This window comes from Schistocerca serialis, chromosome 3 (genome assembly GCF_023864345.2).
Source record: "Schistocerca serialis cubense isolate TAMUIC-IGC-003099 chromosome 3, iqSchSeri2.2, whole genome shotgun sequence".
NCBI lineage: Eukaryota > Metazoa > Arthropoda > Insecta > Orthoptera > Acrididae > Schistocerca > Schistocerca serialis.
This window is the reverse complement of record NC_064640.1, coordinates 714,882,814-715,459,529: the sequence shown is the minus strand read 5'-3', so window position 1 is coordinate 715,459,529 and position 576,716 is coordinate 714,882,814. Positions and strand designations below refer to the sequence as shown.

General features: G+C 41.0%; 1 pseudogene; it reads left to right on the top strand.

Annotated features, from left to right (window-relative positions):
* Positions 1–101,265: 101,265 nt before the first annotated feature.
* On the top strand, positions 101,266–101,383 carry LOC126472306 (5S ribosomal RNA; annotated as a pseudogene).
* Positions 101,384–576,716: the final 475,333 nt, after the last annotated feature.

Below are 576,716 nucleotides of genomic sequence, written 5' to 3'. Positions count from 1 at the left end.
AAACAAAACCTACGAGAAGTGAAATGTAGGGTGAGGAGGGCTATGCGAGAGGCGTTTAATGAATTCGAAAGTAAAGTTCTAAGTACTGACTTGGCAGAAAATTCTAAGAAATTTTGGTCTCATGTCAAAGCGGTAGATGGATCAAAACAAAATGACCAGACACTCTGTGACCAATATGGTACTGAAACAGAGGATGACAGACTAAAGGCCGAAATACTAAATGTCTTTTTCCAAAGCTGTTTCACAGAAGAAGACTGCACTGTAGTTCCTGCTCTAGATTGTCGTACAGATGACAAAATGGTAGATATCGAAATAGACAACAGAGGGATAGAGAAACAATTAAAATCGTTCAAAAGCGGAAAGGCCGCTGGACCTGATGGGATACCAGTTCGATTTTACACAGAGTACGCGAAGGAACTTGCCCCCCTTCTTGCAGCGATACCGTAGGTCTCTAGAAGAGCGTAGCGTTCCAAAGGATTGGAAAAGGGCACAGGTCATCCCCGTTTTCAAGAAGGGACGTCGAACAGATGTGCAGAACTATAGACCTATATCTCTAACGCGTATCAGTTGTAGAATTTTGGGACACGTATTATGTTCGAGTATAATGACTTTTCTGGAGACTAGAAATCTACTCTGTAGGAATCAGCATGGGTTTCGAAAAAGACGATCGTGTGAAACCCAGCTCGCGCTATTCGCCCACGAGACTCGCCATAGACACGGGTTCCCAGGTAGATGCCATGTTTCTTGACTTCCGCAAGGCCTTCGATACGGTTCCCCGCAGTCGTTTAATGAACAAAGTAAGAGCATATGAACTATCAGACCAATTGTGTTATTGGATTGAAGAGTTCCTAGATAACAGAACGTAGCATATCATTCTCAATGGAGAGAAGTCTTCCGAAGTAAGAGTGATTTCAGGTGTGCCGCAGGGAAGTGTCGTGGGATCGTTGCTACTCACAATATACATAAATGACCTTGTGGATGACATCGGAAGTTCACTGAGGCTTTTTGCGGATGATGTATATCGAGAGGTTGTAACAATGGAAAATTGTACTGAAATGCAGGTGGATCTGCAGTGAATTGACGCATGGTGCAGGGAATGCCAATTGAATCTCAATGTAGACAAGTGTTATGTGCTGCGAATACATAGAAGGAAATATCTCTTATCATTTAGCTACAACATAGCAGGTCAGCAACTGGAAGCAGTTAAATCCATAAATTATCTGGGAGTACGCATTAGGAGTGATTTAAAATGGAATGATTATATAAAGTTGATCGTCGGTAAAGCAGATGCGTGACTGAGATTCATTGGAAGAATCCTAAGGAAATGCAATCCAAAAACAAAGGAAGTAGGTTACAGTACGCTTGTTCCCCCACTGCTTGAATACTGCTCAGCAGTGTGGGATCCGTACCAGATAGGGTTGATAGAAGAGATAGAGAAGATCCAACGGAGAGCAGCACGCTTCGTTACAGTATCATTTAGTAATCGCGAAACCGTTACGGAGATGACACATAAACTCCAGTGGAAGGCTCTGCAGGAGAGACGCTCAGTAGCTCGGTACGGTTTTTTTTTTTTTGAAGTTTCGAGAACATACATTCACCGAGGAGTCAAGCAGTATATTGCTCCCTCCTACGTATATCTCGCGAAGAGACCATGAGGATAAAATCAACGATATTAGAGCCCACACAGAGGTATACCAACAATCCTTCTTTCCACGAGCAATACGAGACTGGAATAGAAGGGAGAACCGATAGAGGTACTCAAGGTACCCTCCGCCACACACCGTCAGGTGGCTTGCGGAGTATGGATGTAGATGTAGAACTTTACGTTTATTTACACCCTAACAAATACCATCTAGCTCTTACTGTGATTTGTAATATCTGGACATTTTTATCTACAAGTGATGAGCGACAGACATCTCGAAAATTTATCATATACAGTAGGTAATGTGATTCAGTTTCAATAGTGCTACAATTCAGAAGGTTAGGACATAGCCGCGCGGGGTTAGCTGAGAAGTCCAAGGCGCTGCAGCCATGGACTGTGCGGCTGATCCCGGCGGAAGTTCGAGTCCTCCCTCGGGCATGGGTGTGTGTGTTTGTCCTTACGATAATTTAGGTTAAGTAGTGTGTAAGCTTAGGGACTGATAACCTTAGCAGTTAAGTCCCATGAGATTTCACACACATTTGAACATTTTTTGTTTGGACATAAATAGTTCCAATTTTGTTTTGTGGTGATAGGAAACTGGTTGTCATTGGTTGACGGAGAGGAGGCTTCTGTTTTTGAAAATCATTCACAATGTAAATACTTTCCAAGAAACTCCTTATCCACTACGAATGAGCACAACTTTAATTAAATTCCTCTTGAACATATCCACTTGAATCTGTCAGTTAGTGCAGTCGTTTCCCAAGAAGTCCCTTCCCCGGCTGAGGGTGACGTATGCCGAACCCCACCCAGATCTAGTCATGTGATTGCTTCAGCCAATCAGAGGAGTCGTAGCATTTGTCAGACTACAGGAAATGACTCTAGGAGAGGACATTCAGCATCAGTGAGTCCCGGCACAGTAGTGTGTTAAGTTGCGGTTCGCTGCTCGTAATTGTTAGTGGTGTTCTCAGTGGGATACTTTACTGTGTCTTAGTACCATCCAAAAGTAGAACTAGTTACGGGAAATTCTCCCACCGACCTGTCATCAGGCCAGCTACACGACATCAACCTAAGCAGCAGACGGCAGTGAGGTAAGTAACAAAGAATTGCGCAGCTGAAGAAGACGGCCTCCATTCCTTTTCATGCTATCGGTTCATTTGGAACAGAGAACATGCTTGGCTACTATTTGCATCACCGTTTCAAAAATTCAGCTCAGCTTCTATTTTCAGTATTTTGGTACGAAATCCGTGTGTATGTTTGACAGTAGCTCTGCATCATTGTGAGTTTGGCGAAAAACAGTATACAGTAATGAAAAAATAAAATTATTCCTTTTATAATATAATTACTGTTACATTATTATTACGTACTGCACGCAAAGCAATGTACAAATGAACGCACGATGATAGCAAATTTTAGTATCGGTTATACGCTCCTGAGGTGACGGCGGCAAACAGCGATTCGTGCTCATTTTGGCGATAAGGATTGACCTTCAACTTCTTGAGTAAGATTTTGCTATTTTGTTCCGTGGTATTTAGCAATTGATGATAATATTTTTGCATTTCAAGACCTCCAGAATTTATAGATTAAAATTAAATGATATTACTGACCACGAGATGACAGGTTGACTTCTCCAACTACTGTGAATTTAGCGATTTGATTCTGAGCATTTTTAAAAGTTTCTCTGATCACCCTTCCTTCTTATTTGGTATGCACCAGCTGCGTTTTGTCTTCGAAGTAAAAACTTCTAACAGGTTGCGTCATTATACTTGAATTGTGTTTCTTTGAAAATCTGTGTCGGACTAGATTAAAAGAACAGCTCTTCATAAGCCACGTATTTATGATATCAGAGGTACATGGTGCAACGAGTGACGCTAGTAGACAGTGAATGACTGGAAACCAGTGATCAGGGCTGGTGAATCGCGTTGCACCCAGATTAAATTCCGTGGAAGGAGAATGTGACTTGCTGTCATGTATAGTGGCTTTAGTGAGATAGGGTGGAGGTGGTGTTGCAGCTGGCGGCGATTTTTGTGGTTAGAGTGTAATCGCCTTATCGAGCTTAAGAACACACTAAATGTGGAATTTTTCGAACATATTTCTTAGAAATGCAGTGGTGGATTCATTCGGAGACGATAATTGTACCAACATGATAATGCACCCTGTCATAAAGTAGCATCCGTGAGGCAATGGCTTGTGGACAATATCATTCTTGAAATACTATAGCCTTCGCAGAGTCCTCACCTGAATTCTATGGAACATCTTTGGAATTAGTTAGAATATTGACTTCGATACAAACACCAGGGTTCAAGATCACTACTATCTCTGGTTTCGCCTCTTGAAGACGTATGTACGGTGATTGCTCCACAAACATTCAGACACGTCATTGAAAGGGTTCCCAGCAGTTTTCATGAAGTTAAAAAGGGGAAGGGTGAACATATGACATATTAAGGACCACTAACAGGTTTTCGGATACATTTGATCATACAGTGTATAATTTTGAGCTGTAACTGAAAGGGGTGAAGGCTGGTTAAAAACTGCTATGGCATACATGGACAAAATAATATCGAAACTGGTATGTCAAGAGTCTGCAGAACATCTTACTAGACTTATTGGTGTATTAATCTCAACTTCAGGTGTAATCTCACCTTAACAAAGACCATGTAGCTCTGTCTATGATTCGGAATTTATGTACATTTTTATGTGCAACTGCTGAGTGACAGACATCTCGAAAATTTTTCACGTACTCTAGGTAATGTGATTCAATTTGAATAGTGCTACTGTTCGAAAGGTTGTGGTGAAGGGAAACAGGTTGTCGTTGGTTCATGGAGAGGAATTTTCTGTTTTTTATAATCCTTCAAAGTGTCAATACTTTCCAAGAAACATCCTATTCTCTACCAACGAGCACTATTTTCATTAAATTTCTCTTCTACATAGCCGCGTGATCATGTCAGCTAGGTAAATCGCTACCCCGGCAGCCCCTTCCGCAGCTAAGGGTGACGTATTCCAAAACCCACCCAACGCTAGTCACGTGATCCCTTCAGCCAATCAGAGGAGTCGTAGCATTTGTCAGACCACTGGAAGTGACATTAGGAGAGGACATTCGGTATTAGTGTGTCTCGGTACAGTAGTGTGTTAAGTTGCGGTTCGCTTCATGTTGAAATGCTCGTTATTGTTATTGGTATTCTTTGTGGGATACTTTTCTGTGTCTTAGTACCATCCTTCATCCAAAAGTAGAACTAGTTACGTACAGTTCTCTCTCCGACCTGCCATCAGGGCCTCTACTCAAGCATCAACCGAAGCCGTAAACGACAGTGAGGTAAGTAACAAAGGATTTCGCAGCTGAAGAACAGCCGGAAATGTAGACCGCCGAGAAAATACTTTCCGTATGGATGTATCTTATGGAAAGCGTCAGTAACATCCATCAGAACCGCCGCTGTCTTTCATGTCATCGATTCATCTGTAACAGAAAACGCGATTTGCCACCATTTGCATCACTGCTTAAAAAGCTTAGCTCAGTTACTGTTTCCCATATCCTGCTACGAAATCCGTGTATATGTACAAAAGTAGCCGAACGACCTGATTTGCATTTCGCCATAACGCAGCTGTCTAGCAGGTCCTCTAATCGTTCCTTGGTACAGTAGATTGACTATTGAAGATGGTTCCAACAAGTCACCACTTGAAAACACTGCTCTATATCGCAATAACTCAAGATGTAAAGTAATACCACGATGCTACAAATATCAGGGAACACCTGATCACAAATAAGACTGTCCTTATGGCTTGTAAGCTCACATTTATTACAATAAATGACACACCTCAAATGTTATCAGTACCATTATTACGTCAGATAGGTTATGCCCGTAGTAAGTTCGTCGTATTCGTGATTCCCTCTTCAAAGTAACATACCGTACTTAATATTTAACACAAAATGAAACTAGAACTTTAAGTTATTCACCAGCAGCTAGTTGAGAATATGTATGAACTTCAAATGACGCGACGAACCGTCTCGTTCCGCATATAGATTCAATACCAGGTCATGCAGACTAAGTAAAGAGTGCGTGACTGAAATTAACAATAATTCCTGACTAGACATACAGAGAGTGATATACCTCGATTTTAGACAGTATCAGTTAGCAAATATCAACTTTAAATTACATAACGTAAACAGTTTTAATTTACGCGAATTCCTACACAGAATCAATTGTCCCTGTTAACGAACTTCGAGAGATGTTAAATATGGCTTCTTCACAAGTAACTTACTTGAAATGCCGTGAGGTAAAGCTTTGTGTTGGACAGGGATTCGAACCCAGAACCTAATCGGACTGATATCGAAGCAAAGTCAACTGCGACATATCGGAGTTTCTCGGCAGTAGCTAGATGTCTTAACTGAAATGACAAGACGATACATTAATGTTTTCCTTCCCAGGACTCTAACCTGGCACTTGTTATATTGTAGAGAAAACTAACGTTAAATATCGGTTTGTTACACCAGCAGCGATATGTGAGCATGTTTGACCTAGAAATAATATGACAAAGAGTTCAGTGCTGATTGGGAATCGAACCCCACACATATCGTTGTTGACAACACACAAAGAGACGTCAGCTACCGAATTATTCTACACCAGCAGCTCGGAATAACATCCTTGAACTTAGAGTGATCTCACAAATAGTTCTGTGTCTCACTGTGAGTAAAAAACGTCAGATACGTTAGTGCTGACAACGTATGAAAAGACATTAAAAATCAAAATTATTATCCACCAGCAGATAGGTGTTCTTATGCTAGAGCTTGATAATACATAATTAAAACTTTAGTACCGGGCCAGGATTCGAACCCATTTTCGTGCAATATGTGGAGATGTTGAGGAATCTGCGGTTTTGAACAAACAACAAATTGCAGTCGAACTGTATTGTCATGAGGGGATCAAATTCCGCGTTAACTTCGGCCTGAGTTGCATTCCCAGTTCAGAACCAATTTTATCGACATACAGAAGCTCAAATAAAAGATAGAATAAGTCCTGTGACCCTACATAGCGTTTGTTTAGTCACTGTAAATACGTAACGAATACAGGAAACGTTACTGGTGATAGAGTTTCTACATGTCACCACTCTTGACCTTATTCTGGTTTAAAAAATGGTTCAAATGGTTCTGAGCACTATGGGACTTAACTTCTGAGATCATCAGTCCCCTAGAACTTAGAACTACTTAAACCTAACTAACCTAAGGACATCACTCACACCCATGCCCGAGGCAGGATTTGAAACTGCGACTGTAGCGGTCGCGCGGTTCCAGACTGCATCGCCTAGAACCGCTCGGCCACTCCGGCCGGCTATTGTGGTTCAACCCAACATCTATTTGATAGAGAAGGAATATCATCTACAATGTAAATTTCAGACCACAATGCCATTATACCTTCTTCACTTGGTATAGACGGAAGAGAATAGAATCTGTTTCTGCCTATAAAAAGCCATCGGCAGAAGTTGGATCGAACCCAGATCATAAGTATATGAACCAATCATCAATCCAACAATTCACCAAATCCTGTTCTCTGTGACTCATTTTTCTATCATAAAGCCGTTGCGCCACACTGGATGAGAATTCTGACACACAGGTTCCCTGTAGTGGTTTGCATCATGTTCAGTACATTCATTTACTTGATTGACCGAATCGCCATGAACTAGCTGCCTCAGCTACCCAGTGCATACAATTTGGTTATCACCAAAATAAAAACATGTAACTGCCGTCTACACACAACAGCCAACAGTGTAGGATGCAGAAATTTAAATAGCAATTGTTCCTTTGGACCTGAACTACTCTATTGCACTATCTGTTTGTTGAAAACGTCGTGCGGTGCAAAAGAAAAGCTGTAACTGTCTGTCTCTCAGAAGTCTAGATCCGGCCATATGCATTATCTCACAGCACTGTGGGATGCGGAAGTTCTGCAGGAATTGTTGTCGACTTTTGGTGCTACTGCAGCTACTTGTAAGGTGGCAGCGTAACGGTAAGCGTTGCGTCCCATACATAAAACGTCGTGAGTACGAGTACATTCTCTCCCACTTTTTTTTTAAAACGAAATTCGGATGTCTGCTGAAGTTATCACTCTAATGGAACTTTGAACATAATCCCCTTCACTTCTTAACCCAAAATAGTCGCATGTGGAAAAAGGGCTAACTTCTGCGACATTTTGTTCTTTTCAGGTTTAATAGACGGCCAGACAGCAGATGCATCTCGAAACTTTTGTATTATGGATGGGGAGAGCGCATCGTGCCAAAATACGCCAGAAAAGTATTTTCTACATTATCTGTCGTGTGCTAGTGGCATTTCATTCTTCTTCAAAACCTGATTGACAGCTTTAACTGCAATTGCTGAGCATTAAATTTCCACTGGACACTCAATGGAGTATGACAAGACGACAATTTTGGCCACAGCAACTTCCTTTTGGGACTCTGTCATAAAAGAATCAGTGGAAATTCGCATGACAGACAATCTTATCAACCGTGACAATGGCTACCAGCTAGATTATGCGTGGAATCCCGTCATCTCTAAGATCTGCTCCAGACGAAGACGTCAGAGTACTCCCATTGCCGCGGTTATTGACAACGCCGAAGACAGCTGCGTTCTGGAGTTCCACTAGCGGGGGCGCTGCTGTCAGGCGGTGTGGTTCGCCTGTCCATTTGATTTTGACGCATACGTGCAATACTCGCTGCACGCTATATACACTCCTGGAAATGGAAAAAAGAACACATTGACACCGGTGTGTCAGACCCACCATACTTGCTCCGGACACTGCGAGAGGGCTGTACAAGCAATGATCACACGCACGGCACAGCGGACACACCAGGAACCGCGGTGTTGGCCGTCGAATGGCGCTAGCTGCGCAGCATATGTGCACCGCCGCCGTCAGTGTCAGCCAGTTTGCCGTGGCATACGGAGCTCCATCGCAGTCTTTAACACTGGTAGCATGCCGCGACAGCGTGGACGTGAACCGTATGTGCAGTTGACGGACTTTGAGCGAGGGCGTATAGTGGGCATGCGGGAGGCCGGGTGGACGTACCGCCGAATTGCTCAACACGTGGGGCGTGAGGTCTCCACAGTACATCGATGTTGTCGCCAGTGGTCGGCGGAAGGTGCACGTGCCCGTCGACCTGGGACCGGACCGCAGCGACGCACGGATGCACGCCAAGGCCGTAGGATCCTACGCAGTGCCGTAGGGGACCGCACCGCCACTTCCCAGCAAATTAGGGACACTGTTGCTCCTGGGGTATCTGCGAGGACCATTCGCAACCGTCTCCATGAAGCTGGGCTACGGTCCCGCACACCGTTAGGCCGTCTTACGCTCACGCCCCAACATCGTGCAGCCCGCCTCCAGTGGTGTCGCGACAGGCGTGAATGGAGGGACGAATGGAGGCGTGTCGTCTTCAGCGATGAGAGTCGCTTCTGCCTTGGTGCCAATGATGGTCGTATGCGTGTATGGCGCCGTGCAGGTGAGCGCCACAATCAGGACTGCATACGACCGAGGCACACAGGGCCAACACCCGGCATCATGGTGTGGGGAGCGATCTCCTACACTGGCCGTACACCACTGGTGATCGTCGAGGGGACACTGAATAGTGCACGGTACATCCAAACCGTCATCGAACCCATCGTCCTACCATTCCTAGACCGGCAAGGGAACTTGCTGTTCCAACAGGACAATGCACGTCCGCATGTATCCCGTGCCACCCAACGTGCTCTAGAAGGTGTACGTCAACTACCCTGGCCAGCAAGATCTCCGGATCTGTCCCCCATTGAGCATGTTTGGGACTGGATGAAGCGTCGTCTCACGCGGTCTGCTCGTCCAGCACGAACGCTGGTCCAACTGAGGCGCCAGGTGGAAATGGCATGGCAAGCCGTTCCACAGGACTACATCCAGCATCTCTACGATCGTCTCCATGGGAGAATAGCAGCCTGCATTGCTGCGAAAGGTGGATATACACTGTACTAGTGCCGACATTGTGCATGCTCTGTTGCCTGTGTCTATGTGCCTGTGGTTCTGTCAGTGTGATCATGTGATGTATCTGACCCCAGGAATGTGTCAATAAAGTTTCCCCTTCCTGGGACAATGAATTCACGGTGTTCTTATTTAAATTTCCAGGAGTGTATTATGGAACGGAGGGCGTCTTAATCAGTCTTCGATGGCTTACCGGAAAATGGCTGGCAGTTGCCCAGTCTAAATATCGTGGATGGAAGCTAACGACGACCGGCTGCAAGCCCGAAATCTTTTTGAATATTTAGTTCGCCGTGAAAATTGCAAAGGAAAACAATTGATTTTCTAAAACATTCTCTGTCATAAACAACTTGAAACAGGTCACGTCGACCAAATCATATGGAAGAACTGACAGCGACGTACATGGGAAGGCGGTAAGATCCCTTGGCTTTTGGTTTGGCTGTATCCGACAGACATTTCTAGGTGCAAGTAAATGAAGAAAGGCAGCGCGTTTTTGTTATCAAATGACGTCTTCATCAATTACTTTAGTTTTAATGTAATCTACGAGTAATTGCTGATGTTTGTTATCAACATGAAAAGCGTACCATAGACAAGGAAAGAACATATTCTTGGGCAAATACTTCTATAACGACCAAAAGGCATTAAATGATCTTCAAGCACATGTGTTCCAGCAGCGGTATGAAGAAAATGATCGTAATAATGACTGTAATAATCGAATTATCCGGTAACTTTACACTTCACAGTGGATTTTCTCGAACTAAGAAATTTGCTGAATTAGTAAAAATATCAAAATGGCTTCACATCGAGGCTATGATGCCTAGAAGAGTCTTCACATCCCGCTGGCATGAGAATAGCATAATCTCCACGTCAGAAGCTTGCTTCTACATAACCATTTAATAGAATCGCATGTTTTCCACCGTGACTAATTTTGTAAGCTAAGCACATCATTCGTTACAGCACACTTCTGGGGCTGGGAAATGTGACCACAATGGTCGGGTGGAACCAACTATCACAAGTGCAGTGCGTGGGTTCAGGCATTTACCTTTAGAGGCACAAACAGATTTACTGTAACTCTGGTAACCTCAAGAGAAAGACGTTATAATCCAGAATCCGCATTAAACATCACGTTCCTTCATTACCAACTGGGCAGAGCTGGTTTACGTTGGGAAATAACGTAGGCGGAAGTCATGGGAAATAGAAATACTGTCGCCAGTAAACTTACTTACATTCGAAAATTTTATTTTATTTGATGAACCGATAGCCATTTAAAGGAATAGGGCCCTTATTTTACTTGTGCTTGATTGAACTAGAGACGTTGAAAAATTTGGTGCCGGACTGTGATTCGAACTCGTATCTCCTCTTTCGAGGATCTGAATCTCTCGGAACAGTACAGTTCAATCATTTCCTTCCCTTTCCCAACACTGCCATCTTCTCTAGGTCTCCTCCAAAGGTAAGTATGTGGGTCCGAATCCTGATCCAGTACAAAAATATTCATAATTTCATTTCAAGCCCTATCACGTGCAAACCGGCCTGCTAGTGAAAATTAACATGCATTTTTAATATCTGTTCATGTGTTCCCAACAATCGCAATAGGGTCGTTATTTCTGGCCAAAGACGCACACTTCTTACTGTTGGTGGGTAAGCAATTGATACTTAAGCCATATTCATGGATGATAAAGAAGGACGGTAGGTGTGCGGTTCGACTCTCTCTCTCTCTCTCTCTCACACACACACACACACACACACACACATTGTTTTTTTTTATTTTTATTTGTTTCTTGTGCTCGACTATCGGCAAGGCACGAAAACGTGCTTCAATGAGTTTCTTAGTTTTGAGTACACTTACGAAAGAAATATAAAAACAACTATGAGAGTTACTGATTTATGATGCTTAGTTTGCAGTCAGGTCTGCGTATTATTAGTAGCTACGCTCCAGTCCCTAAACCTAGTTACAGAAATGTGACTCAGACGCTTTACGTATTCCAGGCCATAGCAGCCGAATCTTTGAGATGCCAGCTATGGTCATTTCCTAGCCCGTTGTAGAATCACATCGGTTCGTCTTCTTCCTGCTGGTACTGTAACTGAGATTTGGCAACAAAGCAAGGTATGTTTGACAACTCTGTGTTACTTCCTGGTGTACACGGAATTAAGTCTCAAAGTCATTGCACGTGAAAATCGCAACTAATCTCGTCCTTTAAATAACGGTTTACAGTTCTAGCTATTATTGCCGCGCAAAAGGAAGCTGGACACGAATCTCTTATCTAGCGCTGTGGTAACGTGCTGACCTGCAAATAAGGGTCCATTACGGTTCGCCGTTCCGGTCTCGCTGACTTTAACGTTTTTATCCCTTCTGCGAAAGAGCTACAAGCAGTCAGATCAAACATCGATAAGGAAATCGTAAGAAAGTACTTTCGGCTCATAGTGCAATGGTGAAAAAGTTACCATGCTGCACAACAGGTACCGCCTCTATCTGCAGCTGACAAACAAATTTTGGGTTTCTAAGAATACATAACTTTATTTATGAAATGCCACATTTTCATACCTCTTGAGTATGGAACAGCATAGAAATTAAACACATACCCAATCGAAATCTAGATGAGTAGTATTTTACTAATTCGAGCCGATAGAGGCACGCTTGTGTACAGATACTCAGTTTTATTAAAACAGACTTCTGTCGTAAGGTTGTTGTGGGTAGTTTTCTTTCATTTCTTATAATACAGTGCACAATTTTCGTAGGGTTTCTTTTAGTGCTGTTAAAACAATAGTAAACATGAGAGAGAAATTAATCATCAACGAAATATGCCAATTCTCTGGTGTTATCTATAGCAGTCTGACAATGAACACGCAGTTCATTGATTACATGCATGTAGAAAACTTGTTGCGAGTTAAAGCTGTCAAACAAGGTTTGAAGAAGAATAAAATACCACTACCACACGACACATAATGTAGAAAATACTTTTCTGACGTATTTTGGCACGATGTGTACTCCCCATACATAATACAAAAGTTTCGAGATGCATCTACCGCCTGGCCATCTATTAAACCTGAAAAGAACAACATGTCGCAGATGTTAGCCCTTTTTCCACATGCGACTATTTTTGGTTGAGAAGTGAAGGGAATTATGTTCAGAGTTCCATCAGATTGATAACTTCATCAGAAAGCGGAATTGCCTTTTAAAAGAAGCAGCAGTGAATGTACTCTAAGTTACGACGTCTCACCTAGCGGGCGTAACGCTTACCGTTACCCTATTACCCGACACGTAGCTGCAGCAGCTCCAGAAGTTAACAATTGTTGCAGAACTTACAGATTCCACAGTGCTGTGAGAAAATGCATATGGCCGGATCTAGGCTTCTGAGAGACAGACAATTTCAGCTTTTATTTAGCACTGCACGACGTTTGCAACAAACAGATAGCCCAATAGAGTAGCTCAAGTGGAAAGGAATACATCCTATTTAAATTTCTGCAACCTACACTGTTGGAAGTTCAGTGTAGGCGGCAGTTTCGTGGTTTCATTTTGGTGATTACAAAATAGAGTCGAATGTATGCAATGGGTAGCCGAGGCAGCTAGTTCATGGCGATTCGGTCAACCAAGTAAATGAATGTACTGAACATGCTGCAAACCACTACAGCGAGCCTGTGTGTCAGAATTCTCATCCAGTGTGGCGCCACGGTGTTATGATAGAAAGATGAGTCACAAAGAAGGGGTTTTGGTGACCTGTTGGGCTGATGATAGGTTCATATACTTGTGGTCTGGGTTCGATTCCATCTTCTGCCGATGATTTTTGATAGGGAGAGACAGGTTCTATTCTCTTCGGGCTCTACCAAGTGAAGAAGGTACAATGGCATTGTAGACTGTGAGAGGCACCCACATGCCTTGCTCATACTGTGGCATCAAGCAGTCAGGCCTGCAAGATGAGTGGTCTGCCAAGTGAGTGGATTCATTCTTATTTATCGAGTAACATGAACTCTCGTACTCACAATTAAGTTACAAATTATCCTCCTATGTGAATAATACGCAACTGAAACGCACATCTGACTATCAGTAATTTACAGAACTCTGACTGTTCACTTCGCACTGGCAATACCACATTTTCTTTTTGTCTTTCATTTAACGGCTTTTATCAACACGTGGCCACCGCACTGAATACGAATGGTGCACACATTATAAATTCGGGACATCATGACAACATACAATTCGAAGGAAAAGTCCACCAATCTTTTTCCTTTCACTATCTTATTTATTGCGATAAATTCTATAACCTAAACACACAAATTCTATAACCTACAACAATAACACATGAGAAATTCCGCCCCAGTGGGCATGGCTTTACATTGGTGATTATCTTACGGTCTCGTAATTATTTAACGCTACAGTGCACTTTCTGGGTAGGATGGTAGATCTTTTATTATTTCTCACACTTCGACTGTCACAATCATCATCACGAAACTTTCCTCCAGACCGAGCAGTACAAAAGGAACACGCATAACCCACTAATCTTTTGAAAGTACCTCGCTACTCTCCCATGCAAACCACACATGCCCAAATTACATGACATACACCACACTACAATATGAAATACTACACAGGGAATAGTCACAACATTATCACTTTCAGCTTTCCCACTTCAATTAATATTTATCCCAGTTTCACACGACACTGCCCCACTTCGTAATTCTACTTTCCTACTATGAACTGTGGAGATATATGCACGTCTTCCTGTGCAATGCAAGCCAAGTGGCGTTGCTGGATAGACGGCCGACTCACCTTGCTTCTCTCTCAGAGTTTGAATCTAGCGTCACACGGAATCATATCACGCAAAGTAATATTAAGAACGTATTCATCACACACGCGAGTCCTCAACTGATACCATGGACGAGTACTTCTCTTTATCTTTTGTCTCATACACACTTTGAGTCTCACACAGTACTCACCACATGGAAGTACTCATCTCTAATTTCAAGTCCTGCACACGCCATTTCTTAAATATTTCAACTTATGATACACACGCTATTTCTTAAATATTTCAACTTATTGTACACACGCTAGTAATTCAGCTTAACTTAAGCACACAGAAGTATTTCAACTTATTGCTACACGTGGTTTCATTGTGAGCATTGGTCACTTCTGAAGATTATTACAATCCCATTAATATTACCTGTCTGCAATTTAATTCTCCCCACAAAAGTTCCTGAAATAGAGAAATTATTATTTCAAACTACTCTTAAATATTCCACATGCATACCATGTCTCCACTCTTTTGTCATTACGGAGCACAACTAAAACAGGTCTTAACAGCACAAGATCCAGCGGCAGAGTGCTGAATCATGGCCGTTCTTCAGGTTCTCACGCCCCTCTGTCAAAGTGGGGGAGCACCTTGCTATCGTATTGGTCAGCCACATTTCAGGCGCTCAAAGCTCAGGTAAATTTCATCTCTTTGGTCCCACCAAGGGTGGCCAAAGGATCGTCTCAAAGATGATCATATATTCACATTCACTATCTGCAGTTAGCAGACGACCATACATGCATTCATTTCACAGATCTCACCAAACTGGATGTAGGGATTTATTTTGTGGGAGTGCACATGTGATAAATTAAATAAATAAATTGTCATTCTTTCTGACACTGGTATCCGGCTTCGCTGTATTAATTGAAATTGAGTTATTTTTACAAAAAGAATGTGTTGTTCTGACAAGAATAATGACGTATGTTGTACCTATTTTCAATTTCGGGTGGTACTGTACCCCTTCGCCACCGGCTACCCATGCAGAAAAAAATGGCACGGTACTATCCTTAAGAAAACTGTATTAGAACAAACGTAGCAAGTCATCAAAATAACCAGGAGGAGACCTTAGCCCCTGGTGACCTCAAATAGACGACCAAATGCTGTTACTTTACCAAATTATTGACACAGTTGTTCCATTAATGTACTCTCCACAATCCGGAGTAATGTACACATACAAATTTACAACAATCCACATGACAAATAAAACATTACATTATACAAATAAAAAATAATGTTGAGATAAAAATTTGCTTAGTTACTGGGATCTTCGTTATTTTTATGAGTAATCCAAACTTCACTAATTCTACGCCAAATAAAAAAAAATACTAATTGTACTCATGAAATTTTAAATAGCTCACCGTCCAAACACAGAACAAGTAATCTGACATTCATAAATTGCGTTGTAATGATCTTTACACGGCAATGTCTAAATACAAAACAAAATCAACAAAAGAAAAAAATTGCGTATGCTAGTTACACATAGAAGTCAGGCTCCATATCAGTACTCTAAAATATACATCAAACCTACAGAGAAATAAAACTGAGAAGAAAAACAATGAAATATACCACAAGTTACATACTGGTTGTGTAATATAGTCAACCTATGACATCATGTCATACCTCACTAACTATCATCACTTAAGCAAGTGCCACCACTACTCGACTGTGAGTTTAACCTTATCCTTGTCCACCAGTACAAATACCTGCTGCTGAGCTAGTCAGTCCATCAACTTCGATCAATACACGCAGTAAATAGTTAGCAATAAGTGCTTGAATCCACCAGTAGCTCTCGTATCTTACTCTACTGCTCATTTCTCTGTTGTTACACATTTAGATGACAAGAACTAGCATTTCGACTAGCCTTCGTTACACTTTAATGTGAAATATCTCCACTGTGAGAATGAAAATAAGTGGCTTCAGTCAACACACAATCAAGATCATTACAGTCCACGACATCAAAATGCATCAGTTAATTCCGATATTTGTTGTGCAATGCAAACTCTTGTCCCCTGTGACAACCTTAGTGACAAATGCAACAAGATCCGTTACGTTACTATGACGCCACTGGCTAATAATTAAAGCATCATTGTACCAAATATTCTAATAAACATGCTACGTGAACTGGTAACCCAGAACAAACAAAACGAAACACTAACTATTCTAAACACAAATGTTAATGAAATACAATTACACTTGCTGTCCCTTCAGGAATGAAACATATAAAAAATATTTACACAAGTACAAATACATTATTCCCTATCTTGCGAGTCACACGGAATCATTTCATTCTGTGATTTTCTTGGGGTCAAAAAAGTTGCTGGCAGTTTCCCCAGAAACACTGTCTTGGTGTCAAAGCTCTCCCATGATTACCCGGACGAAAGTCTTTAAGTCACTCAAATCGGCATTTTGAACACGCACTGAACAGTAAACTGTATCTCACATTAAACACAAATGTCATAGTCACTCTCAGTGTACCATCCACACGAATCTGGTCGTCCAGAAATGGCCCTACAACTACTATTACCCATGGTTCTGTCCTTTGAGTTCATGGTGTAATTAAAAGTCGTAAGTTCCAACAAACAGCACTTATTCCCACACCAATTAAAGGAATGTCTCCCACTACAAACGCAAATGTTAATGTCCCACTCTAGTTTCTTGCGTTCATACAATAATTAGTCACCAAACGACAACTGTCCTCTTTAAGTATACCAAGCGTCCCACATGCAATTCACAAAGCACACATAACAAGTCACTGCCAAAAGTTTATGGATCCCACCGTTCAGTGGTCAAGACAAAACAAAACGATCGTCCTGTCTGCTAAAGACAAAATATTTTTCACCACTCACAATGTGGAAACACCAGTCCTTCACTTTCCACCTTATGGAGACATGCGAGCAGTCTTGCTTCACGGCTCCACAGTCCAGTACTAGTTAATAGTTGCTGGTAACAAATGCCCGCTGGGCTCTGCCGCACGTCGTTCATTCTGCCGTGGCGCCGCCGCGCAATCCGTTGAGCAGAAGAAACCACCCGCTGACGCCTCCACGGGATACTTTCCCCAGTCGTAAGGGTGGCGGAATTTATGAATGGCCAGTGGTACGTGCGTGTCGCCCCAGGCCGTTGACCTGCTGTAGCGGGCGCGTGGAGTTTACCCCGACCGGCAGTGGAGTGGGGAGCGCACCGGCTCTGTTGCCGACGTCTGCTTGGCTTATGTGGTACGGGCGTGTTCGGTGTAGCCCCTCAGCGCTACGACACCCAATCAGTCAGACCCTTCCGTGCATCTCGCAACATTACAGACAAAAGGATATTCTTACAGTATTTAAATACTCATTGATTACATGTATGATCTATTAGATACATTGGTAATAAAAGAATCTTTGTTCTAAAAAACATAAAATCATACACCCTAGTTTTCTACACATACAACATCAACATTTATCCCTTTTCTATATACAGCCCACACTTGTGCTATTGATTGTACCTGTCGTTCGTCATACAAAACATGAAAGTGTAAAAAAAAGGAATAATAAACAATCTATACAGCTCATAATTACAATATCAAATAGTAGACTACTCTAACATCCTATCACAGTGAGAATATTAGAAACTGTTGATTCTAAAACTACAATATACAATGAACCTTTGTGCTTGTGACAGACTGAAATTAATACCCCTTGAAAGTGTTCTAACAAAAAAATAAGAAATAATCTACACAGCTCACAATTACCTACCACATGTTGTTAAATAGTAAACTACTTTAAGATCGTAACACAATAAACATTTTAGAAACTGATGACTCTAAATCTACAACATACAATGCACCTTTGCGCTTGTGACAGACTGAAATTAGTATCTCTTTATATATTTTACCTTTTTATTATATATAACAACATTTCTAGGACATGTATGAACCATCCACATGATGTCAGATCCTGACCTGCCACCGAGGTTCATCCAAATCAAACAATAAAGCACAATAATGTTTTAGTTATGGATCGGTAGCATCCCCTTTACAGGAGTGTGCGCATTGATCACACTACTCTACGACTCTCACTCACCAGACATCACATTTTCCTTCTCATTGAATCCATTAATACACTAACAGAATAGGTCTAGAAGTCAGCTAACCTTAACACCACCACACTCACGACAACGTACCATACCTTTGCTCCCTTATACTCAACCACATAACACATGAAGCTGTTTCGGATATAGCTTTGCAGTCTCTGAATTCGTCCTTTCACCCTGGCACCTCTCTCCATCGGCTTACCTCTGCATTCACTTTACCGATTATTCATCCTGCTAAATATCAACTTAGAATTGCGACATTTTATCTAAGAACAAAAAATTCACAAATTATTCATCCTGCAAAATAACTGTACACATTCTTGGTACCGTTTTGATTAGTTATACTGGTACCAGGCTTCAACAACAACAACAAAAGTTCTTTTTTTCATATTGCAAATATTATGGTAAGAATTAGATTTACACTTATATTAGATCTTACGTCAGTATTCCACAACGTTCACCATCTGGATCTCTTACTCCCTTTATGTCCCTTCACGTTGTGCAGTTGTCCTCATCTCTTCATTCGTATTTCGGCTCTCCGTCCGTTCATTACTCCATCATTTCCTGGTCTTCCTTCGCCATTGGTATCAATCTCTATTGCAGCATACACAGGCCTCTCTGTAACATACATCTAAGACATCTCCACATTATTAATTCTACTCACCTTTATTTACCACTGTTTCATCACGTCGAATCTCTCTTTATTAATCACACTGCTTCACGTCGCTTCTCTCCTTAAATATCGCCTTTATCAACTACTATTTATCACGTCGCTTCTTTCTCTATCTACCATCTTTATCCACTCATTAATCATCATGTCGTTTCTGCTTGATCCTTATTTATATGACAAAAAATACGTACATACACCACTCTGTCGACTCCTGTTCATGACTCATTCGACCAGTCTATTCCGTCATACTTCCTGACATCCCGCCTGAAAATTCTTATGTTCGATTTGACCCTGCACAACGTTACACACCACAAATAAATACACTGACTATCTACCATAAATTGCCTACTTTCGATCTATCCTTAACTTTTCCATAATTTGATGTTAGAAATGTGATGAAGCCCACGAGATTGTTTTCCCTTGATCGTCTCAATCAGTATAGCATTTTCATGGACAATCCGCCTCACTCTGAATGGTCCACTATACACAGTAAAGAATTTGCTAGTTAGGAATCTGTGTTTACATGAAAATTAAATGTGTGCAGAGAATATACACGCTGGGAGAAATGGGACAGCCCAAGTGTTAGAAACTTAGGTGCTAGTGGCCTCTTTCACTAACACCAGATTCCGAACAACCATACACAGCACCTCATTATAACTGTCACCACTACTATGACATACTATTGATTAAATGGCATCTTATTTAAAAACTTCGATCACATTACTGATGTTACCTGTAACAGCAGTATAAACGTACCCTATTCCATACAGATCACAATGTTTACTTTTTACATTACGTGTTAAGTACCTGCAATAGTGAAATCACACTAATTAAACTGGACTCATTGGCATTATTACATAAAATTTTTTTAACAACTGGTTTGTTTTGAGGAAACAGTCCTTTTACTTTAGTGTTCGAAATTAAAATTTGCAAATTTTGCTCTGAGAGACCAGCCTAACAGATACCATTACTGGTGTTTTATTCTCTGATCAGAAGTATGGTATTTGCATTCCTACATATCAGTAGAGTATGTCTGTTACATAGACAATTTTCAGTGCCAGCAGCATGTGTTTTAAGGCAAGATGCTAAGGGCTGATATGTTGGATTAGTTTCTCCTATTCTCCAATCCATTATGACAAGAATGAAATGCCAGGATTCCATGCTCTCTTGTCATTCTGATAGTTTCTGCCGTTCCTATCCTCGAGCCTGTCTGACCTATGAGTCGTGGCTCCGTTTACGATGTTGCTCTCATTACCAAGTTCCTGTAACAAGTGCTGAAATGACGAAGAATCGTCTAAGCCTCTGCCTGCTATCACTATATCTCTGCGCAATTTCACTGGCAACTTCGTTATACAGATCCTAAAGAGCTCCACAGGTTCGTATGGCACATACAAATACCTTTTTCGTCTCAGCATTTCCTGATAGTACGCCACTGGTTCTCTTATACCACCTTCGTTACAATTTGGCATCATCAATATGCTTTGCATAACCTGGTCCTGCTTACTTTTCGACCAGAATTCATTTAAATAGCTACTACAGTCTTTAATAACTTCCTGCATTTTCGCTCTAGCCTCGTCCCTCAAATGGTTACACACAAACTTCGTTTTCAGGGGCGGTCCCCACGATGAAGGTAATGAATCTTGAAATTGTGACAGCCTTGGACTATACACAGTTGGGTTTGCCACCTGTTTTATCCGACACAACCATTCTTCTAACTCTCTGAGTTCGTCTTCCGCTTTCTGCCTATTTTCGTTTTTTGAACTTATCTCACTCTCCCTCTGCAATCTACCTGGTGGTGTGTCACCTTCGCTACTGTACGCTAATTGCAACTGTGCTAGTTCTTCCCTATGTTTCCTACTTATTTCTAATTGCGCCTCTTTAAGTTGTAATAGTGATTGTATCTCCCCCTGGTTGGCATAAACCTCTCGCTGCGTACTGTCAGAGCCGGTCTCGCCTCTTATACTGAGCTTTTCTACATCTGCACTAATCGTATTCATTCTGACCACTACCTCTTTGATTCGCTCGTCCGGCAACACGTCCCTACATTCAGTAGTATCACTCCGTATTGCAAATATTCGTACCTCCAAATTATTGGCTTTTTCGTTCACGGCGTCACATACTTCCTTCAGCGCACCCAGATTCTTCTCCCCCTCATCTAAATGATTATTAACTGTGGGCAGACGCTCATCGATAACTGTGTGTAGCTTCGTCATTGCCTCTTTATTTCCCTTATCCACTGCCTCCAATCTTTCCTTATTATTTTTATCCACCACTTCCAATCTTTCCTTTTTATCTATATCCATCGCTTCCAATCTTTCCTTATACACTTCCCATCTTTCCTTATACGCTTCCCATCTTTCCTTATTACCTTTATCAATCGCTTCCAATCTTTCCTTATATGCTTCCAATCTTTCCTTAGTCTCCCTATCTCTCTCCTTATTATCTCTGTCCATCCGCTGTAAAAACTGCAGTAGCACATTGTCATTTGCTACTTTCGGTGTGCTCACCTCATTCGCCTGAGAAACCGTAGCCTCGCCAAGCATAGCTTCACTTTCACTGCATACCAGACCTAGTCCCGGCTCGCCCGCGTCGTCGGGAAAAGCCCCCATTTGTGGACAAAGTCCGCCGCATAAAGGATCACCTAGCCGCGGTCCGCTGAACAATTCAGCCCCTTCCGAGTGTTTGCCGTTCCCGCTCATTAGCCCATGGTCGACAGCTACTTCCTGCTGCACTGCTACGTTCATGCCAGAATCACTATTCTCCATGGTGACTACACTTTTGGACTGTGACCTAGTTACTACGGACATTACGCAAAAAAAATTATACAACGATCTTCCAACTTTAGATGATATAGCAAGTGATTACATAAAAAAATAAAAGATCCTCACCAATACAGAAAGAAACTGCAAACAAAAAAAAATTACTTCTTAGCACTATCACAATATATTCCATTCAAAAAAATCTTCACAGCAAACCCTAACAGCAAAATATCCTGGCAAAATATCCTGGCACGGTCGAAATTATGAGAGGCACCCACATGCCTTGCTCATACTGTGGCATCAAGCAGTCAGGCCTGCAAGACGAGTGGTCTGCTAAGCTAGGGGATTCATTCTTATTTATCGAGTAACATGAACTCTCGTACTCACAATTAAGTTACAAATTATCCTCCTATGTGAATAATACGCAACGGAAACGCACATCTGACTATCAGTAATTTACAGAACTCTGACTGTTCACTTCGCACTGGCAATACCACATTTTCTTTTTGTCTTTCATTTAACGGCTTTTATCAACACGTGGCCACCGCACTGAATTCGAATGGCGCACACATTATAAATTCGGGACATCATGACAACATACAATTCGAAGGAAAAGTCCACCAATCTTTTTCTTTTCACTATCTTATTTATTCCGATAAATTCTATAACCTAAACACACAAATTCTGTAGCCTACAACAATAACACATGAGAAATTCCGCCCCAGTGGGCATGCCTTTACATTGGTTATTATCTTATGGTCTCGTAATTATTTAACGCTACAGTGCACTTTCTGGATAGGATGGTGGATATTTTATTATTTCTCACACTTCGACTCTCACAATCATCATCACGAAACTTTCCTCCAAACCGAGCAATACAAAAGGAACACGCATAACCCACTAATCTTTTGAAAGTACCTCGCTACTCTCCCATGCAAACCACACATACCCAAATTACATGACATACACCACACTACAATATGAAATACTACACAGGGAATAGTCACAACATTATCACTTTCAGCTTTCCCACTTCAATTAATATTTATCCCAGTTTCACACGACACTGCCCCACTTCGTAATTCTACTTTTCTACTATGAACTCTGGAGATATATGCACGTCTTCCTGTGCAATGCAAGCCAAGAGGCGTTGCTGGATAGACGGCCGACTCACCTTGCTTCTCTCTCAGAGTTTGAATCTAGCGTCACACGGAATCATATCACGCAAAGTAATATCAAGAACGTATTCATCACACACGCGAGTCCTCAACTGATACCATGGACGAGTACTTCTCTTTAGCTTTTGTCTCATACATAGTTTGACTCTCAAACAGTACTCACCACATGGAAGTACTCGTCTCTAATTTCAAGTCCTGCACACGCCATTTCTTAAATATTTCAACTTATGATACACACGCTGTTTCTTAAATATTTCAACTTATTATACACACACTAGTAATTCAGCTTAACTTAAGCACACGGAAGTATTTCAACTTATTGCTACACGCGGTTTCATTGTGAGCATTGGTCACTTCCGAAGATTACTACAATCCCATTAATATTACCTGCCTCACATTTAATTCTCCCCACAAAAGTTCCTGAAATAGAGAAATTATTATTTCAAACTACTCTTAAATATTCCACATGCATACCATGTCTCCACTCTTTTGTCATTATGGAGCACAACTAAAACAGGTCTTAACAGCACAAGATCCAGCGGCAGAGTGCTGAAACATGGCGGTTCTTCAGGTTTTCTCGCCCCTCTGTCGAAGTGGGGGAGCACCTTGCTACCGTACTGGTCAGCCACATTTCAGGCGCTCAAAGCTCAGGTAAATTTCATCTCTTTGGTCCCACCAAGGGTGGGCCAAAGGATCGTCGCAAAGATGATCATATATTCACATTCACTATCTGCGGTCAGCAGACGACCATACATGCATTCATTTCATAGATCTCACCAAACTGAATATAGGGATTTATTTTGTGGAGTGCACATGTGATAAATTAAATAAATAAATTATCATTCTTTCCGACAGTGGTATCCAGCTTCGCTGTATTAATTGAAATTGAGTTATTTTTACAAAAAAAATGTGTTTTTCTGACAAGAATAATGATGTATGTTGTACCTATTTTCAATGTCGGGCGGTACTGTACCCTTTCAACTGAAATTCACATTAAAGATGATATTCCTTCTCTGCCAAGTAGATGTTGGGTTGAACCATAATAAAGGCAGGAGTGGCGACATGTAGAAACTCTATTCTCAGTAACTTTTCTTATCTGGTTTCTTATTTCTAGTGACTAAACAAACGCTATGTAGGGTCGCAGGACACTTATTCCATCTTTTATGTGAGCGTCTATAAGTCTATAAAACTGGCTCTGAACTGGGAATGCAACTCAGACAGAAGTTAACGCAGAATTTGATCGCTTTGTGAGAGTACAGTCCGACTACAATTTGTTGTTTGTTCAAAACTGCAGATTCCTCAACATCTCCACATATTGCACGAAAATGGGTTCGAATCCTGGCCTGGTACTAAAGTTTTAATTATGTATTATCAAGCTCTAGCATAAGAACACCTATCTGCTGCTGGATAACAATTTTGATTTTTAATGTCTTTTCATACGTTGTCAACACTAACGATATCTGACGTTTTTTACTCACAGTGAGACACAGAACTATTTATGAGATCACTTTAAGTTCAAGGATGTTATTCCGAGCTGCTGGTGTAGAAAAATTCGGTAGCTGACGTCTCTTTGTGTGTAGTCAACAACGATATGTGTGGGGTTCGATTTCCAATCAGGACTGAACTCTTTGTCATATTATTTCTAGGTCAAACATGCTCACATGTCGCTGCTGGTGTAACAAACCGATATTTAACGTTAGTTTTCTCTACAATATAACAGGTGCCAGGTTTGAGTCCTGGGAAAGAAAACATTAATGTTTCGTCTCGTCATTTCAGTTATCACCTCTAGCTACTGCCGAGAAACTCCGATATGTCACATTTGCTTTTGCTTCGATATTAATCCGATTAGGTTCTGGGTTCGAATCCCTGTCCAACACAAAGCTTTACCTCACGGCATTTCAAGTAAGTTACTTGTGAAGAAGCCATATTTAACATCTCTCGAAGTTCGTTAACAGGGACAATTGATTCTGTGTAGGAATTCGCGTAAATTAAAACTGTTTACGTTATGTAATTTAAAGTTAATATTTGCTAACTGATACTGTCTAAAATCGAGGTATGCCTAGTCAGGAATTATTGTTAATTTCAGTCACGAACTCTTTACTTAGTCTGCATGATCTGGTATTGAATCCATATGCGGAACGAGACGGTTCGTCGCGTCAATTGAAGTTCATACATATTCTCAACTAGCTGCTGGTGAATAACTTAAAGTTCTAATTTCATTTTGTGTTAAATATTAAGTACGGTATGTTACTTTGAAGAGGGAATCACGAATACGACGAACTTACTACGGGCATTACCTATCTGACGTAATAATGGGAGTGGTAACATTTGAGGTGTCATTTATTGTAATAAATGTGAGCTTACAAGCCATAAGGACAGTCTTATTTGTGATCAGGTGTTCCCTGATATTTGTAGCATCGTGGTATTACTTTACATCTTGTGTCATTTTCTAGTGGTGACTTGTTGGAACAATTTTCAATAGTAAAATGACTGTACCGAGAAGCGATTAGAGGACCTGCTAGGCAGCTGCGTTATGCGGGTTGCATGTGAATCAGGCGAAATATAGTTCAATTCGTTTGGATACTTTTGAGCACGACTGTACAACCGCGTTAGTTCATTACGATTTTGGTGAAAAACGATATGTAGTAACATCTGCTTCTACATCATACTCCACAAGCCACCTAATGATATGTGGCGGAGGGTACTTTCGGTACCACTAATCTGATCCTTCCAACCCCGTTCCACTCGCGAATAGTGCGTGGGAATAATGATTGTCGGGAAGCCTCTGTATTGGCTCTAATTCCTCGATTTTTCTCCTCGTGGTCAATACACGAGATGTATGTGTGGGGAAGTAATATGTTGTCTGACTCCTCCTGAAAAATATTGTCCAGAAATTTTATTAGTAAATCTCTCCGTGATGCACGATGTCTCTCTTGTAACGTCTGCCTGTAGAGTGTGTTTAGCGTCTCAGTGACGCTCTCTCGCCAGCTAAGCGATCCCGTGACGAAACGCGCCGCCCTTCGTTGGATCTTCTCTATCTCCTTATCAGTCCTGCCTGATAGGGACCCTATATCGGTGAACAATACTCAAGATTCGGGCGAACAAGCGCCTTATAAGCCACTTCTTTCGTGGATGAGTTACATTTCCTTAAGATTCTGCCAATAAATGTGAGTCTAATGTATGCTTTTCCCTCTATCTTATTTATATGGTCATTCCACTGAAGGTCGCTCTGGATAGTTATGTCTAGGAATTTTACGGAAGACGCTGTCTCCAGCTGTTTGTCATCAATAGGGTAGCTGTGCAGTAGTGGAAATTTGTTATTATGTACTACAGAGAAGAAAATGTACAATCAAATGCATGATGTTAGGAGATTTTACTATCGGCTATACGCTCTTGAGGTGACAGCGCAAAATCGTGGTTTGTGTCTAACGTAGCGACCAAGATTGAGCTCCAACTTTCTGAATATGATATTTCTGTTGGTGCTGGGTGGTGTTCAACAATCGGTGGTAACATTTTTGCGTTTTAGGAGTTCCAAATTCTACGGATTAAAATTAAAATGAATTACTGACCATGAGATAACAGGTTGACTTCTCCAACTACTGTGAATGTAGCGTTTTTAAAAGTTTTGTGATATCACTTCCTTTTTATTTGCGTTTTGACTTCGAAGATTTAACTTCTAACAGATAGCGTCACTATACTTCTATTCTTTTTCTTTGAAAATCTGTCAAATTAAATTAAAAGAGTGTTGCTGAATGTGACAACTGAGGGGATTTTCAAGAGTATCTACTCCCATGAAATCTAGTTAGTAGCATGTAAAGTGATCAGAGTATTACAAGGAAGTCATATTTTTAAAAAGTTAGAGCTGTTGATAAAAAAGAACCTTCATGAATCACTAGTTTCAGTCAACCGATTATCATCGTTAGCTAATATAGAATTATTTACATCTTCATTATTATACTACTCAGCCTAATGGAAATGTTTTATAATGTCTCATGAGCTTCGTCTAATCGAAACTGGTAGTAAATAAAAATTCTTTTTCATCAGCAGCTCTTGGTGTTACTTAAATATGAGTTTCTCCAGTTGCACAAAGTATTCTGAAAATAAACTGCCTAACATAACTAGCGAAGGACCCACAACGGGAAGAGGAAATGAGATGAAATTTTGGTCTGGATGCATGGACTGATTCAGTTGGGAAGGGCACATAATGATGTCAGAGGTAACACCACTGCGATTCTACATGACATTGGAAAATTGTGACTTCACTCCAAGTCGCCACCATACTCGCAAACGTGGTCGTCCGGGTTACAGCAGAACCAAGATTCATCAATGAACGCAATACACCCCATTCTTCAGCAGAGCATGCTTTCCAGTCCAGACACCATTCCAAACACCTCTGTTTTTATGTATTAATGGCAGCCTACTCATGTGACGGCAGTTCCCTAGTCAGGGTCTCCTACTCTTCGTCCATTGGTGCAGTATGACACGTAATGTTGCAGGATGTACATTATTTTTTCTCTGATAGCAGAAGCAGATGTGAAACGATTGGAATTTGCTTGATGCACAATACTGCCATCCTCCCTTTTGATGGTCAGCTTGTGGTCCACTGGAACCTTGAAGATGGGCACGTGTGCTTGGCTACCACAAGCGGAGAGGCAGTCCCCAGTTGCCGGCACCGTGCCTGTCTCTGTTCAGTTTTCTTACGCCTTCAGTGGAGGCAGGCAGCGCCCTACTGTCTGCCTTGCCAGGCATATTTAAAAATATCAATTGTTAACGCAAACGCACGTTACAAGTAGCTCTGAATGCGGGTTTCCAAAAAGTTTCGAAAGCCGCCAAAGAACGTATGATTCAGTTTAGTAAAATACGTAGTTTTTTCAATAACTAGGTAGATTAAAAACAAAAAAAAACTGAATAAACACAAAAATAACTTCGTTCTTTGTGTTCTATCGTTTGCCAGTAATTTAGATTCGATTTATAAAAACATGGACAGTATATCGTGAGTTTCCAAGCTTTTCATCAGAAATATTGGGTTAAAAGAAGTCCGTATTCTCTGAAGTTCGTTGTGGATGACGTAGTAGCACCCAGGACTTTAGATGAATTTAAAATTGTTACGAGAAGCAGAAAAATCCGGAGGTGCAACATTTTCTTCAACACTATCATCGATAGAAGCCTGTACCTATCACACTACTGTTCTAATTCAATACCTCTTCATTCTCTTATCATCTCAGAAAGGACTAAACCATTTGTCATCGCGTCTTCCTTAAAGCATCAGTTTGTTATGTTGGTAACTTATATCGAGAGGCTACTGGCTGAGTGTATTCGAATATAACGCCACTTTTGGTCCTTCTCGATCACAGTAATTTCAAAAAGAATTGACCGATTCCGGCCATCCTCAGATCTCCAAGACAAAAACGTTAAAGGCAAAATATGTTAATTTACGGCAAAATCTGCATAACTTCTCTTTTAAGTTCTAAACTTACGTGTCATGGAAATCTGAGGATACGCCTTGAAAGCCAAAACCGATTATTTTGTTTTGAAGTTAGTTAGATTGTGTCGGAAAGTTTATCATTTTCTTAATAATCAATCATTGTTTGTCTGTTGTTCGACCGTAATGTCGTTCTTTCCTGAATCATAGCCATCACCTTTGCGCAAAAGCGCTGCTACTTTATTTACTTCACGCATTGTTCTATTGAAATTCATTCTTTAATGCATTATAAGGTAGATTTCTTTTTTTGTTTCTTGTAACTTATCCTTCTACTAGGCACTGCAAGATCCTGATCAGTACACACAATATATTGCCCCAGATAAGGCACAAAATAGTTTTCAGAAACAATAAACTATGAAGTTAATTTTGCGAATCGTGGGGTTATGGAAATAGGAAAATCACATAGAGTCGGAAAGACAAAAGTTTTTGAACAAGCGAAGTTTATTTGTGTAGGTTTATATCGATACGCATTGAACATTTCCCAGCGCTATCAAAATATTAGCTAGACAGTCTATTTTTAGCCTCAGAGGGCGTAGAACATGTTTTGGCACTGGATTCGCATATTGAAAAATCTATTCTCAGCTAGATTTTTCAAGGTTTCGATGAGATAGTATTTGTACGGAAATTACATCAAGATGGTATTTCTGATTGTCCTGTTTGATATAGTTATTTCAATGATGCCCCCAGATGGTTGCTGCCTTAATAACCTGTTGTGCCTGATTTGGAAAGTGGACAAATGAGAAAGAAGAAAGCTGAGTATAGGACCGTGAAAGGGTCCGCACATGCAAGAGAGAAAATTATTTCGATCTGTCTGGGAAATTTTGGGTGGATCGCATGACGGTAGTCTATGAGAAGAGACTTTAATGAAGGAATTTCGTTTACTTGGCGTTCTAGAAAGAAACCAAAAGCAGGAGGATCCGCAAATATGGAAGGCAGAAACGATTGGTTAGATTTCATAGGGGTGTTACACTATTGCGATGAATTTATGATCTGAAAAGGAAGGTCATCGAATACTCGTTCGGCAGGTGTAGCTTCAAAGCAACAAAAACCTCTTTGTATTCTTGATGAGAACTTGTGTGCAACAAGAAAAATTAAAACATGATTACAGGACATATGTTAAGTACACTTCCATGGAAGTTGTAGGGTATACATGTAAACCTGCCTGCGGTTAACTGAAGGAGCATATCGGATGTGGTACCCGAAAGATTACTCTTATTGTTTAATTATGGAAAGGAACAGGTAGTTCTTCGGTTGGAAAGCTGGATGGATTCTGTATTAAGTATTAGTGGAGTGTTCTGTTGCAAATGCGATACGTACTAGGGAGACAGGTTGGAGACTAGTAGTTGTAGTTTATTTATTGCTTGAAAAACAGTGACAAGTAAGATTGTATTTACAAATTTCAGATGTGAAATAAGATGGGAGAAGATAGGCAGCAGATTTAACGAGGCAAAGGAACCACGAGAAACACTGGAGAGTGTAGTGCAGGAATCATCCAAGTAACAGTAAATATGTGGACGTAATCAGTGACCATAAGATATGTTTGTATTTTTGTAAGATACCCAGGTAGGCCTACTGGAAACGAAATTCAAGAAGGACATACAGTTACTTTGCAAATCTGCAAGTGTACAAAGTAAATTACCAGTACCGTAAGTCCACAAAACTGGTAACACGGAATATACCATTGCGATCTGCCATTTATCAATATAAACAGAATAAGAAACTGTAGTGATAAATTGCGCCTGAGTGCTGATTTTTGTAATACTGGATATTCTGACACACCCCAAGTTGGGCACCAGATATGTAGTGACAGATTTTATGAAGGTTAAGAGTCTTAATTTATTACCTGAAATTGAGCTATCTGCAGCAAAGTAAAAACGTTACGTTACAAACACTGATTACAAAAATACTCTTTTGAACCACAACTATTAAATTTGGTTACCCTTTACAAATCACTATAACAAAACCCCAGTCACGTATCATCTGTACAATCGATAATATACCCGTTGTTTCGACTAAGATCCCATAGGGTTCTTAGCGCCGCGTTTAGCACTTGTTACCTCAGAAACAAACGGAACTCTTGGTGCTGTATTGTGACATGTCAGCAGGCAATGTTGTGTGTGATGGAGAGTTTATGTGAGACTTGTGAAGGTAGACGCCCGTTGCCAGCATTCCCGTCTGGTCGCGCTTTGTGTGTCAAGCAGATGCAGATGCGCTTATGTGGTCCAGGCTGGAACGGTTCGCAAGCGTTAGTGGCAGTGATGCTCAGAAGTGTGTCTCAGCATGAATACCGTCCAGGACTACGCTGAAGAATAGATGTGAAGAGCTACAATTGGACAGTCTACCTTCTAAGGATTCCAGAGGTTTCTATGAAAGTTTCCATTCACATTTCACATAATGGAAATTAACGTACACTTAAATAAACATTTCTCAGAAAGTTTTTCGATGTGTCAAGTTCTTGAAGCGCTTTCGTTGATGTTCATCTTATGTCTTCCTTTAAAGATACTGTCCATTACATTGCTCCTCCAATTACTTAGCTGACTCTGACATAATTATCATGTCATCGGGTAACTACAAAGTCCTTATTTCTTCTCCTTGAACATTAAGTACATCTGAAAGTTTGCCATGTTTTCCTTTACTGTTTGCTCAAAATAAGCGTTGAATAACATCGGATATTCTTTGCAACACTATCAAAAGCTGTTCTCAACCTCTGCTTCCCTTTCATGTCCTGCGAATTTTACAATTGCCATCTTATTTCTATACAAGTTGTAAATAATAATTTGATCCCTCTGTTATAATCTTGATCCCTCAGAATTTCACGTATTCTAGTTAACATAGTCAAAAGCTTTCTCTTAGCCTACAAGCGCCATTTACTTAAGTTTTCCTTTACTTATCCAGCCTTCCAAGAGACGTTGTGGGGTCGGAACGGCGTCGCGGGTTTCTACATATCTCTTAATCCAAAGTGATCTTCCCTGAAGTCAGCTTCTACCAATTTTTCTCCATTCTTCAACAAAGTATTCGTATCAGTATTTTTCAACCATGAGCAATTAAACTCGTTGTTTGGTTACATATATGTCTGTCAGCACACACTTTTTTGGAATTGGTATTATTATATTCTTCTTGAAGTCTGAGTTATTTCCCCAGTCTCATACATCTTACACACAAGGTGCTTGCTTCTCTAACCCAGTGTTTGTTCTATAGCCATTCCTGCTAAGACGTTTATCACTTCTTGTCATTCTCATTGCCTAGAAGTTTGTATTCCCTTTCGCATGCTTCATTTGCTGCATTTGGGTGGGTCATAAATCACAATAATTAAGATGTGGGAGATTCTGTTATGTTATATTGGTATGTCATACATTTGGCTTAAATAAATGATGGATACGTGCAACAGTGACCAGCTTGTTTACGTAAGGGGCATATATTAAAACAGACCAAGTGGCCAGTTTGTGTACATAAGGAGAACAGTGGGCCCGTTTTTCTGAAATATTCTATGTTCCACTACTTCCATAATGGAATGCCATTGCAAATAGTACACTTCATAAGGTTCGCTAAGAAACTAGTTGAGATGGGCCTGTATTTACTGACAGCAGCACAAGAGATCAATCTGTTTATGTTCTAAGAGCCAAATCCTAAGTTCTAAATGTGAAGAGACGAGGTGTGATGTTGCTGGTATACGTTTCATTTGTATTCATATCCAAAGGATCGATTATATGTGACTGAAACCACAGCCACAGATGTCTTCAAACATCCCACCAATGAAGCCTTTCGCTCCAGTATATTAGCAAATTTACAGACGCAATCAGTTTTATATTCAGAAAAATGGACATTCGTTAGCACACCTAACTTAAAAGAACGTTCTGCCACCAGAACATTCTTAGCCAGTTAGGTAAATGACATGGAATCTACCATTAAAATTTTAAACTTTTCTAGCTCTCTAAATAAATTTGATTGATGTCTCATTGAAACTGATTCATACACAATAGCTCCAAATACATCAGCGAAATGATAGAAGTAACTAATGTTCCAATTAAAAAATTATAACATGTTACTTTCACCGTTTGAAATGATTATGTCCAGTAAAGAAACATAGATTACATTACCATCATTGATTTTAAAAATAGTCTTTTGAACCACAGCTTTTGGATAGAATGATAGAGATAACTGAAGTTTCAATTAAAAAATTATAGCTTTTTGCTTTCACCATCTGAAATGACTATGTCCAGTAAAGTACATAGATTACGTTATCATCATTGATTTTAAAAACTGTCTTTTGAACCATAGCTGTTACCCTTGGTTGCCTTTATAAACCACTATCACGAAACCATTACCACGTAACATGTCTACAACTGATAATATGCCAATTATTTTGAAGAAGTTCCCACAGGGTTCTTAGCGTCGTATTTAGTATTTGTTACCTCAGAGACTTTCGGAACTCTAGGCGTTGTATTGTGACATGAGTACTTCAGTGCCTGTGGTCAGCTGGCAGTGATGTGTGTGAAAAGGAGTTTATCTGAGACTTTTGATGGTAGAAGCCCACTGGGAACATTCTCTGCTGGTGGCGCATTGTATTTTACGCAGCAGCAGATGTGTTTGCGTGGTCCAGGCTGGATTGAACCCCCAACGTTCGTGAAAATGATGTTCAGAAGTGTGTCTCAGCATGAACAGCGTTCAGGACTAAGCTGTAATCTAGCTGTGAAGAGGCACACTAGGACACTCTAGCTTCTACCGATTCGTAAAGGTTTCTATGAAATGCATTGGACCGTCAAGCTTCAGTCTTTTTCCTCATGAATCGTATTATGTAACAGTAACTCATATAATTGTTGCGTACCATTCACATTTCATACCATGGAGACTAACACAGATCTAAAGAATTTTTTCAGGAAGTAGTTTTTCGATATGTCAAGTTGCATTTCTTCTGACACCTGAAAACGTCTCTTTCGCTGTGGGAACGACCTTTTCTTAGTTATTTCTTCAAAAGTCTTCTGTTTATATAAGATTTTTATTTCGCTGCAGCCCAGAAAAATGTGATGGGTCCATGTCCAGTGGATCACTGTACAGTCTTACAAAAAGAGGCTACGTCTTGGCAGCTCAGGGGCTAATTACCGCTCCACCCTATATTTGTCTCCCACCTTCAGACTGGTGCGACATTTGGCAGATGCGTAGGATGCTGAACACTTCAAGATGGGCTTTCAAGTCTCAAAATTCAAAGTTCATTAAATACAAAGCACTAATTTCAGTGAAAGCTGATGTGCTTCCTTAAAATTTGACTGAAGAAAGGTATTCAAATTTAAAATAGTTACTATGAACAAAATTAAGGTATGATTTGCTGTTAGTTTATACCATGTATTTTAAAAATAATTCAGCCGATATTATTAGTAAGGGTCTTAGGTTTCTCATGGGAAATTAAATTAGTTATACATAGTATATGGAAGATTATAGCCCCATGGTATCAAAAGAATCGCACATTAAGATATTATAATCAGTACAAATAAGTGAAACGAAGCAATTTAACACATTAACCCCTGTGTTAAGGGACTGACTGAACTAATCCGAATAGTTAAACGTTTAAGGAGATTTTGGGAGTAAAATACATAAATCTATAAGTCTATATGTGGTGGGATTACCATACGTATACAGATATGAAGATTACAAATTAAATGTAATTTACCTTTAGAGGGGGTTGGGCGCTCGTCCATCAGACTCTCACACGCAGTTCATAAACTGAGAAACATTCGAAATAGTATTGTCGGAATGGATTCAGTTGTTGTTGTTGTTGTGGTCTTCAGTCCTGAGACTGGTTTGATGCAGCTCTCCATGCTACTCTATCGTGTGCAAGCTGCTCCATCTCCCAATACGTACTGCAGCCTACATCCTTCTGAATCTGCTTAGTGTATTCATCTCTTGGTCTCCCTCTACGATTTTTGCCCTACACGCTGCCCTCCAATACTAAATTGGTGATCCCTTGATGCCTTAGAACATGTCCTACCAACCGATCCCTTCTTCTAGTCAAGTTGTGACACAAACTCCTCTTCTCCCCAGTTCTATGCAATACCTCCTCATTAGTTATGTGATCTACCCATCTAATCTTCAGCATTCTTCTGTAACACCACATTTCGAAAGCTTCTATTCTCTTCTTGTCCAAACTATTTATCGTCCATGTTTCACTTCCATACATGGTTACACTCCATACAAATACTTTCAGAAACGACTTCCTGACACTTAAATCTATACTCGATGTTAACAAATTTTTCTTCTTCAGAAACGCTTTCCTTGGCATTGCCAGTCTACATTTTATATCCTCTATACTTCGACCATCATCAGTCATTTTGCTCCCAAAATAGCAAAACTCCTTTACTACTTTAAGTGTCTCATTTCTTAATCTAATTCCGGCAGCATCACCCGATTTAATTCGACTATATTCCATTATCCTCGTTTTGATTTTGTTGATGTTCATCTTATATCCTCCTTTCATGACACTGTCCATTCTGTTCAACTGCTCTTCCAAGTCCTTTGCTGTCTCTGACAGAATTACAATGTCATCGGCGAACCTTAAAGTTTTGAGTTCTTCTCCACGGATTTTAAAACTTACTCCGAATTTCTCATTTGTTTCCTTTACTGCTTGCTCAATGTACAGATTGAATAACATCGGGGATAGGCTCCAACCCTGTTTCTCCCTTCCCAACCACTGCTTCCCTTTCATGTCCCTCGACTCTTATAACTGCCATCTGGTTGCTGTACAAATTGTAAATAGCCTTTCGCTCCTTCTGTTTTACCCCTGCCACCTTCAGAATTTGAAAGAGAGTATTCCAGTCAACATTGTCAAAAGCTTTCTCTAAGTTTTCAGATGCTAGAAACGTAGGTTTGCCTTTCCTTAATCTAGCTTGCAAGATCCCTTCGCTTATAAACTGATACTGTCGTTACTCAGCTTAGCCGCTAGTCCGTAGAGGGTGGTATATGTGACGTACAGTATGACTGGTCGGCATTTCCACCCGGAATTTTCGAGTGTAAGTCGGACCTTCCTTGATCCGTCTTGGTGTGTCGTGTCGTCGGATTTCCTCCTACCTGTGAGTGGTGCAGCTCTCGTAAATGTCGTCCCGTGCAGGTTCTTCATCGGCGCGTTGGAAGTCTCTGTCGGTGGAAGCTAATTATCTGAAATTGCTGTCGGTCAACTTTGGGGTGTCAATTTATTCGAAATTAACATTCAGAATGACGTAACATCACCTTTATTCCTACTAGATCAATAATGAAACACTCATGTCACAAACTACTCGTAACCGAGAGCATGGCTACCATCGAACAAGACAGGAAGAGCTCTTAACGCCGACTGCCGACTTCGGCGCGCAGTCCGTATCTCTTACTAGTTTCGTCATAGTTCGTGGATTTCCGATCAAGTTCGTACTTACTAAGATATGCATTTGTTAATGAACGGGTGTGAATTTTAACGAGGCAAAATTATGATAAATAGTTCTAACATCCAGAGGCTCCCCCTAGTATTCATGTTGTCATAAATGACTTTAATTATTAAATATAAATAAACAAAATCGATGATTTTGGCGCCAAGATGGCGATAGTTCCCGTCATGTATATTTCCCAGGCTAACGCTTTTTGCTAGGGTTCAGCGCCAAGCACCACCGCACTACGCGCGACATATGGTTGCTTCGTCACCTAGCCAGCGTGGGAAATGCTCTCCGATTCATGGCCGGCTACGGACTACTGCACTTCCTAACTATCGTGAATACATCAATGAGAGACAATAATTTGTTAAAACTGGTAAAAATGTCTTCCTCACGTAAGAGGCACCTTACAAGCTTCTAAGATAAGCCACAGGGTCTGTATTGCCTCACCTGTTCCAACATTTCTACGGAATCCAAACTGATCTTCGCCGAGGTCGGCTTTTACCAGTTTTACCATTCGTCTGTAAAGAATTCGCATTAGTATTTTGTAGCCGTGACTTATTAAACTGATAGTTCGGTAATTTTCACATCTGCAACAACTGCTTTCTTTGGGATTGGAATTATTATATTCTTCTTGAAGTCTAAGGGTATTTCACCTGTCTCATACATTTTGCTTACCAGATGGTAGAGATCTGTCAGGACTGGCTCTCCCAAGGCTGTCAGTAGTTCTAACGGAATGTTGTCTACTCCCGGAGCCTTGTTTCGACTTAGATCTTTCAGTGCTCTGTCAAACTCTTCACGCAGTATCTTATCTCCCATTTTATTTTCATCTACATCCTCTTCCATTTCCATAATATCGCCCTAAGTACATCGCCCTTGTATAGACCCTCTATGTACTCCTTCCACCTTTCTGCTTTCCCCTCTTTGCTTAGAACTGGGTTTCCATCTGAGCTCTTGATATTCGTACAAGTGGCTCTCTTTTCTCCAAAGGTCTCTTTAATTTTCCTGTCGGCAGTATCTGTCTTACCCCTAGTGATATGCGCCTCTACATCCTTACATTTGTCCTCTAGCCATGCCTGCTTAGCCATTTTGCACTTCCTGTCTATCTCATTTTTGAGACGTTTGTATTCCTTTTTGCCTGCTTCTTTTACTGCATTTTTATATTTTCGCCTTTCGTCAATTAAAATCAATATTTCTTTTGTTACCCAAGGATTTCTACCAGCCCTCGTCTTTTTACCTACTTGATCCTCTGCTGCCTTCACTATTTCATCCCTCAGGGCTACCCATTCTTCTTCTACTGTATTTCTTTCCCCCATTCTTGTCAATTGTTCCATTATGCTCTCCCTGAAAATCTGTACAACCTCTGGTTTAGTCAGTTTATCCAGTTCCCATCTCCTTAAATTCCCACCTTTTTGCAGTTTCTTCAGTTTTAATCTACAGTTCATAGCCAATAGATTGTGGTCAGAGTCCACATCCGCCCCTGGAAATGTCTTACAATTTAAAACCTGGTTCCTAAATCTCTGTCTTACCATTATATAATCTATCTGATACCTTCTAGTATCTCAATGATTCTTCCATGTGTACAACCTTCTCTTATGATTCTTGAACCAAGTGTTAGCTATGATTAAGTTATGCTCTGTGCAAAATTCTACTAGGCGGCTTCCTCTTTCATTTCTTACTCCCAGTCCATATTCACCTACTACGTTTCCTTCTTTTCCTACTATCGAGTTCCAGTCACCTATGATTATTAAATTTTCGTCTCCCTTCACTATCTGAATAATTTCTTATATGTCATCATACATTTCTTCAATTTCTTTGTCATCTGCAGAGCTAGTTGGCAGATAAACTTGTACTACTGTAGTATGCGTGGGCTTCGTGTCTATCTTGGCCACAATAAGGCGTTCACTATGCTGTTTGTAGTATGTTACCCGCACTCCTATTTTTTATTAATTATGAAACCTACTCCTGCATTACCCCTATTTGATTTTGTAGTTACAACCCTGTATTCACTTGACCAGAATCTTGTTCCTCCTGCCACCGAACTTCGCTAATTCCCACTATATCTAACTTTGACCTATCCATTTCCCTTTTTAAATTTTCTAACCTATCTTAAGAGATCTGACATTCCACACTCCGATCCATAGAATGCCAGTTTTCTTTCTCCTGATAACGACATCCTCTTGAGTAGTCCCCGCCCGGAGATCCGAATGGGGGACTATTTTATCTCCGGAATATTTTACCCAAGAGGACGCCATAACCATTTAACCATACAGTAAAGCTCCATGAGTCGTGAACAGTTACTGCTGTAGTTTCCCCTTGCTTTCAGCCGTTCGCAGTACCAACACAGCAAGGCCATTTTGGTTAGTGTTACAAGACCAGATCAGTCAATCATCCAGACTGTTGCCCCTGTAACTACTGAAAAGGCTGCTGCCCCTCTTCAGAAGCCACACGTTTGTCTGGCCTCTCAACAGATACCCCTCCATTCTGGTTGCACCTACGGTACGGCTATCTGTATCGCTGAGGCACGCAAGCCTCCCCACCAACGGCAAGATCTATGGTTCATGCGGGGGGGATGGATTCAGAACAAGAAAAATTTGCACAGTAGGTTATGGGATTGTATAGTCAGCTCGAAAGTGTTACAGAAACGCTAAACTGTATCCAAAGAGTCGATACAACGTTTACTGTTCATATTCTTCAAACGTATGGTCCAATTGCCAGCATATGAGAAATATTATCGGAGCCCCCCATACATCTCATCTAAAATGAATGCACCATAGAATGAAACATAGGTGTCAAGAAGCTCGTTGTTAGCACGCTCCACCAACGAATGAAACACACGGGAAATCAAGAGATACTGATCATTTACGAACATTTCGCCACACTCAGAACGGTTTCCTACGGAATCCAAATGTGGATTTAGATTACATGTGATATTTGACAAGTTATTGTGAACTCCGTACGCAACCCACGTCGCTATTCTTGTGTTTAATTGTGGAAAACGAGCTTACCTTCCATTTTCATCTCTGCGTCATAAGAATCATCCTGGCAAGAATGATGATCTGAGCCCCGATATGAAAAGCGATGCTATCATGTGGTATCGGTATGATCTAAATTATTTCTGATTCTCTGTTTTCTCTGATCGTATTGTCTTTGGCAAGAAATCGTTAAACGACGACAGTTCTGTCAAATTGTCAGGTATTCTTGGACGGTGGTCGGAAGACCGTGTCAATTTTGTGTTGTTTTATGAGTCTCCCAATTTTTGCCGCCACGTTGCCTGCATACGGTAGAAAGAAAAGGCCTGGATCCTATCTTTAGACTGTTCTTCGTCTGGGTTTCTGCTGTGTTTCCGTCGTCTTAAGGTTGTCTGGATCTGTCGATTGCTGTACCCGTTCTTGCGGAACACATTTTCTAGATGTCTGAGTTCTTTGTGCAGATCTTGTTCGTTCGATATCGAGTATGTTCTGTGAACCAGTGTGTTGAGCATCCCGTTGAGTTGTGCAGGAAGGTGGAAAATATAAGTCCGAATGTGTAGGCTTGCGGTACTCGCTATGAGTGTGGCATTTGATCTCCGCTCTACAGGTACATTAAGAAAGGGTAATTTCCCGTCCTTCTTGGTTTCCATGGTGAACCATATGTTGTCGTGGACGGAATATAGATTTTCTAAAAACGTCTGTAGATGATCAGGTCTGTGGGGCCAGATGACAAACATGTCGTCCACGCATCGGAAGAAACACACAGGTTTCCGTTCGGCCGCTTGCAGTGCCTATTCTTCAAAAATGGTTCAAATGGCTCTGAGCACTATGGGACTAAACATCTGAGGTCACCAGTCCCCTAGACTTAGAACTACTTAAACCTAACTAACCTAAGGACATCACGCACATCCATGCCCGAGGCAGGATTCGAACCTGCGACCGTAGCAGCAGCGCGGTTCCGGACTGAAGCGCCTAGAACCGCTCGGCCACACCGGCGCCTCTTCTTCGAAACTCTCCATAAATAAGTTGGCTAGCACTGGTAAGAGAGTGCTCCCCATAGTCACACCGTTGGTCTGCTCGTAGTATTGGCAGTTGAAGACGAAGTAGATGGATGTAAGTACGTGCCTGAAAATTTATGTCAACTCGGGACCAAATTTCTTACTGATAAGGTGGATCGAATCTTCTAGCAGGACCCATGTGGAAAGTGACACGACATCAAAGTTGACCATGATGTCTGTTCCTCGTAGGATCAGCTCCTTCAGACGACCAATGTAATCCGTTGAGTTCCGAATATGGTGTTAGCACTTTCCCACATACGGTCTGAGCTGGCCTGCCAATTGTTGAATGAGAGGGTACATGGGCGCACCTATGTTGCTGACAGTGGGACGCATTTCGTCCTTATGCGTCTTAGGGAGGCCGTATATTCTCAGAGCTACTGCGGAGCGCTGTCGAAGTCTCTTGATACCCTTGTTCTCAATTGCGCCATTTTTCAGTAGGGTGGCAGTGCTTAGTTGTATCCTGTTGGTCGGTTCCGTCTTGATCTTCCGGTATGCCGGGTAGTCAAATAGTTGGAGCATCTTCTGTTCATATTCCTGTCTGTTCAGAACGACTGTGGTGTTTCCACTGTCGGCGGGCAGGACGACGGTCTCTTTGTCTTCTCTGAGGGCCCGAAGTTCCGCTTTTCCTTCCCGTCAGATGTTGCTGATGGTCGGTTTCGCCTTGCAAAGAATCCGACATGTTTCCCTCCTGACTTCTTTAGCCTTGTCCTCGGTTAAGCCCCGGACCGCCTATTCCCCTGCGGAAATGATCTCAGTGGAACGGAGGTGAGCTGGCGCCGTTGCAAAATTGAGGCCTTTTTCGAGTGTGGAAGTGGCTGAGTCGTCCAATGGCTTCCCCGTGAAGTTAATCGAGGTTCGTTTCATCGGCTACGTCTCTTCTTGTTGTTTGCCTGGTAGCCTTGCAAACTTGTCAATCTGTTTGTCAGTGGATTTCAGGTGTCTCCAGTCAGCCTGGGCCCATGTGACGCCATCCACCCATTCCCAGGAATGGTCTAGAAGCGTGGAGGCTACTTGAAGGTGAAGGTGCAGCAAAAAAGATAGTCTGAACAACCAAGACACATCACTCAAATCATCTTTTAATTAAAAATAAATGTCAGTCATAGAAGCTTGTAATTCGATTCTTAGTTCCAATAATCTTGTTAAGGTCTTACTCTGAGATAACCATCTAACCTCTGTGATTAGCAGTAGTGTTTTATGTGTGATCCCATAATCTTCACATAATACTGGAAACTATCGGCACTGAAGTGGGTGTGATATAAATTAACTGAATAATTTTACTGCTTCATCAAGAAGCAATTTTGAATTTGGCTTGTGCTTGTCTACGCAGGATACAATGGCTGGAACTACTATTTGCACTTAATTTTTTTATTGGTAATACTGTTCCTGCTGTTTTACCAGTCAGTGCCTTGGCCTCATCTGTACAAATATGAGTAGAATCGTTCTAATCAGCATGGTTTATTTAAGAAAAATTGTTAAGTGGTAAAAATTTTTTTTTCCCATGGTGTTAGTTGGCAGCGATGCGCATATAAACAAGTCTTATTTGAGTGATTGTTTATTGGGATATCGTAAAATTATGAGGAAATTTGGCAGTCTAGTAACATCGGTCGACTCATACGTTTGCAAGCCGAATTTTGTTGTTGGAAGTGCCCATCTGGTTCTTGGCTGATATAGCCTGCGAAGATTGGGACACTGTATGTGAAATGATTACAAGTTTCCGTAAGTTATGTTCACCACTCACGTGTTCAGTGAACATCGATACGTGCAGAAAGTCGCTATGTGCTGGTAGTACGACTAAGCTGCATCAATTCAAGAAGGCGTTGGCGTCTGTACACTACGCTTTCAGTAGGAAAACAGGAGCTTGGAAGAACAGATGTGTCACGCAGTGCCCTGAAATATCTGGTAAATACTCTACAATCAGGAATTCGAGACGTCGGTATGGACCGACGGAAGTCTTCGACAGCTACAGGAGAATTACAATCGCAATAGCCTTAAACGTGCACCATATCTGCGTATTCTTCATTAGTACTGATATGTTGCAGTTTTACCCAGCTTGTATACAAAGACAGTTAACTGATGATTGTCTTTGATCCACTCTAAATTACTCTCAAAACACATCTCGGACAGTTGCTCTTTAAACGAGCTAGTTTGATGGCAGAATGACATCCCGAGAAACGAGACTGAAAGCAACGAGGTAGGTTTGGCTAGAATAACAGGTCAAAGATGTTGCGTGGAAATGACATGTATGTGCGCACTACTAGCCCGAAAACAAATGTACGCCAAATGTGTTCTACCTCAGAAGCCATTAGGTATGGGACAGATCTCTATATCAATTATTTGGCTTGAAATAAGCATTCGTGGCATGTTACTGCATGTTCACAATCCATCTTGGGACACCCTGTAAAAAAACAGCTTCAAACGTCTTCTTACAAAACGCTTGTTCTTCCATTCTCTCAGTGATTATGACGTCGTATCTTAGGAAATATATACTGATGAGCCAAAACATTACGAACACTACCCGCCGCGAGTTTGAATGCCTCCTGGTGGCGTTGCGGGCACTCGACGCAGTAAGGAAAGAATGTAAGCGGAAGAGACGCAAATGGGCAGTAATTATAGAAAAGATACTGACCGAAAATGTGGGAATCCACTGATATAAGCGATTGTGACAAAGGGCACATTGTTGTAGCGAGGCGGCTGGAAACGAGAATCTTCAAACGGCGAAGCTGGTCGTTTGTTGGCATACTACTGTCGTGAGCACCTACGGAAAGTGGTTGAAGGATAGTGAAATAACGAGTAGACTGTATGGTATTGGATGACGACGTCTCACAATAAAGTGTAGAGGTCGGAGGATCCCCCACTGTGTAATCTCCGGCAGGTGGCGCTCTGTGGCAGAACTGATAACAGAGTACAATGACGGTACAGGTACAAATGTTTCGGAGCACACCGTTCAAAGGCTATTGTTGAACATGGACCTTCTTATCGCACGAACCCTTTGTGTTCCTGCGTTGACCCAACGACATCGTCAGTTATGACTGCAGTTGGAACAGCATCACTGAGTTTTCACCGTGGATCAATAGAATCGTGTCGCATGTCGAATGAATTATCACACCAGGTCGACGGTTGGACCCTTGCACGCCGTCATTCAAGCGAATAGCTACACGAAGCCAAACATTTATATTGCAGAAATAAAGGATGATTCAAAAGACATGTGCCATAGGACAAACAGGATGAACCAGAACTCCAACGACAAACTTTCAGAGGTGGTAGTTGGACCTAACTAGAAAAAAAAAAAATCCAGTAAATATGGGTTCTAAAATTCATACCTAAAAAACTATGAGCACTTCATATTCGATATTGTGAAACAAATCTGCTCTGCTACAAGCTCTTTTCTTCCATATTTTGGGAGGTGGTAGTATGGATCAAAGGAGAAAAAAAAACCGTCCAGTAAACAATGGTTTTAAAGTGCGTGACTTAAAGGATACGAACACTAGTTCAGTAGATCACACGTGTTCCGCAATAGCGATGACGAAAAAGTTCTCATACCTCTTAAGGTATGCACCTTAGAGCCCATGTTTACTGGACGTTTTTTTCGTGTTTCTTTCCATGTTGCCACCTCTCAGATTATGGAAATCAAAGCACCTGCAGTAGAAGAGATTTGTTTTACAATATCGAAGATGAATAAGTGCCGATGCTTTTAATATACGCAATTTTGAGCCCATTTATACTAGATTTTTTTAACCGTTTTGATCTGCTGTATCACGTCTGAAAGTTAGCATTTTAAGTTCTAGTTCACACTATTTGTCCTACGGGAAACGATTTTTGAATTGCACAGTTTTGGCTCAGTGCTCTTATATTACAGATGCCTCTTATTTCATGGACACATCCCATAAAATTGGCCTCCATAAAATACAGTGAATAATGTAAAATATTTCATGGTAACAGTTGGTAATCTAAATTGATACAAAGGAATAAAATACAGTTTAAATTTGCGTTTCATAAGAGAATACAAATTTACATTTATTTTACAACATTTTGTAGATACCTTTTTTTCTGCGTCATTACTTGAACTGATGTTTTTCATCACCATTTTCAAGCTTCTTTGGTACGAAATAGCCTGATCTGAACACGATGCAACACATCTGATACGTTATCTGGCACTTATTCTGTACCTACAAACCACCTGCAAAAAAATTACAGGAAGTGAGTGACTTGTGTCAAAGTGCTGGTGCCACATACCTCTGCAAACCTACCAAGTATTTTGTTCCAAAAGTCGACCGTCAAACTAATAGGGAGGTGATCACAATGCTCGGCTCATCAGCATACGTTGTGTCGAACTGTTGAGTTAAGTTTGAATCACTATTTTTTTAACTTGTCCTAATGCAGTCACAATAGTTAAGAAATATGATCTGCCTGAAGTTAATAGCGCAATTCAAAGTAGCACATCATTCAAAACGACAAAAACAAAACAAAGTGGTTTGGAGACTGTAACCTACTGTTTTGTAGCATGGCGTTCTGTCATCAGCAGTAAATTAAGTTGTTACATTCTGTAGTGTTTATTCACAGCCGATGATGTGACGGGAAGCTGTCTCTTGTCATGACACAACCAGTCATAATGAGCTTAAATCCTTCCAGATCAGCTACTGGCAGCACTTCCATCGGCACTGTGCATTGAACCGGTGCAGACTCCGAGACTGTAATGCGTCAAATGTGTAGCCTAGCAGCTACAACCTCACAGAGCAGTGTCATCAGCTGGGAGTAGCCGTTCTTCTACGAGCCATCATTAATATAAGTAATTACTACCTGAGCCACTTTGACGTTTGTAATGGGTTTCCCTACACTGAAGGGCAGAGTCAACGACATGCTACATTTGACGTTAACAAGTCAAGTCTACTCCGTATACGTTTCCCTGACATCCACCACCCCTTGACCCTCCATATCCTCTCCCCTCTCCCTCCACCATCCTTCCACCACCCTACCTCCATCCAATCTTAGCACAGTATAAAAAATGAGACAACGAATGAGAAATCAAATATGATGGAAACAGTGCAGTTGCATTAGTGAAAAAAATTTCGTCTCCCTCTCTCTCCAACCAATCACACAATACTGTATTCCTTATATTCAGCCAATCATAGAGCAGTATTACAATCAAAGATGATGGAAATAGATCAATTGCACCGGCCGCTGTGGCCGAGCGCATATAGGAGCTTCAGTCCGGAACCGCTTTACTGCTACGGTGGCAGGTTCGAATACTACCTCGGGTATTGATGTGTGTGATGTCCTTAGTTTACTTAGATTTAAGTAGTTCTAAGTCTAGGGGACTGATGACCTCAGATGTTAAATCCCATAGTGCTTAGAGCCATCTGAACCATTTTAGAAGATCAATTGCGAGCCTTACAACCAATAATCCCTCCCCTTTCCAACTAATCACAGCGGTAGTATTAGAAAGTAGTCTAAAATATTCTGTAAAATGTTACATAGCCTCAAGTGGATCGTCAAAGATATGCATTATTTGTGTAAAATGGTGTGCACACACTACACTGTGTTTCACCTCCCTCTCTTCTTCTCCAGTCGGAGACTAGTATCGCTGTAACAGTGTAGGCTGAACTAGGCTGCACTAAAAAGTATCCGAAGTATTTATCAAAAATTGTTTCAAACTATCTGAATTGCGTAAACAATGGAATATTTTGTCAACTATGTAACATTACTGACTTTCAAAATATCTTTTATGTACCGGCTCACCAGTCACATCAGTAAATTTCATTTGAAGATATGAAATATCTGCTATGGAATATTGTAATGAGCATATACCATAAATCATTGAAAATCAACATTTGCTTATAAAATATAAATAATGAGTTAGGAATATGAAGTAGTGAAAACTGAATTTTACCTTAAATACAATTTCAAACCCTGGAAACGCGAAATAAAGCTAACTGCTGTTTCAGTTCCCAGTTGCTTACTATCACAAACATGTGGCTCTACTGTTAAAATGACAAAAGTTAGATCTTTGTACCACAAGTTGTTCTCTCTGTCACCATCATGTGTCTGTACTGGGTAAATCGGCCAGTGTTTGATCTATGGACCACACTTGGCTTAAGACACAACAGAGCCCTAAAGTAATTGTTTTCAACGTCTATGACGTCAAAATATTCTAAAATGTCTGCAAAATACGTCGACAACTCAAAAAGTACGATGTCTATGTTGATTATCACAATGGTCATTTTCATCAAGCTATATTTCGTCTACAAAACATGTTGTTAATTTTCAGGGAAAGGGGAGAAAGAAGGTAACATAGCAAGAGAAAAATATAAACGATAAAAATTAATGCAAGTGAATGGGACATAGTTAAGGGTCAGTATAAGAAACTGTTGTCAGGTTCAAATTCAGCACTTTACCTCATCCATGATGCCATTCAAAAATATCGCTGTATTCTAAAGTGCATCAATAATGGAATGTTTACGTCGCAAAAGTATCTAAATACATACAGTGTATTTAGTCTGTGCAAAACGAACAATGTTAATGAGGATTAACACAGTATTTACATCAAGTTATTTTCCTCGCCAGTTCGCATTGACTCTAAACTTTAAATTATGTGAAATAGGGGAGGGGGTGTGGTGGAGATAATGTATCACTAGAAAAATATAATCCATAATAATTTTTACAGAGATAATAGGGACCTAGTGGGAGTTAAATACAATAAAAACATTGTGAGGATTAAATTAGTTATTTTACGACTTCTGTGAAGTAAAAGTATTCTAAAATGCGTCAGAAACTAAAGTTCCTACAGTATCTAAGTGTGTAAAGTATATTCACTTTGATAATAATGCTTTGCTAGTGATACATTATCCTCGCTTTCCCCTTCCCCTGGTTAGAGTTCACAATCATTTTTTACAGATGAAAAATAACTTGGCGAGGAAAACATTGTGATAATCGACAAAGTATTGCACTTTTGAAATAGTAAGCGTATTTTTCAGACTTTTGGCAGAATGGATATGAAAACTAATTCTTGTAACGCTCTGTTATGTCTTAAACCAAGATCTAACTTTGAACGATTTTACCCTGTACAGCCACCAGTTGGTGATAGTCAAAAGAACTCGTGGTACAGAGATATATATTTTTCCTTTTTTAACAGTGAAATCGTGAGTTGGTGAAAGTAGACAACCAGGATGTGAAACAGCTGCTGATCTCAGTTTACGGAATAGTATTTTAGGTAAAACTGATGTTCAACTATGAATTTCTAAACAGTTATTGGCATTTTATAAACAAATGTTGGTTTCTAATTATTTATAGTGAATGTGTTACATACTCGTGGTTTGGCGGCGTCATGTGTACGAGGCCTATTACCACGCCCCGGAATGTAGGCAACCCCAATGCAAATCTCGAAGTTCTTTGGACAGTAGTTATCTATACTACTGCTGTCAGTTATCCCTGATAGTTTCGGTGTTCGAACTAGAGTTGAGATGAAACCACCCATTGGGTGCCATTGCCCGACACTCCACCCAGTCTCCAAGAGGCCGGGGTTTGACTCAGGGCGTCTGCAGGCCACTGTCAGCTACCCTGGACAGCGAGCAGCCGTAAGCTCGCCGCACTGCGAACCTGTCACCCATCTCGCGTTAACGAGGTAGAAGTTGCCAACGCCACTGTCCTACCTCTACAGCACTCCGCAGTCCACTAACTACGACCGGCCGCAGGCCGCAGTCAACGACTTCCTGTATGGAGGCATCGGTTGATAAAGAGTATGGCTGTTGCAGTTCCCTGCACACTTGTGTTCTATACACGATTCTTTAAGGCATGAGCTACACGTTCCTAAGAGTCTTCCAATAAACCTAAGTATATTACTCGCCATTTCTACTATCGACATTTCGTGCTCCCGCCATCACTTACCGTTTTGTAACATTGAGCCTTGATATTTATTCAATATTGACTGTGAAGTAGCACACGACTAATAGAGTACTCAGACACTGCAGGTTTGTTCCTCCTACATACCTGCGTGAACTTAGCTTATTTTCTTCATTTACAGTAAGCTGGCATTTGTCACATCAAACAGAAATTTTATCTGTCATCCTGTATCCTCTTCCAGTCATTTAACGACTACTCTTTCCGGTATTCTACAGCGTCATCAACAAACAGACTCAAATTGCTGCTCACCTACCCGTCGGATCGTTAACGCACATGCGAACATAAGCGGCTGTATCGCACTTCTCTGGATCAATCCTGACGATACCTTTGTCTCTGATGAGTTCTCGCCGTCCTAGAAAACTTACTGGGTTCTGTTACTTAGGAAGTCTCCGAGCCACTCATACTCGTATATCTGAGTACCTATTCCGTATTCTCTGACGTTCTTTACCAGTCTGTAGCAGGGTATCGTGTCTAATGCTTTCCGAAATCTACGAATATGGAATATGTCTGTTCCTCTTCATCCAAGGTTCACAGTATCTCGAGCGAGAAAAGGACAAGCTGCGTTTCGCATGAGCGATGCTTTCTAAGGCCGTGCTGATTTATGGGCGGAAGCTTTTCTGCCTCAAGGAAATTTATTATATTCGAATTTACCATATTCTGAAAAAATTCTACAACAAACCGATGTCAAGGCAACTGTTGTACAATTTTTGGGGCCCGTTCTTTTACCCTTTTCATATACAGAAGTCACATTTGCTTTTTCCCAGTTGCTTGGCGGTTTGTGGTTAGCGAGAGATTCGCGATAAATGCATATTAAGTTAGGGACTGTGTCGAAGGATAATTTCTGTAGAACTACACTGCTTCTTAGCACCAGGGATGACTATTTCTATGTCCTCCATAGAGGAGTCCATGCGACGGTAAAATGATTCAATGTCTGTACAACCCTCCTACACGAATGACTTTTTTAAACGCGAAATTTATAACTTCCGCTTTTCATTTGCCGTTTTCTATTTTTATACCAGGCTGCTTGACGAGAAACAGGGCAGAGGCCTTGGACTCGTTTAGTGATATTACATAGGAGCTGAATTTTCTTGCGTTCTCCTCAAGATGTTTCAGTAATATATTACTGTGGCTGTCGCTATAAGCTCTGGGCATAGATCTTTTATACATGCACTAATTCCTACTGACTTTTGTCTCTCTGCAATTCCACTTTCTTTTCAGCTGACAGCGCAACAGTCCCTGCTTGCTTCTTCAACATCTTCCGTCCTTTGGTATTAAATGACGGAAAGTCTTCCTGTTCTTAATACACATACTCGGTTCATACTCCTCCAGGGCGCAATTTACAACGAGTCTATAATTCCTCTACGTTCATCATACTGGAACCCAATGATGTCCATTCATTGCCTAAGTGGGATGCTAAAAATTGCGTATCTGATCTTTCTAGCATAAATATTCTCTTAGCCTTCTTGATGGATTTATTAACTTTAGTAACCAAGAAAGTTATGACTATACCATGATCACTTGTCAGTTACTATATACAGACACTGTAAGTAAGGTAAAGTGAGTCTGTAGCTACAAAGTCTAAAATAATTCCATTGTGCGAGGGTTGTCGAACTAACTGTTTCGGGAAATGCGTTCTGAATAACTTCATGAGAATGTATGTCGCTACTTCCTGCAGTGAATCCATAGAAGTCACTGTATGTAACTCGTAGTGCATATGGTAAAAACATTCTAAAGCTAAGATCAAATAAATATTTCTCTATTTACAAAAAAACTCGTTTCGACTGACTTTGCTGTAATCTTCAGGTCTTACATTTTTTTTATAAAATATGTTCATTTTAAGTTGAACACATTTTATAAAATAATTTTTTGGAGACCTGAAGATGACAGTAATGTCTGTCGAGAGTGGTTGTTAGAAAACACATAAATATTTATGCGATCTTGGATTTAGAAAGTTTTTAACAAGTAAAAGAGATTGCTCCTCCTGCCAACTAGCGCAGCGTGATCAGGCTGTTTTCGTGCTACTGACGTTTGCATTTCCTTAGGCCGGATTCTACATCTACATCTACATCCATACTCCGCAAGCCACCTGACGGTGTGTGACGGAGGGTACCCTGAGTACCTCTATCGGTTCTCCCTCCTATTCCAGTCTCGTATTGTTCGTGGAAAGAAGGATTGTTGGTATGCTTCTGTGTGGGCTCTAATCTCTCTGATTTTACCCTCATGGTCTCTTCACGAGATATACGTAGGAGGGAGCAATATACTGCTTGACTCCTCGGTGAAGGTATGTTCTCGAAACTTTAACAAAAGGCCGTACCGAACTACTGAGCGTCTGTCCTGCAGAGACTTCCACTGGAGTTTATCTATCATCTTCGTAACGCTTTCGCGATTACTAAACGATCCTGTAACGAAGCGCGCTGCTCTCCGTTGGACCTTCTCTATCTCTTCTATCAACCCTATCTGGTACGGATCCCACATTGCTGAGCAGTATTCAAGCAGCGGGCGAACAAGCGTACTGTAACCTACTTCCTTTGTTTTCGGATTGCATTTCCTTAGGATTCTTCCAATGAATCTCAGTCTGGAATCTGCTTTACCGACGATCAACTTTATATGATCATTCCATTTTAAATCACTCCTAATGCGTACTCCCAGATAATTTATGGAATTAACTGCTTCCAGTTGCTGACCTGCTATTTTGTAGCTAAATGATAAGGGATCTATCTTTCTATGTATTCGCAGCACATTACACTTGTCTATATTGTGATTCAATTGCCATTCCCTGCACCATGCGTCAATTCGCTGCAGATCCTCCTGCATTTCAGTACAATTTTCCATGGTTACAACCTCTCGATACACCACAGCATCATCTGCAAAAAGCTTCAGTCAACTTCCGATGTCATCCACAAGGTCATTTATGTATACTGTCAATAGCAACTGTCCTATGACACTCCCCTGCGGCACACCTGAAATCACTCTCACTTCGGAAGACTTCTCTCCATTGAGAATGACATGCTGCGTTCTGTGGATTCGGGTGGCTGGTAAAACATCCATGTTTAGCTAGAGTTCAAACGTTCTGGTTAGGGGCTTCCAGGTTACTCAGCAGTCATAGTTTCCATCTCTTGTCGACTGCAATGAATACTCCCTTTCCTATAGCGTGTAACCTGTCTTTTCGAGATACGTTCCGTTCTCGTTAGATATTACGATCTTTTTACTTCAGGATTCATCCAGCGTTCGGTACCGAATATAATTAGAGTGCGACAACTTTTCTGGGTGGCGGTAAATTCAGGAAGTTTGTTACGAATTCTTTTGCAATTTACTGTTAAAATTTTGACACTCGAAATGACTTCAGTTTGTACGTGATCTGATTTCGCTCTCTGTATATCGACAGTCGAACCATCATCAGAAGACATTGATCTATCACCTAGCCTAAAAAAAACCATGTGCACTCCAAAAGTATTCAGCCACCCGAAGAAATGGTTCATCTGTGTATTGCACTCCAGACCTGTCAAGGGAAGTCCTATAATTCTCCATCCCATACTACAGATCCATAAATGTAGAGCCAAGACCGTCACAGAATCGACGTCGCTTCCGGCTGAGACAATCCACTCGTCTCCATACCGAAGGGTCCCGTTCAATTCTTGGTACAATAATGCAAATCGTAAGCTCTATTTGCTTACCACGGTCGAGGCCAGCCGCCAGCATCACGTTCGGATTGAGGATGGCCCGAGAACCCAAGCGATAGGAGTCACTGGTGCCGATATGAACGAACACCTTGTCTACAGTATCTTCCGTTTCTAAGAAAACGTCAACCACCCGCGCTCTATGAGGTCGAGCATTAATGTCCATCAGTACGAAGTCTGGACGCACAGCATCTGGCAACAACCGTTCACGTAGTCACAAGATCTTGTCTCGATACCTGACAGTAGCCAAGCCTTGCCGATGCACCCGTACAGTTTCATGAAGAGGTGTTCAAGAGATCAACATAATCGCTTCCCACACCATTAGGGATCCTCCCAGAAATCGGTCTCTGTCCTGAATGTTTGGGTCCCTAAATCGTCTCCACGTTCCCTCCAGATACGAATCCGTCGAGAATCATTCTCCAGACCACATCGGGACTCATCTGTGAAAAGAATATTTGCTCGCTGTATGACCGTCCACGCGGCATGTTGACGACGTCTTCCCCTGTGAAGGCGTAGCAGAAGTATACAAACAGCAGGTGTCCGACAGTAAAGACCACTCTGCCAAGACCTTCTGTACACCGTTTGCCTCGATAAAACACGTCAAGTAAATGCTGCGAGATCAGATACCAGTTGTCTTGCAATGCCAAGGCGGTATCGTCGTGCCCTCACAGCCAAATAATGGTCCTCTCATTCTGATGTCGCACTGGTCGGCACTGCCCTTATCCTCAGGACACAGTTTCGGTTTCTGTAAACTGTCGCCACATCCGAGAAACAACAGAGCGATTCACATTAAGCCACTGGGCCACTTTAGTTTGCGAATGTACTGCTTCCATTCTTCCTATGGCCCTCCACCGCAGAGACTCTGGTAGGTGCCATACTGCACCGTCTTTGATTTTGTACACAGTGACTGTGGGTGTGGTACTACCCGGCAAACATTCTCCGTTTGATAGGTGTCCTGACGTCATCGATGGCGTGGTTGTCCGTTGGCTGAAATGCTACCTTTCGTGCAGAACATGATCGTACAGACATGTGTTGACAGTTTGTAAGATTATATCACTAATTAGACAGGACGGGCAAAAAGCGGTTTGTTGCTTTAATTTTGGATACCAGTGTAGCAAACCCTTCCCCCTGTGTTCTTACTCGGACGCTGTTGAAGGAGAGGCAACTTGTCCGCTCCAAGTGACGACTAAGTTCGCGCAGTGAACAACTGGCTAAAAACATAGTCCAAAACACAGCACGATCTTCGTAAGGGTACATATCAGTCCAGAGTGAATACTGAAAGATAGAAAACCGTAACACAACGTTTAGTTGAACATCGTATCGACAGACGTGGTCTGAAGACCTCCAATGGTGGTATGATTTTACCGTTGACGTATTTAAGAACAGAATTCCTCAAGGCGGCGCACTCAATGTACTGTAGGATAGCTCTGTTTTTCGAGATGTGAGAAGCTGCGATTGCATGCTAGGTATACGATCTCAGACGCTATATCGATTAAATTTGACTTCTGTATAGCATGATTGCTTTCGTATTAGTCCACCTTACACAACCTTAACTATCTCGTTTTTTGCGTTTGGGTTTTCATTGCTTTGTACCTCTGTGATCATTTGTAAATTACTGAATTGAACAATAGATAGATGATGACTATCTATGCTCTCCCCACCTGTGTCAAACATCGGCGCCCCACAATATTGGTAAGAGACCAGGTTAAGAAGCTGATGGCATATTTGCCGCAGGGATGGATATACTTGTGAAGAGATTACAAGAATTTCATAGCTAGTGAAGATTCATTACACAAGTTTCATATAGTTTCTTCTACAGTACTGAATCAGTCCATTAAAGCGTAATAATGGAAGCAGTAACCCAAGTAAGATAACGTATGTGATCAAATAACAATTTCTGCATACAGTCTATGTAACACTGCTCGACAGTGAAAATCTTTCCGACTTGTAAGTATCTACTTCTGATTAGTTTCATAGAAAAAGATTGGGGATTGATTGGGAGATTAAAGGGACCAGACTGCGACGGTCATCGGCCCATAAAAAAAAGGTAATCAAATTTAAAACTTTCATTTAATTCTTGGTTCTCGGCTACAGCCCGTTTAGGTGATACCGATAATTTTTACGAAATTCGACGCTTGAAGATTGTGTTGGCACATCTGAGTATAGCATTGATTGTTTGGGGCTAATTATTATAAGTAGTAGGAACATTTGTTTCAAATAGTTCAAATGGCTCTAAGCACTATGTGACTTAACATCTGAGGTCATCAGTCCCCTAGATTTAGAACTTCAGAAACCTAATTAACCTAAGGACATCACACACATCCATGCCCGAGGCAGGATTCGAACCTCCAACCGTAGCAGCAGTGCGGTTCCGGACTGAAGCGCCTAGAACCGCTCGGCCACGGCGGCTGACTCCAGGAACATTTGGAATCTAGAGGTAATGTTAGTACAAATGAATGGAGGAATAATTAGTAATTTTTGCTAATGTTTTGTGAAGTTTTTAATTGTCATTGTCGTTCTGTATAGCTTTAGCACATAGTGAATTACTGTTTTTTAGTTCGTTTATAAATGCAAGATGCTATTTATTCTGAAAAATCAGATTTTGGGTTTTTTCTCAGGTTACTTAGAATGCAGGATGCAACGTAAGTACAAAAACCCTGTTGACAATTTTTCCATTTTACAGTAAGGGAGTATTGTCTCTCCAGACACTTAGATTTAGTCTAAAAATAAAGACAGCGTATCATCAATATTTTGGAAACAATTAGAAGATGCGGTCATATCCTGTGCACGGCATACAAGCTGCAGTGAACCTACGTGGGTGGTTAAAAATAAAGTTCGTTTAAGGCCATTTGCCATTCGAGTAATTTGAAGAGAGACTTTATATCAGATCAACGATCGCTATTTCTGCATGATTCCCCTCCCCCCATCCTCTTTTTCCAGCATGGCATGTCCAGAAAAAAAGTAGCGGATCGTAGAATACCCCCAGTATCCCATCAGCCATGCGAAAAGTGTCACATGGACACTGATCTGTCTTTACTACTATATAAGGAAGAGTACATTCCACATTCAGATGCAGACAAAGACTGTGAAGGGAAGACATCATTTCATCCCTTATCTTCAAAGGAGACGTACGTTGTGTTATTGTGCCTGAATATGAACTGGCCAGTCTGAAATAAGTGATTTATAGGGTCGTTCTACTAAAAACGAGACAGACGGAAAAAAGTAAGTCAGCTGTTTATAATTTCAAAAGTGGTCGTTATAACTGTTAATCCATTCATCCCACTCTCAGAGAAGACAGTCAGTGCCTTTATAGAAAAAGTGTTTGAGGTTGCTCACGGAACTGTTATTCCACACAGGCTATCATTTCATCAAATCAAATCGACGGCCACGGATGTGTATCTTGAGGGCTCCAAAAATATGGAAATCTTACGGGGAGAGATCGGGACTGTATGAAGGATGTGTAAGGGCCTCCCAGCAAAATTTGTGCAGCATAGTCGAAACAGCCTTGGCAACATGTGCGCGGGCACACATTTTACCAGATGCTGCCAAGGTTCTTTCGACATAGCTGCATAAGTTTCGCTGGGAAGCCCTTACATACCCTCAAACAGCTCCGATCTCTCCCCATAAGATTTCCATATTTTTGAAGCCTTGAAGAAAGACATTGGTGGCTTCGGACAAAGAGGTGCACGCCTGAGTGCGGTCACCTTTCAGTAGACAACCACTGTCATTATGCTATGAAGGCATAGACAGACTTGCCCCACAGTGGTATAAAAGTATTAACAGTTATGGTGAACATATTTGAAATAAAAAACAGTCTACTTATTATAATCTATGTGTCACATTTTCATTTGTATATCCCTTATCATTAGAGATTCTGGCCTGTCTAAAAACAAAGCAGAGCTTCTGACATCAAAGCTTCAAAAACGGAATTTTCTACAACCTTATGTTAAAGTGCCTGTGTACAGGACACGGCAAAATATTTGAGTCAGTACTTTAGAATGGAAAATACTATTGCTACATCTTGTAGCGCGAGCTGTTTGATGAAAGCTTTACATCTGGAATACAATCCACGAGAGTGGAGACGATTTATAGACTCTTGAAAGCTAAATTTAGAAGTTGTATATTTATACAATGGAAAATTCCCGCCATAATTTCGAACAGATCATGCTGTCTACGTGAAACAAATCTATGAAAATCTAATATCACTCCCGAAATCAATTAAGTACACCGACAATCAGTGACAGGTACGTAGAGACTTGCGGGTCATTGCAATACTGCTGGGCATTAAGCTGGGCTACATAAAGTACTGCTGCTTCCTGTGCAGCTGGACAGTCGGTCTAGGTCATTTCAGTACAAGGTAATGGTCTGAACCGCAAGGGAAAATGTATGACCTAGACAATAATAGGCCAGCGTGATCCTATGGTAGAAACAAGATAAATTCGTTTGCTCCTCCCTCCCCCCTACAAATAAAGCTTAGATTTATGAAGATCTTTGTAAAGGGGACTGAACAGAGTGGATAAGCTGTTCAGTACCTCAGAACGCTATTTCCACATATCAGTTAAAGAAGTTATCTACATTGGTCTGCAGATAGGTAATTTTCTTAAAGATAAAACTGTGATCACGCTCTCAAGGGACATGAAAAAAAAAACATCAAGGAAGGAATTTAAAGATGTTTTGAATTGCTTCATGGGAAATCTATGAGCTGACAACTACATACGGATCTTGAATTTTTTTTTTTTTTTTTTTTTTTGAAATGTACCATCAATCAGGTTTCAACATGTCGCGTTAATTGCTTTTCCAAAATTCCCTCCTGGATTTCTCTTCTGATAACTGTGGTGCTGTAAGTGACGGACATGGAGAGCGGTTTCATCAGGACATTTCAGAAATGGAACGAAGATATCGGGGAAAATGGAACACTTGTATATTTGTGAAGTGCTGTTAATCTGTGACAAGGAAAACTCAGAAAGGGAGTACAATCGACGAGCAAATAGAAGACGTACACGTGAATCAGTTCTTATATTTTAAGTCAGCGAAGCAAAAAACGGGAGTTACACCCACTAAAAAATATCTAATGCCGCATTCGTTTCTATCGACCCCAAATTAGGGTAGGTAAGCTATTCTCAGAAGGAAAAGAATTTTGAAGTGTATTTGTAGTATTTCTACTTCACATTAGCATATCTTAAACTCTGCTGCTAACAAACAACATTTGATGTCATACTCGTATTTATCGACCCCAAACTAGACCTGTTTACCTATTCGGAGCAAGTAAATGCTTCCAAAATATATTTTTGTCTAACACTGTAATAAGAATAGACAACGCCACATACCGTATATTCGTGTGTGACGGCAGAAGTAAAAAGAATGTAAAATGCAAGAAAATAAAACAAAGATGAACTTTCCAAGAACCAGAAATATATGTACACTAAATAAAAAATGAAGTGTTAGGATTCTGTTCAGAAAGCACACGTTTGGTGTATAGCGTTATATCTACATCTACATCTACAACTACATGGATACTCTGCAAATAACATTTAAGTGCCTGGCAGATGGTTCATCGAACCACCTTCACAATTCTCTATTATTCCAATCTCGTATAGTGCGCGGAAAGAATGAACACCTATATCTTTCCGTACGAGGTCTGGAACTGATGGTGGACGTCGTACAGTTGTTGTTGTTGTGGTCTTCAGTCCTGAGACTGGTTTGATGCAGCTCTCCATGCTACTCTATCCTGTGCAAGCTTCTTCATCTCCCAGTACCTACTGCAGCCTACATCCTTCTGAATCTGCTTAGTGTATTCATCTCTTGGTCTCCCTCTACGATTTTTACCCTCCACGCTGCCCACCAATACTAAATTGGTGATCCCTCGATGTCTCAGAACATGTCCTACCAACCGATCCCTTCTTCTAGTCAAATTGTGCCACAAGCTCCTCTTTTCCCCAATCCTATTCAATACCTCTTCATTAGTTATGTGATCTACCCGTCTAATCTTCAGCATTCTTCTGTAGCACCACATTTCGAAAGCTTCTATTCTCTTCTTGTCTAAACTATTTATCGTCCACGTTTCACTTCCATACATGGCTACACTCCATACAAATACTTTCAGAAACGACTTCCTGACATTTAAATCTATACTCGATGTTAACAAATTTTTCTTCTTCAGAAACACTTTCCTTGCCATTGCCATTCAACATTTTATATCCTCTCTACTTCGACCACCATCAGTTATTTTGCTCCCCAAATAGCAAAACTCCTTTACTACTTTGTGTCTCATTTCCTAATATAATTCCCTCAGCATCACCAGAGTTAATTTGACTACACTCCATTATCCTCGTTTTGCTTTTGTTGATATTCATCTTATACCCTCCTTTCAAGACACTGTCCATTCCGTTCAACTGCTCTTCCAAGTACTTTGCTGTCTCTGACAGAATTACAATGTCATCGGCGAACCTCAAAGTTTTTATTTCAATACCTACTCCTAACTTTTCTTTTGTTTCCTTTATCGCTTGCTCAATATACAGATTGAATAACATTGGGGATAGGCTACTACCCTGTCTCACTCCCTTCCCAACCACTGCTTCCCTTTCATGTCCCTCGACTCTTACAACCGCCATCTGCTTTCTGTACAAATTAAAAATAGCCTTCGCTCCCTGTATTTTACCTCTGAACCTTCAGAATTTGAAAGAGAGTATTCCAGTCAACATTGTCAAAAGCTTTCTCTAAGTCTACAAATGCTAGAAACGTAGGCTTGCCTTTCCTTAAACTTTCGTCTAAGATAAGTCGTAGGGTCAGTATTGCGTCACGTGCTCCAAAACCTCTACGGAATCCAAACTGACCCCCCCCCCCCCCAAGGTCGGCCTCCATCAGTCCTTCCATTTGTCTGTAAAGAATTCGCGTTAGTATTTTGCAGCTGTGACTTATTAAAATGATAGTTCGATAATTTTCACATCTGTCAACACCTGCTTTCTTTGGGATAGGAATTATTATATTCTTCTTGAAGTCTGAGGGTATTTCGCCTGTCTCATACATCTTGCTCACCAGATGGTAGAGTTTTGTCAGGACTGGCTCTCCCAAGGCTGTCAGTAGTTCTAATGGAATGTTGTCTACTCCGGGGGCTTTGTTTCGACTCAGGTCTTTCAGTGCTCTGTCAAACTCTTCACGCAGTATCAAATCTCCCATTTCATCTTCATCAACATCCTCTTCCATTTCCATAATATTGTCCTCAAGTACATCGCCCTTGTATAGAACCTCCATATACTCTTTCCACCTTTCTGCTTTCCCTTCTTTGCTTAGAGTCGTACAGTACAGACAAGAAAAAACTACTGAAATGTGGTGAACAGAAGACTACTGTAGGATAGAGGGGTAGATCGAGTAAGTAATGAGCTAAGTGATTCAAATAACAAAACACTGAACCAGGTACGTTTCTTCATACATAGCACGACGAGTCTCAGGAATTTACTAACAATTTCCAAATACGGATATTACATAGGTAATTTATATGAGGTTCGCGTATGTGTTGTCCTGCTTCTCCTGCCTTGTAATCGTCTTTTCATGCCTTTAATGCAATCGGAAAGTATTAATCTCGTGATTTTTATAGGTGTTAATAACTGATGTAGTGCTTCATTACATAAAACATTAATCACTCAATGGCAGACTTTCTAAAAACGTCGAATGAAGACTTTCACGTCCCGATGACGTTTCTGCTGGTAAACCTTTCGAGATATGAGGTAGTGGTCCACGAAATTCTTCTGTTCCCAACGTTTCCTTCAGAACTGCCCTAGAGGTCTTCAGAGGTGTTGCTCCTCCGTTGATCACCTTCCTCGAGATGACTGAGTGTTTATGTTGACCTCATCATTTCATCATCATTCATGAAAGTGGCGAGATTGGACTGAGCAAAAAGGTTGGGAATCTGTACGGGCGCTGATAAGCGCGCAGTTGAGCGTCCCACAAACCAAACATCATCATCATCATCATCATCATCCGTTGAGTCTTGCCGACTGACGAGTCTGACACCTGAGAGCGACATATATACTGCCGAAGATGCACGTGATAAGCAGAGATGATCCTTGTCAAAGATAAAACTTAACTGTCGACTGTCGTCTTGTCAAATATTAAAAGCTGTTTAGCGATTCTTAAGAGCTACTGTACTTATTTCACTATGTTTCAAGGTCTCTTCTTTCCTACTACAATAGTCCCTACATTTACATATTTCAATGACTTCTCTACACAGCCGTGGATAATAGTTCGTCGTAGTAGATGAAATTTTTGTTTCAAAAAGCTTCACTTCGTGACTTTCTGGCATAAGAACATGCTCTGCTACACCCCATCTGTCTATTTTCCCTAGTCGGCAAAGATTTTTGTATTCCTGTAACCGTGTATTCACGCTTCTCTTGGTTGCTCAAATACAAACTTTAGCGCACTACACGGAAGTTTATATACGCCACATGCTGACAGGAGGGCATTCATCCTTCACAGATCGGAGCGCTTGATTAATTTTTTTCTTTGGTCTAAGAACAGGTCTAATGTCATTTTTCTGTAAAATCTTTCCGGTCTCATTTGTTACTTTTTAAATAAAAGGGAGAGAAACTGTACTCTTTCGTCGTTGTTCTTCGTGCTTGTCCTTCGGCCTACCGTTATTTGGACTTAGAATTACGTTTACTTCATTCTGCGCGTAGCCATTTTCTCGAAAGCCTGCTGTAGATGTTTTAATTTGGTGTCCAGGAATTCCACCTTGCAAATCCTTCTGACCTTATTGACAAGATTTTTAGCGACACCTCCCTTTTGTTGTGGATGTGATTAGAGTGCTTATGTAAATATCTGTCCGTTAATTTAATTTTTATTTACACGTGAAGTTCAGTAGGACCAAATTGAAGAGCAAATCTCTAAGGTCATGGAACGCGTCAGTACATGAAATTACAACATAAAAGTAATAATAGACAAAAATAAAATGTCAATGAACCCTAAAAAGTAGATCCATAAGATTAAATAAACGCAATCAACAATACAACAAGAATCAGCTTAATTTTTCAAGGAACTCCTCGACAGAATAGAAGGAGTGACCTATGAGGAAACTCTTCACTTTAGAGTTCAATGAACCCTAAAAAGTAGATCCATAAGATTAAATAAACGCAATCAACAATACAACAAGAATCAGCTTAATTTTTCAAGGAACTCCTCGACAGAATAGAAGGAGTGACCTATGAGGAAACTCTTCACTTTAGAGTTCAAAGCGCATGGATTACTGCTAAGATATTTGAATTCTAGTGGTAGCTTATTGAAAATGGATGCAGCGGTATACTGCACACCTTTCTGCACAAGGAAGCCCGATCCAGATGCAGGTGTAATTTCTGCCGCGTATTAACTGAGTGAAAGTTGCTTATTCTTGGGAATAAGCTAATATTGTTAACACGAAATGACAGTAAGGAATATATATATATACGGGGTGAGTCACCTAACATTACCGCTGGATATATTTCGTAAACCACATCAAATACTGACGAATCGATTCCACAGACCGAACGTGAGGAGAGCGGCGAGTGTAATTGGTTAATACAAACCATACAAAAATGCACGGAAGTATGTTTTTTAACAAAAACCTACGTTTTTTTAAATGGAGCCTCGTTAGTTTTGTTAGCACATCTGAACATATAAACAAATACGTAATCAGTGCCGTTTGTTGCATTGTAAAATGTGCATTACATCCGGAGATATTGTAACCTAAAGTTGACGCTTGAGTACCACTCCTACGCTGTTCGATCGTGTGTATCGGAGAGCACCGAATTACGCAGGGAGCCAAAGGGAACGGTGATGGTCCTTAGGTACAGAAGAGACTGGAACAGCACATTACGTCCACATGCTAACACCTTTTTATTGGTCTTTTTCACTGACGCACATGTACATTACCATGAGGGGTGAGGTACACGTACACACGTGGTTTCCGTTTTCAATTACGGAGTGGAATAGAGTGTGTCCCGACATGTCAGGCCAATAGATGTTCAATGTGGTGGCCATCATTTGCTGCACACAATTGCAATCTCTGGCGTAATGAATGTCGTACACGCCGCAGTACATCTGGTGTAATGTCGCCGCAGGCTGCCACAATATGTTGCTTCATATCCTCTGGGGTTGTAGGCACATCACGGTACACATTCTCCTTTAACGTACCCCACAGAAAGAAGTCCAGAGGTGTAATATCAGGAGAACGGGCTGGCCAATTTATGCGTCCTCCACGTCCTATGAAACGCCCGTCGAACATCCTGTCAAGGGTCAGCCTAGTGTTAATTTTGGAATGTGCAGGTGCACCATCATGCTGATACCACATACGTCGACGAGTTTCCAGTGGGACATTTTCGAGCAACGTTGGCAGATCATTCTGTAGGAACGCGATGTATGTTGTAGCTGTTTGGGCCCCTGCAATGAAGTGAGGACAATGTTTCAAGCGTCAACTTTGGGTTACAATATCTCCGGATGTAATTAACATTTTACAATGCAACAAACGGCACTGATTACGTATTTGTTTATATCTTCAGATGTGCTAACAAAACTAACGTGGTTCCATTTTAAAAAACGTAGGTTTGTGTTAAAAAACATACTTCGGTCCATTTTTGTATGGTTTGTATTAAACAATTACACTAGTCCCTCTCTTCACATTCGGTCTGTAGAATCGGTTCGTCAGTATTTGATGAGGTTTACGAAATATATCCAGCGGTAACGTTAGGTGACTCACCCTGTATATATATTGAAAGGCCAATGTCCGAATACCCAGACTCGTGAACAGGGGTCGACAAGAAGTTCGTGAACTTACACCACTAATTACCCGAAAAACCAGTTTCTGAGCCAAAAATATCCCTTTAGAATGGGAAGAGATACCCCGAAATATAATACCATACGACATAAGCCAATGAAAATAAGCAAAGTAGACTGATTTTCGTGTCGAACGATCACTTACTTCAGATTGCGTTCGAGTAGTAAAAATGGCAGCATTAAGTCTTTGAACAAGATCCTGAACGTGAGCTTTCCACGACACTTTACTATCTATCTGAACACCTAGAAGTTTGAACTGTTCAGTTTCACTAATCATATTCCCATTCTGTGAAATTAAAAAGTCAGGTTTTTTAATTGTGTGTTAGAAACTGCAAAAGCTGAGTCTTACTGTGATTTAGCGTTAGTTTATTTTCTACAAGCCATGAACTTAGGACATGAACTGCACCATTTGAAACCGAGCCAATGTTGCACACAACATCTTTTAAAGCTAGTGTCATCAGCAAACAGAAATATTTTAGACTTAGGCATAATACTACAGGGCATATCATTTATATAAAGAAGGAACAGGAGTGACCCCAACACTGGTCCCGGGGGTACCATACCCCACTAAGACCCCACATCACAGTCATTCTCAACATTGTTAATAATGACCGTTTGGTGTCTTTTGTTAAAGTAAGAGGTGAACCATTTGTGAGATACTCCCCGTATTCTGTAATGGTCCAACTTCTGGAACAATATTTCGTGATCAACACAATCAAACGCCTTAGTTAAATTTAAAAAAGATATGCCTAGCGTTCGAAACCTTTCCTTTAATCCATCCAGCACCCCACAGAGGAAAGAGTATATATAGCATTTTCAGTTGTTTAAAGACTTCTAAAGCCGAACTGTACATCTGGTAGCAAATTGTGTGAATAAAATCATCAATTATCCTTACATACACAGACTTTTCAATAACTTTACCAAACACTGAAGGCATAGAAATAGGTCTAAAATTGTCTACATTATCCCTTTCTCACTTTTTATCATGTGGCTTTACTACTTAGTACTTTAATCGTTCAGGAAACTGGCATTCCTAAGGGAAAAATTACAAATATTGCTAAGTACAGGGCTAACATGTGCAGCACAGTACCTTAATATTCTGCTAGGCACGCCATCATATCCATGAGAGTCCTTAGGCTTCAGTGATTTAATTATTGACTCAATCTCCTCCTTGTCTTTATCAAAGAGGAGTATTTCAGACATCAATTTCGGAAAGGCATTTGCCAAGAAAGTTATATGTTTCCCTGCAGAAATATAAATTTTTATTTAATTCACCAGCAATGCTCAGAAAATGATTGTTAAATACTGTACATATATCTGATTTATCAGTAAGAGAAATATTTTTACTACGAACTGACTTTATAACGCCGAACTTGTGTTGCTGACCAGACACTTCCTTCACAGCTGACCATATAGTTTTAATTTTATCCTCTGAATTAGCTAGTCTATTTGCATACCAAATATTTTTTGCCTTCCTAATCACATTTTTAAGCACATTACAATACTGTTTGTAATGGGCTACAGTAGCGTGATGTGACTACTTCTAACATTTTGATGTAATTCCCACTTTGTTCTGCATGATATCCTAATCCACTAGCCAGCCATCCGGGCTGCCTATTACTGCTAGTCCCACATTTAGAACGTTGTAATGGGGAGTAACTCTCAAAGAGCATGAGAAATGTGTTAAGGTCACTTGCTAGTGAATCTGCTTCAAAAATTCGAATTGTTTTCCATCTTAAATCAATATTTAGAGTTTTGTGAAGAATGTGGTAGTTAAATGAATCGATTCAGACATTGGGAACATCTTTGAAAACAAATTTAAATATATGTCGGAATGCGGCAACGACCGTGTGTCCGCTGCAGTCGGATGTCAAATGGCAGTCATTATTATTTGGCCACTTCGAAAAGATACTCTGCATAATCGTTTTAGCCTTGTCAGTACACACGCTTTCCGATGCTCCTTTATGTATCTATGGTTTTCGAGAGTGTTTGTGTTCAAACTTCTGTACGTTGTTGAGTTGTTGGTGCTGTGTCATTCTCGGAATGAGTTATGCCTCCAAAAACGTGTTTTGGAGCGGGAAAACGTAAGTTTTATGGCAATCGGTTTACTTCGTTGGAAAGCAGAGACTGTGTAATTACATCCACAAACCAATTGCATGTTATGTCGACTCCGCCAAGTGCCTCAAGACAGTAGCTAAAATATTTGAGTACACAGAGTGACATTTCTATAAAATATGATCAGAACACCGTAACGGAATGTGTTTCCATAATTTCTGAATTGAGTGCTTTATGTTCGCTTCTATAAAAGAATGCTACTGTGTGTGCGCTTTGTGGAAAAGGTGGTATTAAAATCGTCAGATTTTGTCGGCAGGAAAGGTGTGACTAGTAAGTTGCAAGTGTTTTGTGATTTCTGTGGGATAACAAGAACTGGGTATTCTTCTGGATTGTGCAAAGCAAGAGTTTATAACACAAATATCAGACTTGCATATCGAATGAGGTGCACTGGGAAGAGTAGAAAGGCAGCTCAAACATTTTGTGCTATCATGAATTTGCCCCCACCTACAAGATTTGAGAAGTACACACAGTTACTTCTTGAAAGTCTTGGTCAAATGAGTGGTGTGTCAATGAAGAAAGCACTAGAAGAAACTGTGTTATGCAATGAAGGTGACACCGATATAGCTGCAACCTTTGATGGGACGTGGCAGATGCGTGGTTACCTACCATTGAATGGTGTGGTCACCGCAACATCCCTAGAAAATGGAAATATGATTGACATAGAATGTATGACAAAGCACTGCCATGGTTGCAAAGGAAATAACCAGGATCATGTTTGTGTTCAGAATTTTTCTGGGTACAGTGGTGGAATGGAATCAGAGAGGTGCTCAGAATATTTCAAAGGTCAGAAGAGAATTATGGTGGATGATGTGATAAGTACCTTGGAGACGGAGACTCCAAAGGATTTGCAAATGTGTTGAAAATATGCCTTACGGGAGAACTGTAAAAATTGAAAAGTTAGAGTATGTTGGTCATGTCCGATAGAGGACGGGGACACGTTTACATAAGCTAATAAAAGATGTGAAGGGGAAAAAGCTCAGTGATGGCAAACCAATTGGTGGTTGGGGTTGTCTTACTAAGGAGGATGTGGACAAAGTGCAGCTCTATTATGGTTTAGCCATAACAAGGAATCGAGACAATATTGAGGCCATGAAGAAAGCTTCTACGGATGACTATCCATAACATGCTCTCTGCGACAGTGGTGTAGACACGTGGTATGAAGGCAAAAAAGCAGTAGCAAATGGTGAGACTTGTGCACACCATCACTCATCTGCCTAAAGCTTTGTTTGTTGATTTCAGTACCATGAGAATAGGTGTATTAGATGCAGTTATTTGCTTTAATGATGGGGGGGTTAGCCGATGTGATGTTTTAGAGTTGGTGGGACTAATTCCTGGTTTCAATATGAGACAAGCACTGATGGTAATTGAATCCTTGAGAGTGGCCGAAGGCAAAAAATGGGTTCTTGAGGCAACTAAAGAGGCCAGAATAGCAAAGAGGAGCAAGAAAAGGAAGAGAGAAGATGAGGAACACACAGACCAACCGTATTACGCAACTGGAGGGTTTTAAGAACAACAGAGGTGAGTAACAGATGACATGTACCTATAAACTGAATTTCCCAAGAATCAAATATTCTAACACGTTTATTTCATGCAAAAAAATTATTTGAGCTACGGATGACTATCCATAACATGCTCTCTGCGACAGTGGTGTAGACACGTGGGGTGAATGCAGAAAAGCAATAGCAAATGGTGAGACTTGCGCACACCACCACTCATCTGCCTAAAGCTTTGTTTGTTGGTTCAGTACCATTTTTTGTGATATTTCAGGCTATCATTTGGAGAAAAGTAGACTACAGACACCAGCTTACTATCACCAGGAGGAAAAATATGCCCTTATTTATTATAAAAAGTAACCCTAATTTTGATTGTCAAATTTATGTATTTATAGAATAAGAACTGTTCATTGAAATCATTTGGTTGTAGTCTACTTTTTAGATAACAATGGCGTAAATGTGTGCACAAAGCTTTAAAGATCTAAGGAAAGTAGTTAATAAGTCTATAGACTTCAAGCATAGACTGGCAGGAAAAACTCTAAATTACTGACAGACATAAATAATATATAATAAATTTTTTTCAAAGTTATTCTGATTATTCTTATACCAAAATCTTTATCCTTAAAACACTTTCATATTCCTAAAATTTCTTTGAATTCAGAGTTCACATTATGTAGTTAGACCGTCATAAACTTAATGAAAATTCTTACTGTTCTTCCAGACGTTCACAGGCAAGTTGCCTTAAGGAAAGCATTATTTTAGAACCAATGTTATCGGCACTATAAATATCCTGCCACTCTTGTTCCTTGACAAAGTTTAAAAACCTCTCTGTTGCTGTTGGATTAACTCTTCTACGTAGTTTGTAATTATATGTGACATTTGTTTGATTACAAAAGCCTTTTAGTGTTGAAATTTGTGCATCATGGTCTCAAAGGTCATCACCCTTTTGCTAACAGAATGACCATCTAGTAATGATGAGTGAACAAAAATATTGTCAATGGCTGTGCTACTGTTACCCTGCTTCCTAGCTGGAAAAAACACAGTCTGCATCAGATCATATGGATTTAGGAGCTGTAACAACATCCTGTTTCTTGCACCATCACATACAAAATGAATTTTGAAGTCACCACATATAACTAATTTCGGGCACTTCCTACAAAGTGAATCAAGAACCCTCTCTAGCTTGAGCATAATTGCTCTGAAGTCAGAGTTAGGGGATCTATAAACAACATTTAGAAGTTTAGTTTTACTAAATTCAATTGCCCCTGCACAGCATTCAAATATCTGTTCAGTGCAGTGCCATGATATGTATATGGACTTAAATGGAATACTGTTTTTTATGTACAAGGCCACTCCCGCACTCCATAAGGAACTGCTTGAAAAACAGCGAGCTAATCTGTATCCAGAAAAAGGAAGCCTCTGAATCGTCAAATTATTTAAGTGGTGCTCTGATATACCAATAATTTCAGAGTCAACATCTATAAGCAGTTCACTAACTTTATATCTAATAATACTTATATTTTGATGAAATATGCTAATTGCTTCCCTACTTTGAAACATTACATTCTCTGAAGGTGAGCCCTTAGTTAGATGGACTTCCTTTAAGCAGGATACCTATCAGTTGACTTCAATCTAAAATAGGGGCTGCTCTGACAATAACTACTATAGGAATTTTTCCATGAGTGATGCCTTGACCACCCACTACACTGCCGCCTACAAGCTTTGCCAGCCTCCCTTTCCCAAACCTACTAAGGTGCAGGCCATGCCTAGTGGAACCCAATCTAATGGTAGACCCAACTAAGTGTACGTCACTTTTCCAATGACCTTATGTTCCAAACTTCCATCAGTTTGTCTCATAACTAAAACATCCAAAAAAGGTGTATATTCGTCATTTTCTATTTCCTTCGTGAACTGGATTTCTGGATTTATGTTATTTAGAAAATCAAAGAATTATTCAAAAGATTTTTTACCATATGCCCTGATCATAAATGTGTCACCCAAAAACTGATACCAGAGAGATGGTTCCTTAATTGCTTTCTCTAAAGCTAATTGTTCGTATTTCTCGATATAGAAGTTAGCTGTAGCAGGACCTAACGTGTTACCCATTGCTACACCATAAAGTTGTTCATAAAATTCATTACATTGGAACTGATTAGAACTAAGGCAGTGTCTGAAAAGAGCATACAAATCTTCAAAAGAAATATCCGTTGTAAATATCATAACATCGTTCAGTAGAATTATACACTACGCCGAAACTGACAACGATATCTTCAGGTTCAAGAATTAGACCTTCAATTTTCTCCACAAAATGACACGGGTCTTTTATACATGGGTGAGTTTTTGCAATATATAGCTGTTAATGAGTTGCTACAAATCTTCTTTTTCCATACGCGGGAGAACTGATAGCACCAACAGTGAGTCTCAGAGGATGATCGATTTTATGAGTTTTGGGTAGGCCGTAAAGTATAGGACGCAAAGCAACAGACTTCAGTGAAGCTCTTTTTTCTTCTTTTTGAGTGGCAGTAAATGACTTTATCACATTATTTGTTTTCCTCAGTATGGAAACTGCAGGGTCTTTTTCAAGTCTTTTTACTGGACTGGCGTTAAAATTCTCACAATTTGCTTTGATAGCCCTCTTTACTCAAACAACAGTAGCATTTCTCTTAACAGAAGGAAATATCACTATGTCTTCACCTGCATTTAAATCTCTAAGAGCCTTTCCTTCACCTTACATTAAATTACTTACTTTTCAAAGTAACGTGACAAATACAAGCTTATAATATAAATCTACATGTGACTTAGCCATTTCCTTCTTCACACAGTAACTTCAGAAATAAAGAGTAGGAATATTCATGACTCCCAGTACATAAATAATTTTCTTCCTGTAAAATATCTGTTTCATGGTCATAGCAGTTAGCTCTATCCGTTACAGCAGTTCTTCCATTCGAGAGCAAACGGAGATTTTAAGTTAATCTATTATCTCCTGCATAACACTATCGTTACAAGTCTCTGCATCTTCCTGGATGTATATTGGCAACTCTTCTGGTCCGCATTCTTGCGGAACTTCTGTATGGAACTTAATGTTTACAATTTTAGAAAATGAAGGTCCATTAAATATCGTTATTCCATCGGTTGTAAACTCTGCAAACAGCGATTCTTTTGCTCGGTACACATCAACCAGGCTGCCGCCGTTAGTTACAATACAACAACTTTTAAGCAGATCCAAATCTGCATGGAGATTTAAAGAAAAGTTACCGTGTATCCTTTAACGTAGTAAACATTCTCGGTTCCATCGATTTTGGCCAGTACTCATACATTTGTCCAATTTCGATTGTTATTTAACGTAAATGGAGACATTTTATATTCAAAATAATATGTAAGCCTACCTTGCAAGTCAGCAATAGCTCCTTCTTTCTCCTATTGTACTCTATATTCGTCGGTTGTTGCAATTGTCTTTGAAATATACTCCAGTTTTCGTTTTCTAACTACAATCTTTTCCATTTCTAGTATTCGGTTTCGTACCTACAACACATTAACTACACTTAAAGAGTAATTTCTTTGATGAGAAAGAGTACCGTCTGTGTGGTAGATTTACTCTTTTTCCTAGGGCTTGTGGTATAACATTGTTTGTGGGTACCAGTCCTAATTAAGCGATACCCTTGTCTGACAGTATTGTGGAGAAATATGTGAGGGAAATATGTTTATCCTGGCTTAATTTAGCACTTCTGTGTAATATTTACATCGGCTGTGTTGGAGTCAGTGTTAAGAATCTCCACGTAGTTCGTAGCCAGATAATTAAACCTCTATGCAAGCAGAAAATCGTTTATAAGCTTTTCTCAGTCTGCAGCGTCAGGAAGTTCTATCTGTATACCAGTGATTTTTGAGTAATCTAATTTTGCCAGTAGACAAACTGCGGAATGTTGTTAACCACAACACAGGAGTTGCTCTGCAAGTTATCTGACACAAGTTAGGTGACACAGCATAGATAAGACTGGGACACTTGCGGCGTTGCTGGGTTAAAATTCGCGTAACTGCTTACTGCTTCTTACGTCGTACTGTCAACCACAAATTTCCACCTACCACAGTACGGTGCCTGGTTACCATCCCGCTTCTCTGAAACGTGGATATTCTTCTGGAGATGTTAAAAGCAGCATTGAAGAACAACATCGTCAATACTTACGTTAGCACAGTCAGCATTAACCCTGTAGCTAAGTGTTATGTAAATATCTTACAACAATGTTTCATGTCTTAGACAAATGTTAAGATTCGGCAAATAGTTCTTTATTTGCTTTAGATGCCAAATCAAATAGGTGCCATCAGCATGCATTTAAAACTAACAGCTAATATCACTGTCTTCATCTCACAGTTCATACCATCTAGTATACATGCAGACAGCCAGAACTGTACCAAAGATCAACCCGAATTGTTACGCGAATTTCACATTTTATATTCAGCTACAACATGAGTTTTACATTCGGTCCTTTTTCAGTGGATTTCTTTAAAAGAAGTTGCTGGCCAACTATTCCGTAAACAATTACGAAATATGCCACGCAGAATTCTTCACATAGGCCAAGAGTTCACACGCATTTATCTCTTCAACTAATTTCCTCACAGAGCTCAAATTTTCACAATATGTCCCTAAACGCATCTGCTTTCACGACCATATAAACCGAACACGAAATAACAGTACCTTCCTCATTTTACATATAAATTTTTCAGGCGATTTCAACATGACCTGCGCGTTGCTCACAGCGCATATACTACTTGATAAAGTGCAGGGAAGACTCCGCTTTGATTGGTTGATCGAATGAACAAACAATCAGATCAATCTGTCAAGATCATATTCGTGCCAAAACTGTTTTACTCCAATCAACATTCACAGATGCATGTACGTCATTTTATGCTGCAAATATTAATAAAATGTTCCATCAAACCAAACCAAACGAAAGCTAATCTTGAAATAACTTTAGAAAAACATTACTCTACAAATAACTATTGCGGCTGCCTTCTTACAAAAACAAGCACCCTTGGACATACGTCATTAGCAAGTAAGGGGAATTACAACTTTCGTTGCAACAGCTTGTTGCACATTTTCCCATGACCAAGTTACGTAATGTTTAACAGGAGATAATATTGAATCCTTACGTATGTCCCGCATACACACTTTCATTTATTTACACAACAAAACACACAGTTATTAAATGAATATTAATCCTTGCTGAATTCTCTATTACAAAAACGAAAAATAGTGTACGTTATTTAAGTATAAAAATTCAAACATGCTGACCAAACATTTTGTAAACTTCAGTAAGGATTCCAACTGATAGCAAAGGACAAGCTGTTACGCATCCGAGCTGACTATAATCTCACTAGTGTCGGATTAGGTATTTTTGGTAATTTTCTCTAACTTTGAAAGTATCCTAGCCAGAAAGCTGAGATTGAGCAACCAGCTTCTTTTTAACAAAAAAAGGCTACATATTAAGTTTTATCAAAATTGAATCATATTCAGTGTGGTTTATTTAGATTCTTAAGGATTCGAATATTCTGTCGCTGGAAGTGACACAAGAAGCGCTTCCAACTGGTCGTGCTAGCGACAGGTGCGAGTGAATCACGGCGAGATACAAGCGGCTGTCACCGCCACCGACTCCAAAGCTACGAGCCGCACTGCAAGCTAGCTTACTGCAATAAAATGCTATTGCAGTTTGACTCGTGACGTTACACACCCCCTAAGAACCTAAAATTTCTTTTAAGAATGTTTATGGTTCTTACAAAATACGGAGTGAATAGGAAGAATTTCAACACCCATATCGACACTGTCAAATCTAAAATGGTCCTTACGAAACTCTATGTTGAACTAAAGTCTTTCATAAATAAACAAAATATTTCAAAATACGTTATAATGTTTATATAATTACATCAAACAATAATTGGCTAGGGCTTGATGGCATACAGAAAATTCTTATACAAGTAAAATTTTCAATCCCTTTCTCTCCCACAATCCTCTACTACAACGTTTTCGCCGGACGCTGTGGTCGAGCGGCTCTAGCCGCTTCAGCCCGGAACCCAACAGCTGCTACAGTCGTAGGTTCGAATCCTGCCTCGGGAGTGGATGTGTGTGATGCCCTTAGGTTAGTTAGGATTAAGTAGTTCTAAGTCTAAGGGACTGATGACCTCAGATGTTAAGTCCCATAGTGCTTGGAGCCATTTGAATCATTTTTTGAACAAATTTCATTTTCTTTCAATTTAAATTTGCAATACACTCATGAGGAAAATTTTTCATTTTGTACCTAATTTTTAACCCAAAAACAAATATTCTGTTTCATCGCTTATGGAGCGTTTTAAAACTTCACTGAAACATTAACTTTTACGGCGATACGGGGGTCGTCTATCCCTACAACAATTTTCCTAAACAAAATTGGTGTTTCGACTTCTTTCACTGACGAAACAAATCGATGTGGATCACTAATACATATGGGTCACATTATGGCTTGTCACTGGGATACAGCGTCCAGCTCTGTCTCAACAATCGGGTTCTTTCTCAGTACTGTTTCCGGTTCCGTCCCATTATTTGTACCTGCAATATGCAGTACGCATTAGTTTCCATTCTTAGTATCTACATCCTAACGTAACACACACACTTATCCTAATTACAAATTTCTCAAAGCTTGACTCTCAGATTCATAGGTAAAAGCAAAACTTTTCAAATGTTTTTTTCACTACTTTACTATAGTAATAGCTTCACTTTACTCAAAACTCTTTCTTAGGCAAATTCATATTCATTATTAATCCAACATTTCTTTACATTTAGTATTAACTAACTCAGTGAAAAATTAATTAACTGTCTCCCTCAAATCTTTAACATTACTGAAACCTTTTTTTTAAAATCTGTTAATGGTTAAAAAGTTATGGTAACAAAATTTGCTGATTCACAAGAAACAAAATTTACTGCTTGACTCCATACAAATGAGCTATTGTACACAAAGAAAAAATATAACACCATTAAACATACTGAAAAACTACTTTCGCCACCCCTTGTTGTTCTGAAACAACATCATTACAAGTTATATAAGAAAATCGAAAATCATTATATTCACTGAAAAATCATTCAGTCCCCTTTCTGCAGTTCAGCAACACTTCCTGTATACAACACAGAAAAAGAGAAAACAATTTCTGAAAATTACTAAAATTATGTATATCCGCTTCAATAGCTCTGAAGCACATCTTACATACTACTATATACAAAGAATACATACTTCGCAGAAAGTTCTCATAATTTACTAAAAAATTTCCTTGCCCTTATCCGTGGTCTTAGCACACATCACACGTCTGCTTCAATAGCTCTGAAGCACATCTTACATACTATTATATACAAAGAATACCAACTTCACAGAAAGTTATCATAATTCACTAAAAAATTTCCTTGCCCTCATCTGTGGTTTTAGCAATGTCCTCACACGTATCCTATCTACAAAAATGTACTCCATTCTGGTTCGCAGACTGAAAATATTTTACACTAGCTTCTGTGGCTTAAGCAATACACACCAGACACATCTTATATAAGGAATACTCATCATTATTGGTATACAGAATTACCAAAAGTCCTTGTAAAATATTTGAACATAACTCATGCCACCTCTGTGGCTCTGTACATCTCGTACACAATATTCCAGACGAATACAAAAAGTCCTTATAAAGGATTACTGAACCAACTAGCTCATTACTATGACTCTTCATTACACAATATTGAACCTAACTCCAGCAAACTTCTGTGGCTCTCATAACACCTACAATAACAGTCAGTTACCGTGGCCCTTCATCATCTCATGATGCAACTTACAATATACATAGAGTACATACAAAATAGATCATTACTCAGGCCAACATTTGTGGTTGTTCATTATATATATATCATCATCATCATCATCATCATCATTTAAGACTGATTACGCCTTTCAGCGTTCAGTCTGGAGCATAGCCCCCATTATACAGTTCCTCCATGATCCCCTATTCAGTGCTAACATTGGTGCCTCTTCTGATGTTAAACCTATTACTTCAAAATCATTCTTAACCGAATCCAGGTACCTTCTCCTCGGTCTGCCGCGACTCCTCCTACCCTCTACTGCTGAATATATATATATATATATATATATATATATATATATATATATATATATATATATATACTTATTTTCATGATCACTTTTGTGCTTCTTCATTATTATCTATACCAAAATACTTATTAAACACACATTATATACAACAGGTCCTTACAGAAACTACTAAGCATAACTCAAGCCAACTTCTGTAGCTCTCTAATTCATCATAGGCAACTTCATTCTAGAAACATACATTACTGACAATATTAAATACACTTAAGTCCACCACTCTGTGGCTTTAAAGTCATCTCATTTACATTTTTGTTAATTTTGGTCAGTATCTTAGTTCACTATTAGAACAAATGTGTCAATGTAGGTTTTTGCTGTTTGGTTGAAAAACCACACTGCTGATCACCTACGCCAGGGATAGGAGGGAGGAGCATTGTTGCCTCAGTCATCTCATCACTCAACAAGTGCGTAACGAAATGGTATCGTTGAATCCATACAAGGGCCTGGGCAAGAATGGAAAGACCGTCTAGGAAAGCTGTCAATGGTTTAACCAAGAAACAGTGCTGGAAATCGGTTCTACTTCTTCCTCACGCCAGGGAAAAAAAGAGGGAAGCATTGTTGCCTCAGTGTTCACATCACTCAACAGGTCCATAACCGGTTGGTAGTGCTAAGTGGCAATACAAGGAATTGAAATGGGTAGATAGAAAAGTGTTCCCTCAGCAATCCCAAAGGGGGGGGGGGGGGGGGGGGAAGAAAGGACGCATAGATTAAAGAGACAGGTACGCGACCGGTTTACAAAAACGAAAATTGAAGGAATAAACCTATCAGGTGGGCACTCTGCGGGCGCTAACAGCAACGTGCAAGACACATGGCCCTTGAGGAATAAGCCCAGACGGTGAATAGGGTAGTAATCCAGTGTAGTTACTACGGTTTTAAACCTCTTTCTGAATGGATCTCTTTAAATCAATAATGTTTCTTAATCCAAATAGTTTATGTGAGTTCACATACTCCAGTCATAGGCATTAGCATGCGGTTTCTCTATAACTCTAAAGGGTCCTACATACGCGTCTGCAAATTTCTTAGTTTCAGCCGTAAGTTTCTTAGATTTTTCCTTACTCTTTACTAGCACTAGGTTGCCAATCTGAAATCTCGTTGGACTAGCTCTCGCGTTACGCCTCCTTTTTCTTTCCAACATCTTTTTTCTAATACTAGCACGAGCTGCTTTCTTCTTTTCTACCATTGCCAATTCTATAATATTAGGGAATTCCACTAAATCAAAATGGAGATTATAAGATCTAATTCCTCCCATTAATTCTAATGGCGCAAAACCCGTCGCTTCGTATTTCCAATTGTTAATTACCTCCTCAAAATATTCCAAGTAGCTAGCCCAGGCAGAGTGTTTCTTATGACAGTATATCCTACAGGAACGATTAAGTTCTTTGATGATTCTTTCACACATGTTACCCAGTCGAAAACAGGCCGAAATTTTAATGTGTTCCGCGTTTTTCTTCTTTAAACATTCCTCAAAACGCTAAGAAATAAATTGAGGCCCATTATCTGACAAAATTGCTTTTGGATCCCCAAAGATCCCCTGGATCGGGCATAATCCCTTCACTACTAACTATATGTCCCAGGAATTTAATTTCATTATTCACAAATTCGGTTTTGTCTAATTTCAGTTTCACTCCCCTCATTTTAATTGCCTCTAATACCTTCTCTTACAATATGCCATGCTCTTCCCAACTGGTAGTCGAAACTAATACATCATCCACGTAAACAGTTATCCACCTTAATAACTGATCACCTAAGATCTGGGACATGGCCCTAACAAAAGCACACACACCGATGTTCAGCCCAAAGGGCACTACCTTATACTGTTAACATCGTCCTTCAAACAGGAACACTGGGAACTTTCTGGATTCTTTATCCAAAGGCAAATTCCAGTAAGTTACTACTATAGAAGTAAAAAAAGAAGATGTTTTCAGGTCTATCACTTTCTGGTAAGATTATTTTATTTAATGCCCTGGCATCCAAAACTAGCGTAGTTGAGCCATCCTTCTCAGGTACTACAACCAATGAGTTATTGTAGCCACTTAATTGATTTTTCAGTTATCCCCCATTCGAGTATGTTTTGTATCAAATAGCGAACAGCTTCCTCGTGCACTTCTGGAACAGCGAAGGGTTTTCGGAAAAAAATGTGCAACTTCTTTCATAGTTAAATAGAACTCAGAGTTCCGAACTAATCCGGGCTGGTCCGAAAGTACTTCACGATATCTATTTGAAATTCGCCTCAGATCTTGTCTTTGTACATTAGTCAAATCAGTTGTTGTTGTTATGGCGGTCTTCAGTCCAGAGACCGGTTTGATGCAGCTCTCCATGCTACTCTATCCTGTGCAAGCTTCTTCATCTCCCAGTACCTACTGCAACCTACATCGTTCTGAATCTGTTTAGTGTATTCATCTCTTGGTCTCCCTCTACGATTTTTATCTTCCACGCTGCCAACCAATATTAAATTGGTGATCCCTTGATGTCTCAGAATATGCCCTACCAGCCGATCCCTTCTTCTAGTCAAGTTGTGCCACAAATTTCTCTTCTCTCCAATTCTGTTCAATACCTCCTCATTAGTTATGTGATCTACCCATTTAATCTTCAGCATTCTTCTGTAGCACCACATTTCAAAAGCTTCTATTCTCTTCTGGTATAAACTATTTATCGTCCATGTTTCACTTCCATACATGGCTACACTCCATACAAATACTTCCAGAAACGTCTTCCTGACACTTAAATCTATACTTGATGCTAACAAATTTCTCTTCTTCAGAAACGCTTTCCATGCCATTGCCAGTCTACGTTTCATATCCTCTCTACGTCGACCATCATCAGTTATTTAGCTCCCCAAATAGCAAAACTCCTTTACTACTTTAAGTGACTAATCTAATTCCGGCAGCATCACCCGATTTAATTCGACTATATTCCATTATCTTCATTTTGCTTGTGCTGATGTTCTTCTTATATCCTCCTTTCAAGACACTGTTCATTCCGTTCAACTGCTCTTCCAGATCCTTTGCTGTCTCTGACAGAATTACAATGTCGTCGGCGAACCTCAAAGTTTTTATTTCTTCGCCATGGATTCTAATTCCTACTCCAATTTTTTCTTTCGTTTCCTTTACTGCTTGCTCAATATAGAGACTGAATAACATCTGGGATAGGCTCCAACCCTGTCTCACTCCCTTCCCAATCATTGCTTCCCTTTCATGTCCCTCGACTCTTATATCCGCCATCTGATTTCTGTACAAATTGTAAATAGCCTTTCGCTCCCTGTATTTTACCCCTGCTACCCTCAGAATTTGAAAGAAAGTATTCCAGTCAACATTGTCAAAAACTTTCTCTAAGTCTAGAAATGCTAGAAAAGTAGGTTAGTCTTTCCTTAATCTATTTTCTAAGATAAGTCGTAGGGTCAGTATTGCCTCACGTGTTCCAATATTTCTACGGAATCCAAACTGATCTTCCGCGAGGTCGGCTTCTACCAGTTTTTCCATTCGTCTGTAAAGAAATCGTGTTAGTATTTTGCAGCAGTTGCTTATTGAACTGATAGTTCGGTCTAATGGGATGTAGTCTACTCCCGGGCCTTGTTTCGACTTACGTCTTTCAGTGCTCTGTCACACTCTTCACGCAGTATCATACCTCCTATTTCATCTTCATCTACATTCTCTTCCATTTCTATAATATTGTCCTCAAGAACATCGCCCTTGTATAGACCCTATATACTCCTTCCACCTTTCTGCTTTCCCTTCTTTGCTTGGTACTGGGTTTCCAAGTCGTTCTCTTTTCTCCAAAGGTCTCTTAAATTTTCCTGTAGGCAGTATCCCTAGTACCCCTAGTGATATGCGCCTCTACATCCTTATATTTGTCTTCTAGCCATCCCTGCTTAGCCATTTTCCAGTTCCTGTCTATCGCATTTTTAAGACGTTTGTATTCCTTTTTGCCGGCTTCATTTACTGCATTTTTGTATTTTCTCCTTCCATCAAATAAATTCAATATCTCTTCTGTTACCCAAGGGTTTCTATAGACCCTCGTCTTTTTACCTACTTGATCCTCTGCTACTTTCACTACTTCATCCCTCAAAGCCACCCATTCTTCTTCTACTGTATTTCTTTCCCCCACTCTTGTCAACCGTTCCCTAATGCTTTCCCTGAAGCTCTCTACAACCTCTGATTCTTTCAGTTTATCCAGGTCCCATCTCCTCAATTTCCAAGCTTTTTGCAGTTTCTTCAGTTTTAATCTACAGTTCATAACCAATAGATTGTTGTCAGAGTCCACATTTGCCCCTGGAAATGTTTTACAGCGTAAAACCTGGTTCCTGAATCTCTGTCTTACCATTATATAATCTATCTGATACCTTCCAGTATCTCCAGGCTTGTTCCATCTGTTCAATCTTCTTTCATGATTCTTGAACCAAGTGTTAGCTACGATTAAGTTATGCTCTGTGCAAAATTCTACCAGGCAGCTTCCTCTTTCATTCCTTAGTTCCTCTAATTTGTCATTGATCCTGATTCTGACATTCTCTAGCTCAGAAGGATCTACTTCTTTCCTTTTGCCGTATTCATTATAACCTTCAATCATCTCAGCGGTCCTATAGTATTGGATCGTAGTATCACTTCCTTTATTATTCACGCTATGTCTTTTACCTATGAAAGGTATAGTTACCAGTTTTCTGTTTACTCTAATCATTGCATCGTTGGTTCCAAAATTAACCCACCTGTGGTATCTAATCAAGAAACTGGCACCTACTAACATTTCCACACTGCGTCCATTGATAATAAAAAATTCACTTCTATCTGTATCCCACCTACAGTGATTGGTAACAATATTTCTTGCTTTTCTACTTTCTTGTTTTACCTGTGGCTACCAAAATTTTTAACCCACTCACAGGCATTATCACTATTTGTTTACCTTTTGGAAGAGCATTCACAAAATTCTGTGACACTGCACAAACTTCTGATCTGGTATCTATCAAGTAAGAATCTTTTCTTCAAAATACAATTACTTCTACTATACTTTGTCCCACGTATTCACTTCTAATTACAGATTTATGTTCTTCCAATAAATCTTACACTACTTAGCACTTGTCAAAGCCTAATCCTTCTGTGGAAAGTACATTTAACTTAACGGCGCCCCCTTTCACTTCATTATTAGTGGCGGCTTTTACTATCCGTTCCACTATAGACAAATCAAAACATTTCTCTAACTTCTCACCCTCCAGAATAATCTTTGTTTCTGCAACCCTGTCCAAGGTCATTTACTTCTTCTTCCTCTTCCGTCCCTTGGAAATGGAAATGAGCGTTTGGCGTCATTGACCAGGAGGCCCCTTACGGGGCAGGTCCGGCCGCGTTGGTGCAGGTCTTATTATATACGACGCCACATTGGGCGACCTGCGGGCCGGATGGGGATGAAATGATGTGATGAAGGAACACAATACCCAGTCCCTGAGCGGAGAAAATCCCCGGCCCAGCCGGGAATCGAACCCGGGCCCGTTACGACGGCAGTCCGTCACGTTGACCATTCAGCTACGGGGCGGACTCTTCCGTCCCTTCATCCTCACTCTCCGCAATTACTTGATTCAGTCTATTTACAACATCCTCTTGTATTCCCATAGTGTCACTTCCACCGTCGAAGGGTGGTCTCACATCGGTTTCGCAATGCTGATTCACTCCCACCTCCTGACCTGAGTCTTTATTTACTGTATTAAGTTCCTTCTTAGCATGGTTCCTTGCGATTTTTACTAGAACTTTCCTTTCCTCGAAATGCTACTTCCTTTTCTAAAGCAATAAATTGCTTCTCTGCCCTTCTGATTTTATTAACATTACATTCAATACATTGTTTAGTAGGCGCCTTCTTTACAAAGGGCGGTGCTAGCGGGTTTAGTCTATGCAGTTGCAGTCTGCAAAAGATAGCGTCATCACAGACCGCTACGCATTTCCTTGCCATGCGATGTCGTTGCCTCTGACGTTTTTATTACCTGATAGGTGACGCTCATCCATTACGTCATCGACTCACAGCATATTGCAAACAAAATACTGTACTCTGTCATCGAAACTACTTCCATCAGTACCTCCTCTTCCTTTGTACCTACCCCGGTAACCATTGCCTCTTTGTACGCCTATTCTATTTACATTGACTTCCATCCTATTGTTATTGGGTCTCGCGGGAGGCCTATATTCTCTCCTATTATTATCCTTCTCTTTCAAAATGTTTTCTACTCTTTATAAATAATGGATAAACCTATCAATATCATATCTAGGAGCCGAAATGATTTCATTGCGCTAATATAACGGCAACTTACTCACTATGCCCATAATGATCTGCTCTGTTTCTACCTTTGCATTTAAGTATGACAAGGTAGTCACCTACTTTTGTACAAACCTTTTGATAATATCTTTCTTTGGGTCTTACTTTTCCCCCTACCAAAACTTGTTTAAAACTTCCATCTGATTTCTCTTTCCCCAGTATTCTTCGAAAGAAGCCTGTTTGAAATCCCCTTAACTGTCATTCTTATCAGAAGCTAAATTTCCCCGTATTCTAGCCTCCTCCATTAAATTTGACGTAATGGAACCAATCTTTTGCTTATCGTTCCACACTTTAGGCAACACATCTTTGAAATCACTCCAAAACACTTTTGGGTGAACATTCTTATTTGGGTCAAATTTCAAAAATTGGCGATCTGTCACATAGGCAATTTCAGTAGATTCCACAACACCATTATACACTACACACACATTATTGTTCTTAGTTTTCTGTTCAACCATTGTTAGTCTACCTTCATGTTTACATAGCTGCTCATTTACCTCAGTACTAAACTGACTAATGTAGGTTTCTATTTTAGTAATTTTATTAGACATTTGCACACCAGCCTTCATACACACATAATTTCCTTTCTTAATTTCACTTTCTAATACAGTGTTACTGTCTTCACAGCACTTTTCTACATTCTGAATCTGTTCATGAAATTTATCTAATTCAGAACTTACTTTTCTCTATCTGAACACTATCCTCAGCAACTTGCCTTATCTGTGACGTTAGTTCACTTTCCACTGTTACAACTGCAGTATTACATTCTTGCCTGACATGGTTAATGTCACTTTTAATTATTACCAAACAAAGTCAGGTCATTTTTTCACGAATCCCTCAAATTCGAAATTTCATTTTCCATTTTGGATTCCATTTCGACCACTTCTGTATGTAATTCGTTTATTTCAGAACTTAGTGAAGTTTTCATATCTGATCCCATATTTGTCAATTTTGTATCAAAGTCATTACCCATTTCATTCATTTTATCGTCAATATCAGAACTCAATGACGTTTTAATTTCAGAACCCAAACCATTCATCTTGATATCAATTTCCGATCCCATTTTACACATAAGCGCATTTATTTGTCCCATATGTTGCAAGATACTTGCCAATATATCTGACACATTGTCCTTCTGTTCCCTAGCAGCTGACATTGGCTCCTGCTTTATTTCTTTAACATTAACAGGTGTAAATGGGACACTAGGTTCCGATATATTGTGTTCAGTATCTGTTCCATAATAAGCACTGCTACTCGTATTGGCTTGTGACATATCAAAACTGAAACCATCTACTTAGGGAATCATTTTCAGCTTTAACTCTCCCCAAATCTACCTCCAGTTTCTCATCTACAATTTCCTGACTGTTTTCAGCCATTGTGCTGTTTCTTAGCACACGCACACAGACAATAAAGTAGAACACTACTTATCTCCCGTCTCGTCCGGTTGACTGCATGCAGAGATGAAACTGCGTATGCGTCCGCCAAACTCTGCTCCAACCCAGTGCAGTTTCCGGGCCCCAGCTGCATGCACGGCCACCAACTGCCGCAGATGCTATAGTTCAATTCTTTTATCTTGGCGGCTCGCACATGCCTGCCCAGACGCGGGAGATTGCTGCGTTGCCAAGTTACAAACGACGCACGCGCCATTGTATAGTATAGATCGCAAGCTTACGTTTGCGGGGGGGGGGGGGGAGGGGGGGGAGCGCGCGGTTTATTAAGTAAAGCCACCATGGCCGCATTAACCCTTTCGCTGCTACAGAGACGTACTCCCCGCATTCCGCGCTGTGCGCTATTTTGCCATCACTGCACTGCTCGCCTGTTTTGACACACGGTGTTCTGACTGCTTTGACACTTATCATTCGATTTCTCAAAAACTATTTGGCCCAAAAAATTAATTTTTACACATCTTCTTGACTGATACCTTCCCCCCATAAATGACTTAATTTTGTTTCGATGTTCAACGCAGTAATTGTGCAGCATTAAATGTAGTAAACCATTGCACGAAATTTTGAAGAGTTTGCAGAGGTAAGAGTCCATAGCGTATACTTTCCGTATGGTCGATTTTAGTTGCCACAATATTCAGAATGAAATGTGGACAAGATACCTAAATTTCATATAAAATTTAGTTTATAACAGTGTCTCATTTAATTTAAGTACCAGATAGGTGTCGTATGTAATACTGAGAAACATTCCGTCTTTCGCGACTGTAATAAAAGTTTTATTTATACCAGAGTCATTTAGATTTTTTCTAAAAAGTTCTGATTAAAACAAAGTTGGCGAAGTACACAAAACTGAATTATGGACGTAATAAAACATAGAAGAAACTAAAATATATTGTCAGTGAGGCACAGTGCGCAAACAATTTGTGTTTGTCACAACAGACAGCGAATGTTTGCCAAAACATAGATCAGTCAATGAAAGCATTGAATATGATGATGTTGCCAAAGCAACGAAGCAAAGAATTGTGTCCAACAGTCAAGTAGCTCAGCAACGTACGAGCCGAAATTCTGCTCTGAATAATACTTTTAATACTGTCGCAAAAGAATATATTTCAATATGAATAGCAAAACAGCGACAGCAGAAGAGAAGATATTACAAACAAAACAGCTAACATGAATACTGTATGTGTGCCTTTTCATTGTTTTTAATTGCTGTAAAAAGAAATATTTGGGGACAAAATTAGAAAAACAGAAAATTATTATGATTATAATGAAGATACGAAGCACTACAAATTTCAAAAAATACTTTCAAACGAATAAAATTCATGAAGTATGACACTTAGATATTGTTTTTAAATAAAAAAAAATATAAAACACTGAACGAGGTTTGAACTCAGATCCTCTCACATAGCAGCTTTGTTTCTTTTTTTTTTTTTTTTTTAAGGAAGCAGAGCTTATCTTGAAGATAAGAAAACAAAGAAGAAGTACTTCAAGCTGGACGACAGGATAGAGAGAATCGTAAAGAATAATGAAGAGACTGGCAACATTTTTTTTCCCCTGTTGATCTCAGTTTGTTCGTTACGATTCGTTCTATTTGTTCGTGATGGACATCCCATGATGCAATTTCACGTTTCGTCGAAGTACAACAGGAAATAAACAATTACCGCTGTTCTTTATTGCGAAAAAGTTCGTGAGAATGATACAAACACCCTTCCTTTCTATCGCCTGTATCAGGAGGCTTATTGCTTGTTTGGTTTAATTAATTAATAGAATATATAGCAATTGGTATAAAGAATGATTTTCCCAAACTTTCTATAAAAGAAAGTCTGCTATCAAGACGTAGCTTTTGTTCAACTACTTGATTTATGACTAAACGTTTCTAAGACTGAAGACACTCGTCCGTACTCTGCACTGCAGTTGAGCTCTGGCAACATCGTTCTCTGTTCATTGGCTGACTGCGTTCTTTGACATCAGATGCGCAGAACTAACCTAAACTTGGCAGCCATCGTAAATGACGCGCACTTTAGTCGCTGCAGTAGAATGGTGCCTGGCGATCTTCATCTGTCAGCATGTTGTCCGCTTCCACGTACCGTCAGTTGTTCTCGCTGCAGTAGAAATGTCGCTTCTCGGCGCCGAGCGGTCGTCAATGCACTCTGTCACCTTGTGTCACTGGCTGCCGATTCTTGATGCATGTTCATTAGCACACGTGTCTATTGTCCTGATATAGTTCCTTTTTCACTCAGGTGTGAAACATTTCAACAAGTTCCTTTAACACTGCTGCTTTTATATACAGTTCCTACTCTTCCGAACTCTATATTGTAATTCCCTGCCGATAAAGCACCAATTGCGGCGTTGCTGGGTTAAATTCGCTTAACTGCTTACTGCTTCTTACGTCGTACTGTCAACCACAAAAGTTATTATATGAATATTAATTCTTACTGAATTCTCTATTACAATAACGAAAAATAATGTACGTTATTTAAGTATAAAAATTCAAACGTACTGACCTAACATTTTGTAAACTTCAGTAATGATTCCAATTGGTAGCAAAGGACAAGCTGTTATGCATCCGAACTGACTTTAATCTTACTAGTGTCGGTTTTTGGTATTTTTGGTAATTTTCTCTAACTTTGAAAATATCCTAGCCAAAAAGCGGAGATTTTACAACCAGCTTCTTATTAATAACAAAAGGCTACATATTAAGTTTTATCAAAATTGAATCATATTTAATGTGGTTTATTTATATTCTTAAGGTTCGAATATTCTGTCGCTGGAACTGACACAAGTAGCACTTCCCACGGTCGTTCTAGCGACAGGTGAAACTGATCACGCCGAGATACAAGCGGCTGTCACCGCCACCGACTCCAAGGCTACGAGCTCGTACTGCAAGGTAGCTTGCTGCAATAAAATGCTATTGCATTTTGACTCGCGACGTTACGCACTGGTACACAGTACAGTGGAGCACCTTGTAATCACTGACAGTTAGAGTTAAAAACACGTACACAGTCTAGCAGTGGGCGAAACACTCGATCCATTCTGTAGTAGTATGTTGTAGCTTCCTGCCTGGTACTACTACGTTCTCCAGCTAAGGAGGATGTAACTTTTCCCGTAGTCTTACACTTTCGTGCCTCGGCTTGAGATCTGTCACATAAATTTAATGTATATCATCACTTTAGAACTTAAGGTGATTCACATTAAGCAGTTTTTACCAAGTGCCTTATTTTTGTCGACAATCACAGTACTATTTCCCTGTTAGTCCCCTTCATGCAGAAGTCGTGGTGTGATACTGGGTAGTGCCACATTTAAGTTTAATTAATATATTGCGGCCAAATGTTGCGTTGTGTTCAAATCGAAAAGGTAATAACAGTCTACGCAGAACTGCTGCAATATTTCAGGTAGGTCTTTCATTAGAACATCCAATTTAACATCGGCTAACTCCACTTTATATGGTATAGCCACAGGCTGTCTGCAGTGATATGACCTTGAAAAGCAGATGAAACTAGGTAGTTGAAGGCATAGCGACCCCCTTCTCGTACCTGTATGAAGTTTATTTCAGCACGAAAATTAAGTTTGGCACGCAGTGCCATATCGTCCAGGAATGCAGCAATACACTGTGGTATACCAACATCCATCCTTTAACCCTTTCAGGTACAAAAGAAAACTAAAGTGCTAGTGATTAAAATTTTTATATCTCTATGGTAACTGGAGGTTTTATAAACAAAATATGTTATTATTTCAAACATTTTTATTTGTACTGCTAAAAAAAAGCTGGGACGTATTTGTCCCTGTGGTCCTTAAAGGACAGTTACAGAACACATTACATCTAATACATCGAAAAATAACAGAGGCTGTGTATATGTTGTCTATTGGATGTGAAATTCTGCAAAACAGTTTCTGCTTGAAGTAAAGCATAAATTAACACCACACTGTTCACAAATATTGTAAGTGCGATTTTCAACACACTTTGAAGCACAATGAACACATCTCTTCCTCACGTCTGATTTTATCATTCGGTGCTCTGGACTCTTTGGACTGCAACTGGTCTGCAACCTTCTTGATGTTCTCACTACTGTTGATAAATTCCTTTGTCGACTTGAATAATTTCCAATTAGATTTCTCGCAATGCATTGTCTGAACTCTAGGGATAATAGTGGTGATTTGAATCCTCATTCTTCTGCCAATTTTGAATACATTACATACGCATTGTTTACACCAATGTCAAGAAGATCATAGAAAATTCTCAGGTAATACTTAACCTTTGCCTTCCTGTCGATCTCATAAGTCACTTTCTTCTGGTCCATATGTTCCACCCCTCCCATCCACTTGTTGTACTTTCTTATCATAAGAGGACACTGAACACTGATCTTTTCAGAAGAACCAGACTGACGCCTCTTCACTGTCGTAGATGGTGTTGGGGAAATAAAATTAGTCAGTAGAGAAACTGGCTTGTTATCCATCCATTTGAGGATTGTCAGACTATTGCTACTGAGACTGTATGACTCACCTCTTTTCTTTTCCTTGCCTGGATGGAATGTCTTTGGGATGTTTTTAGGATTGGTGCACACTGTTCCACATGATCTGATATTTTCTGAACCAAGGTAATACTGCAAAGCTGGAGAGTTAAAAAAGTTATCTATGTAAATTTCACATCCCACTCCGGATAGTGATTTTGTTGGTTGCAGAACTACTGACTCACCAAGCCCTACGAGGTGCATTCAAGTTCTAAGGCCTCCGATTTTTTTTCTCCGGACTGGAAAAAGATAGAAACATGGGCATTGTTTTAAAACGAGGCCGCGTTAATTGTCAATACGTCCCAGAGATGGCATCACCGTACGGCAGATGGAATTTTACCGCCACCGGCGAGAATGAGAACTGTTTTAAATACTTAAAATGGCGACGTTTTCCTTACTTGAGCAGCGTGCAATTATTCGTTTTCTGAATTTGCATGGTGTGAAACCAATTGAAATTCATCGACAGTTGAAGGAGACATGTGGTGATGGAGTTATGGATGCGTCGAAAGTGCATTTGTGGGTGCGACAGTTTAATAAAGGCAGAACATCATGTGACAACAAACCGAAACAACCTTGGGCTCGCACAAATCGGTCAGACGACATGATCGAGAAAGTGGAGAGAATTGTTTTGGGGGATCGCTGAATGACTGTTGAACAGATCGCCTCCAGAGTTTGCATTTCTGTGGGTTTTGTGCACACAGTCCTGCATGACGACCTGAAAATGCGAAAAGTGTCATCCAGGTGGGTGACACGAATGCTGATGGACGACCACATGGCTGCCCGTGTGGCATGTTGCCAAGCGATGTTGACCCGCAACGACAGCATGAATGGGACTTTCTTTTCGTCGGTTGTGATAATGGATGAGACGTGGATTCCATTTTTCAATCCAGAAACAAAGCGCCAGTCAGCTCAATGGAAGCACACAGATTCACCACCGCCAAAAAAATTTCGAATAACCGCCAGTGCTGAAAAAAATGATGGTGTCCATGTTCTGGGACAGCGAGGGCGTAATCCTTACCCATTGCGTTCCAAAGGGCACTACGGTAACAGGTGCAACCTACGAAAATGTTTTGAAGAAGAAATTCCTTCCTGCACTGCAACAAAAACGTCCGGGATGGGCTGCACGTGTGCTGTTTCACCAAGACAACGCACCCGCACGTCGAGCTAACGCTACGCAACAGTTTCTTCGTGATAACAACTTTGAAGTGATTCGTCATGCTCCCTACTCACCTGACCTGGCTCCTAGTGACTTCTGGCTTTTTTCCAACAATGAAAGACACTCTCCGTGGCCGCACATTCACCAGCCGTGCTGGTATTGCCTCAGCGATTTTCTAGTGGTCAAAACAGACTCCTAAGGAAGCCTCCGTCGCTGCCATGGAATTATGGCGTCAGCGTTGTGAAAAATGTGTACGTCTGCAGGGAGATTACGTCGAGAAGTAACGCCAGTTTCATCGATTTCGGGTGAGTAGTTAATAAGAAAAAAAATCGAAGGCCTTAGAACTTGAATGCACCTCGTACTTCAGGACCTGAGGGTGTTTTTTTTTTCTTTTTTTTTTTTACCAATGTATAAATCACACTCAAATAGGTAGCCAGTTTCCGAATCACATCTGCACCACATTTTGAAACCCCATTTGACTGGCTTATTTTTGAGATACTGTTGCATAATATTATGTGCTTTGAATCTGATCATATGCTCATCTACAGATTGAGCCCTAGTTGCACTAAGAGATTCCTGGAAGGTTTCGTTCAAATGGGTAATTACAGGTCTGACTTTGTATGTGCGGTATTCCTTTATTGACTGATCTGTATTGTTGGAAAAATGTAAGTACTTTCGAATCTCTTCAAACCGATGTAGTGGCATAATCTGAGCTATATAAGAAACACCTAAATCGGGTTCAGTTGCCCAGTAGCTTCTAAATGTAGGCAAAATATGGTACATCATTACCGGGTTCATACCAAGAAATGCCTTAATTACATCTTCATTTGTGCTGAATGCGTTGCCTGATTGTTCCGCATACCGAATACTTTCAGGAATTAATATATCATGCACCAAATCTTTTAGGCCAATAGTGGAAGAAAAAATTTCAAATGTCTGTGGCATTTCATGGTTTTCACTGACACTAAAGAAAAGCACTTTCGCAAATTCATGATTCATGTTATCACTGAACTGTCTTGGTTGGTAAGTTCTGGACCATTTAAATTCGGGTAAATCTGGAAGGAAATCAGATACCTCAGCATTTGGTTCTGATATTTAGTCTGTATGCCTTCTTTTGCTAGGTGGGCTACGTATTTCTTTTGCAGGATCTCCAATAATAACATGTTCTCTTTCACCTTCCATATCTCCTTCAAGAAAATTTTTATCTTCTTCATTCAGTGACATTATCTTCGTCATCACTACTGCAAGCCTCCTAAATCTGCATAACACATTCACCAGTGATGAAAAATTCTCTTTTTCTGGAGCACATAACCTAAAAGCAGATTTGAAAGTATACCAGTACAAATTTTTTCCGCTTATTTAATAAAATGAAAGATAATATATTTTAAACCGAATTTTAAATACCGTTATGCTCGTTTTTCTTATGGAATAGTAACGATTTCATGACATTCAAAAACAAGTACACAAATTACCATTGTGGTACATTGGGACAAGTATATCCCAAAGAATGAAAATAAAGATTTCCACTGATGAAATACAGTTATTTTGTAAATAAATGGGCTAAAGTAAAAGAGAAACTTACTTGAATATACTTTCAAGCTTTGACAGTAAGGCAGAGACCACAATACGCACACAATAAGTGAATAAATTTGTGTGTCTGCTCAAAGTGAGAACGACCAACAATAACCAACGACTAATGGTAGTTATAGTAATTGTTGCCTCCAAAGATGTACGATATTAAAGAAAACACGTATCTCTGCTTCAAGTAGAGCATCTGCAGCACATCAACTGTGATTACAGTCCAATTAGTAAGGTGATTTATATGTGGGACAAATGTATCCCATGTACGTGAATGGGTTAACGTATCTGTCTGACCTTATGAGTTAATATTTGGTCCACAATGCGACAATCTTTATTTGTAGCTTAAGTAATGTCATGCTCCTTGCATACTCTGTCTAGGATATTAATTCCCTTCCTAGGTGTTGTTTCAATTTCGTTCCACGTCCACAATAATTGTTGCCAGGGATATGATATTTCGAACGGAAGATTCTCATGAATACCACCTCCTTTTCTGTTGATACATTTCCTATCACTCATGTCACGCTAGTGCGTGGTTTGAGGTTTGCGTTTCCTACTATACGTATAGTAAACTGCGAGTGTTCACCCAACTGTTGTGCTTTGATGAGAGGCCGAAACTTATCACTTTTGCCTTGTTCCCGTGGCGTCTTAAGACGCACTCTACGAGGAACACGTCCCGTTCAGAGCTGTCCTGTAATTCCTCTGTGAAAAAAACTCTCAGCAATTTTTTCACCATCACTCGCCTTCCAGATGTACGTACTCTGCACCTTGAAAACAGTAACAGTTCGGTAGCTATGACTTCTCAAACGTGGTATTGTATTTCAAAATTCTTGCCAAATCACCTACGTTGAAGTTCTGCTTGCCTTTATCCACCATTTTAACACAGTAGTATATTGTACACTAATGGCCATTAAAATTGTTACACCACGGAGATGACGTACTACAGACGTGAAATTTAACCGACAGGACGAAGATGCTGTGATACGCAAATGATTAGCTTTTCAGAGCATTCACACAAGGTTGGCGCCGGTGGCGACACCTACAACGTGCTGACATGGGGAAAGTTTCCAACATATTTCTCATACACAAACAGCAGTTGACCGGCGTTGCGTGGTGAAACGTTGTTGTGATGCCTCGTGTAAGGGGGATAAATGCGTTTCAGACTTTGATAAAGGTCGGATTGTAGCCTATCGCGATTGCGGTTTATCGTATCGCGACATTGCTGCTCGCGTTGATCGAGATCCAATGACTGTTAGCAGATTATGGAAACGGTAGGTTCAGGAGGGTAATACGGAACACCGTGCTGGATCCCAACGGCATCGTATCACTAGCAGTCGAGATGACAGGCATCTTATCCGCATGGCTGTAGCGGATCGTGCAGCCACGTCTCGATCCCTGAGTCAACAGACGGGAACGTTTGCAAGAAAACAACCATCTGCACGAATAGTTCGACGACGTTTGCAGCAGCATGGACTATCAGCTCGGAGACCATGGCTGCGGTTATCCTTGACGCTGCATCACAGACAGGAGCGCCTGCGATGGTGTATTCAACGACGAACCTGGGTGCACGAATGGCAAAACGTCATTTTTCCGGATAAATCGAGGTGCTGTTTACAGCATCATGATGGTCGCATCCGTGTTCGGCGACATCACGGTGAACGCACATTGGAAGCCATACTGGCGTGTCACCCGGAGTGATAGTATGGGGTGCCATTGGTTACACGTCTCGGTCACCTCTTGTTCGCATTGACGGCACTTTGAGCAGTGGACGTTTCATTCCAGACGTGTTACGACCCGTGGCTCTACCCTTCATTCGATCCCTGATAAACCCATCATTTCTGCAGGATAATGCACGACCGCATGTTGCAGGTTCTGTACGGGCCTTTCTGGATACAGAAAATGTTCGACTGCTGCCCTGGCCAGCACGTTCTCCAGATCTCTCACCAAATGAAAACGTCTGGTCAATGGTGGCCGAGCAACTGGCTCGTCACAATACGCCAATCACTACTCTTGATGAACTGTGGTATCGTGTTGAAGCTGCATGGGCAGCTGTAACCGTACACGCCATCCAAGCTGTGTTTGACTCAATGCCCAGGCGTATCAAGGCCGCTATTACGGCCAGAGGTGGTTGTTGTGGGTACTGATTTCTCAGGATCTATGCACCCAAATTGTGTGAAAATGTAATCACATGTCAGTTCTAGTATAATATATTTGTCCAATGAATACCCGTTTATCATCTGCAATTCTTATTGGTGTAGCAATTTTAATGGCCAGTAGTGTTGGTATTACGATATCCATGATTGCTACCTGGATGGAATGTTTATGGCTGTATGAACTGTTTGAGTAGTGGGCGTTGCGGTAAATGCACCATGAATCAGGTCCAGGAGGGTAAAGGTACTGTGCTGGTTTTTCATCATTTGATCGTCTGTGGGAGAAGGTAGCCTATACTGCCTCCTTCATTTTCAACTAACCCTCAGTATTATTTCTAATGGCCATCCCATAATACTACTGTGATTCATCATTCATTTTATCTTTCAGCCTGACTCCTATGGTTTTACCACCAGAAAGTTTCTTGTTTCTCAAACTTTGTTTCAACTTCCTCAGCCTGGTGCCCATCCTCTTCTGGACATGACCAACACATTCCAGGTTTTTGATGATCTTCTCACCATAAGGCTGAGCGGCTACTTCATTGTTATATGCTTTTGCTTCTACATCACCTAAGAACTTAGTTTAACACACTCCCCTTTCGTTCACAGATCGACTAAAAATTTCAATAGCGGCGGAGGTCTCTATACCACCACTTGTTCGTTCATAATTTCTGTCACAGACATGCCCTTCTTCATTCCCCGATTTACACCTATAACAATGTTTGGTTACAATCTAGAAATATGTTACAATCTGGAAATCTATTACCTTTCCATTGTCCCCCCTGGTCACCATAGTAACAGAATTCTTAGAACTGTAGCTACACTTCTGCCAAGTGCCATCAAAAGCTACTGGTATGTCAGTCATACCATCATTTATTTCAACAGCTTCGTTTGCAGCACCCTTCATTGACTCACATGCAACAGATTCCACAGCAGCTCCAATAAATCCTGCATACTTGTCGATTTTACAAGGTGGGTGTGGCATATTCATCACGGTATACATTGTTTCTGCTAGAGTGGTCCTGTGCCAGTAGCTCTCAAACCATAAAACCACCTATCATTTAATTCAAAATAATTATCTTTACACTCAACAGAATTCCAAAATGAATGAGTATATTTACTACTGGCACAATTAATGATTAGTTTCCTGGCTAGTCCATTTGATACCTCACTGCCTTCATGTAAACTAACTGGCCCTCCACATATTTTACAACACACCCATTCACCTAACACCCTTGTCAGGATGTGTAAATCTATCAGAAGATAACCTAACCTACCAATTACATCACTTTCATCTTGAGAAAATTGTGTATCACAACGTTTTATTTTAATCTTCGAAGCACTAACGGGTGTTTCTTTAGATACTGACGGGTTTGCCTGTATTTCATTGTCTGTAACTTCACACGCCACATGTTGAATACAATATTTCCCTTTATTCGAAAATCTATTACCATGAAACACACGTTTCTTAAAAACACTTCATTTTGGCGTCATACTTTACTATTGGAGAGATTTCCCAATCTATTCGTCGCTTTTCCTCGGAAAAACGTTAGCACTTCGACATACAACGCGTGTTTACATTATGAAACGATACGATACTGATTTTTATAGTGCTCCCAATAGAAACACGTAATTTTACCTTTATAACACAGCAATCCACAGCCTTATATATAAAACGTTACCGATTTTATTGTATTTTGAAGTAATGCACGTAAATATTTTAACATTCTCAACCGGTGTAGATTATATTTAAAAAAATACATCCCATGTGAGTTTATTAGTGATATATATGTATAATTTCACTCTGAAAATTGCAAATTTTATAATAAGATAAAACTCCGAAAATGAGAAAAACAATTTTTTTCCGTTCTAATTCCCCTTAAACCAGTAACATACAGTGTGAAAGGTGTGTCACGCATTATGAATGGAGATAGAAGAGAAGAAGTTGAAGAAGCATAAATTGAGGGAGTAAAGGCCATTCTGACTTCACTAATCGTTACAGTAAGGCTGACACAGAACTTTTGACGTCAGCAGGACGAAACCATATAGGTTAGGTAAGCAACCAATACCTTTAAGTGAGAACGCAGGAAGAGCTGGGAAATGTTGGAATGAAGACAGTAAAGTGGGGGGTCAGTGATGCTGTTATTGGTTTAACTTTGTAGACGACATGCTGCTGTATGCTGAGCCGTTTTTTCGATAGTTTACAATTTATATACGCTTTGAGACTACTGGTGTTGATGTAGGTCAAGTGCCTTAGCTATCGCCTTGATATATCCAAGCATATCTGTTAGTTTGGCGTTGACTTCCTAAATTTTCTCATTGACATATAGTTCACAATGCTGTATTCTAGCGTTGAACACCTCGACATTTATATCCTCTGCCTCGATAAAACTTTCCAGTTCCATTATTTTAGCGCTGATTGCCTCGATTTTCATGCAAAATTTGCAGAAGCGGAGGGAGTGGGGGCCTCTTACTCCCTGCCTCCCCTCCCCTCACTGACTTTGGCTCGAGACTGAACGTCATGATGCCTGGAATGACCTTGCAGATAAGAAAATGCTGTTCTACTGCCAGCGAAGTAGGACGTGTGCAAATACATTAGATCTCGCGGAATGACCACTCAGTTATCGTCGAGCTTATCTCTTTTCATAACCGAGATACGTTTGTTAACATACTTTCCATTCTACAAAACGTTTTTCGAGAAACTGTGATGAATCAATATTAATGTTTCGCCTTCTTTTGGGTAGTAGAGCAGAAATTTATTATTTTTGACTGTTGTAAAACTAACTTGCGTAAGTGGCATGATGAAGTAACTCTTCTTGTTTTCTATTTCTTCTCCTTTTTGTTGGCCACGAACATCTGTAACTTTGTGTGATCTACGAGGAGTATGATACTTTGCTACTCATGGTTACTTCTAATAAGTAGTCTCTGGGGCTCATTCGGTGTTTCTGTGGTCAGAAAATCGAAATACCTGTTGCTCGTGTGTAATGTATTCTCTAAGGTGTGAAAAAGGTAATGTTGTGAGTGGGTGATTTTGTAGGGTTTTAAAATGGATGGTATCGACTCAGGAAGATATCTTTTGGTGAGACGTGGACAGAGTTGAATTGGTCGTAGGTCATTATTCATTATTAAGTCGGAAGGTCACGATGACTTTACCATTTTATGAAGGAAAAATAAAATGCCCAAAAACTTCTAAGACGTAACTGTAGTTACCGAGTGGATAACTAGGGCGTAGATACCTCTGAAATTATGATATCACCCATAGATTGTTATACTCAAAACCCTGAAGCCTACTGGAGTTTATATTGTACAAATGGGGTATTAATATCCAGAAAGTCAGTATATCTCTAGCGGACAGTCAATTTCGAAGATATAACTGCCTTTCGAACCTCACTAACGATCTGTAACACGGAGCGCCCTCTGGTGGAATAAATCTCAAATACACAGACTGGTTTGGAAATTACTCGAGATATTTTTGAATAAACTATCTACGTATTCCACTGAAAGGACACGGGGAAACAACGGAACTCTTAATCAGAGTTGATCGTGTTAGGACAGCAACCAGCCACAATATTACATCATGTATCACTTTTTGTTACAACAAAAAGTGATACATGATGTAAACACCTCCAAGAGTCCCTACCGTAAATCAGGAATATACAAACTCAAGTGTGATACATGCCCCAAATTCTACATTGGACAGACAGGCAGAAGTTTTGAAATTAGATATAAAGAACATATTGATGCCCTAAGACTTAGTAACTTGAACAACTTGTTACAACAAAAAGTGATACATGATGTAAACACCTCCAAGAGTCCCTACCGTAAATCAGGAATATACAAACTCAAGTGTGATACATGCCCCAAATTCTACATTGGACAGACAGGCAGAAGTTTTGAAATTAGATATAAAGGACATATTGATGCCCTAAGACTTAGTAACTTGAACAAATCAGCATTTGCAGCCCATATTGCTGAAGAAAACCATTCAGTAGGTAACATTGAGGACAACTTAAAGATTTTACATCTAACAGAAAAAGGGGCCACTATGAATATACACTCCTGGAAATGGAAAAAAAACACATTGACACCGGTGTGTCAGACCCACCATACTTGCTCCGGACACTGCGAGAGGGCTGTACAAGCAATGATCACACGCACGGCACAGCGGACACACCAGGAACCGCGGTGTTGGCCGTCGAATGGCGCTAGCTGCGCAGCATTTGTGCACCGCCGCCGTCAGTGTCAGCCAGTTTGCCGTGGCATACGGAGCTCCATCGCAGTCTTTAACACTGGTAGCATGCCGCGACAGCGTGGACGTGAACCGTACGTGCAGTTGACGGACTTTGAGCGAGGGCATATAGTGGGCATGCGGGAGGCCGGGTGGACGTACTGCCGAATTGCTCAACACGTGGGGCGTGAGGTCTCCACAGTACATCGATGTTGTCACCAGTGGTCGGCGGAAGGTGAACGTGCTCGTCGACCTGGGACCGGACCGCAGCGACGCACGGATGCACGCCAAGACCGTAGGATCCTACGCAGTGCCGTAGGGGACCGCACCGCCACTTCCCAGCAAATTAGGGACACTGTTGCTCCTGGGGTATCGGCGAGGACCATTCGCAACCGTCTCCATGAAGCTGGGCTACGGTCCCGCACACCGTTAGGCCGTCTTCCGCTCACGCCCCAACATCGTGCAGCCCGCCTCCAGTGGTGTCGCGACAGGCGTGAATGGAGGGACGAATGGAGACGTGTCGTCTTCAGCGATGAGAGTCGCTTCTGCCTTGGTGCCAATGATGGTCGTATGCGTGTTTGGCGCCGTGCAGGTGAGCGCCACAATCAGGACTGCATATGACCGAGGCACACAGGGCCAACACCCGGCATCATGGTGTGGGGAGCGATCTCCTACACTGGCCGTACACCACTGGTGATCGTCGAGGGGACACTGAATAGTGCACGGTACATCCAAACCGTCATCGAACCCATCGTTCTACCATTCCTAGACCGGCAAGGAAACTTGCTGTTCCAACAGGACAATGCACGTCCGCATGTATCCCATGCCACCCAAGGTGCTCTAGAAGGTGTAAGTCAACTAGCCTGGCCAGCAAGATCTCCGGATCTGTCCCCCATTGAGCATGTTTGGGACTGGATGAAGCGTCGTCTCACGCGGTCTGCACATCCAGCACGAACTCTGGTCCAACTGAGGTGCCAGGTGGAAATGGCATGGCAAGCCGTTCCACAGGACTACATCCAGCATCTCTACGATCGTCTCCATGGGAGAATAGCAGCCTGCATTGCTGCGAAAGGTGGATATACTCTGTACTAGTGCCGACATTGTGCATGCTATGTTGCCTGTGTCTATGTGCCTGTGGTTCTGTCAGTGTGATCATGTGATGTATCTGACCCCAGGAATGTGTCAATAAAGTTTCCCCTTCCTGGGACAATGAATTCACGGTGTTCTTATTTGAATTTCCAGGAGTGTATTAGAAGAATTAGAAATACATACACACAAAAACAGCACCCCAGACTATATCCTTAACGAACAAACAGAGTTGGCTAACGCCCCTTTCCTGAAAAATTTCCAAAAATTACTTTCCAGCCTCCAAAGCAAAAAAATAATATTAATACACCTGTCTGCAGATCAAGTAGAAAATTTATTGTTACTATAATTCTCATGCTGCCAAATGTAATAAAATAATGCACTATTTTACCTATACAGCTCTAAATATATATAAAACACTTTATAATTAAATTAGCAATAACAGATTTATACATATATATTAAAAAAAATCTATCTCTCTACTCTAATGTAAAAGACATTACAGTTTTGTAAAAGAATATATGATCCTCTCCAAACATGGGACATCATCGTCAAAAGTTACGATATATCGTAGCATCTGTGACACCCATATGTTTGTAAGCTCTTTGTATGCACCACAACATGTGGTGCGTGGTTGGAATGAACTCAGTGACAAATTTAAAGTGTACAGTGAGAACTATTACGTGTGCAACAACGAGGATGCAGTGGGAATGCATTTACATCGATTGGATGAACGTTATAGAAACAATCACTCGAAACCGACGTTTCACGTAAGTCACATGCAACAAAAATCTGCAACGCAACCATCTGTGTGTGGCGTGTTTGTAATTGTGTTTTATTTATATTTTAGGACAATTAATCTGTAAAAAAACACACCAAATGTAGAAAGAAAGCGTGTAAACCGTCTGATGATGAATCGCAACGATTCGAAACCGGTAACGGTTTCCTTTGAATAAAGGAACTCAAAGTAAATTTGTGGCTGGTTGCTGTCCTAACACGATCAACATTTGTCTCCAAAAACAGCCACGGTCTCCAATATGTCATCATATGACAAAATTGTCTTAATCAGAGTGATTGGACTTGGATTTTAAGTTCGCTCTTCCGAAATAGCAATACCGTGTTATAGTTGTCCGCCAACTCATTTCCAATTAGAATCAATCGACCATGATGTTGTGTCAATGGGTGAGAATGAAATTACGGTCCTCAGAGTAGGTCAGTTGTTGATAGTCAGTTGGTTAACTCGGTCGAGTAATAGACGTACTTTACTCAAGTTTACATAGTCTTTGGAGGGACAATTTCTTTCGTTGTCTCATACAAGATCAGGTGCTCATTCTTGTTACCGGAAGGTCTGAGTGGAAAGAATTTAACATTTCGAATTTATTGACTCACATGTCAGTTGGCGGTAATGAGTGACTCAGTGTATGACAGACGCAAGGCACTGTCACCAACTTATGGAGAGGGTTGGGTAGGGGTGGAGCTGTTGGAAAGCGTTCCGCACCCTGACTCTCATTTGACACCAGTTCTTGGACGAGAAGGAGGCCAGAGGAGACAGCAAGGCGGCAGTTATAAATATTCGGCTGCTTATTCTTTTGGTAAGTGTAACACATAAGAAATTATTGAGTGCAAGTTAGTTGTCATGTGTACAAAAAGGTTCGCAGAAAACTTGAAGCTGAAGTGATAGCATGACTGTTTCTATTGAGTTATTAGATTCTAGGCCGTATGGTTTCTAAACAGAAAGCAATAGAATTTATGTAGAATACAGTGTATACAAGTAAAACTTTTTGGCGTATTGTTTTTGTACTCATTAACCTGCCACGCATGATGTTCAAGTTTCGTCAGTGTGGGGCTATAGAGTTGCAGTTTATTACACAGGACGTTTATCGAATTGCATTTTAGGAAATGTTCGGAAATGTCAATATGAAATAACTTTTTTAAAAGCGATCATACATTTGGCTAATAATTTCCCACTTCTACGTATCGGATGGTCGATGGGCCAATTCTGTGTTCCAAAGACAAATAAAGAAGTATGTCAGACTATAGAAACGAAAGAACATACATTCTCATACTGTTTTATAAAGATATTGACATTGAAATGAAATCAACTCTTAGTCATCTATGAAGGATATGCGAAATTATAACTTTCTTTGTTACATGGTGAAGATGGTGTGAGGCTTCCGTTGGCTGTAAATTATTCTTGCTGAGTAGACTCGCCTCTTGATCCCTTATCTTCAAATTTATCGTTAAGTACAATAAAGTATTAACACAAAACCCTTTTTGTTACGCAGGTCTGAAAGCAAATGGATATTGAAAGAAAATACTTCTGCTTAAAATATTCATTTCTTTGTGCGATTTCTTAAGCCTTAGAGTGTAACATATATTACGAATCACAAGCACACTGACACAGTGAGTGAAACACTCGTCTGCACAGGACATATCCGAAAGCTAGACCTGTGATGATGAATGTCAATGTGGAAAAAGTGAATTAACAGTTATTTTTTCTAGCATTTCATCCTTGTACATGATACGATCAGCTTCAGCATATCGGCAAACAGAAATCACAACAGCGCTCTGACTGGAATGTTGATCACATATTTATCACGAGTAAAAAACAGAGGCTTGTTTTTTAATTAATAACTCGTGGATTTCAAACTGAGTGGCAGTGTTTAATTAACACGACGTTTCGACGAATGTAATGCTGACCATTTTCAGCGAAGTTTCGAAATATGGTAGGTGTGTGGCCAGTTTTGAAAACCGGTAGCAACCTCTGATCCCTCCCGAATCTGTAATCCCATCTCCCGTATTTCGTGATAATACATATGAACTGCCCTTGTTTCAACTTTTCGATTTACTGTGTCAATCCCATCTGGTAAGGATTCCACAGGAAAGCGTAGTGTAAGCAGTCTCTTTAGTAGGCTTGTGGCATCTTCTAAGGGTTCAACCAGTAAAAGTCTTTGGTTTGCCTTCCCTGAAACATTTCATGTGTGTTGGTTCCATCTTAAGTTTATTCAGGTGGTAACCACTCGGTATTTAGTTGAATCTACAACCTTTAAATTTGAATTAATTAGAGTGCAACAGAAATTTATCGGACTTTTCGAAATTCATGTGAAGGACTCCACACTTTCTATTTTTTATGATCAATTGACACTTATAGCACCGTCTAGATACGTATTGTAAATCATTCAGCAATTCGCTTACATCTTCTGGTGATTGTCCTTTGCGGTAAACGAGAGCTACATGTGCAGCCAACCTAAGAGGGCTGCTCAGATGCTCCCCTGAATCTTTTATATAAATTAGAAACAGTAGAGAGCTTATAACACTTCCAGTATGACTGGATGACTTCGTCAGTTACTACGAACTGTGACGTCTCTGACAAGAAATCACGAATCCAGTCGCATACCTGAGACGGTACCTCATGAACACGCTATTTCATCAGAAGCCACTTGTGTTGAACATTTAGAATACTAGAAATGTGGAATCAGTATGAGATCTTTTAACGATAGCACTCATTACTTCGTGTAGATAAATAGCTATTTGTGTGTCTCGTGAACTATAATTTCTGAATTCGTGGTGACTGTGGGTCATGTGAGAGTTTTCTACCAACTGTTTCATATTGTTCAAACACAGTGTCTGTTCCAAAATCCTACTGCATATCGATGTCAGTGATATAAGTCTATAATTCAATGGATTACGTCTATTTTCTATCCTGTATATTGGTATAATATGCACAAGTTTCTAGTCTTCATGTAAGCAATCTTTCGTCGAGCGAGTGATTATACTGTATATGACTGCTAAATACGGTGCTGTGAGGGCTATTGTTTTTCAGCCTCTGATCGGTCGTGAAATTAAAACCACAGTGAAAATTCTTTGTACAGATGTGTGGCGGTGTGTCTCTCGTATACCCCTGTCTCACTTCACGTCACATGTTTTAGTTCCAAGTGCACAATAACCACTTAAAATGCATAGAAAACTGTGCTTCTCGCCAAGTGTGAAATCCTGCTGAGGGTTTCGCCTGAATTCATGCAACCCACGTAACGTTAAATGTCATCCGTTTGCGTTCTCTGTCGCATACTGCCGATACAGGGAAGACACTCCAGCATCGTTTTTCGTGTGAAGTGTCTGATCACCCATAATACATCCCGCACTTGCTTCTCTCTGATTTCTTCTGTTCGCTCACACAAGCCGCTGGCTATGACAGCAGCTTGTCACAGGCAACGAGCTGGAGACAATCGTAAGGATATGGCGGAAATCACAGGCAGCTGCCTTCTATGACGAATGAATTGGACAGTTGTTAGCATACTACGAAAAATGTCTAAATGGGAGTGGTTGCAAAGTAGAGAAGTAGCTGGAAGGGTAGCTAAGTGTTGAGAAACGAAAAAGCCCTCATATTTCATGAACATGCTCCGAAAGAAACGTAAGTGGTGTAGTTGACAGATGTGAAAACGCATTGGGCCTCCATAGCAGATTTCTGCCAAAAAAAGTCGTAGGACTTATCCTAGAAAATTTCTCGAGTGTGTAGGACCAGTACCAAATAGAACGAATAAAGGACTTTGGACATATACAAAAAGAGCAACATGAAGGGTCACATGTTTGTTTGATTCACAGAAAAGCGTTACAGAATTTCAAAAGAAACTGATCTGACTGACTACAAAGGATAAATGCCAAATATCCGAGAAAACGTACCTAAACGCTATCTTTTAATTAGAAGTGCCAACGGCCTAGCCGCAGTGGTAGCACCTGTTCCCGTCAGATCACCATAGTTACGCGCTGTCGGGCTGGGCTAGCACTTGGATGGGTGACCACACGGTATACCGAGCGCTGTTGGCAAGCGGGGTGCACCCAGCCTTTGCGAGGCAAACTGAGGAGCTACTACATTGAGAAGTAGCGGCTCCGGCCAAGGAAACTGACATACGGCCAGGTGAGCGGTGTGCTGACCACACGTCCCTCCATATCCGCATCCAGTGACGCCTGTGAGCTGAGGATGACACGGCAGCCGGTCGGTACCCTTGGGCCTCCATGGCCTGTTCGGGGGTTTAATCAGAAGTTATACTTGGAACGTTTCCTAGGTTCATATTATCTGGCAGATAATGAAATATCCAAACCTAAACTAAAAAACAGGCATTTGACCGTAACCTTCTGTCTTCGGATAATACACACATAAAAAAAAGTTTTGTATCACCTCAGTTTCGAGGGTTCCGGAACCTGTACAGAAAATTGGAATAGAGATCAACATAAACATCATTTCCGTCCTTTTTATTGCTCATGAAAACAACATGTTGCATGTTGAACCACCATACAGCGAAACCTTCAGAGGTGGTGGTCCAGATTACTGTACACACTGGTACCTCTAATACCCAGCAGCACGTTCTCTTGCACTGATGCATGCCTGTATTCGTCGTGGCTTTCTATTCACTATTTCATCAAGGCACTGTTGGTCCAAATTGTCCCACTCCTCAACGGCGATTCGGTGTTGATCCCTCAGAGTGGTTGGTGGGTCACTTCGTCCATAAAAAGCCCTTATTAATCCATCCCAGGCATGTTCGATACGGTTCATGTCTGGAGAACATGCTGGCCACTTTAGTCGAGCGATGTCGTTATCCTGAAAGAAGTCATTCACAAGATGTGCGAATTGTCGCTCATGAAGAGGAATGCCTCGCCAATACTCTGCCGATATCGTTGCACTATCGGTCAGAGGATGGCATTCACATGTTGTACAGCCGTTACGGCGCCTTCCATGACCACCAGCGGCGTACATCGGCCCCACTTAATGCCACCCCAAAACAGCAGGGAACCTCCACCTTGTTGCACTCGCTGGACAGTGTGCCTAAGGCGTTCAGCCTGACCGGGCTGCCTCCAAACACGTCTACGACGATTGTCTGGTTGAAGGCATGTGTGACACACATCGGTAAAGAGAACGTTATGCGAATCCTGAGCGGTCCATTCGGCATGTTGTTGGGCCCATCTGTACCGCTCTTCATTGGGTCATGGATGTAAAGATGAACCTCGCCATGGACGTCGGGAGTGAAGTTGCACAACATGCAGCCTATTGCGCAGAATTTGAGTCGTAACACGACGTCCTGCGGCTGCACGGAAAGCATTATTCAACATGGTGGCGTTGCTGTCAGGGGTCCTCCGAGCCATAATACATAGGCAGTGGTCATCCCCTACAGTAGTAGCCCTTGATCGGCCTGAGCGAGGCATGTCATCGACAATTCCTGTCTCTCTGTATCTCCTCCATGTCCGAACAACATCGCTTTGGTTCACTCCGAGACGCCTGGACACTTCCCTTGTTGAAAGCCCTTACTGACACAACGTAACAATGCGGACGATCGAACCGCGGTATTGACCGTCTAGGCATGGTTGAACTACTGAACTACAGACAACATGAGCCGTGTACCTCCTTCCCGGTGTAATGACTGGAACTGAACGGCTGTCGGACCACCTCCGTGTAATAGGCGATGCTCATGCGTGGTTGTTTACATCTTTGGGCGGGTTTAGTGACATCTCTGAACCGTCAAAGGGGCTGTGTCTTTGACACAATATCCACAACCAACGTCTGTCTTCAGCACTTCTGGGAACCGGGGTGATGCAAAACTTTTTCTGAAGTGTGTGTTACAGGACGATGCGTACGACAGAGAGATGTAGAATTTTCTTTAATACTGCTGCCTAGCCTTTGCATACCAGATGACATATCATGAGAGGAGTGATTTGATTTTTGACATACCAAAACACTTATCACTACTCAATGTGTCAATGTGGGAATTGGACTGTGTCTCGCATCTGGCACTGAACGATGGCCTGCTTCCCAGGATTGATTGATTACGTCACTGGAGTAGTTTCAATAGCTTCAAACGCTTCAGAATCATTACTTGTTAGAAGATAACACAATTTGATATTGCACACGTTTATAGATGAGAATGGTACCGTATCCGAAAGAACTTAATCGATAATTTTAAAGCTTGCTGACAGAAATGCGGCGTTTTTGGTTACAATACAGTAGCAATTTAGCTTTATTTTATGTTTATTTCAGTTTAGATGCAATCATTGTATTCTGCGGCTTAACCACTTCAAAAGCTTCTGTTGTTGTAGAAAGTTAGTTGCTTACAAAGTTAGTTACTTCGTCGAATGATGATAACTGAAAGCGTAGGATCGTGTTAATTCCACTGGTGACTTTATAAAGAAACAAAATGTTTGTGAGGAGTTGCTTGGCGTGTGAACATCTTACTGAGTTTGTTTAAACAGTGGCACTCACATGCTCGTAAGGCCAGGCGCATCAACTGTGTTGCTTCTCGCTAAATTAACTGTATCGTCTTCGGTTAAAATACCGTAACCATTTTGCTTTGAATCGATGTTTATTCCAGTTTAGATATAGCCACGGTGTTCCGCGGCCCAACAGTTTCAAAATGTTGGCGTAGCTTTAGCAGACGAATGCGAATCTGATTTTGTTACTTCGAATAGCAGTGGCTACTTGCTCGTAATGCCAGGTGCATGCACGCAATTCTTCCGTCGATGAGCCTTGATATATGAGTTCGACTAAACTGTTTGGTTGAAAAAGTGAACGCCATGAACAGCTCAGCAACGCATTGCGTCCTGGGCTTCGCGCCTGGTCCACTGCTACACGCGGCTGCCCATCGTGTCATTCGAGCGTCCCACTTCCCGGGAAGCCGATGAAGCGAGAAGATTTGAGGGCAACATAACTGTCAACCCAGCACTCACGTTCCAAGAACACAGCAGTCAGTGCGTTGATGGAAATGTTTCTGAAACTCAGCAGAAGTTACGATCTCGGTCATTGTGCAGTGGAAAAACTGCTGCGTGCATTGTGATGGTTGTTGCAATCACACAGTTTAAGCAATATATAATGAACTGGATATACAGCTGCTTTGGTTTAAGGGTTATAATGCTCAGTACATATCCCCTGCCTCCATCATAGCACAGAGATATAAATAATTTCATTTACTGTCCCTTATCATGTCCACCTGAAATTCTGAGTTCATCAGTGAAGTCTTCAGTGATGTTAATTTTCCATTTCCCGAGGGTCTTTTCTTAAAAAAATATAGTGAACTACATGTGTGGTGGAAACCTATTCAAGGTGTGTTGACAGCAGCGTCGTCAAAATATATCGTTGAAACTACCGTTATCATTGGTCTATTATTGATGTCACAGATGAACTTAAACTACAAAGGTCCCTTAACATCCATTACACTCGGACATTCCATCCTGAAAATTAACAAGAAACCAACAAAATTCATGCCTACTATAACGGTTCATCAATTCCTCTAGATCTCAAACTGAGTGAACATGTGTGGAAAATAATTTCAGTTCATTCATTTTTTTGTGTGCAGTGTCATAAACATCCGCCACCACACTTGATGATGTTCAATGGTCTGATGATAAAATAGGTTCTGGTGTTATGAGTCGTTTAAATTTTAAACGTACGGGCTATGTTTTAAGGCAGCAATTTTCTACTCTGCAACAGCAAATGAGCAATTGTTCTCAACCGAACAAGTTCCTTCCCGCACATTGTTTGTTTCTTCCGTTCCTCAAACGAAATGACGTATCCTCCAGCATCAGCTAGAACGATCCATATTGAAAAAGTTTATGAACACTAGACGCATGCACGTTTGAAACAAAAACTGAGACAGCAATTTCTTAAACAGGCGAAACCATTTTGAATTTGAGTAATTCTAAGAATTTCTATTGGTAAACATTACCAATTCAAACAGGATAAGAAGAAAACTTGACAGTGAAGCAGTAAGCCTTGAAAAGGGTCGTATGTGGTTGTCCGAGAAATTTTCGTGATCGGAAATAGTGAATTCTACTGCAATCCGTGTAAAAGGTATTACCATTCAGACATTCTTCAAGAGTAGAATCGTCTTAAAAAGTGGCATAAAGCAATCTCGCACTTCTTGCCGCATCAGTTCAGGGTAGAATGCCACCACAGCAGCGGTTTTGACAATCAGTTGCTCCTGACGAATACAATGGACATAAACCACCCATTCGTTCAAAGCACGCACGTGACAGAAGGACCTAAAACGAGTATCTGGATATTAATAAGCAATAAAGTCGTCTGTGAGGTGTCCAAGATGGGTTATTTCATTGGTTCAATTTAAGGTATGATCGTTAAGCATGGAACATCAAATTTCACGAGAATTTTCTGACATGCATTTAATAGATACTGTAGAAAAATGTCATGTTTGAATGGAGAAGTTTCTAAATAGGATTCATCTGTAATTAAAATCATTTCTCATTGTAGATGGAAACTTGCTAGGATCTGTATAGAGAGTTTCCTAGCTCGTCTACTTGCCCGAGATATTTCGTTTTTTACGGATGCTGTTTAGAGAATACTGGCGGGGCGGCTTTTACCCGTCCATCACAGAAGACACATGGACCTACAGCAGGCAAACAATTTCGATCCTCCAAGATCAGTTTAATTCAGTACCGAACTTCTTGCATTTTGTGTGTTTAGGCGCTCAGTCCGGAACCGCGCGACTGCTACAGTCGCAGGATCGAATCCTGCCTCGGGCATGGATGTGTGTGATGTCCTTAGGTTAGTGAGGTTAAAGTAGTTCAAAGTTCTAGGGAACTGATGACCACAGATGTTAAGTCCCATAGTGCTCAGAGCCATTTGAACCATTTTTTTTTTTTTGTGCGTTGTTCTATTTACTCTAAACTTTACGCTGTTTCTGTGAGGTGGAAAGGCGCCATAGCCTATAGCTTCGACGCTCTTTAGCGTTGTTGGATGAAGTTTCTGGATACGGGTTTCTATCCTCAATTCGTTCATTAAGATAGCCTGACTCCGAGGACCGCAGGCTGCTATGCGTAACATGCCACGGACCGTTGCTAATTTAGTTCTTCTCGATGTATTGTGTACATAAAACAAAAGAAACGGTTAACCGTTTAATGAGAAACTGATAAACCCCACGATCACGACATATTATTCGCGCACAGATGCATCACATGAAACACCGTTGGGCTGATTTGTATCTGACAGCGTTTTGAAGATACGAGAAAGAACAAATCCCATATCAGTCTACTATAATTCATGAACTACACATTGATGGCGGTGACAAACTGTGCAGTCTCGTGTCGGGGAACGCCTGTCTTGTAAATAGAAACAGCAGTCATTGGCGGAAGGAAAACTCGCTATGTGCGTGACGTGTTTACAACAGCACTGCGCTGTTCGTTGTAGCCGATAGTCGCCACGCCGACATTTGCTAACGGATGCGTCGCAGTGCTATTGCCATGGTAAGTTTCGCAAACAATGAATACGCCGACATCCACCTCATCTCTGGGCTTGCCAATGGAAGAGATGACTTTGCAAGTTAACTGTATCAAGATACGTTTACCAACCGGCGCCTTCCATCCGCTAACCCATTTTACTCTGTGGATGGGCACTTAAGGGAGTATGGTGCACGTGTAGCACCTCCAGGATTCAGTGGCCGGGGCTCGCCGTCGGCGTGACGTGCAGATGGCGAAGAGAATTTGTTACAAAATGTTGCGGATCACCGAAAAATAAGCAACAGGTCTCTCACCACTGCAGTCGGAATATCACAGTCTACTGATGCGCGAGTACTGCACAGAAACCACAACTAACCCTTTCGAATGCCGAATGTACGTGAATTGCCACCGGGAGACAACCAGCAGAGTGTAGACTTCTGAAATGTCATCCTACGGCTTCAGAAGCACGCCCAGCATTTTTCACGAACAGTACTGTTCACCGACGAAGCCTATTTCAAGAATGAGGGTATTATGAATTCACGTAACGGACATAAGTGGGCAGAAGAAAATCCCGACAGCACATTGGTACGAGGGTACCAACAGCAATGGCCTGTCAATATCAGGCGTCGTATTATCAAATGGCTCTGAGCACTATGGGACTCAACTGCTGTGGTCATCAGTCCCCTAGAACTTAGAACTACTTAAACCTAACTAACCTAAGGACATCAAACACACCCATGCCCGAGGCAGGATTCGAACCTGCGACCGTAGCAGCAACGCGGCTCCGGACTGGAGCGCCTAGAGCCGCACGGCCACCGCGGCCGGCGTCGTATTATCGATCGGCACCTAATAGGGCCACATGTGCAACTAACAAGGCTGACAGGAGAGCGATATCTGCGTTTCCTGGATGCCACGTTACGGAAATATTGGAAGACGTTAGTCTGGCCTCTCGTGTGAACCTGTGGAACACACATGACAGAGCCCCCTGTCACTTCAGCGGCACAATGTGACGCTACCTGGACAGTTCCTTCCCTTGCAAATGGATTAGTCTCGGAAGCCCTGTAGAAGGGCCAGCTAGACCACCAGCCCTTAGTCCACTGGATTTCTTTTTGTGGGGCCATCTGAAATCTGTGATTTATGTCAACAATCTTCGACGCAGAGTACAACATGCCTGTGATATTACACAAAGAGATACAGACATGAAGGATCGTGTTCACTAGTCCTTCCTACGAAGAGTCGAGCTTTTCCTCACACACCATGGCCGTCATATAGAACATTACTTATGAAGAACCACTGAAGCTTCTTGTCATGTGTTTCTACGTTACTTTAGAATTGTACTGTTGTTCTGTATTCGTTTAAATGGACTGATACATAACTGAGTAGTCGTATTTTGAATTTTGATTCTTTGTGATCGTTCCTTAAGACTATATCGAGGACAAGAAGCAAATAATAAAACACGCATACATAGTAATGCATTTCTTCCTTCATTTCCTTTCTCAGTGCCATCTAGCCAAGATACATAACACGGGGGCGAAAACGGAAAGAGATAGATGTGGACGCTGTCACTCCTCGCATTATATATACTAAGATGGTATCTGTTCTTTCGGACCATCTTAGTATACATCTTACCATCTTAGTATATATATAGTTAAGGCTCACCGGCCACTTGACCATCTTCTTCTTCTGTGCGAATACACAAACAATGCCCGAACTCTTACGGGAACCGAGCGAGGTGGCGCAGTGGTTAGCACACTGGAACCGCATTCGGGAGGACGACGGTTCAATCCCGTCTCCGGCCATCCTGATTTAGGTTTTCCGTGATTTCCCTAAATCGCTTCAGGCAAATGCCGGGATGGTTCCTTTGAAAGGGCACGGCCGATTTCCTTCCCCATCCTTCCCTAACCCGAGCTTGCGCTCCGTCTCTAATGACCACGTTGTCGACGGGACGTTAAACACTAACCTCCTCCTCCTCCTCTTACGGGAATCGGCAACGCGCCGCGAGTAATGAGTATAATGGGCGGAGGCACTACGAATGTAGTGCGGGAAAATACGTTGAGAATGTGGGTTTCGCAGGAGGCGTGCCAGAGATAAATCCATGCAGTCGCACTATCCTCTGTGTCCTCAGTGGCTCAGATGGAGAAAGCGTCTACCATGTAAGCAGGAGATACCGGGTTCGAGTCCCGGTCGGGGCACACATTCTCATCTGTCCCCGTTGACGTATGTCAACGCCTGTAAGCAGCTAACGGTGTTCATTTCATTGTAACTTCTCTCATTGTCACGCAAACCGTCGTCTGACGCCATATCCCTCGCCTTCTAATCGGCGGCGTCGACTACCTACAACACTTGCTTGTTGTTCGGTGTTGCAGAATTATCCCTTTGCCTTACGTAGGCGTTCTGCAGCACCTCAAAGACCGCTTCACATTTCTCGATCTTATAACATTCAATTACACTGCTATTTAGTGACATAGGGGAAATGGGAAAACGAATTAATGTTTGTAGCTCAATGTGTGACACTTTATAGGAAATATTTTTCGCAGTTGCGACTCACCCTATATGTATAGAGTGTTCACAAACACTCTGAAAAGTTTCTAAGGGTACTGCAGGGTATGTGTTACTGAGAGATAATGTTAAGAAAGGACGCATAAAAGAAAAGATAGAAATAGTGTCAGTTGTTATTAAAGGGTAAATGATAGTGCATGAGACTGCTCAGCATTTGACTGGGCTTCTATCCTTACCAGCGTTGCAATTACAATATTTGTCGCGCTAACCTGTTCGGTTTTAGGAAACCAAACGAAGAACACGTTTGGCAACACCGTCTCTGGCGTTCCGCTTGAATATGCGCGCACAGCGACCTGAAGCTTTTCAGACTTTTTCTGATCATTCTATATGCAATGAACGATCAAAATGTTTCCCTTTGAGGGCTTTGCTACAGCGTATATGCAACCCAGCGTGACTCCGATGCCGGTGTATAAGCACCGACATGTAGGCAAGGTGTTAGAGTGGCCTTTGAACAGACAGACCCTTAAGTGTAGCTTGTAAATGATAATATACCCTGAAGTAACAAAAGTCATTGGATAGCTATATGCATATATCGATCCAGAGCAGCGGCGTTTGGGTTGATGGTTCAAATGGCTCTGAGCACTATGGGACTTAACTTCTGAGGTCATCAGTCACCTAGAACTTAGCACTACTTAAACCTAACTAACCTAAGGACATCACACACATCCATGCCCGAGGCAGGATTCGAACCTGCGTCCGTAGCGGTCGCGCGGTTCCAGACTGTAGCGCCTAGAACCGCTCGGCCACCCCGGCCGGCGTTTGGGTAGAGTTGTCAGTGCTAGCATACGAGCAACACTGCGTGAAACAACCGCAAAAATCAATGTGAGACTTATGATAAACGTATCTGTATGGACAGTGCGGTGAAATTTGGCGTTAATGGGCTATGACTGCAGACGACCGACGCGAGTGCCATTGCTAACAGCACAACATCGTCTGCAGTGCCTCTCCTAGCCTCTTGCCCATATTAGTTGGCCCCTACACGACTGGAAAACAGCGATCTGGTCAGATGAGTCCTGATTTCAGTTGGTAAGGGCTGATGGTAGTTTTCCACTCTCTCGTTGTATTTCTATTTCATCAATGATATGCCCCAGAAATTTAATCTTTTCCTTCAGCCAATCTGTCTTACTAAACTTAAGTTTCATGCCCCTTTTCTGCATAGCCACCAGTACCTTCTCCAATAATGCAGAAGGCTTCTCCCACGTCTTTGTCGCTATTAATATATCGTCAACATAAACAGTAAGCTGGTCCAATAGCTCAGGTCCCAACAACTGGTACATGGCTCTTACAAAGACACACACAGCAATGTTAAGACCAAATGGCAAGAGCAAAACTGATAACAGACTTCTTTTTTGCAAGAACGCTGTATATTTCCTAGATTGTTCCAATAACCTTATACTCCAATACCAAGAGGTCACATCCATGGAACTCATCGATCGATATTGGCCTATCGGTTTCTCGTTCCACAATTACATTCAGTCTCCTCAAACCCAGGACAAGTCGCACACTTCCATCCATCTTGGATACTACAAACAATGGACTGATATATTCACTACTTGCTCTTTCAATTACCCACCCCCCCCCCCTCCTCTTCCATGACAGCATGCGGTCTATCTCTTCTAGTACTGCTTTTCTCCAGGCAAACGGTATTACATAAGTCTTGGGGGCATAGACCTCATGTTGCTTAATAGTTAAACTGCACTCGAACTTCTGTACTTCACCTGGTGCATTAGAAAAGACTCTACAATTTCGTTTTAAAATTTCACTCAGTTCCCTTTTCTGTTATTCAGACAAACTCCCCAACTCTGACACATATTTTCTCTTGAATCGTCTCCACCACATCCTTACCCTGACTCAAGCTATGTATCGTTACTAATTTCACCTCTGCTGCAACACCTCCCTCTCCTACGTACTGTGCCTCCTTAGGACTACGAAATACCTCCTTTCTCTTAGCAAAGGGGACCACTAGTTTTCTACTTCCTACTAGGAATCTCAACTCACAGTCTTCAAAATTTTTTAGTTCATCTTTAAACGCATATAGAAAATCCACGCCCACTAATAACTCTACATTCACCCCGAGAATGAGAAGAAAGGAATGTTCTACCATTACTCCCCCTAACTGCACTGGCATCACTACTTCCTGTCGAATAACCTTAGACAACTTTCCAGTAGCACCAAATATTTTCATTTGGGACACTGGCCACACTGGCATATCTTCTGTTGCTGGCAAACTCGCAAAGTACTCATCCGAAATTCCGGAAATTTCCGATCTGCTGTCCACCATCACCTGACGTACCATTCCTCCAACCTGCACCTCGACAATAGGTTCACCGTCTGCGACCGTGGGAGTGGCTTCCTCTTCTGCTAACAAATCGGCAATGATCTCTCGTCAACCAAATTATGAAACAATTCTAACATTTCCGGATTGAAATTTACCTACCTGCCAACCCGAAGAACCTTCAAGCAATCTGTCGTGAAGCGACAGTTCGCACATACGCTCAACTTCTGCCCATTCAGCGCGAGATTGGAGGAGCTCAACTTCTCCGCCGTTTAACCCTAAGGGTTGTCCATGTTGCTTATCTCCATCAAACATGAACTCAGAAACGATGCCGCTCACTCGCTCTTCACTGCTGACACCTTCCTCTAATGGTTCCGCTATTGCAAACATTAATATGTTGCCAGATTCCATACTAACTCTTAGAAAATAATTGAAATTTCTGATAAGGTCTTATGGGACCAGACTGCTGAGGTCATCGGTCCCTAAGCCTACACACGTCTTAATCTAGCTTACGCTATGGACAACACACACACACACACACACACACACACACACACACACCCATGCCCAAGGGAGGACCCGAACCTCCGACGGGGGATTTACTCTTGGATGCCATAGTTCCCACACTCTTTGATTAAACGAGATGTTACTATTTTTATTTCCCTCAGGCCTGGGTGCCGTCTCTTCAAACAATCGAGCTATTCCGTAAGTTCGCCCGCCTCCTGCACTTGCCGCGGAATTTTCAATATCTCCGGCGCGCTCATGGCACTGCCGATTGCCGGTCAACCTGTGCGCGAGACCCCCTACTACCGTTCTTCTCTCCCTCTCTGCTACATTCGCTGGGCGCGCCTCCGCTGTCACCTGCGTCCAGCCCGCACCAGCTGACTCCAATGCACCTTGCCGAACGTCAAGGCCATCTCTTAAGGCCTCCTTGCTCTTTCCTTTCTCTTTCTCCCCACGCCGGCTCGGACGTGAACACCTGTTTCTATATGGGCCCTTCACGTGAGCTGACTGCAGTCGGCCCATCAATGGGACACTATTTCGTTTAAACTCTCTCCACTCTCTTCCCTACGCCTGTCTCTCGCATTCCGGGCTCGAACGCCTCTCCTAACAAATCTTACCGGCTGCACCTCTTCCCTCATCAAAGGCCGCTGCGGCTGATTACCGTAGCGCAAATCTAAACGCTCGAGTCTGTCTAAGAAACTCACATTTATTTCGTAGCTGTCCTGTGGTGCTGCTACCCTCTCCTTCATAACATAAAAAGGCAACATCCGCTCTATCCCAGCAGCAAACAACTCGACCGCCATACCTCCATCTACATGCTTTATACGGCGCTACCACCAATCACAAAACTGTTTCATAGTGCCACACTCTGCTTGGTACTTCCTGCCTCCCCAAAAATCCACTAACAATTGTTGCTGGATTTATCCAGACCAATATTCTTTTAAAAACCTTGTCTTAAAATTTGTGAAACCCTTGCAGTCAATAGCCACCCCATTAGCCTACTGAAAGGCATCATCCGTTAAGTGACCCACTACATACGAAATTCGCTCTCGTTCCGTCCAGTTCTCCGGCATTACCCAATCAAATTCCTCAAGGAATACTTTAGGATTAATGGTTCCCTGTGGCCCAAAGGTACTGAACTTACGACACTGAATAAACACTGCTTCTGCTGAACTGCTCGACGAACCCTGGCCTGCCCTAGTGGCCAGTTTAGCAGTTGCTTGCTCATTTTGCAATATTTGAGAGTCCAGCTGCTGATTATGGACCTCTTGATGTTTCTAAACGAGTCACACATTGCTCGACTAGCTGCCAACGCCTGAATAGTGTCCTTAGCATGTAACTTATAACTAGTATCTTGCTCAGACCTTATATTACCCACTTCAGTATTTATTTTCGTTTCCAGATCCCTCTGTTTAACTTCCAACTCAGTTGTGAATTTGTGATATGCAGTAGCATGCTCATCCAATACTTTGGTTATTTTCCTAACCCCTCTTTGTGCTCTTTAGCACATTCCTTCTTCACTTGGTCCAGCTCAGTACCAACTTTATCTACTACTTGTCGTAGTTTAATGTCTACTTGCTGCTCCAATTGCAATTTACACTGGGCGAACTGCTCAGGGATGTCACTCTTCACCTCCTCAGGCAAATTCGACGCTTCCAATGCAACACTGGAGCTTGCTTGTTCATTTCCTTGCTTAATATCTTTACTGATTTCTTCCCGAAATTGAGTCAACGTTGCAAGAAGTGACAGCAAGAAGACATTTTTCTATTCCCCTGATACTGCCAAAATCATCTGTCTACTACTGATTCTGACCTGCCTTGAGTAACCTCAAACCCTTCAGAGATTGAATCACTCAAGTTTAGTGGCAACTCTTTTGTCTGTCTGGTCTCTACTTGGCTATCACCTGCCAATAAAATTCTCATTGAATGCAGATCTGAGCTAAACATCTCTGCACTGTCTATATCCCTATTTATTCTATCCATTTTAATAACCTGCTCAGTATCACCCTTGGCTTTCCCCGCTATGCTACTTTTATCCTGCTCAGTCATTTTCTTTCCTAAAGTTAAAAAGCTGTTCAACCGTTGGTGTAGAATTCGGTTTCTTGGCTATCGACGACTTCTCCGACGCACTGCCTGTTTGTTGCGTGCCCCGAATTGTTCCGCTAGCGATGTGCTCTTCATGCTGTGCTTCTACACCGGCTTCAACCTCGCGAGGTCTGCTGTCCACTGGTGTTCTGCTTCCACCGCGCGCTGGCACCGTTCCTCTTTGTGCGGCCGTTCGTCATGCCCATCAAAGCTTAACCGACTGCGGCGCCTGCTTACGCAATGTGCGCCAGATTCAAGGCTACTCCGCAGCCCTTTACGACCGGTACTGTCTCCACGTACTAAGCACGCAAGCCAACCTACTGAGCCGCTCTGCTGCTGCAATTACTTACAGTGTACTATGCTATTATAATGCTTATCCTTGTGCATAAATTACTTCGTACTACTCGGTGATGCATCTCCGTTTACTCATTTTTCGGCCGATGCACCACGTTGAAACATTCCCTTGGCCGATGTACCACTTTGTAACATCCCCTCTACAGAATGACAAACCCTAACTTATAACGTACTGGACCCCTTGTACTGTCTGGTATGGAAAACGGTAGATTTACAGGGTGCGTGGCAGGTCCTCTTTGTGGCTTACCTGCGCGGTGGTAACGCAGTCTGCCACCGCAGTTTCTCGACCTGTAGTCTTACCTACCCTTACGTGCAGTTTAGACGCTCGTACGTTATTCGGCACTCTGTGGATTCTGGACTTAGCAAATACCTAGAACTAAGGTTTTGGAGAGGAATTTCGGTTCTACTAAATAATGCAATGCAGCTCGGATAAAAGCAATTATATTCTACAGAGACGTTGGCCTCAAAATCCTCTGATACACTTTATTACAAACAAGTTGAAAAATCGTAGTTGGCACAGTAGAATCCAGCCAGATGGCGGTCAGACGGATATGCCCCTCTAAGTGGGTTTAAGACCACTGTCGGATACCGATTGCATTTTTTTGTTGTCTCAATCAGGATAATCCCAGTTGTGATCGTATTAATATATATCAATGAGCTGTCACGCGGGTCTTTTAGCGCACAAGGCCAGGTTCTTGTATTACCGGATGCCACGGAATTCAGTCTTTACTTACACTTGATACGCCACATAAAAATAAGCATGATCATAACCAATTGGTCATAATGATCATTGGCAGAAGACAAAAAAAGAATTTGCAACAGCAGGAGCGATCACAGCAGCTGACTTACTGTGTTCAATGACTTTCGTGTTGTTGCATGAACTAAACTTGGCTCAATGAACTATTTGTGTCTATACCTCAGTCGTCGTCGGCTGATACTCGTATCCGAGTTTTCATTTCTCTCCTGATATTTCCTTTGTCACTGTTCAGGCGTGGAAGTGTCGTTGATGGCTTAGCAATCCAATCCTAGCGTGGAACAGGCGGCCGCAGACATTACAGCATGGAAGGTGGAGGACGTGGCTGAGCCTGGAGGAGTTTACGTCTCTGGCGTTTGTCATTCTCCATTCTTCGACGTTCCAGCTCAAAGTTTTGAAGAGAATTTGAGGTAACTGAGTGCCAGCGACTTCGGTCTTCTGCTATTGTGGACCAGTTACTCGGATCGATGTTCAAATTTTTCAGATTTTTCTTGTACTGATCCTTATAACGTTTGAGAGGGGAACCTCGTGACCTTTTACCTGTACTCACTTCGCTGTACAGCATTTGGCGTGGAAGTCTGTCATTTTTCATCCGCTGGACATGTCCGACCCATCTGAGTTGATGCCCAATGATAAGAGCTTCCATGCTATACATTTTTGGTTTCTCAAGAACAGCCATGTTGGATATGAAGTCGTCCCATTTCTGGTTCATGATATGTCTTAGCTTCTGCTGGTTGAAGCGTTCTAGTTTCTTCAGATCACAGCGATATAATGTCCAGGTTTCGCAACCATATAGCAGGGTGGAAATGACTACAGCTTTGTACACCATCAGTTTGGTGTACAGTGTTAGGTCTTTATTCAGGAAGACATGCTTTTTAAGACGTCCAAATGCTACATGGGCAGCATGTAATCTATTCTCCACATCTTTTCCAGATGAGCAGTTAGATGACAGTATGCTTCCCAGGTAGAGGAAATGGTCCACTTGTTCCAAGGGTGTATCATAAATGGATATGCTGAAGTCAGGAATGGAGGAGCCAGGAGTTGGCTGCGCCATCACCTTTGTCTTTGGAATATTGATGGGGAGACCAAATCATTCGTACGCCCTGCTGAAGGAATCAACTGACAGCTGCAACTCTGCAGGTGAATGAGCTGGAGAAGCATTGTCATCAGCATACTGCAGCTCTGTCACACGAGTGGTACTGGTGAACCTTTTTGAATGGAGTCTGGACTGGTTGAATAATCCTCCATCAACCGTGCACTTTACTTCTATTCCTGCATTGTTTACGGTTGTCTCGTAAAGCATAGCTGCCAGATACAATGCAAATAATGTTGGTGCAAGAACCCATCCTTGTTTAAGCCCACTTGTTATTGGGAATTCACCAGTCATTTCATTCTTGAAGAGGACTTGTCCAGTCATATCATCGTGGAGAGCTTCAATCAGGTCAACAAAATGTTCAGGGCAGCCGAAGCGTTTTAAGACCATCCACATGGCTTCTCTGGGAACTGTATCAAAGGCCTTTTCTAGATCATAGAAAACAAGTAGTAAAGGCTTTTGCTGTTCTCTGCACTTCTCCTGTAGTTGTCGTGCACAGAAAATCATGTCAATTGTCCCTCTTGAAGGTCGAAACCCGTATTGAGACTCAGGTAGTATAGTCTCTGAAAGTGTCTAGAGGCGATTTAAAAGGATTCTTGCAAAAATTTTGCCAGTGACAGAGAGTAGAGATATTCCCCGGTAGTTACCACAGACGCTTCTGTCGCCCTTCTTGAAGATGGTGACAATTGTGGAGTTCTTCAAGTCAGCTGGTACCTTGTGGGTTTCCCACATTAATAGAATGAGTGAGAAGAGTCTAGTTTTTAGAGGCAAGCCGCCACCCTCGCTAAGCTCCATCGGGATGCTGTCAGGTCCCGGAGCCTTCCCAGGTTTCACACTCTTGAGTGCCTTGCAAAACTGTTGAAAAGTTGGAGGATCAGCCATCCTGGATTTTGGAGGGTGCTGTGGGACATTTTTGAGAGAATCTCCAGCGGCAGTAGAAGGACGGCTGGTGGCTCTGAGCACTATGCGACTTAACTGCTCAGGTCATCAGTCGCCTAGAACTTAGAACTAATTAAACCTAACTAACCTAAGGACATCACACACATCCATGCCCGAGGCAGGATTCGAACCTGCGACCGTAGCGGTCGCTCGGCTCCAGACTGTAGCGCCTAGAGCCGCAAGGCCACTCTGGCCGGCAGAATGGCGGTTTAACAGTGAGCTGATGTGCTCTTCCCAACGATTTAAGATGTCCTGACTTTCAGTAAGAATGGTGGAGTTGTCAGCAGCTTTCAGTGTTCCTGATGAGGAACGGATAGGTCCATACAGCTCTTTAATACCGGCGTAGAAGCCACGCAGGTTCCTTGCATCGGAAAGATTATGGAGTTCTGTGGCTTTCTGTTGCCACCATTTGTTCTTGATTACTCGTATTTCTCTTTGACATTTCTGCTTGAGTTCTTGAAAGTGTGCTTTCTTTTCTGCGCAGGACGGATCTTGAGCAAGGGATAGGCAAGCATCCCGCTTTGCATTGATGATGTCTTGGATTTCTCCATGGTTATCATCAAACCAGTACTTCTTTTCTGTGCACTAAAACCAACAACATTCTCAGCAGTTTCTTTGATGATGTTCTTTAATATGGTCCATTCTCGTTCGACGTCATCTGTGGTTGCTGGAGCTTTTTTAAGTTGTTCAGACAGTATGTCTTGGAAGTGTGAGCGAACGTTTTTGTTGTTCAGGTTGCTTATGTTGAATTTTCTGCGTGGTAGGTTTGAAAAGTGGGATCGTGGCTTGCGATACTTTGGTACTCTCAAACGGCTTATTAAAAGTCTATGGTCAGTCCAGCACTCATCGATGTTTAGTGCTGCTTTTGTGATGAGAATGTCTTTCTTGTCACGCTGTCGCGTAATAACGTAGTCTATAAGATGCCAATGTTTGGAGCGTGGGTGCATCAATGTGGTCTTATAGCGATTAGGGAAGCGGAATTGGGTATTGGAGATGAAAAGCTCGTGCTCAGCACATAGACCAAGAAGTAACAACCCATTTGCATAGCAGTTTCCGACCCCTTGTTTACCCATGACGTCTCTCCAAAAACGGTTGTCCCGTCCCACTCTGGCATTGAAATCACCAAGTAAAATTAATTTATCTTGAATGGGTATTTTAGAGAGAGTACTGTTCAGTTGGTGGGAGAACTGATTCTTTGTGTCTTCATCACTGTCTAAAGTAGGAGCATATGCAGAGACGAAGGTGATGACTCTGTCTGAACCTATGGGTACTCTAAAAGTCATCAGTGTTTCATTAATTGAGACAGGCGTAAGTCGAAGATCTTTCACTATTTTCGTTTTTACGGCAAATCCTGCACCATGGATGCGTGGTTCTCCTGCATCCATTCCTTTCCAGAAGATGGTGTACCCTGAACGTACCTCACTAATGTATCCCACACCTGAGAGTCTTGTCTCACTCAAGGCAGCTATGTCTATATCTAGCCGGGCTAGTTCTTGGGTGATAAGAGCGGTTCTTCTCTCTGGCCTGTAATTGTTCATGTCCAGGAGGGTCCTGACATTCCATGTCCCTATTGTCATAATCATTTCATTCTTCTTTTGTTTACATCCGCAGTATAACGAGTGACCTACTGGGTGCGGATTCCCAGCCCGGTTGAAGTGTGACTTCCGATGTTTAGCCCACATTTTCTAGGGCCTTCCCCATTCAGGGTGGGCAGCGGTCATCCTAAATAGGCCTGTCCAGTCGAAGATGCAGGACCGGATTCCCGAGTAGTCACACGGGTTCTCAGGAAGGCGACCATCACACACCTACCGCCAATGTGCAGGTCCACACTAGTAACTACCAGCCTCACTCGGAGCCTGCTACCATCGTCCTTATCCCATCGCCATTGATCTTTAGAGAAAATGACAGGAGAAACTGCCATTTGCGTGAATTTGTTTACGGTGGATTACAGCTTGCGAGGAAGTAACCCACACACTATGATTCTGGAACAATTCATCACTGCACATATGTATGTGACATGTGACTTTAGGTACCAGAACTGCAACGAACTGCCGCGAGCTCAATGATGGCTAAGCGGCGCCTTTGCAGCCAGTTCGTCTGGCATGACCTCTTCCGCCTCCACGATCGTTGAGAACGTGGGATATAAGATTCTTTATCCGCTCGCTTCGCTGTTGGGTCGAAGGGTAGATAATAGATACTAGAGAGGAAAGTGAAAGACACACTTGGGCCTCGGAAACCTAATACCGTTGAGGTCGAAGAAACCAAGAGTTGGCCGAGGGGGGCCGGATAGGAAAGGAAACAGGAGAAGCCTGACACAAGTAAGTGGAAGTAATGCCAGGCTTAGCTAAGGGCCCGTGTGGTTGCCACCCACATACTCCCAACACGGGAGCCGGCCGGAGTGGCCGTGCGGTTCTAGGCGCTACAGTCTGGAACCCAGCGACTCCTGCCTCGGGCATGGATGTGTGTGATGTCCTTAGGTTAGTTAGGTTTAATTAGTTCTAAGTTCTAGGCGACTGATGACCTCAGAAGTTAAGTCGCATAGTGCTCAGAGCCACCTCCCAACACGGGAGCCCCCTGCGGGGATACCTCAGTAATTGTCACATATTAAGCTAAACTTTCATTCACAGTCGAAATAACATCACCACCTACGCGTACGGTACGTTGTCACGGTCTTATGCAGATTTAGCCAAAAAGCAAAGCTTAGTTGGTAATCTTGCGGGAGCGCAACTGCCGGCCATCCATACTGCTCCCCGCTCTAATCGCTAGGAGTCAACATTGACGAGCTGTGCAATCCTTCTCCCCCACTAAACCGCTTGTGACGTCTGCCCTTAAAACAGAAACATGTTACCTTATACTTTCCCTGTGGCCTTCTGCGCAAATACACTTTTGATTTACACTCTTCTGCAAATTTTACTCTGGCCCTATGCTCTAATTTAGAGAGTTTTCAAACGAACTACTTTTTTTTCCCTTCTGCAGCCTCAGGTCTGACCAGTTCACCGTCTGCATCCCCAAGGGGTAGCGTCCTGTGGATACTGCGTCGTATTTCTAAGTTACCCCTGACTTTTCTGTGTCCTTCCGCTTTCACGTTCTTGCCGGCCTACCGCACCCGCTTGTCTCTTATCGTAATCCTTTGGCACGCTACCTCCGCCCTGGCCATCCGCCTGTCTGGCATTCCGCTGCATTCTAATCGGCGCTCGCTTAATTAAAATGGCTAGAGTTTTAGTTTTTATATAATTCTTAAAACTATTGCTTATCTGAGGCGTGGTCATTCGTGCGCAGCACATTGCCACGTTTCACGGTGTGTACAGCAATTTGGACCACCACCCCTGAAGGTCTCGCTGTATGGTGGTACAACATGCAGTGTTCGGTTCTTAGGAGCAATAAAAAGGGCGTAAATAATGTTAAGGTGGGTAGGACGTCAAACGGGCCGACTTGGAGCAGGAGAGGCACCATAGGACATTTTAATTTCCACTGTCTATACTTTTACAAGTAAATTCATAAAACTTTATCAGCATGACCAGGAAGGATTCAGGGTTCACACTCGTAGCAGCGTAAGTTCAAAAACATAACAAAATTAATTTTTTTACATGTGAAATTTCATCATTTTTTCACTTACTATTGGCTGCATTTGTTGCTATAGGTACACTTTTCTTCATAAGTAAGAGAGACCGTTCAATGAATTTTGCACAGCATACAAATCATACTTACAGGTGTCTGAAACTCTAGAATCTATTTAATTTATGAAAAAATGAATGAGCTGTTACGTTTTAAACTTTATGTTTAGAAAAAATTCAAATTTTGTAGTTAATTATCTCAATTTTTACCACAGTCTTTAATAGATTTGGAAAATTCTAGAGTTTCATACACCTGTAAGCGTAGTTTTTATGCTGTGCAAAATTCATCGAAGAATCTCTCTTACTTGCGAAGAAAAATGTACCTACATCAACAAATGCAGCCAACAGTAAGTGAAAAAATGATGAAATTTCATGTCTAAAAAAAATTATTTTGTTGTGTTTTTGCACTTCCACTGTTATGAGTGTGAATCCTGAATCCTGCCTGGTCATACTGACAAAGTATATGAATTTATTTGTAAAAGTATAGACAGTAGAAAATAAAATGTCCTGTGGTGCTTCTCCTGCTCCAAGTCGGCCCGTTTGACGTCCTACCCCCCTTAATGTTGATCTCTATTCCATTTTTCTGTACAGGTCCCGAAACTCTCGGAACCGGAGTGATGCAAAACTTTTTTTGATTTACAGGCGTAAGAATTTACTCAGGCATCCATATTCAAACTCACTCACAAGCGTGCTCACAGGCACATAAGCAGTCACACATGCAGGCACACCATACATAAGACAGATACAATATTTACACTATGATAAAAGATCCATACCATTCGACACAAACTTTCGCTCAGCCAGTTACGCACCCTCTCTCCCGTTCACACCGTTGGAGTCCCCACTACCTCTCGCACTTAAAGTAAATTATGTGAGTACGGGAGGGTTTCGATCCGGTCATCACAAATGCCTCCTTTATCGTCATGTGGTGACAATCCGACTTTAGATTGTAGCACAGTGTGCAGCTCGTGACTGCATGATCGAATACTAGTTTGCTGTACCAAAGGCTGAGATTGCAGCAGAGCACCGCGAACACCACCTTACAGACACTGCAAGTATTCTTCTACCGTGAGGACACGTGATACCGCGCATCGCACACCATTAGCCCTCCTCAGGGTGGCTCCATCTATTATACTATAGGCATACATTTTGAATCTTAGACCCACAGACTCCACTGTCGGCAATCCATCTGCTTCATCTTTCATTAAGCCGATAACATGCTTATTCTGAAGGACAATACCTTAAGGATTATCAGCTGCGTATCCTGATGTGTTGCATTCATTACCATGGCACTTCATTACTTCATATGGATCGCAGTTCTTCGCCCAATAGATGTAATTATCTGTATCCACGAATCGAGTTTTAGCAAATTCATAGTGCAAGCGGTACATGCGGAGTTAGGCGTTTGACGATATCCAGAGTACATAAACCCAAATAGACAGGTTTCGTAAACTCTGCTCAAACTTTCGACATCTCCACAGCAACGAAGTTCTCACTGAAAATAGTGACCTGCTTAAACTTTGGTCTGACGATGTACTTTTTACGTCCCACGGCCCATGCCATTCGGTCCTAATCAAAACATCGTATTCATTTCTTAAACTGTAGATGTTTTTACAGAAATGGAATTATTCATTAACTTATAAGAATCTTTTTCGAAATCACTAGTCGCATCCACCCTCTTTCGGTATTTAATTCAAAATACACCTTCAACCAGGGGGACTAACTGAAGGAGACGCGCAGGTGATTCTAATTAGCTCCATCCCTAAGCTGAGGCACTGCTGGAGATTACGATAATGAATTACGTACCTCTGTTTGTGTCTAGCAGTGGTCATCAGTGTAGGGATAGTGCTTCCACGTGGAACTTGTTGCTCTGGACGTAATAGCAAGTCGCTTCCCACTTCACGCAAACTAACAGCAAACTCCACCACATACCCTGCATCAGAATCAGCCTCCAGACCCAATCTTTTTTCACCTAATCCCTCTAATTCGTTTTTGGCAAAAACTGAAACCCACCCACCGGCTGTGCCTGGATCATAGCTTTCCCGTATAAGTTATTCACTTCCAAATATAGAATATAGCTAGAATTGAGCCATGGATCATCATTCTCCAACAGAGGAATTGTCAATACGAGATATATGCATTATTGGTCCATTAGCAATCGACAATGGCTCTGGCCGGTAGAACATGAACGTCCATGGAATGTTAACGTTTGGTGAAGAATTATTCGAGGTACCTTTGTTGGACCGTTTTTTTGCAAGTGTCAATCGAAATGACAGACAATATACCCAGTTTTTAAGACACACTTTTTCTTTTGTCTTAGACGCCGTACCTCTGAATCAGAGGATGGTCATGTGGTATTAGCATGACAGATGCGCTGCACAGAACGCCTTATGCGCGCTAATTCTGGACCATAAATATCCTGGTAGGTGGATTGGACGTGATGGGTCAGTTAGTTGGCCTGACCGATCCCCAAACCTTATACAGCTGGATCTCTTTTTTTACGTATATCGATCATGTCTGACACTTACGTTTTGGGTACCATTAATGTTTTTTTCCTTGGTGTATGGATACCATATTAGGATAGTCTCTGCAGATAGTGCTAACATTATTAAATGCACTTCATTGTAGGAATTAGCGTTTGATATCACAGATTAAGGTCAAACAATGTATGAATGAAGACCCCCACCTCCTCCGACCGCCCCCTCCCCCCCCCCCCCCACACACACCCACACATACAAATGCCGTAATAAATATCAGACCTGAAATTAGTAGGGCTATAATAAGTTGTTTCCACTCTTCTCATTAACTATCAACATACATGTTTACTAATATTGCTTATGGGACAGGATTCATATCCTCGTGAGGTTTCTCTTTACTGTAGAATGGTGTGAAAAGGGACGCTGGGGTGAATAGGGACAAAATTCAGTAAAATTACTTTTATGTGTAGAACGTGTGAATGTAATGTTTAAGATTACCCACTATTTTTTTCCTACAGTGACAAATTTAGTTTGTTGATTTGACTCAGTCAGCGGTCATGCTGAGTCAGCGGTCATGCTGTTGCTGTCATTTCCGCCATTTTGACATTCTGTTAGCCACCTAATAGTCTAAATTCTTTTTGAAGCAAGGAACTTCTATTGTAACGACAGGTAAATATTATTTTTATCCCATTATCGTTATCTTTTCTTTTAAAGTGTGATAGAGTACTTAATTCCTGCGATATTTCACTCAGTACATAATTGTGATTTATTTTAATAAAGCAAAAATAGAATTTGAGGTTAATTTTTGTTGTTAGTTGGGGTGAAAAGAGACAGGTAAAGGTCTGCACTGATTTATAATTAAACTTGTATTTGTTAAAATAAAACCAAATGTAATTTCATACATCATTTATGGTTTAGCTGGACTCCATATAGGACAAAATTACCACAACGTACAAACCTAGCCTAAGAGGTAAGCGGTATGTTTTACATTCAAAAGAGGAAATTCAGCAGGCCTTAAAAGCTGTTTCAAGAGGTTTGTCTTTAAGGAAAGCTGCTGAGAAATACAAAATTCCCAAGTCAGTGCTACACAGACATAAGAAAGGCACCGAATCAAACACAACACTTCTAAAAATCGGTGGCCAGGCTGTACTGCCCAAAGCTGTGGAGCATCACTTTATGGAATGCTTAATGACATGTGCTGAATGGGGCTACCCTCTAGATGCCTATGATTTAAGGTGTGTAGTTAAGGCATATCTGGGTTCCCAGGAACAAACTGTTTCAAAATTTAAGACCATTTTTTCGGGAAAATATTTTGCATATAGTTTCCTGGAACGCCACAAAGGGAAGTTGTTAGAAAGATTATGCCAAAACATTAAGAGATCCAGAGCCACAGTTACCCCTGAAACATTGAAAGCTTATTATACCAGGCTTGAAGACACTCTACAAGATGTGTCATCATAAAATATTATAAACTATGATGAAACCAATTTATCTGATGATTCAGGACGGAAGAAGATCCTTACAAAATGTCGGACAAAACATCCTGAACATTTAATGAACCACACTAAAGGATCGACATCAATAATGTATGCTGCTTCAGGTGATGGTGTGCTTTTACCAGAATACATTGTATACAAGGCTTAACATGTTTATGACAGTTGGACAGATGTAACCGAAGTGCATTTAGTTGGTTTGACCACTATTGTTGCAAGACTGGCTGAAAGCAGTTATCATACTATATGCTTCAAAATTACCGTGCCAGAAAATTCTTCTTGGTGACAATTTGTCTTCTCATTTGTCCACTGATGCCATAGAGTTATGTGAGCAGAATAATATTGGGTTTGTCTTCTTAACCATCAGTTCTACTTATCTTACTCTGCCTCCTAATGTAGCCTATTTGACTCCTTTAAAGTGAACACAGCGTCAAATTTAGGAGAAATGGAAAAGAGGTTCTGGAAGAAAGCAGTCCTCTCTTTCAACAAAGGCATTTCCCCAACTTCTTAGGGAGTTAAGACAGCTCATTATGATAAACGCAAGAGCGAATATTGTGGCTGGATTCAGAAAATATGGCATTATTCCATTAAGTCCTCAGATTGTACTAGGCAGGTTTCCTGCTCCTGATGATGCAACTGCAGATAGGAATTTAATAAATTACTCAATTTTTCACTATTGAAAGAGATGAGATATGATGGTCCCAAGGCCAGATTGCCCAAGAACAGAATAAATATGGAACCTGGTAAGAGTGTTTCTGGCGACGATCTGTGTCCAAATGTCAGTGGTGAAGAATCAGAAGATGAATGCCTGGCATCAGGAAATGAAATGAGCAGTTCTTCAGATTCAGATTCTATACCTGAGCAAGAAATTATGTAAAGAAGAATGGCCAGCCAGTTACAGGAGTTTATCAACTGTCACAAGAGGAAATCTGACAATGACTGGAATGTGGTGGACTTCAGTGGATGCTGTACTACTTCATCTAAAAAGGTCTCTTACCCGTAGCTCATAGGTATGGTGAGAAAGATATTGAAGCATCATTTGGTAAATTCACTGAAACCAGAACAATTCAGGATCAATTTTTAAGAGGCCAGAGAAAGAAGACCACTGCCTTATCAAGAGACACTGGGTTGTAGGAGGTCTGCTTCACCCACACCTCCTTCGAAGAGTGCTAATTTCCATGAGTGGCAGTTTGTTGTTGTTGTGGTCTTCAGTCCTGAGACTGGTTTGATGCAGCTCTCCATGCTACTCTATCTTGTGCAAGCTTCTTCATCTCCCAGTACCTACTGCAACCTACATCCTTCTGAATTTGCTTAGTGTATTCATCTCTTGGTCTCCCTCTACGATTTTTACCCTCCACGCTGCCCTCCAATGCTAAATTTGTGATCCCTTGATGCCTCAAAACATGTCCTACCAACCGATCCCTTCTTCTAATCAAGTTGTACCACAAACTTCTCTTCTCCCCAATCCTATTCAATACCTCCTCATTAGTTACGTGATCTACCCACCTTATCTTCAGCATTCTTCTGTAGCACCACATTTCGAAAGCTTCTATTCTCTTCCTGTCCAAACTGGTTATCGTCCATGTTTCACTTCCATACATGGCTACACTCCATACAAATACTTTCAGAAACGACTTCCTGACACTTAAATCTATACTCGATGTTAACAAATTTCTCTTCTTCAGAAACGATTTCCTTGCCATTGCCAGTCTACATTTTATATCCTCTCTACTTCGACCATCATCAGTTATTTTACTCCCTAAATAGCAAACCTCCTTTACTACTTTAAGTGTCTCATTTCCTAATCTAATCCCCTCAGCATCACCCGATTTAATTTGACTACATTCCATTATCCTCGTTTTGCTTTTGTTGACGTTCATCTTATATCCCCCCTTTCAAGACACTGTCCATTCCGTTCAACTGCTCTTCCAAGTCCTTTGCTGTCGCTGACAGAATTACAATGTCATCGGCGAACCTCAAAGTTTTTATTTCTTCTCCATGGATTTTAATACCTACTCCGAATTTTTCTTTTGTTTCCTTTACTGCTTGCTCAATATACAGATTGAATAACATCGTGGAGAGCTACAACCCTGTCTCACTCCTTCCCAACCACTGCTTCCCTTCCATGCCCCTCGACTCTTATAACTGCCATCTGGTTTCTGTACAAATTGTAAATAGCCTTTCGCTCCCTGTATTTTACCCCTGCCACCTTCAGAATTTGAAAGAGAGTATTCCAGTTAACGTTGTCAAACGCTTTCTCTAAGTCTACAAATGCTAGAAACGTAGGTTTGCCTTTTCTTAATCTTTCTTCTAAGATAAATCATAAGGTTAGTATTGCCTCACGTGTTCCAACATTTCTACGGAATCCAAACTGATCTTCCCCGAGGTCCGCTTCTACCAGTTTTTCCATTCGTCTGTAAAGAATTCGCGTCAGTATTTTGCAGCTGTGACTTATTAAACTGATAGTTCGGTAATTTTCACATCTGTCAACACCTGCTTTCTTTGGGATTGGAATTATTACATTCTTCTTGAAGTCTGTGGGTATTTCGCCTGTCTCATACATCTTGCTCACCAGATGGTAGAGTTTTGTCATGACTGGCTCTCCCAAGACCATCAGTAGTTCTAATGGAATGTTGTCTACTCCCGGGGCCTTGTTTCGACTCAGGTCTTTCAGTGCTCTGTCAAACTCTTCACGTAGTATGTTATCTCCCATTTCATCTTCATATTCATCCTCTTCCATTTCCATAATATTGTCCTCAAGTACATCGCCTTTGTATAAACCCTCTATATACTCCTTCCACCTTTCTGCCTTCCCTTCTTTGCTTAGAACTTGGTTGCCATCTGAGCTCTTGATATTCATACAAGTGGTTCTCTTCTCTCCAAAGGTCTCTTTAATTTTCCTGTAGGCAGTATCTATCTTACCCCTAGTGAGACAAGCCTCTACATCCTTACATTTGTCCTCTAGCCATCCCTGCTTAGCCATTTTGCACTTCCTGTCGATCTCATTTTTGAGACGTTTGTATTCCTTTTTGCCTGCTTCATTTACTGCATTTTTATATTTTCTCCTTTCATCAATTAAATTCAATATTTCTTCTGTTACCCAAGGATTTCTATTAGCCCTCGTCTTTTTACCTACTTGATCCTCTGCTGCCTTCACTACTTCATCCCTCAGAGCTACCCATTCTTCTTCTACTGTATTTCTTTCCCCCATTCCTGTCAATTGTTCCCTTATGCTTTCCCTGAAACTCTGTGCAACCTCTGGTTCTTTCAGTTTATCCAGGTCCCATCTCCTTAAATTCCTGCCTTTTTGCAGTTTCTTCAGTTTCAATCTGCAGTTCATAACCAATATATTGGGGTCAGAATCCACATCTGCCCCTGGAAATGTCTTACAATTTAAAACCTGGTTTCTAAATCTCTGTCTTACCATTATGTAATCTATCTGATACCTTTTAGTATCGCCAGGATTCTTCCAGGTATACAACCTTCTTTCATGATTCTTGAACCAAGTGTTAGCTATGATTAAGTTATGCTCTGTGCAAAATTCTACAAGGCGGCTTCCTCTTTCATTTCTTCCCCCCAATCCATATTCACCTACTATGTTTCCTTCTCTCCCTTTTCCTACTGATGAATTCCAGTCACCCATGACTATTAAATTTTCGTCTCCCTTCACTACCTGAATAATTTCTTTTATCTCGTCATACATTTCATCAATTTCTTCATCATCTGCAGAGCTAGTTGGCATATAAACTTGTACTACTGTAGTAGGCATGGGCTTTGTGTCTATCTTGGCCACAATAATGCGTTCACTATGCTGTTTGTAGTAGCTAACCCACACTCCTATTTTTTTATTCATTATTAAACCTACTCCTGCATTACCCCTATTTGATTTTGTATTTATAACCCTGTAATCACCTGACCAGAAGTCTTGTTCCTCCTGCCACCGAACTTCACTAATTCCCACTATATCTAACTGTAACCTATCCATTTCCCTTTTTAAATTTTCTAACCTACCTGCCCAATGAGTGGCAGTAGGAGTTGTAATTATTTCATCCTTCCTGAATATTAGAGACATTTGCTTTCTTTCAGTTTTGTGTTATTATTGTAAATTGCTGTTTAATGCCACATCATAAGGTTCTCTAATGTTAAAATAAACTTTATTCAGTTTGATATGTTTACAACTTATTTTAAAACCTTCTCTGGTGTCCCTATTCACCCGCCTAAGTGATGTATTGGGACAGTGAACAAAATAACACAGTAAGATGCATCCTGTTCCTATTCACCCCATCTGTGGGGTGAAAAGGAACAGACACTATATTTAAATATTTATGTGGTGTTCCTTGAATTAAAAATTTTACAACAATATAAATTAGTACCTTCTACTGATGGATATCACATGGATGGTACATTAACTCAAATTTCATTCCAAATGTTTGATTATTATTTAAAGACCACAAAAAGTTCCCTATTCACCCCATTCAACTTTATTTACCTTTACACAAAACTGCAAATGAATGTCATGCTATGGGCAGATCATTACTAAATCGTGACATTCTGTGAGTTTGATAGTATACAATCTCATCTTCTGAAGATGGCATCTTACCATCATACCAACTCTGTCATATTGTCATATTGACAAACTGTGTGACCTTAATAAAACTTAACTGTTAATAGGAAATGTAAAATACGGACTCCATTAAGATTTGTCACTGGATCCTCTCCCTGATCTTAACTTTAACAAGTGACCTTCAAAGATTCCGAAAGAATATTGAAAACTTGAAGTCTGCTTACTACACAAACATAATTAACATCCTTAACACATTTATATCAGACACAGGCCAGATAATAGCTTGCACATTGTGCACAGCAAACAGTTTAGAAGTTGATTTAATGGGGACTCTTATTATGTAATTTATGACATAATGATAACAAGAAAAGAAAATTAAAAACTTTGTACAGAAATATTTTGAGTCCATCTGTATAAGGACTAAGACAGACTGAAGATACAGACAAAAAAATCAAACACTTATTTTGTCATCTTATGCACTTAGAAGTATCTCGTATGTTGACTTAATGTCAAGAATATTAGCTTATTTTATATACTTTTACTACCTCCTGTTTGCGGTTGGAGCCAATGAAGTATTTGTTCAGCAAATGCGGGCAATAAGAGAGTAAACTGCACAAGAAACATTCTTGCATTTACCTCATCAAAGATCTAGGAATTACACGTACTTCCCAGCACATTTACTACTTAACAGTCTATATTACTGATAACATATATAAGTAAGAGATTAACTGTGGTTTTTGCACCCACAAGACATGACAAAATAATGAGTCTGGAGTACAATATCGTTTTTTGTTTAGGGGTGAGAGCAGAGTACTGTATTCTGGTGCAAAGGTTTTGAACACGCAACTATAAGTCATAAAGAAAAAATTCATTACCCCCTACAAATTCAAAATAAATTAAAAACATGTCACATGAGGCCACTTTTTCCATACATTATTTTGATTACCCGGATTTGAGGAATAAAGGTTAATACTAACTTCATGACAACGTGTTACATTTACATTGTACAGGCCTCTGTTCCCACCATTTATATGTAGCTGTTACTCTTCAGTAAGTACCATTATGATGGTATAAGAAATTAAATTAGTTGTAGAAAATAAACAGCAGCTATATAATATAACTGAAAAGAAAAGAGGTGTTCCAAAACAGCAGTTTCTCTTCTTTGTGTTAGCTTTTGGAAATTTAATTTGTACACCCCAAATAGTATACAGCAGGTAGTGATATATTTCTCATCAGAGTGCTGTGTACCATAAGATTCTATTTGATAATGAGGGAATGGTTGCCTCTTCTCCCATCTCCTGGGAACTAGACCTTTCAGACATTAAAGCCTCAGGCTCAATCTAGTATGGCATATCATAGCTAAATCTTATGGAAAATACTCTGCCTTTAGAAATTACAGAATAATTTAAGAAGGGTAAAGGAATAAAGAGATGCAGGAAGACTGTGAGTGGGGAAGAGTTGGGGCAAAGGGAGGGGGAAAAGGGGGAAAGAGAAAAGGGTGAAGATGAAGATGGAGGAAGGGAGGGGTGAGAGTCGGGAAAGGATTGGAAAGGGTGGAGCAGAAGGAAGATAGATAGATAGATAGATAGAGAGAGAGAGAGAGAGAGAGAGAGAGAGAGAGAGAGAGGATGTCTGTATGTAGTGAGGAGGTTTAGGCTAGGGGGAGTATGAGAGTGCAGGATAACTTGAAGAGACAATTCCCATCTGTGCACTTCAGAGAAACTTATGCTTGGAGACAGTATCCAAATGGCCTGTGTTTACCACATCAGCTGTTGAAGCCATTTGTGTTGTGGTGTGCAGCACGTTTGGCAACTGGATGGTCACGTTTGTGGTGTGTCACAGTTTGGTGCTGGTCATTCATGTGAGCAGACATTCAATTACCTGTCATGCCCACCATAGAATGCTACACAGTAATTGCAGCATAGCTAATATATAACATGGCTGCTTTCACATATGGCCTTGTCTTTTACTGGATAGGAAATGCACATGACTGGACTGTGTTAGCAGTTGGTGTGTGGGTGTATGGGCCAGATCTTGTTCCTGGACTGACAACAGAGTAATGATCCATTAGGTGCAGGACTGGGAGTAAGATTGGAATGTGGATTGACAAGGATATTCTATAGGTTGGGTGTGTGGCAGAACACTGCTTTGGATGATGTGATTAGGATTTTGGATAGAATATCCGTCATCTTAAGGCATGACAGAGGTAGTCAGAGCCATGGTGGGTGATGTGGTCGAGCTTTGGAAGGCCAGGGTGATTCTGGGTCATCAGCGGAGAGATAGTCCATGGCTGGTTAACAGATTTACTGGTGTCTAAGGAGCAGATGGCATGAGAGAGATTTGTTTAAGGATGAGCTGGATAGGATATTGTCTGTTAGTAAAGATTCTGGTAAGATAATTAATATATTTTGACAACCCCTCCTTTCCACTGCAGGTGTGGAATTCGACAGAAGGCAATGCTGTAGCAAACAGACTTTTTGACATGAAGGGGTCCCACCGTCCAAAAGTATCTTTATTATACTCTGCCATTGATGATTGCTGCATATGCACTTTAAAGCAGTTGCCAAATATACCAATAACCTTACCAGAGCCTTTACGATCCAGTACACCTATAAACCTCTAGCCTAGAAAAGCTCACCAGGGCTTCCTCTACCTCTCACCTTCCCTGCACTGTGATGACTGAGATCCTTGCAGAAACCCTATCCATATCCCCCAAAGTATTGTATCACCACCCACCAAACCTATAGAATGTCCTTATCAATCCCTATTCCAATCCCAATGCCAGGTCTACTCCCCATGGGTTCCGCCCTTGTAGTCAGTCCAGTTACAAGACCTATCCCATACTCCCACATGTCATTACCTAATATGGTCCAACCACATGTACTACCTATCCAAAAAAGATAGGACCACATGTGAAAGCAGCCATGTTATATGTAACCTTTGCTGTAATTGATGTATGCAGTCTATGTGGAGTTGAGAAGTAGCCAACTGTCTGCTCACATGTATGGCCACCACTAAATCGTGGCAAACCTCAGTCTGACAATGCACTTGCCAAATATGCTGCACAGACATTTTGGATCCTGTCTCCCAGCTCGAGTTTCTCTGACATGCATAGGTGGGAACTGTGTCTTTAACATATCCTGCAGTCTCACAATCTATCTGGCCTAATCCTCAGCTAATGTGTTCCCATTGACCACCTCTCCTCTTCTCTTCTGCCTTATATCCACACCCCTCCATCCTTGTCCAGGTTCAGAAATGCCTCTCCCAAAACTCTTCCTCCCACCACATGGGGCAATTCTCTCTCTCTCTCTCTCTCTCTCTCTCTCTCTCTCTCTCTCTCTCTCTCTCTCTCTCTTTCTCGCCCCTTCTTTTTGACCCCTTGTCAACTTTACTCTCTCCTTCATCTCCTTCCTTACCCCCTCCATTCCACCTTCCATTCCACCTCTCTCACCCTTCCTACATCTCTTTTTGCTTTATCCTCTGGACTCTTTCCATCTAGTGGTCTGGGCGCATAGTCATTTGTCCCAAGACATGTATCTAACCTTCTATCCCTTCCTAGACTCCTTCAATAACTCCTCCTCATCTCCATCAGCTCAGACACTCTTTTCAGTAATTGAGTATCAACAATAAGTCTTGCTATGTCTGTGGGTGTGCTTTAGTCTCTGTGTGGTTCCTTGTGTGAATGTGTGTACTCTTTTTAGAGAGAGAGCTACTGCTTGAACACTAGTGTAAATGATGTTTCCTGTTACATGTTTCTATGGTCCATGCATCAGCTCGCTATTGGTGAGTGGATGCCTTTCCCTATTTAATGCACATAAAACTGTGTCATTTATGTAGATGCAATGGCCATTCAGCATGTCATGTTGTCATGGGACATGCAGTCCTTTCCAGAACAATTCATAATTAGTCTTCACATCTTATTTTTACACCATTCTACACAACCTTACTAGTATACAGTAAGGGATCAGTCCCACATCAGGGTGGGGGACTTCCTGGTCAATTTTTAAAATGCCAGTCCTGTACTCCCACACAACTTAATCACAACTGTAGCAAATGTTCTTTCTGAGTATAAACTTTCCCTATGGAAGCTGCTAAGTTTACTTTCCATTCTCAGTGGCACAATGATTGAAGTAGATCCTAAATTATATGGAGCTGTTGTATATGCTTGTTCATGTATGCTTGATGTGTAGACCTAATGCACTGTTGAGAAAGGAAACATGCCATGATACATGCTACAAGTGAAAATGTTTCCCAAATTCATCTGCAGAAATGCTGGGGCTGGATATTTTACAAATTATATTGAGGGATTGTGTTCTATAACTTCATTTACATATACTGCAATAGAACTTTGTATCTGAGAACAATTACTGGTCTGTGTCATAGTAAAAATTCATTAAATTCATATGAAAGCAACTCTTGCAGCCATAATATATTTTATACTATCTTGTGGATGTATTACTCCTTTATGAGCAAAAGGTCACAAAGTTACAAAGTAGCACATCTTAAGGAACTGCATATTACAATACAATAATAAACAATACACAAAGAGGCAGCACTAAGAAGATACACTTCTCTTGCACTAGTTGTGGTGAAAGGTTATCACAGAGCTCAAAGATGCAGTTGATTGTAGGATGCAGTAAAACAAAACTAGGAATCTTAAAGATAGATCAAGACAAAAACAGATTAAGAAGAGTTCTGTTCATGAGATGCAGTCATCAGAGGAGTTTTGGCCAGTAGGTTCTGAAACAATTAGAACTGGATTACAGGTCACCAAGTTTTTATAGGCAAGTGGTAGTCTTAGTGAGGTAAAAAAAATTGGATTAATTTGTAATGGATTTAGCAAAAAAGATTAAGTGCTGATGGGTGAGGGTGCTGGAAAGAGCCTGGCTGTAAAAATACGATATCATGTTTAACTTGGACAAAATAGGAGCTGCCACTGAACACACAAGTGTAGGCATTGTGGGGGTTCTGTGTACCAATCACCAGCCCCGGGTTATCTTTGCTGTAAGAAATATAAACAAAGAGATGGCTGGAAGTAGGAGGGTCCACTGAGAGGATTTGCCTTAAAGAATGAAGCCCACCAAGACAACTGCCACGCACTTCCTTCTTCATAGAAATTCTCAGCTTCACTCTGCAGTGGCAGTCTAGACGCTCCTGAAGCCTTTTCAATTGAACATATTCAATCACCCACAACACAGCCCTAATTGGCTTGTCCTGAGCATCATTTCTGTTCACGTGAAATGCTGCATATGAAGACAAAACTTTGGCGCAGGCTTTGTGCTATAGACCAGCGTAGAGAAATATCGGAAAGCACAGGTGGGTGCCTTCTATGACGATGGTGTTGGAAATTTGGTATAACACTCCGACAAATGTCTAAGTCAGGCGGAGACTATGTAGAGAAGTACCTGTAAGGTGCAGCTAAATGTACAAAGAAAATAGTTTTGATTTTCGCTGTATTTTCCATTTCATGACTAATCATTCCTTACTTTCTGAACAACCCTCGTATATTAGTTGGGGTGACAGTCATTAAAAAAAGGTGTTCTTCAATGAGGCAAAACCTTTTCACAAAATTTCAGTCTCCAACTTCCTCCTCCAAAAATGAAAATGTTTTGTTGATATCCACCTTCAGGGGGAGAAATTCTGATTGTAATATAAAAGAGAAATTAGAGCTTGCATTGACACATTGAAGTGTTCGTTTTTCCCTTGTACTTTTCAAGAGTGGAACAGTGGAGAAATAGTTTGAAAGTGTTTCATTCAAATTTCTGCAAAGTGCTTAAGTGTGAATTGTGAAGTAGTCATGTAGATGTAGGGAAAAATATAAAATAGTTACTGTATTCATTTTTGGAGAGCTAATCAGATGGAAACGAGTTAATATCAGCTGTCTATTTGAACACTACATATAAGTGGTTATGAACTAGCTGAATGTTCATGTGTATTGCCTAGCACAAAAAGTGAAGCAACTAAAAGGTGTTGAGGGAACTAAATTAAACTTCATGGTTGTAGAGACTATGTGATGTTATTTTAGTGATACAAAGCTGAATGATTTACAAAGAACTTGGCAGTTTGAGTACACATATCAATATGATGTTGCTCTCTCTATGGCCTTGATAAATGCACTAGTTTCGTTGGGAAGGGTTCCATAGATCCATAGTGCTCTCTCTTGAGGTAACCTGGTGCATAACTGTTGTACATGGTCCTTGGTATTCTGAATATTGGCACTGAGAGGGGTTGACATCTGAGCTGGTTCAAAACATTTTATAAGCGACAGACCTGAGGGACTCAGTGGCCATGGTAATAAATCAATACCACACTGACAGTTTGCAGAGACTTGTCCCATGTGTGGATGAGTGTTCTCCTGTTGAACAATGTCTCCATAGTACCGTTCCATAAGAGGTAAGACACGAGGATGCGGAATGTCTGTGATGTACTATTATGTTATCAACATTCCCTGAATCATTAGCAACCAGGACCTGAAGTCATACCAATGATAACAGGAGTAACAGCAACATTTGAAGAGTCAGAACTGTGTAGTTCGCTGCAATATTCACCACTGATGCATTTCCAAGATAGTGCAGAAATGTGATTCATTGCTGAACACAATGCAACACAATTTGTCAGTAGTCAATGCTTCCCAGTCATAGGAATCTACATGATTACTCTGCTATTTGCAATAAAGTGGCTGGCAGAGGGTTCAGTGAACAACCTTCAAGCTATCTCTCTGCGATTCCACTCTCGAACGGTGCACAGGAAAAACGAGAACCAAAAATTTTTCAGTGGGAGCCCTGTTTTTCTTCTTTTATGATGATGATTAATTCTCCCTATGTGGGTGGGTGCCAACAGAATGCTTTCGCAATTGGAGGAGAAAACTGTAGACTGAAATTTCATGAGAATATCATATCACAATGAAAAATGACTTTCTTTCAATGATTGCCACTGCAATTGACATATGATGTCTGTGGCACAACCTCCCCTATTTTGTGATAATACACTCCTGGAAATTGAAATAAGAACACCGTGAATTCATTGTCCCAGGAAGGGGAAACTTTATTGACACGTTCTTGGGGTCCGATACATCACATGATCACACTGACAGAACCACAGGCACATAGACACAGGCAACAGAGCATGCACAATGTCGGCACTAGTACAGTGTATATCCACCTTTCGCAGCAATGCAGGCTGCTATTCTCCCATGGAGACGATCGTAGAGATGCTGGATGTAGTCCTGTGGAACGGCTTGCCATGCCATTTCCACCTGGCGCCTCAGTTGGACCAGCGTTCGTGCTGGACGTGCAGACCGCGTGAGACGACGCTTCATCCAGTCCCAAACATGCTCCATGGGGGACAGATCCGGAGATCTGGCTGGCCAGGGTAGTTGACTTACACCTTCTAGAGCACGTTGGGTGGCACGGGATACATGCGGACGTGCATTGTCCTGTTGGGACAGCAAGTTCCCTTGCCGGTCTAGGAATGGTAGAACGATGGGTTCGATGACGGTTTGGATGTACCGTGCACTATTCAGTGTCCCCTCGATGATCACCAGTGGTGTACGGCCAGTGTAGGAGATCGCTCCCCACACCATGATTCCGGGTGTTGGCCCTGTGTGCCTCGGTCGTATGCAGTCCTGATTGTGGCGCTCACCTGTACGGCGCCAAACACGCATACGACCATCATTGGCACCAAGGCAGAAGCGACTGTCATCGCTGAAGACGACACGTCTCCATTCGTCCCTCCATTCACGCCTGTCGCGACACCACTGAAGGCGGGCTGCACGATGTTGGGGCGTGAGCGGAAGACGGCCTAACGGTGTGTGGGACCGTAGCCCAGCTTCATGGAGACGGTTGCGAATGGTCCTCGCCGATACCCCAGGAGCAACAGTGTCCCTAATTTGCTGGGAAGTGGCGGTGCGGTCCCCTACGGCACTGCGTAGGATCCTACGGTCTTGGCGTGCATCCGTGCGTCGCTGCGGTCCGGTCCCAGGTCGACGAGCACGTTCACCTTCCGCCGACCACTGGTGACAACATCGATGTACTGTGGAGACCTCACGCCCCACGTGTTGAGCAATTCGGCGGTACGTCCACCCGGCCTCCCGCATGCCCACTATACGCCCTCGCTCAAAGTCCGTCAACAGCACGTACGGTTCACGTCCACGCTGTCGCGGCATGCTACCAGAGTTAAAGACTGCGATGGAGCTCCGTATGCCACGGCAAACTGGCTGACACTGACGGCGGCGGTGCACAAATGCTGCTCAGCTAGCGCCATTCGACGGCCAACACCGCGGTTCCTGGTGTGTCCGCTGTGCCGTGCGTGTGATCATTGCTTGTACAGCCCTCTCGCAGTGTCCAGAGCAAGTATGGTGGGTCTGACACACCGGTGTCAATGTGTTCTTTTTTCCATTTCCAGGAGTGTATAAAACGAGCTGCATGTCTTTGAACTTTTACGATGCCATTAGTCAGTCTCAGAAATGGAAAGCCCATGTCTCTAGCTCCAACTACCATTCCACATTAAGAGTCCGTTAATTCATGTCATGCAGCCACAATCATGTCAGGAATCGCTTCACGTGGAACAATTGGGTACAAATGACACCTTTGGCAATGCACTGCCTTTTTATACCTTGTCTATGTGATTCTACAACCACCTGTATATGTGTATGTTGCAGTGACATGACTTGTCACCTAAGTATGTAGCTGTTGTGCAACCATGGAAATAATTTTTGAATACATGTCGTAATACCACTTGACTTTTGATTTTTTTAGAAAGCTTACACTTATTGTTGTTTATTTCACACAATAACGTAGTTAATTTGTTGTGAGCAACACTTTACGTAAGTATAGTTCAATTATATTGTGTTATTCAGTTAAAAAAATAACCAAATCTATGTATGTAATGTGCAGAAATGTAGTTTTGTGGGAGGAGGACCTCAGATTTGGCAGTTCAGAAAAGGGCACAGAATCACCTCAGTACAGATCTGGATACCACATATATACTATTTTACCCATTTTCTGAGAACTGTTGTTTTCATATAACATTGCATCCAGCAGTTTACTGATGTTCATTTGGTTGGCATCAGTTTAAGCAAACTAGAGCATAAAAGAATGTACATATTTCTATCATAATGAGATGAATAAATATATAAATTTTCATATTTGTCATAATAAGTTTAATTTAAATACAAGAGTATTCTCTTCATAATCTTTCTTTTTTTTCGAGTGATCACTATTCAGCCTGGTTTGATGGAGCTTGCACCAAATTCTTTTCCTGTGCCGAACTATTCATCTCAGAATTGCACCTGCAAGTTACATTCTCAAATCTCGTTGTGTGTATCCAGTCTTGGTCTACCTCTACAGTGTTTATGCTCCACTACTGCCTCTGATACCAGAAAATTATTGGCTGATTACTTAATACATTCTCCATCAACATGACATTAGTAAAAGAAGTACAACGTTTCTTGTGGGAGCGTGTACTTACCTAAGTGATTTCCTCTGGTCTTATACTAATGCATACCTTAAATTTTAAGAATTCTTTCATTCCATAAAGTTTTAATTTGTGAGGAATGTTTTTAATTTCGTTTTGAATATTTTATACATTATTAATTTCCTTTTTTGTGTTGAAGGATAGCTTGTTTATACACCCAAGGGTTGGTACTTAAATAGTGGCAAATATTTACTCATAACTGATAGAAAATAGTTACATGTTTGCTCCTGTTACTGTCCTTCAAAGTAGTCACCAGTGTTGTGCATTGCCAGTGATGTAGGGGAAGTAGACCATTAGCAGAGCCTGTTCTGATGATGGTGCAAATGGAGCAGTCTACTGCCTGTTGAATCACTGGAACAGTTCTGAAGCAAGTGCCATGAAGTGGTTCCTTCATCTTCAAAATCAAATCAAAGTCACAAGGACTTACGTCTAGGCAGTATGGTGGATTGTACATAATTCCCAGTCCCACTGACCAAACAGATCAGCCACTGCTTGTGCTGTATGTGCCTGTACATTGTCGTGAAAAGTGATGGGTGGGTTGCGCAGAAAGTGTCGCTGCTTCTTTCACAAAGCTGGTCGCAGGTGATAATCCAAAAACCAACAGTAATACTATGCATTGACAGTCTCCCATGGAGGACCATAATGTGTTAGGATAACACCATCACAGTCATACATGAGAATCACCATTACTTTAGACCGCTCCATTCACACCATCAATAGAACGGGCTCTACTAACGGTATACTACGCTTTCCATGTCGCTGGCAATGAGTTCTACACAACGCTGGTGACTACTTTGAAGGACAGTAACAGGTGCACACATGTAACCCTCTTGTATCAGTTGTGAATAAATAGTTGCCACTATTTAAATTCCAACCCTCATATTTATTTTTGTCAATTTGCGAATCAAGATGGCGAGCTACAGCATAAGTTTTGTATAACATGAAGAAAGATGCTACATCATATACATAAGAAGAAAAAACAAAATTGAATTTCCATTGGATTGAAAAGTGGACTCAATGCTGTTCTTGCTCTCAGTTAATTTTTATCATTGATTTGTAGTAATACTCCATTTTGTAGATGTTACAAGCGTTTTCTTCAAACAAATCAAAGCAGGATCAACAAAGAAACTAGAAAATAATATATCTGTAAAAGTTATTAAACAGATTTGGCCAAAAACACTGAACCACCTGTTAACTGGGTGGGAAAAAATTGATTAGGTGGAAAGGTTGAAATTAATTCATGGCAAATTGTTCCACCAAGACTCAGTATCAAGAGCAGGCAGAAACATGTAATTGGATTCTTCTATCAACCATCAGACTCTCTCTTGATGTAACTCAAAACATTACAGGGAACCTCATCCTCTAGCAGGTGTGTTCTCTAACAATATTGTAGGAAGGGGTTAATCATCCTAAATTGTATTGTTACACTTACAGTTGTTTAATTGTCACGAATAATAACACATCCTGCAAAAATTGCTAAAATGCCTTCCTGAAAACTTCTTCAAGCACATAGTTTGGGAGATCACTTATAATGGAAATATGTATGGTTGACATATAGATCATCAACATAAATCAGGAAACATGAGTGTTATGTTTTGCAGCATGGTCTCATTCTGTATGGTTTAGTACCCGAATACAGTATACATTTCCTTGATATGTACTATTATGCACACATCGTGACTGTCAGCACATGAAGGAGCAATATGTGTTAAAAATAGGACAATTTTTTTTTTTGTGGCCACAAGAGTTGCTTTCACATGAATCTGATAAATTATTACTATGCTACAGGACAATAACTGGTTTCCAGAAACAGAGTACTTCTTCAATATATGCAAATGAACTTACAGAACACAGTTTCTCAGCTTAATGTATAAAATATCCAGGCCCAATGTTTTCCCAGATAATGTGAGAAAAATTCGTCATTTCATTCCTAGATAATGGAGTCTTTTCTTTCTGTGTGATGCAACTGGGTCTACATATTAAGCATCAGTAGAACAAGCATCAGCAGATGCCTCATATACTTTAGAAGATACTTCAGTAACTCTAGCACCCAAAACACAGACCAGTCCTAGCAGCTCCGATAGGGTTAATTTGTACACAATTAGTTTATACACACTCACAAATTGTTAGTTGGTATGGGGCTGGACTTCTAGAAATCAGCCAAAAATTTCACCACCACAGTGTGGGACTCATTCTCACTGTTGAGAATTAAAAATTTCTCTTACATACAGGCCTTCAGGATTGATCATCATGATGCAACATTCATCCTTGTGTGTGTGGATGTGAACTTCGATTGTAGATATCCTGCATTCTGCTGCACACACTATTGAGTAGTTGAGAAGGTTCAGAGTCAGTCACACAGACTGTTTCACCAAGAACCAGTGTCAAGAGAAGGCCTAAACTATTAACTGGTTTCTTGTATCCACCACTCCTGAAGTAACCGAAAACGTTAGACAACCTCAGTTGACTAGCATGTGTGTTCCCTCACCATGGTACCCCTCTACAGCATAAATTTCCTTGGCATATGCTATTATGCACATACTGTGACTGTTCGCACTAGAAGGAGCAATATGTGTAAAAAATTGTACAAAATATTTTATGGCCTGCAAGAGTGGCTTTCATATGAATGAAATGAATTTTTACTATGATACAGGCCAATAACTGATTTCAGATACAGAGTTCTATAATAATATATGCCATTGAACTTACAGAGCACCATCTCTCAACATAATGTGTAAAACATCCATGGCCAGCCTTTCCCCAGAGGAGTGTGGAATTCATTCTTCACTTCTAGCACAGGCAATGTCATCTTTTCCTTCTGTATGACAGTAATTCATTACAGAACCCCTCATCGTGTGCCAAAAGTTTGAGATTACTATTACTGCAGTCTACAAGTAAATTAATGTACAACATGAACAGTTGTGTCTGAACACATTCCCTGCAGCAGAACAAAAGTTACTTTCTGTTGATAATTCTCCATCAAAGATAACCATCTTCCACAGCAAGAAATCCTCAAAACAGCCACAGATCTATCCTGATACCTAACATGATGATACATACAACAATGTGTGTATGTACATCAATTGACATACCATTCATTTTCCTATCTTGTTACCTACAAGAAAAGTCTTTTCTTGCAGCCAGTGAACTAAAATGAATGCTGTTGAAAGGTTGCTATAGAACAGCTTTCTGTTAGTAAATTGGTTTATGTGGCATTGGTGTGCTTGGTTCCTACAACTGCTGCCAACACAACTCATTCATGTCAAACAATGGAGTTGTTGGAGCTTTTGCTGCAAACTTTGCTGTTACCTCAGAAGATCTGAAACGTTAACAAGCTGCAGCTGTAGGAAATATGCTATTTGACTGCAAGCATCTGATTTATCCCAAGTGTGGTTTGGAGTGAGACTGTTCGAGCTTGAATGCTTTGAAATATTTTACAGAATAGAAAGTAGAATAGAAGACAGACCTCAACTGTACCAAGAAACTTCATTTGACTTTCACTTCCTGTAAGGAAGTTACATCAATTATCTCTCTGTGGCAAATACTTAAAAATATACAGCTGATGTTCGCGCCAAATATTAAAGAGATATTTCTACAGAGTTGATAGTTAAAGTAATTTCTGCTTTCAGTTTGTAAATGAATGAGCAGGTTAAGAGCACTGAAACAGAATCCGTTGGATTTTCTGGAGGTTTTTAAAGTATGTGTTGAGAAATAGTCATCCATCTATTGAATTAGCTTTGCCAGGGACCGCAGATTGTTAGGTGAAAGCAGACTGTTGTGCCTAACATCTTGATATGATGCCGCTGTTAAATTTTATTTCAGTGACTTAATAAATGACGATTTTGCATTTAAAACAAAGAAATGTAAAGTAGAATTACAATACAAAAATTATTCTTGAAAGAGATTTTTCTCGACTCTTACTTAAGTCCTTTTTCTCCTATTTGTGATTAGTAATGTATATACTTTTGGTTATCTATAAAGAAGTGACATAACAATTGATTATTTTTTATTATTAGTGTTTGCATATGGATGTTCTTACATCCATGTTATATTCATTAAATTTCATATGCATACCATACTCTTGTGTGTAGGCCATGTTGTTGGGAGTCTTTGAAGATGTCCACAAAATTAAATAATTTTCTGTTGTCTGTTGCCAGATCTGACAATTTCTGTATTGCTCTACAGGATTCAGACTCTATCAATCCTCTATCTAGTGTAGCCCAAGAATTTACCTTACATAGTCTATACCAAGAATTTAACGCATAATGCTTTTTTGATTCAGTCATAATGTTTTCCCGATTATCTCCTCCTCATAGAATTCAAAAGTTCTGTTCCATCCATAGCTTCAGGATTGACCATCATGTTGGAATGTCTCACGCTTGTGTGTATGAAGATGTAGCATTGCTGTAGATATCTTGCATTCTACTGCACACTCTCTTGAGTTTTCGCAGTTGGACTCTCCACGCTTTGTTTACTACCCTTGTCTGTTGTATGATGGTCATCAGTGTACATGGAGCGTCTGAACCTTTTGACTTGCTGTACTTCGTGCTTAATTTCTGAATGATAAATTTAGTGCTGTTGCACTTTTATTTCCAAAAGAGATTTGTAGACTAGGTTTTCCATTACATTTTGAGAATTTGTATCTTGTTGCTGTGATCTCAAAGTCTGCCATTATCACTATATTGGCTGCAAAAGCTAATCAAGGTATATTAATGTTTTCTTTATTCATCCAAACAGAATAGATTTTCCGAGATTTTGATTCTTTATTTCCTTTTCTCATGTCATAATGACTTAATCAGAGATGAGACTGAAGATAATTGTTTACAGTCCATTTCCTTGGTGAACAGGGTGCTTCTATCTCCTAATTAATTTTTTTTGCAGTTGTGTCCATGACTGATTTGTTAATGAGGCTCACTGTCATTGGCTTTAGTCCCTGTCTTTCCAGTATATCAAACAGACACTGTACTTAAGTCATGTCTTCTTGAAATTGATGATTAGGCAAATGATTGAGCTGCTTTGATTCACCTTATAATTGGTTTTAGGCTCAAGCACCTTGATAGAAAGACTGCATGGTACTCAGCAGTCTTAAATTCATGCTGAGGATGTGCTCTTCAAAGCAAATATGCTGTGCATACCTCACGTGTGACTCGAATGAGGAGAAGCCTCTGTAGTTATTTACATCTTTCCTGTAACCTTTCTTGTGGAGTGTTTGGATGAGTGCATTCTTCCAATCTTCTGGCATTTTTTCCTGAGTACCAGGTATCCTTGATTATATGTGTAAATTCCTCAAGTGTGTTTGTTGCTATGTGCTTCCATGACCTTGTGAACGTTCCACTTTCCGAATCTATAATAAAACATCCTGTAAAAATTGCTTAAATGCCTTTCTTGAAACCACTTGAGGAAGGTAGTTTGGAAGTTCACTCATAATAGAAATACATATGATTGAGAGACAGCTCATAAAAAAAAAACTAAGGGAAAAGGAAGTTGTATGTTTTGCAGTATTGCCTCATTCTGTGTGGTTTAGTAACCCACTACAGATAACATTTCATTGAGGTGTATTATTATGCACATAATGTTACCACACATGAAGGAGCAATGTGTGTAAAAAGTGGTCAAAATTGTTTTATTGCTGCCAGAGTCGCTTTCATGGGAATGTAATGAATTTTTACTGTGATGTGTCCCAGTAACTGTACCTAGATATAGAGTTCAGCAGCAATATATAGTCCCTCAACATAATGTGTAAAATTTCACCACTTTAATTTGAAAATCAATTTTCACTTTTAGCACCAGCAGTGGGATTTTTTCTTTCTGTATGGTGCATTTGGGTCTGCAAATCGAGCTTAGAGGAACAACCACAAGTAGAAGTGCCATATACTTTAGAAGCTACTTCAGTCACTCTGCCAACGAAAATGTAAAATAGTCTTATCAGCCTCCATACAGATTGTTTGTACACATATGGAACATTTGCTAAAGATGGGATTAAGATGTATGGGTGTATGGGATTGGCCTTCTAGAAATCGGGCAGAATCTTCACCACCTCATCCTTAACTGAATACTAATAGGGGTGTGTTGAACAAAGTGAAAGAAAATGCTTTGGTACTAAGTCAGAACTATCAGAGGAGCATCTTGTGCCAAAAAAAGATGTAATCATCCAATTTGTTTTTGTATCATTTCCACCATCAGTAAAAATTTTTCGTTTTTTGAACCCATTTTGTGGAGGAAAGGTATGAGACAGGTAGACAAAATAGTTCATTTTGTATTCTGGCCTTATTTCTTTAGTTTTTATTATTCATAATTTGTATTTTGTTATTCAATTCAAGTTCCTAATATTCATAGGTATTGGTCCCAAACTGTTTGCAATGTTCCAGGATGGGTCTCACATATCACATATATGCAGTCTCCTTAGTAGACAAACATTTTCCCTACTATTCTACTAACTGTACATATAACTCAGACTACATTATTGTTGAACTTCATATCCTTACAAAAGTAACACGCAGGTACTGGTATGAGTTGATCACTTTCTCAAGTACAACTCATTGGTACTGCAGTCACAGGACATTATGTTTTGTGAAATGGATAATTTTACAAATTTACAGTCCCAGAATATTTAATGTAAGTTGCCCACTCTTCCTTGCCCAAGATAGACACAGGTGTTCCCCAAAGATCTATCCTTGGCCCCTTCTTTTTCATTGTTGCAATCAATGACCTGGCTTACTACATAACACATCCTGTCATGTGTTATGCAGATGATACTACACTGTTTATCTCCCATCTGAACATCTCTGAACTCAGTCACATAACAAGAGAATCTCTTGACATAGCTTTGGACTGGTTTGCTACTAATATACTCTTATGTAATCTCAATAAAACACAACAGCATGACAAAGGATATAGAAACTAAATGAGAAAAACTTCTGGGTATTCACATTGACTCCTAACTTTATTGGCAAGAATATATCAATCATGTCTGCATAAAGATATCTTCGGTATCATACCACTTTTTGAAACTAAGGGACATGGTAAACATGGATTACCTTCGGATGACATATTTTGGACTTGTCCAGTTGCATGTATCATATGGCCGTATTATATGGGGACATTCTCCCCATCTCAATAACATTTTAAAAATACAAAAGAAAGTTTTGCATATAATTTATACGACAAGTCATTTGGAACATTGTTGTCCACTCTTCATCAGGCTCAAAATACCTACTGTTGTAAATCTAAATATATATGTTGCAGGACTTGGCATTAAATATAATATGACAGAACTTGTTGTCAGGGGGGAAGTTCATGACCTCAATATTAGGGTTAAGTCGAAGTTAGATATACCTAGGTACAGGTTAGCAAAGACTGGAAATTCTCACAAAGTAAACCCACTCAGAGTTTTCCATAAGTTACCAGTCTTTGCTTGGACCATGTATATAATTAGTTTTAAACATAAGTGGTACAACTGATTAACAGATCACCCTTTTTATAATATTAAGGAATACTTTGATGTACTAGATTATTATATTAACTTTTAAAAACTGTTACTTTTAATTGTATTATTATGTACTGCTTAAACTTTGTAGAACTAATATTTAATGCTACACATTGTACTACTGTGCATTTTATATACTTTATCTTGTATCAAATTGATGAAACCCATATCATTATGAAATGGTTTACGGTGAATAAAGATTCTTGATTCTTGTACCACTTATTGAAATATTATCAATATCTGTCCGAATAGTTGTGCAGCTTGTTTCAGATAGGACTTCGATAAGGATCACTGCATCATCTGTGAAAAGCTTGAGATTGCTATTAATATTGTCTACAAGGTTATTAATATACAACATGAACAGATAGGGCAGAAAAAATTTCCCTGAGGGAGAGCAAAAGTTACATAATTTCTGCTGATGACTCTCCATCAAAAATAACCATTTGTGTACTCCCCAGGAAGAAATCTCCAAAAGAGACACAAATCTAGCTTGGTACCTTACATAAAGATGCATTCCAGAATATGTGTACATACACGAATTGAGGTACAGCTCATGTTCCTATCTTTTTTTTTTATCTGTAAGACAAATCTTTTCCCATATCTAGTAAAATTAAATGTATGCTGTTGACATGTTGTTATTTCTACAGTTACTATCTCCAAGCGAAAGAAGTAAAAGTTGCTACTGAACAGATTTCTTGCAGTTACATGATTTATGTGGCATTGGTGTGATTGGTTGATACACATACTGCCAACACAACTCCTTCATGTTCAACAATGGAACTATTGTTGCAACTTTGCTATGAACTCTGAAGATCTGGAAAGTAAACAAACTGGTGCTGCTATTGGACTACAAGTGTCAGATTTTTGCTAACGTTGAGATGGATTGAAGTGTTTAACAGAATAAAAGTGTTTAACAGAATAGAAAGTACAATGGAAGACAGATCTCAAATGTGTCAAGAAATTTCACCCGACTTTTATCTCCAGTGAGGAAGTGCCTTTTCCAATTACAATTAAAAATTACTATTGCATAGAGAGCACCAAGGCAGATCATCGTGTTGTAATGTCTCATCCATGTGTGTGTTGATATGCACTATTAATTGTAAATATAAAGCATTCTGGTGCACACTCGTTCGAGATTTTGAACTCGAATTCTCCATCCTTTGTTTACTACCTTTGTTTGTTCTGTGACAGTCAACAGTGTACATGGATGGAGTGTCTGAACCTTTTGATTTGCGGTACTATGTTTTAATTTCTGAGAGATAAACTTAGTCCTCAAGCACTTTTATTTACAAAGGAGATTTATAGACTAGGTTCCCCAGTACATTATCTGAGAATTTGTTTCTTGTTGCTTCAATCTCAAAGTCTGCCCTTAACGATGTAGTGCTTGCTAAAGCTAAGCAAGAGATATTACTCTCCTGTTTGTTCATCCAAGCAGAACAGATGAGACTGAAGGTGATTGCTTACAGTATATTCCCTTGGTGAACCACTGTTTTCATTTCAAAGGGTGCTTCTACCTCCGACTTATATTTTAATTTGTCAGTTGTGTCCATGAGTGTTTGGTTAATGGGGCTTTCTGTCATACGAATCAGTCCTTTTTCTTAGATGATATTAAACAGATCCTATATTTAAGTCATGTCTTCTTTAATCTGATGAAAGTGCAAATGATTGAGCTGTTTCCAGTCACCCTATAATTGGTTTTAGGGTCAAGATTTGCTTTATGCTTGAGCAACCTGATAGAAAGATTGCATGGTATTCAGCAGCCTTACATTCATCCTGTGGATGTGTTTCTTGAAGCAAATATGCTGTTACTATGTTACATGAGACTTAAAGGAGATTAATTCCACTGTTGTAATTGACATCTCTCCTGCAACCTTGCATGTGGAGTGTTTGGATGTGTTCATACTTCCAATCTTCTATCAGTTTTTTGGAGTATCAAATATCCTTGATTATCTGTGTAAATTCCTCAAGTACATTTGTCACTATGTGCATGAATAACCATGTGACAGTGTCACTTTCAGCATCTATACTGTTTATTTGAGTATAGTTGTGCGTTTCTATATTTTTTCTTTGTTGAGTGTTAGTGATTCTGAGTATGTGTGTATAGGAGTCTCCATGGTAATACTGAAGGTGGGTCTTGAGAGTTGTGTAAATTAGACAAGTGGAATTTTTGAGTAATATGAGGAAAGATGCTAAAACTTATACATGAGGAAGAAACTGGGTCAGAAAGTTCAGAGGCATTCACATCAGATTGTTTCAACAAAACTCAGTATCAAGAGTATGCCTAAACTTATAATTGGATTGTTCTATCCACCATCAAACACATCCCTGGTCTAACTGAAAACATTACAGAACCTCAGTTGACTAGTGTGTGTATTCCATTACCATAGTACTCTAGTACAGCATACATTTCGTTGAGGTATGCTATTATGTACATAATGTGAATGTTCACACAATAAGGAGCAATATGTGTAAAAAATTGTACAAAACATTTTATGGAGGCAAGAGTGGCTTTCATATGAATGCAATGAATTTTTACAATGATACAGGCCAATAACTGATCCCAGATACAGAGTTCTATAATAATATATGCCATTGAACTTACAGAGCACCATCTCTCAACATAATGTGTAAAATATCCATGGCCAGCCTTTCCCCAGAGGAGTGTGAAATTCATTCTCCTCTTCTAGCACAGAAAAGTGCATCTTTTATCTCTGTATGGCGCATCTGAGTCTAAAAATCAAGCATACAGGAATTAACATCAGTAGGAGTCCTATATAGTTTAGAAGCTACTTCCAGCACTCCGCCACTGAAAATGACAATTAGTCTTAGCAGCTCCCATAGGGTTAGTTTGTACACAGATGGAATATTTGCTAAAGCTGGGATTTAGATGTATGTGATTTTAGCACTGGCCTTCTAGAAATCAGCCAGAATCTTTACCATCCCAGTGTGGGAGTCATCCTTAACTGCACACTAATGAGGATGTTTTGTAGGAAGTGAAAGAAAATACTTTGATAAGTACTAATTACACCAATTACACCTGCTACTGAGAGAAAACAATTTTTATATTTCATACTGTTATGAATTGTGACACCCATGTTCTTGTGTGAGTTGACCAGTTCCAACCATAATTCAATCATATTACTGTCACAGGATGTTATGTTTCGTGAAATGGATAATTTTACAACTTTAAAATTCCTGAACATTAAAAGTAAGTTACTTTTCTTTGCATCTTTTATTGAAATATCATCAAATGCTGTCTGAATATTTCTGTAGCTCTTTCCAGATAATACTTCATAATAGATAACCTCATCATCTGTGAAATGTGTGTGATTACTATTAATATTTTCTGCAAGATCATTAATATACAACATGGACTGCTTGGATCTGAACACATATCCATGAGGCATGCCTGCAGTTAGGTTCTGTTAATGAGTCTCCATCACAGATTACGTGCCGGGTCATCCCTGTCAAAACATCTTCAATCTAGTCACAAAAGTTGATTGATATATCATAGGTTTGATGTTACGTAAATGTGTGTTACTTAGTCAAATGTCTTTCTGAAGTCAAGATTCACAGCACCTATCGTGTTTATTTCTATTTTTTATTTGGTCTTGTAAATTACATGTTGAACAAGTAGTACACTAGCAATACACAACAAGTAAAATGAAAAATTGCAGATTTGAATAAGCATTTTAGCAATCATAAGGCCATATCAGGGTCATGGTGAGATTGGCCTCTGCCAAGGGTACAGGCACAGAGGGGATGTAATATTTCACCTGTTAAAAGTATGTATCTTAAATATTTATCAGGAGAATTACAGGATCTGTCATACCCTCATATTGCTGTCTTTTACGAAAAGATGAATCCTTTCCCATGGAAGGTGACTGAAAATGCATACTGCTGTCATAGTGTCATTTCTATAGTAATTTTGTGCAAGCAAAAGAAGAAATGGCTCCTAAGAAACAGATGTCTATCTGTAACACGATTTATGTGGCAACAGTGGGCTTCATTCACACGACAGCTGCCTGTATGACCCTACTTATGTTCAACAATAGAGCTTATGCTGCAACTCTGCCATGGTATTGCAAAATCTGAAATGTTAATGAACTACTGCTGAAGCAAATATGCTGTTGGTACCCCAGGCATCAATTTTTTTATCTTTCTTTCCTCTGGAGTGAGACTCTTTGAGTTAGAGTGCTCTTAAGTATTTAACAGAATATAAAGTGCAATGGAAAACAGATCTCAGACGTACCAGTACATTTCATCTGACTTTAATTTCCTGTCAGGAAGTGTCTTAAAGCTCTGTGTTTAGTAGCAAAAAATGTGGAGCTGATAATTGTGCCAAATATGGAAGAGATATTGTAACAGAGTAGATAAAATAAGAGCTACTTTCAAGTTCTAGGTGAAAGAGAAGATAAAGAGCACAGAAACAGATCCAATTGTGAATAATTTGAAGGTTTTTAATGTGTGGGTTAAGTGACATTTGTCCAAATATTGTAACAGTTTTGCCAGGGAGTGTGGTATCTTGAGTGAAAGCAAACTGTTAAACTTCACTACAGTGACTTAATTAATTTTGGCTTTTTTCACTTAATACAAAGAAACACAAGCTGAAGCTGTAATACAAATATTATTCTTCAAAGGATTTTTCTCACCTCTGAATTAAGGCAATTTTTCTATTTCTAACTAGGAATGTATGTACTATTGGTCATCTCTAAAGATGTAATAACAGTTGCATTTTAATATTTGTGTGTGAAACCTGTTGGCTCTGTGGCACATCCATTAATTTTGTAGTATATTCCATAATCTTTTGTGTAAACTTTGCTGTAGGGAGTCTTAGAAGATATCTACCAAATTTGAATAAATGCTGTGAGATCTGACAACACATGTACTGCTTTACAGGATTCAGTCTCTATCAGCCCTCCACTTTTCCTGGGCCAACAGTTCTCCTTATAATTCTTTGTGATCCTCTCATTATACTTTGCAGATTGTCTTTTTCATTTAGTATTAGGAATTTCTCTTGTGTACAGAGGTACATGATTGATCATTGTGTTGTAATGTCTCATCATTGTGTATGGGGATCGGCACTATTGGTAGTAGATGTTCATTCTGCTACACACTGTTTTGAGTGTTTGAAATTGAACTCCCAGTGCTTTTCCTAATTGTCATCAATGTGTGTGGACTGTCTGAATCTCTTGATTTGGTGCACATTCTTTTTAATTTCTTAGTGATATATTTAGTGTAGATAAACTTGTGTTTTCCAAAAGGAGATTTGTTGACTAGTTTTTCTATTACATTGTCTGGGAATTTTTATTTTACTGCTGTGACTTCATTTTCCACAAGTATCATTAAATCAGCTGTGAAAGCTATGCAGAGACATTTATGCCCTTTTCATTCATCCAAGCAGTATATCCTTCCAGTTATTTTGATTCTTCTGTTCTCTTTCCATCGCCTAAAGACTTTCTCTGAGATGAGACAGAGACTAAATGGTTAGAATCCATCTCCTTGGTGAACACCTGTTTTCATTTCAAAGGGTGCTGATATTTGCAACTTAAAGTTTTTTTCTGTTATTGTGTCCATGAGTGTTCGTTCATTGAGGTTCAGTGTCTTTGGGTCTAGTCCCTGTCCTTCTAGCATGTCAAAGAGACTCTATTCAGTTACATCATGTCCTCTTCGAGATTATAAATGTACAAATGACTTATCTACTTTGAGTTACATTGTAATCAGTTTTAGGTACAAGATCTATTCTGTGCATGACTATCCTAATGGAAAGATCACATGGTACTCACCAGTCTTACATTCATGCTACAGTTTAGTTCCTTGAACTAAACATGTTGAGAATACCTTGTATGTGATGTGAAGAACAGAATTCTTTTGTAGTTAATTATATCGTTCATGCCACCTTTCTTGTAGAGTGGTTGGAAGTGTCTGTACATACAATCTTCTGCAAGTTTTACTGAGTGCCAAATATCCTTGATTCGTTGTGTAAGTTCATCAAGTGTTTGTCCCTGTGTGATTCAATTACCCTGTGATCGTGCCATTTTCAGCATCTGTCCTGTTGTTTTTGTGTCAAATTGTACATTTGTAGATTTTGTCTTTGTTGGGTGTTTGCAATTCTGGATATGTGTGTATAGGAGTTTCCGTGGGTTCTGTAGAGTTGTGTCAACTAGACAAGTAGAATTTTTAGTAATATGAGGAAAGATGTTACACCATTTGTGTGAGGAGAGAAACACAATTGGCTGTTCACAGGATTCAGTTATGAGCTCATTGCTGTTCTTCGTGTAAGTTAATGTCTAGCATATATCTGAATCAAGAGACAAAATTAGTGCATTTTGCAGATGATACAAGGTTTATCTTTAAGTAAATCAAAGCAGATCTAATAGGGATACAAGAAAAAAGCATTTCTTTAAAGTTATAAAATGGATTTGGACAAAAACTATTGATCTAATGGGAAAAATTTGAGTAGGTCAGAAGGTTGAGATTAATTCACATCAGACTCTTTCACGAACAGTCAGTATAAACAGCAGGCCTAAACTTGTAATTTTGTTCATCTATCCACCATCAGACTCACCCCTAATGTAACTGAAAACGTTTACAGAAGCTCAGTTGACCAGCATGTATATTCCCTAAAAATAATACTCTACTGCAGTGTATGTATCCTTGAGATATCCTATTATGCACATAATGTGACTGTTAACACATGAAGGAGCAATATGTGCAAAAAATGGAACTAAACATTTTAATGGTGCAAGAGTGGTTTTTGATATGAATGAAACGAATTTTTACTACGATACAATCTAAGAACTGCTCCAAGATAAAAAGCTCTACAGCACTGTATGTAAATGAGCATACAGAACACCATCTGTCAACATAATGTGAAAAATATCCAGGTCCAGCCTTTCTCCAAATTAGTGTGGAAATCATACTTCATCTCTAGCACAGGCAATGGCATTGTTCTCTTTGTATGGTGCATCTGAGTCCGCAAATGAAGCGTACAGGTATGAGTGTCAGTAGGAGCCCTATATCCTTTAGAAGCTACTTCCATATCTCTACAACAGAAAATACCAATTAATTTTAGATGCTCCATTGGGGTTAGTTTGTCCACAGATGGATAATTTTTGAAGCTGGGATTAAGATGTACTAGGTTATAGCTCTGGCCTTCTAGAAATCTACCAGCTTCACCATACCAGTGTCGAGCTCATCCTTAACTGCACATTAATATGCATGTGTTGAAGGAAGTAATCGAAAATTCTTTGGTAACTAATTCAGGACTTTTTGAAAAGCATCTTGTGCCAGAGAAAGATGTAATCGTCCAACTTGTTCTTATATCATTCCCAACATCAGTGTAAATTTTTCCTTTATTTGACCCAGATTTGTGGAGGATGGGTGTGATACAGTTATGACGAATAGTTGGTCTTGTATTCTGGCTTTATTTCATCTGATTTTATTATTCATAATTCATATATGTTATTTATGATCTATATAGAATTTCCTTAGTAGACTGAAACCCTCTCCCTACTAATTATACCCACTCTATCTGTTACTGAGACAAAACAATTATTGTATGCCATAATGTTACAAATTGTAACACCCATATACTTGTATGAGTTGACCAGTTCCAACTATAATTCATTGATATTGCTGTCATGGGATATTATGTTTTGTGAAATGGATAATTTTACAACCTTACAATTACAGAACATTTAAAGTGAGTTACTGTTTTTTGCATATTTTATTGAAATGTTATCAAAATCTGTCTGAATATTTCTGTGGCATTTTTAATTTATACTATTAATATTGTATACAAGATCATTAATATACAACATGAATTGCTATTGTCTGAACACATATCTACAAGGCATCATTGAAATTAGGTTCTGTTAATTAGTCGCCATCACATATAACATGTTGTGTCATCCCTATCAAGATATCTTCAATCCAATGGAAAATAGTTGCTTGATGTGACATAGGATAATATATTTCATATAGTGTCCACAGGGACATATAATCGATTCAGAGTTCTTGACAAAGAAACACATACAGAAATGAGTGTAAACAATATAACCAAACATGTGCAGAGAGACAAAACAGCAGGCCTAAAATTGTGAAGTACCAAACTTAATGTGAATATACGTTCAGACAGTCGTGGATGCAGCCTAGCGAAAATTTTACATATTGAACATGGAATAAATGCTACTTCTTCTGTAAAACCAGTTACACCAATGTCTGAAGTAACGAGAAACATAAAAGATGCAAAAATGTCTAATTCCAATTGATGTACTAAAATAATTGAGGGTACCAATGTCATATATATATAAACGAATTAATTAAAGCCACAAATAACTTGAAAGGAACCCTGAATTACAAAAAAAATGCATCAGTAGTTATCGCCGGAATTCCACATGGATATGACCTGATAGAAAGTTCTTGTGTGAGTATAGAAATTGGTAAGGCAAACAGACAGTTCAAAAAATGTGTAAAGCATCATCAACACATATTTCCTATCTGTTAATTTCTTGCAGGGAGAAGACTTTACTAAACATGGTTTGCATTTGCATGCAACTGGAAAGTCACTCCTTGGACATAAAATTGTACAATTACTAGATAAAAAAAAGGATAAAGTGACCATTTCTATAGTGGGTACTCCAACATCAGCAGCAATATCCAGTCCAGTAACAGCACAAACAGCAGAAGCCAAACTAACATAACAACCAGCTTTACACACGAAACTCAATGATGAATTTAGCGCATATGAACTTGTCAAAGAGTCACAATCTATTACATAATGTTTTCTTTGGGATCATAAAAGAACAAATAACTTAGCTAATTTGAGTTTCATTGCAATCAGTTTTAGGCTCAAGATCTGTTCTATGCGTGATACCCTTGTAGAAAGATAACATGGCATTCACCAGTCTTATGTTCATGCTACAGTTTACTTCCTTAAACTATAGATGCTGAGAATATCTTGCATGTGACATGAAGGAGATTATCCCTTTGTAGTTATTCATATATGTCATGTCACCTTTCTTGCTGGATGTTTGTTGCAGTCTTCTGGCAGTTTTACTGAGTGCCAAATGTCCTTGATTGGTCAAGTGAGTGCATCAAGTATGTTCCTCCCTATGTGATTCGATAACACTGTGAAGGTGCCATTTTCAGCATGTATCTTGTTTTTGTGTCAAATTGTACATTTGTAGATTTTGTCTTTGGTGGGTGTTTGCTATTCTGGGTATGTGTGTAGGGGTCTCCGTAGGAGTATTGTAGGTGGTTCTGGAGTGTTGTGTGAATTGTACATGCAGAATTTTTAACAATGTGAGGACAGATGCTACATCTTATGCATGAAGAGAAAAACACAATTGGCTGTTCCACAGGATCAAATCATGAGCTCATTGCTGTTCTTGCTCTAAGTTAATAGATACCATTCATTTGAATCACCAGGAAAAATTAGTCCATTTTGCAGATAATAAATGCATTTTCTTCAACCTAACCAAAGCACTTCTACAGGGAAACTAGAAAATAATATCTTTGTTAATGTTACTAAATGGATTTGCACAAGAAATAGAAACGACCCATTAATCTAGTGGGAAAGAACTGAATAGGTGAGAACATTTAAAGTTATTCATGGCAGACTGTTTAACCAAGACTCAGTATCAAGTGCAGCATGAATAATGTTATTGGAGCCTTCTGTCCACCATTGGACTCAATCCTGATGTAACTAAAAGCATTATGAAAAACCCCAGTTTGCTATCTCAGATCTCAAATGTATCAAGAAATTGTGTCCAACTTTCATTTCCTATAATGAGGTACCTTCAGAGGTCTGAATTTGACTCCTATTTTGATACTTTGAATGTTTTTAGAGAATGACTTAAGAGATTCTTACCGAAAATCAACATTTCCTGATTTATTCCATAATCTTTTGCTTATATCTTGTTGTTGGGATTCTTTGAAGATGTCTACAAAATTTAAATTGTTTTCTGATCTTTTATGAATCCTTCAATTTTCTAGGCTTAGATGTTTCTTTATAATTTTTGTTATTCTGTCATGGTCTTTCCAGACTGCGTTTTCCATTGAGATTTAAAAATGTCTCTTGCATACAGAGCTTACAGACTGATGATCATGTTGTAATATCACATCCTTGTGTGTATGAATATGCACTATTCATTCTAGATATATCTGCTGAACACTCTCTTGAGTTTTTCAGTTGAACTCTCCATGCTTTGTTTACAGACCTTGTTTGGCTCTGAGCACTATGGGACTTAACATCTTAGGTCATCAGTCCCCTAGAACTTAGAACTAATTAAACCTAACTAACCTAAGGACATCACACAGATCCATGCCCGAGGCAGGATTCGAACCTGCGACCGTAGCAGTCCTGCGGTTCCAGACTGCAGCACCAGAACCGCACGGCCACCACGGCCGGCACTGACCTTGTTTGTTCTGTGATAGTGGTCAGTGTACATGGAGTGTCTGACATTTGATTTGCTGTACTTGGTGTTTAATTTCTGAGCAATAAATTTAGAGCAGATGAACTTTTTTTTCCCCAAAGGAGATTGGGATACTAGTTTTTCTATTACATACTCTGAGGATTTCTGTCTTATTGCTGTGGTCTCGATGTCTGCAGTTATTTCCATATTGACTGTGAAAGCTAAGCAAGAGATTTCTTGATCTCTGTTCAACCGAGCGGAATAGATTTCCAGGGATTTTGATTCTTTAATTCCTTTTCACATGTGATAAGGATGAGACTGAACAAGTATGGTTACAGTCCATCACCTTGGTGAACAGATGCTGTCATATCAAAGGGTGCTGATTTTTCCCAACTGAATTTTATTTTGGCAGTTTTCTCCATGAGTGTTTGTTAATGAGGATCACTGTCTTTGTGTTTAGTCACTGTCATTCAGGATACCAAACAGACACTATATTTATGCCATGTATTCTAGAAGTGGGTGAAAGTGCTAATGATTGAGCTGTGATAGTGATCTTTTCTGTTAATTTATGCAAACATAAATAAACCACACCCACTAATTTTGAAACATTGATCCCAAGATAGCAAATTCTTTAAGAATACCATGTCCTGTCACTCCATTATCAACATATGTAAAGAAAATATTTCCTGGAGATTTACTATGACCAAGAACTGGTAATCAGATAATTTTTAAGGAAAAACTGTATAAAGTAAATTAATATTGCCTAAACCCCACAAGCCTGTTTTACTTCCAGATACTTCAAAAGCACACCTCCATATCAGAAGTTTCCCAGTTCTGTTAAATCCTGATAATAAAATCCTTAGATAGTGGAAACCCATAAAACACCCTGAAAGTAATTTGATAAATAATGACACTGTATTAAGATCATCCAGTCGAGTCCTTGGCATTAAAAAATCCTCTTTCCTTACATTCTGTTTCAGCTGGTGGTGGTAATAGGTTGCATAACATCCATTTGTATTGGGCTGGAACAAAGTAACTGCTTATCCAGCCCCTGAAGGTAGTCTTAGTTCAACTACAACTTTCACACATTATAGTTTAGCACAGTTACATAACGTGTTAAAATTAACATTCCATTTCCTGTAATTTGCCAGTTGCAAAGCTAGACAGTCCATCTACAGTTAATATTCATGGTTCACTGTTCCTGTGGAAACATTCTTTTATGTAGCAATGCAGTTTACATTTTCCACATTGGCTTTTAGTATTTTAACATATATCATATATCATAGTTAAGAAATTGAGCAATATTAAACTCACAGCTTATGTAATGCAGCTCAATTCTAAACCAATGACAATACTATCAGTTCACGAGTGCATTGCCACTGCCACAAGCAGCGTTATGCAAAAACCAATGTGTAATGCATCATCTGCTTAGAATATGCATCATGAAGTCAAATTTCAAACTGGTCTAACACGAGAAAGTCTGGTATTAATATCACATTAAATGCACACAATTACTACACACAGTACTTTCTTCCATACCGCCCACCACGCTTACACGTCCCCCGTGACTGACTGCTCCACACTGTTCAACGCGATAACTGTTGTTACCTCTGTCGCTTCACAGTTCTTATAACATTTCTGCCTACTGCATTCTGTTTCACTCTATATATTTAATAAAACTATCTGAAATACCATCAGAAAATATCCAAGACTAACATATAGAACTTGAATAGAAAATACCACGGTAAACATAGTCACAAACACTTCATGTTCTACGCTATATAACCAGATGAAAAATATTCTATGTCATCATAAACATAACTATGGAGTACAAGTTAGTAAAAGAAAGGAGACAAAACCTATATGTTGTTATTAGTCATGGTGTTACATGTGCCCCCCCCATTTTATCATATTTTCCCAAGTACTTCTCAAGATAAAATGTCCTTGACATTTGCAAGTCCCATCTACCTAAAACTAGTTATGGTCATTGATTATGTCAATTTAAATTTGAAAATTATACTTCACAACATATAGTCCAATATATCACAAAAAATTATGAAATTTTCCAATAATAATGAAAGCGTATATTACAAACTTCTTGTTGAAGCATATCAAAAGTTCAGTAATTAAACACGTCACTGTGTTTAAGATCCCAGAAAGAGTAACAAGAAATCTATGCATTGGACAAATAGTCAAGCAAAAGAACTCATTACTTTAAATTTACATTCTAAAACTGAAGACATATCCAATTAGTTCTTTACTTACAATACCTAATACACAACACTTTTCATCATACCTTTGAGTGTCTTTACTACTGCTTCACACTAACGGCTCTATACATTCTTTTACAAATAGTCATTGAAGGTGTTTTTCTTATTATATGTCATATCTCTTGGAAGTTATTGCTTCTCATCATATGCCATAACAACTCAAACCTGATTATCAAATTACTACTTTAAATTTCTCATCATATTTCCAAAGTTCCCTCTCTCAGCTTACTTATTCATTATTCCAAATCACAATACTACAAAATCCTATATGCGAGAACTCCTCTTTAACCATATTCGATTAAGTCATCAATATGGTCATTAAGTCCTCCACCTAGATGCTGAGTACTACTTTCAACTACCCATTCATCCATTTTACCTTCTTGTCTTTCAAAGCAAAATTACACGCACCACCTGAACTCATCTTAACCTAATTCTCTTATTAATTTTCACATTATTACTCCTCATGATACTTCACTTATTCCTCATTCCCTGTTTATTATTCCCATTTATTCCTTCTTCATTTCACCAATTATGTAATATATATTTTTCCTTACTACTGTTCATCAGAATTACAGACCTCTTTCAGCCATCACATCTTACACTTTTATTCACTCACATCATCAAAACAACCATACTACTTAGTTACTCTCCACTCCATACATATAATGCATCACTGATTCCTTCGTATCTGAAATCATTAATTCTATTATACAGAAACAAATACCTAAAATTCCTTCTGTTCCTGTATAAATTGTACACTCTGAATCAGAAAAATTCCTACATTGTTCCACTACCATTTCCCAACAAGATATTCCCAAACAATTTTCCTCTGCTCATTGATTCCTAAGCACTATTCTATCTCTAATTGATCATCATGAAAACTGTCACTTTCAGGTAAAGCTTGTCATATCAGGTTATCTTTACTCATTCCTGATCCTTGAAAGGTTGACAGTTGAAGAGTTGTTTTGATATATATAAGGGATAGCAAAATAAGTGGACAGCAGTGCAGGAAACTAAAGAAGAAATAGCACTACTACAGCACAGGGCCCTGTGCACACTACATATTCACCGAAGTGTAGTGAGTCCCGTGAGGTCTTACACTCTGGGTCTATATGGTTTCAAATCTACTATATTCTTCAGGCCAGACTTCTTCATGGCTTCGGATACACCAGATAATAGCATTCAGATAAGATAGACACACTACCTCAAACAGACATTTATACACAGAAAAAAACTTTGATATCTCATTATTACTCTCCTTAGATTTCTCACAAGTCTTCATTTACACTAAGTCTCCCACCTTGTTCTCAACCTTCCTTATCTTTTCACCATGCTGCCTCCTCCCACCCTCTAACCTCTTTTCCACTAATTCTCTCAGTCTTTTCTGATTTTCATCCCCACTCAACTCATCCCTAGGGGGAAGCAACACCCTCTCCTCTGTAAAACTCATGGATCTCTCTTCCTTCATAATGTCATATGGGGCAAGCCCAGTTACATCATGAGGTGTGGCATTCATTACATCCTCAATATTTTCCACAATATCTCCCCATTAACTATGATAACTACTACAATAAGTGCAGCATAACTTTCCAATTTCCCTCATGTAATTCCCTCCCGGATGATAAGTCAACATATATATATATATATCACTGTTACTCCCTGATCGGTAAGACCTTTCTTCCAATGCTTACCAGTAAACTGGGACCTGTTGTCGGAAAATATTGCCTTCAATATACCAAATTTTGTAAAATAGTCCTTTTCAAGTTTAGTCAGAATTCCTTACCAGTTGCTTTACACAACCTTATGAATTTAGAAAATACTTTCAATACTACAAAAATATAGGCAAAATCTCCTCTCATCTTTGGCAAAGGTCTGTAGAAATTCGCAGCTAATATCTCCATCAAATCATTAGGTGTTACATTTTGCATAGGAAGTTGACATGTCTAACGTGTGACCTTGGCTCTCTGACACTTATCACACGTCTTAATCTGGTTATATACTCTACCATATTGTCAAAAGCTACACACTCCCTTATTTTTTGTACACACATCCTTGTGCCTATATGCCTGAAACTCAGATGAATATAGCCAATTACTTCATCAATGCACTCACTAGGCCAACACAACTTCAAATCCTCTGAATTTTCTTTAGTTCACCTAAACAAGATCCCACTGAGCACCTTATAGCATATCGGCAATTTATCATTACCATTTGACATATCTAACTCCCTCTTGACCATTTTCCAGATCTCATTGTGGTTTTGATACCTCCTCATGTATATAGATATATGCTGTATTTTATTTTCGACTTGAATCCCTTTAATATAAAATAATTTCACATGTTCTTCATCTATCTCTTGTCTCATTTCCACATTCTCCCCTAATGGCAATCTGGACGAAGCATCTGAAACTTTATTTTGAGTACCCTTAACATACTTGATTTCAAATTCAAGCTGTTGCATTAACACCAACCACCATGTCAACCAAATATGCATCAACCTAATGGTCCTATAATCCAAGTTCAATCCTAAATCTTCCATATTGACTCCTACTGTCATCACTCTCATTTTTAACAGACCAATTAAATAATTGCTATCCATTGTCATTCTATCAAAATTCACACTTATTTCTGATCCTTCACTATGAAAATTGATAGAACTGTCCCCACAATTTACTTCTGCTTTACACTCTATCAACCAGTCCATGCCCAGGATAATTTCCACATTGATCCCAGGAACCACAAAAAAATTATGTACTAAGCTTATGCCCCCAAGTTTAAATTCTAAAATGATCTCTCACTTGACAGCTTTGCTAAGTTTGCTTGTAGCATCCATTATCTTCAATCACAACACAGGTATTTCCATGACCTCATTAATTATTTAGTTCCTCAGCAATGGCACTTATTTCATTCCTTGTGTCCAAAAGAGCCTTTTGCTCCATACCATAGCCTTTATTTTCACTAAACGTTGTCCTGCTTTAATATCTGCAACACTTTCATCCTCATGTAACAATTCCATTTCAATACTGTCCTATTCCCACAGTCTATAACCCATCTCTGAGCTGTCTTCTTCTTTTGACTCCTTTCTGATTGCACATAAACTTCCCTACCAGTTGTCACACACTTACCCTTGCCAATGATGAACACATTAACTTTCTCCTCCTCATTAGTATCTATACCATGGTCCAAGCAATTGGTAAAAGTCTCTCCTGCAATAACCTCAGAAACTGACCCTTTCCCTCCCTTGTGACTCTTATGCAAACTACTTCGCAAAGGAAATGTATCCTCCTTTACCTCATCTTCTCCCTCCTCACTATCACTACTGTCACTGGTTGTTTCTTCCTCCCCACTTCCACTACTTTCCAGTTGTGTCACTTTATTCTCCTTCTCCCTGTCTACTTGCTCACTTTCATATTCTTTAACACCATCATACATATGAGAAAACACCTCCGTAGATGAACGTCCTGATCCTTCTTTATTCCCACACTTAACTCTCAGCCCAATCTCTTCAATCAGCTCTGACTTTCACAGCCCCTATCGCCATGGTTAGCATTACTATTGCTGCTCATTAGAAAACATCTAGCATCATAGCAGCAACTGGCAACATTGGTAGGCCCGGACACTTGACCTGCCCCAGCATGGGCCCTCACTGTTGTGGGGTACCATTTCCCATATTAAAACTTCCTCTCTTATCATAACCTGTATTATTATCCATAAATTTTGCTCCACCTCTTTCTCCTTTCCTCTCATATTTTCTTGATTCACTCTGTTGGTCTGTTTCCTGCTCTCTTGATACCTCCAAGAATCTCGATTTTCATTAACTGAACAATTTGTCTGCCATCTATCTACATCTCTCACCCTATTCAGAAAATCTTTCAGATTATTTTTATGCCCAATTAATCCACATCTCCTATTAGGAGGTAACTTACCCATCAATACCTCTATTGCATCTCGATCACTCCAAGTACTATCCAAATGTTTCAACCTATTGATCCATCTCTCACAATATTCTCTCCCACTCTCCCTTTTTCGTTTATCATAACACAGTGCTTTCTTAAAAGCCTCTAGGACATCGCTCTGTTTTTCCTTAGACCAGTACTCTGCTACGAAAGCAGGAACAAAAGCCTCAAAAGTTTCATATTATATTTATCCAATGAATCTGCCCTCCCCCCCCCCCCCTCACCACCCTCGATCTAAACTCTTACCTTTCAAACAAGCACTGGCCCTCCTTAATTTATCTTTCTCAATCCACTCTACAGTAAACTGACTTCTCAAAGTATTCACAAAAGCCACTGGATTGACATTGCCTTTAGGATCAAACACTATATTATTAAAATTACTGTCACCTCTCACATGTACTACCACAGATGGAGCTGAGTAATTCCTATCTTCTACCTTTCTTTCGTGAGTCCCTACTCTCTTCTCAATCACAGAAGGGGACCCTTTGATTTCTTCCACCTTTGCTTGAACTTTCTTGCTATGTTCCTGCAACATTCTATCACAATACTCCTTCCCTTCTGTCTTTATCTTATCACACACTTCAGCAAGTGCTACTATAATTTCATCCAAGCATTCCACCCTTCCATTTACCTCCTCCCTGAATCTCTTTTGCTTTTCCACCGCCTAGAATTCTGTTTCTTTAAATCTCTCTCTTTAACATCATCTTTAAATTTGTCAAAATATTTGCCAACATCTGACTTCATCTCAGAAATAGTCTTTTCTACCCCATCATCTTTTCCCTTTTGAAATCTTTAAACCTTTGTTCAAATTTCATATCTAAATTCCTTAGTTCTTCTCCCATATCCTTTTGAGATTTATTAAACACTTATAACTCCCTACTAACAACTTCCATCTTTCTACTCAATCCTTCTTTTACAACTTCCATGTCTTCTCTTACATCCTTCATATCTTCTTGTAAACCTTCTTTCATTTCTTTCATTTTCACTAACAGTGCAGCAAACATACTTTCTATTTCAACTTTCTCCCCCATTTCTCTCTCAACACTTGGTTGTCTCAATTACTATATCTTTTTTCACCTTTTTCATAGCAGGTTCCTGTTCTTTATTTTCCCCTTGCTCTTCACCCCTCACCTCATAACTGGCTGCCCATTCATCTTCTTTGATAGTCATCATTTCTATTATTTGAGCCATACATAAACAAATCACTCCCATTAAGTAAACTAATATTGTGTAAACCCCATGAACCAGTTTCACAATACTGTTAAAATCCTGATAATAAAATCCTTAGATAGTGGAAAACAGTAAAACACTATGAAGCTAATTTCATAAATAATGACACAGTAAGTTGTAATTTTGCTTACTAGTAACAGTTAAACCGAAATAAATTTGCATCTAAACATGAATGAATGGGAATATGACATTAAGTGGCATGTAAATGAAGATCACGTACTTTGACAGCTGTCAGATTCAAAGTTCCCTCTAATATACTAACTTCAACCAATGGCGAATAAGCTACTTTTTTGTAATTGCTCCATGTGAATAACTTCAATGGCAGATGCCTCAACTTACACGTTTGGCCACATTCTGCAGTGCAACCCATAAATTCTCCTGTCTAAATTACTGTATATACACATCGAAGCACACCCTTCCTAAAGATACATACAACATATGCAACAACTAGCAAAAATACACTGAAAAAAAAATAAATAAATAAATAAATGATGGCAATAACTAATGTTAGTGGTGGGGTCAACAATCACTAAAAGTGAACAGTTTTTACAAAACACTACTTTTCTTTAGAGAGAGAAACATTAAGAGACAGTCTATTACAAAGCAGAAAGAAATTTAGTTGGTTACAATTATGTTTCTCAAAGAGATGAATGGCGACGGCTGTAGAAACTGTTTGAAGTTTCTGATATAAATCCTATAAGTTCATCCAGTCATGTCCTTGGCATTAAAATATCCTCTTTCCTTACATCCTGTTTCGGCTGGCGATAGTAATAAATTGCATAGAATCTACTTGTTGTAGGCCAGTGCAAAGTAACTGCTTGGGCATTACCTGACGTTCGTATTAGTTCAACTGCATTTTTCACACATTATAATTTGGCACAATCCACATGATGTGTTTAAATTAACATTCCATTTGCTATAATTTTCCAGTTGCGAAGTTAGACAGTCTATCTAAAGATAATATTCATTGTTCACGATAACACTGTTCCTCCGAAAATAGTCACTTACGTAGCAACACAGTTCACAGTTTCCACATTGGCTGTTTGTGTTTTAGCAAAATTCATATATCATAGTCAAGAAATTGTTCAATATTCAATCCACAGTTTAGGTAAACAGCTCAATTCTAAACCAATGACAATGCTGTCTGCTCATGAGTGCATTGTCACTGCCGCAAGCATTCTTCTGCAAAAACCAACAGCATTTGTGTATTACAATGTCTGTTCAGAATATCCATCATAAAGATAAAATTCAAACTGGTCTAACACAAGAAAGTCTGTTATTAATATCATGTTAAACGCACACCATTACTACACACAGTACTTTCGTCTGTTCTGCCATGCTTACGCACCATCTGTGACTGACTGCTCCACACTGTTCGACCTAACAACTATCGATACCTCTCTCATTCCACAGTCCTTACAACACTTCAGCCTATTGCATAAGATCTGAAAGATCATCGGGAAAAAAAGTCTTTACATACAGAACTAGTATAGAAATACCAGAGAAAACATAACCACACTCTTCATATTCCACACTATATAACCAAATGAAAAATATTCTATGTCATCAGAAATGTATCTATGGAGTACAAGGTAGTAAAAGAAAAGAAAAAACTTATATCTCATTATTAGTAATGGCATCACAGGCTATCTCAAGTTACCTTATAGTCGCTTTTAGGCTCAAGATCTCTTAAACGCATTAACACACAGGAGGGAATTTCACATGGTATTTCCCAGTCTTATGTTCTTGCTATGGTTGTGTTCTTTGAACTAAATTGACTGAGAATACCTAGCATGTTTCTCAAAGGAAAGAACCCCTTTTTATTTATTTACATCTTTCATGATGCCTTTCTTGTAGAGCAGATGGATGAGCGTGTAGTTCCAGTCTTCTGGCAAATGTTATGAGTGCCAGATACCCTTGGTTATTTGTGTCATTTTTTCAGACAGGTTTTTCCTTATTGTTTCAATAAGCTTTTGATGGTGCCACCTACTCCATATATTCTTTTGTCTTTGGGTTGAAGGGTACATATTTAGATTTTGTCTTCATAGGGTTTTTGAGATTTTGGGTATGTGTTTATAGGAGTACCCATGTGAATATTGGAGGTGGTTCTGGACAGTTGTGTGGCTCAGCTGGGTATCACAATTGCTGTCTACAGTTGTAGATATTCAGGTCGAGTTTACCATGCTGCTTTCAGAAACTTACATTCTGTGATGTGTATGCACAGGTCTTTGACTTAAGCACCTTGTAATTGTCATGTGTGTTGTGCTCCCTAAGGTTATTTTAACAACTTAATAACTTTCTTTCATTTGTGTCCTCTGTACTGTTTAGTCTTGGGTGTTATTTTTACTGTTATATTTTAAAATGCTCTCTTTCATTCCTTCAGAGTGTCTGCACATGCTCAGTCACACCAAGATTGTTCCATGTTGTTCTTCTGCATGTTAGCTTATTGCCTTTCTGTGTAGTGTTGGTTTTAACTGTTTCCTTTCTCTCATTCCTCTTTTATTCTAGTTGCTTTTATACTTTTTGTGTCAATTTCCTGCACGTGTGTACTCTTGGAGTGTGCTCTTTTGGGGTATGTTTAACAGTGATAGCGATCTGAGTCAACTTTGCACCTCTGTGAATTTGAATATTATGAACTACTTTTTGTGAACAATATGTCATAGCAATTTGATGGATTTCATACTCTTCAAGCAATGGTACCGGTTACCTGCAGTTCTCTTTCTTTGAAAATGTTTCCTCAGGGGTGTCAACATGATTTTCTAATTCATTTCAAATTCAGTTAATAAGTGATCCCATTTCCATTAGTGAATTATTGCACTAGGAAATTGCCAATGATTTTATTGTATACTTTTTCTCCAGCATGCTTTGTGATGAAGTCACCTACTAAGATTTTCGTATCTGTCTTCATTGTAGTTCATACTAAAACCTACACACAGTATCTGCATAAACAATACAATACCATTTTACATTAGTGTATTTTATGAATTTTATGGTGTCTGTGTAGTTTTGTTTGTGTGTGTCTGAAGGAACACTGCAGAGAACTATACAGTCACTAGAAAATACAGACACTGCACTAATGTATTTCATAGGAATGTGAAGCAGAACTGACTAGAAAATTAAATAAGGTTTTTGCAGTGTCAGAATGACATACTGTGCAAGTACTTTGGGATATAGATACTTGGATGTATGTATGTTTTGGTCAGTTCTGGATGAATGGTCAGATAGCCAAAGTGGTTTAGCTGACGGTTTGAGAAAAGTGGGAAAGCTGGCTTCAAGTCTTAATATGGCACAAATTTCTTACATATTCCTGGTAAACTGTAAACTATGTTGACAAAACTCCTGGGATACCTCCTAATATTATGTCAAACTTCCATAAAGTTGGGCGATCTGGGTGGTCAAATCATTCTCTCAAGTTATCCAGAATGTTCTTCAAGCCAGTCACAAACAAATATGGCCTGGTGACATGACATTGTTGTTAAGGAGCAAAAGGTGCATGAATGGCTGCAAATGGTCTCCAAGTAGCCTAACTCAAGCACTTACAGTAATTGATCAGTTCAGTTGGACCAGACAATACAGTCAATTCCATGTAAACACAACCCAAACTGTTATAGAGCTAAAGCTTGAGCCTTGTTGATAACTTGAACTTGTGTCCATGCTTCATGGGGACTGTCTGACAACTGAACATTACCATTAGGTCTTACCAACTGTAATTGGGTTTCATTTTACAGGGTCACAGTAGTCCAGTGATCTAGGGTCCACCAAATATGAACACAGCTAAGGAGAGGTGCTGGAGGCAATGTTGTGCTGTTAGCAAAGGCATTCATATTGGTGGTGTGCTGCCATAGTCCATTAACAACAAATTTTGCAACACTGTCCTAACGGATATGTTTGTCATGCTTCCACACATTGATATCTGCAGATATTTCACACAGCCTTTCTTGTGTGTTAGCAGCAGTGCCAGCAGTGAGAGGTAATACCTGAAATGTGGGATTCTAAGAATACTCTTTACACTGTGGATTGTGATATATCTTATTACCTCCCAATTTTCAGAATGGAATGCCCATGTGTATAGCTCCAACTACCATTCTGTGTCCAAAGTTTGTTAATTCCCACTGCATGGACATAATCATGTTGGGAACCTTTTCGCCTGGATCACCTGAGTACAAGTGGCAGTTCTGTCAATGAACTGCTCTTTTATTCCTTGTGTACACAGTACTACGACCATCTGTATATGTGTGTATTGCTATCCTGTGACTTTTGTCACTTCAGTATATAGCTGTTGTGTAACCATGTTCACAATTTGTGAATATTTTGTCACAATACAATTTTACTTTTAATTTGTTTAGAAAGCTTACAGTTCCTGTGATGCTTTTAGTACAGTGATAGTTAGTTAATTTGTTGTGTACAATATTTTTCATTTAACATAGTTCTGTTAAATTATGTTCTTCAATAACTAAGTCTAGGTAGGAAACAGGCACAAATGTAATTTTATGGAGTTGGGTATGGGGGGGGGGGGGGGCAGGGGGGGACAGAGATTTGGCAGATCTGCTGAGGGCATAGGGACACCTTGTTACAGTTCTGTATATAATATACATGTACTATTTTACCTATTTTCTGAGAACAGTTGATGGCATATAATATTACATCCAGTAGTTTACTAGCATCTGTTTTCAAATGAATACATAAAACTTGAGAGAAAATGAATGTACAATTTTTTATCCTAGTGACATAAATAAATAAATAAATTTTATCATAATAAGCTAAATTTAAGTAGAGTGGTTTTATATTCTGAGAGAATTCTAGTTGTTTACCTACAAATATGCTTTATTCCCTCAAAATTATTGTCTGATGACTTAACATGTGTCTGATGAACACGACAAAAGCAAAAGCATTACATTGTTTCTTATAGGAGTGTGTATGTATCTAAATGGTTCCTCCATTCTTATACTAAGCGATACCTTATAATCCTAAGATTTCACTCCATTTCATAAAAAGTTCATTTATGAGTAGTATTTTTAATTTCCTTTCGAATATTTTGTGCATTAATAATTTCATATTTACTTTGAAACAAAGCTCATTTGTATACTATTATAAATCTTATTTTCTATTTAAGAGTCAAATGCCAAGTTACAGTAAAGTTTTTGAATATGATGAGGATATAAGCTGTATCATGTGCATGAGGAAAGAAACAGAATTACTGTTCCACAGGATTCAATCATGGGCTCATTATTGTTCTTACTTTAAGTTGATGTCCACCATCTAATTGAGTCATGGGGCAAAATAAGTACATTTTGCTGATGATACAAGCATTTTCTTCAAGTTAGTTAAAGCAGCATCAACACAAAAACTAGAAAATAATATTTCTGTTAAAGTTTGAAATGGATTAGAATAAAAGCATGAAACCTCCCATTAATCTCATGAAAAAAACTGAAGAGGAGAAATGGTTCAAAGTTATTTGTGGTAGTTTGTATCACCAAGACTCTGTATCAGGAGCAGCAAGAAAGTTGTTATTTGATTGTTCTGTCCACCATTCCCCAAATGATTGTGGAAATCATCCTTCACTTCTAGCACAGGCAATGCCATCTTTTATTTCTGTATGGTGCATTTTGGGTTAACAAATCATGCATACAAGAAGAAGCACAGGTAGCAGTCCCATATACTGTGTTATCTATGTCAGTCACTCTGCCATTGAACATTGCAATTAGTTTTAGCAGCTTCCATAGAGCTAGTTTATACACAGATGGAACATTTGCTAAATTTGGGATTAAGATGTATGGGGCTATGGGACAGGCCTTTTAGATATTGGCCAAGAATGCTCTGAAACGAATGTGGGAGTGATCCTTAATTGCATACTAATAAAGATGTGTGAAGAAAGTCAATGAAAATAGTTTGATGACTAATTTAGAATGATTTGGCAAGCGTCTTAAACCAGTAATATGTGTAATTATCTTACTTGTTCCAGTATCACTCCCAGCATCAATTTAATTTTTCCTTTATTTGATCCCAGTTTGTGGGTAATACGTATCAGACAGTTATAGAAAATAGCTAAATTCATATTCATTCTTATTCATGAGATTTTATTATTCATAACTACTATAATAAACTAGCTATAATATTTGTTGTAATTATGTATAAGTACAACATGACCAGTATACTGAACCCAACTTCATTCCATGGAAGCATTAACAACTTGAACACACTATTTAAGTAACATTCACCAGGAACCAACTACATACACAAGGAGCTAGCCTTAGACTAGGGCACAAGGTGGACTCTGACAGTGATCTCTGTCCTCTGTGGATAACATAGCACCACTACATACATGGCCCTTTGAAAATATTTGCAAACATCACTGCATTTCTCATCTTTTAGTGACATCACAAGATGTGTGCGGGCTTTCTCATCCACTGGTCTCTGGCTAAAGTGGCATTCTGCAGCGGGATTGTAAGGCCTGAAGTGCTTCAGGTGCAGACATATTGTCTGCCCACCTTCCTGTCTAAAATCATATGGCAACGCCGGCTAAGCCAGGGCTGTTTCCATGTTGACCTGGGGCATTGTCTTTGGTGATGGTGTTCATGGTTCTTATGATACTGATACCTGAAGTTGCTCAGGAATGAGTCACAGAATCCTTGAGAATTGTATCATAAGCAGTAGGGTAATTGCAGGATTTGCCACCAAGGATAGTTTCCCTCACCCGCGAGGGAGTGGAGAACCAGCAGCAGCAAAAACCAAAAAACTAAAAAGCATCTAATAGAGAAACATGCTCCGTAAATGTGTTATCTACAACAAAAAAGTAAGTAATCTGAGTAATGAATTGTATGTCATTAGAGCCAAGATATGGATGAGAATAGGAAAACTGTTTATTGTGATTTACTATCTTTCATGATACAGGGAGAAGCAGAGGGAGCCCAAGTCCGTGTAAGTATGTGTGAGTTCAACTAGATTACTACACCTCCTTGATCTACTTCCATGCGCAGAACTTTACAAAAATCGACAAAAAGCTTGTTTGGCACAACAGAAACCACTGGTACAATGTTTATGTCAATATCCACACTAGGATTGTTGGGCTGAATTTTTGGATTGCAAACAGAAGCAATGTGTCATTTTTGGTGCAAGTACGACAGGTAGCCAAGTGTTTTGGGCAGTCTGGGTGCACATGGTTAGTGAAACAATAAGGAAAGGATGAGAGCATGGAACACATATGTTGTTGCTTGCTGGTCTGTTTACTTTGTTGGTGCAGCTGCTGGTGGGAACAAACTGGCCACTTTGACACTGTGATCGTTTCAGACTGCTGCAATAATCTCGTCCACCTGCAAACTGTCTGAAGCTTGGTGTGGAGGAAAGGGCAGGACTGCTCATATCTCACATCATGACTCAATTTGGATACCCACAGCTTACAACATCTCGAAGGATTGTGCAATAGCTGAAACCTAAGAGAGGAATGGACTTTTACACTGGGGTACATCCTCTCCGACCTTGCAATCCATAGGTAACTCATGACAGTGTCTCTTACCATCTCATCAGCATACAGCTCATTATGAATGTTGGACATGAAGTGAAAATGATGACTTAATCTGTGGAGTTCAGCTGCCCATGCTCAACAGGGCTGATGTAGTTGCTGCATATGATGGTAAAACTGAACCCATGATGCAATAGCATGGGTGAGCTTACAGCGTATTTTCAATGAAGTTCACACATTTGGTCAAACATTAAAGAAGATGGACCCTGAAAAGGGGTGAGTTGACATAGGACTTTATACACCCTTGGCAAGGTGCATGAAAAGACCAAGGCATGATATAAAATAGCATAAGTAATCCCAAAAGCTTGCAGTCTCATTGTATGTAGGAAAGGTAGAAAGGGAGATGGATAAACCATGGGGGCTATGGAGGGCAAAACAGTAGGCAACAGAAGCTGAGGATCATGCCGACTAGATGAAACAGAAGCCAATGTTTCAAGTACCTTCATTTGATTGTCCAGCACCATCCAATTCCATGGCAAATGGTTCTGGCTGTTTGACCAAATAAAGTAAAATGTCCTCTGTAGCTCCATCAGCTGATGTCAGAATAAACAGAGATCCAATCAGAATAAAAATTTGTACAGAGAACACAACCACATTTTTCCCCAAACGTGTTACAATTAGATGTAAGTGCAACATAACCAGTAGACTGAACACAACTTTATTCCACAGTAGCATTAACAATTCGAACACAGTATTTAAGTAACTTTCAGCGAGAACCAATCATGTAAACAAAGAGCTGTAGCAGTACACATAAAGAACTGAGACTCAGTGTAGCTCAGCTAGTGTTAAATAGACTGGAACCTGTAGTTGGATCTGACATTGACGTCCCACACACACGCACACACACTCACACACACACACACACACACACACACACACACACACACACACACACACACACACACGTCCTAGGCACTCTCTGTGGATGACATAGCACTGCTGCACACACAGTCTTTTGAAAGTATGCTCATGCATCACTGCAATGTTACATTTAATATACTTGGTAATAATTTTCATAAAGAAATAATCATAATTTAGCGTATGATAGGAAAGTATGGAGCTGAAGTTTGTAGTGAGCTAATGGACAATTTACGGGAGTATATATTGGTTGTGAATCAGTGTCACAACTGTCTGTGGGTATAAAAGATTATGTTAACGTCATGTAACTATGACTAAGTATGTGTGAGAGACACACCTATATTTATCATTATTGTATATCTTGACTCTAATCTGCCACCAATGTAATGTGGAGCTGTTCGTTAAAGAGTGTAGCTTACAAATGTGATTTAAATATTGAGATTTGTGAGTGTTAAAATACTGATCATTAACAAAGTAAAGCTGTCTTTCATTGAATGTGAATAAACATATATTCTGTAGTGTGGTGTATATTCTGTAACAAATATTAATCAAATCCATTAATAGTATTAGGATGATGGAAGAAAACAGATTATGAGACAACCGAAAATAAATTACTAGATCTGGTAAGCTACAGTCCCCATGTTCTGTGGTAATCAGACATGTCAAAATGAGCAGCTCACCTGCATAAAGGGAACAATTTTGTATATACAGTGTGACCCCTGAATGAACTTCAGTTATGCTGTGATTTCTGAAGTAAGAGTATATCCAGTCAGACTTCATGATGTCATGCCAGACTTTGCTGAACCTGTGGTTTATAAGAATGACAGACATGCAAATGTAAAAATATATGACAATGTTGAAGTAACAGAAAGGTTATTTTGCTAGGGGGAGAGGAGAATAAAATGTTTCTGCCACTCTCCCAACTCCACATCAAGCAGTTTCCCCCTGCATCTCACATGCAGCTGTCTATGACAACATTTTGTAAATACATTTTTACTTTAACATAATATACAGCCACATGTGTACACTATCATAATTATTACGAATTTTTGCACTGGACAATAAATGACAGCTTGAATGATGTAATACAGATACAACTAGCTTACCAGGAAGCAGTGGAAGCAGGATATTTTTCACCATTCATACTACCTGTTATTCCCTATGTTCTGTAAATCCAGTCGTGATATGGAATCTTTTGTGGATATGGAACACATGAAAGTTGCATTTAGAAAGAGAATTTGGGTCAGAAACGTAATCTAGAGCTGCACTATAACCCCAAAAAATTATCACAACACACCTGTATACTATTTGTGGTTATATAAAATAAATATGCAAATCATAAGCAAATCATGAAAAATGATCTTTTCAGAAAGTAACTGCCTCCTCAGTTATATTATGTATTTGTCATTTTTCTCCTACTGCTAGTTGATCATCTACATGACCAAAATGACATTTATCAAATAATAACATTTACCTACAAGTGGTGAGAACAGAAGTCTGTTTAATATAAATATGATTGCTTGTAGTTGAATTAATTTTTATCTCAGTTCCGTGAATCCACACAACCAGATAACTTATGAAAAATGTAGACTAATATGACATGTTTTTAATTTCTTTTCAATTTGTAGGGTGTCATGAATTTCTTGCCTTATGACTGATGGAAGCCTGTTCATAAAATTTGCAGCAGGAAACAGTATCCTACCCTCAAGCCTAAGGAAAATGTCATACAGTACTTTAGACAGTTTTGCATCATGTATTGTTGGTGTAAACCGCAGTTCATCTGAAACTCATATTCATTATTAGTAACACACACTTCATGTCATTCTCTCACTAGTCAATTATCATCTTCCACATATCCCCTGTCTGACCACAGTGGAGCATTCCTCTCGTGACTCAGTATCATCTAGGATGGGAGCACCTGAATTATATTCACTGCCAGTGTTTTGACTATCTTTCATCATGCCCTGAAATGAGAAATATCCTCACCACTACCCTCCCTACCCTCCCACAGTAATACTCCTCTGACAACCAAACCTACATAATATACTTGTCCATTCCTAATTCACATCTGCAGGAAACTCCTTGCCTCACAATTCACATCCCTCCAGTAGTCCTGTATATCATTCCACTCACACCTAGTCCAGTTCTGTCACTGACATGTCCTACCATATCAAAGGCTAGGTTACCTGTGGAATCAGTTCTGAGATCTACCAACATTGTCCTAACCACTGTACCACACACTGTCAGTGAATGACAATGAACAATCTAGCTGTCAGCATAACTGGATGCTGTTTAAATGTAGCCAAGAGGCTACTGGACCACCCACTTGCTGAACCTGCAACTCACAAAAAATTGTTGCACTGTAATGACTGCTTCACAGCCTGTACCACCTGAATTATTCCCACTAACATCACCTTTTCTAAACTGCATAAGTGGGAACTCTCCCCAAGCACATTGTTCATTCCTGAACACCCTGGCCACTACCTTCACTATTTGCTGTCCTCCACCTACCTATACCCTTTCCTCCTCCCACTCCAGTACTAAACAGACTTTCAATCCTGCCAACACACACATATAGCCGTTTCCAGTCCTTTACTTCTCCCCTCTCTCTTTCTGCCAAACTTCTAATCTCTGAATAATTTTTCAGGCAGGTGTACTCAACTTCAGTTGATCCTTTGTGTGTAAATGACACTGTAATGAGAGATTCCTTCTTCCACTCATTTTGTATTTCAGCTTTGTATCTGACGTTTTGTTATTGGACATTGGCTAGCAGTGGTAGGCAGGTTGTGGGGACAGTATCAATGAGCCACATATAATCTTCATCAATTCATTGCGTTACAAATCACCTTCATTGCCAGGGCACTCATTGCCCTTACTGAGGAAAAGTATTCGCAGTACTGCACTGAGGTGAAAAAAGTTAAGGGATGGCAATATACTGATATACAGTTTGGTGGTAGTATCATGAACACAAGGTATAAAATGGCAGTACATTGCAAAGCAATAACAGAGAATCAATAAAGTTCCAGTATGTCCAACTTATTGTACTGAATACTGTGGTACAGTGGATAAATAACTGGATTTCTCGTGGAAGGTATGGTACTCAAATCTTGACAAATCATTCACATTTAGATTTTCCGTGGTTTCTGCAAATCACTTGCCCATGTGTGTGTCGTGTGTGTGTGAGTGAGTGAATGTAAGAATTGGACAAAAAATGAAAATCGAAAGTGGTGCTATAAAAGAGAAACGTGGGGCAGGTGCTGACAAAAGGAAGAAACAAGGAAAATAAAACAAAACACCATGAGTGAAGTGAAAATTAATCATCGATCTACAATCATCATCCAAGAGCTCAGACGAGGGATTGATAGACTCTGAAGCATCAGTTCTAGAGCCACGTATTGGTGTTGCAAAACAGAGAGATGAAGAGCCTAGCTGCCTTTTTTTGTGAGGAGTTATATTCCAAAGACACTAAAGGACAGCTATATGAAGTAACAAATGTGCGAAATGTGGGTGCACAATGAATGTGCTGGCTGCAAAACAGAACACTATATTTGTGATCTCTGTTGACCCTAAATGAAGAACTAATGTAAACATGTCCTAGTACAAAGATTTTGCTATTTTCTAATTACTCTATAAAAACAGACAGGAAATAATACTGTTTTTTGTTGTTGTTATAGGGCAGTCCATATTGCCACCACATTTTCATAATTTAACAATATGTCAATTTTGTAAAAATCTTTCCATATTAAAGTTGCATACTGATTTAAACTAAAATATACAAGTGTGGCTTTCTATTTTTTGAAGTTTTCAGCAAATTACATATCACATAATTTCAGAAAAAGAAAAATGACCTTCTGATAAGACTAAATGAAACTGAAACACCTAGTACAGTTTGGAGTCCACCTGTGTAAGAAGCTGAAATAGAATCAACACACAAGCAAAAAATCATACACTTATTTCAGCATGTTACACACCAAGAAGTATCTCCTTTGTTGATTTGACAACAAGAATATAAGCTTACTTTATATAATCCTACCTGCTGTTTTAAGGAGCAAGGCAGCTGAGGCAAATAAAGAATTTGTTCAAAAAAGTGGGCACTAAGAATGTAAATTACATAACTAAAATTCTCGCAGTTACCTCATCAAAGATCTTGGAATTACACTTACTTCCCAGCACATTTACTTCTTTGAAGTGTATGTTGTTAATAATGAATATGAGATTCAGATGAACTGTGGTTTACACCAACAATACATGATGCAAAACTGTCTAAAGTACTGTATGACATTTTCCTTAGGCTTGAGGGTAGGATACTGTTTTCTGCTGCAAATTTTATGAACAAGCTTCCATCAGTTATAAGGCAAGAAATTCATGACACCCTACAAATTGAAAAGAAATTAAAAACATGTCATATTAGCCTACATTTTTCATAAGTTATCTTGTTGTCTGGATTCAAGGAACTGAGATAAATATTAATTCCACTACAAGCACTCATATTCATATTAAACGGACTTCTGTTCTCACCTCTTGAAGGTAAATGTTATTATTTCATAAATGTCATTTTTTTATGTAGATAACCAATTAGCAGTAGGAGATAAATGACAAATATATAATATAACTGAGGAGGCAGCCACTTCCTGAAAAGATCATTTTTCATGATTTGCTTATGATTTGTATATTTAATTTGTATAACCACAAATAGTATGCAGGTGTGTTGTGCTAATTTTTTGGGGTTATAGTGCAGCTATAGATTACGTTTCTGACACAAATTCGCCTTTTAAATGCAACTTTCATGTGTTCCATATCCACAAAAGATTCCAAATCACGATAGGATTTACAGTACATAGTGAATTAAAGGTAGTATGAATGGTGGAAAATATCCTGCTTCCACTGCTTCCTGGTAAACTACTTGTATCTGTATTACATCATTCAAGCCGTCATTTATTGTCCACTGCAAAAATTCTTAATAATTATGATAGTGTACACACATGGCTGTCTGTCATTCTGATAAACCACAGGTTCAGCAAAGACTGGCATGACATCATGAAGTCTGACTGGATATAGTCTAACTTCAGAAATCACAGCATAACTTAAGTTCATTCAGGGATCACACTGTATATACAAAATTGTTCCCTTTATGCAGGTGAACCACTCATTTTGACATGTCTAATTACCACAGAACATGGAGACTGTAGCTTACCAGGTCTGGTAAATTAACTTCACTTGTCTCATAATCTGTTTTCTACCATCACCCTAATACTGTTAATGGGCTTGAATAATATTTGTTACAGAATATACACCACACTGCAGAATATAAGTTTATTCATATTTACTGAAACACAGTTTAATTTTTATAATGATCAGTATTTTAACAGTCACAAATCTCAATAACTGAACCACATTTGTAAGCTACAACCATTAACAAACAGTTCCACATTTCATTGGTGGAAAATTAGAGTGAAGATATACAAGTGTGATAAATTTAGATGTCTCTCCCTCACATACTTAGTCATAGTTACATGATGTTAACATAATCTTTCATACTCACAGACAGTTGTGACACTGATTCACAACCAATATACACTCCCGTAAATTGTCCATTAGCTCACTACAAACTTCAGTTCCATACTTTCGTAATATATGTTAAATTATGATTATTTCTTTATTAAAATTAATTTTGAAGTATATTAAATGTAACATTACAGTGATGCATGAGCATATTTTCAAAAGACTGTTGGTGCAGCAGTGCTATGTCATCCACAGAGAGTGCCTCAGACATGTGTGTGTGCCTGTGCAGTAAGGGGGGGGGGGGTATGTGGGTGACATCAATGTCAGAGCCCACCACAGTTTCCAGTCTATTTAATGTTAGCCAATCTACAATCATTCTCAGTTTCTTATGTGTATTGCTATAGCTCATTGTTTACATGATTGGCTCTCACTGAAAGTTACTTAAATACTGTGTTCAAATTGTTATTGCTACTGTGGAATAAAGTTGTGTTCAGTCTACTGGTTACGTTGCACTTTTACCTAATTGTAAAATGATTGGGGAAAAGTGTGTTTGTGTTCTCTATACAATTTTTATTCTGGTTGATCCTCTGCCTATTCTGACAACAGCTGATGGAGTTATGGAGGACATTTTACTTTATTTGGTCAAACAGCAAGACCCATTTGCCATGGAATTGGATGGTGCTGGACAATCAAATGAAGGTACTTTAAACATTTGCTTCTGTATCATCTAGTCAACATGTTCCTCAGCTTGTGTCACCTGATGTATCATCCTCTACAGCCACCACGGTTCATCCATCTCCATTTCTCCCTTTTCTACATGCGGTGTAGACTGTAAGCTTTTGGGATGACTGATGCTATTTTATATGATACCATGGTCCTTTAGTGCATATTGCCAAGAATGTATAAAGTCCTATGCCAACTCGCCAATTTCCGGGTCCATCATCTTTAATGTTTGATCAAATGTGTGAACCTCATTGATAATACACTGTAAGCTCACCCATGCTATTGCATCCTGGGTTCAGCTTTACACTAGAAAACTTACCAGTACGTTAAATAATTGGCTCATAACAGGCAATGAAAGCAAAAAAAACAAAGCAGAACATGTTAATGGGATCCAAATTGATTCACAAGGTAGGATGAAACCTAAGGAAAGAACAAATAACACAAAAAAGGTCCAAAACACATTGGATAAATGTCTGGGAAGAAACGCACACCAAGGGACAGGTAGACGTTTTTGGCTCAAATGGCTCTGAGCACTATGGGACTCAACTGCTGCGGTCATGAGTCCCCTAGAACTTAGAACTAGTTAAACCTAACTAACCTAAGGACATCACAAACATCCATGCCCGAGGCAGGATTCGAACCTGCGACCGTAGCAGTCTTGCGGTTCCGGACTGCAGCGCCTTTAACCGCATGGCCATTTCGGCCGGCTAGACGTTTTTTAAAGTAGCTGAGGGTGCCACAGGGGAATGTGTTACAGAGCAAACTTATACATACACTTTAAAAGTCATTCACAAAAATTTAAGTGCCTTGACGAAATAAATGTGCTTCTTAGCAATGAGTGGAAGCAGGTATCGGTTTCATGTTTTTGTGAGCACTGGGTAGAGAAGGACCATTTACAGTATTCAAACATAACCGGTTTCACTCTGGCAAACTACTTTTGCACATCAATATCAAAGTTTGGAGGAAGGTGCATTTATGTAAAAGATAACATAAACTATAATATAATAGACTGTGTAAATCAGTTAGGAAGTGAAAAAAAAACTTTGAAGCCTCAGCTACTGAAATAACATCAGGAAAAGCTATAATAATGTGTGTTTACAGATCACCCAACAGCAATGTAAACATTTTCTTTAAAAAACTTGACCGTGCACTAGGGAAACATAAAAATGCTTGCAAAACTATATTTCTGTGTGGCGATTTCAATGTTGACCTACTAACACACAGCTCCCAAAGAGAAAAATTGCTTAATATTATTCAAGAATATAACCTGTGCACTAAAATAAACTCCCCTACACACATAACGAAAACTTGTGGTATACTTATTGATCAGATCTTTGAAAACACAGACATGCACACCTCAGAAAACTTTAATTCTGGCTACAGTGACCACAATGCACAGCCACTTGCCGTATACGGAAGTACTGACTTGTCCAGGTATGGAAGTGTTATCTACAAGAGAAAATTCAGCATGCAAAATATTGAGCACTTCAGACATATGCTATGTACCCACTCGTGGAATAAAATCTACAACAGTTACAACACAGATGAAAAGCTAGATAATTGCATGGAAATGTAGAGGCATTGTTTTGAAATTGTATTTCCAAAAAAGAAAATAATTTGTAAACGCCCCAGCAAACCGAAAACTTCGATTACATCAGGGATAAAAGCATCATGTAGAAGAAAAAGAGAACTTCTTGCACTATCAAAAACAGATAGCAACCCTGAATTTGGTCACTACTTCAAAACATACAAGTTAACTCTGAGTCGTGTAATAAGGGAAGCAAAATTAAGGAAAAATGACAAACTTATTATGGAATCATCAAACAAAGCTAAGACAATGTGGAACACTTTACACAGACTTTCTGGAAAGGTGGAAACACACAAATATATTGTATTGTCAGAGGCAGGCAACAAGATCACTGATCCAAAATTAATTGCTAACCACTTCAATACTTACTACACCAATATTGCTGGTGAGCTAGTGAAGCAACAAATTGGAAAAACATCAAACAGAATATTACAGGAAATTTCTGGAAGTAGTGTAACAAATACATCCATGATCCATTGACCAATAAGTAGGGAAGAACAATTAAAAACCATAAAGTCGTTAAAAATAAATATTCAGCTGGAGTTGACGATATGCCAGACTATGTTATAAAAATATCAGCTAAACAGATACCCGCACCACTGCTAGATATATGCAATTCTTCACTATCATGTGGTATTTTCCCACAGCAGTTAAAAACTGCAAAAGTTGTACCTCTTTACAAAAAGGGCGATCAGCAGCAGATGGTCAACTATAGGCCTGTGTCACTCCTCTCAGGTTTTTCAAAAATCATTGAAAATCTAGTTCTGTCACAATTAACTGTTTTCTTTAACTATATATATACTTTTATTCAATCCAGGAAAATCCCCGAAACATTTTTGTGATTGGCCACTGAATTTAAAATACAATTTGTGAGGCTAAAAGTGGCTGTTTCAGTGCTGCACTGAGGCCTGAAGCCATGCTGACATCCTGAGATCATATATATATATATATATATATATATATATATATATATATATATATATATATATATACATACATATATATATATATATATATGCATGCATTGCGATCATATATATATATATATATATATGATCTCAGGATGTCAGCATGGCTTCAGGCCTCAGTGCAGCACTGAAACAGCCACTTTTAGCCTCACAAATTGTATTTTAAATTCAGTGGACAATCACAAAAATGTTTCGGGGATTTTCCTGGATTGAACAAAAGTATTTGATTTAATAGACCATGAAACTCTCCTAACATAGAGTGGTATGGTGTAAGTGTCCTGCCACATGAGCGGCTGAAATCCTACCTAGAACTTCGCTCTCAGATAACAGAGGTAAAACACATGGGCAAAAACGATATCCAAGATTATCAATCGAAACCTTCCATATTAACCCACCGTGTACCACAAGGCTCAATTTTAGGTCCCTTTCTCTCCTTAATTTTCATAAACGACTTCCCTCTATATGTTCAATACTCCGAACCAGTGCTATTTGCTGATGACACAAGCATTTTAATTGAAGGTGAAAATGAAATGGCTCTAAGTTTAAATGCTAAAGTCACAAATGAAAATGTTACAGACTGGATTATGAGGACTAAATTAGTTATATACCCACTAAAACCAGTCGTCTTACACTTCCATACACAACAAAATAAAAGCCCATTAAAACCAAACATGTCCATGGAAAGCAAAAGAATTAACAGTGTCACTGAAACAAAATTTCTTGGCATCTACTTACAAGACAATCTTAAATGGAATTCCCATGTCGCATCATTAAATTCTAAACTATCGAAAATGACTTATGCGATGAGGATTAAATGGAACAACACAAGTCCTGAAACACTTAGAGTGGTATATTATGCTTGCATACACTCCCTATTCAGATGTGGCATCATATTCTGGGGAAATTCTCCTCATAGCATAACAACATTCCGGAAACAAAAAAAGATGGTGAGGATAATGAAAAATATTAACAGTCGAAAATCATGCAAACCATTCTTTAAAGAACTGGGGATTCTACCCCCTACCACGTATCTATATAACTACTAGAATTTGTCATGTACCTAAAAAAAAAGCATGCTAAAATATGGAAATGTATTTATTCAAAACAAATCTGTAGATGAACACCATACGAGGGCAAATAGTGTCTTACACAGACATCATTGTTATATCACACTGTGTAAGAAAGGTGTATATCACTCAGGTTCACATTTGTTTAATAAGCTGCCAAGTAACTTAAAGATGAAAGATGGCGGAGATAATGTGTGTCCAAATGAGTAGTGTTCCTGCGAAAAACGGAAATAATATCAGTAAAAGTACAGTGTGTGTGAATTGTAGGGACGAAATTATGAAGTTAAATGAGCGTATTTCTAGCCTTCAGCAAATCGTCAGTTTATTGAGTAGTGAGATGTTAGAACTTCTAAAAGAAATAAGTGAGTCATTAGTCAAACAAAAGGCAATTCTCTTCCGCAAAAAACTCCAACGAGTGGACAAATATACCATATAAAAACAGAGGTGTGAATACGAAAGCATCACCAGGGAGTAAAAACACTAAGCAGTTGGCGGTTAAAAACAAATTTCACGTTCTTTCCGTGAGTGAAGAGACGGATTTAGGCCTAGCATCGGTAAGGGAACATGAACTTTTGAACAAAATTTGTAATGAGAATGGTGATACAGGCTCTGAGTTCATCATTAACGTAAACAATGAAGGTGCGAAATTGAGTGTGCCATCTATTGTACATAATAATGGGACATCTATTGCACATAGTAATGAGAAAGACACTATCAACCAAAACGTACAACAGTGCAAACACGAAGGTAATGTATTATTTTTAACGGACAGTCACGGCAGAAAAATGACGAGCCTATTCAAAGAAAGGACAAAATACGACGCAACAGGTTTTATGAAGCCAGGAGCAACAGCAAAAAACATTATTGGTGTTGATTTCCAAGACAAAATGTCGGGGAAAAATGACTATGTCGTGTGTATAGCGGGTGCAAATGACGTAGCGAAAGACGAAGCAAATAACTGTTTTATTGAACTAAAGAAATTCCTGGAACGCAGTAAACAAAAAAATACGATAATTGCAACATTACCACACAGACATGATCTCATGTATCACTCGTGTATAACAAAGAAATTCGAAAAACTAACATTAAAATAAAGCAGATGTGTTCTTTGTTGGAAAATGTAGCGTCCTAGATATATGCAAATTGGACAGACACCAGCATACCAAACACGGAATGCACCTAAATTATGAAGGAAAAAACTTTGTATGTAAAACTATAAATGAAATCATTGCGAACAGAGAGAGAGCAAACAGAAAAATTCCATGTACCGGTATGGTACCAGTCTCAGCAAAAGAAAAAGAAGCATCCTCAAAAGCAGCAGAATCGTCAGTGGCAGAACCAACAGCTAAAACAACATATTCAGCGGTAACTATTACCCGTCCTACATGCAACAGAAAACAAGCTCAGCGTTTTTTTATGGTGAGTAACACGAGAAATGAGGATTCAACATTGCGTGAAGCCTCTCTCTCGTGTGTTCAATATGAGTTTTCCACACCTCAAGCAATACTATCAACTAATGTACTGAAAAAAGCCACTCCTAGCAAACATCACGCAAATGCAGAGGTGAGAAAAAATCTAACTTTGTTTTTATTCCACCAAAATATATGTAGCCTCAAGAATAAAATAGACCAGTTGCTAATAAATTTAAAAGACGAGTGTGAAAGTGAGCCTGATATACTGTTTTTCTCAGAACATCACGTTATGAGTGGAATCCACATGCTACAGATTAAGAACTTTAGTTTAACTACTCATTACTGTAGATCTGTTATGGAAAAAGTTGGTGTTGCAACATTTATAAAAAATAACATATTGTATAAATCCCTACTGTGATGAACAACATTTTGAGGTGTGTGGCATCGAGTTAACAGCAGACAGTGCAACTGTAATTGTTCTGGCTGTTTACAGGGCACCTGCTGGAAATCTAAATGTATTTCTAAGACAAACTGAATCACTTCTGTCCCACCTATGTAGGAAAACTAAGTCTATCAGTGTTATGGGTTACTTCAATGTGTAGCTTTTAACAGAAAATAGAAACAAAACAGACTTCGAACACTGAATGTACTGTTACAATTTAGTACGAGTGGTGGACGCTCCAAGTAGAGTAACTGCCAGCTCTAGCACTTTAATAGATAATGTATTTGTAGATAAGGATATTTGCAATAATTTAACCATAAAAAATATTATAAATGGTCTCTCTGATCATGAATGGCAATTCCTCACTCTAAACCAAATGAATGTACAAAGAAAAGAAAATTTCATTTGGAAAACATTTAGGATTATAAAAAGACACTTCACTGTAACCTTTAACCAGCAATTACAGCTTGTGGACTGGTCTCCTGTATATGCTACAGTTGATGTTAATTCAAAATTTAATATATTTATCAATGAAGTTACAAGCCTTTTTGAAGAAGCATTTCCTTTAAAAAGTCAATGAGAGAAAACCTTTTCAAATCTGGAAACAAGCCTTGGATTACTAAAGGCATCAAAATCTCTCATATAACAAGAAGAGAACTATGTGCTGCAGCCAGGAGTTCAAATGATAACAGTAGGATTACACACTATAAAATCTACAATAAAGTTCTGAATAAGACCATTCAGGGAGCAAAGAACATGTGCTTGAAGGCAGAAACTGACAAAGTGAAAACTGTCTGGAAATTTGTAAAGAAGGAAACGGGGAAAAACGCAGATTGTAGTGAAAATACACTCCTGGAAATTGAAATAAGAACAGCGTGAATTCATTGTCCCAGGAAGGGGAAACTTTATTGACACATTTCTGGGGTCAGATACATCACATGATCACACTGACAGAACCACAGGCACATAGACACCGGCAACAGAGCATGCACAATGTCGGCTCTAGTACAGTGTATATCCACCTTTCACAGCAATGCAGGCTGCTATTCTCCCATGGAGACGATCGTAGAGATGCTGGATGTAGTCCTGTGGAACGTCTTGCCATGCCATTTCCACCTGGCGCCTCAGTTGGACCAGCGTTCGTGCTGGACGTGCAGACCGCGTGAGACAACGCTTCATCCAGTCCCAAACATGCTCAATGGGGGACAGATCCGGAGATCTTGCTGGCCAGGGTAGTTGACTTACACCTTCTAGAGCACGTTGGGTGGCACGGGATACATGCGGACGTGCATTGTCCTGGTGGAACAGCAAGTTCCCTTGCCGGTCTAGGAATGGTAGAACGATGGGTTCGATGACGGTTTGGATGTACCGTGCACTATTCAGTGTCCCCTCGACGATCACCAGTGGTGTACGGCCAGTGTAGGAGATCGCTCCCCACACCATGATGCCGGGTGTTGGCCCTGTGTGCCTCGGTCGTATGCAGTCCTGATTGTGGCGCCCACCTGCACAGCGCCAAACATGCATACGACCATCATTGGCACCAAGGCAGAAGCGACTGTCATCGCTGAAGACGACACGTCTCCATTCGTCCCTCCATTCACGCCTGTCGCGACACCACTGGAGGCGGGCTGCACGATGTTGGGGCGTGAATGGAAGACGGCCTAACAGTGTGCGGGACCGTAGCCCAGCTTCATGGAGACGGTTGCGAATGGTCCTCGCCGATTCCCCAGTAGCAACAGTGTCCCTAATTTGCTGGGAAGTGGCGGTGCGGTCCCCTACGGCACTGCGTAGGATCCTACGGTCTTGGCGTGCATCCGTGCGTCGCTGCGGTCCGGTCCCAGGTCGACGGGCACGTGCACCTTCCGCCGACCACTGGCGACAACATCGATGTACTGTGGAGACCTCACGCCCCACGTGTTGAGCAATTCGGCGGTACGTCCACCCGGCCTCCCGCATGCCCACTATACGCCCTCGCTCAAAGTCCATCAACTGCACATACGGTTCACGTCCACACTGTCGCGGCATGCTACCAGTGTTAAAGACTGCGATGGAGCTCCGTATGCCACGGCAAACTGGCTGACACTGACGGCGGCGGTGAACAAATGCTGCGCAGCTAAAGCCATTCGACGGCCAACACACGGTTCCTGGTGTGTCCGCTGTGCCGTGCGTGTGATCATTGCTTGTACAGCGCTCTCGCAGTGTCCGGAGCAAGTATGGTGGGTCTGACACACCGGTGTCAATGTGTTCTTTTTTCCATTTCCAGGAGTGTACCTAAATCAAAAGTGAGGGTAATCTTGTTAGCGATCCAGAAACAGTTGCAGACACATTCAACAACAATTTTTAACAGTAAAAGAAAAAATAGGTTTACAAGTGTCCATGAAGCAAGCCATCAATATTTTGAAAGCTAGAGTACCTGGTTCAGTATAACACATGAACGTAAAAACAGTCACTGTTCAAGAAATTGAAAGAGTTTTTAAATCCCTGAAAAGTAAAAACTCTGCTGGAATGGGCTTCATTTCTAACAAATTATTAAAATACTGCTCCAGCCATGTAAGTAAAGTCCTTTGCCACATTTTTGATGCATCACTTAAGCAAGGAATAGTTCCTGAGAGGCTTACGTATGCAGTTGTAAAACCGCTGTATAAGAAGGGCGATAAGACGGATACTGCTAACTATAGGCCAGTATCACTACTGACAAGCTTTTCAAAGGTTTTAGAGAAACTAATGCATGCCAGAATAGTTAAGAATCTTAGTGAACACAATATCTTCAGCAAAAATCAGTTTGGATTTCAGAAAGGTTTGTCAACAGAAGATGCAATATTTGCATTTACTGGCAAACTCTTGGAATCTATCAACAAAAAACTGAAAGTGGTTGGTATAGTCCACGACCTAACAAAAGCTGTGTAAATCACCAAATTATTTTACAAAAAGCTACACATCTCGGCATAAGTGGTGCAGCAGGGAAATGGTTTGACTCATATCTGTCAAACAGGAAACAAAAAGTAGTAGCAGATAGTCAAGATGGTGTCCGATTATTTTCAGAATGGGGTACCCTCACATGCGGACTGCCACAGGGCTCAGTTCTGGGCCCTCTAATTTATATTATATTTATCAATGATCTCCCTCTCTGTACAGAATATTGTAGATTCACCATTTTCGCTTATGACACTACACTACTTATTGATAATTCAGTAGATAAACTTGAGGTAACAGCAAATAAGGTTTTAAATGAAACAGTGAACTGGTTTAACATTAATGGTCTGTCTTTAAATTACTGTGAAACAAACTACATTCAGTTCCACACAACATCTAAAGATGAGGAAATAGTAGTAAAAATAGGTGAGCAGACAATGACCAGGGTATATTCCTCAAAATACCTATGCTTGCATATTGATAGCAAACTGAATAGGTCAAACCACATCCTGGATATATGCAAAAGACTAAGTTCAGCAACATACACATTGCGCATTATTTCTTCTTATAGAAATATGGAAACAATGAAGTTTGCATATTATTGTTACTTTCATGCAATTATGGCATTTTGAATTATATTATGAGGAAATCAGCCTCTGGCTAAAAAAGTACTGTGTGTACAAAAAAGAGCCACAAGGATCATGTGTGGAATCCATCCTAGAGCCACATGCAGGAATCTTTTCAAGAAGCTTGAAATACTTACATCCACCGCACAAAATATATTCTCTTCGATGTGCTTCATAGGGAAAGAAAAATCCATCTTTAAGCTGAATAGTGCATATCACAGTCACAATACTGGAAAGAATTATGATATCCACTATGAACAGCCAAATTTAAGCATGGTGCAGAAAGGAGTCCATTTCAGTGGCTGTAAGATTTTTAATGCCCTCCCTTCAAGAATGATGAAGATCTCTCGTTTAAAAAAACCTTAAGGCAGTTCCTATTGCAAGGATCATTTTATACAATAGAAAAGTTCCAGAACCACAGTGTTAAACATTTCGTGTATTGTAAATTGCAAATGTATGCCCAAATTTGTATTTGTAATACCAAATATTTTTATTGTAAAGATATATTTTGCAATATTTACTTCTCTGTAACACTTATTATTTTGTAATCTTTATCTATCTCTAAAATTTATTTTTTATAGTGGTACCTAAGTTACAGTGTACTGTTTTTGTTTTGTAATATGTATCTATCTCTAAAATGTAATTTTTTGTAGTGGGACCTAAGTTCCTGTTTCCTGTTTTTGTTTTGTTTTATGTATTACCATAAATTCCGGCCAAAAGTTTGTAAAATTGACATTTTCCATATCCTGTCGTAGTGTCACAACATAAATTACCAGAACAAGAGATAAATAAATAAAAAAATAAATAAAAATAAATAAAGGACATAAACAAAATCCATAGCTTTACAAATTCTGTAACTTTATATCTCTTGGAAAAATGTTTTTACTCAGTAACACAGTATCTTGAAAATAAGATAAAAATATAAAAAATATGAAAATGTAATATAACAATATAGCAATATAACTCTGTAACAATTTATAAATGTAATGTATACAATCAATGTAACAGTATGTTAATGTACTGTCATTTAGTTGAGCCTCTGGGGTATATAATATGTACCTCAAAGGTTCAGGACGTAAGTAAATAAAGTTTTACCATGGTAGGCAGCAACTACATCAGTCCTATTGGGCATGGGCAGCTGAACTCCACAGATTAAGTCATCATTGTCATTTTGTGTCCAATATTCATAATGAGCTGTATGCTGATAGATTCTGTCGTATGTTATCTCCAGATTGCAAGGTGTGAGGGCATGCACTGCAATGTGAAAGTCCATTCCACTGTGTAGTTTTAGCTGTTGCACAGTCATTTGAGGTGTTGTAAGGAACGGGTAACCAAATTGAGTCATGGTGTGAGGTATGAGCACTCCAGCCCTCTCCTCCACACCAAGTTTCAGACAGTTTGCAGGTGGACGAGATTATCACAGCAGTCTGCAATTGATCACAGTGTAAAAGTGGCCAGTTTGTTCCCACCAGCAGCTGCACCAACAAAGTAAACAGAACAGTAAGCTACAACGTATGTGTTCCACTCTCCCATTCTGGCCTTATTGTTTCACTAACCATGTGCACCCAGACTGCCCAAAACGCTGGGCTACCTGTCGTACTTGCACCAAAAATGACACATTGCTTCTGTTGCAATGCAAAAATTCAGCACAACAATCCTGATGTGGATATCGACATAAACATTTTACCAGTGGTTTCTGTTGTGCCAAACAAGCTTTTTGTCGATTTTCGTGAAGTTCTGCACATGGAAGTGGATCCAGGACCTGCAGTAATCTTGATAAACTCACACATACTTACAGGGACTTGGGCTCCCCTCTGCTTCTCTCTGTTTCATGAAAGTTAGTAAATCACAATAAACAGTTTTCCGATTCTCAGCCAAATCTGGGCCCTAATGACATACAAATCAATACTCAGATTACTTACGTTTTTGTTGTAGATAACCCATTTACGTAGAATGTTTTTCTATTAGTTGCTATTTTATTTTGGTTTTTGCTGCTGCTGGTTCTCCAATCCCAAGCAGGTGAGGGAAACTATCCTTGGTGGCAAAACCTGCAATTACGCTACTGCTTATGATACCATTCTCAGGGATTCTGTGACTTATTCCTGAGCAACTGCAGGTACCAGTATCATCAGACCCATGAGCACCATCAACAAACACGATGACCCAGGTCAACATGGAAACAGCCCTGGCTTAGCCGGCGTTGCCATATGATTTTACACAGGAAGGTGGGCAGACAATATGTCTGCACCTGAAGCACTTCTGGCCTTACAATCCCATTGCAGAACGCCACCTTAGCCAGAGATCAGTTGATGAGGAGGACAGCACACATCTTGTGATATCACTAAGAGATGAGGAATGCAGTGATATGTGCACGTACTTTCAATGGGCCATGTATGTGGCGGTGCTATGTCGTCCAAAGAGGGTGCCACAGACTTGTGTGTGTGTGTGTGTGTGTGTGTGTGTGTGTGTGTGTGTGTGAGAGAGAGAGAGAGAGAGAGAGAGAGAGAGAGAGAGAGAGAGAGAGAGAGAGAGAGATCATTGTCAGAGCCCACCATGTGCCCTAGTCTATTTAAGGCTAGCTCTTTGTGTATGTAGTTTGTTCCTGATGAATGTTACTTCAATAATGTGTTCAAGTTGTGAATGCTTCCATGGAGTAAAGTTGTGTTATGTCTACTGGTCATGTTGTACTTATGCATAACTACAACAAATATTATAATTGGTTTATTATAGTAACTATGAATGGTAAAATCTCATGAAGGAGAAAGAATATGAATTTAGCTATTTTCTGTAGCTGTCTCATATGTAATTCCCACAAACTGGGATCAAATAAATGAAAAATTAAATTGTCGCTGGGAGTGATACAAGAACAAGTAGGATAATTACACATTTCACTGGTTTAAGATGCTTGCCAAATCATTCTAAATTAGTCATCAGACTATTTTCATTGACTTTCTTCACACATCTTTACTAGCATACAATTAAGGATCACTCCCACATTGGTTTCAGAGCATTCTTGGCCTATATCCAGAACGCCTGTCCCATAGCCCCATACATCTTAATCCCAAATTTTGCATATGTTCCATCTGTGTATAAACTAGCTCTATGGAAGCTGCTAAAACTAATTGCAATGTTCAATGGCAGAGTGACTGACGTAGATAACACAGTATATGGGACTGCTACCTGTGCTTCTTCCTGTATGCATGATTTGTTAACCCAAAATGCACTATACAGAAATAAAAGATGGCATTACCTGTGCTAGAAGTAAAGGATGATTTCCACAATCGTTTGGGGAATGGTGGACAGAACAATCAAATGAAAAGTTTCTCGCTGCACCTGATACAGAGTCTTGGTGATACAAACTACCACAAACATCTTTGAACCTTCTCTCCTCTTCAGATTTTTTTCGTGAGATTAATGGGAGGTTTCATGTTTTTATTCTAATCCATTTCAAACTTCAACAGAAATATTATTTTCTAGTTTTTCTGTTGATGTTGCTATAACTGACATGAAGAAAAAGCTTCTATCATCAGCAAAATGGCCTAATTTTGCCTCATAATTCAATTAAGTGCTGGCCATTAACTTGAAGTAAGAACAACAATGAGCCCATGATTGAATCCTTTGGAACAGTAATTCTGTTTCTTTCCTTATGCACATGATACGGCTTATATCCTCATCTTATTCAAAAACTTTACTGTAACTTGGCATTTGACTCTTAAATAGAAAATAAGATTTATAACTGTATACAAATGAGCTTTGTTTCAAAATAAATATGAAATTATTAATGAACAAAATATTCAAAAGGAAATTGAAAATACTACTCATAAATGAACTTTTTATGAAATGGAGTGAAATCTTAGGATTATAAGGTATCCCTTACTATAAGAATGGAGGATCCACTTAGATACATACACATTTCTATAAGAAACAATGTAATACTTTTGCTTTTGTCATGTTCATAAGACACATGTTAAGTCATCAGGCAATAATTTTGAGGGAATAAAGCATATTTGTAGGTAAACAACTAGAATTCTCTCAGATACAGATTTATTAGCTCCTCACTTCTACACAGATACAAATCCGGAGACTAACCGCCGTTAGCGTCCAACATCCTACCCAAAGCCCTCTCCTCAAAGATAGCACACTTACACACTGAACAAATATAGATATTTATGGCGCTCTACGCCACAAACCACAAACCACCCCCCCCCCCCCCGCACAGTATGGAGTAAGTCCCTGTGAATGGGGGGGTGAGAAGTTAGGAAGGTGACATACAGTTCTTCTGCGTTAGGCAGAAGCAGTCGACCGGTAGGAGACCGGGGGGTGAAACCCGGTACGTCGAGCGCGAAGTCAGCAAGCGACGCCAGCGGCAGAAGACGACATCCCGTCCTGGAATGGAGGTGTAGCACTTCGTCAGCAGGCAGGCGGAGAATCACCTGGCCAGAAGGCATACCAAAGGCGCATAAATTGCCACACGCAGCAGTTCTGCTCAATTTAAAGTGGCACACCAGACAAGATTCTGCTCTTCCTCTCTCAACATTGTCACACGTGAGTACCATACTCACCGTATCGCCATCTACGACAACAGATAATTTATGTATGTCATCAGGGTGTACATGTGTTGTGAATTCTTAGGTGGCACCTGTACGAGCAATGGTAGGGAGGAAGGGAAGTGTGGGGAAGCTATGGCAGGGGGAAGCATCAGCTAAGAGGGGGGTGGCAGGTGCACTGGACTGCACAGGCGACAACCTCAGGAGATCAGCTAACAGACGAGGGAGCGTGACCGAAGGCAATGAGGAGCCAGCATGGATTGAACGGCGTGACAAAGAGCTGTCACATGAAGATGGTAATGCAATGGCAGAATCCGAGTGGTTGGCAGTTCGACTGCAAGGGCTGTGAGGAGTGAAACCCCGAAAAGATTGGCCACTCGAATTAGATGAACGCGGAGAAGGAGCAGTGCTCGGCAGAGAAGCACACTGTGGAGAATAAATACCCGAATGCATGGTATGGGAAGATGGATGGCCGCTAGAAGCAGGAGTGGGAGAAATAGGGGCAGAATCAGGGAGGTTCACCTGAGGCTCAATGAAAACTGGTTTCACTCAGTTGAGTGAGACCGTGGTTACAGAGTATTTTATGAGGAGATCCATGTTATACTCAAAGTGTTTGATGACCTTGTAAGGACCTGTGTAGGGCGACTGATGTGGGGCTTTGATTGAGTCATCTCTGAGAAACACATGCTCACAGGAGTCTAGTGATTGTGGTACGTACACGTGCGGAGGTGTATGAGCAGCTGGAGGTGGCGGCTGAATTTTGCTGCAGTGCAAGTGCACCCTCTCGAGAAGTGAAGGGAGTTCAGAGAGCTGTGGAAGTGGGGTGGGAGTGACTAATTCTCCAGGCAAAACCAGAGGTTGGCCATGCACAAACTCGGCTATGGAACCCTTGAGGTCTTCCTTGAAAGTCGCACGAAGGCCAAAAAGCACAAAGGGCAGTGCCTCTGTCCATAGTGAGTCATGGCAACGCAAGCAGACTTTAAGGTGTGATGCCATCGCTCAACAAGCCGATTGCTTTGGGGGGTGGTATGCAGAAGTATGAATCTTGACAATACCACACATTTTACATAAGTCAGAGAAAACTGAAGACTCGAATTGTCGGCCCTGGCCAGTGGTGAGGTAAGCAGGTGATCTATGAATCTAAGAACGCTCGACTTACTGTCTCAGAGGTAATGTTTGGAATAGGCACAGCCTCAGCCCACCAAGTCATCCTGTCAATAGCTGTAAACAAGTAATGGAAACCCTCGGAGGGGGGCAAAGGTCCTACTAGGTCGACATGAACATGGTGAAACTGTCCTGGCGGTTGGGCAAAACAGCCAAGGGGTGGGGAAGTGTGCCTGGAAACTTTATTCTGTTGACACAACATGCATGCCCTGGCCCAAGACTGACAGTCGCGACGCATGTCTCTCCAGACAAACCGTTCAGCTACCAGACGGGTGGAAGCTTTGACACCGGGGTGTGCTAATGTGTGTAGTTTGATAAAGACCTGGCGTTGAAGGGGCTTAGGAATGAATGGCCACAACGTACCAGTCGATTCATCACACCACACTAAGTCGGATATGCCAGGGAAAGAAGAGCGTACCGGTTGGAGAGAGGAGCTGTGATCCGAAATTAACTGCATGGTATCGGGGATTGCAACCGAGGTAGGTCCGTTAAGTCAATTAAGGGTGTGACAGCACCAACATGCAAGAGAAAATCAGCAACCACATTGTCCACTCCTCGGATGAAGCGAATGTCATTTGTAAATTGCAAGATGTAATTGATGTGACGAAAGCGTCATGGGTGCAGATCAGCTGCAGGATTTTTTATGGCAGGAACCAACGGCTTGTGATCAGTGAGCACATAGAAATCTCGTCCCTCAACATCAGTTCTGAAGTATCTTATGGACTCGTAAACTGCAAGTAATTCTCTGTCGAATGCCGAGTATTTCTTCCGTGCGTTGTTTAGCTTTTTTGAGAAAAACTGCATGGGGGTCGTAACATCGTTGTATGTCTGACTCAGTACTGCGCCGATAGCATTGTCACTAGCGTCAGTAGTGATAAACATTGTGGCGTCCGCACATGGGTGAGCAATAGTGGCAGCAGAGGCCAACAGATGTTTGAGTTCGTTAAATGCGTTGTCCATGTCTGGTGCCCATGGGACCTGGTGGGTGCCAGAAGTTTATGGGCCAGCGAGAGCATCTGTGAGAGGATGCCTGCACTGCAGAAGCGGCTGGCAAATGTTTACGGTAATAATTAACTGTTCTGATGAACCTGCCTAATTCCTTATAGGTCTGGCGGCGTAGCATCTCGAGAACAGACTTGATCTTGTCCTGCTGTGGTGTCAGACCGTCCGATGGCACAACATAACTTAGGAATGTGACGGATGACTGGTGCAACTGAGTCTTTTTATTGTTCAGTTCAATACCAGCGACTGCTAAAATATCTGTCACGACTTGAACACGCACCTTACTCTGTTCCAAAGGAGAAGCAAAAACCAATATGTCGTCCATGTATACGAAACAAAAGTCTAGATGGGATAAAGTTTGATTGATGAAACGCTGCCACATTTGGGGGGCGTTTTTCAACCCACACGGCATGAATTTGTATTGGAACAGCCCGAAGGGAGTGGTTATGGCAGTCTTTTCAATATCCTCCAGAGCCGTAGGAATCTGATGAAATGCGTGCTTACAGTCCAAAACAGAGAAGTACTTTGCACCCGCGAGCACATGATTGAAGTTTGCAATGTGGGGGACCGGATATTTATCAATGATGGTGCGGGCATTTAAACACCTATAGTCTCCGACCATACGCCAAGTACCGTCTTTCTTTTGGTCAAACAGGATAGGACTAGCCCAGCAACCGGAAGAAGGTTCGATTATTCCCTTTTGTAATAGATCATCTAATTGTTCTTTTGCAATTTTCATAAATTCCGGCTTGAGGTGGCGTGGGCGTTGTGATATGGGCAGCCCATCGATTAGACGTAACCGATGAACTGTGCCATGAGTGACTACTGCAATACGTGGCGTGGCACGACAGTCAGATGTCCATGAAGCAGAGCAGGCAGTGGCGGACAGGCAAAGCTGTGGCGCTGAGGACACAGAAGTACAGGTGTGCCAACCATTCGTGGGCGGCGTAAAGGCCGCACACGTGTTAACCTGGGCGAGGTTGGTACACTGGTTCTTGGTAGCGGGCCGTGCCGCTACGAGCTCTGTAGGCACGAGTGGGCATGGCCGAACAGCAGATGGCCGTAGTTCATTGCCACGAGCTTGGGAAGTTAATTGTCCATTCAGAACGCAAGGAGCATGAGCACTCGGGCATACACTGTCATTACGAAAGGGGGTGCTGACACAGTTTATAGAGTTCACAACACTGTCGTTAACGTGCGCGGCCACGGGAACACCAGATTGGCACGGACTGACCTCGTCTGTAGCTGATGAGTCGTCTCCTTGTAGTGCCATGAGGCGTTGTTGTGTGGAGGCCAACTCGTGGTGTATGTTGCAGAGATGCAGCAGCACTTCCGTACATTCCAGCCGCAACTTTGAAGACTTGGCGCAGTCCACTAGCCACCGGTTTGTCCAAGATTGCAGCCCCAAGGATAGGTTTAAACACTCCTTAGCACAGCACACATGTTTGGTGTTAGCCGAACTGTCACTCGGCGGAGCGAAAGGAATATGTTTGTATAGTGGGGGGTAAAACACAGTATTCTGCACAAAGTCTAGTGACAACTGATAGTGCTTGAGGAAATCAATTCCGAGAATAGGTTCTTCAATTGTTGACACTAAAAACGTCCACTCCAGCTTGCACTTACGTGAAAGTTTCACTGTATACAAAGTAGAGCCAGAACACTGTAGGGTAGACAAGTTCACTGCACGAAGTACTGTTTGTGTGGTTGCACTTTATTGGTTGCTAGGCGAACCAGCAGCAAAGAGACGTCTGCGCCAGTGTCTACCAGAAAATGCACACCTGATTGTAAATCGCAAACATAGACTCGACCACACCTACTGTTGTTGTCCGAAACGGAGTGCCCGTTGTTTACATCACAAGAGGTGGCACCGTAGCCTACCTGCGGTAGGAGTTTGGGTAAGAACACGGTGACTGACATTTGCGTGCTTGCTCCCCGAATCTTGAGTGGAAGATACAGTAAGGTTGGGCGGGCCTGTGCTCCTGTGGGTCGTTGCTAGGTGATGGAGTATGTGACCCAGAGTCTTCCACAGAGGCCGATGCACTGTCGTTGCGGGGAGTTGAAGGTGCAGGCAGGGCAGCTAGTTTAACGAACTTCTTATTATTAGCACCAGACAAGGGCATGGTGTCAGAAAGCGTCTAAGTGTGGTCACGTTCAGAATGCAGTGCACGGAGCTCACGTTGCCTGGCGGAGTATGCTCTGTCAACGGCGCATAAACTTTCATTTACTGGCCTATCTTCATACGCAGAGATTGCAGTCTGGATAGGCTAAGGCAGCTTTTCAGTCCAGATTTCTGCATGCGTGTCGTCAGGCATAACTTGCTCATCGAAGAGAAGACGGATGCAACACCACAGCTGGGACGGAGACCTGTCGCCGAGACGCTCTTCGTAGATGAGCTGTCGCACATTTTCTCTCCTGGTTTTCGAGACGCGCTCCAGTATCGTTTCTTTCGCCACAGCATACTTCCCTGCTAGGGGGGGGGGGGGGGGGTGCTTTGACCAGATGGTAAATTAAATCGACGAGGTCGTGAAGATAGTTCATGAGGCAGGCGAAGCGTGCATCGCCGTCCAAAGCACATGTAATGCCAGAAATGCATATCCTCCTATTTCCATTTATTGTACTATAAATTTTTTCCGTATTTTGTTACCTGAATATGTGACATTTCTGTGCCTTTATACATTGTAATTGTTTTACTATTTGTATATATATTTATGCATCTATGTCGATGTATAATTGGTTTGTTTTGTAAATATTATTTGTATTTTACGCTGGGTATTGCCTAGGGAAAACTATGCTTTCGATAGGTCGTGTGGAGAACCAAAGTGTATAGGACCTTTGGTAGTGTTAACTCTGCCGCGTGGAGCGCGGGCAGAGCAGGGGGGAGTCAGGCAGGAGTAGGGCAGTGGAGCAGGTGTGTTGTGTCACGCTCCCGCAAGTTGCCGCGCTTTCGGGGTTTGGCAGCATGTAATTGCGCTCGACTTGCTATGTTAGCTTCTGACATGGTGTCACGGACGGAAGGCGTTAGCTGGCACACATCAAGAGCCCATTTCGGCAGGAAACTGTGTCGAAAAGAAGGCGCGCCAACGTCCAGCTTCTGCAACAGCGGCGGCCGACAGTGAGTGACTGTCGCCACCTCCTCGATCGACGACTTCAAACCTTCAATCAACCAACAAGGAAGACTGGTAGCACGTAAAGTTTTAGAACTGTATGGCAGACCTCAGCTTTTCAAACTGTTAAATTTTTCTCACTAAATTACAGCAACGTAGCATGAACCTTTGTTGCTCATTGTCCCAATTGCATTACCAAGCAGGGTCCCTTCCTTTTCCGGAATGAACCAGAGTGTCATTGAAATTCAAATGCCAGCATTAAAGTAATATCATTCGATTTCACTGCTTTAATTTCAAAGTTCAGGTAAGGTATTCATAGCTGGCTGCAGTATTTAGATTGCACAAGCACAAATTAAGAGTGCGAGTTTTGTTACCGTATTTTAGCTTACCTGTGACTGGAGCTTAGCTTGGTATGTACTAAATTTTACTGTTGTTAATTGTCCACAATCATTTAATTCAAGTTCAAAGTTAAATTTCTTATTTCTAAATTGCGCAGATTCAAGTAGCTTTTGAAATGATTGTTGAGGTAGCCAAGGACTAAACGTATTTTACTGAATTTCGATGTGCTTCAGAAACAAAGCTCACTATTAATTTCAGTCACTAAATTAACTTTCAATTTTCCAGTTTTATCAATTCTTTTGCTAAAATTAAGTCAGAGTGTAGCGAAATTTATTACTTCTGATAAACTTTCAGTTTTCACACTACACATGTCAACCTTCAGTTGCCACGCTTCTAGTGCTAATTATATGTGTAATACCCGTGCTTTTTTCAGTTACTATAGTAATTGTCCATAGGACTGGCGACCGTAATTTCCCCCAAATCTCAAATATCTAATTACCGCTAGTTAATTGTTAACTTAACGGCCGCAAATTTACTTTCTTTATTAACTTTACCCCTTTTCAAAATTAATTTCCACCAGTTTCATTTGCATTTTTCCTTTCATTTAGATGTAACCCTTACCTCCCTCTTTACCGACAGATTAACTTCGGTGACGATTGCTTTTCCCAAATTTCCATTAGGTACACGCAGTTTAATTTTTCACTGTCATTAAGGTCGATAAGTGTGGGGGGAGGTTACACATGCCCCACATTGTCTGAGGATGTTCATGTAACCTAAACAGACTCAGAAAATGTCCCAAAAAAGGAACAGCGAAAATGCATATTGTCAAAACATCAACAAAATTTAGCATTCGTCTAATTAACCATAAATCAATTTTTAGACCATAATAATTGAGTGCAGACACTCCTAATATTATTCCACTCTGTCATCTTACACAAAAGAAAATAGGTTGACAACATATTAAAATTCATAGAAGACACAGAAAATGCTTTAGCTATTCTAAAATCATCAAAATTCCTAACAGTATCAAGAGATGGAGTTCTATTTACAAAATTAACCAGAGTACATGGTCATAAAAAACAGGTATATCAAAATACGCAAATTAATAATTAATTACATGAAGTACACATTTTATATAACCCTTTCATAATTAATATTCTCGTCATGAGAATCCACTTAACGCTAAACAAGAAAATAATATACAGCAGATCGACAAAAACATAAATATTGACAACAGAATTCTTTCACATAGGCTGTCCGGGAAGAAAAACAACTCCGCCTTCCGTGCCCGCAAGTACAAAGAATGCCGACAGCGGGACAAGAGCCGACAGCGGGACGAGAGCAGACAGCGGCTCCGCCTCGCCAGTATTGTTGCGCCCGCCTGTGCGGCACGCTTGATCTCACTCGCCCTTGGAACGGCATTTCCAGAACGTCCGTTTCACTGAATTCTTTCGGAAAAACTCACTCCCGAGTAATCTCAAGGAGTCCATTAATACTACCACAGTGGATAACTCAACACTGTCCATCATCACACGCATGTACTAGCCTGAAACTTAAAACAGCGTCTAAGTACATGGGCAATGACTAGTAAATCACACGTTTATGAAATCTTACAGCTAGTTACAAAATCATATTCACATTCCTTAATCTACTGTGACTCAGCTGAAAACTTAAACTAGCAGCTTGGATTTTTCAATTGGTTATTAATCAGTTACTCTTAAATCATGTAATCAAAATTAATTACTTATTAATGGCAACTTCTTTAACGACCTCTAGGTCAGGCAAAAGCATCGCAACATGGCACATCCTTAAATCTTACACTATATTTACATACTGTACAAATTACCCTTTCTGTGGTATTAATCAATCCTTGGTTGGTACAATTTCAGGTCTACAATGTTCCTTATACCTAATAGCTTTCCATAGCTTGGATACTCTAAGCAATAAGCATTTATGTGAGGTATACCAATGACTTTATGTGGTCCATTATAAACAAACTTAAATTTAGAGATTTCATTGTCTGTCTCGCTCGATTTCTCATGAGCTTTTACAAGTACTAAGTCTCCGATTGCAAACTTAGCGAAACGCGCTTTAGCGTCATGACGACGTATGCGAGCATCGGCTTTTAGCTTCATTATTTCTCGCAAACGATCTTTTTTCACACCAATACTAATGTCAATCAGTGGAGGGAATTTGATTATCCCCTCCACTAAACTTTTACTTCTGCCATCTAACAGGATTTCCTCTGGAGAAAATCCCGTAGACTCATGTCTCAAGGTATTCATAACTCTCTCAAATTCTGTACATATTTGCCCCATGCCCTATGGTTGTGGTGGCAATAGGTACGGCAAAGTTGGCCTAGCTCGCGCATATACCTTCTCAGCGGGATTTCCAGCCGGACAGTAGGCTGAAATATGGATCACTTCGACCCCATTACTTGCCACACCTTCATTCCACAACTTAGAAGTAAATTGTGCCCCATTGTCTGATAGAATCGCCTTGGGCTTACCAACATGAACAAAATAATCGTTCACAAGCTTGCTATAAACCGCTTTGGCTGTAGCTTTCCTAATCGGGTATAGTTTGATGAACTTGGAAAAAGCTTCTAGCACTACTAAAATGTAGGTAAAGTTTCCTGATGATTTGGGCAAAGGTCCGTACAAGTCCACGCACAGTAATTCAAAGGTGTCGTTAGGCCTTATACTTTGCATAGGACCACGACTCGTACAGTTGGTAACCTTCACCTTCTGACATAAATCGCAAGTTTTCACTCTGTCAGTAACGCGTTTTAACATGTTGTTAAAACGCACTACTTCACTCAGCTCTTCCGTACATTTCTTTGATCCACAGTGACCATACGCCAAATGGTAGTAGTCTATTATTTCCGTGACGTATTTGGTGGGCCAGCATACCCGCCAAATATTACTATCTTTACCCTTACGTATGTACAAGATATGATCGTATATCTTGTAATACTTTCTTAATTTCTCTCCTTCTGGACTCCTTTCATCATATCGGGTTTTCACCATATTTAAACAACCGTCCTCGTTCTGATGACGACGTAGATTCTTACAGATGTTCACTACTAATTTACGTCCATAAAGCTCTTTAAAATAGTATAATTTGACCACTCCATCTGACTCATCTTTCAATACATCTTGATTAGACTCGGGCAACCGCGACAGCACATCCGCTACGCAATTGTCGGTACCTTTCACGTAACAGATGTCATAGATGAACCTATGTCAGTCTTTCGTGAAGTCTTTCGTGAAGTAGTTTACAATCCTTCAGATAAGGGAGCGCCTTATGGTCCGTATGAATAATCACCTTACGGTCCCATAGGTAACCCTTGAATTTCTTGAATCCCCACACGATAGCGAGACACTCCTTCTCAGTAATCGTGTAGTTTCGCACGCTTTTTGATAAAGTTCGACTCGCGAACGCTATCGTCCGGTGTTCTTTATCCTCTCCTTTACCAACTTCTTGGAACAGTTCTACCCCCACCCCGTAATTCGACGAATCCGTTCCCAGACGGGAGGGTAGCGATAAATCAGGAGGAAATAGTATGTTAGATCTTAACAACTCGTCTTTTAATCTCTCGAAAGCGGCCCGACATCCGTCAGTCCACACAAACGGAACATTTTTGCGTAAGAGGTTATTCAAATTTTCATCATTAAACACTTGTCCTTTTACAAATTTACGGTAAAATCCTGTGAGCCCTAGAAAACTTTTTAACTGTTTCCTAGACTTGGATGGAGGACAATTCCTTATTGCCTCTAGTTTCTCTGGGTCTTTCTTAATACCAGTAGTGGTAATTACATGCCCTAAAAATTTCAGTTCCTGCTTCACAAATTCGCATTTCTTTAGCTTTAGAGTCATTCTGCCATGGCGCAATGCTCTAAAAACTTCATCTAACAGGTCACAATGGTCATGCCAAGTGGCATTGGTCAACAATAGGTCGTCAACATATACAGTTAATCTTGAACTCAAAGCCGGCCCTAGCACTTTATCTAGGGCCCTGATGAATACGGACACAGATATACTAAGTCCAAACGGCAGTACTCTATACTGATAACACCTGCCCGCAAACAAGAAGGCGCTGTATGGCCTAGATTCTTCTTCGCGTTCTATTTGCCAGTAACTAGCCGTCAGATCGAGGCTAGTCATGAACTTAACGTCATGAATACGTTGCAGAATCTCCTCCATACTCTCTGGTCGGTCTGTTTCGCGTTGAACGACCCTATTCAGCGTGCGTGCGTCAATCACAATACGCACACTACCATCCCGTTTCGCTACAATGACCAAACCGTTATTGTATGGACTCTTACTTCTTTCAATCACTCCCCATTCGATCATCTTATCTATCTCCCGTTGCACTGCTTCCTTTTTGGACAGCGGTATAGCATACGGTCTCACGAAGAATGGTTCATTCGGAATTACATGTAACTTGCATTTATATCCTTCCACAAGTCCCGGTTTGTCTGAATACACACTCTTATTCCTCATTATTACTTCATATAGGCCTCATCTTTGTTCGTGTGTTACGTTTGACACACCGTCTACAATAGTTTCCAATTCACTTTCTACACTATTGTCAATGCCGAGATTCCTCACGCTACAGTAGTTCAAATTCATACCTACTTCAATGGCATCCGGCCAGTTAACAATGTGTATAGGCTGGTATTGCCTATGCACACCATCTCCTGCCTCGTCAAAACTAACTACCATTGTTTTATCTTGTGACGTACATGTCAAAGTTTTGCTTTCGCAATTAATCACTGCACGGTACTTTAATAGCCAATCTAACCCGATAATTACTTCCGTAATTAAGTCTGGCCCGACGACAAACTCTTGTTCAAATCGTGCCCCACATATCTCGAAATTGACAAAAATCTGTTTTGGACCGGTTTACCGGCCTTCCCAGTAGCACCAATAGTTTTCACTCCTGTTACTGGCATAACTACGATACCAGGTCTATCAGTAACTCAAAAATTTTCCCAGATACAGCACTCAATTCTGCACCAGTGTCAATCAACACGTTTAGTTTTAGGTCGTACATATTAACAGACACTACTATCTGTCTACACTTGTCCTCGACTGTTTCTTTATTTTCCCACAATAAATCCTCGTCTATATCCAGGTCATTCCCGAAAAAACCATCCGGCTTTGATCCTAAATCCGGCTTATCTGGCGGCTTTTTCAGCCTCTATTCACATACAGTTTTAATTTCAACACGTTTGTCCTGAGGCTTAGTCTGTAGCTTCGCCTCCAATACCGAAACGTTTTCCTGTAACTCGTCAACTAGTGAGTGTTGCTTTGCTATCAATTCACTAATTGTCACCTTCGTTGATTCCTCTTTGGTCAGATTGATCTCATCTGCCAATCTACCTGGAGGAATGTGCCCAGTAGTACCTGCAATTACTTCCTCTGGATCTGCGCAACCCACACTGCTACCGTCCGACGGTATAACGTCAGCTCTAACCTCATACACGCTGTAATCTACGTGCTTTTCTAGCAATCGTGTCCGGCTATCACTAAAATTCTCGTAATCTTTCTCCTTAATACTCTCGCAATGTTTAATCTGGAGATTAGCGTCGGATGGGTCGGCCACTCTTACCACTATAACTTTCGGTAAAGTCTGCCGGTTAGGGCCAGAACTTTCCGTTACTACTTCAACATCCAACTCCTGCGGGACGAAACACGACGAATCTTACTCGTGCTCCCCATTAACATCAACTATTTCTGGTAAAGTCTTCCAGTTAGGGCCAGAACTTTATATCACTTCACAAACACTATCTTCCTGCGGGACGAGACGCAGCAAATCCTGCACGCACTCTCATAAACACTTCTCCCATACAAGCCGCTACAATCTCTTGGTTCGTCGTATAAGCGACCGAACTGCCTTAACCAGACCTCGTCGCTCTCTGCATCCCCTCGCTCGATGACGGACGTTTTATCCAACATCTGATCTTTTCTCAGCAATTGCGAATCATTCTTAAACTCAATCTCCAGTTCCGCTGTGGGTGTTACAGCTGCCACTTTATAATCGATTTCCGGAACACTACTTAAATTGTTCTCACTGACAGTGAATGTATTTTCTACTGCCGTGTATACAGCTGATCTACTACTTGTGGGCACACTCCTTTCTCCTAACACTGGCACACTCTCCCGCCGTCGATTATTCCACAAGGAATTTTCGTAACGACGACACCTCGGTTTTCTACTGTTATTGGGCCGCCAAAATATCTCCACGCTCGGTCGGCCCTTCACCGACGCGGCTAATGGTTTCCCTCCCTGTCTCGTCCCAGCAGATACGCTCCCCGGATACTGCTGAGGCGGCTGGTCACACCCTCTGGCGTTATTACTATTCTGCGAAGCCCGTATCACGCTAGTATGATACTGGTTTCCGTCATTCCTGTTATTTGCATTGTACCGATTGTCATTACGGCCGGAACCACTATTTTTATTGCTGCAAGATAGCGGTATGCATTATTCCCATAATTATCATTGTTGTGGTTGCTGTGGTACCCGTTGTAGTTACCACGGCCTCTACCACTGTCGCGATTATTGCGCCAGTTGTCCTCGTCCTCAACTCTTTCCGGGAAATCATTGATTGTCCTGTAATTGCTTCCTACGTAGCGTTTTGTATCATCTGGAAGCTTCTTGTAGAGTTCCCAGACTATTTCGGATTCCGTGCGACGATCACGCAAATATTCCAACTTGCGGATCCAGCCCTCACAAAACTCCTTCATCGAAGCGCGCGAATTCGCATCGAAAGGCCTCGATACGACAGATTCGCGCCAGACTCTTTGTTGTTTTTGCTCTGACCAGTATTCAGCCAGAAACTAATTTTTAAACTCGTCAAAAGTCAGGTTCGTAACGTTGAGGTTTAACCCCAACGCTTGGCATCACCAGCCAACACATCAATAACCGCATTAATTTTTCTCTCATTAGTCAATGATCTGGGTAAAACTCTTTCGCAATTTTTAATGAAATCCGTTCCATGTATAACGCCTTTTTTCAAGGGGTCGAACCGCTCCTCTTTCGCCAACAATTCCGAACTATGTGCACACATTGGCACATAGCTCTGTTTTTCGTCTAGTTTCTTTTCTAATTCCGACACTCTCGTATTTACTTGGCAAGTGGTTGTCGCAAGCGTTTCTACTTCCCTTTTTTCTCTTCGCAGGTATTAGCCTGCTACGTCACTTTAGTATCTACTTCGGATACTAAAGCCTTTAAAGTTTCCACCTTCTGTTGATCCTCTTTTTTCACTAATTGAATTTGTTCCGTCACCTTATTCTCGATAATCGGAGCAACTGCTTCTCTTACACTTTTCTCGATTCTGCTAATTTCGGAATCAAAACGAGTATTTATGCTCGCAATTTCCGCCTGAACTATCATTTCCTGTTTAAGATTACCGATTTCGGTATTAATCATAACAATATCTTCTTTGATTTTATCAACTTTTTTGTTAACATCTCCAACATTGTTGTTCACAACATTAATAGCTTTGTTCTGGTTGTCTAGCTTCCTGTCAATTTTTTCAGACTGAGCTATATTTTCTGACGATTGGCTCTTGATTTCATTAATCAAAACGTTCAATAAATCAGTTACATTCCCGGAAACTACTGATTTTACTTCCGTAGCTGCTTCCTCTATTTTCGCTACCGATTCCGAAACATTTTCTAAAGTTTGGAATTCCATTTCTGCTCTTTGTAGCGTTTCGGCGGTCGCGTCTTTCATGCTAGCCGCCTGCCCCTGAACAATGGTTTCCGCGGTGCGCGTTTCCCACTGTTCGACCGATTGTTCTGTACCAAAGTCTACCAAATTCTGGTAATTGTTGGCTTCACTCATTTTAATAATTTTAAATATAAATGCCAAATCTCAAATATAATTAGGATTACTCCCACTACTTATTCTCGCTGACGTAACGGCCTGTTCGTAACCAGTACTTTGTTACGAGATTTGCACAATGCAAAATTCGTGTCCAGAACAACCTCAGATTTGAAGATTGTCCATTCACCAGGTCGCCACGTCTAACCTCATCCTCACTTGTCGACCTTAATGACAGTGAAAAATTAAACCGCGTGTACCTAATGGAAATTTGGGAAAAGCAATCGTCACCAAAGTTAATCTGTCGGTAAAGAGGGAGGGAAGGGTCACATCTAAATGAAAGTAAAAATACGAATGAAACTGGTGTATAATAATTTTGGAAAGGGGTAAAGTTAATAAAGAAAGTAAATGTGTGGCCGTTACATTAACAATTAACTAGCGGTAATTAGATATTTGAGATTTGGGGGAAATTACGGTCGCCAGTCCTACGGACAATTACTATAGTAACTGAGAAAGAAAGGTTATTACACATATAATTAGCACTAGAAGCGTGGCAACTGAAGGTTGACATGTGTAGTGTGAAAACTGAAAGTTTATCAGAAGTAATAAATTTCGCTACACTCTGACTTAATTTAGCAAAAGAATTGATAAAACCGGAAAATTGAAAGTTAATTTAGTGACTAAAATTAATAGACTCCCCCTGCTCTGCCCGCACTCCACGTGGCAGAGTTAATACTACCAAAGATCCTAAACACTTTGGTTCTCCACACGACCTATCGATGTATTCGTTCGATAGCATAGTTTTCCCTAGGCAAAACCCAGCGTAAAAATACAAATAGTATTTACAAAACAAACCAATTATACATCGACATAAATGCATGTATATACAAATATTAGAACAATTACAATATACAAAGACACAGAAACGTCATATCTTCAGGTAACAAGATAAGGAAAAAAATTTATAGTACAATAGATGGAAATAGGAAGATATGCATTTCCGGCATTACACACAGACACACAGACATTGAATGTTTGCTCAACCAGGTTAAACCAGAACTCCGGGTGAGTGGGTTTGAAGTCTGGTAGTTTCGGTGGATTCGGCACTGCAGTCACTGCGGAGGTGCGCCTATTACTTCGGACGGAAGTAGAGCATGCAGAAGATAGCGAGTCCGAATTATTGGCGTCCCGTAATCCGGGAAACGCGAAATTCACTTGTTGACGCCGGAGGGGGGGGGGGGGGGGGCAGCTGAGAAGCGACGGACACTCGAACGGTGTGAGGATCGTAGTCAAAATGTGCATTCTGGTTGACGTGGTAGCTCGGAGAGAAGCTAAATGTACGCCGGTGAATGTCCGTTATGCACACTGTATTCACTCGACCATGAGTGGTGGTGCTGGTTGTAGATGTCTAAAGAATTACTGTCCAGAACAGAATTGTTGACTTGATTAGGAGCAACACAAGGACCCTACACACGTCCACTAGGATGCACACTCGGTGTGATATTTGCGGTTTGGTGAGAATTGAGCACCTGTTGACTAGTCGGCGCGGAAGGATACACACGTGGCGGGAACTGATTTGAGTTTGAATTTACTACTGGATTTTCCAAAGTAGCAAAACTTCGCTCCACGCCACGAACTGTATTGAATTGTGCGTTCGACACAGGAGTGGGAATGTTCTGAACAACACTCTGTGGAGAACACGTGGGAAGGTCTCGGCTAACAAAGCCAGTGTCCACGACCGTTGGCGGTTGGAAGAAATTGGCGTCACTCAATGAATTCCACTGCATGTTCTGGCTGAAGGATTCCGAAGATTCTTTTGGCATGTCCACTACGACGGCAGGAGTACTGGAGAGATGTTGCTGAAATCCGGGTGGCGGTGAGTGCTGAAAGGCCATTGTCTGGAGCTGATGAAAGGCCCTTACAATCACGAAGAAACCTGACACGGTGGGCGCGTAAATAACCTTCAGGCAGTAACTCAGACACGTATTACACAAAAAATGGGGTCCACCAGTGAGGGAATAAGGTATAGTTGTAGTTAAACAACTAGGATTCTCTCAGATACAGATTTATTAGCTCCTCGCTTCTACACAGATACAAGTCCGGAGGCTAACTGCCGTTTGTGTCCAACATCCTGCCCTAAGCCCTCTCCTCAAAGATAGCACACTTACGCACTGAACAAATTTCGATATTTATGGCGCTCTACGCCACAATTTCTATGGTATTACAGGTAGCTGTGGAGCATGAAAACTATAGAGACTGACAGAGATTGGAGTAGGTACAACAAATTATTGAGGATGTAGGCTGCAACTGCTACTCTGATATGAGGCAGCTGCTACAGGAGAAGAATTTGCGGTGGGCCACATCAAACCAGGCAGAATACTGTTGACTAAAAAAAACAGAAGAGTCATGAAGATAAAACCATTCTACTTAAATAAATAAATTTTATAATAATAAGCTAAATTTATGTATTAGGATAAAAAAGTGCACACTCATTTTTCTCCAGTTTTAAGTATTCATTTAAACTCATGCCTGTTGAAAGAATGCTAGTGAACTACAGGATGTAATATTATATGTCATCAACTGTTCTCAGAAAATAGGTAAAATAGTACATGTATATTATATACATAACTGTAACAAGGTGTCCCTATGCCCTCAGCAGATCTGCCAAATTTATTGAGTTATTAAAATAACCTTAGGGAGCACAACTCACATGAGAATTACAAGGTGCTCAATGCAAAGACCTGTGCATACACATCACATATCACAGAATCTAAGTTTCTGTAAGCAGTATGGTAAACTCAACCTAATGAAAACAGCCAATGTGGAAACTGAACTGGGTTGCTACATAAAAGACTGTTTTCGCAGGAACAGTATTATCGTGAACCATGAATATTAACTGTAGATGGGCTGTCTAATTTCACAGCTGGCAAATTACAGCTATTGGAATGTTAAATTAAACACATTATTTGACTGTGCCAAACTGTGTGACAATTGCAGTTGAACTAAGACAACCTTTAGGTGCTGCATAAGCAATTACTTTGTTCCAGCCCGCCGGCCGAAGTGGCCGTGTGGTTAAAGGCGCTGCAGTCTGGAACCGCAAGACCGCTACGGTCGCAGGTTCGAATCCTGCCTCGGGCATGGATGTTTGTGATGTCCTTAGGTTAGTTAGGTTTCACTAGTTCTAAGTTCTAGGGGACTAATGACCTCAGCAGTTGAGTCCCATAGTGCTCAGAGCCATTTGAACCATTTTATTCCAGCCCATTACAAATGGATGCTATGAAAGTTATTACCACTGCCAACTGAAACATAATGTAAGGAAAGAGGATATTTTAATGCTATGGACATGACTGGATGAACTTATATGATTCATATCAGCAATGTCAAACTACTTCTACCACAATCCCCACATCACGTGCACCCAGAAAAGATTAGACTCAACATCTGACAGATTTCAAAGTACGCAATCTTTGTTTATGTGCCACTGAATGTCATATTCCCATTCACTCATGTTTAGATGCAAAAGCAAAATTACACAATACAGTGTACTTATTCATCAAATTAGGTTCAGAGTGTTTTACTGTTTTCCACTATCAAATGATTTTATTATCAGTACTTTAACAGGATTGTGATACTTCTCACATATAGGTGTGGTTTTGAAGAATCTGGAAGTAAAACGGTTTTGGGGGGTATTAGGGAATATTAATTTACTTCATGCAGTTTCTCTTTAAACATTGTCTGGTTAACAATTCATGGTAATATTAAATCTATTCTTCACATATGTCATCAGTGGAGCGACAGGACATGGTAGTCTTAAGGAATTTGCACTCTTTGGATCAAAGTTTCAAAATTAGTGCGAGGGGTTTGTTTGTGTTTGCATCAGGTAATAGAAAGTATGACTATCACAAGCTCAATCATTAGCACTTTCATTAACCTCTAGAAGACATAGTGTAAGAATAGTGTCGGTTTGGTATCCTGAATGACAGGGACTAAACACAAAGACAGTGAGCCACATTAACAAACACTCATTGAGACAACCGCCAAAATAAAATTTAATTGGAAAAAATTAGCACCCTTTGATGTGGCATCTGTTCACCAAGGAGATGGGCTGTAACCATCCTTCTTCAGTCTCATCCTTATCACATGTGAAAAAAATTAATGAAATAACATCCCTGGGAATCTATTCTGCTTGATTGAACAAAGATTACATTAATATCTCTTGCTTAGATTTCACGACCGATATGGGAATAATTGCAGACATTGAGACCACAGCTATAAGACAGAAGTCCTCAGAGTACGTAATAGGAAAACTAGTTTCCAAACCTCCTTTGGGAAGAAAAGTTCATCTGCTCTAAATATATCACTCAGAAATTAAACACAAAGTACAATAACTCAAAAGTCAGACGCTCCATGTACACTGATCACCATCATAGAACAAATAACAGTAGTAAACAAAGTGTTGAGAGTTCAACTGAGAATCTCAAGAGATTGTGCAGCAGAAATATCTACAATCAATAGTGCATAATCATACACACAAGAATGTGACATTACAACATGATGACCAATCTGGAAGCTCTGTGTGCAAGTGACATTTTTAATTCTCAATGGAGAACGCAATTTGGAAATACCATGACAGAATAGCAAAAATTATAAACAAACTTCTTGGTCTAGAAAATGGGGGGAATGATAAAACATCAGATAACAATTGATATTTTGTGTACATCTTCAAAGAATCACAACAACAAGACATAAACCCAAGATTATGGCATAAATCAGACTACTAAACCTACTCTGATGTTGGGTAAGAATCTCTTAAACCATTTTCTAAAAACATTCAAAGTATCCAAACAGGAATCTGATCCCAAGCTTTGAAGGCACTTCGTTATAGGAAATGAAAGTTGGATAAAATTTCTTGATACATTTGAGATCTGAGATAGCAAACTGTGGTTTTTCCTAATGCTTTTAGTTACACCAGGATTGAGTCTAATGAAGGACAGAAGGATCCATATAACAGTTTTCATGCTGCACTTGATGCTGAGTCTTGGTGAAACAGTCTGTCATGAATAACTCTGAACATTCTCCCCGATTCAGTTTTTTCCCACTAGATTAGTGGGAGGTTACTAGTTTTTGTGCAGATCCAGTTCGTAACATTAACAAAGACATTATTTTCTAGTTTCCCTGTAGAAGCTGTTTTGATTAGCTTGAAGAAAATGCATTTATTATCTGCAAACTAGACTAATTTTTCCTCGTGGTTCAAATGAATGGTAGCTATTACCTTAGAGCATAAACAGCAATGAGCTCATGATTTAATCTTGTTGAACAGCCAGTTGTGTTTTTCTCTTCATGCAAAAGATGTAGCATCTTTCCTCATGATGTTAAAAATTCTACATGTATAATTCACACAACTCTCCAAAACCACCTACAATATTCCTACGGAGACCCCTACACACATACCCACAATAGCGAACACCCACCAAGGACAAAATCTACAAATGTACAATCTGACACAAAAACAACAGGATACATACTAAATATGGCAGCTTCACAATTTAACTGAGTCACTTTAAGAGAAACACATGACGAACTCACTTGACAAATCAAGTACATTTGGCACTCAGTAAAACTGCCAGAAGATTGGAAATACACACACTTCCAACCACTCTACAAGAAAGGTAACATGACAGATATGATTAACTACAAATGGATTATCTCCTTCATGTCACATGCAAGGTATTCTCAGCATGTATAGTTTAAGGAACTAAACTTTAACATGAATATTAAACTGGTGAATACAATGTGACCTTTCTACTAGGGTAGTCATGCATGGTATGAGCCTAAAACTGATTACAATGTAACTCAAAGTAGATAACTCATTTGTACTTTTATAATCTTGAAGAAGACATGATGTAATGGTTAGTGTCTCTTTGATATGCTGGAAGGGCAGGGACTAGACCCAAAGACAGTGAACCTCAATAACCAAACACTCATGGACAGAATAACTGGAAAAATGTTAAATAGCAAATTTCAGCACTCTTTGAAATGAAAACAGGTGTTCACCAAGGAGATGGACTGTAACCATTGATCATCAGTCACGTCTTAGACAAAGTCTTTATGGGATTGAAATGGAATTAAAGAATCAAAATATTGGGAAAGCAGTACTGCTCAAATGAACAAAAAGGGAATAAATACCTCTACTTAGCTTTCACAGATGATTTAATGATACTTATGGAAAATCAAGTCACAGCATTAAAGCCACAATTCTCAGAGAATATAAAGTCTACAAATCTCCTTTGGAAAACACAAGCACCTCTGCACTAAATTTATCACTGAAAAATTAAAAATATTGTACAGAAAATCAAGAGATTCACACACTCCACATACATTGATGACAATCAACGAAAGCACTGGGAGTTCAACTTCAAAAACTCAAGACCGTGCACAGCAGAATGCATATCTACTACCAATAGTGCATATCCAACCACACACAGAAGAATGAGGTGTTACAACATGATGATCAATCATGGACCTCTGTATACAAGAGAAATTTCTAATACTTAATGGAAAAGACGATCACCAAAACATTGTGAGAAAGTAACGAAGAGTTATAAGGAAAATTATTGGCCCAGAAACAGTGGAGGGTTGATAGAGACTGAGTCTCATAAAGCAGTACATATATTGTCAGATCTGGCATCAGCTATTTAAATTTGGTAGATATCTTTAAATAATCCCTACAACAAGGCTTACATACAAGATTATGGCATATACCACCAAATTAATTAGTATACCACAAAGCCAACAGGTTCCACACACAAATATTAAAGTACAAGTGTTATTCCCTCTGTATAGATGACCAATAGCACATCAATCAATCAATCATTCAATCAAATTTTATTGTCGCTCAGCTCATAAAGCAATAGACAATGTCAAGATAACTTACATTTTTAACATTAATTACTAAATACAGTTTACTTTGCATTACATGAGGCCTTTCGCTAGATACAGTGTTGAAAGATAGTATTTTCAGTTTCAAAAAATTCGTCTACTGTGTAGAAAGGATTATTTACTAGCATTCTGTACAATTTACCTTTGAAGATATTGACAGAAAACTCTTAAATCTATACTTAACTTATTGTATATCGTAAGTACAAGAATTAAATATGAATTCTGTGACTTGGATAGCCTTTGATATGGTGCAGCTAAACATGATTTGTTCCTGATGTTACGGCTAGGTACATCCCTTCTTAATGATATTGTTCAAGTTTATTACTGTCAGGCATTGCAATTTAACAAACAAGGGTTTACAGTGTTCTAACTTATCTGAGTCAGTTATAATTCTTACAATTTTTTTTTTTTTTTTTAAAATTAGAATGCCCTTTTCGCGACTGCTTCTGCCCCACAATAAGATTCCATATGATATGATACTTTGAAAGAAAGCAAAATATGCTGATCTTATATAACTATTAGGGACATGTCTTTTTAAGTTTCTAATTAAATAGATAACTCTTGAGAGTCTGGCAGATAAATGTTTGACGTTTGGCTCCCATGTCAACTTGTTGTCCACTATAACACCTAAAAATTTTATACTTTCTAAGTCATGATTCTCTCTTAAGCTAAAGGAAAGTGCCTGGGTCTTGCTTTCATTTAGTAGAAAACCATTCGCTCTAAACCATAATGAACTCTGAGCAAGGGTATCATTAACTATACTTTTTAGCGTGTTTAAATCTGAGCTTTTATTTAAAATAGTTGTGTCATTGGCACACATTATTGTGTGTTGTTGTTGTTGTTGTTGTGGTCTTCAGTCCTGAGACTGGTTTGATGCAGCTCTCCATGCTACTCTATCCTGTGCAAGCTTTTTCATCTCCCAGTACCTACTGCAACCTACATCCTTCTGAATCTGCTTAGTGTATTCATCTCTTGGTCTCCCCCTACGATTTTTACCCTCCACGCTGCCCTCCAATACTAAATTGGTGATCCCTTGATGCCTCAGAACATGTCCTACCAACCGATCCCTTCTTCTAATCAAGTTGTACCACAAACTTCTCTTCTCCCCAATCCTATTCAATACCTCCTCATTAGTTACGTGATCTACCCACCTTATCTTCAGCATTCTTCTGTAGCACCACATTTCGAAAGCTTCTATTCTCTTCTTGTCCAAACTATTTATCGTCCATGTTTCACTTCCATACATGGCCACACTCCATACGAATACTTTCAGAAATGACTTCCTGACACTTAAATCAATACTGGATGTTAACAAATTTCTCTTCTTCAGAAACGCTTTCCTCGCCATTGCCAGCCTACATTTTATATCCTCTCTACTTCGACCATCATCAGTTATTTTGCTCCCCAAATAGCAAAACTCCTTTACTACTTTAAGTGCCTCATTTCCTAATCTAATTCCGTCAGCATCACCCGACTTAATTAGACTACACTCCATTATCCTTGTTTTGCTTTTGTTGATGTTCATCTTATATCCTCATTTCAAGACACTGTCCATTCCATTCAACTGCTCTTCCAAGTCCTTTGCTGTCTCTGACAGAATTACAATGTCATCGGCGAACCTCAAAGTTTTTATTTCTTCTCCATGAATTTTAATACCTACTCCGAATTTTTCTTTTGTTTCCTTTACTGTTTGCTCAATATACAGATTGAACAACATCGGGGAGAGGCTACAACCCTGTCTTACTCCCTTCCCAACCACTGCTTCCCTTTCATGTCCCTCGACTCTTATAACTGCCATCTGGTTTCTGTACAAATTGTAAATAGCCTTTCGCTCCCTGTATTTTACCCCTGCCACCTTTAGAATTTGAAAGAGAGTATTCCAGTCAACATTGTCAATAGCTTTCTCTAAGTCTACAAATGCTAGAAACGTAGGTTTGCCTTTCCTTAATCTTTCTTCTAAGATAAGTCGTAAGGTCAGTATTGCCTCACGTGTTCCAGTGTTTCTACGGAATCCAAACTGATCTTCCCCGAGGTTGGCTTCTACTAGTTTTTCCATTCGTCTGTAAAGAATTCGTGTTAGTATTTTGCAGCTGTGACTTATTAAGCTGATAGTTCGGTAATTTTCACATCTGTCAACACCTGCTTTCTTTGGGATTGGAATTATTATATTCTTCTTGAAGTCTGAGGGTATTTCGCCTGTTTCATACATCTTGCTCACCAGATGGTAGAGTTTTGTCAGGACTGGCTCTCCCACGGCCGTCAGTAGTTCCAATGGAATATTGTCTACTCCGGGGGCCTTGTTTCGACTCAGGTCTTTCAGTGCTCTGTCAAATTCTTCACGCAGTATCGTATCTCCCATTTCATCTTCATCTACATCCTCTTCCATTTCCATAATATTGTCCTCAAGTACATCGCCCTTGTATAGACCCTCTATATACTCCTTCCACCTTTCTGCTTTCCCTTCTTTGCTTAGAACTGGGTTTCCATCTGAGCTCTTGATATTCATACAAGTCGTTCTCTTATCTCCAAAGGTCTCTTTAATTTTCCTGTAGGCGGTATCTATCTTACCCCTAGTGAGATATTCCTCTACATCCTTACATTTGCCCTCTAGCCATCCCTGCTTAGCCATTTTGCACTTCCTGTCGATCTCATTTTTGAGACGTTTGTATTCCTTTTTGCCTGTTTCATTTACTGCATTTTTATATTTTCTCCTTTCATCAATTAGATTCAATATTTCTTCTGTTACCCAAGGATTTCTACTAGCCCTCGTCTTTTTACCTACTTGATCCTCTGCTGCCTTCACTACTTCATCCCTCAAAGCTACCCATTCTTCTTCTACTGTATTTATTTCCCCCATTCCTGTCAATTGCTCCCTTATGCTCACCCTGAATCTCTGTACAACCTCTGGTTCTTTTAGTTTATCCAGGTCCCATCTCCTTAAATTCCCACCTTTTTGCAGTTTCTTCAGTTTTAATCTACAGGTCATAACCAATAGATTGTGGTCAGAGTCCACATCTGCCCCTGGAAATGTCTTACAATTTAAAACCTGGTTCCTAAATCTCTGTCTTACCATTATATAATCTATCTGATACCTTCTAATATCTCCAGGGTTCTTCCATGTATACAACCTTCTTTCATGATTCTTAAACCAAGTGTTAGTTATGATTATGTTGTGCTCTGTGCAAAATTCTACCAGGCGGCTTCCTCTTTCATTTCTGTCCCCCAATCCATATTCACCTACTATGTTTCCTTCTCTCCCTTTTCCTACACTCGAATTCCAGTCACCCATGACTATTAAATTTTCGTCTCCCTTCACAATCTGAATAATTTCTTTTATTTCATCATACATTTCTTCAATTTCTTCGTCATCTGCAGAGCTAGTTGGCATATAAACTTGTGCTACTGTAGTAGGTGTGGGCTTCGTATCTATCTTGGCCACAATAATGCGTTCACTATGCTGCTTGTAGTAGCTTACCCGCATTCCTATTTTCCTATTCATTATTAAACCTAATCCTGCATTACCCCTATTTGATTTTGTGTTTATAACCCTGTAGTCACCTGACCAGAAGTCTTGTTCCTCCTGCCACCGAACTTCACTAATTCCCACTATATCTAACTTCAACCTATCCATTTCCCTTTTTAAATTTTCTAACCTACCTGCCCGATTAAGGGATCTGACATTCCACGCTCCGATCCGTAGAACACCAGTTTTCTTTCTCCTGATAACGACATCCTCTTGAGTAGTCCCCGCCCGGAGATCCGAATGGGGGACTATTTTACCTCCGGAATATTTTACCCAAGAGGACGCCATCATCATGTAATCATACAGTAAAGCTGCATGCCCTCGGGAAAAATTACGGCTGTAGTTTCCCCTTGCTTTCAGCCGTTCGCAGTACCAGCACAGCAAGGCCGTTTTGGTTATTGTTACAAGGCCAGATCAGTCAATCATCCAGACTGTTGCCCTTGCAACTACTGAAAAGGCTGCTGCCCCTCTTCAGGAACCACACGTTTGTCTGGCCTCTCAACAGATACCCCTCCATTGTGGTTGCACCTACGGTACGGCTATCTGTATTACTGAGGCACGCAAGCCTCCCCACCAACGGCAAGGTCCATGGTTCATGGGGGGGGGGGATTATTGTGTGAGAGTTTACAAAAGATGGCAGGTCATTAATCATAAGTGTGAGAGTTTACAAAAGATGGCAGGTCATTAATCATAAGTAAAAACAATAGAGGTCCAAGTAATGAGCCCTGTGGCACACCAGACCTAACAATCAGATATGACTTCTCCCTGTTAATGCATACAACTTGTTGGTGGTTCTCAAGGAAGGATTTAATCATATTTATGCTGGTATTAGCAAAACCATAATAGGATAGCTTATTGTTTGTTTATTGAGCTGCATATTTCTTCAATAGATTTGGCGCAGAATTTATTGAATTCATCTTGGGATATGGCAATAACGTCTTTTCCTTTAGTTTGTGCCACAGAGTTAATTATACTCCAGGCTTTTTTGCATTTATTTCTAGACTTTTCAATGAGGGCTGTATTATACACCTTCTTAGCATCATTAGTAGCCTGTCTATAATTACACTTAGCTCTGGAATATATTTCTATATGTAGTTCAGATTTTCTGTTCTTGTACATACCAGAATAGAGAATAACAGTGTTTTTCCATTTGCCCTAACTGTGGAGTATAACATTCCCTGTTTTTCCTTCTCTCATAACAACTACTACCCTTAATATTTAGAGTACATTTCTCAAAGGAATATTATTTTCAAATATATTTAAAAATATAGAGAAAATCTCAGTAAAAACAATGTCGGAGGAACTATGTTGTAGTCTACTAAATAGGGCATCCCAACTGATGCAAGTGGGGGCAAGTCTAAATCTATTTATCCTCTCTTTGTTCTTAGGTCTCGTGGTTACAGTTTTAGCTTTTGGGCTGGAACAGTCTGGAGTTACATTGCTAAGACTAATATATACTGCATTATGGTCTGAGAAATGAAAACTAACTACATCTCAAGACATATGAGTTCTATTAATATTTGTAAATATATCATCAAGATAAGCAGGGCTGCTGGTAGGTTTGGAGTTAGTATAGTACAGGTTATATTGCCTAAGTACATTCTTGAAATCTGCCACAGTTTTTTTGTCCTGCAGAATATCAAAACTGAGTTGACGTCCCCTCCAATGACAATAGTATATTGTGCCCATTTTGGTGTACAGAGGGACATTAATAGGTCATCAGATTTCTCAAGAAAGATACTTGGGTCTCCACTAGGTGACCTGTAGACTACTACTACTAATATTTTAAGGCACTCAGTTACTATACCCGATGTTTCAAAGTGCAGTTACTCACAGGGAGTGTTGAGATCTAGCTTACCATACTTTTGTGTAGGCGGTGCTTTTACATATATTGCTACTCCACCATTCAAGTGGTGGTTCCAACTATAGCAATTAACTAAAGTATAATCATCCAGTACTTTGTAACCTAGTTCTCCCTCTTTGCACCAGTATTCACTTATACATAAGATATTAAACATGTTTTCATTGGAAAATGCATTAACAATTAGGTTTTTATCTGCCATACCCTGTATATTGAGGAAACCTATTTTAAACTCCCCTTTTCGCTCAACTTCATTTACATGTTTACCTGACTGACTTAGCATACTGTTACCATAAAGCAGTTGACCAAGTTGTAGCCTAATGGTGCTGGAGTATCTAACCTGGTCTAGCACTGTAAGTTTTTTGACATCTCAGTTGAAAAACAGCTCAACTTATCTAATACTATCCTGATAACTAAGTCACTTAAAACACATTAAATGTTGACCATGCTTGGTGTGACAATCTCTGTGACAGTTACTGGTGTTTATTATAGAGACATTTTTTGAAGTGCTTACAGACAGCTTTGTATTCCTGGTTGGTTTGATCCACTTCCTTATTAACACAGGACCACTGAGGCAAGTCATGTCGATGAGGCACATCGACAACAATCACGTTGGCGTGGGTCAATGTTTCCAGAGTTTTCTTCAGTGTTGAAGTTACTGTCTCCCTCTCGTTTCTACTGACATTGTTTGCTCCAGCCATTACAACTACAAAGTCTTTATCTGTCAAGTTGCTGCAGTCTTTCTTGATTGATGCTGATACATACTTTCCTAATTAGAAATACAAAAATGGGCTTAATACGGAGGTGAGAATAATCCTTTGAAGAACACTGTTTGCATTACAGTTTCACCTGGACACTGCACTCCCTCACAAAACTGTTACAATATTTGGATAAACATCAATTAATACACACATTTACAACCTTCAAAATACCCACCAGTTAATCTGTTTCAGTGCTCTTAACCATCTCTTTCACCTAGAACTTGAAAATAGCTATTACTTTATCTATTCTGCTAGAATATTTCCTCCATATTTGGCACAAATATCAGCTGCACATTTTTCACCACAAAACACAGAGCTTTACGAAACTTCCTGACAGGAAATTAAAGTCAGACTATATGTACTGATACATTTGAGATCTGTTTTCCATTGCACTTTATAGTCTGTTAAATACTTAAGAGCACTCTTACTCAAAGAGTCTCACTCCAGAGCAAAGTAAGAAAAAAATGGATGCCTGGAGTACCAATAGCATATTTGCTTCGGCACTAGTTCATTAACATTTCAGATTTCGCAATACCATGGCAGAGTTGCAGCATGAGCTCCATTGTTGAACGTAAGTGGGTCGTGCAGTCAGCAGATGTGTGAATGAAGCACGCCGTTGCCATATGAATCATCTTACGGATAGACATCTGTTTCTTAGGAACCATTTCTTCTTTTGCTTGTACAAAATAACTATAGAAATGACACTCTGACAACAGCATGCATTTTTGGTCACCTTCCAGTGGAAAGAATTAGTCTTGTTCGTAAAAGACAGCAATATGAGTGTATGACAGATCCTGTAATTCTCCTGATAAATTTTGAAGACACATACAATTAACGGGTGAAATATTGCATCCCCTCTGTGCCTGCACCCTTGGCAGAGGCCCATCTCACCATTTCCCTGAAATGGCCCTATTATTGCTAAAATGCTTATGCAGATCTGTATTCTTTCATTTTACTTGTTGTGTATTGCTAGTATACTACTTGTTCAACATGTAATTTACAAGACCAAATAAAAATTAAAATAAACAAGATAGATGCTGTGATTCTAGCCTTCAGAAAGACATTTGACTAAGTAACACACATTCATGTAATATCAGATGTATTAACCTATGATATATCAATAAATTTTTGCGACTGGATTGAAAATATTTTTACAGGGATGACACCACACATTATCTGTGATGGACACTCATTAACAGCACCTAACTTCAGGCATACCTCATGGATATGTGTTCAGAGTCTAGAAGTTAATGTTTTATATTAATGATCTTGTAGACAATATTAAAAGTAATCACACACATTTCAAAAATGATGAGATTATCTATTATGAAGTATTATCTGAAAAGCACTATAGAAATAGTCAGACAGAGTTTGATGATATTTCAACAAAAGACGCAAATAAAAGTGACTAACTTTAATTGTTCAGGAATTGTAAAGTTGTAAAATTATCCATTTCACAAAATATAATATCCTATGACAGCAATATCAATGAGTTACAGTTGGAACTGGTGAACTCACACAAGAACATGGGTGTCACAATTCCTAACAGTATGAAATACAAAAATTGTTTTCTCTCAGTAGCAGGTGGAGATGGTATAATTAGTAGGGAAAAGGATTCAGCTTATAAGGAGATTCCATATAAATCATGTGTTACCCCCATTCTGGAATATTGCAAACAGAGTGTGCCCAATACCACTGAATTTTAAAAATATGGTATGAACAACAGAATATGAAATATGAAGAATAAATTCTGATGAAATAACGTCAGTATACAAAATTATCTGTTTTGCATAACCATATCACACCTGTCCTCGACAAATTTGGTTCAAATAAAGGAAAAATTTATACTGATATCGGGAATGACATAAGAACAATTAGGATGAATACAACTTTCTCTGGCACAATATGTTTCTCAAACAGTTCTGATTTAGTTAACTAAGTATTTTCTTTCACTTCCTTCAACGTATCCTTATTAATGTACAGTTAAGGAAGAGTCCCACACTGGGAGTGTGAAGATCCTGCCCAATTTCTAGAAGGTCAGTGCTAATACCACATACATGCAACTTAATCCAAGCTGTAGCAAAGGTTCCTTCTGTTTAGAAACTAACTCATTGCTAAGAATAATTGGCCTTTTCAGTGGCAGAGTGCTGGAAGTAGCTCCTAAACTATATAGGGCTCCTACTGATGTTAATTCCAGTATGATTGATTTGTAGACTCAAATGCACCATACAGAGAGAAAAGATGCCATTGTATGTACTAGAAGTGAAGAATGAATCCCACAGTCCTCTGGGGAAAACCTGGGCATGGGTATAGTACACATTATTGAGAGATGGTGTTCTGTAAGTTCAATAACATATAGTGATATTGCTATAGAACTCTATATAGGGGTCTGATTTTGGCTGCATCATAGTAAAAATTCATTTCGTCCATATGAAAGCCACTCTTGCAGCCATAAAATATTGTCTCTCCTTCATAAGCAAAAATTCATGCGCGTAATAGCATAGCTCAAGGAAAAGTATGCTGTAGTGGAGTACTATGGTAAGGGAATACACATGTTAGTAAAATGAGGTTCTATAATGTTTTCAGTTACATCAGGGGTGAGTCTCATTGTGGATAGAAGAATCCACTTGTAAGTTTAGGCATACTCTTGATACTGAGTCTTGTTGAAACAATCTGTTGTGAATGACTCTGAACTTTCTGACCTGGGTTTCTTCCTCACGTATAAGGTGTGGCATCTTTCCTCATTATTCAAAAATTCCACTTGTCTGATTTACACAACTCTTCAGACCCACCTTCAGAATTACTAAGGAGACTCCTAAACACACATACTCAGAATCACAAACACTCAACAATGACAAAATATACAAATGTACAACTATACTCAAATAAACAGGATAGATGCTGAAAGTGGCACTGTCACAGTGTTATTTAAGCACATAGTGACAAATGGACATGAGGAATTTACACAGATAATCAAGGATATTTGATAGTCCAAAAAACTGATAGAAGACTGGAAGTATGCACTTATCCAAACACTCCACATGAAAGGTTACAGGAGAGATGTCAATTACAACAGTGGAATTCTCCTCGTATAACTCACACATAACGTACTCACAGCATATTTGCTTCAAGAAACACATCCACAGCGTCTATGTAAGACTGCTGTATACCATGCAATCTGTCCATCAGTTTGCTCAAGCATAGAGCAAATCTTGAGCCTAAAACCAATTATAAAGTAATTCAAAACAGCTCAACCATTTGCACTTTCATCAGATTCAAGAAGACATGACTTAAACATAGTGTCTGTTTGGTATCATGGAAGAAGAAGGACTTATTCTAATTACAGAGAGCGATGTTAACGAAACACTCATAGACACAACTGCCAAATTAAAATGTAAGTTGGAGCTCGAAGCACCCTTTGAAATCAAAACATCAATTCACCAAGGAAATCTACTGTAAGCAGTCATCTTCAGTCTCATCTATTCTGCTTGGATGAACAAACAGGACATTAATAGCTCTTGTGTAGCTTTTGGCTGGCAATATATTAATATGGGCAGACTTTGAGGTTGAAGCAACAAGATACAAATTCTGAGAGAATGTTGTAGGGAACCTAGTCTATAAATCTCCCTTGTAAATAGAAGTGCTTGAGAACTAAATTTATCACTCAGAAATTAAACACAAAGTACCAGCAACAGACATCAGAAAATTATTTAAATTTACTCAACATCCTCAGAATCCCAACAACAAGACATACACAGAAGATTATGGCATACATCAGAAAGCTAATGAACATACCACAGATCCAAGAGGGTCCATACACAATTACCAATAATAATAATAATATTAATAATAATAATAATAATAACAATAACAATAACAATAACAATAACAATAACAATAACAACAATATAACAATAACAAATAACAATAACAAATAACAATAAGTAAAATGGCTTAATAAAGTTATGAGGAATCTCTCTTTCAAGAATAATTTTTATATTATAATTTTCATGATTTTACTTGGCATTTCTATGTTATAAGTGCAAAATCCTCATTGGTTAAGTCAGTGAAATCAAATTGAACAGGTGTGTCATACCTATGGACATGATGTTAGCATTCACACAAGATACTGCAGATCCCTGGCAAAGGTAATTCAATATTTGGATGAGTATTTTTGAAAACCTTGTTTAAAAACCTTCATAATATCCAAATGGGAAACAGTTTCAGTTCTCTTAACTTCCTCTTCCTCCTACAACCTGAAAGCAGCTGTTACTTTAACCATCAACTCTGTGGCAATACCTCTTCAATATTTGGCAACAACATCAGCTGCACAATTTTAGTATTTGATGGGGAGACTTAATTGAAGGCACTTCCTTGCTGGAAATAAAAGTCGGATTAATTTTATTGACACATTTGAGATCTGTCTTCCATTGTACTTTCTATTCTGTTAAACACTTCAGTGTACTCAATCTCAAACAGTCTTGCTCCGGCCCAATGTTGGCAAAAAAGTATTCTTCAATATTATAAAATGGTGAACTGTTAACTTTTGTTTAAAACTAATTATATCCATGGTCCGAGCAAAGACCGGTAACTTATAAAAACATCTGAGTGGGTTTACTTTGTGAGAATTTCCAGTCATTGCTAACCCTGTGCCTAGGTATATCTAACTTCGACTTAACCCTAGTATTGAGGTCATGAACTTCCCCCCTGACAACAAGTTCTGTCTTATTATATTTAATGTCCAGTCCTGCAACATATATATTTAGATTTACAACAGTAAGTATTTTGAGCCTGGTGAAGAGTGAACGACAATGTTCCAAATGACCTGTATTATAAATGAAACGCAAAACTTCCTTTTTTTGTTTTTTTTTTAAAATGTTATCGACATGGGGAGAATATCCCCATATACTTAGGCCATATGATACAAGCGATTGGAGAAGTCCAAAGTATGACATCCGAAGGTAATCAATACTTACCACGTCCCTTAGTTTCAGAAAGAGGTATGATACGCAACATATCTTTTTGCAGACACGATGGATATGTTCTTGCCAATTACATTGGGAGTCAGTGTGAATACCTAGAAGTTTTACTGATTTAGCTTCTATTTCCTTTGTCGTGCCTAGTATGAGTTGTTGAGTTGTATCAGGATTACATAAGATTGTATTAGCAGTAAACCAGTCCAAAGCTTTCGTTATGTTTTTGAGTTCAGAGATGTTCTGATGAGAGGTAAAGAATGTAGTATCATCTGTGTAACATGTGACAGGATGTGATATGTTGTAAGGCAGGTCATTGATTGCAACAATGAAATAGAACTGTCCAAGTATAGAATGTTAGGGAACACCTGTGTCTATCTCGAGCAAGGAAGAATGGGCACCTTATGTTTAGTATTCAGGAATTGTATAATTGTAAAATTATCCATTTCACAAAATGTAATGTCCTGTAACTGCAATATCAATGATCTGTACTTGGAACTGGTCAACTCACACCAGTAACTGCATGTTACAATTTGTAAGGATATGACATTCAACAATCATTTAATCTCAGTCATAGGTACAGTTAGCAAAATTGTAGGGAAAAGCTTCAGTCTACTTAGGAGATTGCATATACATCATTTGTGAGACCCATCCTGGAATATTGCAAACAGTGTGGGACCCATGCCAATGAATATTAAAAACTTGAATTGAATAACAAAATATGAATAACAAAATCTGAAGAAATGAGGCCAGAATACAAAATGAACTATTTTGGCTACCTCTCTCATACCTTTCTTCCACAAAATGGGTTCAAATAAAGAAAAATTTTTACTGGTCATGGGATTTCGTTTGGGGTTTAATGGCGCTCAACTACTGAGGTCATTAGCGCCCAGTCACAATTGTTAGAGCATATAGAATCTAGTAAAACTCAAGAGGGGGGGACACCAGAAAGTTCTTACAAAGATGCAGATAAAATAAGTGAAGGAGTTAGATGTCTTTGGACAAGCTAGTCAAAGTAATGAAACGAAGAACACGAGCAGCTGCTCGAGTTTCATCTGCTAAAATATCCTGTAAAGTAGATGGCAGAGACAGGGCAACACGAGATTGACTAAAACGGGGACACGACAATAAAACATGGTGCACTGTTAATGCCTGACCACAAGGGCACTGCGGGGCTGGGTCACTGGAGAGCAGGTAGCGGTGGCTAAACCGGCAATGCCCAATCCGCAACCTGGTCAGATGGACCTCTTCTCGCTGAGATGGTCGAGAGGAGGTTGTCCAAGCAGTTGGGAACGGTTTTACTGCCCGGAGCTTGTTTCCTTGAAGTGATGACCAAGTATCCCACCACAAAGACACAAGCCTCCTACAAACAACCCCACTAATGTCGGATCACAGGACACAGTGGGAGGCTGGCCGAGGCAGGAGGACTGCAGCCTTGGCTGCAGCATCAGCAGCCTCATTCCCAGGCACTCCTACATGGCCGGGAACCCACAGAAAGCTGACAGGAGAGCCATCAGCAGCAGAAGAATGAGGGACTGCTATCCAGCACAAAGGGATGGACCGGATATGGAGCTCCAGGGCTCTGAAGAGCACTGAGTGAATCAGAGCAGAGTACATACGATGAGTGGTGGTGGCGGCGGGCATACTGAACGGCCTGATGGAGAGCAGAAAGATCGGCCGTAAAGCTGGAACACTGGTCGAGGAGCCGGTATTTAAAGGTGCCGGCCCTGACGACAAAGGCACAGCTGACACCATCGTCAGTTTTGGACCCATCAGTGTAAATAAAGGTGTGACTGGCAAGTCACGCACAAAGTTCGACAAATAGTGAGCAATACACTGCAGCCGGAGTACCCTCCTTCGGGAGTGAGCAGAGGTCGAGATAAATATGAACCGGAGCCTGGAGCTACGGTGGTGTTGGGCTCTCACCCTCTCTGAAGGTGGTAGGGAGGGCAAAATCCAATTGTCGAAGCAGGCGACGAAAGCAGACTCCAGGGGGCAGCAGGGTAGACACATACTACCCATACTGACGGTCGAGAGAATCGGCAAAGAAGGGCTGATAAGAGGGGTTGTCGGGCATTGACAACAGCCGGCAGGCATACCGACAAAGCAATACGTCGTGCTGGTAGGTCAATGGTAATTCGGCAGCTTCAGCATAAAGACTGTCGATGGGACTAGTGTATAATGCTCCGGTCGCAAGACGTAACCCACAATGGTGGTTGGAGTTGAGATGGCGTAAGAGGAATGGCTGAGCAGATGAGTAGACGAGGCTCCCATAATCCAGCTTTGATCGGACTGTGGACTGATACAAGCGAAGCAGGACAGTGCGATCTGCTCCCCAAGATGAACCACTAATAACTCTGAGGACATTAAGGGAACGTGTACAACGGGCAGCCAAATAAGAGACGTGCGGAGACCAACAAAGTTTCCTGTCCAGTGTGAGCCCTAGAAACTTAGTTGTTTCCACGAATGGGAGAACAACGGGACCGGGATGTAAGGATGGCGGAAGGAACGCTTTATAACGCCAAAAGTTGATGCAAACCGTCTTCTCTTCAGAGAACCGGAAGCCATTTGCCACACTCCATGAGTATAGGCTGTCTAGACAACGCTGAAGGCAGTGCTCCAGGAGGCATGTTCTCTGGGCACTGCAGTAGATCGCGAAGTCATCGACATAAAGAGAGCCTGAGACATTAGGTGGGATGCAATCGCTAATTGGATTGATCGCTATGGCAAAAAGGGCTATGCTCAAGACGGAGCCCTGAGGCACTCCGTTCTCCTGGAGGAAGACATCGGACAATACGGAACCCACACGTACCCTAAACTTTCGATCTGTTAAAAAGGAATCAATAAAAAGGGTCAGGCGACCGCGTAGACCCCACCTGTGTATAGTGCGGAGGATACCTCCTCTCCAACAGGTATCATAAGCCTTCTCCAAATCGAAGAACACGGCTACTGTTTGGCGCTTTCGCAAAAAGTTGTTCATGATGAATGTCGACAAGGGCACAAGGTGGTCAACAGCGGAGCGGCGGCGACGAAAGCCGCATTGAACATTGGTAAGTAGCCGTCGAGATTCAAGAATCCAAACTAACCGAGCATTAACCATGCGCTCCATCACCTTACAGACAGAGCTTGTAAGAGAAATGGGGCGGTAACTAGAAGGAAGGTGTCTATCCTTCCCAGGTTTGGGTATAGGAACAATGACGGCGTCACGCCAACGCATGGGGACTTGACCTTCGATCCAGACGTGATTGTAGGTACGAAGAAGGAAGCTTTTGCCTGCCATAGAAAGGTGGGCTAGCACCTGAACGTGAATGGCATCTGGCCCCAGAGCAGAGGACCGGGACAGTTCAAGTGCACGTTCGAGTTCCCGCATAGTAAAGGGGGAATTATAATTTTCCAGATTCAGCGAGTGGAAGGAAGGTTGCCAAGCCTCTTCTGCCTCTTTCCTGGGAAGGAAGGCAGGGTGGTAATGGGCGCAGCTTTAAACCTCCGCGAAAAAGCGGCCGAAGGCGTTGTAGACATCCACAGGATCAACAAGGACCTCAGTACCTGAAGTCAGGCCAGGTACCGAGGAGTGTGCCTTAATGCCCGACAGCCAGCGCAGGGCACCCCTGACGACAGAAGAGGGAGTAAAACTGTTAAAGGAGCTGGTGAAAGAGGCCCAACAAGTTTTTTGGCTGTCTTTGATGACTCTACGGCATTGCGCTCGGAGTTGTTTGTATCCAATACAATTCGCCAACGTAGGATGGCGGCGAAAGGTGCGTAAAGCACGTCGTCGAGCACGGATAGCGTCTCGACAAGCCTCATTCCACCAGGGGACGGAAACGCGACGTGAAGAAGAGGTAGTACGAGGAATGGAACGTTCGGCAGCATTGATGAGAACAGCCATGAGGTATTCGACCTGACTGTCACAACTGAGAAAATCGTGGTCCGGAAAGGTCGCCAGAGAGGAGTAAAGTCCCCAGTAAGCTTTCGGTATGTTCCAGCTCGAAGGACGTGGGGATGGGGTGTGGTGCAGGAGACGAATGACACAGGGGAAGTGGTCGCTCGAATAGGTGTCAGGAAGGACATACCACTCGAACCGACGGGCAAGAGTGGTAGAACAGATCGAGAGGTCCAAGTGGGAGTAGGTATGAGTAGAGTCCAAGAGGAAGGTCGGGTCGCCAGTATTGAGGCAGACAAGATTGAGATGGTTGAAGACATCCGCCAAGAGGGAGCCTCTCTGACAGGATACAGGAGAGCCCCAAAGGGGATGATGGGCATTGAAGTCGCCAAACAATAAAAACGGCGGAGGAAGTTGAACAAGCAGGTGCATCACGTCAGCCCGACTAACTGCGGATGACGATGGAGCATAGACGGTACAAACGGAAAAAGTAAAGGTAGAAAGAGTAATATTGACAGCTATTGCTTGGAGTGGGGTGGTCGATGGGATGGGATGGTAATAGACATCATCCTGAACGAGCAACATGACTCCACCATGAGCTGGAATACTGTCCACGGGGCTGAGGTCAGACCGCTCCGAGGTATAGTGGGTAAAAGCAAGATGGTCAGTTGGGCGCAACTTGGTTTCCAGGAGACCAAGTATGAGCGGACAGTGCAGGCGGAGGAGCAGCTGTAATTCCTCCCGATTAGATCAAATACCTCTTATGTTCCAATGTAACAAAGCCATCGCTAGTCAGAAAAAAAAGGGGGAACGAAATGGGTTAAGAGCTGGTCACCTCAATGGCCGCGGAGGGCCAGGTTTCGAGGGAACAACGCTACAACCGGCGGGATACAGATCCTGTTCCATCGAGTCGTCGCCAGCTGCGGCTGCTTTCCCGGGTTGCATAGGAGGGGCAGCATCATTCTCCGACAGGAGGCCAGCTGAGTGCCTGGCAGCAGAGCGTCCCGGCGAAACTGAGGACGGCCGGGAGCAGCAACTCAAGGATGGAGCGTCAGACGAAATGCGCCGGGGTGGAGAGGGGGATAAAGACTTCTTCTTGGCGGCCTTCTGGGAAGTCCAATGAGGCACGGGGATGGTGGGCTGGACCTGAAGAGGGTCCTCACGCGTGGGGTCTGTTTTGGAACGCCAGACCTTGGAAGCCGGGGTCCGGAACGTTTCCCCGATGGATGCCCGAGAAGAGGATCGCTTCTCAGGCGGTGGAGGGGGAGGAGGAGAAAGGGTGTCCCATAGGGCAGAGGGGACAGGGGCCGCGAGGGAGGAGGATTTGGAAGGGAGGGATTTGGGAGGTGGAGGCATAGACCCCGGATGGGGTGAGGAGGTGGATGGGGGACAGGATAGGGGTGAGGGTACTGTGGAAGGATCAGACACAACTGAGGCAAACGAAGTTGTCAACGTCATGGGATGGAGGTGGTCATACTTTTTCCTGGCCTCAGAATAAGAGAGGCGATCCAAAGTTGTTAATTCTAGGATCTTCTTCTCCATCTGATACATGGGGCAGTCTAAAGATCTAGGCGAGTGGATGCCAGGACAATTGACGCACCGAGGTGGTAGGGTGCATGTATGTTCCTCACAAAGAGGACGTCCACAATCGCCACAAAGGGGCTCAGCCTCACACCATGACGACATGTGCCCAAAGCGCAAACACCGAAAGCAGCGCATAGGAGGCGGGACGTAAGGTCGCAAGTCGCACCGGTAGCACATCACCTTTACATTCTCCGGGAGAACGTCCCCTTCGAAGGCAAGGTTAAAGGCCCAGGTGTCGATGCGACGGTCTTTGGGGCCGCGCTGGACTCACCAGATGAAATGCATGCCTCGGCGCTCCAGGTTGGCCCTGAGCTCCTCATCAGATTCCAGCAGGAGGTCCCGATGAAAAATAACCCCCTGTGTCCTATTCAGTGCCAGATGCGAGACAATGGACACTGGAATGTCCCCTAGTTGGTCGCACGCCTGGAGCGCCGCTGACCAAATGGCGGAGGTGGCCATTATAAGAATGGACCCCGAACGCATTTTACTGAGAGCCTCGATTTCCCCGAAGATGTCCTCGATGTGCTGGACAAAGAACATGGTCTTCGAGGTGGCGAACGTCCCCCCCATCGGTCCGAGAACAGGCTAAATAGCGGGGGAAGTACTTCGCCCCAAGCCGGCGGGCCTGTCCTTCCTCCCAGGGAGTGGCCAAGGGGGAAGGGGCAGGAGAACCAGAACCAGAGACAGTACCTACCTTTTTAAAAGACTCGGCCGCAGAGCAACCCGATACATGTTGACATCTCATCTGCGAAACGTCCGCCCCGATACCACCCACTCCAACCAGGGGCTCTCCTCACAGGCGCCACCCAGCCTCAGCAAGGGCCACCTGGCAGGATGACCATTGCCGGGAGTCCTGATGCCCCAAGGAGACGGGCATCTACTCCTTGGCCGACGTGGGGAGGGTGCAGCTCAGGTATCGGCAGTAGGATCCCTGTGTTGTCAGGGGGCTACAACCTAGAGGGTACATGACGACCCCACCACAACGGGCTGGCTACTGTGCTGGATTTCAGGTGCCATGCAAAGTTCATCATGATCGTAGGTGCAGATGGGGATGCACTATGGGCGTAACTTGTGCAACCCATCAGGCGTTTAGGCCCAATTGGAGGAATAGCGGGTGTGGTTACAACACCGTTACAATGCTGAGTGCCAAGGTCTTAGTGCACTGAGGACCAGTGAGACATCACGTAAGGTGTCCTTCCCCAAAAGGCTCGTACTTCTGTAGAATTTTGAAAAATGGAGGTCAAACCCCAAGGGGGACCATCACATGGAAGGCCGAAACGGTTGAAACTCCTTTTAGTCACCTCATACGACAGGCAGGACTAGCTCGGGCCTATTCTTAACCCGGACCTGCAGGGGGGACTGGTGGTGGGAATGATACAAGAACAAGTAGGATGATTACGTCTTTCTCTGGCACAAGATGTTTCTCAAATTACATATATTGCTATAGAATTAAGTATCTGAAATCAGTTATTGGCCTGTATCATAGCAAAATTTAATTTCATTCACATGAAAGCCACTCTTGCAGCCATTAAATATTTTATACAGTTTTTGTTACACATAATTCTCCTTCATGTGTGAATAATCACATAATGTGCATAATAGCATATGCCAACGAAAGGTATCCTCCAGTAGGGTACTATGGTGAAGGAACACACACGCTAGTGGACTGACATTGTCTAATGTTTTCAGTAACATCAGGAGTGGTGGATAGAAGAAACCAGTTATTATTTTAGGCCTTCTCTTGACACTGGGTCTTGGTGAAACCGTCTGTGTGACACACACAAACACAACACAAACACAACACAACACAAACACAACACAAAACACAAACACAACACAAAACACAAACACAACACAAAACACAAACACAACACAAAACACAAACACAACACAAAACACAAACACAAAACACAAACACAAACACAAAACACAAACACAAAACACAAACACAACACAACAACACAACACAAACACAACACAATCACACAAGGATGAATGTTGCAACATGATGAAGGCCTGTATGTAAGAGACATTTTTAACTCTCAACTGTGAGAATGAGTCCCACACTGTGGTGGTGACGTTTTTGGCTGATTTCTAGAGGCCAGTCCCATACCAACTAACAATTCGTAAGTGTGTATATACAAATTGTGTACAAATTAACCCTATGGGAGCTCCTAGGACTGGTCTGTGTTTTGGGCGTTAGAGTGCCTTGAAGTATCTTGTAAAGTATATGAGGCTTCGGCTGATGCTTGTTCTACTGATGCTTAATATGTAGACCCAGTTGCATCACACAGAAAGAAAAGACTCCATTATCTGGGAAAGAAATGATGAATTTTTCCCACATTATTTGGAAAACTTTGGGTATGGATATTTTATACATTAAGCTGAGAAACTATGTTCTGTAAGTTCATTTGCATATATTGCGGAAGAACTCTGTTTCTGGGAACCAGTTATTGTCCTGTAGCATAGTAATACACTCCTGGAAATTGAAATAAGAACACCATGAATTCATTGTCCCAGGAAGGGGAAACTTTATTGACACATTCCTGGGGTCAGATACATCACATGATCACACTGACAGAACCACAGGCACATACACACAGGCAACAGAGCATGCACAATGTCGGCACTAGTACAGTGTATATCCACCTTTCGCAGCAATGCAGGCTGCTATTCTCCCATGGAGACGATCGTAGAGATGCTGGATGTAGTCCTGTGGAACGGCTTGCCATGCCATTTCCACCTGGCGCCTCAGTTGGACCAGCGTTCGTGCTGGACGTGCAGACCGCGTGAGACGAAGCTTCATCCAGTCCCAAACATGCTCAATGGGGGACCGATCCGGAGATCTTGCTGGCCAGGGTAGTTGACTTACACCTTCTAGAGCACGTTGGGTGGCACGGGATACATGCGGACGTGCATTGTCCTGTTGGAACAGCAAGTTCCCTTGCCGGTCTAGGAATGGTAGAACGATGGGTTCGATGACGGTTTGGATGTACCGTGCACTATTCAGTGTCCCCTCGACGATCACCAGTGGTGTACGGCCAGTGTAGGAGATCGCTCCCCACACCATGATGCCGGGTGTTGGCCCTGTGTGCCTGGGTCGTATGCAGTCCTGATTGTGGCGCTCACCTGCACGGCGCCAAACACTAATACGACCATCATTGGCACCAAGGCAGAAGCGACTCTCATCGCTGAAGACGACACGTCTCCATTCGTCCCTCCATTCACGCCTGTCGCGACACCACTGGAGGCGGGCTGCACGATGTTGGGGCGTGAGAGGAAGACGGCCTAACGGTGTGCGGGACCGTAGCCCAGCTTCATGGAGACGGTTGTGAATGGTCCTCGCCGATACCCCAGGAGCAACAGTGTCCCTAATTTGCTGGGAAGTGGCGGTGCGGTCCCCTACGGCACTGCGTAGGATCCTACGGTCTTGGCGTGCATCCGTGCGTCGCTGCGGTCCGGTCCCAGGTCGACGGGCACGTGCACCTTCCGCCGACCACTGGCGACAACATCGATGTACTGTGGAGACCTCACGCCCCACGTGTTGAGCAATTCGGCGGTACGTCCACCCGGCCTCCCGCATGCCCACTATACGCCCTCGCTCAAAGTCCGTCAACTGCACATACGGTTCACGTCCACGCTGTCGCGGCATGCTACCAGTGTTAAAGACTGCGATGGAGCTCCGTATGCCACGGCAAACTGGCTGACACTGACGGCGGCGGTGCACAAATGCTGCGCAGCTAGCGCCATTCGACGGCCAACACCGCGGTTCCTGGTGTGTCCGCTGTGCCGTGCGTGTGATCATTGCTTGTACAGCCCTCTCGCAGTGTCCGGAGCAAGTATGGTGGGTCTGACACACCGGTGTCAATGTGTTCTTTTTTCCATTTCCAGGAGTGTAGTTTATCAGATTCACATGAAAGCAACTCTTGTGGCCACAAAAAATTTTTTTCCTATTTTTAATACACATTGCTCCTTCATGTGCTGACAGTCACATTATGTGTATAATAGCACACATCAAGGAAATGTATCTGTATTTGGGTACTAAACCATACAGAATGAGACCACACTGCAATACGTAACACTCATGTTTCCTGATTTATGTTGATGATCTATATGTCAACCATATATATTTCCATTATGAGTGATCTCCCAAACTATGTGCTTGAAGAAGTTTTCATCAAGGCATTTTAGAAATTTTTGCAGGATGTGTTATTATTCGTGACAAACAACTGTAAGTGTAACAATACAATTTAGGATGATTAACCCCCTTCCTACAATATTGTTAGAGAACACACCTGCTAGAGGATGAGGTTCCCTGTACTGTTTTGAGTTAAATCAAGAGAGAGTCTGATTGTCGATAGAAGAATCCAATTATATCTTTCTGTCTGCTCTTGATACTGAGTCTTGGTGGAACAATTTGCCATGAATTAATTTCAACCTTTCCTCCTAATCAATTTTTTCCCACCCAATTAACAGGTGCTTCAGTGTTTTTGGCCAAATCTGTTTAATAACTTTTACAAATATATTATTTTCTAGTTTCTTTGTTGATCCTGCTTTGATTTGTTTGAAGAAAATGCTTGTAGCATCTACAAAATGGAGTATTACTACAAATCAATGATAAAAATTAACTTAGAGCAAGAACAGCATTGAGTCCACTTTTCAATCCTATGGAAATTCAATTTTGTTTTTTCTTCTTATGTGTATGATGTAGCATCTTCCTTCATGTTATACAAAACTTATGCTGTAATTCGCCATTTTGATGCTGAAATTGACAAAAATAAATATAAATATGAGGGTTGGAATTTAAATAGTGACAACTATTTATTCACAACTGATACAAGAGGGTTATATGTTTGCACCTGTTACTGTCCTTCAAAGTAGTCACCAGCATTGTGTAGAACCAGTTACCAACGATGTGGAAGGCACAGTATACCACTGGCAGAGCCTGTTCTGTTGATGGTGCGAATGGAGCGCTCGAAAGTTATGGTGATTCTTTTGTATGACTGTGATAAAGTTATCCTAATGCTTTATGGTCCTTCATCGCAGATCATCAATGCACAGTATTACTGTTCGATTTTGGATTACCACCTGCGACCAGCTTTGTGAAAGAAGCAGCGACTTTTTCTGTGCAAACCACCCATCACTTTGCACCCCAATGCACAGGCGCATACAGCACAAACTGTGACTGTTCTGCTCAGTCTTTGGGACTGGGAAGTACTGTACTATCCACCATACTACCCAGACTTAAGTCCTTGTGACTTTGATTTGATTCTGAAGATTAAGCAACCACTTCGTGGTATTCATTTCAGATCTGTTCCAGAGATTCAACAGGCAGTAGACCACTCCATTCACACTATCATCAGAACAGGCTCTGGTCTATTACATCTTCCACATGACTGGCAATGCGTTCTACACAATGCTGGTGACATTTTGGAAGGACAGTAACAGGTGAAAACATGTAACTCTTTTGAATCAGTTGTGAATAAATAATTGTCACTACTCAAGTTACAACCCTAATATATATAAACAAGCTTCCCTTCAACACAAAAAAAGGAATTTAATGATGTAGATAGTATTCAGAAGGAAATTAGAAACATTTCTCATAAATGGAACTTTTTATGGAACGAAAGAATTCTTAAAATTGTAAGGTATGCATTAGTGTAAGACTAGAGGAAACCACTTAGGTAAATACATACTCCCACAAGAAACGATGTACTTCTTTCACTAATGTCACACTGATGGGGCATGTATTTAGTCATCAGTCAATGATTTTCTGGTATCAGAGGCAGTAGTGGCGCATAAACACTGTAGAGGCAGACCAAGTCTGCAATACATGCAACAAGTATTTGAGAGGGCAAGTTGCACATGCAGTTCTGAGATGAATAGTTCAGCACAGAAAAAGAATTTGGTGAAGCCACATCAAACCAGGCTGAATAGTGATGACTTGGAAAAAAAAGATTATGAAGAGGATACTCTTGTATTTAAATTTAACTTATTTTGATAATATAAAAATTTATGTATTTATTTATCTCATTACAATGAAAATGTGTACATTCTTTTATGCTCCAGTTTTAAGTATTTGCTTAAACTGATGTCATCTAAATGAATGCCAGTAAACTGCTGGATGCAATGTTATGTGAAAACAACTGTTCTCAGAAAATAAGTAAAATAGTATATACAGGATATGCAGAGCTGTACTGAGGTGATCCTGTGCCCTTTTCAGAACTGCCAAATCTGAGGTCTTCCTCCAACAAAACTACATTTCTGCACATTTCATACATAGATTTGTATATTTTTGTAACTGAAAACATAATGTAATTGAACTATACTTATGTAAAGTATTGCACACAACAAATTAACTGTGTCATTGTATGAAATAAACAACAAGAAGTGTAAGCTTTCTAAAAAAAATCAAAAGTCAAGTGGTATTACAGCATGTATTCACAAATTATTAACATGGTTACACAATAGCTACATACTTAGGTGACAATTCATGTCCTAGCAATGTACATATATACAGGTGGTTGTAGGATCACATATACAAGGTATAAAATGGCAGTGCATTGGTGAAGCTCTCATTCGTACCCTAGTGTTTCACGTGAAGAGTCTCCTGACATGATTTTGGCTACATGACATGATTTAACAGACTCTTGATGTGGAATGGTATTTAGAGGTAGACATATGGGCATTCCATTTCTGGAATCCGCATCAGGTGGGACTGATGGATGACATCAAAAAGGTTCAAAGAAGGGCAGCTCGTTTTATATTATCACAAAATAGTGGCGAGATAGTGCCACAAATGTGATATATGAATTGGATTGGCAATCATTAAAACAAAGGCATTTTTCATTGTGACAGGATAGTCTCATGAAATTTCAATGACCAGTTTTCTCCTCTGATTGCAAAAACATTCTGTTGGCACCCACCCACATAGGGAGAAATGATCATCACAATAAAATGAGAAGAATCAGGGCTCCCACTGAAAACATTTTGGTGCTCGTTTTTCCTGTGCACCATTCAAGAGTGGAATGGTTGATAGACAGCTTGAAGGTGGTTCATTGAACACTCTGCCAGCCACTTTATTGCGACTAGCAGAGTAATCACGTATATGTAGATATAGATGTATTCCGTACTCCTCAGTGTCATTTCTGTGGAGACAATGTTAGACTTAGTAGCTTGCTTTCACTCAAGATACCGCAGTACCTTGGAAAGCTATTACAGTGTTTGGATAAGCATCTCATAACCAAAACACCAAAGACTCCAAGATATTCATATACGAATCCATTTCAGTGCTCTTAACCTGCTCTTTCACCTTCAACCTGAAAGCAGTTTTTATTCTAACTACTACACTGTAGTAATATGTCTTCCATATTGGGCACCAATTTCTGCTGCACATTTTTCAGTATTTGACACAGAGCTTTTATTTAAGGCACCTCCAAACAGGAAATTAAAGGCAAATGAAATATCTTGATATAGTCAAGGCCGGTTTTGCATTATAGTATTTTTTCCTTCTGTTAAACAGTTTATAGCACTCTAGGTCAAACAGTCTCCCTTCATACCAGAGCTGACAAATACTGGATGCCTGTAATCAAATAGCATATTTATTTCAGCACCAGCCCATTAACGTTTCACCTCTTACAATATCACAGCAAACTTGTAGAAAGAGCTTCATTGTTGAACATGGGTGAGATCTGCAGGCAGCAGGTGTATGGAACAAGCACATTGTTGCCATATGAAGCATGTTACTGACAGTCACTTATTCAGTAGCAATCATTTCTCTGTTTGCTTGGACAAAATAACTGAAGAAATGGCACTGTGTTAACATGTATTTACAGTCACAGGCTGTTGGGAAAGGATTTTTGTTGTATGTAAAATATAGGAACATTAGGGGTATGACAGTTCATGCACTCCCCTCAGTTAAGTTTTTAAACCACACTTCTTAATAGGTAAGATTTTTCCACCTCCTCTGTGCTTGCACCCTTGGCAGAGGTCAGTCTCACCATGCCCATTATATGACCCAGATGACTGCCAAAATGCTCATGTAATACTGCAGTCTTTCACTTGACTTGTTATATACACTCCTGGAAATTGAAATAAGAACACCGTGAATTCATTGTCCCAGGAAGGGGAAACTATATTGACACATTCCTGGGGTCAGATACATCACATGATCACACTGACAGAACCACAGGCACATAGACATAGGCAACAGAGCATGCACAATGTCGGCACTAGTACAGTGTATATCCACCTTTCGCAGCAATGCAGGCTGCTATTCTCCCATGGAGACGATCGTAGAGATGCTGGATGTAGTCCTGTGGAACGGCTTGCCATGCCATTTCCACATGGCGCCTCAGTTGGACCAGCATTCGTGCTGGACGTGCAGACCGCGTGAGACGACGCTTCATCCAGTCCCAAACATGCTCAATGGGGGACAGATCCGGAGATCTTGCTGGCCAGGGTAGTTGTCTTACACCTTCTAGAGCACGTTGGGTGGCACGGGATACATGCGGACGCGCATTGTCCTGTTGGAACAGCAAGTTCCCTTGCCGGTCTAGGAATGGTAGAACGATGGGTTCGATGACGGTTTGGATGTACCGTGCACTATTCAGTGTCCCCTCGACGATCACCAGTGGTGTACGGCCAGTGTAGGAGATCGCTCCCCACACCATGATGCCGGGTGTTGGCCCTGTGTGCCTCGGTCGTATGCAGTCCTGATTGTGGCGCTCACCTGCACGGCGCCAAACACGCATACGACCATCATTGGCACCAAGGCAGAAGCGACTGTCATCGCTGAAGACGACACGTCTCCATTCGTCCCTCCATTCACGCCTGTCGCGACACCACTGGAGGCGGGCTGCACGATGTTGGGGCGTGAGCGGAAGACGGCCTAACGGTGTGCGGGACCGTAGCCCAGCTTCATGGAGACGTTTGCGAATGGTCCTCGCCGATACCCCAGGAGCAACAGTGTCCCTAATTTGCTGGGAAGTGGCAGTGCGTTCCCCTACGGCTCTGCGTAGGATCCTACGGTCTTGGCGTGCATCCGTGCGTCGCTGCGGTCCGGTCCCAGGTCGACGGGCACGTGCACCTTCCGCCGACCACTGGCGACAACATCGATGTACTGTGGAGACCTCACGCCTCACGTGTTGAGCAATTCGGCGGTATGTCCACCCGGCCTCCCGCATGCCCACTATACGCCCTCGCTCAAGGTCCGTCAACTGCACATACGGTTCACGTCCACGCTGTCGCGGCATGCTACCAGTGTTAAAGACTGCGATGGAGCTCCGTATGCCACGGCAAACTGGCTGACACTGACGGCGGCGGTGCACAAATGCTGCGCAGCTAGCGCCATTCGACGGCCAACACCACGGTTCCTGGTGTGTCCGCTGTGCCGTGTGTGTGATCATTGCTTGTACAGCCCTCTCGCAGTGTCCGGAGCAAGTATGGTGGGTCTGACACACCGGTGTCAATGTGTTCTTTTTTCCATTTCCAGGAGTGTAGTACTAGTACACTACTTGCACAACATGTAATCTACAGGTCCAAATAAAAAACCAAATCAAATCAGATATATGAAGTATTTTTTTTTTACCTCTGAAACATTTGACTGAATAACACATGTACACACACATTCTTGAATGTAGTATCATGTGACGTATCAAGAAAAATTTGTGGTTGAGCATTTCTTGGTGGTGAGGATGCACTGTGTTATCTTTCATGGAGAGTCATCAACAGATAGTAACTTTTGGTCTGACACAGGGATATGTGCTCAGGAATAGCTGTTCATGTTGTACATTAATGACCTTGCAGACAATATTAATAGTGAACTCAGACTTTTTGCAGATGATGCAGTTTTCCCAAGTGAAGTACTGTCTGAAATGAGATACACAAATTTTCCAACACATGTTGATAATATTTCAATGAGTGGTGCAAAGACTGGCAACACACTTTAAATGTCCAGGAAATGTAAAATAGAAAATCATCCATTTCACAAAACATCCTGTGACTAAAATATCAACAAGTCATGGCTGGAATTGGACAGCTCATAGAGGTACGTAGGTGTAATAATTTGTGGATTGTGAAGGCAAGATTAGACTATTCACAGTGAACAAATATGTGTTATAACAATTATTCTTCCTTAACACCATACACAAATTGAATACTAGAAAGTCCTAATAACTGGTGGAATGGGATATACTCTATGTCAACCCCTCCTCAGTGGTTTAGAGTACAAGTACAAGTACATAGATCTATATGTAAAAGTTCTCACTGCTGACATTTTATCATTTAAATATTTTGTTAGGTGTTTAGTAAATGTAAAAATAGCTCCACACAAACTTATACTTTTGATAATTGTAGTGATATCTTTTATTTTGACAGGGATGTGTGAGAAACTTTCATTTCATTACTTTTGTCTCCACTGCTTCTTCAGTGAAGTGTTTTTTTGTCCTATACAGATATTGTGGAACTGACTTCCTTATTTCTTCGAAAGATGTATTTCATTGAAAGTATCTGATACACGTAACACTCCAAATCTCCTTGAGAGAAATAGTACATCTTCATGGCTTGTTTGCTTTTGTCTCTTTTAACAAAATTCATAAGATTGTATTGTCTGATCTGTCCGTTTCTGACAAGAAATGCAAACACCAACTACTTTCACATATTTAATGTATTTAAGTTTGACAATATTATGGAAAGGACAGAGTACTACTCACCATATAAAGGTGATGTTGATTCACAGACAGGCACAACAAGACTGCCATACATGTGAGCTTTTGGCCAAAAGGCCTTCTGCCAACATAGACAATATACACACATTCATGCAAGCACATTTAACACACACATAACAACGGCCTCTGGCACCAACGTCAGACTGCAAGCAATTGCATCTGACAGAAAAAGCTGTGTGGGTGGTGAGGATAAGGAGGAGGCTGAGGCAGAGAGGAGGATGGATAACAGATAGGGGTGGGGGAGGGTGTAGTGCTGCTTGTGGGAACATGCTGGGATGTGATGGGAACAAGGTAGTGCTATTATGTACTGTTAGGAGGTTTGAGGAAGGGGGGGGGGAGATGGTGGGAGGAGCATAAAAGGAGAGAATTAGAGGAGGAAAAGTGAGAGGCAGGCTACTGGGTGCGTAGGCAGAATGGAAGGCGGTGTAGTGTTGGAGAGGAAGCAGAGATGTGGATAGATGCGCGAAGGATAAGGATACCAAAGACTGAAGCCTGCGGGATTACCAGAAAGGTATATTGCAGTGAGAATTACCATCTGCAGAGTTTTTAATAGGAAAGTACTGGATCCTTACTTGTTGTAGACTGCTTTGTGGACTTACCTTTCTCATTTCAGTATACTGTAATCTGAATGTAAAACAATGTTTTAAAAGAAACTTCAAAATATTGGCTTTAATTAAATCTTTGGGAAAATTATTTTCAAAAATGGATAAAAATATATCATGAAATATACGAAATTGACCTGCCCTCAGCTTCACTGTAAATTTCACCCATTATGATTTTCAAGCTTCCTTTAAAATCATGCAGTTTTTTATCATTAACCATGCCAATTTTTCCCTACATTTGTTATCAGAATTAGAATCTGAATTTTATTGTGTCATACATACATGTCAAATCTTTGATTTAGTTTACAGAAGACTCGTCAAGCTTATAACTATAATAGGTTGTACATGGAATATAACATTTGATATGCAGCTATGTTACGTAATCTGCCTAAATGTGCTTCATGATCTCACAGTCTATTTACAGTAGGATAGGCATGTGTAAACTTCTGCTCATCAAATAAATTTATTGTCCAAGGAAAATGAATATGACATTAAATTGTAACTTGAAGGACACAGATTAATCTGAAGATCATTGTTATGATTGGAACTAGTTAAGTGATATAAATATTTTGAATTTTACATTTTTATATATTGATAATTTTTTAAGTGGTTAACAGCATCATTAAGTAACTTTTGTTGCCAGATTCATCAATGCAAATTTAATTTAAAGGGACCACAAATCAATAATCTCATCTTATGTGATAGACTGCATATTAAATCATCAAAGTATCCAGTCTGCAATCTGCGAACTGTAACAATAAAAAGTGTTACATTGTCCAACATTAACTCACTAATGCATCTTCTTGTTTTCTTCTTTTCCTTGTTCTTCTCCTCCTCCTTATTCTTCTCTCAGTCTGTCTGTCTCTTTCTCTTTTCCTCCCTCCATCCCCCCTCTCTTTTTAAGGTACTAGCCTCCCCATCATATTGTATCTGTACTGTAAAATAGTGAGGTACACTCAACACATGTTTGGTTGCTAATGCACTTCATACATGTACATACCACTCTTCAAATGTTGCTATTACTCCTGTTATGATGGTGTGGTGAGCCATTGGTATGACTTCAGGTCCTGGTTGCTAATAATTCAGGGAATGTTGAAAACAATAGTGCATCACAGACATTCCGCATCCTAGTGTTTTACCTCTCATGCAATGGTATTGTGGTGACGTCGTTCAACAGGAGCACACTCATCCACACATGGGACATGTCTCTGTGAACTGTCAGAGTGATACTGATCTATTACCAAGGCCATTCAGACCCTCAGATCTGTCCCTTATAAAATATGTTTTGAACCAGCTCATATGTCAACCCCTCTCAGTAACAGTATTCAGGATATCGAGGACCAGGTACAACAGTTATGTACCACGTTACTTCAAGAGGGAGCACTATGGATCTATGGAACCCTTCCCAACCAAACTGGTGCAAGTATCTAGGCCAGAGGGAGAGCAACATCATACTGATATCTGTACTCAGACTACCAAGTACTTTGTAAATTTCACTCAGCTTTGTATCACTAAAATAACATCACAGTCTCTACAACCAGGAAGCTTAATTTAGTTTCTTCAACATTTTATAGTTGCTTCACTTTTTGTGCTAGGCAGTACACATGAACATTCAGCTAGTTCACAACCACTTATATGTAGTGTTCAAATAGACAGCTGACATTAACTCGTTTCCATCTGATTAGCTCTCCAAGAATGAATACAGTAACTACTTTATATTTTTCCCTACATATACATGACTACTCCACAATTCACACTTAAGCATTTGGCAGAAGTTTGAATGAAACGCTTTCAAAATATTTCTCCACTGTTCCACTCTTGAATAGTACAAGGGAAAAACAAACACTTCAATGTCTCTGTGCAAGCTCTAATTTCTCTTATATATTTCAGTGATCATTTCTCCCTCTGAAGGTGAATAAAAAAGAAAAATGTATTTGAAGGAGGAGCTTGGAGATTGAAATGTTGTGAAAAAGTTTTGCCTCATTGAAGAACACCTTACTTTAATGACTGTCACCCCAACTAATATACAAGGGTTGTTCGGAAAGTAAGGAATGACTGGTCGCAAAATGGAAACCACAGTGAAAATTGAAAGCGTTTCCTTTGCACATTTAGCTACACCTTCCAGGTACATCTCTACATAGTTGCCACTCCGACTTTGACACTTGTCAGAGTGTTATACCAAATTTCCGACAACATCGTCATAGAAGGCACCCACCTGTGCTTTCCGATAATTCTCTACACTGGTCTATAGCATGAAGCCTGTGCCCAAGTTTTGTCTTGGTATCCAGCGTTTCATGTGAACAGAGATGATACTCAGGACGAGCCAATTAGGGCAGTGTTGTGGGTGATCAAACACTTCCCATCGAAAAGGCTGTAGAAGTATCTTCACTGCCCCTGCAGAGTGTGGCTGAGAATTGCCATGAAGACGGAAGTTCATGGCGGTTGTGTTAGGTGGGCAGTATTTATTAAGATGAAGCCTCTCAGCGGGCCCTCCTACTTGGTGGGAGACATTGTTGTTATAGGCACCTTCACTCGCTCACAGTCAGCTCACAACTGAGAAGAGCACCTCAATGCAATCGACGGCACACTAGAGACCCTGCCCAAAACGTCTGTGAAAATTCTCGTCGGATTTTCACTGTGGTTTACAATTTGAGACCGATCATTCTTCACTTTCCAAATAGCCCTTATATTTTATCTGTGACACAGTTTCCTCCTGTTTCATGACCATACAAAATGAGTTGCTCATCTTTGAACTTTTTTAGTGTCCTCCGTCAATTCTATCTGGCATGGGTCATGATTCAACCTTGTAATAGTTTAGCAGAGGACTGACAAGCATAGTGTGGGCAATTTATTTAGTTTGCATCTTGTACGTGTTCTGCCAGAAACACAGTCTCTGATTTAGCTTCCCTACAACACTATCTGCATGATCATTCCAGTTTAAATTGTTCATCATTTTACCCCTAGGTATTTAGTTGAATTAACAGCCTTTACATTTCTGTAATTTATCTTGTTACCAAAGTTTAATGTATTCCTTTTGTACCAATATTGCAGAAATTACAAATTTCATTATATAAAGTAAATTTTAACTTTTTGCACAATACAGATATTTAGTTTAAAATACTTTGCAATCGACTTTGATCTTCTGAGGACTTTAATAGATGCTGAAGACACCATCAGTTGCAGGCAGTCTAAGAGTCCTGCCCAGTTTTGCCTCCTAACTCATTTATAGAAATTACAAATAGCAAATGGCCTATAACAATTCCTTGGGGAATAGCAGATATCAACTCAATTTCACTTGATGACTGAGTATTACTGTGAACTGTGACATTTTGACAGAAAATCATGAATCCAATCACACAACTGCACATTATTTGATTTGAAGCTGCTTGTGAGGAAATCCAGAAATATGTGATCGGTTTGAGATCCCCTGTCAACAGCTCTCATTACTTCATTAGAATAAAGCTATCTGTGTTATAGTAACACTCTGATGAATGTGATAAAATGGATGCTAAATCAATATGTAATTAAAGAGGAAACTGATTTCTTCATCCCTTATACTTTTATGGGGTGAATCTCCTTTAATACTCAGTGTCAACTCTGAATTTACTCTATAACAGTTTCCCTATCTGACACTAAGAACTGCAGGAATCTAAATCTGTGGGCTAGTAGACCTCCTCATTCTTCTGAAAATGTATCTGCTAACTTTTCTTCCTCTACCAATTCAGGCACAAGCAGTGAGAAGCAAGATCCAATCATTCCATATCATCCACTGAAACAGCACCAGTATGAAGTGTTGCAGCCATTTCTAGGGGCTCAGCCCCTCTTTGCTTATATTCCTTGCAGCAAAGTTTATCAAGTGCTTGGGGTTGGAACACAGAACCCCCACAGTGCCTACACTTGTGTGTGTTCAGTAGCAGCTCCTACTTTGTGCAAGTTAAACACGATATTGTATTTTTATAGCCAGGATGTTTCCAGCACCCTCACCCATCAGTACTTAATCGTTTTTGCTAAATCCATTACAAATTAATCCAATTTTTTTTACCTGGCTAGGACTACCACTTGGCTATAAGAAACTTGGTGACCTGGCATCCAGAATCTAATTTTTTTCTGTACCTACTGGCTTAAACTCCTCTGATGACTACATCTCATGAACATAACTCTTCTTATTCTGTTTTTGTCCTGAACTATCTCCAATGTTACTAGTTTTATTTTGCTGCATCTTGCATTTAACTGCATCATTCAGTTTCGTGACAACCCATCACCACAACTAGTGGAAAAGAAGTGTAACTTATTAGTACTGCCTCATTATATATTGTTTATTATCATATTGTAATATGCAGTTCCTTAAGATATGCTACTTTGTAACATTGTGACCTTTTATTTGTAAAGCATTCATACATCCCCAAAATAGTATAAAATATTTTATGGCTGCAAGATTTGCTTTCATATGAATTTAATGAATTTTTACTATGACACAGACCAGTAACTGTTCTTAGATACTGTTATAACTAGGAATAACACAATAACCTATTCAGTCTGGTTTATTAGATCACTTTTTAACAATTATGTTAGCCAAGCGTCTACGCAGGCTCACACTCAGAAGTAATGCAGAATTAAAGTTTGGTTATACCAATGTCCAAATGTGCATGGTGGGGTGCACGTTCCGTAATTATTCCCAAGTCCAGTTAAGTTCAGTCTCTCCAAGTGAAGTCGCAAGATTTTCCGCCGAGCAGCCAGGTAACCTCGAGTGGTGCGGCGAGTCATCCACAAGCAGCTAGAACACGGCGTACTGCACTTTCCGATGAGAACTGTCGTTTGCGGCGGCGGCCAGGTTTATATAAGGCTTGCTAGTTAATGGAGCCGTCGGCTGGGGTCACTGTTTTCGAGGGAAAACCAATCGCAATGTTTCCTGGCGTAGCCAACTGCTGTGTGCTGACAAAAGCGCGCGCGCGAAGGCGACCAGCGATGGTAGCCGCAAGCCGCCCGGAGAAGTGCGGCCAGCGATGTATTTCTCGGCCACGTAAGGGAGCGTGCGTGTGAAAACGGCCAGCGATGGAAGCAGCGGGCCGTCCAGAGAAGTGCTGCCAGCGATGTATTTGGCGGCCGCGTACTGGAGCGCGTTGTTCGGTGTTTGTAAGAAGTGGTGTATACCACAGATACAGAGTTCTATTGCAATATATGTAAATGAACTTATAGAACACAAGCTTTCAACATAATTTGTAAAATATCCAGCCCCAACATTTCTGCAGATGAATTTGGGAAACACCTTCACTTCTAGCACAAATAATGGCACCTTTCCTTCGTCAACAGTGCATTGCGTCTACAAATCAAGCGTATATGAACAAACATATACAACAAAACCATATAATTTAGGATCTACTTCAATTGCTGTCCCACTGAAAATGGAAAGTAAACTTAGCAGCTTCCATAGGGCCAGTTTATGCTCAGATAGAACATTGGCTACAGTTGGTATTAAGTTGTATGAGAGTACACGACTGGCATTTTAAAAATTGGCCACGAAGTTCCCCACGCTAGTGTGGGACTGACCCTTTACTGTATACTCATAAGGTTATGCAGAAAGGCGAAAACAAATGACCAATTCTGAATTGTTCTGGATAGGTCTTCATGTCCCTTGACAACATGACATGCTGAATGGCAATTGCACCAACATAATTGACACAGTTTTATATGCATTAAATAGGGAAGGGCATAGGAGCACAGAAACATGTAACATGAAACATCATTTACATTAGTTTTCAAGCAGTAGCTCTTTCTCCAACAAGAGTGCACACTTTCACACAAGGAACCACACAGAGACTAAATGTACACAGTCATGGCCACACCAAGACTTATTGTAGATACACAATTACTGTAGCCAGTGTCTGAGCTGATGGAGATGGGGAGGAGGTAGGAAAGGATTCTAGGAAGGGATAGACGGTTAGATGCTTGTCTTTGGACAAATGACTATGTGCCCACACAACTAGATGGAAAGAGTCCATAGGATAAAGCAAAAAGAGATGCAGGAAGAGTGAGAGAGGTGGAATGGAAGGTGGAATGGAGGGGCTAAGGAAGGAGATGAAGGAGAGAGGAAAGTTGACATGGGGGCAAAAAGAAGAGGAGAGAAAGGCAGAGTGGGGATATATATATATATATATATATATATATATATATATATATATATGGGGGATATGGACAGGATTTCTGCAAGGATCTCTGTCATCGCAGTGCAGGCAAGATGAGAGGAGTGGAAGCCCTGGTGAGCTTTCAAGGCCAAAGTTTCATTGAGCGAAAGAGGAAAGGTGGTTAGTGGCTAGTTAAAAGATTTACAGGTGGGTGTATGTGCACTACGGTGTAGAATTGGGAGTGGGATTGGAATAGGGATTGTCAACGATATTCTATAGGTTTGGAGGGTGGTGCTACAATACTTTGGGGGATATGGGATATATATATATATATATATATATATATATATATATATATATATAGAGAGAGAGAGAGAGAGAGAGAGAGAGAGAGAGAGAGAGAGAGAGAGAGAGAGAGAATTGCCCCATGTGGTGGGAGGAAGAGTTTTGGCATTTCTCAACCAGGACAAGGATGGAGGGGTGTGGATTTAAGGCAGAAGAGAAAAGGTAAGGTGGCCAGTGGGGACACGTTACCTGAGGATTAGGCCAGATGGATAGTGAGACTGCAGGATATGTTAAAGACACAGTTCGCACCTATACATTTCAGAGAATCTTGTGCTGGGAGGCAGGATCCAAAATGCCTGTGTAATGAGGCAACTGTGAAGGTAATTTGTGTTGCGCTGTGCAGCATATTTGGCAACTGCATGGTCAAGTCTGAGGTTTGCTAAAATTTGATGGTAGCCATACATGTGAGCAGACATTTGACTATTTCTCATGTTCACATAGATTCCATACACTAATTACAGCAAAGGTTACATATAACATAGCTGCTTTCACATGTGGTCCTAACTTATTAGGATAGATAGTGCACGTGGTTGGACCACATTAGGAGATGGTGTGTGGGTGTATGTGCACTACGGTGCAGAATTGGGAGTGGGAATGGAATAGGGATTGTAAAGGATATTCTATAGGTTTGGAGGGTGGTGCTACAATTTTTTGGGGGATATGGACAGGATTTCTGCAAGGATCTCTGTCATCGCAGTGCAGGCAAGATGAGAGGTAGTGGAAGCCCTGGTGAGCTTTTCAAGGCCAAAGTTTCATTGAGCGAAAGAGGAAAGGTGGTTAGTGGCTAGTTAAAAGATTTACAGGTGTCAGAGGAACAGAAAGCATGCGAGATTTGTTACAGGTGTGCTGGACAGTAAAGGCTCCATTAAGGTTATTGGTGTATTTGGTAACTGCTTTAAACTGCATATGCTGCAGTCATCAACAGCGGAGTATAATAAAGAGACTTTTGGAAGATGGGACCCCTCCCATGTCATAAAGTCTCTTCTTTACAGACTTGTCTTCTGTGGATCCCACATCTGCTGTGGAAAGTAGGAGTTTTCGAAATATACTGATTATCTTACCAGAACCATTACTAACTGACAATATCCTATCCAGCTCATCCTTAACCAAATATTTCTCACACCATCTGCTCCTTAGACATGAGTGAATCTGTCAACCAGCCACTGATCGTCTCTCCTCTGACCACCCAGAATCATCCTGGTCTTGCAAAGCTCAGCCACATCACCCACCATGGCACTGACTACCTCTTGTCATGCCTTAAGATGATGGATAATCTATCCAAAATCCAAATCACATCACTCAAAGTAGTGTTCTGCCACATACCCAACCTATAAAATATCCTTTTCCACCCCTATAGGAATCTTACTCCCTGTCCTGCACCTAATGGATCATTACCGTGTGGTCAATCAAGGAACAAGATCTGTCTCATACACCCAGATATCAGCTGGTAACACAGTCCAGTCATATGCATTTCCTATCCGGTAAAAGACAAGGCCATATGTGAAAGCAGTGATATTATATATTATTCATGCAGCAATTACTGTGTAGCATTCTATGGTGGGCATGACTGTGCTCACATGAATGGCCAACTATGACATACCACAAACGTGACCATCCAGTTGGAAAACATGTTCCATACCACAACACAAATGGCTTCAACAGCTGCTTTACCACAATGAATATTTGGATACTGCATCCAAGCATAAGTTTCTGTGAAATGCACAGACGGGAATTTTCTCTCCAACTTATCCTGCACTTTCATAGTGCCCCTGGCCTAAACCTCTGTGAAACTGTTCCTTGTACCACACCTTACCTTTTGCCTTCTCTCTTCTATTCACACCCCTCCTGCTTGGTCCAGATAGTATCTATTAATGGAGTCTGAATTTTACATTTCCCATTACCAGTTTAATTTCATCCAGGTCACACAGTTTTTCAGTATGAGACTATGACAAAGTTTGTCAGTGTGATGGTAAGAAGCCATCTCTAAAATATGAGATTGTATACTATCAAATACACAGAATGTCATGATTTCGTAATGAGCTGCCCATAGGATGACATATTCATTTGCAGTTTTGTGTGAAGGTAAATTAAGTTGAATTGGGTGAATAGAGACACTTTATGTTGTCTTTAAATAATAATCACACATTTGGAATAAAATTTGAGTTAATGTACCATCTATGTGATACTCATCAGTATAAGGTACTTATTTATGTAGTTGTATAATTTTTAATTGAAAGAACACCACATAAATTTTTAAAAATAGTGGCTGTTCCTTTTCATCCCACAGACGGGGTGAACAGGGACAGAATATATCATACTGTGTTATTTAATATTCTGTCCCGACACATCACTTAAAAGGCTGAATAGGGACACCAGGGAATGTTTTAAAATAAGTTGTAAATATATCAAACTGATTAAAGTTTATTTTTATGCTTACAGTACCTTATGATGTGGCATTAAACAGTAGTTTCCAGTAATAACACAAAACTGGAAGAAAGCAAATGTCTCTAAAATTCAGGAAGGATGAAATAAGTATAACCACTACTGCCACTCAGGAAATTAGCCGTTTTTGAAGGAGTTGCGGGTGATGTAGACATCCTACAACCCAGTGTGTCCTCTTTCTCCAGCCACTTAGAAACTGATCCTGAATTGATTCTGGTTTCAGTGAATTTAACAAATGATGCTTCAGTGTCTTTATAATTTTTTTACATCTGTCACCATACCTATGAACCAGGGGTAAGAGTCCTTTTTAGATGAAGTAGTATGGCATTCACTGAAGTCCACCACAATTCAGTCATTTTTAGATTTTCTCTTGTGACAGCTGATAAACTTCCGTAACCGGCAGGCCATTCCTCTTTACATATCTGCTTTCTTCAAAAATTTCTTGCTCAGGTACTGATTCTGAATCTGAAGAACTGCTCATTTCATTTCCTGATGCCTGGCATTCATCTTCTGATTCTTCACAACTGACATTTGGACACCGATCAACATCAGAAACACTCTTACCAGGTTCCACATTTGTACTCTTCTTAGACACTCTCAACTTGGGAGCATCATATCTCATCTCTTTCAATAGTGAAAAATTTAGTCATTTATTAAATTCTTATCCGGAATTGCATCATAAGGAGCAGGAAACCTGTCTAGGACAATCTGAGGATTTAATGGAATAATGCCATATTTTCTAAATCCAGCCACAATATTCGTTCTTGCATTTATCATAATGAGCTTTCTTAACTCCCTAAGAAGTTGGGGAAATGCCTTTGTTGAAAGAGAGGACTACTTTCTTCTAGGACCTCTTTTCCATTTCTCCAAAATTTGATGGTGTGTTGACTTTAAAGGAGTCAAAGAGGCTACATTAGGAGGCAGAGTAAGATATGTAGAACTGATGGGTAAGAAGACAAACCCAATGTTAATCATCTCACATAGCTCTATGGTGTCTATGGACAAATGAGATGACAAATTGTCACCAAGAAGAATTTTCCAGCCTGGTAATTTTGAAGCATATGGTATGATAACTGTTTTTAGCCAGTCTTGGAAACAATAGTGGTCAAACCAACCAGATGCACTTTGGTTACATATGTCCAAATGTCATAAACATGAAAAGCCTTGTATACAATTTAATATACATTATTGCTGTCGATTCTTTAGTGTGGTTCATTACATGTTCAGGATATTTTGTCCCACATTTTGTAAGGATATTCTTCCATCCAAGATCATCAGATAAATTGAAACTTCCTGGCAGATTAAAACTGTGTGCCGGACCGATACTCGAACTCGGGACCTATGCCTTTCGCGGGAAAGTGCTCTACCAACTGAGCTACCCGAGCATGACTCATGCCCCGTCCTCACAGCTTTATTTCTGATAGCACCTCGTCTCCTACCTTCCAAACTCTGCAGCTCCTGCAAAGTTTGGAAGGTAGGAGACGAGGAGCTGGCAGAAGTAAAGCCGTGAGGACGGGGCGTGAGTCGTGCTTGGGTAGCTCAGTTGGTAGAGCACTTGCCCGCGAAAGGCAAAGGTCCCGAGTTCGAGTCTCAGTCTGGCACACAGTTTTAATCCACCAGGAAGTTTCATATCAGCGCACACTCAGCTGCAGAGTAAAAATCTCATTATGGGATCAGATAAATTGATTTCATCATTGTTTATAATATTTGATGATGACACAGCTTTTAGAGTGTCTTCAAGCCAGGTATAATAAGCTTTCAATGTTTCAGGGGTAGCTGCAGCTGTGGATTTCTTAATGTTTTGGCACATTCTTTCTGACAACTTCCCTTTGTGGCATTCCAGGAAACTATATACAAAATCTTTTCCTGGAAAATTATCCTCAGATTTAGAAACAGTTTGTTCCTCAGAACCTGTGTATGCCTTAACTACGCACCTTAAATCATAGGCGTCTTGAGGGTAACCCCATTTAGCACATGTCATTAAACATTCTGCAAAGTGATGCTCCACAGCTTTGGGCAGTACGGGCTGGCCACCAATTTTTAGAGGTGTTGTGTTTGATTCGGTGCCTTTCTTATGTCTGTGCAGCACTGACTTGGGCATTTTATATTTCTCAGCAGCTTTCCTTAAAGACAAACCTCTTGAAACAACTTTTAAGGCCTGCTGAATTTCCTCTGTTGAATGTGAAACATTCTGCTTACAGACATATTAGGTTAGGTTTGTACATTGTAGGCATTTTGTCCTACATGGAGTCCAGCTAACCTATAAATGATATATTAAACTATATTTGGTCTTATTTTAACAAATACAAGTTTAATAATAAATCAGTGAGACCTTAACCTGTCCCTTTTGTCCCCAACTAACAACAAAAATTAACCTCAAATTCTATTTTTACTTTATTAAAATAAATGACAATGATGGAATGAGTGAAATATTGCAGGAAGTAAGTACTCTATCATACTTTAAAAGAAAAGCTAAAGATAATGGAATATAATTAATATTTACCTATTGTTACAATAGAAGTTTCTTGCTGTACAAAGAATTTAGACTATTAGGTGGCTAACAGAATATCAAAATGGCTGACTGACTCAAATCAACAAACTAAATTTGTCACTGTTGGAAAAAAATTGTGGCTAATCTTAAACGAATTACAATCACATGTTTTACACATAAAAGTGATTTTACTGAATTTTATCCCTATTCACCCCAGCATCCCTTTTCACTCCATTCTATGGTAAAGAGAAACCTCACCAGGATATGAGTCTGGCCCCATATGTGATGTTAGGAAACATATACCGGGTGATCAAAAAGTCAGTATAAATTTGAAAACTTAATAAATCACGGAATAATGTAGATAGAGAGGTACGAATTGACACACATGCTTGGAATGACATGGGGTTTTATTAGAACCAAAAAAATACAAACGTTCAAAAAATTTTCGACTGATGGCGCTTCATCTGATCTGAATAGCAATAATTAGCATAACAAAGTAAGACAAAGCAAAGATGACGTTCTTTACAGGAAATGGTCAATATGTCCACCATCATTCCTCAACAATAGCTGTAGTCGAGGAAATAATGTTGTGAACAGCACTGTAAAGCATATCCAGAGTTTTGGTGAGGCATTGGCGTCAGATGTTGTCTTTCAGCATCCCTAGAGATGTTGGTCGATCACGATACACTTGCAACTTCAGGTAACCCCAAAGTCAATAATCGCACGGACTGAGGTCTGGGGACCTGAGAGGCCAAGCATGACGGAAGTGACGGCTGACCACATGATCATCACCAAACGATGCGGGCAAGAGATCTTTCATGAGTCTAGCAATATGGGGTGTTTTTTTTTTTGTTCTAATAAAACCCCATGTCATTCCAAGCATGTGTGTCAATTTTTACCTCTCTATCTACATTAGTCAGTAGTTTAGAAAGTTTTCAAATTTATACTGACTTTTTGATCACCCGGTATATTGATAGTTAACATGAAGAGTGGAAAAAACTTATTATAACCCTACTAATTTCAGGACTGTTATTTATTACAGCATTTGTATGCGTGTGTTTTGGGGGGGGGGGGGAGGGGGAGGGGGCAGGGGTGTTCATACATTTTTTAACCTTAATCTGTGATACCAAATGCTAATTCCTACAATGAAGTGCATTTAATAATACAAGCATTGTATGCAGAGAGTTTTTTAATATGGTCTCCATATTGCAAGAAAAAAAATGGTACACAGAAGGTAAGGTGTCAGACATGACGGAAATAAGTAAAAAAAAATAAGATCCCGCTGTATAAGGTTTGGGGATTGGTCAGGCCAACTAGTTGGCCCATCACGTCCAATCCACCTACCAGGATATTTATGTCCACAATTAGTGCTCATAAGGCATTCTGTGCAGTGCATCCATCATGCTAATACCACATGACCATCATCTTGATTCAGAGGTAAGGTGTCTAAGACAAAAGAAAAAGTGTTCCTTACAAAAAAAAGATCCAACAAAGATTTCTCGAATAATTCTTCACCAAACATTAACATTTCATGGACATTTACGTTCTAGCGGTCAGATCCATCGTCGATTGCTGATGGACCAATAACGCATATTTCTCCTACTGACAATTGCTTTGCTGGAGAATGATGCCTTGTCAGTATAAAGAAGATCTGGGAAGAAATTGGGAGAATAAATGTATTAGCCACACAGAAAACTACAATGAAATTAGTTGCCACTTTTAAAGACAAACGTCCGAAATATACAATTAGCTACATAGTCATGTATGATAAGCAGAATTTAACATATGATGCTCAGCATAGAACTTTGAGTAAAAATTTTTAATATTATTTTTTTCTATTGTTTATAAATGGATACTGTACTGAAAAAGCTTAATAATGCAAGCCGTTCTAATTTATTTAGAAAGGTTAGTGAGGTAGAAGTAAATGAATTGTATTATATTATGGGCTGTGAATATTTAAAAACTAGATATTGAGAGAAATTTTGTATGGAGCTTGATAATAGATTTAAAATTATTATGCCAGACTGGCTTAATAAAATAATAACCATCTGGGACTTTCAATTTTTTATGATGGTAATATTAAGCTAAAATGCAAAGGAATGAAGAGAAATTGAAATAATGATATCGAGTTTCACGATCTGGAGTTCATTATGTGAGGAAACTTTTATTGATTTAATTTTTATACTTATTTTAGCGTGTGGGGTAGTTTCGTTTATTAAATAATCTCCTAGTGCACTCAGCCTGCCCACTTATTACGTTCCTACCTGCCTGCGAGCTTTTGCAGCCGTCTGCTGTTATGTATTTTACAGTATTAATATATTATTACTTAAAAATGTAAGCAGTTACTCTCTTGCTATAAAGTGACATAATTGTATTTAAAGTGAATTTTCGACAGTAGTATGCCGCCATGCGTACAGAAAATAAATTCCCATGCACCCTACCCTCACCCTTAGATTACTCACGTAAAAGTGTGTACTTACACTTAGAGGTTACGACTGAAAGTACTGTAATCTGAGTCTTTATTCACGTGTTTTTGTTATCAGTATGAGTAATCCGCTTGGTTTGTCGTATACAGAATATTATCCATGTGTCTATAATTTTAATTATTTAACATGGAAAACGATTACGCATACTCGTGTTGTTGGTGTCTGCTCGAATAAAAAAAAGAAATGTACTGAGTGGTTTACTACAACTACAGAGATTGAAAGCATTGGGCTGAGGACCAAACTCTAGTTTGTGTGTATTATTTCATCGAAAATACACGTGTTGTTCTACTGAAAGCGATGTCAAAGTCAGTTATATATTACGACACATCTCCATGCCAGGATTGCAGTATCACATTATTCGAAATAGCTGTTAGGCTTTCAAACTGCATCTCACATTTTTTACAGACAACTTGTCTGACAATTTGATAAATATACACCACTACGTATACGTTTTTGGAGTGCAGAATAACATTATGCATATTACTTGTCGTTTATAGGCTCGATGCCCCTCTCCCGACCCATGGCCTGGGGTATCCACGTCACGGCACATTCAGTATAATGCAAGTTCAAATTCATTTAGGTCAAGTGGCTGGGAGTGTCGCCATCAAACATTTGCTGTTGGAGATCATATTGCCTTGCCAAGACGCATTTCAGGGTTTTACCTACATTTTTACTAATACTAGTACTGCCTGATGTGAGGTCTAAACTGACGTCTTCTGGGAAATATAAGTAAATACTGCTGACATTTGTGGCTGTGCGTACGTTCCATATAATCAGAGTTCATAATTTATTGTAATCCTATGCTCAGTATTTCCGTAGGTTTAATTAATTAACTTAAAATCGATTACATGAGCCACCAAATAGCGATGCTGACAGTCCTACTGTGGACTGTATCTATGATGAATCACTGTCTGTTCGTTCTGGGCAAACCAGTATGGCTGCGTTGCCTTTTCAGTGTTTTCTTCATAATGTTAAGAATATGAAAGATTCTGGTGACCGTAAATATGAGAACAAACTGAATGACTGTACATCCGTAGAGGGTCTATCAGTCATTTGCTGTCAGAAACAAAGAACCAATTACGCCTTCCTGATACATAAAGGAGACGATATACATTGAGCAGACCTGTTGAAGTTATTTTATATGCAGACCAAGGATCGTTCTGCAATTTGTCTTCTGGGGGAAGTAAGATTGTGTTGATTATGACGTCTTTATGGTCGTGAATCCTAAGATTCGAATAAGAAAGAGATTTTTTTAGTTGTATCTGTACAGTTATTATGGATTCTTCGGTAATGACAAGATGTAATAACTTGATACTACAAACGACAGTCGTGACATGTAATAATTTGCTAATTGCGGAAGGATGTGACTATCTGTTGATCTAATCGTTTCGTCAGCCAAGTTAGTAATGTCAAAAACACGTAGTTATTTACGGTTTCTACGGATATCAAACTCACATTCCGCCACAGAGCGTTAAGAATATTAAAAAAATAATCTAGTATGAGCAGTTCCGATAATGCGAAATGAGTTCTGGGTGTGTTTCTGATAACGACATACAGGGCAAAATACGCATACCTGTTGCGTAAAGGAGGAATTGTTTGTCGTGTGGACCTAAGCCATTGCGTACACTTTTCATGTACCCGGTGAACATGATAGACGGCGCAGACAAATGGAAGTTTCTCTGTCCACCTGCCGTGTCTGTAGCCCACAGACGACGATTATGCAGACTGATATTGCCAGTTCTGGTAAGGGTTACTTCGTCGGCAAGTAGGACTGACAGAAATTCCTTCATTGTAATGGTCTGACGCAAAAACCAGCACAAAATCTCTTCTGTAGAGGGAAATCCGCTGCTGATAATCCCTCCACTCGTTGCAAATGAAAGGGATAATAGTGGTCGTTTTTGAGTCTTGTACCGCTAGGAAACATGGGAGAGGATGTTTCGGCCGAAGTGGCCGTGCGGTTAAAGGCGCTGCAGTCTGGAACCGCAAGACCGCTACGGTCGCAGGTTCGAATCCTGCCTCGGGCATGGATGTTTGTGATGTCCTTAGGTTAGTTTGGTTTAACTAGTTCTAAGTTCCAGGGGACTAATGACCTCAGCAGTTGAGTCCCATAGTGCTCAGAGCCATTTGGAGAGGATGTTTTTATGGGCGTCCGTTATACTCTTTCTACAACAGAAATGCACACCTGAATTAATACGGTTCTTTATTTACTTGAGCATTTACTTAACTTCCATAGAGTCCATGTTTTGTGGCACAAGCTCTTCTGCCATAGTACTCTTGCAGACAATATCGGTAATCTTGTTGTTACAGACTTTAGTCTCGCTTCTAGTCCCGCTATAGGCACTAATCTGGTCGCTATGTACTGTCATAGCTCGCGATGTGGACTGAGCTTGTTCTGCGAATGTACCGACAGACGCCAAACTCGATGAGTGAGTCAGTCAGTGAGTGCATGAGACTCTCCGGTCAGCGGCGACGGCCTAAATACATGCTGTCGAGAGGGCGTTGGGGCGTTTTGCTTGTGGTGTGTCTCTGTACTCTACAGTGATGAGCGCACTTGATCCTGTAGCTACTATCGGTAACTGCGCTTCATCTTTGGAGACCAGTGTGCTGGCGACAGTTTCACTAGCGCATTCCACCTACCAAAATGCCGCACCATTGTTGTGTAGGCAAGATGCGAACGACAACGTGTGATGGGGGGGGGGGGGGGGGGGGGCGGAAGGATGCTGGAATTGAAAGATGAGCCGGGAGCCGAGACAGTGGAGGATGGCGTACTCCCGACCATGCCCCACTATCTGGCTTCCGAGGCAACAGGAACGTCCTCGGGGTAACTGCTGCTAGGAAACGTGTCCAGGCCTGAGGATGTGTCCTGAGGCGCTGACGGGGGCGGCAACGACGGGTCCATGTTCATCGGGTCGATGAGCTTCGGGGGTGGGGGGGGGGGGGGAGGGGGGAGAGCGAGGGCGCATCGTTTATCCGCTTCTCGTGAAGTGCCCTGGTAGCACGAGCGGGCGGCTGCGAAGGCCGCGCGGTCACGTGAGACAGTGAATCCCGGGGAAGAAAAGGAGCAGAATCCTGGGGCAAAGGACATGCACAAATTTGGTTCTGGTGGCGGCGCTGCAAACCATCTGAACTTACAGTCAAATACATAAAATAGCCAATGCGTTCCTGGATTGCACCTCGCTCCCAGCGCCCAAACTTGCCATAAACCCTGAAAGGAACAAGATCAGGTGACGCAAAGCGATACTTGCGGACCACTGGCGGCGCCGGATGCTGTGGTGGGAGTAGCAAGTGTTGCAGCGTCCGATGGTGGCGGCCATGCAGACGTTCCGCCGGTGATGATCTGTCGCGTGGGTGGGAGCGATAAAGTTGTTGTGCCTGTTCCCGTGTGTAGGTGGTGCGAATCTTGACCATCTGTTGTTTAAAAGTGCTTACGAAGCATTCTGGTTGTGCGTTAGACTGGGCGTGGAACGGCGCACTTGTTAGATGACTAATACCACTTCCTTCACAAAACTGTTCAAAATCACGTGCAGTGAACTGTGGCCCATTGTCCGACACAAGTACGTCTTTCAAACCTTCTACGCAGAGTATGGAAGACAACGCTTGAATTGTGCTACGAGATGTGGTAGAAGCCATTGGCACCGCAAATGGGATCTCACTAAAAGATTGTACCACTATGAGCCAACGAGTGTTCCAAAAAAGTTTATGTGCACTCCTTGCCATGGAGATTGAGTCTTAGGCCAAGCTGAGAATGTCTGTGGAGGAGCGGATTGGTTTTCCTCGCATACGCGACACTGTGGTGTCATCTGTTCAACGTGGATGTCTATGCCCTGCCAAGTACAGTGTCGGTGCACTAACTCTTTAATGCGAACAATTCCCAAATTTCGTTGTTGGAGCAATCGCAACACACCGCCTTGCTACACTTTGCGAATAAGCACACGCGATTATCCACTGTTGTTTTGAACTAGAACCACGTCCTGTTGGACTGAAAGTTTATGCCAACGTGCAATATATCAGCGCACAACTGAGTTCTGGATACTTTTTAATGAACGAGCCCAAGACATGCGAATGTCACGCAACGAAATCATGAGATCTGGATCTGCTTCCGTGGCTTGTGCAATTTCTCTGTAGGGCAATGAAAAAGATTCCAGCAGTTCAAACTCATGTGCATCGATTTGGCAACAAGATGCGACAGATGCCTCAAAATCAGAGTATTCGCCAATCGGAAGGCGAATAGGGCGTCGGCATTGCCATGATTTGCCATAGGTCTGTACACGATTTGATACTAATAATGGGAAAGCAACAAAGCCAAACGTTGCCATTTTTGAGCAGTGCGTGTACGAATTGGCTTTGACGCCTGAAACAAGACTGCAAAGGCTTGTGACCTGTCACTAAAAAGAACTTGTGACCATACAAATAGCGATAGAATTTGGTCACACCATACACACCGAGAGCCTTTTATTCTATTCGAGAATAATTGCACTGAGTTTTAGTTGAAAACTGTAACGCAAAAGCAATGGGTCTGTTTTGTTGTGCTTCAGTTATGCGCGAAAGCACAGCGCCGATTCCGTAGGAAGAAGCGTCGACTTGCAAAGCTACTGGGTCGGCAGGGTAAAATGCACTAAATATCTGTCACTGAACAAAACGTTTCTGAATTCCTGAAATGGGTCGTGACACTCTTTGGTACACACAAAAGATACGTTTTTGCGACGCCAGCAATGCAGTGGAGCTGCATTCTGAGCGGCATTGGGTATGAACCGATTGAAGTATGTCACCTTGCATAGTACTGACTGCAGTTCAGACACATTGCGAGGAACGAGCAGGCCACGGATTGCAAGCAAATGATGTTGGAATGGATGCACACCATGTCTGTTTATCACATGACGCAAGTACTAGAGTTCAGTTTAAAAAAATGTCACACTTTAGAGACGACTCTTGAGCCTTGCTTCTGACAACACTCGCAAAAGAGTACGTAAATTGGCAATGTGTTCCTCTTGTGTGCACCTGAGACGACAATGTGGTTAAGGTAGTTTGAACAAAATGACACTTTTGCTGTCAGCTAATGCAATAACGTTTAAAAATAGCTGGTGCAGAAGCACTTCCGAAGGGCAATCGCCAATACTTGAACATTCCTAAGTGTGTATTTACAACAAACGCTTTCTGTGATTCTTCATTCAATGGAATTTGAAAGTAGGCATCACGGAAATCTATGTTAGAAAAGTAACGGCCTGCACCAAGCCTGTCCATAACTTCTTCAGGTCGCGGTAACAGGTAAGTGCCAACTAATGTCGGTGGGTTGAGTGTAGACTTGAAGTCAACACAAATGCGAATGCGACCAGAAGGCTCAGGCAACAAAACGAGAAGACTTGCCCATTTACTAGCTTCAATGGGAGCAATTACATCACTATCTAGCAATTCCTTCAATTCACCGGCTACTTTATCTCTTACGGGAATTGGAATTGGGCGGGGCCGGAAAAACTTAGGCTGCTCATTGTAACATGCGCTGCAAAGTTATCAGCTTTTCCCATTCCTTTTGAGAATAATTCAGGAAATTCTTTAAGCAAGATAGCTACATCGCCTTTTGGGTCGAGAGCATAAACTGAAAGTACATTGTCTTGGATGTTAAGTCCAAACAAATCAAACGCATCTTAACCGAATATGTTCTCAATTTCTCTTGCTTTCAACACGGTAAAATTCACTGCCCTAGTATGAGATTTGTGCTCTTAAGTGGCAGGCAAATTACATAGTCCAAACACTGTAATTTCCTGTCCGTTGTAAGCAGTAAAGTGCTTGCTAGATTTAGAAAGGTTCAAATGGTTCAAATGGCTCTGAGCACTATGGGACTCAACTGCTGAGGTCATTAGTCCCCTAGAACTTAGAACTAGTTAAACCTAACTAACCTAAGAACATCGCAAACATCCATGCCCGAGGCAGGATTCGAACCTGCGACCGTAGCGGTCTTGCGGTTCCAGACTGCAGCGCCGTTAACCGCACGGCCACTTCGGCCGGCAGATTTAGAAAGGCGTGGCGAGCCTAATTATTTGTACGTGACACGATTAAGCGAAGTTACTGAGGCCCCTGTGTCTGACTGAAAGTTCACACGATGGCCAGCAATTCGTAATGAGACAAATAGTTTGTTCGAACGTCGTTGCACAGCACTAGGGCAAGAATGAGTCACAACCTTAATCTTACTTTTGACAGAACCTGTTTTAGGTTATGAAAAGACAGCGTTCAATGCATATGCACGAGCCTGTATTTCTCTGGGAGCGGGAAAAATTGGTGTTTTTGTGCCGTTACAAACAAACTTCTTGGACACGGTCCTTTTGTCCACACCAAAAGTCATAAACAGGATAAATTATAATTTGCAATACATCGGGATGTTTTTCCTCGTGTTAAGTTACTTATACTGTACTGTAGAGGAAAAAGAAGGAACAACAGCAAATACCTCAAGGTCGTGCTGAAATCAAAAGATAAGTGAAATAAGATGGAGATTAAGTATCCAAGCAAAAACTAGAAATTCATATGGATAAATATAAATAGTAGATTAAATTGTGTGGTACTAAGTTATAATTAATAAATACAAAGAGAAGTTTTGCGCAATAAATTTAAGCGACAGTAATGCTTGTCCCAAAAACATTGCAACCAATACGTTAACTCTCGTTTCGTTTGTAATGGATATCAAGATATAGGGCCTATGGAACACAGTGAAAAAGCAGGTTGCATTCCTTAAGAGAAGCGAAGGAAAGGAGATCACCTTAAATATCATTTCCGGAAGAAGTTTCCTTTCCAGAACAAAAAAATAATGTCCTCTTAGGGTTATTAGAAAATCGCGTAAATTATGTTGTAAAGTAGAAAGGGAACGACGGTGTATACAAATGTGAAGAGTATATGCAGGAAGATTTTCACAAGTTATACTGGAGACAAGACCATCAAAAAAACTTTAGGAAAATGTAAAAAATGCTGTTCCTGAAAGAAGTAATAGGATAATCACTTGAACTATTTCTGAGTAGGTCGAATATTGATGGACGCTAAAGCAGGGGACTGCTGTTGAGGGCGAAGTACCTCTTCCTTAAGACGATACAAAACGTATGAATCAATTGTGTATACGCAGAGAGGTCAAAAAAGCTTATTAAGTATAAATGAGGAGATAATGAAAATAGTTATATTGTACTCGTAATTTGAAAGGTAAACTTTTATTTTCAATTCGATAAAAATGTTTGTAGTTTACAAGAAACTGATGAAGGCGCTAAACATATGCAACAGAAGAGGCACCTTCTTTTTTTAATCTTAAACAAATTATTATCTTACATAGAAATTGTACTATGAAATGCAAAAACGAAATTAACCCGGTGCTTTCCAGGACTGGCGCTCTGGAGTTAAGACAAAACACCTAGCGAAAGAGAACTAAAGGACAACAGCATAAATTGTGGAATAAACTGCATCAGCAGCTACGCTCAGAGATGACGATATTTGTAGAAGTCAGTGATTGGAACTAATCCACAAGAAAATTAATAAATAAATTAAGACAATAAGGAATTTATTACAATATTTTACGTAAAAAGAAAAAAAAAGGAAATTTTAGAACAAAATTTAATTTTAGACGATTTGCATAAATTTTTCTGGAGTGTGAACAGAATATACAGAAAAAGGATTTGTAGCTAGGAAGATAGCTGATGAAATGCACAAAAGACGAGAGCACGGTTGGGCTATATGTTGAGAAGGGAGGCCCGTGAAAAAGAGGTCGGTAGAACACTTATGTGTCACCAACAGGCATTTTTAAGTACCTAATGCAACTGACATCAAAATTATTCGTAACTGAAACTAATATTTCGAAATTAAACAACAGCTGTAAATCATCTACAACATCTGTTCCTTCAAACATACGTGCATGTCTGAAGGAACAGACATCATAAATGTAAATATTACAGTCTAGAAGGGGCAAAAATGACGGTACTACTACCGCTGAACACGTTTGTCTCATTAACCCTGTTGTGGGAATCCAGGTAAAGCTGCGAGCACTATGGGGTGCAGACACTGTGGTACATGAAGGTTTGGGTCAGTCCTGGGGGCACGCAGAGATAGCCAAAATGGGCACATTTCCACATGGTGCGCCAAGCGGGAAGATTGCTTAATTTCTGCCTCACTGCAACGTCGCGTACGCCTGGACAGCTCTTTCTCTGTGCTGCTTGTATCTTCATTTGTGCCACATCGTCGTTTACTCCGTAGCATCTGTTACTGTATGCGCCTGCTGGTAGCGGTGTTGTTCACTCCGTAATGCCGACCATTGTCTTCAAGTGTGTTCCGAAAGAAGGTACAATAAGTTTTAGTTTTTACGAACCCAGGCGTTCTATGCAGACCGAATCTTCATGACTGGCTCACCGACACCATTCACATGAAGTCTAATCAGGTTCATACTTTCTATTCTGGCTCTAATAACTATGTCTTCTTCGTTAAGTTTTTGGTTTCCCTACAAGTAAATATGTTGGTTTTTCTTGGCGGTTCTCAAGTTCCCCTTAAGCATCGTGACGATTCCATAAGTATGATACTTCTTGCTAATGTGGAACTGGATTACATAGGCTGATCAGCCAGAACATAATGACCACCTATCTAATAGCCGGTATGTCCACCATTGGCGCGGATAACAGTGGCAACGCGTCGTGGCATGGAGGTAATGAGGTCGTGGTAGGTCGGTGGAAAGAGCTGGCACCGCATTTTCACACACAAATCACCTATTTCCCGTAAATTCCGGGAAGGGGGGCATGAGCTCTGACGCCATGTTCGATCACATCCTAGATGTGATCGATCAGGTTCAGATCTGGCGAGTTGGGGGGACAGCACATCAACTGGAACTCGCCACTGCGTTTCTCGAACCCCTCCACCACACTCTTGGCCATGTGACATGGTGCATTATCTTGTTGAAAAATGCCACTGCCGTATGGAAGCATGATCGTCATGAAGGCGTGTATGTAGTCTGCAAACAGTTTACGATACTCCTTGGTCGTCATGGTGTCTTCCACGCGTTTCACTGGACCCATGAATGCCCACTGAATGTTCCCCAGAGCTTAACGGAGCCGCCGCCAGCTTGTCTCTGTCCTGCGCTACAGGTTTCAAGGACCTGTTACCCTAGAAAACAACGGATTCGCACCCACCCATCGGCATGAAGAAAAAGGTATTAGGATTCAACAGAGCATTCAATGCCCTGCCACAGCGCCAGTGTCCGGAGTCGATAGTCATGTGCCCATTTCAGTCGTAGTTGCTGATGTGGTGTTAACACTGGCACATGCATGAGTTGTCGGTTGTGGAGGTCCAGTGTTAGGAGTGTTCGGTGCATCGTGTATTCAGACACACTTGTTCTCTGCCCAGCATTAAAATCTGAATTTAATTTGCTGCCTGTCCTGTCTTATCAATCTGCCCAGACTACGACGTCCGACGTCTGTAATGGGGGGTGGCGCCCAACTCCACGATGTCTGGTTGTTGTTTCACTTGGGTTCGCCACGTGCTGAAGAGACCCACCACAACACTCCTGGAACACGCGACATGTCGTCCGGTTTCCGAAACGCTCGCACTGAGCCTCTGGGCTACCACAATCTGCTCTCAGACAAACTCAGATGGAGTGCGCGCCTTCCCCATTCTACACACGGACGACACTCTCATTGATACTACATGCGCCGTGCATGTATCTGACTACCAATGATTCCCCGCCAGGTGACGCTACTATCGCCTGGACGGATTTATATCGATAGTAGGTTGATGGCCACAATGTTCTCACGCTAGAGGTTGACGACAGTTTCCTGAAGGGGATTTTGCTCCCTTAAAGTGACGTGTGGGGTACACGATGCCAGCGCTGGTCTACGGAACATCTGTTGCAGTACTGTAGCTGTATACGTTCAGTGGGGATAGTAGTCAATCGTAACGTTCCTTCCCATCTACAGGTATGTGTTACCGCTTTCATGTAACGTACAGTGGACACGTGGGGACGTGATTTCTCTCCAATGAAACTGTCCACCTTAGAACTAATTGCCTGTGGTGGGTATTTGAACTGAATTCATTTGAACAGCTTCGAAAATTAACGTTAGCTAATCCCTCTCCTACCACTCACGAGATTCGTGCCACGTCTTCCCCAGGTGAAATGAACAGCAGAGGGACGCGTGGCTTACTGCTCTTGAATTTCCGCCATTATCCTCGCAGCACTGTCCTGAAATGATTGTTGCCAACCGGACAGTGTTCTCGATGCAGCATAAGAGACGTCGTACGGAGGGTGGTAAAGAGTAGGATGCGTCTCCTCCTCATCCACCCCTTCCTGAAATAAGTTTGTCGGTTGATGTATCTAGTAGTCCTGAGTACCGAACTCTTGATGGGATCAGTGTTGAGAAAACGGCTGCTGATGTCTCTAGTGTTTCTACTTGTTTTCCTCCTGCGGTTTGAGGTAACGGCTCGGGACCACCCAGTGGTGTGGAAGAATGATGGGCCTTCTTGTGTATCAATGATACAATAGCAGCAGTCTGAGGCGGCCCCAACCCCACTTGTTCCGTTGATGTCACCCAATCAGGTGAGATCGGAATAGGCTACTGTTGTTCCCCTATGGTGGCGATTGGTAGCCAGGAAGTGTGGAGTTTCAGAAAGAGATCGGAACGACCTACTGTTGTGACTCCCATTGAGGCGATAGATAGTCAGGAAGTGCCAACTGTCGACCCAGGTATTGTGTTGTCTTACCTCCCTCTTGTGCGTCGATCTGAATTGCAAGGATCCCATCCTGTGAAGGGAATCTCTGAGGCTTCAGTTTACTTAGATAACGTTCAAGGACCCCGTACGTCCCAGACTGCTGATGCTGTGTTGCCTCGTAGTCACTGTAAAAAACTCGTCCAACATGCGCGCGTAGTGTCTCGTAACAAGAAGAAACGTAAAAATGCCAGAGGCTGAGTGTACAAGCCTTCCACACTCGGACTATTCAGTGACCTCGGTTATGGATTTTGAACTCACTGATAATGTAATTAAGTAGGCCTGCAGCTCGAATTTCGTGTCTTGTTGTTAAAGTATGTAGGCCTGTACATTTCTTTCTTCGAATGTTAATCGGGTGTAGTCGCAACTGCGGCTTGTTTGCGTTGCATCAATTTATATACGATTCCTTTGTTGATGTATTCTTACAGGAAGTTCAGTTAATTCGTTTTGCTCTCCCTGGATATTACACTGTGCTTAATGTGGCGTCTAAATGTTCCACAGGGACTGCATTCTCTTTAAGAAGGACATTCTCATGGAATTGATTGAAGCTCTTGGTAATGGTAGAGAAAAGGATGTACTTTGCTTCACCGTTCAGTTACGGACGCAATTTAGACCGTTCCTAAATTTATAAGGAGGTGGTGATTTATTTGTAGCAGAAAAGTTCACAGACTATTTTGATAGGTGGGGATTTTAACTGTGTGTTGCGTCCTACGGAGCAATCTCCAAATTTTAATTTCCGTCGATAATTGCAAAACTTAGTTCGCTCCTTGAAACTGCAACACGTTTGGGTATGTAAATATCTGACTCTTGCCCATTTACCTATTTTACTGTTACTTCTATCAGTAGGCTTCACAGATTTTATTTATCTGACTGGATAAGTATTGGATTTTGCTTTTGATGACATACCCGCCAGCTTCACGGAACACTGTGGAGTGACTGTTACTTTAACATGAGCAACAGTCGTTGAAATTGTTTCTAGAGTCGATGCTGAATATGGTTCACTTGGAGGATCTCTCAATAGATGAGGTGATCCAGAAAGTGTAGGACCGTAGTCTCAGTTTATATGCGCGATACGCATCTATTTTGGAATGGTGAATTCAACTGGTAAAGACGAGACTCTGAAAAACACTGAGGCGATTCTGCGCTGATAGAGCGCGGGAATTTCGGAGGGCGCAAGAACTTTACTGCTCTCTCTTGTGCGACCTTTATGATACCGCTCATCAGGCTCCCCTACGAACTGCGGTGGTCATGCGTGTAAAGGCGTAATTGCTACAGTTAAAGCAGCGTCGATTGGAAGGGTTTGTTATGCAATGCAGTCCACATTCCTTGGTAGCGAATGAATTGGCTTCTCTATATCATTTGATACATCAGACTCATCGTTGATGCGCGTGTATTACGTCTCTCAAGTTGTGATGGCACAAAAGACATATTGCATGTCTTCCATCAATTGTATCTGGGGCTCTACGAGAAATCCGTTCTTGTCGATGTGTCATTCGATTTTTTGCTTGTTCCTACTCTGGACTGTAGACCTACATCTGCACATGATGCAGCAGTTTTAGATGTTTTTCCTTGAGACAATGTTTATGAACTTATTGTTAGATCGCCGTCTCGTAAATTACTGGTGTTAGATGGTCTGCCTTAAGAATTTTATGTGCGTTTTTGACCGTTGTTGGTTGCTACTTTTACGTTACTTTTGAACGAAGAGTTGAAGGGGGCGGGGGTTATGCCCAACAGGCAAAATTGTGTTAATTCCTAAAAGTTCTGTTCAGGCACCAACTGATAAATTTCACGGGATTACCTTCTTAAATTTTGATTGTAAGGTTTGACGAGGGCGGTTGCTGGAAGTTGTTGCAGTCCATCAGAACTGTATTCCTCGTCGTATTATTCTGACTTAGATAGCTGAACGTCGTGACTTCGTTTCGGTAGCCAATGTTACTTCTTTTCCTTGTGCTCTGGCGTTTATGGATTTTGACAGGTCGTTCGACCGTGTTAGACATGGCTTCCTGTTGCAGGTACTGGAAGCTGTTGGGTTCACTATTGACACTATTTGTTTTTGGCTATCCAAGCTTCAGTGACTCTCAATGGCCAACTGATACCTTCGGTTAACGTCCGTACCGGTTTTCCTCAGTGAATTCTGCTTTCAATGTCGTTGTTTGTTCTATCATTTAAGCCCCTTCTTCCAAGGATCACCGATCATTTACAAGGATGAACACTATTGGGAGACACGATTTCGGTGCGTGTATACACTGACGATATGATGGTGCTACTCCGTTCTGCTGCTGATAAATCCGTTGCTCAAGGCTACAGTAGATGCCTTTTCCTCTGTACCTGATGCCCGCATCAACGATGGCAAATGTCGATTGATGGATTTACGAGGTTTTGATAACACTGTCATTTTGTGGTCGTCGTATTGGACATGAGTGTTTGGAAGCCATAATTGATCGATCTCCAATGAAAATGGCTACAGTAAATTAGAAGTCGGTTGTGAGGAATATGATTAGGAAACTAAACCAGCCGTCTAGTCGTTTTCTATGGAAGCTTTATATTTTTCTTTTATGACACGAGGTGTCTGCGCGTGCGCGTCTGCTCAATGGTTTGGCACTTCCCTATATTAAAGGGCAATCGTCTGTGCTATTTGTTTGTCGCACCGTGCTGAATTACACTCACGCAATACACACATTCACGTCTCGTTTGTTTTACTGTCTTCGGCTGGGCAATCTTGGTCCGCCTGTCGAGGTCAGTCGACTGAATTTTCATTTAAAACATTTCCGTGAATTTATATTGTTATCAGTTACTTTGCGGCTGATAGTCTACAGAATTTTATTGCGGCGTGGGGGAGGGACTGACTGTAAGGTGCGTGTTGAACGAACATAGCCACAAACTTCTTGAAGATTGTGTCGTTTCATCTTAGCCTTCCCGTTCTACCATTGGTGGTGGCGTCCTCGTGGTATCAAGAGGTCCACAATTTGCTATCCATGAAAAAGCACCTATTTCGTATTGGACTGGTGTCACGGATGAATGCAGTCGCTGTCCCACTATAGACACCCTACAACATAGATTTACCTGTCGTGGTCGCGAAACGAACTGGTACAGTTGATACTACCTTTTGAGCTGATATCCTATTCCGTGCAGTCTTATCCTACTTTCTGAGGGCAAAGTCAAGTAAGCCCAACTGCATGGCTATTGGGTCACTTTGCTCGCTACGTGGTTAATGAAGGGAGTTACACGGATCCACTCGCCTGCCGCAAATACATGGCCACTGGATATTGGAAGTGCTTGTGACTGCCATCGCAACTTATCGCCAATATGTTGAACCATGAATTTCGTCGTCAAGGTATCAACTGGCTCTGAGCACTATGGGACTTAACTGCTGAGGTCATCAGTCCCCTAGAACCTGTAACTACTTAAACCTAACTAACCTAAGGACATCACACACATCCATGCCCAAGGTAGGATTCAAACCTGCGACCGCAGCGGTCGCGCGGTTCCACCAGACTGTAGCGCCTAGAACCGCTCGGCCACTCCGACCGGCCGTCACGGTATCAGTCAAGTTAGCCGGTCCTTGTGGCTTTCTAGACATGGATCATTTTCAGGTAAATTGTTTCGCAGTTTATTTCATTTTTGTGATCCTGTTGTTTTTTTTTTATTTTTTTTGTGTGGGGGGGAGGGGGGTGGGGAATGTCAAGGTGTTGGGCTCTCAAACCTCTGGTCCGTAATCGGTTCTTAGTCGTATTTTTTTGTGGTTGCGCGCATATGTTCCAAGTTGCAAAGGGAGGGCGTTATGAGTTAAAATTAAAAAGAAGCTGTTGTTGTTGTTGTCTTCAGTCCTGAGACTGGTTTGATGCAGCTCTCCAAACCGAAAAAGTATAAAGAAAAGAGATACTGTAAAGGTCATCGCTCGCGATAAGCCGGAAATTCGGGTTCGAGTTCCGATACAACACAAATTTACATGCATCATAGGTATTCTCTCAATACGTAATGCAGCTGACGTCAAAATTATTCCCAACTTCGACTGACACTTAGCAATTTCTCCTTTTCTTTTCTTTTTTTTATTTGTCATGGACTTTTTAGCTTGCTTTGAGGTAAGTGTCATACTCTGGTATTCATCCTTTGTGAACGTTAACGAATGGTGCTGACGCTTACTACATTACACTGCACAAGGAAACAAATGGCTTCTTGCCGGCTTTACCATGCATTCACTCTTAATGATCCAAAAGTAGTGTCGTGAGTGACATCTTTCTACGGAGTTAAGATGACTGGTATGGACAATGGAATATATAGCGTTCAGTGAAACTTATGACGACCAGGAGGTCCCTAGTTCGCAGCTCAAATACATGAAAATTAGTAACTCTCCGATGGATAGCCTTATTCAGTTCTCTTTGTCTTCGTTATGAGACATCTGTAAGTAACTGTTCACTTGTGCTCTGGCGGTGATTTAATCAGCCGTGGCCTTGTTGAGTGAATTAACGATGCATTCGACTGAAGAAATTAAGGGAAACTACAAAACCACAAATCTTAATTTTTGTACTGAGATTTTAAATTTACCCTTCCAAATCATAGCGAAATACTATAGACAGTATACTAACCGATTCTGCTCATTTCATAGTCACATCAAGCGTCAGCTGAGACTATTACATGCGACAACATCACGGTCGTCAGAGGTTGATCAGCAATACATTTATCCAACCGAGTAAAGAAAAAACTATACCCATAATTTTACAGTTTTAAATCATTTTAATGAATGTTTTAATCATATAATATCCTATAACTGTGAGAATAAGCGCACTTCATTGCTCTTAAATTTTCTTTTATCATATTGTCAAAATTAATATACAAAAATACAAGGTGATTACAATTGAAGTTAAACTTTCAAAACGCTGTAGAAATAACACCACTTGTCAGAATGACGTCGAATTGCAATGAAATATTATCGGAGAAGGGGAAAAACGTATGGCAGAAGAAAAAAAAATTGTGTGAAAATTCATCAATAGATGGCGCTGTATGTGTCAGAATAAGTAAGTGAAAACACCTGTCATGCGCATGAGCCATTGACGTTGGTATAAACACACCAGGTACATGGCTTTGCCTCCTTTCGCGCCTGCGACGTCCGCCATCACTGTCTCAATGCAAGATCGCGTTCTGCTTGTAAAGTGCTTGTAAAGCTATATTACAAGAATGATGACTATGCATACATCGCTCTGCAGAAGTTCCGGACACTGAAGGGTTTGAAAAAAGGGACTGGTCCGATGACTGCCGTCGGTCTCGAGGAAATGATTCGGAAATTCGAAAAGACAGGTTCTTTTGGTGTGCTGAACATTTGACATACCCGTGAACATGGCGCGTAAAATCCTACGAAACATCCTTCTTTGCCTTCCATTCCAAATTACCCATGTGCACGAGTTGCTTCCTGTTGACCTGCCAGCAAGAGGGACCTTTGCTTTAGAATTTCTTGCTCGCATGGAAATGGACAATGATTGGCCGTGGAACATTTTGTGGACAGACGTAGCCCAATTCCATCTGACAGGATATGTCAAGACACAGAATTTTTGAATATGGGCAACAGAAAACCGACACGCAAATCAACCAGTACCATTTCACCCTGAAAGGGTCACTGTGTGGTGCGGGTTTACGGCATCATTTATCATGGGGCTATATTTTTTTCGAAGAGACAGATGCTTCCGGTCCTGTTACGTGTACCGTCACTGGTAATCACTGTGTCTTTTGCTCAACCACGTCATTCTAGGTCTCCAAAAGCGTGGATGTGTGGATGGGATCATTTTTATGTAAGATGGCGCACCTTCGCACATTGAAAATCCAGTTAAGCAGGTGCTGAAGCGCCATTTCAGAAATGCTAAAATTATCAGCCGCCATTTCCCTACAGCCTGGCCGTCCCGATCACCTTCTACATCTACATCTACATACATATTCCGCAATCCACCATACGGTGCGTGGCGGATGGTACCTCGTACCACAACTAGCATCTTCTCTCCCTGTTCCACTCCCAAACAGAACGAGGGAAAAATGGCAGCCTATATGCCTCTGTACGAGCCCTAATCTCTCTTATCTGATCTTTGTGGTCTTTCCGCGAAATATAAGTTGGCGGCAGTAAAACTGTACAGCAGTCAGCCTCAAATACTGGTTCTCTAAATTTCCTCAGTAGCGATTCATGAAAAGAACGCCTCCTTTCCTCCAGAGACTACCACCCGAGTTCCTGAAGCATTTCCGTAACACTTGCATGATGATCAAACCTACCAGTACAAATCTAGCAGCCTGCCTCTGAATTGCTTCTATGTCCTCCCTCAATCTGACCAGATAGGGATCCCAAACGCTCGAGCAGTACTCAAGAATGGGTCGTATTAGTGTTTTATAAGCGGTCTCCTTTAAAGACGAACCACATCTTCCCAAATTTCTACCAATGAACCGAAGACGACTATCCGCTATCCCCACAACTGCCATTAAATGCTTGTCCCACTTCATATCGTTCTGCAATGTTACGCTCAAATATTTAATCGACGTGACTGTGTCAGCGCTACACTACTAGTGCAGTATTCAAACATTACGGGACTCTTTTTCCTATTCATCTGCATTAATTTACATTTATCTATATTTAGAGTTAACTGCCATTCTTTACACAAGTCACAAATCCTGCCCAAGTCATCTTGTATTCTCCTACAGTCACTCAACGACGATACCTTCCCGTACATCACAGCATCATCAGCAAACAGCCGCACATTGCTATCTACCCTATCCAAAAGATTATTTATGTAGATAGAAAACAACAGCGGACCTACCACACTTTCCTGGGGCACTCCAGATGATACCCTCACCTCCGATGAACACTCACCATCGAGGGCAACGTACTAGGTTCTGTTACTTAAGAAGTCTTCGAACCACTCACATATTTGGGAACCAATCCCATATCTTCGTTCCTTAGTTAGGAGTCTGCGGTGGGGCACCGAGTCAAACGCTTTCCGGAAGTCAAGGAATATGGCATCCGTCTGATACCCTTCATCCATGGTTCGCAAGATATCATGTGAAAAAAGAGCGAGTTGCGTTTCGCAGGAGCGATGCTTTCTAAAGCCGTGCTGATGCATGGAAGCAACTTCTCTTTCTCAAGGAAATCCATTATGTTCGAACTGAGAATATATTCGAGAATCCTGTAACAAACCGATGTTAAGGATATTGCACTGTAATTTTGAGGATCAGTCCTTCTACCCTTCTTATATACAGGCGTCACCTGCGCTTTTTTCCAGTCGCTCGGGACTCTACGTTAGGCAAGAGATTCGCGATAAATGCAAGGTAAGTAAGGAGCCAATGCAGTAGAGTACTCTCTGTAAAACCGAACTGCAATCCCATCAGGACCTGGCGACTTATTTATTTTCAACCCATTCAGCTGCTTCACAACCCCAGGGATGTCTATCACTATGTCCTCCATACGGGAATCTGTACGAGACTTAAACGGCGGTATGTTTGTACGATTCTCCTGCGTGAAAGCTTTCTCAAACGCTAAATTTAAAATTTCAACTTTCGTTTTGCTGTCTTTCGTTGCCAGGCCAGACTGATCAGTGAGTGACTGGATGGAAGCCTTCGACCCGCTTACCCATTTTGCGTAAGACAAGAATTTCCTTGGGTTTTCAGCAAGATCTTTTGCTAAGGTATGACGGTGGTAGTGGTTGTATGCTTCGCGCATCGCTCTTTTTACAGCAGCGCGAATCTCTACTAACTTTTGCATGTCCTCATTCTCCCGATCTTTCTTGTACCGCGAGTGCAACTGTCTTTGCTTCCTGAGCATTCTCCGAATTGCGCTGTTAAACCACGGTGGGTCTTTTCCGTCCGTAACCCACTTTTTCGGCACATACTTGTCCAATGCGTGATTTACAGTGTGTTTAAAATTTTCCAGTAATTCTTCAACGTCCATCGTACCGGAAGTAAATGAAGTCGATTCATTTACTACGTGGGTTGCTAACAACTGCTTATCTGCTCTTTCAAGTAAGAATACTGTCCTAGCCTTCTTGACCGATTTTTTAACTTTCGTAACCATAGTCGTAATGACAACATCATGATCACTAATCCCTGTCTCAACACTGACACCGTCGATGAGGCCTGCTCTGTTCGTGGTTACCAGATCTAAAATATTTCCATTACGCGTTGGCTGTCGATTTAGCTGCTCAAGACAGTTTTCGGATAATGTGTTCAAAAGTAATTCACAAGACGACTTGTCTGTACCACCTGTAATGAATCCATAGACATCCCAGTCTATACTAGGTCGGTTGAAGTCGCCACAGACTAATATAGCATGATCCGAGTACTTCTGCGATACAGAGTGTAGACTCCCTTTGAATGATTCTAGAACTGTCACGGTGGAACCTGATGGCCGGTAATAACACCCAACATTTAGCTTTATTTCTCCTAGCCCTGTTAAACGTGTCCAGATAACTTCACAATCACACTCTACAGATACCTCAGTAGACACAATATTTTTGTCAACTGCAATGAAGACACCACCTCCTATGGTGTCTAATCTGTCTTTCCGATACTCGTTCCAACCCTCACTAAATATTTCAGAACTTCCTATCTCAGTGTTCACCCAGGTCTCAGTCCCGAGAATAATTTGCGCGCCACACGCTTCCTAGAGGGCAGTAAATCCAGGAACTTTATTCCGAACACTCTGAAAATTTTCTGCTAATATCTTGATAGCTGAAGTGTCTTTACACTGAGCGCGTCCTAATTTCCCTGCCTGCACGTCGACTGGTGCGTGTTCATCAGGACACCTCACACTACTGCCTAGCCTAAAAAAAAAACCCCATGTGCACGCTACAAGTACTCTGCTACCCGAGTAGCCGCTTCTTTTGTGTAGTGCACCCCTGACCTATCTAGGGGCGTCCTACAATTCCCCACCCAATAGCGCAAGTCTAGAAATCAGCAGCCAAGACCGTCACTGAGTTGACGAAGCCTCTGGTTGAGACCCTCCACTCGGCTCCAACCAAAGGAGCCCGATCCTCTCTGGGAACGATGCTGGAAATAGAGAGATCTGCTTGCACCCCGCGTACTAGGCCAGCGGTCTCCACCAAATCCACCAGCCGCCCGTACGAACTGAGGATCGCCTGAGAACCCAAGCGACAGTTATCATTGGTGCCGACGTGAGCAACTACTTGCAGGCGACTGCACCCTGTACGCTCGATAGCCACAGGCAAGGCCGCCTGCACATCTTGGATGAGGCCCCCCAGCAGACAAACCGAGTGCACGTTGGAATTCTTTCCAGCCCTGTACGCTATTTCCCAAAGGGGCTTCATCACCCGCCTAACGTTGGAGCTCCCAATAACCAGCAAACCTTTGCCCCCGTGTGCCTGCTCGGGCCCTGCTGAAGGAGCGGCCTCTTGCCCACTTACAGGATGAACGGGCGAACGCGAACGCGTTGCAGTCCGCCACTCACCCTGAGGTGAGGGCGGCCCCAACGCGCTGGGTACACTAGAAGGTGCCTCGGCGACTGAGTCAGCGGACGCAACAAGCGACACCTGGGGTATCTCAAGCGACGCGCCAGACCCTCCGCCGTCGCTGCACCTCGAGGCAGCAGCCTGAAGGCGGCTGACCGTGGCCAACATCACGCTCAGCTGCTCGCGAACCGCGGCCAGTTCCTCCTGCGCCCGCACACAAAACGCACACACCCTATCCATCCTACTGCTAATATCTGGACGTATAGAGTTGCGACAAATAAAACAGCAATGTGCGACTGCACAGTTGCGTCACCAGCGCCGGATTGAGCTGCGGTACATGAACAATTACTTACGAACTAAGCAATCAAATGACCACGACTACGCCACTATACAGATATTACAATGCGATCCTACCCCTGTCTTAGTACAAATGACAACCGCCTACGATATATTACACTCTACCGTTATTAAAATTTGATACTACCCCTTTCTAATTCGAAAATAGGCAAAGATCCGAAAAATTTCACCATGCAAGCACACAAACACACAAAGTAATTTGAATTAAACCTGCGGAACTAATACTAAAAACTGAATATACGACTAGTTTTTGCTACTGCTGCTCGCACACTGCACTGGCCTCTGTCTGCTGCTAACTGACAGAGCACTGGCTGTCCAAAACAAACAACTGACTAACGACTCCGCGAATTTATACTCTACGGCTATCAATAAGCAATATTACTCCTCTCAAATACGAGAATACGCAAGGATTTTATGTAATTAAATAAGCAAGCGCACAAACACTCGGGAAGAAATTAAGAATCAAACTACAAAACAAATATGAAAGCTAAATATGCGACTCGCTATTGCACTGTACTTATCTTAATCGTGTGACTACTGGCTGTGGGGCTATCTGAAAGATGTTGTGTTCAGTGTTCCGATTGCTAACTTAGCTGCAAAAAAGGATTCGAACCTGTGACCGTAGCGGTCACGCAGTTCCAGGCCGAAGCGCCTAGAAGCGCACGGCCACACCGGCCGGCTCTTCATGTATCAAGCTTAGGAATGTCGCCACCTGAAGTGAGACCTTTCAAGTATTCTGACCATGGAAACGAGGGTATCCTTCCCCGAATACTGGCTTAGTGCGTATACTTCTTACGTGCCTGACGCCTGCTACTTCTGCGTCACACCAGTGGCGGAGAAATTCTGCTCTCACGTTCCAAACTTTCCCAGGAAAGTCACTTATAATACTACAGCAATCAGTTTATATTCAGTCTGGTCCCCGTAAACTAAAAGAGTAAAATTCCCTTCTTTCCGATTCTCGATCGTTACTGTCTATCGGCATGAGAAGAGACTAGAGTTCTTCCTCAAATTTGGTATCGACATTGGACACAATAAAGTAATACCCTCTGAGCAGTTCTCCTTTAAGCAAGATTAGTTAAATTGGTAAAGTCATACTGCATTGACGAAATAAACCTCGGGTGAATAGCCTGGTATGAGTGTGCATAGGACAATATTTCGGCAATCGACCACGTTGCCATCATCAGGTGCGCTGATGTACTGCGTACCTGATGATGGCAACGTGGTCGATTGCCGAAATATTGTGTCCTATGCACACTCATACCAGGCTGTTCACCCGAGATTTATTTCGTCGTAAAATACGCCTGGAGAAATTGAAGAATCACATCATACTGCATCAATTAATACAGTAATAAAACAGTATTTTACCATAGGTACAGGTTCTGCTTCTGGGCAAGGAGGCAGCTGTTTTCTCACGCTGTATCGGAAACCGACGAGGCTCTAATATGCACGCTCAAGTGGGAGTCCATGGCCTGTTCTAGCTTTACTCAGAGCCTCTCCAGGGCCCTTGTGCGTTTTGGAAACGCGCTTCACATCTCCGGCCTAGAACACCACTATCTAAATCGAGACCATTCAAGTCTTTCAGTCACGGAAAGATGGATGTCCTTCCCCAAAATTCTTGCTTTGTGCACACACTGCTCTCAGGCCTGCTGCTATCTATCTTTGTGTCACGCCAACACTGGAGAAATTCTTCTCTCACGTCCCAAAGTTAAAAGACCTTGTGTGTTTTCCCACGAAAGTTACACATAATACTACAACAATAAGTTTATATGCTGTCACTTTGCGACAAAACATTTATAACTAATTGTGATATAAATAGTAGTGTCATAACGTGGTATTCACCTTTGGTGAATGTGAGCGAAAAGTAAAAATCTTTTTGGACAGTTACTATTTCGAGAAATTTTTCATAAATATGCAGGTCAAATTTGCGGGGTATTTAAAAGTATTCCATGTTTTCAATAATAGTAGTGTGAACCAGAACATGTATCCCGCATCCGGCCATCCTGATTTAGGTTTTCCGTGATTTGCCTAAATTGCTCCAGGCAAATTCCTTTGAAAGGGCTCGGCCGACTTCCTTCCCCGTCCTTCCCTAATCCGATGAGACCGATGACCTCGCTGTCTGGTCTCCTTCCCCAAAACAACCCCAACCCCCCAGAATATGTCAAAAATATTCGGTATGAATGATCTCTAAGATGCATACCTTAAGAGCTCTGGTCACTTGCTCATCTTCGCTACTGTGAAATGCAGCTGCTCTACAACAAGTTCATTGCTATTACGAATGAGTCATAGAAAGCACCAAGTAAATGATTAAACAAATGAGAACTCTACTACTGTAAAACAGCACAACTACTGATATAATATTCCTGCTTTTGCACACGACGTGCATTTAATGATGTACAGGTAGTTAGAATAAATAACATAGTGCCTCATCCCCCCGTCGGAGGTTGGAGTCCTCCCTCGGGCATGGGTATGTGTGTTGTCCTTAGCATAAGTTAGTTGACGTTAAATTAAGTAGTGCGTAAGGTTACGGACCGATGACCTCAGCAGTTTGGTCCCATAAGAACTTGCCAAAAATTTCCAAATAGTGCCTCAAAGTATGGCAACCTCTCAGTGGAAATTAGAATAATTAATGACTCTAGGACAAATGTTTTTAGGAATAGTTTACAGAAGATAATCTGGGATGAAATTTATAATGAACCAAATGCTAACATGAAATCTAGTCTGTTCCATGATAATTTAATATCATTATATGAAAATAGCTTCCCACACAAGCATATCAGAAACGACATTAAACAGCCATGTAAAAAACCATGGATCATTAGAGGGATTAAAGTACCTTGGTGAAGCAAAAGGGAAACGTATCTGTTGGCAACAAGAAGTAGAGCTCCTACAGTTGTTGAACACTACAAAACATACTAAAATTACTAAGAAAAGTAATTAAAAATCAAGGAACACGCACGTGATGTCAGAAATCAGTAATTCCGACAACAAATTTAAGGCTATGTGGAATGTCGTGAAACCAGAGACAGGACAACCAGCTACAGAACAAGATAATATCACTGTTGAACTGAGTATAATGGCTATAAATGATGAGTCACAGATCGTAAATATTTTTAACAATCATTTCTTAAATATAGTAGGAAGTTTAGCGACCGAAAGTTCAAGAGAAAAATCACAGTAGTATGTTGATAAAGCAACTCTCATAGAATTTAATCAAATGACGGTATCACCAACTTCTCCTTCTGAAATGAGGAAATTATATATTTTCTGATGGTGTTTCCAATAGAGTACTAAAGATTTGTTCCTGTATAATAAGCATAGCCTTATCTGAAATACGTAATGCATCACTTAGGCAAAGCATTTTTGCAGAGAGACTGAAATATGCCGTTGTCAGAACCCTCCTTAAGAAAGATGATAGTACAGATGCCAATAACTACCATCCAGTTACAATGCTGACATAATTTTCCAGAATTTTTGAGAAGTTAATGCATTCAAGAGTAGTTTGGCTCTGAGCACTATGGGACCTAACACCTGAGGTCATCAGTCCCCTAGAACTTAGAACTATTTAAACCTAACTAACCTAAGGACATCACACACATCCATGCCCAAGGCAGGATTCGAACTTGAGTCCGTAGCTGTCACGAGGTTTCAGAATGAAGCTCCTAGAGCCGCTCGGCCCCATCGGCCGGCTTCAAGAGTAGTATCTCACCTGAGCAACAATAACATCCACACAAAATCACCAGTTTCGAGTTCAGAAGAGTTGTTCTACTGAGAAAGATATTTACATGTTCATTCGCCAAATTGTACAAGCATCGTGAGTAATAAAATAGCGCCGGCTGGTATTTTCTGCGACCTGCCTCAGGCATTTGACTATGCGAATTACAATGTCTCCTAGATAAATCGAAGTTTCATGGCACTGATGTTACAGCCAACCAGTGGATAATGTCATACGTAAAAAAAAAGAATGCATAAAGTTGTACTTTGCAATTCAATCAATGTATTCCATAAACGTTATTATAACTGGGATAACTCATTTACAGGGTTCCCCAAGGCTCAAGTTTTGATCCACTATTGATATCTAAGCATACTGCACCATTGATAAGTGTAACACACGGTGAGGAAACAATAAGTGGGGTGGAAACTTCAAAATTCTTAGCCGTTGATATTGATGGAAATTTAATCTGGAATTGCACATTCAAGAATGCCTAAAACAACTTTGTTCAGACACATGTGCACTTAGAATCATTCCAAATCTTGGGGAGAGACAAATCAGTAAGCAGACATATTTGGCATAGTTTCATTCGGTAATGTCACATGGAATAATGTTCTGGAGTAACTCATCCTTAAGAAAGAACGTCTTCATTGCACATAAACCAATATGTGGTGCACACCCACGATCATCTTGTAGACATCTGTTTAAGGAGTTTGGCATTCTGACTGCTGTTTCTGTGTGCATTTATTCCCTCATGAAGTTTGTTGTAAATAATCCCGTGCAGTGCAAAAGGAACAGTGATATACGTAATTACAATACCAGAAGGAATAGTGACATTCATTACTTCACATTAAGACTGCCTTTAGCACATAGAGGGATGCACCAATACTGTAACAACAATGTTTTAGCCAGGGTATAAAATGTCTGACAGATAGAAAAGTAAAATTTGAAAACAAAATAAAACAGTTTATCCTTGACAGCTCCTTCTACTCTGTAGAAGAATTTTTATTCCTGCAATGAAAAAAAATTTACTAAGGTTCAGGGTGTAACCATGTTTAAAAATTAAGTTGCGATGTGTATGAAAAATGACTTGTTCCACATCATTACAATTTTTAGTGCAAGTGGTCCATGGAACATGAAATTAACTAACTTAATAAATTAGCCATCGCTCAGATGATCAATTTGGAGACCAGTCACACCGGGACATGCTTCTGTCCGATGTCTTAGATAATCATGCACTCACTGAAAAACTCCAGGCTGGTCACGGATATGCTGGCAGACACTCATGACGCGGTCCTGCAGTGCATTTTTATATTATTAACGAGTCTTGCATACACCAAAGATTTCAAGCAACACTACAACCAAAACTCCAAGGGATTAAGATCTGTGGAAAAAGCTGGCCAAAGCACTGAACATCCATGCCCAATCCATTGCTCATTAAATGTTCTGTGTGATGTTCTCAAACATTTTGGAGAAAATCGGCTGGTGCTCCATCATTCATGAACCACACCTCCTGCTGTTGTTGGAATGGTACTCTCTCTTGCACGGTAGGCAAGTCGTTTGACAGTTACTGAGGACTGTGTCCTCACTTAATATTGCATTTTGTAAGCAGTTTGTAATAACAAGCGCTTGCATTAGAAGAGACGTGTTTCATAGTAGCCAAGATGAATAAGGGCTCTTAGCTATTAAAGTATGCATTTTAGAACCTATGTTTACTGGACATTGTTCTCTTGGCCTGCTCCATTCTACTACCTCTCTCTTAAAATATGGAATACTTTGTCTGAACCCCAAAAAGCTCGGCCAACAATTCGTATCTACATCTATCCGAAACAGAAGCTGCATTGCCTTTTCCAATGTAGTATCTTTGAATGTGTGAGCTGTTTCTTCTGTTAAAAAGAGACGGCACCGACACTGGTAAATAGCCTTGAGTGATACTGGGCTGATCTGGAGCCCTTAGGTTACAGACGAGCCACTACGCTGTTCAGTCAAGAGGTCGAGATTACTCTACCCCATTACAAAGGAAGGAAATAAGGACCTCACAAGCATCAAAGCCTAAAACTGAAATTGCCCAGTGAAAGTCAGGTGTCACGTACCTCCGTAATTCCGAAATCATTCATAAGAAGTTGCACTCAAAATAGGAAATATTCCAGGAGTTTAAATTCTTAAAACCGAGTTTTAACAACCAGAAGATTTATGGTGGAAAATACTGGTCAAAGATTATAAACTGTCTCGCTAATGTAATTAATAGCCCCACCGTTGGAAAAATTTGCACCAGGTCAGCAAGGATGTTGAGGAAATCAGCCGTCGCATGGTTGAACGAACCATCCACCCCTTATCCTGTAAAAATTTACGGATAGGATGTGACCTCAAATCAGAACGATTGGACTGGGATTTTAAATTTATTATTTCGAAGTAGCAGTGATATTGAATTGCCTTTGCACCAACGCAGTTTGTTCAGTTCAGATTAACATCCACTATCTCCTGTTGTCATTAAGTAGGTCGAAAATTACGGTAGTCGGAGAAGGCTAGAAACTGATCTCCGTTAGGTAGAGGTAAATACTATATTTACGATGTATTTTTTTACTTGTGCTTCATTGCTTACAGAACCGCTTAATAGTCTGCAACCACAAGATCATTTCCGTGGGTCACCCTTAACTTTCTTCTCACCATACATTCAAATGAATTTACGGGTTAGTTGTTGTGTGTATATGTTTAGTTTAAAATGATGTTTGTTTATCTTATCCGTTATGTGCAAGTTTATTAACTGGAAGTAATATATTTGAACCACTGTCGAGGATAATACATTTCCAGAAATTAAGTAATATAAGCAATAGTGAGACTAACAGTGTTCAGTCTTCTTACAGGAAAGTCTAAGTTAAAGAAGCTGCTCACACACATGCCGTTTGACGGTCACTATGAATCAGTGTATGATAGAGGGTGGCAGAGGGTGGGGTAGGGATCTGGCTTCCTGAAGGCGTTCCATAGTTCTTGTGCACGCCGCACTCAGTCGACGACAGTAGTTTGGGTGAGCAGCGGCGAGGTGGCGGCTACATGAATAAGCGTGCTTTTCTATTCGGATGTGCAACCAATAGGAAATAGTAAGTACAACATACTTGTATTTATAAGTACGATTGTACTACACTTGCAGCTACCATATTCCTTCTGTTAGAAAACAGACCTTTCATGAAATAGCTACGAATGATGTTGAAATTTCATCAGAGTGTGGCTGTAGTGTTGAAACGTATTACGCTGGACTTTTATTGAAGTGAATTTGAGGCAAGTCACAGACATTCTTATACGAAATTACGTTTTTCAAGTGTTTGTGAGTTTAGGCGAGTTTGACTTGTGTGCACCAGTTAGCTTAGTTGATTGACAACCTGTGCTGACTTCAAGAAAAATACAAAAACCTGTCAAGTTGTCAAAACGGAGAAACATATGCTTTTAGACTGTTGTGTACAGAAGTAGGGATAGAAGCAAGCCCAATTTTCAGTTAGTTTTTTTCGAATATAAGAAATAGCAACTTTCTCAGTTACGCATTGAATAGATTATAAGACATTTTGTTCTCTGTATGATACCGTTACTGTTCTTGTTTTCTCACAGTGAAGGCTCTCTTCTTGTTGCATTGGTTTCAGATTTACCGTTCCGTTAATTATGGCAGAGTATCATATATCACCTTTTAGTGATGTACGTCTAAAAGTGAGTCTGCAGTAGAAGAAAGCTTTTGAGGGATTGTTTAAGCATTACGATATGAAACTTGCTGGCATTTTAAAACTGTGTGCTGGACCGAGAAGTGCTACCAGGAAGTTTCATATCAGCGCACACTCCGCTGGAGAATGAAAATTTGATTTCGGAAATATCCCCGAGGCCGTGGCTAGGACATCGATCCGCAGTATACTTTCTTCTAGGAGTGCTAATTCTGCAAGGTCTGCCGCAGAGCTTCTGTGAAGTTTGGAAGGTAGGAGACGAGGTACTAGCGGAATTGGAGCTGTGGCGAGAGGGCGTGCGTCGTGTTTGGATAGCTTAGATGGTAGAGCACTTTCCCGCGAAAGGCAAAGATCCCGAGGCCTATTCTTGGTTCTGCACACAGTTTTAATCTACCAGGAAGTTTTATATCAGCACATATTTCGCTGCATAGTGAATTTTTCATTCTGGCATTACAGTATAACTTGTAAGACTATTTAGAGGGGTACAGATATAGTACGCGATACACAAATCTGCAGAGCATTTTTCTCGAAATAGAGGCTCTGGTGAAGAATATGAAGATTGGAAAAATGCATTTATAGTATGAACATACAGAAAATACGTTCGCGCACTGAATCAGTATTTAAGGAATGCCTGTATATTTATTACGAGTGAACAACCGAGGAAAATTTTCTTGATGAAAAGCCGGCCGCGGTGGCCGTGCGGTTCTGGCGCTGCAGTCCGGAACCGCGAGGCTGCTACGGTCGCAGGTTCGAATCCTGCCTCGGGCATGGGTGTGGTGATGTCCTTAGGTTAGTTAGGTTTAAGTAGTTCTAAGTTCTAGGGGACTTATGACCTAAGATGTTGAGCCCCATAGTGCTCAGAGCCATTTGAACCATTCTTGATGAAAAGCTGCTGGATTCCTGTGAGTGTCACTGATCACATCCTGGCGAAGTGTCGAAATAGCGCGGAGGGACCCCTAGTCACATGCGATGGACGACTGCTTATTCTCCCTGAGTGCTGACGGGCTCATGAGTTGCGGGCAGTGGAGTGTAGGCGGGACGTGGGCGGCAATAGAGGCAGTGTTCAAATCTCTGCTCTAGTACCTTCCACCACCCCACCACACCTCCGTTGCCCTTCCTTCCATTCCAGTCTTATCGTCTAGCTATCGGAATGTCTGAGTGGAAGGAAGTTAGCGTTCCGCAGCTGCTGACTCACACGCTGCTTGACGGTAATCAGAGGTCGGCAGGCGCGTGACTCTGTCGTCAGCATGAGGAAAGGGTGGGGCAGGGGTGGGGCTTCTTGAAGGCGTTCCATAGCAGTCGCATTCGCAGCACTCAGTTGACTGCAGTCGCTTGGATGAGAAGTAGCCCAGAGCACAAGTCGACGTGGCAACTACAAATAATCTGCGGCCTTTACTATTGGTAAGTTCAGCTTAACATAAAATAGTGCCTAGTTGTCATATGTGGAAATACATTCGTAGTACACTTTACTGTTTGGAATAATTTGAAGCCTAAGTATTTACTTGATTGTTTCCAATAAATTGTTAGACTATAGGACTGGTGAGCGTCAAAAAGAAAGCTATCGACTTCTTACAAGATACATAGTAAAGGTCGCTATAGTTTTCGTTGTATGTATCTCTTCCAAAAGAGATATTCCTTGTAGTTGCATCGCAAGAGGTTCAAGTTACGTCGCTGTGAGGCTGTTGTGTTGGAAATTATTACTCCGAACTTTTATCGAAGACCCTATCAGAAATTGCACAGAAATGTGCTTAAGAAATCTTTCTTTTTAAAACGATCTCGAGTTTTGACAAGTAAGTTGGTTTCGGCGTCTGCCCACCAGGTTTTCTAGGGGGAATACTTGTGTCCATCAAGGCTAATAAGCATGTAGAAATTTCGAAATGTAGGTATATCTGTTTTTAGACTATTGTGTATAGATATTTTAATAGAAATAGACCAAATTTTCATTATCTGTTTGGGATATTACGGCATTAATTCTTACGCAGTGAATACGATTTTAAAAATTTTGCTCGCTGTACGTTACTCTTTTATTCCTTTTTTTCTTGATTGTAAAAGAGTCGCCTCTTCTATCTTATTTTCAGAAATGTATTTGATAGTTCGAATCAGAGTGTTAAAAAATAAAGTGTTTGTCGACAGGTCTGGGCGCAATTCGGTAACACAAAAATGTAATTTTGCGAACAGTATTTATTTCACTCAGAGGTGTATTAAGCATAACGAAGTTCCTTAAGTGTCAATGTATAGCCGCAAAGACATAGCGCTTGGAACGAAAGACCACAGAGCGTATTCTGTTACGAGATTCGGTCTTTGGTGAATATAAATGTGGAAGGAGTAAATTAACAGTAATTTTTTTCCAAAACGTCAATCGTGAACTTGATTCGGAATACATTCAGAATATAGATAAACTTCAAATGCACTATGCATGTATAGAGGGTGTAAAATAAACTGTGTATACAAAAGTTTAGAATGATTGAAGGAGATCAGAAGAAATACCGTATCCCAGTAAGTGGTGCATGGAGGTTTTGAGATATGATGTCGAAACTTCGGTGCGATAATTATTGTTTACATATGTTGGAGAAAATGTCGTCTGTTTACATTAACAGACAACTTATATCAGCACTCTAATGATTGTTTAATACGCTCTAAACAACCAGGTGTTTCACAAATAATGACTACAGCTTCAGCCAAACTGGCAACCTGCTCTTTCGTAGTGTCTATTGGTATCTCTTATACCAAATATAGTCCGCCCCCGGTAGCTGCAGGGTCAGGGTGACGGATTGTCAATCCTCTGGGCCCGGGTTCGACTCCCGGATTGGTCGGAGACTTTTCTCCGCCCAGGGACTGGGTGTTGTGGTGACCTCAGCATCATCCTATCATCCTCATCGACTGCAGGTCGCCTAAGTGGCGTCAGATTGAAGGGCCGACACCCGGCGAACGGCCTGCCCGGCAGGGGCCCCAGCTATACGATTAAATAAATAAATAAATACCAAACACTTCATCTCACCCCACAAAAGTAAATCCACAGCAAGCCGTCAACATCTCTATAACAATACTTATCATACGGCAGCTTGAACTCTGTCTTTGAACATCACTAGCGTCAAAACCTTAATGGACCTGTAGCAGTGAAACGGTGTACCTGTGATAATTTTGTCACACAAAAAAATATATTCTTTTATCTCCGCTAACGATCTAAAATTTAATATACATAGAATTTTATATCTTATATGAAAGCATAAGAAAAATTTAATCATGAACAGTTTCTGGGTTTCTAATGCGGTTCATTGATAAATTACCACGTCGTTTGAACTGGCATCGTGCTGATCTTCAATTGGCATCATGCTGATCATCTTTCGTCTAAGTATCGAAGTATGATGATCTCTTCCTACCCAAGGCGAGCGACGGCGATCACCTCCATCTGGGTGAGGACAACTGATAGTTGACTGAGAACAGCATTGCTGGTAGGGTCAGATTGGGGGTGGGTGGATGGCGGGGACCTATTGAGACTGGATCGTAGCCTCCGGCGTCGCCCCAAATCCGGCCCCTGTCCTGTTGCCCCCTCGGGCACTCTGTTAGCCAGCCATAAAAGGCCCTGGCAAAAGCTACATGGGTTTGGGGAGATCGGCCTCAGCGTATGAATGTTGGGTGGGAGTCTTTAACATTTCGATTTTGGAACATGATGATAGGTATATGTTGTTGTTGTTGTGGTCTTCAGTCCTGAGACTGGTTTGATGCAGCTCTCCATGCTACTCTATCCTGTGCAAGCTTCTTCATATCCTAGTACTTACTGCAACCTACATCCTTCTGAATCTGCTTAGTGTATTCATCTCTTGGTCTCCCTCTACGATTTTTACCGTCCACGCTGCCCTGCAGTACTAATTTGGTGATCCCTTGATGCCTCAGAACATGTCCTACCAACCGATCCCTTCTTCTAGTCAAGTTGTGCCACAAACTACTCTTCTCCCCAATTCTATTCAATACCTCCTCATTAGTTATGTGATCTACCCATCTAATCTTCAGCATTCTTCTGTAGCACCATATTTCGAAAGCTTCTATTCCCTTCTTGTCTAAATTATTTATCGTCCATGTTTCACTTCCATACATCGCTACACACCATAAAAATACTTTCAGAAACGACTTCCTGACGCTTAAATCAATACTCAATGTTAACAAATTTCTCTTCTTCAGAAACGCTTTCCTTGCCATTGCCAGTTTACATTTTATATCCTCTCTACTTCGACCATCATCAGTTATTTTGCTCCCCAAATAGCCAAACTCCTTTACTACTTTAAGTGTCTAATTTCCTAATCTAATTGCCGGCCGAAGTGGCCGTGCGGTTAAAGGCGCTGCAGTCTGGAACCGCAAGACCGCTACGGTCGCAGGTTCGAATCCTGCCTCGGGCATGGATGTTTGTGATGTCCTTAGGTTAGTTAGGTTTAACTAGTTCTAAGTTCTAGGGGACTAATGACCTCAGCAATTGAGTCCCATAGTGCTCAGAGCCATTTGAACCATTTTGAACCTAATCTAATTCCCTCAGCATCACCCGACTTAATTCGACTATATTCCATTATCCTCGTTTTGCTTTTGTTGATGTTCATCTTATATCCTCCTTTCAAGACACTGTCCATTCCGTTCAACTGCTCTTCCAAGTCCTTTGCTGTCTCTGACAGAATTACAATGTGATCGGCGAACCTCAAAGTTTTTATTTCTTCTCCATGGAGTTTAATAACAACTCCGAATTCTTCTTTTGTTTTCTTTACTGCTTGCTCAACATACAGATTGAATAACATCGGGGAGAGGTTACAACCCTGTCTCACACCCTTCCCAACCACTGCTTCCCTTTCATGCCCCTCGAATCTTATAACTTCCATCTCGTTTCTGTACAAATTGTAAATAGCCCCTCGCTCCCTGTATTTTATCCCTGCCACCTTTAGAATTTGAAAGAGTCAATACTGTCAAAAACTTTCTCTAAGTCTACAAATGCTAGAAACGTAGGTTTGCCTTTCCTTAATCTTTCTTCTAAGATAAGTCGTAGAATCAGTATTGCCTCACGTGTTCCAATATTTCTACGGAATCCAAACTGATCTTCTCCGAGGTCGGCTTTTACCAGTTTTTCCATTCGTCTGTAAAGAATTCATGTAAGTATTTTGCAGTTGTGACTTATTAAACTGATAGTTCGGTAATTTTCACACCTGTCAACACCTGCTTTCTTTGGGATTGTAATTATTATATTCTTCTTTGAAGTCTGACGGTATTTCTCCTGTCTCATACATCTTGCTCACGAGATGGTAGCGTTTTGTCTGGACTGGCTCTCCTAAGGCCGTCAGTAGTTCTAACGGAATGTTGTCTACTCCCGGGACCTTGTTTCGAATCAGGTCTTTCCGTGCTCTGTCAAACTCTTCACGCAGTATCATATCTCCCATTTCATCTTCATCTACATCCTCTTCCATTTCCATAACATAATCCTCAAGTACATTGCCCTTGTATAGATCCTCTATATACTTCTTCCACCTTTCTGCTTTCCCTTCTTTGCTTAGAACTGGGTTTCCATCTGAGCTCTTGATATTCATACAAGTTGTTCTCTTTTCTGCAAAGGTCTGTTTAATTTTCCTGTACGCAGTATCTATCTTACTCCTAGTCAAATAAGCCTCTACATCCTTACATTGGTCCTCCAGCCATCCCTGCTTAGCCATTTTGCACTTCCTGTCGATCTCATTTTTGAGACGTTTGTATTCCTTTTTGCCTGCTTCATTTACTGCATTTTTATATTTTCTCCTTTCATCAATTAAATTCAATATTTCTTCTGTTACCCAAGGATTTCTACTAGCCCTCGTCTTTTTACCTACTTGATCCTCTGCTGCCTTCACTACTTCATCCTTCAGAGCTACCCATTCTTCTTCTACTGTATTTCTTTTCCCCAATCGTGACAATTGTTCCCTTATGCTCTCCCTGAAACTCTGTACAACCTCTTGTTTAGTCAGTTTATCCAGGTCCCATCTCCTTAAATTCCAGCCTTTTTGCAGTTTTTCCAGTTTTAATCTACAGTTCATAACCAATAGATTGTGGTCAGAGTCCACATCTGCCCCGGGAAATGTCTTACAAATTAAAACCTGGTTCCTAAATCTCTGTCTTACCATTATATAATCTATCTGATACCTTCTAGTATCTCAATGATTCTTCCATGTGTACAACCTTCTCTTATGATTCTTGAACGAAGTGTTAGCTATGATTATGTTATGCTCTGTGTAAAATTCTACCAGGCGACTTCCTCTTTCATTTCTTACCCCCAATCCATATTCACCTACTATGTTTCCTTCTCTCCCTTTTCCTGCTCTCGAATTCCAGTCACCCATCTCTATTAAATTTTCGTCTCCCTTCACTACCTGAATAATTTCTTTTATCTCATCATACATTTCATCAATTTCTTCATCATCTGCAGAGCTAGTTGGCATATAAACTTGTACTACTGTAGTAGACGTGGGCTTCGTTTCTATCTTGTCCACAATAATGCGTTCACTATGCTGTTTGTAGTAGCTTACCCCCACTCCTATTTTTTCCTTCATTATTAAACTTACTCATGCATTACACGTATACGATTTTGTATTTATAACTCTGTATTCACCTGACCAAAAGTCTTCTTCCTCCTGCCACCGAACTTCACTAATTCCCACTATATCTAACTTTAAGCTATCCATTTCCCTTTTTAAATTTTCTAACCTACCTGCCCGATTAAGAGATCTGACATTCCACGCTTCGATCCGTAAAACGCCAGTTTTCTTTCTCCTGATAACGACGTCCTCTTTAGTCCCCGCCCGGAGATGCGAATGGGGGTCTATTTTACCTCCGGAATATTTTACCCAAGAGGACGCCATCATCATTTAAACATACAGTAAAGGTGCATGCCCTCGGGAAAAATTACGGCTGTAGTTTCCCCTTGCTTTCAGCCGTTCGCAGTACCAGCACAGTAAGGCCGTTTTGGTTAGTGTTACTTGGCCAGCTCAGTCAATCATCCAGACTGTAGCCCCTGCATTTACTGAAAAGGCTGCTGCCCCTCTTCAGGAACTGCATGTTTGTCTGGCCTCTCAACAAATACCTCACTGTTGTGGTTGCACCTACGGTACGGCCATCTGTATCGCTGAGGCACGCAAGCCTCCCTACCAACGGTAAGGTCCATGGTTCACAGGGGTGGGGGGGGGGGGGTATAACACTCGTCGAAACATCGATATACATTCCACACTGCCGCCCAAATGGAAACCAGAGACTATCTCAACAGTGGTATGCCCCACAAGAGTATACAAACCCACATCATAATCTGTGCTTTAGAAGTCAAGATATTTCGCAAATTGGCATCAAATCTAACGCAAGAAAAATTGCGTAATACTAAAAAAGGCTAAAAATAATGATAAACCTGAAAAAATGCGCTGGTGGCAACCAGACAGGCCAATGTACAGTCCGTTACATAAATCGCGAGAACCCTTGCCTATTCGTTATTCCAACTGCAGAAGTTTGCTGCCCAGTTCAAAGCACAACGGTGTCGGCGACACAACTCTACCGACATTGTCAATTACGTGTGTGCCTCGTGTATTTTTCACGAAACAGAAGCTGAGAGGAAGACAGTCAGGTTCGAGTGAACAGCCAGTAGTAACAATACGCTCGCTTTTTTCTGCGACATGAGATGGGTCTCGCTGACGGATTTTAAAACTGAGTTACCTTTTTCCCCCAAATGTTTGAAATTATTCATGACCCACTCATGTTTTCTCCATCCCTTTTATCCCGGTTTGAGTGAACGAAGGCAGCAATAAGAATTGAGAGTTACAGTTTGCGGCACATTATTCAGGAATATCTTACACATTAGGATGAAAAAGGTGCTTACCTAACATGGTGTTTACATAATACGAATGACAGGAAGCAAATTATCGACAGTAGCTAGTACTTAAAACTAACCTTAAGCACAAAAGATCGAGTCGACAGACGTTCAATGGGTGCTTCACCGGCACACATAAGGGACCCACACCAACAATACTTATTCGCTGGCGGGACAGACAAAACGGATCCTGTTCTAAACCCTTTGATACGAACCGCTAGGGGCCACGAAGCACCATGTTGTTCGGTTTCAGGCCACCCGTTCTGTCAAGTGTTAGAATAGCGACAAATGTTGGACATGGCGGATCGCTGGTAGTTTTCTCGAGGGTAAGGATTTCGATGTAATTGTCGTCTCCAAAGATATTAGCATTTGTGGTTGATGTTGCAATGATTACATTAATGTAAATTTAACAGTTATTAACTAGCTGTGTTACTACTAACGACACTTCCCTCTATGCATAGGTTATGAACACAATAAGCTACCGAGCGTCTCGCATCGATCTCGAAACATGAATTCTAACGGTACCCAAAGAAAAGTAAAATTTCGAGGTGCAGGTTGCAGTCGTTATTAATTTTATTAATAGCGTGCCCTTAGTACACACGTAATAGATAAACGAATTTTTTTAATTACTCGAATGGCAAACGTAACCAAAACTACAAATGTTGAAATCGTTTGGGAACCTTCACAGCTGTTAATAGTTGATCGAAAGTCGGTATCTTATTTAAATCATTAAAGGTAGGCGTACGAAAATATACTGCGACCTAATACTAAAACATACAACAATATCAAATGAAAGAAATTATTTTTACTGAAAGACGAGCTTATTCATTGAATCTCAAGCAACTGGTCAGCGAACGATGGCTCGAGTACTGTCTTTTTCACATTTCCTTGTATTTTGGGATGTTTCCCATCTTTTTCCTCGTCACAGAAAAAAAAGTGTATAATATTAGAATAACGAGTTTCGCAAACATTATCAGTAAATTATTGTTGGATTTCACAGTTTTATTCCAAAATCCTGAAAGAAACTGGATAGTAAGAAAGTAATATTGTAAACAGATAATTGAGATGCACCAAATGAAATAATCTAAGGCACTGTATCTAAACACGTAATGATTGTTTTATTCCGTATTTTTTAGTAATGACACAGCTGCTATATTCTGAATGTTAGCAACATTAAGGATTTTAATTGGCCGCGACATCCGCCTCTATCATCTTCTATTCAAATTCGATTACACTCCAAAGCGGTGGGAGGACATCAAGTTTGACTAGCATTCCGAGTAACGGCTGGCCAGGCGTTCTTCATTTGGCACTGACAGGGATGAAGGAGGTTGTTTGAAATGAGTAAAAATTATTGTCGCGGTGAGTATCGAACACGAGACCTTCCGTGCACCAAACAAAAACCAACTGACCAGAGCATGCAGACCGGACTTACTTCCCAATGAGCAGGCCTTAATTTCATACTGTGTACGGCGAAACCAAAAACGTTGAGTACCTTGTAATAAGTAAAAATTCGAGCCGGAAATTCGAATTTTGGAGTTTTTTTTCATAGCAGCAGTCGTACAATGTCAAAATAAAGAGGCGAAACGGACAAGTGCGAGTAAGACTTGTGCTCTGACAGTTTTGTACAGACTTAATTATATATATTGATACAGTATATAATAATTTCGTGTGGCTCAATGGCTTGGTTGTAGTTTCCGTATTGGACGCCACTTTGGCGGCTAGCGTATCCCTACGAGTCCTAGGTACCCAACTAGGGAAATGTGACCTATGGTATACGAACCACATGTTGTTTCTGACAACTATTTACATCGTTGAGAGGTGAAGGCTAGGTTAAAACAGAGACAAAAAAAAAATCCGTAGGTCAACAAAGACTCGTTCCAGCGACCTCTCAAATGCCAAGAACACCCTTTACCGCTAGTTCACAAGGACCGGAGTATTATAAGAAAGAGAGTCTGCAGGTTTTGAACATTGTGTTTGAGAGTATCAATAAATGTGACATATTTGGCCCTATCTCTCGACTGCATCGCCTTAGAAGCTTAAATTATTTACCTCGCCAAAGGACCATAGACCTTAGAATTTGTGATAGATTTTTATTTGATAATTCTATCCACTTCTACGCAGAGGGGTTCTTAAGAGATGAAAAGATAGAGGGACTCATAACTCATAATAAATGGCAAAGAAATGTTATATATGCGATATAATTACAAGTTAACATTTTTCGAACTTTTTCCTTTACATGTGCTTTGAAATCAAACTTCATGAATGTAGGCCATTGGGTTGTATCCATTAGGTCTTGATTGAGTTTGAGAATATAGAAATCTGTCACATAAATGGCCCTAAATTTTACTGCATTGATTTAGAAGCTTAAATGCCTCAGATCGTCAAGGGAGCGTAGGCCTTAATATGTCAAATAAATTTCAATATGTTACCATTACGTGTTTCTGAGGAAAATGGGTCTTAAGAATCGGACAGACAGACAGGCAGGCAGATAGGCAGGCAGGCATACAGGAACAACAACTATAAGGGATTCGTTTTCACCGACTGAAGTACGAAGCCCTAAAACTGGAGAAATATGAGAGGGTTAAATGATTCGTACGATGATGCCTTGAATACAGAACACAACACTAATTCTGCTACGAACACAGATGAAGTAGGACAGCATTATTCTGCGGTGATAGTAGCTAGAAATCTAAACTGCGACTTCCTGCCTGTGCTGAAAGCGTGTGTGGTTTCCGGATGGCACCTGTCACTTCTTCATAAATACTGTGTTCTTGCAGGAGATGGAAAATCGGTAATGATTTTCTTCGTATAGGAGAAGGGTAATAAGTTTCCTCATCCATACCATACCATCCACTTTTAAACATACTTCAAGTTCGTGACAGAAGCATAAAATGCCATTATGGCGAATCTCGAGAAAATCACATTCAAAAATTATCGATGCTGTCCGCTATACATAATGTATTCAGATTACATTTGGGGTTTGGTGGCGCAGGTGTAAACACAATGATGCGTGAAACGTGGTCCTAGGATCGAGTCCACCTCTCAGCAGGTTCATTTTTTAGATGAACCCTTATGCAGCGGAAAATTTGCTATCTGTTTAGTTGATATTCATAAATACGTAAGCTATGTGTCGAATAACCACTTCTTAAGGAAATAAAATATTTAAAATCCATTCAAATCATGACTCACACAATCACCCTGAGAATTGTTAGCGAGTAACCTAAATATACCGCTGGGTTAGGTTATGTTCTTTCCTCATTTCCCAGTGCCAATCCAAAGTCTGCTTGTGCGCAGATGTTCTGAGTAGATCATCATTGCCACCGAGAAAAAGTAACAGATACTACGAATCGTAATTTGAATATGTCCCATGGAAACATCGTCTTTATATATAAGGAATATCTTTAAACAAAGTCTTCAGGACACATACAGTATGCATTTACTAATATCAAACACAGTAGTAAATTTAATTCATTGCGTCAAGTAAGTACACACTGAAAAAGCTGCTTAATAAGAACTCAGAACGTCGACATCACGTGCACAGGCAGAAAGCTCTGAGTCTCTACTGCTCCAGAACTAAAAGCACTTATTCGTATTGGACGTCGTAGTCATGAACTTTCCATATGCTGAATGACGGTTTGACGGTTGGGAGAAAGTTCGCATCCCTTCGCAGCCTTCCTTATTAATGGAAATTCAATGAGTGAAAAGCTCGTGCAGGGTCCGCTGACTGAGAGGTGTTGAGAATGTCAGATCCAGGTTCCACTTACATTCCCAGCGCTAACCAAATAATTGTGGAAATGCTGTGAATGGTGATATCTCTTTAAATTCATAAAGGTAGAAATAATCTGGTTTGTCTACAAATGCTGAATCTACGAAACAAGTATGAATCAAAATTTTTAACATAGACTTGTTTCTCACAGTATTCTGTCTCGTTAACGAAAATTTATCTATAGTTGAAAGGCACACGTGTTAACAAAAAAATGGTTCAAATGGCTCTGAGCACTATGGGACTCAACATCTTAGGTCATAAGTCCCCTAGAACTTAGAACTACTTAAACCTAACTAACCTAAGGACATCACACACACCCATGCCCGAGGCAGGATTCGAACCTGCGACCGTAGCAGTCCCGCGGTTCCGGACTGCAGCGCCAGAACCGCACGGCCACCGCGGCCGGCCCACGTGTTAACAGCAGAATAACTTCGCGGAAAGCTTAGAACAAAAAGTGTATACCTATATAGGCGAGGCGAGTTTCAAAACACCCACAAAAAAGATATTACTTTGTGTGCCATGGAGTTCATTCTAATATAACTCGGTGTTACGTCTCTCATGACTGCAGTGATACTGAGAGTATTATTTATTCATTTAAAAAAATCTGTTAAGTTCATAGAAACGTGTTCAAGTTTTATGACGCCATGAGTTAACTTTTTGAAATTTCGCACTTTCATATTACCAGTACACTTAACGCAAGAAGTAATTCTATAACATTTGAGGTGTACTGAAGTCCATGAATTTTAGCTTCAGCAGGTTGCCGTGTAAGAAGGAAATCTTGTTCATCCCCGCTTGCGTGTTGTAGTTTGTTCTTAAAATCCATGTCCTACGTAATTGTCAACAGCGACCAACAGCGCGTGGTGTCTGTGTGTGCGACAAGCCGCATCATCGCGCGATACTCTCGGGTGACCTGCAGGCGGGCGACTATCTCCTGCTACAAGATGGCTACTTACCAGCTGTTCCTATAAAACGACGCCCATAAACCGTAGAATAATGTAGCTCCGGAGTAAGGCAACAAATTTAGCCTTAGTTAGAAAAGTAAGGCGATAAAGGAGTGCTGTACATGAAATTTACAATGGGAGGAATCTCCATGCAGAATTTCATAATTATTTATGTGTTTTGTCATAATGCTTCCTTTCGTTGCTAAACAACATTTTGAAAAGTATCTCTACTTCTCGGTAACGAATTGTGATGATTTAAGAAAGGTGAAATGTGTGCTGTAATTGCATTCTGTTGAACGTGTAACTCAATGAACTCGGAAGTTACGTCCAGTTGCAGTCATATGTTAACCGTCAATCATTACGAAACCATATATTATTTTATCACATGTCGATTATATTTTAACTTGAACATCACGGTTTCCACTGCTCTTATTGTTTTTTATTTTGTTATTTTTAGCTGCAGACAGACAAATGGAGTACGTTGAAGCTGGCACTGGGACAAAGCGTGGTATTGTTCGGACACAAATTACAATATGCTTCGAACTACTTGTCACGTTGTCGCTCTACCTGCCAGCTGTTTCAGAGGTACATATTGCAGACGAATTCAAACAGAATCTGAAAGTAGCCTTATAAAAGTTCCATGATAAGAAGGTCAGAATTGGTGGCGACTGAAGTTTGTGCTGTCAATCAGTGTAAAGCGTTTCTCAGCCAGTTTCAGGAAAACGTACTTTCAAAAATTCAGGAATTTACCTACGATGCACAGTTCACTTTTCGACATAGAAACTGGCTGGCGGCCGGTCGCCGCAGAGTCTAAGCCCGCGCCGATCGCGAGATGGGACAATAAACTGGCTGCACTGATAATTCTTTAATAAGTCCTGTTATCTGCACAATCTGGCAACACTGCAATAGGCTGCGGTATTCCATAGAGGAAGTCTTGTATTCAGTCAGAGTCAGTCGTGTTGTCTACGCCCGTGATGCGCGAGTGATATGCGAATTCAACGTCACAGGGTCGGAACCACTCTGTGCTTATATTTTTTGTTTAGCGCCCTTTGTGTCAATGATGACGTAATGACTGTAACGATAGCACAGCTACAATGATTTCACTTTCTGACACACCAGTAATAACATTTCCACCCGACAATATTTTTGTGACAGATTTCTTGGCAGACTGTCTGCCTTTGAACACCACAGCTATCCGGAGCGCATTTAGTGTCACCCGGCAGCCATTGCAGCGCGGAGTTGCGTTCCCTCGCCCTTGGCGATATCGCCTGCTACCGCTCATCGCTTTGGACAGTATAAAATACGTAACTGTTGTTGAGTAGTGCTTCGCGTAAAAGTCTAAGATCTACATTTCACTCTTGACAGCAACGGAGACAGACGACACGTTTTAATATGATGGCTTTTCTACTGCACTAATATGCAAGACATAAGTATGGCACGAAACTGATTTTATAGTTTCTGGTTCAGTTAAAATATCTTACTACGTTGTTTAATGTTATTATTAATGCTTTATATCTTGCTTCATTTCCTCTTAGAGGCGGTTTTTCACGGAGTTATTTGTTCAGGAATTCGTGTGTTTCCGTTAAGCTACAGTTAGTAACGGTGGTGCAATGCGTTTTACTGTCGTTGTTTGATTTTTTAGGGTAAATGTATGCGGTAAACAGTGCATGTTCTATTGCAACACAAATACACCGCACGTTTTGAGAGCCACATTTGGGCTTAAGGCTGATAGAAAGTGATATTTAAGGTATTCAATTAGATTTAAACCAAGAAAACTGACCATATTCGAAGCTTCACTGAGTGGAAGGATATTGCAAACGTCGGCGTCAGCAAACGTCTAGAGGGGGTCTAATAGCGTTTACAGAAATTTAGCACAGACGAAGTATATCAATCATTATGTTCACTTCATAACTATTCCCCTGGCATATGAGTGCTACGTGACGAACAATACTCAAATATGCATCGTTGACTGTCGATTCGAATCCCTTCAGAGACGTTTGTGTAATGATGCTGCTTGATATTAGCAGATCGGACATTTATGGCCATTAGAACAGCTTAGTGAGTTGAGAGTGTGAGAAGACTTAACGTGTAAAGATTTACTTCAGACTACGTTGAAGACTTCATTCTAGCAATTTTCATTTCCATTAAATGAAATGGAAGGAGAGAACTTAGTATGCCCTGGTACCCGCCGCGACTAGAGACAACAACCCGCACTGCCGTCGGATGGTAACACCTATGCAGAACCAATTTTTTTTATTTCGCTCGTTATTGCGTCCGTTGTTTGTTTTGGGCGGACGTAAAATGACACCCCTTTCAGTTGATCGTTGAATACATCACTCAGCTCTTTTTATTATAGGAGGCAACTGGCCCTTTGATCGAAAACGCTGAGCTACCGTGTCGGCGTAACTAAACTATCGAAACGCTGCTCTCAGCAGGTCTCTCATATCGCATGACTGGTCGCTGAGTCTCGTAACGCACCGTTAAACGTAAGTACAGTTGTATACAGCGTAAGTCATCGAGGTGGGAGGTGAATGTCAAGTGAATGTGTGTTGTTCTCATCATTTCATCATCATTCCTGAAACTGGCGAGTTTGGACTGAGCAAAGGTTGGGAATTTGTACGGGCCCTGACAACCGCGCAGTTGAGCGCCCCACCAACGAAACATCGTCATAATCATCATCAAATGAATTTATCGGGTCTATTTAGGGCCATATGCGGAAATATATGCAGTCTCAGAGGGTTGCCAAGCATTTACGACGCTGTCGCCAATTCTTAGCTGTGCTAGAAGCAGCAGGCGTGGAAAAGGGACTGTTAAGCCCGGTGTTATATAGGATCTGTGTAGGGATATCAAAGCAAGTGATATCAGTTTCGCTCATACAAGATCTGGCAAGCAAAGTATAGAGGTATATAATTTTCCATCACAATTACAATTGCCCCAGAATACAAACTAGTAAAACACTTGTACTGATAATACAAAATGTAGACTGGCAATGGCAAGGAAAGCGTTTCTGAAGAAGAGAAGTCTGTTAACATCAAGTATAGTTTTGAGTGTCAGGAAGTCGTTTCTGAAAGTATTTCTATGGAGTGCAGCCATGTATGAAAATGAAACGTAGATAAATAGTTTAGACAAGAAGAGTATAGAAGCTTTCGAAATGTGGTGCTACAGTAGAATGCTGAAGATTAGATGGGTAGATCACATAACTAAAGAGGAGGTATTGAATGGAATTGGGGAGAAGAGAAATTTGTGGCAGAACTTGACTACAAGAAGTGATCGGTTGGTAGGACACGTTCTGAGGCATCAAGGGATCACCAATTTAGTACTGGAGGGCAGCGAGGAGGGTAAAAATCATAGACAGAGACCATGAGATGAATACACTAAGCAGATTCAGAAGGATGTAGGTTGCAGTAGGTACTGGGAGATGAAGAAGCTTGCACAGGATAGAGCAGCATGGAGAGCTGCATCAAACCAGTCTCTGGACTGAAGACCATAACAACAACAGCTGACAATTTGCAGCGAAGCTGATTTCAATAGATTAAAAAGTATCTGGATATCAACCTTTCCTCACTTGTCACGAAATAATAAGATACCGAATACCTTTGCACTCTAATGCATGTTGGCGGGGATGGAAGCATTAAGAAACGCAGGTAATTAATTATTCGATATCATGCACAAATCAAAACCCTACTTATAACCGGAATTTAAGCAATACTTTACACAGGTCTGCAAATAATAGTAAGAAGAAACTCTGCTACAGATGGTGGGAACAGCTGAGTTTCCGGGAGTACATACTAGACAGTCACGCCTCCTATATGAAAGACGAATAAAGCTAGAGGATCTGACATTTGAGGGTCTTGATTTGTTTGCATACTGAGCAGGTCGGAGGGAAGGCTGCAAACCGACAGGAATTACACCATTGAAAAATAAAAATTAAATTGCACACTTGAACTGTTCTGTAATTGAGCGCAAAAGTACCGTATCGAAACTGTCTAGAAAGCGTAAGATACCTCACAGTGTTGTCCTCAAATGGGCTGTACTACGTCCGGTCATGTATCATATATAACTATAGTTCAGTTCTTTTATCTTGGCGGCTGGCGCATGCCCTCCCAGACGCGAGAGATTGCTGCGTTGCCAGTTACAAACGACGCACGCTCCAAGAGAAGCAGCGCCGTAGTATAGTATAGTTCGCAAACTTACGTTTAGGGGGGAGCGCGCAGTTTATGAAGTGAAGCCGCCACGGCCGCATTAACCCTTTCACTGCTACAGAGACGCGCTCCCCGTATTCCGTGCTGTGCGCGAATTTGTCATCACTGCACTGCTCGCCTGTGCAGACACATGGTGTTCCGACTGCTTTGACACACTTATCATTCGATTTCACAAAAACTATTTGGCCCAAAAATTTGATTTTTACACATCTTCTTGACTGATTCCTTCCCCCCATAACTGACTTAATTTTATTTCTATGTTCAACGCAGTTAGTGTGCAGCATTAAATGTAGTAAACCATTGCACGAAATTTTGAAAAGTTTGCAGAGGTAAAAGTCCATAGCGTATATTTTCCGTATAGTCGATTTTAGTTGCCACAATGTTGAGAATGAAATGTGGACAAGATACCTAAATTTTATATAAAATTTGCTGTATAACAATATCTCATTTAATATAAGTACCAAATAGGTGTCGTATGTAATATTGAGAAATAATCCGTCTTTCGCGACTGTAATAAAAGTTTTATTTACACCGGGTGCGTTTGGCTTTATTTTAAGGCACTTCAATCAATCAAAAGGGAGTAGACAAAATACATTAAACAAAACTACGAGACGTCCAATGATGCCAAACCCGACGAATTTGTGATCAAATGTGTTATAATTGGATGTCCCCTTCCGAGAGGAACTAATTTTCATTAGGATTTCTTTTGACTCTGTATTTCGTTTTCAAGAGATTACAATGTCCGCAGTTAAAATGAACACCCTTTATAACATAAACAGCGACTGTAATAAAACTTTTATTTATACCAGAGTCATTTCGCTTTTTTCTAAAACGTTCTGATTAAAACAAAGTTGGCGAAGTTCACAAAACTGAATTGTGGACGTAATAAAACATAGAAACTAAAATATATTGTCAGTCAGGTGCAGTGCGCAAACAAGTTGTGTTTCTCACAACGGACAGCAAATACTTGCCAAAATATAGATCAGTCGATGAAAACATTGAATATGATGCTGCCAAAACAGCGAAGCAAGGAATTGCGCCAATCAAGTAGCTCGGCAACGCACGAGCCGAAATTCTTCTCTAAATAATACTTTTAATACTGTCGCAAAGGAATATATATCAATATGAATAGTAAAACGGAGACTGCGGAAGAGAAGATATACAAACAAAATAGATAACATGAATATTGTATGTGTGCCTTTTCATAGTTTTTAATTGCTATGAAAAGAAATATTGGAGGACAAAATTAGAAAAACCGAAAAACTATTATGATTATAATGAAGAGACAAAGCACTAGAAATTTCTAAGAATTGCATTCAAACGAATAAAATTCATCAAGTAAGATACTTCGATACTGTTTTTAAATAAAGAAAATATTGAGTACCGATCGAGATCAGAACCTTTCATGCAGCAGCCAAACACCTTAACTATTACGCTAACGCAGACTCTAAAATATCACCCAAAATACCGACACATTCTGTTGGTATGACTATGAATTACGATTCGTCGAAATACAATAGCAGATAAACATTTACCGCTGTTCTTTATTGCGAAAAAGTGGTTCGTGAGAATGATACAAACACCTTTCCTTGCTATCGCCTAAATTAGAAGGCTTATTGCCTGTTTGGTTTAATTAATTAATAGAATATGAAGCAATTGGTATAAAGAATGCTTTTTCCAAACTTTCTATAAAAGAAAGTCTGCTATCAAGACATTTCTTTTCTTCATTTATTTTATTTATGACTAAACGTTTCTAAGACTGAAGACACTTGTCCCTGCTCTGCACTGTAGTCGAGCTATGGCAACGTCGTTCTCTGTTCATTGGCTGACTGTGTTTTGTGACGTCAGATGCGTAGAACGAACCTAAACTCGGTCGCAGTCGAAAATGACGTGGACTATAGCGTTTCAGAATTACCACTAAGATGTGGAGATATTGCAGCTAAGATACTAATATTGTGGTATGAGGGCGAAATAAATCAATTGAAAAAATTAATCTATCACTGCTGAAGCAGGATTAGAAGCAGACGTTGATGTGCAGCTGTGCACTGTCATATGTTTTTCGCTTCCATACCGACCACCAATAATGCATACTAACAAGGTAGTTCAGTGCTTGCGTAATTTTTCCCGTTTTGTTTGATACTGAGATGAACGAAGTATTAATTCCAGAGACTTGACGTAATAGATATTAAGATGCGTAAAAAACTGCTGCGTCGAGCGTGACGTTCTGTTTTGTTACTACTTCGCTACTAAGGCTATTCGGAAACCCTTTTTGCAAACGTATTAAAAAAGATTATCTAAAGCCACAGGTATGTTCCAGTGCAACGTTCTGTCAAAATATAAAACCAATCGGACAAGAACTTTCCGAGATCGGCTGCTGTGAAGATGTTAGGCTCTGCTTTGTTTCTCGCGGATCTGCTAATATAACAGCTGGCACCTGCACACCGGCCGCGGTGGCCGTGCGGTTCTAGGCGCTCAGTCCGGAACGGCGTGACTGCTACGGTCGCAGGTTCGAATCCTGCCTCCGGCATGGACGTGTGTGATGTCCTTAGGTTAGTTAGGTTTAAGTAGTTATAAGTTCTAGGGGACTGATGACCACAGATGTTAAGTCCCATTGTGTTCAGAGCCATTTGAACCATTTTTGCACCTGCACAATTTCCGTAACGGACCATTCGACTTCTAATTCTGATCATTCGAGGAAGAATCTAACCTGACTAGTCCTACATTCAAACACTGTCTGAAGCAGAAAACCTAGGCCTGAAGGACTCACTGTAAGCAGTTTGTCGGTATTACAGAAAACTTTTGGATCTACTGTGGGCCTGTATTCACTATTCAGGTTCTGACAGTCATGTTATTCCTCTCCGGGCCATCAGTGAGAAGAAAAATAAATATACTATTGTATTGTATGTTACCGGGGTCCCAGAAACTGCCGCAGCCGCAGAGGTCCACAACCCCACGACGACTACCGCAGTCCACTTCACCCCTCCGCCGCCCCACACCGAACCACTCTTTCAGGGTTATTGTGGGGTTCCCCCGCCCCCCCCCCACCCCCCACCGGGGAACGTCTCACACCAGACGAGTTTAACCCCTATGTTTGGGTAGTAGAGTAATGGTTGTGTACACATACTTGGAGAATATGTTTGTGCAACAGTCGGCGACATAGTGTAACTGAGACAGAATAAGGGGTACCAGTTCGCATTCGCCGAGGCAGATGGTAAACCGCCTAAAAACCATCCACAGACTGGCCGGCTCACCGGACCTCGACACAAGTCCGCCGGGCGGATTCGTTCCGGGGACGAGGCGCTCCTTCCCATCCACAAAGCCGTGCGCTAGACCGCACGGCTAACCGGGCGGGCCCAAGAAACTATTAATAGATCCTAATCTGTACACTATGCACTTAAATTCTGTGCTGCTATGTAAATTGCATTGGTTATTATATTCTTTACATTCAACAGAGTATCAGTTTTAGTCCCAGGGATGACAAAAAATTTCAGTCAGTCCCAGAATGGGGAAAGTGGCATATCGACTATGGCTTCTCACCATCAGCAATAGTTCCTACCAGTTGTGTTTTATATATTTTTTTTCGTTTTTGAGCTTCACCACCCTTTACGGACCAGTCTGCTCTTTCCACAATGTCTTTTTCGAATTTCTTCTTCATCTGTATTACAAGTACACATTTGTTCAACATACAAACTGTTAAGTAATGTATTCCCTAAATAAAAAACATCTATTTAGTTCTTATATCTCGAAACTTAATACTGCCCTCTTTCATTGAAATAATGCGTAATAATACAATTTTATATTACAATGTCAAACCACATTGCAAACGCTGTAAATGAAATAAACTCGAAGTCATGTCTTTTCTTTTGGAAAACTTGTTGATCTTCCGGCGAACGTCGGCACCTCTCAGAATGTTTATCGCAGTTGCTGTGTAGCCTATGGTGAAACGCGTTGGGTCTTGTGAAGTAATACCGCCGTCACAAACTAAAACCTCATATATAAGTAAATAAAAAATATTCCTCTGTTAATGCTGCCGAGAATCGCGTATAACCGCCTTCTGCTTTCACAGACACTCGAAGTCTATTTGGAATTTTTCTTTCATTTTTCTGGGCCTTCTTACCTCCCCTTCTAGTCTGACCTTCGCTCTCCAACTACACATTCATCGGCGAGATTCTCCGCTATTTTTTGGATTATTGCTGGACTTTTTTTCTCTTTTTGCATGTCTATGTATTTTTTACGATTGGATAAATATAGAAAATAAGGACTACTCTTGGCAAATTAAATATTACACATGCTGCAGAAAATTAAATTGCTCGTCCAGTTTAAACTTGCAGCTTTTCCTTAAAACGATATGAAATTTTACTTCTTCATAAAAATAAATTAGAGACATCTTATGAATCTCGTAAGTTAACAAAAATAACTCCTCTCCTAATGCTGCTCATTATTGTGTGCAGCATTCTTCTGCTTCCACAACGGGTCGAAGTCTGTTGGACATTGAGCCCACTTGAACATTCAAGTAATTCGTTCCAAGCGTCCTGAATCGCATCAGAAAGCTGCCTGCGAGTGGACAGTGATCATCCTTTTTCCTTTTTAATTCTAACTATTTCTACCTAAATATTCTCAGCTGAATTCATGTCAGCTCCTTTAGGTGGCCATTCCAAAACAAGAGTCTATCTTTGGTCGTTGAACTACCGGTTAACCATATGTGACATATGAACGGGTGATTGGTCATATTCGAACATCATCTGATCATTGTGAAATTTGTCGGTCTCAGAGGGCAACATGACATTCTCCAAAATTGAAAAATACTTGCGCGCATCCAGTTTTCCTTCTAGTTCCCACAGGAGCCCACATCCTTCAGCCGATATCCATGTCCATACTGTTACTGATTCCCTACCAATTTTTTTGCAACTGTCACTATATTTTGGATCATACATAGCACCTTTTGGCCGGTAAAGAATTACTCTTCCTGTCGAGGCCATGCAGAAGGCTTTTTCGTCTTTAAAAACCACCCGCCTCCACAACTGGACAGATCTACCGCCATTTGCAGCAGAAAAAGCAAGACGGGCTTATGCTCTTCACGGGTATGCTGCCGGATATGATAGTCTTCACTACACGATATTTCGGCGATCCATCTAGCCGCCATCTTCAGGTGCGATCGCTGAGTACACAATCACGCCGGAAGTGAATGAACATCAAAAACGGCGGCTCCTCTGTACCTCGGGTCCAGGCCACTGCGCCTGCGCGAGAAACGGAAGAGCTGCCCCCTGTGAAGCGATGAATTGCAGCGCCGCCGGCGGTAGAAACTGGCGAAGGAGATAAATCGCAAATTGAGATGTAGTGGGTCGAAAACCAGACCGTTGTTGTTTTATATCAGATAAAATAGGGTTCCATCATCTTTAACAGATCCAAACACGGCTCTAGTCTTGACCAAAGGCAAGAGAACACTTTTAATATCATATTTCCTGAGAATTCTAGAAATTTTCGAAGGAATACTTCCAGCAAAGGGTAGAAAAGCAACTGATTTACTAGTAACGGGCGCTGGTTCTCTCGACAGTAAAAACTGAAAAGCACCATTAATTTAATGATCGATATATACGTTGAGCTTGAAGACAGCGTTAAGATGAGCCAGTTCCTATGCCAAATTTTCGGAATCAGAAATGGCATATGCTCTCTTGACCAATATACGTTGCCGGCCGAAGTGGTCGTGCGGTTCTAGGCGCTACAGTCTGGAGCCGAGCGACCGCTACGGTCGCAGGTTCGTATCCTGCCTCGGGCATGGATGTGTGTGATGTCCTTAGGTTAGTTAGGTTTAATTATTTCTATGTTCTAGGCGACTGATGCCCTCAGACGTTAAGTCGCATAGTGCTCAGAGCCATTTGAACCAATATACGTTGAACTCCCATGCGCTGATGTGGTGGATGACAGCTCGTGGAATGAAGATAGTGGTCGGTATGTGTGGGTTTATAGTATACGCCATGTCCTAAGGTATCATTTTCTTTTTTGTGTACTACAACATCCAAAAAAGGTAATTTGCCATGTTTTTCAATTTCAGTCGAAAATTTGAGGCGTGGATGAAGACAGTTAAAATTAACTAAAAACCGATTAAGAGCTTGCATTCCATGTGGCCAAACAATGAAAATATCATCCACGTATCTCCGAAAACAAGTAGGTTGAAGAGAAGAAGTCCTGAGTGCGATATCTTTAAAATCTTCCATAAAAAGATTGACGGCAATAAGGGAAAGCTGTGCTGCTGATTTGGGGAGGAAATAATTGACTTGATTCGATCCCACGTCGTTCCGAGACGGTTCAGCAAACAAGTTTGTGTATGAATTATGGGCGATTTTCTACACTCATTAGGGGAATGGTGGCATAAACGATTACACAACCTCTATTGTAGAGCTAAAATGAAGAGCCATTTCACATCTATGGACTAGTCGAAATAACCGTAAGTTGCATTTATTGTATAAATCATGGGCGTTTACACCAATAGAGTCAAATTATACTACCACCAAGTCAAATTATTGTCTTAGCTGGCAGAAGACATGAAACAGATAACCTAATTTATGAAAACTGGTTTTCTTATATATATTTTCATTATTTTGATATTATTTTGATTTGAGTGAATATTTATTTTAAAAATAAACTCAATATCTTAACTTCCACAATCTATCGATTGTCCTTGTGCTTATCAGAGGACTTCAGTAGTATGTATCATATAGAAAATTCTGACTTACTCAAGGTATATTCATCCGAAACTTACAGCGAAACCTTTGTTCAAATGTGTGTGAAATCTTATGGGACTTAACTGCTAAGGTCATCAGTCCCTAAGCTTACACACTACTTAACCTAAATTTTCCTAAGGACAGACACACACACCCATGCCCGAGGGAGGACTCGAACCTCCGCCGGGACCAGCCGCACACTACATGACTGCAGCACCTTATACCGCTCGGCTAATCCCGCGCGGCGTGAAACCTTTTGCAGGACGTATATCAGCATAATATTTCCGGTCTATGATGGTAAACTTTAATCGCTATCAACTCTGATATTTACATCACGAAACTTCTACGAGATTACATTCGTCTTCTGTTCGAATTCTTCTGCAGTGTCGCCTTCTAAACACGCTAAGAAAATCGTCTGCAGTATCCACTTCTGAAGACGCTGACAGACACAGAGGTACTATAACAAATAGCTCCCGACTTATTCCTTTTTTGTTTATACGTCACACTTTCTACCAGTCTTACTTTCAGGCACTTAAGTGTCTTGTCTACAGATAAAAATAATGAATTCATAAAAAGTGAGACCTGAGTTTCTCCTGCGGTATACAATTTTCAAACAACTTACGGGAATTCAGCCCGGTAATATTTACATCGACCGCCGAAATATCGGTGGTCGCTGTAAATATTACCTGGCTGAACTCCCGTAACTTGTTTGAGAATTAATAAAAAATAAAACCAGCAGGCAATCTTGACGTTCAAAAAATATCTAACTGACGTGATTTAATTACCATATAATTTCCTTAAAGTTGCTACTGGCTGCCGGTCGGCGTGGCCGAGCGGTTCTACGCGCTACAGTCTGGAACCGCGACCGCTACGGGCGCAGGTTCGAATCCTGCCTCGGGCATGGATGTATATGATGTCCTTAGGTTAGTTAGGTTTAAGTAGTTCTAAGTTCTCGGGGACTGATGACCTCAGAAGTTAAGTCCCATAGTGCTCAGAGCCATTTTTGCTACTGGCTGCAGCTTTCGTGTTTAATGTATTCCACATTGAACAAAATAGAATTTTAGTGCACCACACATAACATTATTAAAGCATAACGACTTGTTACTTACGTTACCAAGTTAAAGGGGTTATTCACAACATGTCGTTTAATAACGAAAGAATTATCACGGAGTATGGCAACTAATAAGCAGGCTATCCGAAAATAACCAAACGTACAATTTCGGTTTCGATGGTTGCAGTAGGCTCATTACATAATAATATGAAGCAGGGGTAGAGTCCATTGGTAAATCGTTATCGTGGAAACCAGGTCTAATACTGCAAAATTTCTGTAAAGGAAAGGACATTTCCAAGCATATCTGTGAAAATCGAGCAAGGCAAAGCTTCTATACTCTGTTTAATCAAAGCGCATGTCGCATAGTCGAATCGGTGCTTAAAGCCAGTGAGAGCTATGCATGAGAGTAAACTGTGATGTTTGACAACACGGTGAGTGGGCATAAAAAAATTTGCTTCTTACAGGGCAACCTACTGCAGTTAATGTTCGTGGAATAAACTTTTGTTTGCTTCTCACTTTATGTCTGTTAAATGATAGCTCAGAAGAGACTGATGACCTTAGCAGTTAAGTCCCATAAGATTTCACACACATTTGATAGCTCAGAGTGCCATAATATCTGAAATATTTTCTGTGATAACTTAATGCATACCCTTTATAAATAAATAATTCTCCTGTTGTCATTGCAGTCGAAGAAAATTCAGTACCTCGTGATAGAATGAACATATCGACGTATCAAGATCTTACTTGTTGGTGTTTTGAAACGCGACTGGTCTATGGGGTGTAGAACTTCTTGTCCTACGTATTCCACAAAGCTACTCTCCAGTTAATGCATGTGCCTTTCGACTATAGCTAAATTTTCAATCACGAGACAGAGTACCTTGAAAACATGCTAATATTAAAAATTTTGATTTATAACTATTTGGTACAATCGGCATTGTTAGATATAGTACAATAATTTCATCTTTACGAATTTGTGGAGACGAATGTCTTATTCCCACAATTATGTGGCTGAAGCTACCATTATAAAGATGACCTTGGATTTCGCTATCCCGACACGTCGCTGTCAGCGTGCACTACAACGAAGAGATTCTCACTCACTGAATTACTGAGAATCCCAATACACAAAAGAATAGAGGGCAATTCTAAGCCCCTGTCGAGATAAAAACGTTCAAAAATTGATGGTACAGGTCTTTCACACTTCGTATGTGCTTGTCACTCTGTGCCAGTAGAGGCTCAACAGTAACCGCTCTGCCCGTGCGTGAGGAATCGAAGTTATGAGTTCACATACATCCATATTTTTACGGGTTGTACTCATCTGAGCTAATGTATTACCTTTACTGTTGTATTTGATATTTATAAATGCATACAACTCGTTATGTGTCCTGAAACATCTGCCTAAGGAAATCCTTAATGCAGAAATATGATGTGGAACACATTCACACTATGTTTCATAGAATCTCTGTTTCATTCTCTCAGGGGCATTGAGGATTTACTCACAACATCTGCATGCAAGCATATTTTCCATTTATAATGAGGAATGAACTAAGGACACAACTTCATCCAGCGCTTGGAAAAAATATTTTGGTTTGTTATCCAACAGCTCTCACAGTAATTACGCGAATATGAATCATCATACGAGCACGTTGAGTAGACAGTTCAACATTTTACGTATGATATTCCCTTAAAAATGTACTAGGAACTTGTTGAATGGACAGTTCAAATTTTTAGATACTATCTTCCCTTAAAAAGTGGTTGTCCGCCAAATAACTTGCATATTTCTGAATATCAAATATATGGAGAGAAAGCTTTTTATTCGCACGAATGTCTGAACGTATGACGTATTGCGGACAACATCGATAAGTTCTGAATCCGATATTCTCATTACATAATAATATGAAGCAGGGGTAGAATCCATTGATAAATCGTTATCGTGGAAACCAGGTTACGTTACGGATTTTCGAACTTCTGCATGAACACACTATTTATGCGGAAGTGACATACGCCATACGGAAACCATCCACTCTTCGACTGCTGAAGAGAAACTGTGGTTTTGAGTTCTACGTACTAACTGAGACCAATCATAGTATATTACTGTACTTCGATATCATCGTTCGTAAATATGTGTGTGTGTGTGTGTGTATGTGGACGCCGGGTTCCACTTTCATTACTAATTCTCATGAGATGTGATGTCCTCCCCCTACTACCGAATGGACCGTAATCGGCTTACAAGAGGAGGGTCTGACGTGTGGGTTACCGATTTTGATAAAGTCTTGCAAGAATTTTCCGCACTGGAAATAAAGAGTCACGTGTTCCAGATTTTTGTTAGACACTCCCGAGTTATTGAAAAAAATCGAGGTTAAAGATGATGACAGTAAAACGTGTTTTCACGTTGTAGCTTGCGTACACGTAAGTATACGCGTGAAACCAAGCGAGGTCGGCAGTCGAGGCATTAGACCACAAAACCCGTAGTTCGTGCTCGTGACTTTCTTTTTGATTCGATATTTTTTGCGATAATATTCAAATGATCGGACTACGTTTCTTTGCCTCTCTGCATCGGGCGGTGCATTTAACAACCTGAATCAGGTATGTTTTCCACGAGCAATGCGGCGAGATTTAGTTCGTGTGTTGCGTGTGGTGCGAGAACTATTTATGTTTTGCTTGTTTCTGTGATAAGTTTCGTCGCACTCATTTTGAGAACCCTCAAAAATAGACGATCAGGTGGGATTACGCAATAACTTACTTACGGTGTATTTTTGTTCTTTATATACAATAAAAATAACTTTAAATATATAAACTTATTTGATTATCAATCACACCTCCCGATGTCTTACTTCAGTAAAAGGAAAAGAAAAGTACTCTGATTATCAGAATATTAGATACACCGGATAAAATGCGGAATGAACACCTATCCGCAGTTTGTTAGTCTAACACCTCGAAAAACTGTTTTTTTTTTTTTTTTTTTTGTCTGTCGGAGAGAACTTCGTATGACATCTGTTCTAGTTGATCGTTGAATATTTCACTCATTTGTTTTCTTTATTACAGAGGGTATGTAGGCCTCTGACCAAACAGAGCTACCGTGCCGTCGGCCTAGCTTTCCCATACGCGAAGAATTACAGTAACAAGGCTGAGGCATGAAAACAAGAGTTTCTGTCATTAATTTTGAATTCAATTTTTTCAAAAACTAGGGAGTGCCTAGCAAAGAGACGAAACAAGTGTCTTTATTTTCAATACAGAAAGCCCTTGCAAAACTTTATCAAAACCGGTGACCCAAATCGTCAGACCCTCCCTTGTTGGATTAGGTAATGACAGGAGCGAATGGTGGAGCCTTTTAAAATTCTTAATGTTGCTTACTCACAAAATGTACTTTGTTTTATTATTGAAAAACTGGAAATAAGACCATCATTATTTTTTAGGTACGATGGCTTCAAGAAATTCGTTAGTTCCAACTCTGGTCTCTGTTGCACATGATCCTTTTCTTGCTACTTAGTCTTTTGAAGGATGTGGAACGTGACTGTGAACAACAACAATAATTTCGTCACAATGTTTGCGGTACTCATTACCATTAAACTTATATATGAGTTTGAATTTATGATAAGGAGAAATATGTTCTATATGTAGAAATGCAAGAAAAATCTGATAAAGAGGATACTCGAGCCTGCGGATTGATCTCATCCCCATTAAACAATCAGTTCACCTACCTGGATAGGTTTCAGGTCGTCTGCCCCTTCGCTCTGCGATGGTAGATACTGGTTTAGCCGACAAGAGCAGCGTTGACGAGAGTTCGACAAAATACCAACCACGCAAAGGCCACATAACTCCAGTCCACGAGCAGCAACTGAAAGTTAGTTAAACTATCGAGTATTCTGGATTATTGCATGACTCTTTTTTAAAAAATGTCTAAAATATCGTTTAAATTATTTTATTGTCTTTAAAAGACAGAAAATGTCTATCAAGTCCGTATTTAATATCCCGACATCAATTTTGTAATGTCACTGATTGTCTCTGTAACATGTTCACACCCAAAAGCAATCAGAAGATATTTAGTCCGATCCGATATCTAAAACGTCCTAAACAGTCATTAGGCCACGAGTACTTGCGAGTTAAAACCGTTAGTCTAGTAGGCGTCTTGTTAAGAAGTACTCGGCTTTATGGCTCGTTATCTACACGAAACACGCAATGCGGAGTTTACAGACGACGTGAAATGTTCACAGGCCAGTATCTCCTTAAACAAATGACTCACAAAGCTAAGACTTCCACAAAATACTCATTACCATAGTCGCTTTTCGTCAACGACATGAGAACCAATTAAAATGCGCTAATTTCTTCATTTTGGTACACATCTTATCAGCTTGGTTTAACATAGGTATTCACCAAAAGATGACTCCCGAGGGACTACATTATATCGACTCATGGGCCTGAGGCACAAAGCGTTACTCAGACGCGCGGGATATTCTGAATTCCTTTGCGCTAGTATGTGAAACAGCCAAGCAGACCATTTGGAGCACTTTTATGCTCGCGGTATTTCGAATGTTAGTGATTCGGTTTACCACAAGTAATTTTGACTAGAAATCTCGTAATTCCAAAACAAAATAAAATTTAAGGAAAACAAAATAACTTTTCTTTCCACAAAATAAATTACTACTAAATTTAATACTCAGCGCCCGTTCTTGCTGCCTTTTACAACATCAAGCTCACTCGGACATACGTCACAAATTCCCCTATTGCAGAACAACTTTCTTATGCATACATCTACACCGCGATGGTTCCTTTGAAAGGGCACGACCGACTTCCTTCCCTATCCTTCCATAATACAATGGGACTGATGACCTCGCTGTTTGCTCCCTTCTCCCAAATCAACCAATCAACCAATACATTTATATTGTTTTAATGAAGTATCGCATTCTCACTTCACGTATGTGCTCCATTCACTCTCTCAGTCTCTCCAAAACACTCACACAATCAAAACACGATGAAATAATAATTTTCCACAGTTCTCTTATTTACGTCAGAAATCTGTGGCAATGAAATTAAAGAAAATTTCAGAAAATATGATTATGTGAACCTACCCTCTTGGTTGTAGTTTTATTGATACTATAGAGGAATACATTACAGTCCCTAACCCATATACACTCCAGGAAATTGAAATAAGAACACCATGAATTCATTGTCCCAGGAAGGGGAAACTTTATTGACACATTCCTGGGGTCAGATACATCACATGATCACACTGACAGAACCACAGGCACATAGACACAGGCAACAGAGCATGCACAATGTCGGCACTAGTACAGTGTATATCCACCTTTCGCAGCAATGCAGGCTGCTATTCTCCCATGGAGACGATCGTAGAGATGCTGGATGTAGTCCTGTGGAACGGCTTGCCATGCCATTTCCACCTGGCGCCTCAGTTGGACCAGCGTTCGTGCTGGACGTGCAGACCGCGTGAGACGACGCTTCATCCAGTCCCAAACATGCTCAATGGGGGACAGATCCGGAGATCTTGCTGGCCAGGGTAGTTGACATACACCTTCTAGAGCACATTGGGTGGCACGGGATACATGCGGACGTGCATTGCCCTGTTGGAACAGCAAGTTCCCTTGCCGGTCTAGGAATGGTAGAACGATGGGTTCGATGACGGTTTGGATGTACCGTGCACTATTCAGTGTCCCCTCGACGATCACCAGTGGTGTACGGCCAGTGTAGGAGATCGCTCCCCACACCATGATGCCGGGTGTTGGCTCTGTGTGCCTCGATCGTATGCAGTCCTGATTGTGGCGCTCACCTGCACGGCGCCAAACACGCATACGACCATCATTGGCACCAAGGCAGAAGCGACTCTCATCGCTGAAGACGACACGTCTCCATTCGTCCCTCCATTCACGCCTGTCGCGACACCACTGGAGGCGGGCTGCACGATGTTGGAGCGTGAGCGGAAGACGGCCTAACGGTGTGCGGGACCGTAGCCCAGCTTCATGGAGACGGTTGCGAATGGTCCTCGCCGATACCCCAGAAGCAACAGTGTCCCTAATTTGCTGGGAAGTGGCGGTGCGGTCCCCTACGGCACTGCGTAGGATCCTACGGTCTTGGCGTGCATCCGTGCGTCGCTGCGGTCCGGTCCCAGGTCGACGGGCACGTGCACCTTCCGCCGACCACTGGCGACAATATCGATGTACTGTGGAGACCTCACGCCCCACGTGTTGAGCAATTCGGCGGTACGTCCACCCGGCCTCCCGCATGCCCACTATACGCCCTCGCTCAAAGTCCGTCAACTGCACATACGGTTCACGTCCACGCTGTCGCGGCATGCTACCAGTGTTAAAGACTGCGATGGAGCTCCGTATACCACGGCAAACTGGCTGACACTGACGGCGGCGGTGCACAAATGCTGCGCAGCTAGCGCCATTCGACAGCCAACACCGCGGTTCCTGGTGTGCCCGCTGTGCCGTGCGTGTGATCATTGCTTGTACAGCCCTCTCGCGGTGTCCGGAGCAAGTATGGTGGTTCTGACACACCGGTGTCAATGTGTTCTTTTTTCCATTTCCAGGAGTGTATGAGAATGCAAACTTTCTCGGCGAATCTCGATGCTAAAATCTTCTCAGGTCGACAGCCGAACCAATGCGTTGTTCTTCGGTAACGTTCCAGCAAGTTTGTTAATTGCGATGTTCAGGTGTAGGTTCGGGTTCATGTCTCGTCCAGATCTTTATAGCAGCTGGACCACAGCCTTCTCTGAATCCTCGGCGCCGGTCGGGCCAATCAGGCGCGAGTGGAATCGGCGCAGCGACGCTTGGGTAGGGGGGTGAGGGGGGGGGGGGGGGAGGGAGCCACGGGCGTCCGGTCCTGGCGTCTCGTCTCGGTGTGGCCTGTTTATTCCATCGCCACCATCGACCGGCCTCCTCTGTTTGGCTCTCGTGTTATTCTTGCTAATGTTGTGTTCCACGTGGTGCTGAGTTGGAAGCCGCTATCCCGGTTGACCAGGTCATCACTGACCCATATCTCCACTGCCTCTTTAATAATACAGTCCCAGAAACCTTTCGCTCTACAAAGTCTCAAATTGAATCGTGTGTTCTTCACTGAGGCTGTGATCCGCTACCGCGGGTTTTTCCTTTTGTCTGAGGCGAACGCTTCTCACTTATTCAGAGATGCGTTGCGTGATGCAACGCTGCGTCTGTCCCATAAATTTTTTTCCGCATACACAGAAAATGCTGTAGACACCCGGTGTTCTTAGACCCATGTTGTCCTTCATTGAGCCCAGTATATTCCTGATTTTTGCTGGAGGACGGAAGATGGTTTTTATCTTGTTCTTCTCCAGTATCCTAGCAATATTTGCCGTGGGCGGCCCGGCGTACGAGAGGAATGCCAGACTTTTGTTGTTTCCTTCTTCCTGAAGGTCCTTCTTCTTCTTGCTCATCTTGCGAGCGCGTCTAATCTGCGTTTCGGTGTAGCCATCCTAGAATGACTACACAGAAACGCAGATTAGACGCGCTCTCAAAATGAGCGGGAAGAAGGAGCAGGAATAAGACGAAAGCGCACCGATGAAAGCAGGTTGGTGACGGCGGTTGGAATAAACAGGCCGCACCGAGACGAGACGGCAGGACCCGGCGCCCGCAACTTCCCCACACCCCTCGCCGCTGCATCGATTCCGCTCGCGCTGATTGGTCCGACCGGCGCCGAGAATGCAAATAAGCCTGTGGTCCAGCTGCTATAACGATCCGGGCGAGATGTCCACCCGACCAGCTCCCTTCCCTGCTCTGTAGGAGTGAATGTGCATCAGGGACTTACACTGCCGGTAATGGAGTATGCATGTCCGGTCTGGGGATGTGCGGCGAAGCAGCATCTGGACAAACTCCAGAGGCTGCAGAAACGCACTCTCAGAAGGGCACTACATCTACCTTTGGGATTCTACACTAATGATCTACACGCCGCAGCTGAAATCCTCTTCCTGAAACAGCATTTCCATGAACTGGCAAGGGCCTTCTATGAGAGCACTTTCAGATCTGGAAATTACCTCATCCGCTCTCTAGGTCGGTATGTCATGTCCCGCGACAAGCACAAACGCCCAACGACCGATCTTTGACGATTAAGTCGAAGGGAAAATCCCTATCTCCAATTCCTAATCTTATTCTTTCCTCCCTAAAATCATTCACCTGGCCAACCTCAGGCAAGTACCAGACACACAGAACATTCATCACGCTACACAGACATCCAAAAATCATAGAAAACCATCACACACACAAGCAAACACGTGGAGTAAAAGACAAAAGGCTGCAAACTCCTCAACGCACTTCCCCAAAGAGGAGAAAGTATCAGATGAGAGTGAGTGAGTAGAACCCAACACTTTGCCTGAAGATGGTAAGTATGAAACTTGCTGAAACGTTGCCAGAGAACAAAACATTGAGTCGGCTGTCAACGCGAGAAGATTTTATCAGTCCCTAACTCAGTTTCACAATGACAGCACGGTTATTACATGTTTTAGGTAAAAATATCTTCGAAAGTACTGAAGTCCCTGATTTGAAATTTTAACAGTATGGTTGTGTTATCCATATAATTTGGTATACTAAGTATGAAAAAGATCGATTAATATTCAATAGTATTTCATCACATTCATAGCGAGAATGTGTAACACATTGCACGCAACGTTAGGCATGTACACTGCTCGCTCGGTCCTGCAGACAGAACCAAAATCTGCTGTACTTCCGGCTGCACGGCAGGCTACGCTTTCAGTCCAAGAGGACAACTCGTAATAATTTGCTACGTTAGAAACCCCCTAAGAACCGAAAATTACTTTGATGTACATTTGAGGATATAACAGCAAAATTATTACACAATTTAATTTTAACCAAACTGATGAAAACTAATTATTAAATTTTTTGAATGCCAAAAAGTTTATTGGAAAGTGAAAATTTACTCTGTTGCAGAAACATATCGAACTTTCTTTTTGGCTTAGACTTGATAGCAGTGTATCGAAATTATTTAAAATATTTTTACAAGAGTTACGTTTTTTACAAAACTCATATCTTCAGATTATTTTCAGCAAAACAAAAGTTCATTTCATAAAAATTATTACAACCGATTATTTCAAACTCCCTTCACATGAAGACTTTACTTTCTCATTTTCATTGCAAAAAGGATTTTTCGTAATGAAAAAGCTACTAAATCAATTCGCTGAAACCATCTTTATATAAAAGACGCTTGGTTGTGTGTTCTTCGTTACCAATGTAAGCTCTTTCTTTTTGAACATTATGTAATCTACACTATGGAAAGGTACTATAGAGGGCTTCTCTCTTTTATCTAAGTACACTTATCCATAGACTTCACATAAAAAAGCTATTGTTGGCATCCTTGTCCTATCCGACAACAGTGTGAAATGGTGACCAATTCCTATCTTTCACAAAATTTTTTCAGTGTGATGAGCGGCTATACAAAAATGATATATTTTCAGCACCTATCTTTCGATGAAACAGCATGGGAACTTCTTTTCACATTCACTCTTACACCAATTCTACACTCTGATACTTCATGTATATCAACGTCCACGCACCTGTCTCAAGTGAGTCTCATATCCAATTTCCATAATGGGTGCACCTGCAAAATACACTACGTCTAAGTCAAACAATCATTACTTTGCTTCCTGCAAAGAAAAATGTTATACATGTTTCTTCCAAATACATACACTATTTATTTCTTGTCATAATCGGTACATTTATAAAGACAATTTTCTGAATTTCATTTCTGTTACATAGCCAGTAGTAACATTACTCCACTAAAGTATTATTCAGTATAAACTCCTCTTCATAAAAAGGGAACTCACCTCTACTAATCAAAAGTAAATGGTCCTCTTACTGCCGCTATCTTTACCCAACTCAAATTCCAAAACAGCAATCATTAAAAGCACTTAAGACTCAAATTCATTCAAGCAAGTTACGGCAGAAAAACATCTCTCTTCACTATGCGAGTTCTTGGCTTATGATCAAAATTTACATTGTACATAATGTTCTTCTACAAAACTTTCACGTGTTCTCCTCACTCATTTCTCATCCACTATTTAGTATGTCAGTAGTTTTTAGTACCGAAATTTGTTCAAAAATGGTTTGTCAATAACCCTTATATCCTACAAAACACTATGTATACTATGTGCACAAGATAGGAAAGAAAGAAGAGATTATAATCAAAAGCTTTGAACGATGAAGGGGTAGGATGACAAGACGAAAATGAAAAGGATATAATATTGCCAATAACTTGGGATGCCTGGTGTTCGTCAAACTACTGCCCCCATAATTTTCCTGTATTTCTGTCAAATCCGATAACTCCTCTAATTTTTCTTCAGTTCTGATCCTGATGTTTTCTATTTTATTGGTACCTATTTCCTTCCTTTCCCCATATTCATCGTACTCCACGGTATCCTCTTTTTTCCTGCAGCAACGTATAGATATATCACATTGCTCACCTGCCGGATATCGCTTTCTTCCTGCAAATAGCATTGTCAAGCACTTTCCACGCACGGTAATGACAGCCTCGTTAGTCCCAAAATCGATCTTCCCTTTGTATTTTTGCAGAAAGTTTGCCCCAACAACATCTCCGCAATTGACCCGAAAATTATTAGGAAGTTGTGGTACCGTTGTTCACCCTGAATCTTTACAGATATCATGACTTTGAGAGCTACTGTTTTTTTTTCTTTTCTTTTAGGACTACTACAGTGTTTATTCTGGAGACGAGCATATTAACTATTTCTTTCTGATTTGGAATAGCATCAATATTTTTGGCACTGAAGATACATCTAAACTACTATCAACTAAGCAAGGAATTTTTCACCAAATACTGCAACCTCTTATTATCGGTTATCGTAAAGATTGTTCAACAGTTTCAGGATCTGGTTATTCCAATAAATTCCTCACTACCTCACATCTGTCGTATCCTATACCTTCTGCTGAAATAATACACTTATTTATGGGGGTCTTCTTCCTCTAATTGTGTTAGCAGTAATTAATCTCTCTATCAGTGACAAGTGAAAACATTATTTCAGATGTCCACCTTCTCTAATCCGCTCAGATTCTGCAACACTTCCTTCTATAGTGTCAGAATTTTCAAAATAACTGTCACCATCATCTACGCCTGTAGCTGCATAACTATGTAGTGAGCTTTCTACCACTCTACTTACATGTTCTTCGACATCTGAAACTGCTCCATCACTATCAGACAGACTCTCCTCTATTCCATCTAAAACTTCATCTACCGGTATATCTTCCTTCTCTGCCACACTTTCCCTATGTACTGCGCTTTCTTCCATGTTCCCCATATGATCCTCTTTAGCTTTGCAGTGCTCAGCTGGATTAATATCCTGCTTCACAATCCCATCAGATGACTGCTTCCTTGCTAAGTTGGTTTCTAGATTCACTATTTCCATCCAATCGTTCACAAAATTCTGCCACGTTTCCTTGAATAGTGAAGTTTTCTGTTTCTCCCTTTCCTCCTTTAGGTTTATAGTACCCTACCACTACTGTGTTGTGTTGGTTACTGGCTTTCAAACGGCGTTGCTAGTTGATTTAACCTACTTTTTGGCAGTCTGCAAACGGTAGAATCCTTGCAGACTGCCAATAGTTTTTCTCGTCACCTACTCTGGCCATTAGCCATAGCGTTCCGTTCATTCAGCTGTCTGGAATGCTGTTCTGTTCTCTCAGCTGATTGCTGATTTAGATGACTGTCATTCCTATTTCCAGTAAAACCGAGTCGTTCTCTGGACCTTCCTATGTAATGTTCGATCTCTGCGCACCTATTCTGTTTACTTGAACTTCATTTTGCCCAGTAGGAGCACTATAATCTCTATTGTTATTTTCCTCTTCTTTCAAAAGATTCTCTACCCTTTCCAAGCAACCAATGAACTTGTTAATGTCCTCTCTGGGCGCACAAATTATTTTATTTCACCAGTACAAAGGCAACTTGTTTTCTAATCCCATTACAAATTGTTCTGTTTCTATATTAGACCTGAGTTTCTCCTGGCGTATACAATTTTCAAACAACTTACGGGAATTCAGCCAGGAAATATTCACAGCGACCGCCGCTATTTTAGTCTGTACTTTGAAAAGGGCGGGGTGTATTCCCACCGAAATATCGGCAGTCGCTGTAAATATTACCTGGCTCCATTCCCGTAAGTTGTTTGAAAGTTCTGTTTCAAATTTGATAGTCATGTAAGGCAAAGTAGTTACCCACTTCTGCACAAACCTCTTAACAGTCTTTCTTTGGGTTAAACTTTTTACCTGACCAAAAGCTATTGAAAACTTCCATCTGTTTTCTTTCCTCCAGTATACCCCAAAGAAAATCTGTTTAAAACTTTCCACTGTGTCATACTTGTCTACAGCTAAATGTCCCCAAACAAGAGTATTTCCCATAAGATTATATACCACAAAGCGTATTTTCTGTCTGTTATTCCATGACCTAGGCAAGACATCCTCAAAATCACTCCAGAACTCTTTGGGATCAAACCTCAAAACCGGGCTCTGGTTAACATACACAATTTCAGATGATTCTGCAACACTGTTTATTATTACATGACAACTAGTGTAAGTAATTCTCTGTTCTACATTTGTTAAGCTATTTCATGCTCTTGTAGGTTACACTTGCACTGAATTCTGACGAGTTGGTTTGTAAATTTAGTATTTTTGCACACATTTGGCATCCACACAGTTTACATTTGTCTCTTTCCTCTTTAATTTTAGTATCCAGAATTTTACACTGTATTTAAACATTATCCATTTGGGCCTGTATTTTGTTCTAGTCAGTACTTAACTGTTCACCTAGCTGAAACTTCCTGGCAGATTAAAACTTTGTGCCGGACTGAGACTCGAACTCGGGACCTTTGCCTTTCGCGGGCAAGTGCTCTGCCAACTGAGCTACCCAACCACGACTCACAGCCCGTCCTCACAGCTCTACGTCTGCCAGTATCTCGTCTCCTAGCTTCCAAACTTAACAGAAGCTCACCTGGAAACCTGCAAAACTAGCACTCCTAAAAAGAAGGAGAGCTTCTGTTAAGTTTGGAAGGTAGGAGACGAGGTACTGGCAGAAGTAGAGCTGTGAGGAGGGGATGTGAGTCATGCTTGGGTAGGTCAATCAGTAGAGCACTTGCCCGCGAAAGGCAAAGGGTTCGAGTCTCGTTCCGGCACACAGTTTTAATCTGCTAGGAAGTTTCATATCAGCGCACACTCCGCTGCAGAGTGAGAATCTCATTCTGTTCACCTAGCTGTTTACCACGTTCACCAACTTACTTTATATCGGTAATTAGCTCACCTTTTACTGTTACGACTTCCTTCTTACATTCTTTTTTCGCATAGGAAATTTGACCTTTCACGGTTGAAGCAGGGAATCTCATTTTCTTACAGAGTCAATTAAGACTGAAATTTTGAGATCAATTACTCCCTGAATTTCCTCTTTAAAATTTTTGAATTTATTATCAAACTGTTATAACTTTTTTATAAACCCATGATTAATTTCCAAAAAAACAAATCCTCTTATTTTACTATACACATGAGACCAACGTTCATTTATTTTTGTATTCATATTACTTACATCTGTACCAAACCCACTTATTGTTCTATCCACATCAGACCCAAGTTCATTTGTTTTTGTATTCATTCCATTCATTATACTGCTCGTTACCCTCATTTGGTTCATAAGGTTTTGGAACATGGTTGCAAAGCTAACTTTCTGCTCGCCAGCTTCCAATACTGGTACTATTTTCGCTTCAGTGACAGAAAATGGTACCAATCTAACATTACAGTCAAGTGTCTGTTCCATACTTACTTCCTGAATAGGAGTATTCATATTTTTATCAACTTCAAAGTCTTACGCCCTATTTATTTCCTTCGCAAGACGTGGTGTGAACTTAACACCAGCTACCACGGTGTGTTGCTCATTAATTGACCTGTAAGTATCAGATACTGAATTTGAATAACCACTGTCATTAATCTGAGACACACCAAAACTAAAATTTCCTCTCATATTATCGTCTCCAAATACTGAATCATCAAAATCTAAAAATCTACACCCTCCTTCCTTTCACTTATTACAGGCTTATTACTTTTTGACTTTTCTGCACGTTAGCAAGTTTCGTCCCCCCCCCCACCCCCCGTACTAGCACCAAACGAAGCAAAACACTACTTAGCTTTTGCACCCTATTGTTAGCACGGCGAGCGAGGTGCTATTGCGTATCCGTCCACCAAAGGCTACCAGCTACGGTCCAGCTCTTGCTGCCGATCTGCTACTGCTTGCTACTCCCAGCTGCTTCCGTCGACGTTCCTATATAGCTCGCTGTCCTCCCTGCCTGCTGTGTGCTGTCCCTCCGCTAACGTTGTTCCCAGTATCTGCTCTGGGTTTAATTCTTCTTCCATCGGTTCAGTTCAATAGATTATGTACACACGCTTTGGTCTTCCTAGCACTCCTGCTTTTAAAGTTCATTCGATACTGAACTTTACTTTTCCTGGCCGCTAAATGCACGAAATATGGCGAGGTGGGTTAGTATCTCACTACCCATTAAACAATCACTCCACCTACCTGGATAGGTTTCAGGTTGTCTGCCCCATAACTCTGCGATGGTAGATACTGGTTTAGCCGGCAAAAGCAGCGTTGACGAGGATTCGACTTAATACCAACCACGCAAAGGCCACATAAGTCCAGTCAACGAGCGGCGACTGAAAGTTAGTTAAACTATCGAGATTTCGGGATTCTTGCATGACTTTATTGAAAAAATGTCTAAAATATCCTTTAAGCTGTTTTATTGTCTTTAAAAAACCGAAAATGGCTATCAAGTCGACATCAATTACATAATGTCACTGATTTGTCTCTTTTCACACCTAAAAGTAACCAGAAGATATTTAGTCCGATCGGATATTTTAAACCTCCTAAACAGTCAAGTGTGAATTTCTTCATTTTGGTAAAAATTTTATCAGGATCGGATTAACATAGGTGTTCATCAAAAGACGGCTCCCGAGGGACTATGCCGACTCACACGTCTGAGGCATAAAGTCCCATTGAAAAGCGCGGGAAATGCTAAATTCCTATTGGCTAGTATATTAAACATCAACAAGATCCAGAATGAGATTTTCACTCTGCAGCGGAGTGTGCGCTGATATGAAACTTCCTGGCAGATTAAAACTGTGTGCCGGACCGAGACTCGAACACGGGACCTTTGCCTTCCGCGGGCAAGTGCTCTACCATCTGAGCTAACCAAGAACGACTCACGCCCTATCCTCACAGCTCTATTTCTGCCAGTTTCTCGTCTCCTACCTGCAAGGTTCGCTGGAGAGCTTCTGTAAAGTTTGGAAAGTAGGAGACGAGATACTGGCAGAAGTAGAGCTGTGAGGACTGGGTGTGAGTCGTGCTTGAGTAGCTCAGTTGGTAGAGCACTAGCCCGAGAAAGGCAAAGTTCCCGAGTTCAAGTCTCAGTCTGGCACACAGTTTTAATCTGCCAGGAAGTTTCATATCAGCGTACACTCCGCTGCAGATTGAAAATCTCATTCTGGAAACATCCCCAGGCTGTGGCTAAGCCATGTCTCCCCTATATCCTTTCTTTCAGGAGTGCTATTTCTGCAAGGTTCGCTGGAGAGCTTCTGTAAAGTTTGGAAGGTAGGAGACGAGATACTGGCAGAAGTAAAGCTGTGAGGACGACGAGTCACCCGTGCTTGGGTAGCTCAGTTGGTAGAGCACTTGCCCGCGAAAGGCAAAGGTCCCGAGTTCAAGTCTCAGTCTGGCACACAGTTTTAATCTGCCAGGAAGTATCAATCAGATCACTTCGAGCACTTCCATACTCACGGTATTTATAATGTCAGTCAATCGGATTACCACAATTAATTTAGACTAGAAATCTCTTAATTCCGAAGCTAAATACAATGTAGTGAAAACAAAATAATTTTCCTTTCCACAAAATAAGTTAGTAATAAATTTAATACTCGACATCCCTTCGGGTTGCCTTTTACAACATTAAGCTCACTCTGACATACGCCACACAGTTCCTTATTGCACAACAACTTTCTCATGCATACATTTACACCGGAATGGTTCCTTTGAAAGGGCACGGCCGACTTTCTTCCCTATCCAGTCCTAATCTGAAGGGACCGATGACCTCGCTGTTTGGTCCCTTTCCACAAATAAGCCAATCCACCCATACATTTACATAGTTTGAATAAAATATCGCTTTCTCATTTTACGTATGTCCTCCATTCAGTCTCTCAGTCTCTCCAAAACACTCACACAACCAAAACACGATGAAATACTAATTTTACAAAGTACTTCCAATTACGTCAGAAATCTGTGGTAATGAAACTAAAGAAAATTCCAGAAAATCTGATTATGTGAAACTAAGCTTCTTGTTGTAGTTTTATTGATACTGTAGATGCATACATTACAGTTCCTAACGCAGTTTCACAATGCCAGCACGGTTCTTATGTGTTTTAGGTAAAAGTTTATATTCTCGAAAGTATTGAAATAATTGATTTGAAGTTTTAACAGTATAATTGTGTGCATTAAACCCCAACAGATGAATGTTAATTTTTGGATGATTTAGCTGCAGCTGTAAAGGTTCACTATCGATTGCAGACATTTGTCGTTTCCTACAGGAATTGTAAACGAGAAGTGGGCTTACATCTGACACTGTATTTCGAGTAATCTTTTATAATATGTGCACTTATGACACACAACTAATAAGATTAATAACCACTCTATCCCGCAAGTCAATGTTTAATTTTTCTTTGGGTGCAGGTAGAGCTTTTCTTTCGAGATCGATCCATGACAGTCGGTAGCTTTTTATATTAATTACGTATCTATCGAGGGAACTGTCACTTGTGGTAACACAGCTTGTTTATATTTGTTAGATTTGCACTAATATTTCCGTTGCATTCTCAATGGAATACGTTGAAACCAGTAGGCGAGATCATCAGAAAGAAATCTTTACTCTTGAGATACGCCACGCCAAACAATTGTCACCATTCTATCGACTAAAAAAGCTGGTATGCATAAACAGTCGCAAGGCCTCTCCGAAGATCGTAGTACAGTGTGGGTCCCAGCGATTCGTAACAAAGGATGTACAATAAGATCTCTTTTTGTGTGTCCCTTCAACGAATGAGTGTGCCCTTGTAGTTCCAACTAAACGTATATCGACTCGATCTGGTGGATTCAATGCTACTTTAAGTGGTACATTACTCCTTTCCGTCGTCTAATTCACGTAATTCCATGTTTTGTTAGCACCTTTTCCATTCTAATGTGTCAGAAATTTCAGAATATTGTTGCCCCAGTTGTAGCATCTGAACTGTTATTTCTATCTTCATTCACTGAAACTACGACAAAAGGGATGGATAAAAAAAACTGTCATTCGTGGATAGCTTAGTGTGTAGCAAGCGTGGTGAAACGTGCAAAGCGGTTTGAAAATCCGTTTGCTATGTCCACTCCAAACGACAATAAATAAATAAATAAAAATAAAAAAAGATTGCGTGAGTTGTTTTTCTGGTTGTGATCGCCGTAGATAACTGTTTTCCTCTCAATTTTCGTTTCATGCGCGATTTACTAGTTCCACTTGTGACTGTATGTTGATAGCATTCTGTCTCCTAACCCGTTAGGAAACCGGAAATGAAAGCTTTGCACTTGGGCGTAACGAATAAGCGAGAGATCTCGCGAATTCTGTCACCGACTGTACCATCCATCAACATTTTTCGTTTTTATTGTGCACTAAATTTCATTCGTACTGAAAAATGCACTTAATACTACGTAACACTTCAGATAATAATTTTAACAGAGACGGTAAATAACACCAGCATAACAAATCTTGAAGTTGCAGTATTGAGTGACTATATTATGTCTGCTGTAGAGCAGACGTTAGATAGTGTAGTACTGTTTAGGAGAAATACCATCAATAATAGCTCGTCAACATCCTAGAAAAGTTCCCACATCATTGGATGCTGTGTGGAGAATACTGGCGCTGCAGCATTTGCCCGTTTATCAGACACAACACATAGAAGCAATTCAGGCATAGATCAGTTCAACTCAGTACAGAACATTCTACAGTTAATACGGTGTTCCAGTTGCTCCGAGTTTTAAGTAACTTCCGTGAGGTGTAAATAGAGCATAGGATTAGAACTAAATATGCATTTCCAGACACGAACTTGTCCTATCAGATAACGTAAACTGGAACTTCTACCATCTGCATTATTTGTGTCTCAGTCAAAACATAGAATGTAAATTGTCTCTGCGGTTTGTGCAGATATCTGCAATTCTTTTACTGCAATTTTTAGGCTGTGTCAGCACAAGCACATAATTCTTGCCATATGTTTCATGTGACGCGTGGTGTCAGTGGAATTTCTTGGTTTGTTTCTCGTAACAGATATAATGCCGTCTGCACAGAGCAAATCCCAAATTGAAATTGTTTGCCGAAACATCAGAGAAAATACATCTAACAACTTTCAGTAGAGACACGGTGGATGAACCTGGCGTCTCTGCCATGGGTCGTCAGGCGTATTTTTTCTGACGTTTCCGCACATATTTGGAATTTCTTTTCTGCAACGTGTAAATGGAGTCAACTGAAATAAATACTGCTGATCACGTCCTTCATACGTCGCCCATAGTCCATGAAAAGCGTCGGTTTGTTTCCTGTTACAAACAAAATCATTTTTAAATCGTAATTTTACGTGGCCATTCGATAGACTGGTCCCAAATTACACTAGTGCGATATTCGGTTTATCGACCTATATTAAAAGGGACAGTAACACACGAAGAATAATCAGTGACTGAGCAGCGCTTCTGCAAGGCGGTAGAAGTTAGTGCGGGCCAGGGTGCTGCTGTGCTTTACTGTCCTTGTTATTACATATATCTATAGCAAATATCGCACTACACTAATTTGGGGCTGTTCTGTTGAATGGGCACGCAATTTCCTCTTTGGAAATCATTTTATTTGTAATGGGAAACAAACCGACGCCTTCCATTGATGCTGGGTATCGCATGCACATGATGAGCAAGATTGGTTTGGGCTGACTTCAACTACACGATGCGAGAACGATATCGCAAATATCTGCCGAAATACGAGAGAAAATGCTATCGACGACTCTTAGGGCAGACAACATGGATACGGTACATGTTCGATGCACACATCAGCCAGGCGAAAGTAAAGTTAACCCACAGATGAATATTTGGCTTCATGTTTTCGTTTGACCAACGGTATAGTCAATAAAAAACTTCAAAGTTTTTTTTTACCTACAGAAGTTCCTCAAAAACTATCTGTTGCTGGAACAGACAGCCACGCGAGGGTAACAGAATAAGCAAGGTCTGGAGACTTTTTGGTTCGTGTTGGCAATGCGTGGTGGATAACTCATAAAAAGTATTGGCTCGTAAGAAATATTGGCTCGGAGGTTGTGGCCATGCAGCACTGCCAGCCATATTCTCAGAAAGTACGATGCTTCCAAACTAAAGACCATCTTTCTGTTGGTTTGTTACTGAAAACGTTCGTCTACACAAAGCTTCTCCACGAAATCTGTATAATGTTGTCATTTTACGTAAAACTTAGTATTATGTCATTATGACTTGTAGCTTGTGAGATAGAGAAAAGCTGCGATAGTTTCACGAATATTACATTGCGTTAAAATGGTTCGCACCTTTTCGATTCCTTTCAACGTTAACTGCATGCTGTTTGATTTGCAAACCACATCGAAAAGTTACCCTGAATACTAAAGGTTAATTATTATATCATCTGGATGGAGAAAAGACAGGTTCACCATGAGCTGTATACACCGATGGCACTACGTTGATATGAGATGTGGTATCAAGCAGCAAGAAATACGTGAAGGTTTTTTGCGGATGTTAGGTTTGTTGTGCGAGCAGCGAGAATACTCTGTGCTTGCAGGTGCTGGTAGCAGGGATCGTGCTGGGGGCAGAGATGCAGAAGCAGCAGCAGCAGCAGCAGCAGGAGCCTGACCCGCGCAGGCCTCGCCCGCCGCCTCCGGCCCCGCCACGACCGAGGCCGCCTCCACCGCCCCCGCAGCCTCCGCAACCGCCCCCAGCACCAGGTGGCTCACAGATGGCGGTTACCAATATTCAGGTGGTCGATCTGGAAACCTCCGACTCCGAATCGTAAGTTTTTTTTCGTCATGTTCGCTAAAGTTAGTTTATACGCATTATTTTCCCATAATTTGCTTATATATTGTACAATCTATGTATCACACCGAGATAGAACATAACATAGACTCAGATAGATACTCTGCAATCCAGTGATCGGTTCCATAGCGCATTTTATTTACCTTTAACACTTTACACAATTTGTAGCAGTTCTAACATTTGCCTCCGCATTCTCATTCCTAACGTACAAAATAGCATCGACGTTATAACCAAAGATCGTTACTCGCGACCAGCCAGTGAACAAATCTCTCTGCAACACCAGTGGTAGTGCAAACACCGACACCAAGATATATACATGTGACTGAAGTGTATATTATAACGCAGATAAGATATGTAATAACTTACGGACTATTACGCTTTCATAAGTGTGCATGAATCCTTATTTCGAAAATCAATATGTATATTGTCCTTGTGCGTAGTAATAAGTAGCTATAAATAATGGGTGACCTAGCTTTCAGGGCGGAACTAGTAAGGCGTAGAGGTGAGAGAGGCCAAAAAAAGAACAAGTACGTTGAAATAACGAGCATTGTACTCGTACACTGACATCGTAAGATCTGCAATTATACTCCGCAAGCCAACTGAAGGTTATATCTCATACTGCTATCTGATCCCACATTCTCTGTTCCTTTGTGGACCCGAAAAATTATTTTCGGTAGACCTCCGTATAACCTCTTAATATCTCGTATTTTCTCGTTGTGGTCATTTCGAGAGACGCGTATAGGAGGAAGTAATATGCTGTACAACTTTTCTCGGAACTTGCTCTCTTGGAATTTTAGTAGTATATCTCTCCATGATGCACAACTACTGTCATGTCACGTCAGCCACTGGAATTTTTTGAGCATTTCCTCAACATTCTCGCTCCGACTCAACGATTTCGTAACGACACGCGCCGCTCTTCCTCGGATAATGTGGTTTATAAATGGTTTTCCCCACTTGTCTAGCTTGTGGGCTGGTTTCTTCCTATCGTTTCAGAAACACAACACGCAGGAAGGTGTAGCAAGGCCAGATAAATGTTCATACGATCTCCATATACATGCCCCGTTTGCGTAAATGATGAATGTGACTAAAGTAAAATATCCAAGCCATAAAAAAACTGAAAATAATTTCCTAATCGTGGAGAGGGGAATGTCAGTTGTAAACGAATACTATCACAGGTGGGACCCAAGCTCAACAGGTAGCTGTAATTGCCTCCTTGAAGCGAAGAAAGGCTCCTCAATGGAGTTAGTATGCAGGCGTTCCGAAACTATTCGTTCAAATTAATACAGGAACATCGAAACAAGGGACATATAGACTCTGAAGATGACATCTAATGTTGAGGAACATTTTGTTACTGGTGCTGTCGTGTGCTGTTCTGTCGGTGTCCCCGACTGGCAATGTGTACTGACATTAAAAACGGCTCTCTGTGTGGATGGTTGGCTCTAACCAGAACATTACGGATATTTTACTCAACAAATCTGCGTCTGCGAACATTATGAAGAGAGAAATCTTTGTTTGAGAGGAACTTGGAACGTATGGATCGAAACAATAAACAGGTGCCAACTTCGAGTAACTTAGTGAGATTTACACCGATATTGGTTGTATTAGCGCACTTTTTTCGAAATGTTTCGCTGCCCGGTCACGCAAATTACTCTTAATGGTCACAGATGTTTAAACTTTTATTTACAAGCTCAGATCTGCAATCAAATACCCCTTTTCAAGTAAATAATTGAATATTTCCACGAATGAAGTGCATTTGAATCCACAGTCGTCCACGCAGCTTCCATCTGGATTCCCTCCACCGCAACAGCGCTTTCACACGCCTACGCTTCTGACAGCAATGTCTGCTTATTTGGGGGCCACATTTAGTCAGTAACTGCCACTAGGGGAGCGTTATGCCCATAAAACACATTGACGAATACATGCCGCACTGCCGTTCCAGAGTCTACCAACACTTTCACGTTGATTCACGCGAGAGGAACGTAGAAATACGTTGACTCCCTGACACTCGATCTCATGCGCACTTCGTCTGTAAGCGCGCGACGTATGTGGGTTGCGTTTACGCAGTGCGGTCGCCCAGATTTGCTAAACAACATGTCTGACTGTCGCACTGACCACTCAGCCACCAGGGATGGACTGTAGTTCATACATACAGTGTGAGTGAATTGTAGCACCATGTTTGTGTTTTTGAAAAGTATGGAAGTAAAAGAAAGGGAGGAAAATCAGATGTAAAGCAAGCAGCAAGCAGTCCGCCGATGCTCACATACCCATCTGAAGTACCGGTCACCGGCGAGCGTCAGAACCTCTTACTTCACGAAATGATGTAGAGGTGATGGGTTTAAAACCAGAGCAACTGGCCGTGGGTTGGTCATAACGAGTGACATGTCATCTGGTTTCCTCCTCTCGTTACATAAAAATGTCTTGCACCACGATGGATGGACTCACTTTACCAGATGTTGAATGTCACTACGTTAGCCTGAAATACCTTCCTCGGATATGATGAATGGTCAACATAGTGTCGCAGAAGACTGATCAGACTACATCATGCCACTTATCAAATTGAACAAACGCTATGGGAGCTACTACCTTGTAAAATGCTACCCGACAACACTGTTTCGAATGCAACAAATTGTGTTGGACATACACTAATGGCCATTAAAATTGCTATACCACGAAGATGACGTGCTACAGACACGAAATTTAACCGACAGGAAGAAGATGCTGTGATATGCAAATGATTAGATTTTCAGAACATTCACACAAGCTTGGCGCCGGTGGCGACACCTACAACGTGCTGACATGAGGAAAGTTTCCAACCGATTTCTCATACACAAACAGAAGTTGACCGGCGTAGTCTGGTGAAACGTTGTTGTGATGCCTGGTGTAAGGAGGAGAAATGTGTACCATCATGTTTCCAACTAAGATAAAGGTCGGATTGTAGCCTATCGCAATTGCGGTTATCCTATCGCGACAATGCTGCTCGCATTGGTCGAGATCCAATGACTGTTAGCTGAATATGGAATCGATGGGTTCAGGAGGGTAATACGGAACGCCGTGCTGGATCCCAACGGCCTCGTATCACTAGCAGTCGAGATGACAGGCATCTTATTCGCATGGCTGTAACGGACCGTGCAGCCACGTCTCAATACCTGAGTCAACAGATGGGGACGTTTGCAAGACAACAACCATCTGCACGAATAGTTTGACGACGTTTGCAGCAGCATGGACTATCAACTCGGAGACCATGGCTGCGCTTACCTTTGACGCTGCATCACAGACAGGAGCACCTACGATGGTGTACTGCCCGCATCTCGTGGTCGTGCGGTAGCGTTCTCGCTTCCCACGCCCGGGTTCCCGGGTTCGATTCCCGGCGGGGTCAGGGATTTTCTCTGCCTCGTGATGGCTGGGTGTTGTGTGCTGTCCTTAGGTTAGTTAGGTTTAACAAGTTCTAAGTTCTAGGGGACTGATGACCATAGATGTTAAGTCCCATAGAGCTCAGAGCCATTTGAACCATTTTATTGATGGTGTACTCAACGACGAACCTGGGTGCACGAATGGCAAAACATAATTTTTTCGGATGAATCCATGTTCTGTTTACAGCTTCATGATAGTCGCATCCGTGTTTGGTGACATCGCGGTGAACGCACATTGGAAGAGTGTATTCGTCATCGCCATACTGGCGTATCTCCCAGCGTGATGGTATGGGGTGCCATTGGTTACACGTTTCAGTCACCTCATATTCACATTGACGGAACTTTGAACAGTGGGCGTTACATTTCAGATGTGTTACGACCCGTGGCTCTACCCTTCATTCGATCCCTGCGAAACCCTACATTTCAGCAGCATAATGCACGACCGCATGTTGCAGGTCCTGTACGGGCCTTTCTGGATACAGAAAAAGTTCGACTGCTGCCCTGGCCAGCACATTCTCCAGATCTCTCACCAACTGAAAACGTCTGGTCAATGGTGGCCGAGCAACTGGCTCATCACAATACGCCAGTCCATACTCTTGATGAAGTGTGGTATCGTGTTGAAGCTGCATGGGCAGCTGTACCTGTACACGCCATCCAAGCTCTGTTTGACTCAATGCCCAGGCGTATCAAGGCCGTTATTACGGCCAGAGGTGGTTGTTCCGGGTACTGATTTCTCAGGACCTATGCACCGAAACTGCGTGAAGATGTAATCACATATCAGTACTAGTATAATACATTTGTCCAATGAATACCCGTTTATCATCTGCATTTCTTCTTAGTGTAGCAATTTTAATGTCCAGTAGTGTATATTAGAGATTTCAGTACTCTTAGTCTTTTACATAGAGCGTTGGGCTAATGGTTTCATAGATTCACCACACGCTTCAGCAGCCGTTGTTTTTTCGTCTATAAGAATTCAACAAAAGTTATGAAACCTGCAAAATTTTTATCGGACTTCATGACGGAAGTCGATACGTCGGTTGAGAACAGTATCAACGTATCTACACTGTGTAAGTTGCGTGTAGTGTAAAAAGAAGTGAACTACTCCCATAGGTAGTTATAGTTAAATCCTGAACCTCTGAACTATGTAATAAGTATAAGTTTTGTGGCTTAGAAGACAATTTGGAAACGCATAGCACCCGTAATGGTTAATAGAAATAGACGCACACACACACTATCAAAAGTAACTGAAATATGAGTTTGGCATAGCTATCATTTAAACATTTATCAGTGAATAATGATTCATCCAGAAAGTGATCTTGAACTGAATGAGTGTTTACCTTGTGTTTATAGCATCCAGCAGTGCTAATGAAGACGTTTTCTCAGTTCCGTTATCATTGAGCTTGCACATAAAAAAGTTACTGATCCGTCATATTCAGCACACAGTTTATGAATATCATTTCCACGTAGCATAACAGTAATGAACGAGATTAATTCGCAGCCCATTCACGAAGCAGTGATTGTCCAAGGTGCACCAGTTGACATACTTTGGCTGCATCTGTAACCTGATAGCATGCAACGAGAAACTGCTCTTTATTAATGTTTTGAGACAGCAGTTCAATATGGGGTCGCTGATTCATCCTAATATTTATGAGGCCCAAATCAAATCCATAAGCTATGACAAGATATAAAATTCTGTTTTACAATGAATGATCGAAATATTAAATTCTCAGTACACGACGTAAACAGGGTAATAACTCTTTCGTAATTCTGCAGAGGAAGATGACTTCGAATCTACAGCAGGACGGACTGAGAGAGCCACCTGGCAAGGTCCGTCTTCCTCCCAAGCCAGAACAGAGTGAAAGGCGACAGTCAATCCAACTTTCATATGATTTTTTAAATTCATTAAGTTCTGAGGCTTATCTTTCTTCTGAATGTATTTTCTCAGATTTTTTATCATGCCAGAGGGAAAGATCACGCTGGGAACCGATCTCTTTTATTTTTATTTTCGTTTTTTTACTCTTGGTGTTCAGCATCCCATGTATCTTTACCCAAATTTCCTAAACATGGATGACTGCTTGAATGTGTGAATGTGAATGTAATTGCAAGCACTTATACATTAGTAAATTCAGGTGGACTTTCTTGGTTTCGCCTTGTTCCAGGGCAGGGGAAACGAACGCTTGGTTGAAGTCTCCAAGGCTAGCTTGCGCAGTCATTTTGGTGGGACGTCTGTCTGCTCGTCGTTTCTTAATACGCCGCCTCGCGATTGTTTCTTTCAGGCCCACAAACAAGGAAAACGTTGCTTAAATTTAGGACGCCGATTCGTGTGTTGGGTCTGCTGTCCCGTAACTGTAGGATACGCTTGGGACTACTGCTGTCCGCAGCTCGTGGTCGTGTGGTAGCGTCCTCGCTTCCCGCACCCGGGTTCCCGGGTTCGATTCCTGGCGGGGTCAGGGATTTTCTCTGCCTCGTGATGACTGGGTGTTGTGTGATGTCCTTAGGTCAGTCAGGTTTAAGTAGTTCTAAGTTCTGGGGGCCTGATGACCATAAATGTTAAGTCCCATAGTGCTCAGAGCCATTTGAACCATTTGAACTACTGCTGAGTCGGTTTTTCGACTGGCCAATTTACTACCGCCAAGTTTCGTCCTGTATCTATACACGGAAATCGGGCATGCCGAAGTTTGTGGGGAAATAGGAGTCGCTGTTAGAGACTCTGGTGAGTATAACGTGTCTCTGCTATATGCACTAGGAATATGATTTTGGATGGAGTTAGTCACTTTTGCTTCTTAGGAAGTTTCCTTAATTGTTAATTCTTTTGTCGGAAGCCTTTTTATAAAGGAATCTTGCTAGAGATGATTCTGCTGTTGTTTGATCAGATTCACTTATGGCCGAATTTGTTCCTTAGCTGCTCATAATTCACTTCATACATCATGATCGCGATTTAGTTCCTGATGTCTTTCTGCTGTGGTTCGTAAGCCTGTTATCTAAGAATGCGTGGTTTCTGTTCTCTCAGACATGTCTTCTTCAGAGCGGATGCACAAGTACGCTCTGCCTTCTGTGGGAATCTCAGAGTACCGAGCATGGGGGAAATAGACAGCGACTGCGGATAGGTAGTACTCGGTGGGAATGTGGGTCGGCCCTGGTTGCCAGAGTGGTTAACGCACCTACCTAGCAAGCAGCTGCTCCTGCGTTCGATTTTCGATTTGGTACTCATTTTCGCTCGTCGCTGCTGATTCCGCGTAATGTCTCGATGCAACTGACATCTTAATCCTTTCCTTTCGGCCCCCCTCCACCTTCAGTTTACATAGAAACCATGTTTTCACAACTCGAGTTCCACTAGAGATGATGAACTTTGCCTTTAGTTATCTTTGAGTATCTGAATTTATATAGCAATTGAGTTTCCATGTAGTTTTATTCACTTATCGAATCCTCGCTTAATACTTTGTGGGAAACATGTACCCCTTAAAGAATTACACTGATAAGATTTTCAACGTATAAAATTTTACTGAACTTCAGGAGCTCCCTCCTTTTTATGCATAAATGTAACTTGGAATCAACTTAGTTCGCTAAATTTCTTCCTAATATTCACTGCAGCTAGAGAAGCAGCCTAAATCCTGATAGAGGCAACAGTAGTGACAACAAAAAGAGAATATGTACACTAATCTCTTCACATTTATTTTCCAGAATAGAGGACGCAAAGTAGAGTAAGTCTACCAGTTGTCCTCCATAACCAGGGGGTTACACGTTTGCCTCTGAAGATCCCCTGAAGATGTCCCGTCTCTCTGTCTATAAAGGAGGCCTCATCTACGATGCTTGTGCGATCTTGTCTTCAGTACTGCTGGAGTGTTTAAGATCCACACCAGGTCAGATTTAAGGACGATATCGAATCATTGCAGAGGCGGGCTGCTAGGTCTGTTAGCGGTAGATTCGAACAACACGCCAGTGTTACGGAATGTAAAGGTGATCGCGTATAGAACACTTGTGCGAGAGTGAATTTCGACCTCAATAGAAAAAATATTTTTGCTAACTGCAGTCAACACTCTCTGTCCAATGGCCTTTGATCTGTCTTTTCGATATGTGCTCCATGAATCGCTAATTGTCTCAGACCTTTCTACTTCGGCTTTCAGCCAACTCTCAGTTCCGATTCCATATTCCTAGATTTCCGGAAAGTGTTTGATACCATACCCCACAGCTGACACTGTTCAAATACGTCATTGGTATTGTTCTGCTAGACACAGACATGTCGCTTAAGGATTTAGGCTAACTTCGCAAAGCAACATGAGATGGAAAGAGCACGAAGTGGAGGTAGTAGGGAAGGCGAACGATCGACCTCGTTTTATTGGGAGAATTTTAAGAAAGTTTGACTCATCTATAAAGGAAACTACATATATAACACAAGTGTGTCCCATTCTTAAGTGCTGATGGAGTGTTTGGAGTCCACACCAGGTCGCGTTAAAGAAAGACATACACTCCTGGAAATGGAAAAAAGAACACATTGACACCGGTGTGTCAGACCCACCATACTTGCTCCGGACACTGCGAGAGGGCTGTACAAGCAATGATCACACGCACGGCATAGCGGACACACCAGGAACCGCGGTGTTGGCCGTCGAATGGCGCTAGCTGCGCAGCATTTGTGCACCGCCGCCGTCAGTGTCAGCCAGTTTGCCGTGGCATACGGAGCTCCATCGCAGTCTTTAACACTGGTAGCATGCCGCGACAGCGTGGACGTGAACCGTATGTGCAGTTGACGGACTTTGAGCGAGGGCGTATAGTGGGCATGCGGGAGGCCGGGTGGACGTACCGCCGAATTGCTCAACACGTGGGGCGTGAGGTCTCAACAGTACATCGATGTTGTCGCCAGTGGTCGGCGGAAGGTGCACGTGCCCGTCGACCTGGGACCGGACCGCAGCGACGCACGGATGCACGCCAAGACCGTAGGATCCTACGCAGTGCCGTAGGGGACCGCACCGCCACTTCCCAGCAAATTAGGGACACTGTTGCTCCTGGGGTATCGGCGAGGACCATTCGCAACCGTCTCCATGAAGCTGGTCTACGGTCCCGCACACCGTTAGGCCGTCTTCCGCTCACGCCCCAACATCGTGCAGCCCGCCTCCAGTGGTGTCGCGACAGGCGTGAATGGAGGGACGAATGGAGACGTGTCGTCTTCAGTGATGACAGTCGCTTCTGCCTTGGTGCCAATGATGGTCGTATGCGTGTTTGGCGCCGTGCAGGTGAGCGCCACAATCAGGACTGCATACGACCGAGGCACACAGGGCCAACACCCGGCATCGTGGTGTGGGGAGCGATCTCCTACACTGGCCGTACACCACTGGTGATCGTCGAGGGGACACTGAATAGTGCACGGTACATCCAAACCGTCATCGAACCCATCGTTCTACCATTCCTAGACCGGCTAGGGAACTTGCTGTTCCAACAGGACAATGCGCGTCCGCATGTATCCCGTGCCACCCAACGTGCTCTAGAAGGTGTAAGTCAACTACCCTGGCCAGCAAGATCTCCGGATCTGTCGCCCATTGAGCATGTTTGGGACTGGATGAAGCGTCGTCTCACGCGGTCTGCACGTCTAGCACGAACGCTGGTCCAACTGAGGCGCCAGGTGGAAATGGCATGGCAAGCCGTTCCACAGGACTACATCCAGCATCTCTACGATCGTCTCCATGGGAGAATAGCAGCCTGCATTGCTGCGAAAGGTGGATATACACTGTACTAGTGCCGACATTGTGCATGCTCTGTTGCCTATGTCTATGTGCCTGTGGTTCTGTCAGTGTGATCATGTGATGTATCTGACCCCAGGAATGTGTCAATAAAGTTTCCCCTTCCTGGGACAATGAATTCACGGTGTTCTTATTTCAATTTCCAGGAGTGTAGAAGGAAATCGGAAGCGAAACGCTGGATATGTTACTAGCACGCATATGTTATGGAAATTCTTCGTGACCTCAAATGGGAATCTCCGTAGGAAAACAACGTTCTTTTCGCGGAACGCTACTCACAAAGTTAGAGAACCGGAACTTGAAACTGACTGGACAACGATTCTACTGCCGCCAACGTACATTTCACATAAAGACCACGGAAATAAAATAAGATAAAATAGGGCTCGTGTTGAGGCATGTAGATAGCCTTTTTCCCTCGGTATATTTGCGAGTGGAACAGTAAAGGAAACGACTAGGAGCAGTGCAAGGTACCTTCCGCCATGCATCATACGGTGGCTTGTGGAGCAGGTATGTAGATGATGTATAATGTAGCAGTGACACGTAAAGAATTGCAGCGGATATTGCCGTGACCTACTAAAAGCAAGTCCGCAGCTCGTGGTCGTGCGGTAGCGTTCTCGCTTCCCGCGCCCGGGTTCCCGGGTTCGATTCCCGGCGGGGTCAGTGATTTTCTCTGCCTCATGATGACTGGGTGTTGTGTGATGTCCTTAGGTTAGTTAGGTTTAAGTAATTCTAAGTTCTAGGGGACTGATGACCATAGATGTTAAGTCCCATAGTGCTCCGAGCCATTTGAACCATTTTTTTTACTAAAAGCAAAACATAGTAGAAAGAAATGAAATTTCAGAAAAAACCTTGAACTTTAAACTGCTGGCCTTAAAAATTGCAGCAGTATGAAGACAGAATGTAATAAATGTCAAACCGTCATGGAGTTTCCTATGCGGTCCCCAAAGACAACACTAGACCCAGGGTTGGCAACAGGCAGACTTTTCAGTTGAGCCCCAATCTACTATAGCAGCACAGTAGACATTACAGTGTGTGGTGGCTCCGCAGGGAGCGAATGGGACCAGATTTCATTTGTCATCGTCATACGGACTCAGCACTTCGTGTGACGGTAGCGGCTGCCTTTGAGTACAGTACACAGTCACCCCTGGATCGCACAGCCAGTAATTAGAACAGCAGTCGCTACTTGTCTTATTTGGCTGTACCCTAAATTCGAAAACACCGTGAGATTACGTTTCAGTAAGGTAATGCTAGACCACATGTTGTCATTGCTGTTCTGAACTACCTCGATACAGATGATGTTTGATTGTGTTTACCAGAGTGTTGTTTACCACTTTATTGTTCACCACATTCTTCACTCATTGCAACAATATGGTCATAGAATACCAAGAGCAGATGTAACATCTTTTGACAGCTACTAAGAATGATGAACTCTGCCGCAGAGTTGAAGCAGGATGAAGTGACGTACCCATATCTTTTATCCAAATTCAATTCGACATCCGGGGTACAGACCTCGCTGCAGCGACAGGTGGCAGATGTGGTACTAAATTTCGCAGCCTGCGATTCCCGAAATCCTCTACAATTGTAATTCACTGTATACGGACAGTTTTACAATTTGATGACCAGCAGTATATATGACGTGTAGGGTGTGTCCCCTAAAGCTGAGTAGGAGCTGCAACAGTCTGGTAGTGCACCTAGCCGGGTCACGTCACTAAGGTCGCAGAATTCCAGGAAGCCACTTTGATATCACTTTCACCCGCAACGTAGAAATTGCCGCCCTTTTTTAAGGCGTTTTGGGACAGCCTCAATTCCTCAATGAGACACGCTGATGCTCTTTACCACTTTAATAACATTGTTTCGCTGCACTGTTGCAGATGAACTGTGCTTGAAAAGAACCATTATGTACCACCCACACCAGAACTTTTAGTTCGGTTACCCTTCGCTATCACCAACACGAAACTCAGGAACTTAAAACGCTTATGCCTTGGTCCTGTTGCGGCGTGCTCCAGTATCAACGTTCTAGTCGGATGTAGATAGACGACTTTTCTGTACACGTTGCCGTCTCGGATTCGTATTGCTGATTAGAACTCCGAAACATAACTAACCTTCACATATATTTATTATTTCACGCCCCTTTTTAGTGATGATCTGTTTTTCATTTACTTATGTATATTAGACACCAAACTTTCCCAAGTACTTTGTGAAAGTATACTATCGACAACATCCGCAAGAATTGATAGCTTACTTTTTTCGCAGGGAGTATGTTCTGGATGTGGATCCAGACACTCCAGAACCTGGAATTCCTGGCACTGAAACCAGGAAATTTATCTCCAGTGACAGAAAACCTACCGTTTCCGTTGGAGTGATTGCTGGCTGCCCGGAAGGAAAACAGCAGTATCAGGATAAGCGCCATCGTCACGTTACAGACCAAGGTGATGCCGCGACTAAACGTCCAAAGCTAAACGACGAGTCACAGCAAGCGACAGAGGGTCAGGAGAAGAACAGATTCCCTCCAGTAAAGGTGTGTGCTACTGAAAACTGTGACACTTACTATGATGAGTACAAAAGAGCGTTGGTAAGTACTGCTGCTTCGCCAAGATTCACTACCTGTGACGGAAATCCAGAAACATCAGTCCGTTCAGCATGTGATGCTTTGCATACACATTTCGAATTTGACACTGTTCTTGTTATGGTCTTCAGTCCGATGATTTGTTCGATTTAGCTCTCCATGCTTGTCTATACTCTTCATGTATGTGTAACTACCGTAACCTACATCTATTTGAACCCGCTTACTGTGTTCAAACCTTTGAGTCTATCTACAAATTTTAGCTTCTCGCACTTCCTTCTGTTACTAAACTGACAATATTTTTATGCCTCAAGATCTGTCCTGTCAACCAATTCCTTCTTTTAGTCAATTTCTGCCATAAATTTCTATTTCTCCAATTCGGTACAGTACTCCTTCATTTGTCATTCCATCTATCTGTTTAATCCTGACAAATCTGATATAGCACCATATTTCTAAAGCTTCTATCTTCTTCATGTCTGAATTGCTTATTGTTCACGTTTCACGTCCATACAAGGCTAAACTTTAGATAAATATCTTCAAAAAATACTTCGTAATATGTAATTTATATTAGATGTTAACATATTCTTTTTAATGCTTTTCTTTCTATTTTCAGTTTGCATTTTACATCTTCACTACCTCGGCCATCGTCAATAATTTTGCTGCCCAAATAATAAAATTTAGCTACAACTTTTAGTGCCTCTTATGTAAACTCCTCAGCATTGCCGGATTTCCTTCAACTACATTCCATTAATCTTGTTTTACTTTTACTGACATTGATCTTGTAGTCTAATTTCAAGACACTATCCATTTCATTCAACTGGTCTTACAAGTCCTAAACCGTTTCTGACTCAATTATGTGATTGGTTAAACGCGAAGTGTTTAATTCTTCTGCCTGAACCTTAATACGTTTTCTAAACTTCTTGATTTCCTTCACAGCTTGTTCAGTTACATACTGAATAACGTGGGGATAGGCGACAACACTGTCTCATTCCCTCCTCAACCACTGCTTCCCTTTCATGTCCTTCGATACTTATAACTGCAATGAGGTATCTCTACAGTTTGAAAATAAACTTTCAGACCCTGTATATTCCACCTACTAGCTTCTCAACTTCAAACAGTTTAGAACACTCCACATTGCCACAAGCCTTCTTAAATATACAAATGGTAAAAAAATAGGTTTGCTTTTATTCGACCTATGTTTTAAGATAAATCTTACGGTCAGTTTGCCTCGTGCATTCCTACCTTTCTACGGTACCCAAACTGACCTTCCTCATTGTCAGGCTCTACAGTTTTGACACTACACTACACATAATAATAGGACCAGTGACGTGGCAGGTACACCTATTTTTTCCTCTTTCACAACAGTGCACCGTTAGGTCATTTATTTTTCCATGTCCTTTATGTCTGATAAAATTCATATGGACAAATTTCCTAACCAGAATAAAGTACTGATGAACGTCGTAACACACATATTACACTGATACTTGAACTAATGGTAAATCATAAAGTTAACATCTGAAAATTATGACAACAACATGGCAAGATACAAAGAAAACACAAAATTAATTTTTCCATTTATGAAATACCTGTATATGTTTGGATTTAAAACATTTTGGCAGTTGTATCCGTGGCTGTGTCCATTTGGTACAAAACCAGCTAATTTCAACTAAATATGAATGTCTATCAGATCCTTGGGCAATGATTGAAATTCTTGTTAAGGTTTACTAACTGTAGTAATGGCCTGTAGACGAATACTTTTGGAAGCTAAACGCCTATGGATACCATGCCAGGCCATTTCTATAGCATCAAGAGCGTTGGAGCTGGCCACTTCATGCGGTTCGCCGTTGAAAGTATTTGTCCAAGGGACTAGCACTTGCTGATCAAGTTTTGTTGTCTCTGTGGGTGAAATCATTGCCTACTGCTTTGACAATTACAAGTATCAAGGATATTCAATTGCCCTACATAGCGACAATTCAACGTAGAAAGACAAAGAGGTCAGTGCATTGATAGATTACCAAGAATTGTGAACTCTCTTCCAAGTTACTTAACGGATGAAAACAGTTTCTGGAACTTAGACACCTACTGCTGAAGAAGTGGTGTCCTAGTGATATGCATAATTGTGTAAAACTTCGTATGTCAGTTTCATAAACTGCCTTACTAGGAGAGAGTAAAAAGCTTATCGCCTCACTTTCGAGGTCGGTACATTGCAGTTTCCACCAGTATCGAGAAGTTGTTGTTGGTAGAGCATTTTGAACAATAAATGCATAATCAGTTCACAAAGAACTGTCAAAATTCATCAGATCCCTACGTAGGAAATATTACCCTAAATCCTCGGGTGAAGTAACAATGGTCCTTTCGAACCACTTTTTTGTCATGTAGTTCCATCATCTTCAAAGGAGTTCACCAGTGAGGAAAATTACCGAGGGCACCTATGCTGTCCATTCTCAGGTACATCATGAATGTCCTTCCTTGTTAACTTACATAGTACGTTTCGGCTTGAATACCGTGAATATACCCATGTTTAAACTTTCAATTTTTGTTCCACCCTGTAGAACAGGAAGCAATCACATCAGTTATTATGTTGACTGATGACTTTGTGCAGATGGTACAGGAAGTCGCTGAGGGGATTTTCCCATTTTGAGCTGTCGTTGAAGGCACTCCCACTGAGCTGCTGCCACATCCTTCCAGCAAACGTTACGGTACTCATCGCATTGGATTATCTTGTTATCATTTCTTATTTGTCACAAGTGTGAAGTCTTGCAATGTCACCGGTATGTTACTACGGACAAAACGACCCGAAAAGAAGTGCCTGGGCTGTTCATAGTGGAAGTAAGACCCTTTAGCGGCAACTTGCAGTACTGCTTTCACTCTGCAGAAAGAAGGCTGTTAATATTCCGAGGTGCTGAAATATTATATGGGTCGCACTCCATGTTAATGCCTTAAAATGCCAAAAATTGGCCTCCTGAATTCAGTGTCACGCTAGGAGACGATGTGCTTCAGATTTCGACTAAGAAAGCTGAAAACCTACTACATATTTATAGGATGTGTTATAAAGACAGCTATTAACCACCAACATGATGACTTTTTTTCAGAAGATTTTATTTTTTTCTCGCAGTTACCCGTTACGAACATTTGGTTTGTTGCCTGAAGGTTGCATTGATTTTACAAGGTGAACTGTTAATTAGCTGTTGAATTCTTTGAATTTCGTGGCGCCAGTGGTGTCGTAGTTGTTTTGAAGGCCTGACCTCTTCCATGTAGCACGGGATATTGAATGGAAGACACTTACCGGTATCACTATATGGCTTTTTTTTAATGGAGTTAAATGTGTTCTCCCATTTGCTCACATAGATGATTTTACATCAACATCAAGTGTTCGGCATTCGCTGATAGGTAGTGAAACACAAGAAGATGGAACCCTATTAGACATGTTACGAGATGTATCGTTGTTCTGCAGATTTTCCACCACTGGACGCTATAATTGATTGGATAGCATAGATATTTAAGAATTTCTTTTCATATCTGGGTAACACAACGGGAGCTATAAACTGATAATGAGTAGTGTTATAAGATTTACAGTTGAAAAAGTTTGATTGTCATTATACAGATGGAGAGCTCTTCGAAAAGAGAATCCTATCACTCAGCGACCACATTCAACATAGAAGGCGAAGATACTGCATCACCGTCCAGCGATGAAATGCAAGATTATCAAAATACCGAAAGGTAAGACATCGATAGTTTTTCTATCAACTCCACTTTTCTTTGCTGCTATAGGATTGATCTCTCACAGAAAATCATCTACTCGATTCTCAATCTAGAGTAACATTAAATATCACATTGTAACGTGCTGAGTTCTTTTAAGCAGGCTAACCCGTAGTTACTTTGATTTCTTTCCCAGCGATGAAGATGAGGTGGTTACCGAAACGGACTCAGGCGACGATGATACTGTAGAAGATTCAGAACCAGATGAATTTCTGCATTCCGTCGATAACAGGTGTAGGAGCCACATGAACGCCAATGGGAAACAGTTCAGACTTTTGGAAAACATGAAAATGGTTTTGGTAACAGAAACAGATGGACATCCAGAAGAGAAATTTCAGAATATAGGGAATCCAAATACTGCTGCTCGAGCTGTTACTGTCCAGTCGCCTCATTCCGTTGTTCAGACAATGCCTACTACTGACGAAGTTAGGACAACACTCCTAGGTTTTGGCATACAACCAGCAGAACACATCCACCAGGAAGCAACTACTACTGAACGGTACAGCAGTGTCATGACTGCCAAATCAGAGTTTCCTCGAAAAAGCTGCTGTTCTGCTTCGAACTCAGACACCAGCGCATATCAGCGTCCTACACTGGGCGTTGTACATGGCAACAGCCATGCACAACCTGGAGATACACCTGTTTTGAAACCACTTAGAAAAATAGAGGATATGAAAATTAATGCAGTCAACCAGGAAGCTACTGCTCAAAGAGACTGCGCTTCCTTGAATGTAGCAACACAGTACCCTCACAGCTTCGGTTCTTCCACTTTTAAAGATGCACGCGTCTCTTTACCTCAGAGTCCAGCGCCTCAGAGTGTTGTTACTTTACCCAAAGAAGGTAAACAGCAGCTGTCTGGTCACTTACTACAGCAGCATACGGAGACATCATACACCATGAAGGAAGTTGCCCCTGTTACACAGGGGATCACCAGTCATATAGCGTCTCAGATACCAGAAGCCACTGCATCAGCACCTCCTCCAATGGGTGGCGTGGGTGGCAACACGAATGTACAGTTAGGTGTTACAACTGCCAATACGCAGCAACTAGAGCCTGTTCTGCAGACTGGTCACCAGAAACAACAGCAGCTGTCTGGTTACCTACCACAGCAGCAAAGGGAAACATCAGACAAGATGACGAAAGCTGCACCTGTCGTACAGTGGATCAACAGTCATCTGACTTCTCATGCACCAGGAGCCACTGTATCAGCACCTCCACCACTGGGTGGTCTTGGTGACAAGACGAATGCACAGTCGGGTCCTGCAACTGCCAATACAGAACGACAAAGACCTGGCCTTCAGGCAGGTCACCAGAAGGAACAGCAACTGTCTGGGACATTAACGCAGCAGCAAAGAGAGAAATCATACACCATGCAGAAAGCTGCACCTATTTTACAGGGGGCCTATGGTAATTTTGCTTTTCAAACACCGGAAGCCACTGTATCAGCACCATCTCCACTGGATGGCGTTGGTGGCAACAGGAATTTACAGTCAGGTGCTACAACTGCCAATATGCAGCAACGAGAGCCTGGTCTCCAGAGAGAGCAGCAACTGACTGGTCAACAATCACAGCAGTCAAGTGAGACATCATTAACCACGAAGAAACCTGCACTTGTCGTCGTGGAGAGCTTCAACATTCGTCTGTCTCTAGAGATACCAGTAGACAATGCATCAACACCTCCTCCGCTGGGTAGCTTTGGTGACGATAGGAACGCACAGTCAGATGCTACAACTTCTAATATACAGCAGCGAGAACCTGTTCTGAATGATGGTCGCCAGAAAGAACAGCAGCTGTCAGGTCACCTACCCCAGAGGCAGAGAGAGGCATCACCATCCATGAAGAAAGCTGAACCTGTCGTGCAGGGCGCCAATATCAAGCTATCTTTTGAGATAATAGGAGGCGATACATCAGCACCTTCTTGTGGCATTGCTGAGACGAAGAGCGAACAGTCAGGTGCTACAGCTTCCAATACGCAGCATCGACAGCCTGTTCTGCAGACTGGTCACCAGAAACAACAGCAGCTGTTTGGTTACCTACCACAGCAGCAAAGTGGGACATCACACAACATGAAGAAAGCTGCACCTGTCTCACAGGGGGTGAACAGTCATCTGGCGTTTCAGACACCAGGAGCCATCACATCAGCACTTCCTTCGCTGGGTGGTGTAGGTGGCAACAGGAATCCAGAGACAGGTGCTACAACTGCCAATATGCAGCAACAAGAGACTGGTCGCCAGAAAGAACAGCAGCTATCTGGTCACCTATCACAGCAGCAAAGAGAGACACCATTCACCATGAAGAAAGCTGCACTTCCCGCAGAGGGAGTCAACTGTTATCGGTCTTTTCAGACATCAGGAACCACTGCATCAGCACTTTCTCCACTGGGCGGTGTAGGTGGCAACAGGAATTCACAGTCAAATGCTACAACTGCTAATACGCAGCAGTGGGAGCCTGATCTGCAGGCTGGTCGCCAGAAAGAACCGCAGCTGTCTGGTTACACACCACAGCATCAGAGTGAGACATCATACAGCATGAAGAAAGCTGCACCTGCTATACAGGGAGTCTACAGTCATCTGGCGTCCCAGACACCAGGATCCATCCCATCAGCAGCTCCATCACTAGGTTCTGTAGGTGGCCACACGAACGCAGAGCCAGGTGCCACAACTGACAATATGCAGCATCGAGAGCTTAGTCTTCAGGCATGTCGCCAGAATGAGCAACTGCAGCGGAACTTAACGTTTTCACCGATGTTTGTAGTTTCTATAGAGCCAAATGTGGTGGGATCAGACTTTGCGGCTATTTTCAACTATTATCGCTCGACTCCTGCTGGAGGTGTAGGTCAGAATGAGAATCAGCAAGCTGCTACACGAGGACTGGCTTCGCAAAATGCAGAAGCACATAACAATACGACCATCAAAGAACCCGGACGCCAAACCTTGTCAACGTGCAGTGGAACACCTGGAAATTCGAAGAACCAGAATGGTGGGAATTTGAACAACCAGATGTCACCAACAATACAGGATAATAGTGAACCCTTGTCGACTTGCATCGGCAGTAGGTAAGAAGCGTGACATATGCTCTACTACCTAGTCAGCTGAAGCATAGCTTATATGTCTCTAGTGTATACTTCTCAGTCTTAAGAACAGTCGATTTAGAAACCGTATATTAGTCTAAGTCACGTTATTAAAATCATACATAGAATGGTTACAACACAGAACTCAAAAGCAGGCTATGCGATGTCCAGTGGGAATATTAGTACATAAAGTAATTGTCTGGTTTCATTGATATTAGTGGTATTAGCTACTATAAGTAATGCTTCGTCAGAGCTCACATAAACGCATAAATGATGATTGTTAGTTCATACATTAGAATCGAAGATGTACCATACAGTGGGGAGTGTTTGCGAATTGTTGACCGACGATAATCAAGATTGAAAATGACTCTTTATTCCCTCTGTAAAATGTGTGCCACGATCTCTTTTGTATTCTCCGCCAGAGCAGTGAGAATGGGTGAGGGCAGCTGGCTTCCAGATCACATGCCACTTGCCTTGTTTCAGTATGTGCTGAATCGGTGGCTGCTTTCTTGCTAGTCATTGTACTAATCCCGCTTACAGGATGCAAATATCACCCTTCAGTAGATGTACGAAATTTGCTGTACGTACATTGAGTACTGAGCAATCTTAAGAAAGCGCCCACTTTAGTACCATCCACGAGTTGTGTATCCTTAGATTACAATTAATTTGTCATTGGAGATTCAGCTAGTCGTTCAGCAGGGACAATTAGCCAGCCAACAGCAGCCTCTTCTCTGGCTCTACGTGCTCACTGCCGTGTCTCTCTTGTAGCTTTTAAATGCGACTCCGATAAGCTGGGTGGACTCTTTATTATAGGTAGCACATAACTGCAAATACCATCAGTACGGTCTATATTACTTAACTCAGCGCACCTAGCTTTGGAGTCTTACTTCATCATCTTGCTTTGGTCAGATTCTCTTATTGAAGATTCAAATCTTGCAACATCACTGTTACTACTTTTCTGCTACGGCAGTGATGCTGCAAGAAAAATAATTTTGCGCTCACAGCCGTCACATTCCGTAAAATTCAAAACAGTAGAATTTGACTAATTTTGTGACCAATATTCAGTGCAGTTATCCCGCACCTCCTCCCACCAATATTGCGCTCCCTTGATCCTTAATACTTCCCTGTCGTATAAGGCGAGCAGTAATGTGTGTCATTAGTATATAAGGCTTTCTATAGTAGTGGTATTCAGTCGTAAGACTAGTTGGGTGCAGCTTTGCATGGTTGTGTATCCAGTGCAAGCCTCGTCATCTCCGTGCAAGTGACGCAACATACAACCACTTGAACTTTCTTACTATAGCCAAGCTCTTCTCTAGACTTGACAGCCTGACTCGATTCCAAACGGTTTGGTGTCACCAGGTTCGCAATGTAATCGATTCGAAACGTTTTCGTGTCACCAAGTCCCTTCTACGTACACAGCTTATTTCCGTGATTCATATCCTTGCGTTAGCAATGTGTACATCATTCTCTGTGCAAAATTCTATCAGGTTGTCTTCCTTCTCCTTCTTTTCCTTCAGTCCATGATTTCCTTCTGTTTATTCCTTTCATGACTTTTCCTACTTTGAAATTCCAGTTGCCCATTAAAAGGTAATTGCCTTTGTCCTTACTCAAAATACTTTTTTCTCAATCTCTTCAACATCTTCAGCACTATTTGGCACATAAACTTGCACTACTACGCTGGGTCTTGTCTTTGTGTGTATGTTAGCTACGATAATTCTTACAGTACTCCATTCGTGGTTGGAATAAAGATTACGAAAAACATTTCTATACCCTAATGCTTATTTCAAAAAGTTAATTCGCAGCATACAAATGTCAGCGGTCGCGCACCAGCTAGTATCTTCTCAGCCTTCGCTCCTGACACTCGCTATAGAAGGAACAGCCATCAATATTCACCCACGTCTTCTGCTTAAACACTACTTTCTTGTCCGCCTGCTTAGCTAAGAGTTGCCAGCACGGTAACTCAGCGGGTTCGGTGAGAGGGTTAGGAGGCCTGTGTAATAAAAAAACCTGAGTGAATGGATCAATAACCAAGTTGAACGGGTATCATGGGACGTCCGACTCGAACAAATACAACAAACAATCAAGAATAACAGGAAATTATCACAAAAAAGTGGTAACTGGTTTGCCTACCATGTAGCGGGCCCGGGCTCGATTCCCGGCCTGGCTGGAGATTCTCTCCGATCGTGGACTGGGTTTTGTGTTGTGCTCATTGTCATTCCATCATTATCAACAACATGCATGTCACCCAGTGTAGCGTCGACTGAAGTAAGTCTTGTAGCTTGGCGGCCGAACTTTCCCGGATGGGACCTCCCGGCTATCAGTGCCACACAATGATTTCATTTCACTACTTTGTTGACTAATCTTTCGCTATGCTGCACTAGTTTCACATGGTAGCCCATGTTTATGTTATCTGAAACCTGGTTAGTGTAAAAAATTATCTCTACTGGGAAATTAAAACAGTCAGTAGCGTATTTCAGTTGAAGCATTGCAAGTATGTAATTCTGTACTCATTTTAAAGTCGATAGGAACATCAACTTTAATATTACTTGCACTGAGGGTGCACCTAATTAGGACCTAAGTGCTTGTAGCATTGCAGAACATGTGCCTCCTATTAAAATTTATTTTTAACCAGCGAGCTCAGTTTCTTAAATAATCTAGATAAATTTAGTATCTTCTAACGTGGAAAAGACGTCACTCGTGTGATAAACAGTTCAACCTTTTTCAGGTCACACATTTTAACTGAAGGCATAGAGAGGATTCAGGCTTCGAAAATTTTGAGAAGATTTTCAAACTGTCCTTCACAGAATAAAAAGAATTACTTTCGCATATAGAACTGAATTGGCTAAGTTTTCAGTTTATCACCAAACAAGTTCTCAAATAATACAAACAGAAAAGTATTTAGCGCCTCTACATTCAGGCTTAAGGAAAGATTAATGTTAACAGTTAATCTTTACTGATTGGTAGTTTAGCGAAAGGTATCATGGTTACAAACTGGAGGTAATTTCATAAAACATAGTAACACAATACATATCAAGTTTAAGATCTCATATGACACACAAACTATAATATGACGACTAAGAAAGGCGGTGGGAGGTGAGTTCAAAAGCATGTCTTTCTTGTACTAAAACCACCTCATCATAATTAGACAATCCTGAAGAAAAAACTAATACAGGAGTGTCATTAGGACTCTACTTACGTTGTAAGATATGACAACTAGCCGGTAAACGAAAGAGGAGGAAATTTTATTTACTGCTTAGGCGTCATTTGTGTTCACTGATGGCGCCTTAGGGGAGTTGAGCTGTACTTCATTAACATACACATTATGGATAACCCATTCAATGGTTTTCTTGATTATATTTAATTCGCTCGTTTTTGTTAATAGACATGAATCTTCGGTTACTGTAAGTTAGAGCTTATATTGGGTACGCCCAATAAGTGAAGTAATTTATGCTTACGGTAGAGCTACTGACTTTCGAAATGTTAACGTTCTTGATCGCCTTCCACCAGTATTACGGTTTACTTGAGCTGGCAACAGTGCGTCTGAAAATGAATAAAACAGCTAAATTATCCATTAACAATATATTAATTTAACTCATTACCTTATAGATACCTATTGTCTCCGCTGACCTCTCTGTCGACGGGACATTAAACTTCCGTTTTCATCTAGTTACTTACTCAAAGGACTGACTGCCTGCATTCACGTTGTTTCAGGCCACCTGAGGAATCAAGTTCACAACCCTCTGGGTACGAGGGCGGATCTACGGAAGAACGCCAGCCTGGCAGCGCGCCAGACAGCAGCAGCCGCCAGCACGGCCGGCCAGATGCACACCCAACCCCATAGAGGTCACGAGTACAGCCCGCTCTGCCTCTTCTGTGCCACGTTCCTGAAACTAACTGAACTCCACTAAAACCGACTTCACATGTAGTAATTAAGTTCTGTGTATATCACCACTAGCCGTGAATAGAAGACGCGTGCGGTCAGCACTCCTCTCTCACGGCCATTACGTTGGCTGTTGCAACCCGTAACCGCTATGATCCTTTCAACTAGTTCATCAGTACTCCTCCCGAGACTGACGGCAGCACGAACCGTTCCACCAAGACAAGATTTTTCGCAGTAGAAGGAACTACACTCGGGCCCACTGTATAGCAGTCAGAAACAATAACAATTTACTTATACAGGCTGATCCTAAGATTTAGATCTAAAAACTGTAAGTGTGACATAAACAAGCAATGTGACTTTAGATGCCAATATACTGTCCGATTGCTATAACTGCCACAATATAAACAATACATCGGATATTTACTCCAAGTGATTATCAGTTATTCAACAAATACGTAAGATTACAACCGGTGTAGGGAAACATCCAGAATTGATCGCTGCCCATTAGAGTGCACATTGCAGTGAAATATCTTGACAGAGATTAAAAATGGCACAGCGTTGTATGGTAGAAAACCCTAAGGGACATGTGTATCCATCTATTTGGAAAGCTTTTCTTCTTCCAGGTTTTTAAGAGTTTTGTGTGTGGAGTGGTAGACCAGTCTGTTAACTGTAAGTGACTTTAACAGATGCGCATATAGCCTACTCCCACAGAACTGTGACAAGGGGGTCGCTGAGGGGTGGATCATCAACCGTGTCACATGAATTCTCGACACATCATAACCCTTCGCCCTTGAGACACTGCAGAAATGTTTGTAATTTTAATCCAGGACCTTGCTGCACAGTTTTAGATCAGAAACTTAACACCACCACCCCCATTTTCTCGGTGGTCAGATACTCGCAGTATAAACTTCTTTCTTTACCACAATTCTGACCGGCTCTCTGCAAGACGAGAACTCCCTCACAGGCGTGCATTAACGAGCCCAGCTAGTGAAGCGGGTATCGTTCCATAATAAAACTGCGTCATGAAATAGGATTCTAACTCGGATCTTGGGTGTGGTTTGGAAACATAGAGCGGACGTACTGTACTAACGGTGTCTTGACTTTTGTCGTTAGGCGTGCTTGGATGGTTCATGAGATTATTCTGTTACTGTTTCAACCTGATCTGAGTCACAATCCCGGTATGTCAAAAATTTTGTATCGGTCAGGAAGGTTCATTATGTTGTACATTCCTTTGCAGAGTGCAGTTTTCATTTTAGTAAGTAAACTCTGGATGTTGCTAAGTCATTTCACATCACATCAATTCCACAAGGAGTTTTAAGAATCAAGGAATGCAGCAGAACATCTCCCTGGTTTTGAGAAGTAAGAGTGACTCCTACTTATCTCAATCTATCTTCTACGAAAGAGCATGTCTGTTTTATTTATTATATCGATTTCTGGTGCATTACCTGTAGTAACTGTTGCTATGGCAGAACCTTCATAATTAAAGTTAATCATAGTTCAGATCCATTATTAATAAATGTTAGTGTCTATTAGGAACATATATGCCTTTGTGTAAACCAGTCAAGTATTTTGGTCAGTTCTCTTCTTCATCTTCTTAATACATTTCAAACAACTCTGCATGTAACATAACATATAGAAAGATTACGTCTCATTCGCGCAAAACGAAATACAGTGGAGGAGCAATTTCTTCGGACAACAATTCAGCAATCTTAATTTAACTGAAAATGACTTCATGACACACAGTTATTATAAACAGTATAATTATTACTTACGTTAGGTATATTAATAAGAGCGTTATTTTATAGGTAAACGTTTTTGTACTCTTCCAGGTTTTTGAAGTTCCTGTCGAACACGACAGCTTTTTCCCGGCTTTTGTGCACCAGTGTACGAGACGCTGCCGGCGCGAACGTTGTTCCAGGAAAGAATTATGTGTTATTTGAACCTCTGAGTCAGATTTGCGTTGGTGTGCGTTTGTCAGATTTTCTTTTTAGCGTTCCAGTGGGAAATTTGGGTGTTGCCTCTGAACTTGGCTCAGTTACGAGTGGCTATTTTCGGATAAGCTATAGCTGCAGCTCCTAAAAGAACAGTGAAAGAGAAGCTGTACTTATTAGTGGAACAAAAAATTTACATCATTTTAGTGACAATATTTTTGTGTTTTATGCTCTGATGATAACAACTATGCAGACTGTTTAGTACACTGTGAATTTCTTTTATAAAATCTTCCAATGTAATGGTGTCAATCATCAACACAATATATATATGAGAATATGAACTCACATGAGTAATGGCTGGTGTTATGGTGATACAGTTGCGATGTTACGCCCATAGCGTTGGAAGGAATTCTGTTTGATGATATGAGATGATGTGAGAGCTACCATCACTAACGATATGTCATATTGAAATGCAGTAATGGTGTACTACTGTTGTATGAATATATGTTTATCAAAATAAAGAGTGTTCCACAAGTTTCCAACCAAACCTATTAATTTTTGTTGTTATATTACAAAGTCACAAACAGTGCATAGATATCTAAAAATATATAATATTAATAGGGAAGATTCTGTCAGATTGAGATAAACTAATAAAAGGGAATGGTTGTTTAGTGTTTCAGAAACGTGTCACAAAAATATTCTGCGTGAAATTGGAGAGTAACATTGTATTTAGAAGGATATTATGAGCCACGACATACTGAGAAGAAATTCAGATTCAATGACTAAAGCGATTTCCACTTTTAGTCGCCCTTTTTTGGATACAAGTGCCATCATATGTAACCTCTCTAGTTTCTTATAATGTACACTCAGTACAATACACAAACCTGAAATGCCCACTTGGTGGTGAGCTTGGTACATAAACTGTACGGTAGTGATGCCTGAATGGCCTTGGAATGCATATTTAATAAACGTAGAGCTCTTTAGAGTAGACAGCACACATGGCTCTGGTGTCTACGCTCCAAAGGATAACAAGGAGCCACAGGTCAGAGCACAGTATAACACTTCAGTGACGAAAATGTTCGTTCCATGTCATTTCCAGAAACATCTCACAACGTCTATTGAAACACTTTCTTAGTTTCTGTCTAATACAAACGAGAAACAAAAATAATATTGTCCTCCTTTTTGCAAGATATCTGCGACAGAAATAAAAACATTTCCTTCGGTTTGAGAATGAGTTTGCTAACATGATTTTCTGAATATTTAGAGCCAAATGTAAGTCTGGGTAGGCATCTCATCAAGTTTTCTTCGTACCTAGGCGCCTCTCAGCTTTCAGCAGTCCAGGACGGCAACAGAGAAAGAGCCCAGCATTATTGTATCACATGCGAAACATTGTGTTACTCCATCGGGGTTTGTCACTCAGAAAATGGTTCAAATGGCTCTGAGTACTATGGGACTTAACATCTGAGGACATCAGTCCCCTAGAACTTACACATAACTAACCTAAGGATAACACACACATCCATGCCCGAGGCAGGATTCGAACCTGCGACCGTATTGGTCGCGGGGTTCCAGACTGAAGCGCCTAGAACCGCTCGGCCAGTCCGGCCGGCTGTCACTAAGAGCATCGAACTGTAGCAATGAGCAGATGTTGTTTGTGACACAATTAGTTATCGGAAATAACGTCTTATCTGTCATATACTGCTTATTAGAGTCACCCTAAACTTTCAGATAAGATGTGATGTATGCTGTTGCTTTACATTCTAATCAAAAGCCACAATATTTGTGCTACATTTTTTATTATATAGAGACTAAATTATTTATTGAAATTATTGTAGCACACCAGACTGGCAACACAAGAGAACAGTTATAAATAACATGGGAGACAGAAGAGGGGGGGATAAGGAGGGAGAGAGTTTTTAAGACTAATATCTTCACTGAGAACACACAAAGGACAGGTTCGAGTCATCAGTATAGAACAGTATTAGCGGAACCATTTCAAAAGTGCAGTTTAATACAAATATTAAACACCACAGGCTATCGAAGCTAGAAGATAAGCAATTCCTGACACAATTTCTTCACCATAATAGAAAGAAACAAAACGAAGATAAGAATTCACGTACAGTATCTGAAGTACACAGCATAAAGTCAGGTATTCAGTACACTACAGTGAATTATAATTGTGAAAAATGTATTTGGAGTGGACACTGCCATGAACTCGATGTCTTACACTATTGGTACACATCAAATGACATTTAGTCGTGAAAAAAGACTATTACACAACTACACATTTCACAATGCAGTCTCAATAGAGTTGTCTGCTTATACATAGAGTATGAATTATGAAATAACACATTTTTGTAAAAGTCACTAATTAAAACAGTGATGGTGAACTCATTCTTTGAAAGGAAACATCTGAACAATTCGTCATAGCTGCCTATGACAGAAGTTGAATGACTTTATTGTAACACTGAAGACTTGTTGGCACCCTTAAATGAATATTACACCACTCTTATATTACATCAATAAGTTCATTTACGAACAGCCAAATGAAAGAGCAGAGTGTATAATACAATAACTGGTAAATTTATGAACAAAGGCAGTACTGTCAGCCATTAGTCACAGATGAAAATATTGGTTCAGAAGAAACTAAAAACTTTAAGCGATATTGTGCCATTAAATCTTTTTATGCTTGGTGAATTCATGAATTCAGACTTACTAAAACTGACAACCTGCCTAAATCCTTAGCAATAGCTAAATTTTTCCGGTGGCATATTACACTGTAAGAGAGCTAGGAAGTAGTGGTGGACATTGTCCCTCACTGAGGCCATCATCAGGAAAACCTGAGATATTTGTGATATGGATGAGTGTGATTTGACGGTCAGATAATACTGAGATTGAGTTAAGGTTATATTGCTTTACCTGTTCTCAGATTTGAAATCAGAAGTTGGAAAAAATAAATTTTTGTGCTAAACTGATGCCAAATAATATAACTGAGCACGAACATTATAATTCTCAAAGAATGTGTGGCTTTTCCTTCTCAACAGAATGGGAAAACCTGGTTATCCTTAAGTCTATTATAATTTTTGATAAATAAATGATTTCCGAGAATGGTCTAGTAACCACAGATATTTATGAAGTTAGTAAAGGGTTCCAACAATGGATAGTTGATTATTTGCATCACACCAGATGTTGAAGCTACGTAGATTTTCCACAATGGCAATAGTTTCATACAGTCGTATTTATTAAACACGTTTTGACAAAACAAAATCGATTTCCGTGGCCTGTCGACACCTCTCTTTGCCACATCTGACTTTGTAACGACTTTTATCCCAAGATCAGGCTGTTGATAACATATGTTGGAAAAGATCTAAAGCGTTTTCCGTTATATGCCTTTCAGTGCGCCATTACAAAGGCTGGAAATAATGCCTAAGTGGATGTGTAACTGCGAGTGGGAATTTTTAGGGCAGGCAATTCAAGCATAAAAGCAAATTAAAACTCTTACAGGGGAGAGAGTCTCATAATATATCTGCCTCATAAAGTGCATGAGGGAATTCATTTTTTTTTGGATTTGAATGGAATTTACTTGTATCGTTAGTTAAATTAATTAATGCGAGTCATGTATGTACATCTTCCACTCATTGGACACTAACTCAAACAATAATAATTAAGGCGCAAATTTGATGAAAAGCAGAGGGGCCACCAAAATCTTGTCATATATGCACGTAATAAGTCACAGTGGGCCCCTTAGTACGCAAACTGCAATTTAAACTAATGTGTTGTGTAATGAACACATCATACATAATTAACAAACAGTACACAACAAAAATGGCAAGTGGAGCGTTCTGTTAAGTAAATACTTTAATTTCTCTCAAGTAAACCTATCCAGCCCTTGTATAAAGACACCGTGCCATACAGCAACCCATTAGAGACCCAAAAAACATATGTATTGTCAAGTCTGAGATCGATAAGGGAGAAGATTATTATATGAGCAAAAAACACCTACACTAAATTCACAACGGAAAGATATTCGACATAGTATCGGAATGTAAATTATAATGAACAAGAGAAGAGTAATCAGAGTATCCTAATAATACACTCTAAGACAAAAAACACGACACATCACCAAGGAATTATCCGAATGGGACGGAAGTCGGCAGATGTAATGTGGATGTACAGTAGTACTCAAAAGTATGAACTGCATTTCCCCTGATTCGCACGCAACCCACATAACGCAGCTGTCTAGCAGGTCCAATAATCGCTCCTTGGTATAGTCGTTAAGCTATTAAAAATGGTTCCAACATGCCACCACTAGAAAACACTGCTCTGTATCGCAATAACTCAAGATGTAAAGTTATACCACGATACTAGAAATATCCGGGAACACCTTATCACAAATAAGACTGTCCTTAAGGCTTGTCAGCTCACACTTATTACAATAAATGAAATACCTGAAATGTTACCACTCTCATTATTACGTCAGATAGGTAATGCACGTAGTAAGTTTGTCGTATTCGTGATTTCCTCTTCAAAGTAACATGCCGTACTTGTTATTTAACACAAAATGACGTTAAAAATTTAAGTTATTGACGAGCAGCTAGTTGAGAATATGTATGAACTTCAAATGACCCGACGAACCGTCCCGTTATGCATATGGAATTAAACCCACGTCATGCAGACTAAGCAAAGACTTCGTGACTGTGGGAAACTAACAGTCATTCCTGACTAGGCATACAGAGAGTGATATACCTCGATCTTAGACAGTATCAGTTAGCAAATATCAACTTTAAATTACATAACGTAAACATTTTTAACGGACACTAATTCTTACCCAGCATCTATTGTCCTTGTTAACGAACTACGAGAGATGTTAAATATTGCTTCTTCACAAGTAAATTACTTGAAATGCCGTGAGATAAAGCTTTGTGTTGGACAGGGATTCGAACCCAAAACCTATTCGGATTGTTATCGAAGCACAATCAACTGTGACATATCGGATTTTCTCGGCAGTAGCTAGATGTTTTAACAGAAATCACGAGACAAGACATTAATTTTTCCCTTCCCAGAACTCCAACACGGCACCTATCGCTTTTATATTGTAAAGCAAACGATCGTTAAATATGGGTTTGTTACACCACCAGTGTCCTGTGAGCATGTTTGAACTAGAAATAATATGACGAAGAGTTCAGTGCTGACTGGAAATCGAACCCCACAAATATCGTTATTGACTACCCACAAAGAGACGTCAGCTGCCAAACTTTTCTCCGCCAGCAGCTCGGAATACCATCGTTGAACTTACAGTGATCTCTCAAATAGATCTGTGTCCCACTGGGAGTCAAAAACTTCAGATCTCGCTATTGTTGACAACGAATGAAAATGCATTAAAAATCAAAATTATTATCCGCCAGCAGATAGGTGTTCTTATGCTAGAACTTGATAATACATAATGAAAACTTTAGTGCCGGGCCAGAATTCGAACTCATTCACGCGCAATATGTGGAGATGTTGAACAAACAATAAATTGTAGTCGCGTTTTATTGTCACAAAGGGATCAAATTCAGCGTTAGGGGCGGCCTGAGTTGTATTCCCTGTTACGAACCAATTTTATCGACATACAGAAGCTGAAATAAAAGATGGAATAAGTGTCCTGTGACCCCACATAGCGTTTGCTTCGTCACTAAAGATAAATAACTAGTATAAGAAAAGTTCCTACATTTCGACACTCCTGACTTTATTGTGGTTCAACCTAACGTCTACTTGGCAGAGAAGGAGTATCATGTTTAGTTTGAATTTGAGACCACAATCCCATTATACCTTCTTCACTTGGCGTAGCCAGAAGAGAATAGACTCTGTCTCTCCCGATTAAAAATCATCGCCAGAAGTTGGGAAAGAACCCAGACCATAAGTATAGGACCCTATCATCAATCCAATAGACCACCAAATCCTCTGATCTGTATCTCATTTTTCTATCATAACGACGTTGCGCCACACTGGATGAGAATTTTGACACACAGGCTCCCTGTAGGGGTTTGCAGCATGTTCAGTACATTCATTTACTTGGTTGACCGAATCGCCATGAACTAGCTGCCTCGGCTACCGAGTACATACTTTCGACTCTGTTTTGCAATCACCGAAATAAAATCACGTAACTGCCACCTACACATAACCACCAACAGTTTAGGATGCAGATATTTAAATAGGAAGTGTTCCTTTCCACTTGAGCTACTCTATTGCACTATCTGTTTGTTAAAAACGTCATGAAGCGCAAAAGAAAAGCTGTAACTGTCTGTATCTCAGAAGTCTAGATCCGGCCATATGCATTATCTCACAGCACTGTGGAATGCAGAAGTTCTGGAGGAACTGTTGTTGACATCTAGAGCTGCTGTAAGTATATGGTAGCTATGCCAGCACGGTAGCTCAGCGTGTTCGGTCAGAGGGTTAGCTGCCCTCTGTAATAAAAAAACTGAGTTAATCGATCAACAACGAATTTAAAAGGATGTCTTACGACATCTGCACCGAGCAGATGCAACGAAGAAAATGGCATTTATAAGAAAAAACAAAAGTAAGTGTTGCGCACTGTCGATCACACGTTGCGAGTTCTATTAGATTCGCTGCTAGATTTTTTTTAAACGCAATTCTGCTGTCTGCTAAAGTTATCAATTTAATGGAACTTTGAACATAATTCCCTTCACTTCTCCACCCAAAATAGCCACATGTGTAAAAAGGTCTAACTTCTGCGACATTTTGTCCTTGCAGGTTTAATAGACGGCCAGGCAGCAGATGCATCTCGAAGCTTTTGTATTATGTATGGGGAGAGCGCAGCGCGCCAAAATAGGCAGAAAAGTATTTTCTACATTAGCTGTCGTCTGGTAGTGGCATTTTATTCTTCTTCAAACCTTTTTTGACAGCTTTCACTCAGAACAAGTTTTCTACATGCATGTAATCAATAAACTGCATATGCATTGTCAGACTGTTATAGATAACGTCAGAGAATTTGCATATATCGTTGATGATTAATTTCTCTCTCATGTTTACTATTGTTTTAACAAGACTAAAAGAAACCTTACGAAAACTGTGCACTGTATTATAAGAAATGAAATAAAACTACCCAAGATAGCCTTATGACGAAACTCTGTTTTAATAAAACTGGGTATCTGTACCCAAGCGTGCCTCTACCGGCACGAATTAGTAAAATACCACTCACTTAGCTTTCGATTGGATCTGTGTTCAATTGGTAAGCTGTGTCATACTCAACTCGTATGTAAATGTGGCATTTCATAAATAAAGTTATTTTCGATTTCCCCGTGCAACGATTTTCCTGGGCTGAAAACCGTAAATTTACAATCTTTTTTACACCTCAAGCGATGATAACACAAATTATTCAATGGAAATGACAGGTAAAATCAAGTGAACTTCGAGGCTAAATTCCGTACACACCAGGAATAAACTCGTCGATCACAAAGTTGCCAAACATACATTTTCACGTGCAATGACTTTGAGACTTAATTCCGTGTACACCAGGAAGTAACACAGAGTTGTCAAACATACCTTGCTTTGTTGCCAAATCTCAGTTACAGTACCAGCAGGAAGAAGACGAACCGATGTGATCCTACAGCGGGCTGGGAAGTGACCATAGCTGGCGTCTCAAAGACGCGGTTGCTACGGCCAGGAAAACGAATTCCGTCTGATTCACATTTCTGTAACTAGGTTTAGGGACTGGAGCGTAGTTACTAATAATACTCAGAACTGATTGCAAACTCAGCAACATAAATCAGTAACTCTCATAGTGTACTCAAAACTAAGAAACTCTTTGACGGACGTTTTCGTGCCACGCCGATAGTCGAGCACACCAAACAAATAGAAATAAAAAAAGAATCTGAGTGTCTGTGTGTGTGAGACAGAGAGAGAGAAGCAGAGAGAAGGGAAGAGAGAGAGAGAGAGAGAGAGAGAGAGAGAGAGAGAGAGGGAGAGAGAGAGAGGGGGGGGGGGGAGGAAGAGAGGGAAATAAAAAAGAACGAGAGAGAGAGAGAGTAAAAAATTGTTGTAAAGAAATTGAATACTGGTATGTAAAGATATATTCCATTAAAACAACATGTACCACATTATTACGAAATTTCGTATTCATGATCTATGGAACAAGTATTAATCTAATCTAATCTAATCTAATCTAATCATATCATACTGATGACTATCCATGAAGAGGCATGAATTAACGAAATTTTCGCCAGTATCAGTTACGAAATCTAAACTTTGAAAATAAAAGACGACAGTTTTTGTAATAAACCGGGACTCCTATCAAGACCCTTTCATCCCTGTTGACTAACCACGAAAGATGTCTGATATAGCTCCATTCAGAAGCAACAAAGTGTGTATGCATTTAAAGATGAAGGGCATGATGTGAAGTTCTGTGATGGGGATACGATCCCAACACGTAGTCGGATTGTTACCTAAGTAAAATCAAATGTTACGTTTCGGTTTTCCTTACCAGCTGCTAGGTGTTTGAATCTAAAATAAGGATACAAATTTTTGTGCCTGAGCGACAACCGAAACGCACTCCTATCGTACATCTTTCTCGTCCACGAATATAGTTTAAGTATCAGTTGCTTACTCACCAACAGTAAGATGTATGCGTGTTTGACCAAAACTTGTTGGTAACACATGAACAGACATTAAAAATGCATGTTAATTTTCACTAGCAGGCCGGTGTGCATGTGTTAGGCCTTGCATTGAAATTATGAATATTTTTGTACTGGATGAGGATTCGGACCCACATACTTACCTTTGGAGGAGACTTAGAGAAGATTGCAGTATTGGAAAAACGAACAAAATGATTGAACTATACTGTTCCGAGAGATTCAGATCCTCGAAAGATGAGATACGAATTCGAATCAAGCCCAGCACCAAATAATTCAACGTCTCTAGTTTAATCAAGTACAAGTAAAACAAGAGCCCTATTCCTTTAAATGGCTATCCGTTTATCAAATAAAATAAAATTTTCTAATGTAAGTAAGCTTACTGGCGACAGTATATCTGTTTATCATGACCTCCACATATGTCATTACGCAAAATAACCCGGCTCTGTCCAGTTGGGAATGAAGGAACGTGAAGTTTGATACAGATTCTGGATTATAACGTCTTTCTCTTGAGGTTACCACAGGTAAAGGAAATCTGTTTGTGCCTGTTAAAAGTAAATGCCTGAACCCAAGCATTGCACTTGTGATAGTTCGTTCCACCAGACCATTGTGGCCACATTTCCCAGCCCCAATAGCGTGCTGTAACGGACGATGTGCTTAGCTTACAAAATTAGATACGGTGGAAAAAATAGGTGTTTATGAAATTGTTGAGAAGAAGCAAGCTTCTGATGCGGAGATTATGCTATTATCACGTCAGCAGGATATAAAGACTCTTCTACGCATCATAGCTTCGATGTGAAGCCATTTTGAAAATTTCACTACTTATGGAAATTTCTTAGTTCGAGAAAATCCACGCTGAAGTGTGAAGTTACCGGATAATTCGATTATTACGGTCATTATTACTATCATTTTCTTCATACTGCTGCTGGAACACATGTACCTGAAGATCATCTAAGGCTTTTTGGTCATTATAGAAGTAGTTGCCCAAGAACAGGTTCTTTCCCTGTCTACGGAATCCTTTTCGTGTTAATATCAAACATCAGCAATTACCTGTAGATTACATTAAAACTAAAGTGATTGCTGAAGACGTTATTTGATAACAAAAACGCGCTGCCTTTCTTCATTTACTTGCGCCTATAAATGGCTGTCGAATACTGTCAAACTAAAAGCGAAGGTATCTTACTGCCTTCCGATATACGTCGCTGTCGGTTCTTCCATATGATTTGGTCGACGTGCCCTGTTTCAGGTTGTGTATGACAGAGATTGTTTTGGAAAATAAATTGTTTTCCTTTGCAATAAAGAGAAAGATTTTTATTCTAAGCTATCCAAGTTCAAAATTTCCGCAATAATAGTTCAAATTTAATATTGGCTTCTATAATGTAGGAAAGTATTTCACAGTTGTAAAACCCGCATCCGACTCATTGTCCTTACACTTAGTCGCTGACCATAAATTCTAGCTCAGAGTGACACCAGTTTAAGTAACCTAATGTAGCGAAGACTGTTTGCCAGTGCTCTTCCTCACCGGAAAATATGCAATTCACTCATTTGGCTCCATAAGTACACTATAACAGTAATTTCTGAGTGTATGCAATGCATACGTATTGTAGAATTTAGTGGTGCTCTCTCTTCCACTTCCGTATACAATATACCTGACCTAAAAGGGCCCTTTATCAAATGGTTCAAATGGCTCTGAGCACTATGGGACTTAACATCTAGGGTCATCAGTCCCCTAGAACTTAGAACTACTTAAACCTAACTAACCTAAGGACATCACACAACACCCAGCCATCACGAGGCAGAGAAAATCCCTGACCCCGCCGGGAATCGAACACGGGAACCCGGGCGTGGGAAGCGAGAACGCTACTGCACGACCACGAGATGCGGGCGGCCCTTTATCATTACAGGCTGTGGGCGGTGCAACAACATACTGACAACTGTAATGTGCTTATACTGACAATCTCACTGTTCGTTTTAGCTGATTTTGTAATCATTTAAATAAAAAAACATGACCTTCCAGTGGGAGATATTTCGTCCCCCTTTTCCTTCTGTGAAATTTGTCAGTAAGCTTTTAGCCATCCAGCCAGCGAAATGCGGCAGAGTATGGCCGGTAAACGATTCACAAACCACGATTTAGTGCCGTTAAAATGATTTCTTTAAACATTGTCGTAGCTGAAGGAATTTAGTTTCTTCTTAAATCGTCTTATGCAGCAACGTTCACAGATATCTAAAATAGGAAAAGCTCTTTAACTAGGTACGAATGTTGTAAAACAAACTTCCCATAGTTTGTGTCAGGTTGATCTTTTCGTCTGATAGTACTGCGTAAGTATTTTGTCTAAGAGGTATCACAAGTAGTGGTCCTGTAGCTGTGGGAATCATTGGTTGAAAACGAGTTTAACACCAGTGGGTACAGCACTGCTAAATATTCAAAGTGATTACCAGCCTAAGTCTGAGTTCATCCACAAACTGAGGCGTATTTATTATATTGAAGCTAGACTGTTTATTCTTATCTTCCTTGAGTGCGCATCGGAAGGCGTTTACACATACATATTCGAGGGTAATCCCAAATGTAAAGTCTCCTAATGGACACGGAAGTGCCAACTCAGGCACAAACGAGAGATCCTTGATTTCAATGCCAAGCAAAAACCGCAGCATCAGCTGCATGGTGGCAAAGTGATAACGAGAAAGACTACGGATGCGAAGGCGTCAGGTTCAATCCCTCGTCAGGCTCACGATTTTTATGTGCCATTTTACACTTATTTCCCCTCGGGCAGTGTTCGTTGATGTATAAAATGCCGAATTGCACTGTGATCCGAAAGCGACGTTAAACTGTAGGTTCCCCTATTAACTGGCTAGGTAAGTCAACTCAAAGGTCGGAGGAAAGCAACGGCATATCACCTCAAACGAGACCGTGCTTATTAAAGCACTGTGGTGTTCAAACCACTCTTCCGACTTTTGACTGCTTTACTGTCTATGGGTTCCAAAGTTAATGATCTTCGGGTTATTAACATTTTTGTGCTTTCATGCTGTAGCTTTGATAGCAGCAAACGTCAGTAACCAGCCGAGCACTGTCACTGTTCGAGTTGTCAAAGTGGTAGACGACGATGCTGTCGACCCCAGTTACAATCTTGGTCATGGCTATGTTTCAGTCGAGTAGCTCTATGTGACTTTCTGCGTATTTAAAGATATACTTTTAGACACTTGGTACGCATCCAAATTGATATCTGATAGAGCTGTATGTAGCAACATGAATCAGATATGATTTCCGAGAAATATTGTGGACAACACGTCAGTGCACCGAGATTTCGTTTGTGTGTTGCGCATGGTACAAGAAATATTGGGTTTTGCTTGCTTCTGTAATAGGTTTCAAAATGGTTCAAATGGCTCTGAGCACTATGGGACTTAACTGCTGAGGTCATCAGTCCCCTAGAACTTAGAACTACTTAAACCTAACTAACCTAAGGACATCACACACATCCATGCCCGAGGCAGGATTCGAACCTGCGACCGTAGTAGTCGCGCGGTTCCGGACTGCGCGCCTAGAACCGCTAGACCACAAAACAGGTAGACTATACAGTTATCGTTGATATGTAAATGCTGTGGCGTTCCCGTCTCATGTCGTTATGTGACGCTTAACAATTCTATTTCCATATTTCTTCAATATGCACAAGGACAGGTATGTGGCTACCTGGTCTCAGCGGCAAAGCCATCATTTTGCCTCGACAGAAAGGCAGACCGCAGCTGCACGAAAAAGCTTGGATGGTTCTAAATTAGGACTCCAATAAACACTTGTCCTAAAGGGAGAAGGGCGGATTCATAGAATCAAGCATGTAGGTGTGCGTTTCTAGTTACGTCGGAAGGGTACCGCTAGTCTTTGAAGCCTATTTCCCATACCGCGGTGATTCCCTGGGGTGTTGTGGAGCACAGCGAATCGCGAGATGCTGCTAGATCATTGAAATCCGTTTTTTTTAATTCGCTACGTAAACCTATGGTACTGGCAGACTGCTGGTAGCACTAAACTTGGATGATAGCAGTCAATAAAGAAGAGAACAGAAGTATTTGTAATATGGTTCTATAACAGAATTCTGACGATTGGATTTCTAACAACTGATGAGGATGTACTGAATAGATTTGGGGAAAAATTTGCCGCAGCATGACTTAAGGAATTGATTACTTGATAGGACACATCCGGAGTCATCAACGAATCTTCGGCTGGGCAATCGACGGAAATGTGTGAGTGCTCTGGTGTGGGAGGTTTGGGGTGGGGTGAGGGAGATTAGAAAGAGGAGGAGACGTAGGTCTTGCCTACAGCAAGCAGGTTCCAACGGATGAAGGTAGCGGTAGTTACGCAGACATGAAGTCTTGCGTAGTATAGACAAGCGTGGAGAGATGCATCAAACTATTCCGTGACACGAAGGCTGAAACATAATTTTAGAATGGCGAATATCGAAGTATGCAGTGAATCACCTGTAAAATTACAATAAATGTTGTCAACATTAAATTGATCGTACTGGCATTGTTCGTTTCAACATTTGCCGTATGGTTGATCCTTTTTTTCCCATTTAAGCGATTTTCCATTGTGTAGTCCATTTTGACTTCAATCTCTCCAGTTCCACATTTATTGTTATTGCTATGGTAAGTGGCGTCTCGTCGAGGACTGAAATTCATAACCACAAGAAGAAAGAGATCTTAACGATTACCTTAAATAACAGCGTTTAATTAGCGTTCAGACTGAACATACACTACGTAATGAATATTTTCCGGACATTTTTTAATGGGCACCAATATTTGGATGTGACCACCCTTAGTTTTTACAATGGCTTTAACTCCACTTGCGACGCTTCGATTGAAGTGTGTGAATTTTGTGGATGAAAGGCAGCATATAATTCCTCAAGCCCCGAGGCTAGTATAGGTAGAGATGTTGGACGGAGGGTTCTTAAGCTAAGTCGACATTCGAACTCACGGGGAGGATTTTCCAGTGCATGCAGTTCAGGATGCTTGCCAGGCCAGTCCATATAAAGACTGTTACTGTCTACAAAGCAAATGTCTCAAATGTTATGGGTTATTATATTGTGCACTGTAATGCTGATACAAGCAATTATCATCTCCGAACTGTACGTCTACTGCGCGCGGTACAGAATGCTGTAAATTGTGTTCATACTCTCACTCATTTCGAGTTTTCGTAAGCGCTGTAAGGGGACTATGCATTAATCACGAAAAACACTTCCACACCCCGATATCTCAGTCGATGCAGGCAACGTTGTCCAGGTATTCGCCAAATCCCAATTCTTCTGTCAGATTCACACAGAGTATAGCGTGATTCACCAGTGTAAATCACTCGTTTCCAGTCATGAACAGTTCACGGTAGTCACTCTTTACACTACCTCAAGTGTTGCTTGTGACTGACTACAGGAATGTGTGTCTTACGAGATGCTGCTCGAACCTTGAAACTCATTCTCTTTATCTCCCTGCATACAAATATTGTGTTACCAGACTGCTGGAAGTATTGTAGAATTCATGAGTGATATCTTCTGCTGATTTCAAACAAATTTTTACAACCATCCACCTGAATAGTGGACGGTCCCTGTCTGTCCTCACACGTGGTCTACCTGGTCTTGCTTTAGCGCATGGTTATTTCTTTGCGGTTCCACATCACAAGCACGTAACCAACAATGGACTTGGGCCGTTACGAAAGGATTGAACAGCTATTGATGGATTTGTTAGTCAGGTGATATGCAATGAGTAGAGCACATTCAAAGTGAGTGAGCTCTCCTGACTTTTCAAACTCGTCTCCTGCCATCCTGATTTATGTTTCCCGTGATTTGCCTAAATCATTTCAGGCAAATGAGAGCATGGCTCCTTTCAAAGGGCACGGCCGATTTCCTTCTCCTTCCCTCCCTAATCCGAGCTTGTGCTCCGTCTCCAATGACCTCGTTGTCGACGGGAAGTTAAACACTAATCTCCTCCTCAACTCTGAGCTCTCCTGATCGACTCATTCCAATGTTACTGTTTCTCTACTGGAAACAAAATACTCCCTCTCCTCCTTTTATACTGGTCTGCATAGCAGAGTCATATCGTGTTCCAGTTCCAGCTGCCAGCGATATCATTACTCTGGAGTACATTGTACATGCGAAGTAACGAAAAACGATATGTAGTCTGCTGCAGCAATGCTACACGTAAATCACTAGAATTTCAACGCAAGAGCTCGAAGCTGGAGTGTGTAGGAGTAACGCTGTGTCCATTCTGTATATGAGGAAGGATTACACAGCGTGTTATCATGCAGAAAACCCATTTGAGGGTTTTTGTTTGTGCGAAGATGGTTCTATGGACGGGGAAACGCGCACCAGCTGATGTCTGAATTCGGCAGCGGCCAAAACGTGGCCTACTGAGGCTGTAGTTTATCGTTCCGCGGTATCGCAGTCACGTTTATCAGTATCCCACGGTATTTCATGCAGGATCTAAACCTCCCAACGCATCTAGCACCCTAGAGGAAGAAATATTTTGCACTTGGCTGCGATGGAATGTAGAGCCATTTCCGCAACGGAATGGGCTTGTTTGCCGCAAGCAAGTATCCACAGTAACAGTGCGGCGACGTTTTGAGCACAACAGACTCTTTGCACAGTGACCATTGCTATTGCTTTCTTTGTGAAGTTAGCAGAGAGAGGCAGCCGACAGGGGTCCGCCCTACGACACTGGAAACATGAGTGGCAATACGTCGTCTTCGCAGCCGAGACCCAGTTCCAGTTACATATTGCGATGGATGTAACGCTGTTCATAAGATATGTAAACGTTTTTTTAAATTACCGCTTCCAGTCACTAACTTTGTCACCTATTGTATTACTTCATTACATGTTGTAACTATTGTATTACTTATTTATTTCGCGACATGTTTCGATTTAATACCTCCTCATTAGGCTAAATGGTAATACAAAACAACTTTAAAATAAGGGCGTACAGATATTACGTAGTCTTTTCGTAAATGCTGTAGTCCTTTCTTTCGTCTGTCGTTGCAGTCTCGTAATGATGCGCTCTGTTGCCTCCATTTCCGTGGCTTTCCTTGGAAACACGATTACAAACAGTTCTACGCTATACTATGTTTGCGTGGTAGTGTAATGGTGATGTACGCGTTCGTGGAGAAATTGTTTGCGAAGCAATCGCTGATATAGTGTAGCTGAGATGAAATAAGGGGAACCAGCCCGCATTCGCGTTAGACCGCACGGCTAACCGATTGGGCATCTCCTTGTTTACTTGCGATACAATTAGCGGAAAATAAATATCTAATTTTGGAATCATAACACAATTTTTCCTGTCATGATTACATGTCAGGCCTGAATCTATTTTCCTAATCAGATCAAATACCGTTTCCGAGAGTCACTTGTCTGTAACGAATGGATTACCTAAATCCACTCTTCCGATTGTCAATTCTGTGAAGTGATATTTTTGGCGCCTTCATATCTTACTTTTTTCAAGAAGAGAAGCTTAAGACTCTTACCCACATGACGCTGTTGTCATATTACCGCCAGATCATTGTGGAAAATGATTAAGAAGTGATCACTGGTTTTGTATTATCGTAATGAAATATTTTGGACACGTGCAGTAGCTAGGAATATCAGAATGAGTAAAGACATTACGAGTAGAAAATAAATACTTTGTATTTATGTACTACAACATTAAAATTGAAGACACTAATCAGAGAAGTGGCACCTATTAGAGGTCAAAATAATTCGTTACAGGCAAAGGGATATATTTCCGAAACTCTTCAACTTCTTACATCTTGTTTTGCTGTGTATCGAACTGACTTTATTCACTGCTTATATTCAATTAACTGTATTTATTTTATTTCTTATACTTAGTCCCTCCGTTTTCGTCATCGTACGCAAAATACAGAATAAGAAATCTTTATAATCGAACATCACCACTGGATATCCAGAGAACCTTGCAGTTTTTATTTCCGTTCTTGTGAACCGCACGGGTGGTTTAAATAGGCCTGTATCAACCCACTCCTTGTGAGGTACTGAAAGTCCTGTCGCCAGAAAATGACTGTGGACGTGAAAGTTTGTCAGTACCACGAAGAAGGTACAACAACTTTCAAAACAAATTGCTAGAAAGAACAACACGGTTGTCTCCAATTGGTTTTCTTTTGTCAGTACAGAAGACATTTCTGCACTGATTGTGTTGCTTCATTCTTGCATAAAAACCAAATGTGGTATGACCTTTTTGCAACTATGTCTACTCCTTCACACATAACGGCAGGTTTACTTTGGCGTCTTTTAAAACATTATTTCTAAAAGTTTAGTTGCTAGCCTTGAAGTTCGGTTCACTGCTGAATAATCCGTTTGAGCAAAACGTACTGTTACTCGACTACAGCATTCTGGCTGCACGATCCGTCGGTTGCTCAGCTGCCTTGATAAATCCTTTCGCTTTCTCATTTTCCCCCGCCAGAGGTTCGAGTCCACCCTCGGGCATGGGTGTGTGTGTTGTCCTTAGCGTAAGTTCGTTTAAATTAGGTTAAGCAGTGTGTAAGCTTAGGGACCGATGACCTGAGCAGTATGCTCCCATAAGGCCTTACCACAAATTTCCAATTTCTTTCTCATTGTCAATAAATTTTATCGCGTTAACCGCAAGCCGTTGTCATGCCGCCTAGATATATTTTGCACTCACCTTCCACGTTCGCTCTGCGATATAGTAACGTGCACTACTTTAACCAGAGCGTCTCTGTATCATGCCACGCAACCAAGATATTTCCAGATATGCTCGCATTACCACTTCGCTTTTCTGGGTAATATGGACAATATACAGTAATGAGACAAATATCATGGGAACCCACCAAATATCATGTCAGACCTCCTTTTGCCTGGCTTAGTGCATCAACACAGCACGACATAGGGTCAATACATCGTTGGGAGCCCCTTTAGAGACCTCCTTTTCCCTGGCGTAGTGCATCAACATAGCACGACATAGGCTCAATACCTCGTTGGAAGCCCTTTCCGAAAAATTAAGTTATACTGCCACTATATGATGCACTGTCATCCACAAAAATTGCATCATTGTTTGGAAATATGATGTCCATGAATGGCTGAAAATGGTCTCCCAGTAGGCGAACGTAGCCATTTCCAAACAATGATCGGTTCAGCTGGAGCAGAGGACACAGACCATTCCATGTAAAGAAGCTCTCACCATTATTGAGCCACCACCAGCTGGCACAGTGGTTTGTTGACTACCTGGGTCCTTGGTCTCGTGTGGTCTTGTCACACTCGAAGCCCACTTTCAGCGCACCAACTGATATCTGAACTCATCTGATTAGACATGCATCTACGTTAGAGGGATGCAAAATTATTCCGATAAGTTGGTTCAAACAGAGAAATTTTTAGAGAATTTTACTCGATTTAGTAACCGGTTAAATGACAAAAAATATACTTTAGAGCTGGAACAATTTGTACTACCTGTAATTGCTGTCAGCCTTTACAGTATTTTAATTTGTGGCGCTACAGTGCCCATTACGGCATTACGCTTGCTGTTGTGTACCTATCTTTAGTTTTTCTAATGCAGCTGGAACAACACATTAGGGCTCAGAAGAAGGTGGAACACGAAGTACCCGTCGTTTCGAGTGCTTCTCTTCCATGCAGATTTTTTATGAGCTAACCGTCATTAATTTTTCATTCGATGGCACTTTTGTGCAACACAAGATTGGGAGGCTACACTTTCCAAAATAGTATTCGCGTGTTATATTGTGTCGTAAGTATTCATTGCCTTGTACTTGAAGAATTACGACAACGCTAGATTACTAACGTGTCTCAAACGCGGGAGTCAGCTATCGATCGTGTGGTTTCGGATGTCTTCGACCTTTTCGCGTAGCCTCGTGGGTAGCTCAATCGCGTGGCCCAGTGTTAGGAGAACATAATATCAGAGAAGGTCTACGGCTGTAACCTCCGCCCAGACCACGCCCTGTCCCGCCCACAATATAGGGTGGTGAATAAGGACATCTCATTGGTTGAGACGCTCGTCTCCGTCCGTCTGCCTGCCCGGTGCCAAGGGAGCAGAAGGCCGTAGGAGGTAGGTAATCCTGGCGGCTGCATTATCGAAGCTCTGTTACGTTGCCTTCAACTCTATTCGATGTTTCGCAGCCACTGAGATCGTCATTTTCAAGTAGGTTTCTCCAGTCAGTCTTAAATATCAGCAGTATGGCAAGGACTGATTTTAAACAAGATTTGTCAGAATCGATCGCTGACGTTTGCAACCAGTCTCGCATAAAACAATTATCTCAAATTAATTATTAATTTATTATTTGTAATTAATAATTCACTAGTTTTCAGAGAAGCGGCACACTAACAAGAAAAGTTTAATATGTCAGATTAAGAATAATACACAGTTATCTATTAGTGAGTCAAATATTACACGTGAGACCACCAGTGACTGTGTATGTACAAGACTTATCTATATGTTCACAAAATACTGAGAGTAAAATTGGAAGCATTGACTCTGCTTTTTATCGAAAACATACGTTACTGTAACCCTCGCCGCGCGGGATTAGCCGAGCGGTCAGGGGCGCTGCAGTCCTGGACTGTGCGGCTGGTCCCGGCGGAGGTTCGAGTCCTCCCTCGGGCATGGGTGTATGTGTTTGTCCTTAGGATCATTTAGGTTAAGTAGTGTGTAAACTTAGGGACTGATGACCTTAGCAGTTAAGTCCCATATGATTTCACACAGATTTGATTTGAGACTGTAACCCTCACATTGCATTGCGATGTGAAGTTATTTAATTCTTTTCTCATTGTTCATTTAACTGACAGGGCTTGAAGGTCACGTCCTAAATTACAAAAGGTAGATTTTATTGCTCATGGTATTTAAACTGAAAGGACAGTTCGGGATTTCATAGCGTTTCTACAATTCGAACTAAAGCGGTGAGAAATAAGATGAGACATTACTACACTGTTGGAGGTAGAGTTGGGAGTGGGGTCGTGTTACGTGTCGGAGGCGGGGGATTGGTGCGAAGAACGGAACGGTTGGGCTTGTCGTGTGATCAGGATGTGGTTAGGCTTGTACTGACAGTAGGTGTCGGAATCAAGCGCGATATAATTGCTTTCTATCGTGGCCTGATCCTGGGTACTTTGCGCATGGGACTCATGTCGGACTGTTGTAGGCGCTAAGGTTTTCATATTCGTTGTATTAAAGGTGAAATGTCAGTTCTTCGATTCGGGGAAAACAGTCGTTACCAGAATTGAATACATGTTCATAACATGGTCGCTGTCGGCAGTTACGGCTTCTTATAGTGAATAGACAGATCATAACGCAGAAAGTCACGCCTCAATTTCAGCTGACGAGCCACAGGGACAAAGCACACTGCCATCCAGAACAACCTCATCTTTACTTTATTCAAACGCTACTGTAGCCAAGTGAAGCTCTCTTTCCGGTACCTCACAGGGCGTAGAAATTAAAACAGGCTCAGATTCATTCGCAGGATAATGCCACCTAAAGAAACATAAGTCCTGGTAGGATGTGGTGTCACCGATGGTGAGGTAGGTGTATGACGATAACTATAGCAGGTAACGAATTCGTTTGTCAACAGGGCAAGTTTAGACCGAGGCTGGAGGCTGGAGCCATTTCCCTGGCCTGGGGGGGGAGGGGGAGGGGAGGGAATGACACTGCTGGAACCCCGTATCAGTAACAAATTGCCTAACTAATGAATTACAGAGGGAACAAAATATTTATTTTCACTATTTGGCATACTTATTGACGGAATTTAAGCATTTAAAATTATTGTCAAGATCTAGTCAATAAGAAATATGTTATTATGTTATAAACATAACACAATAAGTCTAGTATCACTGTTGCATGTTTGTCTTGAGGCAGCGTAGGGGATGGCGTGTAAATACCCAGGTTTCATTCAGCCATTATTTCAAAATTAAAGCCCTTAGTGAGTTCGAAGAAACCTTACACATGATTTTTGACCTTTAAGGTAGTTCTTCTCGCTGACACTTCCACAAAACGATGAAAGAAAAAAATTTTATCGTATACTACATTTTCGCCGTTCATGCAGTAAGACTTCAGTATCAGATATGACGTTTTAAAATATTACTTCTTTACTATGAACTATGTTCGCAAAAAGTCTGCAAACAATGTCCACATATAATACTTGCAAAATTATATCACTATAAGACACATAGTTCAGATGATATGACGTCACAGACTTTTGTATGCCTGGAAAATTAACTTCCCATCCAAATGTCGTGCATTATAACTTGAACGTCAGTAATGACTTTTAAATTTATTACTTCTTTATTACTAACATTATTTGAAACACACTTTGCAGACAAAGTATCTACATACATCGATGTATGTACAGTCGTGCTCAAAGTATCCGAACGACCTGAATTGCATTCCACCTAATTCGCAGCCGGCCGCGGTGGCCGTGCCGTTCTGGCGCTGCAGTCCGGAACCGCGGGACTTCTACGGTGGCAGGTTCGAATCCTGCCTCGGACATGGGTGTGTGTGATGTTCTTAGGTTAGTTAGGTTTAAGTAGTTCTAAGTTCTAGGGGACTTATGACCTAAGATGTTGAGTCCCATAGTGCTCAGAGCCATTTGAACCATTTTTTGAACCTAATTCGCATACAACCCTCATAACACAGCTGTCTAGCAGGTCCTCTAATCGCTCCTCGGTACAGTCGTTTGACTATTGAAAACGGTTCCAACAAATCATTACTAGAAAACACTGCTCTGTATCGCAGTAACTCAAGATGTAAAGTAATACCACGATACTACAAATGTCAGTGAACACCTTAGCACAGATAAGACTGTCCTTAAGGCTTGTAAGCTCACATTTATTACAATAAATGACATACCGGTATCTAAAATGTTTCCACTCTCATTATTACGGCAGTTTGATAATGCACGTAGTAAGTCCGTCGTATTCATGATTTCCTCTTCAAAGTAACATACCGTACTTATTATTTAACACAAAATAACATTAAAAATTTAAGTTATTCAGGAGCTGCTAGTTGAGAATAAGTATGAACCTCAAATGACAGGACGAACCGTCTCGTTCAGCATATGGATTCAAACCCAGGTCATGCAGCCTAAGCAAAGATTTCGTGACTGACGGAAACTTACAGTAATTCCTGACTAGGCATACAGAGAGTGATATACCTCGATTTTAGACAGTATCTGAAAGAAAATACCAACTTTAAATTACATAATGTAAACATTCTTAACGGACGCGAATTCCTACCCAGCATCTATTGTCCCTGTCAACAAACTATGAGAGATGTTAACTATTGCTTCTTCACAAGTTACTTACTTGAAACGCCGTGAGGTAAGGCTTTGTGTTGATCGGGGATTCGAACCCAGAACCTAATCGGATTGTTATCGAAGCACAATCAACTGTGACATATCGGATTTTCTCGGCAGTAGCAAGATGTTTTACCTGAAATGTCGAGAAGAAACATTAATTTTTTACTTCCCAGAACTCCAACTCGGCACCTATCTCTGATATACTCTACAGAAAACGAACGTTAGGTATGGGTTTGTTACACCAGCAGCGACATGTGAGCAAGTTTGACCTAGAAATAATATGACGAAGCGATCAGTGCCGACTGATAACCGAACCCCACACTTATCGTTGTTGACTGCACACAAAGGGACGTCAGCTACCGAAATTTTCTCCACCAGCAGCTTGAAATAAGATCCTTGAACTCACAGTGATCTCGCAAATAGTTCTGTGTCTCACTGGGAGTCCAAAACGTCGGATATCGTTAGTGCTGACATCGAACGAAAATACATTAAAAATCAAAATTATTATCCACCAGCAGACAGGTGTTCTCATGCTAGAGCTTGATAATACATAATGAAAAATATAGTGCAGGGCCAGGGTTCGAACCCATGACTGCGCAATATGAGGAAATATTGAGGAATCTGCAGTTTTGAACAAGCAACAAATAGTAGTTGAGCTGTATTGTCACGAAGGGATCAAATTCCACGTTAAGAGCAGTCTGAGTTGCATTCCCAGTTGAGAACCAATGTTATCGACATACAGAAGCTCATATAAAAGATGGAGTAAGTGTCCTGTGACCCTACATATCGTTTGTTTCGTTACTAGAAATAAATAACTAGTATGAGAAAGGTTACTGGTGATAGAGTTTCCGCATGTTGTCACTCCTGACCTTATTGTGGTTCAACCTAATGTCCACTTGGTAGAGAAGGAACATCATGTTTAATGTGAATTTCAGACCACAATACCATTATACGTTCTTCACTTGGCGTAGCCAGTAGAGAAGAGAATCTGTCTCTCCCTATCAAAAATCATCAGCAGAAGTTGGAATCGAACGCAGACCATGATTATACGAATGTATCAGCAATACAACAGACCACCAAATCCTCTTCTCTATTGTACGTTTCCTTTTGTAAGGCCATCGCGCCACACTGGATAAGAATTCTGACACACAGGCTCCCTATAGCGGTATGCAGCAAGTTCAGTAGATTCATTTACTTGGTTGAACGAATCGCCATGAACTAGCTGCTTCGGTTACCAGTGCATACATTCGACTCTATTTTGTAGTCACTAAAATTAAATCAAGTAACTGCCACCTACACAGAACTGCCAACAGTCTAGGAGTGTAGGATGCAGAAATTTAAATATTAAGTGTTCTTTTCCTATTGAGCTACATTATTGCGCTATCTGTTTGTTGAAAACGTCGTGCAGTGCAAAAGACAAGCTATAACTGTATGTCTCTCAGAAGTCTACATCCCGCCTAATGCATTATCTCACAACACTGTGGAATGTGGAAGTTCTGGAGGAACTATTGTTGACTTTTGGAGCTATTGTAGCTATGGTTCAGATAGTAGTATAGCGATGAGAGCAGTTGGCTTTTGGCGGTCGTGGTATGCAGACCTCCGGCGTGTGCTGTGCGATGCGGTCTGCTGCGCTCCGCTCGGTAAGTCAAGCGCCTGTTTCAGTAGTTAGCTGCATTATTTCAGACTCTTGATGGATTCATATTAGAAAGAGAGATCGATCAGCCTAATAGAAGAGAGACATTGAAATTTGTTTTTGACCAGAAAGGGCAGAGACCGATTCGTTCGAAATTGAGACATGGCTACAGGAAGTTGTCAAAATTTCGGTTGAGGATATTATAGGTATTCACCTTTCAGTTTTGATTAGCGTCGTGTCTGTTAAGCTTAAAAACGAGGAATTGTGTGAGAAAATTGTTGAATCTAGTGGAGGAACATTTAAGTTCAAACATCACGATGGCAGTATTAGTGAAGTTCGTGTTACGCACGTTGGCTTTGGATTAAGGATTGTCCGTATCTTTGAGCTACCATTTGAAATCACCGCTGAGCAGATCAATTCGGTCATAGCTTGTTATGGGAGAATAATTAGCAATTTTGCAGAAAAATGGTCTCTTGCTCACAAGTTCCTCGTCTTGAATGGTGTCAGGCAATTGCGACTTGATTTACACAAGCACATACCCTCGTATATAAATGTTTGTGGTTATCGGGCTATTGTAATATATAATGGGCAGCCAGAAACCTGCGCGTCTTGCGGCGGTACAGGCCATGTCCGCTCGCAGTGTATACATCGCCAAGTTGCCCAACTACCTGCGGGCGAAGCAGTGACACCCCCAGCCATGTTAACGTTGCCTTTAACTTATGTAGCGGCAGCCGCTGGACAACTCCGTACGCGTCACGCTCCTGACGCTACTAAGGATGATGCTGCTCGTGACAGTGAAGTGGTAATGGAAGTTAGCGACTCGGCAGTGACAACACAACCAAAGAGTCAAGAAAAAGAACCAAATATCTCTGTTCAAATAGAACAAACCCCTGAACCGATTATAGTCATTCAGAATGAGAAGTCTCCAGAAAACAACAAGGAAACCGACCCATCACTTGGCAGCGGACAGGACCGAGCGCAAGAAACCCAAGAGGCAATGGAAAACGTTGAAACTTCCCCAAGAGTCAGTCCTCCAAGGAAACATAAAAGGAGGAGACTTGTTCACAAGGGCGCTGAACAACTGGCACCGCCTTTGCGAAAAAAGAAAAGCAGATCAGCAACAAAGTGCACGAAGAACAACATTGTAATCCGGATCTGAGTATGCAGGCACCTGACCCCTTGCAAGCCAAATCAAATACACCATGCCCCATGTCAACGGACCATTCGCCACACGAGAAATTGAAGCTGCTAGTAAATTTTGATACAGACAAGGTTTTCCCTGAGACCAGATATGCGGAAAAAGAGACATCGAAAGCTAACCAACAGAAAAACTGGGCTGATGAATCGGACGAAATGAACCAAGATGAAGAACTGAATGAAACTGGAGGAACGGGACAGACTCCTCCCCCACGAGACCAACTGAACACAATGGATACATCATTGCCGGAACATACATCCGAGAAAGGATTTTCGTCCGACAGCACTTCGTATGACGAATATTGACTTCGGTAATGAATAGGACAATATGAACGCAGTACAAGCTTACAAAATCGCCACGTAGAATATTAATAAGATACTCTCATCCCTGCATTTACTACATCTGCAAGACTTTCTATATGAAGCTGACGTTGATGTACTACTGTTACAGGAAGTAACAGATATTAAATTAGAAAAGATACGTGGGTACAACGCCGTAATAAACCCCAGTATCGGTACAGAGCTGGGAACCGCCATTCTCACGAAAGAAGGCATCCGTGTCACACAAATAGCAAGACTTGAAAACAGTAGAGGAATTGCAGTGACTGTTAATAACGCCCGCATGATCAACGTTTATGCACCGTCAGGCAACAATAACAGGCGTGCTAGAGTGAATTTTTTAAAAAGTGGAATCGTTCATCTATTCGATACAAGTCAAGATTATTTAGTTGTGTACTTAGCCCGAAAGACCAGACACCGAATTTCAACAAGTCCTTAGAACTGGAAAGAATAGTCCACCAATTGCAGTTAACCGATACCTGGGAGCATACCCATGGCGCACAGCCCGGTTTCACATATTTTACCAGTCACTCAGCAAGCGGGCTAGGCGGAATTTACGTCTCGTCCAACCTTAAGAACCATGTACTCTAGACTGAGGTCTGGCCCACTATGTTGTCTGACCACGCCGCGTACATGACCACAGTAGATTTAGGAAAACAAGAGACTTACCGAGCGAGGGGCCTATGGGAACTAAACATTACACATCTACAAGATGATGAATGTCGCGTGGCATTTACTAATGTCTGGAAAGAATGCGAGAAACGATTCCCGCTATACAATTCTGCCATAGCTTTGTGGTTACAATGTGCTAAGCCTAAAATAATAAGAATGCTGATCGATTACTCACGACAGAAAAGCTTCTTGATTATGTTGTGTCGGTAGCTGGGCCGACACCGTGAAGTTGAGATGGCTGAAAATGCACGCTAAACTAAAGCAGACGGGCGTGAAGTACTGGAACAGGCTACGTAATTAATGTTAAGAATAAAAGTACGTAGCTTGATTAATACTTAACTTTACTCATTCCTTTTGGTACATCGATTTTGACGATACACAGAAGACTTTAAGTACAATCACTGTATGGCTAATGGCGCCTTGCTAGTTCGTAGCCATTAACTTAGCAGATGGCTATTCTGTCTCTCGGCTAATGAGAGAGAGAGGCTTCGTACATCTGGTCGGTAGCTAGGTTCTCGTACAACTGGGGCGAGTGCTCTCTAGTATCACGAGACCTGCCTTGGTGGTGGCGCTAGGTCTGCGATTACACAGTGGCGACACGCGGGTCCGACATGTACTAAATGGACCGCGGCCGATTTAAGCTACCACCTAGCAAGTGTGGTGTCTGGCGGTGACACCACATTCCTCCCCCGCAAATCGGCGAACGGTCGTGTGATAAGGCTTCCGCCCGCCGTGGGGAGGACCACATGTTGACGTATGCGATGAGGTGGGGGGCCTGACAACAGGCGAGGCTGGGCCACCGGCACCCGGCCATTCGGTCCGAGGGGAGCTAGGAAACGCCTGAAAAACTAGTCCAGGGTGCACGTCAACATGTGGTGTATGCGCTCGTAAAGAGACAGGAGGGACCGAAGGGTCAACCTCCATTGCGTCGGGGTAGCCGACGCGCGATGACGTCATGTGGTCCGGAGCGGGCGGGAGTTCCATGGCGGAGGACAGCTGGTCACGGGAAGCGATCGGCGGCGCGTGACCCTGGGAGGCGCTTGGCGGCTGCAACGAAGCGTCGAATGCGGGCGGCGCCGGCGGGAGAACAAGCAGCGGCGGCGGCGGCGGCGGCTGCTGCTGCTGCGGCGGCGGCGGCGGCGCGTCGCCATGGGGCAAAATGGAAGGCATCGTCGGTAACACCTGGGGATGAGGCGAGCCAGTAGATGGGTCCCCAGGGCGCTGACCGGACGGCACCGTCGCTGAAAGCAGACGGGGAGCGGCAGAACCCGAGCGACGACAGAGGCGCAGCTGATTGAGATGCCGACGCACCTCACCAGAGGCCCCCAAAACCAAATACATCGCGCGGCCGAGGCAGCGAAGAATGCGCCCTGCGAGCCAACGCCGGGAACCTCGATAGTTGCGATAAAATACAACGTCGCCTGGAGCAAAAGCAGGAGTCTGCCGCTGCACAGGAACCTGATGCGGCGGATGCAGCAAAGACATCAAGGTGCGATGAGGACGACCGTGGAGCAACTCAGCCGGCGAGCGACCATCTCGGGGCTGAGAGCGATACGAAGACAAAAAGAGCAACAATGCGTCCTCCCGAGAATGCGACTCTTTCAACTTCAACATCTGTGACTTGAAAGTCCGGACCAATCGTTCAGCGGCACCGTTGGACTGAGGCGAAAACGGCGCGGATGTCAGATGTTGAATACCATTGGCCTGGCAGAATGACTGAAATTCTGCGGACATGAATTGTGGGCCATTGTCGGAAACAATAGTCTGCGGAAGACCTTCAATGCAAAAGATGGCAGACAACGCTTGGATGGTGGCGGAGGACGTCGTGGAAGACATCCGGACAACAAAAGGAAAATTACTGAAGGCATCGACCAGAACCAACCATCGAGCATTCCAGAATGGACCAGCAAAATCAATGTGCAAGCGTTGCCAAGGGGAAGTGGCTTTTGGCCACGCAAAGACTTTCCGCGGCGGTGCGGACTGTTGTTCGGCACACGCCGGGCACGAAGAACACATATTCGTAATCGCAGCATCGATTCCGAACCAAGTACAGTGCTGACGAGCAAGTTGTTTCGTTCGCACTATACCCCAATGTCCTTGGTGAAGAAGCCGTAAAACAGAGGACTGTAACGAACGTGGGACCACGACTCTGGACTGATCATTATCAGAACGCAACAACAAAACACCACGTCGAACAAAAAGTCTCTCCTTGTGAGCAAAAAATCGGCGAACCAACGGATCCTCGATCCGAGACTTTGACAAAGGCCATTGCGTAGCAACAAAACGTAAAACAGTAGCAAGGACAGGGTCAGCAGCTGTGGCTGTAGCGACACGACGAAAATCAATCGGAAACGATTCGACCACTTCATCGGTTTCCGCATCAATGAACATGCAAGCAAGTTCGGAAGAATCGAATGCTTGATCCTCAGCAACAGGCAAACGGGACAACGCATCTGCGTTTCCGTGCTTAGCAGTGGACCGATACAAGATATCGTAGCGGTACTGCGAGAGGAAAATAGACCAGCGAATGAATTTCTGCGCTGTACGTGGAGGTACAGGCTTGGTCGGATGAAAAAGCGATGTCAAAGGTTTGTGGTCTGTGATGATGGTAAAGTGACGACCATACAAGAAATCATGGAACTTAGTAACACCAAACACGAGAGCCAAAGCTTCTTTCTCTATCTGTGAATAATTTCTTTGCGCAGATGAGAGCAATTTGGACGCAAAGGCAATAGGGCGATCATGGGAGCCAACTTTGTGCGCAAGCACAGCACCGATCCCGAAATCCGATGCATCTACCATCAACAAAAGGGGTTTCTGGGGATCGAATGGCGTAAGGCAAGTATTAGAAAGCAACGCCGATTTCAACTGGCGAAAGGCGCGTTCACATTCCGTCGTCCAGACGAACGGAACACCTTTACGGCGTAAGCGATGAAGCGGAGCTGAAATGGAAGAGGCATTGCGCACAAATTTATTGTAATAATTAATTTTACCCAACACACTCTGTAGCTGTTTCACATTTTGAGGGGAAGGCAATTCTTGTATGGCACGGAGGTGCTCTGGACTCGGATGTATGCCTTGGGCATTAATGACATGTCCCAGGTATGGTAAGTCACGAGCAAAAAACACACATTTGTCCTTCCTCAAGCGAAAACCATTTTGCCGCAAGACCTGAAATAATGTTCGTAAGTTCGCAAGATGATCTTCTTCTGTCTGTCCGGAGATCACTATATCGTCCAGATAGTTTGCTGCAGTAGGGACCGACGCACAAATAGTTTGTAAATATTGCTGAAACAAGGCAGGGGCGGATGCACACCCGAATGGCAGCCTTTTGAAGCGGTACAATCCAATGTGCTTTGCACGCGTGGGTTCGGATCCCATCCTCGTCGCCAATGTTGTGTCGGTAGCTGGGCCGACACCGTGAAGTTGAGATGGCTGAAAATGCACGCTAAACTAAAGCAGACGGGCGTGAAGTACTGGAACAGGCTACGTAATTAATGTTAAGAATAAAAGTACGTAGCTTGATTAATACTTAACTTTACTCATTCCTTTTGGTACATCGATTTTGACGATACACAGAAGACTTTAAGTACAATCACTGTATGGCTAATGGCGCCTTGCTAGTTCGTAGCCATTAACTTAGCAGATGGCTATTCTGTCTCTCGGCTAATGAGAGAGAGAGGCTTCGTACATCTGGTCGGTAGCTAGGTTCTCGTACAACTGGGGCGAGTGCTCTCTAGTATCACGAGACCTGCCTTGGTGGTGGCGCTAGGTCTGCGATTACACAGTGGCGACACGCGGGTCCGACATGTACTAAATGGACCGCGGCCGATTTAAGCTACCACCTAGCAAGTGTGGTGTCTGGCGGTGACACCACAGATTAAAAAGACGACTGAGTTTTATTTTAGCTGCCTTACAGACCTGTACACCCTGGACACACGAATAATGGAGAACTTTAGCCGGATTCAGAAAATTAAAGCAAAACTTTTAGCACTGAAGCGGCGACAGTCAGAAGGTTTTAAAGTGAGAGCTAGAATACAAAACATTGTAGAAGGGGAGGAAACACCTATTTACCACGTAATGCGTGAGAATAAGAGAGGAAACAAGAAAATACTGACAGAAGTTAAGTTACCTGATGGGACCAATCACACAAAACAGAATGAAATTCAAAACGCCGTTCATAAATATATCTCAGATATGATGTCCAACAAACCTACCGTCGACGAGGCGCGGCGAGATCTTGTTAGAAACATATCAGGACGAATTAATACAGAGCAATTAGAAAATCTCACCACTGAAATAGAAGAGGACAAATTGAAAGACGCAATACACAGAGTCCTAAAAATTAGTTTCCAGGACCTGATGGTATCCCCGTGGAATTCTACCAAGTGTTCTGGCCACAAATGAAAAGCAGGTTCCTATACACGTACAACGAACTCATGAATGGAAATGTTGACGTTCCCAAAGAATTTCCTGAAGGGATCATAGTTCTAATTCCTAAAAACTCACTTAGCAAAGCAATTGAAAACCTTCGCCCAGTAACATTACTCAACAGTGATTACAAAATTATGGCCCACGTATTAGCAAGAAGAATATAAATGGTTATTAACTCTGTAATTGGACCGTACCAAACATGTATAGGCAAAGACAGAAACATCTATCAGAATATATGCGAATATAGGGATATAATATCAACCGCAAATGTATGCCGAATAAAATGTGCATTAGTGTCATTAGACATCGAGAAGGCGTTTGACAGAGTAGATCATAAGTATCTCCTCGGAATCATGGAAGAAATGGGATTCCCACCACGATTCGTGAGGATTATTCAACAAATTTTGAAAAACAGTGTAGCACGAATAATGATAAACGGCCAACTAAGTAAAGAGATTGAGTTGACTGGATCCGTACGACAAGGTTGCCCAATGGCAATGGCCCTTTTCGCAATAGCAATAGAACCTCTCCTCGCCACACTCACGCATCACCTGCAAGGATTGCGTATAAACGGCAAGAAAATAGTGTGCAACGCCTACGCAGATGATGTGGGCGTCCTGGTTATAAATGAAGATGAAGTGGTGAAAGTTCTTCAGATTGTACACACATATGAACTTGCTTCTGGCGCCCTACTAAATAAAAGGAAGTCAGGCATCATGAACGTAGGCAAAGGAACACGCATGCAAAATCGGGGGCAATTGACGGAAGTATCCTCATTGAAATGTTTGGGTATTGAATTTAGGAGCAACATCTAACACACCATTGCCAACAATTACTAAAAGCTTCTTGCAAGCATACGAGTATATGTACAAGGAAACAGTATGAGGCAACTGGACGAGATACAGAACACCACTCTAGTAAATGTGTATATAGCATCCAAACTTAACTATCTTGTACAAGCTTTCCCGATGCCATTAGAAACAGCCAGAAGAATTTTGTCCGCGATAGTAAGCTTTGTAAGCCAAGGCAACATTTTCAAAGTGAAGTTCAATACACTAACACTCTCAAAAAGGAAAGGAGGTTTAAACCTCGTTGATGTCAGTTACAGGTAACGAGCGTTATATGTGTGTCGAATGTACAAGCAATGGAAACAGTTTACGGACAGCTTAACGGCCCACTTGCTGAATCAAATTGCTCCTGCAAGCATGTAGCCGCCAATAGATGTGCGGCATATACCAGCTGGTCTTCGTCAGCTAAAAAATTTTCTCGTTGAGTACAGTAATATCTCATCGAGGCTCTCAGAACAGCAGTTGACAACAGTAAAGGACATCTATACATATTTGATGGAAGCTAAGGAAGGAAATTTTATTGAAAGAAAATAACCCAACAGCGACTGGTCTGCGATTTGGAAAAATATCCACGATCGGAACTTACCCTCTAAGGTGAAAGCAACTTGGTACAATGCAGTCAACAGGAAAATATCAACTAATTCCAAATTGCATGCTATGCATCTCACAAATTCGCCCTTGTGCGCGTCATGTAACCTCCTCGATACTGAACAACACCGACTCGTGTGTGAAAGAGTAAGAGACATATGGCATATAGTTACGCAGAAATTAGCGACCGTTAACAGAACATCTCCAACAGTTTTCACCGCCGCAGATTTTCTGACTCCAGACGCAGTGCCATATTCTAATATGAAAAGAAATGCTGTTAACTGGATAAAAGGGCACACGCTGCACTATGTCTTGAAGGCAGAAGATAAAAGCAAAGAAGATTACTGGGTGCATCTGACGACTCAGCATCATCATCTCATGAGGACAAAAGACTACAAAAAAATTACGCATGCTTCCTAAATAGGATCATGGAATAAAATTATACAGAGAACAATAATAGATTAAGATTGGTACGGAATGCAGAGATGTCAGCCTTGCACGATTACAGATAACTGTTACCAGAACGTCTTCGATCCTTTCACGAGACACAACAGAAAAGAAATCAAGTCCGTGCCAAGACGCACCGTACTACATCCTTATGAAGAAATTTTCTACATGCATGTAATCAATAAATTGCATGTTATAGATACCATCGAAAAATTCGCATATATCGTTGATGATTAATTTCTCTCTCATGTTTACTGTTGTTTAAACAACACTAAAAGAAACCCTAGGAAAATTGTGCATTGTATTACAAGAAATGAAATAAAACCACCCACGATATCCTTACGACGAAAGTCAGTTTTAATAAAGCTGAGTATCTGTACACAAGCGTGCCTCTATTGAACCGAATTAGTAAAATACTACACACTTAGATTTCGATTGGGCCTGTTTTTAATTGATATGCTGTGTCATACTCAAGAAGTATGCAAATGTAGCATTTCATAAATAAAGTTATGTATTCCTGGAAACCCAAAATTTGCTTGTCAGCAACGGAAAGAAGCAGCATTGTAAGTTTTTCACCATTGCACTATGAGCCGAAAGTATTTTCTTGCGTTTTCCTTATCGGTGTTTGATCTGACTGCTTGTAGTTCTTTCACAGAAGGGATGAAAACGTCACACTGTGCGGCTGGTCCTCACTCGGGCATGGGCGTGGGTGTTAGTCCTTAGGATAATTTAGGTTAAATAGTGTGTAAACTTAGGGACTGATGACCTTAGCAGTTAAGTCCCATAAGATTTCACACATATTTGAACTCTTTTTTTTTTTTTTTTTTTTTTTTTTTTTTGAGACTGGAACCGCAAATCAGAACATACGCTTTTTTACAGGTCAGCATGTTACCACATGCTGCTAATGCACATGCAGTTTATTGGTTACATGCATGTAGAAAACTTGTTCTGAGTTAAAGTTGGCAAACAAGGTTTGAAGAAAAATAAAATGCCAGTACCACAGGGCAGCAAATGTGGAAAATATTTTTCTGACGTCTCTGGGCACGATGCGATCTCCCCAAACATAATACAAAAGTTTCGAGATGCATCTACTGCCTGGCCGTCTATTAAACCCGAAAAGAACAAAATGTCGCAGTAGTAGGCCCTTCTTCCACGTGCGACTATTTTGGGTTGAGAAGTGAAGGGAATTATGTTCAAAGTTTCATTAGATTGACAACTTCAGCAGACAGCAGGATTGCGTTTTAAAAAATGAAGCAGTGTATGTATTTGAACACACGACGTTTCGTCTACAGTTCACTACACTTACAGTCACACTACTAGCTGAACCGCAAGTGAAACACTTCCTCCAGAACTTCCGCATTCCACAGTGTTGTGAGATAATACATAAGGCCGGATAGGGACTTCTGATAGACATACAGTTACAGCTTTTCTTTTGCACTGCGCGACGTTTTCAACAAACAGATAGCACAATAGAGTAGCTCAAGTGGAAAGGAACACTTCCTATTTACATTACTGCATCCTACACTGTTGGTTGTTCTGTGTAGGTGGCAGTTATGTATGCACTGGGTAACCGAGGCATCTAGTTCATGGCGATTCGTTCAACCAAGTAAATGAATGTACTGAACATGCTGCAAACCACTACAGGGAGCCTGTGTGTCAGAATTCTCATCCAGTGTGGAGCAACGCTTTACAATAGAAAAATGTGCCACAGAAAAGAGGATTTGGTGGTCTGTTGGAATGCTGATAGATTCATATAATCATGGTCTGTGTTCGATTCCACCTTCTGCCGATGACTTTGATAGGGAGAGACAGATTCTCTTCTCTACTGGCTACGCCAAGTGAAAAAGGTATAATGGCATTGTGGTCTGAAATTAAACATTAAACGTGATATTCCTTGTCTATCAAGTAGACATTAGGTTGAACCACAATAAAGTTAGGAGTGGCGACATGTAGAAACTCTATCACCAGTAACCTTTCTCATACTAGTTATTTATTTCTAGTGATGAAACAAACGCTATGTAGGGTCGCAGGACACTTATTTTATCTTTTATTTGAGCTTCTGAATGTCGAAAAAACTGGTTCTCGACTGGGAATGCACCTCAGACCGCCCTTAACGCGGAATTTGATCCCTTCGTGACAATATAGCTCGACTACAATTTTTTGTTTGCTCAAAACTGAAGATTCCTCAACATCTCCACATACTGCGCGTGAATGGGCTCGGATCCTGGACCGGCACTATTGTTTTCATTATGTATTATCAAGCTATAGCATGAGAACACCTATCTGCTGGTGGATAATAATTTTGATTTTTAATGTAATTTCATTCGTTGTCAAAACTAACGATATCCGACGTTTTTAACTCCCAGTGAGACACAAAACAATTTGCGAGATCGCTATGAGTTCAAGGATGAAATTCCAAGATGCTGGTGGAGAAAAATTCGGTACCTGACGTCTTTTTGTGTTAGTTAACAACGATATGTGTGGGATTCGATTATCAGTCAGCACTGAACTCTTCATCATATTATTTCTAGTTCAAACATGCTCACATGTCGCTGCTGGTCTAACAAACCCATATTTAACGTTCGTTTTCTGTTGATTATAACAGCGATAGGTGCCTAGCTGGATTCCCGGGAAGGAAAAAATTAATGTTTCTTCACGTCATTTCAGTTAAAATATCTTGCTACTGCCGAGAAAATCCGATATGTCACAGTTGATTGTGCTTCGATAACAATACGATTAGGTTCTGGATTCGAATCCCTGTCGAACACAAAGTCTTACCTCACGGCATTTCAAGTAAGTTACTTGTGAAGAACAAATATTTAACATCACTAGTAGTTTGCTCACAGGGACAATAGATGCTGGGTAGCAATTCGCGTCCGTTAACAATGTTTACATTATGTAATTTGAAGTTGATATTTCGTAACTGATTCTGTCTAGAATCGAGGTATATACCTAGTCAGGAATGACTGTTAGTTTCCGTCAGTCACGAAATCTTTGCTTAGTCTACATGACCTGGGTTTGAATCCATATGCAGAACGAGACGGTTCGTCGTGTCATTTGAAGTTCATACATATTCTCAACTAGCAGCTCGTGAACAACTTCAATTTTTACGTCATTTTGTGTTAAATAATAAGTACGGTATGTTACTTTGAAGAGGAAGTCGCGAATACGACGAATTTACTACGTGCAATACCTATGTGACTTAATAATTGGAGTGGTAACGTTTCAGGTATCGGTAATAATAATAATAATGGCGTGTGACGTGGGCCTCCCGTCGGGTGTATGTCACTTACGGTAATAAATGTGAGCTTACAAGCCTTAAGGACAGTCTTATCTTTGATGAGGTGTTCCCTGATATTAGTAATATCGTGGTATTACTTTATACCTTGAGTTATTGCGATACAGATCAGTGTTTTTCTAGTGGTGATTTGTTGGAACCATTTTCAATAGTCAAACGACTGTACCAAGGAGCGGTTAGAGGACGTGCTAGACAGCTGCGTTAAGAGTGTTGTATGCGAATCAGGCGAAATGCAATTCAGGTCGTTCGGATACTTTTCAGCACGACTGTACATGCAAACGAATATCATTATAAGACACATAGTTCAGGAGATATGACATCATAAACATTGGAATTCGTGAAAAACTACGTTTTGCTTAAAATGTAGATAAAGTTACAAAGACCACATTCACCCAGTGATTCATAATGAGAGCACTTGACAGCTTCCAACAAACTTTTCAAAGACCGCTCGGTTAGCCATACGGTCTAACGCACTGTTTTTCGGCTTGGTGGGCGTGTCGGTCCGCCGCACGAATCCATCCGGCGGATTAGTGTTGAGATCCGGTGTGCCGGCCAGTCTGTGGATGGTTTTTAAGCCGGTTTTCCATCTGCCTCGGCGAATGTGGGTGATTTCCTCTTATTCCCCTTTAGTTACACTATGTCAGCGATTGCTGTGCAAACACGTTCTCCACGTTTGTGTGCACCATAATTACTCTACCTCGCCAACATTGCGTGGGGGGGTCCACTGAGGCCGAACCGCACAGTAACGCTGAGTTCGCTGTGGGGCAGCGGTGGAGTGAGTGGACTGCTGTAGCCTGTTGTGTGGTTGTGAACCGCTGAGGGCTATGGCGGGGACGATGCCTTTCCGTCGTTTCTAGGTCCCCAGTTCCATTCAATACAATACAATACTACTTGTCAAACACTTAATTATAATACACTCCTGGAAATGGAAAAAAGAACACATTGACACCGGTGTGTCAGACCCACCATACTTGCTCCGGACACTGCGAGAGGGCTGTACAAGCAATGATCACACGCACGGCACAGCGGACACACCAGGAACCGCGATGTTGGCCGTCGAATGACGCTAGCTGCGCAGCATTTGTGCACCGCCGCCGTCAGTGTCAGCCAGTTTGCCGTGGCATACGGAGCTCCATCGCAGTCTTTAACACTGGTAGCATGCCGCGACAGCGTGGACGTGAACCGTATGTGCAGTTGACGGACTTTGAGCGAGGGCGTATAGTGGGCATGCGGGAGGCCGGGTGGACGTACCGCCGAATTGCTCAACACGTGGGGCGTGAGGTCTCCACAGTACATCGATGTTGTCGCCAGTGGTCGGCGGAAGGTGCACGTGCCCGTCGACCTGGGACTGGACCGCAGCGACGCACGGATGCACGCCAAGACCGTAGGATCCTACGCAGTGTCGTTGGGGACCGCACCGCCACTTCTCAGCAAATTAGGGACACTGTTGCTCCTGGGGTATCGGCGAGGACCATTCGCAACCGTCTCCATGAAGCTAGGCTACGGTCCCGCACACCATTAGGCCGTCTTCCGCTCACGCCCCAACATCGTGCAGCCCGCCTCCAGTGGTGTCGCGACAGGCGTGAATGGAGGGACGAATGGAGACGTGTCGTCTTCAGCGATGACAGTCGCTTCTGCCTTGGTGCCAATGATGGTCGTATGCGTGTTTGGCGCCGTGCAGGTGAGCGCCACAATCAGGACTGCATACGACCGAGGCACACAGGGCCAACGCCCGGCATCATGGTGTGGGGAGCGATCTCCTACACTGGCCGTACACCACTGGTGATCGTCGAGGGGACACTGAATAGTGCACGGTACATCCAAACCGTCATCGAACCCATCGTTCTACCATTCCTAGACCGGCAAGGGAACTTGCTGTTCCAACAGGACAATTCACGTCCGCATGTATCCCGTGCCACCCAACGTGCTCTAGAAGGTGTAAGTCAACTACCCTGGCCAGCAAGATCTCCGGATCTGTCCCCCATTGAGCATGTTTGGGACTGGATGAAGCGTCGTCTCACGCGGTCTGCACGTCCAGCACGAACGCTGGTCCAACTGAGGCGCCAGGTGGAAATGGCATGGCAAGCCGTTCCACAGGACTACATCCAGCATCTCTACGATCGTCTCCATGGGAGAATAGCAGCCTGCATTGCTGCGAAAGGTGGATATACACTGTACTAGTGCCGACATTGTGCATGCTCTGTTGCCTGTGTCTATGTGCCTGTGGTTCTGTCAGTGTGATCATGTGATGTATCTGACGCCAGGAATGTGTCAATAAAGTTTCCCCTTCCTGGGACAATGAATTCACGGTGTTCTTATTTCAATTTCCAGGAGTGTATTAACACATTAATTCATTTTTAAAGTAATCAGATGTTTGAAGTCGCTGTATGCAAGGAACTTCAATTCTGTAAAGAATCGGTGAAGTACTGATATTGTAGAATCCGTCGCAATAGCGCTTTTTGTATGGAATTCACTTACAGGCAAATCGTACTTTCCCGTAAAACGTCTGACAAATTTAAGTCTTCCACATCGCTTGTTAGTAATACGTTGTAGTTATAATATATGATATGTTGAAAGTATTCTTCACTGATCTTGTAATCAGCTACTATCGAAATATTTCCCTTTGTAAATGGTATCGTCGTACACATATCCACTCTTAAAGATAGCTCCTATTTAATTCATGGAGTAGATATTTTTGTCAAGCCTTTCTGCATTTCATTACGATTGTGCAGAGAGGATTCTTCCCTGCATGCAATAGTGTCGACAGATATCAATCGCGCAGTGCTGCTGAAATTTGACTGGTAACTCGATTATCTGCTTTGTTACTTACATACTGCAGAACATTCTCCGTCCAAAATAAAATTCCGAGCCATATTAATCAAATAATAACTGAGTTCATCTCATATTTATAAAAGTACTCCATTTTATTATACTTCGGCCAGTGCCCCTCCGTCTTGGAAGAGGGAGTCAACCTGCTGCTCTGCATCTGTTCCTTACTGAGTGCCATGTATGGGTAAATTTAGCTTTGTTTCAGATGATTCGTTTTTCCTGAATGTGTGCTAATGATCTGATATTAGATGCTTTTCCTCCAGGAACGTCATATCCGTATTATTTAATAATAAATTGTTCTTGAGGGACCTGTAACAGTCAGATGTTAGCGTTATTGGTCTGCAATTCTGTCTGTCCGCTCATTTACCGTTTTTGTAAAGAGGAGTGGTCTGCACACATTGCCAATGATGCAGGACTATTCTCTGCGTATGTAGCACAAACTATGCTTTAATACGGAGAAGTAATAACTGCTAAAATATATGTTCTGGTTCTTTTAAATGTACGTCTACACTGTCCAGCCAGAACATCATGACCACCGGCCAGCTATCCATATAAGACCGTCCAGGCGATAGCAGCATCACCTGGCGAGGAATGACTGCGAAGCACACAAATGCGCGGTGAATTTATTGTCAGTTAGCGTGCTGTCCGTCTGTAGAATGTGGAAGACGAGCAATCTATCTGAGTTGGACCGAGGGCAGATTGTGATGATCCTCAGGCGCGGCAAGAGCATTTTCCAGACGTCGTGGGGTTGGGCGGCCATCCCTTTTTACAGATCTCAGACTACATGTGACAATGTTAACATCACGAGAGCGGCAACTACTATTGAACTTGTCACGTGACCATCGGCAATGGATGTTGGGGCAGTGGCAGTACGTTTCGTAGTCTAATGACTCCCGATACCTTCTTCATCACTCCGAACGGAGGGCATGAACCTATCGTCTTTCAGGGAAACAACCCCTTGACTCCTACACTGCGGGACAGAGACAATCTGGCGGCGGCGCCATTATGCTAATGCTATGGGGAACATTCAAATGGGCATCCATGGTTCCAGTGGAGCCTGGGCAATGCACCATCATGTCCAGTGGGTATGGTACCATACCACATTACCGGTTTATGAAGATCATGATTCCCGAAAAGTAGTGGCATTTTGCAACAATATAGTGCACTTTGTCACAAGGCCAAGAGCGTGACGGACTGGTTCGAGGAACATAGTGGTGATTTCCAGTTGATGTGCTGCCCCCATCTTGCCAGATCTGAACCCAATCGAACGCATGTGTGACATTATTGTACTTGGCATCAGAGCTCATCACCCCCTACATGGAATATACGGCAATCAGGTTGCTTCTGTGTACAGATATAGAACCAAGTTCCTCTAGATACCTATCAAGACCTCATTGCTTCCGTGCCACTACACGTTGACGCTGTTATCCTTGGCCAAGGTAAACGTACCGGCTGTTATTCAGGTGGTCATAACGTTCTAGCTGATAAGTGTATATACACCCAATGGATGCAGCGGCAAACTCGCGAGAAGCAATGTGCTCCGTGATTAAATTACTAGATTTAATAGGTACTTCGTGTCACCTCCACCCGCACGTTCGAGGAGACACATACTTACCCGTGGTTTAATAAGCAGACCCGACAGGGTTTATGTAACGGAAGGCTTTATCCATGACTTACTTGGGTTGGAAGTATGCCCCATTAACTTCTCGTGTCACTGCACGTTTCGTATAACAGTGCAGCATAATGACCAAGAAACATTCATGGGACGGAGTGAGTGGCAGTTTAACGGATGAAGAATTGCTACAGAAGGTCAACGGTATTCGGAAGAACTGACTTTGATCGGAATCTATATACCCAATGTGCACAATATAGTTGGTGCAGTCTTCAAAACGGCAGATAAAAATAATTATTTAAATAAAAATCATTTTACTGTACCACGCTTTTAAAGCAGATTAAAATGTATAGAATAATTTCTCCGAGTGCCATAAAGGATCCTAATCCTGTACAGATAGTGCTGAAATTTTGTGATTTGGATTTTAGTGGCCTTGAAAATACTCTTCAGTTCTTAAAATAGAACGTGAGTTACATGCAATAGATAATAGTAAGATGGAGATCTATTCATGTATGAACTGTGTGCTTCATGTAATCAACGTTTTCGTTTAAAATGGTACTAGCGTTTTCACAGCTGTTATAAATTCACAATAACAAATATTCAGGAATATCTATAATATGGGGTGACGATCCTCTCCCACCTCCACCGCCACAAGCCCCCACACCCCCCCCCCCCTCTACCCTCTATCTCTGTCCATTTCCACCTCCGCCTATTCTGGCTCTCCGTACATTGACTCCCCCCTCTCTTTGACCATTCCGGCCACCCCCTCTCTCTATGTTTATTCCTGCCTCCCACCTCTATAGAGTACAGTGGGTTAAGTCAGCTCGGCGGCTAAGATGGCCCCAGGTTGTATCTCAGTTTTAATGGATCAAATGGCTCTGAGCACTATGGGACTTAACATCTATGGTCATCAGTCCCCTAGAACTTAGAACTACTTAAACCTAACTAACCTAAGGACTCCACACAACACCCAGTCATCACGAGGCAGAGAAAATACCTGACCCCGCCAGGAATCGAACCCGGGAACCCGGGCGTGGGAAGCGAGAACGCTACCGCACGACCACGAGCTGCTCAGTTTTAATATTCCAGCAGTTGACTACTCGGCGGGGCACGAAATGGTCTCTGTGACAGACCCTTTGTTGCCGTAGACTGGTGGCTATCCTGGTGCTAACGGCTGCTCAGTGCGGTAAGAACTGCTTTACATTACTTTCAAATAAAATTTTGTGCTGTGGAAATAAGCTATAACTCAGGCAATAATGGTCTTACGAGTTATAACTGTATTCCGTTGTGTACTACTATGTATTGTCAGTCTTGTTATATATTAACACATCGGTGTTCCTACAATGCGTTTCCATGGTTTACACGTGCAGACAAAAGCGACAGTGTCTTAGTATGTATGGGACAAATTTACGTGTCGCAGGTGGGGTAAAGGGGACAGTGAATAATCATATTCCATCCGTTATAATTATCAGCTTTTTCGTTGATATGGAGCTAGAAACGTTTATGAACGTTACAGGTGGATATTGTACACCGATAGTAGTATTCAAAGAGCCATTTCTTCTGTTTTAGCGGCTTCAAAGTGGAAACCGAATGGAACTTATGCAGTCCACAAGTGCTCGAAGCTGCAAAAGAGGGCTTGAGTAAGGGGAAGTCTAAACGTCAGGTAGTGAGGGAGCTTTGACTAAGTGAAGTTGCCCTCAGAAATTGCATAAAAGAGGTGCGAAGCCCTTTCAAGGGTACCTTTATCTCTATGTTTTTTATTTTGGAGACTACTGCCTAGGTAAAGATAAGCTTAAAATTAACACCGCTCTCCCCACTTTTTCCAAGATTATGGGTTAAACGAACATGGAAGATTGAGAAAAACTCTTAATGATGCGTAGGAACTGGAACTTGCCGAATACTACATATCTTTGGAGAGATGCTATTATGGTATGATACAAAATGATTTCAGAAGATTAGTTCATGACTACTCTGAAGGAATAATGTAACAACAAAATTTGACAAAATTTTATGATGGTCCGAAAAGACTGAGCTTATAATTTAATGCAGAGATGAAATCTTAGCCATCGGATACCATAGAGAACTAACCTTGGACTGTCGATAGGGTTCAACAAACAGCTAACAGGCATCTTCTTTGACAATCTCTCTTCGCTAATGGATAGATATACATTTGAACTTCATAATATATTTTACGTGAATGAGTCGGAGATTATAACAGTTACTAACAAAGTTCCGACATTGATTGCGACATTCAGCAAGAAGCACATGAACAAAATTGCATTTGGATAAAGTGGAAAGAGGTCAGCTGATAACGGCTGTGTGTTATGTGAGAGCATCAAGTGAGGAAGGGGGGATGGGTTATAATACCTGCAGGAATTTTGCCTCAGAAAAGGGTGAAGGGGAGTTTGAAGAATGGCGCCCCTCCTGGGTCACAAATGATGTGCTCGGACACTGGGTGCATCAACTCAGATCTGTATCCCACATGGCTGCAACGTTTTGTGAAACATATACAGCCAACAGAATAAAATCCAGTGTTGTTAATTTTTGGACGATCACGCGTCACATTTGCGTCTGAGTGCTGTCCTTTATTGCAGAGATCGTAATATTCTTTAACTTAAAATGCCTCCAAACAGGAGTCACAAATTACAGCAAGTGGATCACTGCTTTTCAAGCCGCACCAGAATGCGAGCAGTGGCCCACCCTGCATACGTAAATTCGCAAGATTTTATGGCTGAACTGTTTGGAAATGCGTATGAAGGACGGCCACAATGAAGAAGGCAACAAAGGCGTGCAAGGTATGCGGCAGTTATGAAATCGATCGTCACATGTTCACCGAGGAAGACTTCTTGTCTTCGATTGTTACAGACAAAAGTGACAAATTTAATGGTGCTTCCAAAGTTGAATCTGTATCTCTCCGAAGCCATTGTTCACAGACATCTACAAATGAATCATAACCCGGAATAAGTACTTACGTTTCCCAAAAGAAATAATTCCAATGCCAAGAACAAAAGATTGCCAAAATAGACCGGAGAAAGGGGAGGAAATCAGAAATATTATACGGGGCTCCATTCAAGAAGCAACAGGAATCCCAATCAACAGAACAAGAAATGAAGAAACCAAAGAGGAAACTGTTCGATTCAGATCAAGCAAAGAAAAAGAAAGCAAAGCAAAACTTAAATACCTCGACGAAAAATTTACAATCTTTTCACTGCCCAGGCTGTACTGAAAAGAACAAACATCCATCAACAGAATACTGGATTCAATGTCTCAACTGCGAGGAGTCCTTGCACGAATCCTGTTCTCGATATGAATGTCCTCGACACTTTATTTGTGTTCTCTGTTAAACAGCTCTTGGTCCGATTGGAATATTTTTGCATGGTTTTGCTCAGAGGCCGCAGAATTGTTCATTAAAAACAATATTTTACCAAAAGTAACTGTTATAAGCTGAGAAACAATGCATATTTTGTTAATGTGCTCTATAAATTAAATAAAGAAGGAGAACTGAAAGACACATATGATTTTCACATTTAATAATAACGCGCAGATATACCCCACTAGAAACATACTCTTACCCCACGGTCGGGTAAGACTGCGCATTTGTATTACTCTTGTGTTTTCATTTTTTTTATCTTTACTAAGTGCGAATTACAGTTTGAAGTGTACATATGACTTTCGGACGCTGTTGTGTAATAAGCGAAATTCAGATTAAGTGACAGTTGAAATATAATTGTATCTCGTGAAGTTCCCTTCGTTATGTCGCTAATTAAACCTTAAGTGCGCAATCTTCCTCACTTCATTCTATGTGTATTTCCTCCCTCCCCTGTCTCTGTCTATATCATTCTACCTCCTTTCACAATTCGTCTCCTCCTTCCTCCTCCTCCGACCCATTCTCGTCACCCATACCCATCTGCAGATATCCTGCTGATCAACATCCTACTTAAATAACATACCAGTCGAGCAGGGCGGATGACACTGAAACACGTCAGGCTGTAGTCAGGCTAGTGCTTCACTGTCCTTTTCACTCAGCACACTTAATCCACCAATAAGGTAAGTTTATTTAATCAGTAGGTTTCGATGTATGTGCAAAAGAGCGGTATTACACGCAGGAGTTGGCGATGTTTATAGGGGATTGCCTTTAACTTCTCTTAATTATAAAGTATTTGTTTAATTCATTCTAGTGGTTAGCAGAGCGTGAAAGCATGGTCCCTACAATTTCTGCTCCTCTTGGTCTGCATTCAACAGAAGAGGCGGCTGACTGGACGCACGCTGGGGAATAGCGACAACCACCTGAGCCATGTGAGCGGCCGCCCGCTGTCACATTCACGGTGGCAGAGGGCGGTGGCGTGCGACTTTGACCGAGCTAGCCATATACTGGAAAGAAGGCATTTGTGCGCTTTCACAATCTCGCTCTCTTTCTCTGAACGACATACCACCCATCGAAAAGGTGTGTCCCACGCAATAACACCGCACTATTGTGCAGTAAACAGGGGGCACCTCCAAAGGAAAGTCTTTTGTCTGATGCCGACTGGCCACTGACGCCTTGAGCGTAAACATTGTGAAGAAAAAGTTACGGAAATTTTTTGCAAGACGGCGTTTGATAGACCGGAACTCAGAAGCATTGTGAACGGTGATGTGCCGCATGGCAGCCCTGGCAAGTCGTTAGAGAGAGGAATTGTTGGTAAGGCGGGTACCAGGTTGAGATTCATTGGGAGAGTGCTTAGAAAATGTAGTCCATCAACAAAGGAGGTGGCTTACAAAACACTCGTTCGACCTATACTTGAGTATTGCTCATCAGTGTGGGATCCGTACCAGGTCGGGTTGACGGAGGAGATAGAGAAGATCCAAAGAAGAGCGGCGCGTTTTGTCACCGGGTTATTTGGTAACCGTGATAGCGTTACGGAGATGTTTAATAAACTCAAGTGGCAGACTCTGCAAGAGAGGCGCTCTGCATCGCGGTGTAGCTTGCTCGCCAGGTTTCGAGAGGGTGCGTTTCTGGATGAGGTATCGAATATATTGCTTCCCCCTACTTATACCTCCCGAGGAGATCACGAATGTAAAATTAGAGAGATTAGAGCGCGCACGGAGGCTTTCAGACAGTCGTTCTTCCCGCGAACCATACGCGACTGGAACAGGAAAGGGAGGTAATGACAGTGGCACGTAAAGTGCCCTCCGCCACACACCGTTGGGTGGCTTGCGGAGTATCAATGTAGATGTAGATGTAGATGTAGAATCCGGATAGGTTGGCGTTCGGAATCTTAAAAAAAAAAAGTTTGGAGGTTTCGGATTGGCAAAATCAAGTACACAGTCTCAGATTCGCCAAAATGGCAGTTTTGGCGCTTTCACAGATAGAAGGGGCCGGAGAGTGAAGTATCAGACACTTCCCCGCTGAGAGCCATAGTAAGCACTTCTTCGCCGGGAGCAATAGTAGACGGACTTGGTCATCGAGAGGCGCAGAGAACTGTCTTCTTCACCACATCAGGATAAGGCAATTCACGAGCAGATGGGTCGTGCCGTGCTAGCGTCCGACCCTGCCTGGCATCTCACTGCACCTCGTCTCGCAAAAATGATGTACATCCCTCTCTGCTCTCTCCTTTCCGACTGGCGTGGCGGCGCTTGAATTTCGGCCGTTAGACAGTGAAAAACGCCATAAATGGACTAACACAAATGAAATAAGTGTCACAGAGGCGGCGTTCGAAATTCTTGTGAGATGATAGGCACGGAGGTTCAGATTGATCAGTCAGTCCCTGATGGCCTTTCGACCACGATTTTAATCTCTAAGGTTCTGTGTCTCTTTACTCACCAACCTTCCGATGCAATCATCGCAAACTTTTTAGCTCAGCGATTACCAGTTAGGTAACACGATTTCATGTTTGTTCGGTGTTATTTACGAGATCTTTTCCAGTCCTTTCACTCCGACGATTCAAATTTATCACACTCTCAAAAGTGTATACACAGTCATTGTCCGGTGATGAGTATTTGACCCTTGTTGTACTGTGCAATCGTTGGAGTCCTAACAATAGATGTACGTAATCTGTAATCCTTGTTTGGTTACAGTAGCTGACAGTTACCATCACAATGCAGTAATTATTAATGTTTAATCAAAGCAAACAACTACAGTTCACGTGTTAGGGCCAATCCTTTGCTTCCGTCTCCGTGCACACAGTTCCTTTACATACACCTGGACCGTAGTGAGGGACTTGCATCTTGAGAGGGGATGCTCAGTGCATGTCAGTGGCAAAACACATCGACTAGGGTCTTTCTCCAGTGGCACCCTGCACCAGGTGTCATCAAACGTTTTCATTCCTAACCCCGCTCCCACCACTAATAAGAAGTCCAACCAGAACCGAGTTAATATTGCACTATCATACAGTGATAAACTGCTTGTAAATATTCAAGTCTGTAGTTAATATCAGTAGCAAACATTTTTACTAAACAGCTGAACGGACAACAAAATTACATAAAAGAGAGTTAAAACGCATACAGTAACCCCTTGGGATCAACTGCAAACAGCTCCAGTATAAAACATACTAAAGCAAAAATTGAAGCTAGAGTGCAACGATCCTTAGAGAGAAATATGGTTCGAGCGTTGTCTCGGATTGAACTCATACAGTGAACTAGACGAGTATAATATACCATCGGGGAAGCCAAGAGAGGAAAATACAAATTTCCCCCTACTCTAAACGATGCATGGAGGCAGGAATATGATTAACAAGCGGCTATCGGAAACTATGTGGTGCAATACTGTATGGAATTTTACTTCGGGCAAGTAACTGATTCGATGGCTTTTATCCTACATTCATCCCATGGCCATCTCGAGTAACAACGCCGACCTTGTAACTAGCACCACCGACGAAGAAATACACTGCGCAACAGAATTAAAGGATAATTATGTTCAAAAAATTATCTCCCACTACAACGCAGAAGTTCGAAATTTTGCTCAAAGATGTCTACGATTTTTCTCTGTAACGATGCAAAGGCGTGGTGCCTTGCGACGTCACACTTGGGCTCAGCGACGTATCAGTCAGGAAGGTGCCGACACATGCGATAAAGACGAGAGCTCAGACGTTTATGTAAAGTATAAGGTGGGTTATAGATGTCACATAGGGAGCAGATTTGACCACAATTCTGCCTAACGCCTTCGTATACTTGTCACTTGACATAAGAGTGTCACAACCCCTCTTACATACATTTCACACATTAGTTTGATGCATCTGCTGTGTAAGTCGGAACCAAGACGCTCGGAGTTGAAATCACGCAGTTCTCTTATGAGTGGCGGAGGAAAAACTCTCAGACACAGAAACGCTTAAAATCAACAAGTACAGATCTTAGGGGATGAGATAAATGGTGCCGATGGAACCACCCTTTCCTTAGGGAAGTTGATTCCCACATATTTCACGTTCAAAAACCACAGTACAGTGAGATGAGCAACATATTGACAGTTTCTGACATCATTCGATACTGCTGACACTCCCCAGACTGTCGTTTTAGACGGTCAAATCCGTGGAATCAACGTGCCAAGGGAAGAGGTGGTTTCATTGACGCCCTTCAGTCCAACCCTCAGCCTTTCAGTGTTGATTCTGAGAGGCGGTGTGTCCCAAATGTTTCTCTAGGCCACCCATAAGAAATCCATGTAATTTCAACGCTGAGCATAACAGTTCTGACCTTTACTGCTGAGGAGTCAAACGAAGGTGTGAAAAGTGGGTAAGAAGGAGTGTGACGACCTTACCATCGTGTGACCGTTCCACGACGGCGTTGGGCAGGATTATGATGAAATTTACTGCCACTGTGATTTCATTAACCTAGCTTAGACCTCACGCCAACTTCCGAATTCCGACCATTACTTAGTATGTGGCGACTCTTCGCTGATTGAAGCGTCACCGAGCCTGTAGTGTGAGGTCATCGGGCGTCACATTTATTCACCACTATAGAGGAAGTCTTCTGTCACCGTTGAGCCAAATTTCAAACTTCTGCGTCGCAATGAGAGACAGTGACGAGGTTTAAAAATAGTGATCATTTAATTTTGTTGCGCACTGCACATACTACGAACAAAGACTAACTTCAAATCAAATAATTGGTTTAGATGGCTTGAACGGAGAATTTTATGCTCTCACTTGTAACGTCATAGGAACGGAGTTAACGACAATTTACAACGAATTATTGGGGGACATGGAAGTGTCACCTTAATCTATCGAATATTGGCTGTCATGATTCCGAAAAATCACGTAGTTCAACTCTACAGTATTTCCGACTCTTAATTCTTTTCAACACATGTTATAAACTCTTCACCCAAACCATAAATAATAGCATGAAGACGTAATTGTGAAAGATATTGCCCTTTATTAAATGAGTTTTGTCCGAGGAAGATCTATGACAAATTGTTTATGTGAAAACAGGTAGACTATACAGTTATCGATGATATGTAAATGCTGTGACGTTTCCGTTTCATGTCGTTATGTGACGCTTAACAATTCTCTTTCCATATTTCTTCAATATGCACAAGGACAGGTATGTGGCTACCTGGTCTCAGCGGCAAAGCCACCATATTTCCTCGACGAAAACGCAGACCGTAGCTGCACGAAAAAGCTTGGATGGTTCTAAATTAGGACTCCAAGAAACACTTCTCCAAAAGGGAGAAGGGCGGATTCATAGAACCAAGAATGTAGATGTACGTTTCTAGTTCTGTCGGAAGGGTACCACTAATCTTTGAAGCCTATTCCCCAAAGCGCGGTGATTCCCTGTGTTGTGGTGGAGCACAGTGAATCTCGAGAAGGTGCTAGAACATTGAAATCCGTTTTTTTAATTCCCCACGTAAACGTATAGAACTGGCAGACTGCTGGTAGCACTAAACTTGGACGATAAACAGTCAATAAAGAAGAGATCAGAAGTATTTGAAACATCGTTCGATAACAGAATTCTGACGATCGGATTTCTAACAACTGATGAGGAGGTACTGAATAGATTTAGGGAAAAAATTTGCCGCAGTATGATGTAAGGAATTGATCACTAGACAACACACATCCAGAGTCATCAACGAATTTTCAGCTGGGTAATCGACGGAAATGTGTGAGTGCTCTGGTGTGGGAGGGTTGGGGTGGGGTGCGGGAGAATAGAAAGAGGGGGAGACGAAGGTCTTGCCTACAGCAAGCAGGTTTCCAACGGATGAAGGTAGCGGTAGTTACGCAGACATGAAGCTTTGCGTAGTATTGACAAGCGTGGAGAGATGCATCAAACTATTCCGTGACACGAAGGCTGAAACATAGTTTTAGAAAGGCGGAAATCGAAGTATGCAGCGAATCACCTGTAAAATAACAATAAATGTTGTCAACATTAAATTCATATTACTGGCATTGCTCGTTTCAAAATTAGCCTTATGCTTGATCCTTATTTTCACTATTAACCGATTTTCCATTGTGTAGTCCATTTTGACTTCGATCTCTCCAGTTCCACATTTATTGTCATTGCTATGGTAAGTGGCGTCTCGTCGAGGACAGAAATTCATAACTACAAGAAAAGAGAGATCTTAACGATTACCTTAAATAACAGCATTTAATTAGCATTCAGACTGCACATACACTACCTAATGAATATTTTCCGGATATTTGCTAATGGGCACTAATATTTGGGTGTGACCACCCCTTACCGAGCGAGGTGGCGCAGTGGCTAGCCCACTGGACTCGCATTCTGGAGGACGACGGTTCAATCCCGCGTCCGGCCATCCTGATTTAGGTTTTCCATGATTTCCCTAAATCATTCCAGGCAAATGCCGGGATGGTTCCTTTGAAAGGGCATGGCTGACTTCCTTCTCCGTCCTTCCCTAACCCGATGAGACCGATGACCTCGCTGTTTGGTCTCTTCCCCCAAACCAACCACCCTTATTTTTTACAACGGCTTTAACTCCACTTGGGACGCTTCGATTGAAGTGTGTGAATGTTTGTGGATGAAAGGCAGCGTATAGTTCCTCAAGCCCCGAGGCTAGTATAGGTAGTGATGTTGGACGGTAGGTTATGAAGCGAAGTCGACATTTGAACTCATGGGGAGGATTTTTCAGTGCATTCGGTTCAGGATGCTTTCCAGGCCAGTCCATATAAAGACTCTTACTGTCTACAAAGCAAATGTCTCACATGTTATGGGTTATTAGATTGTGCATTGTAATGCTGATACAAACAGTTATCGTCTCCGAACTGTACGTCTACTGCATGCAGTAGAGAATTCTGTAAATTGTGTTCATACCCTCACTCATTTCGAGTTTTCCTAAGCGCCGTACGGGTACTATGCATTAATCACGAAAAACACTCCCACACCCCAACATCTCAGTCAATGCAGGCAACATTGTCCAGGTATTCGCCAAATTCCAATGCTTCATTCAGATTCACACAGAGTATAGCGTGATTGACCAGTGTAAATCAGTCGTTTCCAGTCATGAGCAGCCGCTGGTGAAGTATCAGTGCTGCAGTAGTGCAGCAGCAGTACAGTAGCGAGTCGCATATTTAGCTTTCATATTTGTTTTGTAGTCTGATTCTTAATTCCTTTCCGAGTTTTTGTGTGCTTGCATATTTAATTACATAAAATCCTTGCGTATTCTCGTATTTGAGAGGAGTAATATTGCTTAATGATAGCTGTAAAGTATAAATTCGCGGAGTCGTTAGTCAGTTGCTTGTTTTGGACAGCTAGTGCTTTCTGTTTATTTCGTAGTCAGTTAGCAGCAGACAGAGACCAGTGCAGATTCATCTGTGCTTGTTGAGTGACGTGTGTGAGCAGCAGTAGCAGAAACTAGTTGTAAATTCAGTTTTTCGTATTAGTTCCGCAGGTTTAACTCAAATTACTTTGTGTGTTTGTGTGCTTGCATGGTATAATTTTTCGGATCTTTGCGTATTTTCTTATTAGAAAGGGGTAGTATCAAATTGTAATAACGGTAGAGTGTAACATCGCGTAGGCGGTTGTCATTTGTACTAAGACAGGGGTAAGATCGCATTGTAATATCTGTATAGTGACTTAGTCGTGGTCATTTGATTGCTTGGTTCGTAAGTAATTGTTCATATATCGCAGTTCAATCTAGCACTGGTGACGCAACTGTGCAGTCGCATATTGCTGTTTTATTTGTCGCAACTCTATACGGCCAGATATTAGCAATAGGATGGATTGGGTGTGTGCGTGCTGTGTGCAGGCGCAGGAGGAACTGGCCGCGGGTCGCGAGCAGCTGAGCGTGCTGTAGGCCACGGTCAGCCACCTTCAGGCTGCTGCCTCGAGGTGCAGCGACGGCGGAGGGTCTGGCGCGTCGTTTGAGATACCCCAGGTGCTGCTTGCTGCGTCCGATGACTCAGCCGCCGAGGCACCTTCTAGTTTACCCGGGGCGTTGGGGCCGCCCTCACCTAAAAGGCCGGTTCCCACAAAGCTGCCGCGCGTCAAAACTGCGCGTCAGCGGCGTAGTTGCCATGGAAACGGCGTCAGCGGCACGGCGCGGCGGGCTCTGCGTCGCGGTTTGACCATGTCGAACCGCTTCCGCTGCCGCGTGCCGCGCTCCAGGTGCGCGCCGCCAATCACAGAACGCGCTGAGCGTGACGTCAGGTACGGAACCCCGGGCCACACGAACTTTTGCCGATCCGCTGGCGCGGAGGCGGCGGCAGCCATGAAATACTTATCATCCGATTCCAAGGAAACGATTCGGTAGAAAAATTGGATTCTTGGGCATGTTACAGCCTGATATTTTCTCTCGATAAAGGACCTAATTTCTTTTCGTTATTCGTCGTGGTTACTTGCTGTATCGCATTTACGTAAACCTTTACACGAAATTTTAATGAGTGTGCAGAGGTAAAAACGCATTGCGTGGATTTTGCGTACAGTTCATTTTAGGTACTACATTATTGCGTATGAAATTTAGCCAACATATCGAAATTGTTTTTAAAGCTGAGAGCAGAACGATAGCTATCGCCGTTCTCGAGATATTGAATGATACGTCAGCGGATGGGCTGTGCAGTGACCGCGCGCAGAACGCTCTCGACGCGACCGGTACTTCGTCCTGCTCATCGTAAACCATGTGGTTGCATCAACCGCAAATTTCGTAAACGGTTCAAGAAATCGAAACGTGTTTTTTTGCAAACGAAAACTTGTAAAAAGTCAGGTATTTCGTCACGTGATAAATATCCTAAATCTGTTTATCTACCGAGATATGAAAGAAACTACAGTTTTTCGGAAGGGATAGATGAATTTCTTTAAACGGCATTTAATAGCATGAGAAGCTAAACCGAGACTAATTTACTGGTATGTCATAAGATGTAATTTGCTAAGTATCTACAGCTATTGATTATTTCCTTTGGAAGTAACAAACGTTTTTTTTCTTTATCCAATGTACTTTATTGGTTCAACAAGCGTTTCGCCTTTTACTTTAAGGCATCCTCGGCGGAATCTAGAATGATTCAGTTTTGTTTTGATTTGTGATACTTGCAGATTATAAAACAGTTCACATCTTTTTTTACGTGAATAACTGATTACTTACAGTTAATCGAGTTATTGGCGGACATCTGCGTTTCCTCTCACCTGGTCACATGGTGGAGGATGAAATAAAACTTAGATTATGGATATAAGCACATTTTCATGTCTTTTTTTTTTCTTCTGTCACTAGCTGTAGATATTTTACCGAAAACACTGATTTGAAGTCGTAACAACAGTGTGTTCACCTCATGTCCCTTCCTGTTTGGTTTGTTTATGTACATGTTGCCAACCTAAAGAATTATATGCTGAAAACTAATGTTTTTTTATTTCTGTTCTCCTTATATCTGTATGTGTGTGTGGCTATCCAGTGGTAGTTATAGAAAGTTGAAAGTGAATGCAGTAGTTGTCAGACAGTGGTTGAAAGATTTCGTGTTCAGCTGATTTCAGTTTTGGTTTGAATGTTTTGTGGAGGAGTGCATTGAAGAGTAAATTCACTGCTTACAATAATAGATAAAATAGTAGAATAGCATTTCAACAGATGATTATTATCAGTATACTATCACCCAACCCCTTTGTCCTCGCTCTTTGATGCCTCATAATATGTCCTGTCAACTTACCCCTCTTGTAGTCAAAGTTGTGCCATAATTTCCTCTTCCTCCTCTATTTAATTCCGTACCTCTTCTTTAGTTACATGATCCTCATATATAACCTTCAGCATTCTTATTGATCACCACGTTTTGAAAGCGTCCATTGTCTTCTTGACAGAACTGTTCATCGCCCACGTTTCACTTACATACAAGGCAGCACTCCACACAAATACCATACTCCACACAAATACCTTTGTAAAATAGTACCCAGTAATTAGAATTTATATTCGATGTGAACAAATTTTCTTTTTCAGAATGCTTTTGTTGTTATTCACAGTCTTCATTTTATATCCTCTCTACTTCAGCCTTCTCAATTACTGCTTCCCTTTCAAGTCATTGAAGTTTTAGAAATGCAGTTTGGTTTCTGTACAAGTTGTAGATAATCTTGTGGCCTGTGTTTTATCGATGACATCTCCAGATTTTCAAAGAATGTTTTAATTGAGATTGTCAAAACCTTTCTCTAAACATGCAAATGCTATAAACACAGTTTTGCAGTTCTTCAGTGTGTCTACTTAGCTAAGTGGTTGGATCAGTATTGCCTTGCGTGTTCAGACATCTCACAGGAATCTAACATTGTGCTTATGCTAGTTTGTACAACCCCTCCCCCTCACCTCTCTACATATTCCTTCCACTTTCTAGCCTTATCTCATTTGCTTAGTTCTGGCTTTGCCAAATGAGTTCTTGACAGTTGCTTCTCCTTTGAGCAAAGTTTTCTTTGTTCTTTCTCATATTTCATCCCATATGTTTTCCAAGAGCAAAATTGCATTGCAATTTTGGACTTTCTGTTAACGACATCTATAGACATTTCTATTTCCGATGGCCTACTTTATTTGCTACATTTTTATATTTTTCCCTCGTATCAAATTTAATATATCACGTTTTATCTAACGATTTCTACTGTACCTTCTTCCCGTTCACGTACTCTGCTGCATTCACCACTTCTTCTCTCAAAGATATCCATTCGTATTCTTGCGGATTCCTTCCTCTGTTTCTGTCAGTCGTTGCATTACGGTAACTTTAAGGTTATCGAAAAACTGTGGATCTTGACTTATTCAAGTTCCCATTTCCTTAATTTGCTATCGTTTACTGTCTCTTTAGTTGTAAACCGCAGCTCATAACCAATAAATTATTGTAGGTTTGCGTCAGCACCAGGAAATGTCTTATAATTTAAAATCTGGTTTCGAAAACTTTGTTCCAAAAATATTTTATTCTTTCACGATTCTTAAGCAAGGTGCTGGCGATGATTACATTATGCTCTGTGCGAAATTCTATCAGGTGGCTTCCACTTTCATCCCTTCCCCCAAGCCTTTGTGTTCTTACTGTTTTCCTGTACATGCTACCGTATCACATTTTAAATTTTTGTCTCGCTTAACCATCTGAATAATCTCTTTTGTCGTACATTGTTTCAATGTGTTAGGAGATAGTGAACAATCATGAACGGTAGTCACGAAATCTGTTTATGGTGAAATGAGAAAACATGAATAATGATATATGTGAAAGAGTACATTGTACAGAAAATTAAAAATTGGTATGTCTTCACCCAGCTTTGTCTTTCCTTCATGCAGGTGTAAGATATAGTTATTCAAACACACCTGGCGTTTCGGTGCGTCCCAGCCCATACCTCAGTGGCTGTCCGTCATTGGCTACCGCTAGCGTCTGCAGCTTCCAAATGGGAATGCCAATTCCGCGAGCCGCCGCGTCAATGCGGAAAACGCTTGCTGCTGCTGTTGCCGCACGCCGCGCTGCCATGCTCTAGTAGGAACCGGCCTTAAGGTGAGTGGCGGACTGCAACGCGTTCCCGTCGCTCGAGCCGGAGGGTCAATGTGGAGGCTGGACAGCTGGCCTCGCCCATTCATACTGTCAGTGGGCAGGTGGCCGCTCCTTCAGCAGGGCCCGAGCAGGCACACGGGGGCAAATACTTGCTGGTTATTGGGAGCTCCATCGTTAGGCGGATGATGGAGCCCCTTAGAGAAATAGCGTACAGGGCTGGAAAGAATTCCAACGTGCACTCAGTTTGTCTGCTGGGGGCCTCATCCGAGATGTGGAGGCGACCTTGCCTGTGGCTATCGAGTGTACGGGGTGCAGTCGTCTGCAAGTAGTTGCTCACGTTGGCACCAAGGATGCCTTCGCTTGGGTTCTGAGGCGATCCCCAGTTTGTACAGGCGGCTGGCGGATTTGGTGAAGACCGCTGGTCTCGCACGCGAGGTGCAAGCAGAGCTCTCTATTTTCAGCATCGTTCCCAGAGTCGATCGGGGTTCTTTGGTTTGGGGCCGAGTGGAGGGTCTCAACCAGAGGCTTCGTCGACTCAGTGACAGTCTTGGCTGCAGATTTCTAGACTTGCACTATTGGGTGGAGAATTGTAGGACGCCTCTAGATAGGTCAGGGATGCACTACACAAAGGAAGCGGCTACTCGGGTAGCAGAGTACTTGTGGCGTGCATATGGGGGTTTTTTAGGCTAGGCTATAGTGCGAGATGTCCTAATGAACACTCCCCAGTCTACGTGCAGGCAGGGAAATCAGGACGGACTCAGTGTAAAGACACTTCAGCTATCAAGATATTAGCAGTAAATTTTCAGAGTGTTCGGAATAAAATTCCTGACTTTACTGCCATCCAGGAAGCGTGTGGCGCGCAATTTATTCTCGGGACTGAGACCTGGCTGAACCCTGAGATAGGAAGTTTTGAAATATTTAGTGAGGGTTGGAATGTGTATCGGAAAGACAGATTAGACACCGTAGGAGGAGGTGTCTTCATTGCAGTTGACAAAAATATTGTATCTACTGAGGTCGAAGTAGAGCGTGATTGTGAAGTTATCTGCACACGTTTAACAGGGCTAGGAGAAATAATGTTAATTGTTGGGTGCCGGCCGCGGTGGCCATGCGGTTCTAGGCGCTCCAGTCCGGAGCCGCGCTGCTGCTACGGTCACAGGTTCGAATCCTGCCTCGGGCATGGATGTGTGTGATGCCTTTAGGTTAGTTAGGTTTAAGTAGTTCTAAGTTCTAGGGGACTGATGACCACAGCAGTTGAGTCCCATAGTGCTCAGAGCCATTTGAACCATTTTGAATTGTTGGGTTCCACCGGGACAGTTCTAGAGTCATTCAAAGGGAGTCTACACTCTGTATCGCAGAAGTACTCGGATCATGCTATATTAGTAGGAGGCGACTTCAACCTACCTAGTATAGACTGGGATGCCTATGGATTCATTACAGGTGGTACAGACAAGCCGTCGTGTGAATTACTTTTGAACACATTATCCGAAAACTGTCTTGAGCAGCTAAATCCACAGCCAACACATAATGGGAATATTTTAGATCTGGTAGCCACGAACAGAGCAGACCTCATCGACGGTGTCACTGTTGAGACAGGGATTAGTGATCATGATGTTGTCATTACGACTATGGTTACGAAAGTTAAAAAGTCGGTCAAGAAGGCTAGGACAGTATTCTTACTTGAAAGAGCAGATAAGCAGTTGTTAGCAACCCACGTAGCAAATGAATCGACTTCATTTACTTCCGGTACGATGGACGTGGAAGAATTATCGGAAAATTTTAAACACATTGTAAACCACGCATTGGAAAAGTATGTGCCGAAGAAGTGGGTTACGGACGGACAAGACCCACCATGGTTTAACAGCGCAATTCGGAGAATGCTCAGGAAGCAAAGACAGTTGCACTCGCGGTACAAGAAATATCGGGAGAATGAGGACAGGCAAAAGTCAGTAGAGATTCGTGTGGCTGTAAAAAGAGCGATGCGCGAAGCATACAACCACTACCACCGTCATACCTTAGCAAAAGATCTTGCTGAAAACCCAAGGATATTCTGGTATTACGTAAAATCGGTAAGCGGATCGAAGGCTTCCATCCAGTCACTCACTAATCAGTCTGGCCTGGCAACGGAAGACAACAAAACGAAAGTTGAAATTTTAAATTTAGCGTTTGAGAAATCTTTCACGCAGGAGGATCGTACAAACATACCGCCGTTTAAGTCTCGTACAGATTCCCGTATGGAGGACATAGTGATAGACATCCCTGGGGTTGTGAAGCAGCTGAATGGGTTGAAAATAAATAAGTCGCCAGGTCCTGATGGGATTGCAGTTCGGTTTTACAGAGAGTACTCTACTGCACTGGCTCCTTACTTAGCTTGCATTTATCGCGAATCTCTTGCCCAACGTAAAGTCCCGAGCGACTGGAAAAAAGCGCAGGTGACACCTGTATATAAGAAGGGTAGAAGAACGGATCCTCAAAATTACAGACTAATATCCATAACATTAGTTTGTTGCAGGTTTCTCGAATATATTCTCGGTTCGAATATAATGAATTTCCTTGAGACAGGGAAGTTGCTTCCATGCATCAGCACGGCTTTAGAAAGAATCGCTCCTGTGAAACGCAACTCGCCCTTTTTTCACATGATACCTTGCGAACCATGGATGAAGGGTATGAGATGGATGCCATATTCCTTGACTTCCGGTAAGCGTTTGACTTTGTGCCCCACTGCAGACTCCTAACTAAGGTACGAGCATATGGGATTAGTTGCCAAGTATGTGAGTGGCTCGAAGACTTCTTAAGTAATAGAACCCAGTACGTTGTCCTCGATGGTGAGTGTTCATCGGAGGTGAGGGTATCATCTAGAGTGCCCCAGGAAAGTGTGGTAGGTCTGCTGTTGTTTTCTATCTACATAAATGATCATTTGGATAGGGTGGATAGCAAATTGCGGCTGTTTGCTGATGATGCTGTGGTGTACGGGAAGGTGTCGTCGTTGAGTGACTGTTGGTGTATACAAGATGACTTGGACAGGATTTGTGATAGGTGTAAAGAATGGCAGCTTACTCTACATATAGATAAATTTAAATTAATGCCGATGAATAGGAAAAAGAATCCCATAATGTTTGAATACTCCATTAGTAGTGTAGTGCTTGAAACAGTAACAACGATTAATTATTTGGGCGTAACATTGCAGAGCGATATGAAGTGGGACAGGTACTGGCGGTTGAGGGGAAGGCGGATAGTCGTCTTCGGTTCATTGATAGAATTTTGAAAAGATGTGGTTCATCTGTAAAAGAGACCACTTATAAAACACTAATACGACCTATTCTTGAGTACTGCTCGAGCGTTTGGGATCCCTACTAGGTCGGATTGAGGGAGGACATAGAACCAATTCTGAGGCGAGCTGCTAGACTTGTTACTGGTAGGTTTGATCATCACGCGAGTATTATGGAAATGCTTCAGGGACTCGGGTAGGAGTCCCTGGAGGAAAGGAGGCTTTCTTTTCGTGAATCGCTGCTGAGGAAATTTAGAGAATCAGCATTTGTGGCTGACTGCAGTACAATTTTACTGCCTCCAACTTATATTTCGCGGAAAGACCACAAAGATAGGATAAGAGAGATTAGGGCTAGTACAGAGGCATATAGGCCGTCATTTTTCCCTCTTTCTGTTTGGGAGTGGAACAGGGAGAGAAGATGCTAGTTGTAGTACAACGTACCCTCCGCCACGCACCGCCGACAGTGGAAACATGAGTGGCAATAAGTCGTCTTCGCAGCCGAGACCCAGTTCCAGTTACATATTGCGATGGATGTAACGCTGTTCATAAGATATGTGAACGTTTTTTTTAAATTACCGCCACCAGTCACCAACTTTGTCAACTATTGTATTACTTAATTACATGTATTACATGTTATGATTATTGGATTACTTATTTATTTCGCGACATGTTTCGATTTAATACCTCCTCATCAGGCTAAATGGTATTACAAAACAACTTTAAAATAAGGGCATATAGATATTACGTAGTCTTTTTGTAAACGCTGTAGTCATCTTCTTTCTTCTGGCGTGGCAGTCTCGTAGTGATGCGCTCTGTTGCCTCCATTTCCGTGGCTCTCCTTGGAAACACGGTCACAAACAGTTCTGCACTACACTATGTTTGCGTGGTAGAGTAATGGTGATGTACGCGTTCATAGAGAACTTGTTTGCGCAGCAATCACTGATATAGTGTAGCTGAGGCGAAATAAGGGGAACCAGCCCGCATTCGCGTTAGACCGCATGGCTAGCCGGTTGGGCATCACCTTGTTTACTTGCGATACAATTTGCGGAAAATAAATATCTAATTTTGGAATCATAACGTGATTTTTCCTGTCATGTTTACATGTCAGGCCTGAATCTATTTTCCTAATCAGATCAAATACCGTTTCCGAGAGTCACGTGTCTGTAACGAATGGATTACCTAAATCCGCTCTTCTGATTGTCAATTCTGTGAAGTGATATTTTTGGCGCCCTCATATCTTACTTTTTTGAAGAAGAGAAGCTTAAGGCTCTTACCCATATGACATTGTTGTGTTATTTCCGCCAGATCATTGTGGAAAATGATTGCGAAGTGATCACTGGTTTTGTATTATCGTAATGAAATATTTTGGACATGTGCAGTAACTAGGAATATCAGAATGAGTAAAGACATTACGAGTAAAAAATAAATAATTTGTCTTTATGTACTACAGCATTAAGATTGAAGGCACTAATCAGAGAAGTGGCACCTATTAGAGGTTAAAATAATTCGTGACAGGCAAAGGGATATATTTTGAAACTCTTCCACTTCTTACATCTTTTTTTACATAGTATCAAACTGACTTTATTCACTACTTTTATTCAATTAACTGTATTTATTTTATTTCTAATACTTAGTCCCACCGTTTTCGTCATCATACACAAAATACAGAATAAGAAATCTTTATAATGGAACATCCCTTCTGGATATCCAGAGAATCTTGCGGTTTTTATCTCGGTTCTTGTGGACTGCACGGTTGGTTTAAATTGGCCTATATCAACCCACCTCTTGTGAGGTACTGAGTGTCCTGTCGCCAGAAAAACACTGTGGACGAGAGAGTTTGCCAGTACCAGAATAATAATAAAAATGGCGTGTGGCGATGGCCTCCCGTCGGGTAGACAGCTCGCCTGGCGCAAGTCTGACGATTTGACGCCACTTCGGCGACTTGCTCGTCGATGGGGATGAAATGATGATGATTAGAACATCACAACACCCAGTCCCTGCGCAGGAGAAAATCTCCGACCCAGCCGGGAATCGAACCCGGGCCCTTAGCATTGACATCCGTCGCGCTGACCACTCAGCTACCGGGGGCGGGCGCCAGTACCAGAAAGAAGGTGCAACAACTTTCAAATCAAATTGCTACAAAGGACAACACGGTTGCCTCCAATTAGTTTTCTTTTGTCAGTACAGAAGACATTTCGGCACTGATTGTGTTGCTTCATTCTTCCATAAAAACCTAATGTCATATGAAGTGTTTGCAACTATGTTGTAAGACGCCGTGGTCTCCTGACCTTCATTTCTTGCATATGCCACCCTCACAATCATATTCTGCACATCAAGACGCTTCATTCGAACCCAAACTCGATAAGATAATGTCAATGTTGTATGAATTCATGTAAACGATATGCAAATAACAAGTAAGCACACCATGGTTGAAATACTCGAAACTGGTGTACACAGACACATTCAAGACACTACGGTCGCAGGGGCTTGCTTTTAGTTCGGGAGAGGCAAAAACCGTATAACAGGACGCCAGTCCCTTCAGAGGACGACTCAGCCTATCTATGTCTTCCGGTGACCGCCCGTAGAGCAGACAGCGTTGGCCTGAGTGAAAAGGGGGAGTTACCCTGTGTTCGGCTTAAAAACAAATTCCGCTACATTGTGTGGGAGCGCCCATCCTACGCATTCTTTACAATATAACACGCAGTTTCAGAGATTTTCACAGGGAGACAGCAAACACCAAACGCCAATGCTACAGATTTCCGGATTGGTCGCCGTAAACGAAACGTCATCCTCCCGTTTTAGAAGAGCAATGCTCGTTGGCAGACGATATTTCTGATGCCTTGAGCTGAAGGAGTAATGGAAGAGACCGAAAGATATACCCCTTACGTCTGACGTGGAGAGGGGCCATTCCGTTGTCGCTCTTGGAGCGATAACACGTAACGAGAGCGTTCGCGCTCATATTTGTACACAAAGAGCAAGGGACAAGTCTCTCCTCAGTACTTCACTGGGAGAGCACCACTGTTGAGAGTGAATCGAAGTGCGACTCTATACTGAGTCCTTGCGATTAAGCATTGTTCACTGTGTTGGCCTCTACACTTAGTGTGTGGTGTGAACAAACAGAGTTATAGTTAAATGCCTGCAAGCGAATTTTTTAGAGGCATCGCAGTGGACTGGTTATCTGACCGGTGTACCACGCCAATAGTTAGACTGCGGGCAAATAGGAGTCCTTGACTTCATCAAGGCGTAGGGAGAGTTTGATTGGCGAAGGTCAATCCAGACAGAATGAGAGTTACCTTATTTGTCCTCAGCGAGTGGCGCAGACAGCAGTCATCGCAGCTTATGGTATTGTGCCCTACAGCTATTGCGAGCCCCATATTTCCTCCACAACAGTACCCTTCATTGCATTTCACATGCGGCCGCCTCGACCATACCTAGCAGCATTCTAATGGATAATTATTCAAGTTGAATAGGTGCGGCTCTCAGCCATTCTGCCAAGTCAATAACAATCTTAAACTTTGTATAGAAATTTCACTAGCGAATCCTATCCTTGAGAGGTAACTTCACATTCCGAAAAGAACCAGGATATAACTTGCTCAGTTCATAACTAGAAGTGCCATTGTAATTTCTCAAAATTTTTGCAAAATAAATAATAATTTTCGTTAGTTTCATGTTTTTCTTACACTAACTAGCACTACTACAGTACCCAAGTATCCCACTAGATACGTAAGAAGTTTTGTGAATTTTTGTGTCATTTCCTTACAGTGGACGACTCCAAAAAATATTTCTCTTTAGAACGTTAGGAGCGTTTGTCTGACTTCTGTAGTAGTGTGGGGGTGGAAATAGAGTCTTGCAGGAGCCATAGTGTAAAGGGTACATCTCAGATTAGTCCGTCGTGCAGAATAACAGAGTAGCAGATCAACCCCACTCTCACAATGTCTACTCATTCACACATAACAACAGGTTTACTTTGGCATCTTTTAAAACATTTTTCTAAAAGTTGCGTTGCTAGCCTTGGAGTTCGGTTCACTGCTGAATAACCTGTTTGAGCGAAACGTACTGTTACTCAACTACAGCATTCTTGCTGCACGATCTGTCGCCTGCTCAGCTGCCTTGATAAATCCTTTCTCTTTCTCATTTCCCCCTGCCAGAGGTTCGAGTCCGCCCTTGGGCATGGGTGTGTGTGTTGTCCTTAGCGTAAGTTCGTTAGTTAGGTTAAGTAGTTCGTAAGCTTAGGGACCAATGACCTCAGCAGTATGATCCCATAAGGCCTTACCACAAATTTCCAGTTTCTTTCTCATTGTCAATAAATTTAATCACGTTAACCGCAAGCCATTACGCTTGCCGCCTAGATATTTTTTGCACTCACCTTCCACGTTCACACTTCGATGTAGTAACGTGCACTACTTCAACCAGAGAGTCACTATACCATGCCACGCAACAAAGTTATTTCCTGATAAGCTCGCATTACCACTTTGCTTTTCTGGGTAATATGGACAATATACACTAATGAGACAAAGGACATGGGATCCCACCAAATATCATGTCAGACCTCCTTTTGCCTGGTGTAGTGCATCAACACGGCACAACATAGGCTCAATACATCGTTGGAAGCACCTTCCAAAAATCTGACTCATGCTGCCTCTATATGCTGCACAGTCATCTACAAAAATTGCATCATTGTTTATTTATTTATTTATTTATTTATGCATTTATTTTACCTGGCAAGATTAGGGCCTTCAGGCCCTCTGTTACACCTAACCAGGCATACTCAGATTCAACAAATTTCAGTTTCTACAGAATATTGAGGACATATAACATGTTATACAGTATTAATGTTAAAGAAAAAAAAATAGAGATTATAACAGTAGTACAATGATAATTATAACAATCAAAAAATAATTATAACAATCAAGAATAATAATAATAATAATAATAATAATGACTATGTATATGAAAGTAAACATATTTTTCTTTTATGAGTGTCAGTCCTATTGCTAGTTGGGAATTTTCTCGTTATATTCTTGCAGCTTGTGATCTATTCTCATGAAGCAGAGACATAAGACGATGGAATGGGGTGAAAGAGATATAGAAGAGGTAGATAGGTTAGAGGAAGAGAAATAGAATGGTAAAATTCGAAGCTATGATGGAGAGGAGAAAGTAAAAGATGAGAGGGGCACAACAATGGTGGCTATACCGTCCCTTATATGTAAGTCTTAAGTTCCCTCTTGAATGTTGAGTGGTTCTGGATAAGACGCAGATCACAGGGGAGCACGTTCCATAGTCGTATGGCTGAGATGGAGAATGACACGGAGAAAGATTTTGTGTTATGTAAAGGTACAGCCAAGATGCTAGACGTATCTGATCTGGTATTGCGGGTGTGGAATGATGATGGGTGTTTAATGTGAGAAGATGAGTATTGGGGGCACCAGTGGCTAAGAAATCGATGAAGTAAGCACATCGTGTGGAGATCGCATGCCTTATGTGGGCGTATCCAACCTAGCTGGGAGTATGAAGGACTGATATGATCATACAACCGTATATTGCATATGTATCTAACGCAAGCATTCATCACTAGCTCGAGGCATCTCGAATTTTCACTATTTGTGCCGTGTTGAACTACATCACAGTAGTAAAGATTAGGCAAGATTAGTGTTTGGACTAATTTTTGTTTAACATGGGTTGGAAATATTTTTCTAAATTTTTGAATTGCATGTAGGGAGAAGAGCGATTTCCGGCAAGCTGTGACTGTTTGTTCTTCCCAGTTTAGGTGTTCATCCAAGATTATTCCAAGGTCTTTTACTGTTTTTTGGTATGGTAGTTGGGTACCATTGAGGAGTATTTGAGGGACTGTTTCGCGAAAGTACCGACTGATTAACTTTGGATGAGATATAAGTATGACCTGGGATTTCTTGGGGTTTAGTTTCAGACCTAGGTTCTGTGCCCATCGAGAAACAGAGCAAATATTTGCGTTCATACTCGCTACTGCGTCAGCAATGTTCTTGGGGCTTGCACTTATGTACAGTTGGATGTCGTCGGCATATAGATGGTAGTTGCTGGAGTGAATCACTGAAGAAATATCATTAATGTACAGTGAGAAGAGTAATGGACCAAGGACGGAGCCTTGGGGAACTACAGAGCGCAATTTTTTTCCATAACGACTTTTTCGAGCCACAAATGACTTGTTGACTTCTGTTCTTGAGGTAGCTGTCGAACCAATGTATTGCGCTGTTTGAGAAATTCAGCTGCTTCATTTTAATTAGTAATATATCAAAGTCAACTGTATCAAAAGCCTTGCTAAAGTCAAGCAGTGTTAGGATGGTAGCTTCATGTCTGTCCATAGCATGTTTAATGTCATCAGTTACTTTGACTAATGCAGTTGCTGTACTATGGTGCTTTCGAAAGCCTGACTGATATTTGTCATGGATATTATGAGTTTTGAGGTAATCCGTAATGATGAGCGATGCTCGCTTAAGAGGGCAGCCAATGCTCCATGAAGTATGCTGATCGGCCTGTAGTCACCTGGCGACTTTGGGTTGTCAGTCTTGGGTATAGGTTGAATTAAACTTTGCTTCCACTCAGTAGGATATGTACTACTGACAAGAGACAGGTTGAAGATGTCTATGATAACTGGAGTAATAGTGTTTACGACGTTCTTAATCATGCCAATGCTCACTCCGTCATTTCCTACTGCCTCGGAAGAGATTCTCATAATTACCTTGTGTACCGTGCCGGTAGTTTAGATATATGATGTCCATGAATGGCTGAAAATGGTCTCCCAGTAGGCGAACGTAGGCATTTCCAAGCAATGATCGGTTCAGCTGGAGCAGAGGACACAGACTATTCCATGTAAAGAAGCTCTCACCACTATGGAGCCACCACCAGCTTGCACAGTGCTCTGTTGACGACCTGGGTCCTTGGTCTCGTGTGGTCTTGTCGCACTCGAAACCTACTTTCAGCATACCAACTGATATTTGAACTCATCTGATTAGGCATGCGTCTACATTAGAGGGATTCAAAATTATTCTGATAAGTGGGTTCAAACAGAGACATTTTCAGAATATTTGACTCGATTTTGTAACCTGTTAAATGACAAAAAATATGCTTTAGAGCTGTTGTAACGTTTTGCGTTATGTAGGAGAGCGATTTGAACGTCTGGAGCTGGTATGAGGGGACGTGAAATCGTTGTATAACTGAACACTAGTGGGCGCAGAACTTATGGGTCGCCACAGCAGGTCAGGCAGAGCAAATGCTATGGTGAGTCCAGGTACATCGGCGAGCAGCTTCACCGGAAATGGTTAATTCGTGTTTTGACAAATATGATGAGCGATGCTCGCTTAAGAGGGCAGCCAATGCTCCATGAAATTCTGGAGGGTCAGACAAGCTGGCGGATGGTTTCTTATAGTTTTTAGAGAATATATAACTAATTACAGTTATGTATTACTGCAAATCTAAATACACCAATGACTTCAGGAAAATGCAGCCAAAGACACAACAATATTTTGGTACCCTTCAAACTATAGAAGTTAATATTTCTCAGCGAAAAACAATTATATATTGAACCTCGGAATTAACAGCTCTTAACCATTCCATGCGATTTCAGCATAGAATAACTCAGATGATAACACCACACTAAAACTATCTTCTCTAGAAGCTACATACGCCTATCTATGTTATTTCTCGTTTTATTACGCTTTTCGTACCTTTTAATTATGCAGATTGTCAGGTCTTCTTATCCTCCACAAATACACAGCAGATGAATGCAGCATGAATGCCTCAAGTTTTGTCGTAATTCTGTATTTATTTAATAAACAGTTACTATTTTGCCTATAACTTCCATAAACATTAATTACAACTAGAAATTCAGAATCATGGTAATTTAATAATTGATGAGTCATATGTGACAGCTGACAGCACCTTCCAAAAGTAGTGCCAAAAGCGCTTCTGATGAGCAAGGTTAAATAATGGTTTAAATAACATTTAATGACGATCTTCTGTTATTTATCGTGAGCAAACTTACACTAAATTCCTGGCTTATTTATTTATGGACAGACCTCTGTTTATATTCATTGTGACTGCCGGCAGTGTGACTGAACTTATATTACATACCTTTAAGTATTGTTGAAATATACTAGTTTAGTGTTGGAAGTGGTGATGTTCAGTCAAATTATGTCTATAGAGCAGGCAGTACCAGAGCAGTAGGAAAACTGGGACCTAAAGAGTGAAGAACTAAAGTGAGCTATTCTGGACAGTTGGAAGTTCATTCTGCCTGTGGGAACACGTGGTTTTTCGTGGCGTGTATGAAAGATTGTGGGCGGTGAACAGCCGCTACCGTTCTTTAACTTCTAACTGGAATTTATGTTTCGAGAGATCTGGATGTACTGCATTGTAGGACTCTAACTTTTTCGCTTGTATTACAGAACTGAGGATAGTTTCGTATCGTAAGTGTAGATTTCTGAATCTGAACTCTAAAATGATTTGAGCTGGTGAATGGTTCATCTATTGTGATCGTAAAATGACACAGGTTTTGCGTATCTTTGAGGACAATTTAGTTTGAGGATTTTGCTACCAGTCTTGTAAGGCTCTCAATGTAACTTTGCTTTGTTTGATAAGGAAGTATTAAATTTTCATTTATATTGAATATCGTGGGACCTTTTCCCATTTATTTGAGGTGTCTTTTCTTGAATAAGAAGTGTACAACGTGATTGTTTGTCGTCGACATAAGTAACACACTTCCTAATGAAACCCTTGTTATTAAACTATCAATTTAACTTTTATTTTGTATTTCTGTATATTTTATTAAATAGCAACTGTAGCCAATGCATACATTAATTGACTGCAGAATCACAGCTACAGGTTAATATTTGCAGCGAACTACCTGTGGGGCATGAAAGCAGAAGTGCCCGGCTCGATGCTACGGCTACATCGAGTTATCTTTTTGAACGGGGCCATGGATAGCTCCAGTAAGGAAAGTATGAGCAATATCAAGTAAATTCGTAACTGGTTTGCTCGTTTCAGATGCTGTTCAGGTAGAGCAGGGCCGGCCAAACGCTGCACAGTGTGCAGACGTGCCGAAGTGCTGCACATGTGCGCACGTGTGCGACAGCGAGCGACAGCGACATCTATTATTAGACATGTGTCCTAAATGAACGGCGGAGGCTCCACTTCCCTGTTTATGTGGTACAAGCAAGACCGCAACATACCCAGTCTCGTTTACCCCTGGTGACAGTAACTTTAACAGAGAAGTACTGAGAAATGGCAGGTACTGTGAAAAAGCAAAGGACGGGAGGTCTATGTTCTCAGTCGTTTAAAAATGACTGGGAACTGCAATTCTTTTTTGTAGCCGTTGGCGAAAACTCACATTGTTTGCTGTGCCGCCGAACAATAGGCGGACAGCGTAAGTTTTCTATTGAAAGACACTACAATGCACATCACAAAGACGAGTGTAGTGTACTCAACAGTGAAGAACGGCAAGCAAAATCAAATGTCCTTAAGAAAATGGATGAGACACATCAACTCGATTTTACTGTACGTCAAAGTAACTGATTCTTCTTGAACTCTTAGTGTCTTGTGTTACACTTATGTCTATTTTACTGTACGCTGTACAATGTACTGTTTTCAATTTTCCGGAATGACAACCACACTAAATCTTCACTGCGAGCAAGTTTTAAAATCGCATTAAGAACTGCACAATCAGGGAAACCCTTTTCCGAAGGGGAGTTTCTGAAAGGGTGTCTGATTGATGCTGCAGAACTTGTGTGTCCCACGAACGTTAGCAGGTTTCAAGAAATCAGTCTGTCCAGACAAACAGTGACAAGACGTATCAGTGCTATGGCCGGCGGTGTGCACAAGCAGCTAATAAATAAGGCTTTCTTTGTTGCTTTCTCTGTTGCACCCGATGAAGCAACAGATCTTACAGATACAGCCCAGGTTGTGATATACATACGAGGTGTCGATAACGCACTTTGTGTAACAGAGGACGTTTTGAACTTAATACCTTCGAAAGGGACTTACAAGTTCGGACTTACTCCAAGCTGTGGAGCAAGTGATTGATGGCGTCGGTATAGACTGGAATCGGTTAGTCTCAGTGACCACATATGAAGCACCATCAATGGTGCAAAAAGCTAGGGCGCACAGACGAGACGTTGTATGTAATTCACTGCATTCTGCATCGAGAGGCGCTTTGTGCAAAATCAGTAACGTTAGCAAACGTCATGCAAATTGTGCGTAGTGTAAACTATCTAAAGACACATGGGCTTACGCATCGCCAGTTTCGGCGGCTCTTGGAGGAATTGGGAGCGGAGTACGGCGACATACCTTACTGTACCGAAGTACGCTGGCTCAGTTGAGGTAAAATGCTAAAAATATTTTTTGATTTACGTACCTATGTTGGAAGACCCTTGTTGGATATCAGACCTTGCATTTCTCGTGGACATTACGTCTCACATGAATAGTCTGAACGTCAGCTAGCAAGGTGAAAATAATTTAATTTCTGACATGTTGGAAAAAGTAAATGCCTTTGAAAGGAAGCTTGCGCTTTGGGAGAGCCAGCTATTGACAGAAAACACTGCAAATTTCCCGACTTTTGACTGGTCCATGAAAGTGCTAGATTTCAAGAATACGTGTCAATAATTGTAAAAATTAAGGAACAATTTCGAGCACGATTTGCAGATGTTACGAGTTAGTCTTCTGTAATTCTCCTCTTTGCTCGACCGTTCTCGTCGTCAGTTGAAGATGCTCCGGATGATCTGCAGATGGAACTGATCGACCTCCAGTGCGATACAAGACTGGAGGATAAGTTCTTTGCAGTGCGAAGTACAAAAGAATTCTACGAAAATTTTTCACAACAAGAATATCCACGCCTGCACCGAGAAGCCGCGAATGTCCATGTTCGGGTCGACATATGTTTGTGAAAGATTTTTCTCGGTGATGAAAATGAATAAATCAAGGTTTCGATCAAGCATAAGTGATGAAAATCTTCGAAACTGCTTGCGTTTATCAAAGAGCCTTGCTTTTGTGCCCGATATTAACTATATCATTTCTCATGACCAGTGATAAACGTGTTTGGATTTATTCCTTTCATAATTAAAAATTATTGTGTACTAACTGTTGATTGTTGCTTCATTCTGCTCCATGTTACATTATTTATCAGGAAAATTGGTCATTAAACCGATTGTTCCAATGTATACTCACATTTAGGGTCTTTCTTAATGTGTGAAGGGCTACACTCAGCTGAAGTCGATAAAACATAACATTCATCAAATTGTCGGTTATTATGCAGATTTCAGACGGAACTGATGAAAGATATAGCAATAATGATATTGAAATAACAAGTGATCATCGAGAGGTCTGCGGTTATCATTCTGTTCAGAAGTCAGTGAGACAGAAATTATGTGGGTGTAACTGAGGGCACCGAGAATTAGTTATAGGAAATCTTGCATTAGTTTAAAGTTATTTGAAATCATGAATAAGGTTCGTTGGAAGTCGCTAAGTGCTCTCTTTCTTAAATACTAGATTAAAAACATTACGCGTATTTACGTGCCGTCAGTCAAGCTGCCTTCATAAAAACCCACAGTTGTAAACTGTATTACTTGTCTTACTGGGTTAAACTGTTAACATAAAAGTAGATGTCTCAATGAGTAGACTGTGACAGTATTTTAAATGTTTAATACGAGAAATACCTTCCCATGGTTGGCTTGCAAGCTGTGGAAAGAGCACTAGAATGCGCCGGTAGAGAGTATCCCAGCAAGTGGATAAAGCGACATCTGTGCGTAGAGATGTGCATTTCATGAACGCTGATGACTGCGGCATGTGCGCTGTGACCCGGAAGTTGCACATGTGCAGGAGCACCGCACGGGTGCAGAATTTCTGGCCGGCCCTGAGGTAGAGTAACTACATTAGCAGTATGTGTTAGGTACTGTCGCACACTGAATTTCATTTCGTTTTCTCCTCAGCTTCTGGGTGCTTCGTTTCTGTAGTCAGGCTGTGCTTATAGATTTACAAGGTTAATATGTTGAATAATAATAAAATGTTACGTTTCAAACCCTGTCATTCCTGGTTTTAAACAGAGAACATTTAGAATGTCATTCGTGTTCCTTAAACAAATACCGGTGATTTCCTTACTAAATAAGAATTAAAAATATTTTCCGGATAATGTACGTTCTCCTTTAGACTGACCAAACTTGCTGAAAAACAATTTTGGCTGAGTGCAACGAGTGACTCCTGCCGTGTTTCATAGTCGTGTGCGGTCCCTGTGAACTGTTGCAGACACATAGTTGTGAAAATCACTGAGACTGATGCCTATAGGTATTTTGACGAACAGATGAAGCATACGAAGCATCATTGTTTACATGCTTCAACTGGTGAATATTAGTTTGTCCCCTTCATTCTTACAGACGATATAAGTATTGGAAACTTCAAAATGCAGGTCTGCTATATGCTCAAATACAAATCTTCACTTTTCGTAAGTGAGCTGATATATTTTTTCATGTGTATGATGAATGAGATTCTACAGCAATTCATGTGATGCATGTTCAGCATCGCAAATAACGTCAACTAGGTAAAAGTGCTATACAGTAGACAAATGCTGTTCTGTAGGCCCACAAAAGCAGTTCCTGTCTTGTATTTTAATATCCTGGACCAAAACAAGTAGAAAATAATCGTCTGATGCGTCCATTATATTTTATATGAACTACGTCTTATAACAGTCGCAGTATATAGTAATGGGTTTCACACTGCTATGAATGTCCTCTTACTAACATCAGAAAGCGGAGGTGGCAAGCACTCACAGACATAAGTGCGTGCAAACTACACCACATAAAACGAATCAGTTAGTAAAAAGATTTATCAGTTTGGTAATGACTATCTCCCAGAATCTCAAAATGACAGTCCATATAAAGATCAACTGACATTTGACGTAAGGGATGAGAATATTCCACAGTGTATTTCAGATTGCAGCATTCACACAGGCTGACAACGGGACAGAACGGGATGTCAAGGATAAGGGTTCTTGTGGATAACATTTTTCTATTAAATCTGGTTTGAGAAAACGTTGTCTTTTGTTAATATTACAAATTAAACTGTTTTCGCCACACTAAATCAACTTAACGTAGTGTGTTTTCTATTTTTGAATCTTCTCATTCTTTATTTTATTATTCTCCATTGTTTTCGTGACACAGGAAAAATTATCAATACAACTTGGATATTTTTTCCATTGAGTTTTCATCAGCAAGATAGGTCAGGTATCTGAAACCGAAAAATGATTTTGGTTTTACAATAACTAGACTGAAAAATGGCCTCCACTACATGTAAATAAGAACACAAATTAATGCAGAAATTTTCGTGAAATAACTTTTTGTAACCGTGAAAGGCCTGATGCATAGAAAAAGTTGCTTCAAAATTATTTGCTACTTGGAAAAACAAAACAAATAGATAAGGTAAACATGCTCTACAGCCAGCCATTCTGCTTAGTGGGCCCTCTGACTGAGGACCTCAGTGCCAAGGAGACAAGAGAAAGACAGTGAGGAGGGTCTTACACAGGAGAATCTAGCGAAAATCTGAGATGGCCAAGCCGAGCGCTCGGAATAAGTGGGTGACGATTGAAATGCAGGAAGCCGAGCCTACAAAAAGCTGCAGCAATCCTATGCTACCGGTCGCGGTGATGGCAACCAAGAAACAGCGGTGGACGTAGCGGAGAAAGCGGAAATGAACTGTTGGGAAACGTTGACGCGATGTCGACCAGTTCCCCAGCAGGCACGTCCGGAACACCCATTCACTTTCGCCCTTGTCATTCATGATAACGGGAAGAGTCAGTGGGCCGCGAACAGGTGACAGGTCGCGCAGAACTCGAAGCACGGCTACAGGATAAAATGCAGGTCTTGTGGTTGAGCATTGCTGCACCCGTTCCGTGACGAAGACGACTAGACCGTGAACACACAAACGGCAGCGGCCTACGTCGTCACAAAGGATCCACAGGCTGAATCAAAGTGGAAGGGAATGTTGAAATCAGTCATCCGAAAGTTCCTGTGGATGGTGGACATCACAACCATCATCATCAAAGAAAGAAGGCTAGGCTTCTAAGGCCACATTTCTCTGAGGCAAAGGTGCAGTCAGAAAAGGGGGGTCAGTGTGGGTATTCGTGGGGCCACTGTGGCATAAGAAGAACGAAGAAATATTCCGGCTGAAAGAATATTTGGACGTAGCTCTGCTGCTCCAACCAATGTCACCAAAATCCGACAGCTCTCCACCATGTTTCAATTGCTAGAAGTACAGGCACCTGCCCAAGTTCTGCAACAGGAATCCTGCTAATGTGAAGTGTGCTGACCAGCTGCAGGTGGTGCAGATCCTTCATGGAGATGCAATACGATCAGGTGGCGAGTAGAAGACGACTGCCAGCAAGGAGGAGAAACAAGGAGAGGAAACCAGCAAGACAGCTACATCTGGCTGTAAGGTTTACAGCATGCTCCGTTTTTTATTTTTGTGTTGTCTAGATGTGCAACCGACTTTGTGTGTGGACTTCTGTGTGAGACATAGTTTGATAATTTTGCCTTTATTTATTTATCATCAGGACTGTTTGTCCTTGAGCCATGATATTATATTAGTACATATTTAGGTGTCATATCATTTCGGAAATTCTGTGATAGAGTGAGTCACTCGAACTCGGTGCCAGTGTTCAGAGTGGACATAGCTTGTATAATCCAGATGATGGAATTTGATATGTAAAGCCTGTACTCTATTGATGAGTCTATGAATGGAGCAAGTGATCAAGTCCATATCGTTGGTTGATGTAGTTTGTCATGAAAGTCATGAGCTCCCACCCATATCACTGCTCCTAGGATTAGGCGGAGGCCGCTTTTTTCCAGCGTTTCAATCGGCTTGAGGTTTGAGGTACTCGATGTCCCCATGTCAAACAATCATAGACAATTGTTGGGATGACCGTTGCTCAACATTGTTCCACTCACTCACTCGTTTTCTTTGCAAAAGTTACCTAGAACCTGATGATACCTGCTACTATAATCTAAATTTCGTGTTGAACTCACTTATTTTCAAAAAAAAAATTCTTATATTTCATTATGAAATTCGTGTAAAATTAAGAGGAAGAGTTGACTTCCCTTAAAAAATTGTCTTTGTTATCAAAAAAGTGAATGCAAGAAAATAAAAGCCGGATTTTATGAAATAAGGAAGACAGTTACGTATCTACAAATTTTCTGATTTTTTCTACTTGAGCAGCCACAAGTTTTGTATGAGCAATTCTTTGTAAAAGTTTTTTAGACAATACTTCTTTATTATTCTACTGCATTCACTTGTATCTTTTATTTTTTTGTATTTCTCAACACATTCTTTACTTGTATACCTAACATATTTGTTATCTTGATAATATCCTTCAATATTTTTTAATCCATACACTGAGTACATTTCTTGGTGTTGACAGTTTAATGATACCCCCTGCATATCAGAATGATGCAGAACACCGGCATTGCCATACTAGGCAAGGTCCTAGTGGAGATGGTTTGCCATTACCTTAGTCCGACCCTAATGGGGATGAATCTTGATGATGATGATGAAGATGACAAAACACCCGCTCATCTCAAGGTAGGTGAAAATCCTTGACCATACCAGGAATCGAACCCAGGACCCCGTGCTGGGGAAGCATGAATTCTACCACGAGAACACGAGTTATGGACTGTACATTTAAAGATAATTAAATTGCAAAGGAAAAAAATTTCTGAAAATAAAGTCTACATTAATTCTTAATCATGCAGTTCATTATTTTTAACTGTCTTCCATCATTTATATTTTAATTTTCAAAAATTTGAAAATCTCAGTAACTAACTATTTTGAAATATCTATCAGTTAAAATAAATTAAATTCGTTATCGAGTTCCATATATGGTAGGTAAATGATCACAACTGATAAAATTATGTAAGTTTTTACATGTAACTAACTAATCTCTTTAACAATACACTGTTGTATCATTGTTGAGCTTTTTGGGAAATATTTCCATTTATAAAGTATAATTTTTATTAGACTTCGTAGAATGTTTAATGTCCCTATAGCAAAGTACCTATTTTACTCGTATTTTCCAAAACACATCATTTATCATCATGAGTAGTCATGACTTTCTTGTTTATCTCAACTGTTTGGATTTTATATTTTTCACTTTGAATCATATTAATGGTTCTGTGTTGTTCTCTATTGTTGAATAATAATCTTTTGTAGTCTTCTTAAATTTACCCAGTTTTTAACAACATGTTTCTAAACACCTTTAGATTTCCTTTCTATTTTATTGCGAACATTATAAGCATTCATTTTTTGCCCTTAATGCATAAAATTCTTCCATTATTTATCCGTTAAATTTGTCTTTCATGTTTCCTAAAACCTTATTGTATACTTGTATGATACCATAAATATTATCTGATGAATATTCACTTGTATCAAAGTAATTAATCATCTATTTACTGTCTTCATAGAAATCTTCAGTTTTCATGTTGTAGATGCAACTTTCTCTATCTTGATAGCACAACTGAATATTTTCCCTATATTTTGGTTTGAGTACTCTATAGTAAAAATCATACATCAGTTCTCTAAATAAATGAAGTATACTCATTACTACATATGAGTAGATGTGTTTATTAATCTTGATTTTAGTTTACTTACATGAATAGCATACGATTTTCACTAAAATAGATCTTCATTTAAAGTTTATTGTGCTATAAGTTTATCACATTTTTTCCATGTGATACTAATTTTATGTTCACTCTGTTACTGATATTTTTCATTGTCTTACCAAATAGTTAATTATTCATTAACTTGTGGAAAACATTTTCAGAATCACTTTTTCCTTTACTTCTCTTTTCAGTATTCAAATCTACATAATTCTATAATCAGACTGGTTAAATGTTAAGACTCTATGTATTTCTATTAATTTTATTCCTAGAGACAGATACTGTTCAAGATGTCTAATGTGAAAAAGATAATTATTTTGGTTCTCCAGAGTAGTTAGTAGTTTGCTTTCTTTAGAGCTATTTACAGTTTTATTTTCTGGAGGGAGAGGTAAATCCTTCTGTAAATCATGTCATTCCTTTGTATATTCTAGATCTACTTCAAAAATATACCCATGTACCAGTTTATCTGAAATTTAAGTTTTTTCTGTACAATCAAAATAATCTGGACTATTCAACTCAGACCCACCGAATGGTAAATATCGACTCACTATGTGACTACAAAGACTCTTTGCATCTAAATATGTTAAAAATTTCGATATCCTTTTAACATCATAATCTTTCATAAATTTGTTATTTGCTTTAACATATCTTTTACAACGTTAGATATTAGCACTCTTAGTAGTTTTTCAACAACTAAAATTTTATCATAATCATATAATAATAGTAGATAGTTAAGTTATTTCTAAATTGCATCCCATAATAAACCAGGAGCTGTAAAACACCAACATTAATCAATTTGTATGCTTTTATTCAAGTTTTTTTGAAGTTTGAGATACATAAGCCCATAACAAAACATAAACTTTGAGATATAAATCATGATATTCTCCAGGATTTTTGATGTTAAATTTTCCCAAACCGTTTTTACATGTTTATAATCTGCATCACTTATTACACAGGCTTCAGTTTACTGTAAAATTCTTTCTTTGCTGGCAATAGTGTCTCTTCAAATTCCTTCTTAGAATCCATGGGATCTTATGGATAAACACCTTTTGTTGTCACTAAATAGAACAGTTCTTCAGGAAAAATTTTCTAATGTTTTCAATTTGATCTCTTTTCAAATTCGATGCAAGTTTTTGAAGTGAAGAAGCCATAAATTTAAATCTATCAATAAATGTCATCCTCATATTTTCTGTCTTCTTTCAAACCTGGTGTATCTCAAAAATGTTAAAATGTGTGTGAAGTCTTATAGGACTTAACTGCCAAGGTCATCAGTCCCTAAGCTTAAACACTACTTAACCTAAATTATCCTAGAGGACAAACACACACACCCATGCCCGAGGGAGGACTCAAACCTCCACTGCAACCAGCCTCACTGTCCATGACTCTAGTGCCTTAGACCGCTCGGCTAATCCCGCATGGCCCTGGTGTATCTGTCTTCATCATTAGGTATTAAATCTATTTCACTTTTATCACAACCATGTTCTTTTACAAACAGATTTGCTGAGATATCATGTAAATAAGTTAGTACAAGACTATGATGTTTTAGTTGCAATTATTACGTAATGGATTTCTAAATTTTCCAGTCTATAAGCTTCATGATTTATTTTTCTGTGAGAAATGATATTTACACAGTGTACATTTTTCTGATCTTACACACCTTCATTGTTCATCAGACTTCCATGGTTTCATTTCTTCAATTTCAGAATACATTCAATATTTTTTATTATAATTTGGTCCTCTGTATACCACATGGACTCTATAATGTCCATTAATGTACCTGATATAATAACAGTATCCGGTTGGTACAGGTTTTTGATATTTTATTGTGTATGAATTTCCTGGTTTTGGTTGACATTTATCCATCTTGAATAGTAAACTTATAACACTACAGGCATGATTGCTACATGTTTCCTAATAATCGAACATCTAGTCTGTCACAGGAAAGCCAAGTTTAACGCAACCACAAAAGGTAAAATGCTAAATATAACCTTGACCTGCAGTAAGACTTATGCTCTTGGAGGGATTTTGAAAAGTTTGACCATGCATTACCCTAACGGATAGAGGTTAACAAACATGAACTTTGTATTCTTATAATTAATAGAGAGAAGTAAGACTATAATTTTGAAAGTAATGAAAGTAGTGAAAAATTTACTTCAGTGAAACAAAAAAGGAAAAAAAACCATTGCCAGACAAATTAAGCTTCATAATGTGCAAACATTATCCTCTATGGATTTGTATTTACTCTTGCAAAAGGGACTTTAATTCATTCTTTGTTAGTAAGTGCAATGGACACCCAGAACATCCAGATGAACTACACAGTAGGTAGCAGTTGTTATCAACTGCACAAATTATCAGCCACAGTAATATTAATCAGACTTCCCCCCTATTAATAACAGTCATCACCTCAACCTTTAACTAATTCATTACAAATTTGTTCTCAAAGAAAACACGAGACTAATTGGCCCCTGACAAGAGTTCAGATTTGACTAACACACATATACACAAAACAAATGCAATAGTATGACTCTTAAATAACACATTTCGTATTCATTTCACAGTATTAATGTTTCCCATTCAGAAACGAAAGCCCAGGTAAAAAATTATTTTTCTCCTGCCATTAATTATTAAAGTAGGGGCCCTTAATCTGTTCCTTCCTTTATCAATAATTATGCACACCTTACAGAAACACATTTCATTATAATAATACTGATTTCTTATCCAACTTGATATCAATTATTTTGCAGTGCTTTATAACCATTAGCACTGACAATATACTTAATTAACGCCAAAATGATTTCACATTAAATTTCAAATGGGATCAGAATTAAGTGCCTATAACAACACTTGTGAAAGAAGTGATTTTAAGTAACCACAATTATGTTCATTAGTACTGAAAGTTTGGCATTTTCAAAGTAAAAGCCGTTCATAGCAAATTAAAGATTTTCATCAGTTCAGAATTATGTGCCTCTCTTACTACTTGTGAAGCTAGTAGTTTTACCTAACAATATTTATCCTCTTTAGCATTGAAATTTAGTCAAATTAAAATTTAAAAAAAATATTACTTCTTCACAAACAGGATACTCAGTCTGTATAGCACTTTTAGGATAGGACACTACTTGGTATCATGAAGTGGATAGTTTCGATGGTCAAACAGAAATTTGGCAATGCATGAATTATTATTACAAAAACACACACAAGCACAATGGTTCATACTGGTGTACAAATCTGTTTTCCAAAGTAGTTGAAGCAGTGACGCAGTAGTGGTGGCAAGCCTGTGGTGGCTATCTGGTCTCTTCTCTGGCGGTTTAATGCTCTATTTAATTTCTTTCTGGCGGCGAGTTAATCATTTTTAGAGCATTACCAAATGGGAGAGCACCATTCAACAGTGAGAATTACATCCGACACCATTGCACCATAGACTTGGTATCACAACGGAACACTTAGCATTTGTGGTGTTGACGATGCAACTGCTGTCCACAGACTACCTAATGTGGTCTCTCTTTTTCGGCCCACAATGACCACCACTTCGACCTTTCCTTGCACACCAAGCACCTTCCATAGTGGAGGGTGTCCCCTATGCCTTTTACCTTACACTTATTTACATATAATTTTGTTTTAATGGACAGACATATTTAATAAAAATTTCATTATTTAAACACACTATTAAGTTCAACAAAGTATACATCATAAAGTTCAATTTTCCTCCAACAATTCAAAGATCTTAACTCATAAAGAATACTAATACACAACTAATTACACTGTACCAATTACTCAAAATCGATAATGGTGTTACACATGCCCCATGTTTCATTGAGTTTTCTCATCACACATCAATGAAACATCAATAACACCTAAGTGGTGTCGAGCAACCAAAATAACAAAAAATTAATCCATCCAGCCAAGGTTGGACATAAAAAAATGTCACAAATTCCACACTAAGAAACAATAACTTTCAAAACAAAAGAAAACATCAATATTCATTTTCATATACACACATGACAGTCTACTCTCATTTTATAAAATGACAAGTTAAGCAATACATTATATTTCATGCATTATTAAGAATATGTATAGTATTGAAGAAACATGTAGGTACCCATATACAACAATACACATAGAAGTGGCACAAAACATTTTACACTGTACAATATGTACACTTTATAACACAGTGGCGAATTTATCCATTAAGAAAGTTTTTCATGCTGCTTTCATCAATAGCAGTCCATTTCTTATTAATTACACAGACATACATACAGCTACACTGAGCCTAACATTGTTTTCTATCTGACCTCAATACAAATAGGCAGTCCATCTTTAGAAACATCTTAGAAAAATACACACAATGATAGTTAATTCAATAATCAAAATATTTTTCTGCCTGCAGTAGCATTTAGCAGTCCATTTTTGTAAACACTTAGACTTATGTTTACATAGAAAACACACAAAAGAATTTCAATTTTTTGTACAATGCCCATCACTGATTTATGGCAGTCCCAGATAAACATATACTTCCTTGCCTCCAGTTTGGCAAGTCCTCTTTACTGCCTGCTTTGTATTCAAGGCAGTCCTTTATTTTTTTCATCATTGCTTGTCTGCCCAGTAACACATTTGTCACTCCCTTTACTCATACTGCAACAAATCCTTATTGCAGTACTCTTACACATCAATTAAGAAACGTAATATATATTATATTTAATTTTCTTATATTGAATTAATAGGCATTAGAAATCTGGTAACACATAATTTCTTTCCAACGTAACAACATTTTGTAATAAATTTCAATTTAAGAGTTATATACAAGCTTTGAAGTTAAGGCCAAAGCATCTGTCAATAAAGAAAGTTACATCCAGTATTAGAGCAACTATACTGACCAATTACCTCAAGCTTGCAATTCATGCTGATTGGGGATTATTTTACTATGTTGTTGACTCTGCACCCGAATAAGACAACACATTTGTAAGGAAAGCTTTGTTAAGAGATCACAAGGAAAGACTTGGAGGTTTCTTATCTGATTGTCATTAGTCCTCAGAAAATAAATTAGTATACAGTTAGAGCATCAAATTTTATTTTTCTCCTATTACTTGCTACTAGAGGGAAGAAGGAAAGGTGATAGCAAAAGTTCTGAATGATGGAGGGTTAGGTTGAAAACACGAAATGAAAATGAAATAGAATTGCCACAACTTAGGATGCCTGGCACTCTTCAAGCACCTGATGATGCAAGCAATGCGCGTTCACTCTTGCGTCCTCGCAATATTTATTTCTATGAAGATACAGTTTTAGATCGACAATATTGTGTATCCCTAGAGGTTTTATTGATTTGGGGTACACAACATAATATGTGTCGGTGTGTGGACTTCCTTGCAGTTCAAAGGGATTGTTATAAACATATTTAAAATTAGAAATATCCTGGTTAATTTCGGTGGATTTTAAATGACTTTTTACTGAAACAAAATGATTAATTTTGAATTTGGTTACTTCTTTCATCCTTTTCCTAACCAAATCTTTTTTCTCTTTCAGGTGAAGACTTACAATGGGTGAACATTTCAAAGTCTCTTCAATTACACTTTTATTCTTACCATTTAGCATAATTTCATCAGGCGTAAAACCTGTGGTTTCACGAAAAATGGTATTCATTATGTTTTCTAAATCAGTAACAAACCTGCCCCAAGCCTTCTGGTTGTGGTGGCAGTAAGTTCAACATAACCTACCTAACTCATGCTTATACTGTTCCACTGGATTACTTGCTGGGTGGTAGGCCAAAATATATTTTACTCACATGTCATTTTGTTTCATTCCTTCCTTCCACATATTTGAGTTAAACTGGGGCCCATTTTCAGGTAGTACCACTTTGGGTTTTCCAATAGTATTAAAGTATCAGCCATTTTGTTAAACACTGCTTTTGCAGTAGCCTTCCTGATAGTACATAACTTAATAAATTTAGAAAATACCTCCAAAACTACAACAATATATATTTTAAACATAGCTGCACAACAGCAACGGTTCCACGTAATAAAATTATAAACAGCCGACCAGTTGCAATGGATAAAGAAATCTTTACCTAGGTTTCAACAAATTTAAATTTGTCTTCTTCAGAAGGTGGCCTCAGGACAATGAACATCATAGCTTACATTAAAAGGTATGAAACGTAAGTCAAGAATAGAGTTTAACACATATTAAAGAGCTCATGTATTACCAAAATATGAGAAGGACGCCAGGTACTTACAATTTTACATTAGTATGGACTGATGTATCATCGCCGTTTTTACAAATGTCTGCATAGATCCATTTGTCCAAATTAAAATATAGCCCTGAAAATAGGGTTTGTCATGTAAATGTAAATTAGTACAAGGATGTTGCCGAGCTCACAAGCGACTGAGTGTAATCGGCCAGCATAGTTACACTGCGGCCAGGGCAGGTGGCGCTCATGGCGCGAACCATGTGCCGATTGGCGTACAAAAGCAACGTGTAAATTATCAGTATTAATAGCGTCCTTAGATAAAGTAACAATAAAAAGAAGGAAAGCGTTTAACACTTCCGTTATATCAGTATGGGAGCCTTGGTATCATTAATGTAGTTATACATCAAAAAGGCAGGTGGCGCTTACGCCGAGAGTTACGTACAGTGGCATATACAGCCAGAATATAAAAATTACATTACAATATTAGTGAAGCACACACACCGTATGTATGTCAGAACTTTAAAATTAACAATAATGGCTCTTAAGACAAAATTACGAACCCTGGTCCACAATCCAGTTAATACACATTCTCAGGGAGCCGACGTTTTAGAGCCAGAGAAAATCACATAAGGGCTGATGTAGTGGCAGCCATACATCGTGAGAAAACCACATTACATAAAGGGTAGTGAGCTTAAAGATTGGAAAGTGCATCACAGCTTCCTGAGAAAATAGACCACTGAGGTTACGTGCATTAATGTTATACCATAAACAGTACAGGTTTAATATAGGATTAAACGTCTTCTAAAGAAAAAATATAACTGTAACGTCTCCTTCTCTACAGATAACAGTTTAAAAAGAAATCTTGTACATTCAGTAGAGATTGCCAGCGATTGGTTTTCCAACTCAGGTGTTTACAAACTAACCTGTAATAACTGCCCCTCATATTATATTGGTCAAACAGGCAGAGCTGTGAAAACATGATATAAAGAACATCTGTTAGGTAAAAAAGGAGCGAATATACACAACTCTACTTTTGCTGAACACCTCTTGATAGCCGGCCATACGCCTAAACAGTTAGAAGACACGGTTATCCTACACAGACAAGTCAAAGGGCGTAGACTAGATCTGTGGGAAGAGTTACAAATTTTTAAACATCTAGAGCTCAAAGACGGTAATATACTGAACGACCAGTTGAACCTTGCTTGTAGACAATTTTTCGAAGGCCTTAAACCTGTACTGTTTATGGTATAACATTAATGCTGGTAACCTCAGTGGTCTATTTTCTCAGGAAGCTATGATGCACTTGCCAATCTTTAAGCTCACTACCCTTTATGTAATGTGGTTTTCTCACGATGTATGGCTGCCACTACATCGGCCCTTATGTGATTTTCTCTGGCTCTAAAACGTCGCTCCCTGAGAATGTGTATTAACTGGATTGTGGACCAGGGTTCGTAATTTTGTCTTAAGAGCCATTATTGTTAATGTTAAAGTTCTGACACATATACGGTGTGTGTGCGTCACTAATATTGTAATGTAATTTTTATATTCTGGCTGTATGTGCCACTGTACGTAACTCTCGGCGTAAGCGCCACCTGCCTTTTTGATGTATAACTACATTAATGATACCAAGGCTCCCATACTGTTATAACGGGAGTGTTAAACGCTTTCCTTCTTTTTATTGTTACTTTATCTAAGGACGCTATTAATACTGATAATTAACACGTTGCTTTTCTACGCCAATCGGCACATGGTTCGCGCCATGAGCGCCACCTGCCCTGGCCGCAGTGTAACTACGCTGGCCGATTACACTCAGTCGCTTGTGAGCTCGGCAACATCCATGTTCTAATTTACATTTACCTGACAAACCCTATTTTCAGGGCTATATTTTAATTTGGACAAATGGATCTATGCACACATTTGTATAACAGGCGATGATACATCAATCCACACTCACGTAAAATTGTAAGTACCAGGCGTCCTTCTCATATTTTGGTAATACAAGAGCCCTTTAATATGTGTTAAACTCTATTCTTGACTTATGTTTCATACCTTTTAATGTAAGCTATGATGTTCATTGTCCTTAGGCCACCTTCTGAAGAAGACAAATTTAAATTAGTTGAAACCTAGGTAAAGATTTCTTTATCCATTGCAACTGGTCGGCTGTTTATAATTTTATTACGTGGAACCGTTGCTGTTGTGCAGCTATGTTTAAAATACTGAAATTCCTGCCCTCCGACGTATCAAAAGCTGCAACCAGGTACATGGACATCAAATTAAAAATTGTGAAAGCAGGTATGGCTATTCACTTTAATCAACCGTGCCTAGATAAAGACATTACCCCTGATTATGTGAAGGCATATATAAACTTTAAACAGTGTAACAAAGTGCCTTCTGTTAAAAAGAAATTAGTGCGTTTAGTCATTTCGGATAGCACAATGAATTTGTACAAGAAAAAAGATGTTCTTAATAGTGAAGCCTACTGTATACACCTATTTTTAACTAAAGCCTTTAAAGATCTTTGTAATTTCCAAATTGACCACCTGTGGAATAGTATTAATGAATGGCTCTTTAATCGTAAAGAAGAAATCAAGGCTAGACATGAAAAAAAGCTGGTGAAGTTTAGTAATAGGACCACAAGTAAAAATGTTAATACAGCAGACAATAGTGTCAAACATCAATTTTACGAAAGAGCACTAAATAAAACCAATATTACTTTTATGCAGGTGAGAATGACTTGTTATGTAAAGGGCTTCAATATAATTTGCCCGCTCAACTCGATAAATATCCAGTTATCTGTAATCTCATTGTAGATCTTAAAATCGGTTTAGAATCCCTGAAATTAGACAAAACCGAGCAAATCAAATGTGCCTATGAATGTAATAACATAATAGAAAAAGAAATTAAATTATTTCCTAATGGGCAGTCGGGCGAATATAGTATAGTAAAAAGCATTAATCGTAAGCTTAGAGAACACGACGCCTTAGTCACTAAGAGTGACAAAGGGAACACCGCTGTCGTGGCTTATAAAAATGAATATATAGAAATGACTGTAAAGTTTTTTGAGGAAAATGACATCACTGAGGTTACCGTAGATCCAACTGCGGAACTGCAAAATGAAATCCGGCGTACTTTAGCTAGTTCTGTGAGCCTGTTTAATAACTTCCAAAAGAAAGGGCTTGCAAATACGAACCCGAAACCACCCGTGCTCAGAAGTCAGTTTAAACTACACAAACAAAATCACCCGATTCGCCCTGTAGTGAATGGTATAGGTAGTCCACATCACACACTTGCTAGGCGCCTCCATTTTAAAATTAAAGATGCTTTCACATTTGAAAATAATTTTTCTGTAAAAAGCAGTAAGGAATTAATTAACAATATTCAAACTGTAAGATGTACACCTGACACTAGACTGGTGTCCTTTGACATCGTCAGTCTTTATACAAATGTCCCGGTTGATGAAAACATAGACCTTGTAAAAAAGAATCTTCTGAAGCATAAAAAAGTAAGTGAAATTCAGATTGTGGAACTGATTGGTTTGCTTAAGGTCGTTTTAAAATACAATTATTTCACGTTTAATGGGAAAATGTATGTGCAGCCAGATGGTCTAGCAATGGGTAGCCCCCTCGCCGGTATTTTAGCAGAGGTTTTCATCAACGTCCTGGAAATAACATTCTTCAATTCAAGTTCAGAATTACGCCACAAAATCCGCTATTATGCACGTTATGTTGACGACATTATCATTGCTTTTGATGGTACTGATCATGAGTTAGAGCTTCTCTTCAATACTTTCAATGGTTTACATGAAAAAATTTCCTTCACAAAAGAACTTCAGAACGAAAAACGTGAACTTAACTTCCTCGATTTAACAATTTCTATACAGGATAGTTCCTTCAATTTCAATATCTTCCGCAAGGAAACCTATTCACATAATGTCATTCCTGCTGACTCAACTCATCCAAAAGCTCATAAACTGGCGTTTTTTCATGCTGCCATTCACCGAATGTTAACTACTCCTTTATCACGTGCGGATCAACAAAAGGAATTGAATGTCATCAAAGCGATTGCGGCTAATAATGGGTACAATCAGAATACGATCGATTACTTGCTTAATAAGAAAATTTCCCAAAATTGTTCGACTTTGAGCAACAACCTCACCACTGATAGCAAAGAAGCTAAAAAATTTATTTCCATTCCTTTCTTGGGTAATATATCATATAGGATTAAACGTCTTCTAAAGAAAAAATATAACTGTAACGTCTCCTTCTCTACAGATAACAGTTTAAAAAGAAATCTTGCACATTCAGTAGAGATTGCCAGCGATTGGTTTTCCAACTCAGGTGTTTACAAACTAACCTGTAATAACTGCCCCTCATATTATATTGGTCAAACAGGCAGAGCTGTGAAAACACGATATAAAGAACATCTGTTAGGTAAAAAAGGAGCGAATATACACAACTCTACTTTTGCTGAACACCTCTTGATAGCCGGCCATACGCCTAAACAGTTAGAAGACACGGTTATCCTACACAGACAAGTCAAAGGTCGTAGACTAGATCTGTGGGAAGAGTTACAAATTTTTAAACATCTAGAGCTCAAAGACGGTAATATACTGAACGACCAGTTGAACCTTGCTTGTAGACAATTTTTCGAAGGCTTTAAACCTGTACTGTTTATGGTATAACATTAATGCTGGTAACCTCAGTGGTCTATTTTCTCAGGAAGCTATGATGCACTTTCCAATCTTTAAGCTCACCACCCTTTATGTAATGTGGTTTTCTCACGATGTATGGCTGCCACTACATCGGCCCTTATGTGATTTTCTCTGGCTCTAAAACGTCGCTCCCTGAGAATGTGTATTAACTGGATTGTGGACCAGGGTTCGTAATTTTGTCTCAAGAGCCATTATTGTTAATTTTGAAGTTCTGACATATATACGGTGTTTGTGCTTCACTAATATTGTAATGTAATTTTTATATTCTGGCTGTATATGCCACTGTACGTAACTCTCGGCGTAAGCGCCACCTGCCTTTTTGATGTATAACTACATTAATGATACCAAGGCTCCCATACTGTTATAACGGGAGTGTTAAACGCTTTCCTTCTTATTATTGTTACTTTATCTAAGGACGCTATTAATACTGATAATTTACACATTGCTTTTGTACGCCAATCGGCACATGGTTCGCGCCATGAGCGCCACCTGCCCTGGCCGCAGTGTAACTACGCTGGCCGATTACACTCAGTCGCTTGTGAGCTCGGCAACATCCATGTACTAATTTACATTTACATGACAAACCCTATTTTCAGGGCTATATTTTAATTTGGACAAATGGATCTATGCAGACATTTGTAAAAACGGCGATGATACATCAGTCCATACTAATGTAAAATTGTAAGTACCTGGCGTCCTTCTCATATTTTGGTAATACAAGAGCTCTTTAATATGTGTTAAACTCTATTCTTGACCTAAGTTTCATACCTTTTAATGTAAGCTATGATGTTCATTGTCCTTAGGCCACCTTCTGAAGAAGACAAATTTAAATTAGTTGAAACCTAGGTAAATATTTCTTTATCCATTGCAACTGGTCGGCTGTTTATAATTTTATTACAACAATATATGTACAATTTCCGGAAGTTTTTGGAAGAGGCCCATACAAATCCACTGATAACAATTCAAAAGTGTCTTCCAGTATAGTGTTTTGTATACAACCTTGGTTGGTTCGGTTGGCAGCTTCTGCTCTTTGACAGATATCACACAATTTGATTCTATCAGTTATTTTCTTAGTAAAACACACATTTATTACTATTACATTGGTTACTTTTTGATCACATTTTCTTGGACCACAGTGTCCTAAAGCGAGGTGGAAATAGTCAATAACCTCAGTTTCAAACTGAGATGGCCAGCCAGCTCACCACTTCTCAACATTTACGTTTTTCATTTGTACAAAATATTATGAAATATATTATAAAACTTGCATATATGAGGAACGTTGGAGTTACTGAAATTGATTTTGACAGAATTCCAAACTTTGTTCTCATTCTGATAATGTCGCGTATTTTGCAAATCTGTTCAATCTTCCTTTAACCCTGAACCTCTTCAATATACCTCATGTGAAAAATACTTTCTTCAGTGCTTTATTCAGGTACAATATCCATGCCCTTGGGTAATCAGGACAAAGCATCTGCTAAATAAGTAATTATCACTGCCTTATATATAGATAATCTCATAGTCAAATTACTGTAGCTGTATAGCCCAATGACTTAATCTGCCAGTAAATAGGTGACAGTCTCTTAGGAAAGTTAATGCTCTATGATTTGTAGGAATAGTAGTTTTATGCTTCCACAAATAAATTCGAAATTGTTTTAAACTCCATATAATGGCTTGTGCTACTTTCTCTGAAATGGTATAATTCCTCTCATATTTGGTTATGGTTCGACTAGCAAAAGTTATCATTCTACATTTTGGTTCTATTTATGCTGTGTTCTCCTGGAAAATTTCTATGCTGATACCATATGTACTACAATCGGTATTTATATGGTATGGTTCCAACAAACCTGGGTGATGTGAAATATCTTTCCTAATTATTTCGTTCTTTAACCCCTCAAAACCTTTTTCATATTCTGGTGTCCGAATATAAGTACTAATTTTCTTTAACAAAGCATTTAAATGAGGGCTGTTAAATGCTTGCCCCTCCACAAATTTGTGATAAAATCCACAAAGAATGAGAAATGCTTTCAACTGCTTTTGGTTCTTAGGTGGTGGGTATTTTTCAATTGCGTTCAACTTTTCTGGGTCCTTTCCAATCCCAGACATAGATATAATAGTGTCTAAAAATTTATTTCTTGGCTTGCTAATTCACAATTTTTTAATTTCAAAGTTATTGCACCTCGTTGAAGAGCAGCCAGGGTTTTGTTCAATAATTTATAATTTCCTTTTCAGTCCTTGGTGATAATCAAAAATCTTCCATATACATTGTCAACCTAGGACAAACCACTCTTACTGGTACCGAATCCTATAGTCTAATGAGAACAGAAACGGAAGTGTTTAGACCAAAAGTCACGACTTTATACTGGTAACATTTACCAGCAAATAGGAAAGCCGTATATTTTCAGGATTCTTTGTGTAGTGGGATTTGCCAGTATCCCACAGTGAGGTCCAAACTAGTTACACATTTTACATTATGGAATTTCTGTAGCAGATCGTCCAAGTTTTCCGATCAGTCCACCTCTCTTTTCACAGTTTTATTCAGGGTTCGTGCATCACTTACAACTGTCACATCTCCGTCCTTCTTATTTACAATAATAACCGGGCTGTTATATTCACTACCGTAACTCCCCATTCGATAATTTTGTCTGCTGCCGCCTGTACTGCTTATTTCTTTGCTAGCAGCACTGGGTAAGGTCTTACGAAAAATGGTTTGTGTTCTATTACATCAATGCGGTATTCAAAGTTCTTTACCAAACCGAGTTTATCAGAGAACACTTGCTGCTTAAGAGTCAGAATGCTAAAGGAATCAGTTTTTTGTTCTGTTTAAGTTCTTCAATTACGTGAACAGTTTCATTAAAAGTTTCTGTTTTTGTAACAGTCATCATTAAGTTCTTCAGATGATAAATTTCCTATAGTTTGGACAAACCATCATTACCCAGGTCCATCTCTAGCACTAGTGATTCAACATTAGCACCATGTAAAGTTTCATTTCCTGGAAATTTGATTTCCAAAATACAAGATTCTCTATTTATTTTGACAATTCCTTTCCGACAAAAAAAAAATACCTTTTCTTTATCTATCCAATCAATACCCAGGATAATCTCGGCACTTAACTCAGGTATGACTAAGAAGTCATGATCAAATTTTTGCCTTTCTGTTTCAAACTCTATTAGTAACTGTTTATGAATGGGCTTACTGGATTTGCCAGTTGTCCAAATAATTATTCCTCTATTCACAGATATCATAACTAATCCTGGATTATGCAAGATATGTTCGAAAAAAGATTCTGAGGTAGCACTAATTTGTGACCCAGAATCATAAAGTACTTGTAATAGCATCTCATAAATTTTGAATGGAATGATTTGCTTAATTATTCTATGTTCTGTAGCTTCCTGTTCTTCCCATAACAAATCAGGTTCGACCATTACACCATTCCAAGAAACGCTAGCCTCTGACAATTCCTGTACGTCTTGGAGCTTTTTTGGCCTTTTGGTTTCTACTTCCTTTGCAGTTCTTAGTAACTTCTGCCCCTCTACCATATCATCTGGAGGCTCTTTCGGTTTTGAAATTTCGAATACCTTTCTGACTGTAGTCAAAGCTTACCCCAGTATTGTATCATCTGGAGGCTCTTTCTTCTTTGGTTCCGTTTCTACAGCCAGGTTTTGTTTCGAAATATCTTCATTAGGTCTTTCATATTCATTTTTAGTAAAGTATTGCTCCTTTTCCTCTGATTCTACGTATTCGTCCTAAGAACTATCACTCAGTTCTTCGTCACTATCAGACTGAATCATGAATGCAACCTAGACACAATGAGCTAACCCATCAGTTGACGTTCTATTACTTTCAGTTTTTGATCATCTTCTAAACATTGCACTTGATCAACTGTTTCGGGGTCTTCTTCAACATAACTTCGAATAACGTCCACCTTCACCTCGTACATTGTGTAATCATTATTCACTTCAGTGATTCGCATCTTACAGTCGGACTCAACCTCATCCTCACTACTGCTGACAATGGTATGTGTGGGATTTCCGTCACTCATAACCTTATTCACACTATTAAGAATTTCGTCCTTCACCCTATTTCTATTTATACTAGCCAATGTATCACCTGCTACGTTACTTTCCCTATTAACGGCAGCTCACGTACCTTTGATGGCGTTTTTGTTTCTTTCATTAACTTCTATTAAATTCGCTTCATATGCACCCTGCACGGTGCAACCGATTTCCACCTCTTTTCTACGTACAGGTACTGTTTATACTTCGACACCTCCTCTCTTTATTACATCAGTGGCCATATAACTTTTTTCAACATTAATTACATCATCCTGATTTTATTCGCTCCCTGACAAGTCCTTCCTGCACAAAATTTCTCTCCTATTGCTTCCAGTGCTTAGTATGTCCGAACTTTGATTTGCTTTGGAAACATTTATTACCATAAAAGTTCACTGAGGTCTTCGATTCTGCCATCTCTTTCCATCGTAGCTATCTCGGTCCCCCACCGGCCAGTTGGTCACTTCACCAACTTCATCTCTTGCAGTGGCCTACTTCACAAGCCTCTGCCTGCTGCGTAGTCGCCCATGCGTGACTCATAACTGCCAACATCTGGCACCCCACGTGCATCGACTAGTGAGGCGTGCCTGCCTTTAGGTCGTTGCAGCCGGCAACTGTGGCCGAGCGGTTCTAGGTTCTTCAGTCCTTAACTGCTTTGCTGCTGCAAACGCAGCTCCGATTCCTGCCTCAGGCATGGATGTGTGTTGTGTCCTTAGGTTAGTTAGGTTTAAGTAGTTCGAAGTCTAGGGTACTGATGACCTCAGATGTTAAGTCCCGTGGTACTTAGAGCCATTTGAACCATTTTGAGCAGTTTTATGCATTAATTTTTTGTTACTTCTGTATGATTTCTCTAGCTTGGGCCTGAAGTTCTTGTCAACGTGGATCTGGCCCACAATAGACGTGGGCCCTAGTTTCCTGCATCATCCCTACTTTGAAAAATGTGTATGAAATCGTATGGGACTTAACTGCTAAGGTCATCAGTCCCTAACCTTACACACTACTTAACCGAAATTATCCTAAGGACAAACACACACACCCATGCCCAAGGAAGGACTTGAACCTATTTTGAAAATTTCGCGGTACACATCCCCTACCGCCATATGAAACGTTACCACATCCTCTACCTCTGCCTCCCTGTTTCATGTTTATGCAATACCAATTATTCTCTGTTTGTTCGTTCTGGTCATAGTTTTCCCTTATTCAGTTATTATTGCTTGGACGATAGTCACAGTTCACTCTCCAGCGATCTTCGTCTTCAACTCTCTCCAAGAATGATGAGAAACTTTGTGGTTGCTTCCAACACATCTCTTCGAATCCTCCAGGAGCTTCTTCCATAGATCCCACACTATTTCGGATTCTGATCCACTAGATCTTAAATGAGTCAGTTTTCTGTACCATATTTCGCAGAATTCGTTCATGGAATTCCTGCCCCTATAATCGCACAGTCTGGCTATAATTAATTCCTTCCACAAATAGTCTGGATTCTGCTCTGACCAGTATTCCTCAATAAATTTTTACTTATATTCCTCAAATGTTATTTGGCCTGTTTCTAGATTTAATCCCCACCTTTTCACATCACCTGCCTAAGCGCTCATAACTACATTAATTTTCTCCTAATCGGGCAAGTAATCAGGGAAATCTCTTTCGCAATTTTTCAGAACGTCTAGAGGATGCCATCCTTTATGTCATTTTGCTTGGTCGAAACGTTCATCGCCCTCTAATAATTAGCTATAACTTATTCTTTCAGTATAATGATTAGATTTTTCCCTTATTTTTCTTTCAAGGTCGAACATTTTGCCTTGAATCTTAGAAGTGATTTGTTAGCACTTCTGTTCCTAGTTTGTTACTTGTTTAGGCACCTCTTTTCCAGATTAGCAGGTTTTCCATCTGCCTCGGCGAAAGCCTCCTTATTCCGCCTCAGTTATACTATGTCGGCGATTGTTCCGCAAACAAGTTCTCCACGTACATGTACACCACCATTACTCTACCAAGAAAACATAAGGGTTACACTCTTCTGGTATGAGACGTTCCCTGGGGGCTCCACCGGGGGCCGAACCGCACGACAACCCTGGGTTCGGTGTGGGGCAGCGGAGGGGTGAAGTGGACTGTGGTAGTTGTCATGGGGTTGTGGACCCAACTGCGGCTGCGGCGGGGACGGAGCCTCTCCATCGTTTCTAGGTCCCCGGTTAACATACAATACATACAATAATTTACTACTAAAGGTCCTACCTTTTCTTGAATTTTCATAATTTCGGTGTATCAAATCTATCATTAATTTTATCAATTTGCCCTTGCATAGTGGCAATATTACTATTGATAGCATTTATCTCACTTTTTAAATCTCTAGTGGCATTGCTCACTACACCTAATTTTGAATTTACTTCATCAATTTATTTACTAATTCAATCCCGTGTATTTCAATCTGCTTACTTTGTGTTTGCGTTTGATAACCCTGATCTTCAATTTGTTTGTTAATTTGTTTACTTTGTGCTGAAATCTGAACAGCAAACATTTTGAACATTTCTGTCATATCTAATGGTTTTTCACTTTCCAGTCCTGATGGATTTGATGTTTAAATTCTGCCTCTTGCGGCTCACTCAGTTTGTATGTGACTTTCGATGAATTAAACATATCCATCGATACTTGGTCATATCAACTGTCTTTGATCGTGTCCTCTTTCCTGTCTTGTTCCATTTGCGATAAGTTCGTTATCTGAATCATTTACGTGTGTATGATAGTCCATGTAATCCTGCTGCTGTCTCGTGGCGTCATCTGTGGTTGTATCTAGAGATGGGTAAATTGAAACACATAACTGTTTCGAAACAATTGAAGCAGTACAATGTAATGTTTCGATACGCTGTTTCGAAACAGTGAAACAGTTTGTGTTTTGTAATCGAATAGACCTACACATTTTATCGTCTTGAATGGCTACTGTATAAGTATGTCCATATAAACACAAATGAGGTGCGAGAGCGCTAATCATATCGCAGAAAGTATGAAACTTTCAGTTAGGTGTCTTGGCAGTTTCGTATTTCCTGCAGCAAGTGCACTGCTTTCGTGTCGTGTGACTTCCATACTTTTCAATTGGCTGAGGACAGAGTTTGTATGTTGGACATAATAGATTTTGCCAAACTCGTTTCCCTGTATTCTAGCTCTTAATTTTGATAGGTTGCATGAGTGAAAAACCGTATGTGCTCTTGAAAAGGCGTATCATGAGATGTAATTTATTGAGATAGCGTTCTGGGAGGGGAGGCACTGAATTAACATTCATGAGTGTGCCACTCACAGTTTTCTTAGTCAAATTTTCCGTTTTTTGTCACATAGAGCAGGCCTGCAAAGTGACTGATGCACGCAGATAAAAAAATTATCATAACAGACTGGAGCATATAACGCAATGGTAAAGTATGGCAGTTTTTCATCAAACATTCACAAGTCAGCTGAATACAGCTCTTAATATGTACACTTGATAGAACTGGAAAACATGTTAAAATATTTCAAGGTAACTGAAATGCAGAGACCGGTATGTTGCCTTGTAGTATAAAATCCAGATTAAAATTTAAACCAATTCATACAGTGCAATGCCCTTGTGATACCTACATCATGGCAGATCTGGCGCTACACCACTTACAATTCTTGCTAAAGAAGTTTGTCTGATGTACAGTCATATGGAGATCTCTCAAGTACTCACAGCAAGCAGATATATTTTCATTTTATTGTAAGCTTCGCCAGGAAATCAGAGATGAAGTTAAGTTGCTGTTGGAATGCAATTTTTATCACAGTATCCCAAAGACAAAAACAAAAGTATCAAAGTACCATTGTTGAACTGCCTGAGAATTACTTATGTTACACAAGTATTAAGACGCCTATATTGCGTAATAACCAAACATAGTGTATTTATAAAAATAAACACTCAATCATGTACATACATAAATCAGATGATTGTTCTCAAACACACAAATAAACGTACTGGTGAACAAAAACGTGTCTCCTGTGTGCAACAAATTTCAGAAGTATGTTCCTGTAAGGTAGCTACATGTAGGATTTAGTGGACTAAACAAAATACAGTCGGATACAAATTCAGTGCACATTCTCCAGAGAATAACAATATCTATTGAAATTTTACTGTTTAATTTCTGAGTAGATCTACTGTACCTATTCTCGGTTTTAGTTTAGAAATATCATTTTTGATACTTTTCCACTTGAAGGACGGGATCGTCTGTCTTTTATTGTTTGCTCTTGCTTTCAAAATATGCACTCACATAGAACAGAGGTGGCCATAATACAAAGACATCATTTCATTATTTCCAACAGCGGAGGAAACAACACCAATGTGATCTGGCATCTTCATATATTTATCAAGCTATACTTGCAGCACGTGGATTGTCTACACTTTGGATCAACTCTCCTACAGCTTGGTCAAAATTTTGCCAAATGTTGCCAGTGCTAGAGTTGAATGAGCTCACCTCAAATGGTTTTGCCGGTGGTGGATTGTCTGTAGAACACATTGTGGGTTTCTGTCGTATTAAACAGCACTTGTTAATTATGGCATCTTTTGTTTCTTTTAATCGATGCCCAGTTTTTATGAACCCATGCTCCGTGAAGCAAGGATCCAGTAATGTTGCTCCGCAAGCAATTGCTTTATCTGCAAACTTTTGAATGAAGAGGGTAAAGATTCCATTATTAAGTTTAGCAGTTACTATATTAATGGTTTCATTGCTGTAATCTGAGTTTTTCAGTCTCAGACGCTGACTTTGTAAACCTATGCTTAATAAGACAACTTTTGACAATGTTGCATTTCTTTTGTTGCTAATTTCTGTTGTGACTTGCTCAAAGGGAGATTGTATTTCACAAGATTTTTCAATAACTGATCAGTCTTCATTGGACAGTTTTGTCTGTGAATCCAAACTGAGGATGGTGAGGGTGCAAAGGCTATATGATACATGGAATTCCGTCTTGTAGGGAAATCTTGTCTTGGCGTTAAAATACGGAAGCCTATTTACTTCTGAATATTGTGTAATTTCTGAAATACTTGTGGACTTATTTTGAAAAATTTCACCATTGACTTCACTTGTGTCCATGTCTGTGTAATTGGTTCAAGGCTTACTTTCACAATTAAATTCAGTGTATGTGCAAAGCAAGGTATATGCCACCATTTGCATCATCACTGCCTTCACCATTTAGGTGTATTATCTGTAGTGCAAGCTATAATTTTATTGGTAATACCCACAGCTGAAGTCACATTTTGTAATTCAATGGAAACGTTTTTAGCTGTATGCTTGTTATGGAATTTAAAACTAGATAACAAATATGACTTCAGATTGAAGTTTTCATCAATGAAGTGAGCAGTGATTGCAATATAATTCTCATTTATCACAGATGTCTATCAAGCAGTCGTAATGCAGATGGAGGATGCAGCTTACACTGCAGATCTTTCTCATATTAGTGTGTTGTCGAACACTTGAGAGATTAAGCTTTTGGTGACAGTTTTTCTACAGGGATGTACACAGTTTTCATTTAATAAATAACTCATTTTCCTAATCTCTACACTCTCAACTACATTACACGGAAGATATTCTATAACAACAAGTCATATAATCTGTTTGTCTATTATGGTTCACTTGGATGAAGGCACTGATCTTGGTGCAAATCCAGTAATCTTTGTTTGTCTACCACACCTACCCAGAACTGAACCAGCAGATTCCTGAACAGTTGCTGTAGTCGTTGAACTGACTTCGTCACTGCCGAGATTCATAAAAACTGGTTTCGAACGAGTTTCACTTAAATTAACTGTTGGATGCTTATGTCGCAAATGTCTGTTTAAGCAAGAGGTTGAACTACTTTTAAACGACAACACTGCCGAGCACAAGCTACACTTAATTTCCTCAGTATTCGTCTTCATAAAATAATCCCACACCATGCTTCATAAAATAATCCCACAGCGTGCTTCTTAACGCCATAGCTGAAGACAGAAGAACCACCACAAGTGGATCTGGAGGTGGGAGCAAACTGCAGAAACAACGGATACGCCACTGGTATTCCCACATTCCATTAGTATGGGTAAGGTACCCATCCTGCTAATTTCCATGCACACAAAAGGAATCTTTGTGGATAATAGACTCACAAATAACACCAAGTAATTCGAGTAAATAACAAAATATAACAGAAAAATTTTTTGTCTTTCAAGATGTTTCGAACCATTACTATAAATTCACCATGCTTCCTAGACCTTCTCGTTCACCATTATACTATCAGTGACACGTCAAAAAGATTGCGTGCAATCATACCTACATCAATTTTATGAATGTGTCTAATAACTGTCACTCTACGCCTTTTTTTTAATTCAAAATGTTGTAGGCTTATTTGCGTTTCTTAATATGATTACTGTACATGAACAGAGAAGCGTATGTTTTAAAAAATGTCTAATTTAACTGAATGATTTTCACACATTTATTATTTTGAATGTGAATAGTGTGCGTTATTTTATTGTTTGGTTAATGTTTATAAAGCAGATGTTACCCCATTTCGGAATAGGGCAGTCAGCTAGAAACTAAGCTGTATTTTCGGAAACCTTAAGCTTCATGCTATTGCTTGCCAAAAAGATTTCGACAGTCTTGAAAATGTTTCATGAAGTGGTATGTTAAATGTGTTTCAGTACCTGTGCCGAGCCCGAATCTCGTCCGACACAGAGCGGAATGTAACATCACTGTTTCGATACAGTTAGTCCGTTCCAAGCACAGATGGACTGAACCAGCGTTATTTTGAAACAACGATACAGTTTCTGTGTATCGAAACATAGAAACAGTGGCCAAGTCTAGTTGTATCTGTCGAACTACTGGCACCAAACCCATTCTGTACTTTCCCGTCCCGCTCGTCTTGGTTTACTTTCGCTTTGGTGTCCATCTTTATTTCAGTTACTGTTTTGTATCTTTACTTTTCAAACCTGGAAAACTTTCTACTAACTATTCCATCTGATATGCTACAACTCGTGCTGGGGGACGCCTACTGCTCTGTCTACTAATGTTTTTCACTCAATATTTACGTTTTGTATTATTCTGAGAGCAAAACTCAATAATGTCCAGTCACACGGCGCCAAGTATAACACTACTCGTGTTGCATGCCACGTGTTTCCTAATAACCGAACTTCTAGTCTGTCACAGGAAAGCCAAGTTTTACGCAACCGCAAATTGTAAAATGCCCAATATAACCTTTACCTGCTCTAAGCGTTACTCTCTGGTGGGAATTTTGAAAAAGTATGACTGTGCATTAACCTAATGGATAGAGGGCATCGAACATGATCTTTATATTGTGGCAATTAGTAGAAAGCAGTAAGACTATAATGTTGAAAATAATGAAAGTAGTGAACAATTTAAATAAATGATACAAAAAAATTGTCACTAGCCTAATTAGGCATAATAATGTGCAAACATTATCCTCTGTGGATTTGTATTTACTGTTGCAAGAGGGACTTTCATTCATTCTTTCTCAGTAAGTGCAATGGACACCCACAATAACCATACGAACTACACAGTAGGTAGCAGTAGTTACTAATTGCATAAATTCTCTGTCACAGAACAAATAGTTTACTTTCCCAACATTAATTATAGCCATCACCTCAACCTTTAACTAATTCGGCACAAAATCGTTCTCAAAGACAAAACAACAGTAAGTGGCACCTGACAAGAGCACAAATCTTACTAAAACATTTATACACATCCCAAATGCAGTAATATGACACTGAAATAACACATGTCATATTCATTCCACAGTGGTAATGTTTCACATTGAGGAGCAAAAACCCAGATCCAAATTGAGTTTCTCCTGACATCAAAGGTTAAAGTTGAGGCCATTAAACTGTTCCTTCCATTTATCAATAATTATGCACACCTTACAGAAAAACGTTTCATTATAATAATACTGATTTCCAATACCCCTTGATATTAATTACTTTGCAATGCTTTATCACCATTAGTACTGACAATATACTTAATTAACTTCAAAATCATTTCACATTAGATTTAAATTTCGAATAGGAACAAAATTAAGTGCCTTGTAACACCACTTGTCAATCAAGTGATTTTAACTAACCTAACCACAATTATGTTCATTAGTACTAAAAGTTAGTTATTTTCAAAGTAAAAACCGTTCATAGGATATTAAAGATTTTCATCAGTTCAAAAATTATGTGCCTCTTTCACTATTTGTGAAGCAAGTACTTTTATCTGAAAACATCTATGCTCTTTAACATTGATACTTAGGCACATATAAATTTTAAAAAATTGTTAGTTATTCACAAACAGGATATTTGGTCTTTAGCACTTTTAGGATAGTATCCTACTTGGTATCATGAAGTGGATCATATCAATGCTCAAACAAAAATTTTGCATCACAGTGGCGCTATAGTGGTGGCATGCACATGGTGGCTATCTGGTTTCTTCTCTGGAGGTTTAATGCTCAATTTCATGTCCTCTTTGCGGCGAGTTAATCATTTTTAGAGCAATTTCAAATGGGATAGTACCATTGTGTAGCCGGAACCACATCCGAGGCCATTCAATCACAGATTTTTAATCAGAACACCTCACTTGGCACCTGCGGTGTTGACCATGTAACTGCTGCCCACTGACTGCCTAACGTGCTCCCTCTCATGCCGCCCAGAATGACCACCACTTCCACCTTTTTCTTGTGTGCCAAGCCCCTTCCGTAGCGGAGGGGCTTCTCTATGACTTTTAAGTTAAATCATATAATTTCTCTAAGTATGAACCAGTTATTTACATACAATTTCGTTTTTACAGCCAGACATAGTTAATAAAGATTTCATTATTTAAACACACTATTAAGTTAAACAAATTACACATATGTGTTGTTGTTGGTGTGGTCTTCAGTACTGAGAATGGTTTGATGCAGCTCTCCATGCTACTCTATGCTGTGCAAGTTTCTTCATCTCCCAGTACCTACTGCAACTTCCATCCTTCTGAATCTGCTTAGTGTATTCAACTCTTGGTCTCCCTCTACGACTTTTACCCTCCACGCTGCCCTCCAATACTAAATTGGTGAGCCCTTGATGCCTCAGAACATGTCCTACCAACCGATCCCTTCCTCTAGTCAAGTTGTGCCACAAACTCCTCTTCTCCCCAATACCTCCTCATTAGTTATGTGACCTACCCATCCAATCCTCAGCATTCTTCTGTAGCACCACATTCCGAAAGCTTCTATTCTCTTCTTGTCCAAAGTATTTATCGTCCACGTTTCACTTCCATACACGGCAACACTCCATACAAATACTTTCAGAAACGACATCCTGACACTTAAAAATCTATACTCACTGTTATCAAATTCTTCTTCTTCAGAAACGCTTTGCTTGCCATTGCCAGTCTACATTTTATATCCTCTCTACTTCAACTATCATCAGTTATTTTGCTCCCCAAATAGCAAAACTCCTTTACTACTTTAAGTGTCTCATTTCCTAATCCAATTCCCTCATCATCACCCGAATTAATTCGGCTACATTCCATTATCCTCGTTTTGCTTTTGTTGATGTTCATCTTATATCCTCCTTTCAAGACACTGTCCATTCCGTTCAATTGCTCTTCCAAGTCCTTTACTGTCTCTGACAGAATTACAGTGTCATCGGCGAACCTCAGAGTTTATGTTTCTTCTCCTTGGATTTTAATACCTACTCCGAATTCTACTGCTTGCTCAATATACAGATTGAATAACAACAGGGAGAGGCTACGGCCCAGTCTCACTCCCTTCCCAACCATTGCTTCCCTTTCATGCCCATCGACTCTTATAACTGCCATGAGGTTTCTGTACAAATTGTGTATAGCCTCTCGCTCCCTGTATTTTACCCCCGCCACCTTCAGTATTGGAAAGAGAGTATTCCAGTCAACATTGATAAAAACTTTCTCTAAGTCTACAAATGCTAGGAACGTAGGTTTGCCTTTCCCTAATCTATCTTCTAAGGTGAGTCGCAAGGTCAGTATTGCCTCACGTATTCCAATATTTCTACGGAACCCAAACTGATCTTCCCCGAGGTCCGTGTCTACCAGTTTATCAATTCGTCTGTAAAGAATTTGCGTTAGTATTTTGCAGCCGTGACATATTAAACTGATAGTTCGGTAATTTTCCCATGTGTCAACACTTGCTTTCTTTGGGATTGAAATTATTTTAATCTTCTTAAAGTCTGACGGTATTTCGCCGGTCTCATACGTCTTGCTCACCAGATGGTAGAGTTTTGTCAGGACTGGCTCTCCCAAGGCTGTCAGCAGTTCTAATGGAATGTTGTCTACTCCCGGGGCCTTGGCTGGCTCTGAGCACTATGGGACTTAACTGCAGTGGTCATCATTCCCCTAGAACTTAGAACTACTTAAACATAACTAACCTAAGGACATCACACACATCCATGCCCGAGGCAGAATTCGAACCGGCGACCGTAGCGGTCGCGCTGCTCCACACCGTAGCGCCTAGAACCGCTCGGCCACTCCGGCCGGCCCCAGGGCCTTGTTTCGATTCCGGTCTTTCAGTGCTCTGTCAAACTCTTTACGCACTATCGTAGCTCCCATTTCATCTTCATCTACATCCTCTTCCATTTCCATAATATTGTCCTCAAGTATATCGGCCTTGTATAGATCCTCTAAATACTCCTTCCACCTTTCTGTTTTTCCTTCTTTGCTTAGAACTAGGTTTCCATCTGAGCTCTTGATATTCATGCAAGTGGTTCACTTTTCTCCAAAGGTCTCCATAATTTTCCTGTAGGTAGTGTCTATCTTACCCCTAGTGAGATAAGCCTCTACATCCTTACATTTGTGCTCTAGCCATCGGTGCTTAGCCATTTTGCACTTCCTGTCGATTTCATTTTTGAGACATATGTATTTCTTTTTGCCTGCTTCACTTACTGCATTTTTGTATGTTCTCCATTCATCAATTAAATTCAATATCTCTTCTGTTACCCAAGGATTTCTATTAGCACTCGTCTTTTTACCTACTTGATCCCCTAATGCCTGCACTACTTCATCTCTCAAAGCTACCCATTCTTCTTCTACTGTATTTCTTTCTCCCATTCCTGTCAATTTTTCCCTTATACTCTCCCTGAAACTCTGTACAACCTCTGGTTTAGTCAGTTTATCCAGCTCCCATCTCCTTAAATTCCCACCTTTTTGCAGTTTCTTGAGTTTGTATCTACAGTTCATAACCAATAGGTTGTGGTCAGTGTTCACTTCTGCCCCTGTAAATGTCTTAAAGTTTAAAACCTGGTTCCTAAATCTCTGTCTTACCATTATGTAATGTACCTAAAACCTGTCAGTATCTCCAGGCTTCTTCCATCTATACAACCTTTTTTTATGACTCTTGAACCAAGTGTTAGCTATGATTAAGTTATGCTTGGTGCAAAATTCTACCAGGCGGCTTCCTCTTTCATTTCTTCCCCCCAATCCATATTCACCTATTACGTTTCCTATTCACCTATTACGTTTCCTTCTCTTCCTTTTCCTACTATCAATTTCCAGTCACCCATGACTATTAAATTTTTGTCTCCCTTCACTATCTGAATGATTTCCTTTATCTCCTCATACATTTATTCAATTTCTTCGTTGTCTGCTGAGCTAGTTGGAATATAAACTTGTACTACTGTAGTAGGCGTGGGCCTCATGTCTATCTTGGCCACAATAATGTGTTCCCTTGCTGTTTGTAGTAGCTTACACACACTCCTTTTTTTTATTCATTATTAAACCTACTCCTGCATTACCCCTATTTGATTTTGTATTTATAACCCTGTATTCACCTGACCAAAAGTCTTGTTCCTCCTGCCACCGAACTTCACTAATTCCCACTATATCTAACTTTAACCTATCCATTTCCCTTTTTAAATTTTCTAACCTACCTGCCCTATTAAGGGATCATACATTCCATGCTCCGATCCGTAGAACGGCAGTTTTCTTTCTCCTGATAATGACGTCCTCTTGAGTAGTCCTTGCCCGGAGATCCAAATGGGGCACTATTTTACCTCCAGAATATTTTACCCAAGGGGACGCCGTCATCATTTAATCATACAGTAAAGCTACATGCCCTCGGGAAAAATTACGGCTGTAGTTTCCCCTTGCTTTCAGCCATTCACACTACCAGCACAGCAAGGCCGTTTTGGTTAGTGTTACAGGGCCAGATCAGTCAATCATCCAGACTGTTGCCCCTGGAACTACTGGTACGGCTGCTGCCCCTCTTCAGGAACTTCACGTTTGTCTGGCCTCTCAGCAGATATCCCTCCATTGTGGTTGCACCTATGGTATGGCCATCTGAATCGCTGAGGCACGCAAACCTCCCCACCAATTGCAAGGTCCATAGTTTATGGAGGGAGGAATTATACATCATAAAGTTCAATTTCCCTCCAAAAATTCAAAGATCTTAGCTTGTAAAGAATAAATACCCTGTATTTACATACAATTAATTACACTGTACCAATTACTCACAATCGATAATGGTGTTACAAGCCTTCAAAGTCAGCATAAATAACAAATGTAACGTATTGTGTAAATTGATAGTTTTTAAAATTTACCTATTAAATTTTTTTCTGGAAATTCTCCTTTTAATGTATTGTTAACTAAACCTTTTGATGTGTGATTATTTACTTTTGTTTTACTGTTGGAGTGCCTGAAACACAAGTCACCAATAAGTTTTAGTGTTTCATGTTTATTAATTTGACTCAAAAACGTCCAAATAATTTTTTATATAAAATTCGTGTGAATTACTTACATGATTGAAATAAAGGAGATTTACAACATTGTCTTTCTTATGTTTCATAACTTTTAATGGTTGCACTTGATAACATTCATCATATAAAAAAAATTAGTAAGTGCATTAATTATATTCTCATTTTTGTAGAATATTATGAACTGATACTGGAAATTAAAAATTTTCTGGTTTTTGCATCAAGGTCATTACTAACAAGTTTATATCTACTAATTTTTCCATATCCTTATCTACAGGATATAATGCAGATTTTCTAGATGACAGAAAATATTTAGATCATTATGTTTTATATAAATACATGCCTTTTTTGATAAAATATTTTGTTTACCAATCTAAAACTTTTAATTAAATTTCCTCCAATTGTGATCGTACAATTTTCTGTCTGAAACGCAAATTCCATATCATTTTTGCATATCTTCATTTGGTACTCACAGAAAAGTTTAAAAATTACTTTATGTCCATGATGCACTCTTTCATTATGTTTTAGAGTTTCCTTAATTTTTGGTTTACCGTAGTTAAGAAATGACAGGTTCAATTAAGTATATATTATTTTCAAACTGTAATGATTGTATTCTGTTATCAAATGCTGTATCATCCAGATAATCAATAACTGTTTTTCTGTTTTTTCTTTCTCAAAACTGTTTGAGGTTCAAATGGCTCTGACCACTATGGGACTTAAATTCTGATGTCATCAGTCCCCTAGAACTTAGAACTACTTGAACTTAACTAAGGACATCACACACATCCATGCCTGAGGCAGGATTCGAACCTGTGACCGTAGAGGTCACGCAGTTCCATACTGTAGTGCCCAGAACCACTCAGCCACCTCGGCTGGCACTGTTTGAGGAAAATGTAATTATTTTTTCAGTGGTTTATCTTTATTAGTATTCAAAATTTCATCATGAAAAAGAGGTTTAATTCCTTTATTTCTAAAAATGTATTCGATTAGTGTATAACAAAAACAGTTCACAAACCGACAATAAAGAATTTTTATTTAATAGACTTTTAAAAATTAAGTACAGGCTTATTTTCCTTTTGTTTCTTCATTTTTCTACAACAATTTCCTTACATTAATTGCCGGCCGAAGTGGCCGTGTGGTTAAAGGCGCTGCAGTCTGGAACTGCAAGACCGCTACAGTCGCAGGTTCGAATCCTGCGTCGGGCATGGATGTTTGTGATGTCCTTAGGTTAGTTAGGTTTAACTAGTTCTAAGTTCTAGGGGACTAATGACCTCAGCAGTTGAGTCCCATAGTGCTCTGAGCCATTTCAACCTTACATTAATTGTTATTGTTATCTATAGATGATGAATTCCTATTAAATAAATTTAATCTTTAATTCCTTGACCAACTTTCCGTTTCTATGTAGATGTATCAGTTTCTTGTTTGTCATCAATATTCGTTGATAATAATATTTTTGAATGCTCTTCACAAGGAATTTTTTGAAAATGATCTTTATAAAAATATTCAGAAATTCTTTTTCACATACTCAACGAATTCGATTTTCATTCTACACTTTTACATGGTATTAACGTACACATAGTTTACACATTGGTCTACAACTTTCTTTTGTGTATTTTTGTGAAGTAAAATTATTAGATGACTTACCAGCGTTACTACTTTTACACAGTTTTGTTGTAACTCCCTCTATTTACACAAATAACATTTGTTACATTTTAATGAAGCTTCTAATTTTCGTAATGTACCTTTCAACATATCCATTAGCTTAAAAACTAATTCTGATGATTTGTTACAATCAGTATCAAATAATGACAATTTAGAGGTACTAGTTTAACTAATTTTGATTTACATTTAAGATCACATTCATCTAACTCTATACTGCAAAAACCAGTATAAATCTTCCTCCATAATGCTGCACCACTGAATAACAAATTTTTACCTATCTCACTGTAGCTATTGACTTTGGATATTAAGTGTGTAACTGTAATATGTGTGAATCTCTCATATTCATAATATCATCTAGCACACTGGACAATCCCACGTCTGGCCATCCTGATTTAGGTTTCCCATGATTTCCCTAAATCGCTACAAGCAAATGCCGGGATGGTTCCCTTGAAAGTTCACAGCCGACCTCCTTCCCCATCCTTCCGTAATGCGATGAGAAATTGACCTTGCTGTCTGGTCTCCCCCCGACCCCCAAACAACCCAACCCATAATATCACCAACAAATAAAGCTTCATCACTATGTAGACTTTGATACTTTTGGTAAATCTAACAGAGATAATGTTAATCTATACATATATAAAACTCCATTCGCAAGTAATGGGTGATCGAATTCAATAATTTCACATAATACTTCGACTGATACATTTGTATTAGCTGGAATTACAACTGGTGAATATTTTGGTGTAGTCGTTTCTGTTGACACTTTTCTACTGTACAGACTTTTAATACCATCTATGTCATCTTGAAATAATTCTAAATGTGATTTCAGATCAGTGCACACTCCGCTGCAGAGTAAAAATTTCATTCTGGAAACATCCCCCAGGCTGTGGTTAAGGTATTTCTCTACAATATCCTTTCTTCCAGTAGCGCTAGTCCTGCAATTTTCGCAGGAGAACTTCTGTGAAGTTTGGAAGGTAGGAGACGAAGTACTGGCGGAAGTAAAATTGTGAGGACGGGTCGTGAGTCGTGCTTTGGTAGCTAAGTTGGTAGAGCACTTGCCCGCGAAAGGCAAAGGTCCCGTGTTCGAGTCTTGGTCCGGCACACAATTTTAATCTACCAGGATGTTTCATGGACGTAAGTCTTTTTTCTGCAGGCAGTATTTATTTAGACAGTCAGAGGCAGTACATCTATCCAGTGCGTCCACAATGAGGCCTGGAATCCAACTGACCAATTGCACAGTACTGCCACCACAGGGCGCCGTCGTCGTCATCGGGAATGACAGGACACAAGCTTGGAAATACCGCAGATTCAGGTTTCGGATCCTCATCGTTTCCTCAAATAAGTCAAGACACATTTTCTGCTTGTCAAAATGTGAATGTTGCCGGTGCAACTTCACTGCCGAAAAGCACTGACGAACATGTTTCAGACACCAGTGCATTGTTATTACAGTTAATGCAACAAATGGGACAAACGCTACAAAAGTTAGACACAACGCTTGAACAAAATCAGAAACAAATGGGACAAAATCTTCAAAAGTTAGACACAATGGAGCAATATCTTCAAAAGTTGACACAATGGAACAACACCAGAGACAAACACAGCAACAGTTAGACGCAATGGAACAAAAGCTTCAAAAGTTAGACTCAATGGAACATACGCTTGAACAAACACGTGAAGATTTAACTACTGAATTACATAAAATCGAATCGAAATGTCAAAAAGTTCGTAATGACGTAAAAACACAAATTTGTGAGCATTTCCAACCTATTTTTTCGCGGCATGAAAACACATTACAGAATCACGAAGCAGCCATAAAAGGACAGCAAACTATTGTTCATGAAAATCATGAGACCTTGCAAGCTAAAATTGACTCAGTTGCATCTACCGATTCGGTTACGCAACTTGCAAAAACTCTCAGAGGACAGTCACGCTCCAACACGGGAAGAGGAAATTAGAAATACGGAAAAGCCACAAAATAATAACACAGGGCATTTCAGAAATTATGAAAGAAATTGGCAAGGAGCACCGAATTTTGAGATGGAACCGCCGACAGGACGTAACAATGACCGATATGCTACTCGCCGACACGATGATTTTGACTATAAGCTGTTCATTACTACATGCAAATTCAAAACATTTAAGAATTCTGGCAACGACATTCATCCACAAGCATGGCTCCATCAATTCTTTCATTGTTTTCCTCCCAACTGGTCGTTAGAACACAGATTACAATTTATGTGTGGCTACTTGGAGAATGAACCAGCTGTAAGAATGCGATCGGTCATTCACGATTGTCACAGTGAAGGAGAATTTTATCATGCCTTCCTCTCAGCGTATAGGTCTCAAGCTACACAAGACCAAGTAAAACATAGCATCATAATGATGAAATGTTTCGAACAATCTGAATTTTCCAGTCTTATGAAATATTTTGAAAACATGTTGCATAAGAATCAGTATCTTTCAAACCTATACAGCCCCTCAGAACGCATCCGCATTTGCTTAATTAAATTACCTGAACATTTACGACATATTATTTTGGCAGGACGTTGCAAAGACGACATTGAAGCTTTTCAGGGACTCTTACAAGAATTTGAAATTGACACTGACGATCGCGGAACGCGAAAACAGGAACACAACAATTACAGGTCACATCCGTCGCAATTCCGCGATGAAAGAAATAATAACTGGACACGACAAGGTTATTCTCACAACACAAATCGTGACCAAAACAGACACCACCCGTATGACAACCGTTGGCAGAGTAGTAATAATTACAGGGAAAGATCACCTCTCCGCGGTAGTGACTATCACAGAGACCATCAGAGAAACAGGCAATTTGGGAACCAAAATAATTATTATGAAGGGAGACAGAATAACTTTAGACGCAACGGTCCAGCGCGCAGTTACGATTCAGGGAGAAATTCTCCATCACGTGACCGACAAGAAAGAAACTATGGAATCTACCGACATGACGACTGACGATATGATCGTAACGACAGACCTGAATTGCATCAGAACTGGCGGGATTCAAACAGAGCAGGGCCCTCTCGACAAGGTGAATTTGTAGAAGTTAGATCTCCAAATCCCAATAACGACGCGCGCCAACAAAGACACAATAGGCAATGACTCATACCGCTGGCAACCACAAAACGTACTTATGAAACTGACGACGCAGCTGCCGTAGCTAGTAACTACGTAAAAATGGAAGACATTAGGGACATCTTACTCCAGGAACACGACGTAAAACATAACAACATTGCATATCCTGTGATTCACATTACAGTAAATTACGTAAAATTTAAGGCAGTACTTGACTCTGGCAGTCCCATTTCAGTAATTAGTGAAACAGCCTTTAGCAAATGCAACAAATCGAACGATTGTCCCACACTTCTGTTACATAAGATTAAATTACAAGGTGCAATCTTTGGAAAAAGTGTAGATGTACGCCAACAAACCAACTTAGAATTCTTTTGTCAAAGCCACAGCTTCTCTATGAGCTTTCTTATTGTTCCATTATTGTCGACGGAAATTATATTGGGAGTAGACTTTTTGAATGAATACAAAGCAATCTTAAACTTTCACGATGCTGAAATAAAATTAGAGAAAGAAGGTAAGTCAATAGCTTTGAAATTTGAAGATTGGCTCTCAAACCATGACGAGGAAATTTATCGGCTTTACCTTCTGTTAGACAACAGTTCGGAATTTTCGACGGAACTTGACACTAACAATCACTCTGCAAGTACTGATAGGGATGATATCGACGGCGCATTTGATACTAATGAGTTAATTCAGAATAAAATTCAAACAATTGAGAATTGTAATGACAGTGATAGGCAAGACCTTTTTGTGACTTTACAAGCACATTCCACAGTTTTTACTCACAAAACAGGAACAGTCAAGGGATTTTAATACCAATTTCGTGTTCGTGAGCATACTAAATTTTGTGTTAGACCATACGTAATTCCAGCACATTATAGGGACCGTGTTAGAACAGAAATACAATCTATGCTTGACGAGGGCATTATTGATCCTGCAATAAGCTCATACAACAATCCATTACATGTTGTTGAGAAGAAAAATGGATCGATCAGGCTGGTCTTAGATTCGAGACTAATCAATACTATCATTATTCCTGAAACAGACAGGCCGCAAACGTTGGAAGAACTTCTTCAAAATTTTAATGGTGTAAAAGTGTTGTCTTCCATTGATCTCAGATCCAGCTTTTATCAGATCGAACTTCATCCAGAATGTAGGAAATACTCAGCTTTCCTTTGTTTCGGCGTTTGTTATCAGTTTCGGAAACTTCCTTTTGGTTTGAACATTTCTTCGGCAGCATTCATTCGCGGGCTGAATTCCATATTACCTGAGTTCTTAAAACGTCACATCACCTTATATGTGGACAATATTCTAATAGCAGAAGCTTCATGGGAACAACATAATCGCATCCTCAACAGTTTCTTACGTATTTTTGCAGAATCTGGAATTACAGTTAACTTGGAAAAGTCTGAATTCGGTAGGTCAAAGGTGAGGTTCTTGGGACATATTATTTCTTCTGAAGGCATTCAGCTGGATCCTTAAAGTTAAAGCAATCAGAGCCATTCCAGTTCCATCCACAGAAAAACAAGTCCGCGGTTTTCTAGGTCTCGTAAATTCTTACCGTCTTTTCTGAATATGCAAATTCTTGTTACACCAAAACTTTGTTCTCTCACTCGAAAACATACTATTTGGAACTGGGACGAACAAGCACAGTTGGAATTCAATTCTTTGAAAGAATCACTACTTAACGCGCCAATACTAGCTCATCCAGATCTGTCACAAGATTTCTGCCTTAGCACGGATTCTTCTAAAGTCGGTCTTGGTGCCCATTTATTTCAAGAAGCCATAGAAAATGACACTACCGTTCAGACAACCATTGCTTTTGCTAGCCGAGTGCTAACAAAATCTGAAAAAAATTATTCCGTTACTGAATTAGAAGCTTTAGCTATCGTTTGGGCATTTAACAAATTCCGTGTCTTTCTTTCAGGTAAGCACGTAAAAGTATACAGTGATCATCGTGCGTTACAATTTCCTATGTCTTCAAAATTAAATCATGACAGGTTAAAACGTTGGGCATTGTTTCTGCAAGAATTCCACTTCACAATAGTCTACATTCCCGGCAAGGAGAACATTGTTGCGGACGCACTGTCACGCGCACCGGCTGGGCTTGAGATAAGTAACACGGAAGGCAACCTCGAGAAAAATTTCAGTATTCTTTACATTCAGAAAGTCGCCTTTGAAAACTTCATCACCACATCTTTAAAGGACATTGCTCATGAACAAGATAAAGATCCGATTTGGAAAGACATCAAAAGCAAATGGCATGAAAAGACACACACATAGATTCGGCATTATTATCTGGTTAGAAACAACATACTGTTCAAACGCCGCACTGTTGATGACAAGCTATGGGTACTTTGCATTCCTGACGATTTTGTTCACAAGCTCATTTGGTACATTCATTTCAGCTATGCACATTTTGGCCCACGAAAATGTTATCATATTCTTCGAACGACTTGTTATTTTAACAATATGGAAAAGAGAATTAGAAGAGTCTTGTCTATTTGTAAACTTTGTCAAAAGGCGAAACCATCAACTATCTTCCATCGTGCTCCGCTGTTTCCTGTCATTCCTTCTAAATTAAAAGATTTTGCTGCTGTTGATCACTTGGGCCCATTGTCAGAACATCTAATGGATTTTCGTATGTTCTAGTTGCTGTTGAACTTACTTCAAAATTTGTTTCTTTCACACCGTTACGTAAAGCCACTGGACGGTCTGTATCCCACGCCTTTGTCAAAAATTTCGTACGTGAAGTTGGACACGTTAGTAAAGTCATTTCGGATAACGGACCGCAATTCAGATCTGCTGTTTGGTCGCGCATGCTTCGGAATCATAAAATCAAACCTGTTTTTATTTCATTGTATTCACCACATTGTAACCCCTCCGAACGAATTATAAAAGAAATCAATAAGCTTTGCAGACTTTATTGTCACAGAAAGCATCAGCATTGGGACAGATATTTACACTTATTTCAAAACGTGCTGAATGAAATGCCTCATGACTCGATTGCTTTACCACCTACTCTTGTACTGAAGAATGAAGAACCACCGAACAGAATCAGAGAGCTTGTACCTCTCCCAAATACACGTAAACTTCGACACAAAGACATAATTGATTTGGCTATTATAAATATAAAATCTGCAGCAGACAAAAGGAGAAAACTACACGGTAAAGCAAATGCAAAGAAATTATATATTGGTTAGAAAGTTCTCATTAAAGCTCATTCATTGTCACATAAGAAGAAACACTTAAGTCACAAATTCATTCTAGTTTACAATGGACCTTACAGAATCCGACGTATACCACATGATAATTGCGTTGAAGTTGAAACTCTGCGTACTAGGAGAGTAAAGGTTTACACCACATTTCACATGTAAAACCGTTTATTGAAAGATAATCTGCTTTTTAACTTTGTCTTTGCCATATAACTTTTCACTTTACATTACTAGTATGCTCTGTCACACTTAGAATCTGTTAACATGCAACAATGTTTGAAGTTAAATATCCAGTCAAGAACCAAGAGAACTTACTTAAACAGAAATTACGAATGCATTGTTATTGTGAACAGACGACACAGTGTTATTGTGTGTGTACATTCTTGCTTGTTAGTTGCACGATTGCACGATTATGTAACGACTATAAGGCTCACATACTTAGAACATTTACCAGTACTGCTAATGAGATTTTAATGCAACACTTTGGTTTACTTGAAAATACATTCTGGATTTGAAGTACAGTCTGTGAGATTAAAGATGACTTAGCATTTGGTTTCTTTGACAGCTACACGATTATATCACGACGCTACTAATATGTGACACAATTTACAATACTGCTTTTGCGCTGTATCTGTTTTATATCTGCACAGCTTTTCTGAATTCTTCTGGAATGGAAAACATGTTTTAGTAGTAACTTTTGTGGTATAGCTGCAATGAGACAGCCTTTTTCGTAGCACAACAATACATTATAGTATAGTACTTTCTTGATCACGGTACTGTACGTAATAACTACGATATCTATAAGCATACCATTTTACTTTTCTTTATTACGAGGTGAGTACATTGACTTCAGCAGAACTTTGCTTACAGAGGACGATAACTACGACAGTTCCACAGAATTATCTTACAGCAAGATGCACATTTAGCGCTACAGGACACGCATTTAAGTGATTAATTTTGTACTTAAAACATTTATTTTTAAAGATTTTTGAAATGATACAAAGGTTTTCAGTGATACATTTCATTCCATTGCTGTAATCTGTAATACCGGAGGGTTTAATTACATTAATCCTCAGGGGGATACACGCTTGCTTTGTGTACCATGTGTGTGGCAAGCACAAGGAGCCCTAGCTAATATGGTATTTGCTTACACAACTTTACAAATCGGTACCATATTTCTCCAACACAGAATTACAGAGCTACCTGATTATTTAACAGAGAAACAAACATTTTTTTACTACATCAGTGACACATGTTTACGCAATTACACAGTTGGGTAACTTCACACTTACGAAATTGTATTTTGTCTGTACTTTGTGAACTGTTCATATATTTTTGGGCCCATTGTGATATTATCAGAGCTTTGAATGATAAATTTGGTATGGGATCACGATTTTTAAAGTACGTTTGAGGCAGATGACACTTTTGACATGAGCAGAGAATTTTTTTTTTAGGTTTTGAAGTTGTTGGAGGAAGCTACGACGATTTTGAGAGTTGACTGAGGTGTTATGATGTTATTATTACGATGACTATGTGTATTATATTGTTGTGGTATGTTTATGATCAATAAGCTGATGCTATATGAGTTATTTGAGTATGCTACGTATCTGTTATGATGAAATATTGAAGAAGTGTCGACGAATAAGGTAAGGAATAATGAGTAGTGGTTAGGTACTCCGGTTTGTGAAAAAGGTTGTTGGAAACCAAGAATCGTACTTTAAGAGTTATGAAATGTATGTAAATGCGTGAATGTATTACAATGCCAACGAAAATTTTTTGGACTCTGTTATATCAATAGGATTTTGTTTCTACAGATTTGTGACGCAAATTCTTGACCTGTGAAATATTTTTGTATGAAACTGTCACTGTAGCGGAAACTGCTGTCGTAAATATTTCGGTAAGAAAGTTAAGTGACCACCTTCACGTAATGCGTCATGGGCACCCAGCTGCGTGACAGACGCCTGGAAAAAAGCCATAAGTGTGTGCCTTTCAGAGGCACAGGTGGAGAAAAAAAAAAGAGGCCATTATCCTCGCTATTGACATTCCTTTGTAGAAAACATCGTAAATACGACACCCTCAAACTTGAAAACATGATTACACTGTAGAGTTCTTAATTTATGATATTTACTGAAATGAAATGATGAGAAACATTTCATGTCTATTGTCTTGCTAGTTGAAAGATTGTTTACTGCATTATGAAATGCCATATGGCTAGTGAATGACGTTTCACACCTTGCTTTGCCTATTTTGTTTAATATCTAGTTCCTAGCTGCACTGCAGCACTGGTTAAAATAAAATTTTATAGATGTACTAACATAAATATTTTGTGCTTACAGAGCCAGTAAAAAATAACTCTATGATGGATGTACTCCAAAAAAATGAGGGAGCACAAAAAGACATTTCCACTTCATAGGAATTGCATACATAATTTTTGTCAGTGAATTGGTAACTTGTCTGCTAGAGCAAGTTACAGTGATGCATCACTCTTGTGTTAAGATGTGACATAGGTGTTAAACATGGCCATTTTTACTGTAATATTTTTTCTGCTTGAGTTTTCTCATGTTTAGATATAAGTTATTGCATTTTCTGCGGCTGTTTGCCAGGCATAGTGCTACTAAATTTCACTTTATATTAGTCTGTTAAGCTAGTTTTACTACTGATTAATTTTTCTTGTTGCTGCACATTGGCTCATATTAGTTGTAATGTTGCATTGCTTGGTAATTTAGATTTACTGTAGCTTGCTTTGCAATTTTCCATTTTTTTTGTCATTGCTGTTTGTGTTAATTGTTTTGTGCTGCTGCATTGCCTCGTCCCTTAGTTTAGCATCTGAGCTCAGTAGATTTAAGTTAGCTTAAGAGGGGTTAGCCTATAAGAGAATGAGTTGCAATGAATTTGAAGAAATGCACTGAGAGGCTATACAAGAATAGTACAGAAAGCAGGTATAGATAGGACTTTTTGGAAATAATGAAGAACGAAGGGAGACCTCCGAGAAGTAAAGAAAGTTTTGTTTGCAAAATACTGCAGTAAAACAAACCCTGTCCTTTCCTTGTGTTATCCCACTATGTGTTCCTATACCCTTGTGTATTTATGTTCTTCCTGTCTTTATATGTTTGTCTGATAAGACTTATGTTGTAGAATTTTTCTAATACTCAGCTACATGAACTATGTTGAGGAATACTGTTATCCTCAAATATAATTTACATTAATAATATGTTATTTACTTTGTAAAGATGTTAGACATTATTAATTCTGTTCTGTTTTAATGCTCATGTGTGAAGTTGATGTTTCAATAATTATTCTGGTCTTTTATGTATTTACTTATGTCATAATCCCTGTAACACTGATGCATATGTTTATTTCTATTCTTTTGTAAAGCCCCTATTACTACAAATGTTATCTGTATTATTATGTTCTTTAATGATGTATTTTGTACCTTTGTAATTGTATTCTTATGTTATAAAATTGTAATTGACACCAGTTCATCATATTATTAACTTGTAAGTTCCATTTCACTGCACACGTTTCTGTTGGTCATAGTATATGGACAATAAGTGAGAAGTAGAGTCTGTTAGTGTTTGCACATGTGTTAATAATTCAGCAAGGGACTGGATAACAGCATTGCTGGTTCTAAGGACTATTCCAAAAACTTTGTGAGTGCACAAGTGGTGGTTATGGACTTGCTATATTATCCGCAAGACTCATCAATGGTGATTGTGCACCGGCACAGTCACAGCAGATGGCTGCTGACCATCTCTACAAGGACTACAGTGGGTCTGCATATTTGATGACCCACCAATACCTTTATTTCTACAAGGACTACAGTGGGTCTACACCTTTGCTGACTCACCAGTACCATTATTTCTACAAGGACTGCAGTAGGTCTGCACCTCTGGTGGCCCACCAATACCGTAATCTCTACCAGGACTACAGTGGGTCTGCTCTGTGATGACCTACCTACCAATACTCTTCAAAATTTCGACTGACTCTGCTGTGGGTTTGCTCTGTTGTGGACCAATACCTGTCTGCATGTCAAGAGTCAGCACTGTCTTTCCGTTGGAAGGACAACACTACTTCTTCAAGATTGCATGGAAATCCACTACTTCTGTGTGCATTTTCTTTTACTGATCAGACTTTGAGAAAAAAAAAACACTGCAATTTTACTGTGATGGATGATCAGGACTGTCTTTATGGACAGTGAGAATATTTTAGCTTTTGACCAACATTATATCAATAAGTGTGTGCATTTGATTTCTTTGTTATTGTAATTGTGAAAAAAATTTTAACAAATATGTATTGGCCAGTGCCCAAAAAAATTTGTAAAATTTTTTTGTGGGAAGCATGGGGGCTATGTAAGTAGGCTGTTTAGGTTTTCTTATTGGTAACGCCACGTAGCGCTCTGTATGAAAATCACTGGCTGTGCTGTGTGCACTCTGTGGCTAGTTTGCATTGTTGTCTGCCATTGTAGTGTTGGGCATTTGGCTGTTAACAGTGCGTAGCGTGCGCAGTTGGAGGTGAGCCGCCAGCAGTGGTGGATGTGGGGAGTGAGATGGCGGAGTTTTGAGATCAGATGATCTGGACAGAGACAGTAAATTTGTAATATTGGATGTCATGAACTGCTATATATATATATTATGACTTTTGAACAAAATTAAGGTAAATACATTGTTGTTCTCTATGAAAATCTTTCATTTGCTAACTATGCCTATCAGTAGTTAGTGCTTTGAGTAGTTTGAATCTTTTATTTAGCTAGCAGTAGTAGCGCTCGCTGTATTGCAGTAGTTCGAGTAACGAAGATTTTTGTAAGGTAAGTGATTTGTGAAACGTATGGGTTAATGTTAGTCAGGGCAACTCTTTTTTAGGGATTTTTGAAAGTCAGATTGCGTTGCGCTAAAAGTATTGTGTGTCAGTTTAAGCACAGTCTTGTATAATTGTTCAAACGGGACGTTTCAAACTCGTAAATGATCAAAATAATGCATGTGAAAGGCTCTGCAACACGCCTGCTAATCGTCAACTGTCGAAATCATGCACTGCATACCTGTTTACAAAACAGGGAACAGACACCAAAAGAACTCGTATATTGTCAAAAGATAACGCATGTGTAATGCTATGCAAACACACTCACAATGCTTAAACAGCGGAAAATAATCCAGTGCACAAACACTCAGTGGACATAAAATACGCTTTCGAACTATCATCAACCACAACTATCAGAGGCTCCTAAGTGCGCACCCACTATGCAGGGAAAGCCGGACGCAAGCCAGCATACGGAAATCAGAGCACATGCCCTGAAAATGTGGAATATGCGGTGCGGAGTGCGGTGCGGAGGCGATTGGATACAGTAGAGTACAGTGCTATTCTATACCTCCTGATCAGTGCATTTACGATAGGTGTTGGCAGCTCTACTACATTTACAAGCAGTTTTAGAACACAGAACGAGAGGTTATGTCATGATCACATGGGTAGAACTGACATTAAAAAAATCGATAGAATTGCTTTAAATATGTATATATTGATGGAATACACACGGAAATGCGGGGAAGTAGGGGAAGTACTTGCGTGTCTTCTGCTTGGCACAGAGCAATTTGTTCATGGGAACACGTATGCGGAGCAGGAGGAATCCGAGAAAACATCGACATGGAGGCGAAGAGAACCAGGGAAACAGTCACTATTTTTCCGCCGAGGCAACATTCTACTGCATGTCTATTGAGGTAACAGTGATACACGTGAGTTGACTACTGTATTTGACGCTTTTCAGGAGGACAGAGAACCATCTGCCTGTAAACTTATTTGCATCTATGTTAAAGGATGACATAAATAAATGTAAATGTCATGTGACTAAGGCCTCCTGTCGGGTGGACCATGCAACGGGGTGAGGTCTTTCGATCTGATGCCACTGCGGCGACTGGTGCTTCGACGAGGATGACATGATGATGGTTAGATCAACACAACACCCAGTCCCTGAGCGTAGAAAATATATGAAACACGTATGTAACATAGCAGCGATGGCGAGGCATTGTAGCATCTGTGACCAGAGAGTTTGCGCTTGACCGCGCGAGTGTTGCGAGCGGTTCTCAGTAGCTCTGTTCAGTTGCGGGCAGGCAGTCGTTGCGAGTCTGCAGCTCTGTGTAGTCGTGCAGTGCAGTACGCTAATAGTCGTCATGCAGAGCGGTCGGTCAGTAGTAGCAGCCCAGTGCGGTTGTGTGATGTAGGCGGTCGGCAACACTGGTCAAGATGCTGAATGAGGTACACTGTTAATTAATATAATCATTAGACAATGTAAAACTTATTTATTGTAATCAATCTCTAACAAGTCCCCCAATAATAATTTTGATTTCAAAAGCATTTTTTCAAAAATTTAATTTTTTTATTGAACTAAAGATTTCGTTGCACTTCCCATTTCATTCCACTTCTTTTGAAGAAAAATTTCAGTAAATTCACAGAAAAAAGGTATATTATTATTTGCAATGCAGTTCCTCCAAGCCGTGCGCAGAAATAAGAGCAGAAATTTGACATCCAGTTATTCTGAGGTAAGACTTTAATTATGATTGTTTTACACAGGGCCAAAGACCGATGTTTCGGTTTAATTGAATTTTCTTATCACTGAATGGACTTTAATTTTTATGAAGAATTTATATTTGAGTCAGATTGCGAATTTCACATTTTTGTTGCCATTGTCAGTACATTTCATTGTGGGCAGGTTACGCATAGAGCAATGTCCATTAGTATTCTTAAATAATATTGTCATTCTTGTAAAATTATTGTGGGGAGGTTACACTCGGCTCCCATTTCTATTAAGTATTGTGTTTTTTTCTTTCAAAATTACGGTGGGGAGGTTACACTTGGCGACACCCAGTCCAGGATCGTATTTCGTTGGAGTCTTTTGAGCGACAGTCAGATATCTGCTCTTATTTGCTTAGATATAATTAGGATTTGGCGCAACGCTTTTATTAACTTGTGACTTTCTTTCTACAGGTCAACGGCAATTCTTTGCTCTGTTGTATTTGTGTGTTGCTTTTGCATTGTGTTTATTTGTTTTGTGAAAAATTTTGACTATTGTAAAAATGCCGCAAAAGACTGTGAATAGTGTATCGCGAGGTATTACGAACGAAACTACCGATTTAAACAACTTTACCGATAGGACATGTGACACGCAGTGTAATGATGACAATCCTGCGTTCACTAACAATCAGTGCATTCCAACCACTAATGATGACTTTCACCCTGATAATGAACAAACGAACTCAATTGTCTCGTCTGTTAATTTGACGACAATCGATGACGCGGGACGCTCTATTGTAATGAGCGCTGCCCAGCTTAATACACGCGATTTGGAAAATTCAAGTAACGTACAGACAATTTTGTCTAGTGAAAATGAACAATGTACTGAAAGTAGGACGGATTTATTTAATTCCGAAATAATGTCTGACAGTGTACATTCGACTGACAAACTTTTTTCTAAATCTCAGAATAACCAAATGGTTACAGAAAGTGAAACAATTCCAGATCCACTGTTGAACAGCACAGAGAATAGAAATGCTGACCTTGAGTCGAATCCAATTATGGCTTTGTTGCGACAAATGAGTAAACAACAGAGTGAAGATTTTAAACAACTTAGGGAACAGAACAAACAAAATAACAAAGATCTCAAACAACTTAATGAACAAGTCAAACAACAGAGTGTAGATAACAAACAATTTAAAGAGAATTTCAAACAGCTTAGTGAACAAATTAGAGACGTTGCCGCGCAGTGCCATGACACTAAGGAACAGTTGCGCGTGGAAATTGAGGCTTGTTCTCAAAAAAATAGCGAAGAAATTAAGTCTGTTGCGCAAGAATTAAGGGAAATGCAAACAGCCGCAACAGAAACACTCAGAGACGAAATTAGCGGAGTCGCTAAACAATGCTCTGAAAAAGCTACACAATTACGGGACGAGTTTAAAGCAATGACGGTAGAACTTTCGCGCTCAGTGGACGCAAAGATGGACGCGAAATTCGAACAGCAGAACACTCAGATAAACGAGCGCTTTAATCAGCACATACAAAACAGTGATACGCGTTTCCGCAGATTTATTCAAGATCAAAACAAAGTAAAACGACAAGTCATGGAAACAATCACTGCACAAAGACAAGAGGACAAACGTAAAATATTCGCGAAAGCGAAGACGTATGTAGACAATAATATTACTACAGTGTCCGACAAAATTAATACCATAGAACAATTGAACGCGGAATTACGAGATGAAATTTCTGATCTTAAATCAAAAACAGATACACACACAGTAAATATTCAAACAGTGACAGACAGATTCGAACAATTAGAACTAACACAGGATTGCGATGTCATCAAAGCTGATGTTAAAAAACTGAGCGAAACTACGCGTAAGTTGCAAAAACAGATTAATGCGTCCGATTCTAAAACCGATGATCAGGCAAAAATACTGACAGAAAAATATGATGAATTGGGCAGTCGTATTGATGCTATCGAAAGTGCTAATGACAATAAATCAGACGATACTGCACCGGTTTCATTTAACCAAACACCTGAATTTCAAAATTTACAGCAGACAATTAATGAGATCGGTTCATCTAACAATACGTTACGTAGGAAGTTGTCAAATTTACAACAAGAAGTAACAGAGATCAAAAACATTTCAGTTAATAACATACCGCAACAGACGCCACTTTATGAACATGTGTCAGACTCACGCAGCGCGTATAATTTGGGTAATCTACAGAGAGTACGGGACTTAGATTCCGATCAACCACAGTTCAATAGATTCTCTTACGATCCTGAACCTGTTCCATCACACAGAGGTGATAATTTCGACTACAAACATTTTCTGTCAGTGAGAAAGTTTAAGGTTTTCAAAAACGATAGAACGCAGATTCACCCACTGGATTGGATTCAACAATTTAGCTTTGCTCTTCCACCGACTTGGCCTGTAACACATAAACTTGAATTTATTTGCAGTTTTTTGGAAGGCGAACCGGCAACTCGTATGAGACCGATCGCGAGGCAATGCTATTCAGTAGAAGAGTTTCAGAATGCTTTTCTATCTGCGTATTGGTCGAAGACGACACAGCGCGGAATTAAAGACCAACTAATTAGTTTGCCGAATTACGAGAACTCAAATTTTCCCAGTGTGACGCAATTTTTTGAGCACATGGTACAACAAAACCAATACCTGAGTGAACCGTACAGTGAATCCGCACTTATACAATTATGCATTTCCAAATTACCACGGTCATTACGAGTGTCACTTCTAACGGGTCAGCAAAAAGAAAACATTTCAGCATTCAGAGATCTTTTACAGCTCTTGGAAGTACAGCAATCTGATTATTCTTTTGTAAACAAAAACCTTTTGAGTAACAACCAAGGTCAACAACCGTACTGCAATTATGATCAGGGACGTAATTCCAATCGGAAAGATAACAGACGTTTTAGGAACGACAACTACCAAAACTTTAATAACAGACAGAATTCAGATTATCAATATCGTCAAAATTTTCAGCAACAGGAAACACATTTTGGTAACAATAGACGTTTTCCACCACAACAGCATGAAAGTCAGCCGGTTAACATACCTAACCAACAATGGAATACACAAGGTCAACCAGGCTTTAATGTTTCGCCGCGTGCACGTGTAGTGCCAGCCGCAACAAATAGTAACGCATGGCAACAAGGAAACAATTACGTACAAAGAAGACAGTATTTCAATTCCTATCGCAATACACCGTATAGGAATGACTATCACGACAGACGTAAAAACGATGAGCAGAATTATCAGCGTACATATAATAACAGTCGGTCTCACCAGGAACAAAATAATCAACAAGGACCTATTCTCATGAATGAACCCGACAGTAGGTACCATCCAGAACGTAATACGTCTGGAAGAAGTAATAGGACAGTTCAAATAGTCGAAATGCCACAACATCCTCCTAATAATAATAACGCGTCAGATAGAATCTGACTAGATACTGCACAGATCGCATCTTCCAATAATACAAGCACTACTTTAGACACGCAAAATGTTGTTCATGAAAATGTAATTACTTTTGACGACATCAGAGACACTCTTTTACAGGAAAGACCAGTTATTCAGAAAACCATTTCACATCCTGTTATCGAAATTAAAATTGGTTCATCGAAATTCTCAGCAGTAATTGATTCCGGATCACCAATATCAGTAATAAATGAGGAGACTTTCAATGAGTGCAACAAAGAGAATACCTATCCGACATTACCTTTAGGCAAAACAAAAGTGAAAGGAGCAGTACCGAGTAAAGGAGTAGACGTTAAATTACAGACGCATTTATCATTTTGTATCGCAGGTCACACGTTTCACTCTAATTTTTGGATTGTTCCTTTATTGACAACAGACGTTATTTTAGGCACGAATTTTCTGGTACAACACTACGCAGTTATCGATTTTCAGAATTCTTATTTAATGTTAAAGGATGAAAATGTACAACTTGCTTTAGAATTTCAGCACTCATTATCTGCGGAAGAACAAACAATCAACCGCACAGAGGTCATTTCCGCAACACGTGACATAAACTGTAATCCCACATTGTTAACGGATACGTACGTACACAACTATAGTACTCCAGACGAAGCTGACTACGACGTAATACAATTGATTTCTGATAAGGTTAAAGAGAGCAGTGCAACTACAGACGACGAACGAACGCAATTACACAAAATTCTTTTACAGCAAGCTCCAGTTTTTGACAACATTCCTGGTACTATGTCCGGCTTTATGTATGAATTTCAAGTCAAACCGCACGACACATTTAAAGCAAAGCATTATCCTATTCCATACATTCACAGAGAACAGGTTAAAAAAGAATTGCAGGATATGCTTAATCAAGGAATTATTGAACCAGCAGTTAGTCCGTACATAAACCCGCTGCATATTGTTAAGAAAAAAGATGGCTCACTTCGCCTTGTACTTGATTCACGTCACATTAATGACATTATTATTAACGAAACAGATCGACCACAGACACTAGAGGAACTTTTACAGAAATTTCATGGTACAGCTATTTATTCTACACTAGATTTGAAATCGGGATTTTGGCAAATTCAACTTCATCCGAACTGCAGAAAATATACAGCTTTTCTCTGTTTCGGCGACTGTTATCAATTTTGCAAACTACCGTTCGGCTTAACTATTTCTTCTGCAGCTTTTATTCGCGGTTTGAACACTATACTTCCGACAGAACTTAAAGACAGAATTACGACGTATGTAGACGACATTCTTATCGCAGAAGCTAACTGGTCCGAACACAATCTGATTCTTGAACAACTGTTACAAACTTTTCATGCACAAGGACTTACAGTTAATCTTAGTAAATCGCACTTTGGCAAAACTTCCATAAAATTTCTTGGACACGTAATTTCAGCAGAAGGTATTGCACCTGATCCGGAAAAACTTCAAGCTCTACGTGACATTACCGTTCCTACGACGAAGAAGCAATTACGCAGTTTTTTGGGCTTAATTAACTTTTTTCGTAAATTTATTCATCACTCCGCTTTAGACACGCCTAGACTATGCCAATTAACAGGTAAAAACAGTATTTGGTCTTGGGATAAGCAAGCACACTCTGAATTCATGAACCTGAAACATGCTTTGTTGAATGCACCACTTTTATCGCACCCAGATCTTACCAGAAATTTTTCCATTGCCACTGACAGTTCCAATACCGCTTTAGGCGTACATATTTTCCAGGAAATTGAAGAAGACGGTTCTACAGTAATTAAAAACATCGCATTTGCAAGTCGCATTCTGTCACCTGCTGAACGAAATTACTCTGTTACAGAATTGGAAACATTATGTGTTTTATGGGCTTTTACGAGATTTAGGCACTTTCTTTATGGCAGACATACCACCGTTTACACAGACCACAGAGCGATACAATTTTTACTTTCGGCTAAACTCACTCACGACAGGTTAAGCAGATGGAAACTATATTTACAAGAATTTAATTTTACGATTGTCCACATTCCTGGCACACAAAATGTTATAGCAGACGCGCTATCGCGTTCTCTCGGCAACAATCAGCAAGACGTAGCAACCAACTTCTGCAAAACAAATTTCAGTGTCATGTACATTCAGCAAGTTGCATTTGAAAACTTTATTTCATCGTCATTACAGGACATAGCACAAGAACAAAATAAAGACAATGTGTGGAAAGAAATTAAACACCTTTGGCAAGATAAGAATAATGTTACGATTAGAAACCATTACACTGTACGCAATGACATTCTGTTTCGCCGCTCTCATCCTGACAGCAACAATTGGTTATTATGCATTCCTGACGAAGTGGTTAACAAATTAATCTGGTACACTCATTTAAGCTACGCACATTACGGAGCAAGAAAATGTTTTCTTATACTGAGACAGAACTGTTATTTTACCAACATGGAGAAACGTATACGACGAGTTTTAGCGTCTTGTAAAATTTGCCAGAAAGCTAAATCAGACACCACTTCACATATTCCTCCTTTATATCCCATTGTACCTGTTAAATTAAGACATACGGCCGCAGTAGATATTTTTGGTCCGATTCCGAGAACTAACAGAGGTTTTTGCTACATTTTTGTCGCTGTTGAGCTCACTTCAAAATTTGTTACTTTCACTCCGTTACGCAAAGCTACTGCTAAAACTGTTTCGAAAGCATTTGTAAAACAATTTCTATCTCATGTAGGGCATGTAATGAAAGTAATTTCTGATAATGGATCACAATTTCGTAGTAGCGTATGGACACGCATGTTACGAGCTAGAAACATTTCTCCGATCTATATATCCAAGTACCACGCTTCTTCGAACCCTTGTGAAAGATTAATGAAAGAAATTGGTAAGCTGTGCCGAATATACTGCCACAAAAGACATATTGATTGGGATACACACATACTCTCATTCCAAGATGTAATTAATTCCATTCCAAATGAATCCACTATGCTATCTCCGTCTGTTATACTGAAAAATGCTGAACCACCTAACAAAATTAAAGAATTAATAACATTTCCTACATCTCGTCGATTACGACACCACGAAATAATTGACATTGCGCTGAACAACATCAAACGTGCCGCATAGCGCCGGAGAAGACAGCAAAAACAGGTTTGTACACGCCGCGTCTTTCACGTTGGACAGAAGATACTAGTACGTACACACTATTTATCCAGCAAATTAAAAGGTAAGTGCAGTAAATTTGAACTTCTATACGCAGGTCCGTATCGGATTCGCAGCATCCCTCACCCCAATGTTGTACACGTCGAAACTTTGAGAACTAGAAAATCGAAAGGCAATCACCATATCTCAAACATTAAACCGTTTATTGAGTGAAACCACTGTATGATTCAACACACTATGATGCCATTTACTAATGCAATTATTTCACGTGACTAATTACTGATGATTATCTTATTTTTTCTTGGCAAGTGCCCGGCAAGGTAAGGTTAGCAGGTCGCTTTTCTTGTCGTTACACATCAGACCGTGCACATTTTCCACTTTTTTGTGTATATGATTGTACTCCAGTTTTGTTTATATGCACTGTGAAATAGTTAAGATATAACACACACCAGTCGACTTTGACATTTTTTTGCCTTATGACATCTCAACATCGTGACTGTTTTACATTTTTTTTTTGTTGCTGCATTGTATTATTCTGTGTACATTTTTGCATTTGAACACTGTCAATGTCTTTGACATATTACGTTTTCTGTCATGTTATGCTGTATGCTTAAGTATGTTACCATAAACCAGTCATTATTTAGTGGGTATATGATTTAAATGCAAGACATTAATCTCTGTTCATCAATTTCAGAAAGAAATGATGTATGTAAGAAATAAATCCAACAGAAATGGGAATTTCACCTACGGAATAAACGAAAGGAGATGCAATAACTTTATGAGGAAGAGTAAATGGATCAGGATTAACAAACATTAACAAGAATATACAATACTCATCATAGAATAGCAGTCTTAACTAATTTTTCTTTCAGAATACAAGGTGATTGATGCAGGCTGTCAGACTGAACTACACATCTTAGTTTTAGTGATGAAATATGCTAGAGATAAGGAATAGTTATGTAATGAGTAATGAAGTGGTTTTTTGCAGATGATAATGAATACTGATGAATAATGATGAAGGATATGATGTTATGAATAATGAAGTTTTTTCTTTACAGGTGATGATAATAATGAAGTTATGATAATATGGATAATGAAGTGATTGATAATGAAGTTTTTTCTTTACAGATGAGGATAATGTTGAAGTTTTATATTTATGCTATGTAGTTATTTAAGTATTTGTTGCAGTTTGTTTTGACAGCAGGTGTTATATTGCATAGTAGGATGACGGAAAGTTTTGGAAAGGACAGCTATGGAACACATTTTTATACACATTTCACTACCTGTTAATTCGACGTTCACTACTTTTCAGCATAGTGTGCGTTTCTTCTTTCAGGTCAATAATCCGTTTTTGTATTTTTTCCAGGAGAAGCTTTTCATGATACTTGCTAAACCTGTTACTTATTATACCTGTTCTAGTACTTGCATTTTTTGTATTTTTACCCATTTGTGTTTATCATTTATAAATGTGATCACATATAATGCCTTGTTCCATAATCTTGCTACAGTTGACTCATGACGAATGACGTTACCTATCCTCGTTTGCAGCAATAGGTCAAAAGCAAATAGTGTTATGCCTCAGCAATTAATTATCGATCCCAACGCAATGCATTGCTAACAAAAAAAAAAAAAAAAAAAAAAAAAGGTATTACCAGTCCCAAATAGTGACACCAGTTTATGATAATTCTGAATAATACTGATTAGCTCTGAATAGTACGTCACTTGAGTAATGACTTCTTAATGAGACAAAAAAAAAGTATATATTTAAGATAATGCTTTGTCACTAGCTAATAACTGCCACTGTTTATTGTAATGAGACTACTTATAATGCCCATGATTATTAATGCTTTGATTGTAATTAACTGATTTTAATAATGACTTTGTAATGATCTGAATACTACTGAATGAGGAACACTGTTTATTGTAATGAGTACTTATAATGCCCATGATTATTAATGCTATGACTAATTAGCTGATTTTTAATAATGACTTCGTAATAATCTGAATAATACTGAATGATGATTCTATTCAATACTTGCGGGCCACTGAGTGCCAATAATTAATGTCACTCCACGAATTGTTATTAATTATGCCATTAATTAACTCTTGTTTTCAATGTTCATACTTTGTAATTGGAAATGAATGTGACTGTTTAATAATGCTTTGTAATTAGGAAAAGGCTAATGATTATTATTGGAACGACAAATGATTAATTACCTGTAATTAGACAAATGATTAATTAACGACAAATGATTAATCAACTGTAATTAGGAAAAGGATAATGAGTATTATTGGAATGACAAATGATTAATTAATTGTAATTAGGAGAAGGTTAATGATTCTTAATTATACTCTGTAACTGAAAAGAATGCGATTATTTCATAATACTTTGTAACCAGGAAAAGAAGGCTACTGATTCTATGTAAAACAATTAATGAACATTTTTCTGTAATACTGCATACTTGGTACAGAAATGTTCAATAACTGGGCTATGAATGCCGCAAACTACTAATGAAGACTGTAATTGTCAATGGTATGTGACATAATGTCCTTCACCTCATAAGCTAACTACCCTGAATTATTGCAATGTCCATTTGTCCTGTTTATCCTAGTGATCATGGAGCACTATATTTGGTTTTGCACTAATTCTACGTTGGTGTGCCTTGTAAGAGCGTGGTGTTGACACGACATGCTGTCCACCACCGTGAGCGATGAAGACATTATTATGGTCCCACTGTTTGGTGTACGTAAGGTACTGCCAAAATGAAAACATGGAACATTACTACGACAGTTCAGTGTCTTGGCTACACTGATAAATTCTGATGGGAAAAGAACTTCAAGTTGTGTCACTTGGTGTTGTACTTCTGTGGAAAGATATGGACTTTCAGAACAGCTGTGTGCAATCTAAAGTGCTACAACCATGATGCAATCCTTCCCTTTCCTATCCTGATTCTTGTCACATAAAGAAAAAAATTTTTTGCTAACATCATTTATGTTCATAGGTTATACATTTTTCGATTCGCTGTACTCCAATGCGAGTACACTTATGTCACTTCTCATCATGATATTTGTTCTTACCAGTCTGTTTATTTGTTCTGAATATGCTAAAGAATTTTTTCAGTGCCTGTGCACTTTGTTATCTGTCAAATAATTTGTATATGCATTTTTTCTGATTTGCTACTATGTTTTGTACTCACATTTTGTCTTTGTCTGATATATTTTGTACTTAGTGCGTGTGTACAACGTTTAAATATTCTGTAAGTTGAAGAATTTTGTTAATTAAAGAAAAATTTTGCCGCGCTTGGCAAGTCCAAATGACTCACCATCGCTGCCAAATTTTTGCCCCCCCAGTGGAGGGTTATGAAACACGTATGTAACATAGCAGCGATGGCGAGGCATTGTAGCATCTGTGACCAGAGAGTTTGCGCTTGACCGCGCGAGTGTTGCGAGCGGTTCTCAGTAGCTCTGTTCAGTTGCGGGCAGGCAGTCGTTGCGAGTCTGCAGCTCTGTGTAGTCGTGCAGTGCAGTACGCTAATAGTCGTCATGCAGAGCGGTCGGTCAGTAGTAGCAGCCCAGTGCGGTTGTGTGATGTAGGCGGTCGGCGACACTGGTCAAGATGCTGAATGAGGTACACTGTTAATTAATATAATCATTAGACAATGTAAAACTTATTTATTGTAATCAATCTCTAACAAGTCCCCCAATAATAATTTTGATTTCAAAAGCATTTTTTCAAAAATATAATTTTTTTATTGAACTAAAGATTTCGTTGCACTTCCCATTTCATTCCACTTCTTTTGAAGAAAAATTTCAGTAAATTCACAGAAAAAAGGAATATTATTATTTGCAATGCAGTTCCTCCAAGCCGTGCGCAGAAATAAGAGCAGAAATTTGACATCCAGTTATTCTGAGGTAAGACTTTAATTATGATTGTTTTACACAGGGCCAAAGACCGATGTTTCGGTTTAATTGAATTTTCTTATCACTGAATGGACTTTAATTTTTGTGAAGAATTTATATTTGAGTCAGATTGCGAATTTCACATTTTTGTTGCCATTGTCAGTACATTTCATTGTGGGCAGGTTACGCATAGAGCAATGTCCATTAGTATTCTTAAATAATATTGTCATTCTTGTAAAATTATTGTGGGGAGGTTACACTCGGCTCCCATTTCTATTAAGTATTGTCTTTTTTTCTTTCAAAATTACGGTGGGGAGGTTACACTGCGGCGACTGGTGCTTCGACGAGGATGACATGATGATGGTTAGATCAACACAACACCCAGTCCTTGAGCGTAGAAAATATCCGACCCAGCCAGGAGCCGAACCCGGCCCCTTTGGAATTGACATTCTGTCGCACTGACTACTGGGGCGTACCAAGGATGACATAGAGTGGATGGATTGGTCGGTTGAGATGGAGCTGTAACGAGGTACAATGTAATGGTAGACTGATGATTCATTCTTGAGCGAAAGTGAGAGGGAGAAGTTGCTGCAGGTCATTTGACCACATTTTTCTGATGTTCCATCAGGATGCATCATTTGTGTTAGATATCCTGCGTTCGTCTCATATACAACCACTTGTTTCGCGTGTGCCTTAGAGTAGTATCTACGCGTGATCATTAATAGTAAACCTCACGCTCAACAGAGGAACAGAGGACTTCCAAGTAATGTGTGATGAAACATAACACATTCCTCTAAAAGAGAGAAATTTTATGCAATGGACTCCATTCCCCTGTCGCATCTCCGGTGTAAAATCGATATTTCAGTTTCATAACTAACATGATTCTGAGTTAGCGATAAATGTTTGCGAGACGCTGCAATCCCTGTGTATACATCTGCTTGGCAGATGTGCTGTTACAGAATTAGTGGCGACATGACTTCTAATCTCACATGTCGGATGCTGGTGCTATGCGTTTATCTGTTTCCTTGTAAGAGGTGTTCTCCGTTACTAACGATCATTTTATATAGGACTAATGTGGGCATAGTATAATTTCTGAACCGTGATCTGATGTGAACAGTGGACGATATACATCTCTGGAAAGCTATGTTGTGCATGTATCACATAGAGCCACTTTTTTATGGAAGTAGTTTTCTCGATTTTACAGTTTGTTACCATAGTGTATCGTAGAGAAGCCTGCAAGAACGCTGTATGTCATGCGCTGGAAATGTATTTCTTACACTGGAATACAAACAGCGCTGCATTTCTCACAACTGGTAGATCGGGAACTCAAGCGATCTAACATTATAGCCTGTCTTAAGTGCAGAACCGTATAGCCTTAGGAGTGCGTACGTTTATGTTCTCTTTTACCAATTCCCTCCTGGTACTGATCCGAGCCACTAGAACAATACTTTAAAATTGATATCGTACTTGATTTATGTAAAATGCTTCCAACTCCATCCGTCTGGAGCTCCAACACGCATAAAAATCATCCATTTCTTGTTCTTCTTAACCGTCTGCTATTACGTCACAACACTTTCAAATCTGTTACTATAGACCGATTAAGAGTGCTAACATCTTCGACATGGGGTCATCTGGAGAAATATTGTGTACCTGGGTGGGCAAGGATTTGACTAACTCCATTCATTCACGAGACGCGGAATGTGGCAGTCTGCTTCTGGTCAGCTGCAGATTAAATCGGTAACGGTGCTCCAGGGTGGGCTGGTCAAAGACAGTGCGAGGGGGCCCTTGAGTCTCTAATTTTTCGTAAGACTGCGAGAATGCTCTGTGACTCTCATCCATATAGAGATAGATGGTAAATTATGCACTACGCTCGAGGTGCTAGTATTATGTAGTGTGCTGTCTGGCATGCTCTGATTATGTATGTGCACGAAAATTAACAATGAATGGATGTACTGCACAGTCATCTATCTACATTTGCAACGATACTCGCAAAGTAGAGAATAACAGATGCTAGCGAAGTGGCGAGCACAGAAGTTCGCTACAGAAATGCCGTCTCACCGTTTATGACTGCGATTGTTAGACCGTTTGAGAGGTAACAATCCTGGATAATAGTCGACATAGTTGTGCTTACTGTCGGTATGTGAGGTGATGTGAAACAGCCAACCACACTTACATACTCAACACAGAAAAGTTATAGAGTTAGTCTACTCCTTGGTTACCGTTAAACGAACAAACTGCTAGTTATTGTAGTAGAAGCTCTCTGTAGGCTTGGTACTGTGGTCAATAACAATGAGAGAACTTCTCATTAATGATGCAACATTAAATGTTCAACGCAGAGCCGCATGTTTTACAATGGAATGGCACCACTGTGAGAGCGCAGTTTAGCTATACGAAAGAAATCGGGCATCTTTATACTATAGTTATAGTAACCTGATCAGGACTGTTGTAGGACGGAAGAGAGCACAATCCTATGAATTAATCTAAAAGTTTATTTTCTGTACTTCATGTCTCAATTAAATCACTTACAATTAATTCTTTGAACTAAAAGCGAATATGAGTTCTCCTGATTATGACAAAGAATGTTACTTACTAGGAGCACCAACTAAAACATCATTTATCTTCGAGTGGGTTTCACTACTTTCGCCACGGTAATAAGCAAGAATTCTCTTCATACATCTGAATGTAACGAAAGCCTCTTAAAACTTCTCCGCTATCGTTTGCAGTATGTCAGTTAACTGGCCAAACGTTGGTGCACTGCATTTGTAGTTTCACTACTCATTGGCTCAGACATTCATGTCATAGCACCAATGTCACTTACCCATCTGACTGGCTGACAACATCCGTAATGGAAGCTTCATAGAGACGGAGAAATGGTGGTTTCGCGTGTATGCATCAGCCAGTGAGGTCCGCTGATTCATCTCTTCAGCAATACCAAGGAGACGGCGGTCACTCTGTTCTAATCTGAAGAGCCATGCTCACCTACGGGTTTTGACTTAATAATTCTGTGAATCTAGAATCCAACAGTGGTTTGTAAAGCATCCCATATTCAAACTATCAACTCTACTCCGACATCTCTCAATACGTTCTCACTGACCAGCCTCATAAAAGTGAGATGTAAGAATCTTACTCCAGAATCCGCTAACTATGTATTCAACTGCGAAATGTAGCTAGTAGTATCGCAAAATGATAAATGACTGTAATGTCAGAATCTGGTGTTGCAAACGGGCTTTTTAATAAAGATATTTTGATAGTGTTTTTGGCTTTCCGCCAGCTATGAATGCGCACCTGACGATATAGCCATCTGATATTTTTAATATTTCTTATCACCTGTCAGCTACACCTATTAGAGTGTCCGCCTGCTTAGCTGGGTGGTAACATGCTTCCGTCCCATTCACTGGTCCCTGGTTCTATTCCCGTCGGAGTAGGAGATTTTCTCCGCTCGTGGACTTGGTGTTGTGTTATTCTCATCATCATTCCATACTCATCATCGGCCACTAGTCGCTCAATGCGGCGCCGAGTGAAATAAGACTTGCGCTTGTTGGCCGAACCCGACTCAGACCTCCCGGCCAACAATGCCATACGATAATTTCATTTTTTTCACACATCAGAGAACTGACAGACCTTGGGAAGTATTCACTTAGAAATCTGTGAATTCAACAGCTCTTGTTATCATCCTAACAACTTATTTCTTGAACCCAGGGAATAGATTTCGTTAACGTTGGTGAACCAACAGTGTAGACATGATAGACTGTGACGGGGACTGATATCAATAGGTATATCGAATGTATATTTAGATGTAAGTCTTTGAGGGGAACTGAGAGTTATTCTTCTTGCTTTTTTCAGCAAATCTGTAGCCATTTCCTTTTTCCCTTTATTTTTGCAGTGGAAAGAGTGTTTTGTTTTGGAATGAAGCGCAGTTTTAAAAATTAATAACACCAGCACATTTTGTCACTGTTTCACTTTCAGAATTGACCAAAATGTTAGTATCGGCTCGTGAGATTGAGCGCAAGGTTAAAGAGTAGAAGTTGTGTTCATAAGACCCTCCGAAAGTTTCAGAAGAAGCGAATTTGAGGAGCACCAGCAAAACAGGATTCGGTGTTAGCTGAGTGGATTGAATAACTTCGAAAGAAGGGGAGGGACCAGCAGAGTGTGGCCCTATACCTCCGGCTAATCCCACAAAGGAATGGACATCACGTGCCTCATGTCTCGCCATACCCTATATGACTGTAATAGCTATGATGAAAATAGCCTTTCGACAATCCGTGAGCCATCTCTGGCGTTCTCGCCTGCGGTGATTAATTTAGCAACGTTCAGTTAACTCATTTTTGTATATTATTGTCCCAAATAAGGACTAATGCATATATATATATATATATATATATATATATATATATATATATATATATATATATATATATATGTGTGTGTGTGTGTGTGTGTGTGTGTGTGTGTGTGTGTGTGTGTGTGTGTTTTTCTTTCTTTATTAACCACTGAACATGCACAAAATTGCACACTGGAACCCTAGAATAAGTGAATTAAGTCATAAACAGCTGATTCTGGAGCCTATTGTGCTTGATGGAATGAGTCAGCTAGTACTAACACATTTTTTGTATTTATTCATGCGAACAAAGTTGTTTCATTTTTATTGTATGCTGGATTGTGCTTGATGGGATGAGTCAGCTAATACTAACACATTTTTTGTATTTATTCATGCGAACAAGCTTGTTTCATTTTTATTGTATTCAGATGTTCAGGTAATTGATGCTCTGTCTTGGTGCATGTTGTTTTGCGATGTTATTATGTTTCATCATCTCGATGTAGGCCTGCCATATAAAATCTAGGCTAAAGATACTACTGCGCTAACTTTTACTTGATTGTGGCACGAAATTTGTAATACTACGTATTTTATCATTTTCTCTTAGCGTTGAACGGGAGATTCCTAGGAATTTCGGGTATTTTAGATTTACAGTTGTTTGTTGGAAGTAGAATTCTGTTCTCGTGTTGTGTCATTAATCAGTAATGATTGAATATTGACATAAAGGGACGTTTACTTTTTCAAAAAGGAGGGTAAAATAGTGTGATGCGGCACAACAGTAACGTATCACTTTGCGATATTATTTAAACTTCTCATCTATATTAATTATGATAGAGGGAAATACATAGCCACAGGCTTCTAGAATAAAGTTCTTAAATAACCCTTCTCTGATAAAAACCAAAGTGGATGTGTTGCGAAAAGCTTGCGTGGTGGTGTCATCTGGAATACATTGTAGTTTAAAAAGCTCTATTGGGTTGAGTGGTGACACAGTAAATGCTGTGTACCAATCTCTACTTAGTCAATCGAAATACGGTAAACGATGGTGTAGATGTTTTATCAGATTTTCCCTATATGTTGGCGTGTTCAGGGAAATTGTTGCTCGTCACTCACGCAGATATTTATTGTATTTTTGTGCATGCCATCGTGTATTTCTTGATATTACTGACTTTCTTACACTCATTTTCAGATACATAAAATTTCTTGAGATTCAAGTAAGGAATCGCCATTATCATAATTAAATCAAGTTATATTAATTTTTTGGTTCAAAGAACTAATTGTACAGCTTTTAATGGAGATACGAACTTTAGAAAATAAACTCATACATTAAAACTTATGAGTGTATTTAGAGTCACCCGAAAACAGTTCAATTCAGGCCATCCTAATGAAAAAACAACTATGACCGAGTCTAGTGCGTAACTGATTTTTGCTGTCACAGTGGTAACGTTCCAGTGTAAATCCTAGGCCCCTACTTGGAACATTTGGTGTATGCTGTAGGAAATTTGTTTCATTTGCAACACTAATGATTAATGAGAACTGATCTCATTTGTATTTTCCATAGTGTTGAGATCATAGAGTGTTTCAGTTACTGTTACTAAAAATTTATTGATTTAATGTTAAACAAGGCGTATACATACATGTATTGCATCTCTGTGTTGAGTATGTAAGAGTGGTAGGCAATTTGCATACTCCACTACAGAACCCTAGGGAAAACATTTCAAGATATTAGTAACGAAAGGAAGAGTTTTGCCTGTCGGAGATCTAGTTTCTTCGGCCGCCAAAACGCGTTTCCGTGGTGGGTACAGGCAGTCTCCAGACCCCATGGTCCTGCCGTTTAGGCGTCTTGTTGAGACTGCGCAAATGAGAGCTGTAGATACCAAATGGTCCTACAGTTGACTGCCGATTAGTCAGAGGAAAAGTTAATTACATAGTGGCTCTCTAGTTGTGACAGTCAGATCAGCTGGCATCACGATGTCACTTCGGAATTGCGATCACAACCGCACAACTGACGCCGCCATGCCACTACTGAGGGAAACTGTCATGCTCCTTTGCCACGTGCCTTCATTAGAGTTTCTATCGGTCCACCTCAATTACATGTTTTATTTCTTCATTTCGTATCCACGGATTACTTACATGTGTTGTGTTGTTTGACTGAGTGCTGTGTAACGGAAAAGTAATAATTTTCTTAATGCCAGGCATTAATATGCATCTTACACTAATCTGTTAATGAGCTTATTTGTTAATATACACCATGTGATCAAAAGTATCCGGACAAACCCAAAAACGTACACTTTTCATATCAGGTGCATTGTGCTACCACCTACTGCCAAGTACCACACATCAGCGACCTTAGTGGTCATTAGACATCGTGGGAGAGCAGAATGGAGGGCTCCGCGGAACTCACGGACTTCGAACGTGGTCAGGTGATTGGGTGTCACGTGTGTCATACGTCTGTACGCGAGAATTCCAAACCCCTAAACATCCCTAGGTCCACTGTTTCCGATGTGATAGCGAAGTGGAAACGTGAAGGGGGACAAACAGCACAAAAGCGTACAGGCCGATCTCTTCTGTTGACTGACAGAGACCACCGACGGTTGAAGATGGTCGTAATGTGTAATAGGCAGACATCTATACAGACCATCACACAGAAACTCCAAACTGCTTCAGCATCCACTGCAAGTACCATGACAGTTAGGCGGGAGGTTGCTCATGAGCCACACATGACGTCGGTAAATGCCAAACGACACCTCGCTTGGTGTAAGGATCGTAAACATCAGACGATTGGACAGTGGAAAAATGTTGTGTGAGGTGACAAATCACGGTACACATTGTGGCGATCCGATGGCAGGGTGTGGATATTGCGAATGACCGGTGAACACCATCTGCTATCGTGTATAGTGCCAACAGTAAAATTCGGAGGCGTTGGCGTTATGGTGTGGTCGTGTTTTTCATGGTGGGGTGTTGCACCCCTTGTTGTTTTGCGTGGTACTATGGTTCAAATGGTTCAAATGGCTCTGAGCACTATGGGACTTAACATCTTAGATCATCAGTCCCCTAGAACTTAGAACTACTTAAACCTAACTAACCTAAGGACATCACACACATCCATGACCGAGGCAGGATTCGAACCTGCGACCGTAGCAGTCCCGCGGTTCCAGACTGCAGCGCCTAGAACCGCACGGCCACCGCGGCCGGCGCGTGGTACTATCACAGCACAGTTTTAAGTACCTTCTTGCTTCCCACTGTTGAAGAGCAATTCGGGGATGGTGTTTAAGCACCTGTACATGATGCACGGCCTGTGGCGAATGGTTAGACGACAATAACATTCCTGTAATGGACTGGCCTGCACAGAGTCCTGCTTTGACTCCTATACATCACCTTCGGGATGTTTTGGACGCCGACTTCGTGCCATTCTTCACCGACCGACATCGATACCTCTCCTCAGTGCAGCACTCCGTGATGAATGGGCTGCCATTCCCCAAGAAACCTTCCAGCATCTGTCTGAATGTATGCTTGCGAGAGTGGAAGCTGCCATCAATGCTAAGTGTGGGCCAACACCATACTGAATTCCAGCATTACCGATGGAGTGTGCCTCGAACTTGTAGTCATTATCAGCCAGGTGCCCGGATACTTTTAACCACATTGTGTATTTGTGGGCCTTTATGAAGACACAAGTGTGTAATTGAATCTGCGGTCGACGTATATGTAAGTTGAGCAATACTGTCCCTGTCGACTCCCATCCATGCAGGTGAGAACGCAGTTTCGCCGGTTCAGAAGATTAATTCGGAAACATAGCATAAATAATACATAATATACTTGTAAACTATAGATATTTCCTAGATGTTTTCCACACACGAGTAGGTGGCTTAGTGACAATTTCGTCCAGCCCATACAAAGAAAAATATTCAGTTTGTATAAAAGTAGGACCGGCATGTACAGAACGGGAGAAGATGAATACCATGCCCACAAGCACGGGTCTATTGTATCCATAAGAAATCATTTGGAAAACTTAATATACCAAATTCCTTCTATTTTGTTTGTCTTTATAGTTCAGTATATAAAAAAGTAAGTGACTTTCTGCCTCTTTTTATTGTTTGTGGCCTTTCCTCTGTCCTTTATTCTGCATCTTTTCTGTTTAAAAGACGTACTGTACGTTTCAGTTTCCGCTGCAGCCACCGAAAAGTAGACTGGATGATCTTTCAAGAAAATTGCCAACTGCGTAGAGACAGCGGGAGGAAGTTATAGTTAGGACAGCAGGTCCGATAGTCCCCGTCTATAGTATTCCACCACTCCGTCTTGTTACCTAATTAACGTGATTCTATTGAGACAGACGTGCCTACACTTCATTAGCCAACAGCTACATGCGGAATACCTACCTAATGAAGATCTCTAGTAGAGCTCTGCTTTCGGATGTCTGTTATATTTGTCCAATTTTTTCCTACCTAGAGCTTTAGGGGCTGTGTTGACTTCGCTCCCATTTCGGTTTCTGCTGACATGATTTCATATTCCTGTGGAACAAATAACTGTAGTGTGGTCGTTACGAAATAAACGGAAATACAGCTGAAACGCTTCACCCAATTCGTAGTAGAGTGCTAAACTGCACACGTTTACTCGTTGTTGATTTACATCCAAATAACAGTATACCTTACTGCGATAAAAGAAAACGTAAGCGACGCTAACGGATTTTTATTTTTAAGAGATTTCTAACCTAATGAAGAATAGTTCCTCTTCATGACCACCGACGCGTCTTTAAACATGAAGAAAGCAGAAGAAATGTTTGCATTTCCTAGCTCAAGTTAACGCATGTAACTGGCTTGTCTCACTAGTGAAAGACTTAAGATTCCTATATCCTAAAGCGAATTCTGTGAGGTTTTTCAGCTCCTTCTTGAGGATAACTACTGAAGGACACGCCATTTTGTGTCAGCTTGAAAATGTTTCTAAGATACTCTTCTCGTAGTACGACGAAATATTGAACCAGCCATGCCAAATTGTACAAACATGAAGTCATGCAAACTGTTGGCTTAAAATTTACACAGTAAACTACGACGCAAACTACGAAGCCATAACTATAGCATAGTTCTAATCTAGTTCCATCAAGACCGTCAATGTCAGGTGTGCGGAAAACGTTTGGCAATCTAAATCATTTTCTGAACATTGCTGGTGAATGAAATAAAAATTTAGTTTCTACAGGATATCATACAACTTTCTTGGCAAATGCCTTTCCGAGATTGATGTCTGAAATACTCCTCTGTGATACAGACAAGAGGGAGATTGAGTCAATAATTAAATCACTGAAGACTAAGGACTCTCATGTTTATGATGGAGTGCCTAGCAGAATATTAAAGAACTGTGCTGCACATGTTAGCCCTGTATTTAGCCATATTTGTAATTTTTCCTTTAGGAGTGGTCAGCTTCCTGAGCGATTAAAGTACTTGGTAGTAAATCCTCTTAATAAAAAGGAGGAAGGGATAATGTAGATAATTTTAGACCTATTTCTGTGCCATCAGTGTTTGCAAAAGTTATTGAAAAGGCTGTGTATGCAAGGATAATTGATCATTTTAAATCATACAATTTGCTATCAAATGTACAGTTTGGCTTTAGAAGTCGTTTAGCAACTGAAATTGTTATATTCTCTTTTCTCTGCGAGGTACTGGATGGGCTAAAAATAAAGTTTCGAACGCTTGGCTTATTTTTTTATTTGATTAAGGCGTTAGATTGTGTTGATCACAAAATATAGCTCCAGAAGTTGGACCATTACGGAATACGGGGAGTAGCTAACAATTGGTTCACCTCTTACTTTAGCAACAAGCAGCAAACGGTCATTATTCACAATGTTGATAACGGCTGTGATGTGTGATCTAAGAGGGGTACTGTCAAGTGGGGGGGGGGGGGGGGCGTTGCCCCAGGGTTCACTGTTGGGGCCACTAATGTCGCTTATTTATATAAATGATATGCCCTCTAGTATTACGGGTAACTCTAAAAAATTTCTCTTTGCTGACGACACTAGCTTGGTAGTAAAGGATGTTGTGTGTAACATTGGCTCGGTTTCAAATAGTACAGTACATGACCTCAGTTCATGGCTTGTGAAAAATAAACTCACGTTAAATCACAGTAAGACTAGGTTTTTACAGTTTCTAACACACAATTCAAAAAAACCTGACGTTTTAATTTCACAGAACGGGCATACGATTAGTGAAACTGAACAGTTCAAATTTCTAGGTGTTCAGATAGTAATCTTGTTCAAAGACTTAATACTGCCATTTTTACTATTCGAACGGTATCAGAAGTGAGTGATGCTTCGACACGAAAATTAGTCTACTTTGCTTATTTTCATTCGCTTATGTCGTGTGATATTATCTTTTGACGTGACTCTTCCCATTCTACAAGGATGTTTTTGGCTCATAAACGGGCGGTTCGGGAAATAAGTGGTGTGAGTTCATGAACCTCTTGTCGACCTCTGTTCACCAGTCTGGGTGTTTTGACATTGGCCTCTCAATATGTATATTCCTTATTGTCGTTTCTTGTTACAATATTAGTTTATTCCCAAGAATAAGCCGCTTTCACTCGGTTAATGCTCGGCAGAAATCAAACCTGCATTTGGATTGGAGTTCCTTGACTCTAGTGCCAAAAGGTGTGCAGTATACTGCTGCATCAATTTTCAACAAGCTGCCCCTCGAACTCAAAAATATTAGCAGTAATCCACGAGCTTTCAAATCGAAACTGAAGAGATTCCTCATGGGTCACTCCTTGTATTCTGTCGAGGAGTTCCTTGTAAAATTAAGCTGATTCTTATTGTATTGCTGATAGCGTTTACTTAAACTCATGGACTGACTTCTTTCACGTTCATGAACATTTATTTTTATCTGTTTTTAATGTTATGTTGTAATTTCATGTACTGACACGTTCCAAGACCTTGGAGATTTTCTCCTCAATGCCGGCCGAAGTGGCCGTGCGGTTAAAGGCGCTGCAGTCTGGAACCGCAAGACCGCTACGGTCGCAGGTTCGAATCTTGCCTCGGGCATGGATGTTTGTGATGTCCTTAGGTTAGTAAGGTTTAACTAGTTCTAAGTATTAGGGGACTAATGACCTCAGCAGTCAAGTCCCATAGTGCTCAGAGCCATTTGAACCATTTTTTTTCTCCTCAATTTGGTCCTACGGAACTTGACGTGTAAATAAATAAATAGATAAAAGTGAAATCATATGTTCAGCAACATGTGCTAATACTTAGTAACTTAATAGCTTTTGTCTACTGTGAAACATGTAATAAATTACAATTTTGTAATTGTGTGTACGGCCCAGCATAGTCCTTGGCCATCTGAAGCATTTCAATAAAATTTCGTACCTATACGTCTTAGTACCAAGACAATGGTCGTGATGAAAAGAAACTATTAGCACTCCTGTTTGTGGAGGTGGCTTTGAGAACATGAAGACATATGAGGATGAGTCTGCAACGCCTGGAGTAACTTGATACATGTATGACTTATTCAAAAATATGTCGTGTTGGAGTAAGATGCTGTTACCAGCTTTAAGGGTTGGGTGTGTTATGAATAATGTGGGATGTAGACATAATTTAAAATGAATGAAACCGTCGGAAAAAGAAATAGTAGATCATTTTAGATGTCTGCAATTCACTCAAGATTTATTGTTGCTACAGTGCATATGAAGCCCACGGAAGTATTACAGTTACGGTTCAACATACAAGGGGTTCTGAAGAACTAGTGGTCGGCGCATGCTGAGACACCCACATTAGCACCTGGTGCAGCCTCCAATGGCGTCAATGCAGGCGCTGACTCTGGCATCCAGTCTATCGTACAGATGGCGAATACTGTCCTGGTATACGTTATGCCACGCCTGCTCGACCTATTCACGTAGTTCTGTGGGAGTTGTTGGTTGGCGAGTCGCACGAGTTACTTCACGTCCTGTCGTATCCCAAACATGATCGACAGGAGCCAAAGCCGGAGACCGTGCTGGCCAGGGAAGTTGCTGCCCGTCTAGCAGAGTACGTTCACTTCCATGGCCAGTGTGTGGGTGAGCATTATACTGGTGGAACCACACATCATCTTCCTGTCGCAAGAACGGCAACAGATCTGGTCTAATAACGATCGGCACGTACCGAGCGCTGGTTAGCGTCTCCCCCAGAAACACCAAGGGTGAACGACAGTTGCGGTTTATCACACTCCGGATCATAAGGCATGGGCGGTGGGACGGGGGCAGGGGGCGGGGGGCTAGTGTGTCCCATCTACTTGACAGCTCTCAGTAAGTTTCTGCCACTCTTAGAAACCTGCGTGGAGGCCGAATATACTTTCATCACTTAAGACCATGCGCCATTCCATCTGCCACGTGATCCTTTGATGGGACGAGTACTGCCGTGAACGTCGATACTGTGGCGTGAGTGGAAGATGGGCTAGAGGACTCTGTGCCCGTAATCTCACTGCCAGTAACCAGTTCGAAACAGTTTGCGTTGACAGAAATGGGCTCACAAGCTTCCTTATCTGAGCTGTGGTAGCTTTACGGCACGCCACTGCAGATCTTACAAAACGGAGGTCATGGGGAGCGTCTCTGCTGCATGGACGTCCAGAACCTCGTCTACGGGTATGAGAATTTCACGTGTCAACTGGTACCAGCATCGCTGTACAGCTAACACAGCACGTCCGACTCGTGTGTCAATGCCCGTATCTCGGAAGGCCACAGTCTGCCCCTTTCAATTACGCTCATTTCGCTGTACGAAGCAAGAGTGCTTCTCTGTGGCATAGTTGCCTGCTTGTTTCACACGTTTGTACCACAGTGCGGCTTCACGCTGTGATGATTCCCTGTTAAAGGGTAGACACAGATGGCGCTCTGATAGCTATTCCACTACGCTATCTGTTCGCAGACGACGTTGAAACCTTTATCAGTACGTCTACTATCCCGCAGATGGAATATACAGTCATCAGATATAAACTGAAGTCATATTTCTAGGTATAACTTTTTTTTTGTCTATGCAGAATTTAACGTCGTATTTCTCCACTTTTTAGTACATAGATAATAAGAATATTTCGGATATTTTTAATACATATCAATACTGCTACTAGCTATCAGACAGACAATCATTCACATTTAACTTGATAAAGATACAGAAACTGATCAACATGGTTACAAAAAACTGGTCGTTATTTGGCAGAGTGCCATAAAGACGCAGCTCATGTTAGAAAAACGGAACAGACAAAATAGGAAGTACTTAATAACATTTGGTATCTATTCACAATAGAGACTGAATAAAACTATCTGATGGATGTCATCAGCTCGCAGTTTCTCTGTCTGAGAGCATTTCAGTGTTCACTAGAACACAAGCTAACTACCTAGACGAAATAACGCATAGCGGATAGTACATAACTTCGCAATTGGCTTCTACTTGCAGATATGCAACTCGGGTGACACATTATATCGTCAAGTGGCCGGGAACCTATAAGCTGTTAGGATAAAGTTTGGCAAATGCGCTTTTGTGGGTGCATGTGAGTGCAGACACTGCTTGTCCGCTGGCGCTGTCAGGCAGCAATTCCCCCTCCACCTCTCTGTTATCTACGCTCGCTTCTTATTGATGGGCGCACGGCAAGACTACCCTGTTCACTTCGTGTCGGTAGTGTTGCCTCTCGCGGTTGGACAAAATTAAGAAGAGGATAATAGCTCAGGATGAATTAAAACCCTCAAGAGGAAAATCGGACGAATCGATATGCTTCAATCCAGCATAGTAGAAATATGTTTTTTTCTATTGAATCACAAACCGGCCTTTAGTGTCGGTTTTGTGATGCTGTTTAATCGACGTGGAAGAAGTACAATGTAAAGGAAAATCTTCAGCATCTTCTTGAGAAATTTCTGAAATCTTTAATATGGAGTAACGGAAGGCCAACCTTCTCGAGCTAAAACTGGAAATAGAGAAGGAAGAACGTCCATGTTTACATATGAATTACTTGAAGATGTTACTACCATTTATAGCCGTATGTGATTTTTCCTTTGGTTTTTCCTCCTCCTTGTAACATATTAAGAAGAAAGGACTCATGTTATTCGCAATGATGGTACATTGAGAGTTACCTATCACAGAGCTCTTGAAGTAGCGAAAACACCGCGTTGCACTTGAACGTGTTTTCAGCACGTATAAGTACGTAGCATTATTCATGGACATGAATGGAACGCCAGTGAAAGTGTTTGATCACCTCCAGTTGATATTCGACCTAGTGTTCCTAACCTACGTTACGAAGCATCTGAATGTATTGCGTACATCTTCGCAAGATAGATGTAAATTCATTACCGATGTTTCCGACGCCAGCTTTGGGTTATAAAAGAAAACTACTTCTGCTGATAAAATAACTTTAAGGAGTGTCATTTGTGAACTTTCTAACGTTGCTCTAATTATAGATTAAATAAATCTACGAAAAGATACAATGAAAGAAGATTTTGATGAATTTGTTAGGATACTACAAGATTTGATCTTTATTTTACTCTTTTTGCAACTCCTGTTCCAATCAACGTTGGAAGTGCACCTTCTGAAGTTCAGATCAAGCTGAACGCCTCTCAGTGCACTCGTGTATTCATGGAAAGGACTCACACTGCAAAAAATATTGAAATAATTTACAAGAATCTCCCTTGAGAACAGTTCCCAGTGTTGTTTCGAATAGCTGCTCAAGTCTGAGTATGTCTGGGACCAAATATTTGTGTGAAGGTATTTTTTCAACGATGAAATTAACAAAATCGAAGCTTAGGATTAGGAGTAGTCTACTGACCTTCATCTGCCGGAGCAATGCGTTTAATGACCAGTAATCTCACTACAAACATAGAGATGCTGGCGGAAAAACAATTAAAGACAATAATAGAGTATGAAAAAAGATGTTCCTTTTTCATATGTAGTAGACCAGCTCTGAAGTTAACACTCCTCAGTAAGCCTACATGTATTTTGTTAACAGATATTTTGTAAAAAATTTGATTTTTTCCTTATTACATTATGTGTGTGCTATAATTGTAAGTGGGAAACTACGTCGTCGAGAGTGAGGTTTTATTGACTTTTTCTTGATTACTGCACTGCCACCCCTCCCCTCCACCCTCCACTTATTTTATTCTGAAATGAACGACAGAATTTTGAACGATTCGTACTGCTTGTAACTGATGTCAGACTTTGCAGTATTTTAATTTGTGGCGCTACAGTACTCATTACGGCATTACGCGTGCTGGTGTGTACCCATCTTTAGTTTCTCTAATGCAACTGGAACAACACATGAGGGCTCAGAAGAAGATGGGACACGAAGTACCAGCTGGTCCCACAGCGGAAATAAAAATCAAAACTAAAATTTTACTCGCTGACACTAATAGGACAACAACATGGCTGTTTTGCTTGCAAAGACTTATTTTTATGAGCTAACCGTCATTAACTTTTCTTTCGATGGCACTTTTGTGTAACACAAGATTTGGAGGCTACACTTTCGAAAATACTATGCACATGTTATATAGTGTCGTAGGTAGTCATTGCATTGTACTTGACGAATTACGACAACGCTAAGAATACTAACGTGTCTCAAACGCGGGAGTCAGCTGTCGATCGTGTGTTTTCGGATGTCTTCGGTCTTTTTCGGGCAGCCTCGTGGGCAGCTCACTCGCGCGGCCCTGTGTTAGGAGAACATAATATCAGAGAAGGTCTACGTCTGTAACCTCCGCCCAGACCACGCCCTGTCCCGCCCGCAATATAGGGTGGCGAATAGGGACATGTCATTGGTTGAGACACACGCCTCCATCCGTTTGCCCAGTCGGTGCCAGAGGAGCAGAGGGCCGTAGGAGGTAGGTTAACCCAGCGGCTGCCTAATGGGCGCTCTGTTACTTTGCCTTCAATTCTATTTGATGTTTCGCGGCCACTGAGATCGTTATTTGTAAGCATGTTTCTCCAGTCAGTCTTACATATCTGCATTAAGGCAAGGACTGATTTTAAACAAGATTTGTCAGGCTCAATCAGTGATAATTGCAACCAATCGTGCATAAAACAAATATCTCAAATTAATTATTAATTTATTACTAATAATTAATAATTCACTAATTTTCAGAGAAGCAGTACATTCACAAGAAAAGTTTAATATTTAAGATTAAGAATAATATACGCTTTTGTATTGGTGAGACAAATATTACACGTGAGACCACATCTGGCAATATATGTAAAAGACTTCTCTATATGTTTACAAAATACTGAGAACAAAATTGAAAGCATGACCTCTGTTTTTTTATCGAAAACATACGTTACAATAACGCTCACATTGCATTGCGATGTGAAGTTACTTCATTTGTTTCTCATTGTTCATGTAACTGAAAGGGCTGAAGATTCCCGTCTTAAATTACAGAAGATAGATTTTATTGCTCATTATATTTCAACTGAAAGCACAATTCGGGATTTCCTAGCGTTTCTACAATTCGAAATAAGGCGATGAGAAATAAGACGAGACATTACTACACTGTTGGAGGTAGGGTTGGGAGTGGGATCGTGTTACGTGTCGGAGGCGGGGGATTGGTGCGAAGAACGGAACGATTGGGCTTGTCGTGTGATCAGGATGTGGTTAGGCTTGTAGTGACAGTAGGTGTCGGAATCGAGCGCGATATAATTGCTTTTTATCGTGGCCTGATCCTGGGTACTTTGCGCATGGGACTCATGTCGGACTGTTGTAGGCGCTAAGGTTTTCATACTCGTTGTATTAAAGGTGAACTGTTAGTTTGTCGTTGCGGGGAAAACAGTCGTTGCCAGAATTGAATACAACATGTTCACAACATGGTCGCTGTCGCCTGTTACGGCTTCTTATAGTGGATAGACAGATCATAACGCAGAAAGCCACGCCTCAGTTTAAGCTGACGAACAACAGGCACAAAGCAAACTGCCATCCAGAACACCCTCCTCTTTACTTTATCAAACGCCAGTGTAGCCAAGTGAAGCTCTCTTTACGGTACTTCACAGGCCGTAGGAATTAGAATAGGCTCAGATGCATTCGCAGGATAATGTCACCTAAGAAAGATAAGTTCTGGTACAATGTGGTGTCACCGATGGTGTGGTAGGTGTATGACAATAACTACAGCAGATAATGAATTCGTTTGTCAACAGCTTAAGTAGATAGACGCTGGAGGCATGATCCTGGTGAGGTGGGGGGAAATGACTATGCTGGAACCAAGTAACAGTAACAAATTACATAACTAAAGAATTCCAGAGGGAATAAAATTTTAATTTTTACTTTTCCGCATACTTATTGACAGAACTTAAACTTTTAAAATTATTGTCACGATCTAGTCAATAAGATTTATATTATTGTGTTACAAATATAACACAATAAGTCTAGTATTACTGTTGGAAGTTACATTTTTGTCTTGAGGCAGCGTAAGGGACGGCTCGTAAATACCCAGGTTTCATTTATCCAGTATTTCAGAATGAACATCCTTAGTGAGTTCGAAGAAAGTTTACACATGAGTTTCGACCTATATGGTAGTTCTTCTCGCTGACACCTCCACAAAACGATGAAAGTAAAAATGTTTATCGTATACTGCATTTTCGCCATTCTTGCACCAAGATTTTAGTATCAGATATGACATTTTAATATATTACTTCTTTACTATGAAGTATGTTCATAAGCCTTTACTTAAAATGTAGATAAAGTTACCCAGGCCATATTTCTCCAGTGATTCATAATGAGAGCACTTTACAACTTCCACCATACTTTTCGAAGACCACCCGGTTAGCTTTGCGGTCTGATGCACTGCTTTCTTGCGGCAAGGCGTGCCAGTCCGCGGCACGAATCCATCTGGTGGATTAGTGTCATGGTCCGGTGTGCCGGGCAGTCTGTGGATGGTTTTTAAGGCGGTTATCCATCTGCGAATGCGGGCTGGTTCCCCTTATTCTGCGTCAGTTACACTATGTCGCCGATTGCTGCGTAAACACTTTCTCCACGAACGCGTATACCATAATTACTCTACCACGCCAACATTGGGGTTACACTCGTCTGGTGTGAGACGTTTTGGGAGGGTCCAATGGGGGCCACACCGCACAATAATCCTGGGTTGGGTAAGGGGCGGCGGTGGGGTGAGTAGACTGCTATAGCCTGTTGTGGGGTTGTGAGGGCTATGGCAGGGACGAAGCCTCTTCGGCATTTCTAGGTCCCCAGATCCATACAATACCTGAATTATAATCTTACCACATAAATTAATTTTTATTTAAAGTAATCACATGTTTGAAGCCGCTTTATACGAAAAACTTCGAATCTGTAAAGGATCGGGGACGTTCTGACACTGTAGAATTGGCCGCAATAGCGGTTTATATCAGATAGACACATAGTACTTTCCAGTAAAACTTTTGAGAAATGTAAGTCTTCCCCATCGACTATTACTAATACGTTATAGTAACAATATATGATATGCTGAGAGTATTCTTCACCGATCTTGTAATCAGATACTATGGAAGTATTTCTCTTTGTTATTGGTATCATAGTAAACATATCCATTCTTAAGGAGAGCTCCTGTTCAATGAGTGTAGCAGATTTTTTGTCAAGCCTTTCTGCATTTAATTACGATTGTACAAAGACAATTCTTCCCTGCAGACAGTAATGTCGTCAGATATCAATCGCGCAATGCTGCTGAATCTAGTCTGGTAACACGTTTATCCAATTTGTTACTTTCATACTGTAGGACATTCTCTGTCCAAAATAAATTTCCGAGCTATGTAAGTCAAATAATAACTGAGTTCATCTTGTATTTATAATACTACTCCATTTCATTAAACATTGGCCAGTGCTCCTCGACCTTGGAAGAGGGAATTAACCTGTTGCTCTGCATCTGTTGTTTACTGTATGTCATGTATGGGTAAATCAAGCTTTGTTTCAAATGATTCGTTTTTCCTGAATGTGTGTTAATCATCTGATATTAGATGCTTTTCCTCCAGGAAGGTAATAGGCATAATGTTTAATCTTAAACTGTTCTTGAGGGTCCTATATCAGTCATATCGTAGCGTTATTGGTCTGTAATTCTGTCTATGCGATCATTTACTGTTTTTGTAACGAGGAGTGGTCTGCATAAATTGCAGGGTGATGCAAGACTATTCTCTGCGTATGTAGCAGAAGCTATGCTTTAATGTGGAGAAGGAATAACTGGAAAATTATATGTCCTGCTTCTTGTAAACGTACGCCTACACTGACCTGCCAGAACATCATGACCACCTGCCAGCTATCCATAAAAGACCGTCCAGGCGATAGCAGTGTCACCTGTCTAGGAATGACTGCTAAGCACACAAATGCACGGTGCGTTTAGTGTCAGTTAGTGTGCTGTCCGTCTGTAAAATGGGAAAGGCGAGCGATCTATCTGAATTTGACAGAGGGCAGATTGTGATGATCCGCAGGCTCGGCACGAGCATTTGGGAAACTGCATGACCTGGCGGATGTTCGAGGAGTGCTATGGTGAGTGTCTTCAACATGTGCTGAAACCAAGGTAAACCACATCCAGACGTAGTGGGATTGTGCGGCGATCCCTTGTACAGATATCAGACTATGTAGGCAAGGCAAACTGGTAAAATAGGACAGGCAGCGAACTGTGGTGGAATTCATATCAGACTTTAATTCTGGGCAGAGCAAAAGTGTGTCTGAACACACAGTGCACCGAACTCTCTTAACGATGGGCGTCAGCAGCCGACGACCCATTCATGTGCAAATGTTAACACCACGACAGCGACAACTACGATTGAAATTGTCACGTGACCATCGGCAATGGACGTTCTCCCAGTGTCAATAAGTTGCGTAGTGTAATGACTCCTGATACCTTCTTTGTCACTCTGAACGGAGAGCATGAATCTGTCGTATTACAGGGAAACATCTCCTTCACATCTACACTGCGAGACGGAGACAAGCTGGAGGCCGCGCCATTACGCTATGGGGAATATTCACGTGGGCGCTCATGGGTCCTGTGGAGCTTGTGCAAGGCACCTTCATGGCCAGTGAGTATGGTACCAGACCACATTATCCATTCATGAAGATCATGTTTCCCAGAAAGTAGTGGCACTTTGCAACAAGATAATGCACCATGTCACAAGGCCGGAGCGTGACGGAGTGGTTCCAGAAACACAGTGGAGAGTTCCAGTTGATCTGATCTGTGCCCCCCCCCCCTCCTTTCTTGCCAGATCTGAACCCGATCGAACGCATCTGTGACATTATTGTACGTGGCATCTGAGCTCCTGCCCCCCCTCCCCCTACATGGACTTTACGGAAATCAGGTGGCGCGTGTGTGCAGATATAGTGACAAGTTAGTCCAGCTACATATGAAGGCCTCATTGCTTCCATACCACTAAGCATTGACTCTGTCATTCACACCAAAGGTAACTGTACCGGCAATTAGTTAGGTGGTCATAATGTTCTGGCTGGTAAGTGTATATGCTTTCACCGGATGCAGCAGCAAACGCGCGAGAAGCATTGTGTTCCATGATGAATGGACTAAATTTAGTTGATACTTCGTGTCACCTCCACCCGCACGTTCGAGTAGACACATACGTATCCAGTAGTTTAATAGGTAGACCGAACAGGGTTTATGCAACAAAAGGCTTTATCTATGACTTACTTGGGTGGGAAATATGCGCCATTAACTTCTCGCGTCACTGCACGTTTCATATAACTGCGCAGCATAATGACCAAGAAACATTCATGGGACGCAGCGAGTGGCAGTTAAACGGATGAAGAATTGCAACAGAAGGTCAACGGTATTCTTGGTTTGGAGTCTAGATATCCAACATGTACATTGTGGTGGGTACAGTTTTCAAAACTGCAGGTAAAAATAATTGTTTAACTAAAAATCAATTTACTGTAAAACATTTTTAAAGCAGATGAAAATGTATAAAAGAATTTTTCAGAGCGTCATAAAGGCTACTAACCCTATACAGATAGTGCTGAAATTTAGGATCTGGATTTTTAGTGGCCTTGAAAATACGTTTTTAAAATAGAACGTGATGCGCCTGCAACAGATAATAGTGAGAAAGGGTTCTATTCGTGCATGAATTATGTACTTCATGTAATCATCGTTTTCGTTTTAAATTGTACATGTGTTTTCACAGCTATTATAAATTCACAATAACAAATTTTCAGGAATAACTATAATATGGGGTGACTTCAATATTAATTGTATAAGTGATTGTGCAAGGAAAAGGATGCTGGTAGACCTCCTTAATTCATATAATCTTATGCAAACCGTATTATTTCCAACGAGAGTGCAAGGGAACAGTAGAACAACCATAGACAACATTTTTGTTCATTCCTCATTACTAGAAGGGCATTCTGTTAGCAAAAAGGTGAATGGCCTTTCAGATCATGATGCACAAATTTTAGCTCTAAAAGGTTTTTGTGCTGCAACACATGTTAAATATAGTTATCAACTGTGTAGGAAAGCTGATCCAATTGCTGTAGAGACCTTTGTAAACCTTATCAAGGAACAAGAGTGGCAACATGTTTATAGCGCTGATACAGTAGACGATAAATATAATGCTTTTCTTAAGACTTTTCTCGTGCGCTTTGAAAGTTGCTTTCCGTTAGAACGCGTAAAACAGGATACTAGCACAAACAGGCAGCCTGGGTGGCTGACTAGAGGGATAAGAATATCTTGTAGAACAAAGTGGCAATTATATGAAAACGTTAGAAGCAGTCAAAATCTAAATGCAGCAGCCCATTACAAACAGTATTGTAAGGTGCTTAAAAATGTTATTAGGAAGGCAAAAAGTAAGTGGTATCCAGATAGAATAGCTAAGTCTCAGGATAAAATTAAAACCATATGGTCAGTCGTAAAGGAAGTGGCTGGTCTGCAGAGACAGGTCGAGGATATAGAATCAGTGTGTAGTGGGAATGTCCGTGTTACTGATAAGTCGCAGATATGGACAGTATTTAATAATCACTTTCTGAATATAACAGGTGAACTAAATAGAAACCTAGTCCCAACAGGGAATCATATAGCGCTCTTAGAAAAAGTGTTCCAAGACTGTTACCTGAAATGCTCCTCCATGATACTGACAAGAGGGAGATTGACTTAACAATTAAATCACTAAAGACCAAGTACTCTCATGGATATGACGGGGTATCTAGCAGAATACTGAAGTATTGTTCTGCATATGTTAGCCCAGTACTTAGCCATATCTGTAACTTTTCCTTTAGGAGTGGTCGGTTTCCTGACCGATTAAGATACTCTGTAGTGAAGCCACTTTATAAAAATGGAGACAGGGATAATGTTGACAACTTTAGACCTATTTCTATGCCATCGGTGTTTGCTAAAGTTATCGAGAAGGTTCTATATACAAGGTTGCTGGAGCATTTCAATTCACATAATTTGCTGTCAAATGTATAGTTTGGTTTTAAAAATGGTTTAACAACTGAAAATACTATATTCTCTTTTATCTGTGAGGTTTTGGACGGATTAAATAAAAGGTTGCGAACGCTAGGTGTTTTCTTTGATTTAACGAAGGCTTTTGACTGTGTTGACCACAAAATATTACTGCAGAAGTAGGACCATTATGGAGTAAGAGGAGTAGCTTACAATTGGTTCGCCTCTTACTTCAAGAACAGAAAGCAGAAGGTAATTCTCCGCAATATTGAGAGTGGTAGTGATGTTCAGTCACAATGGGGCACTGTTAAGTGGGGCGTTCCCCAAGGGTTGGTGCTGGGGCCACTGCTGTTTCTTATTTATATAAATGATATGCCTTCTAGTATTACAGGTGATTCAAAAATATTTCTGTTTGCTGATGACACCAGCTTGGTAGTGAAGGATCTTGTGTGTAATATTGAAGCAGTATCAAATGATGCAGTTCATGAAATAAGTTCGTGGCTTGTGGAAAACAATTTGATGCTAAATCACAGTAAGACTCAGTTTTTACATTTTCTAACTCACAATTCAACAAGAACCGATATTTTGATCAGACAGAATAAGCATATTATAAGCGAGACGGAACAGTTCAAGATCCTAGGCGTTCAGATAGATAGTAAGCTGTTGTGGAAAGCCCATGTCCAGGATCTTGTTCAGAAACTAAATGCTGCTTTATTTACCATTAGAACAGTATCTGAAATAAGTGACAGTTCAAAACGAAAAGTAGTCTACTTCACATATTTTTATACGCTTATGTCGTTTGGTATTATTTTTTGGGGTAATTCTTCTGATTCAAAAAGGGTGTTTTTGGCTCAAGAACGGGCTGTTCGAGCAATATGTGGTGTAAGTTCGAGAACCTCTTGTCGACCCCTATTCAATAGTCTGGGAATTCTGACATTGCCCTCACAGTATATATTTTCTTTAATGTCGTTTGTTGTTAGCAATATTAGCCTATTCCCAAGAGTTAGTAGCTTTCACTCAGTTAATACTAGGCAGAAATCAAATCTGTATGTGGAATGCACTTCCTTGACTCTTGTGCAGAAAGGAGTGCTGTATTCTGCTGCATCCATTTTCAATAAGCTACCACAAGAACTCAAAAATCTTAGCAACAGCCCAAAGTCTTTTAAGTCTAAACTGAAGAGTTTCCTCATGGCTCACTCCTTCTATTCTGTCGAGGAGCTCCTGGAAGAGCTAAAAAATTAAGCAAATTCCAGTGTTACATTGTTGATTTTCTTTATTTAAACTTACGACTTGTCGCCTGAATATGCATTTTATATTTCATTTTATCTGTTTCTACTAGCGTGTTATAATTTAATGTATTGACTCGTTCCATGACCATGGAGATTTCTCCTTAATTTGGTCCCACGGAACAATAAATAAACAAATAAAAAGGAACCTCTCCCACCTCCACAGACACCAAGCCCCCCCCCCCCCCCCCCCCGCACGCTACTCTGTCATTTTCCTCTGTCCCTCTCTCTCTGTCCAATTCCACCTTCGCCTATTCTGGCTCTCTGTTCATTTACTCCCCCCTCTCTTTGACCATTCCCTCTTCCCCTTTTCTCTCTGTCAGTTCCTCCCTCCCATCTTTATAGAGTACAAAGGGGTAAGTCAGCAGTTGACTACTCGGCAGGGCACGAAATAGTCTCCGTGTCAGACTCTCTGTTTCCATAGATAGGTGGCTGTTCTGGTGTTAACGGCTGTGGAAATAAGCTGTAACTGAGGCAATAATGGGGTTATGAGTCGCAAATGTATTCAATTGTGTACTACAATGTATTGTCAGTCTTGTGATATATTAACACATAGGTGTTCCCCCAATGCGTTTCGATGTGCAGACGAAAGCTATAGTCTCGCAGTATGTATGGGACAAGTTTACGCGTCGCAGGTTGGGTAAACAGCGCAGTGCATAATCTTACCCCATCCGCTATAATTGTCAGCTTCTCGTTGATATGGAGCTAAAAACGTTGATCAACATTACGGGTGGATATTGTACACCGATTGTAGTAATCAAAGAGTCATTTTCTCCTGTTTTAGCGCCTACAAAAGGAAAACCGAACGGAAGTCATGCAGTCAAGAAATGCTTTAAGCTGCAAAAGAGGGTTTGAAAAACGGGAAGTCTAAACTTCAGGGGGCTTTGACTAAGTGAAGTTGCCCTCAGAAATCGCATTAAAGAGGTATGAGGCCCTTTCAAATGTACTTTTATCTTAATTTTTTTATTTTTTTGGATACTGCAGCGTACGTAAAGGTAAGCTTAAAAGTAACACCTCTACCCCAACATTTTCAGGATTTTGGGGAAAACAGACTGATAGGATTCGGAAGAACTCTTAATGATGAGTAGGAACTGGAACTCGCCACACACTACAGATCTTAGAACCCATGTTATTATGGTATGACACTGAAGGATTGCAGATGATTAGTTCATGACTACTCTGAGAGGAATAATGTAACAAAACAAATTGACAAAAACACTAAGATGGTCCGAAAAGAATGAGCTTATAATTTAAAGCAGAGGCGAAATCTTAGTCTTCGGATCCCGTAGAAAACTAACCTTGGCCTCGTGATGCTTTTCAACAAACAGACAACAGGCATCTTCTTCGACAATCTGTTGTCGCTAAGGGAAAGATACAGATTTGAATCTCAAAGCGTAATTAACGTGAATGAGTCGGGGATTACAACACTTTCTAAAAAAGTTCCGTCAGTGACTGCCATATGCGGCAAGAAGCATATGGGCAAAATTGTATCTGGATAAAGAGGAAAGAGGTCAGCTGATAACGGGTGTAAGTTGTGTCCTAGCTTCGGGGGGGGGGGGGGGGGATGGGTTACAATACCTCCAGGAATGTGGCCTCGGAAAAGGATGAAGGAGAGTTTGAAGAATGGTGCCACTCCTGGATCACTAATGATGCGCTCGGACACTGGGTACATCAACTCAGATCTATATCTCACATGGCTACAACGTTTTGTGAAACATATACAGTCAACAGAAGGAAATCCAGTATTGTTAATTTTTGGACGATCACGTGCCACATTTGAGTTTGAGTGCTGTCCGTTATTGCAGGGACCATAATATTCATGTGCTCAAAATGCCTGCAAACAGGAGTCACAAAATACAGGAAGTGGATCGCTGCTTTTCAAGCCGCTGAAGATCTTTTATTAACAAGAATGTGAGCAGTGGCTCATCCTGCATATGTAATTACACAAGAATTTATTGCAGAATTGTTTGGAAATGCTTATGAAGGGTCGGCCACAATGATGAAGGCAGCAAAGGCGTTCAAGATATGCGGCATTTATGAAATCGATAGTAACATATTCAACGAGGAAGACTTCCTGCCTTCGATTGTTACAGACAAAAGTGACAAATTTAATATTGCTTCCAAAGTTGAATCTGGATCTTTCCGAAGCCAATGTTCACAGAAGAATCATAACCCGGAATAAGTACTTACGTTTCCCAAAAGAAATAATTCCAGTGCCAAGAACAAAAGATTGCCGTAAAAGGCAGAAGAAAGGGGAGGAAATCAGAAATAGTATTCAAGAAGCAACAGGAATCCCAATCAACAGAAGAAGAAATGAAGAAACCAAAGAGGAAACTGTTCAGTTCAGATCAAGCAAAGGAAAAGAAAATAAAGCATTACTTAAATACGTCGAAGAAAAATTCCCAATCTTTTCACTGCCCAGGCTGTACTGAAAAGTACAGACATTCACCAACAGAATACTGGATTCCATGTCTCAACTGCGAGGAGTCCTGGCATGAATCCTGTTCCCGATATGAATGCGCTCGACTCCTTATTTGTGGTCTCTGTGAAACAGCTTTTCGTTCAATTGGAATATTTTTGCAGGGTTTTGCTCAGAGGCCCCAGATTTGCTCATTGCAAAAAAAAAATTGTATCAAAGGTACCTGTTATATGCTGAGAAACAAGCCATATTTTGTTTATGTACTCTATAAATTAAATATAGAAGAAGAACTGAATGGCCGGCCGCGGTGGTCTAGCGGTTCTAGGTGCTCTGTCCGGAGCCGCGCGACTGCTACGGTCGCAGGTTCGAATCCTGCCTCGGGCATGGATGTGTGTGAAGTCCTTAGGTTAGTTAGGTTTAAGTAGTTCTAAGTTCTAGGGGACTGATGACCTTAGATGTTAAGTCCCATAGTGTTCAGAGCCATTTTTTGAAGAACTGAATGACACACATGTTTTTCACATTTAATAATAACGCGCAAATTTACCCCACTGGAATCACGCCCTTACCACACGGTCGGGTCAGACTGCTCATTTGTATTACCTTTTCTGTTTTATTTATTTACTTATTATTTATTTATTTATTTATTTACTGAGAGCGAATTACAGTTTGAGGTGTACATATGACTTTCGGACGCTTTTGTGTAATAATCAAAATTCGGATGAAATGACAGTTGAAATATACACTCCTGGAAATTGAAATAAGAACACCGTGAATTCATTGTCCCAGGAAGGGGAAACTTTATTGACACATTCCTGGGGTCAGATACATCACATGATCACACTGACAGAACCACAGGCACATAGACACAGGCAACAGAGCATGCACAATGTCGGCACTAGTACAGTGTATATCCACCTTTCGCAGCAATGCAGGCTGCTATTCTCCCATGGAGACGATCGTGGAGATGCTGGATGTAGTCCTGTGGAACGGCTTGCCATGCCATTTCCACCTGGCGCTTCAGATGGACCAGCGTTCGTGCTGGGCGTGCAGACCGCGTGAGACGACGCTTCATCCAGTCCCAAACATGCTCAATGGGGGACAGATCCGGAGATCTTGCTGGCCAGGGTAGTTGACTTACACCTTCTAGAGCACGTTGGGTGGCACGGGATACATGCGGACGTGCATTGTCCTGTTGGAACAGCAAGTTCCCTTGCCGGTCTAGGAATGGTAGAACGATGGGTTCGATGACGGTTTGGATGTACCGTGCACTATTCAGTGTCCCCTCGACGATCACCAGTGGTGTACGGCCAGTGTAGGAGATCGCTCCCCACACCATGATGCCGGGTGTTGGCCCTGTGTGCCCCGGTCGTATGCAGTCCTGATTGTGGCGCTCAACTGCACGGCGCCAAACACGCATACGACCATCACTGGCACCAAGGCAGAAGCGACTCTCATCGGTGAAGACGACACGTCTCCATTCGTCCCTCCATTCACGCCTGTCGCGACACCACTGGAGGCGGGCTGCACGATGTTGGGGCGTGAGCGGAAGACGGCCTAACTGTGTGCGGGACCGTAGCCCAGCTACATGGAGACGGTTGCGAATGGTCCTCGCCGATACCCCAGGAGCAACAGTGTCCCTAATTTGCTGGGAAGTGGCAGTGCGGTCCCCTACGGCACTGCGTAGGATCCTACGGTCTTGGCGTGCATCCGTGCGTCGCTGCGGTCCGGTCCCAGGTCGACGGGCACGTGCACCTTCCGCCGACCACTGGCGACAACATCCATGTACTGTGGAGACCTCACGCCCCACGTGTTGAGCAATTCGGCGGTACGTCCACCCGGCCTCCCGCATGCCCACTATACGCCCTCGCTCAAAGTCCGTCAGCTGCACATACGGTTCACGTCCACGCTGTCGCGGCATGCTACCAGTGTTAAAGACTGCGATGGAGCTCCGTATGCCACGGCAAACTGGCTGACACTGACGGCGGCGGTGCACAAATGCTGCGCAGCTAGCGCCATTCGACGACCAACACCGCGGTTCCTGGTGTGTCCGCTGTGCCGTGCGTGTGATCATTGCTTGTACAGCCCTCTCGCAGTGTCCGGAGCAAGTATGGTGGGTCTGACACACCGGTGTCAATGTGTTCTTTTTTCCATTTCCAGGAGTGTAATTGTAATTTGTGAAGTTTCCTTCAGTATATAGCTAATTAAACCTTAAGTGCGCAATACTCCCCACAGTTTCCTATGTGTATTTTTTCCCTCCCATGTTTCTGTCTATCTCATTACCTCCTTTCACAATTCGTCTCCTCCTTCCTCCTCCTCCGCCTCACTCTCCTCAACCATACCCATCTGCAGGTATCCTCCTGAACAGTATTCTACTTGAATAACATACCAATCGAGCAGGGCAGATGCCAATTGAACACGTCAGGCTGTAGTTAGTGTTTCTCTGTCCTTTTCACTCAGCACACATAACCCAACGAAAAGGTATGTTTAATTAATCAGTAAGTTTTGATGTATGTACAAAAGAGCGGTATTGCACGCCAGAGTTGGCGATGTTTATAGGGAATTTCCCTTAATTTCTCTTAATTCTAAGGTGTTTGTTTAATTTATTCTGGTGGTTAGTGGAGCATAATAACACGGTCCATACAATTTCTGCTAGTCTTGGTCTGCATTCAGCAGAAGAGGCGGCTGACTGGACGCACGCTGGGGAATAGCGACAACCACCTGAGCCATGTGAGCGGCCGCCCGCTGTCACATTCACGGTGGCAGAGGGCGGTGGCGTGCGTCTTTGACCGAACTAGCCACACACTGGAAAGAAGGTATTTGTGTGTTGAGTTCACAATATCGCTCTGTTTCTCTGAACGACAGACCACCCATCCAAAAGGCGTGTCCCACGAAATAACACCGCACTATTGTGCAGTAAACATGGTGCGCCTCCTAAGGAAAGTCTTTTGTCTAATGCCGACTGGCCACTGATGCCTTGAGCGTAAACGTTGTGAAGAAAAAGTTACGGAAATCTTTTGCAAGATGGCGTTTGACAGACCGGAACTCAGAATCATTGAGAACGGTGATGTGCCGCAGGGCGGCTCTGCAAATTGTTGAGGGAGGAGATCGGATAGGTTGGCGTTCGGAACTGTTACGAGGTTTCGGATTGGCGACATCAAGTACACGGTCTCAGAATTGCCTAAATGGCAGTTTTGGGTCTCTCACACCGCGAAGGAGCCGGAGAGAAGTATCAGACACTTTATTGCCGACTGCCGAGAGCCATAGTAAGCACTACTTCGCTGAGAGCACTAGTAGACGGACTTGTTCATCGAGAGGCGCAGAGAACGGTCTTCTTCACCACATCACCGTAACACAGTGAACTATCAAAAAAAAACCATAATTGGGCTAATACATATGAAATAAGCGTCGCAGCCGCGTCTTTCGAAATTCGTGTGGGATGATAGGCACGTAGGTTCAGATTGATCAGTCAGTCCCTGGTGGCCTTTCGACCATGATTTTCATCTCTGGGGTTCTGTTTCTCTTTACTCGCCAACCTTACGATGAAATCATCGCCAACACTTCAGCTCCGCAATTACCTGTCAGGTAACGTGATTTAATTTTTGTTCGGTCTAATATACGAGAACATTTCCAGTCACTTCCCTCCGAAGATTCATAATTATCACACTCTCATATATGTATACACACGCATTGTCCCGTGATGAGTATTTGACCCTTCTTGTACTGTGCAATCATTGGAGTCCTGTCAATAGATGTACGTTATTTGTAACCCTTGTTTCGTTGCCGGCCGCGGTGGCCGTACGGTTCTCGGCGCTGCAGTCCAGAAACCGCGGGACTGCTACGGTCGCAGGTTCGAATCCTGCCTCGGCCATGGATGTGTGTGATGTCCTTAGGTTAGTTAGGTTTAAGTTGTTCTAAGTTCTAGGGGACTGATGACCTAAGATGTTAAGTCCCATAGTGCTCAGAGCCATTTGAACCATTTGAACCTTGTTTCGTTACATCAGCTGATAGTTACCATCAATGTGTCCTAATTATTAATGTTTAATCAGGGCAAACACCTACAGTGCACTCGTTAGGGCTAATACTTTGCTTCCGTATCCGTGCACACAGTTCCTTTAGCTACACCTGGACAGTAGTGGTGGATCTGCATTTTGAGAAGGGATGCTCAGTGGCGAAAGACATCGACTGGAGCGTTATTCCCGTGGCGCCCTGCACCAGCTGTTATCAAACGGTTTCATGTCCATCGCCACACCCACCACTAAAAAAAGACCGACAAGAAACCGAGTTAATATTGCACTGTCATATAGCTATAAACTGCTTGTAAAATTTCAAGTCTCTAGTTAATATCAGTTGCAAACATTTTTATTAAACAGATAGACAGACAGGAAAGTAACCCAAAAAGTGTTAAAACGGCTACAGCGACTCTATGGGATCAATTGCAAACACCTCCAGTATAAAATATACTAAAGCACAAATTGAAGCTTTAGTACAACGATCTTTAGAGGGAAATATGGTTCGAGCGTGGTCTCCGATTGAACTCATACAGTTAATTACACGAGTATACAATATCATCGGGGAAGCCAAGAGAGGTAAATAAAATATCTCTGCCCTCTAAACGATGAATGGAGGAAGGAATATGATGAACTAGAAGCTATCAGAAACTGTGTGATGTAATGTTGTATGGATTTTTACTTCGTGTAAGTAACTGATTCGATGGCAGGTGAGTCGCTTTTATCCTACAGTCATCCAATAGTCGATCCGAATAACAACGCCGACCTTGTAACGAACACCACCGAAGAAGAAGTGCACTGCGCAACAGAATTAAAGGTTAACTTTGTTGAGAAAATTATCTCCCACTACAAGGTAGAGGTTTGAAATTTTGCTCAAAGATATCTACGATCTTCTTCTGTAACGATGCAAGAGCGTGGTGCTTCTTGACGTCACACTTGGCTTCAGCGTCGTATCAGTCACGAAGGTGCCGACACATGCGAAAAAGCCCAGAGCTCAGAAATTTATGTGAGGTTTAAGGCGTGTTAATGATGTCACATTGGGGGCAGATTTCACCACAATTCTGTCTAACGCCTTCGTAGACACGACGACATAAAAGTGTAGACACCCCTCCTACGCACATTTAGCACCTTAGTTTGACACATTTGCTGTGGAATGCAGAACTACGATGCCCAGCGTGGAAATCAGCCACTTCATTTTTTTGGGTGGCGGAGGAAATAATCTCAGACACAGTAACGCCTAAAATCATCAATTACAGGTCTCTGTCGTTTTAGACAGTGAAATCCGTGGAATCAACGTGCCACGGGAAGAAGTGGTTTCATTGACGCCCTTCAGTCCACCCCTCAGCATTTCAGTGTCGATTCTGAGAGGCGGTGTGCCCCAAATGTTTCTTTAGGCCACCCATAAGAAATCCACGTAATTTCAACGCTAGGCACCACGGTTCTCACATCCATCACTGAGGAGTCAAACGAAGGTGTGAAAAGTGGATAAGAAGGAGTGTGACGACCTTACCATCGTGTGACAGGTCCACGATGGCATTGGGAAGGATTTTGATGAAATTTACTGCCAGTGTCAATTTCTTAAACTGGCTTACACCTCATGTCAACTTCTGAGCTCCGGCCATGTCTTAGCACGTGTCGACACTTCGCTGATAGAAGCGTCACCGATTTGGAGTGTGAGGTCGCAGGACACATTATTTATGCACCACTACAGAGGAAAGCTGTTGTCACCGTTGAGCCAAATTTCAAACTTCTGCGTCAGTATGGGAGACAGTGACGAGGTTTCAAAATAGTGATCCTTTAATTTTGTTGCGCAGTGCATATACTACAAACAAAGACTAACTTCAAATCAATTAATTGGTTTAGATGGCTTGAACGGAAAATTTTATGCTCTCACTTGTAACGTCATAGGAACGGAGTTAACGACAATTTACAATGAATTATTGGAGGACGTGGAGGTGTCACCTCACTCTATCGAAGGATTGGCTGTCATGATTCAGCAAAACCACGTAGTTCAACTCTGCAGTATTTCCGACCCTTACTTCTTTTGAACACATGTCATAAACTCTTCACCCAAACCATAAGTAATAGCATGAAGACGATAATTATGAAAGAAATTGCTCTTTATTAAATGAGTTCTGTCCTAGGAAGATCTATGACAAATGTTTTATGTGAATACAGGGAGACTATACAGTTATCGTTGGTACGTAAATGCTGTGACGTTTCTGTTACATGTCGTTATGTGACGCTTAACAATTCTATTTCCCTATTTCTTCAATATGCACAAGGACAGGTATGTGGCTGCCTGGTCTCAGCGGCAAAACCATCATTTAGCCTCGACGGAAACGCCGAACACAGGTACACGGAAAACTTGGGTGGTCATCAATTAGGACTCCAAGAAACACTTGTCCAAAAGGGAGAGGAGCGGATTCATAGAATCAAGCATGTAAGTGTGCATTTATAGATCTGTGGTAACGCACCGCTAGTCTTTGAAGCCTATTCCGCACCCACTGTGATTCCCTTGGGTGTTGTGCAGCACTGCGAATTGCGAGAAGCTGCTAGATCATTGAAATCCGTTCTTTTTAATTACCTGCGTAAAATTATAGTACTGGCAAACTATCTGTCGGAATGGTACCGCTAGTCTTTGAAGCTTATTCCCCAAACCGCGGTGATTCCCTGGGTTGTTGTTGAGCACAGCGAATCGCGAGAAGCTGCTTGAACATTGAAATCCATTTTTTTTTAATTCCCTGCGTAACCCTATGGTACTGGGAGACTGCTGGTAGCACTAAACTTGGACGGTAAACAGTCAATAAAGAAGAGAACAGAAGTATTTGAAATATGGTTCTATAACAGAATTCTGACGATTGGATTTCTAACAACTGATGAGGAGGTATTGAATAGATTTGGGGAAAAAATTTGCCACTGCATGACGTGGGGAATTAATCACTTTATAGCACACATCCTGAGACATCAACGAATCGTCAGCTGGGAAAACGAGGGAAATGTGTGAGAACTGTGGTGGCGGCGGGTTAGGATGGGGTGCGATAGATTACAAAGAGGGCGAGACGAAGATCTAGCCTACAGCAAGCAGGTTCCAGCGGATGAAAGTAGCGGTATTTACGCAGACGTGAAGAGTCTTACGCAGTATAGAAAGGGATGGAGAGATGCATCAAACTATTCTGTCACACGAGGGCTCAAACAAAATTTTAGATAGGCGAAAATCGAAGTATGCAATGAATCACCTGCAAAATACAATAAATGTTTTCGTCATTAAATTCGTCGTACTGGCTTCGCTCGTTTCAGCATTTGCCTTATGTTTGATCCTTTTATGTCCCCATTTAACCGATTTTCCAGTGTGTAGTACATTTCGACTTCGATCTCTCCAGTTCCACCTTTATGGTCATTGCTATGGTAAGTGGCGTCTCCTCGAGAACAGAAATTCATAACCACAAGAAGAAAGAGATCTTAACGATTACCTTAAATAACAGTGTTTAATTAGTATTCAGACTGCACATACACTACCTAATGAATATTTTCCGGACACCTGCTAGTGGGCACTAATATTTTGGTCACTTTGAATGAGGTGTCAGAATGTTTGTGGTGGAAAGACGGCGTATAGTTACTCAAGCCCCGAGGCTAATATAGGTAGTGATGTTGGGCGATGGCTTCTGAAGCGAAGTCGACATTCGAACTCATGGCGAGGATCTTGCAGTGCATTCAGTTCAGGACGTTGGCCAGGCCAGTCGATATCAAGACTGTTACTGTCTACAACGCGTTGTGTCACACATTATGGATTATAAGATAGTGAATTGTAATCCTGATACAAACAATCATCATCTCAGAACTGTGCCTCTATTTTAAGCAGTAAGGAATGCTGTAAATTGTGTTCATACCTTCACACATTTCGAGGTTTTCGTAAGCGCCGTAAGGGGACTATGCCTTAGTCACGAAAAACACTCCCGTACCCCAAAATATCAATCGAGACAGGTAACGTTCTCCGGGTATTCGTCAAATCCCAAGTCTTCAATCATATTCACACAGAGTATAGCGTTATTCACCAGTGTAAATCACTCGTCTCCAGTCATGAACTGTCCACGGTCTTTACACTACCTCAAGCATTGCTTATGACTGGCTACAAGAATGTGTGTTTTACGAGGAGCTGCTCGAACATTGAAACCCATTCTTTTTAGCTCCCTGGATACAAATATTGTGTTACTAGACTGCTGGAAGTATTGTAGAATACATGAGTGGTATTTTCTGCTGATTTCAAGCAAATTTTTACAATCATGCACCGCAATTTTCGACGGTCCCTGTCTGTCAGTACATGAGGAGTGCCTGGTCTTGGTTTAGCGCATGGTTATTTCTTTGCGGTCCCACATCACAAGCACGTAACCAACAATGGACTTCGGCCTCTTTGAAAGGATTGAACAGCTGCTGATGGATTTGTTAGTCAAGTGACATCCAATGATTAGAGCACATTCAAAGTGAGTGAGCTCTCCTGAAGTTTCAAACTCGTCTCCTGCCATCCTGATTTAGTTTTTCATGATTTCTCTAAATCGTTTCAGGCCAATGATGGGACGGTTCCTTTCAAAGGGCATGGCTGATATCCTTCCCCTTCCTTCCCTACTCCGAGCTTGATCTCCGTCTCTAATGACCTCGTTGTCGACGGGACGTTAAACACTAATCTCCTCCTCCTCTTCCTCCTCCTCCTCCTCCTCCACTGAGCTCTCCTGATCAATCCATTCTGATGTTACTGTTTCTCTACTGCCAATAAAATACTCCCTCTTCTCCTTTCATACTGGTCAGCTTAACAGAGTCACACCATGTTCCAGTTTCAGCTACCAGTGATATGAATATTCTGCAGTACAATGTACATGCGAAGTAACGAACCACGATATGTAGTCTGCTACAGCTATGCTATACGTAAATCTCTAGAATTTCAACGCAATCACTCGAACCTGGAGTGTGCAGGAGTAACGCTGTGTCCATTCTGTATATGAGGAAAGATTACACATCGTGTTCCATGCAGAAAACCCATTTCACCGTTTTTGTTTGTACGAAAATGGTTATACGGACGGGGAAACGCCTACCTGCACACGTCAGAGTTCGGTAACGGCAATATAGGGCCCTAATGTTGCTGTAGTTCATCGTTCCGCGGAATCCCAGTCCCGTTTATCAGTATCCCACGGTATGTCATGCAGTATCTAAACATCCTGACGCATCAGACACCCTAGAGGAATAATACTGTGCACTTGGCCGTGATGGAATGTAGAGCCATTTCCGCAAGGGAATGGGATTGTTTGGCACAAGCAAGTATCCACATGGACAGTGCGGCGACATTTGGAGCACAACAGACTCTTAGCACAATGACCATTGCTATTGCTTTCTTTGTTAAGTCAGCAGAGGGAGGCAGCCGATAGGGATCCGCCCTCAAACACTGGACACATCAGTGGCACTACGTCGTCTTCGCAGCTGAGACCCAGTTCCAATTACACAATGCGATTAATGTAGCACTGTTCCTAAGCACCGACGAGAACGAATGTTCCAACATTGCACTCGACTTCCTAATATGGGCTCACAACTTGTCCTGACAATATGGATTATGTTTCATCCTATTGCTTTGTGGTGCATGCAGTTAAAAATGACAGTTTCCAGTTTTAGGTAAAGAACTTTTCATTCACAGCACAAACTCACAAACAAGACAGTTCCAGTAACAACAGAAACATCGTTCGTGAACACCTGATAATAAAGTTCACGGGCGTGCACCACTTCAGATGGAGGCCAGCTCCAGAGTGGCGTGTAGAGCGGCGTCCTTGGGTAACATGGAGCAGTGTGAAGACGTTGCTGTAGAGAGCGGGGCGTCCTGGCTGATTTCAGCGCATTCCGGCTTGTAAGCTACGAATGTAGCTGGCTCCTGACCCAGAGCTGACAGACATCCTGGAGGTTGTGTTCAGTCGTAGGTATCCAGGAGGCGGAATTACGTCGGCGACCGCGTGATGTGCGGTATTTGTTTCATTGATACCAGCGTCACAGGTTTCCTGGTGCACGCGCTGCTTGGAACAGTGGCTGGCGCCCTAGGCACGTGATTATAACCGGACGACGAGAATTAACAGACTTCGAACGCGGAGTGGTAGTTAGAGCTAGAAGCGTGGGACATACCACTGCGGAAATCGTTGTTGTTGTTGTGGTCTTCAGTCCTGAGACTGGTTTGATGCAGCTCTCCATGCTACTCTATCCTGTGCAAGCTTCTTCATCTCCCAGTACCTACTGCAACCTACATCCTTCAGAATCTGCTTAGTGTATTCATCTCTTGGTCTCCCTCTACGATTTTTACCCTCCATGCTGCCCTCCGATGCTAAATTTGTGATCCCTTGATGCCTCAAAACATGCCCTACCAACCGATCCCTTCTTCTAGTCAAGTTGTGCCACAAACTTCTCTTTTCCCCAATCCTATTCAATACCTCCTCATAAGTTACGTGATCTACCCACCTTATCTTCAGCATTCTTCTGTAGCACCACATTTCGAAAGCTTCTATTCTCTTCTTGTCCAAACTAGTTATCGTCCATGTTTCACTTCCATACATGACTACACTCCATACAAATACTTTCACAAATGACTTCCTGACACTTAAATCTATACTCGATGTTAACAAATTTCTCTTCTTCAGAAACGATTTCCTTGCCATTGCCAGTCTACATTTTATATCCTCTCTACTTCGACCATCATCAGTTATTTTACTCCATAAATAGCAAAACTCCTTTACTACTTTAAGTGTCTCATTTCCTAATCTAATTCCCTCAGAATCACCCGATTTAATTTGACTACATTCCATTATCCTCGTTTTGCTTTTGTTGATGGTCATCTTATATCCTCCATTCAAGACACTGTCCATTCCGTTCAACTGCTCTTCCAAGTCCTTTTCTGTCTCTGACAGAATTACAATGTCATCGGCGAACCTCAAAGTTTTTACTTCTTCTCCATGAATTTTTAAACCCACTCCGAATTTTTCTTTTGTTTCCTTTACTGCTTGCTCAATATACAGATTGAATAACATCGGGGAGGGGCTACAACCCTGTCTCACTCCTTTCCCAACCACTGCTTCCCTTTCATGCCCCTCGACTCTTATAACTGCCATCTGATTTCTGTACAAATTGTATATAGCCTTTCGCTCCCTGTATTTTATACCTGCCACCTTCAGAATTTGAAAGAGAGTATTCCAGTTAACATTGTCAAAAGCTTTCTCTAAGTCTACAAATGCTAGAAACGTAGGTTTGCCTTTTCTTAATCTTTCTTCTAAGATAAGTCGTAAGGTTAGTATTGCCTCACGTGTTCCAACATTTCTACGGAATCCAAACTGATCTTCCCCGAGGTCCGCTTCTACCAGTTTTTCCATTCGTCTGTAAAGAATTCGCGTTGTATTTTGCAGCTGTGACTTATTAAACTGATAGTTCGGTAATTTTCACATCTGTCAACACCTGCTTTCTTTGGGATTGGAATTATTATATTCTTCTTGAAGTCTGAGGGTATTTCGCCTGTCTCATACATCTTGCTCACCAGATGGTAGAGTTTTGTCATGACTGGCTCTCCCAAGGCCATCAGTAGCTCTAATGGAATGTTGTCTACTCCCGGGGCCTTGTTTCGACTCGGGTCTTTCAGTGCTCTGTCAAACTCTTCACACAGTATCATATCTCCCATTTCATCTTCATCTACATCCTCTTCCATTTTCATAATATTGTCCTCAAGAACATCGCCCTTGTATAGACCCTTTATATACTCCTTCCACCTTTCTGCCTTAACTTCTTTGCTTAGAACTGGATTGCCATCTGAGCTCTTGATATTCATACAAGTGGTTCTCTTCTCTCCAAAGGTCTCTTTAATTTTCCTGTAGGCAGTATCTATCTTACCCCTAGTGAGACAAGCCTCTACATCCTTACATTTGTCCTCCAGCCATCCCTGCTTAGCCAATTTGCACTTCCCGTCGATCTTATTTTTGAGACGTTTGTATTCCTTTTTGCCTGCTTCATTTACTGCATTTTTATATTTTCTCCTTTCATCAATTAAATTCAGTATTTCTTCTGTTACCCAAGGATTTCTACTAGCCCTCGTCTTTTTACCTATTTGATCCTCTGCCGCCTTTACTACTTCATCCCTCAAAGCTACCCATTCTTCTTCTACTGTATTTCTTTCCCCCATTCCTGTCAATTGTTCCCTTATGCTCTCCCTGAAACTCTGTACAACCTCTGGTTCTTTCAGTTTATCCAGGTCCCATCTCCTTAGATTCCCACCTTTTTGCAGTTTCTTCAGTTTCAATCTGCAGTTCATAACCAATAGATTGTGGTGAGAATCCACATCTGCCCCTGGAAATGTCTTACAGTTTAAAACCTGGTTCCTAAATCTCTGTCTTACCATTATATAATCTATCTGATACCTTTTAGTATCGCCAGGATTCTTCCAGGTATACAACCTTCTTTTATGATTCTTGAACCAAGTGTTAGCTATGAATAAGTTATGCTCTGTGCAAAATTCTACAAGGCGGCTTCCTCTTTCATTTCTTCCCCCCAATCCATATTCACCTACTACGTTTCCTTCTCTCCCTTTTCCTACTGACGAATTCCAGTCACCCATGACTATTAAATTTTCATCTCCCTTCACTACCTGAATAATTTCTTTTATCTCGTCATACATTTCATCTATTTCTTCATCATCTGCAGATCTAGTTGGCATATAAACTTGTACTACTGTAGTAGGCATGGGCTTTGTGTCTATCTTGGCCACAATAATGCGTTCACTATGCTGTTTGTAGTAGCTAACCCGCACTCCTATTTTTTTATTCATTATTAAACCTACTCCTGCATTACCCCTATTTGATTTTGTATTTATAACCCTGTAATCACCTGACCAAAAGTCTTGTTCCTCCTGCCACCGAACTTCATTAATTCCCACTATATCTAACTTTAACTTATCCATTTCCCTTTTTAAATTTTCTAACCTACCTGCCCGATTAAGGGATCTGACATTCCACGCTCCGATCCGTAGAACGCCAGTTTTCCTTCTCCTGATAACGACGTCCTCTTGAGTAGTCCCCGCCCGGAGATCCGAATGGGGGACTATTTTACCTCCGGAATATTTTACCCAAGAGGACGCCATCATCATTTAATCATACAGTAAAGCTGCATGTCCTCGGGAAAAATTACGGCTGTAGTTTCCCCTTGCTTTCAGCCGTTCGCAGTACCAGCACAGCAAGGCCGTTTTGGTTAATGTTACAACGCCAGATCAGTCAATCATCCAGACTGTTGCCCCTGCAACTACTGAAAAGGCTGCTGCCCCTCTTCAGGAACCACATGTTTGTCTGGCCTCTCAACAGATACCCCTCCGTTGTGGTTGCACCTACGGTACGGCCATCTGTATCGCTGAGGCACGCAGGGAATTCAATATTCAAAAGTTCAAATGTGTGACTTCCTAACGGACCAAACTGCGGAGACCATCGGTCCCTAGACTTACACAGTACTTAAACGAACTTATTCTAAGATCAACACACACACCCATGCACGAGGGAGTACCCGAACTTCCGGCTGAAGTGGCTGCGCCATCTGTGACATGGTGCCTCAAACCACGCTGCCGCTCCGCACGGCAATTCAAGATTCCGAGATCCTCAGTGTTAACAGTGTGGCGAGAACACCAAATTTTAGGCATTATCTCTCAGATCGGACAACGCAGTGGCCGACATCTTTCGCTTAACGACTGAGAGGAGCGGCGTTTGCATAGAATTTTCGGTGCTAATAGACGAACAACACTGCGTGAAGTAATCCTAGAAATCAATGTGGGACATACAACGAACGTATCCGTTAGGATAGTGGGGCGCAAACTGGCGTTAAGGGTCTATTTAAGCAGACGACCGACGCGAGTGTCTTTTCTATGAGCATGACATTACCTACCTTGCCTCTACTGGCCTCGTGACCATATCGGTTGGACCCTAGACAACTGGAGAACGTACCACTGACAAAAGTGCCATAAAACAGTTTCATCCTGTTCTGAGGTAAGATGACCGCAACAGTTGTGACAAGTCCTTGATGTTCCGGATACTTGTGCTGAGAAACAGTTGACGCCCGATCTGGTCCCACAAATGTTCTATGGTCTGGCAATCAAGCTGGCTGGGAGGATACCCCAAAATCACTCAGACAGTTCATAGAAGTGTGTGCGCTGTGCGGACAACCCTTTTCCTGCTGAAATATGGTATCACGATACTACAGCATGACAGGTAATACATAAGATGTAGCCAGCCGCTGTGGCCGAACGGTTCTAGGCGCTTTAGTACGGAACAGCGCTGCTGCTACAGTCGCAGGTTCAAACCCTGTCTCGGGCATGGATGTATGTGATGTGCTTAGGTTAGTTAGGTTTAAGTAGTTCTGAGTTTAGGGGACTGATGACCTAATAAGTTAAGTCCATAGTGCTTAGAGCCATTTGAACGATTTGAACATAAGATTCAGGATGTACATGATGTACTTTCCTGCCATCAGAGTTCACACGATTACCTCGCTGTGACCTGAAATCATACCTGATCGCTCCCCACACCATGATCCAAGGAGAAACACCAGCTGGTTTTGTCCAAAACATCAGAATGGGCTCTCTCCCCAGACCACTGCCACACTCGCCGACGATGCATGCTTCCCAGTCATGGCACCACTCCAAATGCAGCCTTTGAGTTATAATGTCACTGACAGGCTATGCATAGCTACTGCTAATCTCTGACCAAGGGTGCAGGAAGACATAGAATGTAGCAGGGAGGCCATTACTTGTTCTCCGCGGATTTGAAGTGATACGATCTCCTTGGTTCACAATATGGAGATCCTCCTCTGTGAGTGTCAGACCTAGTCGACAGCAATCTTGACGATGAGTATGCCTGCCATCATTGTCTCAAGTTGTCCAACATCTGGCCATTGTCACATCTGAATGCCCCGGAAATATGGATACTGCACTACTCGACAAACTGGCCAAATGGAGACCTACAACGAGGCTGCTTTCAAATTCTGTACGGTGTTCTTAACGCTGTCTCACATGAAGAGGCCACATCTCTGTATCCTATACAGAGACCAATCAACAGCTGACACCTTTCACGTCCCTTGCATAGCCTATCAGGTCTAGTAAAAGCACCACCCAACGAAAAACATTAATATACGATGGTTGGCATTGTATCTCTCATAGAGAATTGAAACTAAAACCATTTACAGACGAGACGATTGTAGCTACGTGTACGAAGGTACATTGATATTTGACCAAGTCTTCCGGGCGTTTCGCTTTTTTTTTTTCTAGCAGTGTTCTTAGTCCACCGATATTCAAAGTTTCCAATATATCGCTAGAAAAATAATTCTCCAGCTACGGATAATATATATCTGAATCAGATTCTGCCTCATCAGTTAATGACAGTCGTGAATGGAGCAATATCTCCAGGTCGGAGATCAAGATGTAAACACTGGGAGGCGAATCCAGGGAATACGGTAGATAAGGATGCACTTAACAGCTCAAGATATACGGTTTAGGAACCGATTTCTGACGTACAGCAGGCCACGGCGTAGGGGAAGAGTACCTCCACCTTCACAAGTTGCAGAGAACTTCTTCAGCTCTAGCTTATGACGACGGATCCCTGTATCAGCCATCTGCTTGTAGGAAAGTAAGTAAAAGCCTGCTGGAATGGCGTTGAGAGTAGCCTAAACAGTTGTTATCTACATTCAAATGGATTGTTAGTCGATCGCTATCAGGCGCGTTGGCCATCCAGCTGGAAACAGTTCTCAGAGAAATCTGTAGTACGTGCCGGCCTGAGTAAATGTCAGACGTCCACGGTATGAAGTCGGGTCATGACAACATGGGCAACAGGTGACCTTGCGTTATGTTATTGACGGATAGTATCACTGGATATCTCAGGGTAAAGTGTAGGCATCCGCCTTAACATGACGGAAATTTGTGGCTTGTTCAAATTACCAGCTTAGGAACCACAGTTAATAGTTTCGTATAACCAATAGCCCCCTTTGTATATCTGTCGTGGACCGACAACGTACGCTGTCAGTAGAATCCACCATGCTGGCTTGTCTACCAGTCGCTTGCAGGTGCCCGTCCTCCGGAGACTATTTACGAATACCAAACGGGCATAACATGTTTTTACCCGACAAAGCAAAATGGTAATCTGGCCACGGTGGCAGCACTGTTGTGTTGATGCCCGAGAAGCATGAACGGGGAAGTAGTACTGACGACAGTCCTGTGGTCTTGTATCGGTAGGCACCCCGGTGGTCCCGCTCGCCCACGGTGGATTGGATGGCCGAGCGGTGACCTCTCCAGTTGTCAGGATGCTAGGAAATGGCTGTAGAAACGTCATAAACGCCAAATAAACATTATTAATTCATAACACCTTTATTCCTGCCGAGTACAATGTGGCTTGGTGATATCAACGACCTTCCCCGAGTCCTCGCTGACTTGTAGCGATGACACCAGATCCGCGCCGCACAGTCTTGCTAGCGCAGCGCCGCGTGCTGTGACATAGCGGAGGAATGCCCTTCTTTCGGCCACGTGTGGCTGGCGGCGTCCGGCAAGCCGGCCAGCTCGACGCAGACAGCAGGTAGCTCCGAGTTGAGGCTCTGGGTTCGAGTCCCGGCGCTGTCGGCACGAGAGGCGTTCTCGTAGTGCGGAGTGTACTCTATCCCACCCCGTCTTCTTCCCTTCTCCTCCTGGTGCCTCGTCCGCGGTGGACGAGCGGAACGGGCTGCAGTTCCCCAACGTCGTCGGCTCACCCGGTTGTGACGGCGGATGCACAGGGCCTAGGCCCCGCACGATCTCGACGACGGCTCACTGATGTGGTCAGCATTGGCGGCGAGCGAGTCTGCCGCGAAGTCTGCTAATCCTGGGTTGATGATTGACAGCGGCAGCAGAGAGGACCAGAGCTGGCACTGTCCCCTCACGTCTGCTGCTGGATGGACCGCCCTTACTGCAACATCTCCTTAATAAAGATTAACATGTCGATAACCGAGCTGAGCGCTACGCAGCGTCCCAGTACGCTTCTAACTGCAAGTCTAACTGCGAGTGCGAGTGCCTTGTTGCTATCAAAGTTCGCAGCGTCCCAGTACGCATCTAACTGCAAGTCTAACTGCGAGTGCGAGTGCCTTGTTGCTATCAAAGTTGGAGTATTTAAAGGAAGCACGAGCGACGTCCTGACGTCATGCTCGTTTGTAATGATCGCATTCGTTCCACTTATACTGCTGATTCGTCTATCGTACTCGCCTCTTAGGTGTTGTTGCGACAGAGTTACGTGTTGTTGCGGCAGACTTACGCGAAGTTGTGAAATGCAGTACAGCTGACGTTATACCTCCGTCTTGCACTCTACGAAAGTCTCCGTCTGACACAAACCCGCGTGCTAAGCAATTCTCTCTCGCCTGCTGTGTGTAACCAGGTAATTGCCCCTGCGTGACGACACATTCCGATATATGTGCAATCCTCTTAGCTCTTGGCTAACCTACTGCCTCTGGCTCTCGGTATAGGCAACGAAACTTTGACAGTATTCCACGTTTCCAACTCTTTACTATTCCGCGACACTACATATCGAAAGTGCCGCGCGCGTAGATCGTCTATCGCCATTTTTACTTCTGATACAATTTGCGGAAAATGAAATCCTAGTTTTGGAATCATAACGCAATTTCTCCTGCCATGTTTACATGTTGGACCTGAATCAATTTTTAGAATCGGATCAAATACCGTTTCCGAACGTCGATTGTCTCTAACGAATTAATTATCTACAACCGCTCTTCCGATTGTCAGTTCTCTGAAATGAGGTTTTCCACACATTCGTATTTTAGTTTTTTTAAGAAGAGAAGCTTACCCATATGACACTGTTGTGTCACTCCCGCCAGATCATTGTGGAGAACGACTGCAAAGTGATCACTGGTTTTGTATTAACGTAATGAAATATTTTGGGAACGTACAGTAGCTAGAAATATTAGAATGAGTGAAGACATTGCGAGTAAAAAATAAAAAAATTGACGCTATACACTACAGCACAAAAATGGGAGGTACTTAACAGAGGAGTGGCATCTCGAAGAGATTAAAATATTTCGTGACAACCAAAGGCATCTATGTTCGAATCTCTTCCAGTGCTTAAATTTTTTTCTTCAATGTGCATCGTACTGACTTTATTCACTATTTTTATTCAATTAACTGTATTTATTTTATTTCTAATACTTAAGCGCGCCGTTTTCGTCATCGTACACAAAATACAGAACCAGAAATCACTATAATCGAACTTCACACCTGGATAGCCAGAGAACCTTGCGGTTTTTATCTCGATGCTTGTGAACCACACGGGTGGTTTTAATAGGCCTATACCACCCCACCCCTTGTGAGGTACTGAATGTCCGGTCGCCAGAAAATGACTGTAAGCGAGACTGCTACAGAGGACAACACGGTTGTCGCCAATTACTTTTCTTTTGTCAGTGCAGAAAATATTTCGGCACTGATTGTGCTGCTTCATTCTCCCATAAAAACCGAATGTGGTATGACGTTTTTGCAACTATGTCTACTCCTTCACACAGAGCAACACGTTTATTTTGGCATCTTTTGAAACATTTTTCTAAGAGTTTCGTTGCTAGCCTTGAAGTTCGGTTCTCTGCTGAATAACCTGTTTGAGCAAAACGTACTGTTACTAGACTTCATCATTCTTGCTGCACGATCCGTTGCCTGCTCAGTTGCCTCGATAAATCCTTTCTGTTTCTCATTTCCCACCGTCGGTGGTTCTAGTTCACCCTCGGGAATGAGTGTGTGTGTTGTCCTTAGCGTAAGTTTGTTTAAGTTAGGTTAAGTATTGTGTAAGCTTAGGGACCGAACACCTCAGCAGTTTGAGCCCATAAGACCTTACATGAACTTCCGATTTCTTTCTCATTGTCAACAAATTTAATAACGTTGACCGCAAACCGTGACGCTTGCCGCCGAGATAGTTTCGCACTCACCTTAAACTCTCGCACTGCGATGTACTAACGTGCACTACTTCGTTGGAAGCCCCCTGCCGAAGAAATGAGTTATGTTGCCTCTATACAGCGTACTGTCATCCACAAAAGTTGCATCGTTGTTTGGAAATATGAAGTCCAAGAATGGCTGAAAATGGTCTCCTACTAGCCGAACCTAACGGTTCAGCTGGAGCAGAGGACACAGTCCATTTCCTGTAAAGAAGCTCTCACCGTTATGGAGCCTCCACAAGCTTGCACAGTGCTTTGTTGACTACCTGGGTCCATGGTCTCGTGTAGTCTTGCCACACTCGAAACCAACCTTCAGCTCTTACCAACTGATATCAGAACTCATGTGATTATACATGCATCTAGATTAGAGGGTTGCAAAATTTTTCTGATAAGTGGATTCAAACAGAGAAATTTTTAGAAAATTTGACTATATTTTGTAATCTCTTAAATGACAAAAAAACTTTAAAAGTTGTTCTAACATTATACGTTATGTAGGCCAGCGATTTGGCAGTCTCGAGCTGGTATGTGGGGACGGAAAATCGTTGTATGGTTCACATGGCTCTGAGCACTATGGGACTCAACTGCTGAGGTCATTAGTCCCCTAGAACTTAGAACTAGTTAAACCTAACTAACCTAAGGACTCACAAACATCCATGCCCGAGGCAGGATTCGAACCTGCGACCGTAGCGGTCTTGCAGTTCCAGACTGCAGCGCCTTTAACCGCACGGCCACTTCGGCCGGCAAATCGTTGTATGACTGAACACTAGTGGGCCCAGGGCTTATGGGGCGCCACAGCAGGTCAGGCTGAGCAAATTCTATGGCGAGTCCAGGTACATCGGCGAGCAGCTTCACCGGAAATGGGTAAATTCATGTTTGGACAAATATGATGAACGATAGTCGCTTAAGAGGGCAGCCAATGCTCCATGAAATTCTGGAGGGTCAGACAAGCGGACTGATGGCTTCTTATAGTTTTTTGAGAATATATAACTATTTACAGTTATGTATTACTGCAAATCCGAATACACCAATGATTTCAGGAAAATGCATCCAATGACACAACAATATTTTGGTACCTTTCAAACTATATAATTTAATATTTCTCAGCTAAAAACTTTTATACAGTGAACCTCGGAATTAACAGCTATTAAACGTTTCATCCGATTTCAACATAGAACACCTCAGATGATGACCCATCACTATAGCTATCATCTCTAGAAGCTATATATGCCTATCTATGTTATTTCTTGTTTTATTATGTCTTTCCTATCTTTTAATTATGCAGATTGTCAGAATATCTTACCTTCCACAATTACACAGCAAATGAATTCAGCATGAATGCCTCATGTATTGTAATACTTCTATATTTATTTAATAAACAGTCACTGTTTTGTCCATAACTTCAATAAACATTAAATACAACTGTAAATTCAGAATCATGGTAATTTCATAAGTGGCGTACCATATGTGTCAGCTGACAATACCTTCAAATAGATGTGCCAAAAGCGCTTCTGATGAGCAAGGCTGAATAACTGTTTAAATAACATTTAATGACAATCTGCTGTGATTTATCATTAGCAAACTTGCACTAAAATCCTGGCTTATTTATTTATGAACGACACACCTCTATTTACATTTATTGTGGCTGGTGTCAGTGTGACTGAACGTAAATAACATCCCTTTACTTATATATTGTTGAAATATATTAGTTTAGTATTGGAATTGATGATGTTGAGTCAAATCATGTCTATAGAGCTTCAGTCAATGGAGAAGTAGGCAGTACCAGAACAATTCGAATCCTTGGACTTGACGAGTGAAGGGCTAAAGTGAGCTATTCTGGACACTTGGAGGTTTGTTCTGGCTATGATAGCATATGGTTTCTCGTGGAGTGTATGACAGATTTTGGGCGGTGAACGGCCGCTACCATTCTTTAACTTCCAATGGGCCTTTATGTTTCGAGCGGTCTGAATGTACTCCAGTGTAGGACTCTAACTTTCTCGCTTGTGTTACAGAACTGAGGATAGACTTGTATCGTAAGTGTACATTTCTGAATCTGAACTCTGAAATGATTTGAGCTGGTGAATGGTTCACGTATTGCGATCGTAAAATGACAAAGTTTTTGTGTATGTTTGATGACAATATTGTTTGGGGATTATGCTACCAGTCATGTAACACTCTCCATGTTACTTTGCTTTGTTTGATAAGGGAGTTTTCTATTTTCATTTTCATTGAATATAGTAAGACCATTTCCCATTTATTTAAGAAGTCCTCTCTTGAATAAGTTTTATTCAAAGTAATTGTTTGTCGTCTACATCAGTTACACGCTTCCGAATAAAACCCATGTTTTTTAACTATCATTTTAACTTTTATTTTGTATTTCTGTATATTTTATTAAATAGCAACTCTAGCTAATGCTTACATTATTTGACTGCAGAATCACAGCTACGGGTTATTATTTGCAGCGAACTAGCTGTTGGGCATGAAAGCAGAAATGCGCGGCTCGACGCTACGACTACATCGAGTTATTCTTTTTGAACAGAGCCGTGCAGAGCTCTAGAACCTAAAGTATGAGCAATATCGAGAAAATTCGTAACTGTTTTTCCTCGATTCAGAAGCTGCTTAGGTAGAGTAACTACACTAGCAGTAATTGTTAGGTACTGTCGCACAGTGAAGTTTCATTTCGTTTTCTCCTCCACCTCTGGGGGCCTCACTTCTGTAGTCAGGCTATGCTTATTGATTTACAAGGTTAATATGTTGAATAATAATAAATATTTACGTTTCAAACCTTGTGATGCCTGTTTTTAAACAGAGAACTTTTAGATTATCCTTCGTATTTATTAAATAAACGCCTGTGACTTCCTTACTAAATAAGAATAAAAAATACTGTCGAGCTAATGTACGTTCCCCTCAGACTGACCAAACTTGTTGGGAAACAATTTTTGCCTCCTGCAACGAGTGACTCCTGAGATATTTCATAGTCGTGGGCGGTCACTGTGAACTGTTGCAGATACATACTTGTTGTGAAAACCACTCAACCTGATGCATATAGGTATTCTGCCGAAGAGATGGAGCATACGAAGCATCATTGTTTACATGCTTCTAATGGTGAATATTAGTTTGTCTCCTTCACTTTTTCAGAAGATATAAATATTATGAACTTCACAATGGAAGCTGCTATATGCTCAAATACAAATCTTCACTTTTCGTAAGTGAGCTGAAACATTTTTTCATGTGTCTCATGAACGACATTCTACAGCATTTCATGTGATGCATGTTCAGCATCGCAAATAATATCAAGTAGGTAAAAGTGTTATACAGTAGACAAAAGGTGTTGTGTAGGCTCACAAAAGCAATTTCTCTCTTTTGTATTAATATCCTGGACCAAAACAAATAGAAAATAATCACCTGATGCTTCTATTATGTTTTATATTTACTACTTCTTGTAAACAGTCACAGTAAATAGTAATTGGTTCCACATTTCTGTGAATGTCCTCTTACTGACGTCAGAAAGCGGAGGTTGCAAGCACTCACTGACATAAGTGGGCGTGAACAGCACCATATAAAGCGAATCAGTTAGTACAATGTTTTATCAGTTTGATAATGACTGCTTTCCTGAATCTGGAATTTAAAATCCATATAAAGATCAATTAGCATCTGACATAATGCAATATTTCAAATTGCAGCATTCACAAAGGCTGACAATGGAACAGAACGAGATGCCAAGATCAAGGGTTCTTGTGGAGAATATTTTTCTGTTAAATTTGTTGTGAGAAAGGCGTCGTCTTCTGTTAGTATAAGAAGTTCACCCGTTTTCGTCACACGTACTCACCCTATCGTTGTGGATTTTGTATTTTTCTTTATTTTGTTATTCTCTGCTGATTTCGTGACCCAGTAAAAATGTTCAGTACAACTTGGATAGCTTTTCCATTGAGTTTTCATCCACAGGAGAGGTCAGATATTTCAAACCGAAAAATGGATTTGGTCTTATAATAACTAGACTGAAAAATGCCCTGCACTCTTTGTAAATAAGAACACAAATTAATGCAGTAATTTACGTGAAACAACTTTTTGTAACAGTAAAATGGTCTGAGATTGAAGGAGTTATTTCAAAATAATTAGGAGCTTGGAAAAAGGAAACAGAATAGACAAGGTAAACATGCTCTACAGCCATACATTCTGCTCAGTGAGCCCTCTGACTGAGGACCTCAGTGCCAAGGAGACAAGAGGAAGATCGTGAGGAGAGCCTTACAAATGAGAATCTACCGAAAATTCTGAGATGGCCCAGGAGATCCCTCGGAATAAGAGGGTGACGTTTGAAAAGCAGGGAGCCGAGAGAACAATAAGCTGCAGCATTGCTATGCCGCAGGTCGCGGTGATGGAAACCAAGAAACAGCCGTGGACGTAGCGGAGAAAGCGGGAATGAAATCTTGGGAAACGGTGACGAGATGTCGACCAGTAATCCAGCAGGCACGTCAAGACGACCCATTCAGTTTCGCCCTTGTCATTTATGACAACTGAAAGGGGCAGTGGGCCGCGACGAGGTAACAGATCACCCAGACCTCGAAGCACGGCTGTATTCTAAAATGCAGCACTTGTGGTAGAGCGCTGCCGCACCCTTCCATGACGAAGACGACTACAAGGCGAACACATAAACATCAGCCGCCTCCGTGGTCACCAAGGATCCATAGGCCGAACCAAAGTGGAAGGGAATGTTAAAATCTGTCATCCGAAGGGTCCCGTGGATGGTGGATATCACAACCATCGTCAATTAAGAAAGAAGACTAGACTTCTGAGGCGATATCTCTCTGAGGCAAAGGTCAAGTCAGAAAAGGGCGCCAGTGTGGTTATTCGTGGGGCCACGGTGGCAAAAGAAGGACGCCGATATATTCCGACTCAAAGAATTTCTGGACACAGCTCTGCTGCTCCAACCAATGCCACCAAAATCCGACAACTCTCCACCATGTTTCAGTTGCTAGAAGTACGGGCACCTGCCCCAGTTCTATGTGCTGACCAGCTGCAGGTGGTGCAAATCCTTCATAGAGATACAATAGGAGCAGCTGGCGAGAAGAAGACGACTGCCAGCAAGGAACAGAAATAACGGGAGGAAACCAGCAGCACAGCAACATCAGGCTGTAAGGATTACAGCATGTTGCCTTTTTTATACACTCCTGGAAATGGAAAAAAGAACACATTGACACCGGTGTGTCAGACCCACCATACTTGCTCCGGACACTGCGAGAGGGCTGTACAAGCAATGATCACACGCACGGCACAGCGGACACACCAGGAACCGCGGTGTTGGCCGTCGAATGGCGCTAGCTGCGCAGCATTTGTGCACCGCCGCCGCCAGTTTGCCGTGGCATACGGAGCTCCATCGCAGTCTTTAACACTGGTAGCATGCCGCGACAGCGTGGACGTGAACCGTATGTGCAGTTGACGGACTTTGAGCGAGGGCGTATAGTGGGCATGCGGGAGGCCGGGTGGGCGTACCGCCGAATTGCTCAACACGTGAGGCGTGAGGTCTCAACAGTACATCGATGTTGTCGCCAGTGGTCGGCGGAAGGTGCACGTGCCCGTCGACCTGGGACCGGACCGCAGCGACGCACGGATGCACGCCAAGACCGTAGGATACTACGCAGTGCCGTAGGGGACCGCACCACCACTTCCCAGCAAATTAGGGACACTGTTGCTCCTGGGGTATCGGCGAGGACCATTCGCAACCGTCTCCATGAAGCTGGGCTACGGTCCCGCACACCGTTAGGCCGTCTTCCGCTCACGCCCCAACATCGTGCAGCCCGCCTCCAGTGGTGTCGCGACAGGCGTGAATGGAGGGACGAATGGAGACGTGTCGTCTTCAGCGATGAGAGTCGCTTCTGCCTTGGTGCCAATGATGGTCGTATGCGTGTTTGGCGCCGTGCAGGTGAGCGCCACAATCAGGACTGCATACGACCGAGGCACACAGGGCCAACACCCGGCATCATGGTGTTGGGAGCGATCTCCTACACTGGCCGTACACCACTGGTGATCGTCGAGGGGACACTGAATAGTGCACGGTACATCCAAACCGTCATCGAACCCATCGTTCTACCATTCCTAGACCGGCAAGGGAACTTGCAGTTCCAACAGGACAATGCACGTCCGCATGTATCCCGTGCCACCCAACGTGCTCTAGAAGGTGTAAGTCAACTACCCTGGCCAGCAAGATCTCCGGATCTGTCCCACATTGAGCATGTTTGGGACTGGATGAAGCGTCGTCTCACGCGGTCTGCACGTCCAGCACGAACGCTGGTCCAACTGAGGCGCCAGGTGGAAATGGCATGGCAAGCCGTTCCACAGGACTACATCCAGTATCTCTACGATCGTCTCCATGGGAGAATAGCAGCCTGCATTGCTGCGAAAGATGGATATACACTGTACTAGTGCTGACATTGTGCATACTCTGTTGCCTGTGTCTATGTGCCTGTGGTTCTGTCAGTGTGATCATGTGATGTATCTCACCCCAGGAATGTGTCAATAAAGTTTCCCGTTCCTGGGACAATGAATTCACGGTGTTCTTATTTCAATTTCCAGGAGTGTATTTGTAGTGTCTTGATGTGCAACCTACTTTGAGTGTGGACTTCCGTGTGAGAGATAGATGGGTAATATTGTCTTTATTTACTTATCGTAGGGACTGTTTGCGCTTGACCCTTGATACTATATTAGTACATCTTTAGATCTCATGTAATTGCGGAAATTCTATGACACAATAAGTTACTCGAACACAGTGCCAGTGTCAGAATGGACAGAGCTTATGTAATCCAGATTACAGAATTTGGGATGTAAAGACTCTATTCTATTGACGAGTCTATGCGTGGAACAATTGATCGAGTCCAGAATCGTTGGCTGATATAGTTTGTCATGAACGTCATGAACTCCCGCCTATCTCACTGCCCCTAGGGTTAGGCGGAGGCAGCAGTTTTCTAGCGTTTCAATCAGCTTGATGTTTGAGGTATTCGGTGTCCCCATGTCAAACAACCATAGACAATTGTTGGGAAGAACGTTGCTCAACATTGTCACTCTCACTCACTCGTTTTCTTTGCAAACGTTACCTAGAACCTGCTGATACCTGCTAGTATCATTTAAATTCCATGCTTAACTCACTTACTTTCAATAAAAAATCTTATATTTCATTATGAAATATACAGAAAATGAAGAGGAAGAATATTTTCTGTTATAACGTTCATTTCTCATAAAAAATGGTATTTCCTATTAAGAGAGTGAATGTAAGAAAACAAAACTCCAATTTAATGAAATAAGGAAAGCAATTATTTCTCTAAACTTTTTCTGGATCTTTCTACTTGAGCATCCATACGTTTTTTATGAACAGTTCCTTGTAAAACGTATTGAGACAATGTATTCTACTACATAAACTTGTATCTTTTATTTTTTGGTATTTCTTAACACATTCTTTATGTGTATTACGATACCCATCTGTTTGATACTTATCTTTATAATATCCTTCAATATTTTTTAATGCATACACTGAGTATGGTGTTGACCATTTAAAGATTATGAAATTGAACAGGGAAAGAATTTCTAAAAATAAAGTCAGAATTAATTCCCAATCATGCAGGTTGTTATTTTTAAGTTTCTTCATCCATTTATATTTCAATTTTCAAAAATTTGAAGATCCTGTTACTAATTACTTTCAAATATCTATTGGATAAAATAATTTAAATTTCTTATCGAGTTCCAAATATATTTTTTCTCCATATGTGGTAGGTAAATGTTCACAGCTGACAAAATTATGTAATTATTTACTTGTAATTCACAAATCTTTCTAAGCAATTTAGTGGTCTTAAAATTGTTGAGCTTTTTGAGAAATATTTTTATTTATATAGAATAATTTTATTATATCTCTTACAGTGTTAAATGTCCATGTGGTAGTGTACCTATTTTATTTACCAAAACACGTCTTTTATCATCATGAGTACTCATGGCTTTCTTGTTTATTGAGCTGTTTAGATTTCATGTTTCTCACTTTGAGTCATATTAATTGTCCTCTGTTGTTCTCTATTGTTGAATAAACAACCTTCTGTACTCTTCTAAACTTACTCAATTTTTAAGAACATACTTATAAACATCTTCAGATTTCTTTTTTATTCAGTTGCCAACATTATTAGCATACATTTTAGCCCTTAATCCACAAAACTCTTCCATCTTTCCTAAAACCTTATTGTTTACTTGTAGAATACAATAAGTATTATCTGCTGAATAGTCACTTGCATCAAAGTAATCAATCATTGACTTAATGTCTTCATACACATTTTCAGTTTTTTTATTGTAGATATAACTGTCTGTATCTTGATCACACAACTCAATATTTTCCCCATAATTTGGTTTCATTATATATAGTGAAATTCATACATCATTTCTCTAGAAAAATGAAGTATACTGATTGCAACATATGAGTAGATTTGTTTATTTATGGTGATTTTAGTTTTATTTATATGAATAGCAACAAGATTTTCAGTAAAAGTAGTTCTTCCTTAAAGTTTGGTTTTGCTATAAGTTTATCACATTTTTCCATCTAATACTAATTTTATATTCACTCTGTTACTGGTATTTTCCATTGTCTTACCAAATAGTAAATTAATCACTAACTTGTGGAAAACATTTTCAGAATCATTTTAGGCTTTAGTTCTCATTTCAGTACACAAATCTATATATTTCTTCAATCAGCCTGGTTAAATGTTAAAACTCTATTTCTCTTACTTTCATTCCTAAATACAGGTTTGTTTAAGATGTGATGTGAAGGTCGATGGCAGCATGTCATGACATCACGCAAATGCATGATGCTTTTCGATCTGAACCCCTGGGATTTGCAGTGGGATGATAGAAGCTAGCAATAATGGGGTGGTTGTAGGAATCTGGAACATCCTACAATAATTAGTACTGGAATAATTTAGTAAATAACTATTACATACCTTTGTCCTACTACTGCACTCCAGGAACATAACTAATAACAACTATCTTTCTCGAATACATATGTCTCATTAACAAACATTAACTGGATTATACAACACGCAAGATAACGCAGTCCTGGTCTTACATGCACAATAAATGTGCAAACTAGAGGCTGCGAACCTAGTGAGCTGATGGCTATTCTAATCTGACTTCGCTCACGACCTGTAGCTGACTAGGCCAGTGCGATCTGCAAGTCTCTGTCCGTGCTCTACAGAGGCGCTGCATGCGCCAGAGACTCCAGAGAGGTTGCAAGTGCTGGAATGCTTTCGATTATCGCAACCTCTAGCGTGGTTTGTAACTTTGACGCCACATTCCGCTCCCTCAAATTTACGAACAGACGTGGAATAGGACTTCTGCCTGCTAGGGATAGGATCCCGTGCTGACGTGGATGAGGGGGTGGGGATTCGAACTTCAGACGAGACTCGCCCACCCGCACCCCGCCATTCGGACCGAGAGGAGCAGGGATACGCTAGAAAACTGCCTCCAGGATGCACGTCAACATGGGATGTGTGCGCATCTACTACGATAGGAGGGTCTGCCGAGTCGACCCCCATCAGGCCGGTGCACCCGACGGGCAAATATTGATCACAATCCATGGGGCTAGGTCGTACAGTGGGGTGGAGGCCACCATGGCGTCAATATCTGGAGGCACACCCACTGTCATCCGCGATGGGCCCAAGGAATCATCCAACCGCTGTAGCGATGACTCAACTACGGGCAGCTCCAGCGCGTCACTGGGAAACGGCGCAGGCGCGTCGACTCGCGGCACGGGGTCTGAAATCACACGAGGAGCGGCAGAGACTCCTCGGCGTACAAGGCGCATCTGGTTCTGATGCCGGCGCACCTCTCCAGATGGCCAGAAACGACGTAAAAGGCGTTGCCAAGGCGCCGAAGAACCCGACCTTGTAACCATCGGCAAGTGCAGTGATAACTGCGAAAAGGTACAACGTCGTTGGGCAAAACCTTGGGTTCAAATGGTTCAAATGGCTCTGCGCACTATGGGATTCAACTGCTGAGGTCAGTAGTCCCCTAGAACTTAGAACTAGTTAAACCTAACTAACCTAAGGACATCACAAACATCCATGCCCGAGGCAGGATTCGAACCTGTGACCGTAGCGGTCTTGCGGTTCCAGACTGCAGCGCCTTTAACCGCACGGCCACTTCGGCCGGCAAAACGTTGGGAATCGGCCGTGGCGCAGACACACGGTTCGGTGTATGTAGCAAATGCATCAATGTCCGATGCGGACGAACGTGTCAGAGTTCAGCCGGTGACGAGCCGGAGCGTGGCTGTCACCGATAAGAGATAAAAAACAGTAGTGCGGCTTTCCGAGAATGCGACTCGCGCAACTTAGATATTTTCGTCTTAAGTGTGCAAACAAAATGTTCGACTGAGGCAAGAACGGAGCAAAGTGATATGCTGAACACCTTGCGATTCACAAAAATTCGTGAACTCGGAAGAGAAAAACTGGGGTCCATCGTCGGTAACGATAACTTGAGGCAAACCTACAATGCTAAAAATTGAAGTCAAGGCAGGAATAACAGCGAATGAAGTACTTGACGGCTTCTGCACAAAGAAGGGAAAATTGCCTGCCATACCAATCGATGACAATCAACCATCGTGCGTTCTAAAATGGACAAGAAAAATCCGTATGCAAGCGTTGCCAAGGTGCGGTGGAACGGGGCCAAGAGAAAAATGTCTGTGGCGGTGCAGACTGATTGGCAGTACACGTCGTGCAAGAAGATCAAAGCTTGTTAATATCAGAATCGATACCAAACCAGGTACAATGACGGCGAGCTAACTGTTTCATCCGTACAAGTCCCCAATGACCTCGATGCAGCAAGCACAACACAGCGGATTGCAATGAACGTGGAAGGACAACACGGAACTGATCATTCTCCATGCGGAGCAAATAACGGCTGTAGGTGTGCAACGAAACGGCGAGCAACAGGATCGGAAATCCGTGAACTAGAAGAAGGGCACTGCGTAGCGATGTAATGCAAAACAAGTGTAAGAGAACAATCGGCAGCTGTAGCGGCCACTATGCGACGATAGTCGAGTGGAAAACCTGTGATCACACTATCGTTTTCTTAATCAATAAACATATAAGCCTGTTCAGATTCATCAAAAGTTGTGTCTTCAGAAATGGGAAGACGAGATAACGCGCCAGCGTAGCCATGCTGAGCAGTAGACCGATAGAGTATGTCGTAATGGTACTGCGAAAGAAACGAAGACCAGCTAATCAATTTTTGCGCTGTACGTGGAGGTACGGTCTTCAATGCATGAAACAACGAAGTCAGTGGTCTGTGGTCGATGATGAGAATAAACTTCCGGAGATAAAAGAAATCATGGAATTTTGTCACACCAAAAATGACAGCTAAAGCTTCCTTCTCGATCTGCGAATAATTTTTCTGAGCAGATGAGAGCAATTTATATGCAAAAGCAATTGGACGATCTTGAGAACCGGTTCTTTGGGCAAGAACCGCCCCGATCCCAAAATGAGAAGCATCCCCCATGAGAGATAATGGTTTCTGAGGATCAAAGGTTGTTACACAAGTACTAGATAACAACACTGATTTCAGCTTATGGAAAGGCTTGTCACATTTTGGTGACCAAACAAACGGAACGTTTTGCCGTCGAAGACGATGAAGACGACCTGTAACTGAAGATGCATGGGGTATAAAGTGATGGTAGTAATTGATCTTGCCTAACATCGCTTGCAGTTCCTTCACCGTTGTTGGAGCTGGAAAATCGATGATGGCTCGCAAATGTTTCGGCGAAGGGTGTATGCCCTGAGAATTGGGTACATATCCAAGGCAAGCCAGTTCACTCGCGAAGAAGGTGCACTTGTCTCTGTTTATTTTCAGTCCATAGTCCCGAAGCACTTGAAAGAGATGCCGCAAGTTTTGTAAATGGTCCGTCGGTGTCATTCCAGACACGACAACGTCATCTGAATAGTTAAGGCGAGAGGGTACCGATGCCCAAAGGGTTTGTAGATTTGTAGATAACTTTGAAATATGGCTGGGGCAGAAGCACATCCGAAAGGAAGGCGCTTGTATTTGTACAACCTGAGGAGAGTATTCACTACCAAGACCCTTAGGGTTTCTTCATCTAATGGTAGTTCAAGATTGGTATCCTGAAAATCAACATTACTGGCCACTAAAACTGCTACACCACGAAGATGACGTGCTACAGACGCGAAATTTAACCGAAAGGAAGAAGATGCTGTGATATGCAAATGATTAGCTTTTCAGAGCATTCACACAAGGTTGGCGCCGGTGGCGACACCTACAACGTGCTGACATGAGCAAAGTTTCCAACTGATTTCTCATACACTAACAGCAGTTGACCGGCGTTGCCTGGTGAAACGTTGTTGTGATGCCTCGTGTAAGGAGGAGAAAGGCCTACAATCACGTTTCCGACTTTGATAAAGTTCGAATTGTAGCCGATAGCGACTGATGTTCGTCGTATCGCGACATTGCTGCTCGCATTGGTCGAGATCCAATCACTGTTAGCAGAATATGGAATCGGTGGGTTCAGGAGGCTAATAGCGAACCCCGTGCTGGATCCGATTGGCCTCGTATCACTAGCAGTCGAGCTGACAGGCATCTTATCCGCATGGCTGTAACGGATCGTGCAGCCACGTCTCGAACCCTGTGACAAGAGATGGGGACGTTTGCAAGACAACAACCATCTGCACGAACAGTTCGACGACGTTCGAAGCAGCATGGACTATCAGCTCGGAGACCATGACTGCGGTTACCCTTGGCGCTGCATCACAAACAGGAGCGCCTGCGATGGTGTACTCAACGATGAAACTGGGTGCACGAATGGCAAAACGGAATTTTTTCGGATGAATCTATGTTCTGTTTACAGCATCATGCTGGTCGCATCCGTGTTTGGCGACCACGAGGTGAACGCACATTGGAAGCGTGTATTCGTCATCGCCACACTGGCGAATCACCCGGCATGATGGTATGGGGTGTCATTGGTTACACGTCTCGGTCACCTCTTGTTCGCATTGACGGCACTTTGAACAGTGGACGTTATATTTCAGATGTGTTACGACCCGTGGCTCAACCCTTCATTCGATCCCTGCGAAACCCTACATTTGATCAGGATAATGCACGACCGCATGTTGCAGGTCCTGTACGGGCCTTTCTGGAAACAGAAAATGTTCGACTGCTGCCCTGGCAGCACATTCTCCAGATCTCTCACCAATTGAAAACGTCTGGTCAATGGTGGCCGAGCAACTGGCTCTTCACAATACGCCAGTCACTCCTCTTGATGAACTGTGGTATCGTGTTCAAGCTGCATGGGTAGCTGTACGTGTACACGCCATCCAAGCTCTATCTCACTCAATGCCCAGTCGTATCAAGGCCGTTATTGCGGCCAGAGGTGGTAGTTCTGGGTACTGATTTCTCAGGATCTATGCACCCAAATTCCGTGAAAATGTAATGACATGTCAGTTCTAGTATAATATATTTGTCCAGTAAATACCCCTTTATCATCTGGATTTCTTCTTGGTGTAGCAATTTTAATGGGCAGTCGTGTATCTTGGAAAAAAATGTACCGGGTCCCAACCGATCAAGCAAGTTTTCCGGGCGTGGCAATGGAAATGTTTCTATAACAGTTTGTGTTTTTATTGTGGTCTTGTAATCCACACTCAGTCTCAAATTTCCGGAAGGTTTTATTAAGATAACAAGTCGTGAAACCCATCGGGGTAGAGACAGCGGGAGGAAATTATTGTTAGGACAGCAGGTCCGATAGTCCCCGTCAATAGAATTCCACCACTCCGACTTGTTACCTCTTTAACGTGTTTCTATTTAAACTAACGTAACTACACTTTATTAGCCAACAGATACATGCTGAATACCTACCTAATGAAGATCACTAGTAGATCTCTGCTTTCGGATGTCTGTTATATTTCTCCAATTTTTTGCTACCTAGAGCTTTAGGGGCGGCGTTGACGGTGCTCCCATTTCGCTTTCAGCTGACATAATTTCATATTCCTGTGAAACAAGTATTTGTAATGTGGTCGTGGCAAAATCATCGGAAATAAAGCTGAAACGCTTCACCTAATTCGTAGAAGAGTGCTAAACTGCACACGTTTACTCCTTGTTAATTCACACCAAAATATCAGTAAAACTTACTGTAATAAAAGAAAAGAAAGCTTAAGCGACACTGCCAGATTTTTATTTTTAGGATATTTCTGATCTAATGAAGAATAGTTCCTCGTCATGCCCACAGTCGCTTTCTCAAACATGAAGAATGCAGATGAAATGTTTGCATTTCTACCTCAAGTTAAGGCACTTAATTTCTTTGTCACAGTAGTGAAAGACTTAAGATTCGTATAACCCAAAGCAAATTCTTTGAGGTTTCGTACCTCTTTCAAGAGAAAAACTACTGAAGGACATGCCATTTTGCACCAACTTAAAATATGTTTCGAAGATACTTTTCTCGTAGTACGATGAAATACTGAACCAGCCATGACAGATTGTACCGACATGAAGTCATGCAAACCGATGGTTTAAAATTTACATTAGCAATCCTGTTTCTAGAAGTGGCTGTGAGAACATGAAGACACATGAGGATGACTCTGCAATCCCTGGAGAAACTTGATAGATGTCTGACTTATCTGGAAAAATATCGTGTTGGAGTAAGATGCTCTTACCAGCTTTTAGGGTTAGGTGTGTTATGAATAATGTGGGATGTAGACGGAATTTAAAACGGATAAAACTGCCGGAAAAAAAGTAGTAGACCATTTTAGATGTCAGCAATTCACTTAAGAATTATTGTTGCAACAGTGCATATGAAGTACACGGAAGTATTACAGCTACGGATCAACATACAAGCGGTTCTGAAGAACCAGTTGTCGACGCATGCTGAAATACCCATATTAGCACCTGATGCAGCCTCCATTCGCGTCAATGCAGCCGCTGACACGTATCCAGTCTATCGTACAGAAGGCGAATACTGTCCTGGGATACGTTATGCCACGCCTGCTCGACCTATTCACGCAGTTCTGTGAGAGTTGTTGGTTGACGAATCGCACGAGCTACTTCTCGTCTCATCGTATCCCGAACATGCTCGACAGGAGGCAAAGCCAAAGACCGTGCTGGCCGGGGAAGTTTCTGCACGTCTAGGGGAGTACGTTGACTTCCACGGCCCGCGTGTGGGTGAGCATTACACTGTTGGAACCACACATCATCTTCCTGTCACAAGAACGGCAGCAGAACTGGTCTAATAACATTCTGCATGTACCGAGCGCTGCTTAACGTCTCCCCCAGAGACACCAAAGGTGAACGACAGTTGCGGTTTATGATAACCCAGATCAGGAGGCATGGGCGGGGGAATGGTGGAGGCAGTGTGTCATGGACGAAAACCCTCTAAGATACAGCTCTCAGTAGAGCTATGTCCTACACAGAAACGAGCATCACCTGCGTGCAGGCAGAACGTACTTTCATCACTGAAGACCTTGCGCGATTCCATCTGCCACGTGATCCTTTGATGGGACGAGTACTGCCGTGAACGTCGATGCTGTGGCGTGAGTGGAAGATGGGCTAGAGGACTCTGTGCCCGTAATCCCACTGCCAGTAACCAGTTCGAAGCAGTTTGTGTTGACAGAAATGGGCTCACAAGCTTCCTTATCTGTGCTGAGGTAGCTTTATGGTATGGCACTGCTGCTCTTACAAAACGACGGTCCTGGGGAGCGTCTGTGCTGCATGGACGTCGAGAACCTCGTCTACGGGTATGAGAATTTCACAAGTCAACAGATAGCAGTATCACTGCACAGCTAACACAACACGTCCGACTTGTGTGGCAATGCTCCGCAAGGACCCATCACGCATCTCGGAAGGCCACACTTTGACCCCTTTCAGTCTCGCTCAATTCGCTATACGAACCACGAGTGCTTCACTGTGGCATGGATGCCGGCTTGCTTCACACGTTTGTACCACAGTGAGTCCTCTCGCTGTGAGCATTCCCTTTAAAGGGTAGACACAGATGATGCTCTGATAGCTATTCCACTACGCTATCTGTTCGCAGATGACGTTGAAACCATTATCAGTGCCTCTGAATTCCCGCAGGTGGAATATACAGTCATCGGATCAGAACTGAAGTCATATTTCCAAGTGTATAAATTTTTTTCTGTTGTTTAAGCAGAATTTGACCTCACATTTTTCGTGTTTTTTGTGCATAGGGAATAGGAATATTTGGGATATTTTTAGCACATATCAGTTCTAGGACAGACGATCATTTACTTTTAACTTTTAAAGACATAGAAACTGATCACCATTATTACAAAAAGCTGGTCGTTATTTGGCAGAGTGCCATAAAGATACGGTTCATGTTACGCCCAAAGGAACTGACAAAATAGGAAGTACTTAATAACATTTGATATCTATTCAAGTTAGAGACTGAATAAAACTATCTGATGGATGTAATCATCTCGCAGTTTCTCCGTTTGAGAGAATTTCATTGTTTAATAGAACACAAGCTAACTACCAAGACGAAATAACTCATAGGGGATAGCACAAAGCGCTCACAAGCACTGACATCACTAATGGCTTCTACTGGCAGATATGCAACTCGGGTGACACATCAAATCGCCAAGCGGCCGGGACTCTACAAGCTGTTAGCAAGGTTAAGCAAATGCGCTTTAGTGGGCGTGGGCTCCTGTGAGTGCGTACCCTGCTAGTCCATTGGTACTGTCAGCCAGCAGTTCCCCCTCCACCTTTCTGTTATCTTCCCTCGCTTGTTATTGATGCGCGCACGGCAAGATCAGCCTGTTTGTTGCGTGTCGGTATTGTTGGCGTTCGCGGTAGGACAAAATTTAGAAGAGAGTAATAGCTCAGGATGAATTAAGGCCCTCAAAACGAAAATCGGACGAATCCATGTGCTTTAAGCCAGCATAGTTTTTTTTTTGTTTTTTTTTTTTTGTAACGCAATCCGGCCCTTAGTGTCCGTTTTGTAATGTTGTTTAATCGACGTGAAAGAAGTACAATGTGAAGGAAAATCTTCAGCTCCTTCTTGAAAAATTCTGATAACTTTTGATATTGAGTAAAGGAAGGCCAATCTTCTCGAGCTAAAACTGGAAAGAGAGAAGGAAGAACGTCCATGTTGATATATTTCATTACTTGAAAATGTTACTATTATTATAGGCGTATGTGATTTTGCCCTCGGTTTTACCTCCTCCTTGTCACATATTAAGAGGAAGAGACTCATGTTATTCACAATGATGGTATATTGAGAGTTACCTATCAACAAGCTCGTAAAGTAGTGAAAACAGCGCATTGCTCTAGAACGTGTTTTCAACATGTACAAGAACGTAGCATTATTCATGGTATGATGCGAACGCCAGTGAAAGCGTTTGATCACATCCAGTGGATATTCGATCTTGCTTTCCTAACCTACGTTACGAAGCATCTGAATGTATTGCGTATAACTTCGCGGGGTAGATGTAAATTCATTACCGATGTTTCGGACACCAGCTTTGGATTATAAAAGAAAACTACTTTTGCGTGTAAAATATCTTTCAATAGTCTCGCCCTGCAAAAAATATTGAAATAATTTACAAGAATCTCCCTTGAGAACGGTTTCCACAGGTGTTTCGAATAGCTGTTCAACTCTGGAGTATGTGTGGAACCAAATATTTTTGTGAAAGTTTTTCGCCAATTATGAAATTAACAGAATTGAAGCTTAGGAGTAGTTTACTGACCTACATCTGCCGGAGCAATGCATTTAATGACCAGTAATCTCACAACAAACATGGAGATGCTAGTGGAAAAACAATTGAAGACAGTAATAGAGTAATGAAAATATTTGTTACTTTTTCGTAAATAGTGGACCAGCTCTGAAGTTAACTCTCCTCAGTAAGCCTACGTGTATTTTGTTAACAGATGTTTATTGATAATTATGTTTTTTCCTTATTACTTTACGTCTGTGCTATTATTGTACGTAGGAAATTACTTTATTCTGAACTGAACGATAGAATCTGGAACGATTTGTGCTACTTGTAACAACACATGAGGGCTCAGAAGAAAGTGGCACACCAAGTTCCAGCTGGTCGCACAGGGGATATAAAAATCAAAACTGAAATTTCACTTGCTGGCACTGACAGGAAAACAATATGGCTGTTTTTCTTGCAATGACTTATATGACGAGATGGCACACAAAAACTCACACACTAGCGTAGTTTCGAGTGCTTCTCTTCCCTGCAGAGTTTTTATGAGCTAACCGTCATTAATTTTTCATTCGATGGCACTTTTGTGCAACACAAGACTGGGAGGCTACACTTTCGAAAATACTATGTATGTGTTATATTGTGTCGTAAGTAGTCATTGCATTGTACTTGACGAATTACAATAACGCTAAGAATACCAACGTGTCTCAAACGCGAGAGTCAGCTGTCGATCGTGTGTTTTCGGATGTCTTCGGTTTTTTTCGGGCAGCCTCGTGGGCAGCTCAATCGCGCGGCCCTGTGTTAGGAGAACATAATATCAGAGAAGGTCTACAGCTGTAAGCTCCGCCCAGACCACGCCCTGTCCCGCCCACAATATAGAGTGGTGAATAAGGACATTTCATTGGATGAGACGCTCGTCTCCGTCCATCAGCCTCGCTGGTGCCAAGGGAGCAGAAGGCCGTAGGAGGTAGGTAATCCCAGCGGCTGCGTTATCGACGCGCTGTTACGTTGCCTTCAATTCTATTTGCTGTTTCGCAGCCACTGAGATCGTTATTTTCAAGTAGGTTTCTCCAGTCGGTCTTAAATATCAGCAGTATGGCAAGGACTGATTTTAAACAAAATTAGTTAGACTCGATCACTGACATTTGCAACCAATCTCGCATAAAACAATTATCTCAAATTAATTATTAATTTACTATTAATGATTAATAATACACTAATTTTCAGAGAAGCGGTACATTAACAAGAAAAGTTTAATATGTAATATTAAGAATAATATACAGTTATCTATTAGTGAGGCAAATATTACACGTGAGACCACCTGTGACAGTGTATGTAAAAGACTTATCTAAAGGTTTACAAAATACTGAGAATAATATTGAATGCATTGGCTCTGCTTCTTATCGAAAACATACGTTACAGTAACGCTCACATTGCATTGCAATGTGAAGTTATTTGATTTGTTTCTCATTGTTCATTTAACTGACAGGGCTGGAAGGTCACGTCCTATATTACAAAAGATTGATTTTTTTGCTCATTGTATTTAAACTGAGAGGACAGTTCGGGATTTCATAGCGTTTCTACAATACGAACTAAAGCAGTGAGAAATAAGACGAGACACTACTGCACTGTTGGAGGTAGGGTTCGGAGTGAGGTCGTGTTACGTGTCGGAGGCGGGGGGTTGGTACGAAGAACGGAACGGTTGGGCTTGTCGTGTGATCAGGATGTGGTTAGGATTGTACTGACAGTAGATGCGGGAATAGAGCGCGATATAATTGCTTTTTATCGTGGCCTGATCCTGGGTACTTTGCGCTTGGGACTCATGTCTGACATGTTGTAGGCGCTACGGTTTTCATATTCATTGTATTAAAGGTGAAAAGTCAATTCTTCGATTCGGGGAAAACAGTCGTTGCCAGAATTGAATATATGTTCATAACATGGCCGCTGTCGGCTGTTAGGCTTCTTATAGTGGATAGACAGATCATAACGCAGAAAGTCATGCCTCAGTTTCAGCTGACGAACAACAGGAAGGAAGCACACTGCCATCCAGAACAACCTCATCTTTACTTTATTCAAACGCTTCTGTACCCAACTGAAGCTCTCCTTCCGGTACTTCACAGGGCGTAGAAATTTAAACTGGCTCAGATGCATTCGCAGGATAATGCCACCTAATGAAAGATAAGTCTTGGTACAATGTGCTGTCACCGATGGTGACGTAGGTGTATGACGGTAATTACAGCAGGTAATGAATTCGTTTGTCAACAGGGCAAGTTTTGACGGACGCTGGAGACTGGAGCCATGTTCCTGGCTGGGAGGTGAGAGGCAGGGGGGGGGGGGGGGTCGGAATTACTCTCTTGGACGCCGTATCAGTAACAAATTGACTAACTAAAGAATTCAAGTGTTAACAAAATACTTATTTTCACTATTTCACATATTTATTGACAGAATTTAAACATTTACAATTATTGTCAAGATCTAGTCAATAAGAAATTTGTTATTATGTTATAAATATAACACAATAAGTCAAGTATCACTGTTGGAAGGTGCATGTTTGTCTTGAGGCAGCGTAAGGGATGGCGCGTAAATACCCAGATTTCATTTATCCAGTATATCAAAATGAAACCCCTCAGTGAGTTCGAAGAAGGTTTACACTCGATTTTCGACCTCTACGGTAGTTCTTCTCGCTAACACTTCCACACAAAACGATGAAAGGAAAAAACTTTATCGTATACTCCATTTTCGCCGTTCATGCAGCAAGACTTCAGTATCAGATGTGACGTTTTAAAATATTACTTCTTTACTATGAACTTTATTCAAAAAAAGTCAGAAAACAATATCCACACATAACACTTGAAAAATTATATCACTATACGGCACATAGTTTAGATGATATGACGTCACAGAGTTTTATATGCCTGAAAAATTAGCTTCCCTTTAAAATGTCGTACGGTATAAGTTGAACGTCTGTAATGACTTTTTAATTTATTACTTCTTTACTACTAACTTTATTTGCAACACACTTTGCAGACAAAGTATCTGCATACACCAATGTATGTACTGTCGTGCTCAAAAGTATCCGAACGACATGAATTGCATTTCGCCTAATTCGCATACAACCCTCATAACGCAGCTGTCTAGCGGCTCCTCTAATCACTCCTCGGTACAGTCGTTTGACTATTGAAAACGGTTCCAACAAATCACCACTAGAAAACATTGCTCTGTATCGCAATAATTCAAGATGTAAAGTAATACCACGATACTACAAATATCAGGGTACACCTTATCACAGGTAAGACTGTCCTTAAGGCTTGTAAGCTCACATTTATTACAATAAATGACATACCGGTACCTGAAATGTTACCACTCTCATTATTACGTCAGATAGGTAATGCACGTAATAAGTTCAAATGGTTCAAATGGCTCTGAGCACTATGGGACTTAATTTCTGAGGTCATCAGTCCCTTAGAACTTAGAACTACTTAGACCTAACTAACCTAAGGACATCACACACATCCATGCCCGAGGCAGGATACGATCCTGCGACCGTAGCGGTAGCGCGGTTCCAGACTGAAGTGCCTAGAACATCTCGGCCACTTCGGCCGGCGTAGTAAGTTCGTCGTATTCATATTTTCCTCTTCAAAGTAACATACAGTTCTTATTATTTAACACAAAATGACAATAAAATTTTAAGTTATTCACGAGCTGCTAGTTGAGAATATGTATGAGCTTCAAATGACACGACGAACCGTCTCGTTCTGCATATGGATTCAAACCCAGGTCATGCAGACTAAGCAAAGATTTCTTCACTGACGGAAACTAACATTCATTCCTGACTAGGCGTACAGAGAGTGATATACCTCGATTTTAGACAGTATCAGTTACGAAATATCAGCTTTAAATTACAGCGCCGGCTGATGGAGCCGAGCGGATCTAGGCGCTACAGGCTGGAACCGCGCGACCTCTACGGCCGCAGGTTCGAATCCTGCCTCGGGCATGGATGTGTGTGATGTTCTTAGGTTAGTTAGGTTTAAGTAGTTATAAGTTCTAGGGGACTGATGACCTCAGAAGTTAAGTCCCATAGTGCTCAGAGCCATTTTTTAAATTACATGCTGTAACCATTGTTAACGGACGCGGATTCCTACCCAGCATCTATTGTCTCTGTTAACAAACTAGAAGAGATGTTAAATATTGCTTCTGCACAAGTAACTAATTTGAAATGCCGTGAGGTAAAGCTTTGTGTTGGACAGGGATTCGAACTTAGAACCTAATGAGATTTTATCGAAGCACAATCAGCTGTGACTTATCTGATTTTCTCGGCAGTAGCAAGATGTTTTAATTGAAATGACGAGACGAAATATTAATTTTTTTCTTTACAGGAATCCAACCCACATATCGCTGTTACCCTACAGGCCATTAAAATTCCTTCACCAATAAGAAATGCAGTTAATAAACGGGTATTCATTGGACAAATATATTATACTAGAACTCACATGTCGTTACATTTTCACGGAATTTGGGTGTATAGATCCTGAGAAATCAGTACCCAGAACTACCAGCTCGGGCCGTAATAACGGCCTTGATACGCCTGGGCATTCATTCAAACAGAGCTTGGATGGCGTGTACAGGTACAGCTGTCCATGCAGCTTCAACACGATACCACAGTTCGTCAAGAGTAGTGACTGGCGTATTGTGAAGAGCCAGTTGCTCGGCCACCATTGACCAGACGTTTTCAATTGGTGAGAGATCTGGAGAATGTGCTGGCCAGGGCAGCAGTCGAACATTTCCTGTATCCAGAAAGGCCCGTACAGAACCTGCAATATGCGGTCGTGCATTATCCTGATCAAATGTAGGTTTTCACAGGGATCGAATGAAGGGTAGAGCCACGGGTCGTAACACATCTGAAATGTAACGTCCACTGTTCAAAGTGCCGTCAATGCGAACAAGAGGTGACCGAGACGTGTAACCAATGGCAACCCATACCATCACGCCGGGTGATACGCCAGTGTGGCGATGACGAATACACGCTTCCAATGTGCGTTCACCTCGATGTCACCAAATACGGATGCGACCATCATGATGCCGTAAACAGAACATGGATTCATCCGAAAAATTCCGTTTTGTCATTCGTGCACCCAGTTTCGTCGTTGAGTACACCATCGGACGCGCTCCTGTCTGTGATGCAGCGCCAAGGGTAACCGCAGCCATGGTCTCCGAGCTGATAGTCCATGCTGCTCCAGACGTCGTCGAACTGTTCGTGCAGATGGTTGTTGTTTTGCAAACGTCCCCATGTGTTGACTCAAGGATCGAGACGTGGCTGCACGATCAGTTACAGCCATGCGGATAAGATGCCTGTCTTCTCGACTGCTAGTGATACGGGGCCGTTGGGTTCAAATGGTTCAAATGGCTCTGAGCACTATGGGACTTAACATCTATGGTCATCAGTCCCCTAGAACTTAGAACTACTTAAACTTAACTAACCTAAGGACATCACACAAAACCCAGTCATCACGAGGCAGAGAAAATGCCGTTGGGATCCAGCACGGCTTTCCTTATTACCTTCCTGAAGCCACCGATTCCATATTCTGCTAACAGTCATTGGATCTCGACCAACGCGAGCAGCAATGTCGCGATACGATAAACTGCAATCGCGATAGGCTACAATCCGACCTTTATCAGAGTCGGCAATATGATGGTATGCCTTTCTCCTCCTTACACGAGGCATCACAACAACGTTTCACCAGGCACGCCCGTCAACTGCTGTTTGTGTATGAGAAATCGGTTGGAAACTTTCCCCATGTCAGCACGTTGTAGGTGTCGCCACCGGCGCCAACCTTGTGTGAATACTCTGAAAAGCTAATCATTTGCATATCACAGCATCTTCTTCCTTTCGGTTAAATTTCGCGTCTGTAGCACGTCATCTTCGTGGTGTATCAATTTTAATGGTCAGTTCTGAGTATTATCAGTAACTACGCTTCTGTCCCTAAACCTAGTTACAGAAATGCGAATGAGACGCATTACATTTTCCAGGCCGTGCCAGCCGCGGCTTTGAGATGGCAGCAATGTTCACTTTCCAGCCCTCTAAAGGTACACATCGGGTAGTCTTCTTCTTGCCGATACTGTAACTGAGATTTGGCAACAAGGCAAGGTATGTTTGGCAGCTCTTTGCTCGATGAGTTACTTTCTGGTGTGCACTTAATTAAGCCTCAAAATTCACTTGATTTCTCCTGTCATTTCCATTGAATAATCTGAGTTATTATCGCTTGATGTGTAACAAAAGATTGTGAATTTACGGTTTTCAGCCCAGGAAAGTCGTTGCACGTGGAAATAGCAACTAATCCTGCCCTTTAAATAGCGATTTACGAGTTCTAGCCACTATTAGCCTCGTAATAGGAATCCACGACACATACCTCTTCACCAGCTCTGTGGTAACATGCTGACCTGTAAAAAAGCGTATGTTCTTAATTTAGGTTCCAGTGTCGCTGGCTGTGACGTTTTCATCCCTTCTGTGAAGGAGCTACAAGCAGTCAGATCAAACATCGATAAGGAAACCGCAAGAAAATACTTTCGGCTCTTAGTGCAATGGTGAAAAACTTACAGTGCTGCACAACAGGTAATGCCTCTTTCCGAAAAGCAAATTTTGGGTTTCTACGAATACATAACTTTATTTATGAAATGCTACATTTGCATACCTCTTGAGTATGACACAACATACCAATTAACCACAGACCCAATCGAAATCTAAGTGAGTAGAATTTTACAAATTCGTTTCGATAGAGGCACCCTTGTGTACAGACACTCAGCTTTATTAAAACAGACTTTCGTCAGAAGGTTATCGTGGGTAGTTTTATTTCATTTCTTATAATACAGTGCACAATTTTCGTAGGGTTTCTTTTAGTGTTGTTTAAACAATAGTAATCATGAGAGAGAAATTAATCATCAACGAAGCATGCGAATTCTCTGGTGTTATCTATAACAGTTGGACAATGCACATGCAGTTTATTGGTTACACGTAAGTAGAAAACTCGTTCTGAGTTAAAGCTGTCAAGCAAGGTTTGAAGAAGAATAAAATGCCACTACCACACGACAGCTAATGTAGAAAATACTTTTCTGACGTATTTTGGCACGATGCGCTCTCCGCATACATATTACAAAAGTTTCGAGATGCATCTGCTGCCTGGCCGTGACTCATAAAAGGTGAAATAAAATATTAAAAAAGAATTTAAGTTTTATAATTGAGCAAAAATCATAGTAATATTGAAGTACTTAAGCATCTGACGTCACAAAGCCACGTGATCCGGATAGTCGGGTGTAACACCATCACGTGAAATCACTTTTATATGATGCTCAGAAGCAATAGCTAATTAAACTAAAGTAAGGGGAAGACTAATTGAAAAGTTGGTACATTAAGTAGGACTGAGTGACAAACGTTGACTACGCTTTCATCACAATACAGAAAACGTTGGCAACATTCCGCATACCAATACATGAGTCGCTTCTTTGGTTAATACCAAGACTAACGAGAGAAAACAACTGTAGCATTTGAATGACTTCTGAATGATTCTGTATGGCTTTTCATATATCAATCTTTTCGAATATTGCAATAAGTGGAACAATCACATCAAGAAAACAGCCATGTCAGGGCGATAACGTATAACTTCAAGCTGCTGGCTCCTGAACGAGTAAGAAGTTGAAAGCAACACGGCAGCATGCCTCCCGATCACGTAAGTACTGATTGTCCACTTTCCCAGAAATGCGTGACCAAAGCTTCCTCAGGCATCACAGAGGAAGACGCCTCCAAGACCATGATTTTGTAAAATCGATGCTGATTATAGAAAAATCTTTGCGAAGTATTTCCAGATACTAATCCACTAGTTAAAAAAGGAATGTTAGTGAAATTGAAAGTGGGTATTTAACAGGAACTTTTTATCACGCTCCATACTGAAAATGAAGAAAAATTTTAATGTCCTTATCAGGAAAACAGCAGGCCTCACTACAAGTTGAGCAGAACAGACCCTACATAGAAGAATACATATGACCTAAACATCCAAATATAATTTAAAATGACCAGCTCACCATCAAGAAACTAATGATATACTCATGACAAAGTGCACTGACCTGCAGTGCGCAACAATGGAGCTTGGATATCTCTCATACTCTATAAAAGTCATTGAATTATTTTACAGAATAATAGGTGGACAACATTTGAAATGTCGTGCCATGAAATAAAATCAATTAATTAACTCATTACTGAGTACTTATCAACAGAAACGCAGACTCAGATACAAAAATGATAACTTGATGCATTATAAATGATATTACACTGAAGCGCCAAAGAAACCGGTATAGCCATGCATATTCAAATACAGAAATATGTCAATAGGCAGAATACGGCGTTGCGGTCGGAAACGCCTATTATAAGACAAGTGTTTGGCGCAGTTATTAGATCGGGTACTGCTGCTACAATGGCAAATTATCAAGGTTTAAGTGAGTTTGAGCGTGGTGTTATAGTCGGCGCACGAGCGATGGGACGCGGCATCTATGAGGTAGCGATGAATTTGGGATTTTCCTGTGCGACCATTTCACGAGTGTAACGTGAGTATCAGGAATCCGGTAAAACATCAAATCTCCGACATCTCTGCCGCCTGAAAAAGATCCTGCAAGAATGGCACCAATGACGACTGAAGAGAATCGTTCAACGTGACAGAAGTGCAACCCTTCAGCAAACTGCTCCAGATTTCAATGCTGGGCCATTAACAAGTGTCAACGTGCGAACCAGTTAAGTAAAGATCATCGATATGGGCTTTCGCAGCCGAAGTCTGACTCGTGTATCCTTGATGACTGCACGACACAAAGCTCTACGCCTCATCATGGCCCGTCAACACCGACATACGGTTGATGGCTGGAAACATGATATCTGGTCGGACGAGTTTCGTTTCAAATTGTATCGGGCGGATGGACGTGTAGAGGTATAGAGAAAACCTCATGAATCCATGGACCCTGCATGTGAGCAGGGGATTGTTCAGGCTTGCGGGGGTTCTTAATGGCGTGGGGCGTGTGCAGTTGGAGTGATATGAGACCCGTGATATGTCCAGATACGACTCTGACAGGTGACATCTACTTAAGCATCCTGTCTGATCACCTGCAACCATTCATGTCCATTGTGCATTCCGAAGGATATGGGCAATTCCAGCAGGACAATGCGACACCCCACACGTTCAGATTTGCTACAGAGTGGATCCAGAAACACTCTTCTCAGTTTAAACACTTCCGATGGCCACCAGACTCCCCAGGCATGAACATTATTGAGCATATATCTGGGATGTCTTGCAACGTGCTTTTCAGAAGAGATCTCCACTCCCCGTACTCGTACGGATTTATGGACAGCCCTGCAGAATTCTGAGTGCCAGTACCCTCCAGCACTGCTTCAGACATCAGTCGAGTCCATGCCACGTCGTTCTGCGGCATTTGTGCACGCTCGCGGGAGTCTTTGGCTCTTCAGTGTAGAAAAGATGACTTACTTCTTTTATGAATGAGACTAAGTGTCTGACAGGGCGCAATTGAAAGTTATGAATTATTTAAAAAATGGGTTTTCAATTAAAATTAATTTTAAAACAAGACAGAATTAATGTTTAAAGTGGTTATTACAGAATGTCGCAACACAAAATATTCATACAGGATCAGCAATTTGGCGTTACAGAAAACATGCATTGACCACAGCAAAGATAATTATGACAACAGCAAACAAGTAATGTCCAGGGATAATCTTATTAATAGCAAAACTAACGTTAAAATTAGTCTTTGCTCAGTTAGTTATTCATGAAAATTGTAATTAATATATGTAAGACAAGAGTTAAACAGATCACAAATGTTATTAAATACCACCTAGTAGCCTTCAAACTGACGAACAGTATGAGTATCATTTACGCTAAGAAGCTAAAAAATATTAACAACAGGTACAAAAATTTTCTGTTAGACAGATTACTGACCGTGCCAAAAGGTTAACTGTGCTTAGCAGCCAGCTGAATATACTAAGTGCAACATAGAAATTATAAAAAAGTTTATTCATTACAATGTGTCATGCCTGAACATATGGGAAGTCCCTGCTGTCCAGGATTTCGTGTCATTTCACTTATTTTGTCACAAAGTTTTCACATTGCACTAATAGCGTAGCATTACAAATCTTCCTTTTTTAGAATGGATCAAAGGTAAAATTGCAAGAGTGAAGCTCATTTTCTGTTTGTGCTGTCAGATAAACACATGGGTTTGTTCGAAACAATTTCTTTTTGAAACCACATGGGGAGGACACATTCTATTGGTGATACACTTGAGTAATAGGACGACAGCATTGGCTAATTGGCTGACCATGTCACGGCTGTGGTGGCAGTCTCTGCGATATTCTACAACCGACATGTGTCTCATGCACGTATGGGCCCAGGGAACCCACCTAACATTTTGCAATGCTTTGCTCATTCAAGCAGCTAGCACGTCACCTCTGGTGGTAAGTGCTCTCAGTGCTTGTGTTAAGTGAGTGCAATTAAGCTTGGCAATATCTCGAAACCAGTGTATCTTCAGATAGTATGTCAGTCATCTTTTCACGCTATTGATCAGGCTATCGTTCCCCGTGCCTCCTGCATCTTAATGTCAGCGTTAGCCATCTCCCCTGTCTCATGTGAGGTACATTAAATATAACAGTAATAGGTGTAGCATAGCTTTGATGAATACATTAAGTTGAAATCATAAAACCCTATGGGCTATACCTCCTTTTTCCACAACAGATAAAGTGATTGGGCATTTTTAATCATCATGGCAATGTAATGATCACTAAAAATAAGATAACATACACAAAATGTATGCAAAATGCTATTTTGCATTTGGAGGGAAAAGAGAAGGCAGAGATGGAAAAATTGTTGCTAGAATTATAAAACTTGTTCTTTTCGTAAGGACCGTTGCCTGTAAAACCGCTGATGAACCACAGTATTCAGAAGGGGAACGAAGCGCCGGTTTGCTGGCCGGTATACAGAATCCCATGGTCTCTGGAGACGATTTTGGAGGAGTTTAGCAATCAGCAGAAGGTCAGCGACGTATTAGAAGACACTAGTAGCCCTTTGGGACAGGAATTGTAATTTTATCCTAAACGTCTACGGAAGTCTATGGACGGATCGAGGAAATATCGATTCTACTGTAACTACCGCCATTTGAAATGTATGACTACCACAGACGCTTACCCAACCCAAACATTACAGAAACGATAGATAATCCGGAGCAGTGCCTATATTTCTCGACAATGGACTTGAGCAGTAGGCACAGTCTTAGACAAAAAATTGATCGATGGCCGGTACCCGCAAAGGCTAAGTCCCAGTCGTTCACTTATGGTGGCTAATAAACTCGATCGCACCTCAGAATTCTAAGACCGGCGATATACACGATCTGGCAACACTGTAGAATGCGGATGTGTCTGGAGGAAGTGTTGTCATTTTCTCGAGAGCCTGCTAGTCAGTAACTGCTTCTGGTTAGTGAATTCACGCACGATAGCCCAGCACGTTTCGTCAGATGACTGGTTGCCCACAGTAATGAAAAACTGAGTGAATGGATGAACGATAAACTTGACTGAGTGTCATGTGACATCCAACTTGATCAAGTGCAAAGAACAATAAGGAACAAAACGAGAACAAAGAAGTGGTTTACGTCGTGCAATGTAACCGAACAGAGACGAGAGCGAACACACAGCATTCCCCGATTGTTTTAATTGCATTTCCGTTGTCTGCGAAAGTAGTCAGTGTGATGGAGCTCAAAAATAATTCCCTTCACTCTCAAACCCACCTGTACTACCAGAAATCTACACAATTCCGCCTCACAAGTCGCGGCTGTGTCAAAACCAAGTGAACATTCGGTAGCTTCCTCGCTCTACAGATGCCCCTACCAGCCGCAAGTCACTCGCCAACTTCGTCAGGCGTCGTACGACCAGGTGAAGGTGACGGCTATGGTTGTGTTTATTAACAGCCATTTTCTAATCAGAAGTTCTTTTATCTTTCAGTCACCGAAAGGATTTTGAATGCTCGAAACTTAAGACCGTTGTTCAAGAGTTGTAAAATAAACTCGCCAGTCGAAAAAAGTCTAACATTGCTACACGTTGTTTGTTCTGGGTTTAACAGAGATGTGACGGCAGCTAGGCAACTCTAAACACTTGCACTGTGTTTGCAGCGAGAGCGTTTGAGCAAACCACGTCAGCAAATAATTTTACTGTATCAAGAAACATCGTTCTGTTTGTCATGACTCATTTTCTACGTTCAGAACTCTCGAAAACTGACATAGGTGGTGAACCGCGAACATTTAAGTGTAGTACACCATTTGCATCGAACAGACAAGGCTCCGAAATCGGGGGTAGGGGTACTACAGGAATTAACCCAAAGCGACAAAAATCAAACGGGTGACTATTACTGAATTTTAGCTTGAACGTCATCATTCCGCTCAGTGGAAATTCCTATGCAGTATTGTTACTGGTGTCTAGTTATGACGTCCTTATGATAACTACTTACGAGGAAGTTGATGGCTGAGCCGTACGAAAAGACATCTCCTCAAGCAAAGGCCAATGCGAACATTACAATTAGCAGCTGGTGGCTCAAGAACAATGTTGTGCATTACGAAACCTACCCCAAGGTCGTGTCTATCGTCGATGGTATTTGTTTCCAACACGTAAGAATTGTAATTCATCTTAACAAGGTAACCTTACGCCGAAAGTCTATTTAAATGAAACAGAAAGTATTGCAACATGAGCGTCCCTGTAACAGCACCAATGAAAAAAATGCTATTCATTCTGGACTTCGAAACGATCTGAGTTTGTTTGCTGTACTACGTCAAACTGAAACAACACGAAAATTTGGCATTTCATCACTATAATTTGTAAGTAAGCTGTTTAGGTTTTTGTGCTGGTAACGTCTCGTATCGCTCTGTATGAAAATCACTGGCTGTGCTGTGTGCAATCTGTGGCTGGTTAGCATTGTTGAAATATTCGCTATTGTAGTGTTGGGCAGTTGGATGTGAACAGCGCGTAGCGTTGCGCAGGTGGAGGTGAGCCAACAGCAGTGGTGGATGTGGGGAAAGAGATGGCAGAATTTTGAGAGCGGACGATCTGGGCGTGTGTCCATCCGAAAGAGTAAATTTGTAACACTGGATATCATGAACTGATGAATATATGATGACTTTTGAACATTATTAAGGTAAATACATTGTTTGTTCTCCATCCAAATCTTTCATTTGCTAAGTATGCTTATCAGTAGTTAGTGCCTTCAGTAGTTAGAATCTTTTATTTATCTGGCAGTATTGGCGCTCGCTGTATTGCAGTAGATGGAGTAACGAAGATTTTTGTGAGGTAAGTGATTTATGAAAGGTATAGGTTATTGTTAGTCAGGGCCATTCTTTTGTAGGGGTTATTGAAAGTCAGATTGCGTTGCGCTAAAAATATTGTGATTCAGTTCAGTGATGATCAGAATAAGTAAAGAGAGAAATGTCTGAGTACGTTCAGTTTTGCTCAGCTGTTTGAAAATCAAATAACGCAATGCGTTTACCAGCACAGTAATTCATAAAAGGAGGATGTCCATGCTGTAAATTACGAAATAAATTGCAATTTACTCGTAAAATGACCACCTTGTACCCTAGGCGAAAACGTTAATTTCCCAACGCTCTATTGCTTATCATACACACATTATTCAGCCATCGAAATTCCAAATAAATATCTAGTGAACTACGGTAATTCTGTTCCAGTACTAAAAGACCGTCGACGGGATTTTATGTATAACTGTTTCTCAGACAATACTTGTAGTGTGATTTTAACAGCATATTTTCTTTAGTCATTGTCTTGTGATACGGCTAAAACATGTCAAATACTTCTGACCCCAAGTGAAACGTCTATTCATTCAAATAACTGATGGGCAGTAAATTTCGTAATAGCGGAGGCAGTACTGTACCAAACTGATTACTTAACTACCTGTGTAATGATTGTCATTTCAGTTGAGTAGCAGACGGTAATTTGCCTGAACAGTTATCTGCAGCATTAACGTATTTACCATAAGAATTACTTCTGTGGCCACTTAGTAGTGATGACATACGTGCTTCTTACATAGGATTTAGCAGATTGACGGGTGTTTTCCTTCAAACATTAAGGATTTTTGTTCAGCTCTCTGCTTGTTTGTGATGGAAACGTGAGGAGTCCATAGTCACACAGCAGCGAATGGTACGCTCGCGTCAGCAGAGTGGTCAGCGCGGCAGCATGCGATGCCAAGGGCCCAGGCTCCATTCCCGTATGGGGAGGAGATTTTATCCTCTCAGGGACTGGATCTTGTGTTGTCCTCCTCAGCATTTCATCTCCATATTCGCCGCGCAAGTCGCCCAATGTACCATCGCACGAAGTAATTATTAGCCCTCGGTGGGCGAACTTCCCCGAATGGGAGAGTCCCGACCCACAATGCCGTACGCTCATTCCCATTTTTTCAGGGCATAGCTTGTGGAGGAGTATAATACAGGCAGAGTCTCATAAGAGTTGCGGATTTTAAGTAGGGGACACAAAAATGGTTCAAATGGCTCTGAGCACTATGGGACTTAACATCTATGGTCATCAGTCCCCTAGAACTTAGAACTACTTAAACCTAACTAACCTAAGGACAGCACACAACACCCAGCCATCACGAGGCAGAGAAAATCCCTGACCCCGCCGGGAATCGAACCCGGGAACCCGGGCGTGGGAAGCGAGAACGCTACCGCACGACCACGAGATGCGAACTAGGGGACACAACATCACGCTACCTTCAATTAAGTAGTCAGCGGTAGATTAAGTGCACAAACACTAACGTCATGCAAAGTCTCTGAGGACTCGTACCATTTTGATTATACAGTTGTCACTGTCATCTATTAACGGTAGTTACAATACAACTGCTGCTGTTGCTTTCTCAAGAAACGTGAAAAGCGCCTGATAAATCAGAATTTACATTTTCAGTATGCCTCGATTCTTGAATTTGATCTTAATAAATTAGTTTCACACTAACGGGCCCTTTCAGCTATCAAATTATTCGTATGGGAATTATCTAAGCGTGCTTTCTGGAACACTCGACTGCTTTTAATAAAACTCCATTTTTAGATGAATATGACACGGAAAGCGACGTTAATTTGAGTATCTGTCCATGGCCTGTCGACTTACTCAGTGCTGTCTGAATGATCTGGCAGTTGTGTTGTCTCATGCGTGAATTCTGTAAAGCGTTGTGGCAACTGTGAGTCAGTGCTGAATGCACACACATGCACAGATATGTTCACTGCAGAATGGTGGGGGCGGGGCAGAGGGAGGGTCAGTGTCCATCCTTACATGTCCCCATACCGCAATCAGTAAACTAACACAAGTATTACACGAAATAAAAATTCGATGTCGGCAAACCCCTAAATAAGAATTTGCTAGCGGTAGTCATGTATGAAAGAAAAGAGACCCTTGGGTTGTATAATGTTTCTGATCGGGACTACAATTACAGTCTCTTTATTTTCTCGCTTCATACTGAAACATGTGCTGTGATACGAGAGAAGGAAACGAATTACATGCTTCTCAGAAAAGCTATTTACATGTATACTACTATACAGTGGAGACAAGCTCTTTAGTTCGTTTTGTTTGTGAGCGTAAATTTTGACGTCACCTCGTCTTACTTTGCGAGTAGGTTCTCTTCCTACTGGGGTAAGAAAAGAGTCGTCAATCATTAGTTAATATTCTGATGGCTGATGGCATGATAATTGTTCCACATGCTCCACCATATCTAGGAACAGAGTTTCACTTTGGCTACATGAAGAATTCATAGAGTTATTTCGGCACACTGGGTTCAGAGCCAAGAAGATGTCGTCCAGTTTACATCTTAGCACGAGCTGGAGTGTCCATCGGTAAGCTAACATAAACACATTGGGCACCGTTTATTCCTGCACTTGTCGCCAGTCATTACATCCAGACTGCACTGTCTTTGCTAAATATATCACAGACGTAATACTTTCCCCATGAATTTAGTTAACGCAATGTACAGGGCAGGGTTGGGTAAATATTAATTTTGTAACTTTGCGATGCATTAAAACAGTGCACAGTGATATTTAATTCAATTTTAATCATACACACGCAAAGTCATTGTGTCCAGTGAGAAAGACGTTAATATTCTACTCGACAACATAGGCACCAATTCATTCCTGACTTGCCGCCAACGTGTTACTTTCTCACAATGTATGCAGCATAACTACTCGAGACGCTCCAGACATGTGAATCGCGTTCAATTAATTAGTACGTATTAGATTTTTCAGTGTGTTCATGGCAGGAAAACAGAAATAATTTGTGTAGGTACTGATTTATAATGTTTAATCTGCAGCCGAAGCATTTGAGTATTATTAGTAACTACGCAGTAGTTCAGAAACGTGAATAATATCCACTGACATACGTTTTTAATTCAAGCCCGCATTCGCCGTGTCTTTCAGACAAAGAGTGCTCAGTTCTGCGCCAGGCCTCACATAGTCTGGTGAAACGAATTCTTCCTGCTCGTAGTGTAACTGAAATTTGACTACAACGTAGAATATGTCTGGCAACACTGTGAGTGCCGAGCCACTTTCTGGATGACATAAATATGCTGACAAATTCACATGAGATTTCCTTTTCAGTTTGATTGAATAATCAGAGTTACTTCCTTGAATTGGTGTGCCATCGGCATATAACTTTATGCTTTTGAGTCCAGGAAGACAATACAACGTGGAAATTGCAAATAAAACATTTTTACGTAATGGTTTATCAGTTCTAGCCATCACTGGGACGATAGCGAAGAAACTGTTAAAGCCCTTCAGCGGCATTGAGATAACATTTTTGCTTCTGAAGTGAACGATCCTTTGGGTCGCGGTTGCAGTAGCGCCTAAGATCAGATTTTTTAACAGTTTCGTGACAGAGCTACAGGGAAACGCATCCAAAATCAAGAAATAAAAATAAAAAATAAAAATAAAAAAAATGAAATGCCAAATTTGCATATTGTTTCAGTTTGACAGAGAACAGCAAATAAACTCAAATCGTTTCGAAGTCCAGAATGAATAGTATCTTATTCATTGGTGCTGTTACAGGGTCGCTCATGTTGCAATACTTTGTTTCATTTAAATGGACTTTCGTCGTAAGGTTTCCATGGTAAGCTGAATTACAGTTCTTAGTTGTTGGAAACAAATACCAGCTGCGACAGACACGACCCTCGGGAAGGTTTAGTAATGCACAACATCGTTATTGAGCCACCAGCTGCAAAATGTAGTGTTCACATTGGCCTTTGCTCGAGGAGATGTCTTTCCGTACGACTCAGCCATCAGTTTGCTCTTCAGAAGTTAAGATAAGGACGCCATAACTAGACACCAGTAACAGTACTGCATAGGAGTTCTCAATGAACGAAATTATCACGTCGATGCTAAAATGCGGTATCAGTCACCCGTTTGATTTTTGTTGCCTTCAGTTAGAGCCCGTTGTAGTCCTAAACCCGATTTCAGAACCTTGTCTTTTTAATGTAAATAGCTTACTGCGTTTAAATGCTCGCGATTTACCACATATGTCAGTTTTCGAGACTTCCTGAATGTAGAAACGTAGTCATGTCAGAACGAACGACGCTTCCTTTGCTGACGTGTTTCGCCCAAAAGCACTCAATACACACACAGCACAAGTGTTCCGAGTTTCCTTGCTGCCTTAACACCGCTTTTATACCCAGAGCAACCAATGTCTTGCAATGTTAAACCTTTTTCCACTTGCTACTTTATTTTACAACTCTTGAACAACGCTCATAAGTTTCGAGCATCCAAAAGATAAAAGAACTGAAACATAAAAGACCTTCGCTTTAGGAAATGACAGTTGATAAACACAATCATAGCATCGCATTCACCTGGTCGTACGACACCTGACGAAGTCGGCGAGTGGCGTGCGGCTGGTAGGCGGCTGCCGGGGGCCTCTGTAAGGCGAGGAAACTACCGAGCGTAAAATTGGTTCAAATGGCTCTGAGCACTATGGGACTTAACATCTGTGGTCATCAGTCCCCTAGAACTTAGAACTACCTAAACCTAACTAACCTAAAGACAGCACAAACATCCATGCCCGAGGCAGGATTCGAACCTGTGACCGTAGCAGTCGCGCGGTTCCGGACTGCGCGCCTAGAACCGCTAGACCACCGCGGCCGGCCGTAAAATGGGTCTTCACACAGCCGCGACCTGTGAGGCGGAATTTTTGTGTAGATTTCTGGCTTTCCCGGTGGATTTGAAAGCGAAGAGAATTATTTTTGACCTCCATCTGACTGACTACTTTCGCAGACAACCGAAATGCGTTAAAAATGTTGGACTGGAGTATATTCTGTCTCAGGACGTTTTGGCTGCATTGCGCGACGTTAACCACTAGAAAACGAGGCATTACGTGCGTGAAGGCTGTCGAGGAAAGAACAACATTTCCTCCAGAAACTTCCGCAATCTACAGTGTTTCCAGGTCGTGCATACCGCCAGATTTAGAATTCTGAGGGGCGATCGACTTACTTACGTTAAGAAAATATTAGGACTTAGCCTCTGCGGCGGCTTGCCGGCGATCAACGTTTTTGTCTAAGACTGTATTACTCATTAGAGATGACCCCTGAGGGCAGAGCGAAGACTACGTTTTCAGGACCGTGGGGACAGTATCAGTATAGAAGTATGTCACTAGGTTTGAAGAATGCGCCAGCAACATTCCAGCGTTAGAATGACGTGTTGAAAGCATAGGTCGTTGTTTAGTACAACTGGATGACAGAAATGTTTATTCAGAGATATGCTAGAATATACGCAATGACAGAAGGTTGTATTCATGAGGTTACGGGCAGCTCATTTAATACTGAGTCCTGAAAAATATCACTTTGCATTGGAAGAAGTAAATTACTTATGTCATGTAATTAGAAAGGATGGTGTAAGAACTGATTCGAGATTGGTACAGACAGTGAGGGATTTCCCAGTTACGCTAACAAGTAAGGAGTTACGGACTTTGCTGGGAACTAAAAAATATTATAGAAAATTCACCAGTAGTTTGCAGATAGAGCACGACGCTTATGCTATTACTAAGGAAAGGCATCACATCTTTGTCGTCTGAGGAGTGCCAGAAAACGTTTGTAGAGCTAAAAGAAGTATTCACGTTGAGCACAGCGTCGGTGTAGCCACTTTTTCACATGGAATTTGTATTACCATGTGATGCATCAAATCATGTTCTCAGGTGCGTTTTATCCAGGAGATTTTACGTTGAGACAATTAAATGGAACGGAAAGAGACTATTCTACCTCGAAGAAGAAAATGCTTAGCCTGGTATACAGGGTAATATACTTCAAGTGTCACCTGTACGGGAGGAAGTTTAAGGTAGTGACTGTCTGTGCTGCTTTGAAGTGGTAGCGGGGTTTGAAGGACCCATCCAGAAGAATGATAAGATTTGTATTAAAAATCAATGAATTTAAGTACGGTACGAAGTATTCCACAAACCAGAGAAGAAGCATCACAATGTGGACGAACTGAGCAGGAAGGTAGGTGTGTTAGAAACGCTACGTCAAGATTTTGCTAAATGACACGCAGTACAGAACGCTAATGGAGAGAGTAAGCAGTACAATGATCAGTGGCAATTCAGCACGAGTGATAGGTTGTTGTGTAGACAAACGATATTAGGGCCACGAGTGGTTGTACCAGTGAAGCTAAGAGAAGGGATGCTGAGAGAAATGCGTGATCACGTTTCGTCGGGTCGTGGAGGTTGCCGAGCGAGGACTTGAAGGATGACAGAGAATTACTGGTGAAGAGGAAGAAAAAGTGATGTCGAATAGTGCGCCAGAAATTGTTTACAGTATGCACAGTGTGCAGATTCGAATGAATCGATAATAGTAATATAGTAATTAGTAATATAGTAAATAGTAATATCGGTAATAGGACGAATTGTTAGGGCCATTCAGCTGGACGCCAGTAGGGAATAGTTTTTTGATGAGAATAACAAATTACTTTTTCGAGAAGATTCGAGGAGGTGCTGATACCGGATCAGACAAGTAGGCGGTCACAGTCGTGCATATGTTGGTGAATAGATGGATACTGAAGTTTGGGATGACACAGACAATAATGGCGCACCAAGGGACGCTTTATGTCAGAACCGATGAAGGAATTGAATCGATTATTGAGTGTGAAGAAATTAAGAACTACCTCTACATCTACATCTATATGTATACTCTGCAAATCACACTTAAGTGCCTGGCAGAAACTTAATCGAACCACCTTCACAATAATTCTCTATTATTCCAATATTGAATAGCGCGCGGACAAAACGAAGACCTATATCTCTCCGTGCGACATCTGATTTCACTTATTTTATTATGATGATCGTTTCTCCCTACGTAGAACGGCACCAAAAATTTTTTTCCCATTTGGAGGAGAAAGTTGGTGATTGAAACATCATGGCAAGTTTCCACCGCAACGAAAAACGCCTTTGTTTAAATGACGTCCGGCCCAAATCCCGTATCATGTCAGTGACACTCCCTCCCCTATTTAGCGGTAATACAAAACTTGCTGCTCTTCTTTGAACTTTCTCCATATATTCCGTTAATACTATCTGGTAAGCATCCCAGACCGCACAGCAGTACTCCAAGAGAGGACGGACAAGCGTAGTGTAGGCAGTCTGTTACATTTTCTAAGTGTTCTGCAAATAAAAAAAAGCCCTTGATTTGACTTTCTCAGAACATTTTCTAGGTGTTCTTTCCAATTTAAATTGTTTGCAATAATAATTCCTTGGTATTTAGTTGAATTTACGGCCTTTAGATTTGAATGAATTATCGGGTAAGCGAAGTTTAACGAAGTCCTTTTAGCACTCTTATGGATGACCTCACACTTTTCCATTATTTAAGGTCAGTTGCCAATTTACACACCATTCAGATATCATTTCTAATTTGTTTTGGAATTTGTTTTGATCCTCTGATGAGTTTACTAGAAGATAAACGACAGCATCATTCGCAAACAACCTAAGACGCCTACTCAGATTGTCTTGTAAATCGTTTTATAGGCAAGGAACAGTAGAGGGCCTGTTACACTACCTCTGGGGAAAACCGGAAATCCCTTCTGTTTTACGCGATAACTTTCCGTCAGTTATTATGAACTGTTACCTACCTGACAAGAAATCACGAATCCAGTCACATAACTGAGCCCATATTTCATAAGCATGCAATTTCACTACAAGCCGCTTGTGTGGTACAGCGTCAAGAGCCTTTTCGAAATCTGAAAACAGGGAATCAATTTGAAGCCCCTTGTCAGTAGTAGCACACAACACTTCGTATCTGTAACGAGGTAGTTGTGTTTCACGAGGACGATTCGCGTTGACCGTGTGCCCTCTTCGAGAAAATTCAGAAAGTTCGAACACAATACATGTTCAAAAATCCTGATGCATATTGACCTCAATGACATGGCCCTGTAATTTAGTGGATTACTCCTACTACCTTTCTTGAATATTGGTGTGGTCTGTGCAACTTTCTTGTGTCTGGGTACCGATCTTTTGTCGAGCGAGCGGTTCTATAAGATTCTTAAGTTTGAAGATAATGCATCAGCATACTCTAAAAGGAACCTAACTGGTATACAGTCTGACCAATAAGACTTATTTTTATTAAGTGATTTAAGCTGCTTCACTACTCTGAGGATGTCTACTTCTAAGTTGCTCATGTTTACAGCTGTTCTTGATTCGAATTCTGAAATATTTACTTCGTCTTCTTTGGTGAAAGAAATTCGGAAGGCTGAGTTTAGAAACTCTGCTTTGGCAACACTGTCGTTCATTGAATTTCCAATGCTATCTTGCATAGAATGCATTGACTGTGTCTTGCCGCTAACATACTTTACATAAGACCGTAACCTCTTTGGATTTTCTGTCACGTTTCGAGACAAAGTTTTGTTGGGGAAACTATTATAAGAATTTCGCATTCAAGTCCTCGCTATATTTCGAGCTTCTGAGAAAGATCGTCAGTCTTGGGGACTTTGTGATCGTTTAAATTTGGCATCCTTTTTTTCATTGTTTCTTAAACAGTGTTCTGACCCGTTTTGTGTACCAAGTAGGATCAGCTCCGTCGTTTGTTAATTTCTTTGGAATAAATCTTTAAATTGCTGTCGATACTATTTCTTTGAATTCAAGCTACATGTGGTCTACACTTACATTGTTAATTCGGAAGGAGTGGAGATTGTCTCTCAGAAGGGCGATAAGTGAATTTTAATCTGGTTTTTTGAATAAGTATATTTTTCGTTTATTTTTGGAGGATTTGGAGGTTTCAATATTAGATCTCGCCATGCCAATCCTGCTTTAGCTAATCCCTGTATCGGTTTTGATGCTCGTTGGTAGCTCAGAATTATCTGCTACTAAGAGGTTTACTATTCGCGTGGGTTCATGAACTAACTGCTCGAAATAATATTCAGAGAAAGCGCTTAGCACAATGATGTTTTATGCGTACCTCCGGATTTAAACATGTATTTTCGCCAGCATATCAAGAGTAAATTAAAATCACCACCAACTATAATTGTAAGAGTCTGGTACGTGTTTGAAATTAAACTCAAGTTTTCTTTGAACCTTTCAGGAATTGTATTTCCTAAGTTGGAGATCGGTAAAAGAATTCAATTATTATTTTATTCCGGTTGCCAAAAACGACCTCTACGCATACTAACTCACAGGAGCTATGTACTTCACTTTCGCTACGAGATAAACTAGTTATAACAGCAACAAAAACGCCACCGAAAACTGTGTTTAGCCTCTCCTTTCTAAACACCGTTAGGTTCTTGGAAAAAATTACGGCTGAACTTATCTCTGGCTTTCAGTGCCTATAACGATTTGAGCATCATTGCTTTCTATCAGCGTCTGGATGTGTGGTACTTTCCCAACACAGCTACGACAATTATCAACCGTTACACCCATGGTTCCTGTATCTATTTTCTTTCTATGTTTCACCTGCACCCGTTGAGACTGGAGTTTTTTTTGTATTTCCCCGAGACACTCTAACCCAAAAAACCGGCCAGTTCACGCCACACAGACCCTGCTACCCATGTAGGTGCCTCCTGCGTGTAGTGAACTGACCTATTCAGTGGAAACCGAAACCCGACCACACTTTGGTGCAAGTCGAGGAATCTGACGCATACACGGCCTGAGAGCCGTCTGAGCCTCTGATTCATTCCATCCACTAAGCTCTGTACCAAAGGTCTGCAATCGGTCCTGTCGACTATGCTACAAATTGCTCTTCAAGGCATCCAGAAGGATCCTTTCCACATCTGGGAAGACTCCATCTCGTATGCACACCGAGTGCCCATTGACATTCTTCCCTCCCTCCCTAAGGGGCCCCATAACGCACCTAACATTGGAGCTCACAACTACCAATAATCCCACCCTCTGTGATTTCCTGGATCTTGCAGGCTGAGAGGTTACCTCTGTAACAGGGCAAGTGACTGCATCGGCCGACGTACAGTGTCATCCACAGGCAGCACCGGGAATCTGCTTGTCAGACTAACTGGGGAGGCTTTTACATACGGCCCTCTGGGAAGTCAGTCGACACCTGCCATGCTCCGAGGCGATCGCCCACCTCGAACATGGGTGAGTGGTCAACCTCAGTGCTAGCTGTGACTGGGCTGGTCACTGGCGTGGACCGATTGGCAGACTCAGACGTGCTGGACGTCCATTGGATCCGAACGGCCAGCCCACAACAGTGACGCCCATCCACTGCAGCTTCGACCTGTGAAACTGAAGCCATCACATTCTGGAGCTGAAATGAAGTGTCACCAACTCAGATCGCATCGGCACACAGCAGTCACAGTCCCTATCCACACTAAAGACTGTGGAGAACTACACTACACAGACAAACAAGGACAATCGATACATGCTACGGAGCTCTGCTGCAGACACGGAGGAAAATGCAAGAACTGTATCCAATAAATTAGATTAATACGAAGAGATTCACAAACTGAACTACTAAAGTACTTAAGTGAAACTCAATAATTCGCTCCTGATTATAAACTCGTAATATGTCACAGAATCTGTTTACATTCCGAATCAATCGAAAATGCGAGAACTGTGTCTATTAAATATTAAATTAACACACAGAAACTCAAGAAACTAAACCACCAAAGCACACAGATGAAACCACACAACTCACTACTGGTTAGGAACTCGTAAAATGTCACAAAATCGGTCACTCTCCTGTGGCCACTTGTGTCTTGTCTAGTTGCTGCTGCCTGACAAGCTGACTAATGCCAAGAAACAGTCATTACCTCTCTTCTTCCTCAATCAAAGGGAAGAACGGATGACAGTTGGGAGAATCCTCAGCTGCCATGTTAATTCCCACCATACAGATTGGGACATGTACATATCTTTAATGGGGAGAGAGTGTACTTCAAAGTTACACACCAGCACCGGGTGGTCGCCATTCCAGGTAGTGTATGGTAACAAGATGCTATCACCATTCGATATCATTAAGCAGAAAGGGAAGAGGAACTGAGAGTCAGTTGGAGAATTAGTGAGAACGGTGGGAGAGATGTGGAAGAAGGTCCAGCAAGTGAAAACTGAGGCAATGGCAAAGCAAGAGGAAACAGCAGAGTGCAAATGAGCTTTACATCAGTGCAGTGTGGGCCTGTGGGCGATATCAAGTCCGTATATGGCGAAGGGAGGACAAGGAAGCTTGTGACACGGTACCAGGGTCCAATCCAAGTGATTAAAGCCATGTCATCTGTAAATGTGAAGCTACAGTAGCCAGCGAGATCAACGATAGTACATGTCGGTCGTTTACGACCGTTCAAGAGTGCACCAGAGCCGATTCCACTGGGAATATTAGTGCAACCAGAGAAGGAAACAAACAAGAAGAAGCGCAAGAATGAGCAACAGGAAGAAAGAGCCCATATACCTCGTGCGCCATATGCGTTAAGGCCGAGGAGGTACTCAATATAATGGTTCAAATAGCTCTGATCACTATGGGACTCAACTTCTGAGGTCATTAGTCCCCTAGAACTTAGAACTAGTTAAACCTAACTAACCTAAGGACATCACACACTTCCATGCCCGAGGCAGGATTCGAACCTGCGACCGTAGTGGTCTCGCGGTTCCAGACTGCAGCGCCTAGAACCGCACGGCCACTTCGGCCGGCGGTACTCAATATGTTATGTGTTTTATAATGAGTCTTGTAACTCTGGTAATTTTCTTCTCGCATGTTCTGTAGATTATTAACGTAATTGTGGATAGAATCGTTTGCATGCGTTAGGGTAAGCATCATCTTTATTAATTTGGTAACAGGTGCTGTTTGGAGGCAGCAAGCAGGCTGCTGGAAGAGGGGGGGGGGGGGGAGGTGATAATGGTCCCAGTTCTCAGGTTGCCGTTCCGAGATAAGAGGGAGAGAGAATGCTTGTCTTGGTGGTGCTGTACTTTTTCGCATGGGGCAGAGTGGACGCGCTGCGTTATCACTAGCTGGAGAGATGCGTTTTGTCTTCCAGGCAGGAAGATGTGGTATGATATTGTCGTAATTGGACGCTGAGTTTAGTATTCGATGTGTGGGAGCTGGGGAACGAGGTAAGGAGGTTGGAACAAATGTTTCCGGGTTGACAACACTTAGCAAGTAGTAATGTAGAACTCAGGGAGGTGTCTGAAGAACACTACAAATTGCTCGTGGCGAATGCACGGTTGCAGGAAAAGGTGCAGAAAGTGGTAGGAGTAGTACAACACAAGTTACGAATGGTATAAAAAGAATGAAGATTAGCTGGGGGTATACTCATGACAATATTCGGGACAGCGGATAGAAATGAAGTTAGCGATCTGAATAGGACAGCAGAAACTACATGGGAATTGGCAGAATGAAACAGGGCGACTTTAGCGTGGCATTCCACGAGGACTGCAAGTTTGTAGAGCGCTACGTTGAACAACACATGCATACTTCGACAGCTAACTAGAGAGGTAGTGGATTATGCCAGTACGTCACCTATCACTGTAAACCGTGTTTCAGAGGCAGTTCAAGCACGAATGCAGGCATTAATGCATGAATAACCCTGATGAAAATTTTGCATTCACCAAGAGATAGTATTTGGGACGCAAGAGTGAATTTCAGGAGTTTTCAGGAAGCAATTCATCAGGCACTACATGAGCAACTGAGTCCAGTCTTGCTGTCCCGAGAGAAATATTTGAAGCGGTTGAGGAAGGTCTAAAGAGATATATCGGACAAAGTTACACTTGGTAGCACAGCCCAGCAGCCAGAACCTGGCTTTCTACTACCACAGATCTACTCTGGAGGTGAAAACACATAACACACGATTGTACTTTTCATTGATGGTACCAGTGGCGGACAAGCACACATAGTTTAAATGTTATATGGTGCACAACTATCCAGTAAGGCTTGAAACAATGGAGACATGTGTGCAAGTAAAAGAGAATGGTGTGTTATTGGTGGCAGAAAACCCATCGGCATGTGGTAATAACACCAGGTGAGCTACAACAACGCCAAAGTCGGGTGGTAACTGTAAGTCATGCACGTGAGATGCAGACTTTAGGAAGCACATGCAATTGTTCAGGAGTGAGGCAGAGTGCCGCCTATGCCAAAAGGAGATGATGGAACCAAAGCCATACCTCCACCAAGTGGCTCTACATTGAGTATACTTGGTGTACGACGACGTAACAGTAGCGGCAATTTACTATGGACAAAGGAAGTTCATGCGAACAAGATGGACATTTCATTTGCCAGCTACAATGGTGGGAGTTACTTTTTTTAAATATAACACGGCCACAGCTGTACTGGCTGGACAATCACTTAGAAATGCTGTCTTAACACAACCCTACCTTCCTAAACATTCCAGGGAACGAAGCCTAGTTCATTTACTATTTCAGATGATAGCTGCACAAGAGGAGCAGTCAAGGTAGAGAAACTAATGCAGCACTTGGAACAGTAACAGGATAGTTGACATCGAGTGATGGTCACCCGGATCTTCACTATACCTAGCACCATTGCTACTCTGCTATTGCTCTACATAGCTTAAGTTTGTATGGGATGATGAGTTATTCAGAAACCCGATCCATGGGTTGTCCAGGTTCCAGTGGACTGCATTCGCTGAGTGAGAGACAAAATTGAAATTTTAGGGCTTAAAGAAGATATGAAGGACTCTAAAAAACTAACATAGTAAATGTATAGTGTTCAGAACTGCCAGTCTAGTATAAACTTGGGGGGATATACTTATTTTACATATCAAGGGTAGTAGTCGTCATAGTGGAGAAGCAGTCCTCAGCAAGACCTGAGGAACTGCGTCTCTCTCTTGGAGGGAAGAGGGAGGAGAGGTGATGTTGCTACACAGTTTTTAGTGAGATTAGTAAGAAGTTGTAAGAAAGCTGTCAGGAAATATTTCAGTACTAACTGGGTTGGTAAGTACAGTGTGGCGACACGTGGGTTAGATTAGCATTACCTGACAGGCTACCTGTACTCAGCTCAGGTAGGCAAGGCAGTGTCAACACACCAGTCCAAATCTAAGGTGTGAGTTATGTGACCATTGGCTGAGAAATAGCGCAACAAATGCATCTCAGAGCCATATAAACAGGTGCGAATTTTGAAACAGATTTATTCTGAGGTCAGCTGCACCAACATGACGCCATTCCACGCCAATCAACAAGAAGATCAGGCACTGCCAATTGCAGCTACAGGATCAAAACCAGATCGGGCTAGCTGGGCATCATGTCTCTTACCAGGGGGCAGTGGCTCATGTGCTATGCACGGCGGCCTCCACTCGCCTCTGCAGTGGAGGCATGTGTGGTCAGAATGGCCAAGTGAAGCCATTCCACACAGGAACGCCACTGATATCAAGGGTCTGCTATCTGGCAGCTGCTCGGCTTGATGTCATCACAGGGTGCCTACAAATGCATCTCTTTGCTAGAGCAGTAGCCATTAGTAAACTGTAGCCAGCCAGGGTCGTCGCGGTGGGGCACGTCTGCCTCGCATGATGTGTATTTAAACCTTAATAAAACATGTCTACCGGTCATCAGTGCGTCTCAGGGCCCACTGGTCTATCACCATCTCCACTCACCCTACCAAGTGCTGTCTGTAATTTACAGTGTGCCATCTGCATTAAACATACAACACTCATTATAACAAGCTACACTCGGAAGGAATGTAAACATTAAGCATGAAATATGTAGAGCACTACAAGTTAACCAGGCAGCTCAGCTAGACAAATGGGAACCAAGTAAATTCATCATCTCATCAGTTTTGACAAATGACACATTCATTACTGAAAGCAAGACCTTTACATACATTATCTGACACACAAATGTACTTCATGGTCCAACATTACATTCGAATCTTTCACTGGATTAAAAAAGAAAAAAACAATAAAAACGAAAACATAGTACCCAAAATCATCCACAGTTTCTGTTACCACCTACAACGACATTTCAACTACTGAGAATACTAAAAACACTCTACATTCACCCACATGTCAAAGATTTCACATCGTGGTTTATCATTTTTCCCTCAAAAGTTATCATTTCGGTCAATTGTCCGAAATTACTAAGTAGGAGGAAGTGTACTCTAATTTCCCACTTTTATTACAATGCTCCTATCTCCAAAATAATCAAGACACAAAACTAGGGATGATAAACTTCATGTATTGCTTCTCAATAATTCAATAAAATCGTTATAAGGTTGTCTCAGTCTGAAAATCAAGTTTCATTAGTCTCTCCTTATTTACTATTGTGCAAAAAATCAAAATTTCATCAAGATCATTATAATAAAAATGGTTTCTTCGTTATCTTGAGGCTATCTGTTCCTTCCTCATATCCTGCATCAGCTACAATGCTTCCTGCATCAGGAAATAAAGAACAAAACAGTCAGTATTGGGCATGGTCCTGCAATATTAGGTCAGCAAACTTGCATCATCACAAACATCACTCTTATAGTCACAGCTCTCTCATTTCCTGCAAAGGAAATACTAATTTCTAGCTCACAATAACCTCAGGAACACATGTAAGTCCTGAAAAACTATATTCTCCAACCACAGTAAGAGAAATCAGCTCATAAATCATGTTTATGAAAAAAAATCAAGAAACTCATCATAAAATCACGTTAATCGTAACACAGCCACAGAAAATCACAATTTGATCCTCACCTGTGGAATCAATAAATCAAACAAAATACACCTCTAAAAAAACCTTCTAAATAAATCTTCAGTATGACCACATGTCACACAGGGTCACTTATTACATGTAAGGGTAATCTCACCGGAAAATGACTTCTTGAGAGTGCGACTTGGTATCTAAAGTACACAGAAAATGTACAAAACTCATCTTCAGTATTGAATAAGCCTGAATTAATAGTGGAACAACCAACAGTATTCTTCATCTCACATGCTCTGCTCAAAGACACTAATAAACAAACACACAGGATGCCGAAAACAGAACAAATATCTCACCAAGACCAAAAATCCAAACCCACTGAACGGTTACCTACTCCGTTATTTTTTTTTCTCTGACTCCCAATCTATGATAGAGAGTGCCGGTTACGTGTGTACCAAGGCTTCTCATATACATGTTGCTTACCCGCTAGGTTCAATGAAATGGGATTCATTGAAAGGGGACCGGCCCGAAGTTCGTATCTGATTGATTAGGCAATTATCATATTAAGATTTCGCAACGGATAACGCTGGGGAGTGCTCAAGCAACCAAGCGGGCAAGTAACTAATTACCACGCTCCAACATGATCTATATTCTCTATCCTTATCAATTTTCATTCAAGCCAGATGACTTAAATTTAGTAATAACATTGTTGCCTCGCGGGGTAACCGTGCAGTCTCACGTGCCTTGCCACGGTTCGAGCGGTTCCCTCCGTTGTTGGTACTTCGAGTCCTCCCTTGGGCATGTGTGTGTGTGTTGTCCTTAGCGTAAGTTAGTTTAAGCTAGATTAAGTAGTGTGTAAGCCTAGGGACCGATGACCTCAGCAGTTTGGTCCATAGAACTTACCACAAATTTACAACTACTAATACTGTTCTCTAAACAGGATGGGGGTATTATGATCAGCCACTGAATCCATGAAATTAAATTCAAATGACATTGTTATTACTTACCCAGAAACTTTACATATGTTATAACAATTTCTTTTACTCGCTACTTAAGCGATTTCACAGTTGCAATTAACAAAGTCAAGGCGAATAAATTGTATCTTATTTAGCAATGAAGGTGCCCAAGGTGCCCATATTATCGCATATCTATTCAACACTCTCTTGCACTGAAGGTGCTTGTACTATCAGAAATCTGGTCCAGCTTTTTTAATGTTGTGCACTGAGAAAGGGGGGGCAGCTACAATGCTGGATCTGTAGTCTGTCTGATTGGTCAGTGATTGAAATTCACACCCCATGTTATTACGTGGACCGAATCGTTATGAGTTAAAGAACCACGCTTCGGGTCCTCAGTGCCCAATCCCTCTATTACTACTCAACAATGTTCCCTTCATCAAAATTATAGCAAAGGTTCTTGGTGGGAAAACGATGGCAGCAAAGCAGACATAAACATCTCCTATATACACAAAAAAAAAACAAATTTCTTTAAAGATAAAACATCCTATAAAATTTGGTAAACTAACAAATTACGGCACACGCAAACATCCTCACCGTCACTATTTTCAAGAACGAGCTGGTAGCTCGCTGTCGGTGCAATTCGACACCACGTGAGTGATCGACACCTACGGCTAACTTTTTGTACTCACCTCACTATTCATTCTCTTTTTGTATTTATGCAATTGTTCACACAGACCACTTATTTTTTACCAATTAGGACGCGGAGCCTCGTCCAGTTTGCTGGTTGTATCAAAAGATCCGTGCACAAAATTTATGAATTTGCCAAAAAATTACATCGCACGCCTAGAGTCTTAAGTAACTCACACAAAATACACGAATATCCTACCAGATCTGACATGGAGTCGTCGTCTAAATTTGTCATCAGCAGTTACGACCACGTGTTGAGCTAACTCGGCGGAGTGAGGCCTCATGTCAGTTTCGCAAGAGCAGTAAGAAATTTACAATTGCAAAACGCTACTAACGACATGCTTACTACTTCCATCCTGAAAAAGAGAAGATTAATAACAGTATAATAAATTATCCCCCATCTCACAAAGAATTTGGCGGCCAAGACGGAGATCGCCCTCGATTCCGTCCACTCAGTTCGACAGCTTCCCCCAGAGTGACCCTGTTATGGCGGCCCTCACCGGCCGTTCTGCTCCACCCTGGAAGGGAGGAGAACCTGTTGCCAACCCCGAACTATCCCTGGCAAACAGGTGCATCATCGCTGCCTTTACCCCAAATTTATGTTCGTACTAACCAACCTACAGAGTGACCACTTCTCTGCCTTGCCACCACCAGCAGACGAACTCTTAATACGAACCAAAAATTATTTAACCCAAGGCAACGTAAATGTATTAAGGAAAGGAAGTGCATTTATGTAATTATTAATTAAATAAACAAGTAGTCCATAGCTTCACTCGAGTTTTAACATTTCTTAAATTTGGTAAAATGATGAAAGTATCTCAAACATCTAATGCAACGGAACAAGCTAATTATAATGAGATTGAACAAGCTGTTCCCTCTCATCGTCTCCTTGCCATGGTGAAAAAATGGACTAAATGGGCCCTTGCCATGGAAGGACGTGTTGGGACTTGTTTTTCATCACTCTTTTTTTTGTATTATCACTCAGCCTTGACCATGAGGAGACCCTAGCTCCCAGTCAGGTCTGTGCATCATGTATCTACTAAGCCATTGTAAACATCACCAGACGTACATCAACCATACTGTCTATGACTTTGTCAGATTATGTTTCACATTATGTTTAACAACTTGAGTTATTTGACAAACTTTCTTTTGGAACAAAGAAAACAATTGGTGACGATATTCACTTGCTAACAACAGTGACACATCAGAAATAGAGGAAAGCATCTAGACTACTGAGCGACTTGCATCAGTCACGTAGAAATTATAAAATGTACATAAAACAATTAACTTGTTGTACTGTGTATACTTAAGCAATACAAATAAGTCCTGTGGTACAACAATTCAGTGCTCTGTGCACTCCTCTTCCCCCCCCCCCCCTCCCTCCACCCTCATTCAACATCACCTAAAATGAACATAACTTCTGTGGATAGTATTTCCACGTTGGTTACCGCAATTCGTCAAATACAACATAACAACTATCAAATATTATCAAGAATTGTATTCTAAATCATTTTTCTTTCATATTCCCTACCTCTGTTAAGTAATGTACTACAGATAACATCATCTTTATCATCCTTTAAAGTAGACAATTATAAAAAAAACACATAACATAATGTTAAAAAAAAGGCCACAAATGTCCTGGTTAATCGTCCATGAAAGTTCGCAAGGAACCACTTTGAACTGCTTTACTCGCAACGTAACGATATCACGTCACAAAAATACATCATTGTTATGAAATGCCCATATCTTTATGACCAATCATTCTACTCCATTCTTTCTTTCCACTTGAGCTGTACCATAACTGATCACGAAGAATTTTTCGTAACCATCAGCTGTGGCTTGTAAAGCGCAAATTTACTTCTCATGACACCTGAAGAAAATAAATCTTAAAGTAATTACTCTTCCAGCTACAACACATTCCATGATCATCATTTATTTCAAAAGAGAGACAAAACACAACACTCAGAATGCTAATCCCAATAATATTTAACCTATGATGTAAAGATCATAATTACTATCTTTACAACCCAAACTAAAACCATTTAACAGATGAACAAGCAATATATTGCAAAAATACATTAAAGGAACTATCAATGCACCAACTCATCAACTTGAAGCATTTACTTTGACACATACTTGATATAACGTCTTCACTAACACACAGGGTATGATCTAAGGACAATTGGGGGACCTCCTTCCACAGACACTTGGAGGATTAACCAGTAGCGACCACACGCATTACACAATTTTGTCGCAGTGAGAAGGACCATAGCGTTGTCGTACTTTTTGCCTCTTCCGCTGTTAACGAGTGAGTTCTCGTACATACGCTGAGTTCCTACACATTCGTCATTAGCCCTCATTTCTATCTCCAATGTCATTTCTGATCTGATAAACACCCACTTGCTGTATCTCGTAACATGTCAACATGTCCTTTATTAATCCAGATCGGTCCTCTGATCGCTACTACACGGATCCGTTAGCTATTATTTGCAGCAGATACGTTTTTTTTCACCTTTAATGTCCCCCTTGATTCACAGCACTATTCATGCAAATGTTTTCAAAGCTTATGTTATCCTACTGTCCTACCCGGAGTTTCTCTCTTATTAGCTACACTTTCTCATTTAACCAGAAGTACTGTCCTTATCTCCATACCTTGACACAGTTCATTCCCACCGCCTATTAATTCTTTAAGTTCTAGAGAAACACCATCTTCATGTTGCAAAACCTTTCACCATAGTAACGAAGAATTTAATCAGTTACTGACCCCCGTTACCATGTCTGAGTCTCCATCGCTTCCTCATCTACTGGTCTCATTTTACTACAGTTCCAGAAATCATTATCCACCTACCGTTCTAAGCATTGTCCCGATTTCTGCAAACCATGACCAACGCTTAAACTTCTTGCTAGTCTAATGAACATCCGGGCTGCCGTCAGACACTTAGTGTAGTGACATGCCCCCGGCTCCCACCTCCTCTCCCCCCCCCCCCCCCCCTTAGCCCTCTTCCCAGACGCGCTGCTATCGTGTGGACGCTGTGTCCTGGGGTTCTGCCTGGCTCAGTGACGGCTGGTTCCCACTAGAGCGCGGCAGAGCGTGATGCGGCAACAGCAGCAGCAAGCGTTTTCTGCTATGACGCGGCGGCTTTTGGAATAGGTGTTCTAATCTGGAAGTGGCAGACGCTAGCGGTAGCCAATGATGGACAGCCACTGAGGTATGTGGCCCACTGAAACGCCCGGTGCGTTTGATTAATTATATCTTACACCTACATGAAGGAAAGACGAAGTAGGGTGAAAACATACCAACTTTTCATTTTCTGTACAATGTACTCTTTCACATATTTCATTATTCATGTTTTCTCATTTCACCATAAACAGATTTCACGACTACCATTCATGATTGTTCACTATCTCCTAACACATTGAAACAATGTATGACAAACGAGATTATTCAGATAGTTAAGCGAGACAAAAATTTAAAATGTGATACGGTAGCAGGTACAGGAAAACAGTAAGAACACAAAGGATTGGGGGAATGGATGAAAGTGGAAGCCACCTGAAAGAATTTCGTACAGAGCATAATGTAATCATCGCCAGCACCTTGCTTAAGAATCATGAAAGAATAATACGTATTTGGAACAAAGTTTTCGAAACCAGATTTAAATTGTAAGACATTTCTCGGTGCAGACGCAAACCGACAATAATTTATTGGTTATGAGCTGCAGTTTACAACTAAAGAGACAGTAAACGGTAGTAAATTAAGGAAACGGAACTTGAATAAGTCAAGACCCACAGTTTTTCGATAATCTTAAAGTTACCGTGATGCAACGACTGACTGAAAAGGGGGAAGGAATCCGCTTGAATACGAATGGATATCTTTGAGAGAAGAAGTGGTCAATGGAGCAGAGTATGTGAACGGGAAGAAGGTACAGCAGAAATCGTTAGATAAAACGTGATATATTAAATTTGACAAGAGGGAAAAACATAAAAATGTAGTAAATAAAGTAGGCCATGGGAAATATAAATGTCTAAACATGACGTTGACAGAAAGTCCAAAATTGCAACGCGATTTTGCACTTAGTAAACATAGGGGAATGAAAATGAGAAAGAACAAAGAAAACTTTGCTCAAAGGAGAAGCAACTGTCAAGAACTCA